The following is a 456,238-nucleotide window of genomic DNA, read 5'->3' as shown; positions in this document are numbered from 1 at the left end:
GCCACAAGGCCAAGGCCAAGGGCAGCAGCCACGGCCCCAGCGCGGCCGCCATCGCTGCGGGCCCCGGCTCCGCGGCAGCCGCACAGGAGCCGAGCGGAGCCGCGCTCGGGCCGCTCCCGCCCGGCCCCGCCTCGCCGGGGCAGCGCCGGCGCCTCTGCCCGCCCCGACACCCCCGCCCCGGGCCCCGGCTGTCGCAGGCCGAGGAAGCTCGGCGAGGGACGCTTGCAGCTGCGTGGGCAGAGGAGCAGAGGCGCCCCGGGGATGAAGGCTGGTGTCTCGGGGCTACCAGCGCGCCTCCATCGCTGTGTGGTTCCTTGCTGTGTGAGCCCTTTCAAAGTTACCGATGCCTCAGTACTTCTAAGAAAACCCTGCCAAGATTCTAATTAGTGCAGCGGTATAGAACATCATCAGGGTGGGGATCTGTGCAGTCTTCTGTGTCCTGAATAGAGTCCCATCCGAGGCTGTGACATTGTGGGGTTTCCAGCATCACCCCACATGTAAGATTTCTAATTTCCTGACACCTTTCTGGGGATGTTAATAAAACAGTTCTCTATCCTGAGAGATTCATGTAGTACCTTCTGGCTTTAGAGAGATCCAGCACCTCCTGGGGCAAAACGTCATGCATCATGGATGGTCTTCAGGAGTTAAAATAAAGGGAATAGTCTGGAGAAAGGAGGCTCTCAATATGCTTTGAGTGATCGTGGTGTTTTGGGGTGGTACCTCAGCACTGTTGGAGGAAAGCAAATGTCACTGCTATCTTAAAGAAGGGCAAGAAAGAAGACCCAGTGGGCTTCCCTCTAGCCCTGAGATGCTGATTGAGCACCTAATCCTGGAAATCAGTTCTAAGCACATGGAAGACAAAAATGTTTGCAGTACTCAGCAAGGGGAACTTATATTTGACAGAACTTGATAATGAACTTCTATGCTAAATGATTGGCTTTGTGGATGATGGAAGAGCAAATATGAATTGTTTACGTTGACTTCAGGAAGGCTATCAGCACTGTCCTTCAAAATAAGATCCTCCTAAGAGAAGCTGATGAAGTCTCAACTGAATGGGTAGATGGTGACCTGGACAGAACAGTGGACAGACAGACAATCCCTAAGAGTTGTGATCAGTAGCATGAGGTCTAGTTGGAAGTCAGCTTCCAGCAAGGCACCCCAGGGATCAGTGTTGGGTGAAGCCCTCTTTAACATCTTTAGCCATGATACGGAAGATGGAAATAAAGATGAACCCCAGCAAATTCTTTAAAGAAACAAGAGTAGTAGGAGAGGCTGCTACACAACAGGGTTGTGCTGCCACCCAGAGGGACCTCAGTACGCTGGAGAAATGGAACCTGAGGCAGTTCAAAAAGCTGTACTAATTTTCAGTGGGATAAAGGTTTTTAGTATTTTTTTTTTACAGTAGTGCTGATGACACAGGCAGGATCATGTTTTGGATGTTACTCTATAATGCTCACAGAACATCAAGGCCTTCTCTGATTTGCATACTGCCCCAATGATGAGTAGGCTCAGGATGGACAAGATACTGAGAGATGAAACAGCCAGAACAGGTGATGCCAAATTAGCAAAGGATTATTCCATTAGGTAATACATAATTTTCCAAAATACGACTCGGAGAAAGAAGGAGGAAAGGGGCTTTTTGGAGTTATGGCATATGGCAACACAGTCCAGCCTCACAGTGTGAGGATAACCAAGCACCAGTGCAGGTTGTCCAGGCACCTTGTGGAGTCTCCATGCTTGGAGATACTCACAAAGTTGAGGTTTGTGACCTGAGGGAAGCGGAGCCTGTGGAGAAGCCAAGCTAAAGCAGGCTGATTTTGAAGGAGCCATATGAGAAATGTGGCAATTGATCCTACACCCCTTTCCCACTGGCCCCGTGCCTTTTGGACAGAAGAGATAGAGAAATCAGGAATGCAGCATTGAAGGAAACCTGGGATGAAGCGAGCCTGCTTTAATGATTTTGATGTTGTTGTCACTCACAATTCTACTATGTTTTATTTATATCTGTGCTTATTTATATCTACTCTATTTTAAATTTCCAATAAACTAGAATCCTGTCAGTGTGCAGTTAAAGCCAGGAACACCTGCTTTTGCTCTGACTCCTTGGGAAAAGACTTAAGACACATCAAGTCCTGGCCCCTGGTGACTAACCCTCCTTACATCTAACACACCCCATACCAGGCCCGAGCTGGTTTGTGTTAAAGCTCAGCTGGGTTTCCTGTCCCCGTGTGAATAGAGCAGAAGTAGCGGGCAGAGTCGCTGGGTTGCAGAGCCCACAGAAGCAGAGACTTGTAACTGTCCCGTGAGACTGCGGCCCGACCCTCCACGGCTGCTCCGTACTTCTTTATATTGCCCGACAAGTTGATGAGAGACACCCACTCCAGACTGCCTCCGGGTGTCTGACGGTACCACCGAATTAAGTATCCCCCGAAGGTGCTGCTGGACAAGCGGCAGGAGAGGGTGACGGAGTCCCCGGGCGCTCGCAGCCCTCCGCCGGCCTCCTGCAGCCTCGGCTGTGCCCAGAGCCCTGCGGAGGGAGAGCGCAGCAATCGGGCAGGGAGCGAGCACGGCCCGAGGGCGCTGTCCCGGTGTCCCGGTGCCCCCGGGCCGGCACAGCCACAGCCACAGCCGCCAGCCCCGGCCCACAGCCCCTGTGTGTGTGTCTGTGTGTGTCTGTGTGTGTGTGTGAGTGTGTGTGTGTGTGTGTCTGTGTGTGTGTGTGTGTGTGTATGTGTGTGTGTGTGTGTGTGTGTGTGAGTGTGTGTGTGTGTGTCTCTGTGTGTGTGTGTGTGTGTGTGTCTGTGTGTGTGTGTGTGTCTGTGTGTGTGTGTGTGTCTCTGTGTGTGTGTGTGTGTGTGTGTGTGTGTGTCTGTGTGTGTGTGTGTCTGTGTGTGTGTCTGTGTGTGTGTGTGTGTGTGTGTGTGTGTGTGTGTGTCTCTGTGTGTGTGTGTGTGTCTCTGTGTGTGTGTGTGTGTGTGTGTCTGTGTCTGTGTGTGTGTCTGTCGGTGTCTCTGTGTCTGTGTGTGTGTGTGTGTGTGTGTGTGTGTCTGTGTGTGTGTGTGTGTGTGTGTGTCTGTGTCTGTGTGTGTGTCTGTGTCTGTGTGTGTGTGTCTGTGTGTGTGTGTGTGTGTGTCTGTGTGTGTGTGTGTGTGTGTGTCTGTGTGTCTGTGTGTGTGTGTGTGAGTGTGTCTGTGTGTGTCTGTGTGTGTCTGTGTGTGTGTGTGTGTGTGTGTGTGTCTGTGTCTCTGTGTGTGTGTGTGTGTGCCCCGGCCTTTGCCCGTGTTCCCTGCCGTGCCGCTGCTCCTGTCCTTTGGCCGCTCTCTGCCCTCGTCCCTGGCTGTCCCTCGTGCTCCTGCTCCCGCCTGTCCCTGTGGCTGTCCCTCGTTGCCCGGCCCGGGCTCGCTGCCCTCCCCGCCCGGCTCTCACCTGGCGGCCACAAGGCCAAGGCCAAGGGCAGCAGCCACGGCCCCAGCGCGGCCGCCATCGCTGCGGGCCCCGGCTCCGCGGCAGCCGCACAGGAGCCGAGCGGAGCCGCGCTCGGGCCGCTCCCGCCCGGCCCCGCCTCGCCGGGGCAGCGCCGGCGCCTCTGCCCGCCCCGACACCCCCGCCCCGGGCCCCGGGCCCGGCCCCGCCGGGCGGGAGCAGCGGGGGTTGCTTGTGGGCATTGTGTGGAAACGACTCCTTCCACTCGTCCCCTTTGTCCTACACTGCTTCCCTCCACACCTCAGAGCTCCCCACTGCGCCCCCACAAGCCCTGGATCGTTCTTCCCAAGTCTTGCAAACTATTCTTGCCGGCTTTTCCTGCTGGGCTGTGCCACTGGACGACCAGTGACTATGGGCTACGGGTCCAGTGTGACATCCACTGAGGGCAAACTGCAGAGGAACAGTGGGACATGGTGGTAGGGAGATGCTGGGGCTGCACAGACCTGCTGGAGCTCTCAGGAACAAAGCCTCCTTCTCATCCTTCCCAGGGTGGGAAATAATCCCAGAAACACAAGAGTCTGCATAATCAGAACTGCTGTGAATTTGCAACCCCCAACTTTCCCTACATTTTCCTGCCTGTATCCTTGTTGGTCCTGCGTGACTCACCTTCACCCCATGCTATGCTAGAGTCCTGTTACTCCTTTGGCATTCATCTGACTTCTGAACCTAAAAGCGAGAAACCAGTTAAATTTCCAGGGCCCCCACGGTCATTTCCTGTTGTTCTAGGCAGGACACAAAAAGATGTCCTTCAGGTCCCAGCAGCACGGTGATGCTCAGTGTCCTGCAGTTAAGGTTTCCTGGTGGGAAAACCTCTTGTGAGCAACAGGACCAGTGCAGCTCCAGGAGCTCTCCTCATAGAACAGCCCAAGCTGAATTCTACTTGGGCTCTGGGATGCCCAAACCAATTTGCCTTTGAGTTTCCAGCTCTACCAAACAGTGAGCCCAAACTCTCATAATGATCAACATCTTCATCTTTGTCTTCAATTATTTTTCATTATCTGATGATCTCAAAGCACTGTATTAAATATACAGAACCTCTTGCCTCATGGACTGCAGTGCTATTGTTTGCTTAGGTATTTTATAGTTTTACTAGGCTTTCCTTAGCTTTTCTCTTCATTAGTATTTTCCAAAGTAACATATGTCATGCTGGCTGGGGTGTGGGAGGATCTCATCATTTAACCATGTGCAGCAGGGGGAGGTTACCCTGCCCAGTGCTGAAGGCATTAAGGTAAAAACCGCAGTTGTCTTATTTGGCTGCTTTGCAAAAAGGAGCAATATGAGGGTCTGTGGTTCATTGGTTCTTGTGTCAGGGCTAGGGCTGGCCAGGAGCAGAGCAGAGACATGGATCCCCTGGCTCTGCTCACAGCCTCATCAAGGCTTTGGACAGGGTGCCCCAGCAGCATTGGATTCTGCAGTGTCAGCTCCCTGGAAGGACAGGTAAGGATTGACACTGAAATTGGATGTTATGTCCAGATATGTTGATTGTTTTCTTGAGGGATGTTTGTTTCTGTATGAAGAAGTAAGAAAAGTCATGTTTCAGCTCATTTGCAAAGGGTTCCATGGTCCTGCCTGTCTAAACCACTACTCCAAATACCTCTGTATAGATGGGGAAAATAGGGAAAAATATAGAGAAAATAGAGAATATAGAGAAAAATAGGGAGGAGTTGGGATGGGAGAAGTTGGAAAGGCTGGTATAAGAAGGAGAGGATTTCAGGCATGAAAGCACAGCCAAAGCTGGAGGATGTAGAGCCTCACCCCTCCTGTGCTGTTGGTGACACAGATTTTGTACGAACGGAAATTTGGCTTAGCTTAAGGTGGTGCCTCAGAGCGCAGTAATAAATCGCAGTGTCCTCAAGAGAGACTCCTGCTATTTCTAAGGGGGCTGTCTTATTATCGTAGACTACCATGGAGAATTTGCCACTGCGGTACTTTTCATTCTCTGTAGTTTTATGTGCTTGCAGGAGAAATGTCAAAGTACTTCCCGGGAGCTGGTGGTACCAGAAGAAGTTCAAATTGGTCTCACTCTCCTTAGTGGACTGACAAGGAAGAACCACTCGCTCTCCAACTTTGACTAGCATCTCAGAGAAGAATTGCTTCAGGGGATTACCTCCAACAAGACCTGCAACACAGGCATAAATGTGTCTGCAGAGAAGTTTGCTTTCTTCTCTCACTTGCTCTGTGTTTAAGACTGCCCCAATCTTTGCTATCTTTCCAAAGGAAAGTTCAGATATCTATATCCACCCCCCTTCTACGTTTCTCCCTGATCTCATCCTCCTGTTGGTAGACACCTCCAAATAACTTATTAAAAACCATGAGAGACAACAGGGAGGACATGAATACACCCACCTGACTGGATTAGCAGGATATATGCTGGAACAGCCATGGTGAAGATAATTTTTCCCATCTCAAGAACACTTTTGCTTCACGAGACTCTCAGCACACAGCAGAACACTCTTGGTAGCACAATGAAAAGGCACCACCCTGCAGAGAGAGTGCAGTGCACGTGTGACGCAGTCATTCCTCTGCGGTGTGGAGGGCTGCAATGAGGCCCATACACCTTTTGCTTTTGCTTGTCTCCACAGCAGAGAGTGGACAGTCTCAGTGGCTTCCTGTACTTTTCCTTGGGCTTCCTTCTCTGTCCATAACATTTACTGTGTGAGGCAACGTCTCTGCCTTGCTGCAGAATGTGTCTGCTTCTGTGTGCTCCTTGATGGTGGGCGGGCTTCTGAAAGCACAACAGCTCCTCAGAGAGTCCTCAGAGCATTCAGGGCTCTGGGAAACACAGGTGTCGTGTTCTTTTCAAAGAGTTTTGAGTTTATCTTAGTTCAGACTCTGATATTTTGGAACCAGCTGTTCAGTGTTTCTCTATACGTGACGGCTCAGGAGACAAGAGGAAGTTTTTTTGGTGGGGAAAGGGTATTTAAATGGGTGAACACATAAATTTATAGAACAGGGTTATGTAGTCCTGGTTCCAGTGGATTGGCTTAGTGCTGGCTGGGGAAGGTGAGGGCATGGTGTGGAGGAGGAATCTGCAGCCCCATCCACAGTGCAGTTCTATACCTGTGCAAGGCGTAAGGGCAGAACTTGGAGCTTTCCAGCCACTGTTGACACAGTGAAAAGGAAAGGGACTGAGATGGGGACAGAGACAGAAGCTAAAACCCCGGTGTGTGAATTTTGTGAGCAGAGAAGTGCCAAAGAGCAGCTCCTGAGCAGCACCTCTCTCCCTCTCCAGCCTCCCGGCAAATCCTGAGCTTTTGCTCTTTCTCATTTTGCTGCATACTTTGACTACAATAGACAGATCTTCACTGCTGGCCATCTGATTCTGCAGCAATGTACTTTTTATCAGCCAAGGCTGCAAGGTGAGAGTGGCCCTGTCAATCAAAGATCCTCAGCTGAAATTTGCCCAGGTGGTGAACATCCCCGGGCCAAAGCAGCCACTGTTCTTCAAGGACCCAGCGATGCCCCAGAAGGTACCCGGGCTTACTGCTCCCTGATGACCCACAGGACCAGTGATTTCAGTGCAGGGTGCAGATGTTTGTGACAGATTGCCCAGCCAACGTGAGCACTTTGAAAGCTTCAGTGGAAAGGAGCTGGTTTGGTGCTGTGCCTGTGGGAGGGTAAGACACAGTAAGACACTTATGTTCCCCCCTTTGGACACAAGGGCAATATCCTGCACCTGGGGAGGAACAACCCCATGCAGCAGTATGTGCTGGGAGCAGCCTAGTTGTTAAGCAGGTTTGCAGGAAACAGCCTGGGCGGTTCTGCTGTATACCACACTCAGTAAAGCTCCCTTGCCTCAAAGAAGGAACTCATAAGGCAAACCCTATCCTTTTGTACTCTTTAGCACTTGGGACAACAGCTGTGTCTTGTGCTGGTGAGGAACAGAGACAAGACTTCCAGCTACAGGGATGCACTCCAAAGACTCTCACACTGAATTAAGCTAAGAATCCAAACTATTATGAAGACATTTTTGTTGGGGCCTGAAATCAGCAGAAAAACTGAACTTTACAGGCACAGGATAGAGACAGCTGGAAATACAGAAGGTTGCATTTCAGTGCCTCTGCTGTGGGCAGATCTCTGCCAGGTTTGATCTGTTGCTGTTCAGCATCACTGAATCTTCTTCTGGTGCTGGCTGCTTTGTGGAGCTTTTGGGCAGAGCAGCAAAGGGAGTCCCTGCTGTGAGCAGCAGGTTCCCATGTGAGGGAGGACACACAAACACACACATGCTCATGTGACATCACTCATGCAAAAATCTGCACCCAAAACCACTTGCAGATACAGCATGCAGAGAAGTCCAGGAAAGAGAACACGTGCAGAAACATGGGAAACTGTGCACTCAACTGGGGATACCCTGGGGGTAGCCCTGTCAGGAATGCTGGAACATTCTGGAGATGGCAAAGGCCCCAGATGAGCTAATGGTGCTGTTTGAAGACTGCACAGAGGGGAGGTGAACTGGGAGCTTTGAAGAAAACATTGTATTCAAGGAATCTGTGATCATGGGCAATTCATGTCTGCTCTATTGGGCCTTGCACTGGAGATTTGGGAAGCTCCTACAGTGAGTGCCCTGTGCTTGTGTGTGGGTGTCATGGCAGAAATAACCTTACAGTGTGTAAGGAGAAAATGTATGATTGGTTTTTTTTTTGTTGTTTGTTTGTTTGTTTGTTTGTTTGTGGGACTTTTGTTATACAGAATATAAGACACCAGGGTGTGGGAAGGAAGCAGAAGCTCTTTCTGGTTGGGGTCTCTGTGAGTGTCTTTGGAAAGTCCACCAGGGTCTGTTTAATGCTGCATGAATGCAAGATTCCTAGCATCTTAAAGAATGCAAGGTTTAATTCCCATCTATGCTCTTGTTTTTATTCTGTTGCTAATACAGCCCCTTTATAATGACATTTGCTACCAGACCTTTCTTTCTGAGATCAGGGAGGGACCCTGCACCCCTTCTTCCCCTGTGACACCTCTCTGATACAGAGGAGGAACAGAAAACAAGCCAGCAGAATTTTCCGGATACAGTGGTAGGTGGGATATGGCCAAACCCAGGAGCTGGCCACTTCTTGCCGACAGGGCCATAAAGACCCCAAAGGAGTGGCCCAGACTGACATCATGTGCCTTTTCTGGACTTGTCCAGCAAGTGATCTGAGTCTCCTGCCCACACTGATGTGTTTTGATCCAGAAATGCTTGGGCCTTTCATCTTGTCACATTAAAAAAAAAAAAAAAAAAAAAAAAAAGAAGGCTTAATAGAGGAAGCCAAACCCCAGTCCATGGTATCAACTGGAATGTTTTGCATTCAAGATTAATTTGTCAAAAATTATCACCTCCACAAAGGATGCCTCTGTCAGTCTAGGGCAGTAAAGGTCCAGAAAAGCCAGCCCAGCTCTTTGCTCTCCCATCTCTTTCTCTTGACTTTTTCTTGGGAGTCAGGTGAGTCTGAAACTTTTTCTCCCTCTCTGCTTTGTCTAAAAGGTCTCAATTCAAAAGATCTCTCAATTGTGACCAGCTTTTTCCTGTGACATGGGGTTTCTTGTCATGGGAGGGGGAGAAGGTTCAAAGTGCAGGGAGGCTGGGACTGTGATCAGTTGTTATCTGGACTTGGAGTGTGGGCGGTGGCTGCATAGGAGCTGGTGATTCTTTTTAGGCTCTGGCAGGATGAGGCCAGCAAGCCCTCATACATCTCTACAGAGCATCCACCTCCTGGCACTGCATGTTATTTGACTCCTGATGTGGTTACAGGCTGCTCCTCATGTGTCTTTATATTTTGCTTTTTCCCTGCCCTCTCTCCAGGTACTCCTCATGCCCCAAGACATGTCCTGCATAGAGAAGTGCCAGCCCTGACAGCCCTGCGACCCCACCCCACTGGCCAACAACTGCAATGAGTGCTGTGTCAGGCAGTGCCAGAGCTCCCATGTCGTCATTGAGCCGCCTGCTGTGCTGGTGACCCTGCCCGGCCCCATCCTCAGCTCCTTCCCACAGAACACCGCCGTGGGATCCTCCACCTCCGCTGCCGTTGGCAACATCCTCAGCTCTGAGGGAGTGCCCATCAGCTCTGGGGGCTTTGACATCTCCTGCATCACCCACAGTTATGGTGGCAGAAGGTATCCTCCATGCTAAACCCACTGGTGCAGCCCTCACAAGGATCCCCAGGAACCCAGAAGCTGATGCTGGACTGAGAACACAGCTCCTGGCCATCAAATTCAGAGGTGCTGAGCAACCAATGCTGCCCTTCCATAGGGCAGCTGGGAGTCTCTGAAACCATGGCCAGTGTTTGATTTCCCTGTCTCCCACCTTTCTCTTGTCTTCTATACTTTTGTGCTGAAGGAACCCTAAGCCAGAGCTACCAAGCCCAGAGTGGAACAAGGAACAGGAATGATCCTTCACTCTCTTCCTAGGAAGCCTCTGACCATGGGCTTTGAACAGTTCTGACAGCTACTGGAAGCACACAGAGTTCCTTGGAGACCAGCTGGAGCCCACAGACCCTTCCCAGGGGCACACACACACCACAGACCTCCAGCAGTTTAGGGCAGCTTAGAAATCTGATGCTCAAACACTCATCAAGAAGTAAACTTGCAGCCCTTGAGGCTGGATTTCAGCGGGTGTAGTTTTCACCGTGTTTCCTGGGGTCAACTCGAAGAATTCTGAGTTCTGTAAAAGAAGATTGGGTCTCAACACCGAGCCATTTTGAGAAGCAGTTGAAGATGCCCAAGACTCCTACGTTCCCTTTTTTATGGGTGGGGAGCTTGAAATGCTGCTGGTGCCGGCGTCGGTTACCGAGTCAGTTCCCATGCTGGTGTCAATGCCGGTGTCTGTGACAGTTTCGGTGACGGTTCCGATGCCGGTTCCTGTGTCAATGCCGTTGTCGGATCAAGTGGCGGTTCCGATGTCGGTTCCTGTGTAGGTTCCGGTCTCGGTTCCGGTGTCGGACGCTCCCCGAGGGCCCGGGCCCGAGCGGGGCTGTGCGGGGTCGCTGCGGGCGGGCTCGGGGCACACGGAGGAGCTGCGGAGCCGCGCGGGGCCCGGCGGGCTCGGGGCAGCGCCCCCTGCTGGCCGCGGCCGGCGCTGCGCCCCCGGCCCCGCCCGGCCCCGCCCGCGGCGGTTCGTGCCCGGCCGCAGCCCCGGCCCCTCTGCCCGTGCGCCCAGCGCGCAGTAATACACGGCCGCGTCCCCGCGCCGGGGCCAACCGAGCCACAGCGCGCTCGAGCGCCCGTCCTCGGACACCCAGAGCTCCCCTGCGATGTCCGGCAGAACCTTGGACCCTCTAGCGATGAGTGCGAGGAATTCGGGTCCTCGGCCCGGGAGCTGACGGTAGAAATGGATGAAATCCTCGATCTGCTTTTTGGGATGTGAGCAGGTGATGTTGACGCCGCTGTCCTCGGTGGTCTCCAGCGACGGCTCCTGCTGCACCTGGGATCTGACCGAAGCCACTGTCGAGGACAGAAAAAAGACAAACCTGGAATCCTGCATTATCCTACTGCGCAGTAGAAAGCCCAAAGAAACCGAGCCTACAGAGATGGTGACGAAAAACAGATCCCAGAGGATGTCAAGATGTGCAGGAAAAAACAGTGTCCTCTAATCGTTTGTGGAGAGATGAATGCCAGAATGACAGGAGGATCGGTAGAGTCACTGGAGAACGGGGGCATGTGGGAAAAAGCACAAAAAGAAGAGTAACAAGGGAGCAAAACTAATTTGGTGAGTGATAAAGAAGGAACGATTGAGCAGAAATGGACATAGAATAGAAACCGGAGATGTCTGCGGGAGCGTGGGATGGAGAAGAAGGAGGGAGGAACGGGAGAAGAGATCTCGAGAAGAGGTGTGGGAAGAAGCCGGGCAGGAGGGCAGCGTCGAGGGAGCTGCGGGATCCCCCCAGTCCCAGGCGCGGCCCCTCGGCCGCCAGCCCCGCGCACCGAGCAGCAGCGCGGCCAGCGCCGCGCCCCGACCCCGCCGCATGCCGCCGCTCCGCCGGCCGAGCGTCGCTGGCCCCTGAGCCCCGGCTCTGTGCTCCGGCCGTGCCGCCTCCTGTCGGCCGCCGCCAGCTCCGCCCCGGCCGGGCTCAGCCCCCGCCTCTCCGAGCCCCGGCCCCAGGAGCGCCGCAGCAATTGGGGCACGGCCGGGCCCAAGAGGCGGCTGTGTCCCATGGCACAGCCCAGCGCCAGCGCACGGGAAGCAGATCCGCTCCGCCGCTGGCAGCACACGGGCGGCAGCATTGCCGAGCCTCTGTCCGTGCGCACAAGGCACAGCTCCTCCTTTTGCCCTGTGCAGCGCTGCTGCGAGCGGCTGTGTCCCGCCTGGGGCCGAGGCCACGGGGGCTGAGTTTGTGCTGAGTTCAGCCGAGCGGCCGAGCTGCACTGAAAGCGTCCTTGTTGGGCCCGAGATCGGCATGGGCCGAGCGGGAGCTTTGGAGGGGCAGCAAAGGGAGGGCTCAGCACGCAGGGGCTGCATTTCAGCGCCTCTGCCCTGCACACATGTGTAGCGGGCAGCTGCCGGCCCCGCTCAGCTGCACTCGGGCTCCTTCTGAGCCTGCGACGCTGCTGCTCTGTGCTGAGCAGGGCCAGAGCCGAGCTCACTCAGGGTCCCTGGCCCAGTCAGGAAATTCCCTCCCGATGAGGGACACACACCCGGACAGACACAGCTCGCTGCTCACCACACTGGAGCCACACCCAAATAAATCTGTGCTTCACGCGTGTCCCTGCAAACGGGGCTGCTGCAGGAGCGCCCAAGGCAGGAACACACACCCAGCCCTGGGCTCTGCTGAGGCCGTGTGGGACCAAGAGAAGCAGGGCTGGAGTGTGCAATGACTGGACATCCCCAGGGAAGCAGGGGGGATATTTTTCTTTACTTTGAGGCTGCACAATGCAGCGGTGAGTCAAAATTATCAAAGGTACTTTCTCAAATTATTGTTAGGTTGGACGTGGTGCAAAAGCATCAGAGCATTGTACAGCCGTGGGGATGCAACATCAGGTGAGCCCTGGGCTGAGCGCAGCGTCCCTTGCCCAGCCTCAGCCCTGCACAGACACCTCCCCTCCGTCCCTCCCCTGGGTTGTTGCACAGCCGGGGACGCTCCCTGCACCGGGGTGTCTGTCACAGCACAGAGGTACAAGGCAGTGTCAGAGAGCTGCACTTCCTCCACCTTCAGGACACTGTATTTCCCCGTGGTGTTCAGGTGCGTGGTGATCCGGCCGCTGTGCTTGGGGCCAGAGCCTGCTTGATAGGAGAGCAGCTGTGGGGCTTGGCCTTGCCGCAGCTCGTACCAGGACAAGGAAGTAAAACCAGTGATGTGGTATTTGCAGGTGGTCTGGAAGGGGTGTCCCTGCTTCACGAGGACTTGTCCATCGTCCTGGGTGACCGTGATCTGCCCCGTGGTGCCTGCAAGAAAGTGAAGGTCAGCAGCTCCACGTGGAAATGATACAGAAAGAAAAGATGAAGTGGGAGCAAAACTCTGGTGGACAAAGGTATCTTCCCTGCAGGGAAGTCCTGAGCTATGCAGACAGACAGGCGAGAGTGATTTTGGGCAGGATTTCAGAGCTGTCAACACAAGAGGATCCTGACAAGAGCTGGGCTGTGTCCCTACTTCTCCTTCTCGTAGGACAGTGGAACAGTGACTTTTGTGTGCTCAAGAAGTCTGAGTAGCCACTGAGGTACAGAAAAAGGATTCATCCTGCTTTGTCATCCCTGTCGCTTCCGAGGGCTTCTCAGTCCCTGAATAGACGCAATGGTGAGCTTGGAAAAAAGCCCTGGTTGTTTGTCCAGCCCAGAGAGCGCTGGGAGCCGTGGCAGAGCTGTGTGAGCCTGGAGGCAGAACGGGACACCCTGTTAATGTCAGTGAAATGAGAGTTGAAAAGTGCCTGGGGCAGGTTTGACAGTTCCTGGGATTTCATATTGGAAAAAAGGGACAGTGGGATTGCAGAAGCAGCTGAGATGTCCTGAGGTGACTGCAGGAGGGTCAGAAGAGCCAGGAAGAGGGAGATGGATAGGAGGAAAAAGACAGAAAAGGGGTCTCAGGTTTCTCTTCCCTCCCTTTTCCCTTTTCCTTTTCAAATTGAAGATCTTCTTGAGGAAACACTTGCAGAACCACAAAGAGGAGCCGATATTTCTCAGTCCTTTCCCTCTATTCAGTCCTGTTTCCCCACATGGTGCTGATAAGGCTGTTGAGGGTTTCCTGCGGGGAAGAAGAAGAAGAAGCCTTGGGGAAGTGCCGGGACTTACCCAGGAGCTGTCCCAGGAAGAGGGTGAGGATGAGAGAGGCGAGGTGCATGGCGAGAGCAAGCTGCGTGTTTGCTGAGTGAGGAAGAGTGAGGGAGCACGGCGCAGCCCCGAGATAGCCGAGCTGCTGGAAACGCCTCTCTGGGGGAGCAGAGGAAGCAGCAGCGGCGGGAGCAGGCAGAGCCGTGAGCTGTCCTTGCAGTGCCTGCAATTCTCCTTCTGGGTTTCTCGCGGGTCCAGCAGCAGCCGCCGTGGCTCCCTGAGCCATTGGCACTGGGAGCATTCCGTGCCTCTGGGGCCTGACTCACGGCAAGGGGCTGTTCCTGCTCAGCTCGCAGGGGAATCCTCACCTCCCCAGCTGGAATGGCGAGCTCTGCTGCACAGCCAGGGCCGGGCACTGGGGAGGGCAGGGCCTTCATCCCCACTCATCTTTCTCCCCTGTCTGGGGTCCTTGCTATTTCCTCTGGGAACAGGAGACTCCTCCGTCTCTGTCTCTCTGTCTCTGTCTCTGTCTCTGTCTCTGTCTCTGTCTCTGTCTCTGTCTCTGTCTCTGTCTCTGTCTCTGTCTCTGTCTCTGTCTCTGTCTCTGTCTCTGTCTCCGTCTCTTCTCCCCTGTCCTTGTGCATCTGCCGGGGATGAATGCCTCTCCCCTAGGTTCCTTACTCCAAGCCCCTTTTCCATGTCGATTGGAATGATTCCTTCCTAGTCTTTTTGGTTTTCTCGACAACGGGTTTATCACAAAAAGCTTCTAGAATGATATGAATAATGATGCAGATTGTTATTGCCAATAGAATTGGTAATATCAATGGTAACGATATTGGTTGTAACAGGAACATTCTCATGCAGCTGTTGCACCTCCCCATGGTTTAGAAGGAGGTTTCTAGAGAAGAGGGGGGTCTTGAGGTGGTAACAGATTTTCCATGTGAATGTTTTCCCTCCTTCGGGCTCATTCAAAGCTTTTTCCTTGACCTTCAGAGCAGAGAGAAGACGATCAGACACGTACAGGGAGATGAGGATTCCTGCCAGCATTTGTGCTGAGAAGAGAAACCTGCCACCATCCTTGCTGATGCCAGAGATACATCAGTGCCAGTGTCTCCATTGCTGAGGATTCCATCTCCTCTCTCATCATCTCTAAGCCCTTGAAAGTGACAAAGCTCAGCCTGAGGCAATTCACAGGCACAGCTGCCTAAAGGGCCATCAATTCTGAGCTGCCTCCTTCTGTCCCTTATCACCTACTGTCATACTGATGGCATTGTGTTCTTTGCTTATCACTTTCCCTTGTCCCTGTTCTCCCCTTGGATAAGAAAATGGATTTTATGTGAGCCTTAGAGAACCAGGCAATTCTCGCTTTCACGTGCCCTGACTGTGGTCTCTGCTGAACTGGCTCAGTGCAATGAGTTCCTGAAGATGCTGAAAGGCTCCTGTCCCCCAAAGAGAAATGCGGTCTCTAGAGCAATTCTATGGAGGAAAACCTCATGTGGAACTCACTTTTCCAAGTGTCTCCCTCCAGCTGTTGCAGCATTGCTAAATGCTGGCATCTCCTTTTCAGGAGAGCTGAGAGGTTACTAAGGTGAAGGGAAAGGGAGCAATCAGGTTCAGCTGGAAGGTGGCTGTGATGGAGCCCACAGATGTTCAGACGTGCTCTGCCACTCCAACCGATTTATTATTTTCCCTCCCAGATGTTGTACTGTTTAAGGGAGATGCTGAATGCACATCCAGGGGTGTTTGTGGACAGGTGAGGATAAGAAGAAAGTGTAGAGCAGTGAATTGCAGCCTCGGGTGGAATTGAAAGGACATCTGCCTTAGGCATCCGTGTGAGAATGTGCTGCTTGTTGTGCACCTTGCAGGATGGAAGAGAGTTTCTGGCGGGACCGAGATGATGGAGATTCCTTTGTCACCTCCGAAAGCCCGGCTGCAAATCCCTCTCATGCCATGGCCTGCCGAGGTGACAGCACTCGATGAAGGAGGCTCTGTGTGCCTGAGAGTGCAGCTGCTTTGTGAGGTGCCAGCAGCGATGCTGTCAAGGAGCAGCTCCTTGCTTTGCCGAGCAGGCTGAGAGCAGCAGCAGCAGCAGCAGGAGGAGGTGTGGGCGGAGGGCGAGAGGCGATGGCAGAGGGGCAGCCCGCAGCAGTTTGGCGGCCGGGAGAGGCTGCAGAGGGCGAGAGGGGAGTCCGGGCCTCGTGTGGCGAGTGTGTAAGCGCAGGGGACAGGCGGCAGGCGTGTGTCCGGGCGAGTGTGTAAGCGCAGGGGGCAGGCGGCAGGCGTGTGTCCGGGCGAGTGTGTAAGCGCAGGGGGCAGGCGGCAGGCGTGTGTCCGGGCGAGTGTGTAAGCGCAGGGGGCAGGCGGCAGGCGTGTGCCCGGGCCCGAGCGGGGCTGTGCGGGGTCGCTGCGGGCGGGCTCGGGGCACACGAAGGAGCTGCGGAGCCGCGCGGGGCCCGGCGGGCTCGGGGCAGCGCCCCCTGCTGGCCGCGGCCGGCGCTGCGCCCCCGGCCCCGCCCGGCCCCGCCCGCGGCGGTTCGTGCCCGGCCGCAGCCCCGGCCCCTCTGCCCGTGCGCCCAGCGCGCAGTAATACACGGCCGCGTCCCCGCGCCGGGGCCAACCGAGCCACAGCGCGCTCGAGCGCCGATCTGCCGACACCCACAGACGACCCGCAATGGCCGGCACATCCTTGGACTCTTTCAAAGTGAGTGCGACGAGTTCGGGTCCTCGGCCCGGGAGGTGACGGTACCAGGAGATCCATTCGTTGGTCGAGATTTCGGGATGTGAGCAGGTGATGTTGATGCCGCTGTGCTCGGTGGTCTCCAGCGACGGCTCCTGCTGAACCTGGGCTCTGGCCACAGCCGCTGTTTGGGAGAAAAGAACAATCCCTTTTTTTAGTAGAAAATATCAGGCAGGGGGATACGACGGAGGAAGACAGATCAGAGGTAAGTGGAAGATCTTCTGCATAAGGATGGGGAGATTATTTCACTGAGAGTGTTCGAGGACAAGAATCTATTTAGATTTTTAGAACTTTTAGAGGAAAAATCAGGGAGAAATTAAAAAAATACACCGCCTGAGGGAGATGGATGGATGGGTGGATGGATGGATGGATGGATGGATGGATGGATGGATGGATGGAGACATAGAGTAAAATAGGCAAAGTGGGAAGCAATGCCTTTACGAAGGGAAAAAAGTGGGAAAGCAGAGGTGGGAACAAAGGGTAAATAATAAGGGAAAAGGAACAGGAATGTGAGAAATGAATCTTGGCCTGGAGCGGGTTTTAGGTTTCCCCCTGAGCCGGCCGCCCCTTGTCCGCCAGCCCCGCGCACCGAGCAGCAGCGCGGCCAGCGCCGCGCCCCGACCCCGCCGCATGCCGCCGCTCCGCCGAGCGTCGCTGGCCCCTGAGCCCCTGAGCCCCGGCTCTGTGCTCCGGCCGTGCCGCCTCCTGTCGGCCGCCGCCAGCTCCGCCCCGGCCGGGCTCAGCCCCCGCCTCTCCGAGCCCCGGCCCCAGGAGCGCCATAGCAATTCGGTTATGGCGGGATATTTTTCTTTATTTGAGACTGCACAATAGAGAGATAAGTCAAAATAATCAGAAATACTTTCCCGAAAATATCTTACAATGCACGTGGTGCAAAATCATCAGAGCATTTTACAGCCGTGGGGATGCAACATCAGGTGAGCCCTGGGTTGAGCGCAGCGTCCCTTGCCCAGCCTCAGCCCTGCACAGACACCTCCCCTCCCTCCCTCCCTCCCCTGGGTTGTTGCACAGCCGGGGACGCTCCCTGCACCGGGGTGTCTGTCACAGCACAGAGGTACAAGGCAGTGTCAGAGAGCTGCACTTCCTCCACCTTCAGGACACTGTATTTCCCCGTGGTGTTCAGGTGCGTGGTGATCCGGCCGCTGTGCTTGGGGCCAGAGCCTGCTTGATAGGAGAGCAGCTGTGGGGCTTGGCCTTGCCGCAGCTCGTACCAGAGGAGGGCATAAAAGTTACTGCTCTGGTATTTGCAGGTGGTCTGGAAGGGGTGTCCCTGCTTCACCATGACTTGTCCATCGTCCTGGGTGACCGTGATCTGCCCCGTGGTGCCTGCAAGAAAGTGAAGGTCAGCGGCTGCACAGGGAAGGACTATGAGAAGCAAAACGAAGTCTATGGAAATCCTGTTGCAGATAGCTCCCTGTCCTGTACGGAAGTCCTGAGAGATTTTGGGCAGGAGTTTGGAGCTCTTTGCTCTGCATCAGCTAAAGGTGAGCTGGGCTGTGTTTCTGCTCAGCTCCTCCTGCTCCCAGGACCAGGGAAGCACCACTCATGCCTGAACTTTGTGTGCTGGAGGCAGCACCCCTCCAGCTGCCTGAGGAGCCCATGGAGGCACAGCAGAAAGATTCATCCTGCTTCCCCATCCCTGTCACCTCTGAGGGCTCCTCAATCCCTGAGTAGACACAATGGTGAGCTTGGAAAGAAGCCCTGGTTGTTTGTCCAGCCCAGAGAGCGCTGGAAGCCGTGGCAGAGCTGTGTGAGCCTGGAGGCAGAACGGGACACCCTGTTAATGTCAGTGAAATGAGAGTTGAAAAGTGCCTGGGGCAGATTTGACAGGACCTGGGAATTCACATTAGAAAGAGGGGACAGTGGGATTGCAGAAGCAGCTGAGATGTCCTGAGGTGACTGCAGGAGGGTCAGAAGAGCCAGGAAGACGGAGATGGATAGCAGGAAAGAGAAAAGACAGTAAAGCAGTCTGAGATTTCTCTTCTCTCTTTTCCCTCTTCCTTTTCAAATCGAAGATCTTCTTGAGGAAACACTTGCAGAACCACAAAGAGGAGCCGATATTTCTCAGTCCTTTCCCTCTATTCAGTCCTGTTTCCCCACATGGTGCTGATAAGGCTGTTGAGGGTTTCCTGCGGGGAAGAAGAAGAAGAAGCCTTGGGGAAGTGCCAGGACTTACCCAGGAGCTGTCCCAGGAAGAGGGTGAGGATGAGAGAGGCGAGGTGCATGGCGAGAGCAAGCTGCGTGTTTGCTGAGTGAGGAAGAGTGAGGGAGCACGGCGCAGCCCCGAGATAGCCGAGCTGCTGGAAACGCCTCTCTGGGGGAGCAGAGGAAGCAGCAGCGGCGGGAGCAGGCAGAGCCGTGAGCTGTCCTTGCAGTGCCTGCAATGCTCCTTCTGGGTTTCTCGCGGGTCCAGCAGCAGCCGCCGTGGCTCCCTGAGCCATTGGCACTGGGAGCATTCCGTGCCTCTGGGGCCTGACTCACGGCAAGGGGCTGTTCCTGCTCAGCTCGCAGGGGAATCCTCACCTCCCCAGCTGGAATGGCGAGCTCTGCTGCACAGCCAGGGCCGGGCACTGGGGAGAGCAGGGCCTTCTTCCCCACTCAGCTTTCTCCCCTGTCTGGGGTCCTTGCTATTTCCTCTGGGAACAGGAGACTCCTCCGTCTCTGTCTCTGTCTCTGTCTCTGTCTCTGTCTCTGTCTCTGTCTCTGTCTCTGTCTCTGTCTCTGTCTCTGTCTCTGTCTCTGTCTCTGTCTCTGTCTCTGTCTCTGTCTCTGTCTCTGTCTCTGTCTCTGTCTCTGTCTCTGTCTCTTCTCCCCTGTCCTTGTGCATCTGCCAGGGATGAATGCCTCTCTCCCAGGTCCCTTTCTCCAAGCCCCTTTTCCATGTCGAATGGAATGATTCCTTCCTGGTCTTTTTGGTTTTCTCGACAACGGGTTTATCACAAAAAGCTTCTAGAATGATATGAATAATGATGCAGATTGTTATTGCCAATAGAATTGGTAATATCAATGGTAACGATATTGGTTGTAACAGGAACATTCTCATGCGGCTGTTGCACCTCCCCATGGTTTAGAAGGAGGTTTCTAAAGTAGTGGAGATTCCTGAGCGTGTCACAGATTTTCCATGTGAATGTTTTCCATCCTACGGGCTCCTTCAAAGCTTTTTCCTTCTTGCACTTCAGAGCAGAGAGAACACGATAAGGCACATAGAGGCAGATGGGGATTCCTGCCAGCATTTGTGCTGAGAAGAGAAACCTGCCACCATTCCTGCTGATGCCAGAGACACATCAGTGCCAGTGTCTCCATTGCTGAGGATTCCATCTCCTCTCTCATCATCTCTAAGCCCTTGTCTGTGACAAAGCTCAGCCTGAGGCAATTCACAGGCACAGCTACTGTTTCCTAAAGGGCCATCAATTAGAGGCTGTTGAGCTCTGAGCTCCCTCCTTCTGTCCCTTATCACCTACTGACACATAGGTGTCAATCTGTACTTTCTATATCTCCTTCCTTTTTCTTCCCTTGAAAGGAAAATGGATGTGATGTGAGCCTTAGTGAACCAGGCACTTTTACCTATCACTTGCCCTGACCGTGGGCTGCTGCAGGAGCGCCCAAGGCAGGAACACACACCCAGCCCTGGGCTCTGCTGAGGCCGCGTGGGGCCAAGAGAAGCAGGGCTGGAGTGTGCAAGGACAAGGTCCCAGGCAAGCACAGGGGATATTTTTCTTTACTTCGATTCTGCACAATGTAGTGATGAGTCAAAACAATGAGAAACACTTTTTCGATAATTCGCTAGGATGGATGTGGTGCAAAATCATCAGAGCATTGTACAGCCGTGGGGATGCAACATCAGGTGAGCCCTGGGTTGAGCGCAGCGTCCTTTTCCCAGCCTCAGCCCTGCACAGACACCTCCCCTCCCTCCGTCCCTCCCCTGGGTTGTTGCACAGCCGGGGACGCTCCCTGCACCGGGGTGTCTGTCACAGCACAGAGGTACAAGGCAGTGTCAGAGAGCTGCACTTCCTCCACCTTCAGGACACTGTATTTCCCCGTGGTGTTCAGGTGCGTGGTGATCCGGCCGCTGTGCTTGGGGCCAGAGCCTGCTTGATAGGAGAGCAGCTGTGGGGCTTGGCCTTGCCGCAGCTCGTACCAGAGCAATTCCCTTAAAACAGTGATGTGGTATTTGCAGGTGGTCTGGAAGGGGTGTCCCTGCTTCACCATGACTTGTCCATCGTCCTGGGTGACCGTGATCTGCCCCGTGGTGCCTGCAAGAAAGTGAAGGTGAGCGGCTGCACAGGGAAGGACTATGGGAAGCAAAACAAAGTACATGGAAATCCTGTTGAAGAAAGCTCCGTGCCCTGTAGGGGTGTTGTAAGAGACGGTCCGAAGATTCTCTCATCTCTCTCCCAATTGTCTCAAGGACAGGGACTGATACCCTGAATATCAGGGACTTGGTCCAGGGGTTTGGGCCTAGCTGAGGTGGATGTTTTCTAAGTGATTGCTTGGAGGTCGATTGTTTGCATGGTACACAGCCCTCATTCCTGCGGGAGAGCAGAGGCTTGCAAGATGTGATTTTCTCTGTACCCTACACCTGCCTCCTGCGCAATGAAATACATCAAAACGATCATCAACCTCCTCTGGTTTTGGCCCTGTGCCCCTTGCTTTGTAAAACACTATAAAATCACCCCATAAAATTACCTTACTATGAGATCTCCCCAACGGACAGAAGACTCTGCGTTGATGGACGGTGAGTGGACTTGGACGTTGGTAGCTATAATCCCGTTTATCTCTTTTTCTTTATGCTTTGCTTTCTCCTCTTTTCCCTCTATCACATATTAGTGCTGATGAGCACTCAATAAAGTGTGTTTTCCTGTTAAAGTCCCTGGATTGCTGATAATCTTCCCTACTCTAAGATCGAATAAAAGAACCACATCATGGATCCCACATTGCAGATCATGACAGGAGTCCTGAGAGTTTTCGGCAGGAGTTCGGAGCTCTTTGCTCTGATTCAGCCAAATGAAAGCTGGGCTGTGTTCCTGCTCCTGCTCCTCCGGCTCACAGGACCAGGGAACCGCCTGTCGTGCCTGAATTTTGTATACTGGAACCAGCACCCCTCCAGCTGCCTGAGGAGCCCATGGAGGCACAGCAGAAAGGTTCATCCTGCTTCCCCATCCCTGTCACCTCTGAGGGCTCCTCAATCCCTGAGTAGACACAATGGTGAGCTTGGAAATAAGGAGCCCTGCTTGTGTGTCCAGCCGAGAGAGCACTGGGAGCCGTGGCAGAGCTGTGTGAGCCTGGAGGCAGAACGGGACACCCTGTTAATGTCAGTGAAATGAGAGTTGAAAAATGCCTGGTTTGACAGGACCTGGGAATTCACATTAAAACAGGAGCATTATGCTAGTGCAGAAGCAGCTGAGATGTCCTGAGGTGACTGCAGGAGGGCCAGAAGAAAATGGCAGAGGGAGATGGACAGCAGGGGAGAGAAGAGAGAAAAGGCATCTGAGGTTTCCCTTCCTTCTCTGTTTTCCTTTTAAAACTGGGGAGCTTCTTGAGGAAACACTTGCAAAACCACAAAGAGGAGCTGATATTTCTCAGCCCTTTCCCTCTATTCAGTCATGATTTCCCACATGGTCCTGATAAGGCTGTTGAGGGTTTCCCGGTGGGAATAATAAAAATAAGAAGGATGCCTTGGGGAAATGCCAGGACTTACCCAAGAGCTGGCCCAGGAAGATGGTGAGGATGAGAGAGGCGAGGTGCATGGCGAGAGCAAACTGCGTGTTTGCTGAGTGAGGAAGAGTCAGAGAGCGCGGCCCCGAGATACGAAGTGAGGATGGGAGGAGGCGGCAGGAGAGTGTGGGGAGTGTGTAAGCGCAGGGGGCAGGCGGCAGGCGTGTGTCCAGGCGAGTGTGTAAGCGCAGGGGGCAGGCGGCAGGCGTGTGTCCGGGCGAGTGTGTAAGCGCAGGGGGCAGGCGGCAGGCGTGTGTCCGGGCGAGTGTGTAAGCGCAGGGGGCAGGCGGCAGGCGTGTGTCCGGGCCCGAGCGGGGCTGTGCGGGGTCGCTGCGGGCGGGCTCGGGGCACACGAAGGAGCTGCGGAGCCGCGCGGGGCCCGGCGGGCTCGGGGCAGCGCCCCCTGCTGGCCGCGGCCGGCGCTGCGCCCCCGGCCCCGCCCGGCCCCGCCCGCGGCGGTTCGTGCCCGGCCGCAGCCCCGGCCCCTCTGCCCGTGCGCCCAGCGCGCAGTAATACACGGCCGCGTCCCCGCGCCGGGGCCAACCGAGCCACAGCGCGCTCGAGCGCCGATCTGCCGACACCCACAGACGACCCACAATGGCCGGCACATCCTTGGACTCTTTCAAAGTGAGTGCGACAAATTCGGGTCCTCGGCCCGGGAGCTGACGGTACCAGGAGATCCATTCGTTGGTCGAGATTTCGGGATGTGAGCAGGTGATGTTGATGCCGCTGTGCTCGGTGGTCTCCAGCGACGGCTCCTGCTGAACCTGGGCTCTGGCCACAGCCGCTGTTTGGGAGATAAGAACAATCCCTTTTTTTAGTAGAAAATATCAGGCAGGGGGATACGACGGAGGAAGACAGATCAGAGGTAAGTGGAAGATCTTCTGATAAAGGATGGGGCGATTATTTCACTGAGAGTGTTCGAGGACAAGAATCTATGCAGAACTTTTAGAGGAAAAATCAGGGAGAAATTAAAAAAATACACCGCCTGAGGGAGATGGATGGATGGGTGGATGGATGGATGGATGGATGGATGGATGAATGGATGGAGACATAGAGTAAAATAGACCAAGTGGGGAGCAATGACTTCATGAAGGGAAGAAAGTGGGAAAGCAGAGGTGGGAACCAAGGGTAAATAATAAGGGAAAAGGAACAGGAATGTGAGAAATGAATCTTGGCCTGGAGCGGGTTTTAAGTTTCCCCTTGAGCCGGCCGCCCCTTGTCCGCCAGCCCCGCGCACCGAGCAGCAGCGCGGCCAGCGCCGCGCCCCGACCCCGCCGCATGCCGCCGCTCCGCCGGCCGAGCGTCGCTGGCCCCTGAGCCCCGGCTCTGTGCTCCGGCCGTGCCGCCTCCTGTCGGCCGCCGCCAGCTCCGCCCCGGCCGGGCTCAGCCCCCGCCTCTCCGAGCCCCGGCACCAGGAGCGCCATAGCAATTCGTGTATGGCGGGATATTTTTCATTACTTTGAGACTGCACAATACAGAGATCAGTCAAAATAATCAGAAATACTCTCCCGAAAATATCTTACAATGCACGTGGTGCAAAACCATCATACCATTGTACAGCCGTGGGGATGCAACATCAGGTGAGCCCTGGGTTGAGCGCAGCGTCCCTTGCCCAGCCTCAGCCCTGCACAGACACCTCCCCTCCCTCCCTCCCCTGGGTTGTTGCACAGCCGGGGACGCTCCCTGCACCGAGGTGTCTGTCACAGCACAGAGGTACAAGGCAGTGTCAGAGAGCTGCACTTCCTCCACCTTCAGGACACTGTATTTCCCCGTGGTGTTCAGGTGCGTGGTGATCCGGCCGCTGTGCTTGGGGCCAGAGCCTGCTTGATAGGAGAGCAGCTGTGGGGCTTGGCCTTGCCGCAGCTCGTACCAGAACAATCCATTCAAAACGCTGGTCTGGTATTTGCAGGTGGTCTGGAAGGGGTGTCCCTGCTTCACCATGACTTGTCCATCGTCCTGGGTGACCGTGATCTGCCCCGTGGTGCCTGCAAGAAAGTGAAGGTCAGCAGCTGCACAGGGAAGGACTATGGGAAGCAAAACGAAGTCTATGGAAATTCTGTTGAAGAAAGCTCCCTGCCCTGTACCGAAGTCCTGAGAGATTTTGGGCAGGAGTTTGGAGCTCTTTGCTCTGCATCAGCTAAAGGTGAGCTGGGCTGTGTTTCTGCTCCGGCTCCTCCTGCTCCCAGGACCAGGAAAGCACCACTCATGCCTGAACTTTGTGTGCTGGAGGCAGCACCCCTCCAGCTGCCTGAGGAGCCCATGGAGGCACAGCAGAAAGGGTCATCCTGCTTCCCCATCCCTGTCACCTCTGAGGGCTCCTCAATCCCTGAGTAGACACAATGGTGAGCTTGGAAAGAAGGAGCCCTGGTTGTGTGTGCAGCCGAGAGAGCACTGGAAGCCGTGGCAGAGCTGTGTGAGCCTGGAGGCAGAACGGGACACCCTGTTAATGTCAGTGAAATGAGGGTTGAAAAATGCCTGGGGCAGATTTGACAGGACCTGGGAATTCACATTAGAAAGAGGGGACAGTGGGATTGCAGAAGCAGCTGTGACGTTCTGAGGTGACTGCAGGAGGGTCAGAAGAGCCAGGAAGATGGAGATGGATAGCAGGAAAGACAAAAGACAGTAAAGGGGTCTGAGATTTCTCTTCTCTCTATTCCCTCTCCGTTTTCAAATCGAGGAGATGCCTGAGGAAACACTTGCAGAACCACAAAGAGGAGCCGATATTTCTCAGTCCTTTCCCTCTATTCAGTCCTGTTTCCCCCCATGGTGCTGATAAGGCTGTTGAGGGTTTCCTGGGGGGAAGAAGAAGAAGAAGCCTTGGGGAAGTGCCGGGACTTACCCAGGAGCTGTCCCAGGAAGAGGGTGAGGATGAGAGAGGCGAGGTGCATGGCGAGAGCAAACTGCGTGTTTGCTGAGTGAGGAAGAGTCAGAGAGCGCGGCCCCGAGATACGAAGTGAGGATGGGAGGAGGCGGCAGGAGAGTGTGGGGAGTGTGTAAGCGCAGGGGGCAGGCGGCAGGCGTGTGTCCAGGCGAGTGTGTAAGCGCAGGGGACAGGCGGCAGGAGAGTTTGGCGAGTGTGTAAGCGCAGGGGGCAGGCGGCAGGCGTGTGTCCGGGCGAGTGTGTAAGCGCAGGGGGCAGGCGGCAGGCGTGTGTCCGGGCGAGTGTGTAAGCGCAGGGGGCAGGCGGCAGGCGTGTGTCCGGGCGAGTGTGTAAGCGCAGGGGGCAGGCGGCAGGCGTGTGTCCGGGCCCGAGCGGGGCTGTGCGGGGTCGCTGCGGGCGGGCTCGGGGCACACGAAGGAGCTGCGGAGCCGCGCGGGGCCCGGCGGGCTCGGGGCAGCGCCCCCTGCTGGCCGCGGCCGGCGCTGCGCCCCCGGCCCCGCCCGGCCCCGCCCGCGGCGGTTCGTGCCCGGCCGCAGCCCCGGCCCCTCTGCCCGTGCGCCCAGCGCGCAGTAATACACGGCCGCGTCCCCGCGCCGGGGCCAACCGAGCCACAGCGCGCTCGAGCGCCGATCTGCCGACACCCACAGACGCCCTTCAGGGGATCGCACTTCCTTGGGCGCTTTGGCAGTGACCGCCAGGAGTTGGGGACTTTGGCCCGGCAGCTGGCGGTAGAAATGGATGAAATCGCCCGTCCGGATATTGGGATGTGAGCACTTGATGGTGACATTGGTGCCCTCGGTGGTCTCCAGTGACGGCTCCTGCTGCACCTGGGATCTGACCGAAGCCACTGCCCGGGATACAAAATGAATAAATGTCAACTCCTGCTTTCGACCCAGCCCAGCCTGCCAATCCCGAGAAGAAAGCTCGCAGAAGCAGCCAGCAACACAGAGAATTGGTGACGAGCACAATCGCAGAGGATGTCAAGATACGCCGGAGTGAAAGTGTCCAGAAATCGTATGTGGAGAGATGAATGCGTGAATGACAGGAGGATCGGTAGAGTCACTGGGGACCGGGAGGATGTGGGAGAAAACACAGAAAGAAAAGAAACATGGGGGGAAGGACAGACTCGGTGAGATATAAAAAAGGAACGCTTGAGCAGGATTTGGTATAGAATAGAAACCGGAGATGTCTGCGGGAGCGTGGGATGGAGAAGAAGGAGGGAGGAACGGGAGAAGAGATCTCGAGAAGAGGTGTGGGAAGAAGCCGGGCAGGAGGGCAGCGTCGAGGGAGCTGCGGGATCCCCCCAGTGCCAGGCGCGGCCCCTCGGCCGCCAGCCCCGCGCACCGAGCAGCAGCGCGGCCAGCGCCGCGCCCCGACCCCGCCGCATGCCGCCGCTCCGCCGGCCGAGCGTCGCTGGCCCCTGAGCCCCGGCTCTGTGCTCCGGCCGTGCCGCCTCCTGTCGGCCGCCGCCAGTTCCGCCCCGGCCGGGCTCAGCCCCCGCCTCTCCGAGCCCCGGCCCCGGGAGCGCCGCAGCAATTGGGGCACGGCCGGGCCCAAGAGGCGGCTGTGTCCCATGGCACAGCCCAGCGCCAGCGCACGGGAAGCAGATCCGCTCCGCCGCTGGCAGCACACGGGCGGCAGCATTGCCGAGCCTCTGTCCGTGCGCACAAGGCACAGCTCCTCCTTTTGCCCTGTGCAGCGCTGCTGCGAGCGGCTGTGTCCCGCCTGGGGCCGAGGCCACGGGGGCTGCGAGCCGTGCTGGGGCCCCGGCCGTGCTGTTTGTGCTGAGTTCAGCCGAGCGGCCGAGCTGCACTGAAAGCGTCCTTGTTGGGCCCGAGATCGGCATGAGCCGAGCGGGAGCTTTGGAGGGGCAGCAAAGGGAGGGCTCAGCACGCAGGGGCTGCATTTCAGCGCCTCTGCCCTGCACACATGTGTAGCGGGCAGCTGCCGGCCCCGCTCAGCTGCACTCGGGCTCCTTCTGAGCCTGCGACGCTGCTGCTCTGTGCTGAGCAGGGCCAGAGCCGAGCTCACTCAGGGTCCCTGGCTCAGTCAGGAAATTCCCTCCCGATGAGGGACACACACCCGGACAGACACAGCTCGCTGCTCACCACACTGGAGCCACACCCAAATAAATCTGTGCTTCACGCGTGTCCCTGCAAACGGGGCTGCTGCAGGAGCGCCCAAGGCAGGAACACACACCCAGCCCTGGGCTCTGCTGAGGCCGTGTGGGACCAAGAGAAGCAGGGCTGGAGTGTGCAATGACTGGACATCCCCAGGGAAGCAGGGGGGATATTTTTCTTTACTTTGAGGCTGCACAATGTAGCGGTGAGTCAAAATTATCAAAGGTACTTTCTCAAATTATTATTAGGTTGGACGTGGTGCAAAAGCATCAGAGCATTGTACAGCCGTGGGGATGCAACATCAGGTGAGACCTGGGTTGAGCGCAGCGTCCCTTGCCCAGCCTCAGCCCTGCACAGACACCTCCCCTCCCTCCGTCCCTCCCCTGGGTTGTTGCACAGCCGGGGACGCTCCCTGCACCGGGGTGTCTGTCACAGCACAGAGGTACAAGGCAGTGTCAGAGAGCTGCACTTCCTCCACCTTCAGGACACTGTATTTCCCCGTGGTGTTCAGGTGCGTGGTGATCCGGCCGCTGTGCTTGGGGCCAGAGCCTGCTTGATAGGAGAGCAGCTGTGGGGCTTGGCCTTGCCGCAGCTCGTACCAGGACAAGGAAGTAAAACCAGTGATCTGGTATTTGCAGGTGGTCTGGAAGGGGTGTCCCTGCTTCACCATGACTTGTCCATCGTCCTGGGTGACCGTGATCTGCCCCGTGGTGCCTGCAAGAAAGTGCAGGTCAGCGGCTGCACAGGGAAGGACTATGAAAAGCAAAACGAAGTCTATGGAAATCCTGTTGCAGATAGCTCCCTGCCCTGTACGGAAGTCCTGAGAGATTTTGGGCAGGAGTTTGGAGCTCTTTGCTCTGCATCAGCCAAATTAAAGCTGGGCTGTGTTTCTGCTCCGGCTCCTCCTGCTCCCAGGACCAGGGAAGCACCACTCATGCCTGAACTTTGTGTGCTGGAGGCAGCACCCCTCCAGTTGCCTGAGGAGCCCATGGAGGCACAGCAGAAAGGTTCATCCTGCTTCCCCATCCCTGTCACCACTGAGGGCTCTTCAATCCCTGAATAGATACAATGGTAAGCTTGGAAAGAAGGAACCCTGGTTGTTTGTCCAACCCAGAGAGCACTGGGAGCCGTGGCAGAGCTGTGTGAGCCTGGAGGCAGAACGGGACACCCTGTTAATGTCAGTGAAATGAGAGTTGAAAAGTGCCTGGGGCATATTTGACAGGGTGTGGGAATTCACATTAGAAAGAGGGGACAGTGGGATTGCAGAAGCAGCTGAGACGTTCTGAGGTGACTGCAGGAGGGTCAGAAGAGCCAGGAAGACGGAGATGGATAGCAGGAAAAAGACAGAAAAGGGGTCTCAGGTTTCTCTTCCCTCTCTTCCCTTTTCCTTTTCAAATTGAAGATCTTCTTGAGGAAACACTTGCAAAACCACAAAGAGGAGCCGATATTTCTCAGTCCTTTCCCTCTATTCAGTCCTGTTTCCCCACATGGTGCTGATAAGGCTGTTGAGGGTTTCCTGCGGGGAAGAAGAAGAAGAAGCCTTGGGGAAGTGCCGGGACTTACCCAGGAGCTGTCCCAGGAAGAGGGTGAGGATGAGAGAGGCGAGGTGCATGGCGAGAGCAAGCTGCGTGTTTGCTGAGTGAGGAAGAGTGAGAGAGCACGGCGCAGCCCCGAGATAGCCGAGCTGCTGGAAACGCCTCTCTGGGGGAGCAGAGGAAGCAGCAGCGGCGGGAGCAGGCAGAGCCGTGAGCTGTCCTTGCAGTGCCTGCAATGCTCCTTCTGGGTTTCTCGCGGGTCCAGCAGCAGCCGCCGTGGCTCCCTGAGCCATTGGCACTGGGAGCATTCCGTGCCTCTGGGGCCTGACTCACGGCAAGGGGCTGTTCCTGCTCAGCTCGCAGGGGAATCCTCACCTCCCCAGCTGGAATGGCGAGCTCTGCTGCACAGCCAGGGCCGGGCACTGGGGAGGGCAGGGCCTTCATCCCCATTCATCTTTCTCCCCTGTCTGGGGTCCTTGCTATTTCCTCTGGGAACAGGAGACTCCTCTGTCTCTGTCTCTGTCTCTGTCTCTGTCTCTGTCTCTGTCTCTGTCTCTGTCTCTGTCTCTGTCTCTGTCTCTGTCTCTGTCTCTGTCTCTGTCTCTGTCTCTGTCTCTGTCTCTGTCTCTGTCTCTGTCTCTGTCTCCGTCTCTTCTCCCCTGTCCTTGTGCATCTGCCGGGGATGAATGCCTCTCTCCCAGGTCCCTTACTCCAAGCCCCTTTTCCATGTCGAATGGAATGATTCCTTCCTGGTCTTTTTGGTTTTCTCGACAACGGGTTTATCACAAAAAGCTTCTAGAATGATATGAATAATGATGCAGATTGTTATTGCCAATAGAATTGGTAATATCAATGGTAACGATATTGGTTGTAACAGGAACATTCTCATGCAGCTGTTGCACCTCCCCATGGTTTAGAAGGAGGTTTCTAGAGAAGAGGGGGGTCTTGAGGTGGTCACAGATTTTCCATGTGAATGTTTTCCCTCCTTTGGGCTCATTCAAAGCTTTTTCCTTGACCTTCAGAGCAGAGAGAAGACGATCAGACACGTACAGGGAGATGAGGATTCCTGCCAGCATTTGTGCTGAGAAGAGAAACCTGCCACCATCCTTGCTGATGCCAGAGACACATCAGTGCCAGTGTCTCCATTGCTGAGGATTCCATCTCCTCTCTCATCATCTCTAAGCCCTTGAAAGTGACAAAGCTCAGCCTGAGGCAATTCACAGGCACAGCTTCCTAAAGGGCCATCAATTCTGAGCTCCCTCCTTCTGTCCCTTATCCCCTACTGTCATACTGATGGCATTGTGTTCTTTGTTTATCACTTTCCCTTGTCCCTGTTCTCCCCTTGGATAAGAAAATGGATGTGATGTGAGCCTTAGAGAACCAGGCACTTGTAGCTTTCACGTGCCCTGACTGTGGTCTCTGCTGAACTGGCTCAGTGCAATGAGTTCCTGAAGATGCTGAAAGGCTCCTGTCCCCCAAAGAGAAATGCGGTCTCTAGAGCAACTTTGTGGAGGAAAACCTCATGTGGAACTCACTTTTCCAAGTGTCTCCCTCCAGCTGTTGCAGCATTGCTAAATGCTGGCATCTCCTTTTCAGGAGAGCTGAGAGGTTACTAAGGTGAAGGGAAAGGGAGCAATCAGGTTCAGCTGGAAGGTGGCTGTGATGGAGCCCACAGATGTTCAGACGTGCTCTGCCACTCCAACCGATTTATTATTTTCCCTCCCAGATGTTGTACTGTTTAAGGGAGATGCTGAATGCACATCCAGGGGTGTTTGTGGACAGGTGAGGATAAGAAGAAAGTGTAGAGCAGTGAATTGCAGCCTCGGGTGGAATTGAAAGGACATCTGCCTTAGGCATCCGTGTGAGAATGTGCTGCTTGTTGTGCACCTTGCAGGATGGAAGAGAGAGTTCTCTGGCGGGACCGAGATGATGGAGATTCCTTTGTCACCTCCGAAAGCCCGGCTGCAAATCCCTCTCATGCCATGGCCTGCCGAGGTGACAGCACTCGATGAAGGAGGCTCTGTGTGCCTGAGAGTGCAGCTGCTTTGTGAGGTGCCAGCAGCGATGCTGTCAAGGAGCAGCTCTTTGCTTTGCCGAGCAGGCTGAGAGCAGCAGCAGCAGCAGCAGCAGGAGGAGGTGTGGGCGGAGGGCGAGAGGCGATGGCAGAGGGGCAGCCCGCAGCAGTTTGGCGGCCGGGAGAGGCTGCAGAGGGCGAGAAGGGAGTCCGGGCCTCGTGTGGCGAGTGTGTAAGCGCAGGGGGCAGGCGGCAGGAGAGTGTGGCGAGTGTGTAAGCGCAGGGGAAACACGGCAGGCGTGTGTCCAGGCGAGTGTGTAAGCGCAGGGGGCAGGCGGCAGGCGTGTGTCCGGGCGAGTGTGTAAGCGCAGGGGGCAGGCGGCAGGCGTGTGTCCGGGCGAGTGTGTAAGCGCAGGGGACAGGCGGCAGGCGTGTGTCCGGGCGAGTGTGTAAGCGCAGGGGGCAGGCGGCAGGCGTGTGTCCGGGCGAGTGTGTAAGCGCAGGGGAAAGACGGCAGGCGTGTGTCCGGGCGAGTGTGTAAGCGCAGGGGACAGGCGGCAGGCGTGTGTCCGGGCCCGAGCGGGGCTGTGCGGGGTCGCTGCGGGCGGGCTCGGGGCACACGAAGGAGCTGCGGAGCCGCGCGGGGCCCGGCGGGCTCGGGGCAGCGCCCCCTGCTGGCCGCGGCCGGCGCTGCGCCCCCGGCCCCGCCCGGCCCCGTCCGCGGCGGTTCGTGCCCGGCCGCAGCCCCGGCCCCTCTGCCCGTGCGCCCAGCGCGCAGTAATACACGGCCGCGTCCCCGCGCCGGGGCCAACCGAGCCACAGCGCGCTCGAGCGCCGATCTGCCGACACCCACAGACGACCCGCAATGGCCGGCACATCCTTGGACTCTTTCAAAGTGAGTGCGACGAGTTCGGGTCCTCGGCCCGGGAGCTGACGGTACCAGGAGATCCAATCGCTGGTCTGGATTTTGGGATGTGAGCAGGTGATGTTGATGCCGCTGTGCTCGGTGGTCTCCAGCGACGGCTCCTGCTGAACCTGGGCTCTGGCCACAGCCACTGTTTGGGAGAAAAGAAGAATCCGTTTTGTTTAGCAGAAAATATCAAGCAAGGCGATATGAAGGAGGAAGAGAGATCAGAGGTAATTGGGAGACTTTCTGATAAAGGATGGGGAGATTATTTCACTGTGAGTGTTTGGGGACAAGAATTTATGCGGGACGTGTTGATTAAAAATCAGAGGGAAATTATAAAAAATACACTGCCTGAGGGAAATGGGTGGGTGGGTGGGTGGGTGGGTGGATGGATGGATGGATGGATGGATGGATGGATACCGACATAGAGTAAAATAGACCAAGTGGGAAGCAATGCCTTTACGAAGGCAAGAAAGTCGGGTGGCAGAGGAGGGAACCAAGGGTAAAAATAAGGGAAAAGGAACAGGAATGTGAGAGATGAATCTTGGGCTAAAGCGGGTTTGAGGTTTCCCCCAGTCCCAGGCGCGGCCCCTCGGCTGCCAGCCCCGCGCACCGAGCAGCAGCGCGGCCAGCGCCGCGCCCCGACCCCGCCGCATGCCGCCGCTCCGCCGGCCGAGCGTCGCTGGCCCCTGAGCCCCGGCTCTGTGCTCCGGCCGTGCCGCCTCCTGTCGGCCGCCGCCAGCTCCGCCCCGGCCGGGCTCAGCCCCCGCCTCTCCGAGCCCCGGCCCCGGGAGCGCCGCAGCAATTGGGGCACGGCCGGGCCCAAGAGGCGGCTGTGTCCCATGGCACAGCCCAGCGCCAGCGCACGGGAAGCAGATCCGCTCCGCCGCTGGCAGCACACGGGCGGCAGCATTGCCGAGCCTCTGTCCGTGCGCACAAGGCACAGCTCCTCCTTTTGCCCTGTGCAGCGCTGCTGCGAGCGGCTGTGTCCCGCCTGGGGCCGAGGCCACGGGGGCTGCGAGCCGTGCTGGGGCCCCGGCCGTGCTGTTTGTGCTGAGTTCAGCCGAGCGGCCGAGCTGCACTGAAAGCGTCCTTGTTGGGCCCGAGATCGGCATGAGCCGAGCGGGAGCTTTGGAGGGGCAGCAAAGGGAGGGCTCAGCACGCAGGGGCTGCATTTCAGCGCCTCTGCCCTGCACACATGTGTAGCGGGCAGCTGCCGGCCCCGCTCAGCTGCACTCGGGCTCCTTCTGAGCCTGCGACGCTGCTGCTCTGTGCTGAGCAGGGCCAGAGCCGAGCTCAGGGTCCCTGGCCCAGTCAGGAAATTCCCTCCCGATGAGGGACACACACCCGGACAGACACAGCTCGCTGCTCACCACACTGGAGCCACACCCAAATAAATCTGTGCTTCACGCGTGTCCCTGCAAACGGGGCTGCTGCAGGAGCGCCCAAGGCAGGAACACACACCCAGCCCTGGGCTCTGCTGAGGCCGTGTGGGACCAAGAGAAGCAGGGCTGGAGTGTGCAGGGACTGGACGTCCCCAGGGAAGCAGGGGGGATATTTTTCTTTACTTTGAGGCTGCACAATGCAGTGATGAGTCAAAATAATCAAAGGTACTTTCTCAAATTATTGTTAGGTTGGACGTGGTGCAAAAGCATCAGAGCATTGTACAGCCGTGGGGATGCAACATCAGGTGAGCCCTGGGCTGAGCGCAGCGTCCCTTGCCCAGCCTCAGCCCTGCACAGACACCTCCCCTCCCTCCCTCCCTCCCCTGGGTTGTTGCGCAGCCGGGGACGCTCCCTGCACCGGGGTGTCTGTCACAGCACAGAGGTACAAGGCAGTGTCAGAGAGCTGCACTTCCTCCACCTTCAGGACACTGTATTTCCCCGTGGTGTTCAGGTGCGTGGTGATCCGGCCGCTGTGCTTGGGGCCAGAGCCTGCTTGATAGGAGAGCAGCTGTGGGGCTTGGCCTTGCCGCAGCTCGTACCAGGACAAAGCATTAAAATAACTGCTCTGGTATTTGCAGGTGGTCTGGAAGGGGTGTCCCTGCTTCACCATGACTTGTCCATCGTCCTGGGTGACCGTGATCTGCCCCGTGGTGCCTGCAAGAAAGTGAAGGTCAGCAGCTCCACGTGGAAATGATACAGAAAGAAAAGATGAAGCGAGAGCAAAACTCTGGTGGACAAAGGTATCTTCCCTACAGGGAAGTCCTGAGCTATGCAGAGAGACAGGCAAGAGTGATTTTGGGCAGGATTTCAGAGCTGTCAACACAAGAGGATCCTGACAAGAGCTGGGCTGTGTCCCTACTTCTCCTTCTCGTAGGACCGGGGAACAGTGACTTTTGTGTGCTCAAGAATTCTGAGTAGCCACTGAGGTACAGAAAAAGGTTTCATCCTGCTTTGTCATCCATGTCACTTCTGAGGGCTCCTCAGTCCCTGAATAGACACAATGGTGAGCTTGGAAAGAAGCCCTGGTTGTGTGTCCAGCCCGAAGAGCACTGGGAGCCGTGGCAGAGCTGTGTGAGCCTGGAGGCAGAACGGGACACCCTGTTAATGTCAGTGAAATGAGAGTTGAAAAGTGCCTGGGGTAGATTTGACAGGACCAGGGAATTCACATTATAAAGAGGGGACAGTGGGATTGCAGAAGCAGCTGAGATGTCCTGAGGTGACTGCAGGAGGGTCAGAAGAGAAAGGAAGAGGGAGATGGATAGGAGGAGAGAGAAAAGACGGAAAAGAAATCTCCGGCTTCTCCTCCATATCTTCCCTTTTCCTTTTCTAATTGAAGATCTTCTTGAGGAAACACTTGCAAAACCACAAAGAGGAGCCGATATTTCTCAGTCCTTTCCCTCTATTCAGTCCTGTTTCCCCACATGGTGCTGATAAGGCTGTTGAGGGTTTCCTGCGGGGAAGAAGAAGAAGAAGAAGCCTTGGGGAAGTGCCAGGACTTACCCAGGAGCTGTCCCAGGAAGAGGGTGAGGATGAGAGAGGCGAGGTGCATGGCGAGAGCAAGCTGCGTGTTTGCTGAGTGAGGAAGAGTGAGGGAGCACGGCGCAGCCCCGAGATAGCCGAGCTGCTGGAAACGCCTCTCTGGGGGAGCAGAGGAAGCAGCAGCGGCGGGAGCAGGCAGAGCCGTGAGCTGTCCTTGCAGTGCCTGCAATGCTCCTTCTGGGTTTCTCGCTGGTCCAGCAGCAGCCGCCGTGGCTCCCTGAGCCATTGGCACTGGGAGCATTCCGTGCCTCTGGGGCCTGACTCACGGCAAGGGGCTGTTCCTGCTCAGCTCGCAGGGGAATCCTCACCTCCCCAGCTGGAATGGCCAGCTCTGCTGCACAGCCAGGGCCGGGCACTGGGGAGGGCAGGGCCTTCTTTCCCCACTCATCTTTCTCCCCTGTCTGGGGACCTTGCTATTTCCTCTGGGAACAGGAGACTCCTCTGTCTCTGTCTCTGTCTCTGTCTCTGTCTCTGTCTCTGTCTCTGTCTCTGTCTCTGTCTCTGTCTCTGTCTCTGTCTCCGTCTCCGTCTCCGTCTCCGTCTCCGTCTCCGTCTCCATCTCCGTCTCCGTCTCTGTCTCCGTCTCTTCTACCCTGTCCTTGTGCATCTGCCGGGGATGAATGCCTCTCTCTCAGGTCCCTTTCTCCAAGCCCCTTTTCCATGTCGAATGGAATGATTCCTTCCTGGTCTTTTTGGTTTTTTCGAATTCTGGTTTATCGCAAAAAGCTTCTAGAATGATATGAATAATGATGCAGATTGTTATTGCCAATAGAATTGGTAATATCAATGGTAACGATATTGGTTGTAACAGGAACATTCTCATGCAGCTGTTGCACCTCCCCATGGTTTAGAAGGAGGTTTCTAAAGTAGTGGAGAGTCCTGAGCGTGTCACAGATTTTCCATGTGAATGTTATCCATCCTACGGGCTCCTTCAAAGCTTTTTCCTTCTTGCACTTCAGAGCAGAGAGAACACGATAAGGCACATAGAGGCAGATGGGGATTCCTGCCAGCATTAGTGCTGAGAAGAGAAACCTGCCACCATTCCTGCTGATGCCAGAGATACATCAGTGCCAGTGTCTCCATTGCTGAGGATTCCATCTCCTCTCTCATCATCTCTAAGCCCTTGTCAGTGACAAAGCTCAGCCTGAGGCAATTCACAGGCACAGCTACTGTTTCCTAAAGGGCCATCAATTAGAGGCTGTTGAGCTCTGAGCTCCCTCCTTCTCTCCCTTATCACCTACTGACACATAGGTGTCAATCTGTACTTTCTTTATCTCTTTCCTTTTTCTTCCCTTGAAAGGAAAATGGATGTGATGTGAGCCTTAGAGAACCAGGCACTTTTACCTTTCACTTGCCCTGACCGTGGGCTGCTGCAGGAGCGCCCAAGGCAGGATCACACACCCAGCCCTGGGCTCTGCTGAGGCCGTGTGGGACCAAGAGAAGCAGGGCTGGAGTGTGCAAGGACAAGGTCCCAGGCAAGCACAGGGGAAACTCCTCTTTACTACGATTCTGCACAATGTAGTGATGAGTCAAAATAATGAGAAACACTTTTTCGATAATTCGCTAGGATGGATGTGGTGCAAAAGCATCAGAGCATTGTACAGCCGTGGGGATGCAACATCAGGTGAGCCCTGGGTTGAGCGCAGCGTCCCTTGCCCAGCCTCAGCCCTGCACAGACACCTCCCCTCCCTCCGTCCCTCCCCTGGGTTGTTGCGCAGCCGGGGACGCTCCCTGCACCGGGGTGTCTGTCACAGCACAGAGGTACAAGGCAGTGTCAGAGAGCTGCACTTCCTCCACCTTCAGGACACTGTATTTCCCCGTGGTGTTCAGGTGCGTGGTGATCCGGCCGCTGTGCTTGGGGCCAGAGCCTGCTTGATAGGAGAGCAGCTGTGGGGCTTGGCCTTGCCGCAGCTCGTACCAGGACAAAGCATTAAAATAACTGGTCTGGTATTTGCAGGTTGTCTGGAAGGGCTGTCCCTGTTTCACCATGACTTGTCCATCGTCCTGGGTGACCGTGATCTGCCCCGTGGTGCCTGCAAGAAAGTGAAGGTCAGCAGCTCAACGTGGAAATGATACAGAAAGAAAAGATGAAGCGAGAGCAAAACTCTGGTGGACAAAGCTGTCTTCCCTGCAGGGAAGTCCTGAGCTATGCAGAGAGACAGGCAAGAGTGATTTTGGGCAGGATTTCAGAGCTGTCAACACAAGAGGATCCTGACAAGAGCTGAGCTGTGTCCCTACTTCTCCTTCTCGTAGGACCGGGGAACAGTGACTTTTGTGTGCTCAAGAAGTCTGAGTAGCCACTGAGGTACAGAAAAAGGTTTCATCCTGCTTTGTCATCCCTGTCACTTCCGAGGGCTCCTCAATCCCTGAATAGACACAATGGTGAGCTTGGAAAGAAGCCCTGGTTGTGTGTCCAGCCCAAAGAGCACTGGGAGCCGTGGCAGAGCTGTGTGAGCCTGGAGGCAGAAGGGGACACCCTGTTAATGTCAGTGAAATGAGAGTTGAAAAGTGCCTGGGGCAGGTTTGACAGTTCCTGGGATTTCATATTGGAAAAAAGGGACAGTGGGATTGCAGAAGCAGCTGAGATGTTCTGAGGTGACTGCAGGAGGGTCAGAAGAGCCAGGAAGAGGGAGATGGATAGGAGGAAAAAGACAGAAAAGGGGTCTCAGGTTTCTCTTCCCTCTCTTCCCTTTTCCTTTTCAAATTGAAGATCTTCTTGAGGAAACACTTGCAAAACCACAAAGAGGAGCCGATATTTCTCAGTCCTTTCCCTCTATTCAGTCCTGTTTCCCCACATGGTGCTGATAAGGCTGTTGAGGGTTTCCTGCGGGGAAGAAGAAGAAGAAGCCTTGGGGAAGTGCCGGGACTTACCCAGGAGCTGTCCCAGGAAGAGGGTGAGGATGAGAGAGGCGAGGTGCATGGCGAGAGCAAGCTGCGTGTTTGCTGAGTGAGGAAGAGTGAGGGAGCACGGCGCAGCCCCGAGATAGCCGAGCTGCTGGAAACGCCTCTCTGGGGGAGCAGAGGAAGCAGCAGCGGCGGGAGCAGGCAGAGCCGTGAGCTGTCCTTGCAGTGCCTGCAATGCTCCTTCTGGGTTTCTCGCTGCTCCAGCAGCAGCCGCCGTGGCTCCCTGAGCCATTGGCACTGGGAGCATTCCGTGCCTCTGGGGCCTGACTCACGGCAAGGGGCTGTTCCTGCTCAGCTCGCAGGGGAATCCTCACCTCCCCAGCTGGAATGGCGAGCTCTGCTGCACAGCCAGGGCCGGGCACTGGGGAGGGCAGGGCCTTCTTCCCCACTCAGCTTTCTCCCCTGTCTGGGGTCCTTGCTATTTCCTCTGGGAACAGGAGACTCCTCTGTCTCTCTGTCTCTGTCTCTGTCTCTGTCTCTGTCTCCGTCTCCGTCTCTTCTCCCCTGTCCTTGTGCATCTGCCGGGGATGAATGCCTTTCTCCCAGGTCCCTTTCTCCAAGCCCCTTTTCCATGTCGAATGGAATGATTCCTTCCTGGTCTTTTTGGTTTTCTCGAATTCGGGTTTATCGCAAAAAGCTTCCAGAATGATAAGAATAATGATGCAGATTGTTATTGCCAATAGAATTGGTAATATCAATGGTAACGATATTGGTTGTAACAGGAACATTCTCATGCAGCTGTTGCACCTCCCCATGGTTTAGAAGGAGGTTTCTAGAGAAGAGGGGGGTCTTGAGGTAGTCATAGATTTTCCATGTGAATGTTTTCCCTCCTACGGCTCCTTCTGAGCTTTTTCCTTCTTGAGCAGAGAGAAGACGATCAGACACGTACAGGGAGATGGGGATTCCTGCCAGCATTTGTGCTGAGAAGAGAAACCTGCCGCCATCCTTGCTGATGCCAGAGACACATCAGTGCCAGTGTCTCCATTGCTGAGGATTCCATCTCCTCTCTCATCATCTCTAAGCCCTTGTCAGTGACAAAGCTCAGCCTGAGGCAATTCACAGGCACAGCTGCCTAAAGTGCCATCAATTCTGAGCTGCCTCCTTCTGTCCCTTATCACCTACTGTCGTACTGATGGCATTGTGTTCTTTGTTTATCACTTTCCCTTGTCCCTGTTCTCCCCTTGGATAAGAAAATGAATGTGATGTGATCCTTAGAGAACCAGGCACTTGTAGCTTTCACGTGCCCTGACTGTGGTCTCTGCTGAACTGGCTCAGTGCAATGAGTTCCTGAAGATGCTGAAAGGCTCCTGTCCCCCAAAGAGAAATGCGGTCTCTAGAGCAATTCTATGGAGGAAAACCTCATGTGGAACTCACTTTTCCAAGTGTCTCCCTCCAGCTGTTGCAGCATTGCTAAATGCTGGCATCTCCTTTTCAGGAGAGCTGAGAGGTTACTAAGGTGAAGGGAAAGGGAGCAATCAGGTTCAGCTGGAAGGTGGCTGTGATGGAGCCCACAGATGTTCAGACGTGCTCTGCCACTCCAACCGATTTATTATTTTCCCTCCCAGATGTTGTACTGTTTAAGGGAGATGCTGAATGCACATCCAGGGGTGTTTGTGGACAGGTGAGGATAAGAAGAAAGTGTAGAGCAGTGAATTGCAGCCTCGGGTGGAATTGAAAGGACATCTGCCTTAGGCATCCGTGTGAGAATGTGCTGCTTGTTGTGCACCTTGCAGGATGGAAGAGAGAGGTTTCTGGCGGGACCGAGATGATGGAGATTCCTTTGTCACCTCCGAAAGCCCGGCTGCAAATCCCTCTCATGCCATGTCCTGCCGAGGAGACAGCACTCGATGAAGGAGGCTCTGTGTGCCTGAGAGTGCAGCTGCTTTGTGAGGTGCCAGCAGCGATGCTGTCAAGGAGCAGCTCCTTGCTTTGCCGAGCAGGCTGAGAGCAGCAGCAGCAGCAGCAGGAGGAGGTGTGGGCGGAGGGCGAGAGGCGATGGCAGAGGGGCAGCCCGCAGCAGTTTGGCGGCCGGGAGAGGCTGCAGAGGGCGAGAGGGCAGTCCGGACCTTGTGTGGCGCATGTGTAAGCGCAGGGGACAGGCGGCAGGCGTGTGTCCGGGCGAGTGTGTAAGCGCAGGGGGCAGGCGGCAGGCGTGTGTCCGGGCGAGTGTGTAAGCGCAGGGGGCAGGCGGCAGGCGTGTGTCCGGGCGAGTGTGTAAGCGCAGGGGACAGGCGGCAGGCGTGTGTCCGGGCCCGAGCGGGGCTGTGCGGGGTCGCTGCGGGCGGGCTCGGGGCACACGGAGGAGCTGCGGAGCCGCGCGGGGCCCGGCGGGCTCGGGGCAGCGCCCCCTGCTGGCCGCGGCCGGCGCTGCGCCCCCGGCCCCGCCCGGCCCCGCCCGCGGCGGTTCGTGCCCGGCCGCAGCCCCGGCCCCTCTGCCCGTGCGCCCAGCGCGCAGTAATACACGGCCGCGTCCCCGCGCCGGGGCCAACCGAGCCACAGCGCGCTCGAGCGCCGATCTGCCGACACCCACAGACGACCCGCAATGGCCGGCACATCCTTGGACTCTTTCAAAGTGAGTGCGACGGGTTCGGGTCCTCGGCCCGGGAGGTGACGGTACCAGGAGATCCATTCGTTGGTCGAGATTTCGGGATGTGAGCAGGTGATGTTGATGCCGCTGTGCTCGGTGGTCTCCAGCGACGGCTCCTGCTGAACCTGGGCTCTGGCCACAGCCGCTGTTTGGGAGATAAGAACAATCCCTTTTTTTAGTAGAAAATATCAGGCAGGGGGATACGACGGAGGAAGACAGATCAGAGGTAAGTGGAAGATCTTCTGTATAAGGATGGGGCGATTATTTCACTGAGAGTGTTCGAGGACAAGAATCTATTTAGATTTTTAGAACTTTTAGAGGAAAAATCAGGGAGAAATTAAAAAAATACACCGCCTGAGGGAGATGGATGGATGGATGGGTGGATGGATGGATGGATGGATGGATGGATGGATGGAGACATAGAGTAAAATAGGCAAAGTGGGAAGCAATGACTTCATGAAGGGAAGAAAGTGGGAAAGCAGAGGTGGGAACAAAGGGTAAATAATAAAGGAAAAGGAACAGGAATGTGAGAAATGAATCTTGGCCTGGAGCGGGTTTTAGGTTTCCCCCTGAGCCGGCCGCCCCTTGTCCGCCAGCCCCGCGCACCGAGCAGCAGCGCGGCCAGCGGCGCGCCCCGACCCCGCCGCATGCCGCCGCTCCGCCGGCCGAGCCTCGCTGGCCCCTGAGCCCCGGCTCTGTGCTCCGGCCGTGCCGCCTCCTGTCGGCCGCCGCCAGCTCCGCCCCGGCCGGGCTCAGCCCCCGCCTCTCCGAGCCCCGGCCCCAGGACCGCCATAGCAATTCGGTTATGGCGGGATATTTTTCTTTACTTTGAGACTGCACAATACAGAGATCAGTCAAAATAATCAGAAATACTTTCCCGAAAATATATTACAATGCACGTGGTGCAAAATCATCAGAGCATTTTACAGCCATGGGGATGCAACATCAGGTGAGCCCTGGGCTGAGCGCAGCGTCCCTTGCCCAGCCTCAGCCCTGCACAGACACCTCCCCTCCCTCCGTCCCTCCCCTGGGTTGTTGCACAGCCGGGGACGCTCCCTGCACCGGGGTGTCTGTCACAGCACAGAGGTACAAGGCAGTGTCAGAGAGCTGCACTTCCTCCACCTTCAGGACACTGTATTTCCCCGTGGTGTTCAGGTGCGTGGTGATCCGGCCGCTGTGCTTGGGGCCAGAGCCTGCTTGATAGGAGAGCAGCTGTGGGGCTTGGCCTTGCCGCAGCTCGTACCAGAACAAGGCAGCAGAAACACTGCTCTGGTATTTGCAGGTGGTCTGGAAGGGGTGTCCCTGCTTCACCATGACTTGTCCATCGTCCTGGGTGACCGTGATCTGCCCCGTGGTGCCTGCAAGAAAGTGAAGGTCAGCGGCTGCACAGGGAAGGACTATGGGAAGCAAAACGAAGTCTATGGAAATCCTGTTGCAGATAGCTCCCTGCCCTGTACGGAAGTCCTGAGAGATTTTGGGCAGGAGTTTGGAGCTCTTTGCTCTGCATCAGCTAAAGGTGAGCTGGGCTGTGTTTCTGCTCCGGCTCCTCCTGCTCCCAGGACCAGGGAAGCACCACTCATGCCTGAAATTTGTGTGCTGGAGGCAGCACCCCTCCAGCTGCCTGAGGAGCCCATGGAGGCACAGCAGAAAGGATCATCCTGCTTCCCCATCCCTGTCACCTCTGAGGGCTCCTCAATCCCTGAATAGACAGAATGGTGAGCTTGGAAAGAAGGACCTCTGGTTGTTTGTCCAGCCCAAAGAGCACTGGAAGCCGTGGCAGAGCTGTGTGAGCCTGGAGGCAGAACGTGACACCCTGTTAATGTCAGTGAAATGAGAGTTGAAAAGTGCCTGAGGCAGATTTGACAGGACCTGGGAATTCACATTAGAAAGAGGGGACAGTGGGATTGCAGAAGCAGCTGAGATGTCCTGAGGTGACTGCAGGAGGGTCAGAAGAGAAAGGAAGAGGGAAATGGATAGGAGGAGAGAGAAAAGGCGGAAAAGAAATCTCCGGCTTCTCTTCCATATCTTCCCTTTTCCTTTTCAAATCGATGATCTTCTTGAGGAAACACTTGCAAAACCACAAAGAGGAGCCGATATTTCTCAGTCCTTTCCCTCTATTCAGTCCTGTTTCCCCACATGGTGCTGATAAGGCTGTTGAGGGTTTCCTGCGGGGAAGAAGAAGAAGAAGCCTTGGGGAAGTGCCGGGACTTACCCAGGAGCTGTCCCAGGAAGAGGGTGAGGATGAGAGAGGCGAGGTGCATGGCGAGAGCAAGCTGCGTGTTTGCTGAGTGAGGAAGAGTGAGAGAGCACGGCGCAGCCCCGAGATAGCCGAGCTGCTGGAAACGCCTCTCTGGGGAGCAGAGGAAGCAGCAGCGGCGGGAGCAGGCAGAGCCGTGAGCTGTCCTTGCAGTGCCTGCAATGCTCCTTCTGGGTTTCTCGCTGGACCAGCAGCAGCCGCCGTGGTTCCCTGAGCCATTGGCACTGGGAGCATTCCGTGCCTCTGGGGCCTGACTCACGGCAAGGGGCTGTTCCTGCTCAGCTCGCAGGGGAATCCTCACCTCCCCAGCTGGAATGGCGAGCTCTGCTGCACAGCCAGGGCCGGGCACTGGGGAGAGCAGGGCCTTCTTCCCCACTCACCATTCTCCCCTGTCTGGGGTCCTTGCTATTTCCTCTGGGAACAGGAGACTCCTCTGTCTCTGTCTCTGTCTCTGTCTCTGTCTCTGTCTCTGTCTCTGTCTCTGTCTCTGTCTCCGTCTCCGTCTCCATCTCCGTCTGCGTCTCCGTCTCTTCTCCCCTGTCCTTGTGCATCTGCCGGGGATGAATGCCTCTCTCTCAGGTCCCTTACTCCAAGCCCCTTTTCCATGTCGAATGGAATGATTCCTTCCTGGTCTTTTTGGTTTTTTCGAATTCTGGTTTATCGCAAAAAGCTTCTAGAATGATATGAATAATGATGCAGATTGTTATTGCCAATAGAATTGGTAATATCAATGGTAACGATATTGGTTGTAACAGGAACATTCTCATGCAGCTGTTGCACCTCCCCATGGTTTAGAAGGAGGTTTCTAAAGTAGTGGAGAGTCCTGAGCGTGTCACAGATTTTCCATGTGAATGTTTTCCATCCTACGGGCTCCTTCAAAGCTTTTTCCTTCTTGCACTTCAGAGCAGAGAGAACACGATAAGGCACATAGAGGCAGATGAGGATTCCTGCCAGCATTAGTGCTGAGAAGAGAAACCTGCCACCATTCCTGCTGATGCCAGAGACACATCAGTGCCAGTGTCTCCATTGCTGAGGATTCCATCTCCTCTCTCATCATCTCTAAGCCCTTGTCAGTGACAAAGCTCAGCCTGAGGCAATTCACAGGCACAGCTACTGTTTCCTAAAGGGCCATCAATTAGAGGCTGTTGAGCTCTGAGCTCCCTCCTTCTCTCCCTTATCACCTACTGACACATAGGTGTCAATCTGTACTTTCTTTATCTCTTTCCTTTTTCTTCCCTTGAAAGGAAAATGGATGTGATGTGAGCCTTAGAGAACCAGGCACTTTTACCTATCACTTGCCCTGACCGTGGGCTGCTGCAGGAGCACCCAAGGCAGGAACACACACCCAGCCCTGGGCTCTGCTGAGGCCGTGTGGGACCAAGAGAAGCAGGGCTGGAGTGTGCAAGGACAAGGTCCCAGGCAAGCACAGGGGAAACTCCTCTTTACTTCGATTCTGCACAATGTAGTGATGAGTCAAAATAATGAAAAACACTTTTTCGATAATTCGCTAGGATGGATGTGGTGCAAAATCATCAGAGCATTGTACAGCCGTGGGGATGCAACATCAGGTGAGCCTTGGGCTAAGCCCAGCGTCCTTTTCCCAGCCTCAGCCCTGTACAGACACCTCCCCTCCCTCCGTCCCTCCCCTGGGTTGTTGCACAGCCGGGGACGCTCCCTGCACCGGGGTGTCTGTCACAGCACAGAGGTACAAGGCAGTGTCAGAGAGCTGCACTTCCTCCACCTTCAGGACACTGTATTTCCCCGTGGTGTTCAGGTGCGTGGTGATCCGGCCGCTGTGCTTGGGGCCAGAGCCTGCTTGATAGGAGAGCAGCTGTGGGGCTTGGCCTTGCCGCAGCTCGTACCAGAGCATGGTATCATAACCGCCACCGGTCCGGTATTTGCAGGTGGTCTGGAAGGGGTGTCCCTGCTTCACGAGGACTTGTCCATCGTCCTGGGTGACCGTGATCTGCCCCGTGGTGCCTGCAAGAAAGTGAAGGTCAGCAGCTCCACGTGGAAATGATACAGAAAGAAAAGATGAAGCGGGAGCAAAACATTGGAGAACAAAGGTATCTTCCCTGCAGGGAAGTCCTGAGCTATGCAGGCGAGAGTGATTTTGGGCAGGATTTCAGAGCTGTCAACACAAGAGGATCCTGACAAAGCTGATCTGTGTCCCTACTCCCTACTTCTCCTCCTCCTAGAACCAGGAAACCGTGACTTCTGTGTGCTCAAGTAATCTGAGTAGGCATTGATGTACAGAAAAAGGATTCATCCTGCTTTGTCATCCCTGTCACCTCCAAGGGCTCCTCTGTCCCTGAGTAGACACAATGGTGAGATAATAAAGAAGGAACCCTGGTTGTGTGTCCAGCCCAGAGAGCACTGGAAGCTGTGGCAGAGCTGTGTGAGCCTGGAGGCAGAACGGGACACCCTGTTAATGTCAGTGAAATGAGAGTTGAAAAGTGCTTGGGGCAGGTTTGACCGGGTCTGTGAATTCACATTAAAACAGGAGCAATATGCAAGTGCAGAAGCAGCTGAGATGTTCTGAGGTGGCTGCAGGAGGGCCAGAAGAAAATGGCAGAGGGAGATGGATAGAAGGGGAGAGAAAAGAGAGAAAAGGCATCTGAGGTTTCTCTTCCCTCTCTGTTTTCCTTTTAAAACTGGGGAGCTTCTTGAGGAAACACTTGCAAAACCACAAAGAGGAGCCGATATTTCTCAGTCCTTTCCCTCTATTCAGTCCTGTTTCCCCACATGGTGCTGTTAAGGCTGTTGAGGGTTTCCTGCGGGGAAGAAGAAGAAGAAGAAGAAGAAGCCTTGGGGAAGTGCCAGGACTTACCCAGGAGCTGTCCCAGGAAGAGGGTGAGGATGAGAGAGGCGAGGTGCATGGCGAGAGCAAGCTGCGTGTTTGCTGAGTGAGGAAGAGTGAGGGAGCACGGCGCAGCCCCGAGATAGCCGAGCTGCTGGAAACGCCTCTCTGGGGGAGCAGAGGAAGCAGCAGCGGCGGGAGCAGGCAGAGCCGTGAGCTGTCCTTGCAGTGCCTGCAATGCTCCTTCTGGGTTTCTCGCTGGTCCAGCAGCAGCCGCCGTGGCTCCCTGAGCCATTGGCACTGGGAGCATTCCGTGCCTCTGGGGCCTGACTCACGGCAAGGGGCTGTTCCTGCTCAGCTCGCAGGGGAATCCTCACCTCCCCAGCTGGAATGGCGAGCTCTGCTGCACAGCCAGGGCCGGGCACTGGGGAGGGCAGGGCTTTCTTCCCCACTCAGCTTTCTCCCCTGTCTGGGGTCCTTGCTATTTCCTCTGGGAACAGGAGACTCCTCTGTCTCTGTCTCTCTGTCTCTGTCTCTGTCTCTGTCTCTGTGTCTGTGTCTGTCTCCGTCTCTTCTCCTCTGTCCTTATGCATCTGCCGGGGATGAATGCCTTTCTTCCAGGTCCCTTACTCCAAGCCCCTTTTCCATGTCGAATGCAATGATTCCTTCCTGGTCTTTTTGGTTTTCTCGACAACGGGTTTATCACAAAAAGCTTCTAGAATGATAAGAATAATGATGCAGATTGTTATTGCCAATAGAATTGGTAATATCAATGGTAACGATATTGGTTGTAACAGGAACATTCTCATGCAGCTGTTGCACCTCCCCATGGTTTAGAAGGAGTTTTCTAGAGAAGAGGGAGGTCCTGAGGGTGTCACAGATTTTCCATGTGAATGTTTTCCCTCCTTCGGGCTCATTCAAAGCTTTTTCCTTGACCTTCAGAGCAGAGAGAAGACGATCAGACACGTACAGGGAGATGAGGATTCCTGCCAGCATTTGTGCTGAGAAGAGAAACCTGCCGCCATCCTTGCTGATGCCAGAGACACATCAGTGCCAGTGTCTCCATTGCTGAGGATTCCATCTCCTCTCTCATCATTTCTAAGCCCTTGAAAGTGACAAAGCTCAGCCTGAGGCAATTCACAGGCACAGCTTCCTAAAGGGCCATCAATTCTGAGATCCCTCCTTCTGTCCCTTATCCCCTACTGTCATACTGATGGCATTGTGTTCTTTGTTTATCACTTTCCCTTGTCCCTGTTCTCCCCTTGGATAAGAAAATGGATTTGATGTGAGCCTTAGAGAACCAGGCAATTCTCGCTTTCACGTGCCCTGACTGTGGCCTCTGCTGAACTGGCTCAGTGCAATGAGTTCCTGAAGATGCTAAAAGGCTCCTGTCCCCCAAAGAGAAATGGGGTCTCTAGAGCAATTCTATGGAGGAAACCCTCATGTGGAACTCACTTTTCCAAGTGTCTCCCTCCAGCTGTTGCAGCATTGCTAAATGCTGGCATCTCCTTTTCAGGAGAGCTGAGAGGTTACTAAGGTGAAGGGAAAGGGAGCAATCAGGTTCAGCTGGAAGGTGGCTGTGATGGAGCCCACAGATGTTCAGACGTGCTCTGCCACTCCAACCGATTTATTATTTTCCGTCCCAGATGTTGTACTGTTTAAGGGAGATGCTGAATGCACATCCAGGGGTGTTTGTGGACAGGTGAGGATAAGAAGAAAGTGTAGAGCAGTGAATTGCAGCCTCGGGTGGAATTGAAAGGACATCTGCCTTAGGCATCCGTGTGAGAATGTGCTGCTTGTTGTGCACCTTGCAGGATGGAAGAGAGAGGTTTCTGGCGGGACCGAGATGATGGAGATTCCTTTGTCACCTCCGAAAGCCCGGCTGCAAATCCCTCTCATGCCATGGCCAGCCGAGGAGACAGCACTCGATGAAGGAGGCTCTGTGTGCCTTAGAGTGCAGCTGCTTTGTGAGGTGCCAGCAGCGATGCTGTCAAGGAGCAGCTCCTTGCTTTGCCGAGCAGGCTGAGAGCAGCAGCAGCAGCAGCAGGAGGAGGTGTGGGCGGAGGGCGAGAGGCGATGGCAGAGGGGCAGCCCGCAGCAGTTTGGCGGCCGGGAGAGGCTGCAGAGGGCGAGAGGGGAGTCCGGGCCTCGTGTGGCGAGTGTGTAAGCGCAGGGGGCAGGCGGCAGGCGTGTGTCCGGGCGAGTGTGTAAGCGCAGGGGGCAGGCGGCAGGAGAGTGTGGCGAGTGTGTAAGCGCAGGGGACAGGCGGCAGGCGTTTGTCTAGGCGAGTGTGTAAGCGCAGGGGGCAGGCGGCAGGCGTGTGTCCGGGCGAGTGTGTAAGCGCAGGGGGCAGGCGGCAGGCGTGTGTCCGGGCGAGTGTGTAAGCGCAGGGGACAGGTGGCAGGCGTGTGTCCGGGCGAGTGTGTAAGCGCAGGGGGCAGGCGGCAGGCGTGTGTCCGGGCGAGTGTGTAAGCGCAGGGGGCAGGCGGCAGGCGTGTGTCCGGGCGAGTGTGTAAGCGCAGGGGACAGGCGGCAGGCGTGTGTCCGGGCCCGAGCGGGGCTGTGCGGGGTCGCTGCCGGCGGGCTCGGGGCACACGAAGGAGCTGCGGAGCCGCGCGGGGCCCGGCGGGCTCGGGGCAGCGCCCCCTGCTGGCCGCGGCCGGCGCTGCGCCCCCGGCCCCGCCCGGCCCCGCCCGCGGCGGTTCGTGCCCGGCCGCAGCCCCGGCCCCTCTGCCCGTGCGCCCAGCGCGCAGTAATACACGGCCGCGTCCCCGCGCCGGGGCCAACCGAGCCACAGCGCGCTCGAGCGCCGATCTGCCGACACCCACAGACGACCCGCAATGGCCGGCAGCTCTCTGAACTCTTTGTAAGAGCTCGCGAGGAGTTCGGGTTCTCGGCCCGGGAGCTGACGGTACCAATAGACGGAATCGCTGGTCGATATTTCCGGATGTGAGCAGGTGATGTTGACGCTGTTGTCCTCGGTGGTCTCCAGCGACGGCTCCTGCTGAACCTGGGCTCTGCTCACAGCCACTGCCAAGAAAAGAAGAAGAAAGTCCAAATATGGGCTATGATGGCTCAGCTTCGTTGTCTATTTTCCCACAGAGACAGTCAGGGGCAGGGGCAGTGAGATGGAGCCAGACTGACAAAAAACAGACGAGGAATGGACCTTATCAGGCATAGAGACTGAAGCTGGTTTGGGTGGCAGTCTGAAATGGAGCCATGGAGAAATCCAAATTTCCTGTGAAACGAGGTAGTTAGAGCAAGGAGGTAAAGGGACAGGAGGGTTCGTGTGAACATGTGAATTCTGGGCTGAATTCAGAACAAGAACTTCTGCTGCACAGGGGCATGTGTGGATGTGTGGAATAATGGAGACATGCAGGAGGTCAAAGCTGTGACTCGATATATGAAACAATCAGAGGCAGAGGAGAGAGAGGTCTCTGACTGGAAGGAGAAGCGCGGGATAATGCTTGCAAAGCACGGTGAGGATTTGTGGGTGGGTGGATGAAGGGTAGACGGAGAGAGGAATTGTTACAATGAAGGGAAGAGGGCTGCAATCGGGGCAAGAATAACTTGCTCAGGCCGGTGATGGAGAAGGGTGCATTGAAAAGCAGGCACAGGTGCAAGCAGGCTCATGCCAAGAGCCATGGGAGCTCGAAGGCTTTGGAAAGGGGGGCTTGAGAGATGACAGAGAGACAAAGAAGGAGGGAAGAGACGTTGAAAGGGATAGAGGAGCCGGGATCCCAGTGCAGCATCCCAGAGCCAGCCCCGGCCCTCATTCTCCGCCGCCAGCCCCGCGCACCGAGCAGCAGCGCGGCCAGCGCCGCGCCCCGACCCCGCCGCATGCCGCCGCTCCGCCGGCCGAGCGTCGCTGGCCCCTGAGCCCCGGCTCTGTGCTCCGGCCGTGCCGCCTCCTGTCGGCCGCCGCCAGCTCCGCCCCGGCCGGGCTCAGCCCCCGCCTCTCCGAGCCCCGGCCCCGGGAGCGCCGCAGCAATTGGGGCACGGCCGGGCCCAAGAGGCGGCTGTGTCCCATGGCACAGCCCAGCGCCAGCGCACGGGAAGCAGATCCGCTCCGCCGCTGGCAGCACACGGGCGGCAGCATTGCCGAGCCTCTGTCCGTGCGCACAAGGCACAGCTCCTCCTTTTGCCCTGTGCAGCGCTGCTGCGAGCGGCTGTGTCCCGCCTGGGGCCGAGGCCACGGGGGCTGCGAGCCGTGCTGGGGCCCCGGCCGTGCTGTTTGTGCTGAGTTCAGCCGAGCGGCCGAGCTGCACTGAAAGCGTCCTTGTTGGGCCCGAGATCGGCATGAGCCGAGCGGGAGCTTTGGAGGGCCAGCAAAGGGAGGGCTCAGCACGCAGGGGCTGCATTTCAGCGCCTCTGCCCTGCACACATGTGTAGCGGGCAGCTGCCGGCCCCGCTCAGCTGCACTCGGGCTCCTTCTGAGCCTGCGACGCTGCTGCTCTGTGCTGAGCAGGGCCAGAGCCGAGCTCCCTCAGGGTCCCTGGCCCAGTCAGGAAATTCCCTCCCGATGAGGGACACACACCCGGACAGACACAGCTCGCTGCTCACCACACTGGAGCCACACCCAAATAAATCTGTGCTTCACGCGTGTCCCTGCAAACGGGGCTGCTGCAGGAGCGCCCAAGACAGGAACACACACCCAGCCCTGGGCTCTGCTGAGGCCGTGTGGGACCAAGAGAAGCAGGGCTGGAGTGTGCAAGGACAAGGTCCCAGGCAAGCACAGGGGATATTTTTCTTTACTTTGATACTGCACAATGCAGAGATGAGTCAAAATAATCAGAAACGGTTTCTCGAAAAAGCCCTAGGATGGACGTGGTGCAAAATCATCAGAGCATTGTACAGCCGTGGGGATGCAACATCAGGTGAGCCCTGGGCTGAGCGCAGCGTCCCTTGCCCAGCCTCAGCCCTGCGCAGACACCTCCCCTCCCTCCCTCCCCTCCCTCCCTCCCCTGGGTTGTTGCACAGCCGGGGACGCTCCCTGCACCGGGGTGTCTGTCACAGCACAGAGGTACAAGGCAGTGTCAGAGAGCTGCACTTCCTCCACCTTCAGGACACTGTATTTCCCCGTGGTGTTCAGGTGCGTGGTGATCCGGCCGCTGTGCTTGGGGCCAGAGCCTGCTTGATAGGAGAGCAGCTGTGGGGCTTGGCCTTGCCGCAGCTCGTACCAGGACAAGGCATAAATAATACTGCTCTGGTATTTGCAGGTGGTCTGGAAGGGGTGTCCCTGCTTCACCATGACTTGTCCATCATATTGGGTGACCGTGATCTGCCCCGTGGTGCCTGCAAGAAAGTGAAGGTCAGCAGCTGCACGTGGAAATGATACAGAAAGAAAAGATGAAGCGGGAGCAAAACTCTGGTGGACAAAGCTGTCTTCCCTGCAGGGAAGTCCTGAGCTATGCAGACAGACAGGCAAGAGTGATTTTGGGCAGGATTTCAGAGCTGTCAACACAAGAGGATCGTGACAAGAGCTGGGCTGTGTCCCTGCTCCCTACTTCTCGTAGGACCGGGGAACAGTGACTTTTGTGTGCTCAAGAAGTCTGAGTAGCCACTGAGGTACAGAAAAAGGATTCATTCTGCTTTGTCATCCCTGTCACCTCCAAGGGCTCCTCAGTCCCTGAATAGACACAATGGTGAGCTTGGAAAGAAGCCCTGGTTGTGTGTCCAGCCCAAAGAGCGCTGGGAGCCGTGGCAGAGTTGTGTGAGCCTGGAGGCAGAACTGGACACCCTGTTAATGTCAGTGAAATGAGAGTTGAAAAGTGCCTGGGGCAGATTTGACAGGACCTGGGAATTCACATTAGAAAGAGGGGACAGTGGGATTGCAGAAGCAGCTGAGATGTCCTGAGGTGACTGCAGGAGGGTCAGAAGAGAAAGGAAGAGGGAGATGGATAGGAGGAGAGAGAAAAGACGGAAAAGAAATCTCCGGCTTCTCCTCCATATCTTCCCTTTTCCTTTTCTAATTGAAGATCTTCTTGAGGAAACACTTGCAGAACCACAAAGAGGAGCCGATATTTCTCAGTCCTTTCCCTCTGTTCAGTCCTGTTTCCCCCCATGGTGCTGATAAGACTGTTGAGGGTTTCCTGCGGGGAAGAAGAAGAAGAAGCCTTGGGGAAGTGCCGGGACTTACCCAGGAGCTGTCCCAGGAAGAGGGTGAGGATGAGAGAGGCGAGGTGCATGGCGAGAGCAAGCTGCGTGTTTGCTGAGTGAGGAAGAGTGAGAGAGCACGGCGCAGCCCCGAGATAGCCGAGCTGCTGGAAACGCCTCTCTGGGGGAGCAGAGGAAGCAGCAGCGGCGGGAGCAGGCAGAGCCGTGAGCTGTCCTTGCAGTGCCTGCAATGCTCCTTCTGGGTTTCTCGCTGCTCCAGCAGCAGCCGCCGTGGCTCCCTGAGCCATTGGCACTGGGAGCATTCCGTGCCTCTGGGGCCTGACTCACGGCAAGGGGCTGTTCCTGCTCAGCTCGCAGGGGAATCCTCACCTCCCCAGCTGGAATGGCGAGCTCTGCTGCACAGCCAGGGCCGGGCACTGGGGAGGGCAGGGCTTTCTTCCCCACTCAGCTTTCTCCCCTGTCTGGGGTCCTTGCTATTTCCTCTGGGAACAGGAGACTCCTCTGTCTCTGTCTCTGTCTCTGTCTCCGTCTCCGTCTCCGTCTCCGTTTCCGTCTCCGTCTCCGTCTCCGTCTCCGTCTCAGTCTCCGTCTCCGTCTCCGTCTCTTCTACCCTGTCCTTATGCATCTGCCGGGGATGAATGCCTTTCTTCCAGGTCCCTTACTCCAAGCCCCTTTTCCATGTCGAATGGAATGATTCCTTCCTGGTCTTTTTGGTTTTCTCGACAACGGGTTTATCACAAAAAGCTTCTAGAATGATAAGAATAATGATGCAGATTGTTATTGCCAATAGAATTGGTAATATCAATGGTAACGATATTGGTTGTAACAGGAACATTCTCATGCAGCTGTTGCACCTCCCCATGGTTTAGAAGGAGGTTTCTAAAGTAGTGGAGAGTCCTGAGCGTGTCACAGATTTTCCATGTGAATGTTTTCCATCCTTCGGGCTCATTCAAAGCTTTTTCCTTGACCTTCAGAGCAGAGAGAAGACGATCAGACACGTACAGGGAGATGAGGATTCCTGCCAGCATTTGTGCTGAGAAGAGAAACCTGCCGCCATCCTTGCTGATGCCAGAGACACATCAGTGCCAGTGTCTCCATTGCTGAGGATTCCATCTCCTCTCTCATCATTTCTAAGCCCTTGAAAGTGACAAAGCTCAGCCTGAGGCAATTCACAGGCACAGCTTCCTAAAGGGCCATCAATTCTGAGATCCCTCCTTCTGTCCCTTATCCCCTACTGTCATACTGATGGCATTGTGTTCTTTGTTTATCACTTTCCCTTGTCCCTGTTCTCCCCTTGGATAAGAAAATGGATGTGATGTGAGCCTTAGAGAACCAGGCACTTGTAGCTTTCACGTGCCCTGACTGTGGCCTCTGCTGAACTGGCTCAGTGCAATGAGTTCCTGAAGATGCTAAAAGGCTCCTGTCCCCAAAAGAGAAATGGGGTCTCTAGAGCAACTTTGTGGAGGAAAACCTCATGTGGAACTCACTTTTCCAAGTGTCTCCCTCCAGCTGTTGCAGCATTGCTAAATGCTGGCATCTCCTTTTCAGGAGAGCTGAGAGGTTACTAAGGTGAAGGGAAAGGGAGCAATCAGGTTCAGCTGGAAGGTGGCTGTGATGGAGCCCACAGATGTTCAGACGTGCTCTGCCACTCCAACCGATTTATTATTTTCCGTCCCAGATGTTGTACTGTTTAAGGGAGATGCTGAATGCACATCCAGGGGTGTTTGTGGACAGGTGAGGATAAGAAGAAAGTGTAGAGCAGTGAATTGCAGCCTCGGGTGGAATTGAAAGGACATCTGCCTTAGGCATCCGTGTGAGAATGTGCTGCTTGTTGTGCACCTTGCAGGATGGAAGAGAGAGGTTTCTGGCGGGACCGAGATGATGGAGATTCCTTTGTCACCTCCGAAAGCCCGGCTGCAAATCCCTCTCATGCCATGGCCAGCCGAGGAGACAGCACTCGATGAAGGAGGCTCTGTGTGCCTTAGAGTGCAGCTGCTTTGTGAGGTGCCAGCAGCGATGCTGTCAAGGAGCAGCTCCTTGCTTTGCCGAGCAGGCTGAGAGCAGCAGCAGCAGCAGCAGGAGGAGGTGTGGGCGGAGGGCGAGAGGCGATGGCAGAGGGGCAGCCCGCAGCAGTTTGGCGGCCGGGAGAGGCTTCAGAGGGCGAGAGGGGAGTCCGGGCCTCGTGTGGCGAGTGTGAAAGCGCAGGGGGCAGGCGGCAGGCGCGTGTCCGGGCGAGTGTGTAAGCGCAGGGGACAGGCGGCAGGCGTGTGTCCGGGCGAGTGTGTAAGCGCAGGGGGCAGGCGGCAGGCGTGTGTCCGGGCGAGTGTGTAAGCGCAGGGGGCAGGCGGCAGGCGTGTGTCCAGGCGAGTGTGTAAGCGCAGGGGCAGGCGGCAGGCGTGTGTCCGGGCGAGTGTGTAAGCGCAGGGGGCAGGCGGCAGGCGTGTGTCCGGGCGAGTGTGTAAGCGCAGGGGGCAGGCGGCAGGCGTGTGTCCGGGCGAGTGTGTAAGCGCAGGGGGTAGGCGGCAGGCGTGTGTCCGGGCGAGTGTGTAAGCGCAGGGGGCAGGCGGCAGGCGTGTGTCCGGGCCCGAGCGGGGCTGTGCGGGGTCGCTGCGGGCGGGCTCGGGGCACACGAAGGAGCTGCGGAGCCGCGCGGGGCCCGGCGGGCTCGGGGCAGCGCCCCCTGCTGGCCGCGGCCGGCGCTGCGCCCCCGGCCCCGCCCGGCCCCGCCCGCGGCGGTTCGTGCCCGGCCGCAGCCCCGGCCCCTCTGCCCGTGCGCCCAGCGCGCAGTAATACACGGCCGCGTCCCCGCGCCGGGGCCAACCGAGCCACAGCGCGCTCGAGCGCCGATCTGCCGACACCCACAGACGACCCGCAATGGCCGGCAGCTCTCTGAACTCTTTGTAAGCGCTCGCGAGGAGTTCGGGTCCTCGGCCCGGGAGCTGACGGTACCAATAGACGGAATCGCTGGTCGATATTTCCGGATGTGAGCAGGTGATGTTGACGCTGTTGTCCTCGGTGGTCTCCAGCGACGGCTCCTGCTGAACCTGGGCTCTGCTCACAGCCACTGCCAAGAAAAGAAGAAGAAAGTCCAAATATGGGCTATGATGGCTCAGCTTCGTTGTCTATTTTCCCACAGAGACAGTCAGGGGCAGGGGCAGTGAGATGGAGCCAGACTGACAAAAAACAGACGAGGAATGGACCTTATCAGGCATAGAGAGTGAAGCTGGTTTGGGTGGCAGTCTGAAATGGAGCCATGGAGAAATCCAATTTTCCTGTGAAACGAGGTAGTTAGAGCAAGGAGGTAAAGGGACAGGAGGGTTCGTGTGAACATGTGAATTCTGGGCTGAATTCAGAACAAGAACTTCTGCTGCACAGGGGCATGTGTGGATGTGTGGAATAATGGAGACATGCAGGAGGTCAAAGCTGTGACTCGATATATGAAACAATCAGAGGCAGAGGAGAGAGAGGTCTCTGACTGGAAGGAGAAGCGCGGGATAATGCTTGCAAAGCACGGTGAGGATTTGTGGGTGGGTGGATGAAGGGTAGACGGAGAGAGGAATTGTTACAATGAAGGGAAGAGGGCTGCAATCGGGGCAAGAATAACTTGCTCAGGCCGGTGATGGAGAAGGGTGCATTGAAAAGCAGGCACAGGTGCAAGCAGGCTCATGCCAAGAGCCATGGGAGCTCGAAGGCTTTGGAAAGGGGGGCTTGAGAGATGACAGAGAGACAAAGAAGGAGGGAAGAGACGTTGAAAGGGATAGAGGAGCCGGGATCCCAGTGCAGCATCCCAGAGCCAGCCCCGGCCCTCATTCTCCGCCGCCAGCCCCGCGCACCGAGCAGCAGCGCGGCCAGCGCCGCGCCCCGACCCCGCCGCATGCCGCCGCTCCGCCGGCCGAGCGTCGCTGGCCCCTGAGCCCCGGCTCTGTGCTCCGGCCGTGCCGCCTCCTGTCGGCCGCCGCCAGCTCCGCCCCGGCCGGGCTCAGCCCCCGCCTCTCCGAGCCCCGGCCCCAGGAGCGCCGCAGCAATTGGGGCACGGCCGGGCCCAAGAGGCGGCTGTGTCCCATGGCACAGCCCAGCGCCAGCGCACGGGAAGCAGATCCGCTCCGCCGCTGGCAGCACACGGGCGGCAGCATTGCCGAGCCTCTGTCCGTGCGCACAAGGCACAGCTCCTCCTTTTGCCCTGTGCAGCGCTGCTGCGAGCGGCTGTGTCCCGCCTGGGGCCGAGGCCACGGGGGCTGCGAGCCGTGCTGGGGCCCCGGCCGTGCTGTTTGTGCTGAGTTCAGCCGAGCGGCCGAGCTGCACTGAAAGCGTCCTTGTTGGGCCCGAGATCGGCATGAGCCGAGCGGGAGCTTTGGAGGGCCAGCAAAGGGAGGGCTCAGCACGCAGGGGCTGCATTTCAGCGCCTCTGCCCTGCACACATGTGTAGCGGGCAGCTGCCGGCCCCGCTCAGCTGCACTCGGGCTCCTTCTGAGCCTGCGACGCTGCTGCTCTGTGCTGAACAGGGCCAGAGCCGAGCTCACTCAGGGTCCCTGGTCCAGTCAGGAAATTCCCTCCCGATGAGGAACACACACCCGGACAGACACAGCTCGCTGCTCACCACACTGGAGCCACACCCAAATAAATCTGTGCTTCACGCGTGTCCCTGCAAACGGGGCTGCTGCAGGAGCGCCCAAGACAGGAACACACACCCAGCCCTGGGCTCTGCTGAGGCCGTGTGGGGCCAAGAGCAGCAGGGCTGGAGTGTGCAAGGACAAGGTCCCAGGCATCAGGGGGGATATTTTTCTTTACTTTGATACTGCACAATGCAGAGATGAGTCAAAATAATCAGAAACGGTTTCTCGAAAAAGCCCTAGGATGGACGTGGTGCAAAATCATCAGAGCATTGTACAGCCGTGGGGATGCAACATCAGGTGAGCCCTGGGCTGAGCGCAGCGTCCCTTGCCCAGCCTCAGCCCTGCGCAGACACCTCCCCTCCCTCCCTCCCCTCCCTCCCTCCCCTGGGTTGTTGCGCAGCCGGGGACGCTCCCTGCACCGGGGTGTCTGTCACAGCACAGAGGTACAAGGCAGTGTCAGAGAGCTGCACTTCCTCCACCTTCAGGACACTGTATTTCCCCGTGGTGTTCAGGTGCGTGGTGATCCGGCCGCTGTGCTTTGGGCCAGAGCCTGCTTGATAGGAGAGCAGCTGTGGGGCTTGGCCTTGCCGCAGCTCGTACCAGGACAAGGCATAAATAATACTGCTCTGGTATTTGCAGGTGGTCTGGAAGGGGTGTCCCTGCTTCACCATGACTTGTCCATCATCCTGGGTGACCGTGATCTGCCCCGTGGTGCCTGCAAGAAAGTGAAGGTCAGCAGCTCCACGTGGAAATGATACAGAAAGAAAAGATGAAGCGGGAGCAAAACTCTGGTGGACAAAGCTGTCTTCCCTGCAGGGAAGTCCTGAGCTATGCAGACAGACAGGCAAGAGTGATTTTGGGCAGGATTTCAGAGCTGTCAACACAAGAGGATCGTGACAAGAGCTGGGCTGTGTCCCTACTCCCTACTTCTCGTAGATCCGGGGAACAGTGACTTTTGTGTGCTCAAGAAGTCTGAGTAGCCACTGAGGTACAGAAAAAGAATTCATTCTGCTTTGTCATCCCTGTCACCTCCAAGGGGTCCTCAGTCCCTGAATAGACACAATGGTGAGCTTGGAAAGAAGGAGCCCTGGTTGTGTGTCCAGCCCAAAGAGCGCTGGGAGCCGTGGCAGAGTTGTGTGAGCCTGGAGGCAGAACTGGACACCCTGTTAATGTCAGTGAAATGAGAGTTGAAAAGTGCTTGGGGTAGATTTGACAAGACCAGGGAATTCACATTAGAAAGAGGGGACAGTGGGATTGCAGAAGCAGCTGAGATGTTCTGAGGTGACTGCAGGAGGGTCAGAAGAGAAAGGAAGAGGGAGATGGATAGGAGGAGAGAGAAAAGACGGAAAAGAAATCTCCGGCTTCTCCTCCATATCTTCCCTTTTCCTTTTCTAATTGAAGATCTTCTTGAGGAAACACTTGCAGAACCACAAAGAGGAGCCGATATTTCTCAGTCCTTTCCCTCTATTCAGTCCTGTTTCCCCACATGGTGCTGATAAGGCTGTTGAGGGTTTCCTGCGGGGAAGAAGAAGAAGAAGAAGAAGCCTTGGGGAAGTGCCAGGACTTACCCAGGAGCTGTCCCAGGAAGAGGGTGAGGATGAGAGAGGCGAGGTGCATGGCGAGAGCAAGCTGCGTGTTTGCTGAGTGAGGAAGAGTGAGAGAGCACGGCGCAGCCCCGAGATAGCCGAGCTGCTGGAAACGCCTCTCTGGGGGAGCAGAGGAAGCAGCAGCGGCGGGAGCAGGCAGAGCCGTGAGCTGTCCTTGCAGTGCCTGCAATGCTCCTTCTGGGTTTCTCGCGGGTCCAGCAGCAGCCGCCGTGGCTCCCTGAGCCATTGGCACTGGGAGCATTCCGTGCCTCTGGGGCCTGACTCACGGCAAGGGGCTGTTCCTGCTCAGCTCGCAGGGGAATCCTCACCTCCCCAGCTGGAATGGCCAGCTCTGCTGCACAGCCAGGGCCGGGCACTGGGGAGAGCAGGGCCTTCTTCCCCACTCAGCTTTCTCCCCTGTCTGGAGTCATTGCTACTTCCTCTGTCTCTGTCTCTTCTCCCCTGTCCTTGTGCATCTGCCAGGGATGAATGCCTCTCTCCCAGGTCCCTTTCTCCAAGCCCCTTTTCCATGTCGAATGCAATGATCCCTTCCTGGACTTTTTGGTTTTCTCAAAAACGGGTTTATCACAAAAAGCTTCTAGAATGATATGAATAATGATGCAGATTGTTATTGCCAATAGAATTGGTAATATCAATGGTAACGATATTGGTTGTAACAGGAACATTCTCATGCAGCTGTTGCACCTCCCCATGGTTTAGAAGGAGGTTTCTAGAGAAGAGGGAGGTCCTGAGGGTGTCACAGATTTTCCATGTGAATGTTTTCCCTCCTTCGGGCTCATTCAAAGCTTTTTCCTTCTTGAGCAGAGAGAAGACGATCAGACACGTACAGGGAGATGGGAATTCCTGCCAGCATTTGTGCTGAGAAGAGAAACCTGCCGCCATCCTTGCTGATGCCAGAGACACATCAGTGCCAGTGTCTCCATTGCTGAGGATTCCATCTCCTCTCTCATCATCTCTAAGCCCTTGTCAGTGACAAAGCTCAGCCTGAGGCAATTCACAGGCACAGCTACTGTTTCCTAAAGGGCCATCAATTAGAGGCTGTTGAGCTCTGAGCTCCCTCCTTCTGTCCCTTATCACCTACTGACACATAGGTGTCAATCTGTACTTTCTTTATCTCTTTCCTTTTTCTTCCCTTGAAAGGAAAATGGATGTGATGTGAGCCTTAGAGAACCAGGCACTTTTACCTATCACTTGCCCTGACCGTGGGCTGCTGCAGGAGCACACAGCCCTGGGCTCTTCTGAGGCCGTGTGGGGCCAAGAGAAGCAGGGCTGGAGTGTGCAAGGAGAAGGTCCCAGGCAAGCACAGGGGATACTCCTCTTTACTTCGATTCTGCACAATGTAGTGATGAGTCAAAATAATGAGAAACACTTTTTCGATAATTCGCTAGGATGGATGTGGTGCAAAAGCATCAGAGCATTGTACAGCCGTGGGGATGCAACATCAGGTGAGCCCTGGGCTGAGCGCAGCGTCCCTTGCCCAGCCTCAGCCCTGCACAGACACCTCCCCTCCCTCCCTCCCCTCCGTCCCTCCCCTGGGTTGTTGCACAGCCGGGGACGCTCCCTGCACCGGGGTGTCTGTCACAGCACAGAGGTACAAGGCAGTGTCAGAGAGCTGCACTTCCTCCACCTTCAGGACACTGTATTTCCCCGTGGTGTTCAGGTGCGTGGTGACCCGGCCGCTGTGCTTGGGGCCAGAGCCTGCTTGATAGGAGAGCAGCTGTGGGGCTTGGCCTTGCCGCAGCTCGTACCAGAGCAAGGTATCATAACCGCCACCGGTCCGGTATTTGCAGGTGGTCTGGAAGGGGTGTCCCTGTTTCACCATGACTTGTCCATCGTCCTGGGTGACCGTGATCTGCCCCGTGGTGCCTGCAAGAAAGTGAAGGTCAGCAGCTCCACGTGGAAATGATACAGAAAGAAAAGATGAAGCGGGAGCAAAACATTGGAGAACAAAGGTATCTTCCCTGCAGGGAAGTCCTGAGCTATGCAGAGAGACAGGCGAGAGTGATTTTGGGCAGGATTTCAGAGCTGTCAACACAAGAGGATCCTGACAAAGCTGAGCTGTGTCCCTACTCCCTACTTCTCCTGCTTCTAGAACCAGGAAACAGTGACTTCTGTGTGCTCAAGTAATCTGAGTAGGCACTGAGGTACAGAAAAAGGATTCATCCTGCTTTGTCATCCCTGTCACCTCCAAGGGCTCCTCAGTCCCTGAGTAGACACAATGGTGAGATAATAAAGAAGGAGCCCTGGTTGTGTGTCCAGCCCAAAGAGCACTGGAAGCCGTGGCAGAGCTGTGTGAGCCTGGAGGCAGAACGGGACACCCTGTTAATGTCAGTGAAATGAGAGTTGAAAAGTGCTTGGGGCAGGTTTGACCGGGTCTGTGAATTCACATTAAAACAGGAGCAATATGCAAGTGCCGAAGCAGCTGAGATGTCCTGAGGTGGCTGCAGGAGGGCCAGAAGAAAATGGCAGAGGGAGATGGATAGAAGGGGAGAGAAAAGAGAGAAAAGGCATCTGAGGTTTCTCTTCCCTCTCTGTTTTCCTTTTAAAACTGGGGAGCTTCTTGAGGAAACACTTGCAAAACCACAAAGAGGAGCCGATATTTCTCAGTCCTTTCCCTCTATTCAGTCCTGTTTCCCCACATGGTGCTGATAAGGCTGTTGAGGGTTTCCTGGTGGGAATAATAAAAATAAGAAGGATGCCTTGGGGAAATGCCAGGACTTACCCAGGAGCTGGCCCAGGAAGATGGTGAGGATGAGAGAGGCGAGGTGCATGGCGAGAGCAAGCTGCGTTTTTGCTGAGTGAGGAAGAGTGAGAGAGCACGGCGCAGCCCCGAGATACGAAGTGAGGATGGGAGGAGGCGACAGGAGAGTGTCCGGGCGAGTGTGTAAGCGCAGGGGGCAGGCGGCAGGCGTGTGTCCGGGCCCGAGCGGGGCTGTGCGGGGTCGCTGCGGGCGGGCTCGGGGCACACGAAGGAGCTGCGGAGCCGCGCGGGGCCCGGCGGGCTCGGGGCAGCGCCCCCTGCTGGCCGCGGCCGGCGCTGCGCCCCCGGCCCCGCCCGGCCCCGCCCGCGGCGGTTCGTGCCCGGCCGCAGCCCCGGCCCCTCTGCCCGTGCGCCCAGCGCGCAGTAATACACGGCCGCGTCCCCGCGCCGGGGCCAACCGAGCCACAGCGCGCTCGAGCGCCGATCTGCCGACACCCACAGACGACCCGCAATGGCCGGCACATCCTTGGACTCTTTCAAAGTGAGTGCGACGAGTTCGGGTCCTCGGCCCGGGAGGTGACGGTACCAGGAGATCCAATCGCTGGTCTGGATTTTGGGATGTGAGCAGGTGATGTTGATGCCGCTGTGCTCGGTGGTCTCCAGCGACGGCTCCTGCTGAACCTGGGCTCTGGCCACAGCCACTGTTTGGGAGAAAAGAAGAATCCGTTTTGTTTAGCAGAAAATATCAAGCAGGGGAATATGAGGGAGGAAGAGAGATCAGAGGTAATTGGGAGACGTTCTGGTAAAGGATGGGGAGATTATTTCACTGAGAGTGTTTGGGGACAAGAATTTATGCGGGACGTGTTGATTAAAAATCAGAGGGAATTATAAAAAATACACTACCTGAGGGAAATGGGTGGGTGGGTGGATGGATGGATGGATGGATGGATGGATGGATACCGACATAGAGTAAAATAGACCAAGTGGGAAGCAATGCCTTTACGAAGGGGATAAGGTCGGGTGGCAGAGGAGGGAACCAAGGGTAAAAATAAGGGAAAAGGAACAAGAATGTGAGGAATGAATCTTAGGCTTGAGCGGGTTTTAGGTTTCCCCCTGACCCAGGCACCCCTCGGCCGCCAGCCCCGCGCACCGAGCAGCAGCGCGGCCAGCGCCGCGCCCCGACCCCGCCGCATGCCGCCGCTCCGCCGGCCGAGCGTCGCTGGCCCCTGAGCCCCGGCTCTGTGCTCCGGCCGTGCCGCCTCCTGTCGGCCGCCGCCAGCTCCGCCCCGGCCGGGCTCAGCCCCCGCCTCTCCGAGCCCCGGCCCCAGGAGCGCCGCAGCAATTGGGGCACGGCCGGGCCCAAGAGGCGGCTGTGTCCCATGGCACAGCCCAGCGCCAGCGCACGGGAAGCAGATCCGCTCCGCCGCTGGCAGCACACGGGCGGCAGCATTGCCGAGCCTCTGTCCGTGCGCACAAGGCACAGCTCCTCCTTTTGCCCTGTGCAGCGCTGCTGCGAGCGGCTGTGTCCCGCCTGGGGCCGAGGCCACGGGGGCTGCGAGCCGTGCTGGGGCCCCGGCCGTGCTGTTTGTGCTGAGTTCAGCCGAGCGGCCGAGCTGCACTGAAAGCGTCCTTGTTGGGCCCGAGATCGGCATGAGCCGAGCGGGAGCTTTGGAGGGGCAGCAAAGGGAGGGCTCAGCACGCAGGGGCTGCATTTCAGCGCCTCTGCCCTGCACACATGTGTAGCGGGCAGCTGCCGGCCCCGCTCAGCTGCACTCGGGCTCCTTCTGAGCCTGCGACGCTGCTGCTCTGTGCTGAGCAGGGCCAGAGCCGAGCTCAGGGTCCCTGGCCCAGTCAGGAAATTCCCTCCCGATGAGGGACACACACCCGGACAGACACAGCTCGCTGCTCACCACACTGGAGCCACACCCAAATAAATCTGTGCTTCACGCGTGTCCCTGCAAACGGGGCTGCTGCAGGAGCGCCCAAGGCAGGAACACACACCCAGCCCTGGGCTCTGCTGAGGCCGTGTGGGGCCAAGAGAAGCAGGGCTGGAGTGTGCAAGGACTGGACGTCCCCAGGGAAGCAGGGGGGATATTTTTCTTTACTTTGAGGCTGCACAATGCAGTGATGAGTCAAAATAATCAAAGGTACTTTCTCAAATTATTTTTAGGTTGGACGTGGTGCAAAAGCATCATAGCATTGTACAGCCGTGGGGATGCAACATCAGGTGAGCCCTGGGTTGAGCGCAGCGTCCCTTGCCCAGCCTCAGCCCTGCACAGACACCTCCCCTCCCTCCGTCCCTCCCCTGGGTTGTTGCACAGCCGGGGACGCTCCCTGCACCGGGGTGTCTGTCACAGCACAGAGGTACAAGGCAGTGTCAGAGAGCTGCACTTCCTCCACCTTCAGGACACTGTATTTCCCCGTGGTGTTCAGGTGCGTGGTGATCCGGCCGCTGTGCTTGGGGCCAGAGCCTGCTTGATAGGAGAGCAGCTGTGGGGCTTGGCCTTGCCGCAGCTCGTACCAGAACAATCCATTCAAAACGCTGGTCTGGTATTTGCAGGTGGTCTGGAAGGGGTGTCCCTGCTTCACCATGACTTGTCCATCGTCCTGGGTGACCGTGATCTGCCCCGTGGTGCCTGCAAGAAAGTGAAGGTCAGCAGCTCCACGTGGAAATGATACAGAAAGAAAAGATGAAGCGAGAGCAAAACTCTGGTGGACAAAGCTGTCTTCCCTGCAGGGAAGTCCTGAGCTATGCAGAGAGACAGGCAAGAGTGATTTTGGGCAGGATTTCAGAGCTGTCAACACAAGAGGATCCTGACAAGAGCTGGGCTGTGTCCCTACTTCTCCTTCTCGTAGGACCGGGGAACAGTGACTTTTGTGTGCTCAAGAAGTCTGAGTAGCCACTGAGGTACAGAAAAAGGTTTCATCCTGCTTTGTCATCCATGTCACTTCTGAGGGCTCCTCAGTCCCTGAATAGACACAATGGTGAGCTTGGAAAGAAGCCCTGGTTGTGTGTCCAGCCCAAAGAGCACTGGGAGCCGTGGCAGAGCTGTGTGAGCCTGGAGGCAGAACGGGACACCCTGTTAATGTCAGTGAAATGAGAGTTGAAAAGTGCCTGGGGTAGATTTGACAAGACCAGGGAATTCACATTAGAAAGAGGGGACAGTGGGATTGCAGAAGCAGCTGAGCCGTTCTGAGGTGACTGCAGGAGGGTCAGAAGAGAAAGGAAGAGGGAGATGGATAGGAGGAGAGAGAAAAGACGGAAAAGAAATCTCCGGCTTCTCCTCCATATCTTCCCTTTTCCTTTTCAAATTGAAGATCTTCTTGAGGAAACACTTGCAAAACCACAAAGAGGAGCCGATATTTCTCAGTCCTTTCCCTCTGTTCAGTCCTGTTTCCCCACATGGTGCTGATAAGGCTGTTGAGGGTTTCCTGGGGGGAAGAAGAAGAAGAAGAAGAAGCTTTGGGGAAATGCCGGGACTTACCCAGGAGCTGTCCCAGGAAGAGGGTGAGGATGAGAGAGGCGAGGTGCATGGCGAGAGCAAGCTGCGTGTTTGCTGAGTGAGGAAGAGTGAGGGAGCACGGCGCAGCCCCGAGATAGCCGAGCTGCTGGAAACGCCTCTCTGGGGGAGCAGAGGAAGCAGCAGCGGCGGGAGCAGGCAGAGCCGTGAGCTGTCCTTGCAGTGCCTGCAATGCTCCTTCTGGGTTTCTCGCGGGTCCAGCAGCAGCCGCCGTGGCTCCCTGAGCCATTGGCACTGGGAGCATTCCGTGCCTCTGGGGCCTGACTCACGGCAAGGGGCTGTTCCTGCTCAGCCCGCAGGGGAATCCTCACCTCCCCAGCTGGAATGGCGAGCTCTGCTGCACAGCCAGGGCCGGGCACTGGGGAGGGCAGGGCCTTCTTCCCCACTCAGCTTTCTCCCCTGTCTGGGGTCCTTGCTATTTCCTCTGGGAACAGGAGACTCCTCCGTCTCTGTCTCTGTCTCTGTCTCTGTCTCTGTCTCTGTCTCTGTCTCTGTCTCTGTCTCTGTCTCTGTCTCTGTCTCTGTCTCTGTCTCTGTCTCTGTCTCTGTCTCTGTCTCTGTCTCTGTCTCTTCTACCCTGTCCTTGTGCATCTGCCGGGGATGAATGCCTCTCTCTCAGGTCCCTTTCTCCAAGCCCCTTTTCCATGTCGAATGGAATGATTCCTTCCTGGTCTTTTTGGTTTTTTCGAATTCTGGTTTATCGCAAAAAGCTTCTTGAATGATATGAATAATGATGCAGATTGTTATTGCCAATAGAATTGGTAATATCAATGGTAACGATATTGGTTGTAACAGGAACATTCTCATGCAGCTGTTGCACCTCCCCATGGTTTAGAAGGAGGTTTCTAAAGTAGTGGAGAGTCCTGAGCGTGTCACAGATTTTCCATGTGAATGTTTTCCATCCTACGGGCTCCTTCAAAGCTTTTTCCTTCTTGCACTTCAGAGCAGAGAGAACACGATAAGGCACATAGAGGCAGATGGGGATTCCTGCCAGCATTAGTGCTGAGAAGAGAAACCTGCCACCATTCCTGCTGATGCCAGAGATACATCAGTGCCAGTGTCTCCATTGCTGAGGATTCCATCTCCTCTCTCATCATCTCTAAGCCCTTGTCAGTGACAAAGCTCAGCCTGAGGCAATTCACAGGCACAGCTACTGTTTCCTAAAGGGCCATCAATTAGAGGCTGTTGAGCTCTGAGCTCCCTCCTTCTGTCCCTTATCACCTACTGACACATAGGTGTCAATCTGTACTTTCTTTATCTCTTTCCTTTTTCTTCCCTTGAAAGGAAAATGGATGTGATGTGAGCCTTAGAGAACCAGGCACTTTTACCTTTCACTTGCCCTGACCGTGGGCTGCTGCAGGAGCGCCCAAGGCAGGAACACACACCCAGCCCTGGGCTCTGCTGAGGCCGTGTGGGGCCAAGAAAACCAGGGCTGGAGTGTGCAAGGACAAGGTCCCAGGCAAGCACAGGGGAAACTCCTCTTTACTACGATTCTGCACAATGTAGTGATGAGTCAAAATAATGAGAAACACTTTTTCGATAATTCGCTAGGATGGATGTGGTGCAAAAGCATCAGAGCATTGTACAGCCGTGGGGATGCAACATCAGGTGAGCCTTGGGCTGAGCGAAGCGTCCTTTTCCCAGCCTCAGCCCTGCACAGACACCTCCCCTCCCTCCGTCCCTCCCCTGGGTTGTTGCACAGCCGGGGACGCTCCCTGCACCGGGGTGTCTGTCACAGCACAGAGGTACAAGGCAGTGTCAGAGAGCTGCACTTCCTCCACCTTCAGGACACTGTATTTCCCCGTGGTGTTCAGGTGCGTGGTGATCCGGCCGCTGTGCTTGGGGCCAGAGCCTGCTTGATAGGAGAGCAGCTGTGGGGCTTGGCCTTGCCGCAGCTCGTACCAGAACAATCCATTCAAAACGCTGGTCTGGTATTTGCAGGTGGTCTGGAAGGGCTGTCCCTGCTTCACCATGACTTGTCCATCGTCCTGGGTGACCGTGATCTGCCCCGTGGTGCCTGCAAGAAAGTGAAGGTCAGCAGCTCCACGTGGAAATGATACAGAAAGAAAAGATGAAGCGGGAGCAAAACTCTGGTGGACAAAGCTGTCTTCCCTGCAGGGAAGTCCTGAGCTATGCGGAGAGACAGGCAAGAGTGATTTTGGGCAGGATTTCAGAGCTGTCAACACAAGAGGATCCTGACAAGAGCTGAGCTGTGTCCCTACTTCTCCTTCTCGTAGGACCAGGGAACAGTGACTTTTGTGTGCTCAAGAAGTCTGAGTAGCCACTGAGGTACAGAAAAAGGTTTCATCCTGCTTTGTCATCCCTGTCACTTCCGAGGTCTCCTCAGTCCCTGAATAGACACAATGGTGAGCTTGGAAAGAAGCCCTGGTTGTGTGTCCAGCCCAAAGAGCACTGGGAGCCGTGGCAGAGCTGTGTGAGCCTGGAGGCAGAAGGGGACACCCTGTTAATGTCAGTGAAATGAGAGTTGAAAAGTGCCTGGGGCAGGTTTGACAGTTCCTGGGATTTCATATTGGAAAAAAGGGACAGTGGGATTGCAGAAGCAGCTGAGATGTTCTGAGGTGACTGCAGGAGGGTCAGAAGAGCCAGGAAGAGGGAGATGGATAGGAGGAAAAAGACAGAAAAGGGGTCTCAGGTTTCTCTTCCCTCTCTTCCCTTTTCCTTTTCAAATTGAAGATCTTCTTGAGGAAACACTTGCAAAACCACAAAGAGGAGCCGATATTTCTCAGTCCTTTCCCTCTATTCAGTCCTGTTTCCCCACATGGTGCTGATAAGGCTGTTGAGGGTTTCCTGGGGGGAAGAAGAAGAAGAAGAAGAAGAAGAAGAAGCCTTGGGGAAGTGCCGGGACTTACCCAGGAGCTGTCCCAGGAAGAGGGTGAGGATGAGAGAGGCGAGGTGCATGGCGAGAGCAAGCTGCGTGTTTGCTGAGTGAGGAAGAGTGAGGGAGCACGGCGCAGCCCCGAGATAGCCGAGCTGCTGGAAACGCCTCTCTGGGGGAGCAGAGGAAGCAGCAGCGGCGGGAGCAGGCAGAGCCGTGAGCTGTCCTTGCAGTGCCTGCAATGCTCCTTCTGGGTTTCTCGCGGGTCCAGAAGCAGCCGCCGTGGCTCCCTGAGCCATTGGCACTGGGCAGGGCCTTCTTCCCCACTCAGCTTTCTCCCCTGTCTGGGGACCTTGCTATTTCCTCTGGGAACAGGAGACTCCTCTGTGTCTGTGTCTGTGTCTGTGTCTGTGTCTGTGTCTGTGTCTGTGTCTGTGTCTGTGTCTGTGTCTGTGTCTGTGTCTGTGTCTGTGTCTGTGTCTGTGTCTGTGTCTGTGTCTGTGTCTGTGTCTGTCTCTGTCTCTGTCTCTGTCTCTGTCTCTCTGTCTCTGTCTCTTCTCCCTGTCCTTGTGCATCTGCCGGGGATGAATGCCTCTCTCCCAGGTCTTTTTCTCCAAGCCCCTTTTCCATGTGGAATGGAATGATTCCTTCCTGGTTTTTTTTGGTTTTCTTGAAAACGGGTTTATCACAAAAAGCTTCTAGAATGATATGAATAATGAGGCAGATTTTTATTGCCAGTAGAATTGGTAACATCAATGGTAACGATATTGGTTGTAACAGGAACATTCTCATGCAGCTGTTGCACCTCCCCATGGTTTAGAAGGAGGTTTCTAGAGAAGAGGGGGGTCTTGAGGTGGTCACAGATTTTCCATGTGAATGTTTTCCCTCCTACGGCTCCTTCTCAGCTTTTTCCTTCTTGAGCAGAGAGAAGACGATCAGACACGTTTTCTTGGTTCTAGAAGACAGGTGTCTGCTAGGGAGAGCAGGAGCCTCCCTTGGGGTGAAAGAATGTAGACCCCCTCCCTCCGAATTATAAATTTGAAATCAAGGGGCTTTCAGGCAGACATCTGGGGATAGGAATAACAGTTCTTTACTAGTATAACCAGGCAAACAAACAAACAATAACTACAGCAATAACAAGATCACAGAACCAGGGACCCCGGGACAGCCTTCTCGGCTGAGATGGGATGGAGGAGAGGCTTTGTTTTCACAAACCCCCTTGGGCAGTCCCGGTGCTCCTGCAGGGCTCCGAGGAACAGTCGGCTGGAACAGCAGGGATGAGCTGAGATCCTGGGCCGGTGGCTGAGGTGTATCAGCAGCTCCACAGCGGTGGCTGCCACACGTCTCGGCAGGGCAGGGGGTGCGAGGCCGCCAAGAAAGAGGGGAGAAGGAGAAGAAGCAGCAGCTCCGTCTGGGTAATGGCGAATTCCCTTCTCTCCACCGCAGCAGCTCTGCGACCCAGCACACCAACGTCCTTCCCCGAAAACTGAAGAAGAAGCAGCCCAAAAGCTGTCCCCACCCTCCTTTTCTGCCCCCTTCCCCCACCCCGGGCCCGGCCACTCATTGTCCGTTGTGAGCACCCCTAAGTACCGGTAGTTAGGTTGTCCCAGCACATAATGGGTAAAAATTCCCCGGGCAGTCCAGAAGGACAAAACAAAAAAAAAGACACCTAACCCTTAACACGCGTACAGGGAGATGAGGATTCCTGCCAGCATTTGTGCTGATAAGAGAAACCTGCCGCCATCCTTGCTGATGCCAGAGACACATCAGTGCAGTGTCTCCATTGTTGAGGATTCCATCTCCTCTCTCATCATTTCTAAGCCCTTGTCAGTGACAAAGCTCAGCCTGAGGCAATTCACAGGCACAGCTGCCTAAAGGGCCATCAATTCTGAGCTGCCTCCTTTTGTCCCTTATCACCTACTGTCATACTGATGGCATTGTGTTCTTTGCTTATCACTTTCCCTTGTCCCTGTTCTCCCCTTGGATAAGAAAATGGATGTGATGTGAGCCTTAGAGAACCAGGCACTTGTAGCTTTCACATGCCCTGACTGTGGCCTCTGCTGAACTGGCTCAGTGCAATGAGTTCCTGAAGATGCTGAAAGGCTCCTGTCCCCCAAAGAGAAATGCGGTCTCTAGAGCAATTCTATGGAGGAAAACCTCATGTGGAACTCACTTTTCCAAGTGTCTCCCTCCAGCTGTTGCAGCATTGCTAAATGCTGGCATCTCCTTTTCAGGAGAGCTGAGAGGTTACTAACGTGAAGGGAAAGGGAGCAATCAGGTTCAGCTGGAAGGTGGCTGTGATGGAGCCCACAGATGTCCAGACGTGCTCTGCCACTCCAACCGATTTATTATTTTCCCTCCCAGATGTTGTACTGTTTAAGGGAGATGCTGAATGCACATCCAGGGGTGTTTGCGGACAGGTGCGGATAAGAAGAAAGTGTAGAGCAGTGAATTGCAGCCTCGGGTGGAATTGAAAGGACATCTGCCTTAGGCATCCATGTGAGAATGTGCTGCTTGTTGTGCACCTTGCAGGATGGAAGAGAGAGGTTTCTGGCGGGACCGAGATGATGGAGTTTCCTTTGTCACCTCCGAAAGCCCGGCTACAAATCCCTCTCATGCCATGGCCAGCCGAGGAGACAGCACTCGATGAAGGAGGCTCTGTGTGCCTGAGAGTGCAGCTGCTTTGTGAGGTGCCAGCAGCGATGCTGTCAAGGAGCAGCTCCTTGCTTTGCCGAGCAGGCTGAGACCAGCAGCAGCAGCAGCAGCAGGAGGTGTGGGCGGAGGGCGAGAGGCGATGGCAGAGGGGCAGCCCGCAGGAGTTTGGCGGCCGAGAGGGGCTGCAGAGGGCGAGAGTGGAGTCCAGGCCTCGTGTGGCGAGTGTGTAAGCGCAGGGGACAGGCGGCAGGCGTGTGTCCGGGCGAGTGTGTAAGCGCAGGGGGCAGGCGGCAGGCGTGTGTCCGGGCGAGTGTGTAAGCGCAGGGGGCAGGCGGCAGGCGTGTGTCCGGGCGAGTGTGTAAGCGCAGGGGACAGGCGGCAGGCGTGTGTCCGGGCGAGTGTGTAAGCGCAGGGGGCAGGCGGCAGGCGTGTGTCCGGGCGAGTGTGTAAGCGCAGGGGGCAGGCGGCAGGCGTGTGTCCGGGCCCGAGCGGGGCTGTGCGGGGTCGCTGCGGGCGGGCTCGGGGCACACGAAGGAGCTGCGGAGCCGCGCGGGGCCCGGCGGGCTCGGGGCAGCGCCCCCTGCTGGCCGCGGCCGGCGCTGCGCCCCCGGCCCCGCCCGGCCCCGCCCGCGGCGGTTCGTGCCCGGCCGCAGCCCCGGCCCCTCTGCCCGTGCGCCCAGCGCGCAGTAATACACGGCCGCGTCCCCGCGCCGGGGCCAACCGAGTCACAGCGCGCTCGAGCGCCCGTCCTCGGACACCCAGAGCTCCCCTGCGATGTCCGGCAGAACCTTGGACCCTCTAGGAATGAGTGCGAGGAATTCGGGACCTCGGCCCGGCAGCTGACGGTAGAAATGGATGAATTCCTCGATCTGTTTTTCGGGATGTGAGCAGGTGATGTTGATGCCGCTGTGCTCGGTGGTCTCCAGTGACGGCTCCTGCTGCACCTGGGATCTGACCGAAGCCACTGTCGAGGACAGAAAAAAGACAAACCTGGAATCCTACATTATCCTACTGCGCAGTAGAAAGCCCAAAGAAACCGAGCCTACAGGGATGGTGATGAAAAAAAGATCCCAGAGGATGTCAAGATGTGCAGGAAAAAACAGTGTCCACTAATCGTTTCTGGAGAGATGAATGCCAGAATGACAGGAGGATCGGTAGAGTCACTGGAGAACGGGGGCATGTGGGAAAAAGCACAAAAAGAAAAGTTAGAAGGGAGCAAAACTAATTTGGTGAGTGATAAAGAAGGAACGCTTGAGCAGAAATGGGCATAGAATAGAAACCGGAGATGTCTGCGGGAGCGTGGGATGGAAAAGAAGGAGGGAGGAACGGGAGAAGAGATCTCGAGAAGAGGTGTGGGAAGAAGCCGGGCAGGAGGGCAGCGTCGAGGGAGCTGCGGGATCCCCCCAGTCCCAGGCGCGGCCCCTCGGCCGCCAGCCCCGCGCACCGAGCAGCAGCGCGGCCAGCGCCGCGCCCCGACCCCGCCGCATGCCGCCGCTCCGCCGGCCGAGCGTCGCTGGCCCCTGAGCCCCGGCTCTGTGCTCCGGCCGTGCCGCCTCCTGTCGGCCGCCGCCAGCTCCGCCCCGGCCGGGCTCAGCCCCCGCCTCTCCGAGCCCCGGCCCCGGGAGCGCCGCAGCAATTGGGGCACGGCCGGGCCCAAGAGGCGGCTGTGTCCCATGGCACAGCCCAGCGCCAGCGCACGGGAAGCAGATCCGCTCCGCCGCTGGCAGCACACGGGCGGCAGCATTGCCGAGCCTCTGTCCGTGCGCACAAGGCACAGCTCCTCCTTTTGCCCTGTGCAGCGCTGCTGCGAGCGGCTGTGTCCCGCCTGGGGCCGAGGCCACGGGGGCTGCGAGCCGTGCTGGGGCCCCGGCCGTGCTGTTTGTGCTGAGTTCAGCCGAGCGGCCGAGCTGCACTGAAAGCGTCCTTGTTGGGCCCGAGATCGGCATGAGCCGAGCGGGAGCTTTGGAGGGGCAGCAAAGGGAGGGCTCAGCACGCAGGGGCTGCATTTCAGCGCCTCTGCCCTGCACACATGTGTAGCGGGCAGCTGCCGGCCCCGCTCAGCTGCACTCGGGCTCCTTCTGAGCCTGCGACGCTGCTGCTCTGTGCTGAGCAGGGCCAGAGCCGAGCTCAGGGTCCCTGGCCCAGTCAGGAAATTCCCTCCCGATGAGGGACACACACCCGGACAGACACAGCTCGCTGCTCACCACACTGGAGCCACACCCAAATCTGTGCTTCACGCGTGTCCCTGCAAACGGGGCTGCTGCAGGAGCGCCCAAGGCAGGAACACACACCCAGCCCTGGGCTCTGCTGAGGCCGTGTGGGACCAAGAGAAGCAGGGCTGGAGTGTGCAGGGACTGGACGTCCCCAGGGAAGCAAGGGGGATATTTTTCTTTACTTTGAGGCTGCACAATGCAGCGGTGAGTCAAAATTATCAAAGGTACTTTCTCAAATTATTATTAGGTTGGACGTGGTGCAAAAGCATCAGAGCATTGTACAGCCGTGGGGATGCAACATCAGGTGAGCCCTGGGTTGAGCGCAGCGTCCTTTTCCCAGCCTCAGCCCTGCACAGACACCTCCCCTCCCTCCGTCCCTCCCCTGGGTTGTTGCACAGCCGGGGACGCTCCCTGCACCGGGGTGTCTGTCACAGCACAGAGGTACAAGGCAGTGTCAGAGAGCTGCACTTCCTCCACCTTCAGGACACTGTATTTCCCCGTGGTGTTCAGGTGCGTGGTGATCCGGCCGCTGTGCTTGGGGCCAGAGCCTGCTTGATAGGAGAGCAGCTGTGGGGCTTGGCCTTGCCGCAGCTCGTACCAGAGCAATTCCCTTAAAACAGTGATGTGGTATTTGCAGGTGGTCTGGAAGGGGTGTCCCTGCTTCACCATGACTTGTCCATCGTCCTGGGTGACCGTGATCTGCCCCGTGGTGCCTGCAAGAAAGTGAAGGTGAGCGGCTGCACAGGGAAGGACTATGGGAAGCAAAACAAAGTACATGGAAATCCTGTTGAAGAAAGCTCCGTGCCCTGTAGGGGTGTTGTAAGAGACGGTCCGAAGATTCTTTCATCTCTCTCCCAATTGTCTCAAGGACAGGGACTGCTACCCTGAATATCAGGGACTTGGTCCAGGGGTTTGGGCCTAGCTGAGGTGGATGTTTTCTAAGTGATTGCTTGGAGGTCGATTGTTTGCATGGTACACAGCCCTCATTCCTGCGGGAGAGCAGAGGCTTGCAAGATGTGATTTTCTCTGTACCCTACACCTGCCTCCTGCGCAATGAAATTCATCAAAATGATCATCAATCTCCTCTGGTTTTGGCCCTGTGCCCCTTGCTTTGTAAAACACTATAAAATCACCCCCTAAAATTACCTTACTATGAGATCTCCCCAACGGACAGAAGACTCTGCGTTGATGGACGGTGAGTGGACTTGGACGTTGGTAGCTATAATCCCGTTTATCTCTTTTTCTTTATGCTTTGCTTTCTCCTCTTTTCCCTCTATCACATATTAGTGCTGATGAGCACTCAATAAAGTGTGTTTTCCTGTTAAAGTCCCTGGATTGCTGATAATCTTCCCTACTCTAAGATCGAATAAAAGAACCACATCATGGATCCCACATTGCAGATCATGACAGGAGTCCTGAGAGATTTTGGGCAGGAGTTTGGAGCTCTTTGCTCTGATTCAGCCAAATGAAAGCTGGGCTGTGTTCCTGCTCCTGCTCCTCCGGCTCACAGGACCAGGGAACCGCCTGTCGTGCCTGAATTTTGTATACTGGAACCAGCACCCCTCCAGCTGCCTGAGGAGCCCATGGAGGCACAGCAGAAAGGTTCATCCTGCTTCCCCATCCCTGTCACCTCTGAGGGCTCCTCAATCCCTGAGTAGACACAATGGTGAGCTTGGAAATAAGGAGCCCTGGTTGTGTGTGCAGCCGAGAGAGCACTGGGAGCCGTGGCAGAGCTCTATGCGTCAGGAGGCAGAACGGGACACCCTGTTAATGTCAGTGAAATGAGAGTTGAAAAATGCCTGGTTTGACAGGACCTGGGAATTCACATTAAAACAGGAGCATTATGCTAGTGCAGAAGCAGCTGAGATGTCCTGAGGTGACTGCAGGAGGGCCAGAAGAAAATGGCAGAGGGAGATGGACAGCAGGGGAGAGAAGAGAGAAAAGGCATCTGAGGTTTCCCTTCCTTCTCTGTTTTCCTTTTAAAACTGGGGAGCTTCTTGAGGAAACACTTGCAAAACCACAAAGAGGAGCTGATATTTCTCAGCCCTTTCCCTCTATTCAGTCATGATTTCCCACATGGTCCTGATAAGGCTGTTGAGGGTTTCCCGGTGGGAATAATAAAAATAAGAAGGATGCCTCGGGGAAATGCCAGGACTTACCCAGGAGCTGGCCCAGGAAGATGGTGAGGATGAGAGAGGCGAGGTGCATGGCGAGAGCAAACTGCGTGTTTGCTGAGTGAGGAAGAGTCAGAGAGCGCGGCCCCGAGATACGAAGTGAGGATGGGAGGAGGCGGCAGGAGAGTGTGGGGAGTGTGTAAGCGCAGGGGGCAGGCGGCAGGCGTGTGTCCGGGCGAGTGTGTAAGCGCAGGGGGCAGGCGGCAGGCGTGTGTCCGGGCGAGTGTGTAAGCGCAGGGGGCAGGCGGCAGGCGTGTGTCCGGGCGAGTGTGTAAGCGCAGGGGACAGGCGGCAGGCGTGTGTCCGGGCCCGAGCGGGGCTGTGCGGGGTCGCTGCGCGCGGGCTCGGGGCACACGAAGGAGCTGCGGAGCCGCGCGGGGCCCGGCGGGCTCGGGGCAGCGCCCCCTGCTGGCCGCGGCCGGCGCTGCGCCCCCGGCCCCGCCCGGCCCCGCCCGCGGCGGTTCGTGCCCGGCCGCAGCCCCGGCCCCTCTGCCCGTGCGCCCAGCGCGCAGTAATACACGGCCGCGTCCCCGCGCCGGGGCCAACCGAGCCACAGCGCGCTCGAGCGCCGATCTGCCGACACCCACAGACGCCCTTCAGGGGATCGCACTTCCTTGGGCGCTTTGGCAGTGACCGCCAGGAGTTGGGGACTTTGGCCCGGCAGCTGGCGGTAGAAATGGATGAAATCGCCCGTCCGGATATTGGGATGTGAGCACTTGATGGTGACATTGGTGCCCTCGGTGGTCTCCAGTGACGGCTCCTGCTGCACCTGGGATCTGACCGAAGCCACTGCCCGGGATACAAAATGAATAAATGTCAACTCCTGCTTTCGACCCAGCCCAGCCTGCCAATCCCGAGAAGAAAGCTCGCAGAAGCAGCCAGCAACACAGAGAATTGGTGACGAGCACAATCGCAGAGGATGTCAAGATACGCCGGAGTGAAAGTGTCCAGAAATCGTATGTGGAGAGATGAATGCGTGAATGACAGGAGGATCGGTAGAGTCACTGGGGACCGGGAGGATGTGGGAGAAAACACAGAAAGAAAAGAAACATGGGGGGAAGGACAGACTCGGTGAGATATAAAAAAGGAACGCTTGAGCAGGATTTGGTATAGAATAGAAACCGGAGATGTCTGCGGGAGCGTGGGATGGAGAAGAAGGAGGGAGGAACGGGAGAAGAGATCTCGGGAAGAGGTGTGGGAAGAAGCCGGGCAGGAGGGCAGCGTCGAGGGAGCTGCGGGATCCCCCCAGTCCCAGGCGCGGCCCCTCGGCCGCCAGCCCCGCGCACCGAGCAGCAGCGCGGCCAGCGCCGCGCCCCGACCCCGCCGCATGCCGCCGCTCCGCCGGCCGAGCGTCGCTGGCCCCTGAGCCCCGGCTCTGTGCTCCGGCCGTGCCGCCTCCTGTCGGCCGCCGCCAGCTCCGCCCCGGCCGGGCTCAGCCCCCGCCTCTCCGAGCCCCGGCCCCGGGAGCGCCGCAGCAATTGGGGCACGGCCGGGCCCAAGAGGCGGCTGTGTCCCATGGCACAGCCCAGCGCCAGCGCACGGGAAGCAGATCCGCTCCGCCGCTGGCAGCACACGGGCGGCAGCATTGCCGAGCCTCTGTCCGTGCGCACAAGGCACAGCTCCTCCTTTTGCCCTGTGCAGCGCTGCTGCGAGCGGCTGTGTCCCGCCTGGGGCCGAGGCCACGGGGGCTGCGAGCCGTGCTGGGGCCCGGCCGTGCTGTTTGTGCTGAGTTCAGCCGAGCGGCCGAGCTGCACTGAAAGCGTCCTTGTTGGGCCCGAGATCGGCATGAGCCGAGCGGGAGCTTTGGAGGGCCAGCAAAGGGAGGGCTCAGCACGCAGGGGCTGCATTTCAGCGCCTCTGCCCTGCACACATGTGTAGCGGGCAGCTGCCGGCCCCGCTCAGCTGCACTCGGGCTCCTTCTGAGCCTGCGACGCTGCTGCTCTGTGCTGAGCAGGGCCAGAGCCGAGCTCACTCAGGGTCCCTGGCCCAGTCAGGAAATTCCCTCCCGATGAGGGACACACACCCGGACAGACACAGCTCGCTGCTCACCACACTGGAGCCACACCCAAATAAATCTGTGCTTCACGAGTGTCCCTGCAAACGGGGCTGCTGCAGGAGCGCCCAAGGCAGGAACACACACCAAGCCCTGGGCTCTGCTGAGGCCGTGTGGGACCAAGAGAAGCAGGGCTGGAGTGTGCAGGGACTGGACGTCCCCAGGGAAGCACAGGGGATATTTTTCTTTACTTTGAGGCTGCACAATGCAGCGGTGAGTCAAAATTATCAAAGGTACTTTCTCAAATTATTATTAGGTTGGACGTGGTGCAAAAGCATCAGAGCATTGTACAGCCGTGGGGATGCAACATCAGGTGAGCCCTGGGCTGAGCGCAGCGTCCCTTGCCCAGCCTCAGCCCTGCACAGACACCTCCCCTCCGTCCCTCCCCTGGGTTGTTGCACAGCCGGGGACGCTCCCTGCACCGGGGTGTCTGTCACAGCACAGAGGTACAAGGCAGTGTCAGAGAGCTGCACTTCCTCCACCTTCAGGACACTGTATTTCCCCGTGGTGTTCAGGTGCGTGGTGATCCGGCCGCTGTGCTTGGGGCCAGAGCCTGCTTGATAGGAGAGCAGCTGTGGGGCTTGGCCTTGCCGCAGCTCGTACCAGGACAAGGAAGTAAAACCAGTGATCTGGTATTTGCAGGTGGTCTGGAAGGGGTGTCCCTGCTTCACCATGACTTGTCCATCGTCCTGGGTGACCGTGATCTGCCCCGTGGTGCCTGCAAGAAAGTGAAGGTCAGCAGCACCACGTGGAAATGATACAGAAAGAAAAGATGAAGCGAGAGCAAAACTCTGGTGGACAAAGGTATCTTCCCTACAGGGAAGTCCTGAGCTATGCAGAGAGACAGGCAAGAGTGATTTTGGGCAGGATTTCAGGCCTGTCAACACAAGAGGATCCTGACAAAGCTGAGCTGTGTCCCTACTCCCTACTTCTCCTGCTTCTAGAACCAGGAAACAGTGACTTCTGTGTGCTCAAGTAATCTGAGTAGGCACTGAGGTACAGAAAAAGGATTCATCCTGCTTTGTCATCCCTGTCACCTCCAAGGGCTCCTCAGTCCCTGAGTAGACACAATGGTGAGATAATAAAGAAGGAGCCCTGGTTGTGTGTCCAGCCCAAAGAGCACTGGAAGCCGTGGCAGAGCTGTGTGAGCCTGGAGGCAGAACGGGACACCCTGTTAATGTCAGTGAAATGAGAGTTGAAAAGTGCTTGGGGCAGGTTTGACCGGGTCTGTGAATTCACATTAAAACAGGAGCAATATGCAAGTGCCGAAGCAGCTGAGATGTCCTGAGGTGGCTGCAGGAGGGCCAGAAGAAAATGGCAGAGGGAGATGGATAGAAGGGGAGAGAAAAGAGAGAAAAGGCATCTGAGGTTTCTCTTCCCTCTCTGTTTTCCTTTTAAAACTGGGGAGCTTCTTGAGGAAACACTTGCAAAACCACAAAGAGGAGCCGATATTTCTCAGTCCTTTCCCTCTATTCAGTCCTGTTTCCCCACATGGTGCTGATAAGGCTGTTGAGGGTTTCCTGGTGGGAATAATAAAAATAAGAAGGATGCCTTGGGGAAATGCCAGGACTTACCCAGGAGCTGGCCCAGGAAGATGGTGAGGATGAGAGAGGCGAGGTGCATGGCGAGAGCAAGCTGCGTTTTTGCTGAGTGAGGAAGAGTGAGAGAGCACGGCGCAGCCCCGAGATAGCCGAGCTGCTGGAAACGCCTCTCTGGGGGAGCAGAGGAAGCAGCAGCGGCGGGAGCAGGCAGAGCCGTGAGCTGTCCTTGCAGTGCCTGCAATGCTCCTTCTGGGTTTCTCGCGGGTCCAGCAGCAGCCGCCGTGGCTCCCTGAGCCATTGGCACTGGGAGCATTCCGTGCCTCTGGGGCCTGACTCACGGCAAGGGGCTGTTCCTGCTCAGCTCGCAGGGGAATCCTCACCTCCCCAGCTGGAATGGCGAGCTCTGCTGCACAGCCAGGGCCGGGCACTGGGGAGGGCAGGGCCTTCTTCCCCACTCATCTTTCTCCCCTGTCTGGGGTCCTTGCTATTTCCTCTGGGAACACGAGACTCCTCTGTCTCTGTCTCTCTGTCTCTGTCTCTGTCTCTGTCTCTGTCTCTGTCTCTGTCTCTGTCTCTGTCTCTGTCTCTGTCTCTGTCTCTGTCTCTGTCTCTGTCTCTGTCTCCGTCTCTTCTCCCCTGTCCTTGTGCATCTGCCGGGGATGAATGCCTCTCTCTCAGGTCCCTTTCTCCAAGCCCCTTTTCCATGTCGAATGGAATGATTCCTTCCTGGTCTTTTTGGTTTTCTCGAATTCGGGCTTATCGCAAAAAGCTTCCAGAATGATAAGAATAATGATGCAGATTGTTATTGCCAATAGAATTGGTAATATCAATGGTAACGATATTGGTTGTAACAGGAACATTCTCATGCAGCTGTTGCACCTCCCCATGGTTTAGAAGGAGGTTTCTAGAGAAGAGGGAGGTCCTGAGGGTGTCACAGATTTTCCATGTGAATGTTTTCCCTCCTTCGGGCTCATTCAAAGCTTTTTCCTTCTTGAGCAGAGAGAAGACGATCAGACACGTACAGGGAGATGAGGATTCCTGCCAGCATTTGTGCTGAGAAGAGAAACCTGCCACCATCCTTGCTGATGCCAGAGACACATCAGTGCCAGTGTCTCCATTGCTGAGGATTCCATCTCCTCTCTCATCATCTCTAAGCCCTTGTCAGTGACAAAGCTCAGCCTGACGCAATTCACAGACACAGCTTCCTAAAGGGCCATCAATTCTGTGCTGCCTCCTTCTGTCCCTTATCACCTACTGTCATACTGATGGCATTGTGTTCTTTGTTTATCACTTTCCCTTGTCCCTGTTCTCCCCTTGGATAAGAAAATGGATGTGATGTGAGCCTTAGAGAAACAGGCAATTCTCGCTTTCACGTGCCCTGACTGTGGTCTCTGCTGAACTGGCTCAGTGCAGTGAGTTCCTGAAGATGCTGAAAGGCTCCTGTCCCCCAAAGAGAAATGCGGTCTCTAGAGCAATTCTATGGAGGAAAACCTCATGTGGAACTCACTTTTCCAAGTGTCTCCCTCCAGCTGTTGCAGCATTGCTAAATGCTGGCATCTCCTTTTCAGGAGAGCTGAGAGGTTACTAACGTGAAGGGAAAGGGATCAATCAGGTTCAGCTGGAAGGTGGCTGTGATGGAGCCCACAGATGTTCAGACGTGCTCTGCCACTCCAACCGATTTATTATTTTCCGTCCCAGATGTTGTACTGTTTAAGGGAGATGCTGAATGCACATCCAGGGGTGTTTGTGGACAGGTGCGGATAAGAAGAAAGTGTAGAGCAGTGAATTGCAGCCTCGGGTGGAATTGAAAGGACATCTGCCTTAGGCATCCGTGTGAGAATGTGCTGCTTGTTGTGCACCTTGCAGGATGGAAGAGAGAGTTCTCTGGCGGGACCGAGATGATGGAGATTCCTTTGTCACCTCCGAAAGCCCGGCTACAAATCCCTCTCATGCCACGGCCTGCCGAGGAGACAGCACTCGATGAAGGAGGCTCTGTGTGCCTGAGAGTGCAGCTGCTTTGTGAGGTGCCAGCAGCGATGCTGTCAAGGAGCAGCTCCTTGCTTTGCCGAGCAGGCTGAGACCAGCAGCAGCAGCAGCAGCAGGAGGAGGTGTGGGCGGAGGGCGACAGGCGATGGCAGAGGGGCAGCCCGCAGGAGTTTGGCGGCCGAGAGGGGCTGCAGAGGGCGAGAGGGGAGTCCGGGCCTCGTGTGGCGAGTGTGTAAGCGCAGGGGGCTGGCGGCAGGCGTGTGTCCAGGCGAGTGTGTAAGCGCAGGGGGCAGGCGGCAGGCGTGCGTCCAGGCGAGTGTGTAAGCGCAGGGGACAGGCGGCAGGCGTGTGTCCGGGCGAGGGTGTAAGCGCAGGGGACCGGCGGCAGGCGTGTGTCCGGGCGAGTGTGTAAGCGCAGGGGGCAGGCGGCAGGCGTGTGTCCGGGCGAGTGTGTAAGCGCAGGGGACAGGCGGCAGGCGTGTGTCCGGGCGAGTGTGTAAGCGCAGGGGGCAGGCGGCAGGCGTGTGTCCGGGCGAGTGTGTAAGCGCAGGGGGCAGGCGGCAGGCGTGTGTCCGGGCGAGTGTGTAAGCGCAGGGGGCAGGCGGCAGGCGTGTGTCCGGGCGAGTGTGTAAGCGCAGGGGACAGGCGGCAGGCGTGTGTCCGGGCCCGAGCGGGGCTGTGCGGGGTCGCTGCGCGCGGGCTCGGGGCACACGAAGGAGCTGCGGAGCCGCGCGGGGCCCGGCGGGCTCGGGGCAGCGCCCCCTGCTGGCCGCGGCCGGCGCTGCGCCCCCGGCCCCGCCCGGCCCCGCCCGCGGCGGTTCGTGCCCGGCCGCAGCCCCGGCCCCTCTGCCCGTGCGCCCAGCGCGCAGTAATACACGGCCGCGTCCCCGCGCCGGGGCCAACCGAGCCACAGCGCGCTCGAGCGCCGATCTGCCGACACCCACAGACGACCCGCAATGGCCGGCACATCCTTGGACTCTTTCAAAGTGAGTGCGACGAGTTCGGGTCCTCGGCCCGGGAGCTGACGGTACCAGGAGATCCAATCGCTGGTCTGGATTTTGGGATGTGAGCAGGTGATGTTGATGCCGCTGTGCTCGGTGGTCTCCAGCGACGGCTCCTGCTGAACCTGGGCTCTGGCCACAGCCACTGTTTGGGAGAAAATAAGAATCCGTTTTGTTTAGCAGAAAATATCAAGCAAGGGGATATGAAGGAGGAAGAGAGATCAGAGGTAATTGGGAGACTTTCTGATAAAGGATGGGGAGATTATTTCACTGTGAGTGTTTGGGGACAAGAATTTATGCGGGACGTGTTGATTAAAAATCAGAGGGAAATTATAAAAAATACACTGCCTGATGGAAATGGGTGGGTGGGTGGCTGGGTGGATGGATGGATGGATGGATGGATGGATGGATGGATGGATACCGACATAGAGTAAAATAGACCAAGTGGGAAGCAATGCCTTTACGAAGGGAAGAAGGTCGGGTGGCAGAGGAGGGAACCAAGGGTAAAAATAAGGGAAAAGGAACAAGAATGTGAGGAATGAATCTTAGGCTTGAGCGGGTTTTAGGTTTCCCCCTGACCCAGGCACCCCTCGGCCGCCAGCCCCGCGCACCGAGCAGCAGCGCGGCCAGCGCCGCGCCCCGACCCCGCCGCATGCCGCCGCTCCGCCGGCCGAGCGTCGCTGGCCCCTGAGCCCCGGCTCTGTGCTCCGGCCGTGCCGCCTCCTGTCGGCCGCCGCCAGCTCCGCCCCGGCCGGGCTCAGCCCCCGCCTCTCCGAGCCCCGGCCCCAGGAGCGCCGCAGCAATTGGGGCACGGCCGGGCCCAAGAGGCGGCTGTGTCCCATGGCACAGCCCAGCGCCAGCGCACGGGAAGCAGATCCGCTCCGCCGCTGGCAGCACACGGGCGGCAGCATTGCCGAGCCTCTGTCCGTGCGCACAAGGCACAGCTCCTCCTTTTGCCCTGTGCAGCGCTGCTGCGAGCGGCTGTGTCCCGCCTGGGGCCGAGGCCACGGGGGCTGCGAGCCGTGCTGGGGCCCCGGCCGTGCTGTTTGTGCTGAGTTCAGCCGAGCGGCCGAGCTGCACTGAAAGCGTCCTTGTTGGGCCCGAGATCGGCATGAGCCGAGCGGGAGCTTTGGAGGGGCAGCAAAGGGAGGGCTCAGCACGCAGGGGCTGCATTTCAGCGCCTCTGCCCTGCACACATGTGTAGCGGGCAGCTGCCGGCCCCGCTCAGCTGCACTCGGGCTCCTTCTGAGCCTGCGACGCTGCTGCTCTGTGCTGAGCAGGGCCAGAGCCGAGCTCAGGGTCCCTGGCCCAGTCAGGAAATTCCCTCCCGATGAGGGACACACACCCGGACAGACACAGCTCGCTGCTCACCACACTGGAGCCACACCCAAATCTGTGCTTCACGCGTGTCCCTGCAAACGGGGCTGCTGCAGGAGCGCCCAAGGCAGGAACACACACCCAGCCCTGGGCTCTGCTGAGGCCGTGTGGGACCAAGAGAAGCAGGGCTGGAGTGTGCAGGGACTGGACGTCCCCAGGGAAGCAAGGGGGATATTTTTCTTTACTTTGAGGCTGCACAATGCAGCGGTGAGTCAAAATTATCAAAGGTACTTTCTCAAATTATTATTAGGTTGGACGTGGTGCAAAAGCATCAGAGCATTGTACAGCCGTGGGGATGCAACATCAGGTGAGCCCTGGGTTGAGCGCAGCGTCCTTTTCCCAGCCTCAGCCCTGCACAGACACCTCCCCTCCCTCCGTCCCTCCCCTGGGTTGTTGCACAGCCGGGGACGCTCCCTGCACCGGGGTGTCTGTCACAGCACAGAGGTACAAGGCAGTGTCAGAGAGCTGCACTTCCTCCACCTTCAGGACACTGTATTTCCCCGTGGTGTTCAGGTGCGTGGTGATCCGGCCGCTGTGCTTGGGGCCAGAGCCTGCTTGATAGGAGAGCAGCTGTGGGGCTTGGCCTTGCCGCAGCTCATACCAGGACAAGGCAGCCGAAACACTGCTCTGGTATTTGCAGGTGGTCTGGAAGGGGTGTCCCTGCTTCACCATGACTTGTCCATCGTCCTGGGTGACCGTGATCTGCCCCGTGGTGCCTGCAAGAAAGTGCAAATCAGCAGCTGCACAGGGAAGGACTATGGGAAGCAAAACGAAGTCTATGGAAATTCTGTTGAAGAAAGCTCCCTGCCCTGTAGGGAAGTCCTGAGAGATTTTGGGCTGGAGTTTGGAGCTCTTTGCTCTGCATCAGCCAAAGGTGAGCTGGGCTGTGTTTCTGCTCCTGCTCCTCCTGCTCCCAGGACCAGGGAACCGATTGTCATGCCTGAACTTTGTGTGCTGGAGGCAGCACCCCTCCAGCTGCCTGAGGAGCCCATGGAGGCACAGCAGAAAGGTTCATCCTGCTTCCCCATCCCTGTCACTTCTGAGGGCTCCTCAATCCCTGAATAGACACAATGGTGAGCTTGGAAAGAAGGAGCCCTGGTTGTTTGTACAGCCCAGAGAGCACTGGGAGCCGTGGCAGAGCTGTGTGAGCCTGGAGGCAGAAGGGGACACCCTGTTAATGTCCGTGAAATGAGAGTTGAAAAGTGCCTGGGGCAGATTTGACAGAACCTGGGAATTCACATTAGGAAGAGGGGACAGTGGGATTGCAGAAGCAGCTGAGATGTCCTGAGGTGACTGCAGGAGGGTCAGAAGAGCCAGGAAGAGGGAGATGGATAGGAGGAGAGAGAAAAGACAGAAAAGAATTCTCAGGCTTCTCTTCCCTCTTTTCCCTTTCCCTTTTCAAATCGAAGATCTTCTTGAGGAAACACTTGCAGAACCACAAAGAGGAGCCGATATTTCTCAGTCCTTTCCCTCTATTCAGTCCTGTTTCCCCACATGGCGCTGATAAGGCTGTTGAGGGTTTCCTGCGGGGAAGAAGAAGAAGAAGCCTTGGGGAAGTGCCGGGACTTACCCAGGAGCTGTCCCAGGAAGAGGGTGAGGATGAGAGAGGCGAGGTGCATGGCGAGAGCAAGCTGCGTGTTTGCTGAGTGAGGAAGAGTGAGGGAGCACGGCGCAGCCCCGAGATAGCCGAGCTGCTGGAAACGCCTCTCTGGGGGAGCAGAGGAAGCAGCAGCGGCGGGAGCAGGCAGAGCCGTGAGCTGTCCTTGCAGTGCCTGCAATGCTCCTTCTGGGTTTCTCGCGGGTCCAGCAGCAGCCGCCGTGGCTCCCTGAGCCATTGGCACTGGGAGCATTCCGTGCCTCTGGGGCCTGACTCACGGCAAGGGGCTGTTCCTGCTCAGCTCTCAGGGGAATCCTCACCTCCCCAGCTGGAATGGCCAGCTCTGCTGCACAGCCAGGGCCGGGCACTGGGGAGGGCAGGGCCTTCTTCCCCACTCAGCTTTCTCCCCTGTCTGGGGTCCTTGCTATTTCCTCTGGGAACAGGAGACTCCTCTGTGTCTGTGTCTGTGTCTGTGTCTGTGTCTGTGTCTGTGTCTGTGTCTGTCTCTGTGTCTGTCTCTGTCTCTATCTCTGTCTCTGTCTCTGTCTCTGTCTCTTCTCCCCGTCCTTGTGCATCTGCCGGGGATGAATGCCTCTCTCCCAGGTCTTTTTCTCCAAGCCCCTTTTCCATGTGGAATGGAATGATTCCTTCCTGGTTTTTTTTGGTTTTCTTGAAAACGGGTTTATCACAAAAAGCTTCTAGAATGATATGAATAATGAGGCAGATTTTTATTGCCAGTAGAATTGGTAATATCAATGGTAACGATATTGGTTGTAACAGGAACATTCTCATGCAGCTGTTGCACCTCCCCATGGTTTAGAAGGTGGTTTCTAGAGAAGAGGGGGGTCTTGAGGTGGTCACAGATTTTCCATGTGAATGTTTTCCCTCCTACGGCTCCTTCTCAGCTTTTTCCTTCTTGAGCAGAGAGAAGACGATCAGACACGTTTTCTTGGTTCTAGAAGACAGGTGTCTGCTAGGGAGAGCAGGAGCCTCCCTTGGGGTGAAAGAATGTAGACCCCCTCCCTCCGAATTATAAATTTGAAATCAAGGGGCTTTCAGGCAGAGATCTGGGGATAGGAATAACAGTTCTTTACTAGTATAACCAGGCAAACAAACAAACAATAACTACGGCAATAACAAGATCACAGAACCAGGGACCCCGGGACAGCCTTCTCGGCTGAGATGGGATGGAGGAGAGGCTTTGTTTTCACAAACCCCCTTGGGCAGTCCCGGTGCTCCTGCAGGGCTCCGAGGAACAGTCGGCTGGAACAGCAGGGATGAGCTGAGATCCTGGGCCGGTGGCTGAGGTGTATCAGCAGCTCCACAGCGGTGGCTGCCACACGTCTCGGCAGGGCAGGGGGTGCGAGGCCGCCAAGAAAGAGGGGAGAAGGAGAAGAAGCAGCAGCTCCGTCTGGGTAATGGCGAATTCCCTTCTCTCCACCGCAGCAGCTCTGCGACCCAGCACACCAACGTCCTTCCCCGAAAACTGAAGAAGAAGCAGCCCAAAAGCTGTCCCCACCCTCCTTTTCTGCCCCCTTCCCCCACCCCGGGCCCGGCCACTCATTGTCCGTTGTCTAGCACCCCTAAGTACCGGTAGTTAGGTTGTCCCAGCACATAATGGGTAAAAATTCCCCGGGCAGTCCAGAAGGACAAAACAAAAAAAAAAGACACCTAACCCTTAACACGCGTAAAGGGAGATGAGGGTTCCTGCCAGCATTTGTGCTGAGAAGAGAAACCTGCCGCCATCCTTGCTGATGCCAGAGACACATCAGTGCCAGTGTCTCCATTGCTGAGGATTCCATCTCCTCTCTCATCATCTCTAAGCCCTTGTCAGTGACAAAGCTCAGCCTGAGGCAATTCACAGGCACAGCTGCCTAAAGGGCCATCAATTCTGAGCTGCCTCCTTTTGTCCCTTATCACCTACTGTCATACTGATGGCATTGTGTTCTTTGCTTATCACTTTCCCTTGTCCCTGTTCTCCCCTTGGATAAGAAAATGGATGTGATGTGAGCCTTAGAGAACCAGGCACTTTTACCTTTCACATGCCCTGACTGTGGCCTCTGCTGAACTGGCTCAGTGCAATGAGTTCCTGAAGATGCTGAACGGCTCCTGTCCCCCAGAGAGAAATGCGGTCTCTAGAGCAATTCTATGGAGGAAAACCTCATGTGGAACTCACTTTTTCAAGTGTCTCCCTCCAGCTGTTGCAGCATTGCTAAATGCTGGCATCTCCTTTTCAGGAGAACTGAGAGGTTACTAACGTGAAGGGAAAGGGATCAATCAGGTTCAGCTGGAAGGTGGCTGTGATGGAGCCCACAGATGTTCAGACGTGCTCTGCCACTCCAACCGATTTATTATTTTCCCTCCCAGATGTTGTACTGTTTAAGGGAGATGCTGAATGCACATCCAGGGGTGTTTGTGGACAGGTGCGGATAAGAAGAAAGTGTAGAGCAGTGAATTGCAGCCTCGGGTGGAATTGAAAGGACATCTGCCTTAGGCATCCGTGTGAGAATGTGCTGCTTGTTGTGCACCTTGCAGGATGGAAGAGAGAGTTCTCTGGCGGGACCGAGATGATGGAGATTCCTTTGTCACCTCCGAAAGCCCGGCTGCAAATCCCTCTCATGCCATGGCCTGCCGAGGTGACCGCACTCGATGAAGGAGGCGCTGTGTGCCTGAGAGTGCAGCTGCTTTGTGAGGTGCCAGCAGCGATGCTGTCAAGTAGCAGCTCCTTGCTTTGCCGAGCAGGCTGAGACCAGCAGCAGCAGCAGCAGCAGCAGCAGGAGGTGTGGGCGGAGGGCGACAGGCGATGGCAGAGGGGCAGCCCGCAGCAGTTTGGCGGCCGGGAGAGGCTGCAGAGGGCGAGAGGGGAGTCCGGACCTTGTGTGGCGAGTGTGTAAGCGCAGGGGGCAGGCGGCAGGCGTGTGTCCGGGCGAGTGTGTAAGCGCAGGGGGCAGGCGGCAGGAGAGTGTGGCGAGTGTGTAAGCGCAGGGGGCAGGCGGCAGGCGTGTGTCCGGGCGAGTGTGTAAGCGCAGGGAACAGGCGGCAGGCGTGTGTCCGGGCGAGTGTGTAAGCGCAGGGGGCAGGCGGCAGGCGTGTGTCCAGGCGAGTGTGTAAGCGCAGGGGGCAGGCGGCAGGCGTGTGTCCAGGCGAGTGTGTAAGCGCAGGGGAAAGACGGCAGGCGTGTGTCCAGGCGAGTGTGTAAGCGCAGGGGACAGGCGGCAGGAGAGTGTGGCGAGTGTGTAAGCGCAGGGGAAAGACTGCAGGCGTGTGTCCAGGCGAGTGTGTAAGCGCAGGGGACAGGCGGCAGGCGTGTGTCCGGGCGAGTGTGTAAGCGCAGGGGGCAGGCGGCAGGCGTGTGTCCGGGCGAGTGTGTAAGCGCAGGGGAAAGACGGCAGGCGTGTGTCCAGGCGAGTGTGTAAGCGCAGGGGGCAGGCGGCAGGCGTGTGTCCGGGCGAGTGTGTAAGCGCAGGGGGCAGGCGGCAGGCGTGTGTCCGGGCGAGTGTGTAAGCGCAGGGGACAGGCGGCAGGCGTGTGTCCGGGCCCGAGCGGGGCTGTGCGGGGTCGCTGCGGGCGGGCTCGGGGCACACGAAGGAGCTGCGGAGCCGCGCGGGGCCCGGCGGGCTCGGGGCAGCGCCCCCTGCTGGCCGCGGCCGGCGCTGCGCCCCCGGCCCCGCCCGGCCCCGCCCGCGGCGGTTCGTGCCCGGCCGCAGCCCCGGCCCCTCTGCCCGTGCGCCCAGCGCGCAGTAATACACGGCCGCGTCCCCGCGCCGGGGCCAACCGAGCCACAGCGCGCTCGAGCGCCCGTCCTCGGACACCCAGAGCTCCCCTGCGATGTCCGGCAGAACCTTGGACCCTCTAGCGATGAGTGCGAGGAATTCGGGACCTCGGCCCGGGATCTGACGGTAGAAATGGATGAATTCCTCGATCTGTTTTTTGGGATGTGAGCAGCTGATATTGACGCCGCTGTCCTCGGTGGTCTGTAGTGACGGCTCCTGCTGCACCTGGGCTTTGCCTGAAGCTACTGATGGTGAGAAAAAAAGGACAAACCTCAAGTCCTACATTCTCCCCACCTCTGCCAGAACAAAATTCTGCAGAAGCAATCAGGAGTATACAGAGAACATGAGGACTGTAGTTTGCAGAGTTTGCACATGCCAGCATGTGCAAGGACTGAAATGTATAATAATAATAATAATAATAATAATAATAATAATAATAATAATAATAATAATAATAATAATAATAATAATAATAATAATAACAACAACAACAACAACAACAACAACAGCAACATCATCATCATCTAATATGCAAAAAGACACAGAGAAAAGGAAGGTATGGCAATGACTGGACAAAGAAGAGAGGGATGAGTTTTCTGAGGGAATAGGGAATGGTGCAGAGGAAACGATGGACTCGAGGACAGTTATGGGGCAGAGGTCGGTGAAGAAGCCAAAGAGGACAATAACTTCCAGGGATCTGCGGGGTCGCCCCAGCCCGACCCCGCTCACCGAGTAGCACCGCGGCCAGCGCAGCCAGCGCGGCGCCCCGGCCCCGCCGCATGCTGCCGCTCTGCCCGCCGAGCATCGCTGTCCCCTCAGCCCCGACCCTGTGCTCTGACTGTGCCGCCTCCTTTTCTCTCCTCTACTCTCTCTCCATCGCCCCCAGTTCCGCACCGGGCCTGAGCCCTGCCCCGGCGGCTCCCGGGCTCTTGCCCGGTCTCAGAGCATTCAGGGGCTCCGCACGGGCTCAGCTTGGTCTTCCGGCCAACGAACCCTTCCCCTCCTCAGCAAGGACGAGAATCAGCCGGCACAGCGTCAGCTACAGCCCGAGAGAGCAAGAGAGCCCTGAACCAGGAGATGGAGCAGCTTCCCCGAGCACTCTCCCTGCTCAGGGGCTGGAAACGGCAGCCAAGGATTTTCTGCAGGTGGCAGTGACGAGGCTGAGAGTCCCATGTTCCAGCAGCTGCTCATAGCCTAGTCTCCTGTTGCAGAGAACTTCCAGAGTCTAGTCTGTATCTCCTGTTTCCTTTGCACAAGTGGTTCCAGGATTTTCTGGGGACAACTTGGGCAGCAGAGGCCAATTTACTGCCTGTCCTTTGTTGTTCAATGTCTCTTCCAAACTTGTGGAGAGTGACACTATCCACTATTCATGACATTCATGGTCACATGCAACACTGGTTGTCCTTGCGCTGATCTCTGAGAGACCCCAGAGTTGTCTGCCAGCTGGGGTTTGGAGCAATGGCCACAACTCTTTGTAGGACAGACAATTAGTGACCTGGCAATGACAGGAGCCAGTTCCCTTATGACTTGTGTGCACATTCCAACTGTACCTAAATATGTGCAGTTTGCTAAGGACTCACTGACCTGATCTCCTCCCATCAAGGGAGTGTGTTCCCTGATCCTGACTTTACCCCCAGTCTACATATGGGATTCCTTAAGGCCAGTCTTGCTAATAAGGACTGAGGCAAAGGCCTTCAACACCTTAGCTTTTTCTCTATCCTGTGTCACCAGGGTCCTTGTCTCATTCAGCAGCAGTCCTACATTCTCCTAACTCTTCCTTTTGTTACCTTTGTCCTTATGGAAGCCCCTTCATTGTGTCACTTGCCTTTCTTCCTGACTGCTAAATTAAACCTTCCACCTTTTTTCTCCCTTTCCACATCCCTGGTGCGTGACAGGAGAAGGCAAAACCAGACACCTGAATGTCCTGGGCTCTGTGTTTGGTGAGATATAGTCATACCCAGGAGCAAGGCCACTTCTCTGAGACAAGGCCCCTAAGATCCCAATGGAGTGACCCAGACAGACATAATTTCATTTTAATGGGCTCCTGCAGCATCTGGCTTGAGTCCTGTGCTGATGCTCATGTGTTTTGATCCAGAAATGCTTGGGCCTCTCATCTTGTCATGCAAAAGATGCCTTCATTGAGGAATGTGCCAGAAATGAAGCAGGAAGTGAAAACACAGCCATTTATGAAGCCAAACCACAGCTCACAGCATTAAATGGGATGTTTTGCATTCAAGATGAATTTGTCAGAAAATTATCACCTCTAGGATACTTCTGCCAGCCTGGGGAAGTAAAGGTCCATGATAAAAGCCCCCCCAGCTCTTTGTGCTTTCATCCCCTTCTCTTGCCTCCTTCTCCTTGGGAGTCAGGTGAGTCTGAAACCCTTTCTCCTTCTCTGCTTTGTCTAAAAGGAGAGCTTACCTCAATGGACCTCTCAGCTGATTCCAGCTGTCTTCTATGATGGCTTTTGGGGTTATTTGTCATGGGAGAAAGAAAAGGGGAGAAGGTTCGAAGTGCAGGGAGGCTGGGACTGTGATCAGTTGTTATCTGGACTTGGAGTGTGGGCGGTGGCTGCATAGGAGCTGGTGATTCGTTTTAGGCTCTGGCAGGATGAGGCCAGCAAGCCCTCATACATCTCTACAGAGCATCCACCTCCTGGCTCTGCATGTTATTTGACTCCTGATGTGGTTACAGGCTGCTCCTCATGCATCCTTATATTTTGCTTTCTCCCTGCCCTCTCTCCAGGTACTCCTCATGCCCCAAGACATGTCCTGCATAGAGAAGTGCCAGCCCTGACAGCCCTGTGGCCCCACCCCGCTGGCCAACAACTGCAATGAGTGCTGTGTCAGGCAGTGCCAGGACTCCACCGTCATCATCGAACCCTCGCCCGTGCTGGTGACCCTGCCCGGCCCCATCCTCAGCTCCTTCCCACAGAACACCGCCGTGGGATCCTCCACCTCAGCTGCCGTTGGCAACATCCTCAGCTGTGGCGGAGTGCCCATCAGCTCCGGGGGCTTTGACATCTCCTGCATCACCAACTGCTATGGCAGCAGATGTTGTCCCTGCTAAAGCTGCTCTCAATGTCCTCAGATAATGACCCCAAGGAACTCAGAATATGAAGCTAGACAGAGGATCAAACCTTTGTGTCATTGTTTTAACAGTAGCTGATCATCACTGATTTGCCTGGCCAGGGAAAACTTGAAGAGATCACCCTGAGGGAGCTGAAACTGGGATCTCTGAAAATTTGGCCAATATCTACCTCTCCTCTCTTTCACTCTCACCCTTTCTCACTCTTGCCTTTGTTCTCTTGTGCTTCCTTCAAAATCTGCTGTGAGGACCCCAGAAACCACTGTGCAGGGGCATGCTGGACTGTGTCCTGTTGCTGGACAAGTCGAAAGATTCCCTGTGATAACTCTGCCATAGGAGCAGGAGAGGGAAGACATTCTTGGCTGTTTCTGCTCCTTTTCATACTTGGAGCCTCTACTTAGAATGACCTAATTTTCACCTTTGTGTACATTAAAAACTTGCTGCAACCTTGCCTGTGTCCTTTAGTTGTCTTTCATTTGTGCACTGAGTGTTGAGCAGAAAAGCCATTGGCTGAGTAGCACAGGGAAACCCTTCATCATTCCTAGAGGCACTGGGAGGTGGGACAAATTGCAATGATTCTTCTTTCCAGCAGTGCTTCCACACACTGAGGTGTCAGAGAATTTCATAGAATGTTGGGTTGGAAAGGTCTTTTAAATTTCTCCTGGTCCAATCTCCATACAATGAGTAACGACACTGTCCACTAGACCAGGTTCAAAGCCCCACACAACCTGACCTAGAACATGTATAAGGATCTATACTCTCTCTTGGCAACATATTCCTCTGTATTACCATCCTCTTTGTAAAAAAATTTTTTCATAGTTAGTCTGAATCTACCCTATTCTAGTTTAAAACTGTTTCCCCTGCCTTATCACAACAAACCCTGCTAAAAAATTTATTTTAAGCCCTCTTTACATACTGAAAGACTGCAACAAAATCTCCTTAAAGCCTTGTCTTCTCCAGACTGAACAAGCCCAATTGTCTTAGCCTGTCCTCATAAGAGAATTGCTCCTGACCTCAGATAATTTTTGTGGCCTCCTCTAGGCTTGCTCCAAAAGGTCCATGTCCTTACTCTGCTGAGGACTCTAAGCTGGAGGCAGTATTTGAGATGGGGTCTCAGTGTAGAGGGGCAGAATCAGGAAGCAGTTGGCTTTCTGGGCTGCAAGAGCACATTTACAATTCATATCCAGCCTTTCATCCATGAAGGGAGACATTCCTAGTTATTCCACCACCAAAGGCTGTCAGTCCTTGCCTGGCTGCGTCTCGTCTCAGAAATACCAGTTGGACCTAAAGCACATTATACAATCAGGACTCCTGAAAACTGCTGTTCCATAGAAGAGAACTGCAGGCATGTGGGAAGACACGACCTGAGGAGGTCAGCATTTCCACATGTTCTTGGGGAAGAGTCCTCTTGCTTTGTGTGAAGCTGTGCAGGGCAAGAAGGTTCACAAGCCAAAGAATGGCAGGAATTGGAAATTGGTTAATAGCCTTGGAATGGCCTACATTCCCTACTCCACTGCTCCTCTCCTCCATCACCTGATCCAGGGGCTGCGGGCAGTGTGCTGGGTCATGGGCAGCAGAGACAACTTCCCCATGCAGCCCTGTCCCCCTGCAGCACAGCCTCTGGCCTGGCTCACCTGTGCTCCTCGGTGCTCCTGAGGTGTTCCCAGGGTAGCAGTGGGATCAGCTACAGCAGGCCCCACGCTGGAGTCCCCCGTCCCTTTGAACCCAACACCCATCAGGTGAAGCCAGCCCCGGGACAGGGAGTGGTGGCAAAACACACACAACAGGGTTTGTTCCGCCTGGTCTTGCCCCAGGACAGAGCAGCTTTCCTGAGGCCACAGGTGTCACAACCCAGATGCAAGTGCACTTCTACTTCAAACAGAGTCTGTGGGAGTCAGAGCAGAGTCAGCACGTAACCCCAGGACAGGGAGGACCAGGACCAAGACCACCTAGATCCAATTCAACCATGGGCTCAGCTCTGCCTTGGTCCCTGCCAGGGGTGCTATGACAGCCCAGGCCTGTCCCAGCTCTGTCCTCTCAGTGCGCCTGAGTCTGGCCTGAGCTACCCTTGTTCTCCTGAGCTGGCCAGGCCCCTTCACCACCCATGGCAGTCACAGGATGGATCCTGTACATGGGCCCCTCTGGAGTCTGGCCTTGCCCTGACCCTCAGCACCAGCTCTGGCCCTGGCACTCCTGCCCAGATCTGGCCCTCCTGGGACCTCCTGCACATCTGTAGAACAGAGTAGGGCAATAATCAACAGATACTTCAGGGGCAGAATTTTCTCCTAAGACACAGGTCTGAGACAAGATCTCTTGCATTTTCTCAGTAGAATCCTACACCAAGAACATATTTCTAGGCACTTGCCTCAAGAATTGTCTCACTAAAGCCCATGTTTCCTCAGGACTGGTGATGAATACTCATCCACAGCCTGGAGACCACCAACCAGCACTTTTCTTGGCACATCTAAACTCTGCAAGGTTTTGACTCCTATGGCATCCCTCTGAACAGTGCTCCCTTTCTGGAAAGAGTCATGGCCTTTTTAAGCACATTTCTATCGACATTTTTTCCCAGAGGAAGTACTGTGACATTCCTCCTCCATGGCCTATGGATACCACTGTGTCTTCTCCCTGTGCTACTGCGAAAATGGTTTTCTTTTTGAACAGATTTGCAAACTTCAAAGCAATCCAGATGAAAGATTATTGGATGCTGATGTCTTTTGAAAGATATGAAGACGGATCTTTGCCATGACCACAGCTACTCGAAATCTGTTTCAGAAGATTCAGACTAGCATCTCTTGCACCAATTTTCCATAATGTGTTCTTTAAATAAAACTTATAACCCATCTGGAAGTGTGTGTGTGGTCTTTCAGCTCAGACAAGGACAGGCTGCTTCACCCCACTCCAATGTGTTTTTTAATTGAACACTAAAAATAAATAAATTTAAAGTTTTGTGTTTGGTTTTTTTTTTTTTTATACAACTTCCTTATCCTCTCCACACACCTGATTGTTGAAGGGGTTGGATTGGATGACCTTTTAAATGTCCCTTCTCACCTAAACCAACCTATGAATTCATGATTCTATGAATATTTCAGTCTCACCAGTACACATTACAGGATGTACCACTGCATTTAGGGATTTTTCTTTTATTGGGTGCTGTATGTGATACTTCTCAGCCTTCATCAGTCACTTTCAATTACTCCCAGAAAACCTGGTTTTTGTCCCATGACAGAAAATATGACAATCATCATGGGTTTCCGTAGTAACACTTGAGTCTTTCAGTGTTTCAGGCTCAATGGGCCACAAGACTGAAAAGCACACAGGACTAAATCAAGCAGACAGGACCCTTTAATACCATCTTGTATAAAAAAATTCCACTGCTCTCTCAAGAAGAAATACATTTGTGCTGTTCCTGTTTACCTAGGAGCACTTGATCATTCTTACAATACTGTGGATGCTGCCTTTCAGAGGAACTTTGATAGGCTGAAAAAGTGGCCTGACAAGAACCTCCTGCAGTTCAGCATGGGGAAGGGCAAAGTCCTGCATGTGGGAAGAAACAATCCTGTGCATCAGTATGTGTTGAGCATCCCTCAGCTGTAAAGCCCTTTTGCAGAAGAAGATCTGGGTTGTACTGCTGCTGGGCACTGAGTTGACAATGAGCCAGCAATCTTGCCTCAAAGAAAGCCAACAGTGTTCTGGGCAGCAGCGGAAGGTCCAGGAAGAGAACTGTTCTTCTCTATTCAACACTGGTGCGGGTGCTCCTGGAGTACTGGTTCCTGTTATAAACTCTCCAGTACAAGAGGGCTATGAAAGTGCTGGAGAGAATCCAATGAAGGGACAAAAGGAGGATGAATGAACTCTCTTACAGGAGCATCTCTCCTATAAGGAAAGGCTGAGAGAGCTGGGACTCTTCACTGCAGAGAGGAAAAGGCTTAGATGAATTTTACCAACATAGATAAACACCTGAAAGAAGAGTATGGTACTTTGATGCTGTCTGGATGCCAGATGCCCACCAAAGCTGTTCCATTACTCCTCTCCTCAGCTGGACAGAGGATGTAGGAAACGGAAAAATAGAAACTTCCACAGATGCTGAAGGGTTCAATCTGCAGCTTTAGAAAGATCTTGGGTTAATGTAATGATTTAGGTATACAAACATTAAATAGAAAAATCATAAACTTATGTTCCTATAGTTATAAGTAAGAATATGTCCTGAGTAAGTAAGAAATATTAGGTAAAATAGTGTGAGGTTTGAACTGCAATAATGTGACTTATAGAGTAGGCAGGGATCTAGAAGCTGTAATAGAGGTGTGTGTATGAGTACGTGACCTGTCAGTGTATTGGCTAAGAGAAAAACACAGTGCAGCAAAATTAATCAAAGGTGATGGGCTAATAAGTAGAAACAAGTTTTGTGTCAGCTGTCTATTGGACCAAAATGTTATATATTGCTGTGTGAAGAAGAAACCTGTGATTACCTTGAGCTATGGCTGACTTGTTGCTCCTCTCTAAATCTCACGCCTTTGAGACTGATACGTTATCAAGCTTACTTGAGCAATAAATCATCTTAAATAACATGGTGGTCCCATCCCTCGTTTTTCATCTTGACAAGAGGAGAGAAAATATAATAAGCTCCTGGTTCTAGATAAGGACAGGAAAGATCACTCACCAATTACCCTCATAGGAAAAACTAACTCAGCTTGGGGAAATTAATTTGATTTATTGCAATCCAGTCAGAGTAGGGTAATGAGAAATAAACATAAAATCTAAAACCACCTTCTCCCCCACCCCTCCCTTCTCTGGCTCAATTTCAGTCCTGATTTTCTCCCCTCCAAAGGAACAGGGAATGGAAGTTGTGGTCAGTTCAACATATGTCTCTGCAGTTCTTTCATCCTTAGGAGAAGGAACTCTTACACTCTTCCCCTATGCCAGCATGGGGTCACTCCCATGGGCAACAGTTGTCCATAAACTTCTCCAATGTGAGTTCTTCACATGGGCTACAGTTCTTCACAAGTCCTTCCTGCAAACCTGTGCTACCACCAGCCTGTCACTCACATGGCCACAGGTCCTGATAGAACCTGATGCAGCATGAGCTTTTATGGGGTCACCTGGAACACCTACCTCCCCTCTTCACTGAGTGTCTGCAGGGTTGTTTCTCTCACATCTCTCACCTCTCTTCTGGCTGCTGTTCCATGGTAGGTGTTTTCTCCCTTCCCAAACATGTTATCCCAGAGGTGCTTCCACCATTGCTGATGAGCTCAGCCTTGGCCAGTGGTGGATCAGTCTTAAAGCCATCTGGTGTTTGCTCCCCCACAACCAAAACCTTGCCATACAACCCAAATCCAGAGGGTGCAAGGCAAACAGAGCCAGGCACTTCTCTGAGGTGCCCAGTGACAAGCTACAAGCACAGGCTGGAACACTGGGAGCTCTGTGTGAAACATAGGAAAAACCTTCTTATTGTTGAGGGTGACCAAGCATTGGCTCACATTGTCCAGATGACTTGAGGATTCTCCCTCCTTGGAGCTATTGGAAGGACATAAGGAGAGCTTTAGGAGCAAGAAAATGAAACCAAACAGTGCAGCCCAAATGCCTGAGATTCTGAACACAAACACTGGAGCAAGTTGGGAGGAATGGAGGAAAGAGACATGGTATATAATTTTGCAATGGTATCATGGCATATCCTTGGGTGACCAGTCAAGGGTTGAAGTGCTGGGAGCAGCTGGGTCCCTTCCAATCAACAAGGCCTTAGGCCAGTGAGCTCCAGGCCAACCTCACTTCCCTGCACTGCACCCATCCAGCACTTGAGCAGAAGATTCTGCAGACACTGACACATTCCTGCCCTGGAAATCCTGAGGCGCCTCAATCTCAGCACTCAGAAGAAGCTTCTATGAAGAAATGTCTATGACATAAGCCAGGAAATGAAAAGGTGGCAACACGGAAAACAAGCACCCAGCCCATGTCATTAGCTGGGATGTTTTCCATACATCATGAGCACCTTAGGAAATTACCACTTTCATAGAAGCCACCTCTGGGCCTGGGGCAACTCAGAGCAACCATAAAAGGCAGCCCAACTTCATGCTCTCACATCCACTTCTCCTGGCACCTTCTCCTTGGGACCCAGGTGAGTTTGGAACTCTTTCCCCTGTCCTTTTCTGGTGAGGTGGGTTCCTCTAGCCTGTGAGAGGTCTTAGTGCTGCTGCTGCTGCTGGGGGGTCAGAGAAGAACTAAGTTCTGACTTAGACAGTGTCAAGGATTTGGCTGAGGGAGCTCTTTATGAAGAAATAAGGTGACACTTAGCAGTACTGCAAGGCTGAAAACCCCTTTCTCTCACTGCCCAGTTTCTTCCTTCTGGCTTACGCAGCTACAACTACAATTCTTGCAGTGGGATGATGGACTCATGGCTGATGGCTCCTCACCTGTGCCTGTGCTCTGCTTCCTCCCTTCCCTCTCTCCAGGTACATCTGCAGCCTCAAGACATGTCCTGCAACACCCAGTGCCGTCCCTGCCAGCCCTGCGGCCCCACCCCGCTGGCCAACAGCTGCAATGAGTGCTGTGTCAGGCAGTGCCAGGACTCCACTGTGGCCATCCAGCCCTCGCCCGTGGTGGTGACCCTGCCTGGCCCCATCCTCAGCTCCTTCCCACAGAACACTGTGGTGGGATCCTCCACCTCAGCTGCTGTTGGTAACATCCTCAGCTGTGATGGAGTGCCCATCAACTCTGGGGGCTTTGACCTCTCCTGCATCACCAACCGCTATGGTGGCAACAGATGTCGTCCCTGCTAAATCCACTGGTGCAGCCCTCACAAGGATCCCCAGGAACTCAGAAGCTGATGCTGGACTGAGGACACAGCTCCTGGCCATCGAATTCAGAGGTGCTGAGCAACCAATGCTGCCCTTCTCCAGGAGGGCAGGTGGGGCTCTCTGAAACCATGGCCAGTGTTTGCTTTCCTGTCTTACTCTCTATCCCACCTCTCTCTTGTCTTCCATACTTCTGGATTGTAAGACTTTCAGCGCCTCTCTGGGGGATCTGCTAACCTCTGCCCACTGTGGGGCAGGCAGATGGATTCCCCGTTGGCTCTCCAGTGGCTCTCCAGTGTCTGTGCCAAAGTGGTCACAGACTTTCTGCAGTTGTATGTGGTCTCTCACCGCCACCACCAGTAACCTCCTCTATAAGGGAGTTAATTTCCCACTTCAATGAAAATAAAGCTTTCTGCATCTTACCCTCAGCCTCCATGTAATCCTTTTTTGGTGTCCTTGTCTCAAGTTGCTGAGACCAAAAGGCATTGCCATGGGTGGTGGAGGAAAAGGTGGGGACACAAGTGGACCATTGGTTATTCCCAGAGGAAGGGGAGGGTGAGAAACACAGAAGTGGGGCCCATTCAGGTATTATCCCTTGGAGCTGAGTAAGACATCCTTGACGTCTTCACAGACATCAGGCTCAGCCTTCCAACATTTCTGCTCAGATATGATTCCTTGGTCTCAGAGCATGTCCTGCAGATGGGGAGTACAACCCATCCTCGGGACCAGGTCTAGCAGACTCTGTAGAGTCCTCCCACAGTCAGTGATGGGACATCAGGTCACCCAGGGGACTTATCCCACCCCAAAGCAGATGTGCACAGGCAATGGCATGAGTCATTCCTGGAGACACAAACCCTGCAGCTGACCAGTGGTGGCCTCTGAAGTCCCCAACTAGGACAAGCTCACAGCAGGGCCTGTATACCTGGTCATGTGTGCATGGATTGCTTCATTAAGTGATCACAAGTGAACCTACAGGCTCCAACACCTCCATTCCATGGCTAAACCCCACATCCATTTCCATGGATAGCACAGATAGATAGCAGGGAGATGACTTCATGGTCAGCAAAGAGGCTCAAGCTGAGCACTTTACTCACATAAGCTGCATCTCTACCTCACACCAAGTATAGGTCAGTTTTCTCTCAACCACACTGAATCCTGGTACACAGGACTTGCAGAAAATGTCTCTGTCAAGTCCAACACCTGTGTGGTGGTCCTGGACAGTGTAGACAGACTCTCTCTGGAGGTGAATCTAACTCAAGATGTCTAGAGGATAAGACATCTTGACAGAGGATAAGAAGTGAGTGTGTTTTTGTGTGTGTATGGTCTAAGCCAGCTGACTAGTTTGTCTTGAGTATCAACAGAAGAGAAATAGGTGTCTATAAGGCCTGTATTGCCTGTAAGAAATAATTTTTTGTAAAAGTTGAACTAAGGCTTGAGGGTGCCTATTTCTCTCAGCTGATGATGAATAGAGCAAAGATGTGTACCTCAATAGAAGACCCCTTTTATGGAGTCAGGGAAAATAAATTTTTCTCTACTAATGTATTGTCTGATTTTGAACTCAGATCTTTACTTAGTTCTTCAGTTAAACTTCACTTAGTTAACTCACTTCAGTTAAAACTGAAGACACAGGCCTTAACTGCATTTAGAGGCTCTGAAATGAGGTAGGTGAATCCCTTACATTACTCAGTATTCATATGCCCACAGTATCCTTTAGTTACTTCCCACCCTGGAGGTTTCAGGGCCACCTGAGTATCCAGCATCAAATACTTGACACTTCCAGTCTCCTGGAACATGAATATTTCAGAAATCTCCATGACAGCTGAGTTCCTGACAAGGTTCTCATACCACAGCTGCAGGCAGGAGGCAAACACCCAGCCTAGAAGCTACTTAGGGAATTGTATTGCTGTTCTTTAATTGGCCTGTGTGAAGAGAGAGTACTATTCATCTCTGACAAGCTCATTAGACCTCCCAGAAGTCAAACTCCCTGGAGCACACCAGAGGGAAAACAGAAAATAGTCTCCTAGGTGTGGCCAGCTGGAGCTTCATTGTGTTAATGAGGTGGGTGTGGGGATGTTCTTATGGTAATGATGCTGGCGACTCTCTGGTGTATGATCTCACTATATGAAGCTAAGCTGAAGAGATTTTACACTTTGTGTGTACACACAAAGCTCTCTTTAGTGGAATTACAGTGGTGGCTGTGAGAGGGAAAAGATCAGGATTGGAAGCTGTCAGATCCTACTGGATGGAGAGGAAACAAGGTCAGGCAGTTGCCATCAGCTTGAAGTGAGTCAGCAAGGGGAGAGCTGCTCATCCACACACCTGCACCTGAATCCAGAGTTCCCCTCAATAAATCTACCTCTTTCCAATGCTCTCCATTAGCCAAGGGGACCATGGCTACCTTGGGAGGACAGTGCATGAAAAAATGTCATTTGGATCATTTCAACTGGCAAATCTGGTGAGTGAAGCCTGCCCAAGACCTATAGTACAGACTTCCAATGCCTTGCATGTTTAAGGACAGTTAATTTAAGGGAGATTTCTTTACCCTTTAAATACTTGAGATTTTTGGTATATATTGCTGTGCAGGAAGATAGGAGGAAAATAAATGATTCAGATGGTGATTTAGTCCATCTGTCTTCCACAACCACCTGAAGATATGTTCTCTCTAGAGAAGTGCTCAAGAATCCTCCCTTGTTTGCAGGAACAGTTCAGCAGAGCTACCTTTAATGGGATTCAACTCAGAGGATTTTGCCTTCAGTCACTGAGGCTGAATATCTCTGCCCAAGTTGAGATGTCTAACATCCAGGTACTTACTAGAATCCTGCCTTAGACCTCAGAGACAACCTGCCACTTCTAGAGAGCTTTTAGCCATGTTTATAAGATAAAATGAGCCATGTCTCCCTCATGCTTTTTCTCTGTCTGTGAAGAAAGAAGGAGGGGTAAGCTGAGGAGCTAAGATAGGAGTACTTCACTGTAGATATTTCAGCTTGGTCAGCAGAAATCCTTCCCCTGGCTCTGAGATGGCAAAATTGCAAAGAGGTAAATTTTACCCCTAGTGGGTATGCTAAGAAGCAGACATCACTGAGGGAAATTGAGGTATTTGCAAAAACTTCCTGTTTGAGGCTTGGAAGAAAGCAAATACCGGAAACCTTTAGTAGTGACTGTCATACTAACCTGCTGCCCTGTGTGTCTGAGGCTCAGTCTCAATCCCTTGTGAAAACTGACATAGAAGAGGTGGGGAAATCTCTTGCAGTGTCACATTATCATGACAATATTTGTATTCCTCAGTTGCATTTGCTGATATCACACCTCAGTATTGCCTGCTTTAGAGACTACAGGTTATGTTATTCCCTTCCTACTTGCAACAGCTTTTCCCATAGCTGGAGTGCCTCAGCCTGTTGGCCATAGTTTCCTAAGCACGATTTTTATCTCACAGAAGTGACTATATTCCCTATGCTGAAAAGGAAGAGCACCATCTGATAAATAGTTCCCCAAGTGTTCATTTGTTGGGGTATGCCTGATTTTTGGGGTTAGATCTAGTTGTCCAAAAGTGTTTCATCAGGGAAGGATTTCTGTGAAAATTTCTACATATGTTAAATACCATTTTCCCATGCTGTGCTCCAAGTGCATTTTTGGGGATGGTGATTTTTCTCACTACTTGTAGCATCTGAAGGACCAGCACAAGCATGCAAGCTTTCACAGAAACTTTTCTCTCTTTGCAGACAGACCTCAGCATTTGGAAGGACATGGTAAATGGAACAAGTGTGGAGGAATTCATCCTGCTTGGCTTCCCAGGCACACGGCAATTCCGAGTCTCCTTTGTGGTGGTATTTGCACTGATGTACACCCTAACAGTAATAGGCAATGCATCTGTCATAGCCCTTGTGTGGAGAAGCAGCAACCTACATACCCCAATGTACTTTTTCCTTTGTAATCTCTCCTTTCTGGAGATCTGGTACACTACTGGTGTTGTTCCCAAAGCTATAGGAGTCATGCTGGGGACCAGCCAGACCATCTCCTTCAGTGTCTGCATCCTCCAGTTGTTCTTTCTTCTCTCTCTAGGCTCCACTGAGTGTTTTCTCCTGTCTGTCATGGCCTATGACCGCTACTTGGCCATATGCTACCCCCTGAGGTACAGTTCCCTCATGAACAGTGTCCTCTCTGTTCGGCTGGCACTCAGCTCCTGGCTGGGAGGCTTTTTGGCCATTTCCCTGCTGGCCTTTCTGACATCCAGGCTGACTTTCTGTGGGCCAGATGTCATCAATCATTTTCTCTGTGATATAGATTCTTGCCTTGCCCTCTCCTGTAGTGATACAAGGCCTGTGGAGCTGGCAACCTTCCTCATCTCCATAATTGTTGTGGTGGCCTCCTGTGTGGTCACTCTGGTCTCCTATGTGTACATCATCTCTTCCATCCTGCGGATCCAGTCAGCCCATGGTCGGAAAAAGGCCTTTTCCACGTGCTCTGCCCATCTCAGTGTTGTCACAATCTGGTATGGCTCCACCATGTTCCTGTATGTCAAGCCATCAGCCCAGAACTCTCTGGATCTGAACAAAATTGTGAATACCTTTAACACAGTGGTAACTCCTTTGTTGAACCCCTTCATTTACACACTCAGAAACAAAGAGGTGAAGCTTGCTCTGGGACGGGCTTTCCAGAAAAAGTGAAGTGACTTTTCACAGGGCATCAGTTGAACAAACAGATTCATCCCTGCCCTCCCATGAATTCTGCCCTGCAGAAGATCCCCACTGAAATGTAGGGGCAGTGAGAAGCCACCAATTCCAGTGAGTTAATATCACCTTACAGCCATCTCTGGCTGGGCTGAGCCTCAGTTCAGCTGCTTCCACCACCCTCTGCTCATTCCCAGTGAATTCAGAATGCCTCCCAGTCCTTTAAAGTGCCGTGCTTGGAAAGGGTCACAAACCCTGTCCATAAATGGTTCTGTAGCAGAGCTGGAGGAGTGGTACTCCCACAGGTTTCTACCCCAGTTTGCCAAGTGCTTCATTTTGTCATGGTTTGTCTCAATCTCCTACAGAAATCCCAGCAATTTTAGGAAACAATGTTTTAGGAAGTAGACATGTGTTTCTCCATTTAGTCTGATGTTTTGTGATGTATCTATGCCACATTCTTGTAGCTATTTAATCAAATCATACTCTGATTCAAGATAAAATTTGGCAATGTCTCATATTTCTACCTATAGCCATTATTCCTAGCATAAGACTGCAAACAAAATTTGCATAATTCCTCTTCTTTCCTCTCCTTAGTATCTGAATCTACTCTCTTATTTTTAATTAAAATTATGCAAAATAGTGTGCTTCATACTAAATGTGTCAGGGCATTTCCACATCTAAAACCCCACATCATTTTTAGCAGTACATTGTTCCACCCATTTTGGGCTTTGTTGTGGAAAAACTTTAATGTAATTGAGCAAAGCACTCAAAGTGCAGAGCTGTGGAAGGCAGGTTGGGAAGCAAATCTCTCTCTACACTCACTGGGAAGATATTAGCACTTCCAAACAGCACTTGATTTTCCCCTCCCAATTTTCATTTCAGAACAGATTAATCACCTTCTCAAAGCTTTTCTTTTTGCACACTGACACTGAAGATAGTCCATGTAACCACTTCATAATGAGGAGACATGAACATGGTAGACACACCTTCATGGAGAGTGTGGGATTAATTTTGAAGTTAGATTAGTTTTTGTAGAACTCTCCAAGGCTGATGATTGAGTCTGAACTGAACATCTACTCTTCCCTTCTAGAAGCAATGGCATTTCAGGAGGAGATTCACAAACCTCCTGCATCCTCCTGCCCTAACCTGGACACTTGGCATTTAGGACACAAGCCCAAACACCATTGCCCAGGGCACAGGCTGATTCCCACACTTTGTCAGCTGTGCTCTTTTTCAGTGGCATTTGGGAAAATGCCTGGGACAGCAGAAAGAGTCTGAGACTGGATTTATCCTCAGACAGACATCACTGCTTGTCTTTTCTGCCTAGAAATGATGCATTTTGGAGAGAATTGTATATTTGGAGTGCTGAAGCCCTCTACAGTCCTGGAAGGTGACAAAAAGCAGGACCAGAAATGTCCAAGAAATCCAAGACACAGCAGAGTGCAGGACACTGAGACCTGCTGTGAATTCCTCATCGACACTGCTCGGAGCCCTCTGAGATAAACAGGGGCATGCAAAGCCTCACACAGGGCTGTCAGAGCAGGCCCTTGTCACTTGGGAGAGGCAGGCTATCCTGGAACAGCAGCAGAAAAACAAATGAGTACCCTAAGATTTCTAAGGTGAAGGGGATGATACTTCAGGAGCAACATATTCCAATTCAAAGGGTGGGATCCATCTGGAAACTCAGCATCCTTGAGCTGAATTTCCATAATTGCTGTAGTTGGGTTGCCTGAAAGTAGGTCCCCAGAACCCTTCCTTTAGCTCATGGGAGGAAAGGAGATCACTGAGATGTTACCAGCTGTTGGACAGAGAAACTGGCATGGACTTGAGAACATGGGCGCTCTCTCCAGCACTGGTGATTTCCCCAAAAAGAATGAGAGACATTAAAAAGAGTGAGACCACTCTCTGGCAATGGATGAGTGTAGGAAGAATCTTGTCCAGAGTCTGGCTGATGACTGTTTTCCACTTGCTGATGCAGGATAAGGAAGAGCCCTTCCCATTTTGGGCTTCTGTGATCACAGTGGCAAAACCGTAAGAGCAATTGTGCCTCCTACCAAAGGCCTCATTCTCCAGCTGTGGTCATCAGTGGAGGCCCATGGAGATGAAACAGGAAGAAGAGCCAGTAGGCTACTTGCTCTGAGAATTCCAATGCTATTTTAAGCAGAGAACATTGACTAGGGTGGTTTCAATTTTTAATGGTGTAGCTTCCAATAGATTTGCCCCAAGTCAGGTTTCTTGGACTGTTTTCATAATCAAAATCCCTGGATCTAGAAGCAACTGTGAAAGTCACACGAGCATGTGCTTCACAGCAGCACAGCATCCCCTTCCAGGAATACAGCAGCCATAGCTTCTCTGGACAATCTGTGCCAGGGCCTCACCACCCTCACAGGGAAGAATTTTTTCTCAGTAACTAGTATGAATCTATCCTATTTTGTGGGAAAGCCATTCCCCCTTGTCCATGCTTCTTCATCTCTCTTGGATCCTCTTTGGGCACAGGAATGTGATTAAAGGCATCCCCAGAACCACCTTCAGGCTAAACACATTCATCTCTCCCAGCCCTGTCTCCATAGCAGAAGGGCTGCAGCCCTCTGAGTATCTTCGTGGCCTCTTCTGGACCTGCTTCAGCACCTTCACATTGTGGGCCCCAGAACTGGACACAGCACCCCAGCTGGGATCTCACAAGAGCAGAGTATTGGGGGAGAACCACTTCTCTCTACCTCGTGGTCACTCTCCTTTTGATGCAATACAATCCTGGGATAAAATTCCAGGGCTGCATGTGAACATTGCAGGTCATGTCCAGCCTCTCATTCACCAGTACACCCAAGTCCTTCTTGGCTTGGCTGCTCTCAGTTTGTTATTACCCAGTGTATGTCCATCCTTGGGAATGACCCAACCCAAATTCAGGACCTTACACTTGGCCTTCTTGTGCTTCATGAGGGTTATATGGGCTCACCTCTCTCTCCTGCAGATAGTCAAGATTGTAGGGGGACAACACACTGTGAACTCTGCTGAGGACACCTAGGGACAACTGCAGCAGGGTTGGAGCATTGTGAGGAAGGACAAGGAGCCAGACAAGCCCATGATATTATCTGTGCTGCACAAAGAGGGAATGAGTTAAAACTAGCTAGAATTTTCTCCTCATAGCAGAGTTAGGCAGTTTGGGGCCAAAACCAGTTGCAGAATCCATGGAAATGGGGAGGGAAGAAGTGACCATAGGGAGGGAAAGAGAAGGATAGGACATATCTTCATGCACAGAAGTCCTTGGGCAGCCAGCTGAGGATTGCTGGAAATCAAATAGCCCCACCAGAGTTATACAGACTGTAATATCACTTGCCTGGTCTGGGCCCATGCAGTATATAAACTGAGTCTTCTGCCTGCACTGCTGCATTCCTGCCTTAGAAATCCTGGGGCCTTTAATCCCAGGGATCAGAAGAAGCCTTCATTGGGGAACGAGCATGGAACAAACCTGGAAATGAAAAGGCAGCAATGCAGGAAATAAAAACACAGCCCATATCATTAGGTGTGCTGGTTTGCATTCAAGATGAGCTTGCTGGGAAATTGTTACCTCTGCAAAGACTGCCCCTGGTCCTGTGGCAGTGAAAGGCAGGTATAAAAGGCAGCCCAAGTCTCTGCTCCCTCATCCACTTCTCTTGCTTCCTTCAGCTTGGGAACCAGGTGAGTCTGAAGCCCTTTCTCTTTCTCTTCCAAAGTGAGATCTCCACATGGTGGACATCTCAAATTGGCTTCCTCATGTCTGGGGATTGGAGCATTTGGTCATGAGAGGGGAAAGCGGGGAGGAGGCTGGCATAGAGAGAGGCTGGTGACAGTGGTGCCTTTTGGTTTATGAGCTGGGAGAGAACTTCCTGAGTCAGGCTGCTCTTTGCAGGGCTCCTGGCCCAGTCTCCAGCTTCCCACTCATGATGGTCTTGGCTCTTTTGTGATGGGATAACCCACTCAGCCTTGTGCTCTGTTTTCTCTCTGCTCTCTTTTCCAGGTGCACCTGTGGCCTCAAGTCATGTCCTGCAACACCCAGTGCCGTCCCTGCCAGCCCTGTGGTCCCACCCCGCTGGCCAACAGCTGCAATGAGTGCTGTGTCAGGCAGTGCCAGGACTCCACCGTTGTGATTGAGCCGCCTGCTGTGGTGGTGACCCTGCCTGGCCCCATCCTCAGCTCCTTCCCACAGAACACCGTGGTGGGATCATCTACCTCGGCTGCTGTTGGCAACATCCTCAGCTCTGATGGAGTGCCCATCAACTCTGGGGGCTTTGACATCTCCTGCATCACCAGACGCTATGGTGGAAGGAGGGGTCTCCCCTGCTAATGGTTCTGGGCATATATAGGTCTTGGGAAGTGTTCCCAGGATCTCCAGGCATGGTGCTAGACAAAGGAAGAATCTTCAGGTCATTTTTTTCAGAGGAACTTTAGTTCCTCCTGAAAATGCTGGAAGGAAGGGCCCAGCTCAGGCACTCCGAAAGCATGCCCTATGTCTTTCCTACATTTCTCCTTGTCTCTATTTTCATTGTGTCCTTCTGCTTCCCTGGGCTGCAAGGCTCCTCCAAGCCAGCCTGCATTCTACAGGCAAGGCAAATGGATGCCCTGCATGGACTTCACCATGTCCAAGAGGTGAAGTGTCTTGCTTGTCCCTCCAGATCCCTGCACTGAGGGCTTGTGCTTGTAACAACCTTGATTCCCTCTTTAAACTCAATAAAGATTTTTGCATCTCAGGCTGGGTCTCCAGGTGGTCCTTCCCTCCACATATGTCCTTGCAAGCTGCTGGGGTAGAATGGTGCTGTTCCTGGCAGGGGGTAAGGTGACAATGTAGTGAGATCCTTCATCCAGAAAAATGTGAGGTTGGGATACACTGCAGAGGATCCTACGTTGGGAACAATCCTGGGGCAGGATGCGAAACATCCCCAGTTATGCCAAGGTGATCAGCCCTTTCCCTTCAGTGTCTCTGCCCAGGTATACCCTCAACACCTCCTGCAAAAACCTCTGCTGTCCTCATGTAACAGCTAGAATTCCATGGGAGGTCCTGGAGACAAACCAACCTGCAGTGTCATGGGAATGTGGCACCTCTTGCTCTGGTCAGTGTTGTGCTAGGGTGTGAGATGAAGAACGAGGGATGCGACCACCCTGCTTTGAGGTGATTTATTGCTCAAGTAGCCAGATATGATATCAGTCTCAAGGCATGAGATTTAGAGGAACAACAAGTCAGCCATAGCTCGAGGAAATAATGAGTTTCTTCTTTGCACAGCAATATATATAACATTTTGGTCCAATAGGCAGTTGACACAAAGGTTGTTTTCACTTATTAACCCATCACCTTTGCTTAATTTTGCTGCACTGTGTCTCTCTCTTAGCCACTAAGCTGACAGGTCACGTACTCATACACACCTCTACTACAGTTTCTAGATCTCTAACCTACTCTGTAAGTCACACTATTACAACTTAAACCTCAAACTATTTTACCTAATATAATTTCTTACTTTAGGCATATTCTTACTTATAATTATAGGAACATAAGTTTATAATTTCTCTACCTAATGTCTGTGTACTTTCATCATTACATTAATCCAAGCTCTTTCCAAGACTGCAGATCAAACCCTTCAGCGTATGTAGAATTTTCTATTTTTCGGTTTCCAACACTAGGGCAGACAGAAAATGTTCCCAAAGGATGTTCCCAAAGAAGTGTGGTTGTGTGGAATAGCCTCAGAACCGGCCCATGGCCTCATCTCCATCTTCACTGCACTGCCCAGTCTCAGACCATGGCCAGCACGAAGGAATGGGCGGCAGGGATCAGTTCCTCATTGCTGGCTTACCACCACACTTAAGGCCCGTGGCAGGGCCCAGGTTTTGGCAGGCACGTAGGTCTGGCATCATTCCCAAGTCAGTTCTGGGATTAACCACACTGGGTCACACACTGGAGTCCCCGTGAGCCCTCGTGGGCCAGGGCAATCCAAGGACAGTAATGAATGCCCACAGACCCTTCACTTCTCAGTGATACCTTGTCACTCCAAACCACAGGTGGAGTAGCTCTGCTCAGGCTCAGGGCCTCAAATGCTCTGCTGTGTAAGGACCAGCACTGCTCCAGAAAAGCTCTGTGTAAAGTCATTCTGGGTACACTCAGCAGTATTTGTGAGCTGTCTGTGTGAGAAGTTTTGTTCACAAACATCCCTCTTGCTTAGTCTGATGCTCTTAAGCACTGTTTCGATCAAAAGCACATCAGAGGCCTCAGTCAGACAGGGCTGGATAAACAGAATCCATCCATCCATCCACAACGGAGACTGTGTAAATTGCCCTTTCCCCATCTTGGAGTCTGGAGTGCAGACAGATGTTCTTTTCTTCCAGAAAGTGAGGTTATGAAATCCTTAGATGACATTGCCTCCTCTTGCCTGTTTGACCAATGGCCGGTCAGAGTGACAGAGGTAACAGGGCATTGAATACATCTCTCTCGGCAATCAGGCTCATGGGAGCTGTGTAAGCCAAGTTCTGCAGGCTGCAGAATGTCTGTACCCTGTGCATACCTGTTGGAAAGCCCTGCTTTTTAGCCATCCCTTCACATTTTATAGGTGGTGGGTAACAGGGCTGATGATAGCATGGCACAGAGTGTCCCTAGAGAAAACTGGGCCGACTAGTGTAAAACATTCTTCTTCATTTCCCTGACACAGTCGTGGCATTAATGCCCAAGTTTCTGTGAAGAACATCTGGCGTCATTATTAATGCAGATATTTAAATGTTGGGTTTTTTTCAGGGATACTCCAAAATTTCTTTTTTGACTTCCACCCTCAGCTTAAGTGATTAAAAGGTTGGGACATCTCAGATGTCTACAGTTCCCTGAATGTAGGGAAGGAGCTGATAAAGGCAAAGCTAAGCTCAAAACAGGGGCTGAGATGTGAAGGGGCCAACACAGAAAACTCCCTGCACATACTTTCTGCTGGAGATTTATGGAAGAGTCTCTGAACTCCTCCATCTGACCATTTGACCAATGGACATGTTCTTGTGATGCCCAGCCTCACCTTTTCACCCACAAGACCTGCACTGTTGTCACTGGGTAAATTGCTAATATAGGGGCAATCCAGTTTCCTGCTCTGCCTGGCACCCTTGGAGTCCCCCACTCTCTCTCTGCTCCACAGAGCCAGGGCACAAGCACCACTCCTGCCTGGGGACACTGTGACACCTGCACCACAGAGAGACTGCTGAGGCATCTCCTGCTGGTGCCCATCTGCCCGGTAACCCTGTTTATTGGCTTTCCCTGTGCAGCACAGTGCCTCTGTCCTTACAGTGCAGTGCACACCAATAACATGTACTGTGATTCTTTAATTCAGTACCTGTTTGGGCTGAGATCAGCCTGACACAGCACCAGGTTGATGAGATGGATGAATACATTTGACATTGGCTTTGGCATGAAGGAAGGCTGTGTCCCACACATGGAAGCACCAACAATTCACTGGAAGCAGATCCATTTGGACACAGCCTGAACAAGGAAAGTAGGATTCCTTTTTCTTTCACCAGGACAAAGCAAACCCCATCCTTTTGAACACCCTAGCAGCTGTGTCCTGACCTGGTGAGGCAGGCAGAGGGGGACTGCCCATCATGCTGAGGCATCCCCAATCCTGTTACACTAAGCTAAATTGAAGATCTAAATTGGTCATCCTTTTTGGGGCCTGGCATCATAATTGGTGGAGTATGACCTTTGGAGTATCAGGAGAAGAAGGGTTCAGGAAATGGGTTAATTACAGTGCTTCTCTTTGGAGAGATTTCTAGGAGGCTGATGCCATTACCTTTCAGCTGCACTTGAGCTCCTGCTGCTTTGCAGGGCTCATGAACAAAGCCATGGAGAATGTCCCTGCCACGAGCAGCACGATCTATTTGTGAGGAGAGACACAAAAGGACACATGTTCATATACACCTGTCAAACATGCACCTGTGATACACTCACACAAGTCTGGTTGCACACAAGAGCACCAGACATGAACACATGTAGGAACACACCCTACTGTGAACTCTTCTGAGGACACCAGGAGACAGCCACAGCAGGGCTGGAGCCTTGTGGGGAAGGGCAAGGCCCCAGGCAAGCTCATGGCATTGTTTGTGTACTCACAGACTGCTCAGAGAGTGGACAAGTCAAAACAAGCCAGAAGTTTTTCCTGAGGGCAGAGTTAGGTAGGATGGGGTCAGACCCTGCACACGTATGGGGAGACAACAACAAATCACCATCAGGGTGAACTGAGGAGGGAGGGATAGGGAAGGACATGGCCTATCCTTATGCATGGGAGTCCTGGGCATCCAGCAGCAGACTGGATTTTTGAGGAGGCAATACAAAAGGCCCAGGGAATCACAGACTGGTAAACCTCATCTCTCTGTGCCTGGGGAGATCATGGGGCAGATCCTCATGAAAGCAACTCTAAGTCATATTTGGGACAAGGAAGTGATCCAAAACAGCCAGCAAGGCTTCTCCTAGGGCAAGTCTGAGCAATCTTTAATGATGGAGTGACTGAAACAGTCAGCAAGGTAAGACTGGCCAGTGTCATCTACCTAAACTTGTGTCAGGCCTTCCACATAGTCCACACAACATCCTTATCTCCAAATTGGAGAGATGGTGTTGTGGGTTGACCCTGGCTGGATACCAGGCACCCACCAAAGCCACTCTATCACTCTCCTCTACAGGAGGACAAGGGAGAGAAAAATATAACAATGGTTCATGAGTTGAGATAAGGACAGGAAGACATCTCTTAGCAAATACTCAGGCAAAACAGACTCAACTAAGGCATATTGATTGAATTTATTACCAACAAAATCAGAGGAGGATAATGAGAGGTAAAATAAGTCTTGTAAAAAAGCCCCAAAAAACCAAACATCTTCCCCCTACCTCCTCTTCCTTCCCAGCTTTACCTCCTCCTTCCCCCCAGCAGAGCAGGGAGACAGGAATGGGGCTTATGGTCAATTCATCACAGGTTGTTCCTGCTGCTGCTCAGGGAGAGGAGTGGGAATCCTTCCTCTGCTCCAGGGTGGGGTCACTCCTGTCCATTAACTTCTCCAAAATGAGTCCTCCCCACAGCCTCTGGTTCCCCACAAACTGCTACAATGTGGGTCACTCTTCCACAGAGTCAGTCCTTCAGGAACCCTTACAGGGTCACAATCATTCCAGCAAACCTTCTCCACATGGGCTCATCTCTCCACAGGTCCCTCCCAGGACTCTACTCCAGCACAGGCTTCCTCCAGGGTCATTGCCTTCTCTCAGACATCCTCCTGCTCTGGTGTCAGCTCCTCCAAGGGCTGCAGGTGCATCTCTGCACCCCCATGCCCTCTGTAGGCTGCAGGGGCACAGCTGCCTCACCGTGGGCTTCACCATGGGCTGCAGTGGAATCTCAGCTCTGGAGCCTGGAGCAGCTCCTGCTCCTCCTTCTCCACTGACTTTGGTGTCTGCAGAGCTGTTTTCTCTCATGTATTCTAACTCTGCTCTTCCCTGGCCACAACTACACCTGTGCAATAATTTTTTTCCTTCTTTTGTGTGTTATTCCTGAGGTGTCACTTCCACCTCTGATGGGCTCAGCCTTGGCCAGCTATGGGTCTTTCCTGGAGCCAGCTGGCTTTGGCTCTGCTGGACAGCAAAGAAGCTTCCAGCAACTTCTCACAGAAGCCCTGTAACCCTTCTGCTACCCAAAAAAGGCCATACAAACTCAATACACATGGATTTGAAGGGTGTACTGTTGTGAATATGAAAATGGCTGGATAGACACAGCTTTGGTCTGTGGCTCTATGACCACATGGAGTCAGGGCAAAGAGGGGCATGTCTCAAGGCTCTGTCTTGAGACTTTTTTGTATCTTTTTCAATCACAGGGATATTAGATCAAGTGTCCCCTTGGCATGTTTGCAGATGACACAAAGCTGAGCAGTACAGCTGACACTACAGGAGATTTCCATCCAGAGAGACCTGGAGAAACTTGAGAAGTGGGCCCATAAGAACCTGATGAAGTCTACGAAGTTCAAGTGCATGGTGCAGCACCTGCATCAGGAAATCCCAGACATGAGTTCAGATTGGGAGATGAACTCATTGAAAGCAGACCTGTGAAGAAGAACTTGGGGGTTCTGGTGGATGAAGATCTGGACATGAGCCAACAGTTTGCATTTGCAGCCCAGAAAGCCAGCTGCATCCTGGGCTGCATTACAGAAGGCATGACTGGCAGGTTGAGGGCAGTGATTCTCCTCATCTGCTCTGATCTTGTGACACCCCACCTGGGTTCAGACATGGAGTCTTCAGCACAAGAAAGATATGGACCTGTTAGAACAGATCTGAAGGAGGCCACAAAGATGCTCAGGGGGCTGAAGCAACTCTCCTATGAAGAGAGGCTGAGAGAGTTGGGGTTGTTCCACATGGAGAAGAAAAGGCTTTGAGGAAACCTCATTGAGGCCTGTCAGAATGTGAAGGGGGCTCACAAAAACATTGATGCTGACTTTTTACACAGGCACATACTTATAGTTCGAAGTGGAATGGTTTCCCTAAAAGAGGAAAGATGCAGATCAGATGTTAGGAACAAATTCCTTACTCAAATGGTGGTGAGGCAATGAAACTTCTCACAGAAGCTGTGGCTGCCACATCCCTGGAAGTATTCAAGGCCAGCCTGGCTGGGGCTTGGAACAACTTTATCTAGTGAGTGTCACTGCTTTTTTTTATGAAGAAGTTCAATCCAGACCAAGCCATTCTATGATTCTATGATTCTATGATTCTATGATTTTATGATTCTATGATTCTATAATTCTATGATTCTATGATTCTATGATTCTATGATTCTATGATTCTATGAGTGTTGCAGCTTCTTCCTGAAAACAACACTTCAAACAGTCCCAGAAGAGTGATCAGGATAGCATCACTTGCCTGGTCTGGGCCCATGCAGTACATAAACTGAGTCTTCTGCCTGCACTGCTGCATTCCTGCCTTAGAAATCCTGGGGCCTTTAATCCCAGGGATCAGAAGAAGCCTTCATTGGGGAACGAGCATGGAACAAACCTGGAAATGAAAAGGCAGCAATGCAGGAAATAAAAACACAGCCCATATCATTAGGTGTGCTGGTTTGCATTCAAGATGAGCTTGCTGGGAAATTGTTACCTCTGCAAAGACTGCCCCTGGTCCTGTGGCAGTGAAGGGCAGGTATAAAAGGCAGCCCAAGTCTCTGCTCTCTCATCCACTTCTCTTGCTTCCTTCAGCTTGGGAACCAGGTGAGTCTGAAGCCCTTTCTCTTTCTCTTCCAAAGTGAGATCTCCACATGGTGGACATCTCAAATTGGCTTCCTCATGTCTGGGGATTGGAGCATTTGGTCATGAGAGGGGAAAGCGGGGAGGAGGCTGGCATAGAGAGAGGCTGGTGACAGTGGTGCCTTTTGGTTTATGAGCTGGGAGAGAACTTCCTGAGTCAGGCTGCTCTTTGCAGGGCTCCTGGCCCAGTCTCCAGCTTCCCACTCATGATGGTCTTGGCTCTTTTGTGATGGGATAACCCACCCAGCCTTGTGCTCTGTTTTCTCTCTGCTCTCTTTTCCAGGTGCACCTGTGGCCTCAAGTCATGTCCTGCAACACCCAGTGCCGTCCCTGCCAGCCCTGTGGTCCCACCCCGCTGGCCAACAGCTGCAATGAGTGCTGTGTCAGGCAGTGCCAGAGCTCCACCGTTGTGATTGAGCCGCCTGCTGTGGTGGTGACCCTGCCCGGCCCCATCCTCAGCTCCTTCCCACAGAACACCGTGGTGGGATCGTCTACCTCGGCTGCTGTTGGCAACATCCTCAGCTCTGACGGAGTGCCCATCAACTCTGGGGGCTTTGACATCTCCTGCATCACCAGGCGCTATGGTGGCAACAGATGTCGTCCTTGCTAAAGATGCTCGGAAAGCCCCAACAAGACATCTTGAGGAACTCATAACATGGCATTGGGCAGAGGATCTAGGTTTTGGGTGCTGTTTGCAGGATAGCTGACCGAACTTGCCTTTCTCTCCCTTTTCATTTTTTGCATTGGTTCCTATGTGCTGCAATGTTCCCCAAAGGCCAGCTTGGTAGGGACCATTTGGTTTCTCCCCTTTGTGGGACAGGTAGACTGACATTATGCAGGAACTACTCCAGAGCCAAGGAGTGCAGACTCTCTGCTGCCCTTGGTGCTGCCTGTGCTGCTGGCCTCTGCTTTCAGTGGCTTTGTTTCCTTCTTTCATTTCATTAAAGTTCTGCTGCATTCAATTCTGTGTCTCTGTGGTTCTTCCTTTGGTTGCTCTTCTGAATGCCAAAGCAGAAAGGTGTTGTTTAGTCATGGAAGTCAGTGAGGGCATAAGGAGACCCTTCTCCATTCACAGAGGAATGGAATTTTGGGGCTTCATGGAGGGGAAACTATTAAGGGTAAAATCTCTTGGAGCTCAGGAAGACATCCTCTGGCTGCTCTGCTTCCAGACACCATCAAGCCTCGTGTTGACGTGTCTTTGCCCACAAATGCCTAGGAAGTTGGGAGACCTTGAAGCAATAGTAGCCCCATGATCTCCTGAGGGTGTTCTTGTTAGTATGATCAGAGCTCCAGTGGGGTTGTTGGTGAGAGGGTCCTGGACATAATTTCCCCTGCAGAATAACGGGAGTTGGAATGCAGTGAACAACCTTTGCATTTGACCATGGTTTCTACTCCATCTTCCTCTCCCCTTCATGACTCAAAAAAAGTGAGGACAAATACCCGTTGACCACTTTCTTTTCCCAAATCCATGGTCCTTTAGATCAGAACATGTTGAACCTGAGGTCTCAGCCTCTGCCTGGCACAGCACCAGGCTGATGGACTGCACTGGCACATTTGGCATTGGCTTGAACAGGAGGCAGAGATGCATCTCACACCAGACAGCACTGACACTGCAGTGCAAGGAAACTCACTTGAGCATAGCCTGGACGAAGCTGGCAGGACTTGTTAGCCTTTCTGCTGTCCATAAAGTAAGCCTCATCCTTTTGAAATCCCTAGATCTTGCGAGAGCTGTGTCCTGACCTGGAGAAGCAGGGAATGAGGACTGCAAGCCATGTTTAGACATTCCTAATATTGTTTACAGTGAATTAAACTAAGAATCCAAACTGGTATGAAATCATCGTAATTTGGTCCAGGAATCATCAGCAGCAGAGTGTGAGCTTTGAAGCAGTAGGAGAAGGAGGATTGAAGGTAGAGAAGACTGCATTTCAGTGCCTGTGGTGAGGATAATTCTTTGCCAGGTTTGTTCTGTTATTGCTCAGCTACACACAAGTTCCTTTAGACTCTGGGTGCTCTGTGGAGCTTATTGGCAGAGCAGTGGAGCATGTTAATGCCATAAGTAGAGCAATCTCTCATGAGGAGGGATGGACATACACACACTTAAGCATGTCAGAAAGGAATCATGCACAAATTTTTGCACCTATGTATATTCAGACAGTCCCAGCTGCACACAAGTGCACATGAGACAAGAACATGCAAAGTCACAGCCAGCACAGCTTCATGAGAGGGAACACCTGCTTGTCAGATCTGATTTCCTTTTATGACAAGGTAACTCACCTGTTTATCAAGGGAAGGCAGTTGATATAATCTTTTTGGACTGCAGTGAAGCTTTTGATACTGTTGATACTGTTTTGATACTCCGCCAGGATCCTTCTGGACAAAATGTCTGGCCCACACCTGGATAAACACCTCATGTGATGGGTGAGCAACTGGCTCATGGGTCAGGCACAAAGCATGACGGTGACTGGGGTGACATCAGACTGGTGACCTGTTACTGTTGGGGCTCTGTAGTGCTTCATTTTTAGCCCAGTGCTCTTCATCATCTACATAAATGACAGGAATGCAGGACTGGAAGGGAAACTAAGCAAGTTCATGTATGATACAAAACAAGGAGGAGCTGTCAACTCCCTCAAAAGTAGGGACACCCTGCAGAGAGACTTGAACAAATTAGAGGGCTGGGCAATCCCAACCATATGTTTCACAAGGACAAGTGCCAGATTCTCCATCTGGAATGGGGCAACCCTGGAGGTACTTGGGGACCAAGAGGCTGAAAAGCAGTGTCATGGAAAGGGATCTGGGGCTCCTGCTTGATGGCAAGTTGGATATGAGCCAGCAGCCCTGGCAGCCAGGAGGCCCAATAGTGTCCTGGGGAGCATCAGGTCCAGCATTGCCAGCTGAGAAAGGGAGGGGATTGTCCCACTCTGCTCAGCACTGGAGTGGACTCACCCTAAGTTCAGTTGTGGGCAACACAATTTAGAAGGAGACATTAAGCTATTGGAGTGCGTTCAAAGGAGGCCACAAGGATTGGGAAGGGCCTTGAGGGAAAGCTTTATGAGGAGCATCTGAGGTCACTTGGTCTGTTCAGCATGGGGAGGAAGAGATTGAGGTCAGACCTCATTTCAGTCTACCATTTCCTTGGGAGGGGAAGAGGATGGGAAGGCACTCATCTCTGCTCTGTGGTGACGGGACTAAAAAGAATAGTCTGAAGTTATGTCAGAAGAAGTTTTGGTTGGATATCAGAAAAACATTCTTTGTCCAGAGGGTGGTCAGGTACTGGACTAGGTTCCCCAGGGCAGTGGGCACAGCATGAAGCCTGACAGAGTTCAACAAAAATTTAAACATTTTCAGGCACACAGGCTGACTCTTGGCAGTGTCCTGTGCAAGGCTACGAGTTGGACTTGATGATCTTGTGGGTCCCTTCCAACTCAGCATATTCCATGATTCTGTGAAAGAATGAACCATGGCCTCTGCTGTGGACATGTGGTGATGATGGAGCCTTCAGGAGAGGAACCAGGCCCAGACATGGGCTGCTTCTCTCTAGAAGAGAAGGAGGAGCAGAATTTTTCTGGGTTCATTGTTAGGCAGGACAGCACAAAATCCAGGAGCTGAGTCATTCCTTCCAAACAGGGCCACCGAAGATCCCCACAGCCGTGATCCAGACTGACAATTTGCTTTGACTACACTCGGCCAAGCTGATGTGTTTTGATCCAGAATTGCTTGAACCTCTCATCTTGACAAGCAAAAAACCCCAAAAAAACAACCAAACAAAAAAACCCAAAAAAAGTGTTCATTGGAGAAATGTGCCTGAAATAAAAATAAAACAGGACATAAAAACACAGCCATTCAGGAAGCCAAGCCACAGCCCATAGCATTAAATGGTATGGTTTGCATTTCAAATGCAATATTTTGCATTCAAGATGAGTCTGACAGAAAATAACTCTGGGCAGCGGCTGCATAGGAGCTGGTAGCTCTTTTGGACCCTGGCAGGATAAGGCCAAGGAGCCCTCACACACCTCTGCAGAGCCTCCACCTCCTGGCCCTGCATGTAATTTGGCTCACTCCTGATGTGGTGCTTCTCATTTATCCTGATATTTTTTTTCCTCCTTCCAAGTGCTGCTTGTGCCCCAAGACATGTCCTGTGTACAGCAGTGCCAGCCTTGCAGCCCCACCCCACTGGCCAACAGCTGCAATGAGTGATAGGGTTTTGAGAAAAGCTCAGGGAACTACATGAAGACCTTTTATTAAGATAGAAAACAAGCAGAAACCCCCCCAGACCTTTTTCACAGGATCCAACTACGAGGCTTGGGTGAGTCTCTGATTGATTCCTGCCAGCCCTTGGTGCTGTGCAGAGCACACAGAGAGGAGAATGGACAAGTGTTCCCTGCACAGCACATGAGAAATACTTTCCTGCCCTGGGATGCACAGGGAAACCTGTTCCAAAGCAGGGTTTTTTTCACCACCCCTTCTTTCTTCTCAAGCCGCTGACATAAAGGCCTGAAGGTCTCTGGGTGCACCAGGGAAATTGTCCTCCAAGAGAAGAGCTCACTTTTCCCCAAGATTATCCCTGCACAGACACCTCCCCTCTGTCCCTCCCCTGGGTTGTTGCACAGCCGGGGACGCTCCCTGCACCGGGGTGTCTGTCACAGCACAGAGGTACAAGGCAGTGTCGGAGAGCTGCACTTCCTCCACCTTCAGGACACTGTATTTCCCCGTGGTGTTCAGGTGCGTGGTGATCCGGCCGCTGTGCTTGGGGCCAGAGCCTGCTTGATAGGAGAGCAGCTGTGGGGCTTGGCCTTGCCGCAGCTCGTACCAGGACAAGGCATAAAAGTTACTGGTCTGGTAGGAACAAGGTAAATAGAAGGTGCTCTCTCCTCTCCTCTGAGTTGTCATTGCTGGGTGACAGTGATCTGACAATGGTGCTTGGAAGAAAATGTGATTCTGCAGGGAAAAGCTCTGAGATACTAAACAAGGGGATGCAAAGTAGCAGCAGAAAAGGCTCCCTTGTTGTGGAGGCCAGGGAACCGGCCAATTCAGAGATCCTGGCTCTCCCTTGGAGGGATTCTCCCTAGGTGAGGCACTTTGCTCTCAGAGAGAGAAAAGTGTCACTCACAGGGGTCCTTGAGTTATGTTAATATGTTACACCCCATTGGTTTCCCTCCCTATCAATCCACCCTGATACATGTATCCAAGTTTCCCCCTCCCCTCTCCTTACCTATAAATACCCTGGTTTTTTTCCCCAGTTCCAGGAGCTGATGTCAGTGGCTCCCTTCACTGAGGGCCTTGCTTTAATAAAGGCTACTTCTCAGTGGAATGCCATACAGAGCTCAAGTCTCTCTTCCTGCATTGCCTGCTGACCGCCGCTGAGCAGAGACCACTCGCTGGGCTGAGGATGTACCAGTGCTCCTGAGCGGTCCTTTTGGACGGCTTCTTCAGGGTTGTCGCGGCACCCCTGCCATCAACACCGCCACAACACCTTTTTGTTTCTTGTTCTGTGCTACAGCCACATTTATGGGAACAGCAAGGGTGGGGGATGTTTGGGCAACAGGTTTGAGACCTCAGCTCAGCAGGTGTCCCACAGCAAAATAATGCCATTTACCTCCCATAGGGAACCCCAGAGAGAATCAGATCTTCCATATCTAATATCATGTTGCCCAGAGTCTCCAGGGAACAGCCTGTAGTCCCTGGTCCTTCTGTGCTGCCTCCAGGACACCTGGAGGGACCTGTGCAATGTTTAATCCTGCTCCTCGTTTCTTGTCCTTTTGGAAGTCTCCAAGGTTTAGGGAGAGAAAAAAAGCAAGCCCTGGCACTGCAAACATGCAGGAGGAGTGGATAGTCAGGGCATGCTGCACAACACACGCCAGCTAGAGGAGAGACTGGGACACCCTAAGAATGAGTGGGATGAGAGACTTTTGTGTCCCTGCATCAACTATCAAAGGTCCTGTCTGTTTGGGTGGAAAGGTAAGAAAATGTTTACCTCAGAGAGAGAAAGAACTTCTGCAATACTTTTTCTTCTGTGAAAGACTAGGCTGAGACAGATCAGAAGGAAGAGGCAGAAGTGATGGAGGATTGGAGGAAGAAAAATGAGCAAGGATTCTGAGATGATGAGGAGAAGAGATAGTTTTCCTCTCACTCACTATTTTTAAATTTTCAAGCAGTAACAGCATCTAGACAAAACAGACAAAACCCAACACATTAACTAATATTTCCCATAATTTGACCATAATTCAAGATATAATTCAATACTTCGATCAGGTAGACATTGATGGACAGGTTATATCCATCCATACATGGGAGAAACGCTGTGATTTAATACTGAAGCTATAAGTCATTTGCAGAAACTCAACAAAAGTAATTTACCAGACTGTATCCTGAGTATATGACTGGCACCAATCCTAACTTGTGAATTCCCTCAGCTCTACATGTCTGGAAAGCTTTGCCTGCTTGTATTGAGGGAGTGCATCAGATCTGCTTGTGCTCTTGTGGGAGCCATGGACCCCAGACTAGGTAAAGGAGTGGAAGAGAAGAAGAGATAAAGCTGTGGACTAGATGAAGGAATTCTTGTTTTCCTTCACAGCTATTGATGTCTCCCTCATGGCCTTTAGCTGCTGAATAGTTAGGGGTAACTTTGTCCCCTCCAAGGAAAAGGGCAGGAATAAAAATCCATTGCAGGGAATCCCATTCTTTGCTTCCTCCACCAATTTTCCATGAGTGGACTGGAAGATTTGCTTGAGAAAAAGGAGGACTTCGAGGCCCAGGCTTGGATGCGAAACAACTTTATTGAGTGTAAAGAAAAAAAGAAGGTGGCTCACAGAAAGTATCAGGTGCTGCCACTAAGACACAGTGGAGCTCCTGCAGAGCGTGCATCTGCTTGCCCAAAAGAGTGACGAAGGGTCATGTGTCTCCAATAGACTGGCTTAAGGAGACATAGACAGCAAAGAAGAGGAAAAAAAGAGTGCAAGAAGGGAACAATGGCCTGATGCTATAGAGGCAATGTCCAGAAGCTCTATCTCCTGCCCAGAACTACATCCTGAGGTATTGGAAATTCTTGCCTGAGGATGTTGCCAGAAGCAGATTTAGCAGGGACGACATCTGTTGCCACCGTAGCAGTTGGTGATGCAGGAGATGTCAAAGCCCCCGGAGCTGATGGGCACTCCACCACAGCTGAGGATGTTGCCAACGGCAGCAGAGGTGGAGGATCCCACGGCGGTGTTCTGTGGGAAGGAGCTGAGGATGGGGCCGGGCAGGGTCACCAGCACAGCAGGCGGCTCAATGACGACATGGGAGCTCTGGCACTGCCTGACACAGCACTCATTGCAGCTGCTGGCCAGCGGGCAGGGGCCGCAGGGCTGGCAGCAAGGGTCACAGGGCTTGCAGCAGGACATGGCTCGGGGTCACAGGTGCACCTGGCGCAGAGGGCAGGCAGAAGAAGAAAGTGGGGACACATGAGGAGCAGCACTGCACCCAAACACCCTGCAGCCAAGGCTGCCTACAGTGCAGTGCCCAGCTCAAAGCCCAGGAGCCCCTCTCATCCAAGTGCCAGCCTCTCTCTGTCTGCACGAGACCTTGTCTCCCCTGCCCTCTCCCAGCAGAAGCAGCTCCCAGCCCTGTGCTACAAGAGCCCCTCTTAGTTGAGACCTACAGCCAGGAAAGGACTGCTCTTGAAGCAGCAGGAGCAGGAGCAAGATCTTCCCACTCACCTGAGGATTCCTGAGGAGAAGGAGGTGAGAGAAGTGGATGAGAGAGCAGAGACTTGGGCTGCCTTTTATAGCAATCCTGCCCTGCCTCAGGCCCAGAGGCAGCTTTGTGGAAGTCATAATTTTCTGACCAGCTCATGTCAAATGCGAACTATCCCAGCTAATGGTAGGGGCTGTGTCCTGGTTTCCTGCTCCACTGCCTTTTCATTTCCTGGCTTCTCCCACATGCTTTCCTATATGAAGATCTCATTCTGTAACTGCTGGGATGAGAGGCTCAAGGATTTCTGTGGCAGAAGTCTCAGATCAAGGGCTGTTGGCATTCCTTGTGCATGGGTGATGTTCGCTTGGGTAATTTCTGAGCGGTTTGTTTTTGTCCAGGTTGTCAGGAAATGGTCATCCCCTTTGTGCTTCTTGCCCACACACCCAAGGACAGCCACGTGAGGGGACATGACAGCGCTTCTTCCACCCTGCCCTTTCTTACCACCTGTTCTCTGTGTCTCCCCAGGCCAGTCTTGGGATATTTTGCTCTCTCTCCCTCTGTATGGCAGGCAGATGGACACCCTACAGGAGCTCCACTGCATCTTAGTGACTGCCCCTGGTGTTCTCCTTTTCTTCCTTAGACTCATTAAAGTTGTGCTTTCATGCCTTGGCCTCCAAGTTCTCCTTTTTTTTTCTGTGGCAACTCTTCAAATCTTCTCACGTACAAAGTTAAGAATGGCAGAGGGTGGGAGTCCCAGCAGTGGATTTTCCTCCGTGCACTTTCTCTTGGAGCTAATGAAGACATCCTTGGCTACTGCACAGAGGCCACCAGTGAAACCACAAGTTCAAAGAGTGGCAGCAGTGGGGATGTGAGACAGAAATTCCTTTGCCTTCCACCTTGAGCAATGCTCTAATCCATGTGACCCCCTGGATATCCATGGCCTCTTGCATGCAGAAAAGAAACTCTGCAAGGCACTGCGGGGCTCAGAAAAACAACTCAGGTACAGCGTGTCCCATGAAGCCTATGAGGTTCCACACATGCTCCTCCCCTCAGTTCAAGACAGAGACATGGTCTTTCTCCATCTTACTGGCCCCTGTGCACATCTTGCTATGTACAGAAACCAAGGCTTCACCTTGCTCATGCTGAGACCCAAGCACTGGTCTCAGTTGCCAGTTGACTCAAATAATCTCCAGGTCCTCTTTACTCAGTGTGTGACCCTCATGAACAGACCCTCCATGTTGATCCTTGCATTGAAAAACCCTCAGTGCTCTTGGTAGATCCCATTTAATCACTTAAATACTCTGATAAAGTCCTCCCCAAGAGTCCTGCTCTCCAGGGAGAAAAGGCTACATTCCTTCAGTCTTTCCTCATAGCAAAGGTTCTCCAACTCTTTGATTTTCTTTGGCACACACAATGGGATGGGAGCAGCTGCTGGATCAGGATCAGCAGAGACCATGTGAGGGATTGAGTGATGGCTTTCCTGGGTGCAGGTGGGCCAGTCAGCAGAACCACCTGGGTGAAGACAACCACAAACCAAATTTACATACGACCAGGGCTTGCAGGAGGCGATGGTTTTCCTGGTGACAAGGAAAGTCTCCATCAGCTTTGATGCAGCAGTGGAGGAGTGACAGATCTTCAAAAAAGAAACATGATGAGGAAGAACGAATGCAGTAAGGTCTGCAGGTACTATTGCTCCATGCAGGGAGAATGAGAAGGCCATTCTTCACCAGGCTTAGAAGATACATGGAGAAGAAAAAGTTCATGGTATGTGTGGTGTTTCCTGGTTGCACTGACCTTTTGATTGTCTCATTATTATGAGATGTCTAGTTCAAATGCCCAAACCTCCTGATAGCTGCACAGTAACAGAATCATGAAAATGCCTTCAAGATCATCAAGTCCAACCATAAACATAACACTGCCCACTCAACCACTAACCCATGTTCCTATGTGCCACATCTACACTCCTCCAGGAGCAGTGACTCAACCACCTCCCTCAACAGTGTGTTCCAATGCTTGCTAATCCTTTCAGGGAAGACTTTTTCCCTAATATCCAATCTAAACCTTCCCTGGTGCAACTTGAGGCCAAATTCCCCTGTCCTATCACTTGTTACTTGGGAACAGAGACTGACACACAGCCTCCTTCCAGGTAGTGTTAGAGCAATAAACTTTCCCCTTGGCCTCCTTTTCTCCAGACAAAATAAATCCAGTTCTCTCTATAAGGTAGATCATAGGTAGAGGTTTTATCACATGTCATTGGGAAGAGAACAGTGATTGAGATCTGCCATGGTTTGTGCCCAAGGGAGCTAATGTTAAAGTGGGACACTAACTGAACTGAGCATTCCTCCACAGCAATTAATTCATTCATGAAAACATGAAATTAATTTACCATATTGTCAAGTTAAGCTGTTGCTTTGTCTTCAGGGAAGCAAGCCTGATGTAGGAAGGGATGGAAATCTGTCCCTTCTGTGTTTGACAAATTCCTGAGGCAAGGCTGGGTCACCTTTACAGACAGCAGAGATGATCCATAGAGAGCATAAGGACCTTGGTGGACTTTGAGACCTGGGCCTACGCAAAACTCATGGAGTACAAGAAGATTGTGTGAAAGGTTCTGCATCTGGATTCAGGGCAGGGCCAAGGAAAAATACAGCATGGTATTTAGAGAGATGTACCCTGAGGAGAAGGACCCTGGCTTTTGGTGCAGAAGAAGCATCACATGACCAGGAAATGTGTGTTTGCAGCCCAAAAAACTGTGTTTGCAGCCAAAAGAAATAAATTTGACCAGCAGGCTGAGGGAAGCTATAGTTCCTCTCATGAGACCCCACCTGAAGTACTGCTTCCAGCTTGAGGACCCCCAATATAAAAGGCCTATAGGAAGGGTATGGAGCTGCTGGAAAAGGTCCATAAGAGGCCTGCTAAGATGATGAGAGAGCCATAACACCTCTGCTACAAAGACAGGTTCAGAGAGTTGGGGTTGTTCATCCCAGAAAAGAAAAGACTGGAGAGATTTTATAGCTCCTTCCAGTACCTAAAGAAAGCTAGGGGGCTCCTTTATGGAAGTATGTAGTGATAAGATAAAGGGGAATGGCTTTAAACTGAAAAAAAATAGTTTAAAATTAAATATTAGGAAGAATTTATTTACTGTGATGGTGGTGAGGCTCTGGAAGAGGTTATCCAGAGAAGCTGTGGCTGCCCCTTCCCTGAAAGGAAACGGTCATGTTAGACAGAATTTGAATCAACCCGGTCTAGTAGAAGGTGACTCTGTCCATAGCAGGGTGTTGGAACTAAGCTGTATTTAAGGTCCTTTCAAACACAAAGCATTTTATGAAAATATTTTATCTTATCACAGCTGAAATGGGAAGTGTAATGTCATCCCGGGGTTCAGGAGAGTATCAAATGTATGGTGAATGTTCTCTCATCACATTCTTATTTTTCCTGAAGCAATAACCCCAGTCTCCCACAGGAAAGGGGTCACTGTAGCATGCCGCTCCTCTGAGCTCCCACCTCTCCTGTAGCCTGGAGGTCATGGGGAACAGCCTTTGGTGCTTGAACCGCAGAAATTTGGAACTACAAAGACAGTTGACATTTTCTGCACTGTCTTTTCTGGAAAACATGAAGAGTGTTTGGTCTGGGAGAGAGGGGCAGTGAGGGATGGAAGGCTGGGAAAAGAAAAACTGTAAACCTGACACTTGACAACCTGTAAAACTGACTACCTGGTTTCCAGGACTAACTGATATCACCGCCCATTGTCCTCTGAGGGCAAAAACAGTGGGAGAATGAGGATGTTCCTGCTGAAACAGATAGGAAGCAGAAGACAACTTTGAATTTTCTCAAGAAAAATGGTATTACTAGTCGTGCTTAGAGATTTAAAAGAAATACTCTAAAAATAGAGACATCCAATGTCCTTGGTAGGTATCTCAGAAAATTAAACACACGGAGGTTATTATGGTGATTTCCTTAATGTTAGCATCATCAGATGATGTCTGGATGAGGTCCCACAACAACAACCAGGGTTCAACAAATTCTAGCAATCACCATGTGTGCTCACAGAGATGAGACAGATCCCAGGTCAAGTTGGGAAGTTACATGCGTATCAAAGTCCAGATTCAGTGCAATGGGGTCCTGGTCAGATACAGGCACAGATGTGTCACAGCTAGAGATCTAACTCAGATTACAAGCACGAGGACCTCATCTTGAAAGCTGCCCCAATAGGAAGAGGAGGTGGTTCTGGCTGAAGCCTCCCAGCAGAACTGCCTGGCAGATTCCAGCAAGGCCATCAGAGGGAAGGGAGAAGCACTCAGCTATGCAACTCTTATGATGGCTTGGTCCAGCTGTCCTACATACCTCAGCAGAGCAACACCTGAACGTAGGTCAGGTCCAAGACCCATTTGCTGGGAGGTCTCAGCACTGCCTCACTCAGCACTGGGCTGCTGAACTATAGAAGTGCATCAGGCACTGGCCTGGACACGGGGACCCTGTGTCCCTTCCCCGTCACGAGCAACATTATACCAGAAGGGATCTATTAGGGATTTATATCCTGAAGGAGTGGACAGACATTCTTGGCGTTCTATCTAAACATAAAGCAAAAAATGGAGGGTGCAGGAGGCACAGGCTGCATTTCAGTTCTCTGGACACTTCTCTGCAAGGCTGAAGACAGCACTGTTCAGCTGTAAATTGTCTCCTTCTGGCAACACTGTGGGGCTTAAGGACACAACAAGGGAGAGTCCTCCACCATGATCTGCACATACTTTCAGGACAAAGACCTCACAAGCCCACACTGACATGTGTGCTCTGCATGGAACCCTCACACTGGCAGAACAGACTCAAGTGCACCACCAAAAGACAGAGGACCTACAGAGAGTGCACAGAGATGACATGAGATGACATGAGGCCAATGAGACTGCACAATTTTTCTGAGTACTTTTAGGACGGCACTAGAGTGAAATACACCCAACAGAAGCCCACCTGAGTATAACACTGAGTATTGATGACAGAGTGATGAAGGAATCAAAAGAAAAAATGTGTCATGTCACACGCAGACCTTGGGCATGTGGACAGGAAGCATGAGAGCAGGACTGATTTCTGGCCACCAAAGGAGTCCAGAGGAATGAGACAGGTACAAATCACCTGCTTGCATAGGATACCAACAGCCCTTGATCTAAACCTTCTTTGTCCACTGATGTCTTCCTGCCCTGAAATCCTTGATGCTGTCATCCTGGCACTTTGAGAAATGACCCTTCATATAGGAAAGCATGTGGCAGAGGCCAGGAAATGACAAGGCAGCAGTGCAGGAAACCAGGACAAAGCCCCTACCATTAGCTGGGATCTGGTCAGAAAATTATGCCTTCCACAAAGGTGCCTCTGGGCCTGAGGTAGTGCAGGACTGCTATAAAAGGCAGCCCAAGTTTCTGCTCTCTCATCCGCTTCTCTCACCTCCTTCTCCTCAGGAATCGTCAGGTGAGTGGGAAACCTCTTCTCCTCCTCCTGCATCAAGAGCAGCTCTTTCCTGGCTGTAGGTCTCAGCTGAGACGGGATTTGGGAGCACAGGGCTGGGAGCTGCTTCTGCTGGGAGAGGGCAGGGGAGACAAGGTCTCGTGCAGACAGAGAGAGGCTGGCACTTGGCTGAGGTGGCTCCTGGGCTTTGAGCTGGGCACTGCAATGTGGGCCAGGAGCTGCCTTGGCTGCAGGGTGTTTGGGTGCAGTGCTGCTTCTCATGTGTCCCCACTTTCTCCTTCTGCCTGCCCTCTGCACCAGGTGCACCTGTGACCCCGAGCCATGTCCTGCTGCCGGCCCTGCGACCCTTGCTGCCAGCCCTGCGGCCCCTGCCCGCTGGCCAGCAGCTGCAATGAGTGCTGTGTCAGGCAGTGCCAGAGCTCCCATGTCGTCATTGAGCCGCCTGCTGTGCTGGTGACCCTGCCCGGCCCCGTCCTCAGCTCCTTCCCACAGAACACCGCCGTGGGATCCTCCACCTCTGCTGCCGTTGGCAACATCCTCAGCTGTGGTGGAGTGCCCATCAGCTCTGGGGGCTTTGACATCTCCTGCATCACCAACTGCTTTGGTGGCAGCAGATGTCGTCCCTGCTAAATCTGCTGGCAACATCCTCAGGCAAGAACCTCCATGACCTCACAACGTGGTTCTGGGCAGAACATGATTCTGGTCAGGAAACAGAGCTTTTGGACATTCTATTTACAGCTTTAGGATGATGTTTCTTTCTCCTACTATTCCATCTTCTTTCTGTGCTGTCCATTTGTCCCCAGGCCAGCCCAGGGGAGCCTGTTGCCGTCCCTTCCTCTTTAAGGTAGACAGATGGTCACCCTGGAGGAGCTTCACTGCATCTTAGGGGCTGCTTCTGCTGCTTTCTGTGAGCTATGTCCTCTTCTTTAGACTCAATAAAATACTTTTGCATCCAAGCCTTGGCCTCTGAGTCATCCTTCATTTTCTGGCAAACCTTTCATATTGCTTAGGGAAAATGGTGGAGAAAGAACAGGGTTCAATTCCCTTAAAGCTGACAAAGTCATCCCTGGGTATGCCAGCCAGTAGACAAGATCATCAGGAGAACCATGGCTCCAAAGTTTGGCAACAGCTGTGAAGGGAAACAACAATGTCTGGGTACAGCCTACAAGCTCACCTTTTCCTTCCCCTTCCCTCCATTGCCTGGTCTACAGTCCATGGCAAGCACACGAGCACAAGTAGATTGGATACACTCCCTCAGCACAGGTAGGACCCAGCTGGTATCCAGACATGCAGAGCTGAGGTAATTCACAATCAGCCATACTTGGCTGATACTCATTTACATACTCATTTACCACTTGCAGTGGTAAATGACTTTCATCTGAATATGTCTTCTGGCTTTATTATAAATTTGTAACAATTCTCACGTGTATGAATGTATGTAATCTGTCCATCAGGTTCTTCCTGTGATGCCTTGAGAGGCTGACCTTGAACAGAGGCTAGACAGAGTTAAAGAATAAAGTAGGTATTCATTAAAAGGCATTAATGGATACATGTTGGGCAGTACGAGAGTCTGGCCAGGGCTATACTGAAGAGGAACCCAAAATAGTCACAAAACTGATGACCGGTCACGAGGTCTCATACTGTCATAAATTTTGGTCCTTTGCATATTGGGATTAATTGTCCAATTACAGCTTCAGATTATAAAGTCCCATCCTTCTTGTTTTCCCTCTACAGTCCACTGTTGTCTATGCTTTTGGGCCTGAAACTTGTAACAGTTGTCCTTGGTCTCAAGCTGAAAAAGGATTGTTTTGTCTCCTTATTCTGTGAAGAGAGCTTAATAACACTTAATATGAAGCTCAGAACTACACACCTGGGCAGCACATAATCTGAAAAATATGAAAGCTAAAACTTAAGGCATCACCTGGATGAGGCCTTTGACCAAACCAGTGCTCACTGCTGCTGGGTCAACCTTTGGCTGGCAGTCCACGCTCACTTTGTGACCTCACTCCTGTGTTTGCACCATACTGTGTTGTACTTGTCTCCAGGAGAGAGAACAAGGACGCTTGTTGCAAAAATGGGCTGCCTACCTCTGTATGGCCTCTTCTTCAGCCACAGCCTGTTTTTTCTCACAGTGCCTTCTTATCAACAGTCCTTGGTTGGCTCCATGGATATCTGGTTATTGGTGTTTGAGACATCATCTTAGCATTTTATCATCTTATCACCGGTGGCTCAAACATCAGTATGGACTTGGACTGAAAAAGGAGAACTAGAGAGAGAGAGAAAGGAGAAAAGCTCTATAAGCTGTCTCTGAATTTGGAGGTTAGTATCTTTACAATCCCCTACATTTTAATATACAATCTTATTACAAAAATAAAAGACAAAAATATTAACATCAGAAGGACAATCACAGGGTACAATGTGTTATTAGGAGCTTCAGTTGCTCTTGGTGACTACCCAGTTTAAATGTCTGTCGTGGTTTTAAACCAGTAACTAAAAAACTACTTATTTTTTTGTTGTGAGATATGGATTAAAACAAGAGCAAAACAGGCTTAAGACTTAAAAGGAATAAAGACAGTTTATTAACAAACTACAAGAATGAGAATACCAGAATAAACTTTCAGAAAACCCCCTTATCTTCTACATCTTAATTATTTCTCTGTACACATGACAACATAGAGACAAATAACTTTAGGACTTTGGTGGTTAAAAACAGTCTTAATTCTTGCTACAGTCTTTCATCAGTCTTTGTAGAGAAACAGAAGTCTCTTTCTGTTAGCTTACGGAGTTTCTCACGAGAAAACTATTTTTCATCATAGTTTTCTATTTCTCTAATGCCAGCTGCCCGGAAATCTGTCATTAGATCTTCTCCTCCCATTTCACATCTCCAAGGTGTGTATGGGTCACAGAGTTTAGGAATCTTATTTTTAAGGATAAGTTATTCAAAGGCAGAAGTCTTCTTCATTTGTCTCTGTGAGCCTTCCTGGAAAACAGTTTTCTCTTTGCCCCCAAAGCTTCAAAATCTTCACTCAACTCAATTCCAGCAACTCACAGTATCACAAGCACACTCTCTCTCTCTCTTCTGCTCAAAAGTTACACTTTGAATATCTCATTCCTCCTAATACTCTTATCATGAATTAAAGGAGTCTTTTTATACTATTATTGTCCATCTCCATAGCTTTAACAGAAAGATATTTCAGCTGTAAAGCATCTCCTTATTCTCTCTTTCTTATCTAAACTTAACTCTTTTCTTCACTGTTTTTGGTAGTTCTATGATGTCTCTTCTATGTTGATTGTCTCTCTCTCTGTCTTTCTGAGAAGAGGAGTAATCTGTATGTTTATCCAGGTAGTAAAAGAATTAAAAGCTTTAAGAAAACTGCAAGAGTTCATGGTGTTAAGTTTCAGTCTAGCAGCAAAAACTGAAAACCAAGCTCGGCTAACCAGCGCTGCTTCTCTTCCCCCTCCCCCCCCTCCACCCCGCGGCCTTGTAGGCCTGGAGAGGGGGGGGGGGAGAGGAGGCCGAGACAGAATCCTGTTACCTCTTCAGAAGCCGGAAACCAAAGAGAGCAAGAGAATTCTGTCTGTACTTCTTAAGGGGGTGTTTACAAGTTGAATTCACTTTTTAATGGTCAGATCTGCTGTCAATTCTTGAAAATGACCGATAATTGGTCAGGAAGGAAAAACTCCCATCAGCCACCAGCAGCTTCAACTTCCTCTCCCTCCAAGCTGTCTTAAAGGTAAAGCTACCCCATGACAATGTCCCAACAATGATGTCCTCTGTCTTTCTTTGATTTTTCCATCACCCAGTGGATTTTTCTCCATTGGGATGAATGGTAATCAAAATTTTCTGTCTGTTTTCCCAAGCTTCCTTCAATAGCATTTTTCACATCCAAGTGAGATTCATTCAGTAGGAATAGGCTGCTGGACATAAGTCAGTGTATAATTAAATCATAACAATTGGTAAGACATAACAGGAGCTGAATAACTAAAATCATATCCCATAATGTCAACAAAGTTACAAGCAAAAATATTAGGGTACTTGTATGTACAATAATGTTGTCTACAAATACAAAGTCACAAGGGGTTCTTGCACAAGCACATCCGTTCCATCAGGACCATACTCTGTACTCTAGGGACTAGAGTGCATCTCCATTGGGATTTAATGCAGACACAATGATTGGGTACATGGTATATACTGAAGCATCGTGCACTGTTGAAACAAGAAGTGTGGTTTATGGTTTGTGGGATCATAAAGGAAAATTAATACTTGCTACTATTATCTAGTTGCTAGGAGTGGAATTCCCTTTTTATTATCCTAGGTTACCTTTTGACTGTCACCTTCCTTTGTAATTGTTGCCCCAGTAAACTGCAGCCACAAGAGAGAAGTATGTGTAGTGCAGAATGCAGATGCTTACCATATTGATTAGCATAAACAAAAGAAGTGAAGGTTTCAGCCCTGTGGGTTGAGTTTGTTGATGTGTGATCCAAATTTAGTTCCTCCTGGCAATGATTGCTCCTACCAAAATGATAAGGAGTTCTTTGATGAGTAACTCAATCTTCAATGGGACATGCTGGCAAAATTCCCGGTAATGTTCCTGGAAATATAAAACACTACAAGTCTCAGCAGAGTTGGCTCAGACAGGTTACCCCTTAGTTCTCAGGGTGTATAACAGCTTGGAATAATGACAGAAGTACATTTTCCTACTCAGAGGGTCTGTGTTCTGTCTCTTTAATGCACTTGAGTCGAGAAATAAAAATGTCATTGGTCCACCAGGGCCAGTTTGGCCTTGACATTCCTCAGGTGTAGTCTCAATTTCTAGTTCATTAACTGCTCGCCACACTACTGTTGCTGCTTTGCTTACCTTTTCAGAGGGGCTGCTGGTGCTGGTATCTCCTGCAATTAGAATATTACATCATTGCATGTCCAGAGAAAGTGAGACTGTCTTTAAAAGTTTGGCAAGCACAGCCTGTACAATCATGCGGAAGTGTTTATACTCTTGTAAGAGTCAGATAAAGGTGTATTGTCTACTCTTCCAGGCAATTGCAAAATGAGCCTTGCTATGTTCCTGGCATGGCATCATAAAAAAACCCATTTATTTTACATCCAGGGTTGCTACACACGAGTGGGAGACTCTCTAAATTTGAGTTACCAGTTCTGCAGAATTTAGCACAGCAGAAAGGGATCGCTATAGCATGCCGCTCCTCTGAGCTCCCAGCTCTCCTGTAGCCTGGAGGTCATGAGGAACAGCCTTTGGTGCTTGAACCGCAGAAATTTGGAACTACAAAGACAGTTGACATTTTCTGCACTGTCTTTTCTGGAAAACATGAAGAGTGTTTGGTCTGGGAGAGAGGGGCAGTGAGGGATGGAAGGCTGGGAAAAGAAAAACTGTAAACCTGACACTGCTTTCCAGGTAGACAAGTACAAGGACTGATAGCACCGCCCATTGTTCTCTGAGGGCAAAAACAGTGGGAGAATGAGGATGTTCCTGCTGAAACAGATAGGAAGCAGAAGACAACTTTGAATTTTCTCAAGAAAAATGGTATTACTAGTCGTGCTTAGAGATTTAAAAGAAATACTCTAAAAATAGAGACATCCAATGTCCTTGGTAGGTATCTCAGAAAATTAAACACACGGAGGTTATTATGGTGATTTCCTTAATGTTAGCATCATCAGATGATGTCTGGATGAGGTCCCACAACAACAACCAGGGTTCAACAAATTCTAGCAATCACCATGTGTGCTCACAGAGATGAGACAGATCCCAGGTCAAGTTGGGAAGTTACATGCGTATCAAAGTCCAGATTCAGTGCAATGGGGTCCTGGTCAGATACAGGCACAGATGTGTCACAGCTAGAGATCTAACTCAGATTACAAGCACGAGGACCTCATCTTGAAAGCTGCCCCAATAGGAAGAGGAGGTGGTTCTGGCTGAAGCCTCCCAGCAGAACTGCCTGGCAGATTCCAGCAAGGCCATCAGAGGGAAGGGAGAAGCACTCAGCTATGCAACTCTTATGATGGCTTGGTCCAGCTGTCCTACATACCTCAGCAGAGCAACACCTGAACGTAGGTCAGGTCCAAGACCCATTTGCTGGGAGGTCTCAGCACTGCCTCACTCAGCACTGGGCTGCTGAACTATAGAAGTGCATCAGGCACTGGCCTGGACACGGGGACCCTGTGTCCCTTCCCCGTCACGAGCAACATTATACCAGAAGGGATCTATTAGGGATTTATATCCTGAAGGAGTGGACAGACATTCTTGGCGTTCTATCTAAACATAAAGCAAAAAATGGAGGGTGCAGGAGGCACAGGCTGCATTTCAGTTCTCTGGACACTTCTCTGCAAGGCTGAAGACAGCACTGTTCAGCTGTAAATTGTCTCCTTCTGGCAACACTGTGGGGCTTAAGGACACAACAAGGGAGAGTCCTCCACCATGATCTGCACATACTTTCAGGACAAAGACCTCACAAGCCCACACTGACATGTGTGCTCTGCATGGAACCCTCACACTGGCAGAACAGACTCAAGTGCACCACCAAAAGACAGAGGACCTACAGAGAGTGCACAGAGATGACATGAGATGACATGAGGCCAATGAGACTGCACAATTTTTCTGAGTACTTTTAGGACGGCACTAGAGTGAAATACACCCAACAGAAGCCCACCTGAGTATAACACTGAGTATTGATGACAGAGTGATGAAGGAATCAAAAGAAAAAATGTGTCATGTCACACGCAGACCTTGGGCATGTGGACAGGAAGCATGAGAGCAGGACTGATTTCTGGCCACCAAAGGAGTCCAGAGGAATGAGACAGGTACAAATCACCTGCTTGCATAGGATACCAACAGCCCTTGATCTAAACCTTCTTTGTCCACTGATGTCTTTCTGCCCTGAAATCCTTGATGCTGTCATCCTGGCACTTTGAGAAATGACCCTTCATATAGGAAAGCATGTGGCAGAGGCCAGGAAATGACAAGGCAGCAGTGCAGGAAACCAGGACAAAGCCCCTACCATTAGCTGGGATCTGGTCAGAAAATTATGCCTTCCACAAAGGTGCCTCTGGGCCTGAGGTAGTGCAGGACTGCTATAAAAGGCAGCCCAAGTTTCTGCTCTCTCATCCGCTTCTCTCACCTCCTTCTCCTCAGGAATCGTCAGGTGAGTGGGAAACCTCTTCTCCTCCTCCTGCATCAAGAGCAGCTCTTTCCTGGCTGTAGGTCTCAGCTGAGACGGGATTTGGGAGCACAGGGCTGGGAGCTGCTTCTGCTGGGAGAGGGCAGGGGAGACAAGGTCTCGTGCAGACAGAGAGAGGCTGGCACTTGGATGAGAGGGGCTCCTGGGCTTTGAGCTGGGCACTGCAATGTGGGCCAGGAGCTGCCTTGGCTGCAGGGTGTTTGGGTGCAGTGCTGCTCCTCATGTGTCCCCATTTTCTCCTTCTGCCTGCCCTCTGCACCAGGTGCACCTGTGACCCCGAGCCATGTCCTGCTGTCGGCCCTGCGACCCTTGCTGCCAGCCCTGCGGCCCCTGCCCGCTGGCCAGCAGCTGCAATGAGTGCTGTGTCAGGCAGTGCCAGAGCTCCCATGTCGTCATTGAGCCGCCTGCTGTGCTGGTGACCCTGCCCGGCCCCGTCCTCAGCTCCTTCCCACAGAACACCGCCGTGGGATCCTCCACCTCTGCTGCCGTTGGCAACATCCTCAGCTGTGGTGGAGTGCCCATCAGCTCTGGGGGCTTTGACATCTCCTGCATCACCAACTGCTTTGGTGGCAGCAGATGTCGTCCCTGCTAAATCTGCTGGCAACATCCTCAGGCAAGAACCTCCATGACCTCACAACGTGGTTCTGGGCAGAACATGATTCTGGTCAGGAAACAGAGCTTTTGGACATTCTATTTACAGCTTTAGGATGATGTTTCTTTCTCCTACTATTCCATCTTCTTTCTGTGCTGTCCATTTGTCCCCAGGCCAGCCCAGGGGAGCCTGTTGCCGTCCCTTCCTCTTTAAGGTAGACAGATGGTCACCCTGGAGGAGCTTCACTGCATCTTAGGGGCTGCTTCTACTGCTTTCTGTGAGCTATGTCCTCTTCTTTAGACTCAATAAAATACTTTTGCATCCAAGCCTTGGCCTCTGAGTCATCCTTCATTTTCTGGCAAACCTTTCATATTGCTTAGGGAAAATGGTGGAGAAAGAACAGGGTTCAATTCCCTTAAAGCTGACAAAGTCATCCCTGGGTATGCCAGCCAGTAGACAAGATCATCAGGAGAACCATGGCTCCAAAGTTTGGCAACAGCTGTGAAGGGAAACAACAATGTCTGGGTACAGCCTACAAGCTCACCTTTTCCTTCCCCTTCCCTCCATTGCCTGGTCTACAGTCCATGGCAAGCACACGAGCACAAGTAGATTGGATACACTCCCTCAGCACAGGTAGGACCCAGCTGGTATCCAGACATGCAGAGCTGAGGTAATTCACAATCAGCCATACTTGGCTGATACTCATTTACATACTCATTTACCACTTGCAGTGGTAAATGACTTTCATCTGAATATGTCTTCTGGCTTTATTATAAATTTGTAACAATTCTCACGTGTATGAATGTATGTAATCTGTCCATCAGGTTCTTCCTGTGATGCCTTGAGAGGCTGACCTTGAACAGAGGCTAGACAGAGTTAAAGAATAAAGTAGGTATTCATTAAAAGGCATTAATGGATACATGTTGGGCAGTACGAGAGTCTGGCCAGGGCTATACTGAAGAGGAACCCAAAATAGTCACAAAACTGATGACCGGTCACGAGGTCTCATACTGTCATAAATTTTGGTCCTTTGCATATTGGGATTAATTGTCCAATTACAGCTTCAGATTATAAAGTCCCATCCTTCTTGTTTTCCCTCTACAGTCCACTGTTGTCTATGCTTTTGGGCCTGAAACTTGTAACAGTTGTCCTTGGTCTCAAGCTGAAAAAGGATTGTTTTGTCTCCTTATTCTGTGAAGAGAGCTTAATAACACTTAATATGAAGCTCAGAACTACACACCTGGGCAGCACATAATCTGAAAAATATGAAAGCTAAAACTTAAGGCATCACCTGGATGAGGCCTTTGACCAAACCAGTGCTCACTGCTGCTGGGTCAACCTTTGGCTGGCAGTCCACGCTCACTTTGTGACCTCACTCCTGTGTTTGCACCATACTGTGTTGTACTTGTCTCCAGGAGAGAGAACAAGGACGCTTGTTGCAAAAATGGGCTGCCTACCTCTGTATGGCCTCTTCTTCAGCCACAGCCTGTTTTTTCTCACAGTGCCTTCTTATCAACAGTCCTTGGTTGGCTCCATGGATATCTGGTTATTGGTGTTTGAGACATCATCTTAGCATTTTATCATCTTATCATCTTATCACCGGTGGCTCAAACATCAGTATGGACTTGGACTGAAAAAGGAGAACTAGAGAGAGAGAGAAAATAGAAAAGCTCTATAAGCTGTCTCTGAATTTGGAGGTTAGTATCTTTACAATCCCCTACATTTTAATATACAATCTTATTACAAAAATAAAAGACAAAAATATTAACATCAGAAGGACAATCACAGGGTACAATGTGTTATTAGGAGCTTCAGTTGCTCTTGGTGACTACCCAGTTTAAATGTCCCAACAAAGATGTCCTCTGTCTTTCTTTGAATTTTCCATCACCCAGTGGATTTTTCTCCATCAGGATGAATGGTAATCAAAATTTTCTGTCTGTTTTCCCAAGCTTCCTTCAATAGCATTTTTCACATCCAAGTGAGATTCATTCAGTAGGAATAGGTTGCTGGTCATAAGTCAGTGTATAATTAAATCATAACAATTGGTAAGACATAACAGGAGCTGAATAACTAAAATCATATCCCATAATGTCAACAAAGTTACAAGCAAAAATATTAGGGTACTTGTATGTACAATAATGTTGTCTACAAATACAAAGTCACAAGGGGTTCTTGCACAAGCACATCCATTCCATCAGGACCATACTCTGTACTCTAGGGACTAGAGTGCATCTCCATTGGGATTTAATGCAGACACAATGATTGGGTACATGGTATATACTGAAGCACCGTGCACTGTTGAAACAAGAAGTGTGGTTTATGGTTTGTGGGATCATAAAGGAAAATTAATACTTGCTACTATTATCTAGTTGCTAGGAGTGGAATTCCCTTTTTATTATCCTAGGTTACCTTTTGACTGTCACCTTCCTTTGTAATTGTTGCCCCAGTAAACTGCAGCCACAAGAGAGAAGTATGTGTAGTGCAGAATGCAGATGCTTACCATATTGATTAGCATAAACAAAAGAAGTGAAGGTTTCAGCCCTGTGGGTTGAGTTTGTTGATGTGTGATCCAAATTTAGTTCCTCCTGGCAATGATTGCTCCTACCAAAATGATAAGGAGTTCTTTGATAAGTAACTCAATCTTCAATGGGACATGCTGGCAAAATTCCCGGTAATGTTCCTGGAAATATAAAACACTACAAGTCTCAGCAGAGTTGGCTCAGACAGGTTACCCCTTAGTTCTCAGGGTGTATAACAGCTTGGAATAATGACAGAAGTACATTTTCCTACTCAGAGGGTCTGTGTTCTGTCTCTTTAATGCACTTGAGTCGAGAAATAAAAATGTCATTGGTCCACCAGGGCCAGTTTGGCCTTGACATTCCTCAGGTGTAGTCTCAATTTCTAGTTCATTAACTGCTCGCCACACTACTGTTGCTGCTTTGCTTACCTTTTCAGAGGGGCTGCTGGTGCTGGTATCTCCTGCAATTAGAATATTACATCATTGCATGTCCAGAGAAAGTGAGACTGTCTTTAAAAGTTTGGCAAGCACAGCCTGTACAATCATGCGGAAGTGTTTATACTCTTGTAAGAGTCAGATAAAGGTGTATTGTCTACTCTTCCAGGCAATTGCAAAATGAGCCTTGCTATGTTCCTGGCATGGCATCATAAAAAAACCCATTTATTTTACATCCAGGGTTGCTACACACGAGTGGGAGACTCTCTAAATTTGAGTTACCAGTTCTGCAGAATTTAGCACAGCAGCAGTTAAAGGCAATCAATTGCCTGAAATAAACTGTATGACTCTCTTCAGTTCTTCCTGGAGCCAGAAAGGAGAATTATATTAGGAGTGTGATTGAGTCTTTTCTCCTGGTTTGCTGCCACCCTATAAATGCCTAAGCACAGGGAAAATACAAAACCACCCCCTCTCTATCTTCTCTACTTCTGGGGCTGCCCAGCCCTGCCATTTTCTGCCCCTACTTTGGAAGTTTTTGCTACATTTTATTTTGACTCCCCACATCCACCTTGACCCCCGCTACTCCTGCTACAGCTTTGGGGTTTTTTACTATGCTTCGTTTGCCTCCCTGAGGCTGCTCACCTCTGCAGTTCCAGCTCACCACTCTGCAGCTCCTGCTACAGCACATTTCACCACCCATGGTGGCACTGAGACCGGCTGCTCCCCGAGAGTTTTGCAAAGGGAGCCACCTCCCCTCTCCTCTATCGCCTGAGCCGCCATCACTGCCTGAGGGAGACGCGGCCGAGCCCTCCCCACAGCGCCCCCTGCAGGCGCGGGGGAATCACCGCACCCACCCTGCCCGGCCGGGAGCCACCAGCGCCCCTGCCGGCCGTGCCCAGAACTGCAGCCAAGGGGAAAGCGCCTGCGGCCGAGACAAGGCTGGCCCTGGTGTCTGGTTCTGTTTGGTGCTGCTGCCGGGGTGTTTGAGTTGTTATACAGACCAGTAAAGAACTGTTGTTCCTTTTCCCATTTCTTTATCTCAAAGCCCCATAATTTGAAAGTTATAATAATTCAGAGGGAAGGGTTTCATATTCTCCATTTCTTGAAGGTTCCTGCCTTCCTTGGCAGACACCTGAGTTTTAAACAAAGACAATTGTCAATATATAGTAGAGTGAAAGAAAAGCAAGAGAGAGGCATTAAATGAGAGAAAGAAAGGAAGATAGATCACCAGTCCTGGCTTGAGCATTGACTCATCTGATGGAGTATCCAAGCAGAACAAGGACATTTGTCCTGGAAAAGTGCTGTCCTACCTCCACATGGCCACTTATCTAGCCACATCCCATTTGTTCTCACAGCGTCTTCTTACCAAGAACCCTCAGGTGGCTCCACAGCCATCAAGCTGTGGGTTTGAGACATGCACGAGAGCCCCTCATCTTCTAATGCTCCTACACCAGTGCTCAGTGAGATGGACACAGATGGTGTCTGAACCATGAACTCTGGGCAGGAAGAGCATAGGGAGAACTAAACAAAGTCCATGGGGCATTGTGTGCCTGAGCTGTTATTTTGCTGTGCCTTCAGGACTTCCTGAAGATGATGTGAGAAAAAACAGGATGTGGCTGCAGAAGGGGCCATAAGAGGTAGGACAGCACTTTTCTGGAACAAACAACCTTGATGTAGTTCCTGAAGAGAAGCACAATACAGGATAGCACGAGGAAACAAATGAGGTTGCAAAATGTACATGGACTGTAGGGGAGGGATCAAGGTCACCAAAGACCCCTGAAGCCTCCAACCCATTTCCAGAAAGGTCAGAAAGAACAGACTGTGCATGAGAACTCCTTTGCATAGAAAGTGAGGAACCTGTCTTTGGGGTAGAGAAACCACCCCAAAACTGGCCACTGCCATTAGGATCTTGGATATCCAGTGGACTGGACTGGCACAGATGGATGTGATGGATAGATGCTGAAACCATCTATCTGACTGACATCTGAGGAATGACATCTCACCTGCTGGATTGATGATGGTAGCAGGACTTCTTTTTCTCTCTAGTTCTCTTTCTTTACTGCTCTCTTTCCCTCTCTTTCCCTCTCTTTCCCCCTCTTTCTTTCTGTCTTTTCCTCATTATTTAATGTCTACCTCTTTAATTTCTCTCTTCCCTTTCACTAAGCCACCTAATCCGAAGTCCACTGCCATGTGCTTATGTAGGAGGTCTGGGACTACTATAACATATCAATTACAATTATAATTATAAATTAGTGTAGACTAAGTATGTCATATACTAATAAAATTTTCTTACTTTATTCAGACACTGAATTTTGCCATTCCTTTTGACTGTGAGGTACCTGTCTCATCTGCCTTTGACCACATGTTCTGCTCATTTGCCCTCGACTGGGTAATGCAGGGGAGAAGAAGGAAGAGATGAGGCTGTAAGCTGTTCCCAGACACTGCTGTTTCCTCATTCCTGACACCCCTTGGAGCCATCGTTTCCCTGTTTGCCATTGGCTGTGGAGTAATCAGGGATGTTCTTCATCAACTCCAATAGAAACGGCAGAAAGAGTGGGAGTCCCCGCTCTTCTCCTCCACCTTCTACCCTGAAAAGACTGGAAGAGTTGCCATGGAAAGAAGGACAACTTAGAGGCCAAGGTTTGGATGCACAGCTTTAATGAATGTAAGGTAGAAACAGAGGTGGCTCACAGAGAACACCACGAGCAGCCACAGAGATGCAGTGGAACTCCTGCAGGGTGTCCACCTGCCTGCCCAAAAGAGGGAGAGCAACACGTCCTCTTAGGCTGGCTGAGGGAAACACAGAAAGAAAAGGAAATACAAAAAGTACTTAAAGGGGACAATGGCTCAAATACTAAATACCATGTCTTAAAGTACTATTTCCTCCCAGAGCCAGGTTCTGAGATGTTGGAACCTCCTGCCTAAAGACTTTAGACAGCTTTAGCAGGGACGACATCTGTTGCCACCATAGCAGTTGGTGATGCAGGAGAGGTCAAAGCCTCCAGAGTTGATGGGCACTCCACCACAGCTGAGGATGTTGCCAACGGCAGCGGAGGTGGAGGATCCCACGGCGGTGTTCTGAGGGAAGGAGCTGAGGATGGGGCCGGGCAGGGTCACCACCACGGGCGAGGGCTGAATGGCCACGTGGGAATCCTGGCACTGCCTGACACAGCACTCATTGCAGCTGTTGGCCAGCGGGCAGGGGCCGCAGGGCTGGCAGCAAGGGTCGCAGGGCTTGCAGCAGGACATGGCTCGGGGTCACAGGTGCACCTGGCATAGAGGGCAGGCAGAAGGAGAAAGTGGGGACACATGAGAAGCAGCACTGCACCCAAACACCCTGCAGCCAAGGCAGCTCCTGGCCCACATTGCAGTGCCCAGCTCAAAGCCCAGGAGCCACCTCAGCCAAGTGCCAGCCTCTCACTGTCTGCACAAGACCTTGTCTCCCTTGCCCTCTCCCAGCAGAAGCAGCTCCCAGCCCTGTGCTCCCAAATCCCGTCTCAGGTGAGACCTACAGCCAGGAAAGCTGCTCTTGAAGCAGCAGGAGCAGGATCTTTGCACTCACCTGAGGATTCCTGAGGAGAAGGAGGTGAGAGAAGTGGATGAGAGAGCAGAGACTTGGGCTGCCTTTTATAGCAGTCCTGCCCTGCCTCAGGCCCAGAGGCACCTTTGTGGAAGGCATAATTTTCTGACCAGCTCATGTCAAATGCAAACTATCCCAGCTAATAATGGGGGTGTGTCCTGTTTTCCTGCACTGCTGCCTTTTCATTTCCTGTCTGATTCCGCGTGCTTTCCTATATGAAGATCTCTTTCTGTAAGTGCTTGGATGAGAGCATCAAGGATTTCCAAGGCCAAAAGACGTCAGCACAGGCAGAAGTCTCAGATTAATTGTCATTGGCATCCCCTGTGGGCAGGTGATATTTACCTGTGTCATTCCTGTGGTCTTGTCTGTGGCAAAGTCATCAGAAAATGGACACTGCTCTTGTGCTTCTCTCCCACGTGCCCAAGAACTTCGCTGTGAGGGGACATGCTGCATCTCCACAACAGAGTTGTCAGCTAATGACATTTCCTGACCTTATTTGAATGTACAGTTTTTTGTTTGTTCCATGAAGGCATGTGTGACCATACGTGTGTCAGTCTAGGCTTGTAGTAAACTCCCTAGTCAAATTAGTGAGATTATTCTGTGAGATATTAAAAAAACACAAGATTAACAAGCAGTCATTTTTCACAACCAGTGTGAGTTCATGAGTGGAAAGCCCTGCTTGTCAAATCTGATTTCCTTTCACAACAAGGTAACCTACCTAGCTGCTGAATGGTAGCCAACTGATGCAATCTTTTTCGTATTTCTATGTTTTTGATACCAATTCTCACAGGATCCGTCTGGACAAAATGTCCAGGACACAGCTGGATAAATACATTGTGTGATTGGTGAGCAACTGGCTCATGGGTCAGGTACAAAGGGTGACAGTGATGGGGTGACATCAGACTGGCAGCTGGTCTCCAGTGAGGTTCCTCACTTTTAAGGTCAATCTTCTTCAACATCTCCATGAACAATGTGGATGCAGGACTTGAACAAGTAATAAGTTCTCAGAGTATACAAAACTGGGAGGAGCTGTCAACTGCCTCAAAGCAGAGAGGCTCTGCAAAGAGACCTCAACAAATTAGAGGTAGGCAATCACCAACCATATGAAGTTCAACAAGGGCAAGTGCCTGGGACTGGGCAACCCTGGATGTACAGGCAGACTGGGGACAGAGAGGCTGGAGATCAGAGACGAGGAAAGGGACTTGGGGGTCCTGGTTTATGGCAAGCTGGATATGAGTCAGCAGCTCCCTGGCAGCCAGGAGGGCCAACCATGTCCTGGGGGCCATCAGGCCCAACATTGCCAGCTGGGCAATAGAGGGCATTGTCCCACTCTGCTCAGGACTGGGACGGCATCACCCTGAGTTCTGGGGCAGTTTTGGGCACCACAATATAAGAAAAATATTAAGCTATTAGAAAGTGTCCAAAGGAGGGACACAAAGGTGGTGAAGGCTCTAGAGAGGAAGCTGTATGAGGAGTCACTGAGGTCACTTGGTTCATTCAGTCTGGATAAGGGGAAGCTGAGGGGAGACCTCAGTGCAATCTATGACTTGTGGAGGGGCAAATACTGATCTCTTCTGTCTGGTGACCAGGGACAGGACTCAAGGGAAAAGTGTGAAGTTGTGTCAGGGGAAGTTCAGGTTGGCTGTTAGGAAAAGGTTCTTCCCCTAGAGAGTGCTCAGGCACTGAATGGGCTCCCCAGGGAATGGTCACAACCCCTAAGGCTGACAGAGCTCAAAGAGCATTTGGACAATGTTCTCAGTCACAGCGTGGCATTGTTGGGGTGTCTGTGCAGGGCCAGGTGTTGGATTTGATGATCCTGATGGGTCCCTTCCAACTTAGGATATTCTGTGATTCTATAAATATATGAGTAAATATCTGACAATAATAATATTAAGGAAATGGTCTTAATAAACTGCACCTGTTTCATTTCCTGTAGGATTTAGAAAGGACATTAGATGGCTGGGTTTTTTGGAGCATTTCTTCCAAATCTTTAAGTGTGACTAATAATACCATTTTTCTTGAGAAGGTTTGGTAGTGGGGAAGGAAGATTGAAGGGGTGGTCATTGTAAGAAGAATCCAGGGACAGCCACACATAACAGAGTCTGTTTCAGTTACCTCCTAAATGGATGCACTGTTGCCCCACATGAAGAAATTAGCAATGCTGGTGGTGTCTCCATGGAAGCACATTCAGGAAAGGGCAGGACACTCCACTAGAAGTGAGGGATGACCCAAAAAATGTGAGACACCAAGATCAGAAAAAGGGGAGGAGGAGAAGTTGCTGCAGGCAATGGTGCAGAGGGTCCCAGGTAGCCCATGGAAGAGACCATGGTGCGTCAGATATCCACAGAGAAGCCCATGGATAATGCCATGCTAGAGCAGGTAGATGGATCCTGTAGGAACTGTGGTCTGTGCAGAGATCATGCTAAAGCAGGATCCTGGCAAAATGGTGGCCCTTGGAGGACTCAAGCTGGTACAACTGAAGCCCATGGACAGGATGCACATGGGAGCCAATCTTGATAGTTTGCAGCCTATGGGAAGGGCTCACGCTTGAGCACATTAAAAATGAGGGGTGGAAACAGTGACAGGAAGGAAGAGTTGTGTACAGACCACAACCCCACATTCTGCATCTCGCTGCACTGCTTTGGGGTGGAGCAAACAGAAGAATCATGAATAAAAGAGGGAAGTTGATGCTGTGAAATAGAGATGAAGATGGAGTGAAGGTGGGGTGTTTTTTTTTTGGTTGTTTCTCACCATCCTGCTCTATTTTTAACTGGCAATAAGTTAAATGAATATTCCCCAAGTCAAGTCTGCACTGCCCATGGCGGTTATTGATATTCAACCCTTCTGTCTTCATCTTGAACTGTGACCATTTCCACCTTACTTTTGCTTCTGACCCATAGAGGAAGGAAAGGGAGGGGGCAACCATCTGGAAGCCAGCCAGAGTCTTTCTGGTTTTACATTCATTATGGGAATTAGAAATGCATTGAATATTTTTCCTTTCCTTCAAATATTCATTGAATATTTAACCTTCTATGTTTTCTGCTTCCTGTTTGTCCCAGCCAGAACAGTCTTCTCCTACTGCTTTTCCCCTTGTTATGAATGTTTTGATCAAATAATCAATTCTATGATATAAAAAGGGTTAGCTATGATTATAAGTAGAAAATCGTGAAGAATAAGGTATTGAGATACTAGGAGTGCTGTGTTTAAAATGTGCAACCATAGAAACCTCAGCAAGAAATTAGTGGACCCTTAGGTTTTGTCAAGAAACTGTGGAGACCATTATGCTCACTAGCTGTGCTGCTTGGAAACCCACTACCCTCCCCATCTTGATTCTAATATCAATGATTCCAATCAGTAGACTTTAGTAGATAGCAATGACTGTTTTAGGATAAGAATATTGATAAAGTTATTGACTATTGGAACTGATCAATGTAAAGATTAAATTTAAGAGTGGGCATAATATGCATAATCTACATAAGTAAAAGAACTTATGTAATGATGATTCAGCAGAAAAAAGTTTATAAAATGGATGGGTTTTGTTTTTTAAGTGGAACATGCTAGCCCCAGTGTTCCAGGCACCCCCAACAAAGTGTCTGCCTATTTGCATCAAGTGGGTGATGGATAAATTTCTTTCCTCCCATTTGGTGATACTCTTGGCAATGAGGTTAATTGGCTCTTGTACCTGCCTACCTGGGTACCAGTGGCAGGTTTACACCTTTTCCTAATCATCCATCCCTCACTGTCTTTGTCTTCTGGCCATCCACTCTTCATGTTTCCCAGACAGGACAGTCCAGAATATCTCAGCTATCTTTATAATCCCAAATTTCTGAGATTCCCCATGAGCTTCATGTGAGGTGGAAGCTAGGAGGGCATGGTACAGCTCTCCTGTCTTGACACGCAAGCAGGAGGCCCTTCTGCGCGAGGCTGAGCTAGGGAAAAGGGGCTCAGTTCTCCCCTGACATCCCAGTTTTCCCCATGCACCCAGAGATCAGAGACAAAAATTCATTTTGCATAAAGGTCTGGGCTTACTGCCTAAGGGAAAAGGTGGTGTTCCAGTGTCTCATGAACTTCACAGTAAAGAATTTCTTCTTAATATTTCTTTTAAAATTACCTTCCTTCAGTCTAAAGCAATTTCCCTTTATCCTATGACTACATGACCTTGAAAAGGGTCCCTCTCCAGCTTTATTTTAGAAGTTGTTTAGGTACTGGAAGGTGTAAAAGGATCTTTCCAGAGCTTTCTTCTTCAGGTTGAACAACCCTAACCCTCTAAACCTGTCTTCTTAACAGAGGTGCTCCAGCCCTCTCATCCTCTTCATGGGCCTCTTCTGGACTCCTTCCAGCAGTTCCACATCCTCCCTGTGTTGGGGATCTGCTGTGTTAGGGGTCCCAGACCTAGAGACAGTACTCCAGATGGGGCTCAAGGCTGTTTGCTGCCTGGCATATGTAATGCAACGTGCATGCCAACACTTCACATCTTCCTTTTACCCCTCTCTTCCAGTCTTGATTTGTATTTACTCAGGAAGCGAGAAGCTCCTGGAGGTGACAGAAGATGCAGAATGCAACTTTGCAGCAACTGCCCAGGTCCTTCATCACATTGGAAGTGTCCTGGTCCAAGCACTCCAGTGTCGCTGTAGGACACACAATGATTCACACAGACACAGCTCCCGTTTGACAAGGAAAAAACTGGTTTTATTTTTACAACTTCAATATTTATAGATTCTCAACAATGACCAGGGATTGGATAGTTAGGTTACCACCTTTCCAATCACACTGGTCGTGCGAGACGTCCATCAAAAGACGTGTATCAGAAAGAATGTATACATATCTATGTTTGCAGTCACTGTCTTGGGAAAGCTCTTAGAAATTATGTAAACAAGATCAAAAGTCTGAATTTTCAGGGCAACACTCCAGAATCGTCCAGAGGCTCTGATGGCTCCAGGGCAGGGATGTGAGAGCTTGGACTTCATCACAATATTTTAGTAACTAAATGAGACCTACCAAGAACACTGAGAGTTTTTCATCACAAGGACCCACATGGAGGGGCTGTCTGTGGGGGTCACACTGAGTGAAGAGGAACTGGAGATGATTTGAGTGGTGGCAACCGAGACCAGTGCTTGGGTCTCACTAGGAGCAGATGAAGCCTTGGTTTCTGGACATAGGAAGAGCCAATTCCTAATGACTCTGAAGATGGACATGCTGCTGGTAAAGACTGGGCCAATGAGATAGGTCAGTGGGAACTGACAATGGTCAAATGAGAGATTTTTAGGCTTCAGGCATTAGCTTGAGCCTGTGTGAAACTAAGTCCCAGAAATTTCTCACTCTGGCCTGAGAAATCATAAGAAGGAATCCAAACAACCCTTAGAGAAGGAAAAACAACCTTTTCAGGTGTTGCTTGTTACCTTGTTGTTTATTTGTAAGAAATGGTCAAGGGGTGGTGTTCCTAGCTCTCCAGTGATGGTGATGTGTTAGTTTCATGACAAATGGGAGTTTTACCTTCTAGGACCTTCTCAGACCTTCTCAGAACTGTCTATAAAATACAATCTGGAAGAATAAAACTTGCTATTTTTTGCAACCAAAGCTAGAGAGTCTATGTTGTCACTTCACCATTCCTAATACAGTGTGACAGTTGGTAATGCCTTTGTGATGACGTATTGAAGAAAATAAAAATAAAGTCACACAGTTTTTCTCCTCGTAGACAAGAGGAGGATGTGAGAACATGTGAGGGAAAACAACATGGAGACACCAAGGTCAGGGGAGAAGGAAGGAGAGGAGGTGCTCCAGGCGCTGTAGCTGAGATTCCTCTGCAGAGCCTGGTGAAGACCTTGGTGAGGAGTCCTGCCCCTGTGAGGCCATGGGGATCCATGGGGGATGCAGAGATCCACCCACAGCCCATGGGGGAAGTGCCCATGCTGGAGTGGGTGGATGCCTGGAGGAAGCTGTGATCCAGTGGAAGACCTGGTGGAGAGAGGAAGCCCCTGCTTCCAGGCTGGAGAAGCCTATCTATGGAGGACTGCACCCCGTAGGAAGAGAGACCCACTTTGTAGCAGTTTTGGGAGGACTGTGTGTCTGTGGGAGAGACTCCATTGCAGCAGGTGTGGTAGGAGCTGCTTGTGAGAGTGGACCCACGCTGGAGAAATTAATGGAGAACAGTCTCCCATGGGAGAGACCGCATGGCCTCACAGGGGCAGGACTCCTCTCCAGGAGCAGTGGAAAGAAAAATCTCGGTGATGAACTGACCCAAAGACCCCCATGCCCTGTCTCTCTGCACTGTTGGTAGGAAGGAGGGAGAGGCTGGGGTTGGGGCGGGGGGGGGGGGGTGGGGGGGCGGGAGGTGGGGCAGGGGGAAAGGTGTTTTAAGGGCTTATTTTACTTCTCATTATCCTCCTCTGATTCTGATAGTAGTAAAGTCACTTTGCAACTCTAAGTTGAGCCTGTTTTTCCCTTGAAGTGTTTTCTTCTGATTCTTTTGTCACTCATTTTTTTCCCTCTCCGCTGCCAAGCTGTAGCAGGGGAGGGTGAGCAAGCCACTCTTGTGGGTGCCTGGTGCTGGGCCAGTGCCAAACCGTGACACTTGCATAGCTTGAGCATGATAGATACCAATTCCAACTTGTGAAATGTCTAAGAACTGAATATAACAACAGCTGCTGGGCCCTTCAGCCATTTGCTAAAGGAGGTATGAGGGACATATCTGTTCCTGTTTGTTGGCCATGTACACCAGGCAATGGAACAGAGAAAAAGAGATGAAATCGTGGGCTGTTCCCAGGCACTGTTGTTTTCTATCTCCACTGCCAGTGTATTTTGGACTGTTAGTCTAATTGCCATTGGCTGCAGGGTAGCAGTGGTCGTCTTCATCAGCTCCAAGGAAAAGGGCACAAAGTAAAATCCACTGCAGGTACTCCTACACTCTTCTTCCTCCATCTTTTTCCTTGAGCAGACTGGAATAGTTCTTACAGGGAGTATCAGGGGCAACCACTAAGATGCAGTGGAGATCCTGCAGGTTGTCCGTCAGCCTCTCCTGTGAAAGGAGGGAGGGCAATATGTCTCCATTAGACTGACCTGGGGAGATAATAACAACAAAAGAAAGAGAAAAGTGGAAAAAGGAAATAGGAACCTGAATCTCTGTCACGTGCCCAAACATTAGAGACCTTGGGCATGCAGGTGAGAAGCACAGAAGTGGTGCCCCTTTGCTGACAACTTGGACAAAAAAAATCTATAGGCATGAAACAGGTTCACAACACCTGCCCACAGGGGATGCTGCTAGCCCTTGATCTCAGCATTGTGCCTGTGCTGATGTCTTTCTGCCCTCAAGTTCGTGAACCTCTCATCTTGACACTTACATAAGTTTGCATAAAAGAAAACACGTGGAAAGCACTAGGAAATGAAAAGGCAGCAATGCAGGAAACCAGGACACAGCCCCTACCATTAGCTGGGATAGTTTGCATTTGACATGAGCTGGTCAGAAAATTATGCCTTCCACAAAGGTGCCTCTGGGCCTGAGGCAGGGCAGGACTGCTATAAAAGGCAGCCCAAGTCTCTGCTCTCTCATCCACTTCTCTCACCTCCTTCTCCTCAGGAATCCTCAGGTGAGTGCGAAGATCCTGCTCCTGCTGCTTCCAGAGCAGCTCTTTCCTGGCTGTAGGTCTCAGCTGAGACGGGATTTGGGAGCACAGGGCTGGGAGCTGCTTCTGCTGGGAGAGGGCAGGGGAGACAAGGTCTTGTGCAGACAGTGAGAGGCTGGCACTTGGCTGAGGTGGCTCCTGGGCTTTGAGCTGGGCACTGCAATGTGGGTCAGGAGCTGCCTTGGCTGCAGGGTGTTTGGGTGCAGTGCTGCTTCTCATGTGTCCCCACTTTCTTCTCCTGCCTGCCCTCTGTGCCAGGTGCACCTGTGACCCCGAGCCATGTCCTGCTGCAAGCCCTGTGACCCTTGCTGCCAGCCCTGCGGCCCTTGCCCACTGGCCAACAGCTGCAATGAGTGCTGTGTCAGGCAGTGCCAGAGCTCCCATGTCGTCATTGAGCCGCCTGCTGTGCTGGTGACCCTGCCCGGCCCCATCCTCAGCTCCTTCCCACAGAACACCGCCGTGGGATCTTCAACCTCTGCTGCTGTTGGCAACATCCTCAGCTGTGGTGGAGTGCCCATCAGCTCTGGGGGCTTTGACATCTCCTGCATCACCAACTGCTTTGGTGGCAACAGATGTCGTCCCTGCTAATTCTGCTGGCAACACCCTCGCGCAAGAACTTTCACAACCTTAGGACTTGGTTCTGAGCAGGAGATAGAGCTTTGGGACATTGTAATTAGAGTTTCCAGCCATTGTTCCCTCCTTCTCTCCTTTTGCTTCTTCTTTTGCTGTCCATGTCTTCTGAAGCCAGTTCAGTGGACCCCTGTTTCTCTCCCTTCCCTCTGCAGGCCAAGCAGAGGGACAGCCCCACTGCATCTTAGTGGCTCCTCCTGGTGCCCTCTCTGAGCCACTCTGAGTATTTTTTTCCTCTACACTCAATAAAGCTGTTTTGCATCCATGTATGGTCATCTGAGTCCTCCTTCATTCTGTGACAACTCTTCCAGTCTGCTCAGGGAAAATAGCTGGAGAAAGCAAATGATGGGACTTTCCTTTGTGTTTTTTCCCTTGGAGATGACAAAGTCATCCATGGCTTCTCAGCAGCCAAGGCCATTAGGGAGACTGGCTCCAAAGGGTGTCAGGAATGGAGAAGAGAAAAACAATTCCTGGGACCCATAGAGATTCATTGGTTCAGTGTTGATCAGTCTCAAGTTATGCAGTTCTTAGTATTTGGTTTCCTATTTGTTACCGATCTCTTCGCCTTCGCCTCTGATGCTAATTAGATCCTCGTTCTTGTCTCTCCTTTCTCAGACCAGATGTCTCAGACCATGCCAGGGGTGTTGTTTGGAGTTGATGGTCCATTAATGGCCATTGATAGTCATTATCTTTCGTGTATCTTCTGTGCAGTTCCTAGTCTGTTGGGATGTTCAGCTCATCAGGCCTCACTTAGTGGAACAATACCCTTTAAAGAAACTTCAGTTCTCTTCCCCGAAAATGTTGCAAATGTCAGAGTGGGACACTGGTGGTTTGGTTCTTTTGCTTCTTTTCCTTGGGGGGAGAAGAGGGAGAAAGACTTGTTTTCTTGTGTTTGGGCTCAGTTGTTTATTTGTTTAGTCTTCCTTTCTTATCGATATTACGTATTTACTGAGTACAAGGAGTTATATACACTAGGGTAGCAAGGTGCAAAATGGAGGGGCGAAGAATCTCTCCAAGGCCTTTTATGTGTCCATTTACCCAATAACCAAATGCCAAGTAACTTATTTTCTTTAGTGACCCAATGACCCGACACCTGTGCGCTGCACTGTGTACTCTTTCATCCAATCACTCATTATTACTCAAAAACCCTTAGAGGAAGAAGATGAAGAAAGAAGAAGAACAAGAAGAGACAATGCCCCAAATCCTCCATCTTGTATTTCACATACTAATATAACTAAAACTCCAAACTCCAAACTTTTCACCCAGTGATTTAATACAATTCTATCTAATTCACACACTCACATTCTCAGTTTCTCTACGTAGTTCCAGAAGCTTTCTCCATGGCTTTAGGCTAAGCTCAGTGTTCTCTTGGATGTCAGTCTGTCAGCACAGATAAGGGAATATTTTCTGTGCCTCTTACTCCAACAGGCAAACATAGGTTGGATGTGATGATATCAAAGGTCTTTTCCAATCTAGATTCTGTGATTCTGTGAAAACTGACTAAAGTTATTAAACAAAAATTTTATACTTTATATATTTTCCAACAGAGGCAATGCTCCCCACCCCCGCAACCCCTGGCCAGATGTCTGGAAGTTCCACCACAACCCAGAGAAGTCAAAGGGTATTTAACCTGAGACACAAGGCAAGAACATATTTTGACCCTCCCTGTTTTTGGAATTTCCATAGGCTGAGCACCATCGGAACCAGAAATGGTACTGTGATTGTTCTTTTCTATTCCTTTTTTGTCTTTCTCTCTTTCCTCTTCTTCTAATTCCTTCATTGGAATTTTGAGTAATTTAAAATCAGATGGGCTTTGAGTCTATTAAATTGAACAGATTAAATTAATGCTTTGAGAAGTGTTTTGTGTTGATTGGACGCTGCTTGAAAGATTTTTGCCAAAGTTCTTTGATTTTCTAAAGTTGTCAGTAAAAGGTTTTTTGATTTTTGTGACCTCTTGAGAGTATCTTCTTGGTGTTTCTCTTGTGTGTCTAACTCAGAGTACATGATAAACCAAGGCCCATGTAAGTGTCACACTGAATGAGATTTTGGGGGCCTTACATTTCAATTGGCAGAATGAGCAGGACACTCTTGAGGTGATGAAGAGGTGTTTTATACAGAGAGAAATACTCCTTGCAGAATAAAGGAGAAAATAATTTTTGGTTGAAACAAATTCTCCAGCAAAAAGGTCATAGAATCCTGGGAAAATACTGATCTGACCTGTTCTCTAATGATAGAATTGCTAAAAGTTTATAAACCTTGTCCAGCCTCATAAAGAAGGATGTGGAGTAAGAAAAACTGGAAAAATCTGCAGTTAGTTTAAGAGAAAACTTGTACTTTGGCAAAAGATGGGGGAAAAATTTCAGCAAGTTTTGTAGATACTCCACTGGTATCCATACTGGTGGAGGCTGAACTCAAATATGTTGTGGAGCAGCAACAGAAAGACCTGATTGTGTTGCAAGTTGCCTTGGGGGCTGAAACAATCGCCCACCTCAGGGCAGATCAAGAATGGAATGCCCAGAAGAAGTTAGCCCAAAACCTGAAAAACCAGTTAAACAAACTTGTCCAAAACCAAAGAGCTTTGGAGCTCTTTGGTAATTTGTAAATTAACACTGCTGGGGGAGGTGTTGAGAATGAATTCGTTTTTCAGCCCTGAGGAAAAGGTGGACCTCCTTGAACATGATGTCACAATCCTCAGCCCCTGTGAGTTTAATGCAGCAGAACCAAAACCTCCCTGCATCCTTAACTCCACCCACCTGTAAAAACTGAGGAGGCAGAGAGGGAGGTGGGACTCCCTGAGCCTGATACCATTTCATTCCACCTCCCTGAGAAGGGGTTTGAGTCAGAAAAGCCAACCCTCCTTCGCTTCCATTCACCCCAAACTCTGCCCGCTTGTAAAGACAAAATTCATTTATCAAGAGGCAGAGTAAGCAGTAATATTTCAGTCTGCAACAGAATTGGTTAAGTTACAAGGGAAAATTTGCAATTGTCCCAAGGAGAATGGAACAGAGAAGGTTTTGAAAATTTCAGTGGCTGGGGTTGTCTTGATTTAAGATAATTTAATGAGCTGGGCACTCTAAAATGAGTAATCTTCTGTGAGAAATGAGCCTCATTCTTTGAAATTTTTAAAGTTTAATAAGGGATAAAAGGGACCTTTGCAGCACTGGATGTATAGCCATTGCTAGAGGCATGCTGGTTAACTATAATAACTCCTCTTATATACTTTTTCATTGCATTGGTTAAATATGTATTAACAAAGATTATACATATTTAAACATTATTTTGAGTTTTTTTACATGTTCCAGGAATTCCTTAGCTTGGTTTGACCCCTGGCCCATCTTCTTTGAGTACGTGCAATAGCATAGGTGTGATATCTGGGAATTGTGTATGCCTTTTCTTCACAAGGTGAATGTTACTCCTCACCACGACTCCTTGTTCGTGGTCTCAGAAAGCGATAATGATTGATATTTGAAAAGGTCAGTGGCAGAAGTCCTCTTCACGTCCTTTCTTTCGATGTTATCTGCATGGTTCTTTCAGTGTTATCAAATCATGAAGACAGTTCTAGCTATTTAAATGAACATCGGCTATTTCACGAATTTATCTGAGTTATTATCACTATTGTCAGTTAGTTACAAAAATAAAATCATTAGCTGCTTCTGCAAAAGTCATTACAACACATAGCCTCTGTTTCAGTATTTTGCTTAAGCCTAAACTATAATATATGCTTATCACACTAAAATATACAAGCTACACAGGGCCCAAGGCATTTGGCCACAGAAATCAGATGAACTATACTATATTAAAAGCAGTTAAAAGTGATAACAAACTGTACTCTATCAAAATTGTTGTGATTAATAATAATTTGCAAAAGCTGATACATAATAGCAAAAGCCAATAACTACATAGCTATTTATAACATCTTCTCTTAATTCTAACCAATCCTTTTCCACCAATAAAGTAGATTTAGTGAAAAAATGGCAGTTTACTAACAAACGGAACAGGGAAAAAATAATGGTAAATTACTGCTAAATATAAAATTGCTGAACCTAACAAAACCAATGGGAATATGGAGACATGAAATTCCATAAATATGCTTCCCAAGGTGGCTGCATGGTTTGAGGGACAAGGGAAAGACAGCATCATACCCTTTCCTTCCAAGATGGCAGGTGACCATGTGGTCCCAGGAGAAAAGGGACAAGATAATTGTAAATCCTACTGGGAAAGGCAAGGTCCTTTAGAGCAGTTCTAATGGCTGATGGACTTGACAGTACACGTGGGGTCTGCACTGCTGCCACTTCCTCCTGCCCTTCATGGGGTTCCCCTGCTGCTGTTGCTGTGCTCTGCACTGTGCAAGTGTGGAGAGGAAAGGACAGGTCTGTCCACACCAGCACAGGGCAGTCTGACCCCACGAATATGCTCGCTTTTTTGCTGCTGGCAAAGATTTTGAAGTTCATTTCAAAACAGTTTCTAATTGTGAAATGCAGTCTTTACAAGAGACTACAGTTGTAAATCCAAAGCAACTACCTTCAAAGCCAAGATCCCACCTTCACAGAAAGCTGCCATGAAAGAGAAAGTCTCAGTTTCCATATTCTTCTTTCTTGGAACGGGGGCTAATCCATCTTGACCAGCTTGCTGGAGTGTGGCTGCCTGTGGTGACAGGCAGGACCTGTGGGATTCACCTCCAGGAAGCTCAGAATTGCTATCTGTAGTTTCTCTGAGACAAGGGAATAAAAACAAAAAGAGAACCCCAAAATGAAGAAAACTCTGCCCAAGCAAGACCAACAGCCCAGCCAGGCAGTAGCCCATGGGGGTGTTTGGTTCACAGGAATAGGGACTGTGACTACATAGCTTGAATATGGCAGATATTGATACCAGGTGGTGATTCACCTCAGCCTCACATATCTGGAATACAGCTGGGCCTCACCAGGTAATGAAGGAGTGTGTGGGGTACATATCTCATCTGTCTTTGACCATCTCTGCTAACCACAGACTGTAGACCAGGTGATGGGGTGGAGGAGAAGGCAGAGATTGAGGTTATGGGCTGTCCCCAGGACTTTGTTTCCCATCTCTATTGCTGGAACCCTTCAAAGCCAGGGTCTCCCTGATGACCATTCTCTCTGTGAGGTAGCCAGGGAAGGTTCTGACACCTCCAAAGGCATGAAGTAAAATTCACTCCAGGAAGTCCCAACACTTGCTTTCTCCAACTATTTGCTTGACTTGACTGGAAGAGTAGCCATGGAAAGAAGGAGGATTTGGAGCCCAGGGCTTGGTTGCAAAACAGCTTTATTAAGTGCAAAGATGAAAAGGAGGTGCCTCACAGAGAGCACCCGGAAGATACACTAAGATGCAGAAGAGTTCTTGCAGGGTGTCCATCTGCCCTAAGGAGGAAGAGGAAGGGCAAAAGGTTCTCTCATGTTGGTTTGGGGAGACACAGATAGCTAAAGAAAGAGGTAAAGAGGAGAGAGGAGAAGGGGACAGTGGCTCAAAACTATAATTGCCATGTCCCAGAGCTCTATCTCCTGCCTAGAACCAGGTCCTGAGGTCGTGGAGGTTCTTGCCCAAGGATGTTGCCAACAGATTTAGCAGGGACGACATCTGCTGCCACCATAGCAGTTGGTGATGCAGGAGATGTCAAAGCCCCCGGAGCTGATGGGCACTCCACCACAGCTGAGGATGTTGCCAACGGCAGCAGAGGTGGAGGATCCCACGGCGGTGTTCTGTGGGAAGGAGCTGAGGACGGGGCCGGGCAGGGTCACCAGCACAGCAGGCGGCTCAATGACGACATGGGAGCTCTGGCACTGCCTGACACAGCACTCATTGCAGCTGCTGGCCAGCGGGCAGGGGCCGCAGGGCTGGCAGCAAGGGTCGCAGGGCTTGCAGCAGGACATGGCTCGGGGTCACAGGTGCACCTGGTGCAGAGGGCAGGCAGAAGGAGAAAGTGGGGACACATGAGGAGCAGCACTGCACCCAAACACCCTGCAGCCAAGGCAGCTCCTGGCCCACATTGCAGTACCCAGCTCAAAGCCCAGGAGCCACCTCAGCCAAGTGCCAGCCTCTCTCTGTCTGCCCCAGACCTTGTCTCCCCTGCCCTCTCCCAGCAGAAGCAGCTCCCAGCCCTGTGCTCCCAAATCCCGTCTCAGCTGAGACCTACAGCCAGGAAAGAGCTGCTCTTGAAGCAGCAGCAGGAGAAGAGGTTTCCCACTCACCTGAGGATTCCTGAGGAGAAGGAGGTGAGAGAAGTGGATGAGAGAGCAGAGACTTGGGCTGCCTTTTATAGCAGTCCTGCTCTGCCTCAGGCCTTGTAGAACCTCTGTGGAAGTGATTATTTTGTGACAAGCTCATGGCAAATGCAAACCATCCAAGCTAATAATGGAGCTGTGCCCTGGTTTCCTGCATTGCTGCTTTTTCATTTCCTGACTTCTGCCATATGCTTTCCTATATGAAAGGCTAATTCTGTAATTGTTGTGATGAGAAGGTCAGTGATTTCTGAGGCAGAAAATGTCAGCACAGACAGAAGCTCTGATCAAGGGGTGATGGCATCCCTTGTGGGCAGGTCATGGTCACTTTGGTCATTTCTGATTGGGTTGTTTATGGCAAAGTTGTCAGGAAATGGGCACTGGTCTTGTGCTTCTTCACATACCTAAGAACTGCAACATGAGGGGACATGACAGATATTTCTTTCCACCTTCCACTCTGCTTGTTCTTACCTTCTGTTCTCTATGTGTCCCCAGGCCAGTCTAGAGAGGATGTGTTGCCCTCTCTCCCTCATCTTGAGAGGCAGATGGCCACCCTGCAGGAGCTCCACTGCATGTTAGTGGCTGGCCCTGGTTCTCTCCGTGAGCCACCTCCTTTTCTTCTGTAGACTCATTAATGTTGTGCATCCCTACCTGGTCCTTCATTCTGTGCCAACATTTCCAGTCTGTTCAGTGAAAAAGGAATTGAAGCTGTGGGTGGGAGTCCCTGAGTGGATTTTACTTTGTGTCCTTTCCCTTGCAGCTGATGAAGACATCCCTGGCTACTCTGCAGCCAGTGGCCATCAGAGAGATCCTGGATGCAAAGAGTGGCAGTGGTGAACATGAAAAATAATCTTCACTGTGGGGGTAACAGTTCAAGACCTCATTCCTTCCTTCTCCTCCTCTCCATTATCTGGTCCATGAGTGTGGTCAAGACATGACACCCTTATGAGATCTGTACCTCCTTCAGTACCTGGCAGGACCCAGCTGCTGTCCAGACATGCAGGGCTGAGGTGATTCACAAGCTGGGATCAGTGTCTGCCACAATCAGGCTGTGCAGAGAAAAGCAATGTGTAACATTTGTCAATTGCTCCTCCGAGTGTTAACATCTAAGACAGCTACAACCTCCCTTAAAATGCAATAGCACAGAACAAAATTCCTATGCCTGGGAACACACAAAGTTACCTATAAGATGGGTTTTGCTGTGTGGCTGAGAGGCCTACTCATATGGCCTGGCCAATATTTCTTGAGGGCTCATTGCCACTGGTAGATTAACTCTTCTACTATTTCACCAAGTAACTATTTCACCAATGTGAAGCACAAAAGAGAAAACTGCTCAGCTTGTCAGTTGACAGAGGGTTGTGATTCCCAAGTGACCCTGTGCAGTGAGAGTGAACTGGAACTGTTGAACACCTGGAGTTGGGGTGAACTATCCCACCATAAAGAGAACCATGTGTGCTTTAGTTAAAAATATAAATTATGCTCCACAATCATTAACAGCCCAAAGTACATAAATGACACAAGTCAGAGAAGTTGTCTTTGAAAATCGAGCAACAATTGACTACTTGGTGTTGAGACATAATCAGGGATGTGAGGAATTTAAAGGAATGTGTTGATTCAATCTTTCCAATAACTCTGGACTAATAGAAAAGAAAGAAACAACTAAAGAATCCAGCCAGAAGTGATAGAGAGACAGAAGGACTAGATTTTGCTTGACTGGTTTCATGAGTGGAACAACATTCCTCAGCTTCAGATGGTTAGGATGGTTAAAACAATCTGTTGTACTTATTGTGATGTGATGTGGTACTCATGACCTTAAACACTTGTTCTTTAATTCAGTGCTTACTGCTGTGCAGACTAGGTCAACATAACAACTGGCTATCACACTTTAAAGAAATGATATTAAAGTCTCAAAGGGGGGATTTGCTAACAAACCAGTTCTATTTATTCAAGGAGTCTTTGCAGCAGTGGGGGCAGATATTAGAAAATTCTTTTGACTTTAGCACATAGTGTATGATTCCTATATTCATGGTTAATGCTTACTATTGTAGCAGACAGTGCTTATTATAAATACCAGAGATTAATGCGGCCTAATGCTTCCTCACTTACTTATATCAGTGATTAATATGTATTAGTCAATATTTTAGTTCTGTGTGTCAGAGTGAAGAATAATGGAGTAGTACTTTATGACTTGACAACATATTTGGGGTACTCTCACAGAGAAAAGATTCATCAGATCCGGAACCATATCCAAACAAGTCGATGGACATAATTAGCATACATGCATGTATTCAATAAAGTGATGAATATGTATTTGTTTTCAGAATACAACATGGTCTGTTAGGTTACTGGCCATGCTTAGAGGAGACATCCTCATGCATTCAGCTCTGCTAATAAAGTAACGTCACCTTTCTGACACAGGAAATTGGTTGGAGAGTTTATTTCCCAGTTTTCGATGACAGCAAGGCTTTGAGCAGCCTGGTCCAGTGGAAGGTGTCCTTGCCCATGGCAGCGTGGTGGGACAAGATTGTCTAACCTAAACCATTTGATGACTCTCGATCTGTGGGCTGTCCATGGCAGACCCTGTCTTCACCAGGGTCCATCTTCCTTTGTCTGCCTTGCAGTCCCCCTTGGGCACAGGTTTGGTCAAAGGCTTCAGTCAAGAAGGCACTGATGGACAGACTACATCTATCCATACATGGGAGAAATGTGAATTAATAGTGAAGCCCAAAGTCTTTTGTACCAACTCAACCAAAAGTCATTTACCACTGCGTATCCTGAATATGGCTGATACCAATCCTGACTTCTGAAATAGTTCAGCACTGCATCTTTGGACAGAGCTGGGCACTGCATGAGCTGAGAGCCCCTGTGAGATGTGCACCTCCTCTGCCTGTGCTTCTGTGTGCAGGCTGTGGACCCTAGACTGGGTAATGGAGGGGAGGAGGAGGTAGAGATGAGGTTGTGGCTGTTTCCAGACGTTGCTGTTTCCCGGCTGTTGGGAGAAAAAGGTTGAAACTGAAAGACTTGGAGAGGAGAATGATGGATTTGCACAAAGTGACCTTTTAGGTGGGAAGGCTGAGAATATCCATGTGGGAAACGTCACGTATTTATGGCTGATTATCCTCTGTCTCTTTTGAGAGATAATATAAAAGCTATCAGAACCTTAAGAGGCATTTCTCACAGACAATCTTGAGCCTCCTTCTGGGAGAGTGAGAGATCAAAAAACTCAAAGGTCATAAAAGCACAGCATTGTGATAAACTGCACATACATGAGACCTCTTGAGATACTGGGACAGTCAGTGACCCGCCAGGATTGGACTGACCCTAATGGTGCCACTGTTCCCATTTTATGTGTCTCTGCAGCCTGGCAGTGCCTTGGTACCTTTCAGTTAATGAGGTAATGAAATAAATCTACTCTTTGCATTTCAGCTGTGGTTTGGTGACTTGGACGTATCAATTCACATCAACCCACTCCTGTGAGCCTTTGGAGCCTCGCTGTTCCTGCATTGACTGCGCAGTATCCAGGTGCATTTTCCTCAGGTCCAAGGGGAAAGGGCACTAAGTAAAATTAAGTTTTGGGACTCTATCTTTTATCCTGAGCAGACAGGAAGACTTTCTGTGGAAAGAAAGAGAACCTGGAGGACAAGGCTTGGATGCAAAACAACTTTATTGAGTCTGAAGAAGAAAAGGAGGTAGCTCACAGAGAGCACCAGTAGCAGCCACTAAAATGCAGTGGAGCTTCTGCAAACTGTCCATCTGCCTGTGCTAAAGAGGGAGGGAGGACAACACATCTCCACTAGGATGGCCTGGGGAGCAAAGGAAAGAAAGAGAAAAATAAAAGAAGGGAACAATGCCATGAAGCCCTAAAGGAAATATCCCAAAGCTCTATCTCCTGGCCAGAGCCAGGTCCTGAGTTCTTGGAGATTCTCAACTTTCCCAAAGTTGCCAGCAGATTTAGCAGGGACAACATCTGCTGCCACCATAGCAGTTGGTGATGCAGGAGATGTCAAAGCCCCCGGAGCTGATGGGCACTCCGCCACAGCTGAGGATGTTGCCAACGGCAGCGGAGGTGGAGGATCCCACGGCGGTGTTCTGTGGGAAGGAGCTGAGGACGGGGCCGGGCAGGGTCACCAGCACAGCAGGCGGCTCAATGACGACATGGGAGCTCTGGCACTGCCTGACACAGCACTCATTGCAGCTGCTGGCCAGCGGGCAGGGGCCGCAGGGCTGGCAGCAAGGGTCGCAGGGCTTGCAGCAGGACATGGCTCGGGGTCACAGGTGCACCTGGTGCAGAGGGTAGGCAGAAGGAGAAAGTGGGGACACATGAGGAGCAGCACTGCACCCAAACACCCTGCAGCCAAGGCAGCTCCTGGCCCACATTGCAGTGCCCAGCTCAAAGCCCAGGAGCCACCTCAGCCAAGTGCCAGCCTCTCGCTGTCTGCACAAGAACTTCTCTCCCCTGCCCTCTCCCAGCAGAAGCAGCTCCCAGCCCTGTGCTCCCAAATCCCATCTCAGCTGAGACCTACAGCCAGGAAAGAGCTGCTCTGGAAGCAGCAGGAGGCTTCCTACTCACCTGAGGATTCCTGAGGAGAAGGAGGTGAGAGAAGTGGTTGAGAGAGCAGAGACTTGGGCTGCCTTTTATAGCAGTCCTGCCCTGCCTCAGGCCCAGAGGCACCTTTGTGGAAGGCATAATTTTCTGACCAGCTCATGTCAAATGTGCACCATCCCAGCTAATGGTAGGGCTGTGTTGGTTTCCTGCATTGCTGCCTTTTCATTTCCTGCCTAATTTTGCATGCTTTCCTATATGAAGGCTCATTTCTTTAAGTGCTACGATGAGAGATTCAAGGATTTCCTGGACAAAAACGATGCTGAGTGCATTTAGAATGCTCAGAACATTGGCTTGCAGCATCTTCTGCGGACAAATGTGTTCACATCTGCCATTCCTGTGGGGTTTTTTTGTCCCAGTTTTCAGGAAATAGGCATCAGTCTTGTGCTTCTTTCCCACATGCCTAAGGACTGCTATGTGGGGGGACATGACACATCATTTTCTCTTGCTTTTCCCATCTCTCCATGATGGTCACTCACTGTTGCACACAGGTCTACATCTGCAGGCAGGGTTGGATCCTGTTGCTCCTGTAACAGTGCACAGAGCAAAATTGTGTTGGCCTCATTTGGCTCATTCTCTTTCTGTGTAATCTCTGTGTGTCCTCTGGGAATACCAGGAATTGTCTGGGGCCTGATCCTTCTCCAAGATACCTGAGTAATTTTCTGCCCCACTTGTCCCAAGCAGAGTTCCCAGAACTGCACATATTTCTGTGTGTTCTTGACTCTTTGCTGACTCTGTGTGAGCATATAGATCTTTGCATTATTCCATGCAGGTGTGTTTGAGCATACGTGCATTGTTCTGTGCTTCGGTGACCTTTCTGAGGGCATGTGCAGGTCAGAGCAGCAGGACTCTTCCCTGGAATGTTCATGATCTCAGAGAAAAACATCTCCGCTTTGACATCAGGAATGGCACTTCGTACGGAATCATGGCTTCAAGCTGGCAGACAACTGGAACTGAAGTCAGCTTTTGCTTCCTGCACTCTCCATTTCTTGCTTTAAAAAATGGGGGAAAGGCCAAGGAAGCCTGCACACTTCCGCAGGTTGTTATCATGCAGTGGATTCCCTTCTGGTGTAATGTTGCTGGTGACCAGGGTGGGACACAGGCTCCTCCTGTCTGGGCCAATGCCAGATGTGCTTCTACAGCTCAGCAGCCTGGTGCTGACTGAGCAGGGCTGAGACCTCAGCCTGAGCAAATGGGTCTTGGACCAAAGGAATCCATATTCAGGTGTTGCTCTGCTGTGATATGTAGGACAGTTGGCTCAACCCACATAGCATAGCTGTGTGCTGCTTCCTTCCCTTTAGTGGCGGTTGAGGGTTTGAGTCTTTCCTTTTGATTCTTTTTCCTCAAGGAATTTTGTCCCATAATTTGCTTGGAAACAATAATGACTGAGTACTTAAGAAAGACAAAAGAAATGGCCAAGATCAGGGGAGGAGGGCATTTGGCTGCACTTCTCTTATCTGAGGGCTTCTGGCAGAAATGCTGAGAGGTTTGGACTGGGAAAATGGAGTTAGCTATAGTCTCTTTCACTCTCGGCATTTGGAGGGGAGACAGGCTGCGGTGCTATGGGGAGAATTTATCACCACTGCAGGGTTTTGTCTCTGCTGCCTTTTTTCTATGGTGAGTGGAGCTCTGCTCATAAGAGCAGACATTGCACTGAGACCTTATTAACACTGTACCTCACTAAAAGAGGGACTTTTCACCATAGGCTCAGTTGTCCAGAATCCTGAGCCCGCCTACCCTGTCCTGCTCAGAGAGGGCTGCCACTTTGGGCTCCCGCCACTTCTTTTACACTGCTCTGGGTTTTGCTGAACTGTAGCCCCACACCCCCTGCCTGCAGAGACATCCCGTGGTTCCAGCTGCAGAGCTTCTGACACATCTTGTCTACCACCCCAGGAGTTTTGCTCATTCCTGACATTCCAGCTTGTTGCTCCCAAGAGTCCAGCTGTGGCACTGGGATGGGCTACCCCAGGGGGTTTGTGAGGCAAAGCCTCTCTTCCATCCCTTCCTGTCTCGGCTGCCATCACCGCCTGTTCCCTGAGCCCGCGCCACAGCGCCCCCTGCAGGCACGGGGGAATCACTGCACCCGCTCTGCCCAGCCGGGAGCCACCAGCGCCCCTGCCGGCCATGCCCAGAACTGCAGCCAAGGGGAAAGCGCCTGCGGCCGAGACAAGGCTGGCCCTGGTGTCTGGTTCTGTTTGGTGCTGCTGCCGGGGTGTTGTTTGTTTGAGTTGTTATACAGACTAGAAAAGAACTGTTATTCCTATTCTCATATATGCGCCTGAAAGCCCCTTAATTTCAAAATTATAATAATTCGGAGGGAAAGGATTTGCATTTTCCATTCCAAGAGAGGGTCCTGCCTCCCTTTGTCTTTCAAACCAAGATGGTGGCCTTGCTTGGAACTTTGCTTCCAGGAGGCTTCAGCCAGGTCCAACTTCTGTTGCCACAGGAGGAAGTTTCAGGCTGAAATTCCATTACTTGGCCCTGAACAGAGTCACAGCTCCAGCTGTGACACATCTGTGCCTGTATCTGGCCATGGACCTCACCAGGTTCTATTTGGACTCTGACATATGTGTGACTTCACAGCTTGACTCGGGGCTTTCCTTACCTCTACGGGCACTCCTGGTGATCGCTGGATATTGTTGAACCTTGAATACTGTCATGAGGCCTCATCCTGACCTTGACTCACTGACTTGTCTTTCCAACTTGACTCCAAACACATGCAAGACAGAAGCTCAAGGCAGAACATGAACAGGACATTATAAAGTTTTCCATGTTTTCAGATCTGGGACCTTACTGGGATTTTGGAGAAAGCTGGGGTAGGTTTCCTGTCTGTGGTGTACAGTGGATGTGCAGAACAGAGGGCAAAATTGCAACCCTGAACTCCATAAATGCAGACCTTTGTTGCCTTAGGGATCTGCCAGGAAGAATCCTTTGGTAAAGTGCTCTGTGGGTTCAAAGAGGCCCAGGGAGAATACAATATACCACAGTTCAGATCTCCAGATAATAACATTATGGAAATGGCCATAACTAGCTCCATCTGTTCAACTTGGCAGAGACATGATGTAGATCTACCAAGGACTTTAGGCTGTTGCATTTTTTTGAGCATTTATTTTCAAATCTTACAGCATAATATCTTATTTTGAGATTTTTCAAAGTTGCATATACCCTTTATTGAAGCCAAAATGTTTTCCTGTTGAATTTTAAATGTAATAAATTAAATTTATTTTACACTCTATTAAATCAGCCTGAACTGGTTCTTTTCTTCTGAATTGTTTACTCACCTAAATTTGCTTTATACTCCCTTGTACCCCCTGTTATATGAAAAGTTTTTTGCTACAGTAAGAAGGTTACAAGATCCCAAGCACTGTCCCCATGTTTTACAAAGCCAGATCCAGACAGCTAAAGAATGGACTCAGTGCTGGCCAAGCCTGAACTTCTCAGTGGCACTGGTCAAGACTTCATGAAAGCATATAAGAAAAGGCAAAACATTGCATAGAAAGTGTGGGATGAAGAAAAACAGAACCAGTGGGTTACATTAAAAATCCAGGAAACTCAAGGCTCAGAGAAGAAGATGGAGGAGGTACCTCTGGTGATGGGATGGAGATTCTCTGCAGCCCATGGGAGGGATGATTCCTGCAGTGCACGGAAGACCCCACGCCAGACCAGATGGAAATCTGCAGCAGGAGTGTGGCCCCTGGAACAGCCTTACCCAGAAGGACTACAGCCTGTGGACAGGACGCTCATGGGAGCAGATCTTGAAAGACTTCAGGCTGTGGGATGGTGTAGCAGGGCATCTTACCCCCCCTAACAGTTTATCTGTTTTTGGTTAACTGGTCAGATAACTCAAACAGGACAAGCTCTCCTCTTGAGAGTTATTTGGGTCTCATGGGCCACAGCAAACTTCCACAAAACAGAAATCTTCTGTACATTCCATGGAAATGTGTGGAGTTTCTCCTCTGAGTAGGGACACTGCTTTGTGGTTACTCCCACAGAGTTAAGTAAAGGAATGTGTACAAAATCATCATTTATGTGGTAAGTTACATTTAACTGCTAATCAATTTGATTTCTTTTTCTATCTTTAGTACCTTGATATAGTGCACTGTTTTATGTTATGCTATAATCTACTAGTAGTGCTTTAATTTAATACCTTGTAGTAAGTAATTCTGATTAAGATCTTTCATCTGTCATTTTTTGTCTGTTCATTTGTCTTAATAAATAACTCATCTTTCATAAATATATCTGATTTGCCATTGTTAAAACTTGTGGGACAAAGTGGCAAAACTTCAACTGTTGATACTCTAAGGCTAAGATAAGATCCAGCCACCCCTGGACTCCTCTCTCTGAGAAGGTCTTTAGAGAACAAGGGGGGTCTTCTTAGCACCTCGTGACTCAGTGGCCAGGCTTCTTTAATAAACTGTCTGGAACTCTCTCTCCAGCTGAGACAGATCAGCTCACATCTGAGCAGGGAAAAATGGGGGGAGGAAGGAAGGACAGAAACGGACAGTTGTGCTCTTCCCTTTATGTTGAATAATTTTTATTCTGAAATCTTTCCTCTTCTCTTTCCCAGGCACTGACCAGGCACCCCCTATTGTACTTCTCCTGATGTTTCTTGCACTAGACCTCTCTGGTGGCACCCAACCTCCATATTTCTGTCTCTCCAAATTTCTTGCACAGTGAGCCTGATGGGAGTCCCTGTTAAGAAGGGAAGGTAATTTTGATCAAGTGTAGTTAAAACTTGTTTACAGACACAGTGGTATGGATGTCCAAATATTCTCCTTGAGAGGCATTTGACAATTCCTTCATGCTTGGGGATGGCTTCAAATACCTGAGCACTAATTACATGAAACACTAAAGCTTTCTAGTGGCTCTTCCCAGGGATTCTGGGGCCACCCAGGGCTCCCCCACATGAAGCAGTGTCTCAATATTGTACTCCCATGGCTGAAGAGGGTGGTGTTTCCGGAACAAGCAGACTCCCCACTGTCTGCAACTCTTGAGACTATGGCAGCAGAAATGATGCTGGGTTCATGATACTTCAGTGATGCGCTTTGATTGAGATCCCACTATCTCCAAATTGCTCTGTTGCACCATTGTCATGAAAAAGAAAATCTGCTTCCTGCAAGCCCTGGTCATGTGTACATTGGTTTTGGCCCACTCTTCAGCCAGTCATCTTGGCCCACATGGTTCTCCAGATGACTGGCCCTTCTACACCAGAAAAGGCATCACTTAATCCAAGTCCCTTGATGTGGCCTCTGCTGATCCTGATCTGGCAGCCACTCCCACCCTGTTGTGTGTGTCAGAGATGACTAAAGGCTAAAGAACATGTGCTGAGGAAAGTGTCCTGGTTTAAAAGAGAGCTGTTTTCCAAGGAAGGTGGGAAGGTTCCTGAAATGGAAAAATGTCACCCTCCCTCCAAATTGTTATAGCTTTGAAATTACTTTCAGGCAAAGATATGGGAAAAGGAAAGCAGTTCTTTACTAGACTATGCATATATATATATATATATATAATCACACACATATAAAAAGACAGACAAGCAACAACAGCAGCAACACAAACAAGAGCTAAATTACCAGTAGCAGCCTTTTCCTACCCATGAAGCACTTCCCCCTTTGGTGTAGTTACGACCACAACAAGAAGGGAGCACTGAGCAGCTCCAGTGACTCCCTGCAGCTTCAGGGCTGTTCCAATGCAAGATCCAGACCGTCCTGGTTGTGATGGTGGTTCTGATGAGGGAAAGAGAAGAAGAGTTGACTCCTCCAGCACCCACGTGAGCAGTGATCAGTCTTTGGCACCATTAATGAGAGATGGTACATGCTGGGAAGGGAGGCAGGGCTTAATCACAATGTCGAACTACCCTACAGAGAAAAGATCCAGCAGGATTGTTGCTCTGGCTCCAGGCAGCCCTTCATGGGGTGGCTCAAGGGGAAAAGGTACAACTCCCATCAGGCATCCAGGTGGACCACGTTGGTCTCTTGGTGTTCCTCTCTTGAAAGCAAAAGGACTCACAAGCTGGCAATAGGGAGTGCTCCATGGCAGTGTTTAAAAAAATAGTGGCACAGGAGAGGTTCAAGGCAAAGAAGCACCACATGACCATCTCTACTCCCAACCCAGCAAGGACAGAACTACCCCCAGCTAACAAACTGCCAAAACCCACATCACTTCACTTCTCCACCCCCCACTCTTTCCCCCGCTCTGACACACAGAACAGTTCCCACAGTATGACAAGGCACTTGGCCATGTCTTTAGTTTCTTGATCACTGTCCATTCATCATCTCCCTGGCACCAAATTGGAAGAAAGTTCCCTGAGAGAATAAAAACCCTAAAAACCTAACCCTCATCAGAAAGACTGAAAGAATGCAGTCTTTTCTCCCTGAAGAACGGGAGGCCTGGAGAGGACCTCATAACAGTATTTTAGTAATGAAATGGGATCTACCCATGAGGTAGATGAGGACTGAGACTTTCTCAGCACATTCATAGTCTTGGAATCATAGAAGATGCTGAGTTGGAGGGGACCCATCAGGAGCATCATGTCCAGCTCCTGGCCCTGCACAGGACACCGCCAAGACTCCCACCAAGTACCTAAGAGTGTTGTCCAAACACTTCTTGAGCTCTGTCAGGTTTGGTGCTGAGACCACTTTCCTGGGGACCCTGTTCCAGTGCTCAGCCACCAAAAACCCTCTAGGTGAAGAACCTTTTCCTGATATTCAACCTAAACCTGGTCTACTTCAGCTCCAGCCATTTCCTCAAATTCTGTCACTGATCATGAGAGTGAAGAGTTTGGTTCTTGCCCCTCTGCTGCCCCTCAGAAGGATGTTGAATACCACAATGAGGTCTGACCTCAGTCTCATCTTCTCCTGGCTGAATGGGCCAAGTGACCTCAGCCTCTCCTCATCTGATCCCTCCAGACCCTTCTCCCTCCTTGTGGCCTGCCTTGGTCACTCTCTAGTAGCTTATAGTCTTTTTAATGTTGTGGTTCTCAAAAGGAGCCATATGGAGGGGTCATACATACAGTGGAGCAGAACTGGAGATGGTTTGGTTCTGGCAACTCAGACCAGTGCTTGGGCAACAGGTCTCACTTGGAGCAGTGTGGTTTTGGGACAGAGCAAGATGTACCAGCACCCCATGAGATGGAAAAAGCAATTGCCTGGGGCTGAAGGCCAAGGACTAAAAAGAAATTTTCAAGTACAGATGAAAACATTCCTAACTTTTCTCATTAGCAGTGAAGGCACAAGTCATTTGCACAGGGAAGATGGACACCTGAAACAAAACATCAGATATTTTTGTAGGTGATGGAGACTTCATGGGATGGAGACTTCACTGCATAGATTGAGTGTGTTAACAATCCTAACTTGTGACCCACCTGAGCCCTGTGTGTCTGGGCAGCAGCTGGGTCCTGCCAAGTGCTGAGGGACTGTGTGAGGTTTAGGTCCCGTCTGCTTGTTCCCATGTGTGCTGGCCACAGACTCTAGGCCAGGTAATGAAGGAAGGATAGGAAGAGATGAGGTTGTGGGTTGTTCCCAGGCTTTGTTGTTTTCCACACCTCCTTTGGAGCCAAAGTCTCCGTGATGGCCTTTGGCTGCCAAGTAGCCAGGGATGTTTTTCAGCTCCAAGGGAAAAGGGGTCAAAGTAAAATCCACTGCGGTGAGCCCAACACATTGCTTTCCTGTTTTGTTGAGCAGACTGGAGGAGTTGCCAAAAAATAATAGACTATTCAAAGGCTGAGGCTTGAATGCAGCATAATTTTAATAAGTCCAAAGAAGAAAAGATGTCTCACAGAGAGAACCAGGACCAGCCACTAAGAAGGAGCTCCAAAGTGGTGCTCTTTACACTGCTCTGCAGAGAAAGGAAAGGTGACAGGTGCACACTAGACTGGCCTGGTGAGAGAGGGACAGAAAAAGAGAGGACAATAGAAGGAAGTGATGGCCCAAAGCCCAAAATACAATGCCCTAAAGATATATCTCCTGACCAAAACCATGTTTTGAGGCTTTGGAGGCTCTTAACTGTGGATGTTGTCAGAAGCAGATTTAGCAGGGACGACATCTGTTGCCACCAAAGCAGTTGGTGATGCAGGAGATGTCAAAGCCCCCGGAGCTGATGGGCACTCCACCACAGCTGAGGATGTTGCCAACGGCAGCGGAGGTGGAGGATCCCACGGCGGTGTTCTGTGGGAAGGAGCTGAGGACGGGGCCGGGCAGGGTCACCAGCACAGCAGGCGGCTCAATGACGACATGGGAGCTCTGGCACTGCCTGACACAGCACTCATTGCAGCTGCTGGCCAGCGGGCAGGGGCCGCAGGGCTGGCAGCAAGGGTCGCAGGGCTTGCAGCAGGACATGGCTCGGGGTCACAGGTGCACCTGGTGCAGAGGGCAGGCAGAAGGAGAAAGTGGAGACACATGAGAAGCAGCACTGCACCCAAACACCCTGCAGCCAAGGCAGCTCCTGGCCCACATTGCAGTGCCCAGCTCAAAGCCCAGGAGCCACCTCAGCCAAGTGCCAGCCTCTCACTGTCTGCACAAGACCTTGTCTCCCTTGCCCTCTCCCAGCAGAAGCAGCTCCCAGCCCTGTGCTCCCAAATCCCGTCTCAGCTGTGACCTACAGCCAGGAAAGAACTGCTCTTGAAGCAGCAGGAGCAGGAGCAGGAGCAGAAGCAGGATCTTTGCACTCACCTGAGGATTCCTGAGGAGAAGGAGGTGAGAGAAGTGGATGAGAGAGCAGAGACTTGGGCTGCCTTTTATAGCAGTCCTGCCCTGCCTCAGGCCCAGAGGCACCTTTGTGGAAGGCATAATTTTCTGACCAGCTCATGTCAAATGTGCACCATCCCAGCTAATGGTAGGGGCTGTGTCCTGGTTTCCTGCACTGCGGCCTCTATTTCCTGGCTTCTGCCGTCTGCGTTCCTATCTGGAGAGTTCTGTTGAGGGCCATGATGAGAGGCCCAAGAATTTCCAGGATATAACCACGTCACAGTAGGCCGAATGCTCGCATCATGCTCTGGTAGCATTCCATGCAGGCACATGACACAAACCCGTGGCATTCCTGTGGTTTTCTTTGTGGCAAAATTCTCAGGGCATCACTCTCATTCTTCCTGTATACCTGCCCATCTCTCCCTCACCTCTCGGGGACATCCCATGAGTTTTGACGTGCAGCCTGTTTGCCTGGCCCATTCTGCAAGTGCATTAGGGACATCAGGTATCCTTGGTGGTCTGCTTTCCCCTCTACTACATGTGCCTTTGGTCAACAGTCCCTGGCCCGTTTCTGCAGCTCCTTCCTGCTCTTGCCCCGGGCTGGATTACCAGCTGTGCCCGGTGGAGCTTGGCTGGACGGATGGTGCCCCGCAAGGAGCTCTATCCATCCCCTTCCTCCTCTGGGCAGAGAAGATAAAATAAAGCAAACCAGAAACCAACTTGAAGCTTGGTAGAAGTCAGTTTGCTCAAGCAAATGTGAGAGCTTCTGCATGTGGAAATACACTGGGAAAAAGAAAAGGATTTCATCTCCTCCTTCCCACAGGAAGTAGGGGCTGGCCACTTCCCTGGCTGCAGGCCTTCCTCATGTGTCCTGGTGGCTCACAAAGGCAAACTTTGTAAGTAAGGCTGCAGGAATGGGCTCTGTGAGAAGAGTGCAGTGGCTCCTGCCATGTCTGCCTGAGTCATCTCCACCTGTGTGCAGAGGGGACTCAGTCCAGCCCAACACGGAGCACATTTGTCACACTGCTGATGTCTCTCTGCAGGCAGATTTCATTGGCAATGCTTTGGGCTGGAAGGCAAGTTCAAGGGCAGTTCTTTCCACTCCTCCTGCCCTCAACAGATGGGCACTGATGCCAGCCACTAAAGCGGCTTGCTGAAAGCTGTGTCCAGCCTGCTCTTGCACACTTCCGGCCTTGAGGCATCCAAAACCTTTCTGGGCAAGGTATTACAATGCCTCAGCACCCTCAGACAGAGGGACGTCTTTCTCAGCTCCAAGGGAAAAGGGAACAGGGAATCCCTGCAGGGCAGGGATTGTAATGCTGGGATTCCTCCACCTTGTTTCTCATCGCAAATCCGCAAGTGATGTCACAGAAAGAGGGGGAAATCAGAAGCCAAGGTTTGAATGCAAAAACTATTTTATTGAGTCAAAAGAAGAAAAGGAGGAGGCTCACAGAGGGCACCAGGAGCAGCCACTATGACGCCCCAGTGATTCCTGACGTCCTGGCCTGCAGAGGAGAAAAGTGCAAGAGGTCTCACTAGGCCGTCCATGAGTGGCGGTGACAGGAAAGGAATGGAACAGGAAAATGAGAGCAAGAGAAGAAGGAAACACTAGTGCAAAGCTCTAAATCCAATGTCTTAAATTTCTGACTTCATTCCAGCTCCATGTTGTGAGGTCTTGGAGGTTCTGGCCCAAGGATATTGGCGGCAGCGTCTTTAGCAAGGACGACAACATCTGCTGCCACCGTAGCAGTTGGTGATGCAGGAGATGTCAAAGCCCCCGGAGCTGATGGGCACTCCCTCAGAGCTGAGGATGCTGCCAACGGCAGCGGAGGTGGAGGATCCCACGGCGGTGTTCTGTGGGAAGGAGCTGAGGACGGGGCCGGGCAGGGTCACCAGCACAGCAGGCGGCTCAATGACGACATGGGAGCTCTGGCACTGCCTGACACAGCACTCATTGCAGCTGCTGGCCAGCGGGCAGGGGCCGCAGGACTGGCAGCAAGGGTTGCAGGGCTGGCACTGCTGGCACTTCTCAGGGCAGGACATGTCTGGAGCCTGGCGCTGCACCTGGCGCAGGGAGGGAGCAGAGCACACGCACATCTGAGACACAGCCCGCAAAGCACCCCCAGCAAGACAAGGCCCCTGCTGCCCGTGGAGCTCCAGGCTGTGCCGCCCCAAACTGGGGATCCTTTGCCTGAGCCCAGCTCGCTCCTTCCGAGCTCAGCCTGGCCCAGCCATGCTCCTGCCCAACCTGCATGAAAATCAGCACCTCAGCCCAGCCTCAGCCTCTGGCCAGAACACACGGCCTTCCCTCTGCCCACACCTCCGCCACCAAGGCAGAACAGCCCCAGAAGAAGAAGGAGCAGGAACAAGGGCTGGAAAGCTCAGTGCTGTCCTCGAGAGGGTGCAGGAGAAAGGGACTTGCAACTCACCTGTTTCCCAAGGAGAAGGAGGAGACAGAAGTGGTTGAGAGAGCCACCTGTTAGGCTGCCTTTTATCCTGGCCCCACACTGCCTCAGGGCCCACATTCCTTGCTGAATAAGTGAGGAAATCCCTGTATGAGCCAAATGAATGGAAAGATCTCAGGGAATGCTATGTCATGTGTTGCTGTTTCCCTCTACAATGACTTTGCAGTTCCTGGCTTCAGGAATCATTGCTGTTTTCTCAAAGACATCTCTTTGGAGTGCTGGCATGTGAGATCCCAGGTTTCCTGGGGGCACGGATGTGTCAGTGTGGTCAGAGGTCATGAAGTCTGTGAAGAAGGGATCCTGAGGAGGCAGGTGATGCCAGCCTGGGGCATTCTGGTGCAGATTTATCATGCTGCCAGATTTTTGTAATTCCTGATGACTGGAAGGGCCTCACCTGCTGCCAGCCCTCCAGTCTTTTCCTCACCACCTAACGGCTCCACATGATGATTTGTCATCTGAATCAAAACTCTTTGCCCTCCTACTCCTCCTCCTTTTCCTGCACAATCCTTGAGGCGCCTGTGGCACTGCAGCCTGAGCAGCTGTCCTGCTGTGTGTGCTCCGAATTTGCTGTGGACAGGAACTCCCCATCATCTCCTCAGTCACATCCCTTCCTATGGCCTCTGCCCCATGTGCTCCCGTGCAATGCTGCGCGTGGGAGTGTGGCTGTGGCCCGGCGTGTGCGAGTGTCGGCACATCCCTGTGCTTGTGCTCTCGTGGGAACAGCCCCGGAGAGCCTGTGGCCTGCACGGGGATGGTTGTGCTCAGGGCAGGGCACTTGTGTGCAGCCCCCGTGGCCGTGTGCCTGTGCCCGTGTGCTGGGCTCTGTGCGTCTGGGCTCATCTCTGTGCACACCTGGGCAGGCTGGCAATGTGCCAGTGCCCCTGTGGGTGCCCACAGCTGTGCCTGAGCTGGCCTCTCAGCCCACCCCTTGCAAGCCCCACAGCGACTGCCCTGCCCAGCAGAGCCAAGCACTCACACACACTCAGCCCCACCTCCTGACCTGCAGGAGCCTGGAGAGGCCCACGGCACTCCCGTCTCACCGACGACAATCCCCAACCCAGGCCATCCCTTTGATGCCATGTCCATGCAGCCTTGTGGCACGGAGCCGTTTCCCAGGCTCCTTGCTCCAGCCTCCTGGAGAGGCTTTGAGGTTCCAGGGTTCTGGTGGCTCTGTGGGGATGGGGGAGTCCCGTGGCCTTTGTCCTGAGCCAGGAGCTATGGGAAAATGATGATGTCAGAGAGAACGAAGCACGTGGACACAAACTTTTGACTGTGTCTGGGAGGTGGAGGCTGGAAAATGGCAGAGCTTTTCCTCTCCCACACGCTGAAGGTGAAGGAGTGGCAGCCTCCAACACAGTGGGAGGATAGTTTTGGTTCTGTCCTCCCGCTGAGTCGATCCCATAAAATACCTGAGCTCCGTCTGTGTGGTTGGAAGCTGAGCAGAAATCTAATGTGAGGGAGGTGTGTAAAGAGAGGGGGCTGTGGAGCATACCCAGGCACTGCTGTTTCCCATTCCCTCATGTGTGACCTTCTGACATCATCTTCTCCTGATTGGAAGCTCTTTTGGGGAAGACAGGGTTTGTGACCTCCAATGGAAGAGGTAGAAAGGAAACTCCACTATGGAGTCACCACGCTCGGCTGCCTCCACCTTTTGTCGTGAGCTGAGTTCAAGAGTTCCTTTGCACACAAGGAAGGAGGAAGCTGAGGGCCAGGATTGGATGCAAAAGTATTTTATTGATTCTAAGGAAGAAAAGGAGGTAGATCCAAGAGGACACAGGAGCAGCCACTGGAGTGCAGTGGGAGTGTCCATTTGCCTGTCCTGAAGAGGGACAGAGGGAGGCAAACAGGTCCCACTGGGCTGGCATTGGGTGGTGCTGAGAGGAAGGGAAGAGAAGGGAAGAGCGTTGAAGAAAATAACAGTAAACCAAGGGCACAAATCCATTCTGCCTAAGATCCATCTTCAGTGCAGCTCCACGTTGTGAGGTCTTGGAGGTTCTGGCCCAAGGAAGTTGCCAGCAGATTTAGCAGGGGGGACAACATCTGCTGCCATAGCAGTTGGTGATGCAGGAGATGTCAAAGCCCCCGGAGCTGATGGGCACTCCACCACAGCTGAGGATGTTGCCAACGGCAGCGGAGGTGGAGGATCCCACGGCGGTGTTCTGTGGGAAGGAACTGAGGACGGGGCCGGGCAGGGTCACCAGCACAGCAGGCGGCTCAATGACGACATGGGAGCTCTGGCACTGCCTGACACAGCACTCATTGCAGCTGCTGGCCAGCGGGCAGGGGCCGCAGGGCTGGCAGCAAGGGTCGCAGGGCTTGCAGCAGGACATGGCTCGGGGTCACAGGTGCACCTGGTGCAGAGGGCAGGCAGAAGGAGAAAGTGGGGACACATGAGGAGCAGCACTGCACCCAAACACCCTGCAGCCAAGGCAGCTCCTGGCCCACATTGCAGTGCCCAGCTCAAAGCCCAGGAGCCACCTCAGCCAAGTGCAAGCCTCTCACTGTCTGCACAAGACCCTGTCTCCCTTGCCCTCTCCCAGCAGAAGCAGCTCCCAGCCCTGTGCTCCCAAATCCTGTCTCAGCTGAGACCTACAGCCAGGAAAAAACTGCTCTTGAAGCAGCAGGAGCAGGATCTTCGCACTCACCTGAGGAGAAGGAGGTGAGAGAAGTGGATGAGAGAGCAGAGACTGGGGCTGCCTTTTATAGCAGTCCTGCCCTGCCTCAGGCCCAGAGGCACCTTTGTGGAAGGCATAATTTTCTGACCAGCTCATGTCAAATGTGCACCATCCCAGCTAATGGTAGGGGCTGTGTCCTGGTTTCCTGCACTGCGGCCTCTATTTCCTGGCTTCTGCCGTCTGCGTTCCTATCTGGAGAGTTCTGTTGAGGGCCATGATGAGAGGCCCAAGAATTTCCAGGATATAACCACGTCACAGTAGGCCGAATGCTCGCATCATGCTCTGGTAGCATTCCATGCAGGCACATGACACAAACCCGTGGTTTTCTTTGTGGCAAAATTCTCAGGGCATCACTCTCATTCTTCCTGTATACCTGCCCATCTCTCCCTCACCTCTCGGGGACATCCCATGAGTTTAGACGTGCAGCCTGTTTGCCTGGCCCATTCTGCAAGTGCATTAGGGACATCAGGTATCCTTGGTGGTCTGCTTTCCCCTCTACTACATGTGCCTTTGGCCAACAGTCCCTGGCCCGTTTCTGCAGCTCCTTCCTGCTCTTGCCCCGGGCTGGATTACCAGCTGTGCCCGGTGGAGCTTGGCTGGACGGATGGTGCCCCGCAAGGCGCTCTATCCATCCCCTTCCTCCTCTGGGCAGAGAAGATAAAATAAAGCAAACCAGAAACCAACTTGAAGCTTGGTAGAAGTCAGTTTGCTCAAGCAAATGTGAGAGCTTCTGCATGTGGAAATACACTGGGAAAAAGAAAAGGATTTCATCTCCTCCTTCCCACAGGAAGTAGGGGCTGGCCACTTCCCTGGCTGCAGGCCTTCCTCATGTGTCCTGGTGGCTCACAAAGGCAAACTTTGTAAGTAAGGCTGCAGGAATGGGCTCTGTGAGAAGAGTGCAGTGGCTCCTGCCATGTCTGCCTGAGTCATCTCCACCTGTGTGCAGAGGGGACTCAGTCCAGCCCAACACGGAGCACATTTGTCACACTGCTGATGTCTCTCTGCAGGCAGATTTCATTGGCAATGCTTTGGGCTGGAAGGCAAGTTCAAGGGCAGTTCTTTCCACTCCTCCTGCCCTCAACAGATGGGCACTGATGCCAGCCACTAAAGCGGCTTGCTGAAAGCTGTGTCCAGCCTGCTCTTGCACACTTCCCGCCTTGAGGCATCCAAAACCTTTCTGGGCAAGGTATTACAATGCCTCAGCACCCTCAGACAGAGGGACATCTTTCCCAGCTCCAAGGGAAAAGGGAACATGGATAGTTGCAGGGCAGGGATTGTAATGCTGGGATTCCTCCACCTTGTTTCTCATCGCAAATCCGCAAGTGATGTCACAGAAAGAGGGGGAAATCAGAAGCCAAGGTTTGAATGCAAAAACTATTTTATTGAGTCAAAAGAAGAAAAGGAGGAGGCTCACAGAGGGCACCAGGAGCAGCCACTATGACGCCCCAGTGATTCCTGACGTCCTGGCCTGCAGAGGAGAAAAGTGCAAGAGGTCTCACTAGGCCGTCCATGAGTGGCGGTGACAGGAAAGGAATGGAACAGGAAAATGAGAGCACGAGGAGAAGGAAACACTAGTGCAAAGCTCTAAATCCAATGTCTTAAGTTTCTGACTTCATTCCAGCTCCATGTTGTGAGGTCTTGGAGGTTCTGGCCCAAGGATATTGGCGGCAGCGTCTTTAGCAAGGACGACAACATCTGCTGCCACCGTAGCAGTTGGTGATGCAGGAGATGTCAAAGCCCCCGGAGCTGATGGGCACTCCCTCAGAGCTGAGGATGCTGCCAACGGCAGCGGAGGTGGAGGATCCCACGGCGGTGTTCTGTGGGAAGGAGCTGAGGATGGGGCCGGGCAGGGTCACCAGCACAGCAGGCGGCTCAATGACGACATGGGAGCTCTGGCACTGCCTGACACAGCACTCATTGCAGCTGCTGGCCAGCGGGCAGGGGCCGCAGGACTGGCAGCAAGGGTTGCAGGGCTGGCACTGCTGGCACTTCTCAGGGCAGGACATGTCTGGAGCCTGGCGCTGCACCTGGCGCAGGGAGGGAGCAGAGCACACGCACATCTGAGACACAGCCCGCAAAGCACCCCCAGCAAGACAAGGCCCCTGCTGCCCGTGGAGCTCCAGGCTGTGCCGCCCCAAACTGGGGATCCTTTGCCTGAGCCCAGCTCGCTCCTTCCGAGCTCAGCCTGGCCCAGCCATGCTCCTGCCCAACCTGCATGAAAATCAGCACCTCAGCCCAGCCTCAGCCTCTGGCCAGAACACACGGCCTTCCCTCTGCCCACACCTCCGCCACCAAGGCAGAACAGCCCCAGAAGAAGAAGGAGCAGGAACAAGGGCTGGAAAGCTCAGTGCTGTCCTCGAGAGGGTGCAGGAGAAAGGGACTTGCAACTCACCTGTTTCCCAAGGAGAAGGAGGAGACAGAAGTGGTTGAGAGAGCCACCTGTTAGGCTGCCTTTTATCCTGGCCCCACACTGCCTCAGGGCCCACATTCCTTGCTGAATAAGTGAGGAAATCCCTGTATGAGCCAAATGAATGGAAAGATCTCAGGGAATGCTATGTCATGTGTTGCTGTTTCCCTCTACAATGACTTTGCAGTTCCTGGCTTCAGGAATCATTGCTGTTTTCTCAAAGACATCTCTTTGGAGTGCTGGCATGTGAGATCCCAGGTTTCCTGGGGGCACGGATGTGTCAGTGTGGTCAGAGGTCATGAAGTCTGTGAAGAAGGGATCCTGAGGAGGCAGGTGATGCCAGCCTGGGGCATTCTGGTGCAGATTTATCATGCTGCCAGATTTTTGTAATTCCTGATGACTGGAAGGGCCTCACCTGCTGCCAGCCCTCCAGTCTTTTCCTCACCACCTAACGGCTCCACATGATGATTTGTCATCTGAATCAAAACTCTTTGCCCTCCTACTCCTCCTCCTTTTCCTGCACAATCCTTGAGGCGCCTGTGGCACTGCAGCCTGAGCAGCTGTCCTGCTGTGTGTGCTCCGAATTTGCTGTGGACAGGAACTCCCCATCATCTCCTCAGTCACATCCCTTCCTATGGCCTCTGCCCCATGTGCTCCCGTGCAATGCTGCGCGTGGGAGTGTGGCTGTGGCCCGGCGTGTGCGAGTGTCGGCACATCCCTGTGCTTGTGCTCTCGTGGGAACAGCCCCGGAGAGCCTGTGGCCTGCACGGGGATGGTTGTGCTCAGGGCAGGGCACTTGTGTGCAGCCCCCGTGGCCGTGTGCCTGTGCCCGTGTGCTGGGCTCTGTGCGTCTGGGCTCATCTCTGTGCACACCTGGGCAGGCTGGCAATGTGCCAGTGCCCCTGTGGGTGCCCACAGCTGTGCCTGAGCTGGCCTCTCAGCCCACCCCTTGCAAGCCCCACAGCGACTGCCCTGCCCAGCAGAGCCAAGCACTCACACACACTCAGCCCCACCTCCTGACCTGCAGGAGCCTGGAGAGGCCCACGGCACTCCCGTCTCACCGACGACAATCCCCAACCCAGGCCATCCCTTTGATGCCATGTCCATGCAGCCTTGTGGCACGGAGCCGTTTCCCAGGCTCCTTGCTCCAGCCTCCTGGAGAGGCTTTGAGGTTCCAGGGTTCTGGTGGCTCTGTGGGGATGGGGGAGTCCCGTGGCCTTTGTCCTGAGCCAGGAGCTATGGGAAAATGATGATGTCAGAGAGAACGAAGCACGTGGACACAAACTTTTGACTGTGTCTGGGAGGTGGAGGCTGGAAAATGGCAGAGCTTTTCCTCTCCCACACGCTGAAGGTGAAGGAGTGGCAGCCTCCAACACAGTGGGAGGATAGTTTTGGTTCTGTCCTCCCGCTGAGTCGATCCCATAAAATACCTGAGCTCCGTCTGTGTGGTTGGAAGCTGAGCAGAAATCTAATGTGAGGGAGGTGTGTAAAGAGAGGGGGCTGTGGAGCATACCCAGGCACTGCTGTTTCCCATTCCCTCATGTGTGACCTTCTGACATCATCTTCTCCTGATTGGAAGCTCTTTTGGGGAAGACAGGGTTTGTGACCTCCAATGGAAGAGGTAGAAAGGAAACTCCACTATGGAGTCACCACGCTCGGCTGCCTCCACCTTTTGTCGTGAGCTGAGTTCAAGAGTTCCTTTGCACACAAGGAAGGAGGAAGCTGAGGGCCAGGATTGGATGCAAAAGTATTTTATTGATTCTAAGGAAGAAAAGGAGGTAGATCCAAGAGGACACAGGAGCAGCCACTGGAGTGCAGTGGGAGTGTCCATTTGCCTGTCCTGAAGAGGGACAGAGGGAGGCAAACAGGTCCCACTGGGCTGGCATTGGGTGGTGCTGAGAGGAAGGGAAGAGAAGGGAAGAGCGTTGAAGAAAATAACAGTAAACCAAGGGCACAAATCCATTCTGCCTAAGATCCATCTTCAGTGCAGCTCCACGTTGTGAGGTCTTGGAGGTTCTGGCCCAAGGAAGTTGCCAGCAGATTTAGCAGGGGGGACAACATCTGCTGCCATAGCAGTTGGTGATGCAGGAGATGTCAAAGCCCCCGGAGCTGATGGGCACTCCACCACAGCTGAGGATGTTGCCAACGGCAGCGGAGGTGGAGGATCCCACGGCGGTGTTCTGTGGGAAGGAACTGAGGACGGGGCCGGGCAGGGTCACCAGCACAGCAGGCGGCTCAATGACGACATGGGAGCTCTGGCACTGCCTGACACAGCACTCATTGCAGCTGCTGGCCAGCGGGCAGGGGCCGCAGGGCTGGCAGCAAGGGTCGCAGGGCTTGCAGCAGGACATGGCTCGGGGTCACAGGTGCACCTGGTGCAGAGGGCAGGCAGAAGGAGAAAGTGGGGACACATGAGGAGCAGCACTGCACCCAAACACCCTGCAGCCAAGGCAGCTCCTGGCCCACATTGCAGTGCCCAGCTCAAAGCCCAGGAGCCACCTCAGCCAAGTGCAAGCCTCTCACTGTCTGCACAAGACCCTGTCTCCCTTGCCCTCTCCCAGCAGAAGCAGCTCCCAGCCCTGTGCTCCCAAATCCTGTCTCAGCTGAGACCTACAGCCAGGAAAAAACTGCTCTTGAAGCAGCAGGAGCAGGATCTTCGCACTCACCTGAGGAGAAGGAGGTGAGAGAAGTGGATGAGAGAGCAGAGACTGGGGCTGCCTTTTATAGCAGTCCTGCCCTGCCTCAGGCCCAGAGGCACCTTTGTGGAAGGCATAATTTTCTGACCAGCTCATGTCAAATGTGCACCATCCCAGCTAATGGTAGGGGCTGTGTCCTGGTTTCCTGCACTGCGGCCTCTATTTCCTGGCTTCTGCCGTCTGCGTTCCTATCTGGAGAGTTCTGTTGAGGGCCATGATGAGAGGCCCAAGAATTTCCAGGATATAACCACGTCACAGTAGGCCGAATGCTCGCATCATGCTCTGGTAGCATTCCATGCAGGCACATGACACAAACCCGTGGTTTTCTTTGTGGCAAAATTCTCAGGGCATCACTCTCATTCTTCCTGTATACCTGCCCATCTCTCCCTCACCTCTCGGGGACATCCCATGAGTTTAGACGTGCAGCCTGTTTGCCTGGCCCATTCTGCAAGTGCATTAGGGACATCAGGTATCCTTGGTGGTCTGCTTTCCCCTCTACTACATGTGCCTTTGGCCAACAGTCCCTGGCCCGTTTCTGCAGCTCCTTCCTGCTCTTGCCCCGGGCTGGATTACCAGCTGTGCCCGGTGGAGCTTGGCTGGACGGATGGTGCCCCGCAAGGCGCTCTATCCATCCCCTTCCTCCTCTGGGCAGAGAAGATAAAATAAAGCAAACCAGAAACCAACTTGAAGCTTGGTAGAAGTCAGTTTGCTCAAGCAAATGTGAGAGCTTCTGCATGTGGAAATACACTGGGAAAAAGAAAAGGATTTCATCTCCTCCTTCCCACAGGAAGTAGGGGCTGGCCACTTCCCTGGCTGCAGGCCTTCCTCATGTGTCCTGGTGGCTCACAAAGGCAAACTTTGTAAGTAAGGCTGCAGGAATGGGCTCTGTGAGAAGAGTGCAGTGGCTCCTGCCATGTCTGCCTGAGTCATCTCCACCTGTGTGCAGAGGGGACTCAGTCCAGCCCAACACGGAGCACATTTGTCACACTGCTGATGTCTCTCTGCAGGCAGATTTCATTGGCAATGCTTTGGGCTGGAAGGCAAGTTCAAGGGCAGTTCTTTCCACTCCTCCTGCCCTCAACAGATGGGCACTGATGCCAGCCACTAAAGCGGCTTGCTGAAAGCTGTGTCCAGCCTGCTCTTGCACACTTCCCGCCTTGAGGCATCCAAAACCTTTCTGGGCAAGGTATTACAATGCCTCAGCACCCTCAGACAGAGGGACATCTTTCCCAGCTCCAAGGGAAAAGGGAACATGGATAGTTGCAGGGCAGGGATTGTAATGCTGGGATTCCTCCACCTTGTTTCTCATCGCAAATCCGCAAGTGATGTCACAGAAAGAGGGGGAAATCAGAAGCCAAGGTTTGAATGCAAAAACTATTTTATTGAGTCAAAAGAAGAAAAGGAGGAGGCTCACAGAGGGCACCAGGAGCAGCCACTATGACGCCCCAGTGATTCCTGACGTCCTGGCCTGCAGAGGAGAAAAGTGCAAGAGGTCTCACTAGGCCGTCCATGAGTGGCGGTGACAGGAAAGGAATGGAACAGGAAAATGAGAGCACGAGGAGAAGGAAACACTAGTGCAAAGCTCTAAATCCAATGTCTTAAGTTTCTGACTTCATTCCAGCTCCATGTTGTGAGGTCTTGGAGGTTCTGGCCCAAGGATATTGGCGGCAGCGTCTTTAGCAAGGACGACAACATCTGCTGCCACCGTAGCAGTTGGTGATGCAGGAGATGTCAAAGCCCCCGGAGCTGATGGGCACTCCCTCAGAGCTGAGGATGCTGCCAACGGCAGCGGAGGTGGAGGATCCCACGGCGGTGTTCTGTGGGAAGGAGCTGAGGACGGGGCCGGGCAGGGTCACCAGCACAGCAGGCGGCTCAATGACGACATGGGAGCTCTGGCACTGCCTGACACAGCACTCATTGCAGCTGCTGGCCAGCGGGCAGGGGCCGCAGGACTGGCAGCAAGGGTTGCAGGGCTGGCACTGCTGGCACTTCTCAGGGCAGGACATGTCTGGAGCCTGGCGCTGCACCTGGCGCAGGGAGGGAGCAGAGCACACGCACATCTGAGACACAGCCCGCAAAGCACCCCCAGCAAGACAAGGCCCCTGCTGCCCGTGGAGCTCCAGGCTGTGCCGCCCCAAACTGGGGATCCTTTGCCTGAGCCCAGCTCGCTCCTTCCGAGCTCAGCCTGGCCCAGCCATGCTCCTGCCCAACCTGCATGAAAATCAGCACCTCAGCCCAGCCTCAGCCTCTGGCCAGAACACACGGCCTTCCCTCTGCCCACACCTCCGCCACCAAGGCAGAACAGCCCCAGAAGAAGAAGGAGCAGGAACAAGGGCTGGAAAGCTCAGTGCTGTCCTCGAGAGGGTGCAGGAGAAAGGGACTTGCAACTCACCTGTTTCCCAAGGAGAAGGAGGAGACAGAAGTGGTTGAGAGAGCCACCTGTTAGGCTGCCTTTTATCCTGGCCCCACACTGCCTCAGGGCCCACATTCCTTGCTGAATAAGTGAGGAAATCCCTGTATGAGCCAAATGAATGGAAAGATCTCAGGGAATGCTATGTCATGTGTTGCTGTTTCCCTCTACAATGACTTTGCAGTTCCTGGCTTCAGGAATCATTGCTGTTTTCTCAAAGACATCTCTTTGGAGTGCTGGCATGTGAGATCCCAGGTTTCCTGGGGGCACGGATGTGTCAGTGTGGTCAGAGGTCATGAAGTCTGTGAAGAAGGGATCCTGAGGAGGCAGGTGATGCCAGCCTGGGGCATTCTGGTGCAGATTTATCATGCTGCCAGATTTTTGTAATTCCTGATGACTGGAAGGGCCTCACCTGCTGCCAGCCCTCCAGTCTTTTCCTCACCACCTAACGGCTCCACATGATGATTTGTCATCTGAATCAAAACTCTTTGCCCTCCTACTCCTCCTCCTTTTCCTGCACAATCCTTGAGGCGCCTGTGGCACTGCAGCCTGAGCAGCTGTCCTGCTGTGTGTGCTCCGAATTTGCTGTGGACAGGAACTCCCCATCATCTCCTCAGTCACATCCCTTCCTATGGCCTCTGCCCCATGTGCTCCCGTGCAATGCTGCGCGTGGGAGTGTGGCTGTGGCCCGGCGTGTGCGAGTGTCGGCACATCCCTGTGCTTGTGCTCTCGTGGGAACAGCCCCGGAGAGCCTGTGGCCTGCACGGGGATGGTTGTGCTCAGGGCAGGGCACTTGTGTGCAGCCCCCGTGGCCGTGTGCCTGTGCCCGTGTGCTGGGCTCTGTGCGTCTGGGCTCATCTCTGTGCACACCTGGGCAGGCTGGCAATGTGCCAGTGCCCCTGTGGGTGCCCACAGCTGTGCCTGAGCTGGCCTCTCAGCCCACCCCTTGCAAGCCCCACAGCGACTGCCCTGCCCAGCAGAGCCAAGCACTCACACACACTCAGCCCCACCTCCTGACCTGCAGGAGCCTGGAGAGGCCCACGGCACTCCCGTCTCACCGACGACAATCCCCAACCCAGGCCATCCCTTTGATGCCATGTCCATGCAGCCTTGTGGCACGGAGCCGTTTCCCAGGCTCCTTGCTCCAGCCTCCTGGAGAGGCTTTGAGGTTCCAGGGTTCTGGTGGCTCTGTGGGGATGGGGGAGTCCCGTGGCCTTTGTCCTGAGCCAGGAGCTATGGGAAAATGATGATGTCAGAGAGAACGAAGCACGTGGACACAAACTTTTGACTGTGTCTGGGAGGTGGAGGCTGGAAAATGGCAGAGCTTTTCCTCTCCCACACGCTGAAGGTGAAGGAGTGGCAGCCTCCAACACAGTGGGAGGATAGTTTTGGTTCTGTCCTCCCGCTGAGTCGATCCCATAAAATACCTGAGCTCCGTCTGTGTGGTTGGAAGCTGAGCAGAAATCTAATGTGAGGGAGGTGTGTAAAGAGAGGGGGCTGTGGAGCATACCCAGGCACTGCTGTTTCCCATTCCCTCATGTGTGACCTTCTGACATCATCTTCTCCTGATTGGAAGCTCTTTTGGGGAAGACAGGGTTTGTGACCTCCAATGGAAGAGGTAGAAAGGAAACTCCACTATGGAGTCACCACGCTCGGCTGCCTCCACCTTTTGTCGTGAGCTGAGTTCAAGAGTTCCTTTGCACACAAGGAAGGAGGAAGCTGAGGGCCAGGATTGGATGCAAAAGTATTTTATTGATTCTAAGGAAGAAAAGGAGGTAGATCCAAGAGGACACAGGAGCAGCCACTGGAGTGCAGTGGGAGTGTCCATTTGCCTGTCCTGAAGAGGGACAGAGGGAGGCAAACAGGTCCCACTGGGCTGGCATTGGGTGGTGCTGAGAGGAAGGGAAGAGAAGGGAAGAGCGTTGAAGAAAATAACAGTAAACCAAGGGCACAAATCCATTCTGCCTAAGATCCATCTTCAGTGCAGCTCCACGTTGTGAGGTCTTGGAGGTTCTGGCCCAAGGAAGTTGCCAGCAGATTTAGCAGGGGGGACAACATCTGCTGCCATAGCAGTTGGTGATGCAGGAGATGTCAAAGCCCCCGGAGCTGATGGGCACTCCACCACAGCTGAGGATGTTGCCAACGGCAGCGGAGGTGGAGGATCCCACGGCGGTGTTCTGTGGGAAGGAACTGAGGACGGGGCCGGGCAGGGTCACCAGCACAGCAGGCGGCTCAATGACGACATGGGAGCTCTGGCACTGCCTGACACAGCACTCATTGCAGCTGCTGGCCAGCGGGCAGGGGCCGCAGGGCTGGCAGCAAGGGTCGCAGGGCTTGCAGCAGGACATGGCTCGGGGTCACAGGTGCACCTGGTGCAGAGGGCAGGCAGAAGGAGAAAGTGGGGACACATGAGGAGCAGCACTGCACCCAAACACCCTGCAGCCAAGGCAGCTCCTGGCCCACATTGCAGTGCCCAGCTCAAAGCCCAGGAGCCACCTCAGCCAAGTGCAAGCCTCTCACTGTCTGCACAAGACCCTGTCTCCCTTGCCCTCTCCCAGCAGAAGCAGCTCCCAGCCCTGTGCTCCCAAATCCTGTCTCAGCTGAGACCTACAGCCAGGAAAAAACTGCTCTTGAAGCAGCAGGAGCAGGATCTTCGCACTCACCTGAGGAGAAGGAGGTGAGAGAAGTGGATGAGAGAGCAGAGACTGGGGCTGCCTTTTATAGCAGTCCTGCCCTGCCTCAGGCCCAGAGGCACCTTTGTGGAAGGCATAATTTTCTGACCAGCTCATGTCAAATGTGCACCATCCCAGCTAATGGTAGGGGCTGTGTCCTGGTTTCCTGCACTGCGGCCTCTATTTCCTGGCTTCTGCCGTCTGCGTTCCTATCTGGAGAGTTCTGTTGAGGGCCATGATGAGAGGCCCAAGAATTTCCAGGATATAACCACGTCACAGTAGGCCGAATGCTCGCATCATGCTCTGGTAGCATTCCATGCAGGCACATGACACAAACCCGTGGTTTTCTTTGTGGCAAAATTCTCAGGGCATCACTCTCATTCTTCCTGTATACCTGCCCATCTCTCCCTCACCTCTCGGGGACATCCCATGAGTTTAGACGTGCAGCCTGTTTGCCTGGCCCATTCTGCAAGTGCATTAGGGACATCAGGTATCCTTGGTGGTCTGCTTTCCCCTCTACTACATGTGCCTTTGGCCAACAGTCCCTGGCCCGTTTCTGCAGCTCCTTCCTGCTCTTGCCCCGGGCTGGATTACCAGCTGTGCCCGGTGGAGCTTGGCTGGACGGATGGTGCCCCGCAAGGCGCTCTATCCATCCCCTTCCTCCTCTGGGCAGAGAAGATAAAATAAAGCAAACCAGAAACCAACTTGAAGCTTGGTAGAAGTCAGTTTGCTCAAGCAAATGTGAGAGCTTCTGCATGTGGAAATACACTGGGAAAAAGAAAAGGATTTCATCTCCTCCTTCCCACAGGAAGTAGGGGCTGGCCACTTCCCTGGCTGCAGGCCTTCCTCATGTGTCCTGGTGGCTCACAAAGGCAAACTTTGTAAGTAAGGCTGCAGGAATGGGCTCTGTGAGAAGAGTGCAGTGGCTCCTGCCATGTCTGCCTGAGTCATCTCCACCTGTGTGCAGAGGGGACTCAGTCCAGCCCAACACGGAGCACATTTGTCACACTGCTGATGTCTCTCTGCAGGCAGATTTCATTGGCAATGCTTTGGGCTGGAAGGCAAGTTCAAGGGCAGTTCTTTCCACTCCTCCTGCCCTCAACAGATGGGCACTGATGCCAGCCACTAAAGCGGCTTGCTGAAAGCTGTGTCCAGCCTGCTCTTGCACACTTCCCGCCTTGAGGCATCCAAAACCTTTCTGGGCAAGGTATTACAATGCCTCAGCACCCTCAGACAGAGGGACATCTTTCCCAGCTCCAAGGGAAAAGGGAACATGGATAGTTGCAGGGCAGGGATTGTAATGCTGGGATTCCTCCACCTTGTTTCTCATCGCAAATCCGCAAGTGATGTCACAGAAAGAGGGGGAAATCAGAAGCCAAGGTTTGAATGCAAAAACTATTTTATTGAGTCAAAAGAAGAAAAGGAGGAGGCTCACAGAGGGCACCAGGAGCAGCCACTATGACGCCCCAGTGATTCCTGACGTCCTGGCCTGCAGAGGAGAAAAGTGCAAGAGGTCTCACTAGGCCGTCCATGAGTGGCGGTGACAGGAAAGGAATGGAACAGGAAAATGAGAGCACGAGGAGAAGGAAACACTAGTGCAAAGCTCTAAATCCAATGTCTTAAGTTTCTGACTTCATTCCAGCTCCATGTTGTGAGGTCTTGGAGGTTCTGGCCCAAGGATATTGGCGGCAGCGTCTTTAGCAAGGACGACAACATCTGCTGCCACCGTAGCAGTTGGTGATGCAGGAGATGTCAAAGCCCCCGGAGCTGATGGGCACTCCCTCAGAGCTGAGGATGCTGCCAACGGCAGCGGAGGTGGAGGATCCCACGGCGGTGTTCTGTGGGAAGGAGCTGAGGATGGGGCCGGGCAGGGTCACCAGCACAGCAGGCGGCTCAATGACGACATGGGAGCTCTGGCACTGCCTGACACAGCACTCATTGCAGCTGCTGGCCAGCGGGCAGGGGCCGCAGGACTGGCAGCAAGGGTTGCAGGGCTGGCACTGCTGGCACTTCTCAGGGCAGGACATGTCTGGAGCCTGGCGCTGCACCTGGCGCAGGGAGGGAGCAGAGCACACGCACATCTGAGACACAGCCCGCAAAGCACCCCCAGCAAGACAAGGCCCCTGCTGCCCGTGGAGCTCCAGGCTGTGCCGCCCCAAACTGGGGATCCTTTGCCTGAGCCCAGCTCGCTCCTTCCGAGCTCAGCCTGGCCCAGCCATGCTCCTGCCCAACCTGCATGAAAATCAGCACCTCAGCCCAGCCTCAGCCTCTGGCCAGAACACACGGCCTTCCCTCTGCCCACACCTCCGCCACCAAGGCAGAACAGCCCCAGAAGAAGAAGGAGCAGGAACAAGGGCTGGAAAGCTCAGTGCTGTCCTCGAGAGGGTGCAGGAGAAAGGGACTTGCAACTCACCTGTTTCCCAAGGAGAAGGAGGAGACAGAAGTGGTTGAGAGAGCCACCTGTTAGGCTGCCTTTTATCCTGGCCCCACACTGCCTCAGGGCCCACATTCCTTGCTGAATAAGTGAGGAAATCCCTGTATGAGCCAAATGAATGGAAAGATCTCAGGGAATGCTATGTCATGTGTTGCTGTTTCCCTCTACAATGACTTTGCAGTTCCTGGCTTCAGGAATCATTGCTGTTTTCTCAAAGACATCTCTTTGGAGTGCTGGCATGTGAGATCCCAGGTTTCCTGGGGGCACGGATGTGTCAGTGTGGTCAGAGGTCATGAAGTCTGTGAAGAAGGGATCCTGAGGAGGCAGGTGATGCCAGCCTGGGGCATTCTGGTGCAGATTTATCATGCTGCCAGATTTTTGTAATTCCTGATGACTGGAAGGGCCTCACCTGCTGCCAGCCCTCCAGTCTTTTCCTCACCACCTAACGGCTCCACATGATGATTTGTCATCTGAATCAAAACTCTTTGCCCTCCTACTCCTCCTCCTTTTCCTGCACAATCCTTGAGGCGCCTGTGGCACTGCAGCCTGAGCAGCTGTCCTGCTGTGTGTGCTCCGAATTTGCTGTGGACAGGAACTCCCCATCATCTCCTCAGTCACATCCCTTCCTATGGCCTCTGCCCCATGTGCTCCCGTGCAATGCTGCGCGTGGGAGTGTGGCTGTGGCCCGGCGTGTGCGAGTGTCGGCACATCCCTGTGCTTGTGCTCTCGTGGGAACAGCCCCGGAGAGCCTGTGGCCTGCACGGGGATGGTTGTGCTCAGGGCAGGGCACTTGTGTGCAGCCCCCGTGGCCGTGTGCCTGTGCCCGTGTGCTGGGCTCTGTGCGTCTGGGCTCATCTCTGTGCACACCTGGGCAGGCTGGCAATGTGCCAGTGCCCCTGTGGGTGCCCACAGCTGTGCCTGAGCTGGCCTCTCAGCCCACCCCTTGCAAGCCCCACAGCGACTGCCCTGCCCAGCAGAGCCAAGCACTCACACACACTCAGCCCCACCTCCTGACCTGCAGGAGCCTGGAGAGGCCCACGGCACTCCCGTCTCACCGACGACAATCCCCAACCCAGGCCATCCCTTTGATGCCATGTCCATGCAGCCTTGTGGCACGGAGCCGTTTCCCAGGCTCCTTGCTCCAGCCTCCTGGAGAGGCTTTGAGGTTCCAGGGTTCTGGTGGCTCTGTGGGGATGGGGGAGTCCCGTGGCCTTTGTCCTGAGCCAGGAGCTATGGGAAAATGATGATGTCAGAGAGAACGAAGCACGTGGACACAAACTTTTGACTGTGTCTGGGAGGTGGAGGCTGGAAAATGGCAGAGCTTTTCCTCTCCCACACGCTGAAGGTGAAGGAGTGGCAGCCTCCAACACAGTGGGAGGATAGTTTTGGTTCTGTCCTCCCGCTGAGTCGATCCCATAAAATACCTGAGCTCCGTCTGTGTGGTTGGAAGCTGAGCAGAAATCTAATGTGAGGGAGGTGTGTAAAGAGAGGGGGCTGTGGAGCATACCCAGGCACTGCTGTTTCCCATTCCCTCATGTGTGACCTTCTGACATCATCTTCTCCTGATTGGAAGCTCTTTTGGGGAAGACAGGGTTTGTGACCTCCAATGGAAGAGGTAGAAAGGAAACTCCACTATGGAGTCACCACGCTCGGCTGCCTCCACCTTTTGTCGTGAGCTGAGTTCAAGAGTTCCTTTGCACACAAGGAAGGAGGAAGCTGAGGGCCAGGATTGGATGCAAAAGTATTTTATTGATTCTAAGGAAGAAAAGGAGGTAGATCCAAGAGGACACAGGAGCAGCCACTGGAGTGCAGTGGGAGTGTCCATTTGCCTGTCCTGAAGAGGGACAGAGGGAGGCAAACAGGTCCCACTGGGCTGGCATTGGGTGGTGCTGAGAGGAAGGGAAGAGAAGGGAAGAGCGTTGAAGAAAATAACAGTAAACCAAGGGCACAAATCCATTCTGCCTAAGATCCATCTTCAGTGCAGCTCCACGTTGTGAGGTCTTGGAGGTTCTGGCCCAAGGAAGTTGCCAGCAGATTTAGCAGGGGGGACAACATCTGCTGCCATAGCAGTTGGTGATGCAGGAGATGTCAAAGCCCCCGGAGCTGATGGGCACTCCACCACAGCTGAGGATGTTGCCAACGGCAGCGGAGGTGGAGGATCCCACGGCGGTGTTCTGTGGGAAGGAACTGAGGACGGGGCCGGGCAGGGTCACCAGCACAGCAGGCGGCTCAATGACGACATGGGAGCTCTGGCACTGCCTGACACAGCACTCATTGCAGCTGCTGGCCAGCGGGCAGGGGCCGCAGGGCTGGCAGCAAGGGTCGCAGGGCTTGCAGCAGGACATGGCTCGGGGTCACAGGTGCACCTGGTGCAGAGGGCAGGCAGAAGGAGAAAGTGGGGACACATGAGGAGCAGCACTGCACCCAAACACCCTGCAGCCAAGGCAGCTCCTGGCCCACATTGCAGTGCCCAGCTCAAAGCCCAGGAGCCACCTCAGCCAAGTGCAAGCCTCTCACTGTCTGCACAAGACCCTGTCTCCCTTGCCCTCTCCCAGCAGAAGCAGCTCCCAGCCCTGTGCTCCCAAATCCTGTCTCAGCTGAGACCTACAGCCAGGAAAAAACTGCTCTTGAAGCAGCAGGAGCAGGATCTTCGCACTCACCTGAGGAGAAGGAGGTGAGAGAAGTGGATGAGAGAGCAGAGACTGGGGCTGCCTTTTATAGCAGTCCTGCCCTGCCTCAGGCCCAGAGGCACCTTTGTGGAAGGCATAATTTTCTGACCAGCTCATGTCAAATGTGCACCATCCCAGCTAATGGTAGGGGCTGTGTCCTGGTTTCCTGCACTGCGGCCTCTATTTCCTGGCTTCTGCCGTCTGCGTTCCTATCTGGAGAGTTCTGTTGAGGGCCATGATGAGAGGCCCAAGAATTTCCAGGATATAACCACGTCACAGTAGGCCGAATGCTCGCATCATGCTCTGGTAGCATTCCATGCAGGCACATGACACAAACCCGTGGTTTTCTTTGTGGCAAAATTCTCAGGGCATCACTCTCATTCTTCCTGTATACCTGCCCATCTCTCCCTCACCTCTCGGGGACATCCCATGAGTTTAGACGTGCAGCCTGTTTGCCTGGCCCATTCTGCAAGTGCATTAGGGACATCAGGTATCCTTGGTGGTCTGCTTTCCCCTCTACTACATGTGCCTTTGGCCAACAGTCCCTGGCCCGTTTCTGCAGCTCCTTCCTGCTCTTGCCCCGGGCTGGATTACCAGCTGTGCCCGGTGGAGCTTGGCTGGACGGATGGTGCCCCGCAAGGCGCTCTATCCATCCCCTTCCTCCTCTGGGCAGAGAAGATAAAATAAAGCAAACCAGAAACCAACTTGAAGCTTGGTAGAAGTCAGTTTGCTCAAGCAAATGTGAGAGCTTCTGCATGTGGAAATACACTGGGAAAAAGAAAAGGATTTCATCTCCTCCTTCCCACAGGAAGTAGGGGCTGGCCACTTCCCTGGCTGCAGGCCTTCCTCATGTGTCCTGGTGGCTCACAAAGGCAAACTTTGTAAGTAAGGCTGCAGGAATGGGCTCTGTGAGAAGAGTGCAGTGGCTCCTGCCATGTCTGCCTGAGTCATCTCCACCTGTGTGCAGAGGGGACTCAGTCCAGCCCAACACGGAGCACATTTGTCACACTGCTGATGTCTCTCTGCAGGCAGATTTCATTGGCAATGCTTTGGGCTGGAAGGCAAGTTCAAGGGCAGTTCTTTCCACTCCTCCTGCCCTCAACAGATGGGCACTGATGCCAGCCACTAAAGCGGCTTGCTGAAAGCTGTGTCCAGCCTGCTCTTGCACACTTCCCGCCTTGAGGCATCCAAAACCTTTCTGGGCAAGGTATTACAATGCCTCAGCACCCTCAGACAGAGGGACATCTTTCCCAGCTCCAAGGGAAAAGGGAACATGGATAGTTGCAGGGCAGGGATTGTAATGCTGGGATTCCTCCACCTTGTTTCTCATCGCAAATCCGCAAGTGATGTCACAGAAAGAGGGGGAAATCAGAAGCCAAGGTTTGAATGCAAAAACTATTTTATTGAGTCAAAAGAAGAAAAGGAGGAGGCTCACAGAGGGCACCAGGAGCAGCCACTATGACGCCCCAGTGATTCCTGACGTCCTGGCCTGCAGAGGAGAAAAGTGCAAGAGGTCTCACTAGGCCGTCCATGAGTGGCGGTGACAGGAAAGGAATGGAACAGGAAAATGAGAGCACGAGGAGAAGGAAACACTAGTGCAAAGCTCTAAATCCAATGTCTTAAGTTTCTGACTTCATTCCAGCTCCATGTTGTGAGGTCTTGGAGGTTCTGGCCCAAGGATATTGGCGGCAGCGTCTTTAGCAAGGACGACAACATCTGCTGCCACCGTAGCAGTTGGTGATGCAGGAGATGTCAAAGCCCCCGGAGCTGATGGGCACTCCCTCAGAGCTGAGGATGCTGCCAACGGCAGCGGAGGTGGAGGATCCCACGGCGGTGTTCTGTGGGAAGGAGCTGAGGATGGGGCCGGGCAGGGTCACCAGCACAGCAGGCGGCTCAATGACGACATGGGAGCTCTGGCACTGCCTGACACAGCACTCATTGCAGCTGCTGGCCAGCGGGCAGGGGCCGCAGGACTGGCAGCAAGGGTTGCAGGGCTGGCACTGCTGGCACTTCTCAGGGCAGGACATGTCTGGAGCCTGGCGCTGCGCCTGGCGCAGGGAGGGAGCAGAGCACACGCACATCTGAGACACAGCCCGCAAAGCACCCCCAGCAAGACAAGGCCCCTGCTGCCCGTGGAGCTCCAGGCTGTGCCGCCCCAAACTGGGGATCCTTTGCCTGAGCCCAGCTCGCTCCTTCCGAGCTCAGCCTGGCCCAGCCATGCTCCTGCCCAACCTGCATGAAAATCAGCACCTCAGCCCAGCCTCAGCCTCTGGCCAGAACACACGGCCTTCCCTCTGCCCACACCTCCGCCACCAAGGCAGAACAGCCCCAGAAGAAGAAGGAGCAGGAACAAGGGCTGGAAAGCTCAGTGCTGTCCTCGAGAGGGTGCAGGAGAAAGGGACTTGCAACTCACCTGTTTCCCAAGGAGAAGGAGGAGACAGAAGTGGTTGAGAGAGCCACCTGTTAGGCTGCCTTTTATCCTGGCCCCACACTGCCTCAGGGCCCACATTCCTTGCTGAATAAGTGAGGAAATCCCTGTATGAGCCAAATGAATGGAAAGATCTCAGGGAATGCTATGTCATGTGTTGCTGTTTCCCTCTACAATGACTTTGCAGTTCCTGGCTTCAGGAATCATTGCTGTTTTCTCAAAGACATCTCTTTGGAGTGCTGGCATGTGAGATCCCAGGTTTCCTGGGGGCACGGATGTGTCAGTGTGGTCAGAGGTCATGAAGTCTGTGCAGAAGGGATCCTGAGGAGGCAGGTGATGCCAGCCTGGGGCATTCTGGTGCAGATTTATCATGCTGCCAGATTTTTGTAATTCCTGATGACTGGAAGGGCCTCACCTGCTGCCAGCCCTCCAGTCTTTTCCTCACCACCTAACGGCTCCACATGATGATTTGTCATCTGAATCAAAACTCTTTGCCCTCCTACTCCTCCTCCTTTTCCTGCACAATCCTTGAGGCGCCTGTGGCACTGCAGCCTGAGCAGCTGTCCTGCTGTGTGTGCTCCGAATTTGCTGTGGACAGGAACTCCCCATCATCTCCTCAGTCACATCCCTTCCTATGGCCTCTGCCCCATGTGCTCCCGTGCAATGCTGCGCGTGGGAGTGTGGCTGTGGCCCGGCGTGTGCGAGTGTCGGCACATCCCTGTGCTTGTGCTCTCGTGGGAACAGCCCCGGAGAGCCTGTGGCCTGCACGGGGATGGTTGTGCTCAGGGCAGGGCACTTGTGTGCAGCCCCCGTGGCCGTGTGCCTGTGCCCGTGTGCTGGGCTCTGTGCGTCTGGGCTCATCTCTGTGCACACCTGGGCAGGCTGGCAATGTGCCAGTGCCCCTGTGGGTGCCCACAGCTGTGCCTGAGCTGGCCTCTCAGCCCACCCCTTGCAAGCCCCACAGCGACTGCCCTGCCCAGCAGAGCCAAGCACTCACACACACTCAGCCCCACCTCCTGACCTGCAGGAGCCTGGAGAGGCCCACGGCACTCCCGTCTCACCGACGACAATCCCCAACCCAGGCCATCCCTTTGATGCCATGTCCATGCAGCCTTGTGGCACGGAGCCGTTTCCCAGGCTCCTTGCTCCAGCCTCCTGGAGAGGCTTTGAGGTTCCAGGGTTCTGGTGGCTCTGTGGGGATGGGGGAGTCCCGTGGCCTTTGTCCTGAGCCAGGAGCTATGGGAAAATGATGATGTCAGAGAGAACGAAGCACGTGGACACAAACTTTTGACTGTGTCTGGGAGGTGGAGGCTGGAAAATGGCAGAGCTTTTCCTCTCCCACACGCTGAAGGTGAAGGAGTGGCAGCCTCCAACACAGTGGGAGGATAGTTTTGGTTCTGTCCTCCCGCTGAGTCGATCCCATAAAATACCTGAGCTCCGTCTGTGTGGTTGGAAGCTGAGCAGAAATCTAATGTGAGGGAGGTGTGTAAAGAGAGGGGGCTGTGGAGCATACCCAGGCACTGCTGTTTCCCATTCCCTCATGTGTGACCTTCTGACATCATCTTCTCCTGATTGGAAGCTCTTTTGGGGAAGACAGGGTTTGTGACCTCCAATGGAAGAGGTAGAAAGGAAACTCCACTATGGAGTCACCACGCTCGGCTGCCTCCACCTTTTGTCGTGAGCTGAGTTCAAGAGTTCCTTTGCACACAAGGAAGGAGGAAGCTGAGGGCCAGGATTGGATGCAAAAGTATTTTATTGATTCTAAGGAAGAAAAGGAGGTAGATCCAAGAGGACACAGGAGCAGCCACTGGAGTGCAGTGGGAGTGTCCATTTGCCTGTCCTGAAGAGGGACAGAGGGAGGCAAACAGGTCCCACTGGGCTGGCATTGGGTGGTGCTGAGAGGAAGGGAAGAGAAGGGAAGAGCGTTGAAGAAAATAACAGTAAACCAAGGGCACAAATCCATTCTGCCTAAGATCCATCTTCAGTGCAGCTCCACGTTGTGAGGTCGGGGAGGTTCTGGCCCAAGGAAGTTGCCAGCAGATTTAGCAGGGGGGACAACATCTGCTGCCATAGCAGTTGGTGATGCAGGAGATGTCAAAGCCCCCGGAGCTGATGGGCACTCCGCCAGAGCTGAGGATGTTGCCAACGGCAGCAGAGGTGGAGGATCCCACGGCGGTGTTCTGTGGGAAGGAGCTGAGGACGGGGCCGGGCAGGGTCACCAGCACAGCAGGCGGCTCAATGACGACATGGGAGCTCTGGCACTGCCTGACACAGCACTCATTGCAGCTGCTGGCCAGCGGGCAGGGGCCGCAGGGCTGGCAGCAAGGGTCGCAGGGCTTGCAGCAGGACATGGCTCGGGGTCACAGGTGCACCTGGTGCAGAGGGCAGGCAGAAGGAGAAAGTGGGGACACATGAGGAGCAGCACTGCACCCAAACACCCTGCAGCCAAGGCAGCTCCTGGCCCACATTGCAGTGCCCAGCTCAAAGCCCAGGAGCCACCTCAGCCAAGTGCAAGCCTCTCACTGTCTGCACAAGACCTTGTCTCCCTTGCCCTCTCCCAGCAGAAGCAGCTCCCAGCCCTGTGCTCCCAAATCCCGTCTCAGCTGAGACCTACAGCCAGGAAAGGGCTCCTCTTGAAGCAGCAGGAGCAGGATCTTTGCACTCACCTGAGGATTCCTGAGGAGAAGGAGGTGAGAGAAGTGGATGAGAGAGCAGAGACTTGGGCTGCCTTTTATAGCAGTCCTGCCCTGCCTCAGGCCCAGAGGCACCTTTGTGGAAGGCATAATTTTCTGACCAGCTCATGTCAAATGTGCACCATCCCAGCTAATGGTAGGGGCTGTGTCCTGGTTTCCTGCACTGCGGCCTCTATTTCCTGGCTTCTGCCGTCTGCGTTCCTATCTGGAGAGTTCTGTTGAGGGCCATGATGAGAGGCCCAAGAATTTCCAGGATATAACCACGTCACAGTAGGCCGAATGCTCGCATCATGCTCTGGTAGCATTCCATGCAGGCACATGACACAAACCCGTGGCATTCCTGTGGTTTTCTTTGTGGCAAAATTCTCAGGGCATCACTCTCATTCTTCCTGTATACCTGCCCATCTCTCCCTCACCTCTCGGGGACATCCCATGAGTTTTGACGTGCAGCCTGTTTGCCTGGCCCATTCTGCAAGTGCATTAGGGACATCAGGTATCCTTGGTGGTCTGCTTTCCCCTCTACTACATGTGCCTTTGGCCAACAGTCCCTGGCCCGTTTCTGCAGCTCCTTCCTGCTCTTGCCCCGGGCTGGATTACCAGCTGTGCCCGGTGGAGCTTGGCTGGACGGATGGTGCCCCGCAAGGCGCTCTATCCATCCCCTTCCTCCTCTGGGCAGAGAAGATAAAATAAAGCAAACCAGAAACCAACTTGAAGCTTGGTAGAAGTCAGTTTGCTCAAGCAAATGTGAGAGCTTCTGCATGTGGAAATACACTGGGAAAAAGAAAAGGATTTCATCTCCTCCTTCCCACAGGAAGTAGGGGCTGGCCACTTCCCTGGCTGCAGGCCTTCCTCATGTGTCCTGGTGGCTCACAAAGGCAAACTTTGTAAGTAAGGCTGCAGGAATGGGCTCTGTGAGAAGAGTGCAGTGGCTCCTGCCATGTCTGCCCGAGTCATCTCCACCTGTGTGCAGAGGGGACTCAGTCCAGCCCAACACGGAGCACATTTGTCACACTGCTGATGTCTCTCTGCAGGCAGATTTCATTGGCAATGCTTTGGGCTGGAAGGCAAGTTCAAGGGCAGTTCTTTCCACTCCTCCTGCCCTCAACAGATGGGCACTGATGCCAGCCACTAAAGCGGCTTGCTGAAAGCTGTGTCCAGCCTGCTCTTGCACACTTCCCGCCTTGAGGCATCCAAAACCTTTCTGGGCAAGGTATTACAATGCCTCAGCACCCTCAGACAGAGGGACATCTTTCCCAGCTCCAAGGGAAAAGGGAACATGGATAGTTGCAGGGCAGGGATTGTAATGCTGGGATTCCTCCACCTTGTTTCTCATCGCAAATCCGCAAGTGATGTCACAGAAAGAGGGGGAAATCAGAAGCCAAGGTTTGAATGCAAAAACTATTTTATTGAGTCAAAAGAAGAAAAGGAGGAGGCTCACAGAGGGCACCAGGAGCAGCCACTATGACGCCCCAGTGATTCCTGACGTCCTGGCCTGCAGAGGAGAAAAGTGCAAGAGGTCTCACTAGGCCGTCCATGAGTGGCGGTGACAGGAAAGGAATGGAACAGGAAAATGAGAGCACGAGGAGAAGGAAACACTAGTGCAAAGCTCTAAATCCAATGTCTTAAATTTCTGACTTCATTCCAGCTCCATGTTGTGAGGTCTTGGAGGTTCTGGCCCAAGGATATTGGCGGCAGCGTCTTTAGCAAGGACGACAACATCTGCTGCCACCGTAGCAGTTGGTGATGCAGGAGATGTCAAAGCCCCCGGAGCTGATGGGCACTCCCTCAGAGCTGAGGATGCTGCCAACGGCAGCGGAGGTGGAGGATCCCACGGCGGTGTTCTGTGGGAAGGAGCTGAGGATGGGGCCGGGCAGGGTCACCAGCACAGCAGGCGGCTCAATGACGACATGGGAGCTCTGGCACTGCCTGACACAGCACTCATTGCAGCTGCTGGCCAGCGGGCAGGGGCCGCAGGACTGGCAGCAAGGGTTGCAGGGCTGGCACTGCTGGCACTTCTCAGGGCAGGACATGTCTGGAGCCTGGCGCTGCACCTGGCGCAGGGAGGGAGCAGAGCACACGCACATCTGAGACACAGCCCGCAAAGCACCCCCAGCAAGACAAGGCCCCTGCTGCCCGTGGAGCTCCAGGCTGTGCCGCCCCAAACTGGGGATCCTTTGCCTGAGCCCAGCTCGCTCCTTCCGAGCTCAGCCTGGCCCAGCCATGCTCCTGCCCAACCTGCATGAAAATCAGCACCTCAGCCCAGCCTCAGCCTCTGGCCAGAACACACGGCCTTCCCTCTGCCCACACCTCCGCCACCAAGGCAGAACAGCCCCAGAAGAAGAAGGAGCAGGAACAAGGGCTGGAAAGCTCAGTGCTGTCCTCGAGAGGGTGCAGGAGAAAGGGACTTGCAACTCACCTGTTTCCCAAGGAGAAGGAGGAGACAGAAGTGGTTGAGAGAGCCACCTGTTAGGCTGCCTTTTATCCTGGCCCCACACTGCCTCAGGGCCCACATTCCTTGCTGAATAAGTGAGGAAATCCCTGTATGAGCCAAATGAATGGAAAGATCTCAGGGAATGCTATGTCATGTGTTGCTGTTTCCCTCTACAATGACTTTGCAGTTCCTGGCTTCAGGAATCATTGCTGTTTTCTCAAAGACATCTCTTTGGAGTGCTGGCATGTGAGATCCCAGGTTTCCTGGGGGCACGGATGTGTCAGTGTGGTCAGAGGTCATGAAGTCTGTGCAGAAGGGATCCTGAGGAGGCAGGTGATGCCAGCCTGGGGCATTCTGGTGCAGATTTATCATGCTGCCAGATTTTTGTAATTCCTGATGACTGGAAGGGCCTCACCTGCTGCCAGCCCTCCAGTCTTTTCCTCACCACCTAACGGCTCCACATGATGATTTGTCATCTGAATCAAAACTCTTTGCCCTCCTACTCCTCCTCCTTTTCCTGCACAATCCTTGAGGCGCCTGTGGCACTGCAGCCTGAGCAGCTGTCCTGCTGTGTGTGCTCCGAATTTGCTGTGGACAGGAACTCCCCATCATCTCCTCAGTCACATCCCTTCCTATGGCCTCTGCCCCATGTGCTCCCGTGCAATGCTGCGCGTGGGAGTGTGGCTGTGGCCCGGCGTGTGCGAGTGTCGGCACATCCCTGTGCTTGTGCTCTCGTGGGAACAGCCCCGGAGAGCCTGTGGCCTGCACGGGGATGGTTGTGCTCAGGGCAGGGCACTTGTGTGCAGCCCCCGTGGCCGTGTGCCTGTGCCCGTGTGCTGGGCTCTGTGCGTCTGGGCTCATCTCTGTGCACACCTGGGCAGGCTGGCAATGTGCCAGTGCCCCTGTGGGTGCCCACAGCTGTGCCTGAGCTGGCCTCTCAGCCCACCCCTTGCAAGCCCCACAGCGACTGCCCTGCCCAGCAGAGCCAAGCACTCACACACACTCAGCCCCACCTCCTGACCTGCAGGAGCCTGGAGAGGCCCACGGCACTCCCGTCTCACCGACGACAATCCCCAACCCAGGCCATCCCTTTGATGCCATGTCCATGCAGCCTTGTGGCACGGAGCCGTTTCCCAGGCTCCTTGCTCCAGCCTCCTGGAGAGGCTTTGAGGTTCCAGGGTTCTGGTGGCTCTGTGGGGATGGGGGAGTCCCGTGGCCTTTGTCCTGAGCCAGGAGCTATGGGAAAATGATGATGTCAGAGAGAACGAAGCACGTGGACACAAACTTTTGACTGTGTCTGGGAGGTGGAGGCTGGAAAATGGCAGAGCTTTTCCTCTCCCACACGCTGAAGGTGAAGGAGTGGCAGCCTCCAACACAGTGGGAGGATAGTTTTGGTTCTGTCCTCCCGCTGAGTCGATCCCATGAAACACCTGAGCTCCGTCTGTGTGGTTGGAAGCTGAGCAGAAATCTAATGTGAGGGAGGTGTGTAAAGAGAGGGGGCTGTGGAGCATACCCAGGCACTGCTGTTTCCCATTCCCTCATGTGTGACCTTCTGACATCATCTTCTCCTGATTGGAAGCTCTTTTGGGGAAGACAGGGTTTGTGACCTCCAATGGAAGAGGTAGAAAGGAAACTCCACTATGGAGTCGCCACGCTCGGCTGCCTCCACCTTTTGTCGTGAGCTGAGTTCAAGAGTTCCTTTGCACACAAGGAAGGAGGAAGCTGAGGGCCAGGATTGGATGCAAAAGTATTTTATTGATTCTAAGGAAGAAAAGGAGGTAGATCCAAGAGGACACAGGAGCAGCCACTGGAGTGCAGTGGGAGTGTCCATTTGCCTGTCCTGAAGAGGGACAGAGGGAGGCAAACAGGTCCCACTGGGCTGGCATTGGGTGGTGCTGAGAGGAAGGGAAGAGAAGGGAAGAGCGTTGAAGAAAATAACAGTAAACCAAGGGCACAAATCCATTCTGCCTAAGATCCATCTTCAGTGCAGCTCCACGTTGTGAGGTCGGGGAGGTTCTGGCCCAAGGAAGTTGCCAGCAGATTTAGCAGGGGGGACAACATCTGCTGCCATAGCAGTTGGTGATGCAGGAGATGTCAAAGCCCCCGGAGCTGATGGGCACTCCGCCACAGCTGAGGATGTTGCCAACGGCAGCGGAGGTGGAGGATCCCACGGCGGTGTTCTGTGGGAAGGAGCTGAGGATGGGGCCGGGCAGGGTCACCAGCACAGCAGGCGGCTCAATGACGACATGGGAGCTCTGGCACTGCCTGACACAGCACTCATTGCAGCTGCTGCCCAGCGGGCAGGGGCCGCAGGGCTGGCAGCAAGGGTCGCAGGGCCGGCAGCAGGACATGGCTCGGGGTCACAGGTGCACCTGGTGCAGAGGGCAGGCAGAAGGAGAAAGTGGGGACACATGAGAAGCAGCACTGCACCCAAACACCCTGCAGCCAAGGCAGCTCCTGGCCCACATTGCAGTGCCCAGCTCAAAGCCCAGGAGCCAACTCAGCCAAGTGCAAGCCTCTCACTGTCTGCACAAGACCTTGTCTCCCTTGCCCTCTCCCAGCAGAAGCAGCTCCCAGCCCTGTGCTCCCAAATCCCGTCTCAGCTGAGACCTACAGCCAGGAAAGGGCTCCTCTTGAAGCAGCAGGAGCAGGATCTTCGCACTCACCTGAGGATTCCTGAGGAGAAGGAGGTGAGAGAAGTGGATGAGAGAGCAGAGACTTGGACTGCCTTTTATAGCAGTCCTGCCCTGCCTCAGGCCCAGAGGCACCTTTGTGGAAGGCATAATTTTCTGACCAGCTCATGTCAAATGTGCACCATCCCAGCTAATGGTAGGGGCTGTGTCCTGGTTTCCTGCACTGCGGCCTCTATTTCCTGGCTTCTGCCGTCTGCGTTCCTATCTGGAGAGTTCTGTTGAGGGCCATGATGAGAGGCCCAAGAATTTCCAGGATATAACCACGTCACAGTAGGCCGAATGCTCGCATCATGCTCTGGTAGCATTCCATGCAGGCACATGACACAAACCCGTGGCATTCCTGTGGTTTTCTTTGTGGCAAAATTCTCAGGGCATCACTCTCATTCTTCCTGTATACCTGCCCATCTCTCCCTCACCTCTCGGGGACATCCCATGAGTGCAGCCTGTTTGCCTGGCCCATTCTGCAAGTGCATTAGGGACATCAGGTATCCTTGGTGGTCTGCTTTCCCCTCTACTGCATGTGCCTTTGGCCAACAGTCCCTGGCCCGTTTCTGCAGCTCCTTCCTGCTCTTGCCCCGGGCTGGATTACCAGCTGTGCCCGGTGGAGCTTGGCTGGACGGATGGTGCCCCGCAAGGCGCTCTATCCATCCCCTTCCTCCTCTGGGCAGAGAAGATAAAATAAAGCAAACCAGAAACCAACTTGAAGCTTGGTAGAAGTCAGTTTGCTCAAGCAAATGTGAGAGCTTCTGCATGTGGAAATACACTGGGAAAAAGAAAAGGATTTCATCTCCTCCTTCCCACAGGAAGTAGGGGCTGGCCACTTCCCTGGCTGCAGGCCTTCCTCATGTGTCCTGGTGGCTCACAAAGGCAAACTTTGTAAGTAAGGCTGCAGGAATGGGCTCTGTGAGAAGAGTGCAGTGGCTCCTGCCATGTCTGCCTGAGTCATCTCCACCTGTGTGCAGAGGGGACTCAGTCCAGCCCAACACGGAGCACATTTGTCACACTGCTGATGTCTCTCTGCAGGCAGATTTCATTGGCAATGCTTTGGGCTGGAAGGCAAGTTCAAGGGCAGTTCTTTCCACTCCTCCTGCCCTCAACAGATGGGCACTGATGCCAGCCACTAAAGCGGCTTGCTGAAAGCTGTGTCCAGCCTGCTCTTGCACACTTCCCGCCTTGAGGCATCCAAAACCTTTCTGGGCAAGGTATTACAATGCCTCAGCACCCTCAGACAGAGGGACATCTTTCCCAGCTCCAAGGGAAAAGGGAACATGGATAGTTGCAGGGCAGGGATTGTAATGCTGGGATTCCTCCACCTTGTTTCTCATCGCAAATCCGCAAGTGATGTCACAGAAAGAGGGGGAAATCAGAAGCCAAGGTTTGAATGCAAAAACTATTTTATTGAGTCAAAAGAAGAAAAGGAGGAGGCTCACAGAGGGCACCAGGAGCAGCCACTATGACGCCCCAGTGATTCCTGACGTCCTGGCCTGCAGAGGAGAAAAGTGCAAGAGGTCTCACTAGGCCGTCCATGAGTGGCGGTGACAGGAAAGGAATGGAACAGGAAAATGAGAGCACGAGGAGAAGGAAACACTAGTGCAAAGCTCTAAATCCAATGTCTTAAGTTTCTGACTTCATTCCAGCTCCATGTTGTGAGGTCTTGGAGGTTCTGGCCCAAGGATATTGGCGGCAGCGTCTTTAGCAAGGACGACAACATCTGCTGCCACCGTAGCAGTTGGTGATGCAGGAGATGTCAAAGCCCCCGGAGCTGATGGGCACTCCCTCAGAGCTGAGGATGCTGCCAACGGCAGCGGAGGTGGAGGATCCCACGGCGGTGTTCTGTGGGAAGGAGCTGAGGATGGGGCCGGGCAGGGTCACCAGCACAGCAGGCGGCTCAATGACGACATGGGAGCTCTGGCACTGCCTGACACAGCACTCATTGCAGCTGCTGGCCAGCGGGCAGGGGCCGCAGGACTGGCAGCAAGGGTTGCAGGGCTGGCACTGCTGGCACTTCTCAGGGCAGGACATGTCTGGAGCCTGGCGCTGCGCCTGGCGCAGGGAGGGAGCAGAGCACACGCACATCTGAGACACAGCCCGCAAAGCACCCCCAGCAAGACAAGGCCCCTGCTGCCCGTGGAGCTCCAGGCTGTGCCGCCCCAAACTGGGGATCCTTTGCCTGAGCCCAGCTCGCTCCTTCCGAGCTCAGCCTGGCCCAGCCATGCTCCTGCCCAACCTGCATGAAAATCAGCACCTCAGCCCAGCCTCAGCCTCTGGCCAGAACACACGGCCTTCCCTCTGCCCACACCTCCGCCACCAAGGCAGAACAGCCCCAGAAGAAGAAGGAGCAGGAACAAGGGCTGGAAAGCTCAGTGCTGTCCTCGAGAGGGTGCAGGAGAAAGGGACTTGCAACTCACCTGTTTCCCAAGGAGAAGGAGGAGACAGAAGTGGTTGAGAGAGCCACCTGTTAGGCTGCCTTTTATCCTGGCCCCACACTGCCTCAGGGCCCACATTCCTTGCTGAATAAGTGAGGAAATCCCTGTATGAGCCAAATGAATGGAAAGATCTCAGGGAATGCTATGTCATGTGTTGCTGTTTCCCTCTACAATGACTTTGCAGTTCCTGGCTTCAGGAATCATTGCTGTTTTCTCAAAGACATCTCTTTGGAGTGCTGGCATGTGAGATCCCAGGTTTCCTGGGGGCACGGATGTGTCAGTGTGGTCAGAGGTCATGAAGTCAGTGCAGAAGGGATCCTGAGGAGGCAGGTGATGCCAGCCTGGGGCATTCTGGTGCAGATTTATCATGCTGCCAGATTTTTGTAATTCCTGATGACTGGAAGGGCCTCACCTGCTGCCAGCCCTCCAGTCTTTTCCTCACCACCTAACGGCTCCACATGATGATTTGTCATCTGAATCAAAACTCTTTGCCCTCCTACTCCTCCTCCTTTTCCTGCACAATCCTTGAGGCGCCTGTGGCACTGCAGCCTGAGCAGCTGTCCTGCTGTGTGTGCTCCGAATTTGCTGTGGACAGGAACTCCCCATCATCTCCTCAGTCACATCCCTTCCTATGGCCTCTGCCCCATGTGCTCCCGTGCAATGCTGCGCGTGGGAGTGTGGCTGTGGCCCGGCGTGTGCGAGTGTCGGCACATCCCTGTGCTTGTGCTCTCGTGGGAACAGCCCCGGAGAGCCTGTGGCCTGCACGGGGATGGTTGTGCTCAGGGCAGGGCACTTGTGTGCAGCCCCCGTGGCCGTGTGCCTGTGCCCGTGTGCTGGGCTCTGTGCGTCTGGGCTCATCTCTGTGCACACCTGGGCAGGCTGGCAATGTGCCAGTGCCCCTGTGGGTGCCCACAGCTGTGCCTGAGCTGGCCTCTCAGCCCACCCCTTGCAAGCCCCACAGCGACTGCCCTGCCCAGCAGAGCCAAGCACTCACACACACTCAGCCCCACCTCCTGACCTGCAGGAGCCTGGAGAGGCCCACGGCACTCCCGTCTCACCGACGACAATCCCCAACCCAGGCCATCCCTTTGATGCCATGTCCATGCAGCCTTGTGGCACGGAGCCGTTTCCCAGGCTCCTTGCTCCAGCCTCCTGGAGAGGCTTTGAGGTTCCAGGGTTCTGGTGGCTCTGTGGGGATGGGGGAGTCCCGTGGCCTTTGTCCTGAGCCAGGAGCTATGGGAAAATGATGATGTCAGAGAGAACGAAGCACGTGGACACAAACTTTTGACTGTGTCTGGGAGGTGGAGGCTGGAAAATGGCAGAGCTTTTCCTCTCCCACACGCTGAAGGTGAAGGAGTGGCAGCCTCCAACACAGTGGGAGGATAGTTTTGGTTCTGTCCTCCCGCTGAGTCGATCCCATAAAATACCTGAGCTCCGTCTGTGTGGTTGGAAGCTGAGCAGAAATCTAATGTGAGGGAGGTGTGTAAAGAGAGGGGGCTGTGGAGCATACCCAGGCACTGCTGTTTCCCATTCCCTCATGTGTGACCTTCTGACATCATCTTCTCCTGATTGGAAGCTCTTTTGGGGAAGACAGGGTTTGTGACCTCCAATGGAAGAGGTAGAAAGGAAACTCCACTATGGAGTCACCACGCTCGGCTGCCTCCACCTTTTGTCGTGAGCTGAGTTCAAGAGTTCCTTTGCACACAAGGAAGGAGGAAGCTGAGGGCCAGGATTGGATGCAAAAGTATTTTATTGATTCTAAGGAAGAAAAGGAGGTAGATCCAAGAGGACACAGGAGCAGCCACTGGAGTGCAGTGGGAGTGTCCATTTGCCTGTCCTGAAGAGGGACAGAGGGAGGCAAACAGGTCCCACTGGGCTGGCATTGGGTGGTGCTGAGAGGAAGGGAAGAGAAGGGAAGAGCGTTGAAGAAAATAACAGTAAACCAAGGGCACAAATCCATTCTGCCTAAGATCCATCTTCAGTGCAGCTCCACGTTGTGAGGTCGGGGAGGTTCTGGCCCAAGGAAGTTGCCAGCAGATTTAGCAGGGGGGACAACATCTGCTGCCATAGCAGTTGGTGATGCAGGAGATGTCAAAGCCCCCGGAGCTGATGGGCACTCCGCCAGAGCTGAGGATGTTGCCAACGGCAGCAGAGGTGGAGGATCCCACGGCGGTGTTCTGTGGGAAGGAGCTGAGGACGGGGCCGGGCAGGGTCACCAGCACAGCAGGCGGCTCAATGACGACATGGGAGCTCTGGCACTGCCTGACACAGCACTCATTGCAGCTGCTGGCCAGCGGGCAGGGGCCGCAGGGCTGGCAGCAAGGGTCGCAGGGCTTGCAGCAGGACATGGCTCGGGGTCACAGGTGCACCTGGTGCAGAGGGCAGGCAGAAGGAGAAAGTGGGGACACATGAGGAGCAGCACTGCACCCAAACACCCTGCAGCCAAGGCAGCTCCTGGCCCACATTGCAGTGCCCAGCTCAAAGCCCAGGAGCCACCTCAGCCAAGTGCAAGCCTCTCACTGTCTGCACAAGACCTTGTCTCCCTTGCCCTCTCCCAGCAGAAGCAGCTCCCAGCCCTGTGCTCCCAAATCCCGTCTCAGCTGAGACCTACAGCCAGGAAAGGGCTCCTCTTGAAGCAGCAGGAGCAGGATCTTTGCACTCACCTGAGGATTCCTGAGGAGAAGGAGGTGAGAGAAGTGGATGAGAGAGCAGAGACTTGGGCTGCCTTTTATAGCAGTCCTGCCCTGCCTCAGGCCCAGAGGCACCTTTGTGGAAGGCATAATTTTCTGACCAGCTCATGTCAAATGTGCACCATCCCAGCTAATGGTAGGGGCTGTGTCCTGGTTTCCTGCACTGCGGCCTCTATTTCCTGGCTTCTGCCGTCTGCGTTCCTATCTGGAGAGTTCTGTTGAGGGCCATGATGAGAGGCCCAAGAATTTCCAGGATATAACCACGTCACAGTAGGCCGAATGCTCGCATCATGCTCTGGTAGCATTCCATGCAGGCACATGACACAAACCCGTGGCATTCCTGTGGTTTTCTTTGTGGCAAAATTCTCAGGGCATCACTCTCATTCTTCCTGTATACCTGCCCATCTCTCCCTCACCTCTCGGGGACATCCCATGAGTTTTGACGTGCAGCCTGTTTGCCTGGCCCATTCTGCAAGTGCATTAGGGACATCAGGTATCCTTGGTGGTCTGCTTTCCCCTCTACTACATGTGCCTTTGGCCAACAGTCCCTGGCCCGTTTCTGCAGCTCCTTCCTGCTCTTGCCCCGGGCTGGATTACCAGCTGTGCCCGGTGGAGCTTGGCTGGACGGATGGTGCCCCGCAAGGCGCTCTATCCATCCCCTTCCTCCTCTGGGCAGAGAAGATAAAATAAAGCAAACCAGAAACCAACTTGAAGCTTGGTAGAAGTCAGTTTGCTCAAGCAAATGTGAGAGCTTCTGCATGTGGAAATACACTGGGAAAAAGAAAAGGATTTCATCTCCTCCTTCCCACAGGAAGTAGGGGCTGGCCACTTCCCTGGCTGCAGGCCTTCCTCATGTGTCCTGGTGGCTCACAAAGGCAAACTTTGTAAGTAAGGCTGCAGGAATGGGCTCTGTGAGAAGAGTGCAGTGGCTCCTGCCATGTCTGCCCGAGTCATCTCCACCTGTGTGCAGAGGGGACTCAGTCCAGCCCAACACGGAGCACATTTGTCACACTGCTGATGTCTCTCTGCAGGCAGATTTCATTGGCAATGCTTTGGGCTGGAAGGCAAGTTCAAGGGCAGTTCTTTCCACTCCTCCTGCCCTCAACAGATGGGCACTGATGCCAGCCACTAAAGCGGCTTGCTGAAAGCTGTGTCCAGCCTGCTCTTGCACACTTCCCGCCTTGAGGCATCCAAAACCTTTCTGGGCAAGGTATTACAATGCCTCAGCACCCTCAGACAGAGGGACATCTTTCCCAGCTCCAAGGGAAAAGGGAACATGGATAGTTGCAGGGCAGGGATTGTAATGCTGGGATTCCTCCACCTTGTTTCTCATCGCAAATCCGCAAGTGATGTCACAGAAAGAGGGGGAAATCAGAAGCCAAGGTTTGAATGCAAAAACTATTTTATTGAGTCAAAAGAAGAAAAGGAGGAGGCTCACAGAGGGCACCAGGAGCAGCCACTATGACGCCCCAGTGATTCCTGACGTCCTGGCCTGCAGAGGAGAAAAGTGCAAGAGGTCTCACTAGGCCGTCCATGAGTGGCGGTGACAGGAAAGGAATGGAACAGGAAAATGAGAGCACGAGGAGAAGGAAACACTAGTGCAAAGCTCTAAATCCAATGTCTTAAATTTCTGACTTCATTCCAGCTCCATGTTGTGAGGTCTTGGAGGTTCTGGCCCAAGGATATTGGCGGCAGCGTCTTTAGCAAGGACGACAACATCTGCTGCCACCGTAGCAGTTGGTGATGCAGGAGATGTCAAAGCCCCCGGAGCTGATGGGCACTCCCTCAGAGCTGAGGATGCTGCCAACGGCAGCGGAGGTGGAGGATCCCACGGCGGTGTTCTGTGGGAAGGAGCTGAGGATGGGGCCGGGCAGGGTCACCAGCACAGCAGGCGGCTCAATGACGACATGGGAGCTCTGGCACTGCCTGACACAGCACTCATTGCAGCTGCTGGCCAGCGGGCAGGGGCCGCAGGACTGGCAGCAAGGGTTGCAGGGCTGGCACTGCTGGCACTTCTCAGGGCAGGACATGTCTGGAGCCTGGCGCTGCACCTGGCGCAGGGAGGGAGCAGAGCACACGCACATCTGAGACACAGCCCGCAAAGCACCCCCAGCAAGACAAGGCCCCTGCTGCCCGTGGAGCTCCAGGCTGTGCCGCCCCAAACTGGGGATCCTTTGCCTGAGCCCAGCTCGCTCCTTCCGAGCTCAGCCTGGCCCAGCCATGCTCCTGCCCAACCTGCATGAAAATCAGCACCTCAGCCCAGCCTCAGCCTCTGGCCAGAACACACGGCCTTCCCTCTGCCCACACCTCCGCCACCAAGGCAGAACAGCCCCAGAAGAAGAAGGAGCAGGAACAAGGGCTGGAAAGCTCAGTGCTGTCCTCGAGAGGGTGCAGGAGAAAGGGACTTGCAACTCACCTGTTTCCCAAGGAGAAGGAGGAGACAGAAGTGGTTGAGAGAGCCACCTGTTAGGCTGCCTTTTATCCTGGCCCCACACTGCCTCAGGGCCCACATTCCTTGCTGAATAAGTGAGGAAATCCCTGTATGAGCCAAATGAATGGAAAGATCTCAGGGAATGCTATGTCATGTGTTGCTGTTTCCCTCTACAATGACTTTGCAGTTCCTGGCTTCAGGAATCATTGCTGTTTTCTCAAAGACATCTCTTTGGAGTGCTGGCATGTGAGATCCCAGGTTTCCTGGGGGCACGGATGTGTCAGTGTGGTCAGAGGTCATGAAGTCTGTGCAGAAGGGATCCTGAGGAGGCAGGTGATGCCAGCCTGGGGCATTCTGGTGCAGATTTATCATGCTGCCAGATTTTTGTAATTCCTGATGACTGGAAGGGCCTCACCTGCTGCCAGCCCTCCAGTCTTTTCCTCACCACCTAACGGCTCCACATGATGATTTGTCATCTGAATCAAAACTCTTTGCCCTCCTACTCCTCCTCCTTTTCCTGCACAATCCTTGAGGCGCCTGTGGCACTGCAGCCTGAGCAGCTGTCCTGCTGTGTGTGCTCCGAATTTGCTGTGGACAGGAACTCCCCATCATCTCCTCAGTCACATCCCTTCCTATGGCCTCTGCCCCATGTGCTCCCGTGCAATGCTGCGCGTGGGAGTGTGGCTGTGGCCCGGCGTGTGCGAGTGTCGGCACATCCCTGTGCTTGTGCTCTCGTGGGAACAGCCCCGGAGAGCCTGTGGCCTGCACGGGGATGGTTGTGCTCAGGGCAGGGCACTTGTGTGCAGCCCCCGTGGCCGTGTGCCTGTGCCCGTGTGCTGGGCTCTGTGCGTCTGGGCTCATCTCTGTGCACACCTGGGCAGGCTGGCAATGTGCCAGTGCCCCTGTGGGTGCCCACAGCTGTGCCTGAGCTGGCCTCTCAGCCCACCCCTTGCAAGCCCCACAGCGACTGCCCTGCCCAGCAGAGCCAAGCACTCACACACACTCAGCCCCACCTCCTGACCTGCAGGAGCCTGGAGAGGCCCACGGCACTCCCGTCTCACCGACGACAATCCCCAACCCAGGCCATCCCTTTGATGCCATGTCCATGCAGCCTTGTGGCACGGAGCCGTTTCCCAGGCTCCTTGCTCCAGCCTCCTGGAGAGGCTTTGAGGTTCCAGGGTTCTGGTGGCTCTGTGGGGATGGGGGAGTCCCGTGGCCTTTGTCCTGAGCCAGGAGCTATGGGAAAATGATGATGTCAGAGAGAACGAAGCACGTGGACACAAACTTTTGACTGTGTCTGGGAGGTGGAGGCTGGAAAATGGCAGAGCTTTTCCTCTCCCACACGCTGAAGGTGAAGGAGTGGCAGCCTCCAACACAGTGGGAGGATAGTTTTGGTTCTGTCCTCCCGCTGAGTCGATCCCATGAAACACCTGAGCTCCGTCTGTGTGGTTGGAAGCTGAGCAGAAATCTAATGTGAGGGAGGTGTGTAAAGAGAGGGGGCTGTGGAGCATACCCAGGCACTGCTGTTTCCCATTCCCTCATGTGTGACCTTCTGACATCATCTTCTCCTGATTGGAAGCTCTTTTGGGGAAGACAGGGTTTGTGACCTCCAATGGAAGAGGTAGAAAGGAAACTCCACTATGGAGTCGCCACGCTCGGCTGCCTCCACCTTTTGTCGTGAGCTGAGTTCAAGAGTTCCTTTGCACACAAGGAAGGAGGAAGCTGAGGGCCAGGATTGGATGCAAAAGTATTTTATTGATTCTAAGGAAGAAAAGGAGGTAGATCCAAGAGGACACAGGAGCAGCCACTGGAGTGCAGTGGGAGTGTCCATTTGCCTGTCCTGAAGAGGGACAGAGGGAGGCAAACAGGTCCCACTGGGCTGGCATTGGGTGGTGCTGAGAGGAAGGGAAGAGAAGGGAAGAGCGTTGAAGAAAATAACAGTAAACCAAGGGCACAAATCCATTCTGCCTAAGATCCATCTTCAGTGCAGCTCCACGTTGTGAGGTCGGGGAGGTTCTGGCCCAAGGAAGTTGCCAGCAGATTTAGCAGGGGGGACAACATCTGCTGCCATAGCAGTTGGTGATGCAGGAGATGTCAAAGCCCCCGGAGCTGATGGGCACTCCGCCACAGCTGAGGATGTTGCCAACGGCAGCGGAGGTGGAGGATCCCACGGCGGTGTTCTGTGGGAAGGAGCTGAGGATGGGGCCGGGCAGGGTCACCAGCACAGCAGGCGGCTCAATGACGACATGGGAGCTCTGGCACTGCCTGACACAGCACTCATTGCAGCTGCTGGCCAGCGGGCAGGGGCCGCAGGGCTGGCAGCAAGGGTCGCAGGGCCGGCAGCAGGACATGGCTCGGGGTCACAGGTGCACCTGGTGCAGAGGGCAGGCAGAAGGAGAAAGTGGGGACACATGAGAAGCAGCACTGCACCCAAACACCCTGCAGCCAAGGCAGCTCCTGGCCCACATTGCAGTGCCCAGCTCAAAGCCCAGGAGCCAACTCAGCCAAGTGCAAGCCTCTCACTGTCTGCACAAGACCTTGTCTCCCTTGCCCTCTCCCAGCAGAAGCAGCTCCCAGCCCTGTGCTCCCAAATCCCGTCTCAGCTGAGACCTACAGCCAGGAAAGGGCTCCTCTTGAAGCAGCAGGAGCAGGATCTTCGCACTCACCTGAGGATTCCTGAGGAGAAGGAGGTGAGAGAAGTGGATGAGAGAGCAGAGACTTGGACTGCCTTTTATAGCAGTCCTGCCCTGCCTCAGGCCCAGAGGCACCTTTGTGGAAGGCATAATTTTCTGACCAGCTCATGTCAAATGTGCACCATCCCAGCTAATGGTAGGGGCTGTGTCCTGGTTTCCTGCACTGCGGCCTCTATTTCCTGGCTTCTGCCGTCTGCGTTCCTATCTGGAGAGTTCTGTTGAGGGCCATGATGAGAGGCCCAAGAATTTCCAGGATATAACCACGTCACAGTAGGCCGAATGCTCGCATCATGCTCTGGTAGCATTCCATGCAGGCACATGACACAAACCCGTGGCATTCCTGTGGTTTTCTTTGTGGCAAAATTCTCAGGGCATCACTCTCATTCTTCCTGTATACCTGCCCATCTCTCCCTCACCTCTCGGGGACATCCCATGAGTGCAGCCTGTTTGCCTGGCCCATTCTGCAAGTGCATTAGGGACATCAGGTATCCTTGGTGGTCTGCTTTCCCCTCTACTGCATGTGCCTTTGGCCAACAGTCCCTGGCCCGTTTCTGCAGCTCCTTCCTGCTCTTGCCCCGGGCTGGATTACCAGCTGTGCCCGGTGGAGCTTGGCTGGACGGATGGTGCCCCGCAAGGCGCTCTATCCATCCCCTTCCTCCTCTGGGCAGAGAAGATAAAATAAAGCAAACCAGAAACCAACTTGAAGCTTGGTAGAAGTCAGTTTGCTCAAGCAAATGTGAGAGCTTCTGCATGTGGAAATACACTGGGAAAAAGAAAAGGATTTCATCTCCTCCTTCCCACAGGAAGTAGGGGCTGGCCACTTCCCTGGCTGCAGGCCTTCCTCATGTGTCCTGGTGGCTCACAAAGGCAAACTTTGTAAGTAAGGCTGCAGGAATGGGCTCTGTGAGAAGAGTGCAGTGGCTCCTGCCATGTCTGCCTGAGTCATCTCCACCTGTGTGCAGAGGGGACTCAGTCCAGCCCAACACGGAGCACATTTGTCACACTGCTGATGTCTCTCTGCAGGCAGATTTCATTGGCAATGCTTTGGGCTGGAAGGCAAGTTCAAGGGCAGTTCTTTCCACTCCTCCTGCCCTCAACAGATGGGCACTGATGCCAGCCACTAAAGCGGCTTGCTGAAAGCTGTGTCCAGCCTGCTCTTGCACACTTCCCGCCTTGAGGCATCCAAAACCTTTCTGGGCAAGGTATTACAATGCCTCAGCACCCTCAGACAGAGGGACATCTTTCCCAGCTCCAAGGGAAAAGGGAACAGGGAATCCCTGGAGGGCAGGGATTGTAATGCTGGGATTCCTCCACCTTGTTTCTCGTCACAAATCCGCAAGTGATGTCACAGAAAGAGGGGGAAATCAGAAGCCAAGGTTTGAATGCAAAAACTATTTTATTGAGTCAAAAGAAGAAAAGGAGGAGGCTCACAGAGGGCACCAGGAGCAGCCACTATGACGCCCCAGTGATTCCTGACGTCCTGGCCTGCAGAGGAGAAAAGTGCAAGAGGTCTCACTAGGCCGTCCATGAGTGGCGGTGACAGGAAAGGAATGGAACAGGAAAATGAGAGCACGAGGAGAAGGAAACACTAGTGCAAAGCTCTAAATCCAATGTCTTAAATTTCTGACTTCATTCCAGCTCCATGTTGTGAGGTCTTGGAGGTTCTGGCCCAAGGATATTGGCGGCAGCGTCTTTAGCAAGGACGACAACATCTGCTGCCACCGTAGCAGTTGGTGATGCAGGAGATGTCAAAGCCCCCGGAGCTGATGGGCACTCCCTCAGAGCTGAGGATGCTGCCAACGGCAGCGGAGGTGGAGGATCCCACGGCGGTGTTCTGTGGGAAGGAGCTGAGGATGGGGCCGGGCAGGGTCACCAGCACAGCAGGCGGCTCAATGACGACATGGGAGCTCTGGCACTGCCTGACACAGCACTCATTGCAGCTGCTGGCCAGCGGGCAGGGGCCGCAGGACTGGCAGCAAGGGTTGCAGGGCTGGCACTGCTGGCACTTCTCAGGGCAGGACATGTCTGGAGCCTGGCGCTGCACCTGGCGCAGGGAGGGAGCAGAGCACACGCACATCTGAGACACAGCCCGCAAAGCACCCCCAGCAAGACAAGGCCCCTGCTGCCCGTGGAGCTCCAGGCTGTGCCGCCCCAAACTGGGGATCCTTTGCCTGAGCCCAGCTCGCTCCTTCCGAGCTCAGCCTGGCCCACCCATGCTCCTGCCCAACCTGCATGAAAATCAGCACCTCAGCCCAGCCTCAGCCTCTGGCCAGAACACACGGCCTTCCCTCTGCCCACACCTCCGCCACCAAGGCAGAACAGCCCCAGAAGAAGAAGGAGCAGGAACAAGGGCTGGAAAGCTCAGTGCTGTCCTCGAGAGGGTGCAGGAGAAAGGGACTTGCAACTCACCTGTTTCCCAAGGAGAAGGAGGAGACAGAAGTGGTTGAGAGAGCCACCTGTTAGGCTGCCTTTTATCCTGGCCCCACACTGCCTCAGGGCCCACATTCCTTGCTGAATAAGTGAGGAAATCCCTGTATGAGCCAAATGAATGGAAAGATCTCAGGGAATGCTATGTCATGTGTTGCTGTTTCCCTCTACAATGACTTTGCAGTTCCTGGCTTCAGGAATCATTGCTGTTTTCTCAAAGACATCTCTTTGGAGTGCTGGCATGTGAGATCCCAGGTTTCCTGGGGGCACGGATGTGTCAGTGTGGTCAGAGGTCATGAAGTCTGTGCAGAAGGGATCCTGAGGAGGCAGGTGATGCCAGCCTGGGGCATTCTGGTGCAGATTTATCATGCTGCCAGATTTTTGTAATTCCTGATGACTGGAAGGGCCTCACCTGCTGCCAGCCCTCCAGTCTTTTCCTCACCACCTAACGGCTCCACATGATGATTTGTCATCTGAATCAAAACTCTTTGCCCTCCTACTCCTCCTCCTTTTCCTGCACAATCCTTGAGGCGCCTGTGGCACTGCAGCCTGAGCAGCTGTCCTGCTGTGTGTGCTCCGAATTTGCTGTGGACAGGAACTCCCCATCATCTCCTCAGTCACATCCCTTCCTATGGCCTCTGCCCCATGTGCTCCCGTGCAATGCTGCGCGTGGGAGTGTGGCTGTGGCCCGGCGTGTGCGAGTGTCGGCACATCCCTGTGCTTGTGCTCTCGTGGGAACAGCCCCGGAGAGCCTGTGGCCTGCACGGGGATGGTTGTGCTCAGGGCAGGGCACTTGTGTGCAGCCCCCGTGGCCGTGTGCCTGTGCCCGTGTGCTGGGCTCTGTGCGTCTGGGCTCATCTCTGTGCACACCTGGGCAGGCTGGCAATGTGCCAGTGCCCCTGTGGGTGCCCACAGCTGTGCCTGAGCTGGCCTCTCAGCCCACCCCTTGCAAGCCCCACAGCGACTGCCCTGCCCAGCAGAGCCAAGCACTCACACACACTCAGCCCCACCTCCTGACCTGCAGGAGCCTGGAGAGGCCCACGGCACTCCCGTCTCACCGACGACAATCCCCAACCCAGGCCATCCCTTTGATGCCATGTCCATGCAGCCTTGTGGCACGGAGCCGTTTCCCAGGCTCCTTGCTCCAGCCTCCTGGAGAGGCTTTGAGGTTCCAGGGTTCTGGTGGCTCTGTGGGGATGGGGGAGTCCCGTGGCCTTTGTCCTGAGCCAGGAGCTATGGGAAAATGATGATGTCAGAGAGAACGAAGCACGTGGAGACAAACTTTTGACTGTGTCTGGGAGGTGGAGGCTGGAAAATGGCAGAGCTTTTCCTCTCCCACATGCAGAAGGTGAAGGAGTGGCAGCCTCCAACACAGTGGGAGGATAGTTTTGGTTCTGTCCTCCCGCTGAGTCGATCCCATGAAACACCTGAGCTCCGTCTGTGTGGTTGGAAGCTGAGCAGAAATCTAATGTGAGGGAGGTGTGTAAAGAGAGGGGGCTGTGGAACATACCCAGACACTGCTGTTTCCCATTCCCTCATGTGTGACCTTCTGACATCATCTTCTCCTGATTGGAAGCTCTTTTGGGGAAGACAGGGTTTGTGACCTCCAATGGAAGAGGTAGAAAGGAAACTCCACTATGGAGTCGCCACGCTCGGCTGCCTCCACCTTTAGTCGTGAGCTGAGTTCAAGAGTTCCTTTGCACACAAGGAAGGAGGAAGCTGAGGGCCAGGATTGGATGCAAAAGTATTTTATTGATTCTAAGGAAGAAAAGGAGGTAGATCCAAGAGGACACAGGAGCAGCCACTGGAGTGCAGTGGGAGTGTCCATTTGCCTGTCCTGAAGAGGGACAGAGGGAGGCAAACAGGTCCCACTGGGCTGGCATTGGGTAGTGCTGAGAGGAAGGGAAGAGAAGGGAAGAGCGTTGAAGAAAATAACAGTAAACCAAGGGCACAAATCCATTCTGCCTAAGATCCATCTTCAGTGCAGCTCCACGTTGTGAGGTCTTGGAGGTTCTGGCCCAAGGAAGTTGCCAGCAGATTTAGCAGGGGGGACAACATCTGCTGCCATAGCAGTTGGTGATGCAGGAGATGTCAAAGCCCCCGGAGCTGATGGGCACTCCGCCAGAGCTGAGGATGTTGCCAACGGCAGCGGAGGTGGAGGATCCCACGGCGGTGTTCTGTGGGAAGGAGCTGAGGACGGGGCCGGGCAGGGTCACCAGCACAGCAGGCGGCTCAATGACGACATGGGAGCTCTGGCACTGCCTGACACAGCACTCATTGCAGCTGCTGGCCAGCGGGCAGGGGCCGCAGGGCTGGCAGCAAGGGTCGCAGGGCCGGCAGCAGGACATGGCTCGGGGTCACAGGTGCACCTGGTGCAGAGGGCAGGCAGAAGGAGAAAGTGGGGACACATGAGGAGCAGCACTGCACCCAAACACCCTGCAGCCAAGGCAGCTCCTGGCCCACATTGCAGTGCCCAGCTCAAAGCCCAGGAGCCACCTCAGCCAAGTGCAAGCCTCTCACTGTCTGCACAAGACCTTGTCTCCCTTGCCCTCTCCCAGCAGAAGCAGCTCCCAGCCCTGTGCTCCCAAATCCCGTCTCAGCTGAGACCTACAGCCAGGAAAGGGCTCCTCTTGAAGCAGCAGGAGCAGGATCTTTGCACTCACCTGAGGATTCCTGAGGAGAAGGAGGTGAGAGAAGTGGATGAGAGAGCAGAGACTTGGGCTGCCTTTTATAGCAGTCCTGCCCTGCCTCAGGCCCAGAGGCACCTTTGTGGAAGGCATAATTTTCTGACCAGCTCATGTCAAATGTGCACCATCCCAGCTAATGGTAGGGGCTGTGTCCTGGTTTCCTGCACTGCGGCCTCTATTTCCTGGCTTCTGCCGTCTGCGTTCCTATCTGGAGAGTTCTGTTGAGGGCCATGATGAGAGGCCCAAGAATTTCCAGGATATAACCACGTCACAGTAGGCCGAATGCTCGCATCATGCTCTGGTAGCATTCCATGCAGGCACATGACACAAACCCGTGGCATTCCTGTGGTTTTCTTTGTGGCAAAATTCTCAGGGCATCACTCTCATTCTTCCTGTATACCTGCCCATCTCTCCCTCACCTCTCGGGGACATCCCATGAGTTTTGACGTGCAGCCTGTTTGCCTGGCCCATTCTGCAAGTGCATTAGGGACATCAGGTATCCTTGGTGGTCTGCTTTCCCCTCTACTACATGTGCCTTTGGCCAACAGTCCCTGGCCCGTTTCTGCAGCTCCTTCCTGCTCTTGCCCCGGGCTGGATTACCAGCTGTGCCCGGTGGAGCTTGGCTGGACGGATGGTGCCCCGCAAGGCGCTCTATCCATCCCCTTCCTCCTCTGGGCAGAGAAGATAAAATAAAGCAAACCAGAAACCAACTTGAAGCTTGGTAGAAGTCAGTTTGCTCAAGCAAATGTGAGAGCTTCTGCATGTGGAAATACACTGGGAAAAAGAAAAGGATTTCATCTCCTCCTTCCCACAGGAAGTAGGGGCTGGCCACTTCCCTGGCTGCAGGCCTTCCTCATGTGTCCTGGTGGCTCACAAAGGCAAACTTTGTAAGTAAGGCTGCAGGAATGGGCTCTGTGAGAAGAGTGCAGTGGCTCCTGCCATGTCTGCCCGAGTCATCTCCACCTGTGTGCAGAGGGGACTCAGTCCAGCCCAACACGGAGCACATTTGTCACACTGCTGATGTCTCTCTGCAGGCAGATTTCATTGGCAATGCTTTGGGCTGGAAGGCAAGTTCAAGGGCAGTTCTTTCCACTCCTCCTGCCCTCAACAGATGGGCACTGATGCCAGCCACTAAAGCGGCTTGCTGAAAGCTGTGTCCAGCCTGCTCTTGCACACTTCCCGCCTTGAGGCATCCAAAACCTTTCTGGGCAAGGTATTACAATGCCTCAGCACCCTCAGACAGAGGGACATCTTTCCCAGCTCCAAGGGAAAAGGGAACATGGATAGTTGCAGGGCAGGGATTGTAATGCTGGGATTCCTCCACCTTGTTTCTCATCGCAAATCCGCAAGTGATGTCACAGAAAGAGGGGGAAATCAGAAGCCAAGGTTTGAATGCAAAAACTATTTTATTGAGTCAAAAGAAGAAAAGGAGGAGGCTCACAGAGGGCACCAGGAGCAGCCACTATGACGCCCCAGTGATTCCTGACGTCCTGGCCTGCAGAGGAGAAAAGTGCAAGAGGTCTCACTAGGCCGTCCATGAGTGGCGGTGACAGGAAAGGAATGGAACAGGAAAATGAGAGCACGAGGAGAAGGAAACACTAGTGCAAAGCTCTAAATCCAATGTCTTAAATTTCTGACTTCATTCCAGCTCCATGTTGTGAGGTCTTGGAGGTTCTGGCCCAAGGATATTGGCGGCAGCGTCTTTAGCAAGGACGACAACATCTGCTGCCACCGTAGCAGTTGGTGATGCAGGAGATGTCAAAGCCCCCGGAGCTGATGGGCACTCCCTCAGAGCTGAGGATGCTGCCAACGGCAGCGGAGGTGGAGGATCCCACGGCGGTGTTCTGTGGGAAGGAGCTGAGGATGGGGCCGGGCAGGGTCACCAGCACAGCAGGCGGCTCAATGACGACATGGGAGCTCTGGCACTGCCTGACACAGCACTCATTGCAGCTGCTGGCCAGCGGGCAGGGGCCGCAGGACTGGCAGCAAGGGTTGCAGGGCTGGCACTGCTGGCACTTCTCAGGGCAGGACATGTCTGGAGCCTGGCGCTGCACCTGGCGCAGGGAGGGAGCAGAGCACACGCACATCTGAGACACAGCCCGCAAAGCACCCCCAGCAAGACAAGGCCCCTGCTGCCCGTGGAGCTCCAGGCTGTGCCGCCCCAAACTGGGGATCCTTTGCCTGAGCCCAGCTCGCTCCTTCCGAGCTCAGCCTGGCCCAGCCATGCTCCTGCCCAACCTGCATGAAAATCAGCACCTCAGCCCAGCCTCAGCCTCTGGCCAGAACACACGGCCTTCCCTCTGCCCACACCTCCGCCACCAAGGCAGAACAGCCCCAGAAGAAGAAGGAGCAGGAACAAGGGCTGGAAAGCTCAGTGCTGTCCTCGAGAGGGTGCAGGAGAAAGGGACTTGCAACTCACCTGTTTCCCAAGGAGAAGGAGGAGACAGAAGTGGTTGAGAGAGCCACCTGTTAGGCTGCCTTTTATCCTGGCCCCACACTGCCTCAGGGCCCACATTCCTTGCTGAATAAGTGAGGAAATCCCTGTATGAGCCAAATGAATGGAAAGATCTCAGGGAATGCTATGTCATGTGTTGCTGTTTCCCTCTACAATGACTTTGCAGTTCCTGGCTTCAGGAATCATTGCTGTTTTCTCAAAGACATCTCTTTGGAGTGCTGGCATGTGAGATCCCAGGTTTCCTGGGGGCACGGATGTGTCAGTGTGGTCAGAGGTCATGAAGTCTGTGCAGAAGGGATCCTGAGGAGGCAGGTGATGCCAGCCTGGGGCATTCTGGTGCAGATTTATCATGCTGCCAGATTTTTGTAATTCCTGATGACTGGAAGGGCCTCACCTGCTGCCAGCCCTCCAGTCTTTTCCTCACCACCTAACGGCTCCACATGATGATTTGTCATCTGAATCAAAACTCTTTGCCCTCCTACTCCTCCTCCTTTTCCTGCACAATCCTTGAGGCGCCTGTGGCACTGCAGCCTGAGCAGCTGTCCTGCTGTGTGTGCTCCGAATTTGCTGTGGACAGGAACTCCCCATCATCTCCTCAGTCACATCCCTTCCTATGGCCTCTGCCCCATGTGCTCCCGTGCAATGCTGCGCGTGGGAGTGTGGCTGTGGCCCGGCGTGTGCGAGTGTCGGCACATCCCTGTGCTTGTGCTCTCGTGGGAACAGCCCCGGAGAGCCTGTGGCCTGCACGGGGATGGTTGTGCTCAGGGCAGGGCACTTGTGTGCAGCCCCCGTGGCCGTGTGCCTGTGCCCGTGTGCTGGGCTCTGTGCGTCTGGGCTCATCTCTGTGCACACCTGGGCAGGCTGGCAATGTGCCAGTGCCCCTGTGGGTGCCCACAGCTGTGCCTGAGCTGGCCTCTCAGCCCACCCCTTGCAAGCCCCACAGCGACTGCCCTGCCCAGCAGAGCCAAGCACTCACACACACTCAGCCCCACCTCCTGACCTGCAGGAGCCTGGAGAGGCCCACGGCACTCCCGTCTCACCGACGACAATCCCCAACCCAGGCCATCCCTTTGATGCCATGTCCATGCAGCCTTGTGGCACGGAGCCGTTTCCCAGGCTCCTTGCTCCAGCCTCCTGGAGAGGCTTTGAGGTTCCAGGGTTCTGGTGGCTCTGTGGGGATGGGGGAGTCCCGTGGCCTTTGTCCTGAGCCAGGAGCTATGGGAAAATGATGATGTCAGAGAGAACGAAGCACGTGGACACAAACTTTTGACTGTGTCTGGGAGGTGGAGGCTGGAAAATGGCAGAGCTTTTCCTCTCCCACACGCTGAAGGTGAAGGAGTGGCAGCCTCCAACACAGTGGGAGGATAGTTTTGGTTCTGTCCTCCCGCTGAGTCGATCCCATGAAACACCTGAGCTCCGTCTGTGTGGTTGGAAGCTGAGCAGAAATCTAATGTGAGGGAGGTGTGTAAAGAGAGGGGGCTGTGGAGCATACCCAGGCACTGCTGTTTCCCATTCCCTCATGTGTGACCTTCTGACATCATCTTCTCCTGATTGGAAGCTCTTTTGGGGAAGACAGGGTTTGTGACCTCCAATGGAAGAGGTAGAAAGGAAACTCCACTATGGAGTCGCCACGCTCGGCTGCCTCCACCTTTTGTCGTGAGCTGAGTTCAAGAGTTCCTTTGCACACAAGGAAGGAGGAAGCTGAGGGCCAGGATTGGATGCAAAAGTATTTTATTGATTCTAAGGAAGAAAAGGAGGTAGATCCAAGAGGACACAGGAGCAGCCACTGGAGTGCAGTGGGAGTGTCCATTTGCCTGTCCTGAAGAGGGACAGAGGGAGGCAAACAGGTCCCACTGGGCTGGCATTGGGTGGTGCTGAGAGGAAGGGAAGAGAAGGGAAGAGCGTTGAAGAAAATAACAGTAAACCAAGGGCACAAATCCATTCTGCCTAAGATCCATCTTCAGTGCAGCTCCACGTTGTGAGGTCGGGGAGGTTCTGGCCCAAGGAAGTTGCCAGCAGATTTAGCAGGGGGGACAACATCTGCTGCCATAGCAGTTGGTGATGCAGGAGATGTCAAAGCCCCCGGAGCTGATGGGCACTCCGCCACAGCTGAGGATGTTGCCAACGGCAGCGGAGGTGGAGGATCCCACGGCGGTGTTCTGTGGGAAGGAGCTGAGGATGGGGCCGGGCAGGGTCACCAGCACAGCAGGCGGCTCAATGACGACATGGGAGCTCTGGCACTGCCTGACACAGCACTCATTGCAGCTGCTGGCCAGCGGGCAGGGGCCGCAGGGCTGGCAGCAAGGGTCGCAGGGCCGGCAGCAGGACATGGCTCGGGGTCACAGGTGCACCTGGTGCAGAGGGCAGGCAGAAGGAGAAAGTGGGGACACATGAGAAGCAGCACTGCACCCAAACACCCTGCAGCCAAGGCACCTCCTGGCCCACATTGCAGTGCCCAGCTCAAAGCCCAGGAGCCAACTCAGCCAAGTGCAAGCCTCTCACTGTCTGCACAAGACCTTGTCTCCCTTGCCCTCTCCCAGCAGAAGCAGCTCCCAGCCCTGTGCTCCCAAATCCCGTCTCAGCTGAGACCTACAGCCAGGAAAGGGCTCCTCTTGAAGCAGCAGGAGCAGGATCTTCGCACTCACCTGAGGATTCCTGAGGAGAAGGAGGTGAGAGAAGTGGATGAGAGAGCAGAGACTTGGACTGCCTTTTATAGCAGTCCTGCCCTGCCTCAGGCCCAGAGGCACCTTTGTGGAAGGCATAATTTTCTGACCAGCTCATGTCAAATGTGCACCATCCCAGCTAATGGTAGGGGCTGTGTCCTGGTTTCCTGCACTGCGGCCTCTATTTCCTGGCTTCTGCCGTCTGCGTTCCTATCTGGAGAGTTCTGTTGAGGGCCATGATGAGAGGCCCAAGAATTTCCAGGATATAACCACGTCACAGTAGGCCGAATGCTCGCATCATGCTCTGGTAGCATTCCATGCAGGCACATGACACAAACCCGTGGCATTCCTGTGGTTTTCTTTGTGGCAAAATTCTCAGGGCATCACTCTCATTCTTCCTGTATACCTGCCCATCTCTCCCTCACCTCTCGGGGACATCCCATGAGTGCAGCCTGTTTGCCTGGCCCATTCTGCAAGTGCATTAGGGACATCAGGTATCCTTGGTGGTCTGCTTTCCCCTCTACTGCATGTGCCTTTGGCCAACAGTCCCTGGCCCGTTTCTGCAGCTCCTTCCTGCTCTTGCCCCGGGCTGGATTACCAGCTGTGCCCGGTGGAGCTTGGCTGGACGGATGGTGCCCCGCAAGGCGCTCTATCCATCCCCTTCCTCCTCTGGGCAGAGAAGATAAAATAAAGCAAACCAGAAACCAACTTGAAGCTTGGTAGAAGTCAGTTTGCTCAAGCAAATGTGAGAGCTTCTGCATGTGGAAATACACTGGGAAAAAGAAAAGGATTTCATCTCCTCCTTCCCACAGGAAGTAGGGGCTGGCCACTTCCCTGGCTGCAGGCCTTCCTCATGTGTCCTGGTGGCTCACAAAGGCAAACTTTGTAAGTAAGGCTGCAGGAATGGGCTCTGTGAGAAGAGTGCAGTGGCTCCTGCCATGTCTGCCTGAGTCATCTCCACCTGTGTGCAGAGGGGACTCAGTCCAGCCCAACACGGAGCACATTTGTCACACTGCTGATGTCTCTCTGCAGGCAGATTTCATTGGCAATGCTTTGGGCTGGAAGGCAAGTTCAAGGGCAGTTCTTTCCACTCCTCCTGCCCTCAACAGATGGGCACTGATGCCAGCCACTAAAGCGGCTTGCTGAAAGCTGTGTCCAGCCTGCTCTTGCACACTTCCCGCCTTGAGGCATCCAAAACCTTTCTGGGCAAGGTATTACAATGCCTCAGCACCCTCAGACAGAGGGACATCTTTCCCAGCTCCAAGGGAAAAGGGAACAGGGAATCCCTGGAGGGCAGGGATTGTAATGCTGGGATTCCTCCACCTTGTTTCTCATCACAAATCCGCAAGTGATGTCACAGAAAGAGGGGGAAATCAGAAGCCAAGGTTTGAATGCAAAAACTATTTTATTGAGTCAAAAGAAGAAAAGGAGGAGGCTCACAGAGGGCACCAGGAGCAGCCACTATGACACCCCAGTGATTCCTGACGTCCTGGCCTGCAGAGGAGAAAAGTGCAAGAGGTCTCACTAGGCCGTCCATGAGTGGCGGTGACAGGAAAGGAATGGAACAGGAAAATGAGAGCACGAGGAGAAGGAAACACTAGTGCAAAGCTCTAAATCCAATGTCTTAAATTTCTGACTTCATTCCAGCTCCATGTTGTGAGGTCTTGGAGGTTCTGGCCCAAGGATATTGGCGGCAGCGTCTTTAGCAAGGACGACAACATCTGCTGCCACCGTAGCAGTTGGTGATGCAGGAGATGTCAAAGCCCCCGGAGCTGATGGGCACTCCCTCAGAGCTGAGGATGCTGCCAACGGCAGCGGAGGTGGAGGATCCCACGGCGGTGTTCTGTGGGAAGGAGCTGAGGATGGGGCCGGGCAGGGTCACCAGCACAGCAGGCGGCTCAATGACGACATGGGAGCTCTGGCACTGCCTGACACAGCACTCATTGCAGCTGCTGGCCAGCGGGCAGGGGCCGCAGGACTGGCAGCAAGGGTTGCAGGGCTGGCACTGCTGGCACTTCTCAGGGCAGGACATGTCTGGAGCCTGGCGCTGCACCTGGCGCAGGGAGGGAGCAGAGCACACGCACATCTGAGACACAGCCCGCAAAGCACCCCCAGCAAGACAAGGCCCCTGCTGCCCGTGGAGCTCCAGGCTGTGCCGCCCCAAACTGGGGATCCTTTGCCTGAGCCCAGCTCGCTCCTTCCGAGCTCAGCCTGGCCCAGCCATGCTCCTGCCCAACCTGCATGAAAATCAGCACCTCAGCCCAGCCTCAGCCTCTGGCCAGAACACACGGCCTTCCCTCTGCCCACACCTCCGCCACCAAGGCAGAACAGCCCCAGAAGAAGAAGGAGCAGGAACAAGGGCTGGAAAGCTCAGTGCTGTCCTCGAGAGGGTGCAGGAGAAAGGGACTTGCAACTCACCTGTTTCCCAAGGAGAAGGAGGAGACAGAAGTGGTTGAGAGAGCCACCTGTTAGGCTGCCTTTTATCCTGGCCCCACACTGCCTCAGGGCCCACATTCCTTGCTGAATAAGTGAGGAAATCCCTGTATGAGCCAAATGAATGGAAAGATCTCAGGGAATGCTATGTCATGTGTTGCTGTTTCCCTCTACAATGACTTTGCAGTTCCTGGCTTCAGGAATCATTGCTGTTTTCTCAAAGACATCTCTTTGGAGTGCTGGCATGTGAGATCCCAGGTTTCCTGGGGGCACGGATGTGTCAGTGTGGTCAGAGGTCATGAAGTCTGTGAAGAAGGGATCCTGAGGAGGCAGGTGATGCCAGCCTGGGGCATTCTGGTGCAGATTTATCATGCTGCCAGATTTTTGTAATTCCTGATGACTGGAAGGGCCTCACCTGCTGCCAGCCCTCCAGTCTTTTCCTCACCACCTAACGGCTCCACATGATGATTTGTCATCTGAATCAAAACTCTTTGCCCTCCTACTCCTCCTCCTTTTCCTGCACAATCCTTGAGGCGCCTGTGGCACTGCAGCCTGAGCAGCTGTCCTGCTGTGTGTGCTCCGAATTTGCTGTGGACAGGAACTCCCCATCATCTCCTCAGTCACATCCCTTCCTATGGCCTCTGCCCCATGTGCTCCCGTGCAATGCTGCGCGTGGGAGTGTGGCTGTGGCCCGGCGTGTGCGAGTGTCGGCACATCCCTGTGCTTGTGCTCTCGTGGGAACAGCCCCGGAGAGCCTGTGGCCTGCACGGGGATGGTTGTGCTCAGGGCAGGGCACTTGTGTGCAGCCCCCGTGGCCGTGTGCCTGTGCCCGTGTGCTGGGCTCTGTGCGTCTGGGCTCATCTCTGTGCACACCTGGGCAGGCTGGCAATGTGCCAGTGCCCCTGTGGGTGCCCACAGCTGTGCCTGAGCTGGCCTCTCAGCCCACCCCTTGCAAGCCCCACAGCGACTGCCCTGCCCAGCAGAGCCAAGCACTCACACACACTCAGCCCCACCTCCTGACCTGCAGGAGCCTGGAGAGGCCCACGGCACTCCCGTCTCACCGATGACAATCCCCAACCCAGGCCATCCCTTTGATGCCATGTCCATGCAGCCTTGTGGCACGGAGCCGTTTCCCAGGCTCCTTGCTCCAGCCTCCTGGAGAGGCTTTGAGGTTCCAGGGTTCTGGTGGCTCTGTGGGGATGGGGGAGTCCCGTGGCCTTTGTCCTGAGCCAGGAGCTATGGGAAAATGATGATGTCAGAGAGAACGAGGCATGTGGAGACAAACTTTTGACTGTGTCTTGGAGGTAGATGTAGGAGGTTGAAAAGGACAGTAGAATATTTCAACATGTCATTCAGACAAGAGTAGTATCCCAGACCAGCAGATCTTTGGAGAAATATCTAAAGGATGTAGCTTTGGTAAACAGAAGTCTTGCAAAAGAGAAGCAAAATGCCAACTCCGCTCTGCAAGGCTGTCAAACAGAAGTTCTGCTAAGCAATAATATTTGGCTTACTCTAAAGTGGTGCTTGTACCAGCTATCTAAAAACGATATCAGACTTGAGGATAGACCCCAGGGAAGCATCGAAGTTCAGTTGTGACTAATGCATTTTTAATCAGGGTGTATGATAGAAAATCTTTCCCTCATGCTCAGTGCACTGAATTTAAGGAAGGATGTCCCTAGTGCCCCACACTGCAATGAAGAATTCCTGCTTTCTAATGCTCAAAGCTGTTATAAATTGTCTGTATGTCTGATTTGAGAATCATTTTTGGCCACTTAGATGGGACACTTTACCTGATCTTCTGTGGATCTGAGGGATCTCTGGCAAGCACTGGGATTTTCCTGGGGAAGACCACAGACCCATGGAGCAGTCTGGGATGCATGTAAGGTGCCACTTAATAATAAGGGTTTCTTTTGGCAATCCCACTTGTATAAGGTATGTGATCCTGCGGTGCTGTGGATTATTTGGTTATTTTTGGTTATTTGCTGTGGCTATTCTGGTATTTCATATTTGACTTGGTTTAAACAACTGATGATACTTTCGTGTTTGCATTTGTATCAGCATAGTAATAATTTTGGTCTAGTATTTGGAAATGGGGGTGGACAATCAAAAGTTACAATGGTAAAAAAATCCTCTCTTGTTTGCATTTGGTGATACTGAAGGAAGTTTTGTGGTTCTTGGATGAACCAGTGAAGGACTCCATAGAAAAGTTGTTCCAAAAAAATTTTTTTTGTATGGCTGTTACCAAACTAAAGCCATGAAACACCTCAGGCCTGTCTGTCTGGACAGAAGCTGGGCTGAACACAAAGTGTGAGGGCAGTATTGGAAGGGAGGAGGTTGTGGGGCAACCCAGGCCTTGCTGTTTTCCATTCCCTGCCATCTTCACCCTGACAGTCATTTCTGTGGAGTTGCCAAGTGTTGCTCTGAAAATTAAGGCTTCTGATCTTGTTCTCATAGTTTCTAGCCACTTTCCCAGGAAAGTAACTATAAACATAGATGTTTATACATTCTTTCAGAGAAGCATCTTTAGATGGACATTTCTCGTGACCAATGTGATTGGGAAGGTGGTAACCTAACTATCCAATCCCTGGTCATTCTTGAGAAGCTATAAAAACTGGAGTCACAAAAACAAAAGTTCCTTTTTTTCCCGTATCATACATTGAGCTGTGTCCATGTGAATCATTTTGTGTCCTACAGCTATAGCCACGGTTGTGCTTGTCAACTCCAATGGAAAGGACACAAAGAAAAATCCACCATAATGTCCACCCTCAGCTTCCTCCAAATTTTGCCCTGAGCTGAATGAAAGACTTTACACAGAAAGAAGAACAAAGCAAAGGGCCATGTTCGGATGCAAAACAGCTTTATTGAGGGTAAGGAAGAAAAAGCGGAAGCTCACAGGGGGCACCAAGGGCAGCCGGTAAGATGCAATAAGGGTGTCTGTCTGCTTGGCCTGCAGATGGAGGGAGGGAGGCAAACAGGTGCACAAGGCTGGCACTGAGTGGTGCTGACAGGAAAGGAAGGGAAGAAAAAGGGAAGAGAGTGGTAGAAGGCAACAGTAAGGCAACATCATAAATGCAATGTTCCAAAAATTCCATCTTCAGTCCAGCACCATGTTTTCAGATCTTCGAGGTTGAGGTTCTTTCCCGAGAATATTGCCAGCAGATTTAGCAGGGGGGACAACATCTGCTGCCATAGCAGTTGGTGATGCAGGAGATGTCAAAGCCCCCGGAGCTGATGGGCACTCCACCACAGCTGAGGATGTTGCCAACAGCAGCGGAGGTGGAGGATCCCACGGCGGTGTTCTGTGGGAAGGAGCTGAGGACGGGGCCGGGCAGGGTCACCAGCACAGCAGGCGGCTCAATGACGACATGGGAGCTCTGGCACTGCCTGACACAGCACTCATTGCAGCTGCTGGCCAGCGGGCAGGGGCCGCAGGGCTGGCAGCAAGGGTCGCAGGGCCGGCAGCAGGACATGGCTCGGGGTCACAGGTGCACCTGGTGCAGAGGGCAGGCAGAAGGAGAAAGTGGGGACACATGAGAAGCAGCACTGCACCCAAACACCCTGCAGCCAAGGCAGTTCCTGGCCCACATTGCAGTGCCCAGCTCAAAGCCCAGGAGCCACCTCAGCCAAGTGCAAGCCTCTCACTGTCTGCACAAGACCTTCTCTCCCTTGCCCTCTCCCAGCCGAAGCAGCTCCCAGCCCTGTGCTCCCAAATCCCGTCTCAGCTGAGACCTACAGCCAGGAAAGAGCTGCTCTTGAAGCAGCAGGAGCAGGATCTTCGCACTCACCTGAGGATTCCTGAGGAGAAGGAGGTGAGAGAAGTGGATGAGAGAGCAGAGACTTGGACTGCCTTTTATAGCAGTCCTGCCCTGCCTCAGGCCCAGAGGCACCTTTGTGGAAGGCATAATTTTCTGACCAGCTCATGTCAAATGTGCACCATCCCAGCTAATGGTAGGGCTGTGTCCTGGTTTCCTGCATTGCTGCCTCTTCATTTCTTGGTTTCTGCCAGGTGAATTCCTATCTGAAATCTTGTGTTAGGGCTGGGATGAGATGCCCAAGAATTTAGGAGATTTGGACACTTCAGAACAGGCCAACTGCTCCGATCATGGTCTGGTGGCATTCCATGCAGGCATGTGTTGCATCTTGATTCGTCCCTACTGCGTCAGCCTTCAGCCAACAGTCCATACCCATTTCTCCACCTCGTTTTTGCTCTTCTCTTGTGCTGTATTTTGTTCCTCTCCAGGAGCCACAGCCAGGACACTTCCTCCAGAAAAGTTCTGCCCAGTGTTCCCAGTGCCCCTTCTCCAGGCACATGCTGGTCTTTCTCATGACATGTTCTTACCAACAATCCTTGGTGGTTATTACCAGCTATGCTGGGTTGACCTTGGCTGGAAGGCCAGTGCTCTCCAAGTCACTGTGTGACTCTCCCTTTTGAGGTGAACAGGGATGAGAAAATAAGAAGGAAATCAACTTCAATATTAAGAAATGGCAGTTGGCTAAAGCAAAAGCCAAAGGTTTTGCCTTTAGTAGTAAACATGAAAAACCCACTTTTTTTGCTCTACTTCCAATCAGATAGTTCTATCAGCCCACGTCCCAGGAAGCAGGGCTTGAGCGCATGTAATGGTGTTACTTGAAGGCAAACATTGCAAATAACAAATGCCCACCCTTGTTTCTCCTTTCTATAGCTGTTGTTGTGTCTGAGCTCATGTCATATGGCGTAGGATATCCCTTTTACTCAGTTTGGGTCAACTGTCAGAGTCTTGTCCGCTCCCAGGATCTTGCCACCCCCCAGCTCCTGGTTAGGATGGGAATGTTGGAGAGACAGTGCTGATGCTGTGTGAGCACTGCTCAGCAGGAGACAAAGAACTGGAGTGTTATGGGCACCTTTATAACTCCCAGTGCAGAGCACAGCTCTGCCATGGCTGCTGTGGGGAACATGAACAGCATCTCTGCCAGCCCAAACACACCCACAAGCCTTGGCTGTCTCCAGGGACATCCAGCTGTCCATGTTTGAGATATTAACATCAACCCTTATCTCCTACATTTGTCCACTGGGATGGGACACAGTCTCTTCCTGTCCAGGCCAATGCCACCACTCAGACTGGTGCTGAGTAGGGTGCAGGCTAAGACCTTATAGCAAATGAGGTGATGCAACTGAAGGGATCAAGGTCTAGCTCTGAGATGTAGGATAGACATTCTGGGTGATACAGTGGCAGTCAAGAACTTTAGTTCCTTGGGAGAAGAAGCCAACACCTACCAACACACTATGTCCTTCCATTTAGTGTCAAAGATTGATGAAGTCTGCATTACCCCTTAAAGATATTGGTAGACGGCAGTGGTTTTCAAAACAATCCAAATTCCCTTCATAATGGTGATATTTCATCAGAGGTGCTTTGGAAAATGAGAGAATGCTGGGTGAGAACTCTCAAAGAGCAAAAGCTATGGTAGGACACCTACTGAGCCAGGCATCACTCTGCAGCCTGGAGATGGATGGCAATGTATGGAAATCAGTCCCTTTGGGAATTAACACATTCTTTAAGCAAGGCTTAAGCAATGGCTCACATTTACAGACAGCACCAAAGATGCTTTTTTAGGCAAAACACTCTGATCCGTTTCTGGAGAAGTAGAGAAAGGTGGTAGGAATGGCCTTCCATCACCATCCCATACTGAGACTAATTGACTCTCCACATGGAGCAGTGACCAGCTTGGCCCTTCAGTTCATCCAGGAGGACAGGTGCTCTGATCAATGAGATGTGGTCGTGGAAAGTTCCAGTCTCTGTTCCATGGATGCCAAACCACATTCTGCTGAGTACCAGTGATGAACAGTGTTGTCTTCAGGCTCCCTGGATTGAAAGTGCTCCACCCATCTTCCCTAAAGCAGGGACTAAGAGAATCAAGATCCTGTCATTCAGCTTCCTCCTGCTCTAATCCCCAAACCTCCTGCCCATTCAGACATAAAAGGGCTGAAAATGGGCTGCCAAACACTAATGTGTAGCCAGTAGTCCCCAGGATATGCAGAGCCCCCAGGGAAGCCCAGTGTACCAAGCCAAGCTCCAGCACCACCTTGGTGAACTGTGAAGCTCTGGACTGCAGTCAAAATTTGGAGTAGGAAGCACTGCCTAACTCTTCTACTTAACCTGTTATAATACAGGATATTGTTCCCCCTTACCATCACATCAGCATAAATGCAATTGGCCAGAATGTGGTTGCACAAGTGCTGTACACTACCCAGCAGCATTTGGGGGTGTGTTCACACACGTCCACAAGCACATGGATGTGCAGGTAGCCAACACACACTGTGGTTCAGGCTGCAGTGCAAGAGGAGCCTCAGGAACTCTGCAGACAGGAAATGAATAAAAACAGATTTTATGAGGAGGACAAGGCACATATAAAGGGACACCAAAAAGAAAGAGGCAAAGGCGGAAACAAGAGGAAAGGAAGGGCCCGTCAACTAAGCAGAAAAATAAAAAATCCTAAAAAGTGCACCAGCTGGCATCACCTGCCTCCTCAGGATCCCTTCTGCACTGACTTCATGACCTCTGACCACACTGACACAGTTGTGCCCCCAGGAAACCTGGGATCTCACATGCCAGCACTCCAAAGAGATGTCTTTGAGAAAACAGCAATGATTCCTGAAGCCAGGAACTGCAAAGTCATTGTAGAGGGAAACAGCAACACATGACATAGCATTCCCTGAGATCTTTCCATTCATTTGGCTCATACAGGGATTTCCTCACTTATTCAGCAAGGAATGTGGGCCCTGAGGCAGTGTGGGGCCAGGATAAAAGGCAGCCTAACAGGTGGCTCTCTCAACCACTTCTGTCTCCTCCTTCTCCTTGGGAAACAGGTGAGTTGCAAGTCCCTTTCTCCTGCACCCTCTCGAGGACAGCACTGAGCTTTCCAGCCCTTGTTCCTGCTCCTTCTTCTTCTGGGGCTGTTCTGCCTTGGTGGCGGAGGTGTGGGCAGAGGGAAGGCCGTGTGTTCTGGCCAGAGGCTGAGGCTGGGCTGAGGTGCTGATTTTCATGCAGGTTGGGCAGGAGCATGGCTGGGCCAGGCTGAGCTCGGAAGGAGCGAGCTGGGCTCAGGCAAAGGATCCCCAGTTTGGGGCGGCACAGCCTGGAGCTCCACGGGCAGCAGGGGCCTTGTCTTGCTGGGGGTGCTTTGCGGGCTGTGTCTCAGATGTGCGTGTGCTCTGCTCCCTCCCTGCGCCAGGTGCAGCGCCAGGCTCCAGACATGTCCTGCCCTGAGAAGTGCCAGCAGTGCCAGCCCTGCAACCCTTGCTGCCAGTCCTGCGGCCCCTGCCCGCTGGCCAGCAGCTGCAATGAGTGCTGTGTCAGGCAGTGCCAGAGCTCCCATGTCGTCATTGAGCCGCCTGCTGTGCTGGTGACCCTGCCCGGCCCCATCCTCAGCTCCTTCCCACAGAACACCGCCGTGGGATCCTCCACCTCCGCTGCCGTTGGCAGCATCCTCAGCTCTGAGGGAGTGCCCATCAGCTCCGGGGGCTTTGACATCTCCTGCATCACCAACTGCTACGGTGGCAGCAGATGTTGTCGTCCTTGCTAAAGACGCTGCCGCCAATATCCTTGGGCCAGAACCTCCAAGACCTCACAACATGGAGCTGGAATGAAGTCAGAAATTTAAGACATTGGATTTAGAGCTTTGCACTAGTGTTTCCTTCTCCTCGTGCTCTCATTTTCCTGTTCCATTCCTTTCCTATCACCGCCACTCATGGACGGCCTAGTGAGACCTCTTGCACTTTTCTCCTCTGCAGGCCAGGACGTCAGGAATCACTGGGGCGTCATAGTGGCTGCTCCTGGTGCCCTCTGTGAGCCTCCTCCTTTTCTTCTTTTGACCCAATAAAATAGTTTTTGCATTCAAACCTTGGCTTCTGATTTCCCCCTCTTTCTGTGACATCACTTGCGGATTTGCGATGAGAAACAAGGTGGAGGAATCCCAGCATTACAATCCCTGCCCTGCAACTATCCATGTTCCCTTTTCCCTTGGAGCTGGGAAAGATGTCCCTCTGTCTGAGGGTGCTGAGGCATTGTAATACCTTGCCCAGAAAGGTTTTGGATGCCTCAAGGCGGGAAGTGTGCAAGAGCAGGCTGGACACAGCTTTCAGCAAGCCGCTTTAGTGGCTGGCATCAGTGCCCATCTGTTGAGGGCAGGAGGAGTGGAAAGAACTGCCCTTGAACTTGCCTTCCAGCCCAAAGCATTGCCAATGAAATCTGCCTGCAGAGAGACATCAGCAGTGTGACAAATGTGCTCCGTGTTGGGCTGGACTGAGTCCCCTCTGCACACAGGTGGAGATGACTCAGGCAGACATGGCAGGAGCCACTGCACTCTTCTCACAGAGCCCATTCCTGCAGCCTTACTTACAAAGTTTGCCTTTGTGAGCCACCAGGACACATGAGGAAGGCCTGCAGCCAGGGAAGTGGCCAGCCCCTACTTCCTGTGGGAAGGAGGAGATGAAATCCTTTTCTTTTTCCCAGTGTATTTCCACATGCAGAAGCTCTCACATTTGCTTGAGCAAACTGACTTCTACCAAGCTTCAAGTTGGTTTCTGGTTTGCTTTATTTTATCTTCTCTGCCCAGAGGAGGAAGGGGATGGATAGAGCGCCTTGCGGGGCACCATCTGTCCAGCCAAGCTCCACCGGGCACAGCTGGTAATCCAGCCCGGGGCAAGAGCAGGAAGGAGCTGCAGAAACGGGCCAGGGACTGTTGACCAAAGGCACATGTAGTAGAGGGGAAAGCAGACCACCAAGGATACCTGATGTCCCTAATGCACTTGCAGAATGGGCCAGGCAAACAGGCTGCACGTCAAAACTCATGGGATGTCCTCGAGAGGTGAGGGAGAGATGGGCAGGTATACAGGAAGAATGAGAGTGATGCCCTGAGAATTTTGCCACAAAGAAAACCACAGGAATGCCACGGGTTTGTGTCATGTGCCTGCATGGAATGCTACCAGAGCATGATGCGAGCATTCGGCCTACTGTGACGTGGTTATATCCTGGAAATTCTTGGGCCTCTCATCATGGCCCTCAACAGAACTCTCCAGATAGGAACGCAGACGGCAGAAGCCAGGAAATAGAGGCTGCAGTGCAGGAAACCAGGACACAGCCCCTACCATTAGCTGGGATGGTGCACATTTGACATGAGCAGGTCAGAAAATTATGCCTTCCACAAAGGTGCCTCTGGGCCTGAGGCAGGGCAGGACTGCTATAAAAGGCAGCCCAAGTCTCTGCTCTCTCATCCACTTCTCTCACCTCCTTCTCCTCAGGTGAGTGCGAAGATCCTGCTCCTGCTGCTTCAAGAGCAGTTCTTTCCTGGCTGTAGGTCTCAGCTGAGACGGGATTTGGGAGCACAGGGCTGGGAGCTGCTTCTGCTGGGAGAGGGCAAGGGAGACAAGGTCTTGTGCAGACAGTGAGAGGCTTGCACTTGGCTGAGGTGGCTCCTGGGCTTTGAGCTGGGCACTGCAATGTGGGCCAGGAGCTGCCTTGGCTGCAGGGTGTTTGGGTGCAGTGCTGCTCCTCATGTGTCCCCACTTTCTCCTTCTGCCTGCCCTCTGCACCAGGTGCACCTGTGACCCCGAGCCATGTCCTGCTGCAAGCCCTGTGACCCTTGCTGCCAGCCCTGCGGCCCCTGCCCGCTGGCCAGCAGCTGCAATGAGTGCTGTGTCAGGCAGTGCCAGAGCTCCCATGTCGTCATTGAGCCGCCTGCTGTGCTGGTGACCCTGCCCGGCCCCGTCCTCAGCTCCTTCCCACAGAACACCGCCGTGGGATCCTCCACCTCCGCTGCCGTTGGCAACATCCTCAGCTCTGGCGGAGTGCCCATCAGCTCCGGGGGCTTTGACATCTCCTGCATCACCAACTGCTATGGCAGCAGATGTTGTCCCCCCTGCTAAATCTGCTGGCAACTTCCTTGGGCCAGAACCTCCAAGACCTCACAACGTGGAGCTGCACTGAAGATGGATCTTAGGCAGAATGGATTTGTGCCCTTGGTTTACTGTTATTTTCTTCAACGCTCTTCCCTTCTCTTCCCTTCCTCTCAGCACCACCCAATGCCAGCCCAGTGGGACCTGTTTGCCTCCCTCTGTCCCTCTTCAGGACAGGCAAATGGACACTCCCACTGCACTCCAGTGGCTGCTCCTGTGTCCTCTTGGATCTACCTCCTTTTCTTCCTTAGAATCAATAAAATACTTTTGCATCCAATCCTGGCCATCAGCTTCCTCCTTCCTTGTGTGCAAAGGAACTCTTGAACTCAGCTCACGACAAAAGGTGGAGGCAGCCGAGCGTGGCGACTCCATAGTGGAGTTTCCTTTCTACCTCTTCCATTGGAGGTCACAAACCCTGTCTTCCCCAAAAGAGCTTCCAATCAGGAGAAGATGATGTCAGAAGGTCACACATGAGGGAATGGGAAACAGCAGTGCCTGGGTATGCTCCACAGCCCCCTCTCTTTACACACCTCCCTCACATTAGATTTCTGCTCAGCTTCCAACCACACAGACGGAGCTCAGGTGTTTCATGGGATCGACTCAGCGGGAGGACAGAACCAAAACTATCCTCCCACTGTGTTGGAGGCTGCCACTCCTTCACCTTCAGCGTGTGGGAGAGGAAAAGCTCTGCCATTTTCCAGCCTCCACCTCCCAGACACAGTCAAAAGTTTGTCTCCACGTGCTTCGTTCTCTCTGACATCATCATTTTCCCATAGCTCCTGGCTCAGGACAAAGGCCACGGGACTCCCCCATCCCCACAGAGCCACCAGAACCCTGGAACCTCAAAGCCTCTCCAGGAGGCTGGAGCAAGGAGCCTGGGAAACGGCTCCGTGCCACAAGGCTGCATGGACATGGCATCAAAGGGATGGCCTGGGTTGGGGATTGTCGTCGGTGAGACGGGAGTGCCGTGGGCCTCTCCAGGCTCCTGCAGGTCAGGAGGTGGGGCTGAGTGTGTGTGAGTGGTTGGCACTGCTGGGCAGGGCAGTCGCTGTGGGGCTTGCAAGGGGTGGGCTGAGAGGCCAGCTCAGGCACAGCTGTGGGCACCCACAGGGGCACTGGCACATTGCCAGCCTGCCCAGGTGTGCACAGAGATGAGCCCAGACGCACAGAGCCCAGCACACGGGCACAGGCACACGGCCACGGGGGCTGCACACAAGTGCCCTGCCCTGAGCACAACCATCCCCGTGCAGGCCACAGGCTCTCCGGGGCTGTTCCCACGAGAGCACAAGCACAGGGATGTGCCGACACTCGCACACGCCGGGCCACAGCCACACTCCCACGCGCAGCATTGCACGGGAGCACATGGGGCAGAGGCCATAGGAAGGGATGTGACTGAGGAGATGATGGGGAGTTCCTGTCCACAGCAAATTCGGAGCGCACACAGCAGGACAGCTGCTCAGGCTGCAGTGCCACAGGCGCCTCAAGGATTGTGCAGGAAAAGGAGGAGGAGTAGGAGGGCAAAGAGTTTTGATTCAGATGACAAATCATCATGTGGAGCCGTTAGGTGGTGAGGAAAAGACTGGAGGGCTGGCAGCAGGTGAGGCCCTTCCAGTCATCAGGAATTACAAAAATCTGGCAGCATGATAAATCTGCACCAGAATGCCCCAGGCTGGCATCACCTGCCTCCTCAGGATCCCTTCTGCACAGACTTCATGACCTCTGACCACACTGACACATCCGTGCCCCCAGGAAACCTGGGATCTCACATGCCAGCACTCCAAAGAGATGTCTTTGAGAAAACAGCAATGATTCCTGAAGCCAGGAACTGCAAAGTCATTGTAGAGGGAAACAGCAACACATGACATAGCATTCCCTGAGATCTTTCCATTCATTTGGCTCATACAGGGATTTCCTCACTTATTCAGCAAGGAATGTGGGCCCTGAGGCAGTGTGGGGCCAGGATAAAAGGCAGCCTAACAGGTGGCTCTCTCAACCACTTCTGTCTCCTCCTTCTCCTTGGGAAACAGGTGAGTTGCAAGTCCCTTTCTCCTGCACCCTCTCGAGGACAGCACTGAGCTTTCCAGCCCTTGTTCCTGCTCCTTCTTCTTCTGGGGCTGTTCTGCCTTGGTGGCGGAGGTGTGGGCAGAGGGAAGGCCGTGTGTTCTGGCCAGAGGCTGAGGCTGGGCTGAGGTGCTGATTTTCATGCAGGTTGGGCAGGAGCATGGCTGGGCCAGGCTGAGCTCGGAAGGAGCGAGCTGGGCTCAGGCAAAGGATCCCCAGTTTGGGGCGGCACAGCCTGGAGCTCCACGGGCAGCAGGGGCCTTGTCTTGCTGGGGGTGCTTTGCGGGCTGTGTCTCAGATGTGCGTGTGCTCTGCTCCCTCCCTGCGCCAGGTGCAGCGCCAGGCTCCAGACATGTCCTGCCCTGAGAAGTGCCAGCAGTGCCAGCCCTGCAACCCTTGCTGCCAGTCCTGCGGCCCCTGCCCGCTGGCCAGCAGCTGCAATGAGTGCTGTGTCAGGCAGTGCCAGAGCTCCCATGTCGTCATTGAGCCGCCTGCTGTGCTGGTGACCCTGCCCGGCCCCATCCTCAGCTCCTTCCCACAGAACACCGCCGTGGGATCCTCCACCTCCGCTGCCGTTGGCAGCATCCTCAGCTCTGAGGGAGTGCCCATCAGCTCCGGGGGCTTTGACATCTCCTGCATCACCAACTGCTACGGTGGCAGCAGATGTTGTCGTCCTTGCTAAAGACGCTGCCGCCAATATCCTTGGGCCAGAACCTCCAAGACCTCACAACATGGAGCTGGAATGAAGTCAGAAATTTAAGACATTGGATTTAGAGCTTTGCACTAGTGTTTCCTTCTCCTCGTGCTCTCATTTTCCTGTTCCATTCCTTTCCTGTCACCGCCACTCATGGACGGCCTAGTGAGACCTCTTGCACTTTTCTCCTCTGCAGGCCAGGACGTCAGGAATCACTGGGGCGTCATAGTGGCTGCTCCTGGTGCCCTCTGTGAGCCTCCTCCTTTTCTTCTTTTGACCCAATAAAATAGTTTTTGCATTCAAACCTTGGCTTCTGATTTCCCCCTCTTTCTGTGACATCACTTGCGGATTTGCGATGAGAAACAAGGTGGAGGAATCCCAGCATTACAATCCCTGCCCTGCAACTATCCATGTTCCTTTTTCCCTTGGAGCTGGGAAAGATGTCCCTCTGTCTGAGGGTGCTGAGGCATTGTAATACCTTGCCCAGAAAGGTTTTGGATGCCTCAAGGCGGGAAGTGTGCAAGAGCAGGCTGGACACAGCTTTCAGCAAGCCGCTTTAGTGGCTGGCATCAGTGCCCATCTGTTGAGGGCAGGAGGAGTGGAAAGAACTGCCCTTGAACTTGCCTTCCAGCCCAAAGCATTGCCAATGAAATCTGCCTGCAGAGAGACATCAGCAGTGTGACAAATGTGCTCCGTGTTGGGCTGGACTGAGTCCCCTCTGCACACAGGTGGAGATGACTCAGGCAGACATGGCAGGAGCCACTGCACTCTTCTCACAGAGCCCATTCCTGCAGCCTTACTTACAAAGTTTGCCTTTGTGAGCCACCAGGACACATGAGGAAGGCCTGCAGCCAGGGAAGTGGCCAGCCCCTACTTCCTGTGGGAAGGAGGAGATGAAATCCTTTTCTTTTTCCCAGTGTATTTCCACATGCAGAAGCTCTCACATTTGCTTGAGCAAACTGACTTCTACCAAGCTTCAAGTTGGTTTCTGGTTTGCTTTATTTTATCTTCTCTGCCCAGAGGAGGAAGGGGATGGATAGAGCGCCTTGCGGGGCACCATCCGTCCAGCCAAGCTCCACCGGGCACAGCTGGTAATCCAGCCCGGGGCAAGAGCAGGAAGGAGCTGCAGAAACGGGCCAGGGACTGTTGACCAAAGGCACATGTAGTAGAGGGGAAAGCAGACCACCAAGGATACCTGATGTCCCTAATGCACTTGCAGAATGGGCCAGGCAAACAGGCTGCACGTCAAAACTCATGGGATGTCCCCGAGAGGTGAGGGAGAGATGGGCAGGTATACAGGAAGAATGAGAGTGATGCCCTGAGAATTTTGCCACAAAGAAAACCACAGGAATGCCACGGGTTTGTGTCATGTGCCTGCATGGAATGCTACCAGAGCATGATGCGAGCATTCGGCCTACTGTGACGTGGTTATATCCTGGAAATTCTTGGGCCTCTCATCATGGCCCTCAACAGAACTCTCCAGATAGGAACGCAGACGGCAGAAGCCAGGAAATAGAGGCCGCAGTGCAGGAAACCAGGACACAGCCCCTACCATTAGCTGGGATGGTGCACATTTGACATGAGCTGGTCAGAAAATTATGCCTTCCACAAAGGTGCCTCTGGGCCTGAGGCAGGGCAGGACTGCTATAAAAGGCAGCCCCAGTCTCTGCTCTCTCATCCACTTCTCTCACCTCCTTCTCCTCAGGTGAGTGCGAAGATCCTGCTCCTGCTGCTTCAAGAGCAGTTCTTTCCTGGCTGTAGGTCTCAGCTGAGACGGGATTTGGGAGCACAGGGCTGGGAGCTGCTTCTGCTGGGAGAGGGCAAGGGAGACAAGGTCTTGTGCAGACAGTGAGAGGCTTGCACTTGGCTGAGGTGGCTCCTGGGCTTTGAGCTGGGCACTGCAATGTGGGCCAGGAGGTGCCTTGGCTGCAGGGTGTTTGGGTGCAGTGCTGCTTCTCATGTGTCCCCACTTTCTCCTTCTGCCTGCCCTCTGCACCAGGTGCACCTGTGACCCCGAGCCATGTCCTGCTGCAAGCCCTGCGACCCTTGCTGCCAGCCCTGCGGCCCCTGCCCGCTGGCCAGCAGCTGCAATGAGTGCTGTGTCAGGCAGTGCCAGAGCTCCCATGTCGTCATTGAGCCGCCTGCTGTGCTGGTGACCCTGCCCGGCCCCGTCCTCAGCTCCTTCCCACAGAACACCGCCGTGGGATCCTCCACCTCCGCTGCCGTTGGCAACATCCTCAGCTCTGGCGGAGTGCCCATCAGCTCCGGGGGCTTTGACATCTCCTGCATCACCAACTGCTATGGCAGCAGATGTTGTCCCCCCTGCTAAATCTGCTGGCAACTTCCTTGGGCCAGAACCTCCCCGACCTCACAACGTGGAGCTGCACTGAAGATGGATCTTAGGCAGAATGGATTTGTGCCCTTGGTTTACTGTTATTTTCTTCAACGCTCTTCCCTTCTCTTCCCTTCCTCTCAGCACCACCCAATGCCAGCCCAGTGGGACCTGTTTGCCTCCCTCTGTCCCTCTTCAGGACAGGCAAATGGACACTCCCACTGCACTCCAGTGGCTGCTCCTGTGTCCTCTTGGATCTACCTCCTTTTCTTCCTTAGAATCAATAAAATACTTTTGCATCCAATCCTGGCCCTCAGCTTCCTCCTTCCTTGTGTGCAAAGGAACTCTTGAACTCAGCTCACGACTAAAGGTGGAGGCAGCCGAGCGTGGCGACTCCATAGTGGAGTTTCCTTTCTACCTCTTCCATTGGAGGTCACAAACCCTGTCTTCCCCAAAAGAGCTTCCAATCAGGAGAAGATGATGTCAGAAGGTCACACATGAGGGAATGGGAAACAGCAGTGTCTGGGTATGTTCCACAGCCCCCTCTCTTTACACACCTCCCTCACATTAGATTTCTGCTCAGCTTCCAACCACACAGACGGAGCTCAGGTGTTTCATGGGATCGACTCAGCGGGAGGACAGAACCAAAACTATCCTCCCACTGTGTTGGAGGCTGCCACTCCTTCACCTTCTGCATGTGGGAGAGGAAAAGCTCTGCCATTTTCCAGCCTCCACCTCCCAGACACAGTCAAAAGTTTGTCTCCACGTGCTTCGTTCTCTCTGACATCATCATTTTCCCATAGCTCCTGGCTCAGGACAAAGGCCACGGGACTCCCCCATCCCCACAGAGCCACCAGAACCCTGGAACCTCAAAGCCTCTCCAGGAGGCTGGAGCAAGGAGCCTGGGAAACGGCTCCGTGCCACAAGGCTGCATGGACATGGCATCAAAGGGATGGCCTGGGTTGGGGATTGTCGTCGGTGAGACGGGAGTGCCGTGGGCCTCTCCAGGCTCCTGCAGGTCAGGAGGTGGGGCTGAGTGTGTGTGAGTGCTTGGCTCTGCTGGGCAGGGCAGTCGCTGTGGGGCTTGCAAGGGGTGGGCTGAGAGGCCAGCTCAGGCACAGCTGTGGGCACCCACAGGGGCACTGGCACATTGCCAGCCTGCCCAGGTGTGCACAGAGATGAGCCCAGACGCACAGAGCCCAGCACACGGGCACAGGCACACGGCCACGGGGGCTGCACACAAGTGCCCTGCCCTGAGCACAACCATCCCCGTGCAGGCCACAGGCTCTCCGGGGCTGTTCCCACGAGAGCACAAGCACAGGGATGTGCCGACACTCGCACACGCCGGGCCACAGCCACACTCCCACGCGCAGCATTGCACGGGAGCACATGGGGCAGAGGCCATAGGAAGGGATGTGACTGAGGAGATGATGGGGAGCTCCTGTCCACAGCAAATTCGGAGCACACACAGCAGGACAGCTGCTCAGGCTGCAGTGCCACAGGCGCCTCAAGGATTGTGCAGGAAAAGGAGGAGGAGTAGGAGGGCAAAGAGTTTTGATTCAGATGACAAATCATCATGTGGAGCCGTTAGGTGGTGAGGAAAAGACTGGAGGGCTGGCAGCAGGTGAGGCCCTTCCAGTCATCAGGAATTACAAAAATCTGGCAGCATGATAAATCTGCACCAGAATGCCCCAGGCTGGCATCACCTGCCTCCTCAGGATCCCTTCTGCACAGACTTCATGACCTCTGACCACACTGACACATCCGTGCCCCCAGGAAACCTGGGATCTCACATGCCAGCACTCCAAAGAGATGTCTTTGAGAAAACAGCAATGATTCCTGAAGCCAGGAACTGCAAAGTCATTGTAGAGGGAAACAGCAACACATGACATAGCATTCCCTGAGATCTTTCCATTCATTTGGCTCATACAGGGATTTCCTCACTTATTCAGCAAGGAATGTGGGCCCTGAGGCAGTGTGGGGCCAGGATAAAAGGCAGCCTAACAGGTGGCTCTCTCAACCACTTCTGTCTCCTCCTTCTCCTTGGGAAACAGGTGAGTTGCAAGTCCCTTTCTCCTGCACCCTCTCGAGGACAGCACTGAGCTTTCCAGCCCTTGTTCCTGCTCCTTCTTCTTCTGGGGCTGTTCTGCCTTGGTGGCGGAGGTGTGGGCAGAGGGAAGGCCGTGTGTTCTGGCCAGAGGCTGAGGCTGGGCTGAGGTGCTGATTTTCATGCAGGTTGGGCAGGAGCATGGCTGGGCCAGGCTGAGCTCGGAAGGAGCGAGCTGGGCTCAGGCAAAGGATCCCCAGTTTGGGGCGGCACAGCCTGGAGCTCCACGGGCAGCAGGGGCCTTGTCTTGCTGGGGGTGCTTTGCGGGCTGTGTCTCAGATGTGCGTGTGCTCTGCTCCCTCCCTGCGCCAGGTGCAGCGCCAGGCTCCAGACATGTCCTGCCCTGAGAAGTGCCAGCAGTGCCAGCCCTGCAACCCTTGCTGCCAGTCCTGCGGCCCCTGCCCGCTGGCCAGCAGCTGCAATGAGTGCTGTGTCAGGCAGTGCCAGAGCTCCCATGTCGTCATTGAGCCGCCTGCTGTGCTGGTGACCCTGCCCGGCCCCATCCTCAGCTCCTTCCCACAGAACACCGCCGTGGGATCCTCCACCTCCGCTGCCGTTGGCAACATCCTCAGCTCTGAGGGAGTGCCCATCAGCTCCGGGGGCTTTGACATCTCCTGCATCACCAACTGCTACGGTGGCAGCAGATGTTGTCGTCCTTGCTAAAGACGCTGCCGCCAATATCCTTGGGCCAGAACCTCCAAGACCTCACAACATGGAGCTGGAATGAAGTCAGAAATTTAAGACATTGGATTTAGAGCTTTGCACTAGTGTTTCCTTCTCCTCGTGCTCTCATTTTCCTGTTCCATTCCTTTCCTGTCACCGCCACTCATGGACGGCCTAGTGAGACCTCTTGCACTTTTCTCCTCTGCAGGCCAGGACGTCAGGAATCACTGGGGCGTCATAGTGGCTGCTCCTGGTGCCCTCTGTGAGCCTCCTCCTTTTCTTCTTTTGACCCAATAAAATAGTTTTTGCATTCAAACCTTGGCTTCTGATTTCCCCCTCTTTCTGTGACATCACTTGCGGATTTGCGATGAGAAACAAGGTGGAGGAATCCCAGCATTACAATCCCTGCCCTGCAACTATCCATGTTCCTTTTTCCCTTGGAGCTGGGAAAGATGTCCCTCTGTCTGAGGGTGCTGAGGCATTGTAATACCTTGCCCAGAAAGGTTTTGGATGCCTCAAGGCGGGAAGTGTGCAAGAGCAGGCTGGACACAGCTTTCAGCAAGCCGCTTTAGTGGCTGGCATCAGTGCCCATCTGTTGAGGGCAGGAGGAGTGGAAAGAACTGCCCTTGAACTTGCCTTCCAGCCCAAAGCATTGCCAATGAAATCTGCCTGCAGAGAGACATCAGCAGTGTGACAAATGTGCTCCGTGTTGGGCTGGACTGAGTCCCCTCTGCACACAGGTGGAGATGACTCAGGCAGACATGGCAGGAGCCACTGCACTCTTCTCACAGAGCCCATTCCTGCAGCCTTACTTACAAAGTTTGCCTTTGTGAGCCACCAGGACACATGAGGAAGGCCTGCAGCCAGGGAAGTGGCCAGCCCCTACTTCCTGTGGGAAGGAGGAGATGAAATCCTTTTCTTTTTCCCAGTGTATTTCCACATGCAGAAGCTCTCACATTTGCTTGAGCAAACTGACTTCTACCAAGCTTCAAGTTGGTTTCTGGTTTGCTTTATTTTATCTTCTCTGCCCAGAGGAGGAAGGGGATGGATAGAGCGCCTTGCGGGGCACCATCTGTCCAGCCAAGCTCCACCGGGCACAGCTGGTAATCCAGCCCGGGGCAAGAGCAGGAAGGAGCTGCAGAAACGGGCCAGGGACTGTTGACCAAAGGCACATGTAGTAGAGGGGAAAGCAGACCACCAAGGATACCTGATGTCCCTAATGCACTTGCAGAATGGGCCAGGCAAACAGGCTGCACGTCAAAACTCATGGGATGTCCCCGAGAGGTGAGGGAGAGATGGGCAGGTATACAGGAAGAATGAGAGTGATGCCCTGAGAATTTTGCCACAGAGAAAACCACAGGAATGCCACGGGTTTGTGTCATGTGCCTGCATGGAATGCTACCAGAGCATGATGCGAGCATTCGGCCTACTGTGACATGGTTATATCCTGGAAATTCTTGGGCCTCTCATCATGGCCCTCAACAGAACTCTCCAGATAGGAACGCAGACGGCAGAAGCCAGGAAATAGAGGCCGCAGTGCAGGAAACCAGGACACAGCCCCTACCATTAGCTGGGATGGTGCACATTTGACATGAGCTGGTCAGAAAATTATGCCTTCCACAAAGGTGCCTCTGGGCCTGAGGCAGGGCAGGACTGCTATAAAAGGCAGCCCCAGTCTCTGCTCTCTCATCCACTTCTCTCACCTCCTTCTCCTCAGGTGAGTGCGAAGATCCTGCTCCTGCTGCTTCAAGAGCAGTTCTTTCCTGGCTGTAGGTCTCAGCTGAGACGGGATTTGGGAGCACAGGGCTGGGAGCTGCTTCTGCTGGGAGAGGGCAAGGGAGACAAGGTCTTGTGCAGACAGTGAGAGGCTTGCACTTGGCTGAGGTGGCTCCTGGGCTTTGAGCTGGGCACTGCAATGTGGGCCAGGAGGTGCCTTGGCTGCAGGGTGTTTGGGTGCAGTGCTGCTTCTCATGTGTCCCCACTTTCTCCTTCTGCCTGCCCTCTGCACCAGGTGCACCTGTGACCCCGAGCCATGTCCTGCTGCAAGCCCTGCGACCCTTGCTGCCAGCCCTGCGGCCCCTGCCCGCTGGCCAGCAGCTGCAATGAGTGCTGTGTCAGGCAGTGCCAGAGCTCCCATGTCGTCATTGAGCCGCCTGCTGTGCTGGTGACCCTGCCCGGCCCCGTCCTCAGCTCCTTCCCACAGAACACCGCCGTGGGATCCTCCACCTCCGCTGCCGTTGGCAACATCCTCAGCTCTGGCGGAGTGCCCATCAGCTCCGGGGGCTTTGACATCTCCTGCATCACCAACTGCTATGGCAGCAGATGTTGTCCCCCCTGCTAAATCTGCTGGCAACTTCCTTGGGCCAGAACCTCCCCGACCTCACAACGTGGAGCTGCACTGAAGATGGATCTTAGGCAGAATGGATTTGTGCCCTTGGTTTACTGTTATTTTCTTCAACGCTCTTCCCTTCTCTTCCCTTCCTCTCAGCACCACCCAATGCCAGCCCAGTGGGACCTGTTTGCCTCCCTCTGTCCCTCTTCAGGACAGGCAAATGGACACTCCCACTGCACTCCAGTGGCTGCTCCTGTGTCCTCTTGGATCTACCTCCTTTTCTTCCTTAGAATCAATAAAATACTTTTGCATCCAATCCTGGCCCTCAGCTTCCTCCTTCCTTGTGTGCAAAGGAACTCTTGAACTCAGCTCACGACTAAAGGTGGAGGCAGCCGAGCGTGGTGACTCCATAGTGGAGTTTCCTTTCTACCTCTTCCATTGGAGGTCACAAACCCTGTCTTCCCCAAAAGAGCTTCCAATCAGGAGAAGATGATGTCAGAAGGTCACACATGAGGGAATGGGAAACAGCAGTGTCTGGGTATGTTCCACAGCCCCCTCTCTTTACACACCTCCCTCACATTAGATTTCTGCTCAGCTTCCAACCACACAGACGGAGCTCAGGTGTTTCATGGGATCGACTCAGCGGGAGGACAGAACCAAAACTATCCTCCCACTGTGTTGGAGGCTGCCACTCCTTCACCTTCTGCATGTGGGAGAGGAAAAGCTCTGCCATTTTCCAGCCTCCACCTCCCAGACACAGTCAAAAGTTTGTCTCCACATGCTTCGTTCTCTCTGACATCATCATTTTCCCATAGCTCCTGGCTCAGGACAAAGGCCACGGGACTCCCCCATCCCCACAGAGCCACCAGAACCCTGGAACCTCAAAGCCTCTCCAGGAGGCTGGAGCAAGGAGCCTGGGAAACGGCTCCGTGCCACAAGGCTGCATGGACATGGCATCAAAGGGATGGCCTGGGTTGGGGATTGTCGTCGGTGAGACGGGAGTGCCGTGGGCCTCTCCAGGCTCCTGCAGGTCAGGAGGTGGGGCTGAGTGTGTGTGAGTGCTTGGCTCTGCTGGGCAGGGCAGTCGCTGTGGGGCTTGCAAGGGGTGGGCTGAGAGGCCAGCTCAGGCACAGCTGTGGGCACCCACAGGGGCACTGGCACATTGCCAGCCTGCCCAGGTGTGCACAGAGATGAGCCCAGACGCACAGAGCCCAGCACACGGGCACAGGCACACGGCCACGGGGGCTGCACACAAGTGCCCTGCCCTGAGCACAACCATCCCCGTGCAGGCCACAGGCTCTCCGGGGCTGTTCCCACGAGAGCACAAGCACAGGGATGTGCCGACACTCGCACACGCCGGGCCACAGCCACACTCCCACGCGCAGCATTGCACGGGAGCACATGGGGCAGAGGCCATAGGAAGGGATGTGACTGAGGAGATGATGGGGAGTTCCTGTCCACAGCAAATTCGGAGCACACACAGCAGGACAGCTGCTCAGGCTGCAGTGCCACAGGCGCCTCAAGGATTGTGCAGGAAAAGGAGGAGGAGTAGGAGGGCAAAGAGTTTTGATTCAGATGACAAATCATCATGTGGAGCCGTTAGGTGGTGAGGAAAAGACTGGAGGGCTGGCAGCAGGTGAGGCCCTTCCAGTCATCAGGAATTACAAAAATCTGGCAGCATGATAAATCTGCACCAGAATGCCCCAGGCTGGCATCACCTGCCTCCTCAGGATCCCTTCTGCACAGACTTCATGACCTCTGACCACACTGACACATCCGTGCCCCCAGGAAACCTGGGATCTCACATGCCAGCACTCCAAAGAGATGTCTTTGAGAAAACAGCAATGATTCCTGAAGCCAGGAACTGCAAAGTCATTGTAGAGGGAAACAGCAACACATGACATAGCATTCCCTGAGATCTTTCCATTCATTTGGCTCATACAGGGATTTCCTCACTTATTCAGCAAGGAATGTGGGCCCTGAGGCAGTGTGGGGCCAGGATAAAAGGCAGCCTAACAGGTGGCTCTCTCAACCACTTCTGTCTCCTCCTTCTCCTTGGGAAACAGGTGAGTTGCAAGTCCCTTTCTCCTGCACCCTCTCGAGGACAGCACTGAGCTTTCCAGCCCTTGTTCCTGCTCCTTCTTCTTCTGGGGCTGTTCTGCCTTGGTGGCGGAGGTGTGGGCAGAGGGAAGGCCGTGTGTTCTGGCCAGAGGCTGAGGCTGGGCTGAGGTGCTGATTTTCATGCAGGTTGGGCAGGAGCATGGCTGGGCCAGGCTGAGCTCGGAAGGAGCGAGCTGGGCTCAGGCAAAGGATCCCCAGTTTGGGGCGGCACAGCCTGGAGCTCCACGGGCAGCAGGGGCCTTGTCTTGCTGGGGGTGCCTTGCGGGCTGTGTCTCAGATGTGCGTGTGCTCTGCTCCCTCCCTGCGCCAGGTGCAGCGCCAGGCTCCAGACATGTCCTGCCCTGAGAAGTGCCAGCAGTGCCAGCCCTGCAACCCTTGCTGCCAGTCCTGCGGCCCCTGCCCGCTGGCCAGCAGCTGCAATGAGTGCTGTGTCAGGCAGTGCCAGAGCTCCCATGTCGTCATTGAGCCGCCTGCTGTGCTGGTGACCCTGCCCGGCCCCATCCTCAGCTCCTTCCCACAGAACACCGCCGTGGGATCCTCCACCTCCGCTGCCGTTGGCAGCATCCTCAGCTCTGAGGGAGTGCCCATCAGCTCCGGGGGCTTTGACATCTCCTGCATCACCAACTGCTACGGTGGCAGCAGATGTTGTCGTCCTTGCTAAAGACGCTGCCGCCAATATCCTTGGGCCAGAACCTCCAAGACCTCACAACATGGAGCTGGAATGAAGTCAGAAATTTAAGACATTGGATTTAGAGCTTTGCACTAGTGTTTCCTTCTCCTCTTGCTCTCATTTTCCTGTTCCATTCCTTTCCTATCACCGCCACTCATGGACGGCCTAGTGAGACCTCTTGCACTTTTCTCCTCTGCAGGCCAGGACGTCAGAAATCACTGGGGCGTCATAGTGGCTGCGCCTGGTGCTGTCTCTGAGAACTACCTCCCTTTCTTCTTTAGACTCAGTAAAGTTCTTTTTGTATTGCATCCTGGGCCTCTGATTCCTCCTTCATTCTGTGAAAACTCTTCCAGTCTTCTCAGGAGAAAGATGGAAAAGCAGAGTGCTGGAGTCACTGCTGTGGATTTTTCTCAGAGGTGACAAAGACATCACTGACAGTGAGAGTTATGAGGCACTGGAATGGAGAAGTTACTTCTTATTCCTGGACATGTTCAAGGCTCAAAATCCACAGGGAAGGGCTTTGATCCACTTGGTTTGTGGATGCTGCCATTGTCTATTTTGTGGGGTGGCTATGGTGCTGGAAATGAAATAAATGTTCTTAAATTCCAAGTGTTTGAATTGACACAGTTGAGCACCTGGAAAAACCAGAAAACCATGGTGGACAGGCAATGAGTACATGTATTTCCTTACCTCACTGCACAGATGAGGTTGAATCAACAACTCGGGAAGGGATCCAGAAGTGGGAACATTGTCCCACTTCAGATCAGTCCCACAGGAGTACACAGGTGGGAATTTCAGCACCCTTAGGCACAGTCCTGGCTAGCAGAGCTCCTCTTTGCACCACTACTGTGATCAACCTCTGCTTTTTATGCTCTCTGAGCTTTGACCTTCTATCTCCCAAAACAGAGAGCTCAAGCTTGTCCATGCAAGGGCCTCCAAGTCTCTCCAAACACCTGCCTTGTCTCAATACAGAAATTTTACTTCTCCAAACGGACAGAGGACAAACAGCACGTGCAGAGTTTATTGATCTTAGCACAGGGTGGGCAAGTGAGGCCATTACCACACCCTCCTTTTTCTTCTTCAGAAAGGCATCAGAATGTTTTGTCTAAAAATGCAGCTTTGTGCCAGTCTGAAGTGTAAGCCAGGACTGTCTGAGGAATGTGCCAAATCTCAATCCAGCAGACAATGCAACCCTTCTGCGTGTGTCAGAGATGACCAAAGAGCTGGAGAACCTGTTCTATGAGTGAAGGGGTGGAGCTTTTTCTCTCTGGAAAGCAGAAGGTTTTGGAAAACTCCATGCAGTTTTCCAACAGTTCAAGGATTGGAATGGAAAGGATGGGGCTCTTTCATTCCAAGGATTCCCATGGAAAGGGTGAGTCATTTTGAAGGGGTGCACTTGTTGAAGAGCAGAATGCTCCAGGGCATCTCCCCAACAGAGAAAGAAATCCAATCAGCAGGACCTGCTCTATTTTGGCCTTCTCTCTACTGCAGTGGACATTCCTGCCAGGAATCTTTTTTGGTGCAGGCTCCTCATGGGGTCAGAGCTTTCTTCATGGTACATTGACCTGGAAAGGGCTCCATAGAACAGCTGATCCCAATCAGCTCTTCCGTGTGAGTGCTGCTGATCCCACCCCATGAAGCGTCTCAGTCCTTTGTGTCTGGACAGCAGCTGGGCAGAACACTAAATGTGAGGGAGGTGTCAGAAAAGAGGAGGTTGTGGCCTGTCCCAAAGCATTGCTGATTCCCACTCACCCCTTTTCACCCTCCATTTCTGTTAAGTTTGGGAACTATCTTCCTCCCCTCGTAGTTGCAGTGGAGGAGTGAGGGGTGTGTATGTAAGCTCCAAGAGAAAAGGCACAAAGTAAAATCCAGTGTACGGAGTCCCAACCTCTGCTTCCTCCACCTTTTGCCCTGAGCTCACTGGAAAAGTTGACATGGATGAAAGCAGAACCACAGGTCAACTTGCTTAGATGCAAAACAACTTTATTGACACTAAAGAAGAAAAGGAAGTGGTCCTCAGAGAGCACCAGGAGCAGCCAATAAGGTGCAGCAGGGGCGTCCATCTGCTGGTCTGCAGAGAGGGAGGGAGAGAAGCCAACAGATCCCACTAGGCTGGCATTGAGTCGTATTGATTGGAAAGGAATGCAAGAGAGAAAAGAGAGGAGAAGAAGGAAGCAAAAGTCAGAAGCTCTACATAGGGTATTCCAGAATTCTGTCTTCATTCCAGCTCCATGTTCTGAGCTTCTTGCCCAAGGATGTTGCCAGCAGATTTAGCAGGGACGACATCTGCTGCCACCATAGCAGTTGGTGATGCAGGAGATGTCAAAGCCCCCGGAGCTGATGGGCACTCCACCACAGCTGAGGATGTTGCCAACGGCAGCGGAGGTGGAGGATCCCACGGCGGTGTTCTGTGGGAAGGAGCTGAGGACGGGGCCGGGCAGGGTCACCAGCACAGCAGGCGGCTCAATGACGACATGGGAGCTCTGGCACTGCCTGACACAGCACTCATTGCAGCTGCTGGCCAGCGGGCAGGGGCCACAGGGCTGGCAGCAAGGGTCGCAGGGCCGGCAGCAGGACATGGCTCGGGGTCACAGGTGCACCTGGCGCAGAGGGCAGGCAGAAGGAGAAAGTGGGGACACATGAGGAGCAGCACTGCACCCCAACACCCTGCAGCCAAGGCAGCTCCTGGCCCACATTGCAGTGCCCAGCTCAAAGCCCAGGAGCCACCTCAGCCAAGTGCCAGCCTCTCACTGTCTGCACAAGACCTTCCCTCCTCTGCCCTCTCCCAGCAGAAGCAGCTCCCAGCCCTGTGCTCCCAAATCCCGTCTCAGCTGAGACCTACAGCCAGGAAAGAACTGCTCTTGAAGCAGCAGGAGCAGGATCTTTGCACTCACCTGAGGATTCCTGAGGAGAAGGAGGTGAGAGAAGTGGATGAGAGAGCAGAGACTTGGGCTGCCTTTTATAGCAGTCCTGCCCTGCCTCAGGCCCAGAGACACCTTTGTGGGAGTCATAGTTTTCTGACCAGCTCATGTCAAATGTGCACCATCCCAGTTAATGGTAGAGGCTGTGGCCTGGTTTCCTGCATTGCTGCCTTTTCATTTTCTGGCTTCTGCTGTGTGCATTTTTATTTCCTATCTGAAGTCTTCTCAAATGGCCGGGATTCAAGGTCCAAGAATTTCCTTGATATAAACACGTCAGCGTAGGCTGAATGTTTGGATCGTGGTCTAGTAACATTCCATGTAGGCACATAGTGTTCACCTGTGTTATTCCTGTAGATTTATTTGTGGCAAAATGTTGTGTGAATCATGCTTATTCTTCTTGTACACATGCACCAGGGGTGCCATGTGAGGCTAGAGGAAACATCCTTTTCTCCTTCTCCCCATCTCTCTCTGGCAAGCATGTTTTGTTTCACTGAGATGGGCTTCTGCTTGCAGGACTTTTTCTTTCTTGCCATACTTACAGTATCTCAGGGAAATTGTGCTGGTCTCATCAACCTCACCCTCTTTCTGTACATTGTCTGTGGGTCCTTTGAGAAGACAAAGACCATTTCTGTGGCCGGATTCCTTCATGGGATGCTTGAGTTCTCTCCTTTCAGAGTTGTTACCAACACCTCAACAGACTACCCACTTTTTGGTGGTTTTCTTTTATGAATGTCCAAATTGCAAGGTTCAAGGGAGGCCTTCCTAAGCATGTGTGTCAATCTGCAAGTGTTTTCATCATGAGGACACATGATGGTCCTCACTGCCAGCCCCCCTTTGGCGTGTCCTTTAGCCCCACTGAGGCACTGGTTGCCCTGGAGAGATGGAGCCGATGTATAGCTGAACAGTGCTGCTTTGACCTTGCAGAGAAATGTCCAGAGAACTGAAATGCAGCCTCTGCCTCCTCCACCCTCCACTTCTTCCTTTATGTTCAGGGAGAAAGCCCAGAAATCCTGTCAGTCTCTACAGGCCTTCATCCCAAATGCAACCCTCTCTGCTGGAGTGTTGCTGGTGAGTGGGTGAGGTGTCCCACTTGTAACGCGGAGGCAACAGCCAGGATTTCTACAAACTGGTGGTTGAGAGGAAGGACCAAAGTCAGAGAGTCCATAGAACATTTCATATTTTATTAGTAAAATGCAAACTTGGCATGGAAATAGGGGAAAGGAAAAGGAAACGAGGGGAAGGGAAACGAGGGGAAGGGAAACGAAGGGAAGGGAAACGAGGGGAAGGGAAGGTGCGGGAAGGTGCGGGAAGGTGCGGGAAGGGAAGGTGCGGGAAGGTGCGGGAAGGTGCGGGAAGGTGCGGGAAGGTGCGGGAAGGTGCGGGAAGGTGCGGGAAGGTGCGGGAAGGGAAGGGAAGGGAAGGGAAGGGAAGGGAAGGGAAGGGAAGGGAAGGGAAGGGAAGGGAAGGGAAGGGAAGGGAAGGGAAGGGAAGGGAAGGGAAGGGAAGGGAAGGGAAGGGAAGGGAAGGGAAGGGAAGGGAAGGGAAGGGAAGGGAAGGGAAGGGAAGGGAAGGGAAGGGAAGGGAAGGGAAGGGAAGGGAAGGGAAGGGAAGGGAAGGGAAGGGAAGGGAAGGGAAGGGAAGGGAAGGGAAGGGAAGGGAAGGGAAGGGAAGGGAAGGGAAGGGAAGGGAAGGGAAGGGAAGGGAAGGGAAGGGAAGGGAAGGGAAGGGAAGGGAAGGGAAGGGAAGGTGCGGGAAGGGAAGGGAAGGGAAGGGAAGGTACGGGAAGGGAAGGGAAGGGAAGGGAAGGGAAGGGAAGGGAAGGGAAGGGAAGGGAAGGGAAGGGAAGGGAAGGGAAGGGAAGGTGCGGGAAGGTGCGGGAAGGGAAGGGAAGGGAAGGGAAGGGAAGGGAAGGGAAGGGAAGGGAAGGGAAGGGAAGGGAAGGGAAGGGAAGGGAAGGGAAGGGAAGGGAAGGGAAGGGAAGGGAAGGGAAGGGAAGGGAAGGGAAGGGAAGGGAAGGGAAGGGAAGGGAAGGGAAGGGAAGGGAAGGGAAGGGAAGGGAAGGGAAGGGAAGGGAAGGGAAGGGAAGGGAAGGGAAGGGAAGGGAAGGGAAGGGAAGGGAAGGGAAGGGAAGGGAAGGGAAGGGAAGGGAAGGGAAGGGAAGGGAAGGGAAGGGAAGGGAAGGGAAGGGAAGGGAAGGGAAGGGAAGGGAAGGGAAGGGAAGGGAAGGGAAGGTGCGGGAAGGTGCGGGAAGGTGCGGGAAGGTGCGGGAAGGTGCGGGAAGGGAAGGGAAGGGAAGGGAAGGGAAGGGAAGGGAAGGGAAGGGAAGGGAAGGGAAGGGAAGGGAAGGGAAGGGAAGGGAAGGGAAGGGAAGGGAAGGGAAGGGAAGGGAAGGGAAGGGAAGGGAAGGTGCGGGAAGGGAAGGTGCGGGAAGGGAAGGGAAGGGAAGGGAAGGGAAGGGAAGGGAAGGGAAGGGAAGGGAAGGGAAGGGAAGGGAAGGGAAGGGAAGGGAAGGGAAGGGAAGGGAAGGGAAGGGAAGGGAAGGGAAGGGAAGGGAAGGGAAGGGAAGGGAAGGGAAGGGAAGGGAAGGGAAGGGAAGGGAAGGGAAGGGAAGGGAAGGGAAGGGAAGGGAAGGGAAGGGAAGGGAAGGGAAGGGAAGGGAAGGGAAGGGAAGGGAAGGGAAGGTGCGGGAAGGTGCGGGAAGGTGCGGGAAGGTGCGGGAAGGTGCGGGAAGGGAAGGGAAGGTGCGGGAAGGGAAGGTGCGGGAAGGGAAGGGAAGGTGCGGGAAGGGAAGGTGCGGGAAGGGAAGGGAAGGTGCGGGAAGGTGCGGGAAGGTGCGGGAAGGTGCGGGAAGGTGCGGGAAGGGAAGGGAAGGGAAGGGAAGGGAAGGGAAGGGAAGGGAAGGGAAGGGAAGGGAAGGGAAGGGAAGGGAAGGGAAGGGAAGGGAAGGGAAGGGAAGGGAAGGGAAGGGAAGGGAAGGGAAGGGAAGGGAAGGGAAGGGAAGGGAAGGGAAGGGAAGGGAAGGGAAGGGAAGGGAAGGGAAGGGAAGGGAAGGGAAGGGAAGGGAAGGGAAGGGAAGGGAAGGGAAGGGAAGGGAAGGGAAGGGAAGGGAAGGGAAGGGAAGGGAAGGGAAGGGAAGGGAAGGGAAGGGAAGGGAAGGGAAGGGAAGGGAAGGGAAGGGAAGGGAAGGGAAGGGAAGGGAAGGGAAGGGAAGGGAAGGGAAGGGAAGGGAAGGGAAGGGAAGGGAAGGGAAGGGAAGGGAAGGGAAGGGAAGGGAAGGGAAATCTCAATACTCCTGGCTCATACATCAGTCTAGCTAGTATGGTGTCCAGGATCCTGGGAGTACTTCCTAGACTTCCTGGGGACACTGATTTTAGATAAGATTATCCCTGCAATGGAACCAGTGATCTTGCTCCCTGTGCAAATGACTTTCCATGGCCAGTCTGTCCTTCTGGCTCCTTCTGGACAGGGATTGGGGGCTTCAGGGGCCTTTGTGGTCTTGATTCCTCTCTCCTAGATCAGCATTAGGTCAACAGCCCATGGCTGCTACTCCACCTCCTCCTCTTGCCTTTTGCTGTGTTTTGCTGCTCTCCAGGAGCCACAGCAAAAACACTTCTCCCAGAAAACTGCTTCCCTACCTCCCCAGGGTCCCTTCTCCTACCACATGCTGGACTTTTTTGCCACATGTCTGTACTGCCAATCCTTGGTGGTTATTAGCAGCTGTGCTGAGTTGACCTTGGCTGATGGCCAGTGTTCTGCAAGCCATTTTATGACTCCTTTCTGAGGTGGATAGGGAAGAGAAAATCAGATGGGAAACAATTTGATGCTTGAGATAAGGCAGCTGGCTAAAGCAAAACCGTGCATAACAATTGGCTGTTAAAATTTTTATTCATCTGATTTTGCTTCACACTGTGTTGGACATTGTATCTTGTGTAAAAGCAATGAGGTTTGGTAGCTGGGGAACAAAACTGCAGGAATGGGCTCTGGGACAAGAGTCCAGTGTTTCCCGCCACATCTGACAGAATCAGCTCCAAGTGTGTCCAAAGGGGACTCTGTGCTACCCAACACAGAGCCCATTTGTCACACTGGTGAAGCCTCTGTGAAAGTGGATTTCATTAGAAATGGTTTGGGTTGGGAGGAAAGGGTTAAAAGCAGAAGAATGAGGAGAATGGTTGAGTAGGTTCACTCAAGTGACATTGCAGCTGAGAATGTCCGAGAAGGTTATCAGTGTGGGAAAAACCATAAAGGATGCCTTCTTCTGTTTTATCCTGTGTTTGCAGAAGCAGAATCACTGTGTAGAGACAAGGTTAGTGTTTAGAGACTTGGAGGCCCTGTAACGGACATGCTTGAGATACCTATTTTGGGAGAGAGAAAAATAAAAATTCAGAGATCAATAAAGCACAGACACATCATAGGACTGGTGTAAAGAGGACCCCTGCCAGCAAGGACTTAACCTAAGGGGGACAATGTTCCCACTTGTGCATCTCTGCCCAAGTGTTGATTCAGCCTCCTGTGTGGAGTGAGGAAAGGAAATAAATTTACTCTTTGCCTCTCCATCATGGTTTTGTGGGTATTCCATCTGCCCAACTATGTCAACTGAAATACTTGGGATGGAAGGGAACTGGAACAGTTTTTGTTTGCAACACTCTACACACACCATGGGTAGACGGCACCCACCAAACCAAGCAGCTCAAAGTCCTGAGCAACCTTGCCTTGAAGACTTGCAGGAGTGAGAAATCTGCAATTTCTCTGGCAACTTGTTCCAGCACCTCATCACTCTCACTGTCAGGATATCTCTGTCTATGTCAGCTCTAAGGGAAAAGACAGAAGGAAAATCCATAGCAGTGAGTCCCACTGTCTGCTTTTCCACCTTTTTCCTGAGGAGACTGGAAAACTTGTCATGGAAAGAAGGACAAATCATAGGCCCAGTTTAGAATGCAAAAATACTTTATTGAGTCTAAAGAAGAAATGTGGGAACATCAGACACAGCACAAGGTGCAGATAATAAGATGCATAGGGGGTGTCTGGCAGCCTGGCCAGCAGATAGAGGGGAAGAGAAGCCACCAAGGGGCCACCAAGGTGGCATTGGTTGGTGTCATCAAAAAAGGAAAGAAAAAGAGAAGAGAGTGCAGAAGAAGGAACTAATAGCCAAAAAGTCCAAATGCAATATCCCAAAATTTTGTCTTGATTCCAGCTCCATGTTCTGAGGTCTTGGAGGTTCTGGCCCAAGGAAGTTGCCAGCAGAATCTTTAGCAAGGACGACAACATCTGCTGCCATAGCAGTTGGTGATGCAGGAGATGTCAAAGCCCCCGGAGCTGATGGGCACTCCGCCAGAGCTGAGGATGTTGCCAACGGCAGCGGAGGTGGAGGATCCCACGGCGGTGTTCTGTGGGAAGGAGCTGAGGACGGGGCCGGGCAGGGTCACCAGCACAGCAGGCGGCTCAATGACGACATGGGAGCTCTGGCACTGCCTGACACAGCACTCATTGCAGCTGCTGCCCAGCGGGCAAGGGCCGCAGGGCTGGCAGCAAGGGTCACAGGGCTTGCAGCAGGACATGGCTCGGGGTCACAGGTGCACCTGGCACAGAGGGCAGGCAGAAGGAGAAAGTGGGGACACATGAGAAGCAGCACTGCACCCAAACACCCTGCAGCCAAGGCAGCTCCTGGCCCACATTGCAGTGCCCAGCTCAAAGCCCAGGAGCCACCTCAGCCAAGTGCAAGCCTCTCACTGTCTGCACAAGACCTTGTCTCCCCTGCCCTCTCCCAGCGGAAGCAGCTCCCAGCCCTGTGCTCCCAAATCCCGTCTCAGCTGAGACCTACAGCCAGGAAAGAGCTGCTCTTGAAGCAGCAGGAGCAGGATCTTCGCACTCACCTGAGGATTCCTGAGGAGAAGGAGGTGAGAGAAGTGGATAAGAGAGCAGAGACTTGGGCTGCCTTTTATAGCAGTCCTGCCCTGCCTCAGGCCCAGAGGCACCTTTGTGGGAGTCATAGTTTTCTGACCAGCTCATGTCAAATGTGCACCATCCCAGCTAATGGTAGGGGCTGTGTCCTGGTTTCCTGCACTACTAGCTTTTCATTTCTTGTCTAATTCCATGTGCCTTTCTATCTGAAGTCTTCTGTAAGTGCTGGGATGTGAAGCCCAAATATTTCCAGGATATAAACACATCAGCTCAGGCAGAAGGCTCAGATGGTAGCATTCCATGTGGTCAGTTGATGTGAAGCTGTGTCATGTCTGTATGGGTTTTTGCACTAAAATTGTCAAGGAATCTACACTGCTCTCATTCTTGCACGTGAAGGACTGCCATGTGAGGGGACATTATTGAGTCTAAAGAAGAAATGTGGGAACATTTCAAAACAAAAGCATCCTTTTTTGGTTTTCCTCCCTGACTCTCTGTGGCAGTCAGTCATTGCTGCACTGACCCCATTGCTACAGAAACATTGCTCTCAGGAAAATTCAGCTGGTCTCATTGCCTCATCCTCTTCCTGTGCAGTCTCTGTTGGTCATCTGTGAACACCAGCGATGTGTCTGTGACCTGGTCTTTCCCCGATATTACTGGGTCCTCTCCTGTCAGAGTTGCTTGCAACAAGTCCTCAGCAGAGCTGAGCTGTTGGTATTTTTATGGCCTTCTATGAATAGAAAGACTTTTTCTTGGCTCCATGCACATGAGCACACATGAGTTAGTCTCTGTGTGTGTGTGTGTGTGTACCTCATCATGAGGACGTGTGAATATTCTCTCAGTCGCCCCCTACCTTGTGTTGTCCTTCAGCACCACAGAGTAGCCGGGCATCTTTGCCAGAAGCCAATCTACAACTGAATGGTGCTTGCAGAGAAGTACCCACAGAACTGAAATGCAGCTTCTCCTTCATCCTCCATTTCTTGCTCTTTGTTCAGGAAAAAAAGGCCAAGAATATCTTCCCACCCTGAAAGATTTTCATTCCTTAATCGAAAATTGAAGAAGGGGAGTATGGCTTTGTCTCGGTTTGAAAGACAGGTGTCTGCCAAGAAAGCTGGCAATCTCTGTTGGAATGGACAATATGACCCCCTTTCCTCCAAATTATTATTACTTTGAAATTAAAGGGCTTTCAGGCAAAGATAGGAAAAAGAAATAATAGCTCTTTACCACTACGTAGCTATTTAACAAGGCAAACAAACAACAACAGCAGCAACAACAAACAAAAGAACCCAGAAAACCCAATAATCAATCTCTTCCTGCTCTAAGCACTTTCCCCTTGGCTGCAGCTCCAGGCACGGCCGGCAGGGGCGCTGGTGGCTCCCGGCCGGGCAGGGCGGGTGCAGTGATTCCCCCGCGCCTGCAGGGGGCGCTGTGGCGCGGGCTCGGCCGCCTCTCTGCGTGTGGGTAATGGCGGCGCAGCCGGGGCAGGGATGGAGAAGGGGTTTCCTTTACAAACCCACAGGTGCAGCCGGTCCCGCTGCCCCTCTGGATGAGCTGTAGCAGGATCCTCGGGGCAGCGGCTGGAACGGCAGGGGTGAGCAGATCCCGGAGTGGTAGATGAGATGTGTCAGAGACTCGGCAGCTGCAGCGGGAGCCGCGGCAGGCCCAGCGGGCAGGGGTGCAGGGTGCAGGGTTACAGTGAAGAACCCAGAACAGTGGCGGAGAAGCAGCGGGGCTGGGCAGCGGCGGCCTGGCTCCCAAACACAGCCGGGAGAAGGTCCCTTGGAGGTGAAAGGGGATCAGGGATCCTGGGGCTTCCCCTGAGGCAGTGGAGCAGATGGTGAAGGGTCCCCTGTTTGGTGAGGTAGTGTGTTAATAATCCCAGTGCAATGGCCACTCTTTATGAGCAGAGCTCCACTCATGGTAGGACAGGGCAGCAGGAGGCAGAACCCCACAGTGCTGTTGAATTCTTCCCACAGTGACCACAGCCTCTTTCCCCTTACTAATGCTAAGTGAGCAAGACACAGAAGCTGAGCCCAGCTCACTTTTCTTTCCCAGCCCAAATTCTCAAGGTATCTCTGCACCTCTGAAAGAAGCCCTCAGATAAGACAGCAGCCAGCTGCACCATTCCAGGGACAACTTATTTTGTCTCTCTTAAGTAGCCAGTTGTTATTAGCCAGTTTCTAGCAACAAAACTGGGAAAAAAATCCCTAAGAGAAAGAAAACAAAAGGAAAACAAAACCCCTAACCTCCAACAGCCTAGAAGCTCTAAATACAATGTCCCCAAGCTCTGTCTTCTGGCCAGGATCCTGTTCTGAGGTCTTGGAGATTTTTCCCCAAGGGCACTCCCAGCAACTTTAGCAGCTTTTCAGCTAGGCATCTTCTGTGATTAAAAACAATTTTATGTCCAGACGGAGAGAAAAAGTAGAAGTTCAGCAAGCACAGTCTGTGCAATCATTGGACAATACTTAACACCCCTTTGGGAGTCTGATAAATGTGTACTGTCTTCTCTTCCAGGCAAATATGAATTTCCATGTCATGTTCTCAGCATGGAATAAAAACCCATTTCTTTTACATCCCCGGTTGCCAGCCATGAGTGGGTGGCTCTCTGAATTTGAGGTGTAAAGAATTTAGCACAGCAGCAGTTAAAAATGCAGTGTTGGCATGATACCAAAATCATTCAGATATAAACCTTCTAACACAGTTTTCAGAAAGTAGGCATTTTTTATTGCAGTGCTGGGCAGAGGATCCTGCCTCCAATAAAGTGCACCAAGCATAGGGTAAACAGAATTTTTATCATACATACTGATTACATATTCATTTTCTATCCCTGCTTACTTGATATATATGCATTACTTTAATTTACATAGTCACACCCCTTATTCCAAGTCATTATTTGATTTTTGGGGTCTTCTTCAGTGGTCATCAATGTCAGATCTCCCAAAATTTTTAGGGGGCTGTTCCTTGAGCTCCGCTTTTGAGTAATGCACAATTGTTCATGTATTGTTCTTCATGACTTCTGTTTCTCCAAGGCTGCATTGTTCCATTAATTTGGTAAGAGTAAAATGCTGATCTGTTCTACTGTTCTTATCAGGCATTCAAACATTTGGCCTTCATTTCAGGGCCTCAGGGAGCAGAGAGGAACTTCAGCATCAGCTGGCATCACCACACGGGGAAACCACCCACTATCTCTCCTCTTGAAGGGTTTTCATTAAAAGCAAGCTTCCTGGCAAAGTGGTTGGGCCTTTGCCAGATGCAGCCTTTCATCTGCAGAAGCTGCAGCTGCCTGCTCTGACTCCTGCCAAGTTCAGCTGTTTGCTATCGGTCTTTCCAGGCAACCTGCAGCCTTCCTTTCCCTATAGGCTTATGCTCCTGGAAAAGCCACTATCTACATCTGAACCCAGTCCCTAAGCCAGTTCCTTCACTCCTGCTCCCTCCATGCCCTGGAATCAGTTTTATCATATCTGGCTACTATTGAGACTCTCCTGAGCAGATGCAAGGCCCTATTCAAACTGACTGATTCCAGAGGCTGACAGGGAAGTTTTATCCCTTCCTTCTGTGTCTCCTGGACTTCCCATCCCTCCTGATGCAGCATGAACATGTCATCCTGAGAGCTCTTTTGCTGAACTGAAACTTTGCAGCTCCTGTTCATTGAACTAGAAGAGACAACTAGACAGAGTAAACTAGTAAAGGAGTGCTCCAAGCTGAATATTTTTGGAGGGAGGCAGGGAGGCAGGGAGGGAGTCCTGGCTTCAGTGTCAATCCAGCTGATGGAATATCCAGGGTCCTGGGGGTACTGCCTGGGTTTTATGGGGTTGCCTTTTTATAGATGTGCTTCCCTGTCTTAGAGCTAAGTTTCCCACTTCTATGCAAACTTGTTATCAAGTGCAGTTTGTTCTTTTAGACATTTCTAGAAATGGGTCAGAGGGCTTTGGGGGTCTTTGGTGGTCTTGGTCCTCTGCATTTTGTTGGCCTTTGGTCAACAGTCCATGCCCACTTCTCCACCTCATTCCTGCTCTTACCCTGTGCTGTGCTTCTCTCCAGCAGCCAGAACAAGGACATTTGTCCTGGAAAAGTGCTGTCCTACCTCCACATGGCCACTTATCCAGCCACATCCCATTTGTTCTCACAGCGTCTTCTTACCAAGAACCCTCAGGTGGCTCCACAGCCATCAAGCTGTGGGTTTGAGACATGCACAAGAGTCCCTCACCTTCTAATGCTCCTACACCAGTGTTCAGTGAGATGGACACAGATGGTGTCTGAACCATGAACTCTGGGCAGGAAGAGCATAGGGAGAACTAAACAAAGTTCATGAGGCATTGTGTGCCTGAGCTGTTATTTTTGCTGTGCCTTCAGGACTTCCTGAAGGTGATGTGAGAAAAAACAGGATGTGGCTGGAGAAGGGGCCATACAGAGGTAGGCAGCTTGATTCTTGGACAAACAACCTTGGTGTAGTTCCTGGAGAGGAGCACAACACAGGACAGCACAAGGACAGGAATGAGGCCACAAAGCAGATATGAACTGTGGGGAGGGGGGAATCAAGGTCACCAAAGACCCCTGAAGCCTCCAACGCATTTCCAGAAAAGTCTGAAAGAATAGACTGTGCATGAGAACTCCTATGTATAAAAAGAGAGAAACCTATCTTTGGGGCAGAGAAACGTATCCATGAGAAGGTGTCCTCTCAAGTCAGAGGACTGTCCTCATGTTGCATTCCACTCTGGGGAACTGTGACGAGTTCTTTCAAAAATAGATGGTCCAGAACAAAATTAAGGCAACTGAGACAACATGGTATCTGATAACAGTTTATTGGTAATGAAAAAACAACAAAAACAAAAAAGTAGTTGCCCTACTAATGAGGGCTAGAAAAGACTGAAAAGAGGGAAGGAAAATGGAAAAGGGTGGGAGTAAGGAGACAGAGAGAGGAGAGAAGGAGAGAGCAAAAGCAGGCATTACCATGAGAAGATAGGGCAGTGCTGTCGGATGTCTGCACTGCAGGGGTGTGTGCATGCTGCCTGCCAGGGAGCCTGTGCAGCTCTCAGAGAGGCACAGCCCCACAGGCACAGCTCCCACGACAATGGGCAGCCGGACACCAGGTGAGTGAGAATTGGGCAGGAGGTGCGGGACCCTGGGCAGGGTGGTGGTGGGGATTGCACTGGCAGGCTGGATTAGAGACAAGCAGGGCTGGGCACAGGTGGCTCAGGCAGGAACGCAAGGACAAAGCAGGCAGGGCACTGGACAGGAACACAGGAAGGCAGGAAAGGCGGCAAGTGGGATGGGTGAAGGGGTAGGGCAGGACACAGGCTATACATGAGGCTCAGAGGTCACCTGGTGTCCTGCCAAGTGCCCAGATAGAGGGAGGGTGAGCAAGGGCCAGTGAGGACAGAAGAGCCAAAAGGCAGGCTGGAGCTAGGGCAAAAAGGACAACAAAACAGGCTAGGGCCAGGACAAAGAAGCAGACCTCAGCAGGCTGGAGCCAAGGCAAAACCACAAGACAAAAGGGCTCCAGACTCCAAAAGCCCTGACTCAAAAAAGCCCCCAAAAGACAAGACTCAAACAGCCAAACCAAAAAGCCCTAAGAGCTCCAGAGCTTGTGATGCAGTTACTTTTATGCCCCCTAGATCCTCCCAAAGTCTCCCTGCTGACAGGAGACCATTGACCCAGTAAAATATTTGGTGGCAGTCTCTTGGTGGAGACTTTTTTCCATCTGATTGGAGAACCTGTTTGGAGGGTACAATGTCTTTGGTGTTCCCCCGCTGAATGCCTCTCCCATGTGAGACATGAACTGGTTGCCAGGCAAAGTCTCCCCAGAGACAAAGCTCTCTCCCATCTTTTAGCTGACTCCTGAAAGTGTCACATGTGCAGCGCCTCCCCAACATGCCTCTGTGGATGCTAAATACTGAACCACAGTGCCTGTACAAATTACAGGCCGCATAGCTCCTCAGGCTTGCCTGAGAAAGTAGCCTGGGAAAAATATGAGAAGGAATTAAAACAATCCTCAGGGACACTAAACAGCCTTGCAGGTGTTGTTTTGCAGTCTTTGTTTTCCTTGCAGGAAGAAGTCAGGGGGGTGATGAGCCCCCCTGACCAATGATGGTGATGTAGCACTTTGTTAACCAATAGGAGATTCTTTTCTGTACCTTCCACGTACCAGTCTATAAAAACAGGCCTGAAGTAATAAACCAGAGTATTCTTGTGTTGTAACTCCCTTGAGAGTCCTTGTCGTTCTTTATAGCCGTTCCCAATCGGAACAACAATGCCTCTGACAACCAGTATTGAGACAGAAATCAAAATTAAATTGGCTCTTCACACCTTATGACCTTGGACATCCAATGGACTGGACTGCACAGCTGGATGGATGCTGAAACCAGGATTGACACTCCAGCAGCTGGATCAACACTGAAACCAGGACTGAGATCTCACCCACTGGATCAACATTGAAACTGGAACTGACATTTTATCAGCTGGATGGAAGCTGGAACAAGGGCCAGTGATCTCTTTTTCTCTCTAGTGATCTCTTTTTCTCTCTCTTTCCCTCTCTCTTTACCTCTCTTTCTTTTTCCCCCATTAATTCATCTCCACCTCTTTAATTTCTCTCTTCCCTTTCACCAAACTTCTAAATCCAAAACACACTGCCATTGTTTATATAGTAGGTCTGGGACTAATCTAACATACCAATCTCCACACTAAGTGTGTAATTTACTAATAAAACTTTACTAATTTTACTAATAAAACTTTCTGATTGTTCATGGACCATCTGACTTCTGCCATTCCTTTTGACCTTGAGCATTTAAGAATCTTGAGTGTTTCCTTCACCTTAACAGTGTGACCCCTCAGTCTGCTCAACTTGATTGGCAAATGCTGATCCCAGCTTCTGCATCACCTCAGCCCTGCATGTTTGGACAGCATCTGGATCTTGCCACATGCTAAAGGACTCTGTGAGGTACCTGTCTCATCTGCCTTTGACCACATGTGCTGTTCATGGGCCCTGGAGTGGGTAACACAGGGGCGGAGAAGGAAGAGATGAGGCTGTGAGCTGTTCCCAGACACTGCTGTTTCCTTTCCTCATTCCTGCCTCCCTTTGGAGCCATCTTTTTCCTGTTTGCCATTGTCTGTGGAGTAGCCAGGGATGTTCTTCAGCAGCTCCAAAAGAAAATGCACAAAGTAAAATCCACTACACGGAGTCCCACACTCTGCCTCTCCACCTTTTACCCTGAGCATAATGGAAGACTATCCATGGAAAAAAAAAGAAGATATGGAGGACAAGGCTTGGATGCAAACCAACTTTATTGAGTGTAAAGTGGAAAAGGACATGGCTCACAGAGGCCAAGAGGAGCAGCCACTGAGATGTAGTGGAGTTCCTGCAGAGGGTGCATCTGCCTGCATTGCAGAAAGAGGGAGGGCAAAACATCCCCCTAGGCTGGTCTGGGAAGACACAGACAGTAAGTATAAGAGAGAGGAGGGTAAAAGAAGCAAAGAGAAGCCTGGAGCTCTAAATACAATGGTCCAAAGCTCTAACTCTGCACAGAACCATGTTCAAAGATCTTGGAAGTTCATGCCCAAGGATGTTGCCAGCATCTTTAGCAGGGACGACATCTGCTGCCACCATAGCAGTTGGTGATGCAGGAGATGTCAAAGCCCCCAGAGTTGATGGGCACTCCGCCACAGCTGAGGATGTTGCCAACAGCAGCGGAGGTGGAGGATCCCACGGCGGTGTTCTGAGGGAAGGAGCTGAGGATGGGGCCGGGCAGGGTCACCACCACGGCCGAGGGCTGGATGGCCACGTGGGAATCCTGGCACTGCCTGACACAGCACTCATTGCAGCTGCTGCCCAGCGGGCAGGGTCCACAGGGCTGGCAGCAAGGGTCGCAGGGCTTGCAGCAGGACATGGCTCGGGGTCACAGGTGCACCTGGCACAGAGGGCAGGCAGAAGGAGAAAGTGGGGACACATGAGGAGCAGCACTGCACCCAAACACCCTGCAGCCAAGGCAGCTCCTGGCCCACATTGCAGTGCCCAGCTCAAAGCCCAGGAGCCACCTCAGCCAAGTGCCAGCCTCTCTCTGTCTGCACAAGACCTTGTCTCCCTTGCCCTCTCCCAGCAGAAGCAGCTCCCAGCCCTGTGCTCCCAAATCCCGTCTCAGCTGAGACCTACAGCCAGGAAAGAGCTGCTCTTGAAGCAGCAGGAGCAGGATCTTCACACTCACCTGAGGATTCCTGAGGAGAAGGAGGTGAGAGAAGTGGTTGAGAGAGCAGAGACTTGGGCTGCCTTTTATAGCAGTCCTGCCCTGCCTCAGGCCCAGAGGCACCTTTGTGGAAGGCATAATTTTCTGACCAGCTCATGTCAAATGTGCACCATCCCAGCTAATGGTAGGGGCTGTGTCCTGGTTTCCTGCACTGCGGCCTCTTCATTTCCTGGCACATGCCATATTCTCTCCCCCTTCAGGGCTTTTGTAAGTGCTGGAAGAACAAGCCCAAGGATTTCCGGGACATAAACACATCAGCACCTGCAGAATGCTCAGATCAAGGGCTGTTGGCGTTCCATGTGGTCAGCTGTTGTGAACATGTGTCATTCCTGTGGGTTTGTTTGTAGCAAAGTTGCCAGGAAATGGGCACCACTTTTGTGCTTCTTGCCCAAGGACTGCCATGTGAGGGGCCATGCTGTGTCAGCAGAGTCCACTGCTGCTGAATTTTTACTGTCCTTACATGAGTGCACATATTTTTGTGTTGTTCCAGGGAGACCAGTGAATTGAAGTCCCTGAACTGATCCTCTTATGCTGGAGCTTTGCTGGTGACTGGGATGGGACACATGTTCCAGACCAATGCCAGATGCACTTGTACAGCTCATCTGCCTGGTACTGAGTGAGGAAGTGGTTTCATCTCTCAGCAAATGGGTGCTGGACTGAAGGGATAGGGGCCTGGGTGGTGCTCTGTTGTGAGATGCAGAACAGACTTTCTGTGTGGTATGGGGGAAGTCAAACATCTTTGAGTTAAATTCCTTTCATGTTTGAGCACCAGGGCCTCCATACCCTGCCAAAAATTGCATGCCTAGCAACTGTGTCTGGAAAGGCAGGAAGGTGTGACTTTTTTTTTCAGGCTAACTGCTGAAATTCTGCTGCTTTTTCATGATCAGGCCTGTTAAAGTTGATCTTTGCCTAAAAAATAACTGTTGTGTTCTGACTGGAACCCCTCCTTCTGTATCCCACTGTGCTGCTTAAACATGGAGGAAATAGAAGAGAACCAGGGATGAGGAAGAGCAGTTCCATCTGTGGAAAAGAGTTGGGGATGGAGTGTAGGGGCAGCAAACATTTTCAGGGCTGAGGCATCTTGCAGACAGCACATTTCCAACTCTCAGCACACAGAGCACCTCTGGGAGAGGAAAGATTATTCATAGGGGCTGGCAAGATGACACAGACAAGCCACCACCAGTTCTGGCCATGGTACTGGAAACAGAGCACCAGTCAGAACAATGCTTGCTCTCTCTTTGCAGGTCACTGCCAATGCAATCCCATCCTGGGACTCTTCCATGGCAGAAGCTCTCTCCTCCCCCATTTCCTCTTCCCTTAGGCAATAACCCCAGCCCTTCACAGCAAAAGGATCTTTTTCCCATCTCTGGGTGGGTGGGGAAAAGTGGGTTGCCAGGGGAGAACTGAGGCCCCTTCCCACAGAGCTCAGCCTTGCACCAAAGGGTTCCCTGACTAGATGCTATCACAGGAGAACTCTACTTGGCTTCTGTCCCTCTCTCCCACCTGTCCTGAAGTGTGGAGCTCACAGGGAACACCCTTTAGTGCTTGAACCTCACAAATTTGGGACTACAAAGACAGTTGAGATCTTCCGAAAGACCTGTCTGGGAAACATACAGAGTAGATTGGCCAGGAGAGAGGGTCAGTGAGGGATGGAGGGTTGGGAAAAGAACAAAATAGAGCTGAGTTGGGGAACATTTGTTTAAGACATTGACAATGAAAAAATAAGTTCTTGAGAAAGAGCAAAAGAGAAAAAAACCAAAATCCCCTCTCCCCAGAAACAACCCTTAAATTAACTTCAGTGTCCTTGCACGTGGCAGGGGGTGTTTGGACTAGATGGTCCTTAGGGTCCCTTCCCAATTAGCATTCTATGATTTTTTGATCCTATAATTTAGTTCATCCACACTTCTTTCAAAAAGATTCAACTTCCATCCTTCATTCATGAATCTTCTATTTCTTCTGCCCTACATGGCACTGTGGGGAGCGGAATGGGGGAGTTTTGGTCAGTGCAGAACTGTTCTTTTCAGCCTCCTCATATTTTTCTCTTTTCCAGGATGAGCCTTTCCTATAGGTTGCAGTCCTTCAAGGTTGGCATGGATAGGAGAATACTACTTTGCCACTATGGCTTTTCCATGAGCAAACACACAGAAATGACCCAGCTTTACATTATGTGCCTGCATGAGATGCCACCAGTCCTGGACTTGAGTATTCTGCCTGTCCCGATGTTTTTATTATCCCGGAAATTCTTGAACCACTAATCTCAGCACTTACAGAAGAATTCATGTAGAAAAGCATGTGGCATGTGCCAGAAAATGAAAAGGACACAGCCCCCACCATTAGCTGGGATGGTGCACATTTGACATGAGCTGGTCAGAAAATTATGCCTTCCACAAAGGTGCCTCTGGGCCTGAGGCAGGGCAGGACTGCTATAAAAGGCAGCCCAAGTCTCTGCTCTCTCAACCACTTCTCTCACCTCCTTCTCCTCAGGAATCCTCAGGTGAGTGTGAAGATCCTGCTCCTGCTGCTTCAAGAGCAGCTCTTTCCTGACTGTAGGTCACAGCTGAGACGGGATTTGGGAGCACAGGGCTGGGAGCTGCTTCTGCTGGGAAAGGGCAGGGGAGGGAAGGTCTTGTGCAGACAGAGAGAGGCTGGCACTTGGCTGAGGTGGCTCCTGGGCTTTGAGCTGGGCACTGCAATGTGGGCCAGGAGCTGCCTTGGCTGCAGGGTGTTTGGGTGCAGTGCTGCTCCTCATGTGTCCCCACTTTCTCCTTCTGCCTGCCCTCTGTGCCAGGTGCACCTGTGACCCCGAGCCATGTCCTGCTGCAAGCCCTGCGACCCTTGCTGCCAGCCCTGTGGACCCTGCCCGCTGGGCAGCAGCTGCAATGAGTGCTGTGTCAGGCAGTGCCAGGATTCCCACGTGGCCATCCAGCCCTCGGCCGTGGTGGTGACCCTGCCCGGCCCCATCCTCAGCTCCTTCCCACAGAACACCGTGGTGGGATCCTCCACCTCTGCTGCTGTTGGCAGCATCCTCAGCTGTGATGGAGTGCCCATCAGCTCTGGAGGCTTTGACCTCTCCTGCATCACCAACTGCTATGGTGGCAGCAGATGTCGTCCCTGCTAAATCTGCTGGCAAATCCTCGGGCAAGAACCTCCAAGTTCTCTGAACATGGTTTTGTGCAGAGATAGAGCTTTGGGACATTTACAGCTTCATTTACATTTACAGCTTCAACGCATTATTCCCTTCTACTTTTCTTTGTCCTCTATTTTCTGTCCCATGTCTTCCCAAACCAGCCTAGTGGGGACATGTTGCCCTGCCTTCCTCTGAAGGGCAGGCAGGTGCACCCCCTGTAGGAACTCCACTGCATCTTACTGGCTGCTAATGGCGCTCTTTGTGAGCCATGTCCTTTTCTTGCTTAGAGTCAATAAAGTTGTTTTGCATCCTAGTCTTGTCCTCCAAGTTTCCTTTCTTTCCACAGAAAGTCTCCCTCTCTGCTCAGGATAAAAGGTGGAGAAGTAGAGGGTGGGAGTCCCTGCAGTTAATTTTACTTTGTGCCCTTTCCCCTTGGAGCTGCTGGAAATGTACCTGGATAATGCTGGGGGGTTGCGTGTGCTTCCTTTTGTTCCTTCTCACCTATGGAATTTTTTGCCTATTAGTTGAGGGGGAAACCTGATGCCTGGTACTTGTTGGGTGCTTGAGAAACACAAAGAGTTTGGCTGGGCCCAGGGGGGAAGGGGGGCATGGGAAGGGGAGGGCGGGGGCAGCTGGGGCTGGCTGGTTTCTTGGGCCGGAGAGGAAGACACTCTCTCGGAGCTGTTGCGGTTTGGAGAGGGGAATTCGCCATCACCCAGATGGAGCTGCTGCTTCTTCTTCCCTATTCACTGGTGGCCTCACACCCCCTGTCCTGCCAGGACGTGTGGCAGTGCCAACCACCACTGTGGAGCTGCTGATGCTCCTCAACCACTGGCCCGGGATCTCAGCTCATCCCTGCTGGTCCAGCTGAGTGTTCCTCAGAGCCCTGCAGGAGCACCAGGACTGCCCTGTCGTTCCGATTGGGAACGGCGATAAAGAACGACACGGACTCTCAAGGGAGTCACAACACGAGAATTCCCCGGTTTATTACTTCAGGCCTGTTTTATAGACTGGTACGTGGAAAGTACAGGAAAGAAACTCTTATTAGTTAGCAAAGTGCTACATCACCATCATTGGTCAGGGGGGCTCACCACCCCCCTGACTCCCTCCTGCAAGGAGAACAAGAGGACAGACAAACAGCACCTGGCAGTTGTTTTCTGTCTCTGAGGATTGTTTTGAAATCCTCCTATGAATTTCCCAGGCTAGCTTCTCAGGCAGGACTGAGAGGCCATGGGTCTGCGGCCTGCTCCAAAGCTAGCATCCATACTGCCCGCCCGAAGGGGTTTGTGAAGCAAAGCCTCTCCTCCATCCCTTCCCATTTCAGCTGAGAAAGCTGTCATGGGATCCCTGGTTCTGTTGTTAACACTGTAGTTACTGTTGTTTGTGTGCCTTGTTATACACACTAGTAAAGAACTTATTCCTATCCCCAGATCTCTGCCTGAGAGCCCCTTGATTTCAAAATTACAGTAATTTGGAAGGAGTGGGGTCATTTTCATTCCAAGGGAGGCTCCTGCCCTCCCTAGCAGACACCTGTCTTCTAAACCGAGACAATACTGCACAGTCAATGGCCATCAGGAACGGAGAGGCTCCAAAGGCTCACAGGAGTGGGTTGATGTGAATTGATACGTCCAAGTCACCAAACCACAGCTGAAATGCAAAGAGTAGATTCATTTCATTACCTCATTAACTGAGAGGTCCCAAGGCACTGTCAGGCTGCAGAGACACATAAAATGGGAACAGTGGCACCATTAGGGTCAGTCCAATCCTGGTGGGTCACTGACTGTCCCAGTATCTCAAGGGGTCTCATGTGAAGTTTCCCACATGGATATTCTCAGCCTTCCCACCTAAAAGGTCACTTTGTGCAAATCCATCATTCTCCTCTCCAAGTCTTTCAGTTTCAACCTTTTTCTCCCAACAGCCGGGAAACAGCAACGTCTGGAAACAGCCACAACCTCATCTCTACCTCCTCCTCCCCTCCATTACCCAGTCTAGGGTCCACAGCCTGCACACAGAAGCACAGGCAGAGGAGGTGCACATCTCACAGGGGCTCTCAGCTCATGCAGTGCCCAGCTCTGTCCAAAGATGCAGTGCATTTCAGAAGTTAGGATTGGTATCAGCCATATTCAGGATACGCAGTAGTAAATGACTTTTGGTTGAGTTTGTACAAAAGACTTTGGGCTTCACTATTAATTCACATTTCTCCCATGTATGGATAGATGTAATCTGTCCATCAATGCCTTCTTGACTGAAGCCTTTGACCAAACCTGTGCCCAAAGGGGACTGCAAGGCAGACAAAGGAAGATGGACCCTGGTGAAGACAGGGTCTGCCATGGACAGCCCACAGATCGAGAGTCATCAAATGGTTTAGGTTAGACAATCTTGTCCCACCGCGCTGCCATGGGCAAGGACACCTTCTACCGGACCAGGCTGCTCAAAGCCTTGCTGTCATCGAAAACTGGGAAATAAACTCTCCAACCAATTTCCTGTGTCAGAAAGGTGACATTATTTTATTAGCAGAGCTGAATGTATGAGGATGTCTCCTCTAAGCATGGCCAGTAACCTAATAGACCAGGTTGTACTCTGAAAACAAATACATATTCATCACTTTATTGAATACATGCATGTATGTTAATTATGTCCATCGTCTTGTTTGGATATGGTTCCAGATCTTCTGATGAATCTTTTCTCTGTGAGAGTATCTCAAATATGTGGTCAGGTCATAAAGTACTTCTCTCATTATTCTTCACTCTGACACACAGTACTTGTTCTCATTTTGGGGTTTAGGATTTTTCTTTTTGTTTCTATCTCTCATGGAATTTTGTCCCATCTGTTGCCAAGAAACCATAACAACTGATACTTAAGAGAGACAAAAGAAATTGCCATGGGAAAGATGCAGCTGGCTGCTCTCCTAGCTGGAGAGTTTCTCTTGGAGGGGCAGAGATACTGTGGTTTTTCAGTTTTTCGGCTGGGTTAAAGGGAGCTGGGCAATTGCCATTGCTTTCATGGCATTCGGAGAAAAGCAGGCTGCAGTCGTTGTGGGGAGAGTTCACCACCACTAAGTTCAATCTCCTGCTGACCTCCTACAGTGAGAGAAGTTCTCTTTGTGGGAGTGGCCGTTGCACTGGGACCTTATTACCTATCTCACTAGAGGGGGACCCTTCTCACCATTTCTTCACATGCCTCAGGGGAAACTCTGGGACCCTGGGCCCTTTCCTGCTCCAGGAAAGCTTCTTCCGGCTGCATTCGGCAGCTGGGCCGCTGCTGCTGAGTTTCTGCTGCCTCTTGCTTGCTGCCCCAGTGAGCGTGCCCTGCAGTTCCAGCTGCCGCTCCGAGGTTCCTGCTGCAGCCCGTCCATCACCGCCTGAGGGAGACGCGGCCGAGCCCTCACCACAGCGCCCCCTGCAGGCGCGGGGGAATCACCGCACCCGCCCTGCCCGGCCGGGAGCCACCAGCGCCCCTGCCGGCCGTGCCCGGAACTGCAGCCAAGGGGAAAGCGCCTGTGGCCGAGACACCTGACCCTGGTGTCTGGTTCTTTTTGGTGCTGCTGCCGGGATCTGAAAAGAACTGTTATTTCTTTTCCCATCTCTTTGCCTGAAAGCCCCTTAATTTCAAAGTTATAATAATTTGGAGGGAAGGGGGTCATATTCTCCATTCCAAGGGAGGTTCCCGCCTTCCTTGGCAGACACCTCTCTTGCAAACCAAGACATTGCAAAACTAAGATATTGGCTACTACATATTAATCACTGGTACAGGTAAATGAAGAAGCGTTAGCTGACACAAGACTTATCAATCACAGATGTAGGGAGTTAACACAAGGTCACATTAATCTCTGGAATTTATAATAAGCACTGCCTGCTACAAAACTAAGCATTAACCATTAATACAGAAACATACACTATGTGCTAAAGTCAAAAGAATTTTCCAGCATCTTCCCCCATTGCTGCAGACTCCTTGAAGAAATAGAACTTTTTAAGTAACAAATTCCCCCTTTGAGACTTTAATATCATTTCTTTAAAATGTCATAGCCAGTTGTTTTATTGCCCAAGTCTGCACAGCAGTAAGCACTGAATTAAGCAACAAATGATTAAGGTCATGAGTACCACATGAAATCCTGGTAAGTGCAAGAGATTGTTTTAACCATCCTAAGTTTAGGAGTATGGGGCCATGAAACCAGCCAAGAGAAAGCTAGTCCTGTCTCTCTATCACTTCTGGCTGGATTCTTTAGTTGTTTCTTTCTTTTCTATTAGTCCAGAGTTATTGGAAAGATTGAATCGATACATTCCTTTAAATTCCTCACATCCCTGATTATGTCTCAACACCAAGTAGTCAATTGCTGCTCGATTTTCAAAGGCAGCTTCTCTGACTTGTGTCATTTATGTACTTTGGGCTGTTAATGATTGTGAAGTGTAATTTATATTTTTAACTAAAGCACACATGGTTCTCTTTATGGTGGGATAGTTCACCTCAGCGCCAGGTGTTCAAAAGTTCCAGTTCACTCTCACTGCACAGGGTCACTTGAGAATCACAACCCTCTGTCAACTGATGAGCTGAGTTTTCTCTTTTGTGCTTCACATTGGTGAAATAGTTACTTGGTGAAATAGTAGAAGAGTTAATCTACCAGTGGCAATGAGCTCTCAAGAAATATTGGCCAGGACATATGAGTAGGCCTCTCAGCCACACAGCAAAACCCATCCTATAGGCAACTTTGTGTGCTCCCAGGCATAAGAATTTTGTTCTGTGCTATTGCATTTTAAGGGAGGTTGTAGCTGTCTTAGATGTTAACACTCGGAGGAGCAATTGACAAATGTTACACATTGCTTTTCTCTGCACAGCCTGATTGTGGCAGACACTGATCCCAGCTTGTGAATCACCTCAGCCCTGCATGTCTGGACAGCAGCTGGGTCCTGCCAGGTACTGAAGGAGGTACAGATCTCATAAGGGTGTCATGTCTTGACCACACTCATGGACCAGATAATGGAGAGGAGGAGAAGGAAGGAATGAGGTCTTGAGCTGTTACCCCCACAGTGAAGATTATTTTTCATGTTCACCACTGCCACTCTTTGCATCCAGGATCTCTCTGATGGCCACTGGCTGCAGAGTAGCCAGGGATGTCTTCATCAGCTGCAAGGGAAAGGACACAAAGTAAAATCCACTCAGGGACTCCTCCGCACAGGTTCAATACCTTTTTCACTGAACAGATTGGAAATGTTGGCACAGAATGAAGGACCAGGTAGGGATGCACAACATTAATGAGTCTACAGAAGAAAAGGAGGTGGCTCACGGAGAGAACCAGGGCCAGCCACTAACATGCAGTGGAGGTCCTGCAGGGTGGCCATCTGCCTCTCAAGATGAGGGAGAGAGGGCAACACATCCCCTCTAGACTGGCCTGAAGAGACAGAGACAGCATGGAAGAAGGAGAAGAGTGGAAGAAGGAAACAATGTCCAAAACCTCAGTCATGACCCCTCACATTGCAGTTCTTAGGCATGTGAGCAAGAACAAGAGCAGAGCTCCTTCATGACAATTTTGACACAAACAAACCACTCAGAAATGGCACACGAGAAAATCACCTGCCCACAAGAGATGCTGCTGGCACTTGATCAGAGACTTCTGCCTGTGCTGACGTAATTCCGCGCCGGAAATCCTTGGACTTATCCTCCCAGCACTTAAAAAAGTAGCCCTTCATATAGGAAAGCAAGCGAAATTACCAGGAAATGAAAAGGCAGCAATGCAGGAAACCAGGACACAGCCCTACCATTAGCTGGGATGGTGCACATTTGACATGAGCTGGTCAGAAAATTATGACTTCCACAAAGGTGCCTCTGAGCCTGAGGCTGGGCAGGACTGCTATAAAAGGCAGCCCAAGTCTCTGCTCTCTCATCCACTTCTCTCACCTCCTTCTCCTCAGGAATCCTCAGGTGAGTGCAAAGATCCTGCTCCTGCTCCTGCTCCTGCTGCTCCAAGAGCAGCTCTTTCCTGGCTGTAGGTCTCAGCTGAGACGGGATTTGGGAGCACAGGGCTGGGAGCTGCTTCTGCTGGGAGAGGGCAAGGGAGGGAAGGTCTTGGGCAGACAGACGGAGGCTGCGACTGGCCTGAGAGGGGCTCCTGGGCTTTGAACTGGGCACTGCAATGTGGGCCAGGAGCTGCCTTGGCTGCAGGGTGTTTGGGTGCAGTGCTGCTCCTCATGTGTCCCCACTTTCTGCTCCCTCCCTGTCCTCTGTGCCAGGTGCACCTGTGACCCCGAGCCATGTCCTGCTGCAAGCCCTGTGACCCTTGCTGCCAGCCCTGCGGCCCCTGCCCGCTGGGCAGCAGCTGCAATGAGTGCTGTGTCAGGCAGTGCCAGAGCTCCCATGTCGTCATTGAGCCGCCTGCTGTGCTGGTGACCCTGCCCGGCCCCATCCTCAGCTCCTTCCCACAGAACACTGCCGTGGGATCCTCCACCTCTGCTGCCGTTGGCAACATCCTCAGCTGTGGCGGAGTGCCCATCAGCTCCGGGGGCTTTGACATCTCCTGCATCACCAACTGCTATGGTGGCAGCAGATGTCGTCCCTGCTAAATCTGCTGGTATCGTCTTTGGGCAAGAGCATCTACTTTTCCATTTTTCACCTTGTTCTCTCTCCTTCCTTTGTTTTCCATATCTCCCCAGGCCAGCCTAGCAGGAGCTGGTGGCCTCCCTCCCTCTGCAGGCCAGGCATCTTTATGGCAGTTTTTAGTGCTCCATCTGAGCCACTTCCTTTTCTTCTTTTGACTCATTAAATTTGTTTTGCATCAAAATCTTGGCCCCAGAGTCCTCCTTTATTCTATGACAACTCTTTAGTGAGCTCAGGGAGAAATGTTGTCTTTGAAGAGGATTAGGTTGGGCACAAAAGGGACCCTTCCTCATTCCCACAGGAAGGAGAACATAGGACTCACTAACCTGGGTTGTCTTTTGTGCCCTGTCCCTTGGAGGTGAAGGAGGTGCTCCTGACTACTTCAAACCAATTACCACCACTCCATGAAGCCTTGCTGCATCTCTTCCCACATCAGGCTGGAGCACTGTTGTCTGGAACACGCTCTGTGAAAGGGGAGCTGCCCAACCACCGCTGCCTTTGAGTGAGGAGCGCATGGTTAGGAGGGCAGTATGAGGTCAGCAGCCCCTTTGACTCCTGGGGAACAGATCTCTCAAGAGGTTTTTTTTGGGGGTAGACAGCTTAAATAGAGGATGACACCAAAGGGTGGCAGGAGTGAGGAGACAGAAATATCTGGGAAGAGTCCATAATCTCACCTCTTGCTTTCCCATTTCCCCATTACCTTATCTAGGATCCATGGCCAGTGCACACAGGCATAGGTAGATGTGGCCCATATGGTCCTTCAGCACCTGGCAGGGCTAAACATCCCCATGGGGACTGCAGCTCCCAAAGTGCCCAAAGATCTGTGGCTGCCCTGTGGTATTTCGTCTCCTCCAAGTTTGGGGCATCTTTATTTAGTCCTCTTAAGTCTGCACCACTGCCAAATACCAGCTTTGCTCTGGAATGGCTCCTTGCAAAAGCAGTTATCCCTCTGTCCCCACTGGGTGTTGTAGTGACAAAGGAATTGCCTGAGCAGTCAGGGATTGGATTTGGAAAGTTAAATCCCTGACAGAATTAAAGCTGGCCTGGGACATCAAGGACAATAGAAAAAGTTTCCAGAAGTATTCTGCTGATAAAAGGGAGACAGGAAAAATATGGGCCCTGTCCAGAAGGAAAAAGGAGACCTATCTACCCAGAGCATACAGAAAGCTGATATATTCGAGGACTCCTTTTTTGCTTTGATCTTCACTGACAGATGCTTCAGCTACATCACCTGAGTTGCAGAAGGCAAAAGTACAGGCTGGCACAGGTTGCTCAGAGAAGCTGTGACTGCCCCATCCCTGGAAGTGTCCAGGGCTGGGTTGAACAGGGTTTGGCTGATGTACAGGTGCATGGCTGGGAATAGAATTTTCTTCCTCTGGCTATTTTGGCTAGGAGATAAAACTACAACAGAAATGTCTCACATGGAGAGATCTCTAAACTGTGCTTCAGAGGAGGCTGAGGGAAGGATTAGAACAGGACAAGCCAGTCAGACATATCTTTTTAATACCATTCCCATACCACAGTTAGTTTCAGCTCAGGGTGAGTTGGTGGAGCCTGGCATGGTCCACATGGCAGTCCTCAAGAGCTCCTTGAACCTGGACTTTGCTCTTTTCCCAAGCCTCTGGATCTGGACCCAGGATGCTGCTAATGGTGTTAGTCTCCACTGCAGAGGCTGGGGAGGAGATATCCAACCTCATCACCATGCCAATAGGTCACTACTGGACAAGCTGAGGTCAGACCTGCACACAAACAGTGCTGTAGGGGGAGCCACTCCACAGGGAACATATACACAACTAAATAATATTAATTGTTAAGGCTGGAAAAAACACTTAAGATAAAGTCCATGCTGGGTGTATGCTGCTACTGGCATTGCCATTGATATATATTTGGATTATATTGCAATAATTAGGTACTGCAGCTGTTAGCAGGGCTATCTTTTCATTGAGATGCTGACAATCCATTGTCAGTCATAATCTCCTGCCCAACTTTTGAACTAATCAAAATGGTAAATTATATAAGAAGCAGGTTCTGGAAATAACCTGTAATATTTCCAAATAATCTACAACTTCAGAAGCTCTTTTTCACACAGCAGAAGTTGTGTATTGTGGTACATTAGTGATCCTTGAGTCAGAGAGTTCAGACTTTCAGAGGGCACACACATTTTAACCTCCAAGTTTTAGATTATTTTTATCAGGGTTAGTGTCAATATTTGAACCAAAGGACCACACACTGCCATTGGCCAGGTGCCAGGTTTGAGTCTTCAAAACATCAAAGCCACAGATGTTTTCTTTGTGGTCTTTAAGTTCGGCTTCTCACCCAGGAACCATAAATTAATCCCTGTGGTTTGGCACTTAGCTCTTACTCTGTTTATTTCAGTGGTTTTAAGTCTTTGCCCTCCAGGATACAGCTTCTCAGCTGTGTTAATATTGAAATTTGTGCTCCCATATCTATTCCAAATGTCATTGTTGATGAGGACTGACACAAATAAAAATATATGATCATTATAATCATATACTGATAAGCTTCCACTCAACTGACTGACTGGCCCATTTGCCATCCAGCTGTTTTTTGAGTTTTGATCTTGAATTTGGAGAGAGAAAGTTATTACCCTGTCTTGTAGCTGGTCATGGTGTCCGAGTGTTTGGAGTATTTTCTGTCAGATTGCTATTGCTGTGATATGAATTAAACTCTGGATGACCCCAGCAGGCTGCCTCTGAATTGCAGCTCTTGGAATGCCTAAAGCTAATGCTTGATTATATAAACTCTCCACCTCTGAGTTCTGTTTGGACATTTAGTGGGTTCTAGTTCCCAGGAGCTATTAATTTGCCTAAAATTGCAGTCTGTATCTTTGGTTTCAAGGTAGATCACTCAATCTCATCTCTTGCCCACAGCTCATGGTGTTGTGCATTAATGTTGCCCGGGCAGGGAGATTTCTGTACATTAGGGCTTCTTCCTAATCCTCAGCAACCTCCCTTATGGTCAACAGGGCATTAAAATCTGTCTCTTTCCTAATGTTATCTCTTTTTGTGAAGAGGTAAGGTTTGAGTATGACATGTCATATCTTGTCACAGTTCATAGTTGTCTAAGGAGGAATATTCAGGGCTGTGCTCATGCATAACCTGGCTGCAGTCAGATTTTGTAATAGCTTTGGAAAATACATTCAGGGATCTAATGGGTACTAGATTAGCCTTCACAGAGACTTTCCTCTCTCCAGCACATCAACTCCTCCAGCCCAGTGTGTCACCCCACATGTTATAGAGTGGGGATGATCCAGCTGTTGATTCTGGAATTGGAATTCAAAAATACACCAGCACCCCAAAACTCCCTGGTCTCCTCACCATTTAGTAAGATCCTATCTCCTCCAGTTAGACATGAAGCCTTGGCATGGCTACCTAAAAGAGAGGCTAGACAAAATTAAGAGAATAAAAACAGGTATTTATTGAAAGTAGATACACCTTGGGCAGTCAAAAGCCTCCCAGACGGGCTGCACCCAAGACAGATGTCAGCCACAAATTCTTCATGCAATTATAAGTTTGGTCCATTTACCTATCAGGGGTTAATCCTCCAATTACAGTTTCAGGTAATGAAGTCATTTCCCCCAAATTTTCCCCCATTCCTCCAACTCATTTTTGTTTATACTTTTCAAGAGCCTGAGACAGTGAGGTGTCCTTGATTCCCAGGCCTAGAAAGGAATTGTCTTGTCTGACCAAAATGTGAAGACAGTAGCTAACAATCTATATGGAGTTTAGAGTTATACACTAAAGAATTGTAGTATTACAAATACATGAAAAATAGAAAAGCTAAAATCCTAAGGCATCAGACATGCTTGCCACAAACATTCCATTTCAGTCTGGGAGGACACACCAGGGCAAAGAAGTCTGTGGAGAAGCCAGAGGTCACAGCAGACTTGGTGGAACTGTTGGGCAACGTGGGAGTCCCAAAATCAGCCCCCAGTCTCATCACTCATCTCTGCCCTTGGCTCTGCACAGCCAAGGAGGGCACACCACAGCCTCTTCACCCCACAACGCCACAAGCTGGTGCTGCCCTTGGGGCTGGTATTGTCAGCCTAGTGGTCCATGAAAGGTTGACAGCAGCCCCAGAGGCTGGGAGTGTGGAGCGAGCAGGAGCTGCAGCTCAAACCTGAGACCTGGAGAGACCAGCAGGAGCAGAACTGCTTGGAGCAGCTCTGGCTGTATGGGAGTGTGAGCAGGGATTCCCCCCAGTGCCAAGGGACTATCACCAGTCTTCCACAGTTACAGACACTGCTTTTCTGTTCCTTGAGTCTACAACAGATGTCACCAGGAATGGGAATGCATGTGTTTCTACAGGAGACAATGCTAAAATCATGGAATTATGGGATCATAGAGTGGTTCAGGTTGGAAGAGATGCTTCCTGGAGTTGCTCTTTGGGTCCCTGTCTCAGTCATGGTGTCCTCACCTGATTTAAGACTCTGTCTCAACCAGTGCATTCTCAGATGTAGTTTGGATCCCTGGCTCAGTCGTGACATTCCCAGAGGAGGTTTGGTCCCTGCCTTAACCACAGTCCTCAGACTGAAATGAGTCATGGCTCAACCAGCACAGGTCAAGCCCCAACACAGGGCCAAAAGCTCCTGGTTTTCACTGGGATAGGCAAAGCACCATTCTGTCAGCTGGGACACCAATTCACCAGGGTTTTCAGCCTGCTGAAGTGTAAAATCCCAGGATATGGGAGGTGAAAACTGCTCTGGGCACTTGCCCAAACCCTTTCACATACCCTGTCACTCAGGCACCATCCACCTCAGGGATTATTTCATGGTTCTCTCATGCAAAAGTTGTCTCCTCTCATGCCAAGATGACACTGGATTCCACAAACTGACAATAAGCCAACAGTGTTAATTAACACTACTGTTAATTTAGCAGCTCAGGTGAGGGTAAACAAGGACTTGGGGAGCCTGCAAAACAAAAGAACTTGTTTCATTCATGGATGGGAAGAGGGATGTGTATTCCCTCTCCACTCTATTGCTCCCCCAGCACAGCAAGGGCATTGCAAAGCACCCAGCCTTTGATCCTATCAAAGTGTTCCCAAGCTCATTTCAGGTGTCAGAGCACCTGTCACAGCTAAGGTTTAAATCATAACAATCCAAATAAACATCTGAGCTGTCCATCAGGCAACTGATCTGCAGTCCCTACTCAGGACAGTGGGGAGAGGTATTTCAGATGGTGATCTGATGTTAGAGGTGATCAATCACCCATGGGAAGTGGCACTCTCTTTGCATGGATGAAGGAAAGGACTGAGGTGAATGCCTTTGATATACTACACATAGCTTCACCATCCCAGTAGGGACATCTGAAAAGAATCTGAAAGTCTCATAAATCTCCTTTTCATATTATAAATAAGCAGAAACTGTGGTCCAGGATAGAGCTTGTCTGAGCTAATTGAGACTTTTCTGATATTTATTAGGATATATAATTCGAAACAGAAAAGAATTTATCTCCTTGACCTCCAGAGCAGGTGTCTCCACCTGAATTATTTGTCACAGATCATCAGTGAGGAGAAACAGGCAATTTCAGACCTAAATTTATCTCCTCCAAAAGTTACTGTACTGGTCAGGCAAGCCACATTTTGCAAAGATCAAATTTTCTCCCAGTGGTGTTCAAGAGAGTTTAAAGACTAAAAAACCTAAGTAAAAAAAAAAAAATTAAAATCAGAGTAGACATCCAGGTTTATTGAGAAGACTTCCACCCAAAAAGACACTGTCTACAATGTCTAGAGACAAAATGTTGGACATGAGAAAACCACTTTTTGCAACTCCAGTGTCAACTCCAAAGGCTCAGTGGGGTTAGGAGGAAGCTGATTTAGAGATGCAGCTGATTAGAGCAACCATTCCAACTTCTCTCCTACTCACAAAAACCCTCACCCTGCCACCTCTCTCCCTAGAGCACTTTGGACAGGGGTGTGAGGTTCAGCAGTCAGACACAGCTGCTGACCCAGGCTCTGATGGCACGTGGTGGGTTCACCTTTAATCATTTGCTGGAGCATGTCAGGCACACAAGGAAATGCATGTGGATCACACAATTGGTTCCCACCATTCAACCAGAGCAGTGAACATCCTGTTCACATTGGCTTTATCAAAATCTTCTGCCCTCTCTCTCAAATAATCCTTATAGCCAAACTGGGGAGATACAAGCTGGAGTTTAAGGTGTGTGAGAATTCCACTAGATGTCCAGGCTCAGAGGATTCTCACCAGAGCTAAATAGTGCATCTCCCACACAGACATCTTGATCCACTAAATTTGCATCATCAGAATGTCTTGATTTTACCAGAAACAAAGGGCAAAGGCTCAGACGAAAGAATACAGGAAGAAATGCCACTGTCTTGAGAGCTGAATAAATCCTCCTGTTTACCATCTCCTGTGCCAGTAAAAACAAACAAGCCAACAAAACTGGAAAAGCTCCCTAATTGACCACAAGGGAAGGATTTGCCTTCCAGTTCTTAATGAGTGGTGAGAAACATTCCACACTTCATTAGGGGCAGGGCCATGTGATGCCTTTAGGGGGATCACACATGTTTTAAAAGCATTGCAGGCAAGCCAGGCAGCAGGAGCTCTAGAGGAGTCTGATGCTACTGTAGAAAAACTGTTCCTCTGGGAATTCTTGAGGGCCTGTCTGTGCCAAGGTGAGCCACTTCTCTATAATATCTCCTCAGGAGTGCAGTGAGCAGCACAGATTCAATACCAATATAACACCCAAGAGAAGGATGAATAAAAAGGTAGGTAAAGGATGCTGTTGATTTCTTATGAAATTTAAAGATTATTTGCATGACTTTGTCAAATATTTCCCATCCTTGTTCAATACCCCTCATTCATCAAAGACATTTCCCTGGCAATCAAAACCAAATCTCCACCTGTAACACAAAGCCTGCAGTCAGGTGTCCACCCATAGGATGAGTTCTTTTCTACTCAGTCTTTTCCAACTTGGGCCTTCCCACCCTTAATTCATCCCAGAGCTCTGTAGTCACTCTAGGAACATTTTGGACATTATCCCTGGAGCCCACATCAAAGAGCAGCAAATGGGATTGCTCCAAAGGCAGGGCAAGCTCAGCAGCCTTCTTCTGCAACAAGAAACTTCTCAAGACATCAGATCAGGTTAGGAGACTGGTGCTTAAGTTTCCTAAGAGAGGCAGTCTCCTGAAGATGTCACAGGAGCAAAAATTATTTGAGCACGGGTTCCTCTGGCAAATTCCCTATTGTGTCTTATTGTCCTCACCAGTTTGCAGTTGACAGCACCTGAAGTTAAAGTCCACAGAGGAGTAGAAGCCTTTTTTGTATTGCCGAAACTCACCAGCTTCCAGCCTTCCTCCCCTTGACAACCTCCCCCTGACCTGGTTTGCCATGGTCCCCATCTGCCCTGCCTTCCTTGCCCTGTGCAGCTGAAGCTCTTGACTCCATGAGACGGGCACCCACCACGCAGCACTGGAAGCAGATCCACTCAGGGATCCATGCACAAGCTGGGCAGGATCTCTTGGCATTTCTCCCTTCACAGAGCTAATGCTCTTTTAAGCTTTTTAACATGGAGGATGCAAGAGGCAGCCCAGCCTGCAGGGCCAGGCTGTGGTGAGGAACACGAGCTGAGGGGATGGCCATCACATCCTGTTGTGATGAGTGCCAGAAATGTACAGACTCATTTGTGCTCATCTGCATAGCATTGCATGCAAATTTCTCCATGCCATGCATTCAAAGGAATTTATGATCTGCCTAAGTGCATCCATTAAGCAAAAACACCCTTTCATTTCATAGTGTTCAGTGGGCACAACCCTGGCTGGGCTGGAGCATGCCAAGGCACCTCAAGGCCCAAAGAGAATCCCCAGTCACGACCTGAAGAGTGGAGGAAGCCAAGAAGCCTGGGAAATCTCTTCCAAGACTGGTGAACAAAGGAGAAACGTTGAAGCTCAGCAGTGCAGTTCAGCTGCCTGGAGGAGAAAGACAAGTAGCAATCAGAAGGTGCTGGGAGGAAGAGAGAGAGGGAAAAGGACATGGTGTGTCCTCACAAACGGGATCCATTTGGTGTCCAGACAAGGACTGCAGGACTGAGAGGAACTTGGCCTTTTGTCAGTGGGGTTAAAAACACCATCCCAGGACGGCCCTAGGCCACTGGTCCTGATCTGTAGAAGATTTCTCCAGCAACTGGTGTGAGTATTCTGCCCATAATTACATGCTCCTGTCCCAGAAATTTTAGGAAATCTCATTCCAACCGCAAAACAAACATCCTTGAGGGAAATGTCATAGTATAAACAAAGAAGTGAAAGGCACCAAGAACCTGAAACACAGCCTGTATCATCTGAGATGTTTTACATTTCAGAAGAGCTTGTCAGAAATTTCTCAGTCTGCTTGGGCAACCTCTGAGCCTGGGGCAGTGCAGGAGCAGTATAAAAGCCACTGCAGGTCCTTGGTCTCTCATCTACTTCACTCTCCTTTTTCTTCTTAAGAATTAGGTGAGCCTGCAGTCCCTTTTCCTTCTGCTACTCCTGGAGGATGAAGCCATTACTCAGTGGACAGGTGTTGTGGTTTAACCTCAGCCAGCAACTGAGCATGACAGAGCTGCTCACTCACACTGCCCCATCAGGATGGGAGAGAAATTCAGAACAGTAAAGATGAGGAAATCCATGAGTTGAGATAAAAACAGTTTAACAGGTTTAACAGGTATAAAAAAACCCCAGCACACAAGAAAAGCAAGGAATTCATTCACCATTTCCCAAGGCAGATGGGTGTTTTTTCAACCCCAGGGAAGGAGGGCTGCAACATGTGGAACGCTGACTTGGGAAGACAAACACCTTAACTCCAAACATCCCCCTCATCCTTCTTCTTCCACATATTTATATGCAGAGCATGACACCCATATGGTCTGGATTATCTCTTTGGTCACTAAATGCCTTATTTCATTGCTTGGCAACAGACTTCTCTCACCAAAATGGCAGAGTGGTTTTCCTTTTCTATTACCATGTCCTTGGTTTTGTTGACTATACTGTGCCTCTGTAAATATTCTGTTTTGTCTCTCAAAATTTGACATCCTGCCAACTACACATCTCTACTGGTGGAGAGGGAGCTTCAGACAGAGTATATTAGAGAAATCCTGTTGAGTTGAGAGGTGCAGAGAGGACATTTGGCTTTCTAAATTCCTCCTCAGAGAGGAGTCTGGGTTAGGCTGCATCCAATCTTAGCTCTAGTCTGTCAGTGGTTTAAGTAACTTTGTCCCACAGGATTAATTATGGAAAAATTTTGTTACACACACACACACACACACACACACGCATATATATATATGTAAAATGAATTAATGTGAAAAATTATTAGACAAAATATCTTAACCAGAATTACTTACTACACAATATAAAACATAAAAGTATTAGTACTGTATAGAGTATAATAGGATAATGTACTATATCAAAGCAATTATATTTAAGCAATTATATTAAAGCGAGCAAAAATAAATGACTATTAAAATAGTGATGCAACTCATCATACCAATGCTCATGGGCAGATCTCTTTTACTTGACATAAAGGAGCATTCTTGAAGGGACATTTTCACTCCAAGGCAGGAAAGTTCATACACACATCTAAACAGGAAAATATTGGAAGAACCTATTGTATAAAATTGTACTGGACTTGTAGAGTATGGAGTGATTGGAGTCATGTATCCGTGGCTGAAACAATGTAAGGATGTTGATTTCGGTTTGGTGAGCCAGATACAGCCCCCCCCACCTCAGTCCACTCCTGTTAGCTTCATAAATAGGGCATTCTCCAAGTTGCTTGACCACATTACAGGGCAGAGCATCCTGCTACACTGTCACCTTTCCATCACTCCAGGAAGACCCAGGGCTCTGATCTGTGTCTGCCACATCCCCACAGAGCAACACCTTTCTGTCTGGCAGCTGGGGAGAGCATGGGGAGAGAGAGGGACCACACAGAGGCACAGGCTGGGATGCAGCAAAACTTTAATGAGTTGGAAGAAGGAAAGAAGTTCCTCTGAGTGGGCACCATAGTACAGGGAGCACCAGGGGGATGTAGGAGACTCTGTCCCTTGGCCAGGGTGCAGTTCACACCTTGGATGGGACTCAGCAGTGATCACAGCCCAGGGGAGGACAAAAACAGAGAGAAGAGAGAGAGGAAGAATACTGGAAGAAACAGGCAAGTTAGACAAGGACCATGGTTTCAGAGAGCCCAGTCACCCCTCCTCCAGTGCAGGTGGAGTCATGGATGCTCAGTGCTTCTGAAAGCAATGGTCAGGATCTCCATGCTCAGTCCATTTCCATCTTCTGGGTTCCAGGGGGTCCTGCTGTGGGGCTGTCACCAGCAGCTTTAGCAGATCCTGTTGCAGTGGCGGTTGGTGATGCAGGAGATGTCAAAGCCCCCAGAGTTGATGGGCACTCCATCACAGCTGAGGATGCTGCCAACAGCAGCGGAGGTGGAGGATCCCACCACGGTGTTCTGTGGGAAGGAGCTGAGGATGGGGCCAGGCAGGGTCACCACCACGGGCGAGGGTTCGATGACGACATGGGAGCTCTGGCACTGCCTGACACAGCACTCATTGCAGCTGCTGCCCAGCGGGGTGGGACCACAGGGGCCACAGGGCTGGCAGCAAGGGTCGCAGGGCCGGTAGCAGGGGGTGCAAGGCTGGTTGCAGGGTGTGCAGGGCTTGTAGCAGGGGGTACAGGGCTTATAGCAGGGGGTGCAGGGCTTGTAGCAGGGCGTGCAGGGCTGGCAGCAAGGGTCGCAGGGCCGGTAGCAAGGGGTGCAGGGCTGGCAGCTGGACATGGCTCTGGCTCACAGGTGCACCTGGGAGAGAAGAAAGAGACACGATGGGGATGGTTGAGGAGCCACCTCTCCACCCACCACAAGGGAGCCAAGACACAGGCTGGCCTGGGAGATGCAGCCAGTGCACAGAGGACCACACAACACTTTGCCTGATCCCCACCACTGGGCAAGGACAGATAGACCCACAAAAGAACTTTCTTAGTCAAGAGAACAAGAGTTCCCCAGCCCAGACACAGCCCTCTCCACACCAAACCTTCTCTCCACCACCCCTCCCCAAACAGGCAGCCTCAAGCCCAGTATAGGACACAGCTTCCAACTCACTTGCTTCCAAAGGAGAAGAAGAACAGTGAAGTGGATGAGAGAGTGAAAAGCTGGGATGCCTTTTATACCTGTCCTGCACTGCCCCAGGTCCAGAGGAAGTCTCTCTGGAAACAATAATTTTCTGAGAAGCTCATTTCAAGTGCAAAACACTCCAATTAATGATATGGGCTTGTTTTGTTTTCCTGTATGGCTGCATTTTCATTGCCTTCTTTGGCCACACACGTTTCTCCCTGAAGGCTCCTTTTTAGAGATGGGCAGGGACATCCATGGACTTCTGGGACAGAAGCTCATTGGTGCCAGCAGAAGATGAGTCTTGAGTGCCACAGGCATTGCCTGCAGTCCGCGGACATTGGCTTGGGGCACTCCCGTGGGCTTGTTTGCAGCCCCATGGGCAGGAAGGGCCCTGCTGCTCCAAGCCTGGAATGCTTGCTCAGATGCCAAAGGATTACCAAATGTGTTGATGTGCCACATCCTCTTCCTCCCCCCCTCCAAAATCTCTGATTGACACTGGCCATTGCTTTTGCAGGTTGGTCGTCAGCGCTGCTGCTCTTGTCTATCTTCCTCTTGATGCTGCTCTTAGGAATCCTTGGTGCACTCATTGGGCCTCCTCCACTCCATGGACTCTCTCTGATAGTCCCCTACCAACACAAACAACCTCATCATGTCCTCTCCCAGGATGCTCCAGCCTTGCCCTCCCAAGAGGTTTCTCTGAGACTCCTTTGCCACAGGAGCCCACAGGGCTCAGGGGGAGGCAGTGATGATCCTCCAGAATGTCAGAATAGAAAAGTGAAAACATGAAAGGTGCCACATGAAAGATGGTCAGGTTTAACCCTCCAGCTCCGACACAACAAAAGTATGTTGATCGGGATATTGTCGTATGTCGTTTTCAATGTCCTTAATGGCATTCACCCCGACTCCACAAGCTGCTTGGGCAACTCTCCCAGGCTTGGGCCCATTCTCACAGGAGTTTTTCCTGATGTCTCTTCAGAATTTCCTTTCACATTGCCCCGGTACCTAAGCAAGGGCAGGCAAACAGCCCTGCCTCCCCCTGAGCCCTGTGGGCTCCTGTGGCAAAGGAGTCTCAGAGAAACCTCTTGGGAGGGCAAGGCTGGAGCATCCTGGGAGAGGACATGATGAGGTTGTTTGTGTTGGTAGGGGACTATCAGAGAGAGTCCATGGAGTGGAGGAGGCCCAATGAGTGCACCAAGGATTCCTAAGAGCAGCATCAAGAGGAAGATAGACAAGAGCAGCAGCGCTGACGACCAACCTGCAAAAGCAATGGCCAGTGTCAATCAGAGATTTTGGAGGGGGGGAGGAAGAGGATGTGGCACATCAACACATTTGGTAATCCTTTGGCATCTGAGCAAGCATTCCAGGCTTGGAGCAGCAGGGCCCTTCCTGCCCATGGGGCTGCAAACAAGCCCACGGGAGTGCCCCAAGCCAATGTCCGCGGACTGCAGGCAATGCCTGTGGCACTCAAGACTCATCTTCTGCTGGCACCAATGAGCTTCTGTCCCAGAAGTCCATGGATGTCCCTGCCCATCTCTAAAAAGGAGCCTTCAGGGAGAAACGTGTGTGGCCAAAGAAGGCAATGAAAATGCAGCCATACAGGAAAACAAAACAAGCCCATATCATTAATTGGAGTGTTTTGCACTTGAAATGAGCTTCTCAGAAAATTATTGTTTCCAGAGAGACTTCCTCTGGACCTGGGGCAGTGCAGGACAGGTATAAAAGGCATCCCAGCTTTTCACTCTCTCATCCACTTCACTGTTCTTCTTCTCCTTTGGAAGCAAGTGAGTTGGAAGCTGTGTCCTATACTGGGCTTGAGGCTGCCTGTTTGGGGAGGGGTGGTGGAGAGAAGGTTTGGTGTGGAGAGGGCTGTGTCTGGGCTGGGGAACTCTTGTTCTCTTGACTAAGAAAGTTCTTTTGTGGGTCTATCTGTCCTTGCCCAGTGGTGGGGATCAGGCAAAGTGTTGTGTGGTCCTCTGTGCACTGGCTGCATCTCCCAGGCCAGCCTGTGTCTTGGCTCCCTTGTGGTGGGTGGAGAGGTGGCTCCTCAACCATCCCCATCGTGTCTCTTTCTTCTCTCCCAGGTGCACCTGTGAGCCAGAGCCATGTCCAGCTGCCAGCCCTGCACCCCTTGCTACCAGCCCTGCACCCCCTGTTACCAGCCTTGCACCCCCTGCTACCGGCCCTGTGACCCTTGCTGCCAGCCCTGTGGCCCCTGTGGTCCCACCCCGCTGGGCAGCAGCTGCAATGAGTGCTGTGTCAGGCAGTGCCAGGATTCCACCATCGTCATCGAACCCTCGCCCGTGGTGGTGACCCTGCCTGGCCCCATCCTCAGCTCCTTCCCACAGAACACCGTGGTGGGATCCTCCACCTCCGCTGCTGTTGGCAGCATCCTCAGCTGTGATGGAGTGCCCATCAGCTCCAGGGGCTTTGACCTCTCCTGCATCACCAACCGCCACTGCAACAGGATCTGCTAAAGCTGCTGGTGACAGCCCCACAGCAGGACCCCCTGGAACCCAGAAGATGGAAATGGACTGAGCATGGTCATTTAGAGGCACTGAGCATCCACGGCATTTGGGAAGAGCTGTGCCTAGGCTTTCTGAAACCATGGTCCTTGTCTAACTTGCCTGTTTCCCACTGTTCTTTCTTGTCTTTGCCTTCATGTCCTCCCCTGGGCTGTGATCACTGCTGAGTCCCATCCAAGGTGTGAATTGCACCCTGGCCAAGGGACAGAGTCTCCTATATCCCCCTGGTGCTCCCTGTACTATGGTGCCCACTCAGAGGAACTTCTTTCCGTCTTCCAACTCATTAAAGTTTTGCTGCATCCCAGCCTGTGCCTCTGTGTGGTCCCTCTCTCTCCCCACGCTGTCCCCAGCTGCCAGACAGAAAGGTGTTGCTCTGTGGGGATGTGGCAGACACAGATCAGAGCCCTGGGTCTTCCTGGAGTGATGGAGGTGTGGGACACAGGCTCCTGCCTACACTATGTTCCTGGTAGCTGAGGAAAATAGTCCTGTCTCCCTCAGAGCCAGGAGCCATGAGGCTCTGCCTGACTGCACCCCAAATGCAAATTCCTCACCTCAGCCTTTGAGATCACCCTGCAGATGATTGGGAGCCCAACCAGTCTTCTCGTGAGGTGTCCATTCCCCCCAGCTGCATGGTAGATGGGAGGAAAGAGTTAAAATGAAAAAATGGCAAGGAGAAAGAAAATAAGTTGGTTTTAGAGCTCTTTTCACTCAAAGCCAAACTTGCACCTGAGAGATGCTAAAAATACTCAGTGCGGAAATTTCACTCATTTGTGTTTGCTCTGGATTGTTTTCTGCCTGCTGAAACTGAAATCTCTCAGAAAATATAACAGGATGTTGTTTAAAACTTCAAAGCATTTTTCCCATAGGCTTGGGCTTTCTTGTCTCAGGGGATGTGAGTTCAGAAGCTCAGAGATTATAAAAACACAGCCTTGCGAAAGAATGGACCTGCATCAGGTTCTGAGTTAAGCAGGGCACAGGCCTCTTGAACAATGCTTTTTGTCCCTGTCATGGAGTTACTTTACCTTTAAGGGAGTTGGAGTTGCTGGGAAGTGCTTGGAGTCTTTTCTCCTGACCAATTATCGGTCATTGCTGAGAATTGACAGCAGTTTAGGCCATTGAAAAGTGGGATCAACTTGTGAACCCTACCTTAAAATGTAAAAGCAGAGCTCTCTGGGCTCTCTTTGTTTCCTGGCTGTGGAGGGTGGCTGAGCTCCAGGCCTCCCGTCCCTGCCCAGGCCATGCGGCCGGGCGGGGATGGGGCCGGGCCTGCCCCGTCTCCCAGCCGGGAGATGGGGGGGCCTGGGGAAGGTTTTCCTCGGGCCCGGGCCGGGCCGAGCCGATCTCTGGCTCGGCTGCAAGTTTTGCTGTAACTAATTCACTAGAAACTGCCCAGTGAAGAAAGAGAGAGGCCCTGGACTTGCAGCGAGTTGGAACAGCGACCACACGCTCCAGAGCAGCCATGAGGAACTTTCCATCGCAGACGGCTCCAGCTCTTGTTCAGCAGAGATCCTCAAACCATCTACAAAAGCCTGGGCAAGATGTTAACTCTTTCATTACCCAGATGAGACTTGCGGATTAATCTTTTTATCCAGAGAGAGAGAGAGAGAGATCAACATGAAAAGAGACTTTATAAACTACCAGTGACAGGAAAGAAAAGAAGCTTCAAGAAAGGTAGAGAATTAAGAAGATGCTTTAATTAAGCTGAAATATCTCCCTGTTAAAACTATGGAGATGGACAATGAAGTCCTGAAAAGAACTCCTTTAATTCATGATATAGGATCTAGAGAGGAATAGTGTTCAAAGTGTAAATTTGAGTAAAGAGTAATTATAGTATAGTGAAGTGCTGGGAGATTTGAAGCCCTGAGAGGCCATGAGAAAACTGTTTTCTTGTGAAGCTCACAGAAACAGATGAAGAAGACTTTTTTTTTTGCCTTTGAATAACTTATCCTTAAAAATACTATCTCTAGACTCATGGCCCATATGCACTTCAGAGTGATGTGAAAATGGGAGGAGTGAACTCTAATAATAGCAGCTCTGAGCAGCTAACATTAGGGCAATCGAAAACTATAACAAAAATAGTTTTCTTGTGAGAAACTCCATAAATTAACAGGAAGAAACTTCTGTTTCTCTATAAAGATTAGTAAAAAGACTAGCAAGAATTAATACTGTTTTAACCATCAGAGTTCCAGAGTTTTTGTCTCTGTTGTCATGTGAACAAGGGAATAGTGGGTGGATAGGGGATGGAAGGGTTTTTCTGGAAGTTTATTCTGGTGTTCTTATTATTGTGGTTTGTCAATAAACTTTCTTTTTTTTTCCCTTTTAAGTTGTATACCTGTTTTGCTCTTATTCTAATCTATATCTCACAGCAAGAAGTAAGTAATTTTCTTAGTTAGTAGTTTAAAACCACGACAGTCCCTTATAAAATGGAATAAGCTCAGCAGTGTCTGTCTCCCCATTTTGCCAGCATGGTGATGGAATTACATCTGCCCTTTATGCTTTAGGTGTAGATCTTGGCCATTTTGGTTGCTTGCATGTATTTCAGTTCACACATTTGGTGTAGTCAGCAACTGCCAAGAGCAACCATGCCATGGCTGCAGAAAAGGTCAGGGAGTGGGGAGGCTGTGACAGTGACTCCCCACGTTTTGGGATGGGCCAGCACTGAGCACTGAACCTCTGTGTCTGCTTTCCCAGCAACAGTGGCTCTGCCATGGCTTGAAGTTGATGAAGCAGCTGTGGTCACTCCACAGTCAAATTGGTTGGGTGAGAATAACCATGGAAAGCTGTTGCATAGGTAAAACATTATGAAATATGGACCTTCTTCCCCTTGTACAATCATGGCTAGGGCCTGCTATTCAGCTAAGCAGAAAAGGACTATGGGAAAGTGACTCAGCTGAATTGGAGGTAGAAAACCAAGTTATAGGACCATTATATGCTCACAGCGTGGTTTATAGTGGTTGGTTGAATTATATTTGTTATACTTAAACAGAATGTACCTGATAATGGGCTAACTGCTTTAAAAGGCTTGGGTTTTGCTCTCCTTTGCACCTGCCTGGTGCAAAGCATTGTTTTACTTCATATAGAAAACAGCATCTAAGTCTGCTCAGAAATTAGCAGGGAGGTTGGGATGGTCATTAGTCACTGGTCTCAGAGCTTTTCACCATGAGGTTACAGCCACACAGGACCAAGTGAGAGAGCTGAAAGAGGAAAACCGTGCTTTAAACCATGCAAAGGAATTTATGTGAGAAGCATATCCTGCTCCAAAGGAGCAATGCTGTGAGCAGCAAAGCACTATGGAACAGCTGCAGGGGCACATTGCTAACAAACATAGGCAAAAATATAGGAAAAGTAAGGTCTTAATTTCCCACGTTTATGTGTTTTTTAAGGAATCCTCATGGGATCCTGAGGCCTGGGATGAAAATACCTGGATGAACTCCAAGACTGAGTCTGAGGCAAACTCAGCATATAAGGACATGATAGAAGCACACCCCCTCATGCAAAGGGAGGGGCAGCAGGGTCTGCAGGCAGAGGGGTAAAGGTGACATGGCCCTATACCCCAGAGGAGTTACAGGAATTTTTAGAAGCTTGCCTGCAGAAGAGCAGCAAGAGCACACTGCCACAGATTTTCTGAGCATGGGATGGTGGCACTACATTTATTCCTTTATTAGTAGGTGAAAAGGATCTCTTATCTCCTATAGCCGCTGCTAATAAGGTCCAACAGGGGTATGCTCAGCTATGGACTATCAGAGGGCCTGAGGGACAGGATACTGCTTGCACCTACACTATGTGGAGTGGTTTGGACAGAAAGCACACATCCTGCTGAGTCAGTGTGGTCCTTTGGGATCTGGTGCACTATGGAAGAAGGCATTAGTTTGCTGCAGCAGATGGGAGCAGCTCATGCCCTGATCACAGGGTCTGATCCTGATGAAAAGGCACTAACAAGAAGCATCAAAATGCAGTTTGTAAAGGGGGCACCTGATGAATTTAAAGGAGCAGTCACATGCTACTGGTAACATAAGTGTCTTAACAAATGCCTTGAGGGATATTGGAGCTGTGATCCCAGAGCTGGCTGTGCAGGTGTTGAGGGAGGATAGGCCAGCAAAGCTGAAAAGCATTACCTCATGGGAGACAAGGAAACAAATGTGGAACAATTGCATGCAAGCCACTGTTCTACAGTCAGAAATAGATGGAGTTACAACATCAGAAATGTTTTGCCATTGGCAAAAGTTGACATCTGCAGAAAGAAATAATCCCCCCCAGCACCTCTCCTACCACTGCAAAGCACCACAACTCCTGGCAGAGTCCAAAGCAGCAGGAGCAGCAGGTTGGTGGGTCCCCACAAACAGCAGCATTGCAGCCTCTCACTGGGAGCAGGTCATTAGCCATGCGGCCCCCCGTGTTCCTCTAACTATGAAGTGGCATCTGGAGGAACTCTGCATGTGTCAGTTCTGGATACAGGTGCAAGAATTACTGCATTACATGGTGATATTGCTGCTAATGAGGAGACTTCCCAGACCTGTGCCTTGGGGAGCATTTCCACCCCCACCCTCCAAGCTATAGGAGACTCATGACAACCCCAGTTGTCATGAAAGTGTTAATTTCCCCAATTAAAGAATATATCTTTGGCATAGCTGTGCTGGCAGGGTGGGCTGTTGAAACACTGAATGATCACCTTTGTTTCAGGACTCCACAAATGGGATTTCCCACTCAATCTATGTCTGCTTTGTGTGGGCTCCCAGTGTCCTGAATGGGTGTGCTTGAGGTTGCTCAAAAGATCACCAACAAGGGTATAAGCAAAAGTCAGATTTAATATTAAACCACAAAGCACAACAGATTTTTTGGCAAGATTCACTCTACTTACAAAGGGCAACTAAAGCACAACGGGGAAGCAAGCAACAACAAAACCAAACAAAATTTAGGCAATAAAAACAGAAATTAATTGAAGTTACCTAGGGATGTGTGTAAAAGTGTAAACCAGGATGAAAAGGAATGCAGCCTAAAGTTTAACAACACTTAAACTTAACAGTACTTTTAACTTAACTTATACCTTAATTTATATCTTAACCTTAACAATCCAACAGAGAAATAACACTTAATAGCACTTAGCCTAAATTATAATGGTAACTTGACCTAACTTCCAGATTTGCTATAGCATATGCACAGAGCATACACACACAGACACAGAGTGCAGGATAAGGTACCTGTGAAAAATTCCTCCCAGAGGTCAGTGAAAACACTCACTTCAGAAGTTTGCATCTCCTGACAGGCGAAGGATCAGGCCTCGAGGAGTGAGGGTATCAGCCCAGGACACGTTGTGGTTCAGTGATCCTCCAGGTATAGCAAACCTGAGGGTTTGCTGGCTCTGAGAGGCCCCCTCAGAGGGAAATTGCTGGTCACAGCCCACTGCAGGCCAGGAGAGCTCAACCAGCCCCATTTTGGAGTTCTGTTTATAGGGGCACAATAGAGTGGGCTTTAGTCATAACAGTGTTTCATCCTGGCCACAGTTTGGGTCAGAACTTTCTTTGAAAGTGTGAGAACAGGAATGGTATGCCATTCAGGCCAGAGAAATATTTTCCAAGGTTGGTCATGAGAAAAACAGAAGCTCATTAGGAGTTCCTGGGAGTGGACAGTGTTTTATTAATAAGCTCAGAAAGATCTGAGCCCAGGTGGTGTTTTCAAGGATGAGGCCTAACAAGCATTTTCTCAGATCACACCGTAGCCTGGAAAGGAGTTAAGGGAGAATGCACACCACAGGATCCTGTGGCACTTCCAGTGCCTGCCAAGGTGGTGAATGTAAAGCAGTATTCTGTTCCAGGGGGTAGAGGACATCACTGAACCAACTCCTGCACTCCAAGGAGTGGTACTCATTGGAGACACCATGACTACTTTTAATGACCTTATTTGGGCCATTTGAAAATCGGATGGTACTTGTAGAGTCACTGTTGATTGCAGGGACTTGAATAAAGTCACCTCCCCCCTCACAGTTACTGTACCAGACATGGTTACCGTCATGGGAAAAAACAGCTTTACATCCCTGGAAAGTGGTAATGGATCCTGCCAATGCTTTGTTTTCCATAGCCTTTGCTTCAGAGAGTCAGGGCCAGTTTGCCTCTACCTGGCAACAAAGCAATACACTCTTCAGGTATTGCCTCAGGGACACAAATACTGTCTCTCCATTTGCCAGCAAATGGTAACAGACACAGTGCTGTGGTTGGGTGCTGTCAGTGTTTACCCTTCTATTGATGATCTATTGATTACAGCAGAGTCATGACAAGAAACTGAGGCAACTGCTGAACCCCAGACAGCCCTCTTACTCTACCAGGGATGCAGAAAATATGGGCCCCTGGTACTATTATGCATTTTTGGGGGATAGTATGGCATGGATAGCCTAGAGAAATACCAAAGAGTCCATCAGTTCCTGTGTACCAATCAAGATGAAACAACTACAAACTTTCCTGGGGCTTTCAGGATGCTGGAGAACTTCCATTCTATACCTGGCAGTGCTGGTGCCTCCCTGCAGAAACTGGCTGGGAAGAAAGTCGTTTGGCACTGGGTCAAGCACCACTCAGAACCTATTGATGCCGCAGGAATGCTTTGATTGTGTGTCTCCAGCTGTACATTTAAGGGCATTACACAGGCCCTGGGGGAGAATTCAGCAGGGTCATGGGGCTCTGACTACCTGGCAGGTTACTTACATTGGCCCTCTACCTCCATAAAGGGGTGGTGTTTTATATTCACTGCTGTGGAGAAGGTGTCAAGATTGCTCTTTGCTAAACTCACCAAATACGCTCCATCCTCTGTCAATATCAGATTCTTGAGTTCTTGAATTTCAGGTATCTTTGACAAATACCTAGGCTTCATCTAGGGGTGTGTCTTGTTTTAAGACAGTTTAAGAGTAAAATGGGTTACATCCCCCTATAGTTTAAACCAACCCCTTTTGACCAATAAGGAGAAATGAATACAAGTAGATAAAAGTGAAAAAATAGAAGTTTTTTAAAAACAAAATAGCAACAGGCAAAAAAATAACCATAATAGTCACTGGTTGCAAAGTTGCTGAAATCTCTCAGATTCCTCAGGAATAAAGAAAAAATACAGGAGTAACCCCTTTCCCAAGATGGTGACTTCCACAGATGACCATATTGTGGGGAGACAAAGGGAAAATGGCATAAACAGCCATCCCCAAGGCAGTACAGTTCAGCAGATACAAAGAATATGGTGGACAAACCCCACTTGCTCAACCTTCCCCCTGAACAAAAAATATCTGGGAAGGTAGGAGTTTATAAAGCGGTTTTAGTGGCAGATGGGAATCACTGACATTTCCCAGGGAGCTCTGGCCCCACTGGTGTCAGCCTCTGAGCCTCTGATAGTGTTGGTGCTGCTGTTTCTGAGTTGCTGGGATGTTTCTTGGGGGTAAGGGGGAGAAATGGTCTCCCCAAGCACCAAAAATGGCATCCCCTGTCCCCAGCCAGCTCTGGCCCCAAAAGGTGTTGCAAAAGTTACCCTGGAAGTTTTTGATTGCAAAATCGAAGGTTGCTGCTGCTGCGAGTCCAGAAACCTGCCTGAAACAGCCCCCTCCAGAGGCTGGAGAGAAGAGAAACATTACAAAGCACAGTACAAAGAAAGTACAAAGAGGAGCCTCTGACTTGACCAAGGTCTACAAGGCAAGAGAGAGTCTGCCTGCATGCTTGGACCTTAAATAGCCCGGCCCTCACCTGCTTCATAGTTCTGTTTTCACCTGCACCACAGAGTCTCAAGAAGACAGTAATAGCTTTGGACACAGATAGATATGGAATACAGTGATATTTTCAGCTACACAGGACAGGAGAGTGTTGGAACTGTTCTTGGTGCCACAAACCCCCCATCAAATTGAAGTTTGGTCTGAAAAAGAAGAAACCAAACCTCTTCAATCTGTGTGGACCATCACCCCATCTCAAGCTACCAAGGCTGGAATAATTTTAGCTGAAGGAGCTGGACTACAGATTAGTATTAGTAGAAGGGGATAACACTCCTGTTTTTCTTCCTTAGCTGTGATGGCTCATTGCACTTTGTAAAATTGCACAACAGGCACATGTTGTACAAATGCTCTGGATGCATTTGTACAAGACTGTGGGAATCAGCCTTGCGGAGACACAGGACCAAAAAGACTTCACCCCTGAAGCCCCAGGCAATAACTTCAAACCCTGGGAAACATTTGTTGAGGTTGAGGTGAGCTTGAAAGACCTGCCCATCATCCCCTAGTGTTATTTTGTTAAATTATGCTGATTATTCCATGTTCTTCTCCCCTATTGGTTACTAGTTTCCCATATATGGTTATGTTTCTAGAATATTCCACCCCAATGTTATATATTGTTACTTCTTCTTCATTTCTGGTCTTTGGAATCTGTCCCTATAGGTGTGTGGGTTATGGGTCTCATCCCTACTTTACTTTCCTTATTAAAGTTCTTTTATTTTCGGACACTCCATCGAGCCCACTCCTTTTATTTGCACCTCAGCTGCCCTGTGTCAGGGGACCCTAAAGCTTTAGGGATTGTTGTGGTCACCCTCATGGCAACACAGGATTACTCTATAAATACTTGTGTATTTATTTATTGTAAAGGTAAGGTTTTCCTTTTCATTCTCCGCATAGAAAATACAGAGTACCTGAGGTATACCTCCACCTAAAATGTAAACTGGACATCAGAGGCAATTGTTGCCCAAAATGTAGGAATAATTGCACTGCACCTGGAATCTGTGGGATTCTGCCACTCTGCTGCACTTCTTTCAGCTGGGCTGGGCTGGGCTCTTTTCAACTCAGCTGGAATGGACACTCCATTTTGTTCTGCCCCTGTTCCCCAGTGTTTTGTCTGCCCAGAGAGGGCATTAAACCATGGAAATATGTTTGTCATGGCATATACTTTGTTATTCTGAGTCACCTTAGGGGTGGGGGCCAGGTGGCATTTTGCCTTTTCTGGTTTCATAGGTAAACCACTTTTCTCTATATTGTGTTGTTTATGAGTTTTGTCTCAGTAAAATTGTGAGTCTAACATTTTTAACTTCTCGCAGTATTCTTTTAATTTTTCCCACCACTGGAAAGAGGGGTGTCAAGCAGTTTTAACTTTACCCCACTGTGTTTTTAAACCATTGCACATTGGAAAGGCCAGTGTCAGTGAGCACAAGAGACTAGTCATGCTGGAGGAAAGAGGCACTTTTGCTCTTATCAGATACACAACTTCGGTGCTGTGTTCCGGTGCCAGCACGGGGAAGGCCAACACACATCTGCTCTTGTATCCCACAGCAGCTGGTCCCAGGCAGAACAGTCAGCTCAGCACATGGTTCAACACTGTGGGGAAATGCAGTCTCCAGCAGCTGGAGGAATTTCCAGTCTTTAATAACAGTTCCTCTGTGCTGTCCATGCTGCCCTGGTGCAAGCACCTTCTTTGGGCAAAAGCCTGGAAAAGAGAGGTGTTCCTGTGCAAGGGGCACAGAGATGGTGAAAGGTTGGAGGGGAAGCTGGGATGAGAGGTTTAGGTCACTTGGCCTGTTCAGAGGAGGAGGAGTTGGAGGAGACCAAGAGGAGACCTCGTCCCGGTCTACATCTTCCTCATGAGGAGGAGTGGATGGGCAAGAACTGATCTTTTCTTTCTGATGACCAGTGACAGGACATGAGGGAATGGCTGGAGCTGTGTTTGGGCAGATTTAGTTTGAATATCAGGAAAAGAGTCTTCCCCTAGAGGGTGGTCAGATATTGAACAAGCTCCCCAGGAAATGGTCACAGTCCCAAGGCTCTTGAGAAGAGCTCAAGAAACATTTGGACAATGCTATCAGGCACAGGGTGGGATGGCTGTGGTGTCTGCGCAGGGCAAGGATTTGGACTCGATAATCCTTGTGGGTGCCTTCCGGGGTATTCAGTGATTCTATGAAGGCTGAGCTCTGGGCGCAGTTGCTACTTCACCTCCACAGCCAGACATGTCCAGTCAATGAACCTCTTCCTGATAGCAGCCATTCTTCAGAGGATGGACAAAGTGGTGAAAGATTCTGTGGTGGAACTTTTATCTCTCCATGTCCCAACACCACATTCCTTGTAGACTATACTTGCCTACATTGACCTGGTCTCACTGCAATGTTCCAAGGGCTGAAAGAAACTGTTAAAGGCTCCACCAACTCCAACAGTTCAATGACAAAAACTTTTTTGGTCTTCATAGAGGTTTTTATCATACCAAAAAAAAAAAGGAGGAATTGTTTCCAGGTGGAGCATTTAAGCATAACAAAAGAATTCTGGCATGCAGTTTTTGTGTGTAGTGGACCCTCTAACCACAAAGAAGTGGAAATTTCATGGCATGGAAAGAATTGGCAGATGTGGACCAAGTTATCCTGGTGCACTACAGAAAGAGAGGTTCCACATGAACTTTCCCTCCACAGAGATTAAAGTTGGCCATGGATGCCATTAGCAATGAAATCCCTTTGGCATCTGGAATATCATTATCCTGCTAGCTTTGCAAGATTTAGAAGGCAGAAAGTAACCCAATGTCTGACTCAGCAAACTTGATGTAAGCCTGTGTTACCAGTCGCTACAGAGGCAACCCCAAACACCTCACCTCCTCCCAAAAGAAAGATTGAGCAACATCTCTTTCCCTGGTCATCTTGGGAGAGCATTTGCAGGGGAAATGACACAGAGGCAATGGCTCAAATGCAGCATAACTTTAATGAATCAGGAGAGGGAAATTAGATCATTTTGAGCAATGGTCATAGTGCTGTGAGCACAAGGGACAGATAAGAGATTGTGCCCCATGGCTGTGGCTGAGAACTCTCTAGAAGTCCATCTGCCTGCCCTACAGAGGGAGCAGGGCCAGCAGGTCCTCCCCAGGATGGCTGTGTGGGTCTCACAGCCCAGGGGAGCACAAGGGAGCAGGGACACAGGAGGGAAAGGAGAGAGAGGCAGAGGGCAGAGGCAGGGATGTGCTGTGCTTCCCAAGAGTCCTTTTGCAAGTGGTGCTGGGGTTGCTCAGCCATTCAGGATACAACAAACTGATGCTCCATCTCCAGTGAAGTACCATCTTGTTGAGTCTTTACGTTCATACCTTGGAATCATTGCCAGCAGCTTCAGCAGGGGAAGCACCTCCTGCCACAGAGGCCACTGCCCAAGCCGGAGAGGCCAAAGCCCCCAGAGTTGATGGGCACTCCCTGAGAGCTGAGGATGCTGCCAACAGCAGCCGAGGTGGAGGATCCCACGGCGGTGTTCTGTGGGAAGGAGCTGAGGATGGGGCCGGGCAGGGTCACCACCACGGGCGAGGGTTCGATGATGACGGTGGAGTCCTGGCACTGCCTGACACAGGGCTCGTTGCAGCTGTTGGCCAGCGGGGTGGGGCCGCAGGGCTGGCAGGGCCGGCACGGGGTGTAGCAGGACATGTCTTGGGGCTGCAGATGCACCTGTGAGACAGAGTAAAGGGGTAGAAAAGCATAAGAGGTAAGTGACTAGAAGCCTGTAGAACACCACCACAAGGGACAGAAGACATGAGCTCACACAAAGAGCTAGAAGGATCATAGGGAGGCCCACACGCTTCTCCTTCTCCCAGAGCCTGAAAGAGACTTGCAAAACACAACCAAGACCCAGGGGATCCCTTCCTAGCCCATATCACAGGAGACACCTAACTGAGCTCCAACTTCTCTCCATGTCACCCCTTTTGTACCCTTCCCTCTCCCATAGAAAGCAACCCCAGGATCAGCTAGAGAAGAAAGAGACAGTTTTTTGCTGAAAAATCCCATGGAAGGGTAATGATGAGAATGAATAAAAGAAGAATAAAGAGCTTCAGAATTACCTTGTTCTGAAGGAGATTGTGTGGAGGAGAGGAATGGATGAGAGAGTGAGGAGATGGAACAGCTTTTATACTGCTCCTGTGCTGCCCCAGGCCCACAGTCACTGCATGAGGACAGTAATTTTCCAACAGACTCATCTCCAAAGCAAAATATCCCACCCTAATGCCCCAGGTTGTGTTTTGTTTTCCATCACCATTGCCAGTACATTTCCTCATTACTGACATGCCCATTATGCTATGTAGACTCCTTTCAAGTTCCAGGATGACAGATCCAATGATTTCCCAAGATGGATCATGCCACTGTCACCAGAAGATGCACCCTCAAGTGCAGGAGGGGTCTGTGCAGATGTGGAACATGGAACTGAGAAATTTGGCAATGTTCCTTTCAAACCCCATTACAGAAAGTTATGACTTATCCCCCCGCCAATGCAGGAGTCTGTCCGGGGTACACAAAGGCAGCTGTGCTTAATGATGTAACTTATCCTTCTCCCTCAATCCTGTACAGATTTACTTGGAACAGTCATCCCCTCCCATGGCAGTTTCTGGGGGACTCAAATCACTGCCTTCAGTCACCATGAAGAAAGAAAATGTCACCCTTCCTAAGGACCATGATTACAGTTATGGTGGAGTCAGGTCCCTCCTCGCTATATGAGGGGTGTGTTGGGGCTTGGCACAACACCTTGTTTGCTTCATTCTCCTCACAGTGCCATGAACTTTAGCTGCATGCCCTAAACCCTGACCAGCAGGAGTGACTTTCCCAAAACATGTTGACTGTCCTGCGAGCCCCTGAAGCTATGGGAGTGTTGACAAGAAGGTCACACTGACAGCAATGGCTGTTGTGGCTGCCTGAAGCTGTGTACTTGGATACAGCCCAGTGCTTGCACCAGCTTTCCTGGGTTATGTGTGGATCTGCCCTTGCTGGAGGGCAATTGTGTCCCTGCAAGGGACATGGGTCTACAGACACCACCTTCTGGCTTGGCCTCACACCAAAAAGCTGACACAAGGCCAACCCAAAATTAGAGCATGACTCGCCACAAGTAGGGAGAGTCTCTCCCTGGAAATTTGCCTACTGAAGGCATTCCCTTGCCCTCCTGGGATGCGTCCCAGCTACCTCCATGTCTTCAGGGCAGAGAAGTGCATCACATCCTTGATGTGGTTGGAGAGCTGGTTTTGTACCCAGGGCCATTATGAGCACATCCCCTCCCTCAATGTTCTCAGGTACGTGGCACTGCAGGGGTTGTCACTGACAACCTTCATTTACCAGGGAGCTGGACAAGTTCCTGCTTCCCCAAGGGTGCTGGGTTGTTCTCCAAGCAAGTCTTTTTGGGCATGGGAAATGAGGTATGCTGAAGCACAAATGCCAGGAGAATACTCAATGCATGAGACCATTGATGAGCCCCAACCAGTGGGGAGATGTTTTCTGCAACCCTTTCTATCCCTCCACAGAGCATTCAGGAGAGCTCCTCAACACAGCATGGTATCTTTGGCCAGGAGGCTTGTGCATCCTCTCCACCCTCCAAGTCTCTCCCAAGGTACATCTTCTCTCACAAAAGAGAGCTGAGAGCTCTAAGATTGTAACATATTTCAGTCTCCAGCCCATACTGCTGGAAGAGGTTTCTCATTTCCAAGTGCAGATCTCGTCATTTGTCCTTCTTGAATGCTAGAGGGCTCCTGTGGCCCAGTTCTCCAGACAATCACTTTATAGAATACTTGCTTTATAGAAGCCATGACCTGGAATGCATTAGCAGGCTTTCACTGGTTGGCTCTTGTCAGGCTGTCTTTTTTTTGACACCCATTCACTGCGGGGAAGGCTCCCCCACCTTCTCAGAACTCTTTTAGGGGATGCAGCAGCCTGGGAGATCTTGTAGGTGAAGACTGAGAGAGTCATTGTCTTCTCTGTCTCCACACTTCTTAGATTACCTTCCGTCATCTGAAAGACACCCCCTTCCTAAGCAGCCCAGGATATTGTCAGATCAGAATGACAGAAATGTGCCATTTCCACAAGGGCCCAGGGCTTTCTCATGGTGCCCTCCAGAACCCCTGTCCTCTGCTGTGAAGGTCTTTGGCAGCCATTCATCTCCAGCCTGCAGTGGGGAGCAGATTTTTCTTCCCCCAGTGCAGGACCTTGGATAAAGGAGTTAAGCAGTGCTGGCCCCACTCTAGGCCCTGCAGTGCACCAGGTGTGAGTGTCTGCCAGCTGGACTTTGTGCCCCTTGTCCCAACCCTTGGAGACCAACAGTTTCACAGATTTCTGTCCTCTGTACTACCCTTTTCCCCAGCTTGTATTTTGTCAATTTGTCTCTAAGGATTGTTACAGGCAACATCATCAAAGGCCTAAGTTAGACAAGATTAACATTTGCTGAACTTCCTTCACCCACCAGAGCTAGGCACAAAATCAGACAATGTAATGAGATTTGTCAAGCCTCTGGAAATCCATGCTGACACCTCACTGGCAACTTCTTTTAGCCTGAGAAATTGCTTCTGGGTTGATTTGCTCCATTTCTTTTGTAGGGATTGAGGTGAGGTTGCTTGACATGTCTCTTTCTTCATGGCCTTCTTGAAGAAGTCCATTGGCTTTCTGGCAGTCCTGAGATGTATTCTGTGAGTGCTGAGTCTTTCAAAGGTAGATCAGAGCAACCAGACATCAACCATGCCTCGTGGGGTGCACAGCATCAAGTCACACACATTCATCTCAGTCTGTTAATATGTTCCCACAGCTGATCCTGCCCTAGTGCAGGTAAACCTTTCCTGCTGATGACTTTCCAAGGAGCCCAATCTCTTGACACCAATTCCTGCTAGTAAAAACCAAGGCCAAGATTCCCTTGAGTACCTCCACCTTTCCTCTAATCCTCATCCTCAATGAAGCTACTCCTGTCAGCCTTTGGACTTCTCATCTACCTGGAAGAATTTTTTGTGCCTGTCAAATATTTGGCCAGGTTCAAACCCAGGCAGGCTTCGTTTGTCCCTAGTCCTGCATACTCAGACAAACTGGCAAACATTCTCTCCAGAGAAAAGCTCAGTAATAGGAAAAGAATTGAAACATCTTGCTACAAGAGGAACTCTATACAACTGCAATTCATTGCTCCAAGACAACATCCCCTGCATTCATGGGACCGCATCCCACTTCCAACGTATCTTCTGCTTCACTGACACAGCATCACACAAGGATATCCTTGGGTGCCTCATCTCAGCACATGAAAGGAGAGCAGGAATGTTGTAAATGAGGAAATGAAATGGCAGCACAGGTTGACAGAAACCAAAATACAACCTGCGCCACTAGGTAGAATATTTTATTTTTGAGGTGAGTCTGTTGGAAAATTACTGTCGTCATGCAATGTCTGTGGGCCTGGGGCAGTGCAAGAGCAGTATAAAAGCAGGTCCTTCTCCTCACTCTCTCATCCACTCCTCTCGCCTTCATCTCCTTCAGTACAAGGTGAGTCAGAAGCTTTTTCTCTTCTTTCTCTTCATATTCCTCCAATGCACCACAGCTCATACCTGCCCCAGTCCTATGTGGGGTCTTGGAAGCGCTATCATGGGAGAGGGAACGGGAGGAAGGTCTGTCATCACCAGAGGCTCAAACTTGGTAAAGTGTCTCATGATCAATGGACTAGAAAGGAACCTCTTTGGGCTTCGTTGCTGTTCAGAGGATTATTTTGGGCAGAAAGGAAGGTGATACCTGTGGATCTCATGGCCAAGTCCCCAGCTTTTCCCTAACTTGTGACTTATGTACTCTTAGTGGGGTGAAAGACTGCTCTTCATCCACAGCTTCTGTTCCACTTCCCCCTTCCCTCTGTGCCAGGTGCATCTGCAGCCCCAAGACATGTCCTGCTACACCCCGTGCCGGCCCTGCCAGCCCTGCGGCCCCACCCCGCTGGCCAACAGCTGCAACGAGCCCTGTGTCAGGCAGTGCCAGGACTCTCACGTGGCCATCCAGCCCTCGCCCGTGGTGGTGACCCTGCCTGGCCCCATCCTCAGCTCCTTCCCACAGAACACCGCCGTGGGATCCTCCACCTCGGCTGCTGTTGGCAGCATCCTCAGCTCTCAGGGAGTGCCCATCAACTCTGGGGGCTTTGGCCTCTCGGGCTTGGGCAGTGGCCTCTGTGGCATGAGGCGCCTCCCCTGCTGAAGCTGCTGGTGATGGCCCTGGGGAAGGAAGCCAGGGACTCCCAGGATGGAACCGCCCTGGGGACCCAGCACCGGCTTGTTGCTTCCTGAGGGGCTGAGCAAGCCCAGCAGCCCCTGCAGAAGGACGGGGCCAGCCTGGGCTCTTGGGAAGCACAGCCCATCCCTGCCTCTCTCTCCTTTCCCTCCTGTGTCCCTGCTCCCTTGTGCTCCCCTGGGCTGTGAGCCCCACACAGCCATCCTGGGGAGAACCTGCTGGCCCTGCCCCCTCTGTAGGGTAGGCAGATGGATATCTCCTGAGATCTCCACCACAGTTATTTGGTGCAGACTCTTATCTGCCTGTGGTGCTCCTTTGGCTCAGATTTACTTAGTTTTCATCTTTTGACTCATTAAAATTCCGCTGCATTTGAACTGTTGCCTTATTGTCATCATTTCCCCTGTATATGCCCTTACAAAATGAGTAGGGGGGTTATTGGGTATGTTTGTACAGGGACTATAATCACAGGATTGTTTTTGACTATGCTTAGAAGGTGATCCTCTGTTTTTCGTACTTCTCTACCCATCTAGGGCTGGATAGAATGATTCAACACGGTTCAGTGACTAGAGCCCCACCAGAGGTGCTGTCATGTTTAAAAGGGAGATTTTCTTGACCCTTGGTGTTTAATTTGTCTGTCAGTGTCCCAGAAAAGCCGAGACCTTTGTGCTCCACCACCCAGTCAGTGTCCAGTTAGGGGAACCCTGCACTGAGTCATGCTGCTGGATCACAGGGCAGCTCGACTGACTCAGTCAGGGAAACATCCTCAGCCTCAGCGAGACCCTTCAGCAGGTCTTCCCACTTTTTGATGCCATAGTGAGTCTTCCATTGTATTTATGTGTGTTCCCAGCCAGAGACTGCAAACAACAATGAAGGACTGGCACAGACAGTTTATGGAACTATACTTTTCATAATATAAGATTGTGACAGGGTACTGTTTGAGGATTGCCAGTGGTAGTGTCTGACTGCAAAAATGTATTGAAGGAAATAAAGGAAAGCCAAGTTCTAATCCACAATAAAAGTATTCAGAGTGCACAGAATGTGGTTCTTATCCACCAAACATCCCAGGTTCAGCCTGTCAACTATCACAGCAGTTACAATGGGGTCTGGGCTCATGTTCCATTGCTGTTAACCAGCACCCCCAAGGTCCCTTCCCCCAGGCAGCATTCCAGCCATTCTGCCCCAAAACTGTAGTGATGCAGGGCGCTGTTGTGACCCAAGGGCTGGACACAGCATTTCTTCTTTTTGAACGTTATACAATTGGCCTTGGTCCATTGATGCAGCCTGTACAGATCCCTCTGTAGAACCTTTCTACCCTCTAGAAGATCAACAGTGACATTCAGCTTGGAGTCATCTGCAAACTTACTGAGAGGAAACAAGAATGCAAGGAGACTGAGATAAGAAGGGTTGCTTAGACCCCAAAACTGGCCAGGACTAGTCTTGCGGCTTGGACTATGATCAAGGGGCCTGGGACCATGTGTGAAGAGGAAAAGTGAGAAGTTCAGATGCGAAGAAGAGCTTGGAAGTCTTCATCAGAGACCACCAACGACCCCCAGATTTGGGAGGCACAAGTGCAGACAGGACCTAGAGCTACTTACCATACGAAGTGTGGCTAGGCGGGGTTAGGGAATGAATATGTATTAGGCATATTGTATAATCCTAGACTGTAGAGAATAAAAAGGAAACAGTCATTGCTTTTGGCACATACGCCTTTGAGAATGATCCCACATATGCCCAGCAGTAGATAAAATACCTATCTACTTTACAACTTTAACAAGTTGTGGAGTTGTGGAGAAAAGTGTCTTTTCCGTGTATCAGGTCCTTTGACCTGGCTTCATTTCATGGGCAATTAAATTTCCAGAAGAATTGGAATTATTCTTTTACACTTTTCAAACACTTCAAGAAAGCTGACAGACTTCTTTCAGCTGTCTTCCCCCCTCAGTTCATGTACACCAACTTCCACCTCAGAGGCAGGCTCTCTCCGCCCCACTTCCTCCATCCTCCTGCTGCTCATGAAAGAACCAGAGGGGGCCATCCAGTGCAGTCCTGGAGCTCCGTTTCCCACTGACCTTAGTGGGAGAGGACAAGCTACATGTGTCACTCTTCCATCGCCCCTACTAGCCAAGGTGCTGGCCTGTGATGACAGGAAGAGAGATTTTATCCAGAGCCAGGAAGGCACTCTCCCACACATAGTGCATCCTCTTTGCTGAAGGACTGGATTCCTGATCAGACCCTATCTCCCCTTCACTCAATCCACCAATGAGATGGTCCCATTCACCTCTTTATCCATGATTTTTTTTCCAATACTGGGACAATTGCCATTGGTGTTGTTTGGGTCCCTATCTCAGCCATGGTGTTCTCATGTGTGATTTGGGTATCTTCCTCAACTACCGTGATCTAAAATGTAGGTCAGATGGATGACTCACTCCTGATACTCTCAGAAGTGATTTGGGGCCCTCTCTGGACCCCTGTCCTCTGATAGTACTGGTCAAGCTCTAGAGTTGTGTTAAAAGCAACCACCAGCCACCTCAGGACAAGTTTCACTGTTGCCACACCAAAAAATTCTGTTTTCTTACACCGCCCTGACACCAGATACCTCAAACACTACATTAAGTCAATAGAGTTAATTAATATTTTTGAACACTTCACACTTAGATGAAAAAGGACTTTGTGAGCCCACACAACAAAACAACCTGCATCACTCATGGATGAGAATGGAGAGGTCTATTTGCTCATGCCCCACACAAGACAGTTCCTCCATCACAGTCTCTCCTGGCCCTCAGGTGCCCATCAAAATGCTCAATCATTCCCCCTCCTCAGAGAGGAGAAGGTGAGAGAAGATAAGATTCTATCTGTGTGTTGAGATAAAGGCATTTTAATGAAGAAAAGCAAGGAAAGACTGCAAAACCACAGCAAAAAATAAAAAATAATTTGATTATCACCTTCCATCAACTGGCAATGGCCAGCCTGTCCTGGGAAGCAGGGACACAGTACACTTAGCAGTTTCTTCCTTGATGAATAATCTGTTAATAAATGCTCCCCTGCCACCCTCCTCCTCCTCTCGCTCAGCATTTTTTGCTGGCCACGCTATCACATGGTATCGAATATCCCTTTGGTCAGCATGGGTCAGGCAGCCTGGCTATGTCCTCTCCCAACCTCTTGACCATATCCAGCTCCATGACCTTTTGCAGAGGAGGGTGGAGAGACAGGGTTGATGCTGGGCAAGCATAGCCCAGAAAAACCTAAAATATTTCTGTTATCAGCAGCATTCTAGCTCCAACTGTGAAGAACCAGTAGAAGAGTTAATTTGGTGAAATAGAACTCCATCTTGTGCAGACCCTATACAATGCTGCTATCCATCACTGAACAGTCATCCCAAGCAAACCCTTACAAAAACAGCCCTTAAAAACATATTTTGCCTTGGGCATATTGAGAAAGAACCTGCAAACAATGACACAGACACTTGGACTGCGATGCAGCAGAAATTTAATAAGACAAAACACAGAAATGTCTGGAGACAGAAATGTCTCCAGCTCTGTCTGGAGGTCTCAGTGCAGAGAGCATGAGGGACAGAAGGGAATCTGCCCCAGCAGGTATTCCTCTTCCTGATCCAGAGAGGGAGCAGGGCCAGCAGGTTCTCCCCGGGATGGCTATGTGGGGCTCACAGCCCAGGGGAGCACAAGGGAGCAGGGACACAGGAGGGAAAGGAGAGAGAGGCAGAGGACACAGGCAGGGATGGGCTGTGCTTCCCAAGAGCCCAGGCTGGCCCCATCCTTCTGCAGGGGCTGCTGGGCTTGCTCAGCCCCTCAGGAAGCAACAAGCCGGTGCTGGGTCCCCAGGGCGGTTCCATCCTGGGAGTCCCTGGCTTCCTTCCCCAGAGCCATCACCAGCAGCTTCAGCAGGGGAGGCGCCTCATGCCACAGAGGCCACTGCCCAAGCCCGAGAGGCCAAAGCCCCCGGAGCTGATGGGCACTCCCTGAGAGCTGAGGATGCTGCCAACAGCAGCCGAGGTGGAGGATCCCACGGCGGTGTTCTGTGGGAAGGAGCTGAGGATGGGGCCGGGCAGGGTCACCACCACGGGCGAGGGTTCGATGATGACGGTGGAGTCCTGGCACTGCCTGACACAGGGCTCGTTGCAGCTGTTGGCCAGCGGGGTGGGGCCGCAGGGCTGGCAGGGCCGGCACGGGGTGTAGCAGGACATGTCTTGGGGCTGCAGATGCACCTGGCACAGAGGACAGGGAGGAGCAGACTGTGAGGGGTGTTTGAAGAGCAGCCTCACCACACCATGACTCTAGCCAAGACAGAGACAAGAGCTGGAGATGCAGGGATGCCCAAAGGGTTTTCCTCACATTTAGCCCACAAGTTCCCTGCCAAGAGCAACCAATCTCAGAAGGTTCCTGCCTAGACCATCACTCACTTCAGCAAGGCCCCAGCCTCCCTCCATATGACGCTTTCACATTTCACCTCTCACAGAGAGCAGTTCCATGATGCAGCATAGGACCAAGTGACAGGTATGTACTGGAAAATTGGAGGAGGGGAGGGAGAGGGAGAGGGAGAGGGAGAGGGACAGGGACAGGGACAGGGACAGGGACAGGGACAGGGACAGGGACAGGGACAGGGACAGGGACAGGGAGTGACCCCACTCACCTTGATCCAAGCAGACTGAGGCAAGAGGAGTGGATGAGAGAGTGAGGATGAGCCCTCTCTTATATTGCCCCTGCACTGCCCACAGTCACTGCACAAGGGTAGTAATTTTCCTACAGACTCACCTCCAAAGCAAAATATCCTCCCTAATGGCACAGGTTGTGCTTTTATTTCCATTAACATTGCCATTTCTTTTCCTCATTCTTGATGTGATCATTAGGCTTCCAAGGATGCTTTCAAGTATCGAGATGAAAGACTGAAGGATTTCCCAGGTAGGGATACATCAGTACAGGCAGATGATGTGCTGGAGGCGTCTCTGGAAGGAAGGGATCATGGGAACAGGGAAAAATCGTAACGCTGATTTCCACCCTCTTTTGCAGACAATAAGGTCCTGCTGAGGGCAAGGTGTGCAGTAGCTGCCTGGAGCTCTGGGCTTGGCTACAGCCAAGAGAGGTTTTCTCTATGCATGGACAGAGCTGCCCTTGCTGGAGGGGAGCTCATCCAGGCCTGCAGACAGCACACCCTCCTCACACCAAAAGGCTGACACAGGGCCAACCCAAAATTAGAGTGTGACTTGCCACAGGTAGAGGGAGTCCCTCCCTGGAAATTTGCCTACTGAAGGCATTCCCTTGCCCTCCTGGGATGCATCCCAGCTGCCTCCATGTCTGTGGGGCAGGGAAATGCAGCACTCCTTGATGAAGCCTGGCTTTGTACCCAGTGCCCTCTTGAGCACATCCCCTTTGCTCAGTGTCCTCTTCGTTTCCTGTGCTTTTCCTGGACCTTTCTTAATCTTTGACCATAGGATGCCTAAGCTGCTACCAGCTTTTCTGATCTCTTTTACTCTTTACAGGTGCCTCCATGCTATCCAGCCTGGCAGATGCCTGATTGGGTGTAAGATTTTTGATGTCCCCATGGCTGTACATTGCTGCTCATTTCCTCCCTGACACCATCTCTTCCTCTCCATTTTCTTGGTGTGATGCTGCCCTTGAGTCCAGGGTTCACATCCAGTTCTTCCTTCTCAGACACAGCTGTGCATCACCATTTTTTCCCATGACAGACTCCATGAGACTGGAATGAATCTCTGAAGATCACCTAGCCCAACCACCCCTCTGCACAGCATGATCAGCTCTTGGAGGATGCTCAGGGCCAAGTCCTAAATTTCTACAAGTGCAAACAATCCTCAACCTGCAGGTGTCAGCTACAGGCAAGTTCTTTATCACCCTCACACTAACAACATCTTTTCTAAGGTTTCCTCAGAATTTCCTGTATTTTCAGTGTGCCTATTTCCTCTTGTCCCTTCTCTGGAGAAGACTCAAGAAAGCCAAGCTCTGTGGTCTGGGCTCCTCCCACAGCTGTTTTAGCCATTGCTGAGCAGTGTGCCCAGATCCCCCCTCTCCTCTGGGGTGGACAACCCTGCCTCAAGCAGCCCCTCCTGCTCCAGGGGCTCCAGTCACCTCAAGGACTCTGAGGCCCTTTGCTGGACCTGCACCAGTATGACTGTGCCGCTCCTACAGTGGGCAACTACTCTTTGTGGCACTGATTCCTCAGCACTGCAGAGCAGTTGAAAGGGATCACATTCCCAATTAGAGATCAAATCCCTTCCTAATGCAGCCTTGGATGCTGTCAGGTGCCAGTTCTACAAGGCCCAGGGCAGTGTCGTGATGTCCTGCAGGATCCCTTTCTGTACTGCAAAGCTCTTTGGCTGCCCCACAGCCCCAACCTGTGAGGAGCAGGAGTTTCTCCCTCCAGCCTTTCAGGACTTTGTCCAAAGGGGTTAAACAATGATGGCCCCAGTCTGGGCCCTGTGGTGCACCAAGAGTGTCTCTGCCAGCTGCATTTCATCCCACTTGTCACAACCCTTGGAGACCTGCAGTCAAGCCAGTTTCAGTCATGAACTTCTAGAAGTCAGGATGCCCATTGTCTTTCTCCCATTCTTAGCTGCATTCCCTGACAGCCAAAACCTCCCAAACAGCGTTAAGAGGTGTTTTCACTGGTGCCAAGGCTGATGTGGTCATCCTCAGATTGCACTTCAGTCCAGTCTGTTTAAATGTTCCTACAGCTGATCCTCCTCCTCTGCTCTGGGGAGGACACCTACTCCAGACTCCCCTATTCCCAGCTTTCTGAGGAATATCAGGAACCTCATCCTGTGACAGGAAAGTTTGCCAGTGAAGACCAAGGCCCAGAAGCCTTGGAGAACCTTCCCCTTTCCTGTACCCCTGCCCCCAGTGAAGCTGATCCAGTCAGCCTTGGCTCAAGCCTCCCTTTTGCTGTTGCCCTGTGTGGAAGATCTTTTTGTTTCCCACCACAAACTCCCCTGATTCAGCTCCAGGTGGGCTTTGGCTTTCCAACCCCATGCCTGGAATACTCAGAACACCTGGCAAACGATCTGCATCAGCAAAGGGCATCAAGAGGAAGGGAGAGGAAAGCATTTCCCTGGAGAAGCAGTGTCCAGTGGGCGTTGGAGTGAGGTGAGAGGGAGGAGAGAGCAGCAGGCAGGACGTGCTGCGAGGAGAGGAGCCTTTGTGTGCTCTGCTGCTCTGTGCGGGGCAGGGCAGAGCTGGGGCTGTCCCTGCAGAGGCAGCTGCCAACAATGGCAAGGCACTGCCCCGAGCCAACATCCCCTGCCTGCACGGGACCCTGCGGCATGGGGACACATCCTGTGCTGCACGGACACGCTCCCATCCCGGGTGTCCTCAGGCCTTGCACGACACACGTGAAAGGAGCTGCAGCACAGACCAAGCATGTCAGAAATGAGGAAATGAAATGGCAGTGTTGATGGGAATCAAACCACAACGTGTGGCGTTAGGGAGGAGATTTTGCTGTGGAGGTGAATGTGTTGGAAAATTACTGTCCTTGTGCAGTGCCTGTGGGCCTGGGGCAGTGCAGGAGCAGTATAAAAGGGGGCCCTTCTCCTGGCTCTCTCATTCACTCCTCTCACCTCCATCTCCTTGGGATCAAGGTGAGTCTCAAGCCCTTTCTTTTCCTTTCTTCTTCCTTTGGCCTTTTTCTGCTTTTAATCCCATCTGGGTTCTTGACAACAGCTTGTTATGGGGGAGGGAAGGGGCAGAAGCCGTGCATGGAGAGAGGCTGGGTTTTGTCTGAGATGTCTCCTGAGTTCTGGCCAAGGCGTGGAAGTCCCTGGGCTCGGTCACTCTTCAGGAGATTCTTGGGGGCTTGAGCAAACAGTGAGGCTGCTGGGCCTCTCTAAGCAACCTCCAGCTATCTTCTCCTTCTCTGCTTTTCTCCATCACAGTGGCCCATCACACTGCTGACATAGCCCTTTCTGAGCTCTGCTTGCTCCTCTCCTCTCTGCCCCACAGGTGCATCTGCAGCCCCAAGACATGTCCTGCTACACCCCGTGCCGGCCCTGCCAGCCCTGCGGCCCCACCCCGCTGGCCAACAGCTGCAACGAGCCCTGTGTCAGGCAGTGCCAGGACTCCACCGTCATCATCGAACCCTCGCCCGTGGTGGTGACCCTGCCCGGCCCCATCCTCAGCTCCTTCCCACAGAACACCGTCGTGGGATCCTCCACCTCGGCTGCTGTTGGCAGCATCCTCAGCTCTCAGGGAGTGCCCATCAACTCTGGGGGCTTTGGCCTCTCGGGCTTGGGCAGTGGCCTCTGTGGCACGAGGTGCCTCCCCTGCTGAAGCTGCTGGTGACGGCCCTGGGGAAGGAAGCCAGGGACTCACAGAACAGTATAAGCCCAGGGATAGAGCACTGGTGCTCTATCTACCACTCAGAGTGACTTCTTTCTCATCTTTTGACTCATTAAAGCTCTGCTGCATCCCATCCCATGCCTCTGTGTCATCCTTTCCCCTGCACATGCTCACCCAACATGTCCAGCAAGAGAGGTGCTGCTGTGCTGCGTTGTTGGAAGTGGTATTGCCATTGTTGTCAGCATTGCATTCATTATGTTAACACAGCATTGATTACTCATATTGTCACCTTTCTAAATTACTCTGCCTCTCTCTACCTGCAAGAATTACCTGATACCATTCAGCAACCATTCAGACTCTCCAAGAATACTTCCAGTTCTCCCATCAAAGCCTTCTCTTCTCTATTGTCAGCAAGCCTGTGTCCTCAGCCTCTCACCCACAAGTAAATGTCCTACTTCACCCACCATTCTGGTCAATTTTACTGTATTTCACTTTCCTTGCTAGAGATCTTTCTGTGTTACAGTCCACTAGGCAGCACAGCATGTTTGATGCCATCTGGGGTGTGCTGAGCAGAGTGGGATCTTTGCTTCCTTAAATATCCTGTTGACGGTCGTGCTCTGATAGCCCAGGGTGTTGATGACAATCCTTGGTGTCCAGGAACACTCCTGGTAGTTCCTCCTGTTTTGATGGTGTTACCACAAAAGCACCTCACCTGGGCCCTACTTTTCAGAGTCTGAGAAGACCCTGTCACATCCTACAAAGCCAACTTCAAATCTGGACTCTGCATGGACATGTGGCACCATGCCCACCTGTGTCCTGCAGGAGTTCAGCCACTCCCCTCCCTCAGATGATCATGCACAGCCCTTAGAGACCCTCAGCCCACACCTGCTGCCTCTCATTGCCTCCCTCCCTCCAGAAACTCTCCCAGGAAAGTTGCAGTCTGGAAATCTATGATATCAGAACAGCCCAGGAGAAGAAAGGACTGAGAACAGACCTTTAAGGAAGACATGGGGACACTGGAGATTGAAAACTGGGCATGAGCCAGCAGTGTGCATTAGCAACTCAGAAATTCCATCAGGTCCAGGGCTGCCCAAACAGAAACATGGCCAGCAGGTAAAAGGGGGGGGATTCCCCACTTCTTATCTGCTCTTGTTAAACCTCACCTGGAACCCTGAATCCAGTCTGGAGTCCTCAATTCAAAGTAGGCATGGACCTGTTAGAGCAGCTCCAAACAAGGACTACAAAAATGATCACATGGATGCATTGCCCCTGTAACGGAGAAAGGCTGGAGGGAGTTGCTGTTTTTGAGGCAGGAAAAGAGCAGGCTCTGAGGAGACCTTATTGCATCCTTTTGATATGTAAAAGTGGATGAATTAAGTTGGAGAGAGATGCTTTATCAAGGCCTGCAATAATTGGACAAGGAGCAAGAGTTTTAAACTGAGATAGGATAAATACATATGGGACAAAAGGAAGAACTTTACTGTGATGAGTGTGATAAGACACTGGGAAACATTGCCAAGGAAATGATGGGGTGTCCCATCTTGGGAAGGGTTCAAGGTCAGGTTTACTCAAATCTTATGTGATGTATCCATGATCAGTGTCCATGGCAGCAGGGTTGGGCTAGATAAATCTTAATGGTCTCTTCCACCTAGACCCATTCTCTGATCCCCTGATAATAGGGGTCTGTGAGAAGGCAGCACAATGCACTGTGTCCCTCTCTTTGAGAACATCCTGTGTTAAGATCGGATCTGCTGGAGACTGATGGGAATCCAGTATCTGTGCCTGGTCAGTAACACATTCACTGCTGAGTACTTGAGCTGAGCAAGGAAAAGGAAAAGAAGAGCAAACAGAGTGGATGTTTGTCCCTGGACAAGGCAGGGAAATCCTATCCTGACCCCAAGAGGCAGAGAAACTCAAAACCCAGAGGGTCACTGGGTGCACACTGAGCCCACCCAGTGCCAGCCTGTGTTGACAGCCAGTGCAAAACCAGCCCCAACAACCCCCTCCCACAAACACCCCTGGGACACCCTCTCTGCCTTGGGAGAGTGTCTGCAGGGCAAAGAATGACACAGAGGCGTGAGCTGGGATGCAGCAGAGCTTTAATGAGTCAAAAGAGGGAAAAGAGGGGGATCCAGGTGGAGGCCACAGTGCAGGCAGCAGCTTCAGCAGGGGAGGCGCCTCGTGCCACAGAGGCCACTGCCCAAGCCCGAGAGGCCAAAGCCTCCAGAGTTGATGGGCACTCCCTGAGAGCTGAGGATGCTGCCAACAGCAGCCGAGGTGGAGGATCCCACGGCGGTGTTCTGTGGGAAGGAGCTGAGGATGGGGCCGGGCAGGGTCACCACCACGGGCGAGGGCTGGATGGCCACGTGAGAGTCCTGGCACTGCCTGACACAGGGCTCGTTGCAGCTGTTGGCCAGCGGGGTGGGGCCGCAGGGCTGGCAGGGCCGGCACGGGGTGTAGCAGGACATGTCTTGGGGCTGCAGATGCACCTGGCACAGAGGACAGGGAGGAGCAGACTGTGAGCGGTGTTTGAAGAGCAGCCTCACCACACCGTGAGGGAGATCCTTTCTCTCAGACCCCAGGAGCACCACCAAGAAGGCCAAAGCCAGGAACAACCTCACCCAGCCCACAGCTCAAGAAACGCCTCAGTCTATATCCAGCCTTTCTGCACAATACATCTGCCCTCTCCCATGGTAAACAGCCCCAAGGCACAGCAGGGAACAGGGAGAGAGATACATGATTAAAAATCCCAGAAAAGTACAAAGTGAAAGAGAAAAGGAAGGAGGAAGGGCACAAGGAGAACCCAGAGGAAGACAAGGGCTCAAAACTCACCTTGTTCCCAATAAGATGGAGCTGAAGGAGTGGATGGGAGAGTGAGGAGAAGGTCCTGCTTTTATACTACTCCTGCACCGCCCCAGGCCCGCAGTCACTGCATACGGGCAGTAATTTTCCTACAGACTCATCTCCAAAGCAGACTGTCCTCCCAAATGCCCCAGGTTGTGTTTGGGTTTCTGTCAACGCTGCCATTTCATTTCCTCATTGCTGACATGACCATTAGGCCACAGAGGATCTTTTGAAGTGTTGGGATGAGAGGCCTGAGGCTTTCCTGAGCATGATCACATCAGTGCAGGCAGAAGATGTGCCCCCATATGCTGGAGAGGTCTGTGCAGGCAGAGCATGTGGCTGTGGGGAAATAAGTGGTGAGTGTTTTTACAAACCCCTGTGAGGAAACATGGTCCTGGCTTCCTACCAATGCAATCCCCTCCAGAAGTCTTCCCTGCATGTGGGCATGCTGCATCCCTCTCCCTCCCTGGTGCCTGCCTGCTCGGGCCACAAGTCACTGGGCATTGCCTCTCTAGGCACGTTTGTTACATTGCTGCTTTCAAATGGCTTTGCCTAAGGAAATCTTCTCCTTTGGTGAAGACATTTCCTGGTTTATTTGGCAGAGCTGTCTCCTCTCGCTGCCATCTCCGGGGTACCCCAACCAGTGCTGTCAGCCGACTGATGGAAAGAGAGCACTGTCCTCTCAAAACCCCTTGACCACTCAACAAGTCCTCACTCAACAATCAGGTGCCTCTCCCCTCACCATGTGAGGGATATATTTGCTCTTGGGGCATTGTTGTCTTTGTCTCCCTCTCCTCACCCCATGATACACTTTGGATGCACTGTTTGCAGGCTGAGGGCAGAAGGCCTTTGGGGCTGCCTGGAGCTGTGGTGTGTGGGGACAGCCCAGTACCTGAAGGTAGTTTTCCTAGAAAAGGAATGGAGTTGCCCCAGGGATTGAGGCCTGGCAGGATCCTGCAGTGCCACACGCCTGGGGAGGCTCAGGGAGGGAATGCACTCAGAAAAGCCCTGGGTACAAAACCTGCTCTCAAAATACACCAAGGACTGATGCACTTCCCTGCCCCACAGACATGGAAGCGGCTGGGACGCGTCCCAGGAGGGCAAGGGAATGCCTTCAGTAGGCAAATTTCCAGGGAGAGACTCTCCTTACCAGTGGCAAGTCGCGCTCCAATTTTGGGTTGGCCTTGTGTCAGCCTTTTGGTGTGAGGCCAAGCCAGGGGTGCGTGGTGTCTGCAGGCCAGGCCAAGGCCTGAATTCCCTTCCAGCAAGGGCAGCTCCATCCTGGCCCTGGGGATGCTTGCAGGACTGACAATATGTATTGAAAAAGTGGCCTGTGCTTGTGTCCTGCAGGTTATGGTACAAAATGTGCAGGAAATTGCATTGTGGGGTGAGGAGAGAGGGAGGAATATGGTTCTATCCCAAGAGCCGACAGACCCCTCTAATACAGATGACAGTGAGTCCCAGCCCAAAAGGGCTCCTTCAGGAATCACAGGGGACATTTCAAGTGGGAGGGCAACAATCTTCTGCTACCAGTCTGCTGACAGCACTGGTTGGGGTATCCCAGAGATGGCAGTGAGAGGAGACAACTCTGCCAAATAAACCAGGAAATGTCTTCACCAAAGGAGAAGATTTCCTTAGGCAAAGCCATTTGAAAGCAGCAATGTAACAAACGTGCCTAGAGAGGCAATGCCCAGTGACTTGTGGCCCAAGCAGGCAGGCACCAGGGAGGGAGAGGGATGCAGCATGCCCACATGCAGGGAAGACTTCTGGAGGGGATTGCATTGGTAGGAAGCCAGGACCATGTTTCCTCACAGGGGTTTGTAAAAACACTCACCACTTATTTCCCCACAGCCACATGCTCTGCCTGCACAGACCTCTCCAGCATATGGGGGCACATCTTCTGCCTGCACTGATGTGATCATGCTCAGGAAAGCCTCAGGCCTCTCATCCCAACACTTCAAAAGATCCTCTGTGGCCTAATGGTCATGTCAGCAATGAGGAAATGAAATGGCAGCGTTGACAGAAACCCAAACACAACCTGGGGCATTTGGGAGGACAGTCTGCTTTGGAGATGAGTCTGTAGGAAAATTACTGCCCGTATGCAGTGACTGCGGGCCTGGGGCGGTGCAGGAGTAGTATAAAAGCAGGACCTTCTCCTCACTCTCCCATCCACTCCTTCAGCTCCATCTATATTGGGAACAAGGTGAGTTTTGAGCCCTTGTCTTCCTCTGGGTTCTCCTTGTGCCCTTCCTCCTTCCTTTTCTCTTTCACTTTGTACTTTTCTGGGATTTTTAATCATGTATCTCTCTCCTTGTTCCCTGCTGTGCCTTGGGGCTGTTTACCATGGGAGAGGGCAGATGTATTGTGCAGAAAGGCTGGATATAGACTGAGGCGTTTCTTGAGCTGTGGGCTGGGTGAGGTTGTTCCTGGCTTTGGCCTTCTTGGTGGTGCTCCTGGGGTCTGAGAGAAAGGATCTCCCTCACGGTGTGGTGAGGCTGCTCTTCAAACACCGCTCACAGTCTGCTCCTCCCTGTCCTCTGTGCCAGGTGCATCTGCAGCCCCAAGACATGTCCTGCTACACCCCGTGCCGGCCCTGCCAGCCCTGCGGCCCCACCCCGCTGGCCAACAGCTGCAACGAGCCCTGTGTCAGGCAGTGCCAGGACTCCACCGTCATCATCGAACCCTCGCCCGTGGTGGTGACCCTGCCCGGCCCCATCCTCAGCTCCTTCCCACAGAACACCGCCGTGGGATCCTCCACCTCGGCTGCTGTTGGCAGCATCCTCAGCTCTCAGGGAGTGCCCATCAGCTCCGGGGGCTTTGGCCTCTCGGGCTTGGGCAGTGGCCTCTGTGGCATGAGGCGCCTCCCCTGCTGAAGCTGCTGGTGATGGCTCTGGGGAAGGAAGCCAGGGACTCCCAGGATGGAACTGCCCTGGGGACCCAGCACCGGCTTGTTGCTTCCTGAGGGGCTGAGCAAGCCCAGCAGCCCTTGCAGAAGGACAGGGCCAGCCTGGGCTCTTGGGAAGCACAGCCCATCCCTGCCTGTGTCCTCTGCCTCTCTCTCCTTTCCCACCTGTGTCCCTGCTCCCTTGTGCTCCCCTGGGCTGTGAGCCCCACACAGCCATCCTGGGGAGGACCTCCTGGCCCTCCTCCCTCTCTGCATCAGGCCCATGGACACCTGCTAGGATCTCTGCCACAGCCATGTGATGGAGATTCTAAGCTTACCCTGGTACTCTCTGCACTGAGGCCTCCATTCAGAGTGACCTTGTTCTCATCCTTTGACTCATTAAAATTCTGTTGCATCCCAGCCTGCATGTCTGTGTCATTCTTTCCCTGTTGTCAGTCTCCCAAGATTCCCAGGGAAGGAGATGTTGCTCAGGGATGGTTCTGTGTGACAGATTTAGGAGAAGGTGTTTCAGTGCCTTTTTAGACAGGAGAGTTAAATCTGCTTTGTCATGGTATTGATGCTTTCTCTCCTTCTTGATTTGTCTGGAGCTGGTAGAATGAACCAATCCTCTTCACTGGCCCTGTCTACTCGAAGGGTGATTCTCTGTCTCTGACCAAACCATTCTCCTCTCCACACCCAGTAATCACTGGGCCTAAGTCAAGTCCTTTAACCTTCTCACCATGCTGGCCACCCTGCACTAAACTCACTCCACTTGGTCCTGGTGGTTCTTGCATTGCAGCCTGTCCCCAGCACAGGGCATGGCACCAGGCGAGTGCTGAGCAGAGCGGCATCATCGCTGCCACCCATCTCCTGCTTCCACTCCTGCTCGCACAGCCCAGGGTGCTGGTGACAGCCCTTGGTGCCAGGCCACAGTCTGGGCAGTCACCCCTCTTCTGATGTGGTGACTGCAAAAACCCCTTTCCCTGGGCCTGCTTTGGGGCTGCTGCTGCTTGCCAGGGGCTGAGGGAGGTGTGTGGATGCAGGGCTGGTTGGTCCCAAGTCAGCTGCCCTTCAGGGCTCTGGGGATAAATGTGTCACTATGCCTAGCTGTGTCCCACAGCAGTTCAGCCCTCCCTCAGCTGCTTTTGGACAGCACTTTGAGTCACTCAGCCCACACTCACTGCCTGTATTCCTGCCCAATGTGTTTTTCTGCCTCCATCTCTCCAAAAGCCTTCCTAGGGAGCCCTAAGGAGAGACAAGGAAGGAGTAGGGCAAAGAGGACAAGCACTGCCTGCCTGTAGATCTTTGTGACCAGCACTAAGCACTGAGCAGTGGTTCCCATGATCTGCTGACCCAGTGGGAAGGGGGAGAATTGGAAAAGCCAGAGACTGACATACCCTGGTGTCAAGACCAGGACATTCTATGAAGGAATGGGAGAAAAAAGAGAAAACCAAGTGGTTCCAAGGCAATCGTGGCACCAGCAAACCAATGCCCAGGCAATGTCCAAAGAATGTCTACTCTGGGAAGATTGTTCACAGCTTTATTGCTACGCATGACATTATATCTGCCCAGTGTTGTGGTGGAATCACCATCCCTGGAGGGATTTAAAAGACATCTAGTTGTGACACTTTGGGACATGGTTTAGTGTTGAGCTTCAAAGACCCAGATTAATGGTTGGACCCCTTAATCTTAAAGGTCTTTTCAAAGTGATTGCATCATTCTACATGACCTGAAATTGCTCTTTGGTCAGTTGAGGTCATTTGTCCTGATTGTATCAACTCCAGCTGCTTGCCCACTCCTGGCCTCCCCTGTGGGTGATGCAGCATAAGAAAGAGATGGTCTTGATGGTGGGCCAGCCCTGTGCAGCAACAGGTCAGGCTTTGATGTGCTCTTTGCACTGGTTTGGCCACACATTTGAAGCACAGAATGATATTGGCTGCTCTGAGGACAATGGCCTCTGGCCCAGTCCGAACCAGTGCAGATTGGAGTAAGAGATTTAAAAACCACAATTGTCTTAAACACTGTCAATGCCACAGAATAAAATAAGCCACTACAGTGGGACCTTGAGATAAGCACAGAGAGGAATTTGCAACTGAAAGGTGATAATTCCAGGCCTGTTGAGACAGATCTGGGAGCATCAGGACAAAAATTCCCACTGTGGCAGACTGTGGGAAAGGAAGCAACTGCTTATACACATTCCTTTCCAAGCTGTGGGAACTGTATCTACACCCTGAGGATACCCAGAACTTGGACTGTACCAAGGTGGTACCCCAGAAGAACAGCTTGGGGACCCCCAACACTGAGAAGACCAGAAGGAAAAACCAATAGGATGCTGCTGGATCCACAGGGTGGTGGTATCTTGTAGGAGACGCTTTCTGGGGACGGTCAGAGACACGGCAAAGACCTCTATAATCGAGTTAAGTGTTAGAAGTTTATTTCAGGGCGTGGGGTAGAGAGGTAGAGAGAGAGAGCAAGAGAGGGCAAGAGAGAGGGCAAGAGAGACGGAAAAAAAGAGCAAGCAAGAGAAAAAAGAGTGAAAAGAGACCGAGCTCTTCTATACCACTACTTATATAACCTATACCTTTGAATATTCTATTCCTTAACTAACCAATCTTTCTAAGTATACTAATATAGTAACATTTGTGTACAACCTATAGAAATTGCTATTTTTGCATATTTTTAGTTATCTCAGGGTCCTTCAGACCTTTCCTTATAAGGCTGGGATGAGGGGTCTCAGCTTGGTTTTATTGCAGGAAAGAATGTGTTCTGGCATACCAGCCCGGTTGGTTTCTTTGAATTATTCAAACCGTGCTATCATTTGTATTTCTTCCTTAGCCTTTCTGGCTACAAAATCATATTTATAATTTCTTTCTAATTCTACCTTCCCAACAGTATCTTTCAACTTAAGCTGTCTCACTCTCTTCCTCTCTCCCACGCTCCTCTCTCTATTTCTTTCTATCTATCTCTATGTCACATTTACCATTAAATAAAATTCATACTATTGACTTTGGCATATGGTCTCATCTGCACCATAATCTGAACAGAGACACTTCTTAAAAATCAGATCAAAACAACTGGTCCTCCATTCCATCTCCTGTTGTACCCTGGGGCTTTTCTTTTTTGGTTTGCACCTGCCCCTGGAGAGTGATAGCAGCCAGGGCAAGATAAAGTGCCTTTCCTTCTCTCCTTTCTCTTCTTCTCTCCTCGTATCCAATTCCATGAGACTTTTGGGGTTTCTGCCCTTCCAGGGCCCTCCACAACCCAGGCTTATCAACCAATGTCAGCAGTGGCCACATGCCCCTTCTGCAGAATGAGCACCAAGGCCAAGAAGGAAGTCTGGGAACAGCTGGGTCCGATGGTCAGGGGATCATTTGGGGTCAGGGCTTCCTTCCTCCACTGAAAGTTAGAGTGTCCCAGGAGAATTCTGGGAGCATCCAAGTATTTATACTCACAGGCTCAATGTTCAAGTGGAAACCAGTGATGACTGGTGTCCATCAGGGATCAATACAGGGATGAACATTTGTTAATACGTTCATCAGTAACAGAGGTAGTGGGACTGAGTGGACAATCAACAAGTTTGAGAATGACACCAAGCTGAGACTTGAGGAAAGCATTTCAATTCAGAGGGATCTTGGCAGATTTGAGAACAGTCCCATGGGAAACTCATGAACTTCAACAAGGCCAAGACTTGAAGAGAAATGGTTTAGACCAGCCCTGCCGAGAAGGAACCAGAAATAATGGAGGCAGAAAAATCAGCCATGAGCCAGCAATGTGTTCTTGACATCAAGAAATTCAACCATGTCCTGGTCTGCACAAACAGAAATACGGCCAGCAGGTCAGCTCTCATTAGACCCCATGTAGAGTCTTGTGTCCAGTCAGGAGTGCCCAGTTCAAATAGTCACAGACCTACTAGAGAAGCTCCAGACAAGGGCTGCAAAAATGATCACATGGATGCATTACCCCTGCCATGGAGAAAGGCTGAGGGACTTGAGTTTTTTCAGGCAGCAGAAAAGCAGGCTCTAGGGACACTTTATTGCAGCATTTCAATATGTAAAGGGGATGGATAAGAAAGTTGCAGAGGGACATTATATCAAGACCTGCAGTGACTGGACAAGGAGCAACACTTTAAAAGTGAAATAGGGTAGATGTAGATGTGACATAAAAAATAAGTTAATGATGTGTTGGGAAATGAAAAAATGGTGTGTCCTATCATGGGAAGTGTTCAGGATGAGTTTTAATGGAACTTTGAGTAACTGATATAGTGGCACAATACTGTTAGGAAGGGTTTGCCTGGCACCTGATGGGAAGTTGGAACCTGTGTCCTTGCAGTAACACATTCCCTGCATGGTACCTCCGATGCAGTGCTGAGCTGAGTGAAAAACAATGAAAAAGTGTGTGAAGGAAGTAATAGTTAGCCACTGAACTGTTTACAGAAATTCCATTCTGATGCAAAAAGGCAGAGAAACTCACAACCCAGAGGGTCACTGGGTGCACACTGAGCCCACCCAGTGCCAGCCTGTGTTGACAGCCAGTGCAAAACCAGCCCCAACAACCCCCTCCCACAAACACCCCTGGGACACCCTCTCTGCCTTGGGAGAGTGTCTGCAGGGCAAAGGATGACACAAAGGCGTGGGCTGGGATGCAGCAGAGCTTTAATGAGTCAAAAGAGGGAAAAGAGGGGGATCCAGGTGGAGGCCACAGTGCAGGCAGCAGCTTCAGCAGGGGAGGCACCTCGTGCCACAGAGGCCACTGCCCAAGCCCGAGAGGCCAAAGCCTCCAGAGTTGATGGGCACTCCCTGAGAGCTGAGGATGCTGCCAACAGCAGCCGAGGTGGAGGATCCCACGGCGGTGTTCTGTGGGAAGGAGCTGAGGATGGGGCCGGGCAGGGTCACCACCACGGGCGAGGGCTGGATGGCCACGGTGGAGTCCTGGCACTGCCTGACACAGGGCTCGTTGCAGCTGTTGGCCAGCGGGGTGGGGCCGCAGGGCTGGCAGGGCCGGCACGGGGTGTAGCAGGACATGTCTTGGGGCTGCAGATGCACCTGGCACAGAGGGCAAGGAAAAGTCATGAGAGGTGTTTGAAGAGCAACCCATCACCACACTGTGCAGCTGCCCTGTCAAGCCAAGATGGGAACAAGAGCTGGAGGTGTTGTACTGATGCCCACAAGCTTCTCCTTCCTTTTAGCCAAGAAGTTCCCTGCCAAGAACCAAGCCCAGGGTAATCCCACCTATCCCTTCACTCACTTTAATCAAGTCCCAAACTCTCTCTATGCACACTTTCTGTTCCTGTCCCTCGCCCATCATAAGCAGCTCCATGACCTGGCATAGAACAAAGGGGCAGGTATGTGCAGAAAACTGAAGCAAGAAGAATAGAAGGAGTGAGTGGAGAAAAGTCTTAACTCTTACCTTGTTCTCAATGAGACGGAGATCAGAGGACTGGATGTGAGAGTGAGGTGAAGGACTGGCTTTTATACTTCTCCTGTATGGCCCCAGGCCCACAGTCACTGCACTAGGGCAGTAATTTTCCTACAGACTCATCACCAAAGCAAAATATCCTCCTTAACGCCACAAGCTGTACTTTTATTTCTGTCAACGCTGCCATTTCATGTCCTCATTTCTGACATTCCTGCTCATGCAGTCTTTCACGTGCCACAATGAGAAGGTATGACTCTATGAAGAGTCATGCCAGTGAGTGCAGAAGTACAGAACAGGTCCTGTGCAGGCAGATATTGGCTTGGGACAGTGAAGTGCTGTTTGTAATTGCAGTGGGTGAGCTCCAAGTCAAGGATTGCCTGAGAAAAGCCAACCCATACAAGCTTAGGTAGGGTAGAAGGGATGCACAGGCCTCATCTACCTGGCCTGAGGCTTGTGTCAGCCTGTGGTGGGGGGCTCTCCTGAATGCTTTACAGAGTTAAAGGTTTGCAGAAAACATCTTCCCACCATCTGGGACACATCCCTGGGCTTCACATGACATGACTTCTTCTGGCATTAGTGCTCCTCATGCTTCCTTTCCCCTGACCCAAAAGCTGCCTCAGCCTGGAGCACTAATCAGCACCACTGGAGAAGCTGGAAACTTGCCCAACTCCCCAGTGAATGAGAGCTGGAAGGACCCTGTGGTACCACATGCCTGGGGATGCTCAGGGAGGGGACGTGTTCAGAAGGGCCCTGTGTGCAAGCCCAGCTCTCAAACCATACCAAGCAGGGCTGTACTTCCCTGCCCTGCAGACATGGAGGCAGCTGGGGAGCATCCCAGGAGGGCAAGGGAATGCCTTTAGTAGGCAAATTTCCAGGAAGAGACTCTCTCTACCTGGGTTGGCTGTTGTTCTAGCCTTGTGACATGCTGTGTGCAGGCCCATGACCCACACAAGCTGAATTCCTCTCCAGCAAGGGCAGCTCCATCCACACCTCAGGAAAACCATCTTCAGTCACAGGGGTGTTCTTTGTACAGAGCTCCAGGCAGCTCAAACAGACATTGCCCTCAGCATCAATTTGTTCCCATAACTCCCACAGCTCAGAGAGCTTTTGGGACAATCAACTGGTTTTGGAAAAGTATCTTTGGCTAGTATGGTGCCAATGTGTGGGGCCAAAGTGTATGGTGATCTGAGGGAAACTGGAAAGAACAAGGTATTTACTGAACCTCCACACACACCTACAGGAGTGAGGAAGGGACCCAACTCCATGAGGCATCTCAAGGATTCCTGGGGCTCAGGAGAGCAAAGTTATCTTCCCTCACAACTGCTGATGGCACACAATGGTAACCCCAAAAGGCAGCCATGAGGGGGGACAACCTTGCCAAACAAACTGCTACATGAGGAGAAGACAGGCTTGGTGGGAGATTATGCTCAGCTGCCTGCAAAGAGGGTAGAAAACAACCACAGCATATTTCTCCAGATAGGTGTCAACTGTCTGCACAGACCCCTCCAGCACATGCAACACATCTGCATGTACTGATGTGTCACTGCCCAGAAAACCCTTTGGTCTTTCATCTCAATGCTTGAAAGGATCCTTGGAGGCCTATTGGTCACATCAGAAATGAGGAAATGAAAATGGCAGCGTTGCTGGAAATAAAAGCACAACCTGTGGCATTAGGGAGGATATTTTGCTTGGGAGGTGAGTCTGTAGGAAAATTACTGTCCTTGTGCAGTGACTGTGGGCCTGAGGCAGTGCAGGAGCAGTATAAAAGCAGGGCCTTCTTTTCACTCTCTCATCCACTCTTTACAGCTCCATCACACCGGGAGCAAGGTGAGTTTCAAAGACTTTTATCTTGTTCTGCTCCTTGTCTTCCTTTTCTTCCTATTCTGGGTTGTCTCTGCACATCTCTGTCATATTCTGGGGCCCTGAGAAGGTTTAGTCTGGGAGAGGAAAGGATGCACACAGTGGGGAAAGAAAAAGGTTCAGCCTTTGCAGAGACGTCTCTGGAGCGATGGCCTACTTGGGGTCCACCCTCAGTCTGCAATTCCTTCTGCATTCTTCTGAGGGAAAGGAGATGCCTGTGGGCTCCTGGAGAAGTCCTTTATGATGAGGAAAAGGGTCTCCCTCATGTAGGAGGGTGACACATTATGCTTCAAACATCCTTCATGCCTTGATTTTCCCTTCTCCCTCTGTGCCAGGTGCATCTGCAGCCCCAAGACATGTCCTGCTACACCCCGTGCCGGCCCTGCCAGCCCTGCGGCCCCACCCCGCTGGCCAACAGCTGCAACGAGCCCTGTGTCAGGCAGTGCCAGGACTCCACCGTCATCATCGAACCCTCGCCCGTGGTGGTGACCCTGCCCGGCCCCATCCTCAGCTCCTTCCCACAGAACACCGCCGTGGGATCCTCCACCTCCGCTGCTGTTGGCAGCATCCTCAGCTCTCAGGGAGTGCCCATCAACTCTGGGGGCTTTGGCCTCTCAGGCTTGGGCAGTGGCCTCTGTGGCACGAGGTGCCTCCCCTGCTGAAGCTGCTCCCTGCACTGTGGCCTCCACCTGGATCCCCCTCTTTTCCCTCTTTTGACTCATTAAAGCTCTGCTGCATCCCAGCCCACGCCTTTGTGTCATCCTTTGCCCTGCAGACACTCTCCCAAGGCAGAGAGGGTGTCCCAGGGGTGTTTGTGGGAGGGGGTTGTTGGGGCTGGTTTTGCACTGGCTGTCAACACAGGCTGGCATTGGGTGGGCTCAGTGTGCACCCAGTGACCCTCTGGGTTGTGAGTTTCTCTGCCTCTTGGGGTCAGGATAAGATTTCCCTGCCTTGTCCAGGGACAAACATCCACTCTGTCTGCACTTCTTTTCCTTTTCCTTGCTCAGCTCAACACTGTGACACAAGTACTCAGCAGTTGGAATCACAAAAGTCAATGATCACAGGTTGAGATAGGAACAATTTACTGCAAACAGCAGTGAGATAAGAAAACAAACAGTAACAGCTACAATAGTAATAATAAAAGCTACAAGACAAATAATTATTTACAGGAAAGTGAACCAATTCCATATGGTTTCACCCCTTAGCCTTTTTCCCACCGTTAGGAACAGCCTTCTTCCTGGATGTGAGAGAGTCCCCTCTCCCTGTCTTGGTAAGGACATGAGCTGGTATCAATTAACATGTAGATCTTGCCCATGCCCCCTCTTGTAATTGTAATGACAATTACATCTTTAAGGCTTGTTAGTTCCCAGGTTTCCTTGACTAGGGGAGGCAGCTGCTGCCTGTTGCACTGGTCTCCTTTTTTGCTGATTAGGCTGGAAAGTACAGAAAGATCTTTGTCATGGTTTGACAATGCTCTCCTACAGTTTAATGCTCCAAATAAAACCGTGTTGTGCTCCTCCCTTCCCCTCATTCTCCGCTGTGCAGGGCTGGAGAGAGGAATTGGAGGCACAAAAAGCAAAGATCACAGGCGGAGGTAAGTAGAATTTACTGGAAGTAGCAACGATATAAGAAAATTAACTATAACCACAGCAATATTAGTAACAAAAGTGTACAAAACTTTTGTACTGAGCGTGACTTACATCCCAAAATGCACCCGTGGAGATCCCGACCCAGCTGCAGCCACAACCACCCCAAATGCAAGAGAGCCCTTCCTTCCTGAAGAGACTCCCTTCCCCCTCCCAGCCCCAGCAATGACCTAAGGGGGTACAGAAAAACCTCTGGGTCCTGACCATGCCCTCTCCTGGCTGCTGCAAAAATTAACTTCATCCTGGCTGGAACTAGGATTATCTGATATCAAAGATCATCCTGAATTGAGGGAAATTTGATATATTACACATTTTTCAGCAGTTGGAGGAGTTTAGTAAGGGTCACCTAGTCCAACCCCTTTCCATGGGCAGGGATATCTGTCACTGTATCAGGTTACTCAAAAGTCCTTCAAACCTGGCCTTGGACCCTTCTCAAGATGGGGTACCACATCACTCTGTTATAGATACATATTTTATTATTGGCTTTTCGTAAATATTAAAAAGAATGTTACATGTCTAGTGTTATAAAACTTTGCTGTATTAATATAGTTGGTTTTTTTAAGTTCTGCTATTGATGAAACATAAATATTGGTGTATTATATATATATTTTATACCCTGTAGCATGGTATTAAAATAAAGACTGCTTTTGTTCATATAAGTCAGAGAATGAAAAGATAGTCAGAAAAATCCCCCCAACCCAGCATTCTTAGATTATCTTATCCAGATGAAGAGAGCGGTGACCAGAGCTCCAAGGGAGGAATTTATTGAACCTGTGTTATTTGGGAGTGTGAGACTGCAAGGAGCCACAAGAAATATTGAATTAATATGCAGCACCATCTGCTGGGTGGGGGGAGTTGAAACTAAACAGAGGAACATCTAAATTTAAGAGGAATGTTTGAATTATGCATAAGAATTTATGAATATGCAAGAGATGGGTGTTTTTAAGGGACAATTCTTTGTTAGTAAGGTGTGCTGAGGCACCTGGCCATACTTGTTCATTTTACTTTATTTCTGGCTCCTAATTGTCTTTTTATTCAACTTTTTAAATTATACCAAAAAGATGAACCTCATTTTTCACAACTCTATAGCAAACATTTTCCAGTGCCTCACCACACTCATCATCATAAATTCCTTTCTTTTGTGCATCTACATCTACCCTATTCCACATTAAATACCTTGCTCCTTGTGCAGTCGCTGCCAGCCTTGATATGTCTGTCTCTAGCTTCCTTAAATGTTGCCTTCTCTTTTGTCCCTTTTGTTATAAATGCAACGGCAAATTAAAGATTAACAAAGATTAATTTATTATAAATTAATAAAGCAACAAACAGTGAGGAAAAAAAAACCACAATAAATGGACAGCGCAGCGCTGGGTGGACAGGGTCTATACGCAAGGTATAGGTGCTCCCAAATCCACGTCTGAGGGTCCCATGGCCTGGGTTTTTATAGGGATTTTATGTCCCCAGGCTAGAATTCCAACCAGTTTCCATTCACCAAATGTCCCTGATTGTCGGGTGAATGGATTTCCTGGCCTAGAACATTGAGTCAGTAAGTATCCGGGCAGAGTCTCCTCAAATGTAAAGTGAGTCTGTATGTATTTTAACATATTTCATCACAGCGGGATTGAGAGATCCGGGCTGGTGTCGATGGATATCTCAGAGGAGTAGTCTCTTCTTTGTCTTTCTTGATTGAGTTTCTGTAGTATGGGTTTGGCGGGTGTGGTGTTCGATTCTGGCAACGACCATCTTCCTGGGGCTCGTCCCCTTTTGTCTTGCTTGATGGTCTCCGGCCGAAATCGGCCGGGCGTTGCCTTTCTCTGGAGGTAGACTTTTAGGCTGGTTCTTTTGTTTCTGTGATGGCCTGTGTCCTGTCTTTTCCTCCGAGTTGATGAGTCTGCTGAAACCTGTTATCTGGGGGGGTTCTTTTGCAATTCGTGGTTTTTGGAAAAGGAATTCTATCTCGACCGGGAGGAGAATTCCTTATTCCATACTTACATTTAGTTATAATTATACATACTTTATTTAAACTTCTTATTCCGAATTTTTATTTACCCAATTCTTTATTACAGTCCCCCACCTAATAATTTGAACACATTAAAAATTCGTGTTTTCATACTTTTTCAGAGGAATATCAGGTTAAATAATGTCGTTTTCCCCTTGGTCTAATTCTTCTATATTTTCTGTGGACAACATATGTTTATTTTCAAATTCCCTCAATGCCTTAACCGCATTTCTATTCTCTTTTTCTTCCTCTAACTTCATGATTTTTGAAAGAAGGGTAGTGTTTCCCTGTGCCTTTTCTGGGTCTATTGGGAGAGAGGCAATCTGCATTCCTTGAACGACAGAATGTATCAGTCTGATCAGACAAGGAATCAGGCAGGGTAGGAAGATGACTCCGGCAATAGAACATCCTATAAAGAATACTAGCTTTTTCCACCATGCCCCTTGCCCAAAAATTTGATCCCACCAAGAGGCTTGGAGAATCGAATTCCACTTCTGGACGGGTACATGGGCTACTTTCTTTATTTCAGCGGCTAGACCCTTTATAGTTTCTCCGAAGTCATCTATCTCCATGCAACACTCTGACTCGTTATATCTGCCACACACTCCTCCCTCCTCAGCTAGCAAATAGTCGAGAGCGAGTCTGTTTTGGTAGACAAAAGCTCTCATCTGAGAATGTTGTTTTGCTAGGAGTTCCAGGGCTTCTGAAGTGTGATTTGAAACAACTTCTACCACAGCCTGTAACCGAATGAGCCGATTAAGGAGGTAGATTGGGGTCCTGTATCCCCAGCTGCCATCATTTGCCCATGTTGCCGGTCCATAATATTGTATGATTCTTTCGGCGGGCCATTCCTCCCCCTTCCACTGGTGGTTACCTCCGGCTATTGGTAGTTCTCGTTTCAATTCCCTCTTTTGTCGGGCTAGGGTTTCAAAGAGGGGAGCACCTAAAGACCTGCTTTCATCTTTAGGTAGTGTAAAGAAGAAAGGCCGAATTATTCCGAGTGTGCATGACCCTTTCCAATTTCTGGGCAATTCACTGTATGCTTTTTTCCCGCATATCCAGTAAATCCCATCCGGTGCCTTCCAATCTCTGTTAAGTTTTGCCGGGTCCTCCCAATATTCCCTCAGGCCAAGAAAGGCATGGAAGGGATTTGCCCCGTCCTGTTTGTTCCAACATAGACCAATTAGATCTATCCATTCGCAATTATTTTCCCGAGATTGGCTCCAATAGCCCTCGGGTGATTCCGGCTGCCAAATTTTTGTCTTTTTATCTGAATTTACCGAGAGAGTTTTTACACACGGGGTGTAACCAACTAGCTCGGTGAATTCCCTTCCTTCCCGACTGACACAAAAAGTTCCAATGATCCTCTTGTCAATTACCCACCCCTCTGGTCGCCGGGTTGTTTTGGATAATTTTAATCCTGTCCACTTAAGTAATTGTTCTGGGGTTAATCCTTCTCCCTTCCATGGCCATCTTTCGGCTGATTTCAGGCCACCACATATCCAACAGTTAGTCAATCCCAATTCGGTAGCTATTTCCTGCATCAGATCTATGAATAGATTCTGATTAGGGCTAGGTAGCTTCCAATTATCGTATTGTTTTTCTAGTTGTTCGTATTGTTCACTGAGAGAGTTTAACCTCTCCTGTTCGAGTCTTTTTTTCTTATTTTCCATTTCCTGCCTTTTTAGTTCAAGAGTTAATTGTTTTATTTTATTTTCGGGGTCTGAACCATCCTCGTCTTTTGCGAAACAGATCACCTGATCAAACTGCAGACACACTCTATCATCGTCATTTTTCAGTAAATCTAAAACTATCGGTTCATTACTGAATGACACTTTTGTTTCATGTTTCAGGTTCTTCCCTTCCCAGTACAATTTCCCCCCCATGGCACAATATTTTAAGTTTGCTTTATTGTAACACAAGGGGTTGACTCTGTGGTACGCAATGAACGTTGACTGTTTCTTTCCTCCAATCCAGACAGTTTTATTACACTGCCCGCAGACCGAGATTGGGGAAACCCCTCCTATATCTCTCTTATTTCGTAGGTGGGTCGCTTGGACCTCTTTTTCTCCTGTGTTATGGGGTTGCCTTTTTCCAGTACCTATCCCCGGGGTGGAGCACCAAATTTTTCCTTCCAGCTTACACAGGTCCATTTGGGTACCGTTTGCCCAACATTCTCCTGCGTGCAACTCCGGAGGGCAGGCAATCCATGGCTCGGTTCGCGAGACAGTTGGGCACTGCTCACACTTCCCCAGGGAGGTTGTCCCCGGAGGCGCCTCGGGGCCCGTTCTCTCGGTCCAGCACATGGCTAGGTTCAGGATCGTCAGGATTCCCCACAATCGCATCCCTCTGCCATTCCCTCCGCCCGTATAGGAACATACGGCGGGGATAACCATCTTCTCGGCAGCAAGGACTGTCTTCAGGGGCCCTTGACGTTCTGATGGCAAACCTCCTTTTAAAGGTTGCCCACCGAGATGCCTTGATCGTGCCGCTCCTGCACGGTACTTTTACGTTCCGGCGGCACTCTATTATTAGAGGTTCCGCCTTACAGTCCAAATGGCCTCGTAATCCTTTTTGAAAAAATCGGAACCACTCAGGAGAGTCGAGTTCCAAGATACCCACCCGGGTAGCAAGTGCTAGAAAAAGGTTGGTCTGTTCTAATTCCTCTTTGTAACACGCGGCACACAACCCTTTCGGTTTTTGCCCTCCCAAACAATGAGTCACCCACGTTTGTTTACAATATGCACACTTAAAATGTACAAAAGGAAAACAATAACATTCAAAATTGGTGCAACTTATCCTGTCTTCGTTGCTCATTGGTTGTTCCGCTGAAGCCTGATTTTCAAATCTCCCGGAGGGGTTACAATTTTCCACTCGGGGGAGTCGCGAACCGAAACTTTCTTCACTCGGGAAGAGTGTGTCCAGCCCTTTTCAGCTGTGCGAACCGCGGTGTCTGTAGTCAGGAGGACGAGGAATGGTCCTTCCCAGTGGGGACTGAGGGGTTGCTCTTTCCACACTTTGATCAGTACCTTGTCCCCTGGTTGAATTTGGTGGATCGGAAATCCCAACGTGCTGCTTTGAGGAATCAATCCTCTTCTCCTTAACTCCTGTAAGTTTTTATTTATAGAAATGAGATAAGGTTGGAGTTGAACATCCTCTGTTTGAGGATGTTCAACCGGCATACCATGCTTGTACGGCATTCCATACAACATTTCAAAGGGGGATAGTCCTGTTTCTGAGTTCGGCATGGTTCTTATATTCAACAATGCCAAGGGGAGACATTTGACCCAGGACATTTTTGTTTCAATTGTCAATTTGGATATTTGTGACTTCAATGTCTGATTCATTCTTTCCACTTGCCCCGAGCTCTGAGGGTGCCAAGGAGTATGATATTGCCATCTGATCCCTAACGCATCGGACAACTGTTTGATAATTTTCGAGGTGAAATGTGTACCCTGATCCGAATCAATATGGTCTACAATACCATACCTAGGAATTATTTCCTCCAGTAGAATTTTAGACACTGTTTGAGCCGTGGCCTTAGCTCTGGGAAAGGCCTCTACCCAATGTGTCAATTTATCTACTATAACCAATAAATATTTATTTCTGCCAATTTTCGGTAATTCCGTGAAATCCACTTGGATTCTTTCGAATGGTCGATATGAGATTGGCCGACCTCCCCAATTGGTTTGCCGAAAATTCGCTCTGTTTACCTTTTGGCATATCACACATCCCTGTACCTCTTGTTTTGCAAGCTCGAAGATTCCCTTACACCCGAAGAATTTTAAAAATTGTTCAGCCAATGCCCTGGTTCCCCAATGGGTTTGTGCATGTAGTCTTTTGAGTATCCCTTTTGCTATTCCCTTCGGGACCAACTCCCTCCCGTCAGGTAACCACCATTTACCCTCTTTGAAATGTCCCCCTACCTTTTTGAAGTCTTCCTGCTCCTTTTCTGAAGGAAGCACTGAAACCTCTGGGGGTTCCCTTGGGACTAGCTCAGAAATACTTACGGTTAACAATGCCGCTCTTTTCGCTTCTTTATCTGCTAAATTGTTTCCCCTTGTATGGAATTGTCGTCCGGTCTGGTGTCCTTTTACATGAACCACAGATATCTCCAGTGGCTCCCTGACTGCTTCTAAAATTTGTCTAATTATTTCCTCATGTACCAATCCTTTTCCTTTAGTGTTGATCAGACCCCTTTCTTCCCAAATTTTCCCGAAGGTATGTACTATCCCAAATGCATATCTTGAATCGGTATAGATGGTTCCCCTTTTTCCCTTCAAGCCTTTGAGGGCTTTTAGGAGAGCAAAAAGTTCACAAGCCTGTGCTGACCAATTTGCTTTTAGGGGACCCGATTCTACAGTCTGTCCTGTTATACCATTTATGATGGCATAACCCGATTTACGTTTTCCCTCTATCATTCTCGAGGAACCATCGATAAACCATTTTTCTCCTCCTTCCAATTCCTGATCCTCCAGATCGGGTCTTACTTTAGTTTGTAATTCCACTGTTTCAATACAATTATGTAGTAGCTTTCCCGTTGGTTCCCCGTACAAAAATTGCGCAGGGTTTTGTGCAGAGGTTGTCCTTAATTCCAATCCTGGCGAACTGATTAACATGGCTTCATATTTCAGAAGCCTTGAATCGGTCAACCATTTCTCCGCTTTTTGTTGTAAGATATTTCTTACATCATGTGGAGTATAAACTATCAGGGGAGCTCCAAACGTTACCTTTTTGGCTTCCCCAACCAACAGTGCTACTGCCACAATTGCTTGCAGACACGTGGGCCAGCCCCGACTGACTGGATCTAGGATTTTGGACAAAAACCCTATAGGTTTCTTCTTTTCTGCCCATTCCTGGGTTAAAACTCCTTGTGCTGTTTGTCCACTTATGTCGACAAACAGTTGAAACTCTTTTCTGATGTCTGGTAATGTTAAAACTGGAGCAGTGACAAGGGCATTCTTTAGTTCTTGAAATTTAATTTCGTCTTGCCCTGTCCATTTTAATCGATCTGTATTTAACCTTTCATACAGAAATTTCACCTTTTCACTGTATCCCTCAATCCACTGTCTGCAATATCCCATGAGCCCTAAAACTTGCCTAATTTGTCTCTTGGTTTGTGGGGCAGGAAGTTCAAGGATTCCCATCACCCTCTCGGGATCTAATTTCTTTTTCCCTTGTGATATCCAATGTCCAAGATATTTTACTTCGGGCTCAGTGAATTGCAGCTTGGATTTAGACACTTTCAACCCCTTTTGTCCCAGAAAATTCAGCCGGGAAATGGTACATTTCTTCACCTGCTCTTCCGTGATCCCGGCGATTAGCAAATCGTCTACATATTGTAACAGTTTTGTCCCTTCCTCTGGAGTGAATTGGGTGAGTAGCTGCTCTAAGGCTTGTCCGAACAAGTTCGGAGATTCAACGAATCCTTGTGGAAGGACCGTCCACCGCAATTGCTGATTTCGATTGGTATCTGGGTCCTCCCACTGGAAAGCGAAAAAATCCCTACTCCCTTCATCTAGAGGACATGTCCAGAAAGCATCTTTTAAATCAATTACACTATACCATACATCCTCTGGTGAGAGTCTGTTTAGTAAAGTGTAAGGATTTGCTACTACCGGAAACCTGGTTCGGGTTCTAGCATTTACAGCTCTCAAGTCCTGAACCAATCGGAAGTTCCCATCGGCTTTCTTTACTGCTAGGATGGGGGTGTTATGTGGGGACATGCAGGGCTCGAGCGTGCCTCCTTTAAGCAGCTCGTCAATTATTAATTTCAAACCCTTCCTCCCTTCGGCGGGGATGGGGTATTGTCGGATCCTTATCGGATTCTCTGGATTCTCAATTTCAATTTTGATGGGAGCAATATCTAATTTTCCCACTTCCCCCTTTGAGTGCCATACTCGGGGGTCAATTTCCTTTTCATCTTTTGAAGTTAAATGCAACACCTTCACTACTAATTCTGAATTTTTCACAATGATATTTATTCCTAAAGCTATAATCATATCTCTTCCCAATAGGTTGTAGTCGGCTTCTTCTACAAGCAACAAATTTCCTAAACATATCTTATTTTCTGACTCGATTTCCACCTCCTTGATTACCGAGACTTTGAATGGATCTCCTTTTGCGCCAATTACAATTACTTTTTCTTTACTCGTTTCACACTCTATAGGCAATTTCTGCAGGGTGCTTCTCTCAGCCCCGGTATCAACCAGGAAACTCATTTCCTGGCGGTGGGGACCTACCTTCAATTTTATCAAGGGCTCCTTTGCTGTTACTGTCCCCATTTGGAAGAGCCCAAGACCCCCCTAATCTTCTTTAAATATTTGTTCATCTTTTATTCGTTTCCTGCAATCCTTTTTTATGTGTCCTACTTTCTTACAGTAGAAGCACTCAGGAGGATCCTTTCGAGGAGGAGTTTCCTCCTTTTGGGATCCTTTTTGTTTTTTAGGTATCGGCTTTCCCTGTTTCTGTTCGTGTTTTTGAACTTCTTTTACTGCAGCCACTAATATTTTGGCTTGAAGTTTCTGTTTTTCGTCTTCTCTCCTCATATAAACCTTCTGAGCTTCCCTTAGAAGCTCTTGGAGACTCTTCTCCTGCCATCCATCAATTTTCTCCAATTTCTTCCTAATGTCCTCCCATGATTTAGCCACAAACTGCGTTTTCAGCAGGACCTCCCCCACCGGAGAACTGGGATCAGTCTCGGAATAAATTTGCAGACTTCTCCGCAGCCTTTCTACCCATTCGGTAGGGGATTCCTCTTTTCCCTGACATTCCCCAAATACTTTGCTAATGTTCTGTCCTCTGGGGACCGCCTCTCTTATTCCTTGCACGATGATATTCCTCAAATCCATCATGCTTCTTCTCCCTTCTTCGGTCTGGGCACTCCAACTCGGGCTTACGCTCGGCCACTTTTGGTCACCGGGTGTTCCCTGCGGGTGCCGCCTTTCCCAATCCCTGATGCCCGCCTGTTTAATCATCTCTCTCTCTTCCTGGCTAAACAGGGATCTCAGGATGGCCATGAGATCTTCGTAGGTGTAAATACTACTCCCTAGAAAATCGTCTAATCTTTCGGCCACTCCAAATGGGTCATCTAGCAGTCGCCCCATTTCTTTTTTGAACGCTCGTACATCCCCTGAGTTAAGGGGCACGTTTACAAATCCAATTACTCCGGGGGCGGTTGGCACTTCCCTGAGAGGGAACATTCGATGCCCATTTTCTGTCTCTCCCCATTCTCCATTCCCTATTTTTGATTTCCACCGAGTCCTGCTTGCAGGAGGGGAACTGGAGTTTGCGGGAGGGTTTCCCCTCATTGCTGGCGGGATGTCTGCCGCAGCTAAGTGACTCAGAGGGTTCCCTTCGGATACTTTCGGTGGTCCCAGCTGTGGTGGCCGGACCGGGATTTGTGGAGGGGGTAAGCCCCATCCTTGCGTCAACACCGACTCCAAAGAGGGTGCGGTGGCTGGGTTTTCTGCAGGTGGGGGGGTAGTGAGGGTTTCTGGCACTACTCCCGGTGGTTGAGGGGAGCGTGCCTCTGCTAGTTGCCCCATGGAACCCTCGGGTGCTGATGGTACTACTTGGTCCATCACCGGAGGCTCTACTGGCCCGTGGTACGGAGGGGGTAAGTGATCCAGGGGTTCCCAGGTCTCTGTCTTATGTTCATTTTTCTGTTTCACTGGAAACAGCCGCACTCTGGTATTTAACCAGAGTTTGGCATACTCTTTCTCCTCGCCGTCTGGCGAGACCTTTTTCTCTACGTGTGCGAGTAATTCCCTGCACGTCCATTTATCAAATGTTCCCAATACTGGCCAAGTGAGACATTTTCTCAATTCTTGTCCTCCCCAGATCTCGGCACAGTAGTAAATCATTTTTGCCTTTGATTTTTCTCGTCTCTCGGGACAAATTTCCCAATTTCTCAACATCCACCCTAAAGGACTCTCTGGTGGGATGTCTAGCATTTGCTTTGATTCTTCTGATGGACTTTTCTCGTTATCTAGTTTCTGCGTTTTACTTTTTCTCTGTCCCATTTTCTTACGATTCTTACCTGCTCTGCGTTGTGTTCGTCTTTTTCTTCGTCTGAAAGTCCTAGATCGCACCAATACTTACCTCTCGGTTAGCTGTACCGGGGTTTTCTCGATGTTCCGACTTTCTAAATCTTTTGGCTGAGAGAGTTTACCAGTTCCAGAGCTCGACTGGACGTCCCTTCCTCTCTCAGCCCCCTTTGATCGGTCCCCTGAGACTCCCTTTAGCCTCAGGCTTTACGAGTAAGGAAAGAGAGACACTTTCACACAGAATCGCTTCCTTCGCGGCCGGCCAATTCCCTCGCGGGAGGATGGAAACGCGGCCTTGAAGTCCACACTCGCTTCGTGACCAGGTCACGTCTCTCACAAACTCGCCCGATCACCCGCTCAACCTCACAGTACTTACAGCAATTTTCCTGCGAGGGTGTCTTCGTGCACGTATGACTTTTTATGAGCTACCAAGCCGCGGCTTTCCCGAAGGCTCCTGCCTTCCCGAGCTCTCTGGATCCGTTCCTCTTTATTATGGTTTTTCCTCAGCCTAAATTTGGTTCGGCAATCGGAGCGAACTGCGGAGGGTCTCTGCTCCCCAGGCCGCTGAAATCAGCGGGGGTACCCCCCTGGACAGCGAGATTCTCCCACAGTTTCTTCCGATCCGAGTCACGGCACCAATCTGTTATAAATGCAACGGCAAATTAAAGATTAACAAAGATTAATTTATTATAAATTAATAAAGCAACAAACAGTGAGGAAAAAAAAACCACAATAAATGGACAGCGCAGCGCTGGGTGGACAGGGTCTATACGCAAGGTATAGGTGCTCCCAAATCCACGTCTGAGGGTCCCATGGCCTGGGTTTTTATAGGGATTTTATGTCCCCAGGCTAGAATTCCAACCAGTTTCCATTCACCAAATGTCCCTGATTGTCGGGTGAATGGATTTCCTGGCCTAGAACATTGAGTCAGTAAGTATCCGGGCAGAGTCTCCTCAAATGTAAAGTGAGTCTGTATGTATTTTAACATATTTCATCACAGCGGGATTGAGAGATCCGGGCTGGTGTCGATGGATATCTCAGAGGAGTAGTCTCTTCTTTGTCTTTCTTGATTGAGTTTCTGTAGTATGGGTTTGGCAGGTGTGGTGTTCGATTCTGGCAACGACCATCTTCCTGGGGCTCGTCCCCTTTTGTCTTGCTTGATGGTCTCCGGCCGAAATCGGCCGGGCGTTGCCTTTCTCTGGAGGTAGACTTTTAGGCTGGTTCTTTTGTTTCTGTGATGGCCTGTGTCCTGTCTTTTCCTCCGAGTTGATGAGTCTGCTGAAACCTGTTATCTGGGGGGGTTCTTTTGCAATTCGTGGTTTTTGGAAAAGGAATTCTATCTCGACCGGGAGGAGAATTCCTTATTCCATACTTACATTTAGTTATAATTATACATACTTTATTTAAACTTCTTATTCCGAATTTTTATTTACCCAATTCTTTATTACACTTTCTTCCTTAAATCTTTCTTAAATCTTCTTCAATCTATTTTGACTGAAAGGTGTGTCTCTCACTCTCTTGCTCTCACAATTCTCCCCAGTCCCACTTGGGAAAGCAGATCTAGAGGAGAGCTGCTCGGTGCTGATGGGGTTAAGCACACCCACACAGGCCCACAGCTGGAGCATCTCCCCCTGGCCCTGCTCACCCCCTGTGTGTGCCCAGGGTGTCCTGGCAATGTTCCTGGGGAGAGGGAGCCTGGAGAGACATCAGGCAAGAGTAGAGGCAGTAGGTGTGGGCTGAGGGTATCACGGGGCTGTCCAGGAGCAGCTGAACTGCTGCAGGACAGCTGGGCACGGGACACGCGTCCCCACAGAGCCCTCATGACAACTGACTTGGGAACAACCAGCCCTGCATCCACACACCTCCCTCAGCCCCTGGCAAGCAGCAGCAGCCCCAAAGCAGGCCCAGGAAAAGGGGATTTTGGAGTAACTTGTCCTGGGTTACAATGTGGGATGTAACCAAACTATTGTATTCTCCTTCCATTGACATCATTCCTGATGAACTGTGGATCCTTTGCAACAGCTGCGGAGTGCACACCCAAACTCTCAGGGGAGCAAACTGGGTGTTAGATAAGGGAAAAAAACCCTGCAAGGCAATGGTTCTTTGTCTTCACAATTGCCTCAGCTGTGATAACCGCACCCATCCTGAAGAGAAGCTCTCTGCTAATGTCTCTGCTAATGGACCATCATGGACTCAGGGACCATAGCAAGAACAGGGGACTGCAGAGACTCAACAGGATTTCATCTTTCCATTGTGAAACCCTCTGCACTGGGGGAGGTACCACCTGAACCTGACTGTACCCAAGCAAGGGGTTCGGGATATGGGACACTGCCACAGCTTGACAGATGCAGGGTAGGACTTGACCTTCCATAGGAGCTCTACTTTCGACAAGATTGCAACCATCACTTACTCAGACTGAGACCACCACCCTGACCGACAGGGTACGAGGTTGTGCTCTGACATTGTAGGTTTAAGCCAGTTTATCTGTACCATTGCATTTATTGTAAACCTTCTATTAAACTTTTAACACCAAACTGAAAACTCAAGGTATTTGTGTGGGGCTCGTTTCTGCCACTGGTTTAACTCCAGACCAGCACATCACCCTGTCAGAAGAGGGGTGACTGCCCAGACTGTGGCCTGGCACCAAGGGCTGTCACCAGCACCCTGGGCTGTGCGAGCAGGAGTGGAAGCAGGAGATGGGTGGCAGCGATGATGCCGCTCTGCTCAGCACTCGCCTGGTGCCATGCCCTGTGCTGGGGACAGGCTGCAATGCAAGAACCACCAGGACCAAGTGGAGTGAGTTTGGTGCAGGGTGGCCAGCATGGGGAGGAGGTGAGAGCACTTGGCTGGAGGGAAGAGGCTGAAGGCTCAGGGAGTGTAGGGAAGGCCCATTGCTGAGTGTAGGGAAGAGAATGTGTTAGGGGAGACCAAAAATCATCTGTCTTGTCGTTCTGTTCATTGAAGAGCATCGCGCTATGCTCTCCAGCCCCAGGTCAGTAGAGAGAATTAGAAAACAGAGTTACCTATTGCATGATTAAGAATATTTCAATTGAGCCTGAGTTAACACCCTGTGAACAACCATCCCCAACAATCCCCTCCCACAACCAGCCCTGAGCAACACCTCTCTTTCTCAGCATGTTGGGAGAGGAATAAATGAGAGGAAAACGTGAGTTGCGATGCAAAAGAACTTTAATGAGTCAAAACAGGAAATTTATGTCAATGCAAGCTGAGATGCCGATGCAGAGAGCACCAGGGACCAACAACAGTCTGTTGTTTTCCAAGGTGTGTTTTCCAAGCAGGAGCTCACACAGGGGTGGAGCCAGCAGGTTCTCCCCAGGATGGCTGTGTGGGGCTCACAGCCCAGGGGAGCACAAGGGAGCAGGGACACAGGAGGGAAAGGAGAGAGAGGCAGAGGACACAGGCAGGGATGGGCTGTGCTTCCCAAGAGCCCAGGCTGGCCCCGTCCTTCTGCAGGGGCTGCTGGGCTTGCTCAGCCCCTCAGGAAGCAACAAGCCGGTGCTGGGTCCCCAGGGCAGTTCCATCCTGGGAGTCCCTGGCTTCCTTCCCCAGGGCCATCACCAGCAGCTTCAGCAGGGGAGGCACCTCGTGCCACAGAGGCCACTGCCCAAGCCCGAGAGGCCAAAGCCCCCAGAGCTGATGGGCACTCCCTGAGAGCTGAGGATGCTGCCAACAGCAGCCGAGGTGGAGGATCCCACGACGGTGTTCTGTGGGAAGGAGCTGAGGATGGGGCCGGGCAGGGTCACCACCACGGGCGAGGGTTCGATGATGACGGTGGAGTCCTGGCACTGCCTGACACAGGGCTCGTTGCAGCTGTTGGCCAGCGGGGTGGGGCCGCAGGGCTGGCAGGGCCGGCACGGGGTGTAGCAGGACATGTCTTGGGGCTGCAGATGCACCTGTGGGGCAGAGAGGAGAGGAGCAAGCAGAGCTCAGAAAGGGCTATGTCACAGCAGTGTGATGGGCCACTGTGATGGAGAAAAGCAGAGAAGGAGAAGATAGCTGGAGGTTGCTTAGAGAGGCCCAGCAGCCTCACTGTTTGCTCAAGCCCCCAAGAATCTCCTGAAGAGTGATCGAGCCCAGGGACTTCCACGCCTTGGCCAGAACTCAGGAGACATCTCAGACAAAACCCAGCCTCTCTCCATGCACGGCTTCTGCCCCTTCCCTCCCCCATAACAAGCTGTTGTCAAGAACACAGATGGGATTAAAAGCAGAGAATGTGATCAAAAAGGCCAAAGGGGGAAGAAAAGAAAGGGCTTGAGACTCACCTTGATCCCAAGGAGATGGAGGTGAGAGGAGTGAATGAGAGAGCCAGGAGAAGGGCCCCCTTTTATACTGCTCCTGCACTGCCCCAGGCCCACAGGAACTGCACAAGGACAGTAATTTTCCAACACATTCACCTCCACAGCAAAATCTCCTCCCTAACGCCACACATTGTGGTTTGATTCCCATCAACGCTGCCATTTCATTTCCTCATTTCTGACATGCTTGGTCTGTGCTGCAGCTCCTTTCACGTGTGCCGTGCAAGGCCTGAGGACACCCGGGATGGGAGCGTGTCCGTGCAGCACAGGATGTGTCCCCATGCCGCAGGGTCCCGTGCAGGCAGGGGATGTTGGCTCGGGGCAGTGCCTTGCCATTGTTGGCAGCTGCCTCTGCAGGGACAGCCCCAGCTCTGCCCTGCCCCGCACAGAGCAGCAGAGCACACAAAGGCTCCTCTCCTCGCAGCACGTCCTGCCTGCTGCTCTCTCCTCCCTCTCACCTCACTCCAACGCCCACTGGACACTGCTTCTCCAGGGAAATGCTTTCCTCTCCATTCCTCTTGATGCCCTTTGCTGATGCAGATCATTTGCCAGGTGTTCTGAGTATTCCAGGCATGGGGTTGGAAAGCCAAAGCCCACCTGGAGCTGAATCAGGAGAGTTTGTGGTGGGAAACAAAAAGATCTTCCACACAGGGCAACAGCAAAAGGGAGGCTTGAGCCAAGGCTGACTGGATCAGCTTCACTGGGGGCAGGGGTACAGGAAAGGGGAAGGTTCTCCAAGGCTTCGGGGCCTTGGTCTTCACTGGCAACCTTTCCTGTCACAGGATGAGGTTCCTGATATTCCTCAGAAAGTCGGGAATAGGGAAGTCTGGAGTAGGTGTCCTCCCCAGAGCAGAGGAGGAGGATCAGCTGTAGGAACATTTAAACAGACTGGACCAATATAAGTGTGTGACCTGGTGATGGGCACATGAGTTTTGGTGTCAAAGAAAGCATCTCTGAGCTCCCTTGGGCAGGTGCCAGCAGTCAGGAAATGCAGCTGAGGGCAGAAAGAGATGGTCAGGGAGAATACGAGTAGCAATGCACAGACCCTGGACTTCAAACACGCCAACTCTTCCACTTGCTTGGGTATCTGGCAGGTCAGATGTGCCTGCACAGGCACCTGTGAAGAGCAAAAGAGATCAGAAGAGCTGGCAGCTTCTTGGGGGCATCTTGTGGTTCCAAGAAACATGAAAAGTCAAGGCAAAAGACAGGAAAAGAGGAGGAGATGGACAGAATGGACACAAGGACTCATCCTTCTGGTCAAAGACACCTGGCTGTTGAGGAGAGCTCTCCTGGAGTGCCAGGAGCTGAAAGAAGGGGTTTCAGAAAACACCACCCCACTGCTTTGGACACATCCTGGGGTCCAAAGCTCTCTGGCTTCTGCAGGGCATTGGGATTTAAGTTTTTCCAATGCTCCAAATGCCTCCTCAGCCTAGAGAGCAGCCCAGCACCATTGGAGTGGGAAGGAAACCTCCTCCATTTCCCCAGCCTGTGAGAGCTTTGGGGAAGCTGCAGTGCCACACGCCTGGGGAGGCTCAGGGAGGGAATGCACTCAGAAAAGCCCTGGGTACAAAACCTGCTCTCAAAATACACCAAGGACTGATGCACTTCCCTGCCCCACAGACATGGAAGCGGCTGGGACGCGTCCCAGGAGGGCAAGGGAATGCCTTCAGTAGGCAAATTTCCAGGGAGAGACTCTCCTTACCAGTGGCAAGTCATGCCCCAATTTTGGCTTGGCCTTGTGTCAGCCTTTTGGTGTGAGGCCAAGCCAGGGGTGCGTGGTGTCTGCAGGCCAGGCCAAGGCAGGGCTGAATTTCCCTCCAGCAAGGGCAGCTCCATCCTGGCCCTGGGAAAAAGGGATGCTTGGCAGCTCCCTCACGTGTCACATTTGTGTTCTCAGCACTGACAGCATGTATTGGAAAAGTGGCCTGTGCTTGTGTGTCATCCAGGTCAGGCTCCACATTGTGCAGCCAAAGGGCATCGTGGGTGCAGAGAGAGGGAGGAACAAGGAACGGTCCAAACACCCAACAGCTCCCCCAGATATTGAGGAGGAACGCAATGGCACAGGGCTCTGTTTGACACTTGATTCCTGCCAATGAGCAGAGAATTATTGAATCACACAATCACAAGGACTGGCAAAGACCTCCAAGATCGTTGAGACCAACCATTACTCACGTGTTCCTGCAAGAAAAGTCATTTGGCTTCTCAGCCCCTAACATGAAAGGGATCTTCATGACCTAGTGGGCATGTCAGAAACGAGGAAATTAAATGACAGTGTTGATGGTAACCAAAAGAGAGCCTGAGGCATTAGGAGGATATTTTGCTCTGGAGATGAGTCTGTAGGAAAATTGTTGCCCTGTGCAGTTACTGTGGGCCTGGGGCGGTGCAGGAGCAGTATAAAAGTGGCTCCTTCTCCTCACTCTCTCATCCACTCTTCCTGTCTCCAGCTCCTTGGGAATAAGGTGAGTTTGGAGCATTTCTCCTCCTCTTTGTCCTCCTCTAAATGCATTTCTAAGCATGTTACTTGTCTTCAGCTGGGCACGGGAGCTCTTTGCCATGGGTGGGGGAAGCAGGCAGAAGTCTGTGGCAGAGACAGACACTGGGGCTTGGCTCAGGTGTCTCCTGAGCTCTTGGTGAGGTGGGGATCTCTGTGGACTTTTTCATGATTTGGGGAGCTTATGGCATGGAGCAAGAGGGTCATCTCCATGGTGGGGTGACGGGCTGATCCTCACCCACTCCATGTGCTCTGCTTTTCCCTTCCCTGTCTCACAGGTGCATCTGCAGCCCCAAGACATGTCCTGCTACACCCCGTGCCGGCCCTGCCAGCCCTGCGGCCCCACCCCGCTGGCCAACAGCTGCAACGAGCCCTGTGTCAGGCAGTGCCAGGACTCCACCGTCATCATCGAACCCTCGCCCGTGGTGGTGACCCTGCCCGGCCCCATCCTCAGCTCCTTCCCACAGAACACCGTCGTGGGATCCTCCACCTCGGCTGCTGTTGGCAGCATCCTCAGCTCTCAGGGAGTGCCCATCAACTCTGGAGGCTTTGGCCTCTCGGGCTTGGGCAGTGGCCTCTGTGGCACGAGGTGCCTCCCCTGCTGAAGCTGCTGGTGATGGCCCTGGGGAAGGAAGCCAGGGACTCCCAGGATGGAACTGCCCTGGGGACCCAGCACCGGCTTGTTGCTTCCTGAGGGGCTGAGCAAGCCCAGCAGGCCCTGCAGAAGGACGGGGCCAGCCTGGGCTCTTGGGAAGCACAGCCCATCCCTGCCTGTGTCCTCTGCCTCTCTCTCCTTTCCCTCCTGTGTCCCTGCTCCCTTGTGCTCCCCTGGGCTGTGAGCCCCACACAGCCATCCTGGGGAGAACCTGCTGGCTCCACCCCTGTGTGAGCTCCTGCTTGGAAAACACACCTTGGAAAACAACAGACTGTTGTTGGTCCCTGGTGCTCTCTGCATCGGCATCTCAGCTTGCATTGACATAAATTTCCTGTTTTGACTCATTAAAGTTCTTTTGCATCGCAACTCACGTTTTCCTCTCATTTATTCCTCTACCAACATGCTGAGAAAGAGAGGTGTTGCTCAGGGCTGGTTGTGGGAGGGGATTGTTGGGGATGGTTGTTCACAGGGTGTTAACTCAGGCTCAATTGAAATATTCTTAATCATGCAATAGGTAACTCTGTTTTCTAATTCTCTCTACTGACCTGGGGCTGGAGAACATGGCCCGATGCTCTTCAATGAACAGAATGACAAGAAAGATGATTTTTGGTCTCCCCTAACACATTCTCTTCCCTACACTCAGCAATGGGCCTTCCCTACACTCCCTGAGCCTTCAGCCTCTTCCCTCCAGCCAAGTGCTCTCACCTCCTCCCCATGCTGGCCACCCTGCACTAAACTCACTCCACTTGGTCCTGGTGGTTCTTGCATTGCAGCCTGTCCCCAGCACAGGGCATGGCACCAGGCGAGTGCTGAGCAGAGCGGCATCATCGCTGCCACCCATCTCCTGCTTCCACTCCTGCTCGCACAGCCCAGGGTGCTGGTGACAGCCCTTGGTGTCTGTGAGCATCAGTGACATGGACAATGGTATTGGGTGCACCCTCAGAGCACTTTGCCATGTGCTTTATTGGCCACAGGGGTATTTTGTCAAGGTGATGATCTTGGAGGTCTTTTCCAACCTTAATCATTAGTGACTCTCAGCAATGGCAAGAGGCTGAGGGCAGCAAGAGCTACACTAGATGGGAGGGTTTAAATCCACGGGGATCTTGGCAGACTTGAGGAATGGGCCCACATGGAACTCAGGAACTTCAACAAAGCCAAGTGCAAGGTCCTGGCACTGCTTTGGGGCAGTCTCAGAAGTCAATAGGGACTGTGGGGTGTGGGTGGAAGGAGAGCTGCCCTGCGGAGAAGGGCTGCAACAATGGTCACACGGATGCATCACCCCTGCTCTGAAGGGCAGCTGGACCAGTTTCTCAGTCAGGAAACCTCTCTGGAGGTTTCTCAGTCAGGAGGAGAGCAGGATCTGGGGGACCCTTTCAGTACATCTAGGGGCGGTGTGAGGAAGATGGAGAGAGACATTATGTCAAGTGATTGGACAAGGAGCAGGAGGTCTAAACTGGAACAGGCTGGCTGGAGCTGACATACTGTCCATGGCAGCAAGGTTGGACTGAATGATCCTCCAGAATCTCTTTCAACAAAACCCATTCTGTGATCCCATGATAACATGGGTCTGTGAGAAGGCAGCACAATGCACTGTGTCCCTCCCTTTCAGAAAGCTTTCAGATCCATGGGATCTACTGGAGACTGATGGGAATCCAGTGCCTCTGTCTGGTCAGTAACACACTCACTGCTGAGTACTTGTGTCACAGTGTTGAGCTGAGCAAGGAAAAGGAAAAGAAGTGCAGACAGAGTGGATGTTTGTCCCTGGACAAGGCAGGGAAATCCTATCCTGACCCCAAGAGGCAGAGAAACTCACAACCCAGAGGGTCACTGGGTGCACACTGAGCCCACCCAGTGCCAGCCTGTGTTGACAGCCAGTGCAAAACCAGCCCCAACAACCCCCTCCCACAAACACCCCTGGGACACCCTCTCTGCCTTGGGAGAGTGTCTGCAGGGCAAAGGATGACACAAAGGCGTGGGCTGGGATGCAGCAGAGCTTTAATGAGTCAAAAGAGGGAAAAGAGGGGGATCCAGGTGGAGGCCACAGTGCAGGCAGCAGCTTCAGCAGGGGAGGCACCTCGTGCCACAGAGGCCACTGCCCAAGCCCGAGAGGCCAAAGCCTCCAGAGTTGATGGGCACTCCCTGAGAGCTGAGGATGCTGCCAACAGCAGCCGAGGTGGAGGATCCCACGACGGTGTTCTGTGGGAAGGAGCTGAGGATGGGGCCGGGCAGGGTCACCACCACGGGCGAGGGTTCGATGATGACGGTGGAGTCCTGGCACTGCCTGACACAGGGCTCGTTGCAGCTGTTGGCCAGCGGGGTGGGGCCGCAGGGCTGGCAGGGCCGGCACGGGGTGTAGCAGGACATGTCTTGGGGCTGCAGATGCACCTGTGGGGCAGAGAGGGATTGAGGAATGAGAGCACAAGGAGTGGTGAGCTTCAACCTGTCACCCTACAATGGGAGACCAAAGTCCTGAACTAGAGATAAGCCTCTTGGGGTTGTATACAACTCTTGGGGGTTGTATAGAGAGACCCACAGGCTTCTCTTGTCCTCAGAAGAGCTTTGCCAAGAGCTACCCAAGGATGACCCATATCTGGTCCATAACTCTGAGAGCACCTCAGACAAGCATCAGCCTTTCCCCGTGTTACACCTTAGCCCTCTTCCTATTCCCATATGGCAAGAATCCATATGGGACAAAAAAGCATCTGTAGACTGAGAAATTCCATGGGAAGAGGAGAAAGATGAGAAAAAGCTTCAGACTCACCTTGTTCTCAAGGAGATGGAGGTGAGAAGAGTGAATGAGAGAGTGTAAGGGCCCATTTTTATACTTCTCCTGCAATGCCCCAAGCCTTCAGTCACTGCACTAGGACAGTAATTTTCCTACAGACTCACCCTCAAAGCAAAACATTCTACCCAATGGCACAGATTGTGGTTTGGTTTCCATTTATGCTGCCATTTCATTTCCTCATTTCTGACATTCCCAATAAGTCATGGAGGCTTCTATCATGTAAGGGGATGAGAAGTCCAAAGATTTCTTGTGCAGGAACACATCAGTATGGGCAGGAATCAAGTCTCAAGTTGACCCATGTGGAGTTCTTTGCTTTCTTACTGCCTGAGGGAAGTGTTGACTCTTGGAACAGTACCTACTCTTCACCCTCTCTTCAACCCATGATGCACTTTGGCTGCACCCTTTGCACCCTGACCTGAGGGGATACAGAAATCCTGCCACACATTGTCAATTCTGAGAACCCTGAGCTGTGGCAGTGCTGCCAAGCAGGTCAGGATGAGGGCAATGGCCTTTGGGCTGCCTGGATCTGTGGGTCTGGGCACAGCCCAGTGCTTGAAGATGATTTTCCAGAGTTATGGATGGAGCTGCCCTTGCTGGAAGGGAATTCAGCCCTGCCTGGGAAAAAGCCTGCAGACATCACGCACTCCTGGCTTAGTCTGACACCAATATTAGAACGTGACTCACCAGGACTCAGGAGAGTCTCACTTTGGAGATTTGCCTACTGAAGGCATTCTCTTGTCCTCCTGAGACGCGTCCCAGCTGCCTCCATGTCTGCAAGGCAGGGAAGTGCATCAGTCCTTGGTGTACTTTGAAAGCTGATTTCGCATCCAGGGCCTTTCTGAGCACACCTCCTCCCTGAGCAGTGCATGTTGGATTTTGTAGGGATTTTCTCTCTCACCTTTCCATATCAAGACAAGTCTGACCGGCCTGTGATTCCCTGACTCCTCTTTCATGCCTCTCTTGAAGACATGACACTCACTGGCTTTCTTCCACTTCTCAGATGCATTCTGTGGTCACTGTGACCAAAGTGAATCTCTCAAAGGGAGTTGAGAAAGGCTTTGTACTGGCACCAGTGAACACATAACATCAATTCACATACACTCATTTGAGACCAGTGTTTTTGAATGCTCCCCCATCAGATTCTGTTCTGCTTGGGGAAGTTTTTTCTGTTCCAGTTGTTCCAAAGAGTACCAGGAACTTCAGTTCCTGACAGCAATTCCTGATGGTAAAAACCAAGGACAGGAACATTTGAGGATGTCCAACTTTCCTGTACCCTCTGCCCTCAGGGAAGCTGCCATGTTGAATACTGTGGCTGCCTGTGTTCAAGGCTCCCTTTATTGATGATCTGTCTGCAGGAGACCTTCTTATTGCTCCTTCATGTGCTTTGCCTGATTCAACTCCAGGTGGGCTTTGGCTATCCTAACGCCTGGTAAACATCCATTCCAGAGCAAAGGGCTTCAAGAGAAAGAGAGCTGAAACATTGGCAGAGCCAGGGTGCCTGGAGATGCCACAGCCTATGACCCTTGCAGAGAGCAGATGGAGAGGGAAAAGAGAGAAGCAAGTGAAATGTCCATAAAAAGTGGACTATTTGGATGCCCTCTGACATGTGCAGGGTGAGATAAGGCCTCTTCCCACAAGGTATGTTGCAAAGAGCTGCTTTTCACTGCCCTAAACCAACATTCCCTCCCTTCATCCAGCATTTGGGTCATGTGCTCTCACTGACATGGCTCTGCCTGGGATATCCTTTGGCTTCTCATCACAGAACATTAAAGGATTCTACAATGCAGGGCAGGAATGTCAGAAATGAGGAAATAAAATGGCAGTGCAGATGTAAACAAAATGTGAATTGCTGCTTCTTTGTGGGATATATTTCTTTGAAGATGAATCTGTTGAAAAATTATTGCCCTTCTACAGGACAATGGGCCTGAGGCAATAAAAGAGCTGTATAAAAGCAGTCTCTTCTCCTCACTCGCACATTCATTTCACTCACCTCCATCTCTTTGGAACAAGGTGAGTTTAAACCCATTCTCCATTTTATCCTTCTCCACTGGGATTTCTCAGCACATACCTGTGACTTGGTCCTGTGCGAGATCTTGCAGATGCTTTTTGCGAGAGGAGGAAAGAAGTGGGAGGTGTGTGACTGCAGGGTCTCAGCAGAAATACTGCCCCAGTTTTGGGCAGGTTGAGGACATCCCTGGGCTTGAGCACTTGGTGGGGTTTGTGTGAGGGAAGGAGCCCATGAGCCTCCAGAAACAGCCTTCAGCTCTCATTCCCAGCTCACGCCTTCTCTCTCACATGGAGAGGTGACAGATCCTTACACACTCTGTGTGATTCACTTTCCTCTTCCCTCTGTCCAGGTACATCTGCAGCCCCAAGACATGTCCTGCTACACCCCGTGCCGGCCCTGCCAGCCCTGCGGCCCCACCCCGCTGGCCAACAGCTGCAACGAGCCCTGTGTCAGGCAGTGCCAGGACTCCACCGTGGCCATCCAGCCCTCGCCCGTGGTGGTGACCCTGCCCGGCCCCATCCTCAGCTCCTTCCCACAGAACACCGCCGTGGGATCCTCCACCTCGGCTGCTGTTGGCAGCATCCTCAGCTCTCAGGGAGTGCCCATCAACTCTGGGGGCTTTGGCCTCTCAGGCTTGGGCAGTGGCCTCTGTGGCACGAGGTGCTTCCCCTGCTGAAGCTGCTCCCTGCACTGTGGCCTCCACCTGGATCCCCCTCTTTTCCCTCTTTTGACTCATTAAAGCTCTGCTGCATCCCAGCCCACGCCTTTGTGTCATCCTTTGCCCTGCAGACACTCTCCCAAGGCAGAGAGGGTGTCCCAGGGGTGTTTGTGGGAGGGGGTTGTTGGGGCTGGTTTTGCACTGGCTGTCAACACAGGCTGGCACTGGGTGGGCTCAGTGTGCACCCAGTGACCCTCTGGGTTGTGAGTTTCTCTGCCTCTTGGGGTCAGGATAGGATTTCCCTGCCTTGTCCAGGGACAAACATCCACTCTGTCTGCACTTCTTTTCCTTTTCCTTGCTCAGCTCAACACTGTGACACAAGTACTCAGCAGTGAGTGTGTTACTGACCAGACAGAGGCACTGGATTCCCATCAGTCTCCAGTAGATCCCATGGATCTGAAAGCTTTCTGAAAGGGAGGGACACAGTGCATTGTGCTGCCTTCTCACAGACCCATGTTATCATGGGATCACAGAATGGGTTTTGTTGAAAGAGATTCTGGAGGATCATTCAGTCCAACCTTGCTGCCATGGACAGTATGTCAGCTCCAGCCAGCCTGTTCCAGTTTAGACCTCCTGCTCCTTGTCCAATCACTTGACATAATGTCTCTCTCCATCTTCCTCACACCGCCCCTAGATGTACTGAAAGGGTCCCCCAGATCCTGCTCTTCTCCTGACTGAGAAACCTCCAGAGAGGTTTCCTGACTGAGAAACTGGTCCAGCTGCCCTTCAGAGCAGGGGTGATGCATCCGTGTGACCATTGTTGCAGCCCTTCTCCGCAGGGCAGCTCTCCTTCCACCCACCCCACAGTCCCTATTGACTTCTGAGACTGCCCCAAAGCAGTGCCAGGACCTTGCACTTGGCTTTGTTGAAGTTCCTGAGTTCCATGTGGGCCCATTCCTCAAGTCTGCCAAGATCCCCGTGGATTTAAACCCTCCCATCTAGTGTAGCTCTTGCTGCCCTCAGCCTCTTGCCATTGCTGAGAGTCACTAATGATTAAGGTTGGAAAAGACCTCCAAGATCATCACCTTGACAAAATACCCCTGTGGCCAATAAAGCACATGGCAAAGTGCTCTGAGGGTGCACCCAATACCATTGTCCATGTCACTGATGCTCACAGACACCAAGGGCTGTCACCAGCACCCTGGGCTGTGCGAGCAGGAGTGGAAGCAGGAGATGGGTGGCAGCGATGATGCCGCTCTGCTCAGCACTCGCCTGGTGCCATGCCCTGTGCTGGGGACAGGCTGCAATGCAAGAACCACCAGGACCAAGTGGAGTGAGTTTGGTGCAGGGTGGCCAGCATGGGGAGGAGGTGAGAGCACTTGGCTGGAGGGAAGAGGCTGAAGGCTCAGGGAGTGTAGGGAAGGCCCATTGCTGAGTGTAGGGAAGAGAATGTGTTAGGGGAGACCAAAAATCATCTGTCTTGTCGTTCTGTTCATTGAAGAGCATCGCGCTATGCTCTCCAGCCCCAGGTCAGTAGAGAGAATTAGAAAACAGAGTTACCTATTGCATGATTAAGAATATTTCAATTGAGCCTGAGTTAACACCCTGTGAACAACCATCCCCAACAATCCCCTCCCACAACCAGCCCTGAGCAACACCTCTCTTTCTCGGCATGTTGGGAGAGGAATAAATGAGAGGAAAACGTGAGTTGCGATGCAAAAGAACTTTAATGAGTCAAAACAGGAAATTTATGTCAATGCAAGCTGAGATGCCGATGCAGAGAGCACCAGGGACCAACAACAGTCTGTTGTTTTCCAAGGTGTGTTTTCCAAGCAGGAGCTCACACAGGGGTGGAGCCAGCAGGTTCTCCCCAGGATGGCTGTGTGGGGCTCACAGCCCAGGGGAGCACAAGGGAGCAGGGACACAGGAGGGAAAGGAGAGAGAGGCAGAGGACACAGGCAGGGATGGGCTGTGCTTCCCAAGAGCCCAGGCTGGCCCCGTCCTTCTGCAGGGCCTGCTGGGCTTGCTCAGCCCCTCAGGAAGCAACAAGCCGGTGCTGGGTCCCCAGGGCGGTTCCATCCTGGGAGTCCCTGGCTTCCTTCCCCAGAGCCATCACCAGCAGCTTCAGCAGGGGAGGCACCTCGTGCCACAGAGGCCACTGCCCAAGCCCGAGAGGCCAAAGCCCCCGGAGCTGATGGGCACTCCCTGAGAGCTGAGGATGCTGCCAACAGCAGCCGAGGTGGAGGATCCCACGACGGTGTTCTGTGGGAAGGAGCTGAGGATGGGGCCGGGCAGGGTCACCACCACGGGCGAGGGTTCGATGATGACGGTGGAGTCCTGGCACTGCCTGACACAGGGCTCGTTGCAGCTGTTGGCCAGCGGGGTGGGGCCGCAGGGCTGGCAGGGCCGGCACGGGGTGTAGCAGGACATGTCTTGGGGCTGCAGATGCACCTGTGAGACAGGGAAGGGAAAAGCAGAGCACATGGAGTGGGTGAGGATCAGCCCGTCACCCCACCATGGAGATGACCCTCTTGCTCCATGCCATAAGCTCCCCAAATCATGAAAAAGTCCACAGAGATCCCCACCTCACCAAGAGCTCAGGAGACACCCGAGCCAAGCCCCAGTGTCTGTCTCTGCCACAGACTTCTGCCTGCTTCCCCCACCCATGGCAAAGAGCTCCCGTGCCCAGCTGAAGACAAGTAACATGCTTAGAAATGCATTTAGAGGAGGACAAAGAGGAGGAGAAATGCTCCAAACTCACCTTATTCCCAAGGAGCTGGAGACAGGAAGAGTGGATGAGAGAGTGAGGAGAAGGAGCCACTTTTATACTGCTCCTGCACCGCCCCAGGCCCACAGTAACTGCACAGGGCAACAATTTTCCTACAGACTCATCTCCAGAGCAAAATATCCTCCTAATGCCTCAGGCTCTCTTTTGGTTACCATCAACACTGTCATTTAATTTCCTCGTTTCTGACATGCCCACTAGGTCATGAAGATCCCTTTCATGTTAGGGGCTGAGAAGCCAAATGACTTTTCTTGCAGGAACACATGAGTAATGGTTGGTCTCAACGATCTTGGAGGTCTTTGCCAGTCCTTGTGATTGTGTGATTCAATAATTCTCTGCTCATTGGCAGGAATCAAGTGTCAAACAGAGCCCTGTGCCATTGGGTTCCTCCTCAATATCTGGGGGAGCTGTTGGGTGTTTGGACCGTTCCTTGTTCCTCCCTCTCTCTGCACCCACGATGCCCTTTGGCTGCACAATGTGGAGCCTGACCTGGATGACACACAAGCACAGGCCACTTTTCCAATACATGCTGTCAGTGCTGAGAACACAAATGTGACACGTGAGGGAGCTGCCAAGCATCCCTTTTTCCCAGGGCCAGGATGGAGCTGCCCTTGCTGGAGGGGAATTCAGCCCTGCCTTGGCCTGGCCTGCAGACACCACGCACCCCTGGCTTGGCCTCACACCACAAGGCTGACACAAGGCCAAGCCAAAATTGGGGCATGACTTGCCACTGGTAAGGAGAGTCTCTCCCTGGAAATTTGCCTACTGAAGGCATTGCCTTGCCCTCCTGGGACGCGTCCCAGCCACCTCCATGTCTGTGGGGCAGGGAAGTGCATCAGTCCTTGGTGTATTTTGAGAGCAGGTTTTGTACCCAGGGCTTTTCTGAGTGCATTCCCTCCCTGAGCCTCCCCAGGCGTGTGGCACTGCAGCTTCCCCAAAGCTCTCACAGGCTGGGGAAATGGAGGAGGTTTCCTTCCCACTCCAATGGTGCTGGGCTGCTCTCTAGGCTGAGGAGGCATTTGGAGCATTGGAAAAACTTAAATCCCAATGCCCTGCAGTAGCCAGAGAGCTTTGGACCCCAGGATGTGTCCAAAGCAGTGGGGTGGTGTTTTCTGAAACCCCTTCTTTCAGCTCCTGGCACTCCAGGAGAGCTCTCCTCAACAGCCAGGTGTCTTTGACCAGAAGGATGAGTCCTTGTGTCCATTCTGTCCATCTCCTCCTCTTTTCCTGTCTTTTGCCTTGACTTTTCATGTTTCTTGGAACCACAAGATGCCCCCAAGAAGCTGCCAGCTCTTCTGATCTCTTTTGCTCTTCACAGGTGCCTGTGCAGGCACATCTGACCTGCCAGATACCCGAGCAAGTGGAAGAGTTGGCATGTTTGAAGTCCAGGGTCTGTGCATTGCTACTCGTATTCTCCCTGACCATCTCTTTCTGCCCTCAGCTGCATTTCCTGACTGCTGGCACCTGCCCAAGGGAGCTCAGAGATGCTTTCTTTGACACCAAAACTCATGTGCCCATCACCAGGTCACACACTTATATTGGTCCAGTCTGTTTAAATGTTCCCACAGCTGATCCTCCTCCTCTGCTCTGGGGAGGACACCTACTCCAGACTCCCCTATTCCCAGCTTTCTGAGGAATATCAGGAACCTCATCCTGTGACAGGAAAGGTTGCCAGTGAAGACCAAGGCCCAGAAGCCTTGGAGAACCTTCCCCTTTCCTGTACCCCTGCCCCCAGTGAAGCTGATCCAGTCAGCCTTGGCTCAAGCCTCCCTTTTGCTGTTGCCCTGTGTGGAAGATCTTTTTGTTTCCCACCACAAACTCCCCTGATTCAGCTCCAGGTGGGCTTTGGCTTTCCAACCCCATGCCTGGAATACTCAGAACACCTGGCAAACGATCTGCATCAGCAAAGGGCATCAAGAGGAAGGGAGAGGAAAGCATTTCCCTGGAGAAGCAGTGTCCAGTGGGCGTTGGAGTGAGGTGAGAGGGAGGAGAGAGCAGCAGGCAGGACGTGCTGCGAGGAGAGGAGCCTTTGTGTGCTCTGCTGCTCTGTGCGGGGCAGGGCAGAGCTGGGGCTGTCCCTGCAGAGGCAGCTGCCAACAATGGCAAGGCACTGCCCCGAGCCAACATCCCCTGCCTGCACGGGACCCTGCGGCATGGGGGCACATCCTGTGCTGCACGGACACGCTCCCATCCCGGGTGTCCTCAGGCCTTGCACGGCACACGTGAAAGGAGCTGCAGCACAGACCAAGCATGTCAGAAATGAGGAAATGAAATGGCAGCGTTGATGGGAATCAAACCACAATGTGTGGCGTTAGGGAGGAGATTTTGCTGTGGAGGTGAATGTGTTGGAAAATTACTGTCCTTGTGCAGTGCCTGTGGGCCTGGGGCAGTGCAGGAGCAGTATAAAAGGGGGCCCTTCTCCTGGCTCTCTCATTCACTCCTCTCACCTCCATCTCCTTGGGATCAAGGTGAGTCTCAAGCCCTTTCTTTTCTTTTCTTCTTCCTTTGGCCTTTTTCTGCTTTTAATCCCATCTGGGTTCTTGACAACAGCTTGTTATGGGGGAGGGAAGGGCCAGAAGCCGTGCATGGAGAGAGGCTGGGTTTTGTCTGAGATGTCTCCTGAGTTCTGGCCAAGGCGTGGAAGTCCCTGGGCTCGGTCACTCTTCAGGAGATTCTTGGGGGCTTGAGCAAACAGTGAGGCTGCTGGGCCTCTCTAAGCAACCTCCAGCTATCTTCTCCTTCTCTGCTTTTCTCCATCACAGTGGCCCATCACACTGCTGTGACATAGCCCTTTCTGAGCTCTGCTTGCTCCTCTCCTCTCTGCCCCACAGGTGCATCTGCAGCCCCAAGACATGTCCTGCTACACCCCGTGCCGGCCCTGCCAGCCCTGCGGCCCCACCCCGCTGGCCAACAGCTGCAACGAGCCCTGTGTCAGGCAGTGCCAGGACTCCACCGTCATCATCGAACCCTCGCCCGTGGTGGTGACCCTGCCCGGCCCCATCCTCAGCTCCTTCCCACAGAACACCGCCGTGGGATCCTCCACCTCGGCTGCTGTTGGCAGCATCCTCAGCTCTCAGGGAGTGCCCATCAACTCTGGGGGCTTTGGCCTCTCGGGCTTGGGCAGTGGCCTCTGTGGCACGAGGTGCCTCCCCTGCTGAAGCTGCTGGTGACGGCCCTGGGGAAGGAAGCCAGGGACTCCCAGGATGGAACCGCCCTGGGGACCCAGCACCGGCTTGTTGCTTCCTGAGGGGCTGAGCAAGCCCAGCAGCCCTTGCAGAAGGACAGGGCCAGCCTGGGCTCTTGGGAAGCACAGCCCATCCCTGCCTCTCTCTCCTTTCCCTCCTGTGTCCCTGCTCCCTTGTGCTCCCCTGGGCTGTGAGCCCCACACAGCCATCCTGGGGAGAACCTGCTGGCCCTGCTCCCTCTCTGGATCAGGCCAATGGACACCTGCTGAGATCTCTGCCACAGCCATGGGACATAAATTTGCATCTGGCCCTGGTGCTTCCTGCATTGGATTCCTCTTTTGGATTGAGCTGTTTATCTCTTCTGTTGCATTAAATTTCTTTTGCATCCCAGCCCAGCCTGTGTGCCATTCTTTCTCCTACAAAGATGATTCCAAGATGTCCAAGCAGAGCAGTGTTGACCAGGGGTGGTTCTATGAGGGTATTTCAGGGATATCTGTGCTGTGATTGTTCACACAATGATTGTTAACTCTCCATGCAGTGTCCCTGCCTCTGTGGACACTCCAGGCACACACAGTCAGGAGGAAGGTTGTTTCTCTGGGAAGGTTAGTAGTACATGGGGCATATGGAGAGCTTTCATTATTCCCAGTAGGAAGGATGGAACAGTGTACTGAGCCCTTTTCAACCTTTGCAAGTGAGTTAAACATCACTGCAGATCATGTGTGCAGGGAGACACAATCCTTTGGCAGATTTAGTCCATCTTAGGCTTCTGGAAACAGTTTTTTTCATATTTTTGCAGACAGGACTGGAAGAGGCAAGCTTCTCTTTGCTTAGTACTTACACTCAAGAGAAGCCTACACTGTTCTCCTGTTGTACATTTATTATTCTATAAACACAATATCTCTTATACCTTAAGATGATTTTGCTCTTGCTGCTACCAGAGAGAACCAATAAGCCTTCAGTCACCTGCTGGAATTATATTAGGCAAATTTCTGGCTACTGCCAGAAAAACCTCGTCCTGTAACTCCTAACTAGAACAGTGGGAAACCTTCTAGTCTATCTTCTGTCCCTAAAGGAAGTCAGGGGATTGAATGTCAGTGCCTTTTGCTGACATGTGTATGAGACTTCTCCTTTGAAGTCAGTTCCAAAAGAGGGTTCTTGCACTGAGGAGAGGGGGGCTATGAGTTTGGATTGTCCAGGGAGGAGAAGAAACAACTGGAGCATAAGTCTGATGAGAAGAAGCTGAGGGAGCTGGAGGGACTCAGCCTGGAGAAAAGGAGGCTCAGGGGGGACCTTCTCACTCTCCATGACTCCCTGACAGGAGGGTGGAGCCAGGTGGGGCTCAGGCTCTGCTCCAAGGGAACAAGGGACAGAGTGAGTGCAAATAACCTGAAGTTGTGCCCTGAGTGGTTTAGGTTGGCTATTCAGGAAAAATTATTCACTGAAAGGGTGATAAGACATTGGGAACATGCTGCCCAGGGCAGTGCTGGAGCCATTATCCCTGGAAGAGTTCAAAGAATATGTAGATGTGGTACTTGGGACACGATGGCTTTGGCACTGCTGGGGGGAATAATTGGACCTGATGATCTCAGAGGGATTTTCCAATCTTGATGATACTGTGATTCTATGGAGCAGAGGCAGAATGATGGGCACAAGCCTTGGTTTCCCAAAGCAGAGTCTCAGGCATCAGATTTATAAAAGCAAATAACTTAATAAAGCAGCGCACAGCAGGTGAGCTCAAGCTGGTGCAAAGAAATCCCCAGGCAATGATATCCCTGTGACTTGGGCACCTGCCCCCACATGTGCTTGCACACACCTCTTGGCCCAAGTTTTGGTCTAGGATCTTCTAACACCTTGCTGAATTCTTTCTCCAAGTCAGGGAGACATTCTGAGCTTACAGAGTTGCAGCCTCTGCTGAAACTGCAGCTTCTGCTCTTGCTTCTGGTGCAGCAGGGGACTAAAACAGCCCCAGACACAGGATAAACACCCAGGACTGAGCACCCAAACCATCAGTGTGTTATTGTTGCAAAATGTGGAGTATGTAAAATTCTCTTAAGAAATAATCTGTCAGCGATGAAGAGAGACAGGGACAACTGATTTGGTGATCAGAATCCGATTTTACTGTGGGCTACATAAGCTTATATACCATTCTAGGAAAGCTAATAATTTTTTACTACAATGGTTGAGTTAAACATCATACAAACATACAGGCATACATGTGTAATTCAACATTGATTCAATCTTCTCCCTGTCTCCAGGCTCCATTCAATCTTCTTGCAATCTTCAAAGCTCTGTTTGTTCCTGCCAAGGCATCCTGGCTACCAGATCTCTTATGCTAATCAAATCCAAAGTACTTTCCGATTTCATTGTAATGTTCTTTGATGTGTGATCTTTGTATAGTTTCAAGACTAATTGTCAAGAAGAGAGATTTAATCTGTGAAATAGCAGCCAGTAAACTGTAAGTCACATCCAGTTAGAAAGACAACTTGTTCCTAGAATTGCCTTGGTAAGGTTTAAAGCTGGACATGTTTCAATGATCTCAGAGCTAGGGAGTTTAACAAATCTTGTGAAGAACAAACCACTGATAGTGGGCATAAGGAATGTAGAATTTACAGCCTTCAAGGACATCTGTCAGAAGTCCCAGGACAAGGAAGAAACTAACAAAGCCAACTGAGCAATTGTGCTGAAATCAGCTCCAAGTGGGTAAAAGATAATTCTGGCAGGGGCAAATCGCGGCCACCAACACACAGACCACTGACCCAAGAAACCCCCTGACCTGAGAAGAAAATAAAGACTGAGCATGTGGACTAATTAGCATGAGAAATGAGAGAATCATTAACCAATAGAAGATAGAATACTAATTAATAAAAAAGCTATGTTACATGCAGCCAATGAACACTAATTCCTTTGTTTGCTAAAATGCATAAACAGTAAAAAGTTTTAATATTTGGCATGTTTGATTTGTGGGATTCCACCGAGTATCCAGGCTTGTGCAACTCTGACATAAATAATCAATGTCTACCTCAAGTGTGTAATTGTTGGCTTGTTACACACCAAGTAAAGAATGCAATTTTTGTGGGCAACATTATCAGTGTTCTTTCCAAACTAAAGTCAAAGCACATCACTGTGCCAGCTACTGTGAAATTATTGAGGGAATCACCTCAATTCCAGCCAAAATAAATTGTCTTATGAGGAAGGGCTGAGGGAGAAGGGTTTGTATAGCAAGGAGAGGAAGCTCAGGGGGCACTTGGTCACTGTCTATGTTATAAATGCAACGGCAAAATATGATTAATATAGACAGCGATTTATTATAAAACAATTTCAATCACAAACGGGAGAAAAAAACCACAATAAAATAGATCAGCGCAGTGCTGGGTGGACAGGGGTCTATACCCAGCAGTACAGATTTACCCAAATCCACACGGAGGGTAGAATGTCCAGGGTTTTTATAGGGGTTTTGTGCCCTGAGGCCAAAACTCCGAGCAGTCACTGTTTAACAAAGCGTCTTGATAGTCAGTTGAATGGATTTCCTGGAACCGGCAAACTGAATCAATAGACAGTGGGGCAGAGTCTCCTCATATGTAAAAAGGTCTTGGGTGTTCCTTGATTTCATCCTGGTTTGGGCCATCAGGACGGAGTGGCGAAGAATATCTTGGCTGGGCTTTTTTCTTTGTCCAGCCTGATGGCCCGTGTCCTGCTTATTCTTTTAGGTTGATGGGGGCGGCTAGGATCATTATCCCGGTGCTGGCTAGAATTGTTATCTCTAAAATGGATGTTTGCGGCTGGACCTAGGGAGGAATCTTTGGCTACACTATATTTTATATTCTCTCATGTTATTATAACTACAGATATATTTATTTAGGTCTTTACGAATTTTTATTCATAACTATATTTATTACAGTCTACATCTCCCCGAAAGGTTGGAGTGAGGTGGGGCTGGTCTCTGGTGCTGACTGCAGAGAGCAGACCAGGGGAATGGCCTTGAGCTGAGACAGGAGATTCAGGTTAGATCAGGGTGGTCAGGCCTTAGAAGGGACTGCCCAGGGAGGTGCTGGAACCAACAAACCTGGGGTGCTCAGGGTGCCTCAGGACCTGGTGCTGGTGATGAGGTTTAGGGCTCACAGTGGGAGGCCACTTGGGACTGGCGGACCTCGATGATATCAAAGGTCTCTTCCAAGCTCGACAATTCTGATTCACTGTCCGGGGTCAGTTCATAACCAGCGCCTAAGGCTGCAGCAGTCCCAGTCAAACACATGAGAACGAGTCTAAGGCCAGCACATTCTGTCTAAATGGGTTTATTCCGGCTGAACATTCCCCAGCCCCTCAGGCCGGTTTCAGGGTCCCGGGCAGTGTCCCCGCCCTCGATGGCGCCGCGCGCGCGGCGTTGCCGCGGCAACCGCGGCTGGGCGGGAAGGACGGGGCCGGGCCGGCCCCACACCAGCCCCGAGGCGGAGCGGACTCGGACCCCGCAGCCGCCTCCCGCAGCCGGCCCCGGAGTAGAGGCGGACTCCGATCCACAGCCGACCCCACAGCCCCACACCGGCCCCGGTCCCGGCCCCACACCCTGCTCCACAGCGGACCCGGCCCCAGAGCGGACCCCGTCCGGCCCCGCCATGGAGCTTGAGGAGGAGGAATTGGGTGAGGCTTGAGGCTTGGTTGGGAAGGGACGGGGAAAGCGCTGGGCGGCTGTGAGGAGGGTCGGGACTACCCTTGCGGTACCCACTGGGGTCTGTCTCCTCTCGGGCCGGGTTTGTCGCTCCCCTCGGGCCGGGCCTGTCCCCGTGCCCAGTGCCCGAGCCGGGCGGGCCCCCGCGGGCCCTCTCTCGGTGATTCCAGCCCGGGTCGCCACACCAGGTGCAGTTGGTGCGGATGATGTTCGGCCTGCAGGATTTGACTGAATAAAGTGACTTTGTTTGTTTCGAGCGTGGCTTCTACCCGTGTATCCCGACTCAGCCGCTACAGGCGGTTTTGGGATCCGTTTCCATGCAGTGTGGACAGGGACAGGTACTTGGATCTCCCTGCATGTGGCATTGTTGTGGTGCCTTTGGTGGTTTCAGCCGTGTATAAATTACAGCTCGCTCGTGTGCTGCTGGTGTTGGTGCTGGACGTGCGGTGGCTGAGGGCTCTGCTCTTCCCCTGCTGCTGGTCTCTGTCCCTTTTCCCTTCACTGGTAACGCACTTGGTCTTGTGTGGAGCCAGTTCAAAGAGAGAAGCTATTTGAAAAATCTCTAACAAATAGTGTTTAGTCTCGTGAATTCCTTAAACAGACAGTGCGTAATCCTGTGTTTACATATATCAGTGATAAATGTGCACAAGTGGGTATCTTAGCGGTGAGAATAAGGACTCTTTGCCTGATAAAGAGTATATTTTGGCTAGACCCCATAGTTGGAATGAATTCAAGGAGAAGAAACCCTCCTCAGAAGGGAGGAGAAGATGTTTGGAGGAGCAACCCCACGCAGCCTGTGCCAAGAGTAATGCTGCTTTCTAATACTGAAATTACAGTGTTAGGGTGTTTTATTTTTACATTTTCGGTGACAAAACCACTTGTGATTGCTCCTCCAGGGGCAGCTGGTCCAGTGCAAAGCCAGGTGGGTTTTCAGCTACTCTAATGCCCCGAGTGGGCTGTTGAGCTGAGAGGTGCTCAGCGGCAGCAGCACTGCACAGCCCAGGTGGAAATGAGGATCCTGTCTGTCCCTTCTTTTTCCAAGTGGCTCTCGGCATGAATTAGGCTCGTTGGGACTTCTGGAACAGCGTTGTAACAACTGCCAGCCCAGGGCCTGATGGAGCCATGTGTGTGAGAGAGGAGGGCAGAGGCTGCAGGAGTCGGTGCCTAGAGCTGGGTTAGCTCCTGAATGATCAAATCCTAAATGTGTTGAAAGCCCGGGCAACAAGAGTGGCAGAGCAGAAAGGATGGGAGCAGCCCAGGCTCCCTGATGTATACCCCACAGACAAACCCACAGGAAGTAGTGGGGCCCTGTGTCTCCTCCTGGCTGCCTCTCTTCCTCACTGAGAATATGTATATTTATTAATATTTTAATATATTTTCTAGACAATTATGTATGCATGGTTTCACACTGCTTCATGTTCAGTATGTTTGTTCAGTGTTTTTGCTGCTTTAGTAACGTCTCAGCTCCTAAATAATTGCATGATTAAAAGCTTCATTCAGAGTCTCATGTCCCATCTCAGGTGCACTGCTACCTCCAGAATGTAACTCAGTTCCCTCATGTTCTGCCTCCAGCAAAACAAGCTGTTGATGGAAAAAAAGACTTGGTTCAGCTGCTGAAGGTGTTGGTGGGTGTGACATGATCCCACTGATCCTCCTCCAGGAGAGCTGGAAAATGCTGCTGGCTTTCCCTTGGCGTAAGGGTGGTTGCCTCCCTAATAAGGTAACCTAAAGAGTTATTATGCTCAGTGGTGCTGACTCTCCTCTGTTTTAACTAATGTCCCAGTTATGAGAACTTCAAGTTTAATTAATTTGGTTATGCAAAGCAGGTGCCAGCCTTAATGAATGGTTTCAAACTAAGAGCAACTGGTTTAACTTCCTCAGACCACAGCCCTGATGTGGTGGTGTGGGGTTTTCCCCAGTGCACTGTGTGAGTGATTCTCATCTTCCTAACCAGATGCTCTTCCTTGTTGTCCTGTTCCATCAGATGTGTTGGATCCAGAGAGGTTAATCCAGTGCCCGTTGGTTAAACACCATTGGATCAGAGCACGCCGATTTCCTTATCACCTGGTGAAGTGTAAAGAGGTGAGCTGGACAGGCAGTGACTGAGTGACTCTGTGCATGCAAATACTCCCTGTGTTCCTGCATTTCCTGACAAGTAGCCCTGTTTAACTTCTATTTCATGTAACTTCAGGATTTGTTTAGTAATAGCTCCAGGCACTCAGGAGTTCACCCATTCACAGTCTGGCTCTGTTGGAAGGAGACAGTGATCCTTCATGGTCAGATCAGGAGACTGATCTCTTCCAGCAGCTCACAGGGAGGCCATATTATTTTTTCTACTTTCAGCTGAAGGGAGGACTGCTGGAGTTCCATGCACGCCTCTGGGCCCATCAGAGCACAGGTGCTGTGATGTTGCAGTTCATTCTTTCACTACAGGGCTGGGCAGTTCCGTTTTGCCAACAGCTGTTTCATAGGCATCTGGCAGAAGCTGCACATCCTGGGCTCAGCACGTTTGGGAGAGGTTTATTCCCTTCTCCATCTTTAATCAAGAACTTGATTACAAATCATTTCATACTACACACTCCTTCCTCTCTTCTCCTCTGTTGTCCTCATGATTGGGTTTCTTTAAACCTTCTGAACTTTGGGTTTTTTCTGAGACTTTTGAAAGCATGACTGTCCCTTTTTAGGTTTGCCAGTGTGTTTTTTAAATGGTCCAATATTGCTGTGCCTTCCACTTAAGTTGTGATTGTAGGCAGGATGTCCTGGCGCCAGTGCAATAAATTCATTCTGGTGGAACTAGAGCCTTAAATAAATTAGCTAATGAAACTGGGGGGCAGAGCTAAGTGGCAAGTACCAAAAATTCAGAGAGGGCTGAAATGTTCTGTGTTGAGCCCCTGCACATTTTGGTACGAGTGTGCATGAGAGCTGGGTTAACAGTGTGGGCAAGTCAACCTGTAAGCTTGTTGGCTTTGTCCTGGTGTTGCTTAACTGATGACCAGAGAGTTTTGGGAAGTTTCCTGGTTAGGAAGATGAGGTGAGATAGTGATCATCAAACAGATAAAGCCAGTGTTTAAGTAATTAGCAGAAGTGCTAATTAGCAGAAGATCTTGGGGGTTGTCACTGGTCAATCTGAAAATGCCACAGTGTATTATTTGCAGTGCCAGGGGTTTGGGTGGAGATTGTCCTTGTTTGGGAAGTTTCCTTTGCATCCCTTATGCTTAAAATCCAATTAACACTTTCACCCAGCTCATCTCCCGTTGCTCTGGGCAGAACACAGCCCTGGCCCAAACTGCAAGCACAGCAGGTTGGATGTCCTTGGCTGGAACTGTGTTACAGTCATGGAATCCCAGGATGGTTTAGGTTGGAAGGGACCTTTAAGCCCATCCAGTGCCACCCCTGCCATGGGCAGGGACACCTCCCACTGTCCCAGGCTGCTCCAAGCCCCATCCAACCTGGCCTTGGACACTTCCAGGGATCCAGGGGCAGCCCCAGCTTCTCTGGGCTCCCTGTGCCAGGGCCTGCCCACCATCACAGGGAACAATTCCCAATATCCCATCTAACTCTACCCTCTGGCAGTGGGAAGCCACTCGCTTGTGCCAGGTAATGGCACTGATGGACACATATGGACATGGCATTGCTGTACCAGGCAGGGAGTGCCACAGGCCTTGGGTGTGCTGAAGCCAGGAATCAGCAGTGATGGAGGAGGAATTGCCTGGAGCAGCACTTCTGCCTTGGGTGTGAGTCTGATCACTGACCAGCAGAGCCAGGCAAGCACTGGTCTAGTGGCAGAGCTGGGGTTTCCCAGTAATGCTCTGTCACTTGCAGGAGATAATTTACTGTAGTGACAGCTGAGCTCTGCCACTAGAACTGGTGCCTGCCATAATGGAAATCCAGGTGGAATGCTGCCAACTCCCTGGCTCTTTTAAAAGGTTTACAGACTTTCTCTGCCTGTGTGCCCACTTAATTAAAATACATCTGAAAAGTTTAGATTTGCCCAATGTCTCTCCCCTGCTGGTTTTAAAATTATTTCATTTGTGCTGTAAGCCATGCAGCCGTATCACCAGCACTGCAGGGAGCTGTAGGGAGTTTGCTGAGGGTCTGTTCCACTTCACTCAGGATGGCTCAGTGTCTGTGAATTGTATGTGGAAGAAAAGTCATGTTCATTTCCCCTTCTGTATTTAGTGAATGTCTGACCGATACATTGAAATTTCTTCATTATTACTGTGTTTTTTAAAGCAACACCACAAATAACCAGTCTTTTTTTCCTATGTATCAAGAAGAGGTAAGTGAATTTGAGAGATGTGGCACATAATTTTTGTTTTCTGTTGTCCAGAGCAACCCTGAAATTGCAAAGAAATTGGCCACATGCCCCTTTAATGCTCGTCACCTGGTTCCTCAGGCCAACCTCAGCGACCACATCATGAAGTGCAACGACAAAGCCTTCATGGAGCAAGATGTGGGTAAGAGAACCCCTGTGCTCCCAGGTGTCTGCACCCTGGGTGTTGCAATCCATTGCAGCAGCAGGGTTTTGTCCAGGGAGGTTACAGCTACTGGTGACTAACATGGGAAGGCAACAAGCTGGGTCTCTGTTTGGTTAAGCTCCAGAATCTATTTATCGCAGTGTTACTAGCACAGGATTTTCACCTGACATAATCCAGAGACAGAGAACCCTGAACACAGGCAGGGTGGTGGGTTTTATGTTACATCCAGTGAGAAGCCCCAGGGGCAGAAACCAATGGGGATACAATAGAAGGGGTTAATGCAAAATACAACGAATTGCAACACAGGAAAGGCAGTCGGGATGACACTCCACAAGGGATTTGGGGGTGGAGCAACTCTTCCGGGGCTTTAAAGCCACGCCTCTTACTTTAACACGGCCTGTCTTAAATCCAATCCCTGCCTCTTTGGATGGGGGCAGACCACACCTGGGGACTGGGGTCTCCTCGTGGAATAACCCAAAAGTGGGAGGCAAACGGTTATCCGTAGTTTTGCGTGACACAACAGCTTTGGGGAAACTTGATCTCATTTGCTTGGCTTTATTGGGCAGTTTCTTGAGAATATGGCAGATGCTCTGGGTAGGCTTTGCATGTGTTTTGTTACCAGGCTTGTTGTATAGAAAGGCTTTACCCAAAACCATGCAGGAAGTGTATCTGGAAGGAGGAGTTGGATGCATTAATGGCCACAAGGATGGGCTGCTCCTGTTGCAGAGCTCATCTCCCTTTAACTCTTGCACAGCACATGGCACACAGGTTTTTTTCTTCTGTAGAGGTGCACAGGCAGTGATGCCTGCATTCATGTCAGCAAGTTTCCTCTTCACTCTAGCAGTCCTACTCAAAGTTCCAGGGAGCAGAGTCTTCTCTTTTTCATTGGAAAAGGCAAATTTGAAGTTGCTGGATTTCAGCTGTCCCCAACCTGTTTGCATTGGGTGGGACTTCCTCTAAAGCCCAGAGATGTTTTACAGCTTGGGCCAAAGTGTTTAATGGATTTAAGGACTGCTGGTCACTGCATTTCTATCTCCCTGAAGTGAGCCGGTCGTGTGAGCCCCCACAGGAGCAGCTGAATAATGGGAGCACATGGCAGGCACCTCCATGTGATGAAGACTGGGAAACAGGTGAGGAACTTCCCCATCTGCTGCCTTCTTTCTGGCCATGCCCTCCAGCTCCTCTGGGGACAGTGTGAGGCCAGGGGAGCTGTTCAATCTGGGTTGCCTTGTAGGACGCTTTGCTTATGCTCATTCATGGATCTCTCCACCCAGCAGGCTTGGCTTGGTATAGACAACAATCCAAAATGCTTGCCAGAACAAGCATGGGGAGAGATTTCCAAGCATCCCTTCCTCCCATGAGAACTTTTGTGCCTCATGTGCAGTGATAGCACTGGAAACATGTTCCTCAGTGAAGCAGACACATTCCTCATAGGTCAGCTTTTCCTCCCTCTTGAACATGTAAAAATATGACAGAGATATTCCTGATCATAGAATCACAGAATCCCTGAATGGTTTGGCTTGGATGGTACCTTAAAGTTCATCTCATTCCATGAGCAGGGACACCTTTCACTGTCCCAGGCTGTTCCCAGCCTCTTCCAGCCTGGCTTTGGACACTGCCAGGTATCCAGGGGCAGCCACAGCTTCTCTGGGCACGTGTGCCAGGGCTTCCTCACCCTCACAGGGAACAATTCCTTCCCAGTATTCCATCTGTCCCTGCCCTCTGGCAGTGGGAAGCCATTTAAGCCACTGATCTGATGGTGGTTTCTGGGGTTTCTTAGTTCTGAGCCACATCTGCTTGCTTTCACAGAGTTGCTGGAGGGATCTGAGTCTACTTTTGTGTGGGGTGTGATCAACTCTACCATAAACAGGTAGGGAATGCAAGTTTGATTCTTTACACCAGTGTTTGTTTAAACAAATATTGCAGCCATCTCCCAGCCTCACTTCAGTGGCTGGACAGGAGCTGCTTTTGCCGCTGTACAACCGTGGGAGGAGAGATGGTACTAGTTCAGTGTGACCTGCTTCCTCATATGGGCTGGACCAGAGAAGAAAACCCTCAGATACTGCTCCCTGAACAAGGGACTGATGGATGTCTGGGCAATGTGCAGGGAGAAAGGTGGTCACACCTTGTGGTCCATTTGAGTTCTTGGGAGATCCCTTGTGAGCTCCTGGGGCCTGGCAAATGTGCAGAATCCTCCCCTTGTGCCCTTTCCAAAGTGTGGTCAGAGTTTGGCGCAGGGGGAGTGAGGAGCTCAGTGCCCAGCTATGAACAGGAAGGGGCTGCCCTAGTTCGCTATGGGATGTGGTGGCACCACCAGAGCTGCCCAAGGTGTTTTAAGCTTTATTTAACAGGTTCATTTACGGTTCAGCAATAATCCTGTCCCTGGCAGGCTGAGTTCTGTGTGAGCTCTTTTGTAGGGGCTGACAGCAGCACTGCCTGGTCCCACCTGTCAGACTCTTTTAAAGACCTGTGAGTGTTCAGAGCACATCTCAGCACCACAGCACCATCCCTCAGGGCCTTGCTGCAGTAAAATGCATAAATGTGAACCAGTGCATTTGCCAGAAGTAACCAAAGTCACTTAATTCCAGCACCATCAGTGACCAGAACAACTCCTTGCCCTCACGGATGCGGCCCCCTGAGACCCTCCCGTACACCGTGTCTGCAGGGCTGTGAGTACTGAGCGTGGGGCTTTGGCACCCAGTCCAGAGCTGGGGACAGCTGAAATCTCTGGCTGTAGCAGCACTTCATGGCTCCCACTGCATGGACAGGAGGGGTTATATTGAACAGCTGCTTCTTGAGAGCAGCTTCTGAGGGAATCTGCTGTTCAGATCATCCTCTGTGTCCTTCCTTTGAAGCACCCTCTCTGTTCTTTCCTTGCTCCATTCCTGTGGCCCAGGTTAGGCAGAGCTTCTTCCTGGCCACGTTGACTCTGTCTCTAAACAGGCCCTTCCACAGCATTCCCATTATCCCCTTTCACCCCCAACCTGACAAATCCTGACAAATTTGCCCCTGACAAAGCAAATTGTTTCTTTGCTTTGTGCTCTGCTCACTGTTGGGCCCAGCTAAGTCAGAGCTGGGGGTGAAACAGGAGCTCCTTAAACCAGCACCGCTGGGGGAAAAAGCTGTCAAAGTCCATCTGGGGAGGGAGAGGAGCAGCTCCCCATGGAGAAGTGTCTAATGCTGAAATAAAAGACTTATTTGCCTTTAGCAACAAAACAACAGCTTGAAGATGCTTTGAGGAATGTTTGTCCTGATTCCCACTGGGAGCAACTGAACCTGGTGCCCTCAAGGGCACTGCAGACACAGCTCCTGCAAGCCAGGGAATGTTCAATTGCCACAGTGTTGGGCTGAGCCTGGCAAGTCAAACTGAAGTGTCAGTTGTAGATAAGCCTTATTGCCAAGGGGACAAGTTCTGCCTCTGCAGAAGCCACTGTCCCTTCAGGGAATGGGGGAAGTGGTTGTATCTTTGTCCATCTCATGCAAAAATTGTCCTTTCCAGAATTCGGAGTATTAGCTCCTCCCCCTGGAACTTGGTTTTGCCCCAACAGTAAGTGTCTCCCTGACTTGGACAGGAGAGCTCCTGAAGATGACAGACATGATCTGGACCTGATGGCAGGACTCTCTACACTTGGCTTTTGTTTTATAATGCGTTTCTTGGAACGTTTGAATATGTGGAACTGTCCTTGGTTGCCAGATGTTTCCCCCAAGCATTTGTTTTAAAAATTACCCTCACCTTTACTTGGTGAATTTTGTTACTGTTCTGGAAAAATTAGATTTACACAGACTCAAAAACCTTCCATGCCCAGCCATGGGTCATGGTAGCTCTCTGTGAACAGCAAAAACATCAGAATTGCTCCAGCGATTGGGAAACAGTAGGAGACCTTCAGAAGGATTTTAAGGAGTAGGGGCTGAGGAAGTGATTTTAAGCTGGGGAGGTAGGATCTGATTAGGTTCCTAATTAGTGAGGTGATAGTGGGAAACAGAACAGTTTGTGGGGCTGAAAATACCCCCCAGAATCTTGTCTCTTCCCTTGAAACTTTAAAACGTGTGTGTACATGGAGGAGCCCCTTGGGAGTTGGTTGCTTGTGGTCAGCACTAGATGCAAACAGAGGGATGCAGGAATAGGGAGGGGGAATGTCCTGCAGCAATGTCAGATTTGGGAGAATCCAGGCCTGGCATAGCAGAAACTGTTACAGCCCCATTTCAATGGAATTCAGGAACCATCCAACAGTAACTGCCAGGAATTTCTACCCTGTGCCTTAAGCATCTTGCTGTTCTCAGGAAGCCTAGAGGGATTATGTCAAACTTCTGCTGGACATCTGGGAGAAGTTTTGGGTGTTTGCTGGGGAGCTGCAACAAACTCCCTGCAACTGAGATTCCAGGAGTTGTGTTTGAGGGCCTATTATAGACTGGAGAGCACAAAGTGCTGAGAGTTTCTCCAGTCTGAGGAGGCTGAGATTAAAATCATCCAGAGCAGCCAAACTTAGAAGTATTTTTTCCGTGCATACACTTGTTGTTTTTATCTTGTTGGAGTCTTGAGTTTGTCCTCAGGGTATGGCAGGTGTTCAGGTTGGGTTTAAAACAGTGTTCTCATTTGCAAAGACTGCTTTGAGAGCATCCTGACCTCTTTTGCAACCTCACACCTTCAGTCTTGCCTTTGTCACCTTAGGTCTTACCTTTGTCTCCTGTGTGTGAGGGGCTTCCCCAGGCAGACCTTAACAGAGAATCCTCTGCAAGTTCCTTGCATCACACACAACTCCAAACAGGGGAAGTTTCAGGAGGACACTGAGGTGCTTTTCCAGTTTCCATTAGAGTATTGCAGTTTTCTAATGCTTAAAACATGTTTGAGAGCTCTCAGGTACCTGTTCTGTGTTGGGAGGCGGGGGGAGGGGGGGGGGAGGTAGGAATGGTTTAAATCAGTAAAATTGCATGTTTAGGACTGAAGATGTTCAGATCAAGCAGTACATTTCTAAACATGCAAAGTTCAAAATGGGATCTCAATATACAACCATAAAGAATTAAGAAGCCAAACATGATGTTTGTCTAGAAAGAGATTAATGCCTTCATATTTTCCTCTAAAGACTGTATTTCCACCATCTGAATACTACCACTAGAAAATAATATAAGTTAATTGGAATGTGCAAAATTAAGATTCTTTTAAAATTCTGTCAATTTATGTCAAGGTTCTTGTTGGCAATTTAGAATAAAAATGTTTGAAATGCCCTGCAGCTGCTTTTCTTTGGAGTCAGTAAGTGCTGACATGGGAAGCTCTCCTTTCCACCTTCATTTATTTTTTGTCACTTGGAATGAAAGTGGTGACAAACACCAGCTGGATTGTTTCAGTAGTAGCTCATTTGTAGTATTTATGGGCCAGAGCACTACAATATTACAGGTAAATGCCATAATTAGCCTGAGCTCCTTTAATTGGCAGTGGGTGAAAGCTGCTCCTCGTTGGGGCTCGCACGTGTCTGTGCTGTGCAGGAGGAGAGCTCCTCCGTGTTATTAACACTGAAGATTGTTCCCCCAGTCTGGGGTGAATCCAGTAGAATTTCTGGAAAGACCAGGCTTGGAAGGTCATGGTTGTGACTTCAAACACCCTCAGGTCACAAGAACTGGGGTGTAGGGCCCATAAGGAGGGGCTCTGTCTTGTGCAGCCCACCTGTGACTGACATCTGAGATCTCACAGCCCACACACCTGAAATCCCATATCCTGGGCAATGTCTGGAGCACGTCCTGCACCTGCCACCTGCTATGAATGGCAGGGAGGCCTTGGCTCTGCTGCTCCTGCAGTGCTTTGGGAATGCTGGGTGAGCCTCCCCCAGCACTGGGAATGTCTCCAATCCCAGTAGTGGCTATCACTGGGCTCTTGGCTCCCTCTGCTTGTTTTGTATTTGTGACAAGACACAGAATATTTTTTTCAGGTGTGTCACATAGTCCCTCCATTCTGGTGACAGAGTAAGGACTTTGCTGTGCCATGCTCCTGTTTTGAATCCTCAGTCTCTTGTGCTGGGTGGATTGCGCAGTGCCAGAGCCAAGTCAAAATCACAGACTTGGTTAGAAGGGACCTTACAGCCCATCCAGTGCCACCCCCTGCCATGGGCAGGGACACCTCCCACTATCCCAGGTGGCTCCAAGCCCTGACCAGCCTGGCCTTGGACACTTCCAGGGATCCAGGGGCAGCCCCAGGTGCTCTGGACAACCTGTGCCAGGGCCTCAACACCCTCACAGGGAAGAATTCTTTCCCCAACATCTAATCTAAATCTTCCCTCTTTGTTAAAAACTGTTCACCTTGGCTTAATACTGCCTGTGTAAGAAGTCCCTCTCCCACTTTCTTTATAAGCCTTTAGGCACTGGAAGGGGCTCTGACATCTGGGAGCCTTCTCCAGGCTGGACATCCCCAGCTCACTGTCCCCTGCCACTATTTCTCCCCTGTGCTCCATCAGGAGGGTGCACTCTCCTTGGCCTTTCTGTTCAGACCTATATCCCTTGCCAAGTCCTGTTCCATCTGTGCCTTGGCTTTCCTGACCCCATTCCTACACACCCAATGCAGACATCCCATAATGGCCCAAGGCAGCAGCTCCCTTTTGCTGTGTTCAGCACAGCCACGGGCCCTGACAGTATTCCTTCCCTGGGTTTTGCAACTCCAGGATAATTTCCAGTCCTGCTGGGCTTTAATTTCTACTGCCCCTTTCCAGAACATTTATATGATCTCATCCCTTATTCCCCTGTCCCCCATTCCTTTCTCTTGGCCCCTTCCCCTCCCTAAGCCAAGGCACAAAGTAATCCAGGAGTGGTGGAACAGGGACCCAACGATGCCTGGGAGGGAAGAGGGAAACTCCACGCCAGGAATCCCTGGGATTGGTGCAGGGAGCACTCCTGGGGCTGGGTAGGGAAGGGCTCCATCACTCAAAGGCCTTGGGGAGAAAAAGTGAGGCAGGAGCAGGGAGCTGACAGCTTTTCCCTTTACACGGGGCTGGGGAACCACAACATCTTCACCTCTTACAGCCCGGGAAGACATTTTCCTCCTCCAGCTGAGACTTCCAGCAATGGGCAGTGTTACCAGGGGCTGTGTGTTGCACTAAAGGAGAGTGATTTTTAACACATCTTGTGCTCCAACATTCCAGGGTTAACCTGAGAAGAGTGAACAGGGAGAGGCAGGCACAGAGCAGGCTTTGGGCCAAGCACAAACATCCTCTGGTACTTATCTACACTATCTTCCTTCTAAATTAAATCTGTCCCACCCAATCACCATCACTTATCACTCATTATCTCCCCCTCTGTTCTGCACATACCTTACCCCCATTTCATTTGTTTTAAGTGCTCAAATACTGACTGGTTTAGTCTCTTTGTTTAAAAATATTTCCCTCTCAACCATCCCTCAACTAAACATCTCAGCTCACGGCCCCCCCCCCCCCCCCCCGCCAGGGAGATGAGGGAACCAGGACGGGGGAGAAGTAAAACTCGAGGGTTGAGACAAGAACAGTCTAATAAATGAAACAAAGTTAGACATAATTAATAATAATTAAAAAATAATGAGAGAGGGGAGATATAAAACCCAAGACAGACAAGTTCTGGCCAGTACAGCACCCTCTGACCCCTCCCAGTCCATTATTCACAGTTCATGTACTCGGAATGACTCTTTGTGGTGTGGAATATCCCTTTGGCCAGTTTGGGTCACCTCTCCTGGCCCTGCTCCATCCCAGCTTCTTGAGCCTCTGCTCACTGGTAGAGCCTGGGAAACTGAGAAGTCCTTGATTTAGAGAAAACACAAACCATCGGTGTGTTATCAACATTGTTCCCATACTGAATCCCAAACAACCCTGGGAACAGCTGCTGGGGAGAAAATTAACTCAATCCCAGGTGAAACCAGGACATAAAACCTTTCCTGGATTTCTTCCACATGCTCAGTCACACTCAAGCACACTCTTGAAGCATCAGTCCTATTTCCAGCTGCTGCTCACAGTATCAAAGCCCCTCAGGGGCCCACCCTGAGCAGAACCTAGTGCAGCCCCATCCCAGCACTGCCACAGGCTGGTCCCACCTCTGCATCGTACGTACAGCACTGACAACTTTCTGCATTCTTTGCTGGGTGTTTTCTGATTTAACAAGTGTGTTGTAGCTGTGGGGCCTGGAATTACTTCAAAACAGAACTGAAGAGCAAGAGAAAGATAATCCAACCCCTTGATCTCACATTTTAAATCCAGTGTCTTTTATCAACAGCCACATTTTGCCTTCACTTCTCTTAATTAAAAGCCCCTCACCTGCATCCCTGGAGGCAGAGAGGAAGAGGAAGGTCTGGCCCCTCAGGACCTAAGGGGGAGTGGGCAGAGCACAGCAGGGGCCAGGATGTGCCCCCAGATGTCCCCCACTCCTGTTCCATCACCCACCCATTTCCAGCTCTCTTTCACCACCAGCTCTGGGGCTGTCCCAGCCTGGCACATCCCACCAGTCTGACCAGAGGGGTCCAGCACAGGCTCCCAGCTCCTTCCAACCCGTGTGGTGGGACCCATTTCCTACTGTGACCCAAATGGGAGCCCCCCCACAGCATCCCTGTGGCCCCCTTCCCTGCAGACCCCCTCCTCCATCCACAGTGAACCAGGATCAATGCTTGTTTATTTTAGCCCCAACATGCTGGCTAAGGTAAAAAAAACCTTTCATTTTGGTTGAAAAAAATTTATTCACAGAATATCACATGAATCACATCCCACCCTTGCTCCTTTATGTATAAAATACTGGTAAAAAGTTTTATTCCAGAGGCAAGTGAATTCCCACGGAGTCCCCTCCTGAGAGCAGTTCACCCCAGAACTGGAACTCGTGCCACAGTTTGGAAGCAGAAGTGAGGTGTTTGGTGAGGAAGGAAACACCACCAAGCTACAGCAGCAAAGCCTCCAGGGCTCCAGCTCATTTCCTTTGGCAGGGACCACAATCCCACCAGGGCTCCAGCTCATTTCCCACTGCATCCAAAGGGGAGATGTGAGGCTTGAAGGAACCATCCTTGTCCCTGCCACGTCCCACTGCAGTGGAGGCTTTCAGGTTTCACACAAACCACCTGAGATGCCCCTGGAAATATCTTTGGACTTTACAGGCACTACAAATGTGTCTGATGTCACATGTCCCCAAATCCAGTTCCCCAGGTGGTTCCTTCAAGCCCCACGTGTCACCTTTGGATGCCAAGGGTAGCAAGGACACTTGGCTCTCCAAGGGGAAATCAGCCTGTGCAAGGACAAGGAGACTCCAGAGGCAAAATAAATCAACAGGAAAACTTCTATTAAAATGCCAAGCTAGGCTCAGAAACAGAACAAAAAAATCCAGTTCCAAGTATCTTACGGCTCCTACCACAGCCCAAAAGGAGAGAGATTAGCCAGAGTCCCACCCTGGTGTAAGACAAACCCTGCTACACCAAGTCACAGCTACAGAAACTTTAAACAATTACAGCCTTAAACCCTAAACCCTAACACTGTAAAATCCAGTGGAACTGGATCAGTTCATTGGAACTGAGATTTGCCATGGACCCCTTGCAAGTGCTCAGCTGCCCTCTCAAGGGCTGAATCCATCAGATTTCATATCCAAAATAATTTTCAGACAAATCTGGATTTATGATTTCTATTACACAGCAAGACAGATGTTCCATCACTGCAGATTCCCTCTTTTCAATTCCTTACTCCCTTGGGCTCAAATGAAAAACAGTTCCATGCTTGCTCTGCTACAGTATTTCCTTGGAAAACCTGGACAAATGGGGAACTCCAAGAGCAGGAAACATTTCAGAATATCAAACACATGGCCCATGAGAAGGGGCCACTGGTCATTCTGGGTGTCTGGCTGGGCCCCACCCCTGCTCTGGTCACCAGCCTGGCCCTGTCCCATGGCCCATACTCCCTAAAATTGCTGCTAAAATTTTTTCAGTTATTAAAACCCTTTCTCCCAGTTTGGAACAGGCCACATAATGAAAGCAAAGCTCAGTGCAGTGAGGACAGAATGTAGAATGTGTGATTAGTTACTAATCCAGAGACACACAACCATTCCAGAGAGGAAACAGGGAGGGAATTGCCAGCACGAGGCCACATCATCTGGATATGACACATCTGTGCCACTGTGACACCAGGGAATGCTCCAGCCTTGCCACACATGGGGATGGGGATGGGAATGGATCTGCAGGGTGATTAAAATGGATGATGCCAAAATGTCAGACACCCCAGGCTGCAGGGGAAGCAGTGCCAGACTGAGATGAGTATCTCACAGCTCCCAAGTTTCACTGGGATAAGGAACAACCCCACAGAGACAAGTGCAAGCCAGCAGCACCCCCAGGAGGTGACACAGTCTGTCCTTCACAGTAACTCCACAGGTGCACAGGGAAACACGGGGAACACCCTTCCCAAGGATGGGGACGTCACCATCCCAAGGCACAAACTTGAGGAAAGTCTCTTGACCAAGGTGATTTTCAGTGCCAGGCCAGTTGTGCTGATCCCACCATCCAGGTGTGAAGAACCTGTTCCAGCCCTGTGAACAATCCCACACCTCCAGGGAGTACAGGGAGACTCACCTGCTCCATCCACTCAGAAGTTCCAGCTTTAGAGCCCCAAACCCAACCACAGCATCTCAGGAAATGAACACAGCTCCCCAGACCTCTGTGCTCCAGCATTAGAAATGTCAGTTTTGGAGGCTGGATTTGGCAGGAGGTCCGGGGAGATGCCACAGGCCTGATGTGCATCCCAGTGGAAGCAGGAGGGTGCATGGCACTCAGCATCCCCTGGGAAGCAGCAGGGCAGAGAGAGGTACTAGAACATCCCTCAGTTGAGCAGACAGCATTTCAGCCTAAACCAGAGAGATCTGTGCTGGTTAACAGTGTGTTAACTGAGGTTATAACCGTGTTCTAAGACTCTTCCCCACAAATCCTCCTCCTCCTCCAAGCAAACAGAGCCACAAATGGGAGCCCTTCACTTCCCAACTCTCTTTGCACACTCAGTCCCACAGGCTGAACTCAGGCCCATGAACACTGTGAAATTCTCTGTGCCATTCCTGCACTGCAAAATGCAGGGGTCAGGTCAGTGCTGGCCAGCACAGGAAAGACTTGCTGCATCCTAGGCTGTGCCTTTGCATCCTCCCATTCCTGTGTGCCCAAAGGGACATTCCTGCCTTCCTACAGCTGGGCACAATGTTCACTTCTGCTTCCTATTAACCAGACCATTAAACCTGCAGGCTTGAGGGGAGAGCAGTAAAAGCCAGAGGTTATTTTCACAGGGCTGTTCTCAAGCACAGAGTCCCCTGACACATCCATTTCTCAACGTGCTTTCCATGTGACACTGTCCGAGTGGGATTTGTAAACTCTGAAGTCCATGGGAAGGTCTCATCCAAAGCAGCACCCAGGGGAAAGTCAGTCCTGGAGACACTCCTCTTGCAGGAGGTCAGCAGCTCATGTCAGGTACTGCACAACGAGGAACATGATGAGGCAGGTCACGGCCATCCCCCCCAGCATGAGGAACTTGTCCTGGAAGGCGCGCTTCTCGATCAGCCGCATCACCGTGTTGGACAGGCCCAGCATGTTGGCAACGTCCAGGATCTTCTTGTGAGTGCCCTGAGGACAACAACACAGCAAAGACACAATCACCCTCATGTTCTGAGCCTTCTTATTCCACAGTCCAAGAGTATTTCATCATGGGTGGCGAGTGATGGATTATAATCCATGGAACTTCTCTCAGCCAACCGTCCCTACCATTCCACAGGACCCTGGAAACAACTGGATGTCTGCACTAATTAATTCATACATGTGAACAGGAACATGGTTAAAGACACAAAACAATCTGGACAGAGACAAGATAAAAAGTGTCTCAGAAAAATGCACTCCTTAGGGAGGAGTAAGAGTTCTCCTGGTCCTGTTCCAGTCACAGTCTGAAAAGAGCTATGACCAGCCAAGGTCTTGTGCAGAGCTCCCCTTGCTTAAGTACAGTTCATACCAACGGCACAGGCTGGGATTGTTTGTGAGTCTGTGCAGGGCCAGTAGTTAGACTCAATGATCCTTGGGAGGCCCTTCCAACATGGGATGTTGTATAATTCCACATTAACCCATTTCTCTTTGTAAGCTGTCTCTACACCAGCTGCTTCTGCCAGAAGGCAATAAAGTCTGTGTCAGTGTAAGAAAAATTGAGTTAAGGGGAAAAGGAATATGAACAGAAATTCCCCCACCTGCAAGGGAGAAGCAACATTTCCCTGAACACCCAGGACATGACAGCCCTGAAAGCACAGACAGTATCAGCAGCCATGGACAGACACCCAGCAGTTCCCTACTGCAGGGCTGGCCCAGAGCTCAGGTGCCTGGCAAAGGCTGGAGAAGAGCCAGGAGGAACCAGGCAGTCACTGCCAGCCAGCCAAAGCAGCCACACAGGACTGGTGCTACTACAAGAAACAGCATTTCCTCATCTCTGCAGGGCACCAGGCCCTGTCAGGGCTCCTCTATGGCACTGGTGAGCCCTCCTGTGGTGGGATGCACCTTCTCAGGAACCCTCTAGAATCCATGTGCTTCATCCAGTCCCTCATGAGAGATTACCTTGCATCAGTGATTTCCCAGCTTGGAGAAACAACTCCAATTCCCTGTGGACAGCACAGGGACACTGATGACTGGATGCTCCAGGCCAATGTGATCAGCCACCAAAGCAACTCAGTGCTCAACACAGTGGACAAATGTCTACAATCCTCTCAGGGATGCAGGAAAAGCATGCACAACCCCAATCTTCTCGCAGCACTAGCAATGAGTTCTTACAGCCTTTCCCTCATGAGCTGGCAACAGAACCCCTCCCCAACACTCCTGTGGCCAAACTGCTCAGCAACACCATTCCTCTGCAATGAACACAGAACAACCCACAGAGTTTTCTTCAAGGTTTCTCTAGTAATGGACCTTGTCTTAAAACAAATCCATACTCAGCAGGTCAGTGAACAAGTGACCTGAACCAGAAGCTAAACCTCATCTTGCAAAGAACTCAGCTTCAAACTTTGCCTTAATGTCTCCATGTAAGATCTATGGGTGCAGGGCCTGGTCACCAGACTAGGGAGCAGAGAAGGAGCTGCAGGCCTTGGAGGTTTCGGACCCTGTGCTGGTTCTGTGCAGGGCCCAGGGAGCACCAGGCAGCCTGGAACCCTAGGGTCAGGACAGCAAAGTGCCCGTGCATGCCCAGCTCAGCTCCCCGAGTGCTAGCTGGAGTGCAGACCAGGCTTGCACTGCCTGCCACACCATGGAGCTGCAGGTGTGACAGACATGACCAAATCTGGGATTTATATCATTAAAAATGCCTAAATCTGGAAAATACATCCCAAAACAAAGCAGCATCACAAAACAGAACAGCACTTATCCCCATCAGAAGATGAATACAACAGACAGGCATCTCCCTGCATTTTGCACAAGTCCAGTCTCTCCCCATACACTTCTTATTAATTTTTTTTTTGGTATCCTTGAGCTTTTCACTCAGAACTGAACATCACTTTGAGCAGTCTGTAAAATAAAAGACAAATATTTGCTATGAAGAGACATGCAGAAATGCAGCTGTTATGAGCACGGAAGAAGGGACTGTTAAGGTACATTATCATTATTACTAATCTTAATCATAAGTGCTCTATACCAGCTTTGTGGCTGCTCTGAGTGATGCTCATCTGAACCAACATCTCCCTGCCATGCCACTGCCTCTCCTGAACCTGAACAAAAGAACAACAGTCAACCATAGAAAAACAAACATAACATTCAGCACTCCAGATGCTGCCCCACAGGTGAAGGCACCCAGTCCCAAGAGATTTTAAAAGTATTACTAACAGGATGTAAAATGTAAAGATTTCAAGTTGTTTAAATGAAGTTTGGGCCTTTCCAGCACCCTCAGCTCAGAGCAATGTATTGAAACAACACATATATTGATTTTACTTAGCCTAATCAGCATGAACACAGAAAAACGTGGGGTCTTTCTGGTAAAAAATGATGCCCCCACCTTTAATGTGACTCTCTGTTCCCTCAGCCCCTGCAGGATGTTGGTGCCACTGCCAATAAGATCATCCATGCCTCGGTGGGCACTCTGCAGGGATTCATTAAACTGCAAGGTTTCGTCGATCGGGATGGTGGTGTCAGAGTCCTGTGGGGAAAGCAGGGACTCGGTTACCTGCTCACTCAGAAACACAACACGCGCCAGCAGACACGGCCAAAACCCAACAGGACTGGGAGGACTGTGCTTACACCTTTCTTTTCATAATGATTTTAAATACAACATTGGTATTTGAGTGAAAAGAGTCATTTAGAGAAGACAGGGAGGAAGCCAAAAGGCAAAGCAGCTGCTCAACTGCAATGAGATCACAAGGATGGAAAGAGCAAAAGCAGAGAATTTTTATAATCTCAGTGGGAAAGAGTACTGCAGGAGAGAACATCAAAGCTAGCAGAAGGTGTTTAACAAGGTGTTAAACACCAAGAAGGTGTTTAGTCATTGATCACTGCAAGTGAAAGACTTGTGGAAGATTTCACACCACGTTTCTGAGCAACAAAAGGCCTGAAAAAATGTTTGGAGATGACATTCTAAACATTTACAAAATAGTGCAAATTTCTGGCAGTGAGGACAAACAGCTTGGTTCCCTCAGTACTGGCTCACTCATCACCCAGGACCCTATTTAAAAAAAAAATTATGAAAAATTAGTATTTTCATGTTTTTCCAGAAAAGATGCATTCTCTCAACTAGGAACTGGGAATCTTGAGATGGAAATAACAGGGTAAAACTCTAATCTGGACTGCACAGGAAGGCAGGGATGGCATCACCCCTGTCTACCAAAGGCCTCCAGGCTGCTGTTCTCTGGACACAATTCAGGGGCAAGGAAATGACTCACTATTCCCACATGGTTTAGAGCAGGAACTGGGGTATTGGTAAGGGGCAAGTGCTGGGAACACTGATCACCTGCTCCAAGTACTCAGAACAAGAAGCACCCAAAGGCAGAATTCAGTCATGTGAATGCAGGGCACTCCATGTGCCCAGCAGCTGCAAGAGACACACAGATACAGCAGAATGTACTCTGAACACTCTTTGGTAAAAACCCCAAATGTTCATCTGAAAATGCCATGTAGGACCCAATGACTGGTGTTGCCCAGCCTGGGCACTGTGAAGGAAGAATCAGGGACAGAGGTCCCAGGGGCCCTGGATGAAGGGGTTCTGACAGAACACCTGGGCCACTCTGAATGCAGCTCACCTGTGAATGAAGGCTCACACAAGAGCAGAAGCACTTAGATTTCCATGTGAATGGCTCATTCCAGATGTTTAACAACCTTCAAACCGGCAGATTTGCATTTCTGTACAAGGATTTTTTTATCCACTATTAGGCAGCAGTAAAAATAGGGAAGTAGATTTGTGACCTCCCTCCCAAGGAGATGGGATGGCACCAGGGCTTTGTTTTGCTGCTTGTGATTTTCTCCAGGTACAAGGAGAGGCTTTAAGATAAAGACCATTTTAACTCTGAATTAAGCAAACTGTTCAGAACACTGCTACACTGCTTTTGGAAGCTGTTCTGGATGTTCCAGTGATTTACTCACACACCCAGCTGACATCTCTGATAGAATAGGGGAGTATATGAATAGGAACTGTGGAAAACTGTAACCAAGAGAGGCTGATAACTGAAAATAAAGCATCATTTTTCTATTAAAGGATCATTTTAAAGCCACATTTTTGTAGCAAGCTAAAAAGAAATACAAATTGTGTATTTTTTTTTCATCTACAATACCTTTCAACATTTGAAGGAGAAAATAACCCATTTGCTTTATATTTTGCATCTGTAAGCTTGCTACTGCTCTTTAAAACTGTTCTGCTTCCACACCTTTTGTTTCTAAACAGCAAATTTTCCTGTAGGAAAACTTGTCCCTACTTGCAGGGAAACACCACAGTGTTTAAAAACAACAAATTGCAGTGTTTCTTTCAAGACTTGTTTATAATTTTGAAATAGCCAACAAAATACCAGACATTATCTTTATGGCAGCCTTTGAGAAATGCATCAAACTGTCCAAATCTCAGCTAATTAGGATTGCTCACATTCTTTCTTTCTTGCCCTGAACATGACTGACAATACAGATAATGAATGTTAGGTGAGATGACTTTAACAAAGAAGGGAAATAAAGAGGGAAATCAAACGAAAATTTAAAAATAGTATTAAAAAAAACCAAACCAAACCAAACACCAAAAAACCCAAAAAAACAAATCAAACACAAGATTATCTTTTTAGTTGTAGAAAAGTGAAAGCAAGCCTACATTATTCTGAGCAAAATTCCTCCAGGAATTTGCACTGGAGGGAATTCCTAGTGGAGGAACTAACAAGAACAGGTTGAACACATTCATGTTATTACAAAGTTTTGACTCATTTCTAGGCAAAAAGGTCTTTGTCCCAGATGTGTCATTTGTGTTTGGCTACACCAAAGTGTGCTGACACCTGCTGCCAGTGGGGTGTGTAAAAGTCAGGCTTTTCACAGATCTCAGGATCTGGCAGACATTTGACACAAATCCAAGTGAAATGTACACTCTGGTACCTACCTCACTGACCCTTTTACAACTGCTATGTAAATCCAGGTGGAACTGTGCTGGATAAAACAGGAGCAGCAGCTTCTGGAGCCTTTTCCTGCTTAAGAGCCCAGCTTTTCCTACAAGAGCTGTACTCTATCCCCACGTATTTTGATTCCTCTCTACCTTCATTCACACTCAGAGCAGCTCACATGCTGCCTGACTCCCCCCTGCTGGATTTGAGCTGCTGGAGCACAGAGAGCCCAAGCAGGGATATTTACGTTGGTGGTGAAGGTGCGGGCCAGCAGCTCCTCGCGCTGCCGCTCCTGCTGCTCCCGCAGGTACCGGCGGTGCTGGAAGTTCCTCAGGGCTGTCTGCAGGTGCTGAACGTCGTATTTCAGCTGGTCCACTCGCCTGAAAAGGACCAGCAACACAAAACCACTCTGATTTTCTGGTGCTTTTTGTACAAGCAAAAGATCACCATAAATTAACAGCAATGAATTACGAGAAATGATGGGTTCTACTTCTCTACGAGACACAGGACATCCAATGCTAGGCTGAAATTCCACACCTACATCTTCCTTGTCTCATTTTTCTACTACACAGGTGATTACTTCACAGGTGATTATTCATTTTAATCAATTATTTAGCCTCCTGTCTAATGACAGAATGTGAAGCAGAACTCCAGAGCTGTCTTGGACATCCTATCCCATGGATTGTCTCTTCAGGTGTTATATAACTGTATCCATTCCTCATTGAACACAGATTTGGAAAGATGGTAGGATTTGTACAGGTACTATTTTATGACACCACCCCCCCCCACCCTTTCACATAAAAATGATGCTTTCCAGTTTCTTTAGTTAGCATCATGCTCTGAAGTTTGAGGTTTTATTAAAAGGAGCCCCAAAGTCAGTGGGCAATATAGGAGACACCTCAGACATTTGCACTGGGCTGAAACAAATCATGTCCAGAACTCCACTGGCCCTGATAAAAAGATTGATTAAAATTAATGTTTCATCACCAGATTATCCTGGTCTAGTGGAAGGTGCCCCTGCCCATGGCAGGGGTTGGAACTGATCTTTAAGGCCCCTTCCAACCCAAACCATTCCAGGATTCTACGAAGAAAATGATGACTACTTCAGATACTGGCCTCTTTCCTTAATACAGGCGACATGAAATCCACCCATACTACCTACAAGGGCATTTTGGACTAAACATCAATAACTGAGTCACTGAATTAATTAAGAACAGCAAGTCTTGATGTCTGTGGTCCAACCTCCTGCTCAAACTATTGCTCACTTTAGAAACCTCTTCATTTCACTCACCAACAGCTTAGAAAATGGCTCAGAGAAAATGGCACCAAATGAGGGAATTTTACTCTCTACCTCCACAAATGTCACTAAAAGTAAGTGACAGAGAGAGCATCCAAGCATTCTGCTCATCTGAGAAGAGAGCCATGAATCCAGCTGCATCACCAGTCTGGACTTGATGATATTTGAGGCTTTTTCCAATGTTAATGATTCTCATGGTCCTGGGGTTAAATGCAGGAAAGTGGTTTTGCCTCTGTGCCTCAATTTTACTACTGTAGAGCATAGAGATCAGTTATGCAAATAACTGAAATAAAGATTCCAGTTATCAAATCAAAAGGCAAAGGGCTTCAATAAATTTAATTAAAATAATTACAAAGACTACCCTGCACAATCACAGCAAAGCAGTGAACTCACAGTTTGGCATTCTGCCTCTTGTTGGGAGGTTCTTTGCTGGACAGGATTTCCAGACGTTCCAAGTTGCTGAAGATGTTGTCTATTCTTGCTTGAATCTCATTTTCTACCACTGCAAGGAAATAAAAACAGGATTTGACTTGAATTAGACAACTGCAATCTGATGAAGGCAAATGCTCAAAAGCATTCAAAGCAGTATGTAAAATCTGACAGATGTAAATCTTTACTGGATGAAAATAATCAGGTAACTGAGAACTATAACTATAATGAAATGTCACTTCTTTAGCTCAGTAATTTGACACTCTCACCTTTCTCTCTTCCTGAGAAGGCAGCTAGGAAAGTCCCTGCTCGCTCCAGACATCTGAGTCTCTTTCCCCATCAGCTCCATGAATTAGGATTTCAAGTCCCCACATTTCCCCTGCAGCCCCTTCCTGCTCCCACAGCAGGATTTGTTGTCACAAGAACACAGAGGAGCATCATCAACCACCTGCCAACTACTCCACATATCAGGACTTCACAGAAAACCACACTCAGCAGCACCCAGAGAAGCAGAGAGCACAGACCTCATCTTTGCCCCTGGATGTCACACAGACAAAGAGTAACTGACTCACATCCAGAGTCAAATCAATCAAATTGTCCTAATCCATCTCTCCAGCATTTACTGCAGGTGAACTCAACACAGGAGAGCTGACAGAGAGTTACAGCAACTTTTGTCAAACCAAACTACACCACTACACACTTTTCTGAGCAAGAGGGAACTATTTGCTCTAAGTTGGAAGAGGCTGCAAGTTTGATTTCCTGGCCCCTATTCCTGCTCTTCAACCATGAATAATCCTGTTTTCCATAAATTCTGAAATACAGACTAGTATCTTTATAGAGAGAGAAATACATATATATATTTATTAATTTATTAACTATGTAAACTGGTGAACTGACTGTAAAATCTGTAAACTACATAATTCTATCTCTTGAAATGGTCTCAAGCAATAGAAGCAAAAGGGCAAATTATACTAATTTTCAGGACTTTCAAAATCACCCCCAGAGAAGAGCAGTCTGGGAAGTCTGGCATTGTAGAAGGAGTAGTACAAACACCACAAAAACCACAACCAGAATTAATAAGTTGTTATTTTTTGATAGAAAATTTATCACAGCCCTTCCTAGACCCCAGTCATGTTTCACAAATGTGTTTAAGGTAAGAGAAGTCAGTGAACATGTGCAGCAGAAATGCATCATGTCAATGCAGTGTCCTTTCACCTCAGAAGTTCCTGATGAAACCCATTATTAGTGACTCATGCAGGATTTAAGGGTTCAAACACAGGTCCAAAATACATGTGCCAAGTTTGCACTGGGGTAAAAAGTCCTACCACACATATCAGAGCATTTTATTATTACAGACATTTATGAGCACAGGGTTATAGTCCAAATTTACCAGGACAATTTCAGACCTAATGGTTCTACTGACTTCCCATAAGCAGGTGGAATGACAGGTTCTGATTATGATGCAGCAGGAATGTCAGGAGCATCCTGACACAAAATCACAGCATCTTCCCCAGAAACTGCACTGAGCATCTTTAGGGGAAAGATGCCAATTGGTGGATGAGGGAATAACAACACAGCAGGGCAGGCACAGCCACACCTCCCAGCATTCTGAGCTTCTAACAAACCAGTCCAGAGATGCTCTCAATCTGCAGTTCTGCCCATGCCAAGGTGTTCATTAATCTTCCATGTGTGCATCAATGTGGGGGTTTTGATCTGTTTGTGCTGAAGGCCTGCACAGACACCCTGACCATGAGCTCCAAATGCTAACAGCACCAAAAATCTGTAATTCTACCACAACGTTAAAGAAGCATCCACAGCAAGCACTCTGTCAGTTAAAGGATTGTAACAGGAAGATAAAGCAAATTCTTGTCCTGTCTTTTCTGCTCTGTCATCATACAAAACATCACCTTACTGAAGTGAAACAGCAACACAATTTCAATGCATTCTGAATCGGTGATGTGTCTCAGCAGCTGATCACAATGACTCAAGAGCTAAATTTGTTCCAATACTAACTGTAAATTTAGTAAGAAGGCATACAAGGTTAAAGATGCAAACTAAATCAACCTCCCTCCCTCTCCTTACTTACAGTGCACTGACTCTTTGTCTGAAGTCTCCAGGCGCCCCATGTAAGACTGGACCTCATGGACCTGCCTGTCAGGAGATAAAGAGAAAATGAACACAGAAGTCAGTTAACAGTCATAAAACCATTGCTCTGCACCTCACTTTTCAGCTTCTTTTACTGAAATGCACTTTTTAGAACAGCGCAGGAATCAGCAACAGTGTCAGAGCAGACAGCCCATCCCTGCCCACCAACCCAGGTCCTCAGCAGGAAGCAAAATGTGCTCTCACCTCATAGGCACCTCAAAAGTAACTTTATTTAAAAACAGAAATCAAGGTGAAGATTACAAAAAGCAAAGAACAGCTTTTCTACAAGAATCAGCTGTTCAGCTTTGTTTGGAGATGACAGTGGTGAGACACCCAAGAGGAGAAGGTGAATAAGGAATGATTTTCACTGTCCCACAACGTGTGAATTCACAGGCATCAAGTGAAATTAAAAGCTTGTCATTATAAGAATAAACTACTGTGGTCGGACAAGCAGTGGCACAGAAAAACAAAAGAAAAAAAAATATTGATGATTGTTAAATTCCTCTGGAACTAGATGGGTTTTAAGGTTCTTTCCAACCTGAACCATTTAATAATCACAAAATGAGGCACTACAGAAATGGGTACAACATGACAACCATATCCATAACAGCTGCTGTTACATTCCTGCATTCCCAGATCTCCAGCAGGATGTCCTGCTCTTCCCTACAGGGTCATTCTGTATCATCATTTAATGACAGAAAAATGATGATTCAACACCAGATTCAATTCAAGTCTCTTGCCACCCCACCTCTCTTAACAGAGCCCCACAAAGATGCAAATTACCATTGAGATGTGCAATATTAGCTTAACTGCGTCCTTTGGCCCCTTTCCCGTGAGTTATTCTATATGGATTAGTAACAGAACCACGAGAACTTTTGCCTTATTTTGCAATTCCCACACCACACCTCCCTCTCCAGACTGGCATTATCTGTGAAAGGTGGGATTTATCCTCAAGGAGCCAAACGCCTCCAGAGATGGTTTAAACTGCGGCAGCCGGACCCTGCTGCAAAAATCCTTATAAACGGGCGTTTATATAAACCTACATCAATAAGCGGGAATCACCGTTGGCGGAGCCCGGCCGAGTCCTCGGGGCTGACGTGGCACACGGGGCTCGGGGCTCTGCTCCCCACGGGGCCCCGCTCCGGGATGGGTTTGATGGGGAAACGCTTCTAAAGGGCTCTGACATCTGTGGGGTGTCAGCCCTGGGCTCCCGCACGCCCGGCCTCGTACACTCGGCTTGCGGGTCTGCCTCCGGTCCTTCAGACAACTGCTGCTGTGCTGGCACAGCCCCTCACACCCCTCACACCCTTGGTTTGCTGGCACAGCCCCTCATACCCCTCACGCCCTTGGTGGTTTGCTGGTACAGCCCCTCACACCCCACACCCCTCACGCCCTTGGTGGTTTGCTGGTACAGCCCCTCACACCCCTCACGCCCTTGGTGGTTTGCTGGTACAGCCCCTCACACCCCTCACGCACTTGTTGGTTTGCTGGTACACCCCCTCACACCCCTCACACCCTTGGTTTGCTGGTATAGCCCCTCACACCCCACTCTCCTCACGCCCTTGGTGGTTTGCTGGTACAGCCCCTCACACCCCACACCCCTCACGCACTTGTTGGTTTGCTGGTACAGCCCCTCCATCCCGCACCGGCTCCGCTCCGCACACGTCGCCTTCCGGCACTTCCGGCCCTGCCGCCTCCCGCTGCTTCCGCTTCCGCTTCCGCCTCCCCCGGGCCTCGGTCCGGCCCCTGCGCCCCGCGCGGCCGCCAGGGGGCGCTGCAGGACCGGCGTGGCGCGCGCGGGGCGGGGCCGGGAGGGGCCGTGAGGGGCCGGGGCCGGCCGGGGCCGGGAGGCGCTTCTCACACGAATCATTCGTGGCTGGCTCCGGCCGCAGTGTCCGAAATAGCGGCTGTGGCCTCTCCCGGCGCGGTCAGCGAGAAGGGTGTCAGCTGTGAGACCCGCCTGGGGTCGTGTAACTGCATCCCCCACACGGGAGGATGGAATGGATTCATGGTACAGTGCCGCTGTACCCTGCCATGGCAGGGACACCTTCCACTGTCCCAGACTGCTCCAAACCCTGTCCAACCTGGCCATGGACACTTCCAGGGATCCAGGGGCGGCCACAGCTTCTCTGGGCACCCTGTGCCAGGGCCTACCCACCCTCACAGGGAACAGTTTGTCCCCAGTGTCTCATCTAACCCTGTCCTCTGCCACTGGCAGCCATTCCCTGGCTCCTGTCCCTCCATCCCTTATCCCCAGTCCCTCTCCAGCTCTCCTGGAGCCCCTTTAGGCCCTGCCAGGGGCTCTGAGCTCTCCCTGGAGCCTTCTCCACGAGAACACCCCAAGGTCTCCCCGTGGCTCCAGCCCTCGGAGCAGCTCCAGATCCTCCTGGTGCTGAGCAGGGGCTGGACACAGCTCTGCAGGTGGAACCTCCAGAGGAGTCCAGGTGACCAACCTGGAAATGCAGACACTGAGCTGATACCTCTTTCCTCATGGGATGAATCCTACATCCAAGTATCCCTTCTAAAACAGCTCTTCCTGCTCTTTCATCATCATTACACCTCTCCTGTACTGTGCTTTGCTGTCCCAGTCAGTGTTTCATTGCCAGGGAACTGCCTGCACTTCACAGGTTTGTCCACACATGATCACAGTTAGTTTAGGATGTCCATCCTGCAAATAGTTTTGCTTTCTTAATAATCCTGGTTTTTCTCCATACTTAGAGATACAGCAGATGTCACCCATTCATGGTGGAGCTGCAGGTTCCTGTCCTATCTCACAGAGCTTTGCTCTGGGGCTGGATGAGAGACTGCTTTTCAATCACTCTTCATTTTTTGGACCAGATAATCCACCACAGTTGAAGCCATAACTCTTCCTTGTATGTACTGGGCTACAACACCCAATATCTTTATTGGGTTATTTATCTTTATGGTTAGAGTCTGTTGAGCTACCTGAATTCCTGTCACCTTTTACTTAGTGGGAAAAGCAAGGAGAAGGTGAATTATAAAAAAAACCACCACAATGTGGTGGGAAGTATAGCTCAGTTAGTCAGAGCAGCAGGACATCAGAGGCACAGGTACAAACACTGATTGATTAAAGAGCTCAAATTAAGACCATAACTCTGTCTTGTCACTGTGGTTTCATAGAAAATAGTTCTTGCCAACAAATGTAACTTCATGCTAATAAGAGCTTGATTGGGAAAAAATGGGAAAGGCTTGTATTCTGTAAAGCATTCAACTCTATTGATCACCACCAGATCAATAATTTAAAAGTCTGTAGCTTCTGTCCTCATGGTCCAGACAAGCACTCAGCTCTCTCCTTCTCCACTATCTCTTCCCTTTGTTAAATGTTGTCACCTTATACTTGTTCCTCAGGCTTTGAATTCCCTGATGTTGATCTGAGTCTGCCCTTTTCTAGGTTTGTGCTGCCTGTCCCACCTGTGGTGTGAAGGGAAACCTGCTTTATCAACAAGAGTAATGTCTTAAACTGGGTCCATCCAGATAAAAAGCTCTAATACTCTTGAATAGAATACACCGATTTAAATCCTAAAACTTCCTTCAGCAACCTCAGCCTCGTCCTGCACTTAGGCAAAACCAAAATAACTGTACAGCAAAAATTCAGGCTACTGAAGGATGACAAACGTTGGAGGAAAAGTGAGAAATTATTTTCAGAGGTGGGGAAACTGAAGGCAGACACCTCCTGATGTGAGACTGGGCAAATTGGGAAACATGGAGGCTGGAACAGTCTCCAGAGTGTTTGGTTCTTTCTGCTGCTCATTTGTAGTTCAGGGTGAGCACCTGAAGAATGCAGCCTTGTCACAGGAGAACACGTCCTGGAGCACCACACAGATATAAAAGAGGGAAACAACAACACATCTTTAATTAATGAGAGATTCTGTCCCTTTGGGTCCATCTCTCGTGTCTCAGATGATGCATCAAACTTAGTCTGTCCTGCCCTGCCATGCAGCCAGCCAGGCCTCTGGCAAGAGATTATCCCCTGGATGTCAAACAGCAACTCAGGCCCCAGAAATCACATCAGCCCAAGGATAAACAGCATATCAGCAAAACCATTAACTGCAGCAGTAACAAACACATTCACTCCCCGTCCTTTGCTCCCCCTTCCTGAGCCATTAGACCCCATTTTCAAACACTTCTGGAAATAGGTTGAATGGAAATAGACCCTGGGATTCCCTCCTGGCCAGGGCTGTGAGAGGTATCACAGGAGCCCTGATGAAATGGCAAGCACTGAAATACAAGAACAGATTTCTGTTCTTTTGTGAAGAAATTGATTTTTGCTAGAAACAACATGCTACAACCCAGCGTCTATTCTTGTTAGACTTCAAGTCTTTCCAGGAGGAGTCCTTCAGCAAATTGGCTCATTTAGACACAACAGCCAGGAGCATGGAGAGGAAAAAAAGGGTTTTGTTCAAGGAAAGCCTCTGTATTGTAAACAGGATAAAAGGGGATGGAGAGAGTCACTTATCACTGTCTCTCATGTCCCCAGGTCATTCCTGTGTAGCATCTACTGGAGAAAATATTCCCTGCTCTTCCAGAAATCCAACTGGGGGATTTTCTCTATCACACCATCTGCAGACCCTGTGTGCATTCAGCAGCAGATTTCAAACCCCATTGCTGCTCCCCATTGCTCTCCTCTGCCTTGAGAAGCCTGGCAGTACCCAAAGGAGAGCTGGATTCTCACAGGGTGTCCTTTGCCTGAACCAGCCTGTGTCCCCCTCACAGCCGTGGGACTTGGGGTTCATTCCAAAAACACCGATGCTCTGTTTAATATCAGACCCCAATGATGCATATCTCCCCGTTTCTCTGAGCGTGATCCCACCAGGCACAGAAACTCTGCCCCCCTTCCTCTTTCTCTTCCCCCTCCCTCTTGTTTTGGGGCACTCTTTGCATGCTTTGCTGATACAAATAACTGTGGCTTTCAAAACAAAGGAGTGCCGAACCCCAGGGCATTATTCCCGGGAGAGACTTTTGGATGAGTGTTTGATGGAGACTCCTGAGAGTCCCAGCTGCAGGCCATGGGCTGCATGTCCCAGCTGTGACAGGCTCCCAGACACAAGGCAGACCGCACAGCACGCCTCTCAGCACTTCCAGCTTGGGGAAGGGGGCAAAACGAGAAGGGGAGACATGACAAGAATGTTGGAGACCCATCTATCAAATTTCTCGTGCTCTTGGGTGACGTGCTGGACCCAGGTCTCCCTGGGCAAGGAGCTTTTTAAAGACACATCGCACCTTCCTGCTCATCTTCCCAAATTAAGAACATTTCATCACAACTGTCACAGTTTTGGGACTGATCTGTAGCCATGAGAGTCACAAAAGCACAGACTATCATTCCATTCTGCATAAATATTCCAGGGAAGGGGATATAGAAAGGATGGGGAAGGCTAGGCCAATGGAAGAAGGAGTCAAGGAACATCTCTGTGATTTCACTCCCTCCCTCCCTTCTGTAATGATGCCAGGGAAATAGGGCAGGAATAGGAATAAAAACAAAATATACTCAGTGGTGAGGAATACTGCAGCATCCCCTAACGTGAAGGATCTTTGAGACACAAATGGCTGGAGGTTTGGAGAATATTCTGGGCAAGTGTGTTTTCCTCATGCTTTCATCCTTCCCTGGTGGCAGCCACATGGGATTGCTGGAGGTGAAATACTGATCTTGGTGGGTTTTTGGTGCAGGCAGCACATGCCTCTGTTAGTAGCCCCACACCTCCACTGCACTATAAATGTTATATTATCATAATAACATTAAACACGACTCAGTTCTCCATGTAGGACTGAGTTCCTCGTGCCTTTTCCCTGCTGATCCTGCCTGTTTGACCTTATCAATGAAATTCAGGAAACAGGAGCAAAAAGCCTCCTCCAACAGAGCCAAGGAGGCAGAAGGGGCAAGAAATTACATTGCCTTCCCCAGACAGTGCACAAATGAAATTCCAATAATCCTGCCACTACTCCTTCCTTTTGCCCAGCATCAGGATCCTGTTAGGAGCCTCAGCTGCCTTCAGCTGAAATGGCATCCCCTCTCAATTCCAAATTCCACAGAAATCTTTGAGTTTTGGCCTAAAAAGCTCTGCCTTTGAAAATCTTTTGAATTTATTTACTGGCAACCCTGTTTGATACATAAATGTATTACAGCAGAATCTGTCTGGGCACTATTAACCCTGCACTGGATGCATAATGTAGCATTTATAAAGGAAAATCTTAAAATCTCTGAGCAATACCATGTGCTATTATCCTGATTTTTCCAGGGGTCAGTTCCCTGACAGGCAGTCTCTCTGAAATGTGTCAGGTTAAGAATTCAATTGAAATTAGACAACATCATCAGCTGATTTGGGAAATTTTAGGGGCAGATCTTTTATGTTCTCTTTCCCACTGAATAAACAGCCATTTCCTGGGTCTAATCTTGGCAAACCAATCCGGATAACTGGAGTTCATTAGCTTAATAGGTTAATGCTGAACTGTTTCCCAAGTCAAATCTGGATGTCAATCTGCCTCATACTCACATTTTGTCAATATAGGGGATCTTAAAATGAAAAAAAAAAAAAAGAAAAAAAGAAAAAGTGAAAATGGTTTTCATCTGCATTTCGTCCATGGGGTAATCCAGGCATGAGGAGCTGGCTGTGCAGGGTCCTTCTCACCGTGTCTCCCCGAATGGCTGCAGGGATTGTGGATGGGATGCTGCAGGGGCTGTGCTCTGTTTGTTGTTAAAGCAGCCTGACACAAAGAGGCCCCGGGAGCTGCATGCACCCACAGGATGGATGTCGGCTCCTGTCAATCCAGCCCGAGCCCTCAAGAGGGAAAATGGGATTGTCTGCAGCGGTGAGGGGAGAGTTTTCTCTAGAATGTCATAGAGGAATTTTCCTAAAACCTTCCCCTGTAATCTGAACAAAACTTTCCCAAGGCTCTTGAGTTAATGGAGACCAGGACAAAGTGTGGGGATGGGATGGAGGCATAAAAGATGGAATTCACCATTCAGTCCTGCCTGGCAGCTCCTGTGCCAGACACAGAATCATGGAATCCCAGGATGGTTTGGTTGGGAGGGAACCTTAAAGCCCCTCCAGTGCTACCTCCTGCCATGGGCAAGGACACCATCCACTGTCCCAGGCTGCTCCAAGGCCTGTCCAACCCAGCCTTGGACACTTCCAGGGATCCAGGGGCAGCCACAGCTTCTCTGGGTAACTACTGTGAGTCCATAGTAGCCAGCCTAGTGTTGCTCAGTGTAACCACAGCAGGGTGGTGCTTTCTAGGCCATTTCCCAATGCCCAGGTAAGTCAGGTTCTCTGTGAGAGGGGGTCCAGGAGTTTCTGATAGCCCAGGGAGCTCTTGACTGTAGTGACACTCAGGAATGCACAGCACAGTTGGAGACAGGGATCCCTTTGGAGTGGATCTCTTTACCAAGCTTGGACACAGGACCCAACACACCCCACTGAAGAGAAGATCCAGCTCTAGCACTGACTCTTCTGATGCTCTTACAAACCTTTTCCTCAGGAATTTTATTTTGCCATCTTCTCACAAGATGGTTTTGCTACCTGTGGGTAACATGAATTGTATTTCCTTGGGGCTGGAAAACCCCTGCCAAGGGATGAAGAGGCAGATTGTGTCCCATGAGCTTTTATATTCCCTAAGGCTGAGGCTCCCATCAGAGGCTGAGGTTGGCAGCAGTTTGGCTCAGCCTCCTTGGCAGCAGGGCTGCACCAGGCACTGCTGCCACAGCTGGGGTTCCACATGTCCCCTGGGACATGAGGTCACTCCTTGGTCTGGTGGCATTTCCCCACCTGCCGAGATGTCTGCAGGGACAGGGATGGAGCCACAGTGGGGGCTGACAGTCTGCCTGTGTTGCAGATCTTATCTCCAGTGATCACTGCTCCTGCTATCCTGAGCCATCTGTCAATCTTCTATTTCAAATTCAGAGAAGGGCTTGTTTTCCCTAAAGCTTATCTGCTTTTTCTGACCAGACTCAATGGTCCAATCAGAAAAAATCTACCTCCAGCAGCCAACCTTGCACCTCTTACCTCACATTTCAGACTCCTCCCAGGTCCAGTTGCATATCTCACTCCAGTTATTGATTCCATTGGCAGCAGGGTTTTATCTGCCCCACTAAAAGGCAGGTGGGTTTAACACCAAATGAAATCTGTAAAATTACGTCTACCATTCTTCCTGTTTTAATGAAATGGATTTCCTTTATTTCTTCTTCAAGTTTGCCAACACTGTCCCACCACCCCAAGCATGATGGTGCAACAGCTGGGGACATGAGAGGTGGCACAAGAGCTCCGAGATTTATTGCTCTCTCCAAGAGTTTTGGATTATCCCATAATCACTTTAGTCCCTGATAAACCAATGTGTCCTGAGCCTGCTCAGGAGTGCTCGCCTCCCTGGTCATGCTGCCCACAGCCAGGGCAGCTCCACTGACAGCAAAGTGACCAAACAGATTGATTTTTCTTTTTTAAGTTGGTTCTTATAATTTTTTCTTCTTATTTTTGAGAAGGTAGCTGAAATTCAAGAACACTCTCTGTTGGCCACATCCAGCACTGAATTGGCTATAGCTCATTATTTGTTGATCTGAATTTTCCTAGATAGTTTTGACTCCTGCTGAACGATTTGATGAATTATAAAAAATATATAATATTATAAAATTATATTTTATAATCATATTACTGTAGAATATTATAAATGTGTGTTGGTAACAGGCACTCACAGCTTATCCCTACCTGGCCAGTCACAGATTTTTCTGCATCACTTCCCCGCAACCTCCAAACCAAGTAGGTTCTTTGTTCGCAGCAAGTGGTGCAAAATCAGCCCACTGATGGCAAAAAACCTTTGGTGCATTTCCACCTGCCAAAATCCTTTTCCCAGTGTCCACTGGAAGAACCACTCTTGCTTCCCCCAGTCACTTTACTTTTCTGCTACAGCTGTTTTAAATGTTTCAGATGCCACAGCCTTTGCACATCTATGAGCTAGAATTAGAACTATCATATGTAATTTTGGGGAATTTTTATACTCAAAATAAAAAAATAATTTGCATTGCAGGTTAATTGCTCTGGCCTGTGTCAGGTGAGGTGATGCCTCAAACCTGTGTGATAAATGCCATTATCTGAGTTGTCAGGCTGAACATGAGGATGCTCACAAAGTCCCCACCTTGACTCACCAACCCCCCTGTCTGAAGGGAGACAGGAACAGCAGAAGGAGATGTGCCAGTCTTATGGAATTACCAAGCACATCACCCTCAGCAAGGAGAGCTGGGTTTGCCAAGAGCACAATGATGACTGCTCTGTCCCCGCGTCCTCAAGCTCAGCCTTGTGTGGATTTGCAATGTAAATCCCTGTCCCTGCTCTTGCCAGCACTGCCTCTCCAGGACCCACAGCAGCAGCAGCAGGGCCATTCCTGCGTTCTGGCAGTTCTGCCTCCCCTGTGTCCCAGCTGACCCTGCTCCTGCCTACTCTGCAGGGCTGGGCACACAGAGGCTCGGCAGGCAAAGCAAGCTCTGTCTGCCTGGGCTCGGCTGTGAGCAGGCAGGATGTGGCTGGGGGTGATTCAGAGTGGGGTTCTCCACTGCCCAGCATGGAGTGGAGCTCACCTTGGGGTCTCCCTGTGGGGCAGAGCTCACCCTGGGGTCCCCCACTGCCCATAGTGAGGCTCAGCAGGAGCCCACCATGGCAGCACAGCTGGTTTGGCATCAGGAGGTCACATCTGTCTGCAGAACCATTCATGCCTCAGACTGGTAATAACCACGGCCAGGGACAGCACACCTTCCTTTCTCCATTTCCATTTTGGGAATTGGGGATGCTCTTCTCACCACACAGCCCCAGGGTGTGAGGATGGCTGAAGTGGAGCTGCTCAGCAGTGTCCTGACCTGGGTGACACAGTCACCTTCTCCCCAGTGTCAGCCCTGGGGGTGCCTCAGCACGTAAGAGAAGGACAAACAGAGCAGGCACAAGAGCAAGGAGAAGCCTTTGAGAGGGGAAGCTGGGACCATCAGCTCTGCAAGCAACTGGAGACCAGTGGTGAGCTTGGGGCTGAGGGGTTTGTTGCAGGTCTCCAGCTCTTCAGCTGCTGACAGCTCCAGGGAAAGGCTGGAGTCACAGAATCACAGAATTATTTGAGTTGCAAGTGATGTTTAAGCTCATCTACTTCCAATCCCCTGCCATGGGCAGGGACACCTTCCAGTAGAAAAAAATCCAGATTGCTCCAAGCCCCATCCAACCTGGTCTTGAACAGATCCAGGGATGGGGCATCCACACTTCTCTGGGCTTAGTTTTGGACTGCTGGTTAAGGCCTGCCTGTATGGGGTGTGAAGAACTCAGCAAAGTGAGGGAGATGGGATTTCACAAGCTGCCCAGAGCAAAGGAACATCTCTGCGGTGTTCCCACTGCCTGTTCCTGCTGTGCTCCTGCTGCCAGTGTCCAGGAATGGTCCTGTACAGCCACACCTCCCCTCCTCTCATCATTACACTGCCCACAGCTATCCAAGTGCTCTCCCACACATAGCAAAGGTCGATCAGTTTCTTTATTGGAGGGTTTGAGGCAGAAGGAGGAGATCCCAGTTGCCCAACAATAGATTTGAGGAAAGACTTGAGCACAACTCTCCTGGCCCTGCTGCTCTGACCACTGGTCCCCACTGGTGTCTCCTCCTCTCATCACTGAGGTTCTGAGTGTACCTGCAGCCCTGACTGCCACGTTTTGCCCAGTTGCAGACTGGGGAGAGCAGCACTGCAGCTCCTCCCAGGGAGCTCAAGGAGCGGCAGTGCCTCAGGGCACTCAGTAAATGAATAAAAAAAACAGTCAGAACTGATTAGGGAGCTCAGGTTTTGGCTCGGACTCTCTAGAGCCTCCAAGGCATTGCAGAGGCTCAGAACCTCATTACTTCTATAAAGTGAATTCAGTAATTAGCTCAGGTCAAAAGTTTACAGCTTGGAGGCTGCTGCTAGGGAATGGTTCCTCCTGGACATTAGAAACCAAACTGCAGAAAGCAGGAACTGGCATCAAGGCACAACACTTAATCAAGAGTCTTTTTGGATGGGATTGTCTTGCTGTATAGGCTGACTGGACAGAGATGTGCCCTCAGAAGGAGAGAAACTGCACTGGAGAAGCAGACAGGACATTGCCATGAATCCTTGTGAAGATGGGAATTGCCTCCCTGGGTGTGTCCTGGGTTAGCTGAGCCAAAATCCTGCCATGGCCAGAACAAGGTTTTTCAAGCAGGCTGCAGAAAGCTGCTGCAGGCTCAGTCCTGCCCTGCTCCCTCCACACAGCCCAGCTGAAGAGCAGGCAGCTAAAGCAGCAGCTCATCCCAGTGGGACAGGGCTGGCATCAGTTTAAGTAGCCAATCATTGCTTAAATGTTTCTATGTTCCTGATTTCAAATACAGCCCAAAGCAGCAATTCCACGTCCTTGATTCATCTGACATACAAAAGCCTTCCAGTGACTGACAATTTTTTATTTTCCAATTTCATGTAATGTCCCCCACTAATATGTTATGAGACAGGAAAGCCCAGCACCATTTGCTGTTCAATCATTTTGGTTCTGTTTTAAATTATTCACCTGACTCACAGACAATTCGTTTTCCTTGTAATGATCAGACCTCTGGGTCTCATCCCAGTCTTAGTGGCTTCTGCACCTCTGTTACATCCTAAGGGATGCCAAGTCCAAATTACCAGCAACCAGAGCTGGGCTCTGGCATGGAACTGGGGGATTTTTCCATCCCAGCCCTCCCCAGAACTCCCACACCCTGTCCACCTGGAGACCAGGACCCAGGGACTGCCCCAGTGCCCAGCAGGACCCTCTGCTGCTCTCCCCACTTCCTGACTGTGCCAGAGAGAAAGTGGGACGGGGAGGAGGGAAGGGAGGGGCTGAAGGATTAAACAAGACAGACCAGAAAGCTTTGCATTTTTCCCCTAATACTCAGCTATTTAATGACTAGTTTGATGATAAGCATGAAATTAAATAGACAAAGAAAATTCTCTCATGTCTAAGAAGTCAGCAGATAATTAGGCTTTGATGGGGACATTCTGAGGCAGTTTCTACTTATTTTGTGAAGCTGATTTAACGCAGGGGCTGTCTCAGTTGTCCCTGTAGTCAAGCTCTGCTGATCTCTCCTGGCCAGAGCTCTGAGATGCTCATGCTGGCTTGATGCATCCTTACCCAGGAGGTGCTGATCCCGTGGAAGAGCCTTCCTCAACAGGAAAAAGTTTTCTGCCCCTTTCAGTTTCCATTTCTCATGTTCATCCTCTTTTAAACTCCATAGAGCTCACGTGATCCCGAGCAATAGTAACAGAAAGATGTACAAAGAATTTGGAATTCAGATGTGTCTTCTCTCCTTGTGAGGGTAAAAGCAGCAGCAGTGTGAGGAGCAGTCCTTCAGCAACTTTAAACCCAAATTCATTCTTTCTGTACCTATTCACTGATGGAAGTCCTTCATTTCATGTCCAAAAGTTTTGAAATCCAGAAAATAATTAGCTCAAAGTTTCAGAACCAAACCCACCAGCTCTGAGGGCCTGAGGACCTAAATAATGAAGTCATTGCACATCAGATAATGGGAGAGCACAGCACCCTGGTTCCTCCAGAGGCAGCCAGAATCTGAGCACTTCTAAGCCTCAGGGAAAAAAAAAATCCATTTTCTCCCATGTAAACACTCCTAAGGATATATTATGCTTTATTTTCAGGAAAATGCTGCTTTGTCATGTCAACACTTCAAGCCAAAAGCACAAATGCAAATTGTCTCCAAAGTAGGAGCCATGACCAGAGGTGACCAGGGCTGCCAGCAAAGTGAGGCTCATCAGGCATCTGCCAGAACATCTCTCAAACCTTGAGGTAGGACAGAGGTGGTTAAAGGAGGGAGAACTGGAAAAGTGGGGAGAAGGAAGGGGAAAACACAAGAAATCCCTTTTGTGAAGCAAAAGGGAGTAGCATGCCTTTACACATGGGATTTAAAAAACAAAGCAAAGCTGAGAGCACGAGAGAGAGAACCAGGGCTGCTGCTTCTGCACTGTAAATTTTGGGGTCTGAGAAAAAGAGGGACCCAGCACTGACAGCCAAGGGTCATCTGAGAGTGTGGATGGAACAAGCTGTGATAAAATCACTGTCATTAGAGCAACATCTCCCCAGGTTTTGAGAAGTTTTTATCATTCCAGTTAAAAAGTTGGAACTGGATCCAACTCAGTGTTAAATTCCTAATTCTGACTGTCCCCAAGATTTCTTTGTTTTTACAGGTTAGAGATTAGCATGTATTTTAATTAAACCATGTTTCTATTTTGACTGAAATGTAACAGTAATCACAATAACATTAATAACAATCACAGCAACAAATTGTTGTTGCTATTGTTATTATACCTCTCTTCAGGCCTAAAGTGAAGCCTATGCTTTGTTGCCATATCCAATCCCATACAGTAAAAGGCTTTAATGGAGCCATAAGCCTAATCTTAAACATTTAACTCTGATACTGAGTCAGATCTTGAGCTTCTTGTTCAGTCCTCAGTGAAGAAAAGCTCTCCCTGAGCTCTTTGCAGCTTTGTCAGATCCTTTAGGATCTTTCTCATAAGCATTTTCCTTTTCTCTCCTTCTCACTGTTGGATGTAAAGCACTGTCCTGATGTGCTTACCATCCACCAAGTTAAATTTAAATGACAAATCTGATAGACCCCACTGAAAAATCAAACTGACACTCCATAATTTCTGCTTTGATCACAATATATGATGGGAAAAAATCCAAATCTTTGAAAATCTGCCCCGCAAAGGAAAGAAAACCCATTCAAAACCATTTCCTACTAAGCTCTGATCTCAAATCCATTTTGCTGTTTATTTTTGGAGGGAGAAGACCAGCAAACTTGACAGTGCCCACAAGGAATGTCCAGCTGCCAGCAGGCTGTTCACTGCTCTCAGGCTGCTGGGGTGATGGGAGGCACAGGGAGCACAGGAATGCTGCTCTCCCAGCACGGGAGGAGCTGGGCTGGACAGAGAGAGACCCCCGGAGAGGCAGCGAGCCCTGTGCATCGCCTGCAGCTATCAAAGCTCAAACATCCCATGGAAAGGTTAGCTTTTAATGGATGGTAAATGTTTGGGGAGACCTTTGACCAGTGCTAATACTGCAGCTGACCGGGCAGGAGCGGGGAGTGAATGACCCGCATTAGGCTGGGCTGCTCACTTTAGTGAACAATAACTGTCAAACCTCCTGCTTGACCCCCCTCCCAGGGCCCTCCTGCCCCTCAGGTGCTCCCTGAACAGGAATCAATGGGGAGAGACCTGGCTTTGGATCACCCTTGTTCTGCACAACCATCAAACCAGCCCAGAGCACCATGCTGGATTGGAGAAGGTGCAGGAATACATTCACATGCCTCCAAAAATTCCTTTAAACTGATTTTTCAAGCATCCAAATTTGTTTCAGTCCTGGACATTGTCAGTAGCTTCATCTGCTCTGGTAAAGATAAGAAAGCAGTGGATGTGGAGGACTTGAATCCTGACTGGGTCATTCTGAAGAAGGCATGAATGGACACATTTTGCTTCCTGTGTCCTTAGCATACACCACTGGCCTCAAACTCCTCTGAGAATCTCACACTTCAGGGTGTTCAGCATTCCCTGAAAATATTCACAGTACTCTCTGCAGACATTCCCCCAAGCATTTTTTTGTCAAGCTGGAAACGCCTGTAGCCCCCAGGTAAGACATTATTCACAGTAGCCCTCTTTTGATACTCTCTTCACTACTTTTCCATGTCAGGCATTTCAGTTTTTTCCTCTTCAAAAATTTAAACTCTTCCAAGAGACTTTCAGCTTGGCAAAAACAATTCTGATCATCTGGGGCAAAGCTATTGATGCAAATTGAGTGTCCTTGTCCCCAGTGTCGAGCACTGTCCGCAGGATAAGGAGGGCTCCAGTTGTCGTCCTGTGGCTGTGAGGACTGACAGGACAGCAGCTCCCGTGGCTTTCTACCCAGTGTCTTCCATGAGGAATTTCAGGGGAAGATATTTCACAGAAAGGCATTTGTGAATGGCTCATTATGAATGAGTGAGAAAGAAGGCACCATATTACATGATGATGTTTCATGGAGGAAGTGTGATTAAAATGAATATGAAACAGCAGAAACAAGGCTTCAGTCTTTGGGCCAGTTCCTCAAGAGCCCCTTGAAGCAAATCCTGGATTTGTCCTCTCTCTATGGTTACAGACCATTGTGTGGTTTGTGATCCTATTGCCAGTTTTCCATGATCCCATTGCCTTGGGAATAGGAGAGACACTCTGCGAGTCTTCTGAAGTGGGAGCAAAAAGAGGAGGTTGGATTAGGGTCAGGGAATTCACCCAAAACTCCCAGAAACTACACAAGCTGTTGTTGAGTGTCTCTGGTTTGAGAAAATGGAAGAAAAATCATCATGACTGATTTACAGAGACACCCTGATGAATGCTACCATAACCTGACATTTTGCATGGAGTGAACAGAAACAATAAACTTGTAATTTTGCTACATTTCTTATTGTCAGGTGTTATTTTCTCTTGCAGGCCCCTGGATCAACCCTGCAGGTTCTGCCAACTGAATCCTTGTGACTTTTAAAATCCCAGTCACAGAAATAATCTCAATTCTTATGGGAATTGAAGTATTTACTGTCATGTCAGTGCTAGAGCCAAAGTTATGCCCAGAAGTTTACTGGAGGGGAGAAAAGAGCCTGAAGGGTCACTCTGCAAGAGTCACTGCAATGAATGCACAGGGCTTTGTGTTGTCCAACTTTGTTTTCTGAGCCTAAGCCAGATCTGACAGTAGGAGGCACATGAGATACTGGGAAGACAGAGGGTGATGGTCCTATAGAAATATCCCATACCAGGCTGTATCACAGTCAGAGGCCAAGCTGAGTCAGGTTCAAACAGCTCTGAAATGCTTCAGCTTTTCCAGAAGGGGCATAGATTCACCTTCCCATGGACTCATCACCACAGGCAGCTTCTTCCTTACTCCAGAAGTTCTACACACAGACTGTGCATCCTCTCTGGGACAGTGCATCCCTATCCCCAGGAGTCCAGCCACAGGTGTCACAGATTTTGGCAAGAGAATGAAAGTGGTCACCAGAATCCTCATAGCTTGGGAAACAAATCTTTCCTCCAGGTAATCGACTCATCATGACCTCCATTGCTCACTTCCCAGCTAGGGTGGCAGCAGGTCCTACTTGGATGTCCCTGAAATGGGTAAACCTTGGTCAGGGAATGGGAAAGTCTGTACCTGACCTGGACCTTGGACCTTGCAGGATGAGTCCTGGGATGGACCTGGTCAGACACAGATGTCACCACACACCCCGACACCTCTGCTGCTGAGGGAGATGCCATGGCCCTGATCCAAACTATAATAGCATGGTGAATAGATGGCCTGGATAAGAATATGTGCTGTCCCAGGAATCCCGTGGGCATTGCTTCTGGGCATTGCTGCTGGACACTTCACAGCAGGCTTGCATTTTTTTCAGAGAAGAGAAGGCTTCAGGGAGAGCTCAGAGCCCCTTCCAGTGCCTAAAGGGGCTCCAAGAGAGCTGGAGAGGGACTTTGAACAGGGACAGGATAAAGGGAAATGACTTCCCACCGACAAACAGCAGGGTTAGATGGGATATTAGGAAGGAATTGTTCCCTGTGAAGGTGGTAAGGCCCTGGCACAGGGTGCCAGAGCTGGGGCTGCCCCTGGATATCTGGAAGTGTTCAAGGCCAGGCTGGACGGGTCTTGGAGCAGCCTGGGACAGTGGAAGATGTCCCTGCCCATGGCACAGAGTTGGAGTGAGATGAGCTTTAAGGTCCCTTCCCACCCAAACCATTCTGTGGTGTGCCTGTGCCTGTGCATGTGAGAGGCTGCACAAGTGCAGGTGTGTGGTGTGCAGGCGTGTAAATGTGCACATGTGCAGACAGGTGTGTGTGTCTGTGTGTGTGTGGGTGTGGGGGTGTGGGGGTGTGTGTGCCCATGCCTGCAACTGTGCACAGGCATCAATGTGCACATTTTGGAAAAGAGGAGCTTTTCTGGGAAAATGATGACAAGTACAGCTTTCAGCAGAGCTCTCAGTGCTCTCAGTCTGGAATTGCTCACTGTGGTGGGAGGCAGAGGGATGTGGCACAGCCCTGACCAAAGCCTGGACAGGAACAGAAGCCCAGTCTCCACACCTGGCACAGGCCCTGGGAGCAGCAAAGCACACAAAGATCTGGACAGTGCATCCAGAATGATGAAACAGGAGAACACATCTGGCTGGGAACAAGAGGCTTTTACATCATCATTCCCAACAGTGTCAGTGGCAGTCTGGGAAAATCTGGGCTGGAAAAGCAGAAAACTCAGCTGAACCTAGAGCAGACTGGCTGAGATGCAATCCTGCTGCCACAGGCTGGTGGTGATGGAGGATGCCAACGTGGAAATGAGCTGGCAGTCATTCACTGCAAACAGGACAAGCTGCCTGCTGGAGTCTGAGTGGAGGAGAACAGCTGAAAGCAGGAGGAAGTTCTTGTCAGTGCTCAGTGCCTGGAACACTGTGTTCAGTTGTGAGCTGCCAGTTCAGAAACAATGGGGAGAAACTGGAGAGGGACCAGGCAAGGCAGCTGAGATGGTCAAAGCCTGGGGCACATGGTCTGCCAGGAGAGGTGGAGGGAGAGACTGGTTTGGCAGAGAGGTGGAGGGAAGGCATCAACTCTTCTGCTGGGAGAAAGGAGACAGAACGTCTTAGAGCAGCCTGTGACCTTTTGAAGGGCCAATACACAAGGATGACAGAGCCAAACTCTTGTAACTGATGCCAGACAGTATAGGAAGGGTCAACAAAGGAGCTTAGAAGCTTCAGATAAAACATTAGGAACCATTCACTGTCCAGGAGGGTGGTGCAGCATTGAGCCATTGCCAAGAGAGTCTTTATCCCCCAGTATTTACAGGGTTCAGTTGCACAAAGCCCTGGTTATCCTGACCTGGACCTGGGCTGATCCTGCTCCAAGGAAGGCTGGGCTGGAGACTTCCAAAGGTCTCTTTCCACCAGCACTGTTTTGATTCCTATGGCTCAGTTTCTTTGAGAGTTGCTTTCCCATGGATGTGCAGTCTTCCCCAGGTTGCCACTCTCTCATGGAGGGGAAGGAGTTTTGTTTTGCAAGGCTTCCCACACACTCTCCATGGAAGATCTCCATCCTGTCACAAATTCCACCTGAGATCCTTGTTGCACAGACAGCAATGGGGGGCCACCAGTGTGCTTGTCCTTCCCACAGGCTTTTCCCACAGGTTTCACCTTGGTCCTACATGTCTCCAGTGTGGCACCACAGCAGCACCCACACACGAGACTGTCTGGATGTCATCAGGGAGCAGAATCCTGTCTGCAGGAGGTGAAATAGGGATGTTTTGCTCATGGTGGGACTCACTGTGGCTGGGAGTGGGAACCTGGCTTGGGAAGGTCAGTGTTGTGACAGTGGAGGTGCTGTGGGAGCACTGAGCCAGGCGAGGCCCACGTGGAGGTCCATGACAAGATGTTGAATATGCAAAGTGGAAAGAAACACAAAAGACTGTGATCTACATCTGGGGGGGTGATGATGTGTGGAGGCAGTGACTTGAAGGTTCCATGGGTGGGAGGAGAGCACCAAAGGCTGATGAAAAGGCCCCCAGACAGGCTGAACAAGGTCCAACAAAACTCTGCTTCTCTTTGCATGCTGATGGCACATCTGACATGAAACAGGCTGGCACAAAGTTAACCAATCAGCCCTATTTGAGCAAACCTGAGCTGGCACAAGAAGTTTATTCCAGCTCAGCTCCCTGAGTCGGGAGGCTGGATCACTGAGAGCCCTCAAGTCAGATTTAGCTATCACTGAACTGCAGTTGTAAATCACAAGCTCCCATGTACGCCTTCCTTTCAGAAAAAACAAGCATCAAAGGATTCTCTTAGGAGCTTCCCCTCCTACTCCTTCTATCTCATTTTTCAATTTGAGGGAAATCATTGTATGGTAATTTCATCTCCCTCCTCTCAGTTTCTTCCATTCTGGCTGATGCCTTTGGACACTGCTCCAGTGTCAGTGAATATGCAAATGCCATTTTGTTTGTCTTGCCTTGGGACAATGAAGGCTTTGAAATGTAGATGTGGGAGCTTCAATTTGTCTTGCTAAGAACCTACTTTCTCTTTAACTCTTATGTTTTTATACAATTCAATTGAAGAACTCTTTCACTCCCAACTAAGCCATTCACCCTCATTTAGACACAGTGGAATATATTTCATCTGGTCACTGGTTTTGTTTGCTTAACTACATCACAAATTAGATGTTTTTAAAAGCTATTTCATTCAATCCTGGGCAGCATGACAGCTGCCTGGTTTTTCCCAGAATTACACCAAGTGTGTACATTACACCTAAATACAGCTGAGAGATGCACGGAGTGTGCAGAGCCCTCCTGGCTTAGGCGTGAGGACACAGGATTGTCAAATCTCAATAAGCCCAAGATCCTTTTACTCAGTGCTGTGTCCCTGGCTCTGCCCAGGTGAAATCCCTATGGAAGGTGACAGGAGCAAGTTGATTATAGAATGAAACCACTCAAAGGAGTGCCAAGGCACTTATGTACAGGAGGTACCCGTGTTATGCTTCAACCCCAGACAGCAAATAAACACCCCAGAGCATCTCATCCATCCCACACACATCCCCAGCAGGGAGGAGAATAGAAAAAAAGGAAAAAACTCATGGGTTGAGATAAGAGCAGATTAATAATTGAAACAAAATAAATGTAAATGTAAATGTAAATGTAAATGTAAATGTAAATGTAAATGTAAATATAAATATAAATATAAATATAAATATAAATATAAATATAAATATAAATATAAATATAAATATAAATATAAATATAAATATAAATATAAATATAAATATAAATATAACTACTACTACTACTACTAATAATAATAGTAATAATAATAGTAATGAAAAGAGGACAAATAACAAAACCCAAGAAAATCCAGTGATGCACAACACAATTACTCATCACCCACTACCCACTGCCCAGCCCATCACCCACAGCAATCATCAGCTCCTGGGCAGCTCCCCCAGTTCTTATCCTGGGAATAATGTTCTGTGGTGTGGAATATCCCTTTGGCCAGTTCAGGTCACCTGTCCCACCTCTGCTCCTTCCCAGTTTCCTGAGCAGCTGCTTGCTGGCAGAGCCTGGGAGAGAGACTTTGATTTGAGGTAAGCACTGCTGAGGGGCAGCTAAAACATCGCTGTGTAATCAACATGACTCTCACCAAATCCCAAACACAGCACGAGGAGGAGAATCAAATCCATCCCAGCTGAAACCAGGAGGAACTGTGAGTTTGGTGCCTGCAAACAATGCAGTGAGTGTGTAATTGAGAAAGGACCAGTGCAGAACAGGGCCCCAGGTGTCCACAGGGACCTGTCCCTGGTGGCAGGACCTCATCCCTTCTGTCAATCCCTGTGGTGTCAACCTTGCCCCACAGTGTCTGGTTGTGGGGTTCACCCTAATGCCCCCTGCACAGCCCTGCCACACCAAGGTTTTAATTAACAGTCCTGTTAATCAACAGTGAGAGCTGGATGGCTGCACTGAGATTGAAGGTCCTGTGCTCATACCATGAGTCTCTCCCTGCTTTCATGTGCTTGATTCCAGGGAGGACAATCCATCTGTTCTGGGACACTTCTGCTGAGGTACCTCAGTGTGGTGGGGGCTCAGGATGAGGAAATGCCACCTCAGGAACGAAGCTGGTCACCCACCCTGATCCACCCTCCAGTCTCACCCAAAGCCTGGCTGGTGACACAGCCACAGTGACCCAGTGACTCCTGCTCTGCTTCTGCAACAACTTTCTACAAACCAACTCCACTTTCCCCTTCTCCACAGCCACCCTGACCACCACCAGTGAACAATTCAGTTCCTAACATCAACTTTCACAAGGGTTTCACCCCACCTGCCCATGTCTGATCATTGAGATCTATTTTTAATCTCTTAAATGACAAGGTTTCTGTTACTCCAGAAATGTTTTCCTCCTTGAGTCCCTCAGCTAGAAGTTCTGGAGACTGGAAGACCAACCTGTGGAAGTCTCCTACCTGCTTTATCTGCTCACATATTCACCCCTGAGAGCTGTAGGTGTCCTTTTAGTCTAAGACAACTGTTAGGTTCTTGCCTGCTTGGTTAACTCACAAAACTTATTCTGACAAACACATGTACAGGTTGTTTTTAGTCTTTGGGAAAAAAATTTGTCTGTATCTCATCATCCCACACAGAATCATTGTCTTAGGTTAATTGGGTTAATTAAAGAATGCCACAGATTGAATTCTTAGCTGAGTTCTAGCTGATTTTTTTTATAACTGCATTCCTCTATGTGGCAAACCAGGTTTTATTTCAATTGCAAGTTTTACCTGTGAGTTCAAATGTTCTAAAGCAAGCTTTTTTGCTTCTGCTTCTGCTTCTGCTTATGTGATGCAGTGTTTGAGGAGGCAGGGGGAACTCAGACATGATCCAAGAAGGACTGCAAAAAATACACAGATTGAGATCCACAACATTTATTATGGTTTGACTGCCAGAACTGAAGTTCACTCCCAAAACCTCCAATAGGCTGCTCTCCACCATGTTGATCCATCCTAAAATCTTGGGTTAAAACAGACCCTCTTACCTTTGATTCCTCCATGAAGCTACACCTAAATGGAATTGTTCAAGCCTCCTGTGGCAAGCCTTGGCCACACAACTGACTCCCCCAGGCAGACCTCTGAGCAATCGAGCCTTGGAGGAATTGTTTTGATTGAACATGAAAAAAAAATTATACAAATGACAATTTGTGATTAAGCCCAGAGTCAAAAGTGGCCCCTATGGAAGAGCTGGGTGCAAATGTGATGGAGGAATCTCTCCACAGGGGTGGCTCTTCCACATCTTCATTTTCTCATCTTCATTCTGAGCCCTCTCAGTGGGTCCCAGCAGAGCCAGTGGAGCTTCTGAGGGCTCAGGGTTGTGCTGAACACAGCTCTGCCCTTTCTGCAACTCCTTCTCCTCACTGATTAATGGACACCCACTGCAGGGGCATTTCTGCTGCTAATTCACGATGACCTGTTGGGAAATGCCAAGACAATTTGTGGTTTCACTCTTGGCTTTCAACCCCTTCCCCATCCCTGTCCTGACTTGGCTCATGGTTTCAGTGCTGGCCCCATGGCCTATGACCCCAAAGAGACAGAATTCAGCCTCATTTCTTTGCCCTACCATTGCCTGTTGCCTGATCCATCACCCCATAATGTCCTGCTTTGTGGGCAACTTCTCAAAAATGCTGGATTTGGGATTGTGAATGACTGAAAACTCCAAATCTCAAATTGCTCAGTTCAGTCACCACTGCTTGACCCCTCACAAACTCATCAGAAGTGTACAAAAAGACCCACAAGCAGATTTCCAGCACAAGTCAGGACTGGGGGAAACAAAGACTGCAACAGGAAGCAGAAAACAAAATCTGACAACTAAAAATGGCTTAAAATTAACATACAATAGCAGATTATTTTCAAAGATAATTTAGGGAAAGTTTTCATGAGGTTGTTATCTTTTAATTTCTTGATACATTTGTTCACTGTTGCTCCAAGTTCTCCAGGATTTAAGGATGCTTGGAACACATTCCTTAATAGAAAAGGAAATGCTCTGTATCTCACAGTGAAATTACAAAACCTCTTAAATATACTTTCAAGAATAGAAACAGCCTTGTTAAAAGAATGAACTGCCAGTGCACTGAAGGGTGAAATGCAATAGGAAACTGACTTGATAAAAGGATAATTCCAGTAAATGAATAACACTTCCCTTGTATCACACAAAATACATAATGCTCAGTAGATAAAAATAGCAACGGCTGCGCATGTTCTGAGAAGCTTTTCTGGCAAACTCGGGTGGGAGCCTGTTGAGAGGAAGCTTTACAATCTGTCCAGATGAGGAGTAAGAAGTGTCATGATCCAAAGCAATCCTAGATGATCAGCAGAGCTAAAAATTGTTTCAATTAATGTCATTCTTGCAGTTGAAAACATCACCCCCTGTAGCAAGGGGAGGGTGCAGGTGCGTGTCCAGGGCCTGACACTGTGCATGGGATTCAGCTCCTTTCTGGAGATGGGAAATCAAGGATCAGCCAGAGACCCTGGGCTGTGCTCATGCTCAGAGAATGAGAAAGCTTCAGGGCAATTCACATGGCCCTTCTTAGAGAGTGTTTTTCCTTTGTGGGCCTGATTCTTCCACCAGAAAGGGAGCCCAGGGCTCGGGCAGGGCCACAAATGAGCTGAGGAAGCTCTGGCAAAGAGCCCTCACCGTGTCACACAATCACAGAACCACGGAATGTCCTGAGCTGGAAGGGACCCACAGGGATCATCCAGCCCCTGGCCCTGCCCAGACCCCCCAACAATCCCACCCTGTTCATCCCTGGAGCTCTGTCCAAGCTCTCCTGGAGCTCTGGCAGCCTCGGGGCCGGGACCATTCCCTGGGGAGCCTGGGCAGTGCCAGCACCTCCGGGGGAAGAACCTTTCCCTGATACCCAACCTGACCCTCCCCTGGCACAACTTCATATCAGGGCTCCTTAGGAAGGATCCCTGACTAAATGTCAAGTTTTGAAATGGATCATCCTTGAAGTTCTTGCCAGAAGGAATGGGGAGTGCCACCTTTACTTCATGGGTGTAACTCTGATCTAGCACTGTACTCCAGATGAATCTTGTCCTCTGCTCTTCTCTTTCTAATTGCCCAAAACTGGCTGTGAACTTGGGGCTCAGTGGACAGCTGTGGATCTGGGCAGCTGAAGGGCGGGATGTGCAGCGTGTCAGTCAGTCAGCACCGCTTCCTCAGCCCACACAGCTCCAGAGAGCGCACAAAGTGCCAGACACACCGTTCCCCTGCCGCCCTCCACTCAGGCTCTGAAGGCTCAGATAGTGGTGACAATCACCCAAAGCCAGAAATGAGCGTGGTCCCATGGTCACAGGGGTCCAAGCAGACACGTTAATGATGGACATCAACACAATGCACTGATAGCCCTGCAGAGGAGGAAGGAGTGGGAGCTGCCTGCCTGAGTCAGCACCGAGACTGACTCCAGTGTATTCAGAGCCATGGGATGAGCCCATCCCACTAAACACACCCCAAATGGAAAGTGTTTTCCTAATCCTGTGAAAATATTTATATTCCAGTTAGGACCAGTGTTGCAATGTACTGAATTTAGAGGCTGGGGACATCAGGAATGAGCATGGCAAGCAAGGGGACCATTTAATCCTCCCACTTCGGAAAGGGTGTCTAGGTCCTCCAGTAAATCTCCATGGCCTGGTGCTGGCAGGTGACAGGCACTCATGGGACAGTAGCCAACGCTCTGCCACAGTGTGAGCACTTAGGCTTGAAGGCTCTGAAGAAATGGGTTTCTCTTTCAGCATGGCCAACCTCTGCAAAACTCTTCTTCGAGCTGCTCCGTTGGTGGCAGAAGCAGCTGGAGCCCTTCTGAGGTCAGATAGTGGAATTTTAGCTAGAGGCATTTTTTGTCTCAACAGAGATGCCGCCAGTTTGCTCGGCTGAAAGATCTAAAGTCGGGGCCGCTGCAGCAGAAATCCACTTGCTTGGGCCAACCACTGCCCACCCACCCTGGAATGACTCCAACACACTCCCCAGACCCCCCAGCTCTTGTTTAATCTTTAATGCACCTCCAGTCGCCCTGGGCTGGACAGCACAGCGAGATAGCAGTGATGATTAGCTGCTGACCCCTGGGCTGTGCTGGGCACTGGGAAATGCTGCTGACCCTCCATCGATCCCGGCAGTGTCCTGCGGGCAGGAGGAATCATTAGTGCTCCGTGGAGGGGCCTGCGGTGCCTCTCACTCTGCTGGGCGCAGGCACACGGAAAAGCCACAGGCACAGCAGACCCGCCCTACCTGTTCCTTCTGCCCTGACTCTCGGCTGGGCTGTTCTGAGGTGTCTGGTGGAGAAAGGGATGGGGGAGGGATGAAGGAGTGTGCCCTGTGCACAGCCCCTGCGCTGCCTCCCTGCATCCTGCTCTGGCTGTGCCGAAGGGAAGCAGCACAGCTGGGCTGCCCACAGCAGACACAACACCTGCGAGATTCCTGCAGGAAACTGCACTGCCCATCCCCTGCTACCTGCACTCAGCTTTGGTGCTGGAATGGAAACACACACGGGGAGGGAAAAGGATCAGGAGAGCCATGGCCCCACCAAAGAGGAACTTTGCCAGAACTGGAGAAACCCAAGATCTAGGATCAAACATTGTTATATGTGACAAAAGGTGGGGTTGACAACAGTGAGGGAACTCAGATCAGACAAGGCAATGGAAAACAGCAAAAGTAAGAGATGTTATGGCTAACACATGAATAAGAGAATTTCTCTTTTACTAGTGAACAAAAGGACCATTTGGGACAGCAAGAGAAGGGGTTGAAACCCAACTGTAGAAGAAGAAAGCAGAAAAAATATGAAGAAATGAGGGAGCTTAACGATAAGTGGATAACACCACCACAATCATGTCCCATGAGCTGCACACCGATGTCACACCTGCTCCTCTGTTCCTCCTCCATGTGGAAAGGGTGGTTGGTGATGGCTAGGCCCTTATTTGTCATCCAGCAGCACCAGAAAAATTACCAAGGGTCAGCCATGCTGGACTGAAAATATTTATCAGCAGTATGTTCAGAAAACTTCCTTCAGGGTTATACCCTATAATTATATCACCCTTCAGGGTTACAGCCTTCTCCTTGTACCAGAGAACAAAAGAAATTACCCTCCTCAATCCCACCACATGGATGCCAAACTTAACCACAAGCCACCACCAGACTGAAGGGATCTGACAGTAACAAACCTTCTACATTTGTGTGGTTCCTCTCTTCCTCCTCCCCTACTCCTCCCACCCTCTGAACATCTCCCTTCTGCACTTCATGGCTGCATGATCCCTTCAGTAGCTGGCTGTACTCATAAGTTTTCTTCTCCCCTGATGCTTTCCAGGGACAGACTCCAAATTGGCAGAGGAATGAGCTTTCAGGAGTTTGTAAACGTGGATCATCCCATCCTCCACTCCCCAGTTACAGCTCCTTGTGATTACACAATGTCAGGGACATGGAGAGCCCCAGGATATCACTGTTGCTTCTGTCTTGGCAGTGCCTCCCAGCTTGGGGCTATTTACACACTATATAAAGATACAGCTGATGTGGATTTTTCAAGAAATGCCACCAAAACTGCTCAGCTCCAGGGTGAGGATTTTGTTACCTCTCTTACCTGGTGACTGTGAGGAGGATTTATTGATCATGTTTTCACTTGAGTGATTGAATAGGGTAGAAAAAACATAGGTTACCTCTGATAAGGTATCACAAGGGAGCGATTATGAAGCTTCATTATGAATCTTAACATCCCTCATGTTCTAGTATTATGAGAATTTGAAAGAGTCAATCATTAGGATCCTCAAACAAAGAATTCCTTTCTGAACCTGTAAGTGATGGAAGCCAAGAGATCTTCCTCCAAGTCAAAAGACAAGAGATCAAATTCACTTCAAATACATTTGGAATTCAGAGATTTTAGGAAAGCAGTTGCTTTATCTAATATTTTTATTGGTCCATCACAACTGTCCTTCTACAAATCAGTTTTAGCCCAATCCCACTTCTTCGCTGACATATTCCATCAAAATCCTTAAAATCCAAAATGCTTAAATACCATGATCAAAAATCCAAACCTACAGCAAATCACATCATGTTTTTTCTCTCCATTTTTATCCCGAGCTACTGATCCTTTCAAGGCATGTGGGACACTTTGGTAAGAGCTGAATGTGGGTGTGATAAAACCACCCAGAGTCTGCCTGCTGTAGAACAACCAGCACAGCTCCAGGATTCCCTGCAGGATGTGGCCAGTGCTGACAGGGGAGTGAGGAGGAGCAAGGGCAGGGGCTCAGCCAGAGCTGAGAGAAGATTGAAAGATTGATACCTTGATGTCCACATTGCCCACAGCCCCAGGCTGTTCCCCAACACAGGAATTTTTCCCCACCTGCTTGTCCAGGTGATGCAGTTTGTCCATTATTTTATCCTCCTTTATCTGACCATCTCTTCCAACTGTGCAGTTCACACAAGAATCTCCCAACTTTCTTTTGCATCTCTCATTTGGTTTGACATTTGTCTGAGTCACCCTGGGCTTTAGCTGAAAAGGATTCCCTGCACTTTGGTTTACCTACTGGGAGAAAATTGTTTTCAATCAACGCACTCTGAGGGTGGAGCACCAAAAACCATTCTCACATCATCAAGTCTGATATTAGTTGTGGACCTTGATTTTATTGGCACAATATTAATCACAATAATTAATCACAATAAATTTTATTTACCCTTCTTTCCAGAAATGGGAATTCTATTCATGGCCACCTCCATTTCTCTCTGGGTAGGCCCTGCTTTGGAGGAAGAGCTTCAATCCATTCCAGCAATCCATCCCAGGGACAACAATGGATACTTTTATGCCCCACTATTGTTTTTATCAGCCTCAAATCTGCATTTCATATTTCATCCTTGGTAGATGCAGCACTTCTAAATTTTTTGAAAGTTCTATAAAAAATTACCAACTTGTCAAATTCCCAGTTAGAAGTTAATCTCCAGTGCAGAGAAACTGCAACAGAATTAATGCAGAGATATCAACTTAAATCAGGAGTGGGTTTGCTCTGTAAAATACAGGTGTTCAGACTATTCCAATACCAAAATCTGAGGCTGAGAAGTGGAACTATTGTTTTCTCAGTTAGCAAAGCAAGCCCAAATTACTTTGTTACAACAAACATCCTTCATTTACAGGGAACACAGATCCAGGTGGAAAGACAACTTCACCTGAAAATATGTCTGTGACACTGAGAATTAATATTTTAAATAATCAGGAAATGAGATTTAAAAAAAGTAAATACCACATCTATGTTGTCTCCCACATGAAAGCCAGAAGATATAAATCCCATTAGATAAATGTGGCATGGGTGCTTTTCCAGATATGTGATTTACAATTACTTCTGCTCTGAGTTGAGACATGTTTGGGGTATTATATCCTTCAGAAATTAGTTTCTGAGCTGCAGAAGTTGTAGTGGCAGCTGATATTGTGAAGTCAGGGCAGTAGCAAGTGTGTTCCTCCAGCAGAAGTCACTCAGGATTTCTGTGCCCATGTCCAGTCACCCCATCACTGGAAATTTCTTCTGTCACAAAGACAGTGAGAAGTAAGGGACTTGCATTTCCATAAAGCAACTTTTGCAGGACATTCAGTTCTGTTTTAGGTGTTGGGTGGGGGTTCTTTTCTCTAACTGGAATGACAGAAATTGCCTAGATAACTGTAGAAACTCTTTCACTGTTATCTCTGCTCAAACCACAGGCTTGTCTTATCTCTCCCACAATACCACACTATGCAGCTCCTATGAGCTCCCTGCTCCCCCTGTACTGTTCACTCCCTCCCTATATTTTTGCTTTTCAATATGTCCTGAGGAATCCAATAAAGGCTCCTGCAGGAATTTGCAGCAACACATTCCTTTTCCATCATCATCTGTACTTTGAGAAAAGCTCTTCTCTTATATATCTCTTCTGACAGAATATGAAACCACAAGTATTTTAAGCTGAGACAAAGAAGGCAGAGGGCTGTAATCCAACCTGACAGCAACGTTATTAATTGGGGAAGAAGAGGCTGAGCAGAGCAGATTGCTCAGAGATCTAAGAAATGGCATCTTGTTGGGAGGGGGCTCCCAGGTAGTTCTGGGCACTGTGGATGGGCTGCAGAGCCTCTCCCCCAGAGGACACACAGCAGTCCCCAAAGGCAATGGTAGGAGCAGAGATAGGAGACCACACAGGGCTGGTGTGCGCCCATCCCCGCATCTGCTTTCCTTCAGAGCCTGCTCCGAGCGCTCTCGCTTTGATCCGGGGGAAAAGGGGGGCAGGCACTCTTTTCAGAATGTCTTCGTGGGATTTTTAGCAGCACAGGAGCCTTTTCCTGACCGTGCTGGGTGCTCTCCTGGCCGCAGGTTCAGGATCTGGGTGCAGGTTGTGCCATCGTCGACTGGGTCGTGATCCATTGGGAGGCGGCTGAGCTGTGCTGAACCCACAGCTGGGGAGGGGAGAAACACTGCTGCACTGCAGCTGGACAGGGACTCACCTCCACACTCCACATGCCAAGCACTTGGATAAAACCCACTCCTAAATACTTGTTACAGGTGATGGAGAAATAAGGGAGTTGCATTCAAGAGGTGCTTGCCGGGGACCTGGTGCAGAAGCTCATCTTGAAGGGTCTGCAGGGTGCTGGCATGACATGGATGGTCTTCAGCCATGATATTTAAATAATTTGGTTGTGATGTAGTCCAAAGCCTTCTTTAAAACTAGCTTCTGGTTTTAATTACACATTTAATTACACAAGATTATTTGGGTCTTCTGCAACTTTTGCTGATAATAATTTACACCAGTCTCATCACCTGAGAAAACAAACATCAGCTGAGAAACAAACCCTGCCATGAATGTCCCTCTTAGAGAATAATTCCCTTGCAATTCCTTTATCAGTCTCATTTATATTGATTCATAATGGGCAATCTTTATTTTGGATTTTTAAAACAGAATATATGCTGTCACTTCATCAAACAAATGACAGAAAGTATCCTTCATACCTAGAAAAAAGCAGCATATCCTTCTGGATTGATCAAAGGGAGATAAATGGCAGACCTGGAAGAAAGAGACTTCCAAGATCTGTTTATTCTAACAGGGAATGGACGATGTGAGGTAGCAGTTTGCAGCTGAGGCTACACAGATTTATATTCTATCTCCTGTCAGCTTTTCAATCATCTCCTGGCCATCAGTGAAACCAGCCCATGATTCCACAGGACTTTTTCCCCTCCTCCCCATTTCTCCAGTAAGCCAAGGTTTGTTAAACATCATTGCTAATGACCCCAAGCTTCCCAGACTTCTCCTTTTAACTTCACAGCAGCAAATTACTTGGCCCAGTCAGTACAAAAACACAGGAGATCTTGTGTGGAACCCAAGGGGACAGGAAGGAGCTGGGTGTTGCAGATGAAGGCAACTGCACCTTCACATCACTAAAGGTCTGCAACTCTGGCCTCAGAGAAGACTGACAAGTTATTCTATTTCCATTTATTAGCAGTGAATTATTAAAATTGAGAAGTGAGTCACTCTACATTTACTTCTCTTCATATTAAAGAAGCAGGAAATGAAGTACAGGAGAAATAAGGAACTGCTTCCAGTCACTACACACTTCTTTGGTCTCGTCTCCATTTTTCTTTTCTTACACTTGATTGCTTTTTAAATGATCAAATCCATCCCTTGGGAGGAGCAATACAGTCAGAGTGGTAACCTGAGCAGTCTGTGACTGTATAACAGGTCACAGATCCTTCTGGGGACCATGAGGACATCACAAGGGGGGTGCTGCAGCCAAGCCAGACCAGCCAGAGTTAAACTTCCAGGGGAGATGAGGTTGGAAAGTTGTGCCTCGTTCACAGGCTGAGGCACTGGCCCAGAGCACAGTGACAGCTGATGGGGGAGGCAGTGAGGGTGGTCCTCTTTCCCTTCAGAATCCCTTCAGTCACTGTGGAAGTGGAGCTTCTTGGAGGTTTACATGAATTTTAATTGAAATCATGGCAATGGTAGACAGCCCAGGATCAAGTGCTCCTACAGTGTTCATGACTCTTCCCAAGCCCCAGGCTGCTTTTAGGCCAAACTGGATTCCACCTGCACACAGATGCAGACTGGGACATCGCTCCTTCAGCTGGAATTTAGACTTATCCTCTAAAACTTCCACAGGAATGCACATGCCCTCACTTATTAATGCTAAAGGCAATTGATGTCTGTGTTATGTGAGCTCTGGAGGCCTCCTATGAGCCAGGGCATCTTTGTGCTGTCCTGCCCAAAGCAGAGCAGGACCTGGAGGAGCTGCCCACAGCCACAAAGACATCATCAGCAGAGCTGGGGAGGGGACATTGTAGTTTTGGCTCAGAGGACATGAGGGTGGCCCATCCTGCTCATCCCCAAACCTCTGCTGAGGCTTGGGGAGGGCGTTGGGTTATCTCTGTCAAAGCAGCCCATGGGACATGTCACTGTCTGTCTCACAGAAATCTCATTTGACCTTGGGCTACGAGCCCCAGACTAAACCTCCTGTTCAAACCTGACCCAGCTCCCTCCACAGCCGAAATGTGAGACCTGACGCTGGCAGCTCTGGTTCCTGACGTGTGTCACCCCCTCCAGCAGCCCCCCCATCCTTCCTGGAGCCGGGGTGGGAGCAGAGCTCTCCATCCTCCCAGCACCTGCACGGGCTGCGGCCCCCGGAGCCCCTGGGCACTCGCGGGGAGCAGCTCGGCACAGGGGCGGGAAATGCGCTTAAGGAGGTTTAAAAAAAAATTAAAATGTGCTGGTTTCGGGTGACCTCAGGGTGTTTTTGGATAGCAGGGAGGGGATCCTTCTCCCCCTCTCCCAAGGCAGAACACAAAAGTCACAGTCTGGATCAGTACAAGCTACTGAGCTTTATTTCTCTGCCTTCCCTACTGCTGGGCTTGTCCAGGGAAACAGGCAAGCCTGTCCTGGCAAACGTGGTTGGGAAAGGGTTTCCCACCTCATCTGCACTTGTGTCCTGGCTCCTGCTCTCCCTGTGGATCTGCTGTCTCCTCAGCTGGGTGATGCTACAGTTCCTTAGCCAAGAGGAACTCGCTGCTCTTTTTCTTTTTCTCTGTTTTCTCCCCTCCCTCTCCAGACCTGCAGAATTCAGGGTGGGAATTAAACACCAGGAGAACTTGTCCCAGAACTGAAAGAGAGGAAAACCAAAGCAAGCTTAATTTGGGACTGCAGCTGAGATACTCAAAAGGAGACAAGTACCTGTTTCCATCTCTGACAGCATTCCTGATGGGAACGGGAGTGACTGTGTGAGTATTGACACCAGCCCTGCTGACACCTCAGGACAAACACAACTCCCAAAACCTGGAGAGAAGGGCCCTGCAGATGAGTGTGAACCATAGCTGTGGCCACACCAGGAGCTGGGAGACCCCCAACACTTCTCTCTTTCCACACAAGGCCCTTTCCAGCTGCCTGTGTGTGTGACTGGGCTGTGGCCCTGCCTGCCCTGCTCGCCCCAGCCATGCCCCCGTGCTCCCAAGGTATTTTTGTGCTGGAGTTTGCCTGGGGCAGTGCAATGCCATGAATAACTTCCCTGCTAAAAGCAAGAGGGGATGGAGAAATGGAAGAGGCAGGTGGGTTTTGGCAAGAGGGAAAGATAAAGAATTTGGGTTGAGTCGAGGGTGGGGGAGGGAACAGAAACTGGATAAAAAACAAAGGGAGGTAAAGGACATTGGAGAAAAGCCAAATCAGCCCAGGCTGCAGGCAAGGAGAAGGTGCAATTGAGGCAACACCAGGGCATTGTGTCTCCACAACGGGATCAGGCAGGATCAGATCCACAGCAGAGCCTTCCAAGGGCCAGCAGGTGACTCAGAATAATTGATTTAATGAGCAAGAGCTGAATCCAAGACCTTACGGAGACATTTCAGCAGCATAGGCTTGTCTTGCCCAGTTCTCCATCCTGCCCATCCATGGAGTCGTGTCTCCAGACCTACCAGGGTCAGATGGAGGCCAGGAAAACTGTGCAGAGGAAACACCTGGAGCAGTGGATGGAGCTGTGGGATGTGGGGAGGGATGGGGGACCCACAGCAGAGCTGTTCAGCAGAGTTTTGTACAACCATCTACAATTTCTCTGCATAAGCACAGGTCTGTCGAGGTGCAAAGCAGTGGGAAGGTGAGAACTCTCGTTCCCTGGCACATGGCACTGCACCTGGTGCTGCAGCAAATGTCTTCTGGCTCAGCACATGCTGGGGCCAGGATCCCACAGCCAAAATCCATTCCCAGCTGCCTGTAGGGCTGTAGGGAAGCAGCTGGTAATGGATAGAGCAAAGATGACAAAATCTAAGGGCTGTGTTGTACATTCAGGTAAAGCATCCCTGTAGGTAGAATACCTGTGAGGGTTCTGCCAGGGCTCTAAAACAGGGCCAGCAGCTGAGCACTTCTAATGTGCCATTTGGGACCTTTCCCATGGAGTCTTGGGAATTATTTCTGCATCCAAAATGTTTCACCAACAGATATTGACAACATCATCAAGATCTGGTAGATCCGAGGCATCAGAGTCTACAGACCTGGTATCTATGTCTCTAAACCAGGACACTAACCAAGACAAAAAGGAGAAGCATCTCCAAAATCCTCTGGAAAACATTTGTAACCTTGGGTTGAAAAAGAGCAGAGAAATGTAATTTTAGTGGGAAAATACCTTAGTAGGAAACAAAGATTATCAGTAAGTACAGAAAACTTGGGATGTGGCTCTGTCCTCTGATGGGCAAAAGTGGTACGAAGATTTCAGCAATTTATATTTTGATGGCTAATTTCTGTCTCGTGTGGCTGCCAAGATGTCTTACCTATAGCCATTCATATTTCAAATTGCTGTGTCACAGGGGATGCTGACAGGAATGGATCTTTTGGCTGGGAGCTGGCAGAGATGATCACTCCAAACTCACATCCCAGGTTTCCATCGAAGGCTTGGGACAAGGCTGGAAATCAGAGCCAGGCCAGGCCCAGCAAAGTTGGCAGAAGGTTTTTTGTGCATTTCGAAAATGAGGCCTGGCAGAAACTTTTACCCAAAACCTTTCAGACAAGTGCAGAGGAAAGTCATCAGCAAACAGCACAGGTTGCAGAGGCCACTGTCCCAGGCAGGGCTGTGGGATTTAAAACTTGTATAAGCTGGGAAAAAGCAGAGTGGAGTTCATTTGTCCTAAACCTTTAATACAATCCTAAGATGCCCTGGGAGGTGCCTCCTTCTTTCCTGGGCTCACTCAGATTTGCAGCTTGAGACAGCCAAGGTTAGGCTGGAAGCCACTGGAATGTCAGTTTTAGAAAAGCAGAGCCTGGAGCACCCACAGACAGGTCAGGGACGTGTCCTGGGGCCTGGCTGTGCCACGGCACAAAGCAGGGCACAGGAGGAGGTTCTGCAGGAGCAGTACAGGGAGCACAGGGATCTCAGCCAGCCATCACCCCCACGGGTCAGAGCAAATGCTGGCTCTGAACAGCCTCAGCTGGTGTTTCAGCAGCCAGGTTGAGAACGGGGACAGTGGTGGGGACACGTGATGGGCACAGCTCACACTTTGCTGCTGTCTCTGTGTGGGGAGTTGGATTGACACAATAATTTAGATGCAATTGTGGAGAAGAGGGAAAAATTGCTTGACTGGGAATTGCCAGAGTCCCCCAGTGATGACATGAAACAATGCTATTTATTAAATGTTTCCATTGAGCTGCTTGCTCCCAAAGCAATGGTACTTTGGTCATCCATGGTGCTGCTCAGAGAAGGAACCTGGCTGGGAAGACACTGATGTGTCAATAAATGATATTTCCAGCATTTCCTACATTTAAGGTGTGACTTGCAAACTAACTTGTGTTTTCTCATAGAATCACAGAAATATTTTGGTTGGAAGGGACCTTAAAATCCTTTTTGTGTCCAGGGTCCTGCTGCTCTCCTGTGACTTCACAGAGCTCCCTGGAGTCCCCACTGCCCAGGAAAGAGGTGGCAGGAATGGCTGGGAGCTGCTGCAGCGTGTCTGCCCCAACCCAGCCCATCTCCTGAAGCACAGGAGCCAACCCCAAAGGTCCTGATTTCCTGCACCCAGCAAGGGCAGGGATTTTCAGCGTGGCCGCACAATTGAGCAGGGATCCCACCGGCCTGCTTTGCCAGGAGCTCTTTCCCATGACATTTTAATCCCACTGTGACAGTAACAAGCAGCACGAGGAGGTTTCACTGCACTCACCCAGCGCTCACACAACCCCTCCACTCAACACCATGAAGAAAACAAATTCCTCACATCACCATTCTCCCAGGAACAGACAATCTCAGGAAAACCATCCCCCTGCTAAGGCTGGGCTGGCCCCTTGTGTGCCCAGGCTCTCTGTCTGTTGTGACACTGCTGAGGAAGGGTGGAAAACCTCCCCATCCATGTTCTGCCACCCAGCTCCCCATCTTTCCCTCTAGGACCTTTCCCTCTAGGACCTTTCCCTCTCACAGCAAGACCTGACATTCCTGTTTAGTCCTTGGACCTCAGCCCTGCTGCCTGTTGTGCCCTGGAAGAGCTGAGAGGCGAAAGCAGCCTGGAAGGTTGTGCTGAAGGTCTGGGATAGTTGGGCCCCAGCAGGGAAGCAAAGCCTGTGTCCCCTCAGCACTTCTTCCTGATCCCTCTAAAGCCCAGCTCGTGTTGGCCTCGTGCTGTGCCCTGAGTGCCCAGGAGAGCTTGGAGCCACTGCTGCTTCCCAGGGCAGCACAGCCAGGCTGGGTGGCGATTCCTAATGCACCCTGGCACTGTCTGTCCCAAAAAATCACTCGAGCCAGCAGCCTTCATCCACCCAGGAGATTCTGTAGGTACCACACTGGGGCAGGAGAAGCATTAAGTAGGGATGACTGAGGATACAAAACTAGCCTGATGCTCACCATGAACAGGTGAAGAGGGTGGTGCCTGGGACCTGTGTGGCTTCCCTGAACCTCCAGGGATGGTGGTGACCCCATTTCAGTAGTGCTGGTTTGGGGGAGAAGGGACATTCCTGGGGTCCCCAGGCTGACCCAAGCCTGAGCTGTGCCAGTGCCTGTGACAGACACAAAGTGTGGGGTTTGCTCCCCTTGGTGTCATCCAGTCCCCAAGAAAATGCCACTGACCCAGTTTAGCCTGTCCAGAGAGCTCTACTGCTGCTTCAGCTTTCCAGGGAAGCAGATTTTTCATGGACTGCACTATTCTGTGGGACAAGCTGGGCAGACATAAGAAAACAGCAGGGAAAGGTAGAGTAGAGCCTGAAGAGTCGGGGTGGGAAGAGGGTTGGGAGAGGAACTGTGAGTGTTTTGAAATATTGATCATCCCCAGTGCAATGGGATGCTTTATCCAGGAGAGCCCAACCCTTCTGGGGGATATTCCTGACACTTTCACTCAGTACAGGCCCAAGAGTTGGACAGCCACGTGCTGGCATTTAGGGCTGACACCACCCTTCTGACAGTGCAGAAGTGAAATTCTGTGCAGAGGATTCAGCTGGTGGTGGGGAAAGAGGGGCCAAGTAACAGGATCCCAAGGAAAACCAGAGTGTGAAGTGGTTCTGGTGTGGCCAAGACTGGAAGCTCTGGGCCTGGGCACACGTTGGCTCTGGAAGTGCCCTTAACCACACCAAGCTTGGCCTGGGCCCTGGACACAGCCATGGCCAAGGCCTTTCCTCGGCCTTGTGGTGGTGTTGAGCACCACAATGTGAGGAGATGTCACCATGCCATGGTGGCCTGCTGCCAAACCAAGGTCTGGAGGAGCTATTTGGGACCACATGGAGCCAGCAGCTCCTGTGTGCCCAAGATGAAGGGCAAGGAGCCACTGGTCACTGCAGCACGAGTCCATCATCCCTCCCTGCAAAGACTGAGCTGGGGCTCCACAGCTCCCCTGAGACAGCGTCCCCAGGGAAAACCTGCGGAGCACGGGGCACCTTGCAGTCCTTTGAGGCTCAACAACATCTGCCCCACTTCCATCAGCTCAGTTCCCAAGCTGCACAAGCTGCCACACCCACAGGTGGCACAGAGACAAAGGACAGAGCAAAGGAGCATCACTTGTTTTGCTGCTCCAGGAAAGATGCCACTGACACATCCTGCGTGAGGTTTGGCTCACCAGTCACATCAAGCAAGAACACCTGAGCTCAGCCCACCTGGGCAGCCTTTATGGTTGGGCAGGCAGGAATGGGCATTCCCAGTTATCTCCTGCACAGGGTGTGCAAAAAGGAGAACCACGGGAATAACATCATGTGAATGTGGAGGAATGGGGTTCTGCAAAGGTATTTCTCAGGGGTGTTCCCTGAGAGGCAGAAATGAACATTCTTAAAAAACAACTGGTATTTATTGACTGACAAGAACACAGCAAAGCAGACACTTGTGCAACACAAATATGCACATTATAATAAAAAGGAATACATAAAAATTAACACAAGGTACGAGTAGGACAGGACTGTAATGCAACTTAAACCCCCTAGCACCATTTTCTTTCTAGAGGAAATACAAGAAATATAAATAACACCCATACTCCTTGTCACACAAGTCGTACATCTTGAGGTAGACAAAAGTTTTGCTTCCCTTAAAGCACACACTCTTTTTTTTCCAAGTGACATCTTTATTATATTGCTGCAAATTGGCCTCCAGGTCTGACACAAGGTGTAGAGGGACTCTTGCAGGACTGGGGTTTGTTATTCCCCTCACTGGTGGGGCTTGGTTTACATGGCCCTTTTTGTTATATAACAAAGCCCACCAGCACTGCCCTGTCCTTCCATCAGAGCAATGGATCCCTGGAAAAGCCTCCAGGAACTCCTGGGATATAACCATCAGATGGGGCAGCCTCCTGAGATGAGATTTCTTCCCAAGCAGGTTCAGCTCCTCACTTGGGGTTGGTGGGATCCATAAACATGAGAAATGTTTCAGTAAAACATTTTATAGAATTCCAGAATGGTTTGACTGGGAAGGGACCATAAAACTCATCCCATCCCACCCTTGCCATGGACAGGGACCCCTTCACTGTCCTAGGGTGCTCCAAGCCTCATCTAACCTGGCCTTGGACACTCCCAAGGGCAGCCACAGCTGCTCTGGGCACCCTGTGCCAGGGCCTCCTCATCCTCACAGTGAAGAATTCCTTCCCAATGTCCCACCTAACCCTGTCCTCTGGCAGTGGGAAGCCATTCCTCCCTCTCCTTGTCACTCCATGCTCTTGTAAAAAGGGATGGAGGATGGATGGATGGATGGATGGATGGATGGATGGATGGATGGATGGATGGATTTCCCCTCTGCAACAGACATGCTGCATCCATGACTACCTAGCCCAGCACTGCAACACACCAGGAGAGGTAATAAAAGCTGGACTAGGAAGTCCAGAGTGACAGGGCCAGGGACTAACCTGTGTGAGCAGTGTAGCCCCTGTGTGGGCAGTGAGGACCCTGGTTAGGGGTATTGGAGCTATGGCTCTTCCCAGGTTATCTAGATTTTAGGTGCAGAGAAGATTCAGTCCAAACCAAAACACTCCCAGCAAAGCCTGTGCAGCTCAGACTTTTACCATCAGTAGTCATTGGGGTACATTTGCACTTGGAAAAGGGTTTTTTTAGGCAGGATATGAGGTTTCAACTTTGCTGACAAGAAGATTTCTGACTGAAATGCAATCCCCCTGTATCTTCAGCCCATCATTCCAGTAATTGACACATATAACCTAATCCATGGGACTTGCAGTACATTTTAAGGTGTGTGGCACAATTAAAAAGCTCTCCCAGGTCCAAATGGACTTCCAGATCTTCACAGCCCAGATCTCCAGGAGGTGGCAGAAGAGCTTTGCTCAAGATGCTGCTTGGTCTTGGTTCACAGGAAAATACAATTCAAGAATACAGGAGGCCAAACAGACTCAGATTTTGCTCCCTGCTCCCACTGCTGCCAGTTGAATTAAAACACATTTCAGAATATCAACCCAACAAAACCACCCTGGACGACTGAATGAAATAAAAACCCCAAAGTCACCATGATATCTGTCCCATGCAAACTTTGTCCCTCCCTTATCCATGGCACCATCTCTAAAGGAGATGCTGAAGGACACCTAAAGGATTAACATCAGCATTGCTTCAAACTAAATCTACGCTCAAGTCTTTTCCCAATCCTCAAATGGGGCATTTGAAATTATTTCTCTCCCATCAGTGTTCATCATTTGGTTTCCAGCCCTTGAGGCTGCGCTGCCTGGCAGGGCTTGGACAGGAGGATTTGCAGCAGTGTCAGGAGGGGCTGAAAGGGGCTCTGAGTTAACCAGAGCAAAGCTGGGGACACCAGATGTCCTTGTCCAGACCTGGCTTAACAGTGAACAACCCAAATTCACTCCAGCCCAATGCCAAATTTCCACATCCCACTGAGTCCAAATCCACCCTGTGGTACCAGAGAATGAACTCTCTTCCTCAGATCTTGTCCAGCAGCTCTGAGCCACACAGGATGAAGAGTTTCCAAAAGTCCCCTTTGGTACATAAAGAAATTTAATTTTCCCTGAAATTTGGTTTTGTCCAGTTCTTATTCAGCAATTCCCTCCCATGCAGCTTTGATAAGAGCAAGAGGACAGAATGGTGTCTCCTCCACTTGCTTCCCAAGAAATGGGGTCCAGCTGTGCCCCCCACCTCTTTGCACTGAGCCACAGTCCCTGTTTAAATGTGAATGATCCATGTGGTGACATGGGACCCCAAAGGACCCTCCTGAGATGGGGTATTCCCTTCCTCTCTGGTGCTGCACAAGGTCAGTGGGGCAGAGGGTTTGAGATCAATAGTTCAGCCAGAGTTCCCTGCTCACTCCACCAACGATGCCAATTTTAGCTTATTTGGAAACTTTTTCATTGAGTGCTCAAAATTGAGACTCGTGGGAAGATTTCAGCTCCAAAAGGATTAAAAGCAACATATAAATAATGGTCTGCTCTTAGGTATTTAGGAGGTAAAAAAAAATTAAGGCTAATTAAGCCTATTTGCAGTATTATGTCTGTCATAAACTCTTTAATTCAGTTCAAGTCAACTTGAGCCAGAAAAGGGATAAAAAGGAATAAGCCCTTTAAAAGACCTGTAGCTGGTGAGAGGGAAGGTCTGAGTGGCCTCCAAACAGCCAGTTAATGGCTTGATCTGCTCTGAGACTGCTCTGTGCCAGCCCTGGAGGGAGCAGAAGTCAAAAATAGTTGTAAAAACCAAAAGGGCAACAAAGTCAAGGTAAAGAGAGCGTGAGCACACGCTCCTCACTGAGGAGGAATTGCTCAGAGCAGCTGTAAATGAGTGGCTGAGCTGCCCAACTCCAGCAGATCCACACTGCAGAGCTGAGCACACAGGGCAGATCCCACAGCTCTGAGGAGAGCTCCATCCTATTGGAATTCAGCCCAATTCTGCCTGAAATTCTTCTTCCATCTAGCAACCCAAAGCAGCATCTTCACACCCCTTACCCTGCCAGTGAATTTTGATTTGAGCTTAAGGATTCCCGTATTCTTTGCAGCACCAGCCCATCTCCACTCTGGCTGGTTTGTACCCATTGCCAAGACTTGAATAAATACAGATTTGTTACCTCAGGGACAATCCAGAGCCACTGCAGGATTAACCAGGAAAACCCTGGAGCAGGAAAATACACTGTCAGAGTGCTGAACACCCAGAGAGGTTGTGCTACACCTACATTCACCTGGTGGCCAGGTCAGGGGGGCCTCACTGCCATTCCCAAAACTGCTCACTAAATCACAGCCACAAGAACTGAACAGGCTGTGTCTGGTGTGTTCAGCTAAAAATCAGAGGGAAAAACAAGGTTCAAAGTCAGGGCTCATGACTCTTTAACAGCCTGTGCTCTTTTCCCTGGGTCACCTGCCCTCACGCCTGCAGGGGCTGGACAAACCCAACTTCTCAGGGCAGGGATTGTCACTCATGACTTGCTCATTTTCCAGATGCCCCAGTTCCTGTGGCTCCTAATTCCCTTTCAGAAGCTTTATCTGTCACTGGCACAGGACTGTGGGGTGTGGCACACCTCGGGCACCAGGCAGAGTGGGCTGCACATGAGACAGAAAGGTGATTGATTAACTGGGGGGGAGGAGGAAGAGAGATGAGTAACTGGCACCATCACCCCGGATCTCCACCACAAAAATCCCCCCCTTTGAGGCCATGTGCTGCAGACTCCACAGCCCTCAGCTGTGGCTCAAACACTGTCACAGAGCAATTCCAGGTGACCTGGAACAGCAAGGTTAAAACGTGGTTAAAACACACCTGGAGTCCAATATCCAAACTTACAGACCTGGGAGGTGACGGATGTGAGCTCCCTTTGTTTGTAAACTGGTATTTCTGAGGCACAACTCTTGTGCCAAAATGAGGTTATTCAGCACTGTGTCGGTGATCTCACAGCAGGAAGGGTTCAGCCAGCTCCCCAGGAATGGCACTGGCAATCCCCCACTGCCAGGACCCTTCTGCCTTGGCTGTCCCTGCCACACCTGGAGCCAGTGTCCGGCTGTCGCCTCCCCAGTCCCTTCATTCTCTTCTCTGCAGGAGCCAGGGCACTGAGAGCCCTCAGTGTCCCGGTGTCACCACCCCAATGCATTTCCAGGAGAGCACCTGGGCCGCGGAGAAGGAGGATGCTCCCGCAGAGGTGAGTGCAGGTTTGAGCTCGAGGGACATTTGTGGCTGCACCAGCGTTTGCACCGTCCCCACATCCCCCCCGCTCTGTCCTGACCCCACACCCGACAAAGCCGCAGGGGCTCTCCCCAGGCTGCAGCATCTCATGGCCGAGGCAGAGGAGCACAGCCCGCCTTCGGTGCTTCCTCTGCGCTCAGCAGAGCCGTGTCCCTGTCCCCCTGCTGCTTCCCCGCCTCTCCTCGCCCCTCGGGCTCCGGCCCTACTGCTTGCAGCTGTACACCACCTCCTCCTGCATGCACTGCTGGCACTCCACGTAGCAGCACCACTGCACCTGGCAGTGGCAGGAGAAGGTCACCAGGCGGCTCTGGGTGTTGTAGCCCCTGCCGCAGCACATGCTGTCGCAGTTGCCCTCCCGGGAGCAGGTCCTGCCGGCGGTGCCCAGCGAGTATTTGCTGGGCCGGCAGAAGCTGGGCGAGTCCTCCACGTACACCAGGTCTGTGGGACGGGGCAGGAGGGGCTGCTTGGCCGAGGGGCCGTGTCTGTGCGGCCCCGCCAGCTCCGAGTGCCCCACGGCGTCGTTGCTGGTGCTGAAGACTTTGACGGCGTCGTCGTAGCGGAGCTTGAGGAGCCGCCCGATCTCGTGGAAAGGGGAGAGCTGCTTCCAGCAGGTCCGAACCGCGCAGGAGCCCGACACGCCGTGGCACTTACAGGTGGTTTTGAGGCCGTTCTTCACCGCCTGATGGGGAACGAGAGCTGTGGTTATTACCTGCCAGGACCTATAGCTGTGGTTATTACCTGCCAGGACCTATAGCTGTGGTAGAGGCAACGCCCCAGATCGCAGACAGCTGCAAGCACCTCTGTTTAATTGGCATTATTTCTATTCTATGGAGGAAAAAGATGTTAATAATTAAAAAAACAAAACTAAAAAAAAATCCAGAAAAAACAAAACAAAACAAAAACAAAACAAAACAGAGAAAAAAAAACCCAAAAACAAAATAAATAAAAACCCACCAAAGCAGAGGAATGGTTATGGAGTTGACAGGTGAGCCACAGAGTGGATAGCCTGAGGACAACCAGCTGAATTCCAAATTCTTAAATAAGCCCTTACTAATTCTGTTTGGCACAGTAGGAGTAGTCAATCATAAAACTGAGTATCTCCAACACGGTGGCTTCCTTTTGGTGTATTCAAATGAAGGCAGTGCTCTAATGAAACAATCAGTTTGACTCAGTAAACAGAAGACAAGGCAGCCTGTAACCTACAGGTTAAAATGCATGGTTATATCTGCATATATATATATATATATATATATATATTATTATATCATAATACAGGTTAAATCTGATGGTGTCTCTGACCCAAACCTGTGACAGGCCTGGTTCCATAGCAAGGTCAGCAGACTCAAAACTGATCTCAAGAGTTTCAGTCTTTAATCTGCTTCACACATGCCAGCAGTTCTAAGCTCCAGCTGTTCTCAGAACCCCCTGTGGCCCTGGCATAACCCCTGGAGCCATTCAGCTGTGGGGTTTCACAGCTCTCACTGTGCTGTGTCTCCCTGTCACCAACCCTGGGACCACTGGAGGACACAGGATGTTCCTCTGCCACTCAACATGCATCTCCTCACACGAGAGCTCAGGAGACTTCCCAGGGACTCTCAGCACCACAAGGCCCAGGACACACAGGTGAACAGGTGTGGTTTGTGAGCAGGGCAGTGAACACCCCCTCACACACAGGAAGGGTTGGAAGACTTGCACTGAGTCCAGAGCTCGTCCCAGGCCTGCCGGTGCAGCTCCTACCTTGATGCCCACGTTGGTGTTGTGGATGTCCACCTTGGCCCGCAGGTCTTTGCCGATCCTCTTCTGCCCCAGGAACTTTTTCAGGAACTTGGTGCTGTACTTGAGGTTGTCCCCACAGACTCCCCACTGCCAGGCCTTGCGGTTCTCCAGGCCCGGGGAGTCGTCGCAGGTGCAGCGCTCCATGCGGCCCGCGCTGCACGCCCGCGCCAGCGAGTGCGTCAGGGCGGCCGAGGACACCGCGTACAGGAAGGCTGTTTCCTTAAAACCTGCATGGGAGAAGGATTGGGAGACTGGAGGAGCAGGAAAGGCAGCTCCCTGCCTCTCCTGCCTGTCCATGGACTAAACCCAAGCACAGTAATTAGAAGTACCAAGAGACAAAAGTCCTCTGGTGTTCCCACAGCGTCTCCAGCAGAGGAGCACAGATTGAGGAGATCCCTGCAGTGACACCCCGGGCTCACCATGACTGGTTCAACGTGGACAAGGGAAGGGTGGCAAGAGACAAACAGTCCTGGGGAAACACCCAACTGCAAAAAGTGGCAGCCACCAAGCTCAGTTTGTCCCCAGCACGGATCTGATTGGTGCAATTACAGACCATCACTGAAATCACGTTGTGCCATAAAATCAGGAAATCTGTAGTAGAGACTGAAAAAGTGTCTTAAAATACAACCTGTTATTTTAAAATGTTTATAATTGTGACTGTAGCACTATTTTCCATGAAAAGACCACATGTAGGAATAAGAAGGGTTCCATGTTGAAGGACATCTTGGCAAGAAGGAAAACTCACACACATGTGTGGATTTTCTGAATTCCCTGTAAATTGTCTACTCCCAGTGACTGTGGGGGAGTGCTCTGAAGCTGTTCTCCTCCCCAAAGCAGGATTCCCAGCTTGGCTACAATCCCTGAGGCCATGGTGTGACTATGACATTTTAACCAAGAAACAAAGTACAGTTGAATGAAAATTCAGTGTGGAGACATGAGATCAGGCAGAAACAGGAATATTGATACCCATGAGCTTCACAGAAGCTACAGAAACTCTGACTGACACAAACCTGAACCAAATGCCAAAATATTTTACTTATTTGTTTATATTTACCTCCTCTCCTATTCCATCCTGAGGGAAATCTTAATATTTCCTCTAGAGTTCATTTGCAGGGAAAAAAAATATTAATGGGAAATTGTTAACAAGTCCAAAATTTAGGAAATAGTGCAAGGAAGAGAGACAAGTTACTGATCAATAGCTCTGAGTGCATGAATGGGTAAGAAAAAATGGTATAGAAAAAACTGGTTTGGGGAAGATAGAGCACTTACACATCACATGGAATAAAATATAATGAAGCAAACAAATCTTCCACATGGGAAAATTCCAGATTTCCTTCCACATCAGAATCTGTTTTCCCCAATAATGGAATAGAGAGAGACAACCACAGAGACTTGATCTAGACTTGCACTGAGCCCTGCCTGGAGCAAAGGTTGGAAGTCACCTCTAAAATTCACCAAGTCCAACCTCACATCTCTCCATCATTCTGTTCCCTCAGAGAATTCCCATCCAGCTGCAACAGTGGATCAGAGCACTAAGTGCTGAAATCTGAGTGATGTCCACCATAAACATGACCAAGAGAGCAGGACAAAGAGTTCTCCTGATGAAATGAAAGAGTGAAAAATGTGACTAATCATGAACATGATGGTGAGGCTTCATTAGCAGCTTCAACAGATCTCACAGGAGCTCTTTGGAACTGCAGAATTTTAGATAAAGATCTACCAGGATCACAAACATGAGGGGAGAGTTGGGGAAATACGGAGGAGATCAAGGAGATCAACCAACAATCTGCTTCCTGCCTCACCATTTTGGTTGTCATAACCACTGGGGCAATAATTTGCAATTAATCTTTCTGGTTGATGATCCTCCACAAAATTTCTCAGGGTACTCTAAAAATAATGAAAGAATGTCACCAAATCCACCAAAAGTTTTGTAAAAGCTGGAATGGGACATGGTCAGTGCAGATTGTGGATGGCAGGACGATGTTTATACATTTTCAAACCATGTCTAACCCTCTCCAAAGGAGCTAAGAGAGGATAACTGATACTTGAGATCCTAAATCATTCTAGCAGCCAATCTCCAAATGCTTACCAGATTTCCAACATCCCCTCTGACACACTGATCCCAGAAGGGAGGAGAACATTCCAGAGGCCCTTTCCCATGCCATGAGGAGCCAGCAGGCCCCGTTGGCTCCACAGCCCCTGCTAAATCTGACTCTGTGGATCACCACACTGCTCCTGCTATTTCTGATGCTTTGGTTTCCCCATGTAAGTCCTGGCCAGTTTTCAGCCCACTGGAAATCAGAGGCCATTGCTGTGGTCAGGCCACTGCAGACAGCAGCTACTGCAGATACCCAGCAGACTTTGAAACGTCTCCTTCCCCTTCAAACAAAGCTTCACCATCACCAGGCTGCCAAATGCTTGTCTGAAAAGTCTAAGATGATTCCTCCACTTTGTCATGAGGAATCAATCACCATTTAATGGTTAACTCACAAAACAAATGAGGGAAGTTAAAGTTGTCCTTCAGCCCTTGTGGAAAGTGTGGCAGAGCAGCTGCTGGAGCTGGATTTTCAGGAGGACACACCACAAATGGCAGCAATCAGCTCCAAGGAGCACAATTTGGGATCTGAACAGAGGTAACTCCATGTGTCCTGCTATCTGTCCTCCCACAGTGACAACAGAGCTCCTGTCACCACAGGCAGTGGGGTCTGGAGCCAATTCCAGGCCCTCCGGGGCTGGGGATGGGGATGGGGCTGGGGATGGGGCTGGGGATGGGGCTGGGGATGGGGATGGGAATGGGGATGGGGATGGGGATGGGGATGGGGATGGGGATGGGGATGGGGATGGGGATGGGGATGGGGATGGGGATGGGGATGGGGATGGGGATGGGGATGGGATGGGATGGGGATGGGGATGGGGATGGGGATGGGGATGGGGATGGGGATGGGGATGGGGATGGGGATGGGGATGGGGATGGGGATGGGGATGGGGATGGGGATGGGGATGGGGATGGGGATGGGGATGGGGATGGGTCACTCCCCTGACCCCAGTGAGTGTCCTGTCAGGGACAAAGTGAATCTGAAACTCTCGGTGCAGGGGGAACATCTGAGTGTAGATGTCTCTGCTGGGCAGTTTGGCTGCAAACATCCAGCACAGAGATGAATTTCATGAGGCTGCAGCAAACCAGCTCCCTCTGGTAGGGCCTTCCATGTGTCCAAGCCTTGCCCTGAGCTCTCCAGAAGGATTTCTTAGCTCAGCAGCCTATAAATACAGAAGGATTTTGCTGCACCACTGTTGTGTGCTGTGGTGTGCTCCAGACCACAGGGAAAATTTTAACAGGAGGAGTTTAGCCATGGGGTGACTCTGCCAAAGGAAAGATGCTCAGGGTCAGAGGTTTTTCAATGCTGTAGAGAAGGAGTGTGAGCATTTCAGAGCAGGTGGAGGAGGCATCTCTCTGAAAACAACAGCAAAACCAACCAACCAAAAAAAGCCATAGAAGTATAGAAAGATTAAGGATGGAAGGGCTCTCGAGGTCTTTAGAACAACCTCCTGCTCAGAGCAGGGCTGGCTCCAATGCCAGCTGCTCAGGGCTTTTTCCAGCTGATTTCTTCAAATCTCCCATCATGGAAATTCTGTGTCTGTGAGTCATCACTCCTCTGTTGCACCATTCCTGGGTTCCTCATGACAACAGTGAAGCCACTGCTGGGAGGTCAGGGTCCAACCAGCAGGAGGCAAAGGGATGGATGAAGGGATGGAAGGTTGCAGAGGGTTCATTTCTCAAGAAGGGTTTTGTGAGTGGCTGGCTCTGACCTCTTTGCTAAAGGTATTTATTTCCCCAGATCACTGAGTTGAGATGAAATCCTGCTTCACCTGACTTCCAGCAGCCCTTAATGGCACACCCAGGACACCAAAAGATCATCACTGCTTTACATGTTTTATAAAGACACCAACTGCCCCTGTGCAACTTGAAATCATTTAAACTGTAGCTATTTCCATGGATCTCTAAAGAAGTGGAGAAGGAATGCAGGAGGATTTTGGATGCATCACTGAGGAGCTGTCCTCAGTGTCAGTGGCCACAGAAAGCTGCAGGTTGTGCAAAAGGAGTTTCCCAGTTGTACCCAGAGAACTATCAAGAGCAACAAATGGTGCAGACTGGTCAAATAAATCTGGCATTTCAAGAACCAGAAAAACCCTTGGCTCATTTTTTGCTTGTTTGTTTTTTGGCATCTCTAGAAGTAAAAAAAGCACTGCTGATCCAGATCAGTAACAGCAGTTTGTCTGTTGTGATTGCAAATCGAATGTGGCTTTTCACCTGTTGCAAAAATGCCCCATCTCAATGGGAAGGACCTTTTTCACTCTCTTGCACTCCTAAGACCATTTAGACTACTAAAAATGTGTATTTTTCTTTGTGATTTCTCTAGCACCATGGAGATATCAAATGTTTTAAACATTTCTAAAACACCTCGTCACTACTGGGTGACAGGGGAGAGTTGCATGACCAACAATTTCCAAGAAAGTTCCAACAAATGTCACAAACTGCTCAAAAGTGGCAGCTGAAACCATTCCTGTTCTTTATGAAAGAAACAAACCCCTCTGCAAGCTAAAGGAAAATGAGAACTAATAATTGCTCCCAGACAAGTGTCCTGTCACACAGGGGGTGCACACAGCATACCTGGCTGTATTAAATCATCATTTGATCCTTAAGATTGTGTAATAAAAGCTTTCAAACACTTATCCCCATCTGCCAAAACAGGTTTGAAATTACAGGTGATATTTTATTTTGTCAGTCAGGAGCCCATGGAAATGTTAAGGCATGCCACCGCCAGATAATTAAATGTTTTTCAGCTATTTGAAGATGAGGATTATTCAATTGTCATTTTCAAGTTCTTTGAGGTTGATGAAGGTGCAGATGAGAGAAAGACATTCAAATGATCAAGCTCCTTCCACTGCCTGCTAAAAAATTCACACTAGAGCCTTGCAATGAAGGAAATCTGATCTTGCATGTGCTGACAATAAGATATTAAGTTGATATTTAATGTAACAAAAATTGATAATTTTAAAAGAAAACATTAAAAAGTTTTGATCCAAATATTAACTAAAATTAGCATTGATTTTCATCAAAATTAATATTGGCTTCTTCAGGTCCTTTTTTTGAAAATGTTAAATTGCTAAACATTATCAAAGGACTGAAACTCAATAAATCTGAAGACTGAAGCTTAGTAAGTGCTAATAGAATTATTGAAAGGCTGAAACTCTGTAATCAGGCTTTGGTTGGATCAGGACAGGTCTGGTAAACCCTATATGCATTCTCTGCAAATTTTTGTTAAGAAATCATTTCAGTGTCCATCTTAATTGAATTTTTCTCGAGCATTGGAAGGGTTTATGTTCCCTTCTACCCCAAATCCAGACCTTACAGGACAATTTCTTCATCTAAAGCATTTTGGGAAACAAAAAACCAGTGGGTCTTCTGTCCACTCTGCCCAAATTTCTCCAAATTTCTGTAAAATAGTCTTAGGAGAGATTTGTCAACATGCACTGAGATGTGTGCATGCAGATAAATTTAAATTTTGTATTTGAGAATAACAGAGGTTTACATAAACCAATATCCAAGGCACTAAAGGGATTTTTTTTCCTTTAACTGTGCCCTGCTGACCCTGATTTCCCACAGCATCACCCCAGCTGAGCAGGGAGCTCACTGCAAGGAGCCAGGGATGTGGAACCTCCTCCCACCTCCCAGTCCTGACAAACCATGCTGGGAAGAGGAGGACAAGGCTTGTTTTGTGGCAAAGCAGCCCGAGCTGCCCAGCTCCCATGGCAGGGTGAGACAGAGCTCTTGGTGCTCCCAGTGAGATGGGAGATGATGGGAGATGGGAGATGATGGGAGATGGGAGATGATGGGAGATGGGAGATGGGAGATGATGGGAGATGATGGGAGATGGGAGATGATGGGAGATGATGGGGGATGATGGGAGATGGGAGATGATGGGAGATGATGGGAGATGGGAGATGGGAGATGATGGGAGATGATGGGAGATGATGGGAGATGATGGGAGATGATGGGAGATGATGGGAGATGATGGGGGATGATGGGAGATGGGAGATGATGGGAGATGATGGGAGATGATGGGAGATGATGGGAGATGATGGGAGATGATGGGAGATGATGGGAGATGATGGGAGATGGGAGATGATGGGAGATGGGAGATGATGGGAGATGATGGGAGATGGGAGATGATGGGAGATGATGGGAGATGATGGGGGATGACGGGAGATGATGGGAGATGGGAGATGATGGGAGATGATGGGAGATGATGGGAGATGATGGGAGATGATGGGAGATGATGGGAGATGATGGGAGATGATGGAAGATGGGAGATGATGGGAGATGATGGAAGATGGGAGATGATGGGAGATGGGAGATGATGGGAGATGATGGGAGATGATGGGAGATGATGGGAGATGATGGGAGATGATGGGAGATGATGGGAGATGGGAGATGATGGGAGATGGGAGATGATGGGAGATGGGAGATGGGAGATGATGGGAGATGATGGGGGATGATGGGAGATGATGGGAGATGATGGGAGATGGGAGATGATGGGAGATGATGGGAGATGATGGGAGATGATGGGAGATGATGGGAGATGATGGGAGATGATGGGAGATGATGGGAGATGTGATTGTGTCTCACTCTGCTCCATGTGAGGTTTAACCCATCCAGGGCTCCCCCGCACACCAGCTACCTTGTACCTCTCTTGAGCAGGCTGGGCCGGCCCTCCAGGCTGCAGTTCCAGCGCTCGCTGCGGAACTGGAACTGGCACTCCAGGATGCCCAGGCGGATCGCGTCCCGCAGCGTCTCCGCCAGCCCCGGCTCCCTCCGGCACAGCCGCTTCTGCTTGCGGGACAGCTGGAGCAGCTCGCACTGCTTCACGTGCCCCTGAGCCGGGCCCGAGCCCCCCGGGCCGCCCAGCGATGGGAAGTGGGTCAGAGCTTCCTTCCCGGTCAGGCTGGAAGGAAAGAAGCGGGAGAGGCGGTGAGTTGAGGATTAACCCCTGGGATCAGTCAGGGTCACGCTGGACAGGAGCTCTGAGCTGCCCTGAGGTGTCCCTGTCCATGGCACAGGACTGCGCTGGGTGGTCCCTAAAGCTTCCCAACCCACACCAGTTTGGGATTCTGTGATGATTCAAAGATCACCATCGTGGAAAAGGTGAAGAAGGGAGGGATATTCAGGAAGTTGCGGGTTGGGATATTTTACCAGCTCAGAAATCAATACAGATTGATTAGATTGATTAGATATGGCATCCCATTCCCACCACCCACCAGGGCAAAGCCCCACACTGATGCCATGGGGAGGAGGAGGAGAAACCTGAGTGTGTTGTCACCAGCAGCCCCATGGGAAGTTCTCTTGGCTCCAAGGAGAGAACATGACAGCACCCACTCATGGGTCACAGCCCAGCCAGTGTCACACACAGAGCCCTGGCTGCTGCTCTCTGTGTCACAGCTCTGTGCCACTCCAAAAAGCAGGAGCCAGCTCCTTCCCAGGGTCTGTGTGCACTGTTACCACACCCCACAGCTTGGAAAGGCCAGTGGGAGGACACCACCAGTGACCACCTGCGTCCTCAAGCTTGAGTTTTGCTGGAAAACATAGCCTTGCTGAAAAAATACAGGAAAGGTCAAATAAAAATGTCCTGCCAAATGCAACGGCAATGCATTTATGTGTTAATGCAATTCAGCTGAAAAATGTCACAAATATTGGAGACAAATGGTTTCACTTTCCATGGCAAGACAATATTTCTCTTGCAAAACTAACCTGGTATCTGCAGGATGCTTGAAATCACAGAGAAATTATTTTACTTTGATACAGGATTTGGGGGCTGAAAACTGGGAGCAGCCCCAGGAATGCCACCTGATTCCCAAACCCAGACTCACAGAGAGCCTCAACCCCTGGCTCTGCCCCCAGAAATGTCCAAACCAGGCATATCAATGGAAATATTCTGGAACCTTTCTATTTGGACACTTCTCCTTCATGATGGAGGATGCAAGTCAAGCCCTGCAGCCATGATTTGAGTTCCCCATGTGCTTTGTAGAAATATAAACTGTGCTCCTGAGCTGTTCCTGAGCTGTTTTCTAGATCTCCCTGTAGTCAGCCCAGCCTATCCAGGGGTTGGAGCACAGCTCTGCTGGCCCAATCCCACAGCAGCCTGTACCCATTCCCACAGGAGCCCACAACCCCCAGATGTGCTCACACACATGTAATTAAGAACAAAGACAATTAACTAACACACAGGCTCACCCAGAGATCTGCAAACTACCCAAGAACCTTGGAACCATTGTGGATCACACAAGGATTGAACCTTGGAAACCAAGTGGGTGAGAAGAATCTCTCCCTCCTGTCACTGCTGAACTGGAGGACAGAAACAGGAGCTGTCCCAGTGAGCCAAGAAATAAAGAGGCAATCCTGGAAAGAGAGACAGAGCTTTGGGGCCAGGTTCAGCCCTAGAAACTCCAATTAACACAGCTTAATGAGCTCCAGAGAGCTGCTCAGACTGCACAGCTCAGAGCCCTGCCTGGCTCAAACACTGCCCAGAGGCTGCTGAAGGCAGACCTGAGCTGGAGGAAGCTGAGGGACACAAGATTGACCCAAGGCACTGAGACCAACCCATGATGAAGCAGCTTGAGGGCTTTGCCTGGCTCACCTGGTGCTTGAAACCCAAGACACTTTGGTGAACCAACCTGTTCATGGGGGTGGATGTCCCTGCCAGCACCAGCACACGCTGGGCACAAGCTCTGAAGCTCAAGATGTGCCAAAATTTGCATGGACAGGAACAGGCTCAGAGGTCAGCAAAAGTCTGACAGGGATGTTCAGGCAGCACCCAGCTCAGGGGACAGTGCTGGGCTCAGCAGAGCTGTTGCTGTTATCTCAGAATAACAACCCTGAGCCAGGACCTGGACTTTGCCTGGCAGTGGGATTCCAGCACTGACATCCCAGAAAAGTGCACTTGTCAAGGAGTGGAGTGGGAATGTGGCTCCTCTCCCTTTGCCATGCAGTGCCTCTGCTCCCAGGCACCAAAGTTTCCCAAGTTCACAGGGAGAGGAAATAAGGAAGTGGAAGGTTCTACTGAAGAGTTTAAGAGCCTGATATAACAGCACAAATCTCTCACTGCTTGAGAGCACAGCCACAACATTCCCAAATTCCACATACAAACTACTGACTGTCCCTGTGCCAACAGACCTGCCAGGCATCCTACCTCCCCAAAATCCCCTCTTGCCAGTCCCCATCCTCATTTTAGTATCCTCCATCTCAGTTAAAACATCTTTAATCCCTTGTCAGGTATTCCAGACGGCAGCAGTGGCTTCACTGACTACTTAGACCACTCATCACCCTTCCCAGGAAAGGTGTGATCAGCCCTGAGCCCTTCCCTTTCCCAGGGGTTCAGAAGCAGCAGGAGCTCAGGGCAGAGGCTCAGTGACTCCAGAGCAGTCCCAGGATATGACCTTAATTGTTTAAAAACCAGAACTTCAGGATAACTGCTCACTGTTTGTTCTTGCCATTCCACATGCTCATCCCAAGGGCCCCCATTGGCCAAAAATCCATGAATCCCTTCTGGGGGACAGAGAGAACAGGCAGTGCAGAGCAAGAGCCATTGGGTGAATGTAAAGTCAGAAATTCAGCCCTTGAGCAGACAGAGTTTCATTAAAGGCTGTTGAGCTCGCCCAGGTTTGTTGGGAGGGTTGATGAATTTCAAGTGGCAGCTGTAAAGCCAAGGCTGTGAAGTTTTCTGTAGCCCAGGGGTGTCTGATTCACATCCAGGTGCTGACTCAGGAAGGAGAACATGGTGCAAAGGTATTGCTGTGTGAAACGGAGAAAAGGCAAAGGGATCTTCAGGATTTACAAGAGATCTGATGAATGACACAAGCAAGGGATGAGCTGTCCTGGACAAGGTCAGAGAAACTCTAAAACCAGAGTAGAATTGGTGGGCAAAGGTTAAATACAGAGCAGTGGAGAGGAGTCAACACAAATTCTGTGGAAAGTGGTCAGGCATCTTAAACCTGAAGGAGTCAATGCACACACAGAGCAAGGACAAGCCAGATGTTACTGTCTGCTTGGACATGTACAGGTGACAGATTTCCAAAATAACTTGTGTAAGATAGGCTGGATGCCTTCCACAGTTCCCACCAGGAGAAGGAAGGACAGTAGGAAAACACAGGGTTGTGGAAGCAGGACTGGCCTTCAAGGGAGTAAAGATTATTCTGATCTCTAAAATCAAAGAATCAGGGGGAGTTGTGATAATTTTTTAATTTTTAGACTTAAAATAAATGAGGCTGTAGTTAAACTTGCAGCCCTTCTCAATGCAGGGTACAAGGAATGCTGAAGCAGCTGTATATTCATACAAACCATGGAAGACAAAGTCATAAAGGCACCATGAACCATTTGACACAGGAAATTCTGGATGCACAGACTGCCAGAAGCTGGAAAAGATTCTGAGGGAACATCTCAGTCTTCCACCCAACTTCTGTTCATGCTTTTATCTCCACATTTGTTACTATCCAGTGCTGCTGAAGGTGGTGAAGCCACATCAACTTTGTCCTGAGTTTTCCAGTGCTGGGCAGGGATTATCTCAAGGAATTCCTTTGTGGCCAGTGGAATTTGGAAGAAGGTGGCATTGCCATTCTCCAGGCTCTGAATCAGGTTGGGCATTAATATTTGTAGAAGAAAAGCATCATAAAAACCTCTGAGGAATTTGCTTACATTTCTAGAGCAATCTCAATGGTGCACAGCAAATACAGCCTGGGCCCACACACAGAGATACCGAGTCTAATTCATCATTTTCATCATTGAAAGCAAAAGCTTCACGAGAAAAACACTTCCTAAAACTGGATCCAGCAACACTTTAAATTCTGAAAGAGGTAATGTAGCAACCTACACAGATAGTTTGTTGCACAGGAAAACCTACTTAATATTTATTAGTTATTATTATTATTAATAATATTGATATTAATATTAATATTAATGTTGTTGAATTTCTGAAGTTACAACACACGGAGTAACTTGGTTTTTCTCTAAAAAAGGAGGTCAGAAATAACCAGACAGACAGAACACAGCTAATGGAATAAGCAGTAAATTGGTTAATCCAAGTGACTGAAGCTACCCAGAACACACCTTTCTGTGAGTCTCCCTTGTGCAAACTCTCACTCTTGTCACCTGAGGCAGGGCAATGTCAGCAGGAAATAATGATATAATGATATAAATAATCCCACCACTGTGTTTGAGGCTCCCAGGATCAGGAGTCTCACGGTCAGAGCACAGACACAGCTCCCAGAACTCATCTCTCACACAACTTTCAATTCAGACAAGCAGCAGAGGAATTCAAGGAGGTGCTCAGGGCCATGCAGGTGCCAGTGGGAGCAGAAGCCACTCTTGGAGCCAGGACAGCCACAGAGTTTGCTTTGTGAGTGGAGCCTTTGCAGGCTCCCACCACAACTGTATTTTATCAGGGCAGAGCCAACAGCATCTGATCAAGATCAGAGTATGCAAACATTTGTACAAGATTAAATATAAAATATGCAGATATTTGCAGTCAGGAAAACTGCATCGTTTTAGATGATTTAGAGTTTATTATCTACAGATCATACAGCAAAGAAAGTGAACTCTTTGAATTAATGCACACCTGCTCGCAATCTGAAAGAACAATAAGGATCTCCAACTTTATTTCTCTCTCCTTTTCTGTCTAAGCACTTTGCTAAATTCATCTATTTCCTTTAATCTCCTTCCAGCCACATTCCATGCTTAAGAGACTTTTAATGAGAGCCTGTTCCTGTGCAATGCCCAATGTCCTCTGGATCTGAAAGGTCTTAAAAACCAGTAAAAATATGCCTTTCCTACCTCTCCCAAGCAAGGAGAAAATCAAAGCAGCCCACAACAGGACTCCATATCTGATTTCAGGGGCCTTTCATGTTCCACAGGAATATCTACACCCCACGGAGAGCTGTGAGAAGCCTTCAGGAAAGGCTGAGAGAATGTGGGACATGATGGATCGAACCAAGGTCTCTGCAGTGCACAGAGGTCCCAGCTCTCCTCCTCTGTCCCCAGCAGCTCTGTCAAACAGAGTTTTCATCCTGTCAGAAGCAGCACAATTTAATCCTCCCTGTTTGTCCCTGGAGAAAGGATGGCCTGTGAGTGTTGCACTGCTGTGAATCAGGATGGTTCCTCTGCTTTGTGCCCCCACTGCCTGCTAAGGAGGTGGCAGAAATCCCCAGAGAATCTAAACTATAAATCTCAATAATCAATATTGAGATTTAACAGCTGATATCAAAGCTTTTTACTTTCCTCCATCAGAGCTGTCATTTCAGCCCCTCGGGCAGGTGTCTCTATACATGTTATCCCCCAGGTTTTCTATCAAGTTTCTGCTCCTCACAAAGAGAAAAAGCTTGAATTAAAACCTCAGATGAGTTCACACGACATTGTGAGTCAGAATCCTTTGAGATGGATTGTTTGCTGTTTGCTGCAAGCCCTGCCTGGGAGCAGTAACAGATGATGTGTCCAGGTCCAGACTCATTTTTTACAAAGAATTCTGAAGTTCCACAGAGAACAGGATATAAAATTCCTGCATCAGAAGAGCTGTCAGTTTGGGAGGAGAGGCAGTAACCAGGTCAGGCTCCTGCACAGGCTCTCCATCCTCACCTGCTCTGGGCTCCCACAGTCTGGACATCCTTGGTTTGGCTCCTTCCACCTCCCAGCTCAGCCACATGAAATATCTCCATGTGGATCCCAATTCTAGGGCAGCTCCAGGGCTGATCCCAGCCCCGGGCAATAACTGGGCAGTCATTCCAGGGGAGAGCAGATTTTCAGTCTAAGTCCAGACTGGCCACATTCCCCAGAGCATTCCTGGCATGAAACACTCAGCACCCAGTGGGATGGGGTTTTTAGAACCTGTGCTACACTGAGATAGTGACTAAAGAGAGTCTGGGAGCTGAAGAGAATCAAAAAACATCCATGAAAAGCCTTTCTCTCTGCAGCCCCACAGCCCCTCTGCTGCTCCACCACAGACTCCATCCTCAGTCTTCACAAAGTCCCAGCTGAAAGTTTCCTTCCCTCTCCATTTCTGCTCTTTCTCTCTCTTTTTTAATACAATACCCAAATATTCTGTGTGGCTGACAGTGACAACAATGATGCTGTAGCAAACCTTCCTGAAGGAGGATTTGTCCTTTGAGGAGCAAGGATGCAGCCTGTAAATAATATCAGCATTTAATTATCAGCTCAACAGGAGGAAAAACATCCCCAGAAACCTTTCCAGGAGCACTCAGAACTGGACATCAGAGTCACTGTTTGAGGTGCATTTGGGGCATTAGATTTATCAGGGAAATGCTGCAATAAGATGTTTACCAAGGAAAATAATGGAATGTGGGTAACTGGGCTAATGGGATGGAAACCAAGGCTCACTGGACATCTCCAGAAAGACACAGGAGATGTGAGGACAGCTATGTTAGGGATGATGATATTTACTTTAAGGTGTCATTTGATGCTGTTTCCAAAACTATGCAAGGCCCAGCTTCAATAGCCCTGCAAGCCACGTGCTGTTTTTATCCTCTAATAGCCCCAAAAAATCCTTCCATCATCAGGAGATGAGCAAAACTTGTGCCAATGGCTTTGGTGGAGCAGAGCCAGCACTAAATACAGAGGGCATGGGCAGGCAAGAGGAGCTGTGAAGCTGTGAGCAGGCAGCACATCCTGTGAGATCCCACCACAGGTATTCCAGGATGAGTTATAAAGAAATCTGCCCATGGAGCAGGGGCCAGCCTGGCCCATGGAGGAGACACGTCCCAGCCTGTTCCAGAGAGGCCTCCCCAGGAGAAGGCTTTGATCAGGTTTGGTACTTCCACCTTCCCACCAGCCTCCTGCCTGGGGTAGGTCTGTTCTGGATTCTGCCCTGGGAGAAGTTCTTTGCCCTCCAGCACATCCTGAATGCCTTTTTTCCTTGTGAAACATGAACAAGGAGACAACAGGAGGCTTAGAGCCTTTAATGAGGTCTGGAGACATTCCCACCACCTGAGGAGCTGAACATCCTGAGAGGAAAAGCATGAAAAGGAGGGAATGCTTTACAGGAAGCTGCAGGGTGGGGGAGGATTGAAGCAAAGGTGGGAGAAAAACCAGCACAAAGGGAGTCAGGAGGTGAGGACACTGGACGCTCCTGGATTCCTGCATCCAGAGAGCCAAGCAAGCCCAACACAACCCCAGCAACAGCCAGGCCACCTTTCACACACAGCTTATTTTCTCTCCCTCTCCTAAAGGCAGGTTTTAATTTCCCCCCTGTGGACCCAGCAGCAGGAGTTCAGGATCTGCTCAAGCAGAGCCAGTGCACAGACACCAGTGAGCCAACAGCTCCAGGTACTGGGAGTGAGGTCGGAGCTCTGCCCACAGCTGCTGTCATTTAAAAGACATCCCCTTTGTCCTAAAACCATAATACAAAAATTGCTTCCCAGTGGCAGAGGGCAGGGCTGGATGGGATATTGGGCAGGAATTGTTCCCTGGCAGGGTGGGCAGGCCCTGGCACAGGGTGCCCAGAGCAGCTGGGGCTGCCCCTGGATCCCTGGCAGTGCCCAAGGCCAGGCTGGACATTGGGGCTGGAGCAGCCTGGGACGGTGGGAGGTGTCCCTGCCCATTGCAGAGGGTGGGACTGGGTGACTTTAAAGGTCCCTTCTAACCCAACCCATTCTGGGTTGCTCTGAATTTATCCATTATGATGCTGTGCTCTCCCTGGCAAAACTGTTTTCTGTATTTAAAGGTGAGCTGCATCTTTGCCAGGCCCTTGGACTGTTTTTGCTGGACTATCCCATACACTTCATGCTTTACCTTTGCCCTGATGGGATCAAATTTGGCATTTCCTTTACCCTTTGAACCAAATACTTCTCCTTTGCTACATCCACAGCAGAAAAGGCTCAGGTCCTTGGTGACCATGTTGCCACCAAAAGCCTCCTTCACTTGTCCTTCAGTCTCTGCAGATTTTCTCCATTAAGTGTTTAGAAAGGCACTATTTGGCTCACAGGTTTAGGTCTCTCCTCTTTGGCTAAATGCAGAAGCAGACCACTGACCCAGGGTCCCCAGTCCCCTCCAGTTCAGTAATAGTTTGAGACTGGTTTTCTCCTAAACCAAGCCACATCAAACATTCACTTCTAAAATATTCAAGTTCCTCTCGAGTCTATCAACTCAATTTTGTATCTGAAACCACCCATGTACCACCCTGTTCATCACCACCAAACTCACTGACTTCTTAGACTTGGGTTCCTTCTTTTGATTTTCAGATGAAGAGGTGAGAATACACAGGACACACCTGTGTCAGACCCCTCGAGGGGAAAAAAAAACACTGAAAAGTGAACCTACAGCCTCAGCTGCTGAGCTGTGCATGGTCAAGAGGCAGCACACACAGATTCCATGTGCCCAGAAAGCCACTTGTACCAAATAAATCATCGACACAGAGCAAAGCATCACTCAGGTTGCTCTAACAGAGTCCAGCTTGAGCTGTCAGTGACAGCTCTGTGCTGTTATCTGGAAGGGCAGCACAAGTTTGTTCACTTCCCCTGGCACATCTCTGTGGCTGGAAAGCCAAACTCTCCCTGCAGCCTTCGTGGAGTGAGTGCTGACACGGGCCCAGAGAGACTGGGAAAGGGGAGCCCCCCTCAGCAGGGGCTTAGGTGTCAATTAGGCTGAAGGACATTATTAATAAATTAATAAATTAAAAAATAAATTAATAATAATAATACTATTAATAAATAAATACATAAATACATAAATAAATAAATAAAATTAAAATCCAGATGATTTTAGGAAGTTTTGCAGCAGGAATGAAATACCAGCTGTGTCCTAGGTGAGAAGTGCCAAGCCAGCAGACACTTCCCAGCAAACGTAGAAAGAAGAGTCTGGCAAGTGGTGGGAGGGTCAGTGGAGAGGGAACAGGAGCCTCCACGTGTGCAAGGCAGCACAGAGCAGTCCTGAGTGCTACAATCACTGAATTACAAATGCCCGTGTCTGTTCTACCCTCACCAACAGCTCTGATTGCCGTGAGTCTGGAAATCCTGCCTGAGGAGCAGCTCACACAGAAAACAAGGCAAAACCCCCCAGAACATTCTGCATGGGAAATTCTGTTACAAACCCATCTTTGCCTTTATCCCAAGCAAACCAAAACGTGAGGGGAAGGCACAAAGCCAGGAACAGCTGTGCCCAGTGATTCTGGTCCTGCAGTGTCCCGGGCTGGAGCAGCAGCTCTGCCTCCGTCCCTGGGCTGGCTTGAAGCCGTGGAGCCCCGCAGCACCTTCGTGTCCCCCATCCCTGCCCGCTGAGCCCCGGCTCCCTGTGCCAGCCCCATCCTCCCACCTTCTCCCCCAGAAAAGCAGCCTGCAGGGCAGAATCAATGCCAGCCACTGCCGGGGCTCATTCGCACCCTGAGCAGACCTGAGCACACTCCAGGGCTATAATCCTCCCAGTTTTCCTCCCAGCCCACAGAATCTCCCACCCGTTTCCTCATCCCGCTCTTGCAGGGGAGGTTGATCCTCCCCTGGTCCCCTCTGTCCCGCGTCCCCTTCCCGCAGCCGCTGCCCCGCCTGGCCCGGCCGGGAGCGGGGGATGCTCCGGGCGCTGCAGGGGCGCGGCTCGCCCGGGACCCCCTGGCAGCGATGGGGACGTGCCCGGGGACCGGGGCAGAGCATCCACGGGGGGCTGCGCTCCCACAGCCCCGGGCTGTCCCAAAGGACGCTCCGCATTCCCTCCCGGCGCTGTCCCAAAGGACGCTCGTGTTCCTCCCCGGGTCCCGGCGCTGCCCCACGGGCACCCCGAGCTGCCCCACGGATACCCCGAGCTGCCCCACGGGCACCCCGAGCTGCCCCACGGGCACCCAGATCTGCCCCACGAACACCCAGATCTGCCCCACGGACACCCCGAGCTGTCCCACGGACACCCCGAGCTGCCCCACGGACACCCCGAGCTGCCCCACGGACACCCAGATCTGCCCCACGGACACCCCGAGCTGTCCCACGGACACCCCGAGCTGCCCCACGGGCACCCCGAGCTGCCCCACGGGCACCCAGATCTGCCCCACGGGCACCCCGAGCTGGATTCTCCTTCCCCCGTCCCCGGGTCCCGGTGCCGCCCCACGGACCCTCGGCTCCCCCCGGGTCCCCGGCTCGAAGGCGGTGCCGGGGCCGGTCCCCGCGGGCGGTGCTGACCCGAAGTAGGCGGCGGCGGGCGGTGGCGGCAGGAGGAGGAGGAGGAGGAGGATGCGGCTGAGTTTGGCGGCGGAGCGCATGGTGCGGGCGGTGCCGGTCCCAGCTCGCTGCGGGCCGCCCGGCGCCGCGGCTCTTTAAACGGGAGGCGGGGCGGCCCCGTCCCCTCCCGTCCCCTCCCGTCCCCTCCCGTCCCGTCCCCTCCCGTCCCGTCCCGTCCCGTCCCGTCCCCTCCCGTCCCGTCCCGTCCCGTCCCGTCCCCTCCCGTCCCGTCCCCTCCCGTCCCGTCCCCTCCCGTCCCGTCCCGTCCCGTCCCGTCCCGTCCCCTCCCGTCCCCTCCCGTCCCGTCCCGTCCCCTCCCGTCCCGTCCCCTCCCGTCCCGTCCCCTCCCGTCCCCTCCCGTCCCGTCCCGTCCCGTCCCGTCCCGTCCCCTCCCGTCCCCTCCCGTCCCGTCCCGTCCCGTCCCGTCCCGTCCCCTCCCGTCCCCTCCCGTCCCGTCCCGTCCCGTCCCGTCCCGTCCCCTCCCGTCCCGTCCCCTCCCGTCCCGTCCCGTCCCGTCCCGTCCCGTCCCCTCCCGTCCCGTCCCCTCCCGTCCCGTCCCGTCCCGTCCCGTCCCGTCCCCTCCCGTCCCCTCCCGTCCCGTCCCGTCCCGTCCCGTCCCGTCCCGTCCCCTCCCGTCCCCTCCCGTCCCCTCCCGTCCCGTCCCGTCCCGTCCCGTCCCGTCCCCTCCCGTCCCGTCCCGTCCCCTCCCGTCCCCTCCCGTCCCGTCCCGTCCCGTCCCCTCCCGTCCCCTCCCGTCCCGTCCCGTCCCGTCCCGTCCCGTCCCCTCCCGTCCCCTCCCGTCCCGTCCCGTCCCGTCCCGTCCCGTCCCCTCCCGTCCCGTCCCGTCCCCTCCCGTCCCGTCCCGTCCCCTCCCGTCCCGTCCCCTCCCGTCCCCTCCGGTCCCACCGCCGCCGGGAACCCCCGGGGCTCCCTGGGGACCCGCCGCCCCCCCAGCCTCGGGGACGCCGCGCCGGGTCCTTCCATCCCCGCACAATTCCTCAGTCCCGGCGGGATTTCTTCACCCTCGCTGAGCCTCTCCATCCCCGTGGGATCCCTCCATGCCCGTGGGATCCCTCCATCCCCACGGGATCCCTCCATCCCCAAGGGATCCCTCCATCCCCACGGGATCCCTCCATCCCCACGGGATCCCTCCATGCCCATGGGATCCCTCCATGCCCGTGGGATCCCTCCATGCCCGTGGGATCCCTCCATGTCCGTGGGATCCCTCCATCCCCACGGGATCCCTCCATCCCCACGGGATCCCTCCATGCCCGTGGGACCCCAAGGCGACTCTCGGGGCTCTGTGCCCCCAGACCCCGGCAGGACTCGCTGTGGCTCAGCACCGGGCTCCGGGATGCCCGGCAGTGCCCCATGGAACGATAGCTGTGGGTGCAGCAGGGGAACATCCCATTTCCCTGCCTTTGGGAAGTTGTCAGGGGAGGGAAGCGTCGGGGAAGAGGTGAAGAGGCACCTGCTGTGCCCAGCACATCTCTCCTCCTGCTCCAGCTCGCTGCTCTGCTGTTCATGGATGTAGATCGCAGCACATCCTGCACGGAGCAGCTCTCACAGACACGTGTAACCAAACATGCATTGCACAAGTGACACCTCCTAGAAATGCTGGGGGGAAGGAGCCTTTGGAGGTCTCCAGACAAATCTCCCATCCCAAATCGAGGTCTGGCCAAGTCCTGCAGACCCCCAAGGATTCCCATCCCCACAGCTCCCCGGGCACTCGTCCTACAGATGCACAACCCTCCAGGGGAAGGGGTTTAACATCCAGCCTCATCCTCCCAAGTGCAGTTACACAAACCTTCCAAGGTGGCAGGCTGAGAAACCCAGCACATCCTAGAGACAAAGAATCCCAGCAGGATCCTCAGGTGCCTCAGGATGTGGAGGATGAAGACCTGTTCTCTGCTACTGGGACCGGTGCTGCTCTCCAGTCTGCAGCTGGGCTTGTCCTTTTTTGTTTCCCTTCTGGCACTTCCCCAGGGCAGAGCATCCCTCAGCCCTGTCCCCTGCCTGGCAGAGATGAGTCTGTCAAGGACTAGTGATTTTAGGAGAGGGATTGAGGTAAGCAGGGCCAACAAGAGCAGTCACTACCTCACACCAGTCCTGCTACAGAAGGAAGAGGAAGCCCTGCTCTCCTCCTGTGCTCTGTCCTGAGCTGGGCTCTGCCCCTGGCCCTGGTGGCACAGGAGGTTGGGCAGGGCTGAGTGTCACAAAAGTCTGGAGCATCATGAAGGGGGTAGCAGATACCATGAAAAATGGGGTGAAGAAGGGCAGTGTAACTGTTCCAGCCCTTTCAGAGCTCCCCAACACCCAGGACTGTCCCAGGACCCTCCTGACTCCCCATGAACTGCTCAGCTGCAGCCTCATCTCAACCTCGCTGCCCAAATATTCAAGGAGCAGCAAAGTTCCATTTCCCTGCCCCTCTGAGAAGTTCTTCTCCTTCCCTGCTCTTGGCAGGGCTCATCAGGTGATTTGCACAGAGATTTGCTGGTTTTGTCACCCCTGTTCAGGGATGTTTGCATAAGAAACACTTTCAGTGCTATTTTTCAAAGAATCACAGAATGGTTTGGGTTGGAAGGGACCTTGCAGGCCACCTCATTCACCCCCCCTGCCATGGCACCTTCTACTAGACCAGGTTTCTCCAAGCCCTGTCCAACCTGGCCTTGGACAGTTCCAGGGATGGAGTATCCATATTTTCCAGTGAATTGTACAGGAATGGCTGGGAGAGGGGGTTGCTTTTGATAATCCTCTCATTTTTTTACTCACTTTTTGCTACCACAACATCATGCAGAGGATATGGACATCAGCATTTTCTGAGAGCACCTCAAGGAATGCATTTGTACATTCATGAATATTTTTCAGCCACAGTGTCAAGATCCCAGGCAGATCCTGGGAGCAGCTGAGGAGGAAGGCAGCTCCCTGAGAGTGGAACCACGTGGAACCAGCACCATGCTGTGCTCCCCAGGGTCACATCCAGGCCTTGATGTCTTTGGCAAGGAAGGTCACAGCGCAGCCTCTGCAGTCCTGCTGGGAGTTGCTCTCCAGATTTTCATGCTCTGGAGCACCACAGTCACAATCCTTTGGGTTCTAGAGCAGCCCAGATCCCTTTTCTCAGACTCTGGGAGAAGCTGTGACACCTTTAAACCCCTCCTGGGTGCTCAGCACCTCAGTGTGTCAGGAACCTGCCTGGATGTGTTCTCCCCATCCTGCCTGGGGACAGGAGCACTGCTGGGCAGAGTTCCCACTGCACCTCTGCCCAGGGACCAGAGGGAATGGGAGGGGTGGTGGCTCTGGGCAAAGCTGTGGCAGGTGAGGGGCTCCCAGTAGTTCTGGAAACTCTTGGAAGCTCCAGTACTGCTGTGCCCAACACACAGATTCCCAGGAGAGCCTTGAAGCCTTGCAGAGGAAGGAAGGAGTCCTGGACCCCACAGGACTGTGCAGCTCCAGCCAGACCTGCTGAGGAGGGGTGGAGGGGGCTGGCCAGGACCCAGGTGATGAAGTGCCTGCAGAGAACAATCCTGTGCTGATGTTTGAACCCTTCTGTCCCAGGCAGGGAATTCCAAGGACAGCTCACAGGGGGCTGCCAAGGGAGGCAGTTCAGTGCTGGGACAGAGGGCCCAGACACCTCTCCTGGGAGGTGTCTCTGATGTGAGCAAGGGACCTTCCCATAGTTTGGAGGCCACATTTTCACACCCCCAGCAGTATCTGTTTATATTGGCAGAGTTGTGGTTGGCAGGACACATTTTCCCTTCTGGCTGAAGGCTGTGGAAGTGTCTGGAGGCAGGTGGGAGCTACAGGGCAGATGGAGGAGCAGCCACACTCCCTGGTGTTACAGCTGGGGCTGACTGAGCCCACCACAGCCCAGATGAAGCAATGTCTGCACTGAAGAGCTGCCAGAAGAAAAGGCTGAGCTCCTGGGCCAGCTGAGCACACCTTGAGGCCATGGAGGGTCTCTGTGACCTGCCCTTCCTGGTCCTGGTTCGTTCTGCCAGCAATGGGGAGCCTGGGAGAGGTGTTGGGCTGAGGAAGGACAGCCCTGGCTGTGCCTTCTGCTCTTCTCACGGCAGGACAGCTGGAGATGAGTCTTCAGCAGATGTCCAAGTGACAGTGTGTGGGACAATGTGAGTGCTCTTCTTGTCCCCAGACCTCTCTTCCTTGGATTATTGTGCAGCTGCTGTAGCAGGGCCTGTCCCCACAATTCCTGCCTGGCATGAGCTGTGGGAGAGCCCAGCGTGGGAGGAGAGGTGTCCAAGGAGGGAGGAGCAGTCCTGAAGCTGCTCTTGGGGAAAATCCAATGCAGATTGGTTGGGCAGTGAAGAGCTGGGTCAGAAGGAGGATAAAGATGAGTTGGTGTGTGAAGAAAAGATGTCAGGAGAGACACCAGACAGACCTGGAGGAGGACAAGGTGGTGGAGCTGGGCATGAAGCAAGTCCAAGAGCAGGAGTGTGAGTGGCTCCGTGCTGCCTCAGGACTCTGCTCCAACAGCACAACGGGAAAAGGCTTTGCCAGAGGCAGGGCTGAGGCTCAGGTGTGCTGAGGACTCTGGAGAACAAGGCTGGAATTCATCAGGGGACAGCAAAACTGGTGAAAATCAGAAGGCAGCAGGAACACCTGAGAATCTGAGGGGTCCCCCCCAAATGGGTGAGGCTGCTCTCAGTGTTCCACTGCACAGACCAAGGCCAGGGCTCAGGCTTTGCCATGGGCTCCCAAGCCAGTAAAACCAACGAGAGCCTGGAGAAAGAACAGCTGTCTTCTGTCCTGGCAAGCTCCTATATCCCAATTCCTGGGGTCATGCTCCAGGGCTTCTCATTGCCTTGGCCTCTCCCGTTCAGTTATTTTGTTTCAGAGCTGTTTTGATCCCTGCTGGTTTGACAGCATTTCCCAAGGCACAATGGCCATGTTTCTTCTAAAGCAGATAATTTCTGAGCCAGCTGCTTGTTGCTCTGTGCCGTGGCCATCTGGGCAGGTACCTGGATCAGCAGTGATTTCACACCTACAGGTTACACAGGGCTTTTCTCTAGGGTGTTTCCAAGGGCATTTTAATCCAATTTCAGTTGCCACCTGACTTCATTTGATTCACCACAAAGAGACAAATATTGTGAGATTTTGGAGAAAAGGCATTTTGAGGGATTCATGCAAACACAAAATTTTCCCACTCAATGTTGATTTTATGCTGGATTTGACTTCACAGGAATTTCTGATACTTGGGTATTGATTAAATGTATTGGGCATCCAATCACTCAGGACCTTTGGCTCCCTTCATCACAGCTCCAGCACCAGCCCTGGTTCTTCTGGGTCTTCATTGGCAATGAGGAGAACACAAGGGTAGATATTCCCTCTGTTTTTCCTATTTTGGTCTCCTGATGTCCTGTTCTCCTTGATGACCACCCAGGAGGTCTGAGATGATGTGTTTATGGAAGGCTGTGTTTAACTAAGCCCTTGTTGTATGTTGGAAAGTCACTGTCCATAAGGAGATGATGAATGAGCTCAACATTCCCATCCCAGACATGAGACAGATCCCTCTCCCCTGCCCCACTTTGCTGCTTTTTCCTGTGACAATGGTGCTTATTCCACCAGCTGGAGGCTGAGGAGGGAATCAACCCCCAGCTCATCTCAGGGAATGTTCTGGAGCACTGCTGCTCTCCACCCAAGCCCTGCTCTGCAGCTTCACCAGCACCCAGAGACCCTGTACCTGGATTTGGGGTTTTCCTCAGCTCATCCCAGCAGGAATGCCAAGGAGCAGCAGCTGTTGCCTATGAGCAGCCTGATTTCATGGTGCACTGATGGAAGGCACAGGTCCCTCTCCCACCTCAGCCAGGGGTGCTGTGGAACAGGGAAAGGTGTGGAGAGCAACAGGATCAGAGCCAGAGGTCTGGAGAAGGAGCTGTGGGGTTGGGATCTCTCTGTTTGGATGACAGACAAAGGATGCAGGAACAACAGAGCTGGTCCAGACCTCTCACTCTGATAGAGAGTGGGCAAGAACTTACAGTGATTGTGACATTGAGTTAAGCCATTAAATGGCATTTTAAATAAACCCCCCACTGGATGCTGTCCCTCACACAGCCAGGACATTGTCACCAGCTCTGGGACTGCAGGGGGCACCAAGTCACAGAAGCCAAATTTTTGCATGCAGTTTAAGGAGAAACCATGTAGATTTATGGAAGGAAAAACCCCCAGTGTTACTAAAGCCATCAACACTACCTTGGGCTGGGGAAGTCCCTAAGCTGCAAATTCTTGCTGTCTGGGAAATTTTTCAGGAGAAGTCTCGTTACGTGCACATTCTGTTCCTGTGATTTTCCCAAGGAATCTGCTTTTGCACAGTGTTGCTGCTGGGCAGGAGCCAAATTTCAAAATCTAAACAGAAAATTGGGGAAATTGTGAAACAGATCAAAAGAAAAATCAAATTACAAAGGTGGCGAAAATGAAAGCAGGGGACACGTCATGGATCAGAAACACGCAGCCCTCGGGAGGATGAAAGGCAGAAGGGAACATGATGAGACTCCTCGGGAAAAGCCCACTGCTCCCTGACAGCATCCAAGTACCTGGTGGGGATTTCCTGCTGTAGCTTTGTCTGGAGATGCAGCAGGTCAGGGCTGGATCCACAGTCTCCAGTGGGGGTGGGAAGTGTCCTCTGGTCCTTTTGTGCCATGGAGAGCAGCTCAGGCAGGGCAGGGGACACTGCTGAGGAGTCCTGGGGTGAGGTGGACAGAGATGACCTGAGAGTCCTCTCAGGTGAGGTGGACAGAGATGAAAGGAGAAGCATGAGGAGCGTCCAGAGGATCTGAAGGCCAAGACTCAGAGTCTACACATATTGTCCAGGGTCTGCCTCTCACCACAAAGAGAGGCTGAGTGAGGGGTGCCATGAACTGCACTGTGAACACACCCACCTGCACCCCACCACAGGGGCTTCCAGCCTAAACCCACTGGGGACCTGACAGAAACTGAAATCCTGGGTTTCCAACTTCCTCTGGCAGTGGAAGGTCCCTGCCTGTGCAGCAAGGCAGGACAGGGAGGTGGAGGGATCAGATGTTCCTCAGGATATTTTGAAGTGAGCCATGGTGGTGGCACTTGTCCTGACAGAAAGGACAATGACCTGTGTTGGGCCACCCAGAAGGGCTGGTGATGCTGCAGCCTGACAGTGAGGCATGAACAGAACAACAGCATGGGGTTGGAACTTGATCATCTTCAACCCAAACCATTCTCTGATCCTGTGATGAAGACACAAAATGAGGAGGAAGCAGAGCTGCATCTCTCAGTAGGGCCTGTGGTGATCAGACATGGAGTTTAAACTAAAAGAGGGTACATTCAGGCTAGCTATAAAGAAAAAAATACAGGTGGTGAGGCTCTGGCACAGGGTGCCCAGAGAAGGTGTGGCTGCCCCATCCCTGGAAGTGTCCAAAGCCAGGTCTGTTTGTCCAAGGCCAGGTCAGACAAGGTTTGGAGCAGCCTGGTTTTGTTGAAGATGACCCTGCCCATTGCATTGCCCATTGTCTGTAAAGGTTCCTCCCTACCCAAAGCACCCTGTGATTGCTCAGGACAGGATTGAACAGCAGGGCCAGGGTAGTCCTTGCACCCTGGAAAAAACAGGAGAACAGAGAGGAGCTGCTTCATCCTGGTCAGTCTTGCTGAGGTCCCAGGAAAAGGCCAACAGATCAGAGAGGCCTCTTGGCTGGATGGAGAGGGACTGCTGGTCCCAGCTAATACTCAGTCCACGTGAAGCTGCTGGGCTGCAAGAAGGGAATCAATGCCAAACTGAGCCAGCCTAAGAGCTCAGTGCTGCCTAAAGAGGAATCACTCTCCCCCTCCTTTCTTCATCCCCTCTGTTCCCAGCTGTCCTGACCACTGTTTGACACCATATTCTGCATAATTCTGCATAATCAGTGATCTGAACTAGTCCATGGAGAGCTCTGTGGGCCCCCAGCTGGTTCCAGGGGGGATGTTTGGGTGGATACCCAGCCTTTGGCAGAGAGGCAGAGATGTGGGGAGCAGCTCCCTGCTTCTGTCAGTGCTGGGCTGGAGCTGAGCTCCCACCACCCCAGGAGCTTCCCCTGAGCACATCCTGTCTCACACAGGTCCTGGAGGCCAAGCCCTGAGCCAGAGCAGGGACTGGGCAGAGAACCCCCTGAGCCTGAGCCCTGCAGTGCCAGCCAGGCCCTCAGCTGAGCTGGGCTCACCCAAAGTGTCTCCAGAACAGCCCCAGGGTCCCCAGGTGGGTCCTTCCCCCAGTGAAGGCAGCTGGGCCTGCAGCTCCAGGTGCTGCCCTGGGACGAGCTGATCGCTTTGCAGGGAGGAACAAATTGTAATTTCCAAAGCACTGAACACACACCTCATCAATCAGGTGCATTTTGGTAGATGAGTCAGGCTCAGGAGAATAAAATCCAGGGAGTGCAGCCAAGTAGGGCCTGTCTTGCCCCTTACCCATCCTCAACCAATGGGACCACATTCCGAGAGTGGGACCAAGTCCTGGCTCATTTTTGAATCCATGTCATTCAACAAATGCTTTTGGGAGCTGTGTTTTGAATCCTCTGGGTTTGCTGTCAACCACAGTTTCCTGGCCACAGCGTGTGGGCCACTGGCTACGTGCTCTGAGCCTCCTTTTCCATGAGCTGCACCCTCCGGACGCTGCTCCATGAACGGCCATGGAGAGGACAAGCAGCCACACACAGGAGCAGGGAAGTGATTAAGAGGAAACAAAGTGGATGTGGATGCCAGACTGGAGGGTTCTGAGAGCAGGAATGAACTACCAACAGCCTCAAATCGATCATCTGCTATTGCTTCAGCAAATAAATGGAAGTGGGGTAGAGCCTGGGAGACTCAGAGGCGAAGCAGTGCTGGGAGGAATAGGAAAGGACAGAACAGGAATAAATTGGGGGTGAGAGGGAAAGCAGGAAGCACTGATGTAATGCACACCCAGTAAAGAAGAGGTTAAGGGCTGAAGAAATGAATATTTAAACTACAGGTTTGTAAGAAACCACGGGAAAAAAATATTATAAACGTTCCACATGAATTTGGCAAAGTGGGCTCTGTCTGGGGATTTTCCTTCCTTCCTTCTGCAGACAGAAAACATCACAGCCTGAATTTGCCTCTCCGACTGTCCGAGGGGGAAATCTCCCCCTCGCCGGCATGCCTTGAATTTGAAGCCTGAATTTGCAAGCAAAAGTGTTAAATGGGACAGAATTATCGGCAAACCTGAGTCCTGCTGTGCCTCTGGGTAAAGCCGAGCTTTTCCCCTCCGGGCTGCCCAGCCCGGCTCCGCTGCCCTGCGCTGCCAGCAGATGGTACTGTGCCCCCGAGCATCGCCTCTGCTCCGGGAAATCCTTCCCGAGCTGGGGAAAAGTGTTTGCTGCTCTTCCCGGCCCTCCCCGCTCACCCCACCGCCCCTTCTGCCCCAGCACCCCGAGCCCGAGGAGAGGGGAGGCTGCTCCTGGGGACCCCCTCACCCCGCAGGGACACCGAGCCCGCAGCTGGCAGGGACTTGGCTTTTGCTGCCCCCATCACCTGGGGCACTTCCACCCACAGGGCTGGGGAGGTGGGGTGCACTGGGCTCGTCCTTCAGCTGTGGTTCTTTTCCAGACCGATTGTCCTCCCGCATCCTCAGAGCTGGGACACCCCAGTGATGGGCACTGCCAGGGGCACACGGCCTTGGGGAAGGTGTTTTTGGGGATAGAACCTGTGCCTGTGCTTTGCTGGACAGCCCAGGCTTGTCTGTGGTGAGACCAGGGGAGAATCAGTGACCCAGGGCTTCAACCCACACCACAAATGGACACAGGGCAGGGTGTCCAGAGCAGCTGTGGCTGCCCCTGGATCCCTGAATCCCTGGATCCCTGGATCCCTGGGTCCCTGGGTCCCTGGATCCCTGAGTCCCTGGGTCCCTGCATCCCTGGGTCCCTGAATCCCTGGGTCCCTGGATCCCTGAGTCCCTGCATCCCTGGATCCCTGAGTTCCTGCATCCCTGGGTCCCTGGGTCCCTGGGTCCCTGAATCCCTGGGTCCCTGCATCCCTGGGTCCCTGGGTCCCTGGATCCCTGGGTCCCTGGATCCCTGGATCCCTGGGTCCCTGCATCCCTGGGTCCCTGCATCCCTGGGTCCCTGCATCCCTGGGTCCCTGCATCCCTGGATCCCTGGGTCCCTGAATCCCTGGGTCCCTGCATCCCTGGGTCCCTGGATCCCTGGGTCCCTGAATCCCTGGGTCCCTGCATCCCTGGGTCCCTGGGTCCCTGGGTCCCTGGATCCCTGGGTCCCTGGGTCCCTGAATCCCTGGGTCCCTGAATCCCTGGGTCCCTGAATCCCTGGGTCCCTGCATCCCTGGGTCCCTGGGTCCCTGGATCCCTGGGTCCCTGGGTCCCTGGATCCCTGGGTCCCTGCATCCCTGGGTCCCTGCATCCCTGGGTCCCTGGGTCACTGCATCCCTGGGTCCCTGGATCCCTGGATTCCTGGGTCCCCGGGTCCCTGGGTCCCTGGGTCCCTGGCAGTGTCCAAGCCAGGCCACCTGGGATGAAGGGAGGTGTCCCTCCCCATGGCAGGGGTGGGTCTGCAGGGTCCCTTCCCTCCCAAACCCCTGACTCTGGGGTGCTCGGGCAGCTGTCACAGCCCACTGGATGGCACTTCTGTCCCACTGTCCTGAGCTCTCTGGGAAAGGTCCCCATCCAGTCAAGCTTCCCCAGGACAGGGAGCTCAGGTGGGAGGCACCTGCTCTGTAGCAGGAGGGACTGCACCACCCTCACTGCATTTTAGGAGAGTTCCTATCAAATGAAGATGGTCTTTGAGAAACTCGAGTGATTGAGAGTCATCCACTGTTTGTTGTGTGTGAGCAGGGCACAAGATGCTGCCCATGCCATTTCTGAATCCCAAACACGCTCTTGTGATCACAGAGACAGGGATCCTGCTCCAACACACAGCAACTCTTCCTCCTGAGCACATTTTCCACCCAAAATGTGATAATAAAACAAATGGAGCAGTAGATAAAGGCTGTAGTGAGGTAAATAGAGATTCACCCCCAATAAAGGTTATTTTTATAGCTGTGATTCACCACTTAGCCCCACAAACAGGACACCAGGGTAGCTGAGGGGGTAACCCCAGGGGGGGAACACATGGCTGTGATGACACAGGGACAAGAGAAATTCAAGCCAGAGCAGTGAGAGGAGAGGTCCCCTGAGGAGCTCTGACCTGAGGACCCCCCACCCCTCCCTTTGGACTGGGAACACTGTGGGATGGGCACAGAGAGGACCACACTGATGGGAGATGCTCCAGTTGGCTTTTCTGCCTTGTTATGGAGCAGAAGTGAATTTACAGGGATCGAAAGTACCAGAAGCTCTGGTATCTTTTTAGCTCCATGAAGTTCCAGCTTCTCCTGCAGAAAGTCCTCCAAGGGTAGCACACTTGTCAAGCTCCATGACAGAAAGGATGATGCTCAGACACGCTGAGGGGTGCAAGTTCCTTTTATTTTTGTCTGAAGACAGCAGGCAAAGCCCTGCAGAAGTGCCAAGCACAGAGCCTGGAAATTATCAGCTGCTCTGCAAAGCAGGACCATGGCAGGAGCTGGAGAATGAGGGGCTGTTTGGGGGGAGGAGGGTGGGATGCAGGGTTGTGTGCCCAGGGAGCAGTGGGAACAGGTGATACAGCTGCCCAGAACACAAAAATCTGTCAGAGGCAGTACAAACCTGTATGCAAACATTTGTCCAACTGAGTGTCAATTGGTGCAGCTGCTCTTCATTTAAAGGTATTAACCTGCCTTCATTAAAGGTCAGTTCTTCTTGAGCAGAGAGGTTCTCTGGGAGTGGGGTGGCTGACAGGCATCATTCAGCTCCTGCTGAGCTGCCAGGGTCTGTGGCTGAATTCCTGCAGGGATCCAGGGCTGTGCCCACCCTCAGGACAGCTTTTCAGAGGGTGTAATTCCACTTGTGTCACTGCCTCACCTGCTGCACGGAGCCCGGGAGGAGCAGGGAGCAGGATCCTGGATCTGTAACCATCGCTGGGAGGATTCCTGTGAAGGTGCTCTGCACTGTCTCAGTGCTTTGTGTTATTGTCACACACAAAAAGTAGACTAAATCAGTATTTATAGAGCAATACAGCATCTTCTCACAGAAGTGCTGGTGGGAAGGAGCCTTTGGGGGGTCTCTAGTCCAAGACTAGTGCTGGAAGGTCCCCACGGTTTTGGCTGCCTGAGTCTCCAGAACCTCCAAGGATGGAGATCCCACAGACTCTCTGGGTAATAACACCCCTTCAAACACAGTTCTGGGTTTAAAAAGAAACCCAAGAAGCTGACAGGAACAAACTGAGATCTGCACAGTCATACCCTATGTTGGCACTTGGACCCTCCAGCCCCGCTCGGTGCCTGACCCTGCTCTCAGCAGCAGAAAGGCTGCAGGGTGAGAGCCAGAGCAGGACCCTGGCCTGGCCCTTCCCTCTGTCCCTCTGCCACATGCAGGGCACAGCATCCAACACCTCAGATCAGCTCCAGAGAGGGAAAGGGGCTCTGGAGCAAAGTCCTGAGGAGGGGGAGCAGGTCCCAGCCTCAGTCACCACCCCGTGTCCCAGCTGTGCTCTTCACAGCTCACCACAACCCTCCCAGCACCAAAGGTCCAGGAAGACCTGAACAGCCCCAAGGATCCATGAGAAGGAAGGATTGGGCTCTGCTGACCCAGCTGAGCCCAGCTGTGCTCTGCAGTGCTCCTGGTGCTGTCCTACCCCTGCAGGAGATCGTTTCCCTTGCTGGCACCTTCCCTTTGCTGTTTGTCCTTCGTGTGACACCCCTGGGCCTGAGCAGGACTTGCTGCAGCACATCCCCTGTGGGCTGGGAGTGCAAGCACCCAGCTCTAACCCCGAGGGGAGGAAGACCCAAGAGCACAATCTGAGCTCTACAGCACAACTTCGGGGCTTGAGTTATGCAACTGCCACTGGAGAAATCGGAGGAGGCATCACAGAGCTGAATTTATCCCTTTCACCTCATTTCCTGGCACTTGGTCAGCCAGATCCCTCTCGAAAACCAAGAGCTGTGACAAGCAAGAAAACTGTGTCCAGCTTTCCTGGCAGAGGCCTTCATCCTCCTCCCTCCTGGAGGCTGCCTGGGAGCCAGGGCTGGTGTGAGGACAGGCAGTGTGAGCTGTTTGTCTGCTCTGAGCACAGAAACATTCCCTAAGTGCAGAGGAAGCAGGAGAGGAGGCTTGTGCTGGGGGAATAATGGGCTGGAAGAGGCAGGGATCTGCCCTGTGGGGATGGGTCCCCAGGGCAAAGGATGCACAACTTGTCCTGGATTTTTTTTTCCCCTTTTTTTTTTTTTCCTGAGATCCGAATGTATAATTGCAGGAGGGGACAAGAGAGAAAATGAGCTGAAGGCTCGTAACTGCAGAGGCCGGTCCCTGTGAGCAAAGGGCCACATGTCCCCTTTTATCGCCAGCCATAATTCCCTCCTTGGCTCAAAGGCGGCTGTGAAAAGAGCAGGACTGGTTCAAACTTCCTTGGGGTCTCCGTGGCAACCAGCCCTGCAGGAGCCTTTTCTTCCTTTCCCCTCTTTCCTCTTTTGTTGTTGTTGTTGTTGTGTCATTAAAACTTCCCGGATTGAATCCCCACCAGGCTGCTCCTCAGGCACCGCTCCAGACCTCCTGCCTGCCTCCAGCCAGCTGCCCTCGCCTTTTCTCATCCCCTGCACCAGCAAAGTTCAGCCCCAGCCCAGCAAAGCCCAGTCCAAACTCAGCCCCGGCTCAGTAAAGCCCAGCCCAGCTTCACATCAGGGTATTTTTCCTGCCTGGTATTTTAGCTTCTTCCAGATCAGCCCAACATCCTCAGAGTGCTCAGACAAAAACGGGGATTCTCTGGTCCCTCCAGGCTGGGCAGTGTCAGGAGGGTCATGGCACAGTCCAGCCCTGGCACCCCTGCTCTACAGAGCCCCCTTGCACCAAGTGCTGGCACAGAAGGGCTGTGAAGGGGCTCTTGGGGACCTG

General features: G+C 51.6%; 34 protein-coding genes, 9 long non-coding RNA genes, 32 pseudogenes and 10 gene segments (V, D, J or C); 34 read left to right on the top strand and 51 right to left on the bottom strand.

The window, feature by feature from the left end:
* Positions 1-1,413: 1,413 nt before the first annotated feature.
* Positions 1,414-3,530, bottom strand: LOC147649165 (Ig heavy chain V region C3-like). The segment is given in 2 exon segments: positions 1,414-2,527; positions 3,427-3,530. Coding segments are annotated over 2 exon segments (387 nt in total).
* A 4,791-nt stretch (positions 3,531-8,321) lies between these two features.
* LOC111941988 (T cell receptor alpha variable 4-like) lies at positions 8,322-10,939 on the bottom strand. The segment is given in 2 exon segments: positions 8,322-10,120; positions 10,247-10,939. A coding segment is annotated over 1 exon segment (600 nt).
* A 2,673-nt stretch (positions 10,940-13,612) lies between these two features.
* Positions 13,613-15,893, top strand: LOC111945269 (uncharacterized). Its single transcript, XR_015279577.1, has 3 exons — positions 13,613-13,701; positions 14,651-15,410; positions 15,523-15,893. It is a non-coding gene; the product is annotated as an uncharacterized LOC111945269 (long non-coding RNA).
* Positions 15,894-16,220: 327 nt separating this feature from the next.
* Positions 16,221-20,682, top strand: LOC147649164 (uncharacterized). The gene is made up of 3 exons (XR_015279581.1): positions 16,221-16,599; positions 17,663-17,896; positions 20,590-20,682. It is a non-coding gene; the product is annotated as an uncharacterized LOC147649164 (long non-coding RNA).
* A 2,915-nt stretch (positions 20,683-23,597) lies between these two features.
* Positions 23,598-25,139, bottom strand: LOC111921965 (T cell receptor alpha variable 1-2-like). The segment is given in 2 exon segments: positions 23,598-24,115; positions 24,970-25,139. Coding segments are annotated over 2 exon segments (540 nt in total).
* Positions 25,140-27,748: 2,609 nt separating this feature from the next.
* Positions 27,749-30,957, top strand: LOC147649163 (uncharacterized). Its single transcript, XR_015279580.1, has 3 exons — positions 27,749-28,717; positions 29,689-30,448; positions 30,561-30,957. It is a non-coding gene; the product is annotated as an uncharacterized LOC147649163 (long non-coding RNA).
* A 2,326-nt stretch (positions 30,958-33,283) lies between these two features.
* Positions 33,284-34,607, bottom strand: LOC147649162 (T cell receptor alpha variable 1-2-like). The segment is given in 2 exon segments: positions 33,284-33,686; positions 34,533-34,607. Coding segments are annotated over 2 exon segments (420 nt in total).
* A 959-nt stretch (positions 34,608-35,566) lies between these two features.
* LOC147649161 (T cell receptor alpha variable 1-2-like) lies at positions 35,567-37,517 on the bottom strand. The segment is given in 2 exon segments: positions 35,567-36,604; positions 37,443-37,517. Coding segments are annotated over 2 exon segments (420 nt in total).
* A 2,392-nt stretch (positions 37,518-39,909) lies between these two features.
* On the top strand, positions 39,910-45,903 carry LOC147649160 (uncharacterized). 2 transcript variants are annotated; one of them, XR_015279579.1, is made up of 3 exons: positions 39,910-40,288; positions 41,345-41,578; positions 44,224-45,903. It is a non-coding gene; the product is annotated as an uncharacterized LOC147649160 (long non-coding RNA). The 2 variants fall into 2 exon arrangements; XR_015279578.1 differs by lacking the exon at positions 39,910-40,288 and having other exon boundaries at positions 41,285-41,578.
* Positions 40,879-42,517, bottom strand: LOC111943516 (T cell receptor alpha variable 1-2-like). The segment is given in 2 exon segments: positions 40,879-41,420; positions 42,275-42,517. Coding segments are annotated over 2 exon segments (420 nt in total).
* LOC111945886 (T cell receptor alpha variable 1-1-like) lies at positions 43,746-45,224 on the bottom strand. The segment is given in 2 exon segments: positions 43,746-44,299; positions 45,150-45,224. Coding segments are annotated over 2 exon segments (423 nt in total).
* A 4,435-nt stretch (positions 45,904-50,338) lies between the features above and the next one.
* LOC147649159 (uncharacterized) lies at positions 50,339-52,568 on the top strand. Its single transcript, XR_015279575.1, has 2 exons — positions 50,339-51,281; positions 52,211-52,568. It is a non-coding gene; the product is annotated as an uncharacterized LOC147649159 (long non-coding RNA).
* Positions 52,569-56,008: 3,440 nt separating this feature from the next.
* On the top strand, positions 56,009-58,073 carry LOC147649158 (uncharacterized). The gene is made up of 2 exons (XR_015279574.1): positions 56,009-56,146; positions 56,489-58,073. It is a non-coding gene; the product is annotated as an uncharacterized LOC147649158 (long non-coding RNA).
* An 839-nt stretch (positions 58,074-58,912) lies between these two features.
* LOC111945268 (T cell receptor alpha variable 1-1-like) lies at positions 58,913-60,313 on the bottom strand. The segment is given in 2 exon segments: positions 58,913-59,322; positions 60,179-60,313. Coding segments are annotated over 2 exon segments (432 nt in total).
* Positions 60,314-60,519: 206 nt separating this feature from the next.
* LOC147649157 (uncharacterized) lies at positions 60,520-64,992 on the top strand. Its single transcript, XR_015279573.1, has 2 exons — positions 60,520-60,940; positions 62,718-64,992. It is a non-coding gene; the product is annotated as an uncharacterized LOC147649157 (long non-coding RNA).
* A 152-nt stretch (positions 64,993-65,144) lies between these two features.
* On the bottom strand, positions 65,145-66,774 carry LOC147649156 (T cell receptor alpha variable 1-2-like). The segment is given in 2 exon segments: positions 65,145-65,695; positions 66,549-66,774. Coding segments are annotated over 2 exon segments (420 nt in total).
* A 7,325-nt stretch (positions 66,775-74,099) lies between these two features.
* Positions 74,100-76,380, top strand: LOC147649155 (uncharacterized). The gene is made up of 2 exons (XR_015279572.1): positions 74,100-74,512; positions 76,252-76,380. It is a non-coding gene; the product is annotated as an uncharacterized LOC147649155 (long non-coding RNA).
* Positions 76,381-86,797: 10,417 nt separating this feature from the next.
* Positions 86,798-87,665, bottom strand: LOC147649154 (T cell receptor alpha variable 26-2-like; the record flags this gene model as incomplete). The annotated part of the segment is given in 2 exon segments: positions 86,798-87,129; positions 87,614-87,665. Coding segments are annotated over 2 exon segments (384 nt in total), but the record flags the coding sequence as incomplete, so codon positions are not given.
* Positions 87,666-89,488: 1,823 nt separating this feature from the next.
* Positions 89,489-90,043, top strand: LOC111945190 (feather keratin Cos1-1/Cos1-3/Cos2-1 pseudogene; annotated as a pseudogene).
* A 6,395-nt stretch (positions 90,044-96,438) lies between these two features.
* Positions 96,439-96,825, top strand: LOC111945191 (feather keratin Cos1-2). Its single transcript, XM_023947867.2, has one exon. It carries the CDS (start codon positions 96,439-96,441, stop codon positions 96,742-96,744), a length of 306 nt encoding a protein of 101 aa, XP_023803635.1. The 3' UTR covers positions 96,745-96,825.
* A 1,970-nt stretch (positions 96,826-98,795) lies between these two features.
* On the top strand, positions 98,796-102,850 carry OR6F1 (olfactory receptor family 6 subfamily F member 1). 7 transcript variants are annotated; one of them, XM_023947863.2, is made up of 5 exons: positions 98,943-99,042; positions 99,139-99,214; positions 99,458-99,562; positions 100,479-100,888; positions 101,066-102,037. In XM_023947863.2, the coding sequence occupies exons 1-5, from the start codon at positions 99,002-99,004 to the stop codon at positions 101,421-101,423; spliced, it is 990 nt and encodes a 329-aa protein (XP_023803631.2). In that variant the 5' UTR covers positions 98,943-99,001; the 3' UTR covers positions 101,424-102,037. The 7 variants fall into 7 exon arrangements, with proteins under 7 accessions (XP_086720364.1, XP_086720362.1, XP_023803629.2 ...); XM_086864238.1 differs by lacking the exon at positions 99,458-99,562 and adding an exon at positions 98,796-98,817 and having other exon boundaries at positions 98,928-99,017; positions 100,479-102,850; XM_086864236.1 differs by lacking the exon at positions 99,458-99,562 and adding an exon at positions 98,796-98,817 and having other exon boundaries at positions 98,928-99,042; positions 100,479-102,850.
* Positions 102,851-105,390: 2,540 nt separating this feature from the next.
* LOC111945189 (feather keratin Cos1-1/Cos1-3/Cos2-1 pseudogene) lies at positions 105,391-105,890 on the top strand (annotated as a pseudogene).
* A 7,072-nt stretch (positions 105,891-112,962) lies between these two features.
* On the top strand, positions 112,963-113,289 carry LOC111945188 (feather keratin Cos1-1/Cos1-3/Cos2-1 pseudogene; annotated as a pseudogene).
* A 3,072-nt stretch (positions 113,290-116,361) lies between these two features.
* Positions 116,362-127,978, bottom strand: LOC111945192 (feather keratin Cos1-1/Cos1-3/Cos2-1 pseudogene; annotated as a pseudogene). 4 transcript variants are annotated; one of them, XR_015279482.1, is made up of 2 exons: positions 118,651-118,761; positions 116,362-116,480 (listed from the first exon to the last, which is right to left on the bottom strand). The product of XR_015279482.1 is annotated as a feather keratin Cos1-1/Cos1-3/Cos2-1 pseudogene, transcript variant X4 (transcript). The 4 variants fall into 4 exon arrangements; XR_015279480.1 differs by lacking the exon at positions 118,651-118,761 and adding an exon at positions 127,889-127,978 and having other exon boundaries at positions 116,371-116,480; XR_015279481.1 differs by lacking the exon at positions 116,362-116,480 and adding an exon at positions 127,889-127,962 and having other exon boundaries at positions 118,725-118,840.
* On the top strand, positions 123,624-126,458 carry LOC147649153 (feather keratin Cos2-2 pseudogene; annotated as a pseudogene). Its single transcript, XR_015279483.1, has one exon. The product of XR_015279483.1 is annotated as a feather keratin Cos2-2 pseudogene (transcript).
* A 5,273-nt stretch (positions 127,979-133,251) lies between the features above and the next one.
* On the top strand, positions 133,252-133,656 carry LOC111944603 (feather keratin Cos2-2 pseudogene; annotated as a pseudogene).
* Positions 133,657-139,419: 5,763 nt separating this feature from the next.
* On the bottom strand, positions 139,420-139,804 carry LOC111944604 (feather keratin Cos1-2 pseudogene; annotated as a pseudogene).
* Positions 139,805-147,991: 8,187 nt separating this feature from the next.
* On the top strand, positions 147,992-148,321 carry LOC111944609 (feather keratin Cos1-1/Cos1-3/Cos2-1 pseudogene; annotated as a pseudogene).
* Positions 148,322-153,939: 5,618 nt separating this feature from the next.
* On the bottom strand, positions 153,940-154,269 carry LOC111944610 (feather keratin Cos2-2 pseudogene; annotated as a pseudogene).
* A 4,278-nt stretch (positions 154,270-158,547) lies between these two features.
* LOC111944611 (feather keratin Cos2-2 pseudogene) lies at positions 158,548-158,874 on the bottom strand (annotated as a pseudogene).
* Positions 158,875-166,949: 8,075 nt separating this feature from the next.
* On the bottom strand, positions 166,950-167,551 carry LOC111944613 (feather keratin Cos1-1/Cos1-3/Cos2-1 pseudogene; annotated as a pseudogene).
* Positions 167,552-169,488: 1,937 nt separating this feature from the next.
* Positions 169,489-170,613, bottom strand: LOC147649152 (feather keratin Cos2-2-like). Its single transcript, XM_086864365.1, has one exon. It carries the CDS (start codon positions 169,975-169,977, stop codon positions 169,594-169,596), a length of 384 nt encoding a protein of 127 aa, XP_086720491.1. The 5' UTR covers positions 169,978-170,613; the 3' UTR covers positions 169,489-169,593.
* A 1,446-nt stretch (positions 170,614-172,059) lies between these two features.
* LOC147649151 (feather keratin Cos2-2 pseudogene) lies at positions 172,060-172,693 on the bottom strand (annotated as a pseudogene).
* A 1,940-nt stretch (positions 172,694-174,633) lies between these two features.
* LOC147649150 (feather keratin Cos2-2-like) lies at positions 174,634-175,716 on the bottom strand. The gene has a single exon (XM_086864277.1). It carries the CDS (start codon positions 175,078-175,080, stop codon positions 174,697-174,699), a length of 384 nt encoding a protein of 127 aa, XP_086720403.1. The 5' UTR covers positions 175,081-175,716; the 3' UTR covers positions 174,634-174,696.
* Positions 175,717-177,162: 1,446 nt separating this feature from the next.
* Positions 177,163-177,796, bottom strand: LOC147649149 (feather keratin Cos2-2 pseudogene; annotated as a pseudogene).
* Positions 177,797-179,736: 1,940 nt separating this feature from the next.
* On the bottom strand, positions 179,737-180,819 carry LOC147649148 (feather keratin Cos2-2-like). The gene has a single exon (XM_086864285.1). It carries the CDS (start codon positions 180,181-180,183, stop codon positions 179,800-179,802), a length of 384 nt encoding a protein of 127 aa, XP_086720411.1. The 5' UTR covers positions 180,184-180,819; the 3' UTR covers positions 179,737-179,799.
* Positions 180,820-182,265: 1,446 nt separating this feature from the next.
* Positions 182,266-182,899, bottom strand: LOC147649147 (feather keratin Cos2-2 pseudogene; annotated as a pseudogene).
* A 1,940-nt stretch (positions 182,900-184,839) lies between these two features.
* LOC111944605 (feather keratin Cos2-2-like) lies at positions 184,840-185,922 on the bottom strand. The gene has a single exon (XM_023947325.2). The coding sequence runs from the start codon at positions 185,284-185,286 to the stop codon at positions 184,903-184,905; it is 384 nt and encodes a 127-aa protein (XP_023803093.1). The 5' UTR covers positions 185,287-185,922; the 3' UTR covers positions 184,840-184,902.
* Positions 185,923-187,368: 1,446 nt separating this feature from the next.
* LOC147649146 (feather keratin Cos2-2 pseudogene) lies at positions 187,369-188,002 on the bottom strand (annotated as a pseudogene).
* Positions 188,003-189,942: 1,940 nt separating this feature from the next.
* On the bottom strand, positions 189,943-190,376 carry LOC147649145 (feather keratin Cos2-2-like). Its single transcript, XM_086864278.1, has one exon. It carries the CDS (start codon positions 190,333-190,335, stop codon positions 190,006-190,008), a length of 330 nt encoding a protein of 109 aa, XP_086720404.1. The 5' UTR covers positions 190,336-190,376; the 3' UTR covers positions 189,943-190,005.
* Positions 190,377-192,471: 2,095 nt separating this feature from the next.
* Positions 192,472-193,106, bottom strand: LOC147649144 (feather keratin Cos2-2 pseudogene; annotated as a pseudogene).
* Positions 193,107-194,813: 1,707 nt separating this feature from the next.
* LOC147649143 (feather keratin Cos2-2-like) lies at positions 194,814-196,149 on the bottom strand. Its single transcript, XM_086864461.1, has one exon. The coding sequence runs from the start codon at positions 195,511-195,513 to the stop codon at positions 195,130-195,132; it is 384 nt and encodes a 127-aa protein (XP_086720587.1). The 5' UTR covers positions 195,514-196,149; the 3' UTR covers positions 194,814-195,129.
* A 1,446-nt stretch (positions 196,150-197,595) lies between these two features.
* Positions 197,596-198,229, bottom strand: LOC147649142 (feather keratin Cos1-1/Cos1-3/Cos2-1 pseudogene; annotated as a pseudogene).
* A 2,016-nt stretch (positions 198,230-200,245) lies between these two features.
* LOC147649141 (feather keratin Cos2-2-like) lies at positions 200,246-200,616 on the bottom strand. The gene has a single exon (XM_086864409.1). It carries the CDS (start codon positions 200,573-200,575, stop codon positions 200,246-200,248), a length of 330 nt encoding a protein of 109 aa, XP_086720535.1. The 5' UTR covers positions 200,576-200,616.
* A 2,095-nt stretch (positions 200,617-202,711) lies between these two features.
* On the bottom strand, positions 202,712-203,327 carry LOC147649140 (feather keratin Cos2-2 pseudogene; annotated as a pseudogene).
* Positions 203,328-205,053: 1,726 nt separating this feature from the next.
* Positions 205,054-206,389, bottom strand: LOC147649139 (feather keratin Cos2-2-like). The gene has a single exon (XM_086864408.1). The coding sequence runs from the start codon at positions 205,751-205,753 to the stop codon at positions 205,370-205,372; it is 384 nt and encodes a 127-aa protein (XP_086720534.1). The 5' UTR covers positions 205,754-206,389; the 3' UTR covers positions 205,054-205,369.
* A 1,446-nt stretch (positions 206,390-207,835) lies between these two features.
* Positions 207,836-208,469, bottom strand: LOC147649138 (feather keratin Cos2-2 pseudogene; annotated as a pseudogene).
* A 1,701-nt stretch (positions 208,470-210,170) lies between these two features.
* LOC147649137 (feather keratin Cos2-2-like) lies at positions 210,171-210,983 on the bottom strand. The gene has a single exon (XM_086864349.1). It carries the CDS (start codon positions 210,868-210,870, stop codon positions 210,487-210,489), a length of 384 nt encoding a protein of 127 aa, XP_086720475.1. The 5' UTR covers positions 210,871-210,983; the 3' UTR covers positions 210,171-210,486.
* A 1,934-nt stretch (positions 210,984-212,917) lies between these two features.
* On the bottom strand, positions 212,918-213,587 carry LOC147649136 (feather keratin Cos2-2 pseudogene; annotated as a pseudogene).
* A 1,707-nt stretch (positions 213,588-215,294) lies between these two features.
* LOC111944607 (feather keratin Cos2-2-like) lies at positions 215,295-216,630 on the bottom strand. Its single transcript, XM_023947327.2, has one exon. The coding sequence runs from the start codon at positions 215,992-215,994 to the stop codon at positions 215,611-215,613; it is 384 nt and encodes a 127-aa protein (XP_023803095.1). The 5' UTR covers positions 215,995-216,630; the 3' UTR covers positions 215,295-215,610.
* A 1,446-nt stretch (positions 216,631-218,076) lies between these two features.
* On the bottom strand, positions 218,077-218,710 carry LOC147649135 (feather keratin Cos2-2 pseudogene; annotated as a pseudogene).
* Positions 218,711-220,465: 1,755 nt separating this feature from the next.
* Positions 220,466-221,747, bottom strand: LOC147649134 (feather keratin Cos2-2-like). Its single transcript, XM_086864361.1, has one exon. It carries the CDS (start codon positions 221,109-221,111, stop codon positions 220,728-220,730), a length of 384 nt encoding a protein of 127 aa, XP_086720487.1. The 5' UTR covers positions 221,112-221,747; the 3' UTR covers positions 220,466-220,727.
* A 2,872-nt stretch (positions 221,748-224,619) lies between these two features.
* Positions 224,620-224,946, bottom strand: LOC147649133 (feather keratin Cos2-2 pseudogene; annotated as a pseudogene).
* A 3,021-nt stretch (positions 224,947-227,967) lies between these two features.
* Positions 227,968-230,069, top strand: LOC147649132 (feather keratin Cos2-2-like). The gene has a single exon (XM_086864329.1). It carries the CDS (start codon positions 228,635-228,637, stop codon positions 229,016-229,018), a length of 384 nt encoding a protein of 127 aa, XP_086720455.1. The 5' UTR covers positions 227,968-228,634; the 3' UTR covers positions 229,019-230,069.
* Positions 230,070-231,032: 963 nt separating this feature from the next.
* Positions 231,033-231,666, top strand: LOC147649131 (feather keratin Cos2-2 pseudogene; annotated as a pseudogene).
* Positions 231,667-233,112: 1,446 nt separating this feature from the next.
* LOC147649130 (feather keratin Cos2-2-like) lies at positions 233,113-234,410 on the top strand. Its single transcript, XM_086864463.1, has one exon. The coding sequence runs from the start codon at positions 233,749-233,751 to the stop codon at positions 234,130-234,132; it is 384 nt and encodes a 127-aa protein (XP_086720589.1). The 5' UTR covers positions 233,113-233,748; the 3' UTR covers positions 234,133-234,410.
* A 1,736-nt stretch (positions 234,411-236,146) lies between these two features.
* LOC147649129 (feather keratin Cos2-2 pseudogene) lies at positions 236,147-236,780 on the top strand (annotated as a pseudogene).
* A 1,446-nt stretch (positions 236,781-238,226) lies between these two features.
* On the top strand, positions 238,227-239,524 carry LOC111943299 (feather keratin Cos2-2-like). Its single transcript, XM_023946296.2, has one exon. The coding sequence runs from the start codon at positions 238,863-238,865 to the stop codon at positions 239,244-239,246; it is 384 nt and encodes a 127-aa protein (XP_023802064.2). The 5' UTR covers positions 238,227-238,862; the 3' UTR covers positions 239,247-239,524.
* Positions 239,525-241,260: 1,736 nt separating this feature from the next.
* Positions 241,261-241,894, top strand: LOC111943298 (feather keratin Cos2-2 pseudogene; annotated as a pseudogene).
* A 2,045-nt stretch (positions 241,895-243,939) lies between these two features.
* Positions 243,940-244,465, top strand: LOC111943297 (feather keratin Cos2-2-like). The gene has a single exon (XM_023946294.2). It carries the CDS (start codon positions 243,977-243,979, stop codon positions 244,358-244,360), a length of 384 nt encoding a protein of 127 aa, XP_023802062.1. The 5' UTR covers positions 243,940-243,976; the 3' UTR covers positions 244,361-244,465.
* Positions 244,466-246,623: 2,158 nt separating this feature from the next.
* On the bottom strand, positions 246,624-246,969 carry LOC111943306 (feather keratin Cos2-2 pseudogene; annotated as a pseudogene).
* Positions 246,970-252,536: 5,567 nt separating this feature from the next.
* Positions 252,537-252,994, bottom strand: LOC111943307 (feather keratin Cos2-2 pseudogene; annotated as a pseudogene).
* A 7,765-nt stretch (positions 252,995-260,759) lies between these two features.
* On the bottom strand, positions 260,760-261,103 carry LOC111943300 (feather keratin Cos1-2 pseudogene; annotated as a pseudogene).
* Positions 261,104-264,196: 3,093 nt separating this feature from the next.
* LOC111943301 (feather keratin Cos1-2 pseudogene) lies at positions 264,197-264,540 on the top strand (annotated as a pseudogene).
* A 5,888-nt stretch (positions 264,541-270,428) lies between these two features.
* Positions 270,429-271,147, top strand: LOC111943305 (feather keratin Cos2-2 pseudogene; annotated as a pseudogene). Its single transcript, XR_015279547.1, has 2 exons — positions 270,429-270,465; positions 270,774-271,147. The product of XR_015279547.1 is annotated as a feather keratin Cos2-2 pseudogene (transcript).
* Positions 271,148-274,551: 3,404 nt separating this feature from the next.
* LOC147649128 (uncharacterized) lies at positions 274,552-286,053 on the bottom strand. The gene is made up of 4 exons (XR_015279548.1): positions 285,928-286,053; positions 285,333-285,406; positions 280,637-280,728; positions 274,552-279,084 (listed from the first exon to the last, which is right to left on the bottom strand). It is a non-coding gene; the product is annotated as an uncharacterized LOC147649128 (long non-coding RNA).
* LOC111943304 (feather keratin Cos1-2 pseudogene) lies at positions 281,471-281,926 on the bottom strand (annotated as a pseudogene).
* On the top strand, positions 284,362-284,733 carry LOC111943295 (feather keratin Cos1-2 pseudogene; annotated as a pseudogene).
* A 9,387-nt stretch (positions 286,054-295,440) lies between the features above and the next one.
* Positions 295,441-297,767, bottom strand: LOC111943302 (feather keratin 1-like). Its single transcript, XM_023946301.2, has 2 exons — positions 297,682-297,767; positions 295,441-296,184 (listed from the first exon to the last, which is right to left on the bottom strand). The coding sequence occupies exons 1-2, from the start codon at positions 297,754-297,756 to the stop codon at positions 295,858-295,860; spliced, it is 402 nt and encodes a 133-aa protein (XP_023802069.2). The 5' UTR covers positions 297,757-297,767; the 3' UTR covers positions 295,441-295,857.
* Positions 297,768-297,809: 42 nt separating this feature from the next.
* On the top strand, positions 297,810-301,103 carry LOC111943294 (feather keratin 1-like). Its single transcript, XM_023946293.2, has 3 exons — positions 297,810-297,911; positions 298,017-298,102; positions 300,370-301,103. Exon 3 carries the CDS (start codon positions 300,391-300,393, stop codon positions 300,694-300,696), a length of 306 nt encoding a protein of 101 aa, XP_023802061.1. The 5' UTR covers positions 297,810-297,911; positions 298,017-298,102; positions 300,370-300,390; the 3' UTR covers positions 300,697-301,103.
* Positions 301,104-304,211: 3,108 nt separating this feature from the next.
* LOC111943293 (feather keratin 1-like) lies at positions 304,212-305,120 on the bottom strand. The gene has a single exon (XM_086864518.1). It carries the CDS (start codon positions 304,925-304,927, stop codon positions 304,622-304,624), a length of 306 nt encoding a protein of 101 aa, XP_086720644.1. The 5' UTR covers positions 304,928-305,120; the 3' UTR covers positions 304,212-304,621.
* A 3,535-nt stretch (positions 305,121-308,655) lies between these two features.
* LOC111942122 (feather keratin Cos1-1/Cos1-3/Cos2-1-like) lies at positions 308,656-309,211 on the top strand. Its single transcript, XM_086864519.1, has one exon. It carries the CDS (start codon positions 308,712-308,714, stop codon positions 309,015-309,017), a length of 306 nt encoding a protein of 101 aa, XP_086720645.1. The 5' UTR covers positions 308,656-308,711; the 3' UTR covers positions 309,018-309,211.
* A 1,913-nt stretch (positions 309,212-311,124) lies between these two features.
* LOC111942125 (feather keratin 1-like) lies at positions 311,125-311,940 on the bottom strand. Its single transcript, XM_086864517.1, has 2 exons — positions 311,859-311,940; positions 311,125-311,515 (listed from the first exon to the last, which is right to left on the bottom strand). The coding sequence occupies exon 2, from the start codon at positions 311,492-311,494 to the stop codon at positions 311,189-311,191; it is 306 nt and encodes a 101-aa protein (XP_086720643.1). The 5' UTR covers positions 311,495-311,515; positions 311,859-311,940; the 3' UTR covers positions 311,125-311,188.
* Positions 311,941-313,997: 2,057 nt separating this feature from the next.
* LOC111943292 (feather keratin 1-like) lies at positions 313,998-317,765 on the top strand. The gene is made up of 3 exons (XM_023946291.2): positions 313,998-314,073; positions 314,417-317,108; positions 317,647-317,765. The coding sequence occupies exon 2, from the start codon at positions 314,438-314,440 to the stop codon at positions 314,741-314,743; it is 306 nt and encodes a 101-aa protein (XP_023802059.1). The 5' UTR covers positions 313,998-314,073; positions 314,417-314,437; the 3' UTR covers positions 314,744-317,108; positions 317,647-317,765.
* A 1,631-nt stretch (positions 317,766-319,396) lies between these two features.
* LOC111942123 (feather keratin 1-like) lies at positions 319,397-319,810 on the bottom strand. The gene has a single exon (XM_023945314.2). It carries the CDS (start codon positions 319,773-319,775, stop codon positions 319,470-319,472), a length of 306 nt encoding a protein of 101 aa, XP_023801082.1. The 5' UTR covers positions 319,776-319,810; the 3' UTR covers positions 319,397-319,469.
* Positions 319,811-322,367: 2,557 nt separating this feature from the next.
* LOC111942124 (feather keratin 1-like) lies at positions 322,368-322,756 on the top strand. Its single transcript, XM_023945315.2, has one exon. It carries the CDS (start codon positions 322,386-322,388, stop codon positions 322,689-322,691), a length of 306 nt encoding a protein of 101 aa, XP_023801083.2. The 5' UTR covers positions 322,368-322,385; the 3' UTR covers positions 322,692-322,756.
* Positions 322,757-336,893: 14,137 nt separating this feature from the next.
* Positions 336,894-340,633, bottom strand: LOC147649127 (feather keratin 1-like). The gene has a single exon (XM_086864516.1). It carries the CDS (start codon positions 337,613-337,615, stop codon positions 337,310-337,312), a length of 306 nt encoding a protein of 101 aa, XP_086720642.1. The 5' UTR covers positions 337,616-340,633; the 3' UTR covers positions 336,894-337,309.
* A 114-nt stretch (positions 340,634-340,747) lies between these two features.
* On the top strand, positions 340,748-341,550 carry LOC147649126 (feather keratin 1-like). The gene has a single exon (XM_086864515.1). The coding sequence runs from the start codon at positions 340,775-340,777 to the stop codon at positions 341,132-341,134; it is 360 nt and encodes a 119-aa protein (XP_086720641.1). The 5' UTR covers positions 340,748-340,774; the 3' UTR covers positions 341,135-341,550.
* A 1,619-nt stretch (positions 341,551-343,169) lies between these two features.
* LOC147649125 (feather keratin Cos1-1/Cos1-3/Cos2-1-like) lies at positions 343,170-343,970 on the bottom strand. The gene has a single exon (XM_086864255.1). The coding sequence runs from the start codon at positions 343,546-343,548 to the stop codon at positions 343,243-343,245; it is 306 nt and encodes a 101-aa protein (XP_086720381.1). The 5' UTR covers positions 343,549-343,970; the 3' UTR covers positions 343,170-343,242.
* Positions 343,971-346,174: 2,204 nt separating this feature from the next.
* Positions 346,175-346,719, top strand: LOC111940049 (feather keratin 1-like). The gene has a single exon (XM_023942566.2). The coding sequence runs from the start codon at positions 346,348-346,350 to the stop codon at positions 346,651-346,653; it is 306 nt and encodes a 101-aa protein (XP_023798334.2). The 5' UTR covers positions 346,175-346,347; the 3' UTR covers positions 346,654-346,719.
* A 1,938-nt stretch (positions 346,720-348,657) lies between these two features.
* On the bottom strand, positions 348,658-349,082 carry LOC111942121 (feather keratin 1-like). The gene has a single exon (XM_086864514.1). The coding sequence runs from the start codon at positions 349,063-349,065 to the stop codon at positions 348,760-348,762; it is 306 nt and encodes a 101-aa protein (XP_086720640.1). The 5' UTR covers positions 349,066-349,082; the 3' UTR covers positions 348,658-348,759.
* A 3,173-nt stretch (positions 349,083-352,255) lies between these two features.
* LOC111939914 (gametocyte-specific factor 1) lies at positions 352,256-366,974 on the top strand. Its single transcript, XM_023942374.2, has 7 exons — positions 352,256-357,240; positions 359,253-359,350; positions 361,599-361,725; positions 362,790-362,876; positions 363,556-363,616; positions 364,335-364,415; positions 365,246-366,974. Exons 1-7 carry the CDS (start codon positions 356,892-356,894, stop codon positions 365,295-365,297), a joined length of 855 nt encoding a protein of 284 aa, XP_023798142.2. The 5' UTR covers positions 352,256-356,891; the 3' UTR covers positions 365,298-366,974.
* On the top strand, positions 352,273-352,578 carry LOC111945159 (feather keratin 1-like). Its single transcript, XM_086864513.1, has one exon. The coding sequence runs from the start codon at positions 352,273-352,275 to the stop codon at positions 352,576-352,578; it is 306 nt and encodes a 101-aa protein (XP_086720639.1).
* Positions 366,975-370,403: 3,429 nt separating the features above from the next.
* Positions 370,404-383,919, bottom strand: GOSR2 (golgi SNAP receptor complex member 2). 12 transcript variants are annotated; one of them, XM_086864504.1, is made up of 7 exons: positions 383,697-383,811; positions 383,191-383,492; positions 382,089-382,153; positions 379,967-380,075; positions 378,524-378,656; positions 375,711-375,851; positions 370,404-373,318 (listed from the first exon to the last, which is right to left on the bottom strand). In XM_086864504.1, exons 2-7 carry the CDS (start codon positions 383,331-383,333, stop codon positions 373,157-373,159), a joined length of 753 nt encoding a protein of 250 aa, XP_086720630.1. In that variant the 5' UTR covers positions 383,334-383,492; positions 383,697-383,811; the 3' UTR covers positions 370,404-373,156. The 12 variants fall into 12 exon arrangements, with proteins under 12 accessions (XP_086720630.1, XP_086720632.1, XP_086720631.1 ...); XM_086864506.1 differs by having other exon boundaries at positions 383,191-383,446; positions 383,663-383,802; XM_086864505.1 differs by lacking the exon at positions 383,697-383,811 and adding an exon at positions 383,611-383,657.
* Positions 383,920-418,933: 35,014 nt separating this feature from the next.
* On the bottom strand, positions 418,934-432,079 carry WNT9B (Wnt family member 9B; the record flags this gene model as incomplete). The annotated part of the gene is made up of 3 exons (XM_023942562.2): positions 418,934-423,943; positions 425,002-425,267; positions 431,788-432,079. Coding segments are annotated over 3 exons (1,035 nt in total), but the record flags the coding sequence as incomplete, so codon positions are not given.
* Positions 432,080-456,238: the final 24,159 nt, after the last annotated feature.

This window comes from Cyanistes caeruleus, chromosome 27 (assembly GCF_971803275.1).
Source record: "Cyanistes caeruleus chromosome 27, bCyaCae1.hap1.1, whole genome shotgun sequence".
NCBI lineage: Eukaryota > Metazoa > Chordata > Aves > Passeriformes > Paridae > Cyanistes > Cyanistes caeruleus.
The sequence above is the reverse complement of the archived record's forward strand: the minus strand, read 5'-3'. Positions and strand labels throughout refer to the sequence as shown.

Coding starts and splice junctions, on each gene's coding strand:
- LOC111943294 (XM_023946293.2), top strand. CDS start 300,391: ATGTCCTGCTACACCCCGTGCCGGCCCTGCCAGCCCTGCGGCCCCACC.
- GOSR2 (XM_086864504.1), bottom strand. CDS start 383,333: ATGTCAGAGCCCTTTAGAAGCGTTTCCCCATCAAACCCATCCCGGAGC. Junction 382,154..383,190: donor GGTGATTCCCGCTTATTGAT/GTAGGTTTATAT, acceptor ATCTCCTGACAG/GCAGGTCCATGAGGTCCAGT. Junction 373,319..375,710: donor AACAGAGAGTCACATTAAAG/GTGGGGGCATCA, acceptor TGTTGTCCTCAG/GGCACTCACAAGAAGATCCT.
- LOC147649137 (XM_086864349.1), bottom strand. CDS start 210,870: ATGTGCGTGTGCTCTGCTCCCTCCCTGCGCCAGGTGCAGCGCCAGGCT.
- LOC147649139 (XM_086864408.1), bottom strand. CDS start 205,753: ATGTGCGTGTGCTCTGCTCCCTCCCTGCGCCAGGTGCAGCGCCAGGCT.
- LOC111942125 (XM_086864517.1), bottom strand. CDS start 311,494: ATGTCCTGCTACACCCCGTGCCGGCCCTGCCAGCCCTGCGGCCCCACC.
- LOC111943302 (XM_023946301.2), bottom strand. CDS start 297,756: ATGGCCCTGGGTACAAAACCAGCTCTCCAACCACATCAAGGATGTGAT. Junction 296,185..297,681: donor TCTGCCCTGAAGACATGGAG/GTAGCTGGGACG, acceptor TCTGTCTCACAG/GTGCATCTGCAGCCCCAAGA.
- LOC147649125 (XM_086864255.1), bottom strand. CDS start 343,548: ATGTCCTGCTACACCCCGTGCCGGCCCTGCCAGCCCTGCGGCCCCACC.
- LOC147649130 (XM_086864463.1), top strand. CDS start 233,749: ATGTGCGTGTGCTCTGCTCCCTCCCTGCGCCAGGTGCAGCGCCAGGCT.
- LOC147649134 (XM_086864361.1), bottom strand. CDS start 221,111: ATGTGCGTGTGCTCTGCTCCCTCCCTGCGCCAGGTGCAGCGCCAGGCT.
- LOC111942123 (XM_023945314.2), bottom strand. CDS start 319,775: ATGTCCTGCTACACCCCGTGCCGGCCCTGCCAGCCCTGCGGCCCCACC.
- LOC111943297 (XM_023946294.2), top strand. CDS start 243,977: ATGTGCGTGTGCTCTGCTCCCTCCCTGCGCCAGGTGCAGCGCCAGGCT.
- LOC147649141 (XM_086864409.1), bottom strand. CDS start 200,575: ATGTCCTGCCCTGAGAAGTGCCAGCAGTGCCAGCCCTGCAACCCTTGC.
- LOC111942124 (XM_023945315.2), top strand. CDS start 322,386: ATGTCCTGCTACACCCCGTGCCGGCCCTGCCAGCCCTGCGGCCCCACC.
- LOC111939914 (XM_023942374.2), top strand. CDS start 356,892: ATGGGTTTATTCCGGCTGAACATTCCCCAGCCCCTCAGGCCGGTTTCA. Junction 363,617..364,334: donor ATCAACTCTACCATAAACAG/GTAGGGAATGCA, acceptor ACTTAATTCCAG/CACCATCAGTGACCAGAACA. Junction 364,416..365,245: donor TACACCGTGTCTGCAGGGCT/GTGAGTACTGAG, acceptor TGTCCTTTCCAG/AATTCGGAGTATTAGCTCCT.
- LOC111940049 (XM_023942566.2), top strand. CDS start 346,348: ATGTCCTGCTACACCCCGTGCCGGCCCTGCCAGCCCTGCGGCCCCACC.
- LOC147649145 (XM_086864278.1), bottom strand. CDS start 190,335: ATGTCCTGCCCTGAGAAGTGCCAGCAGTGCCAGCCCTGCAACCCTTGC.
- LOC111945159 (XM_086864513.1), top strand. CDS start 352,273: ATGTCCTGCTACACCCCGTGCCGGCCCTGCCAGCCCTGCGGCCCCACC.
- LOC111945191 (XM_023947867.2), top strand. CDS start 96,439: ATGTCCTGCAACACCCAGTGCCGTCCCTGCCAGCCCTGCGGCCCCACC.
- LOC147649148 (XM_086864285.1), bottom strand. CDS start 180,183: ATGTGCGTGTGCTCTGCTCCCTCCCTGCGCCAGGTGCAGCGCCAGGCT.
- LOC111944605 (XM_023947325.2), bottom strand. CDS start 185,286: ATGTGCGTGTGCTCTGCTCCCTCCCTGCGCCAGGTGCAGCGCCAGGCT.
- LOC111943292 (XM_023946291.2), top strand. CDS start 314,438: ATGTCCTGCTACACCCCGTGCCGGCCCTGCCAGCCCTGCGGCCCCACC.
- LOC147649152 (XM_086864365.1), bottom strand. CDS start 169,977: ATGTGCGTGTGCTCTGCTCCCTCCCTGCGCCAGGTGCAGCGCCAGGCT.
- LOC147649143 (XM_086864461.1), bottom strand. CDS start 195,513: ATGTGCGTGTGCTCTGCTCCCTCCCTGCGCCAGGTGCAGCGCCAGGCT.
- LOC111944607 (XM_023947327.2), bottom strand. CDS start 215,994: ATGTGCGTGTGCTCTGCTCCCTCCCTGCGCCAGGTGCAGCGCCAGGCT.
- LOC147649126 (XM_086864515.1), top strand. CDS start 340,775: ATGTGCTCTGCTTTTCCCTTCCCTGTCTCACAGGTGCATCTGCAGCCC.
- OR6F1 (XM_023947860.2), top strand. CDS start 99,002: ATGGAGAGGAAACAAGGTCAGGCAGTTGCCATCAGCTTGAA. Junction 99,043..99,138: donor GCAGTTGCCATCAGCTTGAA/GTGAGTCAGCAA, acceptor GCTCTCCATTAG/CCAAGGGGACCATGGCTACC. Junction 99,215..99,457: donor CATTTCAACTGGCAAATCTG/GTGAGTGAAGCC, acceptor CCTTGTTTGCAG/GAACAGTTCAGCAGAGCTAC.
- LOC147649127 (XM_086864516.1), bottom strand. CDS start 337,615: ATGTCCTGCTACACCCCGTGCCGGCCCTGCCAGCCCTGCGGCCCCACC.
- LOC147649132 (XM_086864329.1), top strand. CDS start 228,635: ATGTGCGTGTGCTCTGCTCCCTCCCTGCGCCAGGTGCAGCGCCAGGCT.
- LOC147649150 (XM_086864277.1), bottom strand. CDS start 175,080: ATGTGCGTGTGCTCTGCTCCCTCCCTGCGCCAGGTGCAGCGCCAGGCT.
- LOC111943299 (XM_023946296.2), top strand. CDS start 238,863: ATGTGCGTGTGCTCTGCTCCCTCCCTGCGCCAGGTGCAGCGCCAGGCT.
- LOC111943293 (XM_086864518.1), bottom strand. CDS start 304,927: ATGTCCTGCTACACCCCGTGCCGGCCCTGCCAGCCCTGCGGCCCCACC.
- LOC111942122 (XM_086864519.1), top strand. CDS start 308,712: ATGTCCTGCTACACCCCGTGCCGGCCCTGCCAGCCCTGCGGCCCCACC.
- LOC111942121 (XM_086864514.1), bottom strand. CDS start 349,065: ATGTCCTGCTACACCCCGTGCCGGCCCTGCCAGCCCTGCGGCCCCACC.